The sequence below is a fragment of the Acipenser ruthenus genome, chromosome 21 (assembly GCF_902713425.1).
Source record: "Acipenser ruthenus chromosome 21, fAciRut3.2 maternal haplotype, whole genome shotgun sequence".
In the NCBI taxonomy this organism is placed as follows: Eukaryota; Metazoa; Chordata; class Actinopteri; order Acipenseriformes; family Acipenseridae; genus Acipenser; species Acipenser ruthenus.
In genome coordinates, this window is record NC_081209.1 from 20,028,672 (window position 1) to 20,561,957 (window position 533,286).

Here is a 533,286-nt window from a genome sequence, read left to right on the forward strand (position 1 = left end):
TAGCTCAAAGAGCCAGCTGCCCAACGTTTCGATATGTTGTACATATCTTTCTCAAGGGAGCCTGTGTTTGAATCCAAACATTGGAGGTATTTATAGGTTTTTGACGGCATGACAACTACTTGTTATTGTTTACATTCAAATTCATGATTTATTCTTACATGATGTAATGGTGTTCTATATATTGTATGTATATATATATATATATATATATATATATGAGCTGCATTTTTAACAGGACTCTTTACATTGTATTGTTATCCATTACTACAAAACCTTCAATCATAATTCTAAGGTAGAACTTAGTAACTAAGTCAATTGACAAGTGATTAAAGGGTACATAAGTACCACATGGACCTCTCAGAACTACATTTCCCATCATCCTCCTGCTCACTGCTAAATCCATCTCAGTTATGTGAGCTGGAGGATGATGGGAAATATAGTTCTGAGAGGTCCATGCGGGTACATGGGAAGCCATCTTGAGGCAGGCAATTTAAAAGTTTAAAAAAGTGGTCAAAATGTAAAAAAAAAAAAAAAAAATTAACAATACACACACCTTACTTAAACTGTTGTAGCAACACATGGGAACATGTAACACAATAAAATAAAAAGGTCCTTATGTACCCTTTAAGCTAATGCCTCCTTCAACACTGATGAAGGCACTACCCAAACATTTTGTCAGCTTTGCTTGGTTTCTTATAGGTTTTACCAAACAAAATGTGATGCTCTTGCATGTGTTGCTGATTGATCTAACATGGAATGACAGATTTATTGGTTTATCTCAATGGTTTAAGGGCGAATTCTGCATCGAATGTACAGATTTCAAATGCTATGGCTAAGTTGTTGAGAAAATAAAAAAATATATATAATTAATGAGGTTCAATAGACATTTGATATCAGACCCAGAGTGATCAAACAACCAGACACCTGTGATAGAATGCATGGACTGTAAGCTGTAACCAGCTTGTGCCTGGGAGCATCTCTGACCACTGCTGTGACTTCTAACAGGGGATTACATGTCTACTGCACAGGTACATTTTATCCATTGAAAGTGCAGAGGAGATTGAGGAGTATGTAGGAGACTTGATCCAGGGGACAGATGGAAAGAAGCGGCAGTTTATTGATGAGCTTCTGGAGAAATGGCAAAGGTCCCGCCAACGAGCTCCGGAAAACGTACAGCTGTACCGCAGAAACGAGGAGATGGACACAGGTTAGACTGTCTAAGATATCTGCTGAGAGAAAGAGGAATTGAGCCAGTATCTGATAGCAGGTAGTGAAATAGTAAGGGAGAATGGAATAGTTTTTATCAGTGAATGCAGAGCCATCAGAATTCTGCAAAAGGAACATTCTTTTTGTGCCTAGATTATTATTTTTTTTTGGTAGTTTTACAACATCTATGTTTCATGTGATATCTTGTTACTTTGTTAGCGGGCACTTTAATTCAATCCCTCCAATATTTGCATTACTTTAAAGGGAACTGCATCCAACAGGATAATGCCAGTGCTTTAAAGATAATAAAATATATATGACCTGTTCTGAGAAATTCAGACAATTGAGCGAATGGCTCTTTGATTTCTTATATAATTCTTAAGTAGAAGGAGCACAAACTATTTACCAAGATCAATTCTAGCATCTGGGCAGTATTCTATAAGAATAGCATTAACAAATCAGTAAATATATATTTTTTTTTACCCAGTAATATTTCTGCTTGGTTTGATCTGGGGAAAAATTATGTTACCTTATCTAAAGCAAGCTGTTTCTTTTAAGCAGAGGTTTCAGAGACGATGAGGGGCTGCGATGCACTGAAGAAATCCAAGCGGAAAGGGAGGAACAAACAGGAGACCATGATCTACACAGAACAAGCGCCTGGACCAGATGAGGTGAAGACACCCATAGATCTGGCCAAGGTACACATTAATAAACATTCAGTGTCTCAGTCTCAGACCAGTAGAAAAGCAGAACGTTTCAATCCACTTCAATGTAACAACACATTGTAATCCTACAAGTGCAAATCCTGGAATGATTTGATTTCAGGCACAGGAAAGCAGCCCCTCCTCCTCCTCCTCCTTTAAGAAGAAGAAGTTTGTGAGTCTGTATGCGAAGGAAGGCCAGGACAAGCTGGCGATTCTTCTTCCAGGGCGCCACCCCTGCGAGTGCCTGGCACAGAAACACAAGCTCATCAACAACTGCCTGACATGCGGCCGCATCGTCTGTGAGCAGGAGGGCTCGGGACCCTGCCTTTTCTGTGGCAGCCTGGTGAGTCTAGTGGCTCTAGGCAGGAGGTGTTCAATGAATTGTCATGCTTCCTAGCATGCTAGATAGCGTTATACAAAAAAGTCATTCCCTTGCTGGAATGTGGTGCTGTGGGGTTGGAACATTTATTGCCCATTTTACATAGGGGATTCACATGTTTAATCTGTACCTCAATGGGGAAAAGACATCCCAGGATTACCACAGATAGGTGTCCAAGGTGATTTCCCGGTGCTGTAAAATGATCCAGTAAAATCTGGCTGTGGCTTATCCTGCTCACTTACACATACTTCCTTCCTAAAGGCTGTATTTAGAAAACATACAAAATGATGTTACACATTTTCGAATAATTACCTTGTGCGGTTATTTTAAGAGCTCCTATGTGTACATTAGTTGTTTGTTTTTTTTCTGTTACATTATCAGTTTGATTTTTCTTTTAGAAATCCATCTGTTCAAATACATGAAAATGATTTTAATGAGAAGCCGTCTCTTGAGAGCAGTGCTTCCCCAATATGTTATCCCTGCAAAGAACACATTAAAAAAAATAAAAAGCTTCATTTTAATTGAAAACTTTCTCATGTTTGAACTGTAAGGTTTGCACTAAAGAAGAACAGGAGATTCTGCAGCGGGACTCCAACAAAAGCCAGAAGCTTCGGAAGAAACTCATGGCAGGTAGGTCAATCGTGAGCCCTGTAGCTTTAAAAAACAGTATTTGCAATATTATATGTTGTAATTAAGATCAAAATGAATTGGCTGACCCCTTGTTGGCACAACACTATATTCACCAGACTCTTCTAGTTATTAAAACTGTATAGCATCCTTTAGAATTGTAGTTTTCCTTACATGTGTGGCCCTTGTTGTGTGTCAGGAGTGGAGCGGGGCTGTGAGGGTTCTGAGAAGGATGTCCTGCCCCACGAGGAGGCTCGCATGCAGGCAGGACTGGAGAAGGCCCTCCAGCACAAGGACAAGCTTCTAGAGTTTGACAAGAACAGGTTGGTAGCAGAGGGAAAAATCCTAATAATGTATGCTAATATTCACAGTTGTTTCTACCTCTATAGTCATTATAGGAAGATTTTCCTGTTCATTATTATTATTATTATTATTATTATTATTATTATTATTATTATTATTATTATTATTATTTGTTTATTTAGCAGGCGCCTTTATCCAAGGCGACTTACAGAGACTAGGGTGTGTGAACTATGCATCAGCTGCAGAGTCACTTACAACTACGTCTCACCCGAAAGACGGAGCACAAGGAGGTTAAGTGACTTGCTCAGGGTCACACAATGAGTCAGTGGCATTATACATCGACTGGCCACAGAAAGGGAATGGAAGTACCGGATTCCTTCGAATTTAAGACGCAGCCCAAATTTCCCACCCTCAATTTGAGGAAAAAATAAAACCTTGAATAAAGATGCATTTACAAAGATACAACCTCAGTTACGCATATGAGACATTTATACAAAGGAATACTCAATTTTTTGCAATGCAATGCTACAAACTTGTCTATTAGGCATATTGTTAAAGCATATTGTATATTGGTAAATTAGCATGCCTGTAACAACAACAAATCTCTCCTAGTCATCATCCTCTGAGTTGGAGGAGTCTTCTGTATTACTTGACATATTTCCCAGACTTCAGCTTCTTTGAAAATTGTTGCCTGTATGTTTATGAGAAGAAAAAGTTGGTTTAAAAAGTGCGTCTTAAATTTGAAGGAATACAGTATAGTCACCGTGTCTGCAGAAGTTTTTTATTTTATTTTAAGTGTGATTGCATCCTGTACATTCAGTGTAAAGATTAGTCACTTAGTGGTGCTGAGAAGAGAGCTAAAAAGCTTCAACAAAAACGTAAACTGACTTCACCATCACTACTGTATTCCATTACTCATGTTATTAATAAGGCCATTTTTATATTGTTATCTAGAAGGGACTTGTAATCACAGTGAAAAGGGGTACCAATTATAAGGTTACTAATGCTAATAAGCAGTAAGATTTTTTTTTTGTATGCAACACTAGTAGTGCTGTTTGGTTTCAGGACATTTCAGTTCTTATTTATATCAATAGTGATCAAAACCTTTGCCCAAGCCCGTACCAAAACTTCCTAGGAAGTGTGTAGTAATCCCTCCTCCTCCCTCAGCGTGCGTCGCACCAAGGTGATCGATGACGAATCGGATTACTTCTCCACGGACTCCAATCAGTGGCTGTCGCAGGCGGAGCGCGAGGCTCTGAGGAAGCGAGGGGAGGAGCTCCGGGAGCTGCGCCATGCCTCCCGCCAGGGCAGGAAGATCACTTTCGACTTCGCTGGGCAGCAGATCCTAGAGGAGGGGGAGAAGATGACCGAGTACTACAGCAAGTGAGCAGCGCCACCTAGAGGGATGGAGGTGCAGGCAGCACATACTGTACCTGCAAAACATTAATATTTTGAGCACAATTGAGATGGTTTGTATTAAACCCGTTTTGATAAATGAAATCCAGTTGGATACAGTTTTCATGGAACTTTGTGAAACGGTTAACTGTAGTGCATTTTTTATGAATCGCCCTGTATATCTGTAATGTATTTTCTGTATAGGTGTGAATCAGAGCTGCTCGGTCATGCATGGTGGAATGCATCACAATGTTTGAAACCTCTTTCTAGGTTTGATGACACGGTCCATGCTCTGAACACTGGGTCCCTGGGACAGAGCTCCAAGCCAGCTGACCGCGGCCCTCGACAGCACCTGCGAGAGCTGGTTAACCCCAATATTATTCAGGCTGCACCAGTGGTAGGTATCTGCAGTGCACAGTATAAAGGCAGATGCTTAACAGATGAACAGAAACCTGTGTTCATGGAAAAATTATAACCTCACTATACGTTTTTACATCATGTATGTCTGTCCCATAGCATTGCACATAACATCTGACTATTTATATGTATTTCATTAGTTATTCTAAGGTCCTCTTTCTGAACTTAACACTCTGATTGTGTGTTCAGTGACCCGTGCTTTGCTTTGTTCTGCAGTGGGTGGACCTGAACAACCCCACGCCCCTCAGGAAGCCACAGAGCTCTCAGATGAAGGGCTCTCAGAGTGACCCCAGCGCTGAGCGCACCCGGCTGAGGATCCAGGACAAGGAGCTGCAGGAGATCGCTGACGACGGCTGGTGTCTCAGCATGCACCAGCCCTGGGCTTCCCTGCTTATCAAGGGAATCAAGAGGTAGAGTCCCGTCCTCTTCACTGCTCCTGCCCTCTCTGACAGCACGCACCGCTGCTGTTACTCTGTTTCAGCGCACACAACTTTGGCAGATCTATCAAGGTCTTCGCAACATTTTTAGAAGTGAATTTGAAATACAGATGTATTACGCACATTTAGGTGTACGCTATTCCTCATGTAAGAGTGCAATTTCTTTTCCTTTCACATTGAATACAGTCTAGTTTTCATTGAACTCGGATAACTCAAATTCCCTCAATACAAGTTTTTAACAAGGTCCATGTCTTAACATAATAGAAACTTAAAGTAAAACACGCTTGAAGATTCACTTTCCTTTTACTTTTACCAATTAGATGGAATTATATTTGGAGCCTCAGCAGGAACAAATCAATACTAATGCACTTGGATAAGAGGAAGGACTGTTTTCAGCTGTTGTACTTAGAGACAGACATCATTTTCTTCTTTTATTTCTACTGCTGTTTTTTTCTGGTCTCTTGAAATTCGTCTTTAATGGGAATTGATTGTAAAACCATTGCATACTAGTATTAAGAACCTCTGGAGATGTGGTAGATAGAGGTGCCTTTATATCACTATTACTATTGTGATGTCACTGCTACTGGCTGTTGAAATGTGGAACACCCACACAATTAGTGTAAAGAGAGGACACACAGTGGTTCTAAATGGGTAGCATTCGTTTTGTTCCTCAGTGTTTATCTCCTCACTCACTGATTATTTCTATGTGACCCTCTTTGTGTGTCACACTGTATGTCTATCTAGCGCTTCTAGCTGTGATGGAACATTCTTCATTTAAGGTATTGATCAGAATCTGGGGATATATGGAAGAACCTCTCCTAACATGTTTTCATGCAAATAAAAAGCAAGCCTGCAGGTTTGTGGAAGTGATAAGCCTGTATGTTTTGTGTGATTCGTGGCAGGGTGGAAGGCAGGACCTGGTACTCGTCACACAGGGGTCGTCTGTGGATCGCAGCCGCAGGGAAGAGGCCCACTCCACAGGAGATCTCCCAGGTTGAAGCCTCTTACAGGACAATGTACAAAAGAGGTAAACCAGAACAGGATCTGATGCAGTATAGTGTAACAGCACAGTGATCGATTATCATCCCAACCCCCTAGTTTACAAATTGAGCAGATTTGTATTTTTTAAAAGGTTTGTGTGTATGATTGTGGGACTGTTTTGTACTGGCCCACCATTTCAACCCCTTTAAAAAACATACTTAATCCGTTTAAAGTGTTGCTGTTCAAGATGTGCTTGCTTAACGTTGGATCTTTGTCAGAGAAGAGCGAATTGCCTTGCTTTTATAACGGGTCTACTGTGCGTATGTGACCGTATTTGTTCTTTTTTCCAGTCCCTGAATTTCCCAAAGATTACCCTACAGGATGCCTTCTCGGGTGTGTGAATATGGCAGACTGTCTGTCACAGGAGCAGTTCAGAGAACAGGTCAGTGCAAGCTGTTTTACAAAGCCTTAAACACAGCCCTTAAACAAAGAGGCTGCAGCTCTATACAGAGTACATGGGTCATGAGGCTGCAGCCAAATACAGGGTACATGGATCATGAGGCTCAAGCATACCAAGTGGGGTTGCACAACCCTTTAAGTGAATGACCAACGTTAATTATTTTTTGTTATAAAGCCCTTGAAATAAGCTTTCCCATGATACTACTAACCTTATTTATGTAGGAGAATAAAGAGATCGGATGCAATTGTACCACCTGCAGCCCCACAGTTCTCACCAGGTGGGTCGTTAGTAACACAGCTCTTCTGTGACGTGCACATGACGCCCACCGTGGAACCCTTTTCTCAATCGCATGAGATTTCTGTATCCTCACCCACAAATGGAGGAAGCCCCTCCTCAGAGTTCGGTCCTCTCGGACTGAAAAGACCCTTTCCAACAAAAACCAAGCCAAGGGGACAATTGTGGGCCATCTTTTCTAACACAAGTTTCTCTTTGTTTAGTCCCAGCGCCGTCCCTTTGTATGTTTGAAGCCCCTTTTCTGGGCTCCCCTGCTTTTAATTTAGCATTCCACTATTCCCGTTCAGTTCGATTGCATTGTTGAATAATATAACTCCATGTTGTTTATTTTCCCACCACTAGAGGTGCAGTATTCCATAAATAAACAATTGGAATGTTTTTAAATGCTTTCATAATCCTCTCATGTGATTCACCTGTGGAGTTCAGGTCAGGTGAGTTTGGTGAATTAATCTTTATTGCATTGCTGTGAGCACTAAAAAAATAAATAAAAAAAAACTATGGAGTATTTAAACAGTGCTGTTGATGCATTTAAAACTAAGGGTGTTAACAGTTTAGAATTTACATTTTTAAATGTCAGGCAAGTGTCAATGAATTTAGCCCAGGTTGTCAGAAATAAGCAGGGCAAATATAGCTTTAGTGTTATTCATTGTAGTAAGTGTACAGTGTTTCATATTCAAGATTTCCTCACTGCCTTATCCGTGTACAATTAAATGCTGTACACATACAGTACAGTCTTATACACAAATACAAGTTGCAGTTATTTATAAAAAGTAATGCAATACTATTTAAGATGGATTTTCTGATTCCCAGTACGTTTAAGTTTAAAATTAAAGCGTTTAGGAAATTAAACAGAAACAAACAATCCTATTTAACACAGCAGCTAAAGTCCGCTGAGGAGATGTGTAGTAATGGTGCTGAACTGTTCTGTCACTCCTCTGAGTGAAGCTTAGAAGAGAGAGTGATTCTTCCTCCTCGAACTAATTCATAATAAATCAATTATCTTCAGTGCCGGGCTGAGTCTTCGCTAATCTTCCTCTTACATCCTGTTAAACTGCTTTCATGTCTTTGGTGTCACAAGAGTGGTCTGTTAGACACCGTCCTCCTATCCTGATTTCTTTTTCAGATCTGGCTTTGGGAGTTTTGATTTGTGTCTGCAGCGTGATTGATGCTTTTAACAGAGGTAGAATGCATGTAATGATAGGCTTGTGTTTCCCATTTGTTCAGAGAGCTTTCCAGTGGAAATCCGATGGTATCTGTGCTGTGATTAAACCTGCGGCGTGGGTTTCTAATAATGTAAAAAAGGGCAGTGAGTGTTAGCTTTGTGCTCTTCTGTGTAAGAGCCGTAGGGGGGTGCATATACCTGATGACAGGGTATATGTGACCGAATGATTTTTACAATTCTCTCGCTCATGGAATAGTGATCATACTTGGTTACACATCCTTACCACTTATGCTTGGTTCAGTTTTGAGCTTGCTGTAACCTACTTTGCATGATCTTTTCATCGGTTGTAATAATAAAGAGAACCATTTGCCTGAATTTGACTGGACATTTGCTTTGATATTTTCTTTTACAATAAGCTACTGTATATGCTGTCCATGTAAATTACATCAGAGGAGAATTCTTATTTGTACTCTGGAGATGGGTATCTTTTATTCAGTCTGAATTATGAGCGCTAGGAATGCATTGAAAACAACGAGGAAACGAGAGAAAGCTGCTGGTGTTTTAGTAAGACGTTCCTTTTGTTTTTCCTACATGGTGGTATGCAGTTTGTATTTGTGACTCATCCCGGTAATGACATACAGATCCTGTATGTCAACCTGTTTTTGTTCCATATAAGAGCCGTGCTTTCAGTTCTGCTGGAGGCTTGATTCTCTGCAGCGCTGCTCCTGTGTTTGTTTGTACAGCACCGTGGGGAATCTGCTTTGTACTCCTGCAAACCACACTGTTCCCCGTGGCCCACAAATTGATTCATTTAGTGCTTCTAATAGGGTGGGTTTTCATAAATGCATCCTAGAAGTGAGTTAGAGCAATGGCTACCAAACTTGGGCCAAGTACCATGATACGACAAAAGGGGGTGAACAAAAATTCTGGTTGGGGATGTTCGTCTGTATAGCAAATGTCATGGGGGCCATGAGCACTCGAAATAGTTACACGAAAAAAAAAAAACCTCTTTAATACATTACTTCACAGCACTTGATTCAAAACATAAAGCAATTGCAGACCCTCCTGGCTACATCCAGGAAACACTTAAGTGAGTGGAGAGAACATCAATCACGCCCCCTCACTACACCCCTTGCTTTAGCTTATTGTTTATTGCGAGCCCTTCGAACGTATTTTAAGTAGTTTTATAAATCACAGCCTGTTGGTCCTGCCAGCATAATTACGAAAGGGAAATCAATAACCTCAGGTTTTACTGTCATTGGACTAGCATAAGAAATCTACATGTGTTGTGCTTGTGATCTTGAATATGTTTTACTTCCAATCCCTGCCCCGCATGTACAACGCAGGAATTCCAGGTGCTATCCAGCTTGATTTCTTCAGTGATGTGAAGTGTATGTGGTGTTTTCTGTTTCCTCTTTTTTGTGGGCTCCTTTTCCATAGCAGCTCCAGCTTTTAGTGCGTAAACACACATTTATGTTGTGCAGGTAACTCGCAATTGAGGCTCACAGGAAAGCCTGCCAATACAAGGCTTAAAGTATTCGCTGGTTTGTGCTTATTTTACAAGAAGGAGGGGTCATTAAACGTGATTCCGGGGTAATGTGGACAGCACAACTGAATAAAACTTAATGAGAGAGAATGTGTGTGAAAATGGTGCTCTTTGTGTGTCTTTATACTGTCCATCAGATTTGAGTAAAATAGTTAAATAGTAAAATAGTTCCAGCAGGGGTTTCCAAACTGTGGGCCATGGCAGTAACAGCATTCTGTGTATACTGATGCACCAAAGAAATGCAACACTCGGGTCTAATGGATTTAATCAAATATTTTAAACATAGATAACAAACAAAATCACAGAAAATGTGAACAAAAATACAGATCAAAGAATCATGATTAGTTTTTAGTATGAAACGTGACACACTGTCAAAATGAAAACATTACAAAGTTAGTGTCGGGTATGACCTCCCTGAGCATTAACACAATCCTGGCAGCGTTGACGCATAGACCTGATCAGTCTATGGATGCTGTGGGATGTTCCGCCACTCTTCCTGTGCAGCTGCAGCCAGCTGGTGAAGGTTGCACAGGAAGCGGTTGTCTCCTGTGGATGGCACTGGCGATTCGGTCCCACAGATGTTCTGTTGGACTCCGGTCAGGAGAAAAAGCTGGCAACGGCAAGACCTCGACATATGATCGACTGGGTATTGATCATCCATACGGCTCTGGTGTTTGCAGTTTTAGCTGGCCTATTATATATTATTAACTAACAGTTAACAGAAAATAATGTACATTAACATGTTTATTAGCTGTTTGTTAACAGTTAATAAACCAAAAAAATGGCCCTTAATATAAAGCGTGACCTGTAGGTGGCGCATGTAAGATGCTTGGGGAGGCTAAGCCTCCCCAAAATAAATTTCTTTCTGTGGTTGTCTTATTGAATAAGAATGAGTGTTGCTTTATAAAGAGGTGGCAGCAGCAGCAGCAGCAGCAGCAGCCACCGCCATGCTGTTAAACAGTAAAGGTCTTCATGTCATCTGCTCTGACGCAGTCTCATCCATCACGCCCGCCCGCCCGCTCACAGTGTACAGGCTGCCTGTGGTGGAGATTTACAGGCATGACAGGACTGGAGCTCTGTCAATTGCACCGGTCAGGAGTTCAAATCCTGCTCAAGGATAACCTGAGCTGGAACTGCCAGCAGCCCAGAAACGACAGCAGTGCAGCTTCTCCTTTAGTTGTAGACGAGCATCAAAATGTTATTGACGATAAAACATTTTTCTGTGCAATTAATAATCAAGACTAAGCAAATGATCAATAACATGACGATAATCGATTGTTTTTCCAACCCTACCAGAAAGAAGTGTAAAGCAGGGTGGGGGGCTCCTCTGCATTGCCAGGGGTTCAGTATTTCAGTTTTAAAACGGATTTAAAGATCACACAGTTTACTTAGGAAACACCACAGAGTTATTGGCCCCAATATCCTGCTCAGATAAACACTTTTTTTTTTCCATCGCAAAATGCCAGGAAATGATCTTGCCTGCCTACTCGCAGTCTTCAAGTAGAGAAAATAGAGAGAAATGTGCAAGAGCTGTTTTAGGGAAACCACACACTACACAAATGAAAACTCAAACAAGCAGATAAGAACATGTGGCTCTGGTTTTTGTGTTCCGGCTTGTATTTAATTGTAATCTGCTCAAAACAGACGGCTCTTTCTGAGCGGGAAAAACGGGATCTTCTTTTTAGTCGGGTGTAATTTAGCCGTTAATTTGAATCGATTCTATTAATCCCCCTTTTGTTGCATTCTGCCCAATTCCCTTTGAAATAGGACTCATTTAACCATTGCAAACCTGCGCTAGTCTTGGAGGCTAGATTTGTAATAGCTAGCAGTCTCTTTAGCAAGCCTGCTGAAGGGGCCAGCTGATATGTTTGTGTTTTGTTCTGTGGGTAATGCGATATATTTTCCAAGCACTGAAGCTTTGGATTACAGCCAGACCCGAAAGTGCTGCTGCATTTTTTTGTGATGTTTTCCCAATGAATCTCGGCCATGCATGCTCAGACTTCTTGCCTTTTTCATTATTTCATCCCCAGCTCCAGAGACTCGGTGTGCCTTTCACTGTAAATAATTTATTTTTCAGAGAGACCTCGTTATGTATTTGCTGGCCATGAGGTAAAGGAATGTGTAATGTTTTTATGCCCCAGGGCCGCATAGCTTGCAGTAGTTGTTACAGTGGTAGACTAGGTTACTGCAGATAGATTTAAAGGCATTGCAGAGATCAGCAAAGAAATAAAGCAGGATCAAGGTACATTTACACCTCGCTCTCTCTCGCTCTCTCTCGCTCTCTCTCGCTCTCTCTCGCTCTCTCTCTCTCTCTCTCTCTCTCTCTCTCTCGCTCTCTCTCTCTCTCTCTCTCTCTCTCTCATATCCGGCCCTATTGCCAAAAAAACAATTTAAACATGATGGAATGAAGTCTGTCAATTCCAACCAGTAAATGGATTGATATGGTCTTAATAAAACGTTGGTTAGACTGTTTCCAAGTTGAGCAAGACTGTGGTAGGCAACACTATATTTTAATTTTAGTTTACTGTATCATAACTTGGTTTCTGTCTCCTCTGATAGTGAAGCGTTTGTCACATAATATTGTAAAATATGTTTTAAAAAATAGTGGGTTGCCTGAAAAGCCGAATATTAGGTTAATAGTAAGCTGGACTTGTTATATGGAGCTGATCATAGGGAAACAGTTTACTGTAAAACCTTTTCATTACTTAAATGAATGTTTCTCCTATTGCACAATGCAGTGCTGAATTGTTTCCCCACCACACTACCATGCGATACGCATTGAGGAGTCTTTTCAGGAGCAGACTTGTGTTAGTAATAGCATGGCAAATAATGACCAGAAATCCACACAGAACACCCGCAACAGGTAAGAAATTCATTATTCGGAACTGTGTTATGGCTGTGTTTATCAAGATGATAACGATAATAGATTTCAATATTTGATAAGATGAACTACATCTAAATTCAGGTATTGATAGCTTTTGATTTTTGTTACATTTCACCTAATAAACAGTATAAAATCTTCAGATCTATTAGGAAAATGTCGTAACTTTTTGTTTTCATTTCAAATTTTGTAATGTTGTGTGTTTATTTTATTGTGGTGTTTTTTTTTTTTTTGTATATGCTTGTAACCTAGAACCATACCCGGTATGTATTTCCATAAAGTGAGGCTGTGTGGTCCAGTGGTTAAAGAAAAGGCCTTGTAACCAGGAGGTCCCTGGTTCAAATCCCACCTCAGCCACTGACTCATTGTGTGACCCTGAGCAAGTCACTTAACCTCCTTGTGCTCCGTCTTTTGGGTGAGACGTAATTGTAAGTGACTCTGCAGCTGATGCATAGTTCACACACCCTAGTCTCTGTAAGTCGCCTTGGATAAAGGCGTCTGCTAAATAAACAAATAATAATAATAAAGTGGGACGGCAACTGTACAACAGCAAGAGTGAATTGAAATGAACAGTGGGCACAAAAAAAGACGGTTTGAAACCATTGTCGAATGATTTACAGTACATTTATTTAACGCCTACCCTACTGTGCTACAGCATGTTGTTATTAGGGAGAGAGGCGTCGGGTGAGCTGGCATAACATTCGCAATAAAGGCACAGATGTGCAAATGAAAGTGAGGAGTTGACAACTTTCTATTAGTTTTCAAAAATATAAATGAATTCTGTACTTCAAAACAAGAAAATTAAATTTTCAAAAGACATATTAAACTCAAATCAAGAACTAGAGCAATTACTCTGTGTGTGTGTGTGTATATATATATATATATATATATATATATATATATATATATATATATATATATATAATCTCTTTTCATTGAAGAGCCTGAAGCAGTTTCTAGTGCAGTACAAAGCGTTCTCCTGTATCAGTCCCATGGTACAGCAATCTGTTCCACACAGCTCTTAGTGAGAACAAAATTGGCATTCAGATTGCAGTGTCGATGTTTCCTACAAAAGAGTAGACCTTGAATAAGCTGTGTGTTCTGAAGTGCGGCTGTTTCTGCAGAGGGAACACATTATTAATGGGTTAGCTGGTGGTGCAGTGGATTAATGCGCTGTCTTAATCCGAATGACATTTATGTATTTTATTTGCATCACAATCCAGCATTAACTGAAGGGATGAGATCACAGAGAAACCATCTTGCCAGGCAGGTTCCAGTTGTCATATAGATGAGTGGTATCATCTGTGCCTGAAAAAGACAGTATTTCCAGAACAATACCAAATGAGAAATGAAAAGTAGAACCGCAGTCCTACAGAGCACTTCAACATTATCAGTGTATAAACTGTACTGTACAGACTCTGTGGATTTCATATATGCACTCCGTGAGATTATTATTACGAAAATAACGCTCATTTTTTGTGTGCAGTTGATTTTTTTATTGCACTAAAATATGATCTATAATTGTGTTGTTGCAGAACGTGTTTCTGACAGTCATCTAAAAATGATGAGCACAACAGCTACCAAAAAGTCCATCTCTCCAACCTATGCCCTGGATATGTCCAAAAAGATGTTCTGGGAGATAAGTTCAGTCTCCCCTATTACGGGGGGAAAGCAGTGAACATCATTATTTTAAAAAGGCCACAAAAAGAGAGCTAATCTTTTTAATTTCTAGCTGATTGTCAACTAAAACAGTAATGATTATCCAACACCTAAATGATCTATAGTTATCAATACTGAATAACTAAACACACAAAGCATATACTCATACCACTAATAGGTCCTAATACAGCTGTGTCTTAAGGAAACACCTATTTAAATGTTCTAGTACTAAGCCTTGTGCCCCACCAAATTGCCTTACAAACCAGAATTTAATGTAGTTCAGCAGTTTTTATAAATCTTTTTAGTCCAGAATCAAACTAAGTTTAGGTAAAAGGAGTAATAAATTGCACTGGAAAAATATTCATGCTACTCATCCATTTACATGAATCAAACTCCCCACAGTAAAATGTGCCTCATCCTGCATCCCACATTCTGTATAATTCGGCATAATCCCTATTGAAATTAATGGTGTGATACCCTCTCCAATCTGGAACCTATCTATTCTAGAATCCTGCATGATTTGTGAGTCTTGTCATCCTAAAATGAATGGAAAACTAACTGTGCAGTCTGGCACAAAGTCATGTGATTTTTATTTTCTAAGTTTATGATCAAGCATGTAAATATGCAAATGTCCCACGGATATGGTACAGTAAAATATTAATGGAGAAAGTAAAATGAATACCACTTTTTGAAAGTGTTCAGTTAATTTTGTCATTCATACTTTTATTTCTTTTAGGTATTCCAGTACCTCTGTAAAGCAGCACACTATATATTCCAGCACAATTTTCCGTTCCCAAGCGATGCCGGATTAGGGTTACTGTATTTATTCCTTGCTAAAATATTTCATAATCTCCTCTCAGTTTTACATTTTCTACAATTAATAAACGTATTAGTGTTACCCAAGGATCCATTCCGTGAATGAAACTCCTCCATTTCATTATTTATTCCCTGCTAAAATAATCGTCTTAGATTTTCCAGAATGAATAAAGGAAACATGGATTTTGATTGTAAAATAATGTTTTTACCGAGTTGGTGTGTGCTGGGGGCTAGGTTAATCTCTAACCCAGGTAGTAGTCTTTCCTCTATTAAGCAGGTCAGGCTGGGGTGAGGGGGATTATGTGTTGCAGCAGGCACAAACAGAAGCTTTGCTAAAGCTGCAGTTTCACTTGTTTGTGAGGCATAAAAGTACAGGGCTCTCTCATCCTATCACAGTTCCATAATTCACAAAGTTGTCTTCTCACGGTTACACCATGTTGATGGTAAATTGAATATGTACCGTGAAAACCCTCTGTATGTCATCATATTTGTATAGCCGCATTGATCAAATAATTCAATTAAATAAATCTAGATTTTGAACTGATTGCACAGCAAAGGAGATTCCATTTATAAGTATACTATGTTCTTGATTCTATTACGAGTAATTCTATTAAGTGGTTTTCACAAATCTGTACTTTTACTGTTAGGTCCCTAATTCCCTCAGGTAGAGAAATCACTTCTATCATTTTCAGGAAGCTGTTCAAACAGGTCCTTATGAAACCCTGCCCTGTCTCTTGTAACTCTAGGCTGAGAAAAGGCTACATAGAAGCACAGCATGATGGGTGGAAATAATGTGAGAGCCGTTTTGATTGTGGTGTAGGCTTCTCTGAATGGTCACCCGTAGGAACCTTTCTCTGACTGAAGACTAGGAAACCAGTGAAGGATTACCAGTATGATGTACACTGAAGCGTATGCATGGGACTGATTTCCCTCTTCCATTTGCCTCAGTACACAGCTGAAATTCCCATAACATATATTACACAGGCCCTGGGACGAGTCCTTTTCAGACAGACGACTTTTAACCAGGTTATTCAGCATACGGGGACAAAGAGAAATCTTTCAACATGAAATCCACAGAGCAGGTACACAAGATGAAAGCTAGGATAAGAAAACAGTGCAAATCTATGCTTTTTAAAATGTTTGAATATTGCCAAATGTATTTTTTTTTTTCAAAGCAATGGAAATATCTAAAACTTTTTTTAATGCTGTTCAATATGCACACTTAATGCAATATTTCATTAGTAACCCCTGCATGTATTTAAGAGTGATAAGCAAGGCATTAAATCCTTTGTTACCATATATGAATAATTCAGACTCCTTAATGTTGTGATGAAAATTAAGCAGGGACAACAGTTTGTGAAGGTGTTGAGCTGCTAGACCATGGAAGCAAATTGACCTTGCAGCCTTAAAATTGATCTAGATTAATCTCTCACCTAAAACGCAGAGATTATTTTAATATATAAAGACAACTTTTCATGGTGAACAAAGAAAAAGAAAGAAAGAAAGAAAGAAAGAAAGAAAGCTCACCATTGCTTAGGACTTCGGAGCCACATTAGAGTACTATTACTGAGACAAAGACAAGTGCGGTTTCTAGTTGAGTAAGGGGACAATCCAACACATTCCACATAGAACACAGTGTGCACTCGTAAGTGAATATGCTTATAAAATCTGACCGCAATTAAACAGGGCATGCCCCAGTTAATGCAGTAGCACTGCCTGCTAGTGGGTTGTTTTGCTGGAATGGTAATTAAATATGGCATTATCATGTTGCAATGCCTGGTTACCCAGGTGAAATTGACAGGCAGGCAGCATTAGTAAACACAAGCCGAAGGCAAATGTAATCATTCCAGAGGTTACCAGTGGATGCTGCTCCATTACTTATCTATGCAACGCCTTAGTATTAAAGTATACAGTTCTTTATGCAACTTTAGTAACAAAACAGAGGTGTGCTGTGTTTGAGTTGAATCAAGGGCACATACATTGCATCTAATTGAACTGTGATGCAGGTTTCATCCGGGGCTGCAGTATAACTGCATGGCTAGAATTACAGTTGCATGGTTAAAGGTACTATTTAAACGGCTTGGGGTGGATTCGTGCTTGAGCATTGTATAATTATCCTTAACTTCAAACTTTTAAACAAGTATAACTATAAGAAACTCAAGTCAAGTACACACACGTTTCAGTTTGTGCCTCATTGATATGGTCAGTGGAAGCTAAGGCCTGCCGATGCCTGCATGGATTATTTCAGGGGCCCATTTACACTTGGGATGTTTATTTCAAACTGAGTATGGTTTGGTTAGTTTAAAAGCATATATGAATGCTTCAAACAAACTCAGTCCCTTCAGGATGTTGTCCTGGGTTTAAGAATATGAATTTGAATATAAAAAATCAGTTCCCAAAAATACAGAAGCGAACCAGAGAAAATGTCTAACCGAGTTATTTTGCATTGAAGTGTGATGTGAATTCAAAAGGAATTATATATATATATATATATATATATATATATATATATATATATATATATATATATATATATATATACAGTACTGTGCAAAAGTTTTAGGCAGGTGTGAAAAAATGCTGCAAAGTAAGAATGCTTTCAAAAATAGACATGTTAATAGATTATATTTATCAGTTAACTAAATGCAAAGTGAGTGAACAGAAGAAAAATCTAAATCAAATCCATATTTGGTGTGACCACCCTTTGCCTTCAAAACAGCATCAATTCTTCTAGGTACACTTGCACAAAGTCAGGGATTTCGTAGGCATATAGTCAGGTGTATGATTAAACAATTATACCAAACAGGTGCTAATGATCATCAATTCAATATGTAGGTTGAAACACAATCATTAACTGAAACAGAAACAGCTGTGTAGGAGGAATAAAACTGGGTGAGGAACAGCCAAACTCAGCTAACAAGGTGAGGTTGCTGAAGACAGTTTACACCATGGCAAGACTGAGCACAATAACAAGACACAAGGTAGTTATACTGTATCAGCAAGGTCTCTCCCAGGCAGAAATTTCAAGGCAGACAGGGGTTTCCAGATGTGCTGTCCAAGCTCTTTTGAAGAAGCACAAAGAAACGGGCAACGTTGAGGACCGTAGACGCAGTGGTCGGCCAAGGAAACTTACTGCAGCAGATGAAAGACACATCATGCTTAGTTCCCTTCGCAATCGGAAGATGTCCAGCAGTGCCATCAGCTCAGAATTGGCAGAAAACAGTGGGACCCTGGTACACCCATCTACTGTCTGGAGAAGTCTGGTCAGAAGTGGCCTTCATGGAAGACTTGCGGCCAAAAAGCCATACCTCCGACATGGAAACAAGGCCAAGCGACTCAACTATGCACGAAAACACAGGAACTGGGGTGCAGAAAAATGGCAGCAGGTGCTCTGGACTGATGAGTCAAAATTTGAAATATTTGGCTGTAGCAGAAGGCAGTTTGTTCGCCGAAGGGCTGGAGAGCAGTACACGAATGAGTTGCAGACAACAGTGAAGCATGGTGGAGGTTCCTTGCAAGTTTGGGGCTGCATTTCTGCAAATGGAGTTGGGGATTTGGTCAGAATTAATGGTCTCCGCAATACTTCTCCATCATGCAATACCATCAGGGAGGCATCTGATTGGCCCCAAATTTATTCTGCAGCATGACAACAACCCTAAACATACAGCGAAAGTCATTAAGAACTATCTTCAGCGTAAAGAAGAACAAGTCGTCCTGGAAGTGATGGTATGGCCCCCACAGAGCCCTGATCTCAACATCATCGAGTCTGTCTGGGATTACATGAAGAGAGAGAAGCAACTGAGGCTGCCTAAATCCACAGAAGAACTGTGGTTCGTTCTCCAAGATGTTTGGGCCAACCTACCTGCTGAGTTCCTTCAAAAACTGTGTGCAAGTGTACCTAGAAGAATTGATGCTGTTTTGAAGGCAAAGGGTGGTCACACCAAATATTGATTTGATGTAGATTTTTCTTCTGTTCACTCACTTTGCATTTTGTTAATTGATAAATATAAACTATTAACATGTCTATTTTTGAAAGCATTCTTACTTTACAGCATTTTTTCACACCTGCCTAAAACTTTTGAACAGTACTGTGTGTGTATATATATATATATATATATATATATATATATATATATATATATATATATATATTTTATTCAGCTTATTGTCAAACAAACTTTACTGGGTTAATTTGCAAATGAACCGTATGAGGCTAGCTTGGCAACATTCACAGTTTGATTTCAGTTTTAGAAAACCTTGATTAATCCTTCTCCAGTGCTGTTCCGCATGAATTGCAATATAAAGCACCCTTGGCATTGTCAGTTACCTCGCACACCTGCCACTGAAATTCTGTATCGAAGTTGAGAGCTGTGGATCGCACCCCCAGTCAGTCTGAGCTTGGTTGACAAATGAGGCAGGAAGAGTTCTCATCTTAAAAACGTCATCAGGTGAGATGGCTGCCCTATGCTGTGGAAGGGGAAGAAAGGGGTTCTCCAACATTCCGTCACGTACAGTATGTGCTGGAAGGCCTTCAGGTGCTAGATTGACAGTAATTGAGGTTGAGGCTGTCTGTTCAACCACAAGGTGCAGCAGCTGCTGTACAAGGCTGCTTGTCTTTTGGGGAGGAGAGGATTTCAATAAGTGGGACCATCCTCTCCAGAGTTTCCCTGTGAGATTGCTGGCAGACAGTTCCAATTAGTACCAGTGGAGAGGGCTCAGCTGAGTACCGTGAGAGCTGTCACAGTGATACTGGGATAGATCCTTGAGAGTTCAGCATTTGCAGACAAGTCGCAGCTCTCTTTCTTAATGGATAAATGTGCCTGTCAGCCACATTTGCAACTGGCTGAAACAGTATGATTAGGCTGTGAATAGGGGTGAAATGTTTCATTGTGTATCAATGAATTGTGATACCTGATCAAAAAGACTAACGTAACCTAAGGTTATAAATCAACGTTAATGGATTAAACCCTTTTGCAGAAACAGTTGTAACTATCAACCTTGATATTTAAAATGACGATCTTTATATTGTCCTTTGTATTTATTTGAAATTTGACATTCATTTAACATCCCGTATTCAATTACAAGTGATTTGCAGTGCATCAAGATACTAGAATGTAAAAGTGAATGCAAGATCCTCACAAAACGGATGTTTTCTGTTAAATGTTTAATAAAACAGTATGCTGATTAAGACATTTAAACCTTTACAACCTTAACATGGCTACACGGTGATAGGTAATTGGGTCAATCTTGAATATGATTTGTAGCTGCTATTCATTCTCCCTCATTTAAGTTGTGTTTTTACAGTGTCTTCCACTGTACCATAAAGGATCATTTTACACATCATACAAAGCAGCCATCAGCACCATCCCATGTATAATGTTTTACAAATGTGTGGCCCTGCATGTCCGGACATGTTTTGTGATCTCTAGCTGTGGAGAGCAGAACAGATGCTGGAATGACTTTTTAATTGGAGCTTAGCGCTGATACCCAAATAACAAAAACTAAAAATGTGTGTTTGGCAATTTTAACAGTTCAAGTAGAATAGAACTGCAGATACTGTACCTTCATCACAGTTTGGTATTTCTCACTTCTGTAAACTGCTCTAAAGATAGTGGAAAAGTGCAAAACTCAGGGAACTTGGGTTAAGAGTTGGGTTGTGTGCAGTCACCCAGGAACACTACAGATGTTTTAAATTGATTTTTTAAAAATAAAAAAGTATTCGATTTTGGAAAATAATTCTACAAATGGCAACAACTTTTTAGACATGCTGTAAATTGCAAGATCATACGGTTCCCAGCAAAAGCTAAGTAACTAATGAATTGCTTAAAAAAAAAAAAAAACACCCAGCATATAATACAAATAAACCCCTTGAACTAAAATGATTTTGTCAGTTTTAGATTGCATAGCTATACCGTTCTTAAAGAACACAATGAGCTACTTAAACTAATTCAATTTAAAAAAATCTGCCAAAGTATTTAGTTTCAGGGGTGTACAAACCCAATAAAAAACTGAAGAAGGTAGCTAAACAATTAATGAGGGAGGAAACTTCTCAAGATATTGAGCCAACACTGTAGTATTCTCCATAAAACTTTGGATATTGTCTGCAATTTTAGTGGTGCCTTGGTATCTTGGAAACAAGGAGGAGAGTGTAGGTTTACCCAACAGTACACAATCAGAACAGTCCCCATGCTTTGTAAACGGCTGCTGATCTTCAAAGACAGTACTTTCATTGTCCAGCACCCAGTGGCATTATGTGGTGTGTGTGTGTTTGATCGTCCTTGCCTGCAGTGTGCTGTGTGCAGGGAGCAAGGATGTTTACTCAACCCCTGGTAGGCAGACTTTACAGGCATTGCCCTGATCGCTCCCCGGGAATGCCCTGAGGAAGTTTCAAAGACACTTTCTCTGTACATGCCTAATCTCTCTCTCTCTCTCTCTCTCGCTCTCTCTCTCTCTCGCTCTCTCTGTCTCTCTCTCTCTCTCTCTCTCTCTCTCTCTCTGAATCTTTCAGAAGGAACTGCAGAGTGGAAGGAATATAGCAATACTCTGTTCAATCTAATTTGCACACACAAACAGGGAGGGTGCGACATCAACGATGCCCAATAGACTTTTGCATGGTTTTCAACTTCATTTAAATGAGATTTGGAAAGCGGGTCAGCTAGTTTAACAGGGAGGCATTTGTTTCCATTAAAAAAAACAGAATGAACTTTGCATAACCCTGTTCTGAAATCCATAGCCAACTATGCACATTTGTGTTTGAAAGATCAGACTGTGATACTTTGGGTTTTTGCATTTTGACACGTGTTGCTGCATTGTATGTGGCGCAGGGTGTTAAGCTGTCTGTGTTTCACAGAATTAATATGATGCATATTTGGAAATTCAAGTGGTGGTGTAAAAACCGACTAAAATTGACAAATGAACTTGCACCCGTATTGGTTTTTAGAAGTACCTTAAAAATGATGAAGAGGCATCAATCTGAGCAATCTGTAAATCTGCTGTGAACTGCACAGACTCTGACTTGTTTCACTTTATAACATTTACCTCCTGGAAGAGATCCAAAAAACTGTTTACCTCAACCAGTTCAGAGCAGATTGGCCTCGCTGCTCACATTTCTTCTGCTCTGTTTAGCACAGGGTTTCCTTTCATGTATTTCAACCTTCTCAATTGGTTGCTTTGCTTTGTAAAGAGTAGCATGTGTTCATTTCTGGTTTGTGTATACAGTAAATTAAGTGAAAGTTGAATACCACTAGAATATAACGTGATATGCTTTAGACTTGAGGCCAGTATTATTATTAATCAAGTGGTTTTGTTTAAAATTTATAATGGCCAAATTTATTTATTTATTATTATTATTATTATTATTATTATTATTATTATTATTATTATTATTATTATTATTATTATTATTATTATTATTATGTGTTTTATTTAGCAGATGCCTGGAAATGCCTGGAAAGAAATCCTGGTCAAAGCATCTGCTTTACAAAAATGATAACCTGTTCAAGGAATAAAATCATGTTAGCGGTATAAAATGATCAAGTGACTAATTTAATTCCTGCAACTGAGTTTACTAGTTTTACACAGTTACATTTGTTTTATTCCTCTTGGACAATTTCCATTTGAACTTGCTTTAAAACAGGACCTGTAGTGTTTTTAATGAACTATTTTTACTATTTCACAACGTGGTAGATCCCTGGAAGAACCGTTTGAGAAGACGAAGCCTGACTCTTTCATCTCGCTTTCTTATACCCCAGGTTATCCGGACAAGGACAATGAGCACCCCTCTAGCTATCTCTCCAAATTCAGAGACAGGCCAGTGAATCCCTTTTTTAAACAGAGATTGAGTGCAGCCAAGCAGGCCAGCCGACATGCAGTCCTGGTACCGCTCCAGCTACAGAGCTAGAGATTGCTGTCTCTGCTTTTAATTGAGGAAACACAAGTGCACTCAGGAATAAAGGACAGGGTGAGCAAGGCTTTTCCACCCCAGCCTATTTAACGCTAATGCAAATTGAGCTGTGCGGTAATGTGCTGTTCTGTCCAGCTGTCCAGATCTACGTAATCTGGACGTTGTAGATTTTATATTACAGGAGTGATTGCCTTGTCATTCCTAGTAAATTTAAAAGAATGATCCCATTATATTCCTGCCAGCGTTTTGGACTGAAGAGCCTTTTTTCATCAGAGCTTAATTGCGTGTATGTGTGTGCATGTTCGTTTGTGTTAGTAGTGATGTTTCTTTTTTCCAACTAATTGTAACACACATTGGCCTGTGTACACTTGGCTGTAGCACGATGATGACGTGCAAAAACAACAGATTGTGTGTATCTTATACATGTGAAAAAGAGCACTTATCAACTTTTGGTGTGTAGTTGGGGCTACATATCTAGGGAATCAATGTGATCTTCAGAGACTCTTTAACAAGTGGTGCTGTAATTGGGTCAGTCCAGCTCAAGTGGACCTTGCTTCCCCAAAGGGATTCGGAAGCAGTCGTTGCACAGCCCTCCGGAACCATTTAAACTCCTTACAGGCTTGTCACATCAAGTCAGTGCTGTGAACTACCTAGGGGATCTTCAGGACCGAACCCTTTTTTCTCTTGTGGTTGTCGTGCAACTCCACATTTGTGCATTACGAAAAATATTAAGATATACGATTCTCCGCTCCATTAATGAACACTCTCAAAATGAAAATTACATTTGATCAAAAATAAATAAAAATGTAGAAATATGTATTTTTTTTTTAAATAACATTTTTTAAAAAAATCTGGATGCAAACTAACAACATTTGGGACCAGATTTCCGTTCACCAAACTCAAATCTACTAGGTCTAGCTTGTCCGTGGCTGAGGATTTTGGAGATAGTTGGGGTGTGAAATATGGGAGGTTGGGTTACGAGGCAGTCAGCATCTAGGAACATACTCAACAGTTCTTAGGGATGGAGTAAAGATCATTCAGTCTGAAAAGTTCATCTACTAATAGATGATCAAAGGAGGAGTTTTATAAGATCTCAATGGATTGTTTCTTGGAACAATACGAAAGGCTCAAAGTGCTTAATAATTGCAATGCATTTGTTTTTCAGTACACTGTGATCAAGGGAGACACCTCCAGTCTTTTTGTTGGGTGTACTGTGTGTGCGGCTATTGAAATGTCTAGCCACTAGCTTTCCTAATGGTCATAACAGGGGTTGCCTTAAAGAAGTGCTAACCAAGATTTTAAAATCCATTTACTTCTTATTAACTCCAGCTACATTATCACCTGTTCCCTATTTCAATTACTTTCATTGCTTGTTTTTAAGACTATATTTGAGGTTACACAGATGTTTCAAATACAAATATACAGATTGTAGAGTTGCTACTGCTTCCTGGTGCCTGATCACTTCCTGTGTCAATGTGATAATGTAACCTACTGCACAGAAAATGACATGATACCACAAACACCAGTGTAGTTGTTGTATTTGTAGTATTGTACTTGCATTGTAAAATATGTCTTTTTTGAAATAGATTTTCCTGTAGCATTTACATTCCTAGCTGCATATAAGAACATAAGAAAGTTTACAAACGAGAGGAGGCCATTCAGCCCATCTTGCTCGTTTGGTTGTTAGTAGCTTATTGATCCCAGAATCTCATCAAGCAGCTTCTTGAAGGATCCCAGGGTGTCAGCTTCAACAACATTACTGGGGAGTTGGTTCCAGACCCTCACAATTCTCTGTGTAAAAAAGTGCCTCCTATTTTCTGTTCTGAATGCCCCTTTATCTAATCTCCATTTATGACCCCTGGTCCTTTTTTCTTTTTTCAAGTCAAAGAAGTCCCCCGGGTTGACATTGTCTATACCTTTTTAGGATTTTGAATGTTTGAATCAGATCACCGTAGTCTTCTTTGTTCAAGACTGAATAGATTCAATTCTTTTAGCCTGTCTGCATACGACATGCCTTTTAAACCCGGGATAATTCTGGTCGCTCTTCTTTGCACTCTTTCTAGAGCAGCAATATCCTTTTTGTAACGAGGTGACCAGAACTGAACACAATATTCTAGGTGAGGTCTTACTAATGCATTGTAGAGTTTTAACATTACTTCCCTTGATTTAAATTCAACACTTCTCACAATATATCCAAGCATCTTGTTAGCCTTTTTTATAGCTTCCCCACATTGTCTAGATGAAGACATTTCTGAGTCAACATAAACTCCTAGGTCTTTTTCATAGTTCCCTTCTTCAATTTCACTATCTCCCATATGATATTTATAATGCACATTTTTATTGCCCGCATGCAATACTTTACACTTTTCTCTATTAAATTTCATTTGCCATGTGTCTGCCCAATTCTGAATGCTGTCTAGATCATTTTGAATGACCTTTGCTGCTGCAACAGTGTTTGCCACTCCTCCTATTTTTTGTGTCGTCTGCAAATTTAACGAGTTTGCTTACTATACCAGAATCTAAATCATTAATGTAGATTAGGAATAGCAGAGGACCTAATACTGATCCCTGTGGTACACCACTGGTTACCTTGCTCCATTTTGAGGTTTCTCCTCTAATCAGTACTTTCTGTTTTCTACCTGTTAACCACTCCCTAATCCATGTGCATGCATTTCCTTGAATCCCTACTGTGTTCAATTTGAGAATTAATCTTTTATGCAGAACTTTGTCAAAAGCTTTCTGGAAATCTAAATAAACCATGTTGTATGCTTTGCAATTATCTATTTTCAATGTTGCATCCTCAAAAAAGTCAAGTAGGTTAGTTAGACACGATCTCCCTTTCCTAAAACCATGCTGACTGTCTCCCAGGATATTGTTACCATATAGGTAATTTTCCATTTTGGATCTTATTATAGTTTCCATAAGTTTACATATAATAGAAGTCAGGCTTCTTGGTCTGTAGTTTCCTGGTTCGGTTTTGTCTCCTTTTTGTGGATCGGTATTACGTTTGCTATTTTCCAGTCTGTCGGTACAACCCCTGTGTCAAGAGACTGTTGCATGATCTTGGTTAGCGGTTTGTAAATAACTTCTTTCATTTCTTTGAGTACTATTGGGAGGATCTCATCTGGCCCAGGGGATTTGTTTATTTTAAAAGCTCCTAGTCCCTTTAACACTTCTGCCTCTGTTATGCTAAAGTTATTTAAAATTGGATAGGAACAGGTCGACATGTGGGGCATGTTGTCCATGTCCTCCTTTGTAAAAACCTGTGAAAAGTAATCATTTAATATATTTGCTATTTTTTTTTCTTCATCTATGATTTTGCCATTTGTGTCTCTTAGACATTTAACCTCCTCTTTGAATGTTCTTTTGCTGTTATAATATTGGAAAAACATTTTGGAATTGGTTTTAGCCCCCTTAGCAATATTGATTTCTATCTCTCTCTTGGCCTTTCTAACTTCCTTTTTGACTTGTGTTTGCAGTTCCAAGTACTCTTTCTGTGTGCTTTGTTTTTGGTCCCTTTTAAACGCTCTATAAAGTGCCTTTTTTCGTGGAATATTTTTTTTAATTGATCTATTAAACCATTTTGGCCATTTTGTTTTAGATTTAGATTTGTCTACTTGTTGTAATTGTTTTGCGCCTCTAGTACTACATTTTTAAAAAACAGCCATCCTTTTTCTGTGGATGTTTTCTCTATTTTACTCCAATCTACTTCTGTTAGTCTCTGTTTCATACCTTTGTAGTTTGCTTTTTTAAAATTGTAAACCTTAGCTTTAGTCATTACTTTTGGGGTTTTAAAAAATATTTCAAATGAGACCATGTTGTGGTCTGAGTTTGCCAATGGCTCTCTGACCTCTGTTTTAGTTATTCTGTCTTCATTATTTGAAAAGACTAAATCAAGGCATGCCTCCCCTCTAGTCGGTGCCTTGACAAATTGCGTTAGGAAGCAGTCATTTGTCATTTCCACCATTTCAATTTCGTCTGTCGTGCCCCCTATTGGGTTTTCCCATTTTATACAGGGGAAGTTGAAATCCCCCATTAGTATGGCTTCTCCTTTTCTACACGCATTTCGAATGTCATTGTACAACAGATTATTTTGCTCAGCGTCTGAATTTGGCGGTCTATAGCATGCTCCTAATATTATGCCCTTTGAATTTGTGTCCATTATTCTGACCCATATTGATTCTGCATTGTTTTCTTTGTCCTGATTTAACACCTGGGCTTCAAGGCTATTTCTTATGTATAGTGCTACCCCTCCGCCTCTTCTGTCCTGCCTGTCTTAACTATACAGTGTGTACCCACTAATATTATATTCGTCTCCATCACTCTCAGACAACCAAGTTTCTGTAACACCTATCACATCGTAGTTACTTGTTAGTGCAGTAGCTTCAAGTTCTAACATTTTGTTTCTGAGACTTCTAGCATTAAGATAAATACATTTAATAGTGGTCTTACCTGAGTTGTTGCCCTTGTTTTGATGTAGTCTCCCTTCTGTTTTTTTGTTTTCTCCCCCCTTCCTTTCTAGTTTAAATGCTTCTGTACCGCCTGAAGGATCCTTTCTCCGAGTAGATTGGTTCCCTTTCTGTTTAAGTGCAGTCCGTCCCACCTGTATAGATAGTCCTTGTTGTAGAAAGTGCTCCAATGTTCAAGAAAGGTGAAGCCTTCCTGTGTGCACCACGATTTCAGCCATGCATTTTGATTTTGTATTTCCAGCTGTCCATATGGTCCTTTGCAAGGCGCCGGCAGTATCCCAGAAAATACCACAGTTTTGGTCTTGTCTTTTAATTTCCTTCCTAGCTCTCTGAATTTGTTTTGCAGGGGTCTCTTCCAATGTTGTTTGTACCAATGTGGACGACTACTACCGGGTCATCTCCTGTTCGTTCTAGGAGCCTGTCCACATTCTCAGTGATGTGCTTGACTGAGGCTCCTGGAAGGCAGCACACTGTTGTAGTAAGGGGGTCCAAACTGCGAACTGTTTCTCAGTATGGAGTCCCCAACAGTCATGACCTCCCTTCTTTTTGCTGCCTGGTCAGCACTGTTTATAGGGTCCTGGGTGTTGTTTCTTTCATTCTCTTGATGTTGGTTTTGGTCATCTAAATGTTGAAGTGGCTCAAATGTGTTGGCTGTCTGGATTTCTGGTGGTTGTGTTTGACGAAGTTTCTTTTTTTTTTTTTTTTTTTTAGTTTAGTGTAGCTTCTGCAGCTGTCAACCTGCTTTCAAACTGCTTCTAACTGCGTTGTACTTGTCCACGACTGTACTTCTCCCACAATGTCGCTTCCACACGCTGTCGCTGGGAAGTCTGCCTGCCTTTTGTTTGTTTGTGTTTGTGCTGCGTGCTCCGCTTCTCCCCCGTGTCCCAGAACGCCGCGGGATTTGAATCAGCTGCTCCGAGTTTCAGCTTATCAGAAAAATACACGCAGCTGCAAGGCTTTAAGCTGCAATGTTTTCTGATTTAAAGCAACTCCAGATTTAAATATCTAGAGATGCACTTCTCCAATTGGGATTAAACTTGATTAGTCCATTATTTAGCAGTTCATGGGGAATATCACAATCGAGGGTATATAGATAGGAGCCTGCAACACGGTCTCTATCTACTCTGTCTAACAATGTCAGCAATACTTCATCAGCAGGAACACATGTTCTGTTTTATTGTTGCAAGTGGTTTGAGCAAGAAAATGCACGGAGTGTTTGTTAATCAGCCTTTCATTTCTCTGCAGTTCCCAGAAACCTGTGAGGAGTCCGCTTCCCCATTTGTCTTCATGTGTTCAAATCCTCAGGAGCTGGTGGTTAAATTCCCCATGAAAGGAAAACACAAAATCTGTAAGTCTAGTTTTCCTTTTATTGTATTGAGATGCATTCTTGCTGGTGTGGCCTTATTGGTTTTATGCAAGAAAGCAAACTACCTTGATCTTTTTGTTATTCCCTGTGGGGATAAATAGTATTAAAGCTTAACTTTTTCAATTGAGATTTTGTATTAATGAAATTTATTCCATATACTGGTATCTGATTTGTGTAAGCAATAACCCACTGCAGTCATTACCATTCTCCTCCAGGGTATATTCTGAGTCAATAGGCGAAAGCCATGCATAGTCCTTCTGAGTATTTAAAGAGTAAGTAGCTCCAAAAATTCTTTTAATTACCTTTTTACATTTCTCTTACTATTTCATGGTGTTTTCAATAATTCGGAGTGGCCCTTGCTCCAATATTGAGTTCTTATCATGTTTCTGTAAATCTACCTTTACCTGGCTTTGATCAGCCTTCCTCATTCCATTTATATCATGTGATAGTGTGACGTTTCAACTCTGCCAGCCCCACCTACTCTACGCTTGTATAGACGAGAATAGGTGTGGCTAGCAGAGTGGATTCCAAAAGGAATGAAGAAGGAGCACAGTCCCTAGAAAGCTAAGCCAGGAAAAGGCAGATTTATAGAAACCTGATGCTCACTCAACGTTGGTGCCAGGAGCACTCTGAGTGATTGAAATACCCATGAAATAGTCAGATAAATGTAAAGCAGAGGAAGAACACTACCCAGAATGACTCTGATGATTGCACCCACCGTAAGGGAGATGCCATTTCAATTAAAAAGACTATTAAAATAACATTTGAAGACACTTTATCCTTTTCCCACTTTGTCTCCTTGAGGCACACAGTGTAATAGCATTACGATTCAAAGCAGGTCCCTGTGTCCTGTACAAGGACATTTCCAACAACTACCTAAAAATATCCCCAATTTTATCAGGGAAATTAGAAGCTCAGCGAAAGTCTCTGAAATCCGTGACAGTGTGAATTGCATTGGGCCCTGACTATAAAATTCCAATTAAATTCACTCCCAGCAGCTAATGAAAGACCGTGGAGCTGCTGGTGCACTGTGTTCTGCCCAGCTGATTTATAAGTCTAATTCCACACATTTTTACTGTCTCCCTTCCCTGATGAAAAACAGGTGCCTGTCAGAATTGAGATGATTGCTTTCTGTGCACAAGAGGCAAATCAATATTTGTGATGCAGCTTATGTTTGTTGCACTTCATATCCTTTTTTATTGTCCTTGTTATCAGGAACCATATTTTAAAGTTTGTTTATTTCCATGCACAAGAGGCAAAGGGCTCTGTTCATAAACATGATCTTAAGTTAAATATTATTATTATTATTATTATTTATTTCTTGGCCGACGCCCTTATCCAGGGTGACTTACAATTGTTACAAGATATCACATTATTTTTTACATACAGTTACCCATTTATACAGTTGGGTTTTTTCTTGAGCAATCTAGGTAAAGTACCTTGCTCAAGGGTACAGAAGCAGTGTCCCCCACCTGGGATTGAAGCCACGACCCTCCGGTCAAGAGTCCAGAGCCCTAACCACTACTCCACTCTGCTGCCCAGTAAATACTACTTTAAAAAAACTAAAAAATGACAAATTTGATTTTATCTATGCAGAACATTTATTAAAACAGTTTTTAAAGTTAGAATAGAGCCCAATAAGATCATATAGGAATGTTATGTTAATGCGTCCATTGTGGGCAAAGTTGGAGGTGAAAATTCAAGGTTTTTGACACATTGGCTTAATGCTGGGACTGAGGCTTTGTAAGAGGTGCTAAGTGAACACAAAACAGTTATTCACAGCAGTAAGCAGGTGAGAAATACCACGTCGGGGGAAAAAAGCATTAGTTGACGCAATTGAAAGAAGGGCTGTCCTCAGGAGCTTGTGTTAAACCAAAGATGCTACATCAGTGTCATTTTACCTGTGATTTTCAAAATGCTTTTTTTCATATTTAGATGGTTGATACATTATACTTAATTCCCTTAACAAAAACACCACTTGTAAAAATGTAATAAAAAAAAAATATTTCTACTGCAACTGAGCTTGAAGTTCTCATTTGAGGTATAACCTCTAGCTGCTGGAAGTAGAAGCAGGAGCTTGCCTATATTAGGCTAACAGCATCACATCGCTGCAGGCAGATTGCAAGGGCGAGGATGCTTTTGCCCCAATAGCTAAAGCTTCATTTTGGGGTTGCAAATGAACTGGACTGTCCATAAGATAAGTAGAATGCCCAGATTGTGAAAGTGTGGCACACCACCTGCAGGGAATTCTATTCTATTAGTGTAAAATGATTGTGAGGGGCTGTAGCTGCAATGAGATTGTGTCATCCACGCTGGAAACTCATTGACTGCTGACCTAATTGTTAAAATGGTTATTTACATACTTAGAGCTGACAAACTAATTCCAATAATCTGCCCTGATATGTATTGCCATCACTTCATAGGTGATCAGCTTTTTTTAATCATACCATTTTTTCTAATTTCGTTTTTACATTTGGTCGGGGATTCGTGTTTTTTTTCCCACTCTCTGAGAGCCGCAGCTCTAGCCAGCACAACCATGAAAGTGCTATTAGCTGCAGTAGCACACTGTTATTGAGTATCAGCATGCATCGTTTAATATGCATGCCTTTCCAGGACTGTTTGCAAACTCAAACAACGTGTACAGGGAAATGTCACGCCTGAGAGGCTGCTCAGCAGAAATAGCCTTTCAGATCCATGGAGCCCATCTGTGAGGAGATGACTTTACTGAATAAAGACAAGAAACAGGGGAGACTGTTACCATACTGTTTACAGATTGCCAACTAAGCGCATGGGGATTGTGTAGAACGGGTCGTATTTGAAGCCTACCCTTATTGCAAAACATGTTACCTCTACATATAGCGGCTTGACAGAAATGCACATTGTTTTATGTAAATAGAACTTCATTTGAATGACTGATGCGTTTGTTATTCAAATGATATTCATGACCCGAATCCTGTGAAATGTGAAATGTAAAATATCCAGCTCCCAGGGGCTTCTGTATCCAAAACTGCACAGATGACAGTATAAAGGAGATATTTTGAAGAAGTCTATTTAATTTTGTAAACAGCTTCATTGTTTTTAAGGTTTTAGTTTGATATTTACAGATGTTAAACCGCGAAAGCCAGAATAGGAGCATTTTTACCTGCAAATGTTTTCAATTACTGTGCAGCAGATAAGACAACTAAATATTACACATTATATCAATATGAGTAAAATGAGATACTGAACATGTTACCAGCAGATGGTTTACATTTCAACAGATACCATACACGTCTTTAATGTAAACAGGATTCACGAGGAGGCTGCAAGGGGCAATTTTACCAGCAGATGTTTTCAGTACTGTGTAGAAGATAAGACAACTTCAGACTGGTGTGTTGTAAGTACCTTGCCTCAGGCTGTCAGTATTGGGTTGTCCCCAGTTGATCTCCGGTGATAAAAATACCTGGTGATAACTCAGGGAGGTGTCTGGGGGTGGACTGTGACACCAACACTGTTGCTGGTGTACAGAGGTCATGAAACAGCCTCCCTCACAGCTTCTTGAAACCTGAAGTCTGTTCAGAATTCCTCCGAAAATCTCAAACATCTGAGGAACAAAGAAAACGCAATTCCCTGCAGCCATGCTTTTAAATTTGACACTAATTTCCAGAGACAGAGTCTTAACAGAGAATCCAAGCTAAAAATGGTTTGAATTGAATTGAAATGAAGTTGTACTGTAGTTGTAAGTTTTTTTTTTTTTTTTTTGCACAGCTCACTGCTGTTTATTATAAAACCATGTTTGAAGGGTATTGTTAAGTCAAGCTCAAACAAATTCATGACTCAGTCTCGCTTGGAAGCAGTTCTGCATGCAGGCACACATACAGGGGAACCATAAATTATCCCAGACAATCTCCCTAGGTTTTAAGTGTCTCTTGTTTTATACAGCAGGCTCACGCTAATGGGAACCGGTTGTGACTGGACCCTGGTAACCAGTACCATACTAAAAGTCTTTGTTTTAGGTTTCTCATACATTTCAGTAATAACCCTTTGAATACACAAGATAGCTGTACATGTACATCTGCACTCATTACAGCATTCTGAGAATGAAGTTTAGTTTCTACAGCCTCCATCAGCGTATATACACAGGAGTTTATTTCCACTGTACATTATACATTTATTAACTGCAGCCTGCAGTTGCTTTTAATTTCCAGCAGCTTTCGAAATGAATCAGTCTGGTTAAATCTAATGAGAAATAGCAGCTTGCAGGCTTGGTCCCAAGAAAGGTGTGTCTTTTCACACATCTGATGCATCTAGAACCAGATTATGACAGGATCAGGACCTGACAGTTTTCATGATAATCCCCCAGATGAACCCATCGTTACAGGTAGCTGGAGTGACGCAGGAGGTGGTAGTTAGTCAGAACCGGATTTCAGTATGGGAATGATTCCTGCCTGTTTCTGTGCCTGGGGCTGTTTGACTTCATCCGTTGACACGTATAACAAATCTGTAGGAGAGATGACAGCTGCAGCCAGCTTCAGCACAATCACATTTAGGCCATCCTCAGCAGATGCTCTCTCTGAGTAGCAATAACTGTTCCTCTGCCTCCTCCAGCAATAGATTACACATGGTGAATGACAACAGGGAACCCATTTGTGGGTCACACAGCCCTTCAGATGGTGATGCAGATGTCGGTACAGGTGGCGGCATAGGTGATAAATCTGAGGGTAATTTAGTCTGGTTTAACGATGAACTCGCTGCTGTGTTCAGTGAGAGGGAACTGAGTAAGGAAAGAGACTGCATTGAGGGAATTTTAAAATCCATCGTGTGCATCACGTCCTGCAGTAAAACTTTATTATTTATTTTGATCTTGTTATGTATTTCTATTAGTTTTTACATTGTCTTGCACTCTCATTGCTTGCTGGAAAAAAAAGTCTGTAGACGGGACAGTACTTGCAAGACAACGCTATATCAGCCTATAGAACTACAGCAACCCAACATATGCTGCCTGGCCAATTATTAGGACCTGCCTACCGGATTGGATTCTGTTATGAATTAGAGATGCAAATTAGGTTTAGCATGTGATGTGATGATCCCTGTGGTATTATAAAGCTCTGGGAGCAGCACAATTGCAAACAGGCTACCATGAATGGGGAAAGGTAGCAATGTAACAGCATTCGAAAGGCATGAGGCAGGGCCAGGGACAGCCATGTTGCTAGGTTGGTTATCAGAGTGTATCTGCAATGTCAAAACAAAGAGAAGGTGGTCGCCAAGAGAGACAGCTGTGGCCGCAGACAGAGGGAAAAGACTGTATTAGAGGCTAGTCAAGTCTGAAATAATAATGACTGAATGGATTAACATCCCTCACCACTCCTTCTAGCACATTGTGAAGCCCATGCCATGTTGTGTCAAGGCTGTATCAAGTGGCCCAACCTGATATTAGGTACAGGGCCTAATAAAGTGGCTAGGCAGTGTATATAACTAGTATAAATATATGGATATTAAAACTTGAGAATAATCTTTGGTGCCACTATATTTTTCCAAAATGGCACCCCCTTCACACTAAAGTTTTTGTATTTTGTAGAAATGACACATGTTAAAAAGCTAACAGGTGATTTTCTGTTAAATGTTTCGCAAGCCCACATTTTATATACACAATGGCACTTTAAATTCCCCTGCTCTCTGAGTTTTAAAGAGCCATGCCGGGCTACTTAATATTTAATGTTTGCTTCTAACCCCACACTTCCCAGTAGGAGGATTAAGATATCCAAAAGGTCTTCAGCAGCAGCAGCTGCAGGCTTTGGCACAAGCATTTTAAAATGTTTTACAGCTTTCTATACATGTGGGGAAAATATGTAGTTGTCCAAAAAAACGATCATTAAAAATCAATTTGTTGCGTTGGCCATCTGTGTCATACAGTAAGCAAGGATCATCTAAGCATTAGTCCTACTTATTTATTAAATATGCATGACTATTTTTATATGTGTTTATGCTGTACGTTGTGGGCAATTGCGATTTAATAGTAATATTTCAAAGCATTCCTTATAACTCATAAACTGTTTCAGATCATTAGTTTTTTATGGAAACTTGGCAAAAACATACAGTTCACTTTTGACATCTGACCTAATGCGGCTGCCATTTTGTTTGTGTCCACATTTGGTACTCCGTTGTATTCTATGATTTTATTGATCTAGTTTCCAAATAAAATATAGCCATTTGCTGACGCATTTGTTGTAACCTCCAACCATAAGATATATTTGAGACATTAATTACAGAAAATACAGTTGGAAAAGGGTCTCAGTAACTATACGGCTGCCATGTTTGCTGTGACTTCAGTGTCCAAATGGAAACCCGTTGAAATATTGCTTTAAGCTGTATTCTGTGACTCTCTCAGTCAAGTTTGGTTATGAAAATCATCCAGTCAGTTAACCATATCATTGCTAGAGACAATTGACTCCAACTTTGATACACAGCCGTCTTCTATGATTCTCTGTCAATTTAGATGTAATTTGTCTCATCCAATTACAAAGTGAATGGGACCACATGTAAATCTATATGGCACAGGTCGAGTGAGGATTGTGATTATTCCGATAGTTTCAGCTCATTCAAACACTATAACAGGTTTTCATTATTTAGGATGGTAGGGTTTTATTGATGGGAGAGGAAAAAAAAAAACATAAAAATGAACACAGTCAAGCTTGACATTTTTCCTTTTGTACACAAAAAACAGTTTCTGCTGACCCTAGGAACTCTTCCACTGGATAATCCTTGAAATCCTGAAATGATTCCACACATTCTTTTCTGGAAATGCCAGACATTCTTCGCTGCTAAATGCCACATCCTGCCTCGTATCCTGGGTATTTCAAAAGCAACATCTGACTGAAGTCACACTGCAAGAACAACAGCCAAAGAAATGAAGGCCATCTTTGTCAGACATACGTACTGCATGGCCTGCAACATTGGGAAATCAGAATCTGATCTCCGCCAGGTTCCACCATATATCCCTCTGTTCTTGTAGAAAGGAAAGTTTGACACATGTATGTACAAGTCAGCCCCCTCTCAATAGTTTATGCTAAAGTATGTCCCTTTCAAGTTTCATCGTAATTTGATTAGCAGGCAGACATACAGTCGACATACATACATACATACAGTACATACAGATGTGCTCAAATTTGTTGGTACCCTTACAGCTCATTGAAATAATGCTTCATTCCTCCTGAAAAGTGATGAAATTAAAAGCTATTTTATCATGTATACTTGCATGCCTTTGGTATGTCATAGAATAAAGCAAAGAAGCTGTGAAAAGAGATGAATTATTGTTTATTCTACAAACATATTCTAAAATGGCCTGGACACATGTGTTGGTACCCCTTAGAAAAGATAATAAATAATTGGATTATAGTGATATTTCAAACTAATTAGTTTCTTTAATTAGTATCACACATGTCTCCAATCTTGTAATCAGTTATTCAGCCTATTTAAATGGAGAAAAGTAGTCACTGTGCTGTTTGGTATCATTGTGTGCACCACACTGAACATGGACCAGAGAAAGCAAAGGAGAGAGTTGTCTGAGGAGATCAGAAAGAAAATAATAGACAAGCATGGTAAAGGTAAAGGCTACAAGACCATCTCCAAGCAGCTTGATGTTCCTGTGACAACAGTTGCAAATATTATTAAGAAGTTTAAGGTCCATGGAACTGTAGCCAACCTTCCTGGGCGCGGCCGCAAGAGGAAAATCGATCCCAGATTGAACAGAAGGATAGTGCGAATGGTAGAAAAAGAACCAAGGATAACTGCCAAAGAGATACAAGCTGAACTCCAAGGTGAAGGTACGTCAGTTTCTGATCGCACCATCCGTCGCTTTTTGAGCGAAAGTGGGCTCCATGGAAGAAGACCCAGGAGGACTCCACTTTTGAAAGAAAAACATAAAAAAGCCAGACTGGAATTTGCTAAAATGCATATTGACAAGCCACAATCCTTCTGGGAGAATGTCCTTTGGACAGATGAGTCAAAACTGGAGCTTTTTGGCAAGTCACATCAGCTCTATGTTCACAGATGAAAAAATGAAGCTTTCAAAGAAAAGAACACCATACCTACAGTGAAACATGGAGGAGGCTCGGTTATGTTTTGGGGCTGCTTTGCTGCGCCTGGCACAGGGTGCCTTGAATCTGTGCAGGGCACAATGAAATCTCAAGACTATCAAGGCATTCTGGAGCGAAACGTACTGCACAGTGTCAGAAAGTTCTGTCTCAGTCGCAGGTCATGGGTCCTCCAACAGGATAATGACCCAAAACACACAGCTAAAAGCACCCAAGAATGGATAAGAACAAAACATTGGACTATTCTGAAGTGGCCTTCTATGAGTCCTGATCTGAATCCTATCGAACATCTATGGAAAGAGCTGAAACTTGCAGTCTGGAGAAGGCACTCATCAAACCTGAGACACCTGGAGCAGTTTGCTCAGGAAGAGTGGGCCAAACTACCTGTTAACAGGTGCAGAAGTCTCATTGAGGGCTACAGAAAACGTTTGATTGCAGTGATTGCCTCTAAAGGTTGTGCAACAAAATATTAGGTTAGCAGTCCCATCATTTTTGTCCATGCCATTTTCATTTGTTTTCTTATTTACAATATTATGTTGAATAAAAAATCAAAAGCAAAGTCTGATTTCTATTAAATATGGAATAAACAATGGTGGATGCCAATTAATTTTGTCAGTTTCAAGTTATTTCAGAGAAAATTGTGCATTCTTCGTTTTTTGTGGAGGGGTACCAACAAATTTGAGCATGTCTGTACATACATGTGCTATATATAAAATGTGTTATAAACAGACATGCTGACGGATGGACACTACCGTTCTATCTTTGTCAGTGTTAAAGGTCACAGTATTGTGTGATTTCAGATAAGCCGGTTACTAGGATTCTACAGGCACAGATAATGGCAGGTGGATTTGTATACAAAGAAACATGATTGAAAATCTGTATTGGAGCAACACTCAGAACTGCCTAACCCACTCGACCATGCCTTTACATTTTAAATATAACATGTAGTTTCAGTTCCAAAGCAAATAGTCACCAATATCATTTAAAAACAGATAGCTGCTATGTGTGGAATTGTATGTAGCATTACATTTTAAAGTGGATTGGATTGTGTAATTCTGCATGAAAAATTAATTGTGTTAACCTGTTTTGCGTTACTGAGTGTATTTAAGAGGACTAAAACATTTTGTTTTGGTGTGGATACTATATATATATATATATATATATATAGTACTGTGCAAAAGTTTTAGGCAGGTGTGAAAAAATGCTGTAAAGTAAGAATGCTTTCAATAATAGACATGTTAATAGTTTATATTTATCAATTAACAAAATGCAAAGTGAGTGAACAGAAGAAAAATCTACATCAAATCAATATTTGGTGTGACCACCCTTTGCCTTCAAAACAGCTTCAATTCTTCTAGGTACACTTGCACACAGTTTTTGAAGGAACTCGGCAGGTAGGTTGTCCCAAACATCTTGGAGAACTAACCACAGTTCTTCTGTGGATTTAGGCAGCCTCAGTTGCTTCTCTCTCTTCATGTAATCCCAGACAGACTCGATGATGTTGAGATCAGGGCTCTGTGGGGGCCATACCATCACTTCCAGGACTCCTTATTATTATTATTATTTATTTATTATCTTCTTTATGCTGAAGATAGTTCTTAATGACTTTTGCTGTATGTTTGGGGTTGTTGTCATGCTGCAGAATAAATTTGGGGCCAATCAGATGCCTCCCTGATGGTATTGCATGATGGATAAGTATCTGCCTGTACTTCTCAGCATTGAGGAGACCATTAATTCTGACCAAATCCCCAACTCCATTTGCAGAAATGCAGCCCCAAACTTGCAAGGAACCTCCACCATGCTTCACTGTTGCCTTCAGACACTCATTCGTGTACCGCTCTCCAACCTTCGGCGAACAAACTGCCTTCTGCTACAGCCAAATATTTCAAATTTTGACTCGTCAGTCCAGAGCACCTGCTGCCATTTTTCTGCACCCCAGTTCCTGTGTTTTCGTGCATAGTTGAGTCGCTTGGCCTTGTTTCCACGTCGGAGGTATGGCTTTTTGGCCGCAAGTCTTCCATGAAGGCCACTTCTGACCAGACTTCTCCGGACAGTAGATGGGTGTACCAGGGTCCCACTGTTTTCTGCCAATTCTGAGCTGATGGCATTGCTGGACATCTTCCGATTGCGAAGGGAACTAAGCATGATGTGTCTTTCATCTGCTGCAGGAAGTTTCCTTGGCCGACCACTGCGTCTACGGTCCTCAACGTTGCCCGTTTCTTTGTGCTTCTTCAAAAGAGCTTGGACAGCACATCTGGAAACCCCTGTCTGCCTTGAAATTTCTGCCTGGGAGAGACCTTGCTGATGCAGTATAACTACCTTGTGTCTTGTTGCTGTGCTCAGTCTTGCCATGGTGTATGACTTTTGACAGTAAACTGTCTTCAGCAACCTCACCTTGTTAGCTGAGTTTGGCTGTTTCTCACCCAGTTTTATTCCTCCTACACAGCTGTTTCTGTTTCAGTTAATGATTGTGTTTCAACCTACATATTGAATTGGTGATCATTAGCACCTGTTTGGTATAATTGTTTAATCATACACCTGACTATATGCCTACAAAATCCCTGACTTTGTGCAAGTGTACCTAGAAGAATTGATGCTGTTTTGAAGGCAAAGGGTGGTCACACCAAATATGGATTTGATTTAGATTTTTCTTCTGTTCACTCACTTTGCATTTAGTTAATTGATAAATATAATCTATTAACATGTCTATTTTTGAAAGCATTCTTACTTTACAGCATTTTTTCACACCTGCCTAAAACTTTTGCACAGTACTGTATATATAGGATATCAGAGGTTTTTTTTTTAAATGTCAAATGCGCCATAATTCATTCTTCCTGAGAGTGGCTGTCACTTCTTAATTGCCTCAAAGTGACAGGGCTACACCTCACACTGTGTGAAGACATTCCTCATACAAGTACTTGGTGACAACAGACAGTTCAACAGTAAAAAGCCTTAAGCGTTTGAAACCACAATGTGACAGTCATGCCTTTATCAGAAAAATTGTTAGTGCTTGCATGTATCCTGACCTAAGGAAATTGGATGTGGAATATGGAGCTTGCTTTGGGTCCCTTGTCTGGAGCTCTGCCATCAGTAAGTGTCTGTCTGTGTGGCTGATTGTGTGCTTGTCTGATTGCAGCCTGAGGCAGGCTTGGATAATGTGTTCTAATTTCCATTTTTATTAACGATCCTGTTACTTCTGTCTGTCTGGGAGACGAATGGATCTGAACTGCCTGATCAGTGCCATCCTGAATCTGACTTGTGGAGTGGAATCTGAACTGCAAGGTTAACCACTACCTCCCTAAGAGATTAGCACTGGTACTTCATTGAGTGCTAGCCAGTGCTTTTCATTTTCACTGTTTCCTTGTTTCCTTTTTTCCTTTTGTTTCTAATTTAATTAGGGATATGTACTTTTTCAAGTATGCAGATTGAAAAAAATCCAACGCTTCCTTCCTAGTATCTAATTGCTTCCTTTGCTGTAGGTCACATTTCCATATTTGTATGGGAATGGCCATTCTTCAGCACACAGTATTGAGAGTATCCCAATTTGGGCACCTGTCTGTACATGCCTGTTTACATTGCAGTTACATTTTAACATGTGCATACTGTAGGTGTAGGCCATTTTTTTCATGATATTGATGGTTCTGGTTTTGTATCTACAGCTGTGGCTATGTAGCCTACTAACTGACATTTTATACTTGTTTGTATTACCTATTAGTGAATTACTGTGTTTACGTTGTTTGAAATCTGAAAACAAACATGGAGAGTTTACATGCAAAACTCAATGGGGTTCGAAGGAATCGGTGCTTTTGAAATTGTGTTCACTTGAATCCAATAAAACCCCCCCTCTTGATTCCAGCTCAGACATGGTGAACAGGCATAATATATAGAGGATCTGGGAATTGAGTCCTCAAATAGGTAGCTTGAAAAGAGATAACTGTCTACCGTTAACGTAATATTCCATGTTGACAAGCGCCAACAAAATGTGTTTTATTTTTTTATAATGGCTTTTGCTTTAAGATGTGCACAAACATTGCAATGCTTGCTTCTTGAGTATAGCTCAGTGGATCAATACCAAATTACTCCACGCGCTTCTTATTCTTTCTTTCTGATAATGATTTCATTACAGGCTTTGGTTGCAGTAAAAAATAAAAATAATTAAAAGAACTTCTACTCCCGGATCACACAGTGTGTTTGTGCACCCCGGTCTGACTACATTACATCATGCTGGGCATGTTAAATTAAAAGCCTGAATGACAGGCTGCTATTGTACCACTGAGAGTTTAGCATGCTGGCAGTATTTGGATCTGCAAAAATTTGGATTAATAATCTGAAAGACCTCCGGCCATATTGACACAACTTTATCTAAACTAATTTATGCTTTATGTATGAGACGGATAAATATAATCTGTTTCCATTTTATGTTCGCTAATAACACAGATTTAATTGTTTTATAATACAGTGTATTAAAGATTATGAGACATCAGATTTCAAACACTCTTGTACAAGTAGGTTGTAATCCTAGCTATAGGACAGTTTACAAATTAGGCTGCTTAAAGTTATATTATACATTATTCACACATTTTGTGTTAAAACCAGCATCTCTTGAAATAAATGTTTTGGGTTTTCAGCAAAATATATTTTCCCTATTAAGGATTGTTCTGTGTGTAGTAAAATAAAAGGACTGCATTTAAACAAAATACTGTAGTTCTGTCCAAAAACGCTATAGTTTCATATAATATACTATAGTATGTACTGAAGTGTAATGTAGTAAACACTAGTATAGTTATTTAATACAGCCTCGTATTTCATTTCAGACTCTGTGGGATGCTGCACTGCTGTATACAGTAGTTCAGATTTTACAGCAGTTCAGCCTGCAGGTTTAAGTTAAAAGCCTGTGCTGTGCAACATTGATCAAACAGAGCTACATTAAAGAGTCTAGCGCATACAGACAGTTAATCAACATAAGGTCAGGGATGTGGCTGAAGGGGGAAGGGGGTGGGTCTTCAACTGGAGTAGAAGTACTGGGTGGTGATTAAAATCACCAGCAAGCTTCAGGGCTGCTGTTCTTTATAAAGCTTTGAAGGACACATTACTGCCACGAGGTGACTCCCAGTAGAATTACTGCGTTCAGATTCTTTCATAAAAGGGATAGACGAGAAACACAACTTGGTACAAGCATGAATGATCACAGTTATCCCAACCCATTTAACTCATCGATTCACTTTGCATGTCATTTTCCATTTCAGTCCATACATCCTGGTGATTTCTAAAACACCCCTGTGGCCTCAATGGGTCTCTCTAAACATCTAATCTAAGTACAACTGGTAGACCATAGTGTGCTCATGAACCTGCCCCCCTGCAACAAAATGCAAGAGGTGCTGGTTCCATGTGGTGTTTCTGACTGATGTGTTTCTTGCATCAGATTAACTGTGGTGGTAATCTTGTTGGACATTATGTCTGCTGAGTGTGGCAGGTTTCTACTCAAGTAGTGAAATTCAGTGTCATCAGTTCTTGCCAACCAGCCCCTTAAATTCTGTGGATTCATTCTGCGTTCCTGTTCTTGATGGGTATAATAAAGTGCTCTCAGCTGCAGCCCCAGACAAACTGGAATGGAAAAGGATCCTCTGTGATCAATGAATGTGGACTAAAAAGCTGCAACTCTGGCCAGCAGAATTCCCCAGGCTTTGCAGGGCTGCTACAAAGGAGCTCAGTTTCCAGCGAGATTGGAGCAGTTTATCCAATGATCTAGCTTTGTCAATAAAAAAAACAATCCCGGAAGGAACAATGACAGTTTGTGTGCACTTGTGGTTACTGTTGTTAGAGCTAGATTCATGAAACAATAGTGTGAAGTAGTAAGCTTATAAAAAAAAGGTCCTACATCTCATTTTACTGTAGGGTTACAGTAGAGATACTGTACTAGCTAGATGAACACGTTATGATGATATCCAAATATTACATGTCCCTCCCCTTTTTGTAATATGAATGCGTTAATACTTATTTTTGTTCTTGGTTGGTAAGTTTTCATCAAAATAGGTGAGAGGTTCCCCTAATGGAGATGCAATTTAGCATTTCTGATTTAAACTTCCATTAAATGATTCCCTAGTTCCATATTGGACAAAACTTAGTAATTCTACAAGGAAATAATAATAATAATAATAATAATAATAATAATAATAATAATAATAATAATAAATAGCTGTAAGATAAGAGCCTTGTTTCAACCTAGTGATTGAAATAGTTCAAGAAGTAGATCTGACACCAAATAAACATATAAAGCCGTTTCAGACTGGATGGCTTCTAATCAGTGCCATCACAACCTGATCCTTTGAAACACACGAGAAAGGCACAGAAGAAAGCAAATGCGTCTCGTTGAATTGTTAATGCTGTGGATGCTGGGCAGCCAGTTTGTACAACAGTCTCCAGAGAGGAAAGCCGCGTCCCTGCTACTCTCCAACACTGTGATAAATACATACAAAGAAGCTGTGAGGTTTGATCACAGGCAGCACCAGCTCACACACTCCAGACATCTGACCAGGAATAACTAAGGTTTGTTTGCTTTGTGGGTTTTTTTTCTGTGCCTGACACCACCAGACCTTTTATTACCAATAGCTAATTAACTAGTCAGCACCCTTCATAGTTGATTACCGGTAGTCTGTTTAGTCAGGAAGGTTAGACTGGAGAGGAGCCCAGACAAGGGCAGTGTGCACTCTGAGATGAGAGGGGTGTATTGTAGCAGACCGCCCCAGGGCTTCCCCAGGCCTCTCCACACACGTTATCTAGCAGATCCCCTAGAGAATATCTCATTGAGAAAGAACAGGGGTGTGTTTAAATGTACAGAGACTGAGGGGACTTAACAGAGATCATCGGAATATGAAATTATTGATCTAAACAGTCTTATTGGTTTTGCAACATTAAATGGTGCAACAACAACAACTTTGGTCCAGTACTAAAAAGGTGGAATCATATGAGGAACAGTTCAGCTGGATAAAATAGTATTTGTTGCAGTGCCAGGCATTAACAGGCAATGTTGTGTGATGCCCTGCTGTTTTGGTTTCTGATCCCTGATGTGGTGACATTACAAAGCTCTATAACTACTCTAGACTAGGTACAAGCCTGTTCAAAACAGTGCCCAAGCATGCCCTTAACATATCAAATGATGATCTTTGCAATTGCTCTAAACATTTTGCACATCTAAATACTATAAATACTAAAAGAATATTTGTCCCAAAGTGGGTCCTCTTGTATCTTAATGATCTGTGCAGGGTGGCCAGGCTGCCTCCTGCCGCTCGTCTCCTCGGGTTTATGGCTGAGTAAGCTGGTAAGCAGGAGGAGCCCTGAAGCTGTCTGGTGTTCCCGCTGTGCAGATAAATGGAGTGGGCTCCAGTCCCCAGCAGCTACGAGATCTTTTGCAAAGTGCACAGCTTTGCATGGCTTTTTGGTTGATCAACATTTTTTCTTTGCCAACACCTGTCAGTATGTCAGCCTCAGCTGTACTAAGTCAATGCTGCCTTTGTAATCCGGGAACGCTGAGTCCAGGAAAGGTCAGAAGCGCTATCTCAAAGATGTAGTGTACCAAAGGCTTTTAAAAGATTGGTTATTGTATTTAGAAAAGAGCAGCTCAGCCAGTACTGTCAAATAAAAAAAGTTGAGGAGAGGAGATCCCCATTTTTAAATGTTTGTTTCCCGAGCTACGTGTATAACACAGCTGGAAGATTTCAGATATATCCTCCTCAGGGTGCGGCTTGTCAAATTTCCAGTGGGGGGGGATACAATACACAAACTACAAAATAGTCGGGAAGCCTATGTAAAGAGGCGCTGAGAACCAGCTAGGCAGTGCGCTGCACGAGATTAAGCATACTGTAAATGTATTTGGGTATCAATATGTGTATAAATGACATTTTCCAGCAGAATTTCTTCCTGCCGGGTATGAAAATTAAAAGTGCAGAGCCTGGGAAATCCCCCCATCTCCTGCTGCTTCTGCCAGTAATAACAGACCTGTGTCTGTTGGGTAACAGTGACGTAGGGGATAGCAGTAGCAGTCTCCCTATATCTGGAATGTATAGACACTGGGTTGTGCATTTCTTTCAGATGATATAAAGATTGGACTCTACAGCTTTAAATGTGTTTCTTTTCACAGGGAAGCTGGAGCACCATTACCATCAAGGAGCCAGGAAGGGACTAATGCGACAGACACAAGCTGTGTGAAAGAAAGAAAACCAGGCCCGTCATTGCCTCTTTCTTTCCCCCTTATACTTTTTGCAGTCCGAAGGAGACAAAATGAATACAAATTATTGGATAATTGGGCATCCAATAGATAATTCTTCTTTTCACGGATACAAAGTTTCCCTCTGTTGTTTATGTAAGGAGAAACATCATCTATACTAAGTCTGATTGCTGTGTTTGTTCTGTAAGTGAAGGCAGTAATAAGATACAAAAAAACTGCTTTGACCTTTGTGTAATATCCTGTTGGACATTCTAAAATCGGGGAAAAAATAACTGGGCGCACTAAATTAAAAAAAAAAACTTATTTTTGAAGCAACTCTTTATGAAGCTGTTGGCAGTGTATATTTCTAATCTCTTGTTGTAGATTGAGTTTTAAGGGAGGAACCATTAAGAATATTCTGCTAATCATTTGAATAGTCAAATTGTCCAGCTTGCAGAATAGCAAACCACAGCAGGATTTCAATGGGAAAAGACTGGTATGGCAACAAAAACACACAATAAAACAAGCAGTTTATTCAACTACAGGTCTTGTGCTTTCTGTTGATTTTTCTGATGTCTGCTCAGTTGGAACATTCCTTATTCACGGGTACTGACCCCACCTCACATAGACTGCATCAGGCATGCATAATACGTGTCAGACGGGGGGGGGTAAACAATGACATTGAAATATCAGCCATTGCTTTTCTACATTTGCCCTATTATTTGAAGATGTTCTGCATTCCGAGTGCTTCTGAATTCTGTTGCTCCAATATTAAGGTATTCGAATTCTTCCTTTAAACCTGCCATTACCTGGGTTAGAGCTTTCTGGAGTCCTCTGTGCCTTCTTTGTGCCATTCTAATCATGTGAATTCTCAACTCTGCTAACCCCTCCTACTCTCTCTGTCTGTATATGTAGAGTAGGTGGGGCTAGCAGAGTTCAAAGGTTACATTTGAAAAGAGTTAGGAAAGCTGCTAATCCCAACGGGTAGGATTCTTCAGACAAGCTCAAAGCCAGGTAAAGGCAGCTTTAAAGAAATACTGACAATAGCTCAATACTGGAGCAACAGAATTGGAATGAGTGCAAACACCCTGGAAAGGCTACTTACTCTTCAAACTGTTATCTCTGCAATGCATAGAACACTGATGTACATTACTGTGAGTAGCTTGAACTGAAACATAACGCTATCAAATGACTGGGCACTTTGAGAAAATTGTATTAATAAAAATTAAAGCTTAGGTAGAACACCATGAAAACAAAAGGTGTAATAATCGCATAGCAATACAGAGTCACAGACAAACAAATACAGTTGAGGACTCTGCTGTTGATCCATCCATCTACACTGCATGTGTACACGATGACTGTAGTAAGCAGATCAGCTTTGACCACAGTGTTAAATAAAGACGGTGTTACTGCTCTGAACAATGAAAACGCTGTGGCAGTTACAGCTGATTCTTCCACAGTGGTTAAAAGAGACAGCTGTGGTCAGACTTCTGCAGAGGAGTTGTGTGATAAGCCAGATAGCTTTGTAAGAAATTTCTACTTGGGTCTGAAGCCTGCACAACATTTACACAGCCCCTAATACACATTTCATTTAAGCACAATGCAGATGTGTTTTGTTTGCTATAAGGTGTACTGTGACAGAAAACACTGTTACATACAGTAGTATATTGCATAGAACTGGTACAATTCATCTACACTTTTATACAAAAAGCTTAATGTATCTTTCTTAATTATAAAAGTTACAAAATGTTAATAAACGATTAGTGCTAACCTGGATCTGTGAAACCAGTTGTATATTTTATAGTGAATTACTTTGATACTGCAGTATGAATAGATGAAACATGAAAAAAATTGCAATCTAAGTGATAATTTGAAGACTTATACCGTTGACAAAAGTTTTAAAATAAAAATAATATGGGAACAACCTTTTCTTTTTTAAAAACAAATTAAAAATGAACACAAAAAAAACATTTGAAGCTATTTCCTCTTTCAAGAAATGAATGTTGTTTGTCATTGCACTAGGTATAGGCTCTTAAAAACTTGAACCTTTTGAATCATACATTAAAGCACAGTGACTGTGGTATTAAAATGTGCCAACTTTTTGACTTTGGTCCATCTGCCTCAAAGTTTATTGAATATGCTTAAGAAACATCACTACCTTAGAAATGGAGACAGGGAATTTTATAATCAGGTACTAATGCTGACTTTGTATGAATGCATTCATCAGATTGTATAAAGACAAGCTGTTGCTTAGCTAACTCTTGCTGTGTTTGAAAATGATCTCATTAATATTGCTTTCCCAGGCAGTGCTGTACTGTTGTCAATCTATGTTAGGAAGATGCTTCCTTCTGCCATGTGAACTCAAGCATGATCATTTTTCTGTTGCCAGGCAACAGACAGAAAATCCCTGGAGCCCACATTCAATAAAAGTAGTCGACTGGGGTTGCCTCTGTTGTGACACAAACAACAAACAAAATGCCTCAATTTGTGTAATAATGTCAGGAGATCTCTTCCTGTTAATTAATTAATTAATTGCCAGTTTGAGTGTTTATTTTCCAAAGCGATCAGGATATCCCTTTCAGTGAGGCCACAAGATTCATGTTATTAAAAAACAACAAAGTACAAAGAAAACCTTCATAAAATGATACGGTAAGGGGTGGTGGTTATTATTACTAAGAATAGTTTAGTTTGAATTTAAGGACATGTTTATGCATAAATCACAAGAACGGATCTTGTACTCAGGAACTACTGTTAAAAATAACTTGTTTAAATACTGTCTCAATAACTACTAGAAACATTGATGTTTGTGCATGAGCAGTGAAGGAAAGCTTGAACAGAACACCACAAACAGAACAAAGGAACTTCAAGCTACTCTTCTGAAGCCTTTGAAACTCACTACCCTGATGCAGTTACAGCATTTCTTCACCGGTGGCACTGTGTGATGTGCACAAAAAATGATTTTGTTGTGGAGATCCTTAATAAGCACACATTATTAAGATTATACTTTTTTCTTTTTTTTCACATGGGAAATTTGCAAAAACCCTGGGATCAATATCCATTTTTTGACCCATTAAACCTGAGGGTTAGCCACTCGTAACACAGGAGTCAATGTGCTAATGCTAGGGCATCTTTTGTCCCTTCTATTTATGTGGTGCTTGTTATTTTCACTAGTGATGGCCTTGAGAAAATCAGGCCTCAGTGAAATTAGTTTTAAAAATAGCTGGGGGAAAAAACACAAATCTAGAGGTCAGTTGACTGGAGCAGCTGAGGTTAAAGGAATCCCAGAAGTACGCTCTGTTCAAATTGCAAAAAAACCAGACTGAAAATAATATAGATTCATGCTTTAGAGATTGCACTCCACTATAAACCTTATAGTATTTCCAATATGAAGTTGCAGTATATTTCTCTGCTTGTAACGTCTTTCAACAGCATAATACAGAAGGCTTACATAGTCCACAGTTATTTGAGAGGCCTGTTTCCATTAGATATTCTTAAAGAGATTCCAATTACATTTTCAGATTACTGTCCCAATAGGCCAGATCAGCCACAGTGTCTTTATATTAGGAAGATGCAACATAATCTGATGCACAGTGGTGTATTGACAGCAAAACAAAAGGAGACTTGATCCATGGTAGCTGATCAATACATGGCACTTGCTCTTTCTTCTAATCACAAGATCTTAGCTTTCTTACATATGTCTAGGGCAGCTACTAGAACTGAAGAGCAGCTTCTGGACTCAGGTAAAAGCATCTTAACACAGACGTATCACAATAAAAACCAGACCATATTTGTGTAATTGCAATAGGAGCCACACAGAATGACAGTAAACACCATCAGAGAATGTGTTTTGAAATGGTGCTTTAATGTTGGTCTGCAAGTGGGCATGATGTAGGGAGTGGCTCTAAACCAAGTTCTATCAGGCAGATGGATTTTCTGTGATGCTACCACTGAGCGCTCTCTGTATCAGACAGACAACGTCCATGCTGACCGTCCTCAGGGTCTTGCCAATATCCAGGAGGGATACTCATGTAAGACTGTGTAGCTTTGGTTCCACAGTTGGAGGGGTCAGCCATTTGATCATGTTAGTCTTGCCCGCATGGATCTCTCAGAACTACATTTCCCATCACTCTCCCGCTAACTGGTAAATCCATCTCAGTTACATATGTGAGCAGGAGGATGATGGGAAATGTAGTTCTGAGAAGTCCATGCAGGTATATGGGAAGCCATCCTGAGGCAGGGAATCCAATTTAAGTTTAAAAAAGTGGTCAAAATGTAAAAAAAATAAATAAAACAGTACACACACCTTACGTAAGCAGTTGTAGCAACACAACATGTAACACAATAAAATAAAAAGGTCCTTATGTACTCTTTAAATCAAAATGGGTTAGGAGGCATGAGTCTGATGCAAAGGCAGTCACTAAATAGCGTTTTTAACAGGATCCGGGCCTGGCTGCTAATGAGACTGTTAGCTTGGAAACTCCTAAAGGAATGTAGACATCAGATGCCTAGATCCCAAAGGCAACGTTATAATAAGGGTGGTGTGTACCATCAACGTGCTCTCCCTAGCTTCCCGACGCCTTTTAACTAAATAAAACTGGAAGACACTGACACTAATAGCTTAAAAAAAATAATAAAATCTGCCGCCAAGTTCTTTTTAAGCGTTCTTTTTTTTAAAGTTTGTTTTATAGGAAATCAGGGTTTTGTGAATGTAAAATGTAAAACTGTTTGCACTTTTGTATTTTTTACACTAACACTCAAATGTGCAAATTAAATTTGGAGCACAGGTACATGTCCATTGTGGTCCGTTGCTGAGCAATCACAAAATAGGTTTTTGCTAGCGACAAAATAAATAAATAAACAAATAAATAAAAACCTTTACATTTAGTGTATTGTTTTAAAATATTGTATAAACATAATATTGTTTTTTGCTTGTATAAAATATGAAAATAAATTTAAAAAATTGCAATAACGTTATTTTTTGCTATTTATATTATCTTTTTATTTACGTCATCTATTTTTATTTTAAGACGCACAGTCTACTGTCGTTGAAACTTCAACTGTATCAGTAGGCCTATGTACTGGTAACTTTGAATAGACAGAAGCATTAATGGGGATTATACAATATAGAATCTGGAATACAACCGTTTGAACCGATCACTGTTCGATTCTGGAACCCAAGCGACCCCGCAAAGCGTTTTAAATAAATTATGAATAATATACTTATTATTATTACTTGAATGTTTAACTTCATCACAGTACAACATACATATATAGGTAAGTCCCCTTTCGTCCTTCATTTTCGTAAAAACGCATTATAATTTGGACTAACTATGCTACCAAAAAGTTGACTCACACTAAAGTCAAATAACTTTTTTAATCTATCATTTAGATGTTATAGTAAACTTATAATTATATACTGTATATAAATTATGAAGATTGAGAAACGCCAGGGTAGTCTAATAGTATAGCAGATCATGATAACTTGTTTGAAATATACTGACATGCTTTATCTTGATGAGTAGAAGCCTAGTATTAAGTTATTAGTTTACTGTGAGATGTTTGCTTAACAGGATGTCCAGAAATATCAAACATACTGTCGGATTACGTCGCCTACTGTCACCATTATTGAAGTACAATTCACATTAAAATTAAAACGAAGTACTGCAAACACCACGTTTATGTACACCCTTGTTGTAATCCTGCCATTGTATAAGTGTTATTATCTTCCACCTCCTGTAAGGTTCCCATTGTTTCACATACATACATACACACATATTAGTGCAAAAAAAAACAAAAAAAACACAACAATGTCTGTGATACAGCAAATATGACTTCATATATGAAGCTGTTTGGTAAGTATTGGTGTTCAATTAAATATTATAAACTCTAAATTGTGTGCCAATGTAGTAAATGTAATTTGTTCCGTTTCCTCACGGTAGAATCCGGCTCCGGTTGTTTCTTCATACTCTCTCTCTCTCTCTGTTGACGGTTCAATCCGAGAGAATCCAGGCCGGGTTTTCCGCCCGTTCGTCCTCCGTGTTGCTTACATTGTATCAATCTCCCAGCATTGAAATATACAAACAGCCATCAAGATATAGTATAGATTCAACAAAACCAAATCAGGGATTAAAACTGGAGTCGAAACCGGTTGGAAATTGGATTGTATACCGGGGAGACGGAGCAGATGTTGATCTCAAACCGGGGCCGAAATTCAACCTAAAATACTAATTTTAGCCGGTATTTTTCAATTTTGAACAGGATCTCAACGTGTGATGGCTGCAGTCCAGTAAGCTGGCCTTTCCTTCTTGCCCTGCTGTTGGATTTCTTTGGGGTTTCATTTCAAGTATTTTCGGCTCGTTTTAGCCCGTTTTTAAAAACTTCCCGGATCTATGGAGTGTACTTAAATATTATTTGGTGGATCGGGGTCGGATGTGGGGTAAGTGTTGGAATTTCAGACGTTTTTTCTGCCTGTGAATATTTACAACTGCATGCTTTGCTAAAAGCTCTTTGTCTGAGAGACTGTGTTGTACATTTGAACCCTAACCCAGAACACCAGATTCAGTTCAATCCTTATCCCGATTGTGTTTCTCGGTTTAATAAAAAACACATTTACGTTTGAGCCACCGCTGTATTTTATTATTATTTTTTAGCTGAAATGTGGAATAATGTGTAATAGTTGCACGTTCGGCTTGGACACAGTGATTTAAAAATGGCAATGCAGTTTCCAGATATATGTAATGCACATATCTATAAAAACAAGCAGAGGAAATGGTATAGGTTGATGTTACTGTTAGTCAAGGTTTAATTATTTACACGTGTGTAAAACCTCCAGCGTTGCATGTTATTGATACTTTGCATGGGCTTTTCGTTTTTTGTCCTGAATCACATCAGCTCAGTTGCTGCTTGTTCTATGAAGGTCCTAATGCGAGATAATCCTTTTTTATTTTACAGTAGGATATTCCGCGGTGGAATAGTTGTATCTAACACCATGTGACAACGTTGGTCGTTTTTAATTTGTCTGAGATATATATTTTTATTTTACAAACTTAGTAACTCTTCCACATGCTCTGTCAGGGAAAAAAAACAAAAAACCGCGGTCTTTTTTTTTTTTGTTTTTATTAACGATTCGTTGGTTTTGGCCGTTTTTTAATTTTGGCAGAGGCAGATGAAATCACACTAAACGCGTTATATGCATGCCCTCGAAACGTGCAAATTACATTTGTTTTGGGCCTGCGCGTAATGGTCATCTGTCGATTGCTGTTTTCAAATGCTGCTGTGCACACTGAGTTTAGGTCCCAATTTTAGAGATCGTTTCCAAGACTTACCATGTGTGGAAATAATATCGAGTTGGGATTGGAGACTCGTGCATCTTGACGCAATATTCAAATCTCATTGGCCAACTATTTATGAAATGATTTCAAAATCAGATTTTACTTTTTTGTTGTTGTCTCGAAATAGAAACCCCTTAGTCTTAAAAAACAGAACAATAACCAGATGGTGTGATTTGATAACATACCGTGATTTTTACACATATTTTTGTTGGTTCGGAGCTGATTTCACCCCAAAACGCTTCTAGTTTTAAATTGGCCTACATGGAGGACTTTCCCGGAAACCTCAGTAATTAACACAAAGACTAGACTGGTTTCCATCGCTCCGATAGCGGTGATTAACTGCCATTTTAGGAAACGACTTCCAAGTTGGTCGCTTAAAAAAAGGAAAAAAACATCCTGTATGCTGCTTTTTTTTATATACACGTTAAATTGAAACGACGAGGTAGTCTGTGGCGTTTCTGGTTCATTGATCACCAAGAAACTGAATTCAAGTGCAGCTGTACATTTTATTTTGGCTGTTCTCAACCCGGTGTAAACGACAACACATTTCCACCATAGTGTAGTTTTATCACAAGATTAAAAAAAAAAAAAAAACTTTTTCCCTAAACTCATGGACTTTCAGTTTTGTTATTCCTAATTACAGATGACTGCAGTTAGACTCGGTGCTTGTATATCTGGTCTGGCAATGCAATTTAGCAGATTGAGGAACTTTAGGATTATTGGCACCGCCATCATTATTAATGGGCCCTGTAGCTGTATTAACGGGCACTGTCTGTGTTAAGGAAGCGTCCCATTGTCAAGATAGTTTGCAATTAGAGTCGTATTTGTTGTCTTGAGTTCTTTTGGGGTAGGATGTTGCCCCATACTGTAGCTGGAATTTTGTAAAAATTCCTTTGCTGATTGGTTGTTAATATGCTTACAGTCTGTACTCCCAGCGGTGGAAGAACATTCACTTTTAACATTGGTTTAGAGTTAAGAGGGTAACCCACCACCCAGCAAGGTCATTTACTCTTAATGTAGCCAGGAAATACATCTTTCAATGAGTCAGCATGCAGGCTGTAGCCTGGGTTTTGTGTGGGTTCATGTGTAATTTGCAGGGTCAAGTGAACCAAGAGTGGTGGCTCAACCCTCTAGATAGATACAAATCTTAATGTCAATGAATGACCCCCATACAGAAACAAAGACTTCTTTTACTAAATCTATGTTAAGTCTTATTAATTCAGTATTTTTTCAAAGAGCTGATTTAAAAAAAACAAACAAACAAAAAAAAAAAAAGTACCAATCATTATTATTTATTTCTTAGCAGACGCCATTATCCAGAGCGACTTACAATTGTTACAAGATATCACATTATTTTTACATACAATTACCCATTTATACAGTTGGGTTTTTACTGGAGCAATCTAGTTAAAGTACCTTGCTCAAGGGTACAGCAGCAGTGTCCCCCACCACGGATTGAACACACAACCCTCCGGTCCAGAGTCCAGAGCCCTAACCACTACTCCACACTGCTGCCCAAATCATGACCATAGGAGATTAAGAATTGGAAAGACATAAAGGAGAAAAAATGGAAAAAACAAGACCACGATTCAAGTTCAATTTGAAGTTAATAAAATAGCACTATACTTGTCCTTTAGAAGTAACAAACTACTTCTCAGAGGTAAGATTAGTTAGTTCTAGTGAATTGAAACAGCAGCAAAAATTCAGACTCGGCTACGCATACAGTATTAAAGCCCAGTGTGAAAATGTGGGTTTGAGAATTGACACGTTTCAGATGCAATACAAGCTTATTTCACACTGTTTAATGTGATCACTGCGGGCCTGATAGAAACGTGATGTAGGAAAGGTCAGTTGGAAGCAGACACTGTTGTAATTGTGTGAGGCTCGTATGATTGAATTGCAATGCAGAGTGCAGCTCCACCCAGCTGTTTACAGTTGTTTTGTAGCCAGGCCCTGTCAAACACACTCCCTGAGATGGAGGGGAGCAGTAACAGGAGAAGTTACAGTATTCCTTAGAAAAAGATTGACCAAGACTTCAGAAATGTTCTGGCATCTTATTATTGGCAACATTTTATAACGCCACTTTCTGCGCTGAAAATTCATGTCAGTCTTGTTTTTTTTTAACCATTCAAAGCAGCTCTACAGATTTAGAATGTTTAAACCACAGCTACCTTATCACATCCTGTAGTTTAGGGTAGCCTCCCTCCCACAGTGCACCAGTCAGGGTGGCACAGAAGTGATAACTAAGCAGTGTGGCACTGCAGGGTGTGTGTTGTGGGATGTCGCAGTGCCTTGGTTGTGTGATATAGGACAATATTCACTGTCAGATGTTGAAGTAGCAAGGGAGCACAGTACACACTTATTTTAAAATATAAGGCCCATCATAATGTTACTGATTTGCTGGCATTTAGCGAGCAAAGGTGTTTTTAAAATGAGTCCGCAAAGTGTGATTGCTACCTTTCCTACCATGTAAATGTGCGGCCTGTTATTTTGTTGTCATTCTGCCCTCTTGACCTCTCCCTGAACTCTCAGGTAGTGCCTGGGGAATGTCATGTGACTCCTTGCTGTCTGCACAACATGAGCCCTATTTTTTCTTGGGCTCAAGCAGGGTTAGTTAGAACCAGAAGGGTACATGCTACACGTTGCATACCACAGGGATAGAGAGGATACACAAACGTTCGAAGTGGATGACACAAAAAATCAGCGAGTGAGTGAAAACACAAACACAGAGGTCCCGAGTTGTTTTTTTTTTATGTGTTTTATTAACAAATTGATTGTTTGAGTTCCACACAAAGAACCATCTGTATGTTATCTGTTTAAACCACACAATTAAGATAGATTTAGTTAAATCATTTGTTTTTGTTTGACGGAGCTCTGAATTCGAAGCTTGGCAAAACCACTATTGTGATGTAATTGCTACAAGCTAGTCGTTGAAATAAATTAAAAAAAATGCTTTGGAAGTTGGAACACTTGAAGTATAAAGCATAGTCTCCTTGTTAGTGGATGAGCTTTTGCCTCTGTGCCGCTTCTCTCTCTACCCCTCTCCTGTCAGCTACTGTAAAAACCACGGCAGGTGAATTATCAAGGGCTATGTAGAGACCTCAGAGGTGTTATATTACCTGCCGAAGCTGCTGCAGAGATAATCAGCCGTAGAAAAGCACAATAGGGATTTGCTGTTATGTTAAAGCATGTCAAATGCTTGTAGAAATTGATTTGTTTCAGTGAGTTGCTGAGCTGAATGGATATTATTTGTGGTGTTCTTAATTTGCTTATAGATCTAAACGACCTGAAATGCTGAACTACAGTAAAGGCAAATTGTATTGTACAATATAAACCTTGCGATAGTCTAGGCCTGTGGGGTTCCATGTAGTAGGGCCCATATCTACGATAGATGCCCACAGTCCAAAATAGAACCTAAAAATACAAAGCTATTTTACACAATGCACTCTAGTAAGCAGCATTTACATTGCAGATAATTGACCTTCTCTTCGCTAAGTGTCACTGTCCATTACTTAGACTGTGGTTGGGGATTGCCAATCTCAATTACTGGGAAGGTAATGACTGCTGCATTTTCCAGTAGTGCTGAAATGTCCCAGATGACAGGAATATAGTGCAGCCAAAAGGATATGAAACTAGTCACAGAGAGAGCTACTTCTTCCTTCCTTCTTGTCTGGAAAGAGGGCAGGGATTGGGGGGTGGCAACAGGAGTGCTGCCACAGTAACAAGCTGTAGCTTGTTTTGCATTTAAATGGTTTCGTAATGTTTTAATGAAGAACCCAGGTTGGATAAAGAAAATGAGTGACATATTCCAGTATACATGGGATTACTGGTAAGAATGGAAAGATTGCTTGGTTAATTCCGTGTAAGTGCTGGAACAAACGCAAGCTAAATCTTTATCTCCTAGCAGTGATTTAGAGGGAAAAACAGATTTCTAAAAATAAAATCGATGATGTAAAGAGCTTAACGTTTTTTGAAGTGGGTTTGTTTACATTTGAATGTGTTTGTCTGCCACAGACACCAGAAACAAAAATAGTGTGCAGTGTGCCTTGAAATATCAAACCAGCATTGGGAAATGTAATCACACAATGAGACCCAGAAATATTGTGGTTTTCATACTGAAGCTGGAAGACATCTTGTCCATGGTGGCAGGCTACACAGTAACTGTAATTCAGCTTTTGGGTGGCAGCCATCTTGAGTGGCAGTCGAAACATGACTTGATATGGAACCTTTCCTATGGGTTTTTTTTTCTTAAAGAAATCCTTTGGGACAAAGAAAACATAGACTCCTTATATAATCCTATGGGGCAAAATAAAAATCCGATGGATTCTTTTGACTTGCACTTTTAATTGAATAGTGGCCTTTTAAAAGAGACTTCTGCCTGTGATGGAAGACCTAGCACAGTACTGGATTCAACAGGGATATAAGTTATTTATGAAGGTAGAGTAGATTGATTTGGAGACTGCTTTTAGAGGAGTCATTCAGTTAATGAGGACACCATTGTATTTAATTCAGAGGCTTTTTATAGCCTGCATATTTTGACCCACCCCACCCCCATAATAGTTTGAAGTATTGTATACTAATGATGGATGTGTGCTAATTGGATGATTCATTTGAAATATTTCCTCAGTAAATTCCCTCTGGTGAAGCGTGAGGGGAGAAGTGTTTCTATTGAGCTGGTTTGGGTAGTTATTATGAGTGAATGTTGTGGTGGAGTGACTCAAGCAATACCCAGCTTTCTTTCATCTCGGTTCTACGATTAATTTTCCATAGCACAAACTGTGTAGTGTATTTCATTTTACATCTGAATGTGTTTGATTCTTAATGGTTTTGCATTGTGAGAATTGGCTAGCAACTTGGAAGTGAATGTATTGTTTATCCTCCTCGCTCCTATTAGTTAAACTAAATTTGGCTGTGAAACGCGTTATTTGCGTTACGTGAGACCACAAAAGCATACAAAATATAGACTGATCTTTGGGACCCTGAAATATTGAATGTTCAAATAAAATGTTTGACATACTGAAAAAAAAAAGGACAGAGGAGGAGAAGTTTTAATTTGCTCGATTTCAGAAATGTTCTTTTAGTCTTGCCCTGAGTTTTTCAATAACTGAAAGTCGATTTCTCTCTTGTGCATGTCGTGTATGAATATAAGCGTGAGTAAGGTTGTCTGAAAAGCTTCTCGTTTAATTGGGACAGCTGCATAAGGCTGCTACGCACCAGACGCGCTGCGACAAATTAATTACAACCTATACTTTTGATAAGTATCTTTCACAACACAGGCGACGCAAAATAAATAGGATTGAATCCTCTTTATAGTGATTTTCCTCACACGACAACTATGTAATTGAGCAATTACAGAACAGCTTCAATGCACAGTGTCCACCAGGGTGAAACAGTATCCATATTGACAAAGGAAAAAATAATACTTGCCGTTGAAAAATACCCATCGTGTCTGTGCGGGTGTATACGGTCATGTCGCTGCGAAAGTATCTTGTCGCCCGATGAAAAATTGCATCGCTTCTGGTGTGTAGCGGCCTTTATTCAAGGTATTTGTACATTTCCCGATAAAGCAGCACTGACTGGATCAAACGGATCACTCTTTAACAAGTTAAAACCTTGCATAAACACCTACCAAGCTGGAAACTGGTGCAGAGCATTCGCTGAGACATGAGCATGTGATGTTATATCCATGCATTTTTCACTTCAGTTCTCTTTGGAGGTCGTTTGCGTAAAGGATCTAAATCAATGTTTAATGTTCCATGAAGATACAGCAGAGGTGCTTGCAGTCAGGAGGCATGTCACCTGTTGTAACCACAAAGGCTTTCTCTTCTTTCTCACACTCTGTTTAGCAAGAAAGCAGCATATCATTCTCATCTCTGTTTAAGGTATTGATGTATTGTTCACACAAAGAAAACAAGCGTCAGGACATAACGGGAATTTTCAAATAACTATGTAACTTGGACTGATAAAAAGTTGATATAAAATCATTGCTGTTATGTGTTTTTTTAAACATATACTCAATCAGCAATCTTCGAAGTTTTGTTTCCTACTATTGGCACAGTTAATATTTTTCATTGTTTTGTATTTTTTTCTTAATTTTCTGTCATGAACCCCTCAAAATCTCATAACCGACACCCAATAGAAAACTTGTTAAAACTGAACACTGTTGTTAGATAGATTTATAAAAGTGGTATTTCTAGTATTGTAATTTTTTTGTTATGTATATTTCACCCAATAATTACAAACTTATTGTTTTTAATTTAAATTATTTAAATTTCTACCTCATAACCGACACTCTATTAAATAACATTTTCATAAGTTTTTTTCCTGAGGAAAAAATAAATCCTAAGCAAACAGTACTTAGACAGATGTGGAGTGTTTTGCAAATAGAAAACAAGTATAGCATTTGTTTTTTAAACTTATTTCATATTTCTTTAAATTCTAATTTTAATTACAATGTTGGTTATGAGTGTGGGGTGTCGGTTATGAAAGCTCTGTGTTGGTTATGAGTTTCTTTCTCAGCACTTCATCTTATAGCTAAATCCTTGGGTGCAATTCATTAAATCATCAGAAGAAATGGTTACAGACTGCAGGCCGTCCTTCTATATCATATTCAAGTTGACATGTTACCCTTTGAGCCCTTCATTTAAATACATTTAAAAACTATATACAGTGCCGTGAAAAAGTATTTGCCCCCTGTCTGATTTTCTACATTTTTGCACATTTTTCACATTGTATTTGGTCAGAATTTTTTGTGGGTTGTAGTAGTATATAGAGGGAGTCTGAGAGAAAAAATGACCCCAAAGTTTGGTGCTTCTTTCATTTGTTTGGTGTTCAAGGTAATCAAACATGCAATCTTCAGGTGTGAAAAAGTTATTGCCCACCCTAGTTAACTAAATTAAAGGGATTATTAGGGTCAGCTTTTTGAGTACTTTGGTTAACAACCAGGCCTGATTTGGGATAGTCCTGCCCAATATAAATCTGACTAACTTTGGCCCTTACCATCAGTGAAGTTGTCAGCACACAGGTTCTAGAGGCACATCATGCCACGAACAAAAGAAATTCCTGAAGACCTCCGGAAAAAAGTTGTTGATGCCTATCAGTCTGGAAAGGGTTACAAAGCCATTGCTAAGGCTCTGGGGCTCCACCAAACCACAGTCAGAGCCATATTGTCCAAATGGAGAAAGTTTGGGACAGTAGTGAATCTTCTCAGGAGTGGCCGTCCTGCCAAAATCTCTCCAAGAGCAAGGCGTAAAATCGTCCAGGAAGTCACAAAGAACCCTAGATCAACATCCAGGGATCTGCAGGCCTCTCTCGCCTTGGCTAAGATCAGTGTTCATGACTCCACCATCAGAAAGACACTGGGCAAAAATGGGATTCATGGCAGAGTAGCGCGGTGGAAACCATTGCTCACTAAGAAGAACATGAATGCGCGTCTCAAGTTTGCAAAAAAGCACCTGGATGATCCTCAAGAGTTCTGGAACAATGTTCTATGGACAGATGAGTCAAAAGTGGAACTTTTTGGCCGACATGGGCCCCGTTATGTCTGGTGAAAACCAAACCCTGCATTCCACAGTAAGAACCTCATACCAACGGTCAAGCATGGTGGTGGTAGTGTCATGGTTTGGGGATGCTTTGCTGCATCAGGACCTGGATCCCTTGCCATTATTGCAGGAACCATGAATTCTGCTCTGTATCAGAGAATTCTACAGGAGAATGTCAGGCCATCCGTCTGTGAGCTGAAGCTGAAGCGCAGCTGGGTCATGCAGCAAAACAATGATCCGAAACACACAAGCAAGTCTACATCAGAATTTGTATTTTTCAGTTTGTATTTCCAGGTTTCTTATCTTTTGCTCAAGGAACTTTGCTTTTTCTGTGGCCTTTATGATCTTTCTTCTTTGGAAGTATTCTCTTTTATCTGTCTTCCCCTTCCCAAGACTTTTTCTAGAGGTGCACGGTGATTCATGCGTTTGGACCTGTCCTGCTCCAGATACAGAAGGCCTTTCTGCACTCTTATTACCCTTATTTACAGGATGATGTGGTGTTGATTGTGGAGTGACAGCAGTCAATTCTTTTAGTTGTCGGTCTGTCTTCTGTTTCTTATGAAAAGCCTTTGTCCAATTCTTTCTTCTACCTCTCTGTACCATATCTGACACTTCACTTATTGGCATGTATTTCTTTTTACTTCTTTCCCTTTCCTTTGCTAGGTACTTATTTTGTCTCTCAATATAATTTTTTCTTCTTTCCCTGTATCTTCTAAACTTCTCACAAATACACAGCTCAGCCTTGCTATATGCAAAGACATCTTATTAATATCTTAACTATCGGCTCAGAGAAAATCTGTATCCGGAAGAGAATACAAAACTGATTGTAACCCTAACTATTTCTATATAATGGGATTTTAGTGTTATTAATGTTTGACACCCCAAAAAATGATTTGAAGTATACAAGTAAATAATATAAAAACCATAACCATTTTTCTTGTTTTTGAAGTGTCGGTTATGAGAAAAATTGTAAGGTGTCGGTTGTGAGAAATTTCACTTCTTTGTCCATTTACAACAAACAGGGCAGCCATTGTTTTCCATTTTCAATGTAATAACAATGAGGATGAAGTAAATTTATATTAAATACATGTACATTTCATAAATATTTTTATTTCCATGTTTTGCTAGCGGTGTTGGTTATGAGCTACACAAGTGTGCCAGGCGGCACTAGTGAGTTAAACGGTAATATTTTAAAAATAATGAAGAGCATATTTACCTCTGTCTCCAGTCCTTCCCTACAGAATCCCTTGACCTTTCACCTTGTTTGAAAGACTTTATTGATATGTTGTCATTTCTACACAGAAAGTCAGTGTGTGTCGGTTATGAGATTTTGTGTGCAAAACTCTGGGACATGCATAGAATGGTGTATAAATAGAAAATGACATAGCTTTTCTCATATTTAACATATGTTTTTGAAACAACTTAAATACTTATTTCAGATTTTTGTATAAAAACATAACACTATAATAATTAAATGTATAACATTTCACTCTGAAACTTAAAAATCAAACTCTGGGACAGGGGTCGGTTATGAGATTCAAAATATGAAAGTACAAAAAAAGGCAAAAACATTTTTAAAATGTATTAATAAGTTATTGTGCAGCGTAGATTAAAATGTTACCTTTCTAAAAATATATAATTTTCAATAGGAAATTAATTTGTTTTGAGAAATATGTCAGCCGGACACCAAGTTACATAGTTATTTGAAAATTCCCCAACAGGGTTTCATGAATGCATTTCTGCTTCCTGCTGACACTGAAGTGTTAACTTACTCTGCTGCAGTTACACTTTTTAAAGTGAGACCCTGTGCTTTAGGCTGGCTTCTGGTTTCAAATCTGTGCTAAATCTTTAAAGCGTGATTTTCCCAAACCGAACCGAAACTGAATTCTTTGCTGCATGTAGACAGTTCATTTTAACATCCCTTAATCATTTTAGTATGGTGTGACAGGAATGGCTGAGGGTCTGACGTCACGGCAGAAGAAGGGACCACAACAACAAAAAGGTATTGTGCAGTGGCGCGGGCGCCGTTTTATTTAATGAATCCAAAAATAAAATAAATATTTAAACAAAAGAACACTTGCTCACAGAGCAAAATAAAAGTGTAAACAAAAACAAATCTCGAACACAAAATCCAAAATAAATAAACCATACAGGTCAGGCTGGGCAGTCGCTGTCACTGTTCCTGTAGGCTATGCTTTAGTTTCGTTTTTAAATAAACCTTCTCTCGCTCTCCGTCTCTATCACCCACACAAAACACCCACCCCGAGCTGGAGAGCTGCAGGCTTTTTATATTCAGGTGACCATCTCCCGATTAGCAACAAAATTAATCACTTAATTAATTCGGGAGATGGCCACCTTCTGCACGAGTTTTTTCATTACACCTGGCAGAGGACGAGCACCGATCTCGCCTCTGCCAGGACATGTTTTAAAACTAAACAAAACAATAACAAACATACAGCGCTCGCCGTCATGCATACAACAATCAAAATAAACAAACACAAAATAACACAGGAGCGGAGGGGGAACCCTCGTTCTAAAAATAAACAAATCAATGTACAGGGCTGCTCGCCCTGTTACATATCCCCCCCCTTGTGCAAAGCACACATGGCCCAACGGCCACCTTCCCCCTCAGTCTCATAGTCCCGGAAGAGGGGAAAGCCCAGTGTCCATGGGGGTGGCCATGGTGGGATGTCCTCCACCCCCCAATTCTTCATGGCCGGCAGCTCCCTCTTCCGGGGCTCCCGCCACACTCTCTCCTGCCGCGAAATTGCGGCTGGGGGAGCTGGTCTCCTGACCTTCCCCCTCCTCTTCATGGCCAGCAGTTCCCCTCCGTGGGGCTCTGACCACACAGACTCCGGACGCGAAAGTGCGGCTGGGGGAGCTGGTCTCCTGACCTCCCCCCCCTTCTTCATGGCCGGCAGTTCCCCTCCGTGGGGCTCCGACCACACAAACTCCTGCCGCGAAAGTGCGGCTGGGGGAGCTGGTCTCCGGACCTCTCCCCCTTTCTTCATGGCCGTCCGTTCCCCTTCGTGGGGCGCCGGCCATAGCGTAGTGATCCCAGGCGAAACCGGATCCCTGGCGACCCCAGGCGAAGCCGGATCCCTGGCGACCCCAGGCGACGGCAGCGGACCCTCGGGAGGCGACGGCAGCGGACCCTCGGGAGGCGACGGCAGCGGACCCTCGGGAGGCGACGCAGGACCGGCAGCAACCCTAGGAGACGCAAGGGAAACACAGGCGACCCCAGGCGATGCCGACGGCGGGAGGGGAGCCCCTGGCCATGAAGGCGGCAGCAGGAGCTCCACTTCTCCCAATGGTGGTGGTGGTGGAGGTAGAGGTAGCTCCTGCTCCTCTCCTCTAGACGGTAAAGGCGGCAGGGGCTCCTCCTCTTCTGGCGGCCAAGGCGGCATGGGCTCCTCCCCTTCAGGCGGCCAAGGCGGCAGGGCTTCCTCCCCTTCAGGCTGCGAAGGCGGCAGGGGCTCCTCCCCTTCAGGCTGCGAAGGCAGCAGGGCTTCCTCCCCTTCAGGCTGCGAAGGCGGCAGGGCTTCCTCCCCTTCAGGCTGCGAAGGCGGCAGGGCTTCTTCCCCTTCAGGCTGCGAAGGCGGCAGGGCTTCCTCCCCTTCAGGCTGCGAAGGCGGCAGGGCTTCCTCCCCTTCAGGCTGCGAAGGCGGCAGGGCTTCCTCCCCTTCAGGCTGCGAAGGCGGCAGGGCTTCCTCCCCTTCAGGCGGCCCAGGCGGCAGGGCTTCCTCGCCTTCTGGCCGAGGTGGTAGGGGCTCCTCCCCTTCAGGCGGCCAAGGCGGCAGGGCTTCCTCCCCTTCAGGCGGCCAAGGCGGCAGGGCTTCCTCCCCTTCAGGCGGCAGGGCTTCCTCCCCTTCAGGCGGCCAAGGCGGCAGGGCTTCCTCCCCCTCAAGCGGCCAAGGCGGCAGGGCTTCCTCCCCTTCAGGCGGCCAAGGCGGCAGGGCTTCCTCCCCCTCAAGCGGCCAAGGCGGCAGGGCTTCCTCCCCTTCAGGCGGCCAAGGCGGCAGGGGCTCCTCCCCTTCAGGCGGCCAAGGCGGCAGGGCTTCCTCTCCTTCAGGCTGCGAAGGCGGCAGGGCTTCCTCCCCTTCAGGCTGCGAAGGCGGCAGGGCTTCCTCCCCTTCAGGCTGCGAAGGCGGCAGGGCTTCCTCCCCTTCAGGCTGCGAAGGCGGCAGGGCTTCCTCCCCTTCTGGCTGCGAAGGCGGCAGGGGCTCCTCCCCTTCTGGCAGCGAAGGCGGCTCCTCCCCTTCTGGCAGCGAAGGCGGCTCCTCCCCTTCTGGCAGCGAAGGCGGCTCCTCCCCTTCTGGCAGCGAAGGCGGCTCCTCCCCTTCTGGCAGCGAAGGCGGCTCCTCCCCTTCTGGCAGCGAAGGCGGCTCCTCCCCTTCTGGCAGCGAAGGCGGCTCCTCCCCTTCTGGCAGCGACAGGGAAACCAGCAGACATGTTCCCTCTGCTGGTTGTGGTGGAAGCGGAACCAGCAGGCATGCTCCCTCTGCTGGTGGTGGTGGTGGGAGCAACATGTCGTCCTCCCACGGAGACGGAGGTGGCACCAGCAGGTATTCTCCCTCTGCTGGCGGAGGTGGGAGCGACTCACAGTCCTCCCAGGGCGGTGGAGGTGGAACCAGCAGGAATGCTCCCTCTGCTGGCGGTGGGAGCGACACGTCGTCCTCCCACGACGGTGGAGGTGGAACCAGCAGGAATGCTCCCTCTGCTGGCGGAGGTGGGAGCGACACACAGTCCTCCCATGGAGACGGAGGTGGAACCAGCAGGCATGCTCCCTCTGCTGGCGGAGGTGGGAGCGACTCACATTCCTCCCAGGGCGGTGGAGATGGCACCAGCAGGTATGCTCCCTCTGCTGGCGGAGGTGGGAGCGACTCACAGTCCTCCCACGGCGGTGGAGGTGGAACCAGCAGGTATGCTCCCTCTGCTGGCGGAGGTGGGAGCGACTCACAGTCCTCCCACGGCGGTGGAGGCGGCACCAGCAGGTATTCCCCCTCTGCTGGCAGGTACCTGGGCTGTGGACCTTCGACCTTCCCCTTCTTGGGCCGTGGACGCACCGACTCCCCCCTCTCGGGCCGTGGACGCACCGACTCCCCCCTCTCGGGACGTGGACGCACCGACTCCCCCCTCTCGGGACGTGGACGCACCGACTCCCCCCTCTTGGGCTGTGGACGTTCGGGCTCCTCCCACTCAGGCGCAGGACGTTCGGGCTCCTCCCTTTTAGGCGCAGGACGTTCGGGCTCCTCCCTTTTAGGCGCAGGACGTTCGGGCTCCTCCCTTTTAGGCGCAGGACGTTCGGGCTCCTCCCTTTCAGGCGCAGGACGTTCGGGCTCCTCCCTTTTAGGCGCAGGACGTTCGGGCTCCTCCCTTTTAAGCGCAGGACGTTTGGGCTCCTCCCTTTCCAGGTCCGTGTTCCCTCTCTGCCTCCTTCTCCTCACCTTCCGCTCTCTCCCCTCTCGCTCCTGGTAGACCCAGTCGATCTGGGTCATCCACTCCTCTCCCTGGTATTGGGTGGGGCAGATGGCCACGGTGTGCCTAAACTCCCCACAACCAGGGCACCACTCATTCACCACAACAACCCCTGGTGGCCGCTGTTGCAGCTGCTGCTGTCTCCTCATCCTCCTTCCTCCCATCTTCCTTCCTCCCATCCTCCTCTTCACTCTCCACACAATCAAAAACCGAGAAAAAAAAAATGAAAAAAAATGCAGTACCCTCTTCTGCCTGCGTCCTGGAGGCGCTGCGACCCCACGCAGGACACCACGTGTGACAGGAACGGCTGAGTGGTCTGACGTCACGGCAGAAGAAGGGACAACAAAAACAAAAAGGTATTGTGCAGTGGCGCGGGCGCCGTTTTATTTAATGAATCCAAAAATAAAATAAATATTTAAACAAAAGAACACTTGCTCACAGAGCAAAATAAAAGTGTAAACAAAAACAAATCTCGAACACAAAATCCAAAATAAATAAACCATACAGGTCAGGCTGGGCAGTCGCTGTCACTGTTCCTGTAGGCTATGCTTTAGTTTCGTTTTTAAATAAACCTTCTCTCGCTCTCCGTCTCTATCACCCACACAAAACACCCACCCCGAGCTGGAGAGCTGCAGGCTTTTTATATTCAGGTGACCATCTCCCGATTAGCAACAAAATTAATCACTTAATTAATTCGGGAGATGGCCACCTTCTGCACGAGTTTTTTCATTACACCTGGCAGAGGACGAGCACCGATCTCGCCTCTGCCAGGACATGTTTTAAAACTAAACAAAACAATAACAAACATACGGCGCTCGCCGTCATGCATACAACAATCAAAATAAACAAACACAAAATAACACAGGAGCGGAGGGGGAACCCTCGTTCTAAAAATAAACAAATCAATGTACAGGGCTGCTCGCCCTGTTACATATGGTAACATAAATCAAAAGTTATGACTTACCTGATTTAATTATGACAGCCCTCAGTGGGGATAACCGCGGCTTAGTCTGGGTGTTGAGATGTCTAGGGTTCTCTTTTTAGGTTTGCTGATGAACAGTGCTGTGCTAGTACTTGCAGGCATATGGAAACACTCAGCCTGCACATCTTAATTTAAAGCTTGGTTAAACAATTAATCCGAAGAAGTGAAAAGCTGAAGATGGAAGTTTTTGAGCTTCAAAAAAAAAAAATTAATTGAGTCTGGTGTGTGTGTGTGTGTGTGTGTGTGTGTGTGTGTGTGTGTGTGTGTGATAAACGACTCTGTGTTGACCTAATAAGAAAATTAATGATGCTAAACTCGCTAAAACCAGCCAAATGCAAAAGTGCTGAAAGAAAATAAAATGTTAATTGAGGTCTAGAACCACTGTGAAACTGGAGTAAGCAGTAAACTGGGCAATGCTACAAACATGGATGCTACTGACAAATGTGTGGAAGCTGCTAGCTTCACTTACTGTGACTGTATTGGAATTCGTTTTGTTTGTCTGATTTACTGTTGCACTGATTGCATACTTGTGATTTGTTTCCTGCTCAACTAAAAGGATGTAGTTGTGATGCAGTTGTTTCATGGTTATGGTTAGGGTTGGGGTTGTGGAGCTACGAAACACTATGTACCAATTCCTTTCTTTTTGTCTGCTTGTAAAATGTATTTTCAAAATGAGATCTGGTTTGAAAACGGAGTGCTAATAGTTTCATCCTTTTCTCTGGGGTGTCTGTCTCAAGTGACACAAGTCAATTAAATAGCTCTTAACCATAAAAGAAATGCTTCTCACTGATTGTAGCTAAAAATAGCAGAATATTGACCAGGTTAAACCAGGCCGTTCAGTGCTGTATTTACATGCACATTCTAATCTGGTTGTAACTTGAACTGTGGAGGCTTCAGTTCCAGCATGCTTTCAGTAGACCTGGCCTGTATCAAGCTTGAACTGAACTAAGTAATAATGTCTGTGTGCTCTGTTGGCAAGTTAGGGACATGCTGGTGGATTGAGGGACGGAAAAGATGTATGTTCAAGTATATTACAGTTTCATTTAGCTATAACAGTTTAGTGCTGGGGGGTTTCTCACATATTAATATATTCATCCAAAATTCAAACGTTCATTTTAATGTTGAATAAAAAATATGTACTGTAAGTGTTACTATTCTAGAAGAAATCTCTCTGGAATAAAAAAAAAGGGTAGGCCCATGACATTGGCTTCTAAACAGAGAAGATGAACACATCTCGACCATTTATTTACGCAGTTCTTTCCTGTGCTTGATGTCTTTCATATGTTCTGCTAATGGATTGAGTGGCATTGGTTTAATTCAGATATTCTGCCGTTTTGTCTATTGTATGTAATGAAGGTTTTTAAGTGACGGTATTGCTGTGGAATTGAAGTTGCCATAGACTGTGGTTGAGGTCTTCTGAAATATGGTAAAACAAACTTATTAAATAAATAACTAACTAAATTAATTTAGGGGGTGTTGTCTGATTTCATCTAGGCCAGGGGTCACCAACCTTTGACTCCTGAGCCATACCTGGCTCTTCCAATGACCAAATATGGCTCTCTTAGTCAAATTTATTTTACCGCTGCTCGACTCAGTCATCACATACTACCTCACTGTTGTTTTAGATCCACCATCTTGGTGTTTCTATTCATGGAGTCTGTTTTACTGTGTATAGTGTTTAATTTTCTGTAACAACCGGCTCTTTGCAAACCACTTGCTCTAGATTTCTGTTCACTTTGGCTCTCTTGCAAAAAACAGTTGGCGGCCCCTGATCTAGACTGTTACTGGCTTATTTAAAGGGGAAGTCTCATTCAGATTATGTTCGTCTTGCCTTTATTGTGTTCCCCTGGTTTGTACCACACTAACATCTCTCATGTGGTTCCTTCATAACAGAATTTGAGACAATCATAGCTTATTACAGCACCAAATTCAAGGGATTGGCAGTTATCTCAGTATTACAAATTAGTCTGTCAAAATAAGCACTGGCCCTTACTTTGGGCCTTGTGGCCAAACCAGATGTTCTGGCCTTGGTTCATATTTCTGTTGTGTTCATCAATTTTAAGTATATTTCTCCAAGATATGAATGAGCGCAGCTGTTCCTTAAACAAACCATTAGTTTTATGAAAGTCGTTTTGTTAATATCAGTTTCTCAAACACAGGAATATCACAAAACAGGGTTACACAAACAAGCGAAGATTTAACAAACAAGACTTGTATCAGAGACAAATATTGAATCGGTAAGTAAATGCTGGCTTCACTCAAAGTAGTTTGGCAAACACCTTCTCCTTGATTTTCTGAATGTAGGCGTTTAGAATGTTAATGTGTAACCGTGATTCAGGAAGGCGTAGAAGTTTGCTGTAAACCAACATGTAGGCCTATTTAAGTCTTGTTTTCAGCTGCCTGTTTTTGTTTGATTGTGTAAGTGGTTCTTAAGAGACCTCAGTTGGCAGAATGATATGACTTATATTTATAGATTACAGTAGCCTTTTGGTTATGTCACTGCTAACTGCAAGAGTTGGGATATTTATGTTCAAACATCCGTTGAAAATCCAAACAAATATGTAATTTTCAATCGACTGGAAAACCATTTGAACCGTATCACAAAAAAAATCTTTCAGGAGTAAAATATTATTATTATTATTATTATTATTATTATTTATTTCTTAGCAGACGCCCTTATCCAGGGCGACTTACAATTGTTACAAGATATCACATTATACATTATTTCACATTACATACAATTACCCATTTACACAGTTGGGTGTTTACTTGAGCAATCTAGGTAAAGTACCTTGCTCAAGGGTACAACAGCAGTGTCCCCCACTGGGGATTGAACCCACAACCCTCCGGTCCAGAGTCCAGAGCCCTAACCACTACTCCACACTGCTGCACTCTAACCCTAGTACCCCATCATAGTATCTATTAAAGAAAAGAGAGAACAGTAGAATGTGTGTGATTTATTTCATGCATTGGTTTCTTTTCCTTGATATTTAATAGTCACTTATAAATTCTGTTATATGAACAAATACGAACATGGCCTTTTTTGCTACCAAATACATAGCCTATGTTTTGAATATTCAAATTATCCCACCACTAATTTGTTTGTCTTTTTTTTTCTGAAGATAAAATACCTACAGAGGTTCAGAGCAAGTAGAATCCTGTAAGAGTGTATATATAACTATCACTTCACTTTAGTATGTTACAGTACAGGTTACATGAACCAACATAACCAGCTCTTCAAGCATTACAGTCTCTGGAGCCAGCATGGCCAGTTAAAATAACTAAACTCCCGGGCATGGCCAGGATAAACCAGCGCTAGTCATTGCTGGAATTGCCAGCCTGATTTCATAATCTCATCAATAATAATGAACACATTAGTCCGATATTTGCATTGCTCTTTAATTGATGGCTTGATTGGTTACTGAAGGAGCCCCCTGTATAATGAATTCTTGGCTTTACCACAGAAGTCAATAAGTCGCCCTCTGTCTACAGATTAATTCCACAGAGGCTGCACGCTTTGAAGGTAGTTAAGGACATGTCAAGTTCCTTTGACCTCGGAAAAGCATTATTCTGTCTCCGACACGCTGTACTCTAAACCACAGAGTCTCTGCATGCTTTTATGATTCTGTAATGGAGGGCTTGCAGATTGAGTGATTGATTAGATCTTGTTCTTGAGAAACGTCTCCTGTCAAATGATTAAACGCTACTCGGGTGCATTTGAATTCTTACGGCCTTCGGTTCTACACGAGTGTACAGAGTAAAAGACTGCAGGTAATTTAGAGTGTTGAATTCAGCAGAGGCAGACACAAGGGTCACAGTTCCGTCTGATCCTTGATCCTCTCAAACTTTCCATTGCATCACGACGACGGGATTTGAGTTTTTAGTTAACTCTGTTATTCTCTTAGCTATTCCTATTGCCAGGGCAACCATCTATGTGTTCTCTATGCTTGTTACATAAGCACTAAAATGATGCACATGAAGGATGCGGTCTATCGTATGCGTCTAAAATCTCATTGATCTTGATTGGGTATCATAAAGAAGCCAGAGTTTTAAGAGTGTCATCGTGTGTTCTGGGTAGTTCCAAATAAAGTTGGAATCTAAAGATGTGAAGGAAAACCCCATGTTTAAATATGATGGCTGATCTTGACTGAAGTTGAAGAATTCCTTTTTTCAAAAGAGGCCACTGTTCATTGATTTCCAGGTGCAATCTATACCCATACAAGACACAAGGCATGCCTTCTAGTGCAAAATACCTGTCTGTTATATATATATATATATATATATATATATATATATATATATATATATATATATATATATATATATATATATAATAAATATACTGTCTTTTGAATTCGTGATCAGATTATTCTGCCTTTTATTGCAACTCTGGTACCATTCAGTAGAGCGAAAATTGTAAAGAGACACTTGAGCTGAAACCTCCAGACAGGAGTACAGTTTAAGAAAACACTGCCCTAGAGGATTGAATACAAGGTCCAGATACTTGTCTCCTGCCAAGCATATTCCAGGCTGCTGGCCATGTGGTTCCAACTTTCTGGAATCCCCTTCCAAAGAATGGGATTGTATACTTTATCTGAATGGGTAATTCCAGATCAAGTGGAAAGCCCTTGAAACAATGGTGATGTTATGTTTTTTCTTGGCCATCCCATACATGGAGAAAACTATGGCTGTGGTCAATAAATTGGTCAGTTTTGAAAGCTGTAAATACATTTTCTCAATCTGGGTCACAAGCCCAGACTGCTTGTCTCACCCTGGAACCCTCATCTCCATTACATCAGAATTTGGCCCCTAGAGTAAGACTGAGCAATCATATGGAAATATATAGTAGTGGAATATTTATGTATTTATTTGTCAGACTCCTTTATCCAAGGTGACTTACAGGACAATACAGGGTTACAGTACAAAATCAATATTTAAATACAGTATAGTTCACAGTAAGTACAATTTATACTACTAAAATACAGTAAGAAATAAGATGCAGCAAGTTAGGATTACAACAATTTAATCTACAATGACATAATAGTATTCCAATAGTACAAGGATAGTGCATCAGCTGAGGATCCAGTAATATGGTGCTTCAGTCAGGCAAGTACAGTGCATAGTAGGAGGGGTAGATCTACAAGTGCAGTCTAAACAGGTGAGTCTTGAGGAGGCGGTGGAAGGTAATGAGAGACGGGGCGGTCCTGGAGTTTTCTGGTAGCTGGTTCCACCGCAGAGGAGCTGGGGAAGAGAAGGAGCGGGCACTGGAGGATGGAGAGTGGAGGGAAGGCATGACCAGTCAGCCTGTAGAGGAGGAGCAAAGAGAGCGAGAGGGGGTGTAGGGAGACACGAGGGACTGGAGGTAGGAGGGGGCAGAATGGTGAAGAGAGCAGTAGGCAAGAACAGAGAGAGGTATCTGGTGAAGCGTGCAAGGCAGAGGGGTAGCATGAGAATAGCGAAGTTGGGAGACTACAAGTAGAATTTTGAATTAGCTGAAGGGGACGGATAGCTGAAGCACAGAGAGTTACAGTAGTCCAATCTGAAGAGTACAAGAGCTTGGACCGGGAGTTAAGTGGAATAAGTAGTGAGAAAAGGACAGATTTGGTAGATGTTGCTAAGAAAGAAGTGTCAAGTGCATGTCAGGGAAGAAATGTTTTGAGAGAAGGTGAGGAAGGGGTCAAGAGTAACACCTAGGTTTTTACAAGAAGATGGAGAGAGAGAGAGAGAGTAGTAGAGTCAAGGGCGACTGAGTTGGAGAGGTCGTAGGAGAGAGAGGAAGCAGAAGGAAAGTAGAGGAGGTCAGATTTAGAGTGGTTGAGTTTGAGATGGTGTGAACACGTCCAAGCTGAGTGGCTCCTGAGATGCAGGAGGAGATGTGGGAATCGAAGGAGGGAAAGGAGAGGAAGATCTGGGCACCAGCGTAAGGTGGTAGGAGAAGCCAAGACAGATGAGTGTGCCTAGCAACTAGGTGTGGAGTGAGAACAGGAGGGATGATCCCAGGACAGATCCTTGAGGTACATCTGTAGAGAGGGACGAGGAGAAGAGAGAGAGCCCACCGCAGGAAATGTGGAAGGAACGGTCAGAGAGATTGGAGGAAAACCAGGCAAGAGCAGTGCCTGAGATCGCCAGGTCAGAAAGAGAGAAGAATAGTATGACCAATATTGTCAAAGAGCAGTGCCTGAGATCGCCAGGTCAGAAAGAGAGGAGAGGAGAATAGCATGATCATCAGTGCAGAGGAGAGGTCAAGGAGAATTAAAATGGAAAGAAAGTCAGCAGGGGTTGTTGGTGGAGGACAGGATGATAGATTGATAGTAGGAGCGTTTGGCAGAAGTGGGGGCTGTCGAGAAGGGGAGGAGGCAGTGGTAGTGGTGTAAATTAGAAGGTAGCTTGAAACTTCTATGTCTGTTCAGCGGTACGCAGCTCATTATAGGATGAGTGGAGTCAGTGCTCGAAGTAGCGACAATTTTAGTCGTGATGGCGACCATTTTTTCTTTTGGCGACTGCAAATATTATTTTAGGCGATCACTTTGCACTGTATTTTTTTAATAATAAAAAATATATTCTTTTTTTATTATTATTAAAATACCTTTGGACCCATGTTAAATAATATGGCTTTTTAGTGCCTATGTCACAGGTGCATCTGTCCATACAGATCGTTAAGTTATTGTATGCGGAATCTGTAGACACATAAAAAAAAAAAAAAAAAACAGGAAAATGCATCTTAAATATTTTTATTATGATTTTCACTACATCACTCTAAATGGAAGTGGCAAACTGATCACTTAATATGCACGTGTTTAATTATGTAAATAGGTAGCTTCACAGCCTACAACTACTGTACAATCAGAAGAGTTTGCTTTACTTTCAGCATATTTTCATCCCGGCATTACAGGACAGCACAAATAAAACTGAAGAGTAGAAAATAAAAATAAATTATAAAAAGCACTTTTTTCTTCTGTCCTCGTAAAAGTTCGCATTTTTATTTATTTTTTTGGTTTGTTTGTTTGTTATTTTTGATACAGCATGTTGTACATTGAGAGGTTTCGTGGCTTTATGGAGCTCCTGCTGTACCTTTAAAAACCTAGTCATGTTGGTAAAGTGCTTTCACTTGAATGAAAAATCAGACACATCATCAGAAATCACTTATATATTTCAAGTCACGGGCATTAAAAAAAAAAAAAAAACTGTATCCGTGACAGTAGCGGTGAGAGAAGAGAGTGTCACGGTGGCCCAGTCAGCTGGGAGAATGAGTCAATAGAGGGAAGAAGGGAGAGAGAAGAGGAAGTATAGATGGTTGGGGAAAGGGAGCGGAGAAGAGAGGGGGTAGACATGGATGGTAGAGGCTGGGAAGGAGAAAATCAGGTCCAGTTGGCAGGCAGCTTTGCGAGTTGGAGGCGAGGGGGAGAGAATCAAGAAGGAGGAGGAAGCAGCAAAATGAGTCGAGTTGGAGAGTTGTTAAAATCACCTTACAGAATGAAAGGAATAGACTTGGTGACCGAACAGAGGAAGAAGTCAGGCTCGTCGTAGAAGTGAGCAGGAGGACGGGGGGGGGGGGGGGGGAGAGCAGAGGGGATTGAAAAGTTCCAGGATGGAGAGAGTAGGAATCCAGTTCCCCGCCTTGTCTTGAGAGTGGATATTACACTTTCGGTTTTATCTAGACCAGGGATGGGCTGCAGGTCCTTGAGGTGCCAGCCTGCACCAGGTTTAACAACAATGAGCTACTTACCTGCTTTAGGAGCTGGATGGAGGTTCAAGTAAACAATTCAGAAAAGCACATGGGTGCAACAAAGACCTGATCTGGAAGTCTAGAGGAGCTTATTCGGTTGTGATGACATTTTGTTGGACGTTCGGTTGATTTATTCAGAGAATCAGAATCTGGGGATACAGTCTTTGCTGAACCTCGGTTTTTAAAGGTATTGCATATTTGAGCTGTAAAGGCAGACTAACCACATTCATATTTTGAATGAATAAAGAGCTCTAGATTGGTTCTATATTGGAGCTCTTGGTTCTCAGATCAATCATAATCCTTTTGAATCTTTATACGCAACACTATAGTTCTCTTGTATTTTATTGTACATTGTCTAATGAAAAAATCAACAAAATGCTTCACTGAATCCATTGCTTAGTTGTATTGTGCCTGTTTTTGTTGGACATATTTAAGAATTCACACTTGGAGCCACCCATGTAAACCTGTTAGCAAGTTGCCAGCATAGATTCCTATGAAATCTATGCTGAGAGAGAGCCAGGAACTAATGGGTGTATTGAGTCTCAGGAAAGTAGGGGGAGGGAGAGGCACCATGGATTAATGTGTCTTTTAAATTATTAAGAATATTTTTTTAGGGTAACTAAAAAAAATATATCTTGTGGAACTTAGAAATTGTATAAATTAAACACTTGACTTTGTTACTAAACAGTATTTGTGGTATTTCTCAAGTCATACGAAATAGACTTCATTCAGGTCTTTCAAAAGTACTTTTCTGTCTGCCATTTTAGCGAGGAACAGCATTTAGAGGGCAGAGGGCATCAAAATGCATTGCAGTTGGTCAGCCAGCAATACAGTTACGAACGTCAGTGGTAAGCATGAGACTGAACAGCTGCCATCCCAACTGAATGTGACAGCTGTGCCCCCCTTGACTGCACCATCTGGGGCCGGTGAAAAGGACGGGTGATTGAATCACTGCTCCAGGCTCACGCAGCAGGCAGTGGCCGTGTCTCAAACCTATGAAATATTGGTCCGGGTGAAAGAGGCATCGGCCATTTTCTAGCCCTTCCGTAACCCAACGGTAACTAAATAATGCAGGCCGCTCCCAGTTGAAAAGCCAATAACCACTGAACTTTGCTCACCAGACCTAATCTGTCATCATGATGAAAACAATTGATGGCGATACAGCACCAGGGGGAACAATAGGGTGAGACACAGCTCGTTCGATAAGGCCGTTCTGCCTCCAGGCGACCCTTGACTTGAAATCAGATAAAGCAGCCAAAGATCAGTTCTTTACATACAGAGAATACTTTGAAATGCTGTTGATTTGATTCTGGGATTGAAGTTGTCTAGTATTGGAGCACTCTGGAATAACAAAGATATGTTCACACTTCTAAATTTTGAACATGGTTAGAATCACTTGCCCTAACACTGTCAATAAGGCCACCATGGTAGAGATTGGATGGTATCAATGGTACCTCATCGAATGTCGTCAGTTGAGGGTCAATATCTAAGAGAATGCATTTGTTGTGTAGTCATTTTGTAAGAAGGTCATCTGCAACGTGTCTTTGAAATGGGGGTGATAATGTAGCTTATTTAGTTTAGTTAGTGTTTAAAAATTGTTTGAATTGTAGAAAACATTTAACCACTGTCATTAAAATGAGCATTTAAATATCCTGCAACACTCATTAAGAACCCCGATGTCCTTGCTAAACCTCAGGTCAGTAAAGCTGTGTCCTGGGTTAATGCACCCATACGCTGCCGAATTCAGACTGCGTTCCCTCCGTCATCACTGTAAACCAGTAACCGTGCTTAGTTAGCCCTGCCTGCTTAAAATAAATCAATGGAATAAGCTGATATTTGTTAACAAAGAGAGCTTAATGTCAAGTGCATACTGTATGTGTAATAGGAGTTGCTTGGCTTGGGGTGAAAGTCCATATTAAGTCCATATTCTGATCATGTGGTTAAAGTGCTGTATCTATAAAGCTGTGTGTTTCAGGCCTTGGCTCGCTCTTTCGGTATTGTATCATTAGGTGTTCAGACTCTTAGTTCATTAACCATGTCATATAGGTATTTCTTTTTATGGCATCCTTGTAGTCTCTGCCAGTACCGAAATGCAACAGCATACCCTAAGCACTTTGTGCCAGAAACAACACAAATGAGGTGACCAATGGTGATGGCTCTTGTTTTGTATTTATCGCCGTTGTATGAGATTTAAGTCAAAAATAAGCAAGTTCCTTTGAACATTGTAGTTTTGTGGATGCGTACAGCAATAGCTTCCATATAAGCAGTGGACAGCGCGTGTCCATTTTGATGTTACGATTCCAGTTGAAACAGCGGATGATTTGTCTTGATGTACAGCACAGAAGATGTGATGCTTGAGAGGTCGTGACAGTAATACAAGTGAACAGGTTCCTGCTCTGAAGAGGCACCAGTCATACTGCTCCGAGGGGTCTGATACCTCCATGGATTCAAGTCCAGCTTTGTGCCTCGTGTTTTGGTCACTTGCTGACAGGACTGTAACACTAGATGACATGTACAGACACTGATGGTTTCAATTCACATTGGCTTACGCTCTGGACAGTCGGCCATATCCTCACATTGGAAGTTTTATGAAGCGGCTAAACAGATGAAGCTTGTTTTTCTATAGTACCGTATACACATCTTCTGTACTGTACCATCTGTTGCTGCAGATGCAAAGGGGTGATTTGATAACAATGGTAATTGCACTGATAAGGCGTTTGCTACCTGACTAAAGGCATATTATCTTCAAAGAAAGAACACTCAAACATTTCAACTAGTGCTGGGTAAAACCTATAACAATATTATTTTAAAAGAGACTCAAAGAAAGGAGAGAAACTCTTCCATACTGTAGAATTTATTTCAGACATGATTTTATGCATAGGTTGCTTTTTGCTTTTGATAGTCATTTATAAATAGTTTTATGAACGAATACAAACATTTTGCCACTAAATACATTTCAAGCAGTGTCTGTTTGAATATGTTAATATGAATCCCAGCACTGCTTTTAAAACTAGCAAAAACTACAAGAAATGAACTGGACCGGTCTGTAAGTGAGTGGTTTAATGGTAGGTTTATGGTGTTGAAATTACAGTCAAAATAGTGTTTCTTTTTTCTACTTCATGTCTGCTGGTGGGTACAGCATCTATAGAGAAACACTTTTCCAAGATGTATTGGAATTGCATGAGTGTCTGGGCTGTACATCTAAGATGCATGATCCATGTGATTTGCCCTACTTTCCACATTAAGCATAACAAATGCTGCACCCCTCCCCACTGCAGTACTGACTTAATTAAATAAATGGATTTGCAATAATGGAAATACTGACTGCAGAACTTAAAAGCAGTTATTTGCTGGAAAGCCACAATAGCATACTTTTCTTTTTGTAAGGAGCCTTGTAATGGGGATCTGTGGCAGTGTACATGTCCCTTTAGAAAACTGGTTATGCTGAAAGAAAATGTATTTTTCCCCGAGTCAGTGTTATACCCAAATCATTTCCATGGTACAATTTTTGTATGTCCCTTGAATCCCCCCTTTTCTGTCTTTGTCGGTAAACAGGGGTGGAAATCATGCCTCTTTTCCACTGTACAACCGATCCGTGCAGGGGCCGTAGCGAGCCCTCACGGTGCGGTTAAGAGCCTGGGTTGTTTTTCCACTGCAGAGCCGAGCCGTGCTACTGACGCCAAACGCAGCGAAAGACAGTTGTTATTAATTATTGTTATTAATTAACTCAGTTTGCCAAAAGAGGCGCAACAAACAAATGGTGTTCAAAAATGAATAGACCAACGGTACAGCTGTGTCTTGTATCACTATATTTTAAGAATTTTCTTTTATAATCCACACATTTTACTGATTATATCGACTTAATAAAGTTCAAGTAGTTCTGTTGAAGGGGAAAAAAGAAGGTTTTAAAAATATGATTTGCCAAAGATATCCTGTTTTTAAGGATAGCTGTTTTCAGAGCCGTTTTTGTTTGGGTGCTTAAAAAAAATAAAAATAAACTGCGCGAGCGCAACGAGAGCCGTAGTTGTATGTCTGGTGCAGCTGTGTTTTGTTTTACTATATTTTTGTAAATAAGTTTAGAATTGTTTCATTTTCCGGATGAGGAATTTGCCGGATCTGAATCTCGCAGCCGGATTCAGATGTCTTGAGGCCGGAGTTTCACGGTTTGGTTCTTGCTCGGCTCAACAAATAGCAGTGGAGAACCACCCGTACCCGTACTGTACCAAGCCCTCACGGGTCGGATGTGCCAGTAGAGAAGGGGTATATGACTCCCATTGCATAGCAGTTTGATCCTGTCCTGGTTTTACTATTGAGTTTAATAAGACATACCTGAGCTTGTTACCTATAACCTATAACCTGTGGCTAATCAAGATTGTAATATATCCTGGAATGGGTGATACTGCTATGCAATAGGAGTCTTATTTCCATCCCTGGTAAAATATCCAAATAAAATGCTTGAGACAGGATGCACACATTTTACAAGTGATCCTGACTTCCCATTCCTGACTTACTGACCTCTGAAGAAGTGGCCAGGGACTGTACATTTCTGGGGTGTTTGCATTCCAGTGCGGAAGAAAAAACATCTAGTTATCAGAGGCAGAAATCTTGCATCAAACAATTTACCTTCTTTTAACTATGTGTCCATAAAATAAGTATTGCCTTAATAACGAAGACTATTGTACAGGCGTTTTCTGTTTCTAAGTTCTTTCAAACGTATTTTCAGTTTCAAGTCTCATGGGTGATTTAGCATTTTCCCTTTTAATAATGCCTTCAGCTGTTTTACTGAGTTTCACAGACTGTAGAATTAAGAGATGAACAACCCTAGAACAAATACAAATACTGTTCTACAATGCTGTAAGTTTATCAAGCACTCCTGTGCTCCTGTGATTCTCTGTTCTTCGGATGAACACAAAGAGATTACCTTTCAGATGTCTATATTAAAACAAAGACTAAAGCCAGCCTGCCTCAAGAAGTCCCTCGAGATTGCATCTTGGCTGAATCAGCCCAGTGTGTAGCAAAATCCCAACCTTCCATACTGCCGATGCCAAATGCAAAACCACAACACTGAAGGCTACCCGTGTGCAAACTATTCAAGCATTCAGGTGGGGGGTAATAACAACAGGATAGTTCCACTGTGGTGCAGCATCTTGTTTTCATGGATGTATTTACAGGGCATTTAGGCAAGACTTGGCTAAGGCTCTTGGATTCACCCTTTGAAATAGCGCCACACACTTTGACTCTCAACAGAGTGCTATTGCTTTTGCTAGTATTGTCACTGAAACTGTAATGTTAGACATGGGCATGTTTGAGACCAGTGTTAGTGGAGTTCCCCTAGCCCACTGATCTACAGTGCTGAGCATTCATGTCAACAGTGTTGTCAATGCCTAATGCTTCTCCTTTCTCTTCTTTTCAGGGGAAAAATGTGGGTAACTAGGGTGGGGATACCGAGACCCTAAGGCAGCTATACCCCCCCAGTTTTCTCAGAAGGCGTGGGACCTCACTGTGGCAAGCCTGGGCCGCTGGCACTAAGATGTCCCTAAGCAGTGGCACTGCAGGCGGGAAAGGTGTGGACTCGAATGCGGTGGACACTTACGATAGCGGCGATGAGTGGGACATCGGCGTCGGCAATTTGATCATCGACCTCGACGCCGATCTAGAGAAGGACCAGCAAAAACTGGAAATGTCCGGAGCCAAGGAAGGAGGAGGCATGGCAGCTCCAACCAGCGCTGTGGCAGCCCTGCCCGATAACATCAAGTTTGTTAGCCCTGTGCCCACCTCCCAGGGCAAGGAGAGCAAGTCTAAATCAAAGAGGAGTAAGAACTCCAAAGACAGTGGCAAGGCCTCTTCGGGCGAGGGGGGCAAGAGGGACTCCCAAGTGCGCCCCCTTGGGGATAGCACGACATCCACGGGCACGACAGGTTCCAACAACCCCCCGACCAGCAAAGGCACGGATAAAAGTGCCAAAGCCTCCCGCAGCGCCCCTAGTGGCAAGAAGGAGAGCAGTTCTGGGAAAAACAAGAAGGATAAAACTGAAGGAGCTGCAAGCTCCAGTGAAAAGGAGGCCAGCGTCCAAGGCCTGGCTTTAGCTGCCAGAGGTGGCCAGTTTGAGGCCCCTCCGAGCGCAGACTTGGCAGCAGTCGAACAGCTTGGGAATATGGCGGTTGAATCCAGTGGGATTGCAGCTCCATTGGGAATTAAAACTGAACCTGAGGAGCTGAACAGTGAATCCCGGACACTGAAGAAAGTTAAAACAGAAAAGGTAAGGTTGCGTTTCATATCTTACGGATGTAGGACAAATGCCAAATACAATGGATCAACAGGAAGTACAGGAGGTTTTAGCTTGTGTGTGTGCATTTACGGCCTTATTGGTTACTAAGATATTGTGTATTGAAGGAGAATCTGAACTGAAGAGAAATCTTCCAAGACCAGTCTAAACTACCTCTTTCTTTTAACTGGTAATTTCAGCTGGCCTCTCTATACATCCGACACACAGATTTATTTTTCAAGGTTCAGGTCAGACACATTGCAAGAATTTCCAAAGATGTAAAGTGACCGTTTCAATAGCTGTTGGTGACTGAGGCACATTCCAAGCAACGAGGAAACTGTGTTCATGGAAAGTTGGAAACAAAGATTTGCTCTGTCATTGTTAAAACAAGCTCATTGTTATTCAGAGTGATGCAGGTGAGTTCACAGCACAGACAGTCGGATGTATGGAATGTGTGGCTCTGTGTCCGTTTGCTCTTGTTTTTTGCATTTGCAATGTATAATTTATAATTGCCCTGTGGCATAAGGCTTTCACAGCTGCAGATCCACTTGTAATGTGTGCAGTAACACAGTGCGGTTCACAGTTCTTTAAACTCTGGTAACAGTGTTCACTTTTAAAGGAACACAAAGCAAGTCTGGGTTCAAGGTGTTTTGGGTGAGTTACTTCTTTTTGTATATACACGTACACTTTTTAAATGCAGCTGTTTCTAGTATAAAGAATTTGAGTATGCAGGCTAAGTCATTTCAAGCACACTAGAGCTTGCACTGAGAGATGGCTGTTGTGGTCACTTAGCACTGTTACCATTTTCAGACCATCTTTTTAGATGCAGGTTTTTGTTCCAACTATGTCCTAAAAGTCAATTGTCAAATAAATTATGTCTGTCCTGTATCCAAATGGTTCTCAAAGCAAGTGCAAAAAAATTGTGGTCATTTTTTTCTGTAGAAAAACTAGGTTAAGTAAATAGACAAATGTTTCGATGAACAGCTGGAAAACACATTTGTGTTAAAACATTAGTCTTATTAAACCAATTGATCTAAATACTGCTGGGTGTCACAATAATAAAATAAAGCCTTATTCATTTAATTATGATATCCTCATTAGTTACAATCGTATACCTATCTGAAGATTTGAAATAAACTCTTTATCTGGGATGTTTTTCATTGGGGAAAACTCTGAACTTCAAACAGCTTTGTAATAAAGTCTTATCTGCTTGTGACTCATGCTCTCTCTATATTGGCTTCTGTGGTTCAAAATGCAAATAGTCAGCTCTGAATAATTGTGGTCAGGTCAGCTCCCCCTCTCTGGCACAAAGTAGTCAGCTGAGTATAAGCCAGATTGAGTGACGTCCTTGGCACATTCATCCAGCTGACCTTTACATTACTGGCCCTGCACAAGCACCCCGGGCACTGATCTGTTTATACTTGTGGCATGCTGTGCATCAGTTTCTACAGCTCAGCCCCTGTCTATTGCAGAACACTGTTGGTGGATGTTTTAGACAAGTATCATGTCAAGCATGGAGAGATTTCATTGAAATATTACAGAACATGGGCTCCCGAGTGGCGCATCCAGTAAAAGCACTCGCTAGAGTGCAGGATGCGCTCTATAGCCTGAACGTCGGCGGTTCGAGTCCAGGCTATTCCACAGCCGACCGTGGACGGGAGCTCCCAGGGGGCGGCGCTCAATTGGCCAAGCGTCCTGGGGGAGGGAGGGTTAGGTCGACCAGGGTGTCCTCGGCTCACCACGCACCAGCGACCCCTGTAGTCTGGCCGGGCGCCTGCGGGCTTGCCTGTAAGCTGCCCAGAGCTGCGTTGTCCTCTGACTCTGTAGCTCTGAGGCGGCTGCACGGTGAGTCTGCAGAGTGTAAAGAAGCGGGCAGCTGACGGCACACGCTTCGGAGGACAGCGTGTGTTCATCTTCGCCCCTCCCGAGTCAGCGCAGGGGTGGTAGCGGTGAGCTGAGCCTAAAAATAATTGGGCATTTCAAATAGGGGAGAAAATAATAAAAACTAATTGGCAACGACTAAATTTATAAAAACAAAAAAAACAAGAAATATTACAGAACACTGCAGTATTATCAAGCAATGCATTACTTCACCTTGGCTGTTTCACAGCAGTATATTTTTAAACGCAATCCTAATTTTTGTAGTTTTTTTTTTGTAGTTTTTTGTAGTTTTATTCTCACGTCATGGGTTACGCTGGGAATAATTTCTCAACTTTTCCTTGTGAGAATTTCTCTCTAAGCATTGTAGTGTGTCCTCGTTGCAGGAGGGAGCATGAGGCTTTATTGCCTCATCTTGCAGATAGCACTTTGTATTTGCACTGGCCCCAGTCCCGTTTGGTAAACTGTGGATTCATGCGTGCAAGCAGTCTCTTTGCAGATCCGCTGTTTCTCCTTTCTGCTCTACTGCAGCAAGGTACACGTCACATCAGAGGCTGGAGCACGGGGTCGCAGCTCCCAGGAAAGGAGGGTGCTACACTCAAGGGTGAATTCCCTCATGGGCAGCTGTTTCTTGGGTGCTATTCAGTGGGGTAACGCAGTCCTACTTTTTTGTATCCAGGCTTGGTTAGTTCAGAGTCAGCACTGTGTTAGTAATACAGACAAGCCTGTCCATTCTTCTTAATTCATTGTTCTACTTCCCTGGTCTGTCGTAACGTCAGAGTTTCAGGAGTTCTATAAAAGGCTATAGAAATTAGAATGTGCCAACACGTAAACATTTTAAAGAAATGTATACAAAACCGTGGCACACAATTCCTGTTGTATAAATACAAATGCAAAGTGAAGAGGGCTTTGTTTTTAGGTTTAGCTGGTGTTCTTGTCAGCTGTTTCACCCCTGTGAATAACTGTACCTGCAGCTAATGCACATTCGTGACATTTCAGAGTCACCATGGAGACTTCACCCTCCAGAGTCCTTTTTTTTTTTTTTTAACCAAGAGTTTGAGTGCTCGGCTGCTGCATGAATAATTCAATTGAGGTACACTTACTCCCTCCACCTCCATTAAAAACCTTTATTACCCAGGCATTCGTCAGCCGCCAACAAGGTGCTTGTTCTAATGAGTGTTTATATCACAGGGGGTGCCCGAGATTGATCAAAGATCTTTTCAAGAGTGGAAGAAAGAATGTCCTTGACTAAACTGAATTGCTGTGGATTAAGGAATGTTAAGCCTGCCTTGACAACCAATAACTCCGACTGGTACTATTGTATTACTGTGCATTCCTTAAACAGGATGTAAGAAGTGATTTTTAGAACTTTTTCATAAGTGCATTGTTAGCGTGACACTGAAATACCAGCCTCACTAGGAAGGGCCTTCTCTACAAAGTTTTTTTTCTTTTCTTTTTTTTTTACCATTTAAGATGGCTGGGGAGCACCATGTTGTGAAGCTCCACTGTGTTCTCTACCCATTGAGCACCATTGGAATGATAACTCTACCAGGGGGGAATTGAAACCACCATTTAATGATCACCGTGGCACACTTAGAGCTGAACGACTGTTTCTGTAACAGAAAAACAGGTTCGCAGTACAGATTCTGCCTTGCCTCAGGAGGCTAGAACCAAAGCGGTCTAGTTTCATTGTTTTACTGTCCTGCTTGCTGTATTCCCTCGATTACGGAAGGCCTTTGTGGTAGTCCGTGGCAAAAGAAAATCTTACAATAAGACTTCAAGATGGAGAGCTTGTATTGAGCCAACACTGTTCATTCTATTTTTACCATAGCATCTATGCGTTATGAGAGGTACTGTTTCAGTTGTGAAGAGAATTTTGCAGAAAAAGCATATAGGTGGTGGTACTGTATATCACTAACATTGAAAGATGGTTTCTTTGCCGTTTAAATTACATTGTAGCTTGGAAAGGATCTGAAATGTTTTAATATGAGAGACGGGGATACTGGAAGGGTTACACCTCCTCACCAACTGCAGTAACCTGAACTCATTTTGTACTGAATTGTAAAGCTGATTTTGTTCTTTAGAAAATATTCATAAAAGGCTGCCAGCAGGGGTGTGAATTTCTCACTCCGTGACAAGACCGCAAGCAGGGTGTCACCTACAACATAAACAGGAATTGCAGTTAAAGGCCAGTGCTTGTTGTGTCGCACACGCCCACCTTGGTGTTGTGCTGATGTGTGAGACTGTGTCCGCTTGGAAACCATGCGAGATGCATGAAGGGTGGTCAGTTTGCTCATTTGTCAGTATTTTGACAAGCTAGTGCATTACTCTCGCACAATGTGAGGTAAAGCAGTGAAACACCTCAGGGGTTGATTATCCCAGGTGACCAGTAGCATACCCTTGCTCTTATTCAGCATCTGTCAAATTATTTTTAAAGATTACAGGGCAAGTTTGAGACCTTGTTTTAACAAGTTCAAATAAGGAAACGCACACCATATGGTTGGTAGATTGATTCTGTGCACGCTATTTGTACAATAGTCTGAATTCCTAACTGACTTTGAGTGCTGGGATATGGCTATTGGTCTGACCACTGAGCCCCAGGCACCTTGGCATGAGAGGAAGTAGATTCTTTGCAAAGACAGTATATAAAGGAGGAGAATATACAATGTGTTTCAGAAGTATGTAAACACAGATTAAGTGCAGGCAGATTTCAGGAGATAATCAACAACTTCACTCGGTCCCAGTAAGTGAGTTCCCCTTATCTGATGCAGTGGAAATGTTTTGCTGTATCGTGGTTTCATACTTCTGGAACATCGTGTACAATGGATAAGGCCTGTTTTTGTTCTGTGGATTTAAATAACAATTTACAGCTGAGAACCAAGATAATATTTTGTCTCTATTTTTTCAGTAGAAATAAGGTATCAGTATTAAGATCTGCCACGGTTTAAACCATTAAAGGGGTGTCTTGTTAAGATTATATGAGTACCTGAACCTTACACCCCTGGTTAACTATACCTCAATCTTGGTATAGTTCATTGACAAGTGTTACATCACAGCATAGTTGCAATGAAAACGTTTAATAAGTTCACTTGGAGCTTGACACTGAATTACTAAACGTGTTGGTTTGTTCACGGTTCAAAAATGCACAGAGGTTTAAGGGCAGAAAAAAATAATTTGCTTGACTATGCAGCCTTTTTGGTTTCTGCTGAACTGCAACATTATGTTGTGTGTATCATGAGAGCTCAAAGAGACAAGATGCTGGGTACCTGCAGCACAGCAGAACAAGAGGAAATCAAAACACAGCTTAAAAAGCCCCAGTCTGTGGGGAAAGCTTCAGATCAGTGGGCCAAAAAACTGTCATCCACTGCATAGCAATTTGAGCATTTCAACTTTGTATGAGCTTAATCTGAATTTAAATGACACTTGCACATCCACTTGCAATAAATTAAAGTGACTTAAACTGCTGTGTAATTGGAGACTTGTTGCTTTAATGATGATTAAATGTAATTTCTTGTTGATACAAAACATTTCAGTGCATGACGTAATGAAACACAAGACAATTAGGTAGTCAGTATTACTTTTAGGCCTTTCACAGTAACCTGTGGTTAACCAAACCTCTTCTTAACATTAATCCTATGATCTTTACAAGTGAAACAATGTCCAGGCACTGTATCCTCGCAACCTGGGTTCAGAGGTCAAGGAAATCTGGCTGCCTGCATTTCATCAATGCAGTAAAGACACATGTTCGTAGATTGAAGTTGGAAGGTTTATTATTCTTCTTCTAAACAAACTGAAACAATATTTTGAAATTCAGAAGAAAACCCCTTATTTGCCCACAGTAATTGCTAGAATGCTGTTCTTAAAGCCAGGGTAAGGCAGGTAACATCCCTTAAAACTGTCTGGAAAGAAACACTGACTGCGAGGCCTTCTCAGTGTGGGGAAGCATTTGCTGCCCACCCCACCCCCGCTGGGCTGCTACTGCGATTCCTGCTGAACTCCTTCTACTGCTGTTGCTTCAAGCATGCGCCGCCTGGGAGCTGTTTCTTCTCCACTAAAAACACTTGACACTAATTGTTTTCCACATGTCTGCCATTAGCCTCTGTCTCTGCAGTGCAGAAAATGCTTTGAGGTGACCAGATCTGCAGACGGTGCGTGTAAACCAGGGCGGGGGAGGGGAATCCTTCCCAAGGAAGACTTGAGGAACATTTCAGCAGTCTAGGCTGCCATGCTGGTCACATCCCTGTCCTGGAAAGCAAGCTGGAAAGACTGAAGTGCTGTAGGTAGAGTGTTTGTTGACAGACATCCAGTTGCTGCGGTCGCTGTTCTGCCCAGGGTGTCAGTGACGCAGTCTCCTGTTTTACAGAGCGGTTGTCCAGGAAATCCAAGTCTAGAGCTCTGGGAGTGCTTTGTATGGACATATTTTGATGTTGGAATCCTTTCCTTCCCAGTCATAAAGTGCTCTTGGAATTCTATGAGTGCAATGCTGTTCTGAGTCTGGCAGCAGCTTTGACCTTCTGTCAAAAGTTTTTGCGTGTGATGTAAGGCAGTAAATGATTACTAGACGCCACTTTTTTTTGTAAAAGAGAAAATTAAAAAATAACATGGGTTTTGCCAAACAGTATGATTTTAAAGAAAGATACTTTTGTAAAAATACTGGTATAAAAACAAATTTTAAAGACAGACCGGTATTGGTGTTAAAAATATGACTGAGTTTTATTCATATTGTGGTTTGTTTTCCCATTGCAAATGAGAAGTAGGCCTCCTATCGACCTAGGCCTGTAAAAGCCATTACAGCTCAGGGAACAAAGGCCTTTCATGCTTTCCTCCCTCCTTCTCTGTCTCTGAGTCTTGTGTGTGTGTGTGTGGATCAGTGTAGATCAGTGTGTAGTGGAGCATGGGGGGAGGGGAGGGGGAGTCTCGCTCGCACTGCTAATTCAGCTCATGAAAGGCTCGTGCAGGGAAAGCAGCTGTCTTCCATTGTCAGCGAGTGACTTCCAACGTGCCTCTTTCGCTTCCCAATGCGTGAGTAGCAGGAAAAAAAAAAAGAAAGGGGCTTGGGGGGGGGGGGGGAGAAAGTGAGGGAACACAAGGGATTGATAATGTGTTTTTAATTACTGCTGTGGCCCTCAAGTTGTGATGGAGGTGGGGGGGGGAAGGAGGTCAGATTGGGGATGCTAATAATATATCATTAAGCTGTTTATGTTTAGCATTCCAGGGAGACTGAGATATTGATGGAAAATGTACTGGGGGTGGGGAGCAGTCCGTGGGGTTTCTGTGTCTCACTGTTTAATCTGCCGCAGCACAAGCACAGAGCCCTCGCCGTTTATCCACGGCCTTATTAGAGCACTCTGTACCATTGGAACACAGCATAGTGGATTCAGCAGCAGAGAACCTTGATGCTAAAATGTCAAATGGGGGCAGGGCTAATCTGCTGGCAGCATTCCTGCATGGCAGGATGAGCAAGATCTCACAGGGTTATAACAGACTTGATTTGTTTTTTCTTTTTTGATTCTTTTATGTTTACTGTCTGCTGACTCTAGCATAACCCATTGCAGATTGCAATATCCTGACTCGACCTGATTTTTGGTGTCATATCTCTTCAAGTTGTTTTGTCAACAGCCCCAGCCATGTGGCGTGGAAAAGTTGGCCATGTCATGCAGAATGGACACCCTGCCGAATAATTCCTCTGCAGGTTTCCTGTGTGGTTTGTCCTGGAAGGAAGGCTATGTTCCACACGAAGATAAGCAAATGAAACAGCTCTTGTTGACAACTAAATGGTAGCATAATTGACATGGTTAGGTTTGTGGAAAGTCCCTTATCCCCTGCACCCATTAGTGTGGGGATTTAAAATTATTAATAACATAAAATCCATGTTGCACATTTCTTCATACATATTACCGGTACTTCTCCAATTGTGGTGAAATTGTATTTTGCTTTTTGAAGAATATATGTGTAGCCAATGCACTTTCATATAGTGGGGACAGGCATGTCTGTCCTTTAGGCTTCTGCAGTGATCCACTTGTCAAGCTGTGATGGAACATGTGAAGGACCTTGTTATTGAATGTATCCTCATTTGTCAGGGGGATGGAAGTTGTCTGTTCGACTGTATTTCTGTGTGAGTTTTGCATTTAAGAACCACTTTCCCAGCCCTGTTGAAACTTGCTATGGACCCTCTTGAATGTATATTAATATGGGGGTATGTGAAGGCTGGGTCTCCCCAATTTAGCATGCCCAATTATTACCTGTATCCTCGGCTCACCGTTCGCAACCCCCCCCGCCGACTCGGGAAACGGAGGCTGGAACACGCGTCATCCGAAACGTGCTCCTGCCAAGCCGTCATTTTTCGCTCTGCAGATCCACAGCAATGCAACCAGACCTATAGTGCCGGAGGACAAGACAGATCTGGCGGCTCCACTGCAGAACCACAGGTGCCCTATCGGCCACAGGGGTCACTGATGCGCAGTGAGCCGTGGATTCCCCTGCCGACCTAAGCCCTCCCTACCCGGGCAGCGCTCAGCCAATTGTGCGCCGCCCCCCAGGAACTCCCGGTCACGGTCGGCTGTGACATAGCCTGGATTCGAACCTGCGATCTCCAGGCTATAGGGCACATCCTGCACTCCGCGCGGAGCGCCTTCACTGGATCCGCCACTCGGGAGCCCTGATGACATTCTTGATTAGATGTGCTAGTGTGCTGTGAGATGTGCTGGTTAGTAAAATTTAGGTACCAGCAATCTAATTACAGTAGGGTCCTGATCAATCTGGTCTCCACTGAGTAGTGAATCTCGTTCTTTTAAGTAGTTCTACCAAGAATCATCTTAGTCTTTATTGATTGTACTGGGAGAGATTCAGGGAGCCTTCGAGGGGAAACGTAATTAGTGATGTGTTTTTTATACACATTTTGAAGCTCTATAGGTGGTTGCACAGGTTCCTGCTTTGCAGTTGTTTGGCGTCTGTGCATCCAGTGTTTTTGATGTGGTTTTTAGAAGCAGCTCTGACAGAGTGTATGTAAAGCATAAGGTGTGGGATTCCAGCAACAGCGGTGATTGTGTAAAAAGCTTCATCCGCTCCCTTCATCAGCTCCCAGAAGTTTGTTATAAATGCAGTGCTCCCTCCATGTTACCATTCGGTAATTCACTGTTAAGGCCATTGTTGACAGTAAACTTTGAAAGTCCTGTCTAAAAGCCTTTACTATTTCACTGATGCATCTTTTTAAATTATTTTTATTTTATGTGTCAATCGGATGGTGAAATAAAGAAATAACTGTAACAAGGAATTTAATAGTTCCTTATTTAAGGGTGTAACCTTTGACCAAAACAATGGTTTTGAGAAACGCACACAAATAAACTGATACACCACTGTTAGCCTGTTCTTTCAGACGTACATACACGTGTTGCATCTAGAGAACCGTTTATTAAATTATGATGAACGTTCTTGACAGATATATCTAGACCACTGCTTATCCAATTTTTTGAGAGAACCTGTCAGGAAGTGAAACTTAACATGTTGATACAATGAATAAATACTTTAAACTAAGCACAGGAACCATAACCAGAGGACATGGATGCAAATAAGGTGGGGAAAGGCTTAGGTCTGAGGGTAGGTGGCACCACAGTGCTGAGTGTATGGAATGGATTACCACGTTGTTGATTCTGAATCATTCGGGGTGGCGTGACATAGTTTCAGTATCAGCTACTAGATTGTAAAGTTACGCAATTCATTCTCAATTTTATAGCTTTTTCCAAATATAAACCGTCTCTTTTCCCACAGTAAGGTGTGGTGTGATGCTAGTGGGGGGAGTCAGGTAGCCAGCTGGGAAACTACCTAAACTCACTAGTGGGTTAGCCTCTGCATAGACAGCCACTCCAAAAAATATAATGAGGTTAGTGTTATGGGAATGGTTCGGTTTAATGGGGTTAGGTGTCGTGTAGAAACAGTGCTTGTCCAGAGTATTTGCTCAGGATTGTTATTCTTCTTTTTTAACTGTAAGTGTGATGCACCCGCTGATTGTTGTCCCAGTAGAGTTGAAAGCAGTGGCCTTGTGTGCTCGTATGGTCTTTCACAGCGAGTTCTTGTCGGCCTTGTTCTCAGTCCAGTCTTTTGTTTGTCGATGCAATGCTACGGGTTTTGTTTGCAAGTGGATTGAGGATGTGGTGCTCCAGACAGCAGTGCATTTCCAAGAGCAAAGGCTTTTGTAAACAATTCATTACCAATTAACGGAGGCCCAGTACATTTGTATTTATTTATTTTGGGGGAGGTTAGGCTGATGGAGGCCGCAGTGTTTAAATATATCAGTTTCACATTTGTTACAGCTGTGCTTTGATTCACCCAAGTTTACACAACAAAAATGTACCATTTTGATGGAAGTCTGGTCACTCGGTACCTTGTATATGAAAAATGTAACACACACAATAAATGGTAAAGGGTTACTGTACAAAACCTTGACTTCATTAAGCTCGCCACTTCCTTACTGTGTGTTTCATCTGGAGCACTTTGTGAGTTTGTCCCTCAGTGAACTTGTCATTTGTTTAAAGCATATTTTCCTATTTGATTTCTTTCTGTTGCCAGTGATTTAAGCCAGGCCTGGTATTTGTCTCACACTCTGCATTGCTCCAATAAGGAAAGTTGAGTCTTCTTTTAACTTTTCTGTTTCAATCTATTCACATGCGTTTCATTTTCAATTCCCATTTGATGGAAACTCCTCTGTAATGTCACTGGCAATGGCACTGGCAATCGAGAACATCAAGTGAATTAGGTTGAATTTTGGCATTTTGATTGATGGGATAAAGGTGAGGTTAGTTCAGCCGCTGCTTTTTTGCAAGAACAAGGTGATTAATAAATAGTCCACATTCGAACATTAAACAACATTGAATACCAAAGTTCATGCACCCTATCCTTTTGTAACTGTACACACATATTATTCAAAGATCTTTTTGGGTCCGGGGGGGCTTCCTTAACCTAAACGACATTATAAACTTTGAGGTAAAACTATAAAACCAATAGACCAGGTTTAGTCTCTTTTCTTTATCAAAACGCTGAAGTATCTTACTGTATCTTTGCTGCACACTGGCACCTGTGTCGCTAAAGAGAATACAAAGCGACACTTGACACTGAAGCAGATCAAACTTTGATTTCATATCTCAACCAAAATGGCATCCACACCAGAGCTGTATGATGGGTTGAACTTTCAGCAGCACCAAACAAACTTGCTTCTAGCTTCGGTTTCAGTCAAATGATTTGTCCTGTTTGGTGAGACCATTTGTACTGTACAGTAGGTTGTGGGGGCCTACGCTTCGTTGAGTGTACAATCTGTAATGTAGTATTTATCATTGCCGATGGACGTGTTCAGACACCTTGTTTTATATAGTAGTGCCCAATAAGGTGCTAAGAGGCCAAGGAGCGCCCCTTGGATGATTTGGTATTACATTGCTACTCGCATCTACCCAGTAAAAGACGGATGCTTTTTAATCTTAGCCTGCGTTACACTGCGATTTTACAAATCACTGCAATCTGTACTTTTTTTTCTTGGCTTCAGCTGACTAAGAAAAAGGGACCACTGTGTGGTTAAGAGTAAGGCATCTAGGACAAATTCTTGACATTTCACAACATGCATGTGACCTGCAAGAGATGAATCTTGCCAAATGTACCCCTGTATAACAAATATTTTTTTTTTTGTTAGTGCCATCCCAGTTTTTTTTTTTTTTAAACAATCTGAGATGCATGCTAATGTGAACATTATTATGGGTTAAAATATAACCACAGGTTTAAGCACAACTAAAAAATACCAAATGTCTAATAACATGTTCCCATCTTTACCATCAAATCAGTCTGTCAAACGTGTCTGGAGTTTGCAAAAATACAAATTTTCTCAGCTTTCAACCTCCTTCTCCGTCTGGTTGATGGCTTACCTAGAGAGATAACCCTGGCTTTATCCTGTTTCCAGGGCTTTGTAACAGAAATGAATTCATTATTGTTGGGCCCCTCCCCGGGGCCTCTAGAACAGGAATTGCCTTGCGTGGTACAGTCCCAAGTTGAGATGAAAGGATGTATATCCCCTTGTTAATCTCCAGCCAGTCAGACCCTTGTGATTTATTAGGAGTATTTTTCTCTCTTTGAATAGAAGGGCTTTTATAATTTATCCTTAAAAGGTGTTTCAAATGGGAATTATGATGCTCGAAATCCAAGAAGGAACATAGTTACCCTCGGGGGAGTGATGTCTAACATTCATAATTATCTGTGGAAGCAGTACTCTGCACAATGTGGGATTTTAGAAGAAGCATTAGAAGTACTGTAGTTATTAGCATAAGAAGCCCTAAGGCTGGAAGTGAATGGTATGAAATCCAATTTAGTAAAAGAAGCTGATTTTGGAAATGTCACAGGAGGCATTGGCTGTTCTAGCACACAACTCCGTCGAGGAAGTAAACTAAACCCTAAAAAAAAAAAAGAAACATCGTTCATGTACTTCAGTGTTACTTTTACACTAAATGTAAACCGGTCTTTAAATCGAGAGCTAGTATTTATAAATAGACAAACAGAGATGGTGATTTTTTGAATTACTTTATATTGGCTGGTCTTGATTTTAGAGACGCAGCAATGAATCTATTTGAATATTTTGAGCCATGTGTATTTGAGGGCTTTGGTTATGATTGAACTTTTACTTTTGTTGTTTTTTTTTATTGTGTTTTGGTGGCTTGTACTGTAGTTACAATCATGCAGCACAGTGCCGGTCATTAATTTTTTTTTAATTTTTTTTTTTACTTGGAAGACATCAGACAACCATGACTTGATTGCAAGGTAAACCGGCAACTGATACAACTCTCAGGCGAAAGTAGCTTGTCAAGTTAGACCTCACAATCCTCACTACAAAAGAGACACAGTTTGGTAAAAAAAATGATAGTTTTGCATGCAGCCTCCAGGAGTGAGGCCCATGTTTTCTGTAGGCATGGAAACTGAGTGACGGCTTGAGGCCTCATTTCTTGGCAGTGAGAGAAAGGTTGCATTGTCACTGCTTGGACTATCCCTGCTCTGTTAAAAAGGATATGTGTAGTATTGGGCTGTCTGCTACAGCACAAAACCCCCTGCAGTCATTTGGACTGTTCCTCTGCAGTTCTATTATGGCTATAGTAGATAAAGCCTTGCCAAAGTGCTTACAGCTGATGCTTCAGATGTTGTTTTTAAGTGAATGTTTTATTAGCTAAACTGCAGCCAACATATCGCGCTCTACAGCATTTTCACATTTTATTACTTTACAACTATTGGGCCTACATGTTTGCAGTGTGTGCTGTCAGCACCATCACCACAGTAAGTCTGATAGAAAATGAATAAACTGTTTGCTTAAAAACATAATGAGAGGGTAACAGGACCTGCAGCTGACGCCTTTTAATCGTTATTACTTAACATGGCCTGGATTTGTTGTGGAGAAGGCTTCTATTTTCAAGACCACAATAAAACAGCAACATGCTGCAAAATCTCCTTCCTGAGTGATGAATGGCACCTTTCCAATCCGTTTATCTCCCAAAAGCAGAATTGTAAAGTAGCCTATTGACTTTATACTGTAAATACTGTACTGAGTATATGATTACTGGAGGAACCTACAGGAAGTGTCTGAACTGCTGACCAGCTGTTACCGCCCCCCCCCCCCCCCCCCCTGGCAAAACCTGAGATCCATCCGAGTAGGAGACCTCTTTGTTGGCTGTAATGCGTCCATTTCTGCAGATTTTTTTTTTTTTTTGCCGTCAGTAGATATATTAAAGCTATGCATGTTCTTTGTCTTGTAATGCTCTCTGTAGAGGGAATAATTTAAAGATAACAGGTTGTTCTGCAGGTTGTCTGAAAGCGCCCTGTAACCGACCTGTAATCACTGTTTTTTTATGATGTAGGGGGGTCCAGGGTGTTCATAATTTAGAAAAACTCAAGGTAAGCACATTTGCTTTAAAAAAATAACAAATAAAAAAAAGAAATGTTATGCTCCTTCTCTTCTGTCCTTCTAACTTTTTCTAAAACAATTCCTTCACATTTGATGTTCTGAATATCTGTCTGTTGGTATTGGAAAATGCAAACATGATCCCCTGGAAAGAAAATAGTTTGTTATAAAATAATTGTAGGAAACTGCAGCTTTAATTCACTGCAGTCATACAGGCTATTACAGTATTCTCTGGTCATTGATATCAGTGATGTACAGTCTGCGCCGCCTAATTGGGACCCTGATAATCAGGATTGCTGCTTAAATGGGATACAACACTGGGGTTCTTCTCAATGCTATTGATGTTGTTTAATTGGGACGTCACTTTGTTTAATTGGGATGCAGCATTTTCAAATGATGAACGGAGATCGCTTTTGATTACGCTGTGACGTGTACATTGTGTAAACCACGCTGAACTCTTGAAGGAGGAGGAGTCTCCTGTGGTTTCTCAGGCTGCTGTTGCAAAGAAAGTTGGCGTGTCAACATTGCAGGTGCCTCGCTTTGTTATAAGATGTAATTTCATTCTTTTTTCTTTTCATTTAGAATCAAAAAAGCATGACTAAGGTCTCAAATGCCTCTCGTTTTAATTGGGATATTTTGACTTCTCCCGAGGCGTCCCAGTAAAGCGACACTGACTCTACTTGCTTTGCTCTTCCCCACTGTCCTAACTGTACTAATTTGCATAGCTGGGCCTTTCTGATTGATGGAACTAAAGGCAGCCTAGCCTCCCGGGGATGACTGTGGTGACAAGACCTCTGTCACTGTACGTTAATGCTGAGAAATTGTTTTTAATAATGAATTAAAAGGTATAATTGAGGTTTTCCAGACACACAGAAGTTAATTAGCAGAAAGGTCCGCCAGCAGCAGGAGGCTAATGTGCTTTTTCATCAGACTGGAGAACAAGCTTGCAGATTACAGCCAACAGCGAGCAAGAGAACAAGCCATGTTTACAAACCCGCATGTAATCCACTCCAGCTACTGTTGAGTTAGCCATGCGAGTCAGCACAGTACCAGACCCGTGGTTGTTTAGCAATTGCTCCCTGATGTGAATTGGGATGTACTGTGTGCGTCCTTCCTATGGGCATCTTGGACTTCTGTAGCTGCCAGTACTTGGCTCCCCGCTTGGTTGTGCTCAAACACAAAAGCTAAATAAGAAATGAAACACGCTGCTTGGATGTGTCTAGAGATTCTCTCTCCCACCCCAAAGGGAAAATAATTGTATTCTTAATCTGCACAAGAGCTCGATTTTCTAGGTGACGTGATGCTTGGTAGTTCAAATTTAATCCTCCACACTACCACATGAGATTTAAACAAGCAGGCACAAACCAGACCAGAAAAGATTTTAATAAAATAAACAGCCCAATTCCAGTCTTGCGCTGCTGCGTCCCCACTTGCTGGGACGTCCGAGAGGAACCCAAGAGTGCAATACTTTTGTTTGTGTCCAGCTGCCTGCCTGAGAGGACAGACTAGGGGAGCCCCCAGCAAGCTGATTGGCTGTGCCACCTCTCCCCAACCCGCTGCAAGGCCTCCCAAAGACAGGCCTGTCTGTCACAGACGCACTTTTTGAACAACCCAGTAGATGCAACTCAAACCAAATGCTGAGTGGAATGATTTGAAGGCATCTTTTGACCCATCCTAGACAGGAAAAAAAATCGTATTGGAGTCCAGAATAGACATGAGGTTTGTATCTGCTAAATGCTGAAGCAGTTTGAGAAGCGTTCCCCTGCTTTAACACCCTGGTGTGAATGGTAATGCGAGTCGTCTTTCTGAGCTCCACCTTGCTTCATGTCTGAGCAGCTGCGGTAAGGGCATGATGGCCTTCCTCTGGTATAGTGTATTTTTATCAGAACATTAGCAGGCTAAGAGCCTGAACTAACAAGGTCATTAAATGCTGAGGGTTATGTACGGAGAGGCTCAGGCTGACAAAGGAAATGGGTTCATGTTTAAAGCAATGCTGCTGTGTTTAGAGGCGCTCTGGTTGGGTGTAAGTGTCTGTAGGAAAGATTTACAATCATGGGATGAAGTTTATGGATCTGTTACACTTGTTCAGAAGGGTTCTCCGTCACCATCTGTAGTAACTTGAGTACATCTCACCAGTAATGTAAGAGTTATTAATGTGCTTATAAATACAATGTTAATGTAAATCCAGCCACACTGTTTGGGTTTGATATAGCAGGGGCCTACATCCAGTGTGATATTGTGTAAAATAATTGTAATGTGTTGTCTTGTGAAAGAATGCAGGGTGACCCATAAAACAAAGTTCTCTTCAGACCAGAATAAGAGGCTGGCCCCGATTTGAATTTAGAGAAAGAGAACGCCTACTAGAGAAGAACAATATAATGTAGGGTTAATGGACTATTTGTGTGTGTTCTACTGGTTGGTACCCTGTGAGGGCGTAGCGAAGCCTGAGGGAAGACTCGAGGTAGGAATTAAAAGCACTAAAAATAACCCATACACTACTCTATTACTCTGCCAGAGTAAACTGATAAGAATTGTATTTAAACATGTGTTTTTGGCCTGCTGTGTGACGTAGCAGCTCGTGCCATTTCAGGTAAATGTCAGTTTGTACGTTATTTGTGTGTATTTAGTTTTCACTTTGTGTGTGTTTTTTCACTGTCAGTTAGGATTGTAAAGTGCTACATTCCTTTGTTTAAGAATGGGATTGGGGCAGTCAGAATAAGGAAGGTGAAACTGGTGATTTGGTCTTTTTATATCTTGCTGGGAAACAGTTATGCAAACCTGAGTGTGTGGGCTGGGGTGCCAAGGTCACACATTTGCAAATTTATAAATTATATGGCCCTTGGAGACTATATATTGACAGCACCTGCTTATGAAAAAGGCAGTTGGGAGTTTTATAAGAATGTCTATGTTTTATTGTTGTTGTTAAATGTAATCTTAGAGTGTATCACAACTGTAATGTGAAGACATAAGGGAAAGATTGATTCACGTGATATTTATATAAAATTATTTAACCCTGTGTTGGATAACAGGCAGAGTGATTTTAATAATGTATGAAAGAGAAACCTATGATAATGTAATGTTTTCAAAAACTAAACTCATTAAAAGGGTGACCCAGATAGATAATAGTTTGCCTTATTCAGCTATATACTAAAGCTTTGAATGGGAATTGCTCTACAAGTACAGTGATACTTCATTGTAGGGATTGAGATGAACTAGAGCAGTGTACTCAACTCTGGCCCTCAAGATCTATTCCAGTCCTGGTCTTTATTCCAACCAGGACCTAAATTAGTTAATTGCCTCTTAGCAGCTTCCATTAACTACCTGCATGGAATAAAAACCTGGACTGGATTAGATCTCGAGGGCAGAGCTGAGTACCACTAAACTAGGTAATGTAAGTTTGTTTGAAACAACCCTGTAGCAACTGTATACATTATGGCCCATGTTTCAGATATAGCATTATATATGAATTATATATCATTTTTTTAATCCATTATTTAATTGTACACGTGAAAGCAGAAAGCATTGTTCAAGTAGCTTCAGAAATCCCTCTGATGCTTTTGAAACTCAGTAGTCTCAGTACTCATTCACAAACAATCTGATAACAATCTCTCCAGCAGTTAGTTAAAGATATCACACACCCCTGCTCTTCGGTTGAAATATGTGCTGTGGAAGATGGCTTATCTGTAACCCAAACTACAGAACCGATGTTGCCAAAACAGTGTTTGTTGTGCAGTCTCCAAATACAGGGCCGCTTTTTTGTTTTCTTTCGCTCTGGTAAGGGAAGTCTTCCACTAGAAGCTGGTGCTCGTAGTTTCTCTGAGAAAGTTGGTTTCTATTATCCTTTGCTGTCTGTTCCAACCGCAGACGAGAGGAAGTCCCACCCACAAGAGGGTTTGCTGTAACACAGGAAGCTTAACAGAAGACTGGGTATGAACCACAAACTGAAGAGAGTGGTGCCTGTTCCTCTATAAATAGCAGAGAAGAGGGGGTCCCCTGGGAAATAGCTCAGTAGAATAACAACTTGTTTTGCTGGTTTGTGTGTTGCCCTTACCGTATGATTGAGGGTGGGGGGAGGAGAGGGTTGGGGTTCCATTTGGGTGTAACCTTTCTACAGTACTTGTGTTACAGGTAACTTTCCAATTGATTACAAATCTGTTCTCGATGTCAACTGCGTTCTTTTACCTCCTTGAAGTAGAATGTGGGGAACCGGAAGGGTAGCATTGATATGTTGAAGGATACCTTTCCCAACATGTTATTTGAAAATAAATGTATATAGTTAACTATAGTGAAAGCTATAGTAAAATAGTTTTTTTTTTAAATTTGATTGTACCATATTTTGACTTGGGGATTAATCATTTTACTTCTGCAGATTTTTTGATGACGGTCCAAAAAAAAAGTCATGTTTTAAGGGTTTGTGAAGTTTACTGCTATAATCTGCTATTTGGCGAAGAGCACACCCTGACTGTGTCTTTGACAAGCAGGTCTGGTATTTGTGTAGCACCGATGGGGGGTTGGTTTTAATATGTCATTCTGAGACTCGTTTCACCGTGACAGCAGATTGTCTTGCTGAGATGCTGCTCTGTGAACAGTGTGTCCAGGTTGGGTTAAAATCTGTCACATTCTTTGCACGGTGAGAGTGAGAGCCGCTCCAATATGCTTTACTGTACAGTACAGACCATGGGATCTAAAAATACATTATTACAGTAAGTTCTATTGTATGCAATGTGCTCCTTATGGTTGAGAACCATACATTGCAAAGTTACTTTGTGTTTGGACGGGGTCGATTATACAATACAGCACTGAAACTGCTGTAGTTTTTTTTTTTTTGTTTGTTTTTCTCTGGAGAGGACAAATTAATTCGGACAAACCTGATAAGGCAGCAGCATTTTCCCTGCAGGGGGCGGCTGGGCGCCCAGCCCTTTCAATGAGGGTGTCTGTGTCTCTTGTGCTGGGAGGCAGCAGCTAGAGGGGGGGAGGCAGCCTCTTGCAGTTTGAAGATTGTGTTTTAAACACCTGCTGGGAGGGGCGGTGAAGCATCGTACAGCTGCGCATATTCTGAGTTTTCAGTACTGGAGCAGATTGAAGGGGACGCTATTGTAATCGGCAGCGTTATAAGAATTTTCCCTCGTTCATTTGGCTTCATTTTGAATGATTAACCATCATATTGCTGTTTTGTTTGGCTTATTTCAGTGGAGGTTAGTGTGAATGACTTTGTTTGTTTTGTACTCTATTTGTTTAAAAGGGAAGCAAACTAGAAGGATGTTGTCTTGCGTCGCAAATTAAGCCAATGCGCATAAATGCGTAGATCTGTTTTATAGCCTGTGGGGGGATATTTTAGGAAGCGCTTTGTTGGAGCAGTCTGCAGTTGGATGTGTTTTTCCCCCAGTATTGTAAAGGCGGATGCAAATTTTCAAATCAATCCAAGCCATTCATAAGTTATGAGTCACATTCAAGCATCGGTTTATCCATATAATAAAGCGTAGGCCTGTACATCATGCTCGCCATTAATCATTAAACAAGAGATAAAAATGGGGAACCAGAAGCAGCGTTGATTTGACTCCGCGGCCGGAGACGTGATCTCTTGAAGTCGAGACAGGGGTTTCAGGATGCAAGGCCAGACAATGAGATGACATCGATCTGGGTCGTACCCCAGGGACGTGCACAGACTGCACTACAACAGAGAGTGAATTGAAAGGAAATCATTTATTGAGGTTCAAAAGAGAACTCTGTATGTATTCCATGTTTATTTAAAATCTTTAACAGGAAATGAGACCGAAGTACTTGAAACAGCTGGAGGAAGGAAGTGAGTGGAAATGATTCTAGCCACACAGAGCTATTGTCCAGGTTATCAGTGAAATATTCCATCTCTTCAAGAAGAACTTGCTGCTGTTCTTTATTGGAAATAGGAGACATGTGTAATACAGCACATCACTCCTTTTCTGGGCTGCTTTGCAGCAGAGCCAACTAGAATTGGGTATTGCCCTTTTCCTGGTTACTCTAGTTACAGTTATGCATTTTGTGGTTTGACATTTTGTGTCTGTGTAGCTTTGGTTTTAATTTAAGTACTGCGATTTCCTTCTAGTACCTCATCGCCAAGTACTCCAAGTCTACAGTGTTCGTTTCACTGTTTTAATAGTTTGTCATCTTTTTCTATTTTAACAGACAGGGACAACACCTTTTTATTTATTATTAGCTTTTAACATTTAAACCAAATCTACAGGACAAGTAGATCACAGTAAGTCAAGCAGAGGAACATTTTGGCCTGTTCAGTGTAATTGTTTAGACCAGTGGAGCGCAAACTTTTTATATACCACCCCCCTTTTTTTTAGAATTGGTCTATTAGCATTTTATTTGAAGTACCTTATGTTGTAGCATAGGAGCTGTACTGTATAGGCTATACTTGAGCAACTATCCTGGGAGTGGTTATCCACAGCTATAATTCCACAATTTCAAACAGTTTGCATAAAAAAATAATATTTTTTTGAATGTTGAGTGCTATTTGTAGTTTTAAGAATTCTTGCCTTGTATTGTATGCTCCTTGTTAATGGCTTACTGCACCTTTAAGCTTTGTTATATTCCTACATGCTCAATTAGCACTGGGAGGTGTAGCACTTCCTAGATTTCCATTCAAAACCGCACAAATTTGTTGGTTGCTGACTTATTGCAGGTGTTGGAAAGGTGTGAATAGTCAGGGTTAACCTCCAGGGAGGCACAAACCTCTCCCTCTCCCTCTCATCCTTTCATTAACAATGGGATGCCAGTGGAACAAACAGCTTTGAAAGCAGGTAAACACAGACCGTGGAAGGAAAGGAGAAAGGGAGGACAGCTTCAGGTAAAACCAGATTAAATAAACATTAAAACGATTAAACAACAAACAAAGCTATATTTAGTATCTCATGTTACAAACTGAATCAGTCATATTAATTGTATTTGGCTAGTGTTGAATCAGTTTGTGCAGTGGGTAAATGTCTTTTTTTTTTTTTTTTTTAATGGGCTTCATTGTCTTTTTTTATTTGTATATTTAATTTTTTTTGTGCTGTCAGTACAAACTAACCTGTGTGTTTTTGTGTTTAAAATCATAAATTATTTTTGTTGATATGGAGGATGGGCAGTAAAGGGTTGCTCTCCTAGCAACAAGTAAAATAGGCATCTTAATTGGTTGCTAAGGGCCTCAAACCATGAAGCGGTTACATTTTATCCCTTAATTCTAGCTTCGTTTCAGCAGGATTTGGTGGTCTGCACTGGTTTGTTCTTGCTGGTTCTTGACCAACAATGAGTGCTCTGCAGTAACTTAAAAACAAACCCCCTAACTAAACTGTGTGAATCTCGAATTGAAATGTTTTCTGAAGCAGAAAAGATATCCTCCTATCTCCGTTGAAACCTCCTTCTTGCTAACAGAATTACTTCCAATACCTCACAATAGTTACATCTGTGCCTAATTAGGGGTTGTTTGATGTTTTAAATGCCTTTTGGCAGTGTACTGTAAGACTATAGGCCCTAATATTTTTCAGTCATGGGAACTGAAAAGGGTAAAAGGCTAGTGTTTGAATGTCATTACTAGAATGCGGGTTGAGTGATACAACTGCTGTTTTTTCCCTATGTTATGACAACAACTTTAAGTTAGGAATTTCAATAAGAGAGACAGGAATACCTGTATTTATAAAACAAAATGTACGGTATAGTATTAATCGAGAGGACAAAATTGGCCTTGAAATTCGTTTTTTGTTTAGAATTAAGTCTTGTGTTTCATTTTTTATGAGTTACTGCAGTTAGATTTACACAGCCCTACAAAGATAGATTTTTATTAATGCTGGTATGGGTGTACAGTGTGTATTTCCAGGACAGCTTACTGTAGGCACTGGATAACATTTGCCCAGGTACTTGGCATAAATAGATAGTACCTTGTCATGGTGACTTTGTGACTTTCTAATAGATATCAGTAATGTAGATCTACATACATATTCAAATTGAAATGAAAATTAAATATTTGGGGTGTAAAGAAGTTTGAGTTGCAAACAGTAGACTCACTGAAACCTGTAATCAATTATTAAATAAAATATGAGTATTGTGAACCCTTTATATATCAATTATACATGTATGAGATCTGAAGTAAAGTGGACAATTTAATAACGACTTTCTGTCTTTAGTGAAACTCATTTTGCTGTACCTTGCAAAGCTGGAAGTAATCCCGTGACACTCTGAACGTCATAATGCCTTAGAATGCAACACACTTTGGAGTGGTTACAAGAACAGAATTGAATCTCTGCAATACTGCACCCAATTCAACAGTCTGCTCTCTGCAAGGACGTACCTTCAGCAGTGCTCAAAACTGCTTTCCCAGACCACAATTCAGCACGAATCTTGAACTACCGGATGTAACCTTGGGTAAAATAGTCTAATATTCGTGCTAACTGCGGTCAGTGAAAGGCTCAGACCAGCCGAGTGCAATTTGGCAGCTGGTGAAATCTGGAATCGCACACACAAAACCGAGAGCCGAGTCTCCTCTCGCATCACTGCAGTGATATCCAAGGGGAATGAAAAGGCTAAACTTCTGTTCAGATCCAAGCGTGGGTTCTGATTGGTTATATCAGACTCCTGTCAGCCTCCCTGCAGTGTGTGGCTCCGGGGGACTCCTGCTGCTTGGATTGATAGGGTTTGAATTTCTGTCATACAGAGAGGTTGGTCCTGAGGGCCTTGATGATTGTACCCTTGAGCCTTGGGTTTGACACCTGCCTGTTCTTCATGATGAGCGTGGCTCTTGTTTCTGTTTACAAGCTCACTGAACCTTTTCAATCTTTTCTGCACGTTTACTTCAGTGCAAATCTCAGTCTAAACGTCTTGGGTGACGGCCATGTTTACTAATCCAACAAATGCTGTTCTAATCAAAGGGTATGCAGCTCTGAGATGTGCACGAAGACAAGCTGAAAGATCCAAATTCTCCTCACTTTTAGTAACAGTGGCTTCCATAAACTAGACCGACGCAGTTAAATGCATTGGCTTCCTGTCTTCAGAAGCATACTACAGGCCGAGTACTTCAGTTTGATTTGACATCTGTGTTGTATTCCTCCTGGTGTTGTATGGTTAAATATGCCTTGTAAACAAGATGCGACATTTCAGTGTGGCTGTCCCAATAGTACAAAGAAATACTCAAAGAAACAAAGTCAATGACAAATGTTTAGACGAGAAGTCCTTTTCAGTGTCTTTAACTGGAACTCATTCAACATTGGAGAAAAAAAAAAAACAACAGCAATTTAGCATCAGTGAGTGTCTTCAGAGTTATGGACTGTAATAACAAATACAGAATTGGAGGCCTACATTTTATTATACAAAAACATGGTGGTTTGGTAATTCAGTAATGTTGGTGCAATTAGTATTGGTTATTTTGGTTGGCTACTGTAAGTTTTGAGTTTTGCTCCCAGTTTTCTAACATTAGGCTTGTGTTGCTTCTTTCATAGGATTTGCTCTTTCAGTATGCATCTCTGTTCCTCGCTGACTTCATCACAGTCGTGACGAATTCCTTTTAACGACAAGCCAATATACAGGTGGCTTTTTTTCTGAATTCTGGCACCTTTTAGACCTTAGGCAATACTGTCACATGGATGTCAAAATACCCACACAGAATGAACATCTTGTTTGCTTAAACAGAATATAGAAATCACATCAGTTGAAACGCCTCTCATTGGCACAGTAGGCTGTGAGATTTAAATCTACCCTGAAATGAATGATTTAATTTCGTCAGCCGTCAGCAGAGCACCGCCGTTTTAAAAATAATAATCAAAAGAACCCTTAGTGTGCAAGTCATGCTCATTGAAAAGCTGTAGGCTATCCTACAATTTGAATTTTTTCTGTGGGCAGGGACAGGTTGTTCAGCATTGTGTCATCCTCCCATGTAATTTTACCTTGGGTGACAAGCAAATTGTTCGTGCTCTAATTAACCAGGCTTGTTTAGTTACTGGAAGAAGCTATACTTGGTCATTTAGATTTCATTGACAGCCTGCCAGCCCCCACAAGTTTAACAGCTGAGAATTAGGCTGTGCTAGAACTGATGAGTTGCATTCAGTTACACAAAAAAGCAGTTATTGGGTCAGCTCATTTTTATAGTGGAGAAAGCACTGTGATGGTGGCATAATTGAGTTTAGCAGAATCAAAAGATTCATGTGAAATACCTAAAGAATGAGCATGGATGTTTGTGTGGCAGCCATTTTCTGAAGTTGCTAGGATAGGATACGGGGGGGGGGGGGGGTATTGTCTACTGTTCAATTGAAGGGCAATTGCGTATTTTAAATGCAACCTTGGCAGGGTATCTGCGAACATGGTAAAGGATTGTGTGAGGCAGCTGGAAAGACTAACCAGCTGGTGACTGATTGTCGCACTGAAGCTCTGGCACAACAGTTTATTATTGCTGTCAGCAGTGACACAGCTTTTGATTAAAGTTAAATGTAAGATTCACGTCTGTCATGCTTTCCGTTCTCTTTTGTATTTAAAGTTGTGGGGTGTCATCTTTGCATTGCTCAGCAGCACCAGTTAGGCGAGGTAGGGTTGAAGCAGCTTTGACCATTCCCCAGTGTTAAAATGACTGCCTCTTAATTCTTTCTGGAAAGTTGGGAATCTGCAGTCCCGATTAGACCCCAGTCATCACTTTTAATTTGCGCAGTCTTGGTTATGAAAGCAGCTGCTGCTGTAAATGAGCCCCTTCTGTCAGTGTCACTATCAGAGTCATTCCTGCTGAACACAGGCTTGCAAAAGGGAGATGCAGCATTTATTTTTTATATATATTTTTGTTTTCCCTTGTTTACCATTTAAAATAGCGTTCTCAACGTAGCACTGTAATACAGATTACAGGGGTGGAAATACAACTCTGGTGTGTCTTATTAATAAAACCAGGAATGGATCAAAAAGCTATGGTAGAGTTAACAGTGCCATGGGAGGATGCTGTAGATGAGGCGTATGAGAGGAAGAAACTGCGGTATGCTCAACTAGCCACTGAAGCGGAACAGCGAGGATGGAGAGTTCGGGTTTACCCAGTGGAAGTGGGTTGTCAAGGATTTTTGGCACACTCTACAACCCGGTTTCTCAGAGACGTCGGATTCAGTGGCCAAGAGTTGCGTCGCACAGTGAAGAACTTATCTGAAGCAGCAGAGAGGAGCAGCAACTGGCTGTGGTTGAGACGGAAAGATTCTGGCTGGGGACAGGTAAGTAAGCTGGGCTGAGTTGAGTGGGGGACGGAGGGGGGTGATGCTGGGACGCCAGAATCACCGTCGAGCCCTCTTGAGGTGTCGTGGGCTAGTCGACGAAACACTGAGGATGGAAGGTGCCCACTTGAAAACCCCAGAGATGTACCCTACTTAGCTCAATCCAGACGGTTGTCATGCTGATGCGCTGGGGAGGCCGCACTGTGGTTGATCCCCGGAGCCAGCATCGCAGCCGTTGTGTGTGCTGATGCGCCAGGGAGGCAAAATAAGCTGATCCCTGGAGCCAGCATTACACTTCAGCCATTAACACCAGACAGAAGGATATCTACATCATCATATGGAAGGAAACGTAAATGGATGGAGACACATATGGATCACATTAGTTTACTGTAAAGCTACGTCTTAGTTGGTGCTTATCTTGGCGAGAGCCGAGTTCAAATCAGCATGAAGTTTTAACATCTACTCTTGTGTAATGGAAATCATAATTACCATCCCTGGATTTGTTTCTTTCTTATTTTTTGTCCACATATAATGCCGGAAAATGTCTAATCTTGATTTGATCCAGTTGATATTTAAATATACAACAAGGTGATGTGTAGTAAGCAGATGTGTTCAGTTCACTATATACAAACTTCAGATCTTGATAACAAACATGAGCTGTGCAGGGCAGGCTGCAGTGCTGTATTTGTATGAGCTGCTGGTTTGTTCAGTCACCTCCTGCAAAGTCATGTCTGGTGCTCCCTGTTTGGCAGGTCCTGATCTGTGGCCCTGCTAACCCCAGCAGACAGAGCGCTTTATAATCTGATAAACTGCTTAATATAACGGGACAGCGATTTCATCTTGGGGCCAATTTTGATGAAAGGTGTGTTTTTTTTATATAAGAATTGTAAGCCATTATCAAGAGGCAAGATACAGTAGATACGAAATATTGATATCGTCTTAAGAGAATGGTGTCATATTTATAATATGGATGGGCCTGGCATATCAAAATCGAATTTTCTGTTTCCTTGGTTAGGAATTCATTATTGGTACTGAAGTTTAATTTGAGGACTCAAAGGTGTGTCAAAGGTATTTTGTTTCTCATTATTTTAAACGTTTTGTTTATTTTTTTGTGATTTCAGTTGGTGTTAGATTGGGATACAGGTTGTACAGTATAGGTGAACTCTCTACTGTACTGTAATTTTCCAGTAGGATTCTGGGTAGGAGAAAGACTCATTAGGGGCTGAACTGTACATACATTTAATACAAACTGAAATGTGCGGGGTGTACCAAGAAAGAAAAAAGTACAGAGTTAACCAGGGGAGCAGAATTCAAGTAAGAAGATTGTTCCCTTTATCCTTTGAAGGGTGGCCATGGATGTGTATTTATTACAGGACACTGTGGTACAAGCCAGGGCTGTATGACAGAGCAGTAGACTGGGTTTCAACGCGGCTCTGCCTTCAAGCAGTGCTAATTCTTGTTGTTATCCTACAAGTACACACACAGGAGCACCGCACCAAAAAACAAGAACTTTTTTTTTTTAGGTTTCAATGACATCTTTTGTTCCCTGACACAGTTTCTTGTCCTGAAATACTGTTGCCTTCCGTCTTCATGTAATTGGATATTTAGCTTTCCTTTTTCAGTGGAGTGCTTAAATGTTAACATGACACAAAGGCAAAGATGGTAAGGAATTAATGTCATGGTACTCCGTTTGCTCCGGAGATCACACTGCAGTGTGATTAGGATGTCATGTTTCGCATTACACCGTGTGGGTAGTAGGCTGCTGTGCATCTGTGGTCCTAAAATGTCTGCAGCTGAGGTTTCTAAACCAATTTTCACAGAGCTTGTCTAGAAGGTGTCATGCGAGTGTTTTCAATACTCCAGTGCTTGCAGTAAGTGGTTGTCTATGCGATTTCGAATTGAACAGATGACTACAGTTCCTGCAGTATACTGTTTTGTAAACTCCATACAGAAATCACTTGTGGAAGCATCAGTGAGAGCGCTGAGAAGTGTAATATTATCGGAGATAACTTTGTGTTCATGAAATCAAGGATGTGCATCAGTTGTGTTGCCTGGATGCCAGTAAACCACATCGCCTCAGGCATCCGAATGACTTGCTATTAATATTGAGAAAAGAAAGTAATAATAGAAAGATTTGTATGTACACTATTTATTAATTTGGTGGAATGCGTGGTTAGAAAGTTAAAAACAAATCAACAGGGTTTGCATTTACACAGAATTCTGTGCAGGAAAATAAAACACAAAGAAAATAACCACCATGCATTTCTACAGCACATTTCTACAGATGAATCAAGACCTCAGACCAACAACTTTCATCTCCCGTCCTGTGCCTGTGTCTCCAATAGGAGCAGCGACCCTGCCATGGTCTAAGCACCCTGCAGTGGGTGTGGCGGCTCTTGAGAAAAAGTACAATACTGGAACAACCTGTTGTTCCTTCTGGAAGCGACACTGAGGCAGTCTAGGGGCTGTTCAGGTCAGGACAGGTGCACTTGCATCAATCTTGTGAGCAGAAGTTCTCATGAAAACTGGTAGAACCATTTACCCACAACGATTCCAAAAAGACCACAGAAGACAGGTGACACTAATTGCACACTTGGAGTCATAATAATAAGCTTTGTTGAGTATGAATTGTTGCAGGGTAGTTTTGTGTTTTTTGTTCGCGTTATTAAAATGAAGCTTGGTATGAGTCAACATTGCCTAGGGAGAACTTTCCAGATCAGTAGACTTTACCTGAAAAAACAAAGCTAAAAACAGCTCTACCCAAAGCAATCTGCGATGTTTCCAGCTGCCAGAGTAGAGAAAGCTATGGGCTGTGAATTGAGCCTGAGTAATTGAATGCATCTGTTTCCTTATTATTTTAGAAGGTTGTACTGACTGTACTACCCTTTTGGTAGTGTGAATATGGGTGTAGTTTTTGACTTCTGATTTTTGAGTGGTCTCCGATGGGATTTTGTTTTGTTTGCAACCTCCTGTTTTTAGTGTTATTTCATTCTTTACTACTGTATTAGTGTCCTCTATAGTTTCTCAAATAAGTGTGTCGACAAACAAAAAAAAGCTGCTGCATCATTTGTGGTGAACGGGTACAGAATGCTTCTCTGTTTTTGTATAGTACAACTGCTGTACCTGTTTATTTTCTAATAAATTGATGTGTTTACCCCTTTATGTATTTGACCGCCGAGAACTCTACGTAGATTAAGATTTAGGCCTAAATCTCATCAAAAGCTGTTAGTAGCGTATATCATTTTCTGTGTACTGGAAAGACTAGGCAATTAAAGTGTGATGTTCTGTAAATCAACCTCCTTTCATTTGAAATAAGCTGATGGCACCTGTAAAGGTGTTTCCTGTTGGCCTTTGTGTAACCTGATGATGTTTTCCTTGATAAAAGGGACTAGCGCCGCATCTTTGATGTCTCAATTGCAGAGAACTGAAGGAGAATAGTGTGTAGGCGAAGCCTGACCAATGAATGGGTGGATTCCTACTCCAGCACCCTGTGTTATCAAGCCCTGACAAAAGGGCCTCGGAGCTTTCGACAGCCTTTCCTTTGAAAATGAGCAGAAAAGCAGCAATGCAAATGAATTGTTCTTGCCTTGTGAGAAGAATGGGAGGACTCAAGCCTTTTTAGAGTGAACCAGTTTCCTAATGGATTTCATAATGAGGGATAGACTGTTTTTCTCTTTTAGGACTTGTTAAATGGTAAAGCTTTGTGTTGTGGGTCAAACCAAAACCTTCTGGTTTTCTTAGGCAAATGTTGTGCTTTTTGGGCCAGATGGTAAAATGTTTCTCCTCTTGGAATGCAGTATACTGTACTAATTCAACTAGTATTTTATAGAAGGACCTTTCCAAGACCGTGGTGTCTCTCTTATTCACAATTTATATGAGAAATGAATTAAAAACAACATTTATATGGGTCTGTCACAAAATGAATGGCTGGGATACAGTATTTGACCATCCATATAATGGGAGCCAGGGGGATGTAATGAATACTAAAGTAAACGACCAGATCCCTTTTTTTATTTAACATAACATAGACTAATAAAAGTACATTTAATGTTTGCAGCTTTGTCTTCTGTGAAATGGGCAAACCGTTGAGTCCTGTGGCTGCCCATCACACTGGCTCCCTACGTCTGTGACTGGAAGCTGCGTGGGAGCCTTCTTCATATCATCATTCCACTGGAGTGTTGTTTTGTCTTTCGCTGACCCAAGCTGAATGCCTGGGGTCGTTCTCACAGTCTCCTAATTGCAAGGGGCTGGCCCTGCTGCCATTACCTGTGCTCTGCCAGTTTGTATAGTGAGCTTGTACACAAGAATGTAGGCATTGTTAACCCTTTCATCTCTGGGGTTCCCATGCACAGAGCCGATCAGTATTGTGTACCTCGGAAGAGAGGAGTTAGACCAGCGTTCTCCTAAATGTGTAGCAGTGTCTCAAGGCTGGAAGGTTGTTATTGTGACTGGCCAAAGAAGCCTTTGAGCTCAGGCAGCTTTGACCTCGTTACCGGCTGAGCACTGGTTTTGCAATGCTCTGTTCTTTTTCATACAGTTTTGGAAATGATATAACGTTGCTCTGGGTGTGGACTGACAGTTGTACTGTTTTCAGATGAAAGCAACAAAGCTTCACTCAGACTGTGAGAGAGACTGAACCGAACTAGCCAGGGGCAAATGGGAACCTGTGCCTTACTTTTGTTTTGTTAACTTTGTTTTCGAAAAAACGAAAAAAAATGAGGGTAAAGATTAGCCCTAATATTGGGTATTTTGCCAATGAAAATGTTGTCATTATTATGCAAATTAAACAGGGGGGGGGATACCGAAAGGCTGCTTGTCGTGAAATTTGATCATAAATTTGGTGAAATTTGGTACTATTTACTGGTGACCTGGCCTAACTGTGAATTGGCCACATGAACTGAACTGTCAAATCATGAATAACAAGGGATCACTGTAATTAGAAAATGAGTAGTTTTAATATAGTTACTGTAGTGTTTCAGGTGGAGGAGGAGAGCTCTGCAATACATTCTGTAATAGTAAGAGTCTGAATTTGACATCGGCATGTAAGTGTATTAATCACACTGCTTTCCTCTGTTCCCTCTAGATGGAGTCTCCAGTCTCCACGCCTGCCCCTCCCCCACTGCACCTCCTGGCTCCTGTGGGAAACAATGACATCTCCTCCCCCTGCGAGCAGATCATGGTGCGCACGCGCTCTGTCGCCGTCAACACCTCCGATGTTGCCTTGGCAACAGAGCCAGAGTGTTTAGGACCCTGTGAACCCGGGACCAGTGTAAACCTGGAAGGGATCGTTTGGCAGGAGACGGAAGATGGTAAGGAGATTTATTTAGCAAAATACCACTGAGATGACCCGCTGTCTTTTTGTTGGTCCAGCATGATCCGTTTAACCCTCATTGTCAGTATTGGTAGTAGAAATGGGGTTGTCTTTCTCAGAAAATGTTTATTTAAAAGACACAAGTTTAAAAAAAAAAAAAAAAAAGTATATTTTTCAGATGATCGTGTTTGGGTTAAAAGTTTAGTTATTACTAAGGGCTATTTTATCATGTGAACCAGAATTAATATACCTTGCTCTGTATACGTTTTGGAACTAGACCTAGAATGCATTTAATACTGTTTGCATAGCTGAGCCATTCCAGCCTTTGATATGAACTTCTTGAGTAAAACCTGAGCTTAGACACACCATACTGTAGCATTAGCCACTGCTCTGTGTGTGTGTGTGTTTGTGTATGTGTTTATATAATAATACCAACAGCAATTTAAATGCTAGAACCATCATTTTAAAATACAGCATTTCCTGTTTGTCTCCTGCTCCCTGTGAACTACATACGTGATTGAGCAGCTTTGTAACACTCCTTGTATGAAAACACACACCTTCGCACACGTCTTGTACAACACCCTAATATACACCATACAGTGTGGCTTTTACCTGCAATAAACTGAATGTCAGTGTTTAAGAAATAGACTGCGTCATCGCCAAGCTAAAAAATCTATTCAACTAGAATTGGGTTTGTGAAGCATGGTAATCCAAAACAACGTGCACTCCCAAACGATCCAAGATTTATTAATAGCCAGTGGGTGTTTTTTGTTTGCTGTTAATAGTGAACAAATATGAGGGGGAAAAAAATGTCTGTTTGCAAATGTTTTGCCAGGTAGAGTACTTCTAAAGCATTCAGCTGAACACGGCGTACTGTAATGTTACGCAGAACTGCCGCAGTTTACTTTCATCAATACTCAAATGCACAGCAATGCAGACAGCCTGTTCTGGGAGTGCAGAGCTACATTTTTCAGACTTTGTTATTGGAGCCTAACTGGGATAATGGACAAACAATTAGTTCTCAAAGCAACTTTTGCATTATTTCAGGTCCTTTATTATCCCGTAAAGGACCTGGTGTCTGCTGTTTGGGTCAGTGTGGTCTGAAAGTGTACAATTACTAGTAATAAACTGAATGAAGACATTTACCCCATTTTAAAGGTGACAGCCTTTCTTGAATACATGCATGTCCTGCAATTTGTATAGGGTATGCTATATTCCACAGTTTCACAGAGTTTTTCACCTGTCCTCACACCAAAGCCTTCAATTTGTATCGAATCCAGTAGCTGTCTTCGAACGAGATCACCAGCGTCAGGGGTTGACTTGGGCTTTTTGTGCCTTACTGCAGCATTGCGAGCTACATGAGCAGGCTTTGAAGTCCTTTCAATGGGAACCATACAGTTTACATTACTAACATTCCAGGACACTTCTAGCGGCGTTCTTTGATGGAAACGCCTTGGTATTGGATAGAAATACCTTACATACTTTACTGTATTGACACTGTTCCTGTTGTGCTGCACTGCAAATGTCAGGATGACGGTATGCAGTGGATAATGCAATGTTCCTGTTCCTATGGTAACAGCCAACTCCTTTCAAGTACTAGTACACTGCAATAACAATTAATGTCTTAGCAAAGTGTCTGTGGAAGGTCTTTTCCCACCCGTAAAAAGGATCAAATTGACTGAATGGACACATAAAAAGAGGTTTGTATGCAGGTGGATTGTCACAGCTAAAACATGGCTTAAACATAATACAACTCGCCAATCACATCAAAATAAATGAATAGAAAAAGCACTGTAAAGAGAATAACAAAGGTAGATAAAAATACAAATGTTCAGCAGCATATCTTGTATTAAGGCGATCTTCATTCAGTGACACATCATTATGATTTATTATAGTGCTGCCTAATAAAAGCTGCAGTAACGCATTGTATCATCTTATTCCGGGAGTCAAAGTATTAGACTCACAGACACAAAAAGTTATATATATATATATATATATATATATATATATATATATATATATATATATATATATATATATATATAATATATATAGAAATGGCTCAGCTCACCGCTACTACCCCAATGCTGACTCGGGAGGGCGAAGACGACCACATGCTGTCCTCCGAAGCGTGTGCCGTCAGCCGACCGCTTTTTTTCACTCTGCAGACTCACCATGCAGCCACCTCAGAGCTACAGCGTCGGAGGACAACGCAGCTTACAGGCAAGCCCGCAGGCACCCGGCCAGACTACAGGGGTCGCTGGTGCGCGGTGAGCCGAGGACACCCTGGCTGACCTAAGCTCCCCCCCCCCCCCCAGCCCCCGCCCCTTTACCGGATGCTCCACTCGGGAGCCCTCGATTTACTGTATTTTGATCATGGTTTTGGAGAGAACTGTCAGCCACACTTCTCAGTTTATAACGGACAAGTGACTGCAGAGGGACAGCCTAGTTATTATCAAAGTAGTTTGGTTTCATTTTTTTATTTACAGTTTTCAAAACGTTTTAGCTAAACATTCATGCCAAACATGAATAATACAGGCTAATACAGGCTATTATTCAAAAGCAGAGAAGAGTTATTCAAACATGAATAACTCTTCTCTGCTTTTGAATAATAGCCTGTATTAGTATGCTTGTGTTTTAAGCAATCTGACCAATCAAATATAAAATAACCAAAGTTTAACGCATTCCATAAACGGTTTGTGCAATGCATGGGAATGACTACAGTAAGCCTTCATTTTATAGCTTGCATGATTTATACTGTGATATTAAGGTTACCATGGTATTATTTCTTATGTTTATACTGTGGAAATGTCATACAGGCCCAGCCCATCTATTGACCTCCATGTGTATGTAGCACTGATATTTTTACACATAAGCAAATATCATTCCAAGGAATTTTGTCGGCCTGTTAAGTGTATTGCTTCCCCATGTTTGTTTAACTGTTGTATCAGCGAAAACGCTTTACTTCTCTTTATGAGGTTACAAGGTGTTGGAGAGAGAAGATACTGTGCCAAGTGAAAGACAAGATTACTGTAGATGTCAATGAGGTCCGAGGAGCAATTTGTTTGAAACTGGAGGATTCAAAATGGGGAAGGCAAATTCCTAAGTGGTGCACTTGAGGCATGTTTGAGTTGCAGCCAGGCGCCTTTATTTACTCAAGCTTTCTCAAGTCAGTTTCCATGATGTCATTGACTGGCAGACGCCGGCACTGGGGGTTCTGTTGTTGTCACGGTCTGTGCTGTTTGTGGGAAGGAGTGCTTCGCCGCATGACGCTGAGGGGGAATTGCAATTGCGAAGCCGTTTTATCTCACAGGAGGCAGATTGGTATCTTGGTCCCTGTCAAGTGTGTGTGTGTGTGTGAATCTGTGACAGTGGTGGTGTTATGTACTGTGGTTAAACGAGATTGCTTTCTGACATTTCAACCGTTCTATCGCCGACGAAGGCATTTCCAAAATATTTGTCAGTTTGACTATGGAATGGTGGCTGCCAAGACTGCTCTTGGGAATGTGATTCCATCCTTGGCAGTCATCTTGACAAAAACCCATTTTTGGGGGTAAAATGAAAAACTGGTGCCCTATCCCAGCTCTGCATTGTCGTCTTTGTACTCCACTGTGGTTCTCTGCCAGTGGGCTTCCCACCAACAGCACAGTACAGTCCTGGACTGGAAATTGATTTCTGTCTTTTAGCAAGCAAGGCACTTCGCCCGAATGCAGACCAAGTTGCCAGCACTGACAACACTAAAAAAAGCCCAGTTGCCAGCACTAAAATATATATATATGTACCTGTTCAATAGTTACCAAAGGTCCTTGATAAAGTTGCTGTTTCCCACAGTTGGGTTCATGATTTCTCGGTGACTGTTTACTCCATGTTTTCGTAGTTTACTCTGCTCTGTCAGACACGAGACCAAGTATGGAAATAAGACTCACATTGCATAGCAGTTTGATCAATTTCTGATTTTAAAAAGTTTAAAAAGACACACCTGAGCAGGTTACACAGAGACTGTAGCTAATCAAGCTTGTAGTAAAACCTGGAATGGATGAAACTGCTATGCAATAGGAGTCTTATTTCTATCCCTGCTCAAGACCTTGTTGCTGTACAGTTTTCACAAGGTTCTGCTGCAGATACACGGCCTTCTTTCCTATTACACCACTCTGAAACATTGCTGTTTGTAATTTTGGAACGTTAGGATTTTGACCCCCCCTTTCTGTTTAGAATAGGAGACGCCATAGAAACACCTTTTGCTTTTTAAATGAAGGTGCATTTCAATGATGACACAGTCAGTTAGAAAGCAAAAAATAAATGAACTTCGTGATTAATGAGTTAAACCGCAGTCCAGCTGGCAAACCTTCTCATGATGGCTGCACACAAGGTGGTACAGTAGACTCGCTAATCTGAACCCTGACCTCTAATCCTGCTACCACTGTCGTTGCATCCTGGGTTGCATAAGGGTTACTGCTTTACTGATTTGCAAATAAATTGTGCGGCTGCTAGAGAACCTCAGCTAGATAATGACCAAGTGGAGTGGAAGGTAATCGCTCTGCATGTGTCAGCCACAAGAAAAGCTGATTCCTGAGAGCTGCTGGTCTGAAGCCTGCAGCCTGATAATTAGGACTGTCTGTGCTGATGAAACATTATGAGTCGATGAAGCTGCTGACCCTCGCCCTGCTCTGCTGTGATCACGTCAGTTCTTTTGCATGGCTTGCAGCTTTTGACTAAAGCGTAAAAGCGAGGCTCTGTCACAGACTGACACCAGGCAGAGCTGTGTGCTGGGAGGGGGTGGGGAGGATTGTAAAAGGCATTCTGAACAGCAGGGCAGCCAGAACCAAAGGCTTGCCAGGGCCCCAGCTGAACTAATGAGGCTCTGCTAGCTCTAATGAGTTTTACAGAATCAGGTTCAACTGCCTGGCTCTCGTAGGGGGGCAGTCTTCAAAATGAGAAACTTCAAGGATTGCTGGAGCTGTGCCCACTGCGACTGTTTTGTCTGTGTAGATATTGATCCTACAGCTTTTGAGTGTGTACTGTACAGTGTGCTGGCTCTGTGGTGCTAGTTAAAGGATGTAGGGCAAATTAGGGGTAGACTTTGTCTGTGTTTTCTCAGAATTTGAGTGTGTACAGTAGAAGTCTTTAAATTAGTAAGCTTCTTTACCAGACCCAAAGCTGTGTGCAGATTAACACAGCAGGCCTCAGACCAGCACTTTGCTCTCTTGGGAGAGCAGGAAATCCTTGTTTCTTGCTGGGCCCGGGAGGCTGAGGTGTCGAACACATGGTCTGGCATGTCTGTGTGTTTATCCAGGCCCTGATGACTTACTGACTGTGTGTAAATGTATACCTGTATTGCTGCCACTCCATTTCCAGAGCGCTCACTCCTAGGCAGGCAGAGGGCCAGTGCTGCCCACAGAAACCACGCAGTAAACTGAATAGCGAGCTGGGTTTGCGTTTCAGAAAGAAGAGGGGGGAGGAGAAAAAAAAGCCTCTTTAGTTTCCTGAGCTAATAAAAAGTGAAATAGTGCCTGTGCATTCTGCCAGAGAGCATTCCAGGGCAATTAGACACGCATTACCTCACTGCAGAGCCTAGATGCTCTGAGGGACAGCTAGGGGAAGAGTATTTAGGCTACAGGGAGGCTTTGAGGCCTGCAGGGGCATGGCATAGTTAAAAAATATAATACTGAAAAGAGAAAGTTTAAATAATTAAAATAAATACAAAATGTATAATATATCTCATTTTAATTGTGGCAGAACACTGAGGGGAAACATTATTATTTGGCATTGGCAAGGGTATTTTTTTGGAACAGAGTTGCTTGATATGAATTATTGTATCACTGGTTGTGTTCTAGAAGAATCATTTGTTTAGCAACTGTTACCCAGTATAACACGGTGCAATTGCAGGTTATTAAACAGAGGATAATAAAATACATTGACTTCCTTTTCCTATTCATAACCAAGATGTCAGTACTTCCAGCTGCTTATCCCAGGGTTACTGGAAAATTTGGCAACTGCTGCCATCTAGTGTTAAATAACTGCAACACGAAGTCTCAATCCGGGAGTCAAAGTATTAGACTCACAGATTTATAAAAGACATAACTGTCAAGACTGATGGCTAGGAACTATTGCAAGCACCAGTAGTTCTGAGCCTGACATAAATACAGTAACCTTCGCTGCGTGTCTTCAAACATCGCCAGCGCAGTAAAGTCACTTGGACACTCGCGGAATACAAATTCCCTTCCATACAGAGTGCTGTTGTTTTTGTCTATGGGTCAACACACAAACCCACGTGTAAAGGTTGATTTATTTAGTTCAAAATAGCTTGTGAATTTCGTCGAGGCAGCTCGGTTACAGTTAGAAAAAAAAAACGGAAACCCACAGGCAGGACCATTGACTATAAAAACCGTCGTTCTCTATTAACTGGGGGAGCTGTGTTTTTTTATTTTTATTTTGTGAGTGGTCAAAACAACATGTTTACCATTTTGAAGGCCTGTATTTGAAGTGCATGCCAGCTGCATGGAGCCTGTCTGTTTGAATAATGAACCATGTAGGGCCTGCCAGACTTCCTACACAAGTGTGCAGTTAGCGTGCAGGTGCAGCTTCACTTCATTGGGCTGGCGTTAAGGTTCAGAGTTTACAGTTTAATAATACAAGTCTCCCATTGCACAGCTATTGGAGTCATTCCACTACACTTTCGTAAACTAGAAAGAGTTTTCATGTACAAAATCCTCAGACTCTCACTCCGCTTCTCGTCTCCTTCCTCCCTCCAGGAATGCTTGTGGTCAACGTGACCTGGCGGAACAAGACCTACGTGGGGACGCTGCTGGACTGCACGAGGCACGACTGGGCCCCACCACGGTGAGCAGAGAGCACAGTCCGTGCAATAGAGGGATCATTTGGGGTGCAGCTTGCATCTGTTCCCTTGCAGTCAGTGACCATAGCTGAGAGTACAGCCATGCCAACTGCTGTTAAGTCAGCAGGGGGGCCTGTCTGCATTGTCTGGCGGAACCATGAACCATAATGTCCAGACGTTATTCAGTGACTAATGAGAGATTCTTGTATTGGAAAATAGCATCAAAGTAACTCAGTTTACCCCTATCATACCTTGCAAACAGTTATTTTCTTGTGTGGCAGAATATCATACCCAGTAGTCTGTAGTTTTAATGTAACACACTTATGCATGGAAAATGAAGCAACCACACTGTCCAAGTGGGATTTCTTGTGGTTGTCAAGTTAAAATAGTAAACCAAACAGGTACGGGATGCACTGAAGTTGCTTTAGCTGCTCAATCAAATATAGAACCCTGATCTACTTGCACCTCAAAATTGAGTGGAATTATAAAGAGAAGATCTCTGAGAAAGTGATCCCATAGCCAGTAGAAATGTCAAACATGGTCCCATAGCTATCCTGTTAATGACCAATTCCTGACCTTCAGCCCAGTTTACTTCTCTTCCAAATGCCAAGTTGTTGCATCACCAGTATATTATATAGACCCTTTCACATGAAGACTGCTGCTCCACCAGGCTCCACAGGAGGCAAAAACACACATTGACCTTTTGCTGCAGGCGGTCGTATATAACCGCTTTGAAGGGTTTTACATTCCTAGCCAGCCTGCTTAATTAGATGATTGCAGCGTCGTTCATCAAGTGTGCATTTATACGGTACACCAAGTACTGCCTATTTTTATGCTCAACCGTATTTTAAAATCGGCAGCATAAATCTCAGACTTGCTTAATAGTGGAGAGGCATTCGTCATGTCTTTAAAAGGTGTGCGATGCATGAAACTTTCTTGCCTATACAGCGATGGACAAGTCCAATAGCCCTGCACCCTGTTCTGTTTATTTATCTGCCTAGTATGAAAAACATTGAATTTGTTTTTATGCACGGATTGCTCAGGGTCATTTTAGTAACAAATATCGGCCCTGCCATAAACCTTTGCCAATATGTCATGGTTTCATTTATAAAACAGTCCAGTCCAGGACCTTATACCAGCTATTACTTTAATTGTTACATTTAATAGTCCAGATCCATGTTCTTGATTTGCGTAATTGAGCATAGCAGGTTAAAGAATTCTTGATCTGGATGGAACAAGGACCTGTATAGGAATGAACTGAGAGTGTCAGAAGAGAGTACCATATTGCTGTAAACTTCACATAGCCTCTACAGATGTTGAAACAAACAGGAAATATGAACTGTTCTTGTCTTCTGCACAGGTTCTGTGAGTCGCCCACCAGCGACCTGGAGATGAGGAATGGCCGGGGGAGGGGAAAGCGGATGCGGCCCAATAGCAACACTCCTGTGAACGAGAACAGCAACTCGTCCGACACCAAGGGCAGCAGCGGTGGCAGCAAGACACGGGCAGGCTCCAACAGCAAGGGCCGTCGCGGGAGCCAGACCTCGTCGGAGCACCGCACACCGCCCAACAGCAACACCGAGGACGTCAAGGCCAGCCCGTCCTCAGCCAACAAGCGGAAGAGCAAGCCGGCCTCGGACATGGAGCCCAACTCCAGCTCGGAGGACACCAAGGGGAGCAAGCGCATGCGCACCAACTCCAACAGCAGCGTGCCCCCTCCGGCCATGCCCGTGCCTGCTGTGAAATGTGAGCCCCTTCCACCAGCCGTCGACCGCAACTGCCCTTCGCCTGTCCTCATCGACTGCCCGCACCCCAACTGCAACAAGAAGTACAAGCACATGAATGGCTTGAAGTACCACCAGGCTCGCGCCCACAACGATGAGGGCATTAAGCAGGAGATGGATGGGGACAGCGAGTACGGGGAGGACTCTACGCTTCATCCTGAGCCTGGGAGTTGCAACGGAGCCTCTGTTTCACAAAAAGGATGTCTTTCGCCAGCACGGTCTCTTACGCCAAAAGGCAGAGGCTTTGAAGGCCATAGCCCGTCCCCTTCTCCTGGAAAGTTCAGCTCTAAGCAATCCAGCAAGAAAAAGTCCTGTGACGCAGACCAGGAATCTGTTGGGGTCCCCATAGATGGTTCTGAAGATGGGCCCTGCCTCACGGACGAGGCTAGCAACGACGGTATGGATGACAAGAAAGGGTCTGACAAGGACAAGTCAAAGAAGCCCAATAGTGGGAGTGCCAAGTCTGACAAGGTCCAGCAAAAGAGTTTGAAGTCAGCCAGACCCATAGCTCCAGCCATACCTCCCCAGCAGCTCTATACCTTTCAGACAGCTACCTTCACCACAGGCAGCCCGGGTTCCTCTCCAGGCTTGACCACCACCGTTGTCCAGGCCATGCCCAAGAGCCCTCAGCTGAAAGCCATCCAACCCAAGCCCACTGTGATGGGAGAGCCCTCCACTGTGAACCCATGTTTGAACAGCTCCAAGGACAAGAAGAAGAAGGACAAGAAGAAAAAAGAGAGTAAGGATGCGGACAGTCCCAATCCTTCTGGTAAAGGAGGAAAGCCAGAGGAAGGAAAGAGCCCTTACTCTGAGTCTTCTGATCCTGGGAGCAAGAGCGACGGGATGTTGAACGGTTCTTCAGATCCCCACCAAAGCCGCCTGGCCAGCATCAAGGCCGAGGCAGACAAGATCTACAGCTTCTCGGACAACGCTCCTAGTCCGTTGATAGGTGTGGCTAGCCGGCTTGACAGCACTGGCATGGTCCAGCCAGTGGCTCCTCTTCATGTGTTGACACAAAATGGTGCGGACAATTCTTCGGTCAAGACAAATAGCCCAGCTTACTCTGACATTTCCGACGCAGGGGAAGACGGGGAAGGCAAAGCAGACAGTGTAAAGGTCAAGGCAGATGACCAGGCCGTGAGGGAAGGGGCTAAGAAAGCCCTCTTCCCTTCCCAACCCCCTAGCAAGGAGTCTCCTTTCTATTCAGGCTACGAAGCTTACTATTCTCCTAACTACACCAACCCCAGCCCGGGGGCTTCCAATTCTAGCACTTCGCTGGCAGAAGGCCAGCCTGTAAAAGTAAAGAAAGAGGAGGAACCGGAACCCATCGACACAAAGGTGAAAGTGGAACCTCCTGAAGAGCGGAAGCCTGAAGTTAGCATGCCTTGCCAACAGCAGCAGCCCTCTGTCATACAACAACGCTCCAACATGTACATGCAACCCCTGTACTACAACCAGTATGCCTACGTCCCACCCTATGGATACAGCGACCAGGCATACCACGCCCATTTGATGGCTTCCAATCCAGCGTACAGGCAGCAGTACGAGGAGCATCAGAGGCAGAGACAAGCCACCGAGCAGCACCGCGCAGCCGAGAAGAAATCGGACATGGCCATGAGAGAGAGGGAGGCAGCCATGAAGGAGGAGTGGAAACAGAAGGCCTCCATCCCTCCCACTCTCTCGAAGGCCCCCAGCCTCACGGACCTCGGCAAGCCGGCGCCAACGAGCAAGCCTAAAGACTCTGATTCAGAGCCGGCAAAGTCAGTCATAATCCCCAAGGTGGAGGACTCCTCTTCCTCCTCCTCATCTTCCTCTTCCTCCAAGATCCAGTCCCAGCAGGCAGAGGGGCTGAAGATGAAGCTGAGTGAGGGCAGCCATCATAGCAAGGAGATGTCCGAGGCGAGGTCCAGCATGGAGTCTAGCAGGCAGCCTGCAGTGGACCAGGCCATGTGGTACAGACAGGTAATTCACAACTGTTTTACAGTAGAATTGGTTGGGAAAACATAAATGGGAATGTCAGTATTCTGATATCTTCAGCTCTGTTTTCCCCAAATGGGGTCATTTTGTTCTAACATGATACAGGGAACCCTCTGACACTTCCAACAAGGGCTTATAATGTTAAACTGTAAGGACACTAACAGTTATGTTTGCAAATGTTTAGAGCAAACAATAAAAACATGCCTGTTAGAAAGTTCTATAATGCAAAAGTTCAAATTCTTCAGATGAAAGTTCCAAGTTGCAATGTCCTTATTTTAGAGTTACAGGACACCAGTGCCTCTTGTACACTACATCAGGCAGAACTACTCAGATGGAACATTATTTGTATCCATGTGTTCTGAGTCATTATTCAGCTGCAGCTGCAAACCACTTGAAAGGTCTTTCACTTCCCACAAGCCATACTGCAGTGTGCAGTGTTGGGTGCTCCAGTTGCTTAATGACCCATGAGGATAAAGATAGCAAAGCAATTGCTAAAATGCATGATGCACAGGGGGTCTCAGCAATAAGTAGTGGCAGTGCTTTCCAATGCACAGCTGGTTCTGTAACCCACTATGCAATTACTGTTACAAAGTTGTCAGCCTGATCTGTTTAGCAGTGAATTAGCATATCCATTTCATCCTGAAATATTGAAATAACTGCCATTCTGACCTGTGAAAATAATTCAGGCAGAGGACCTGTGTCCAGCTGGATCTGAGAAGCATTCCCGCAGAGGGAAGTGTGTAAACTTGAGAGGGCTGGTTAGCATAGTGATTGGAGACAGTTTGAAAATCCGGCTTTTAGCTGCGCTGGTAGATACATTCCAATTCAAGAGCTGCATTTCTCTCTGTGTCTGTAGGAGCCCGACTCCAGAATGTGGCCCTACGTCTATCCTAACAAGTACCCCGATTCTCAGAAGCAGGAAGAGGAGCAGCGGTGGAAGGAGGAACGCGAGCGAGAGCGCAAGGGGAAGGAGGAGAGGCCCAGGCCCAAGGAGACTGCCCCCAAGGAGGAGAACAAAGAGAGCATGGACCCCCGACTAGCCATGCACCCGTCGGAGGACCATCGTAGCAAGGACCCCCGGTCCACCACCCACATGCAGTTCACCTCCCACCTGGCGCAGCACCAGTCCTACATGCCCTACATTCATGGGTACCCCTACGCACAGGGATACGACCCCAATCACCCAGGCTACAGGGGCATGCCCTCCGTCATGATGCAGAACTACCCAGGTGAGACCATGGGGCCATGCTATTAGTGTGTCTGTCAGGCTTAGGCTTGATGCTGAGGTTATTTTTTAGTTTGTTTGCTTTTCATGTTGCCTGTGTTTGCAAAATATCAGTGTGTTAATTACAGAATTTTGGCTCAGTATGAATGAAATAAACAGAAAGGCTTGTTGATTTAAGCTGGGGGGCCAGGTGCCTGGTGAGCTCAGGCAGACGCTGCAGGGCTGGCCTTTGTCCTCCAGAGACCGGTAGCTGCCTGACATCCCCTCTCGACTTTATGGGTGTAAAAGAGGAAATTGGCTTGGTCAAGGGATCAGTGAGGGAACATAATGACATTCTGAATTGGGGAGAAAATAATCGGGCACTCTAAATTAGAGAGAAAAAAAAGAAATCAATGTCATGTGTTGTTTTTTTGAGTTCAAAGTTTTCAGCTATTTCCTAAATCCATCCTGCCTTTTTTCTTTCAGGTTCCTACCTGTCCTCGGGCTACTCCTTCTCCCCCTATGGCAATAAGATGCCAGGCAGCGAGGAGGGAGAGAAGTCTCGATCCAGCCCCACGGTGAGCAGTAAATCCAGCTCCGAGTCCAAGGCCCTGGATATCCTGCAGCAGCACGCCAGCCATTACAAGAGCAAGTCTCCCACGGTGAGCGACAAGCAGGCCCACGAGCGGGAGCGAGCGGAGAGGGAGAGAGATGAGCGGCCACGCTCCTCCCCATCACAGCGCCTGATGACCTCACACCACCACCTGGGCTACCCGCTGCAGTACGATCTACCCTACGCAGCAGGTGAGGGGCGGCACTTACTGACGTTCCACAATGGAGCTGAGCATGCTACTCAAAAGAATACCTCTGGCTGGGGATAGTTATCCTACTTTAATTTTGCAAACATTACACTGATATTTCATTCTAAAGTGGAGTATAACCTTCTTACTGGAATGCTTTAGAAAGTAGCCAATTAATCTAGTCGCCAATCCCACTTAATTGACTGAAATCCACACTCTCGTCTTTTTTTCATTTAAAAACAACAGTTTCATCTAAGTTAGTCCTGTACAGCGAGGTTTTATAAGTAATACTGTAAAGGCTGCGCTACTATGAAAAAATGTAGCTTTATTTTGAAATATGAACTTTTATAGAATTTGGCAGACTCCATCTACATAAAATTCAAGTGAGTGAAGCAAGAACCAGTGATCTCCATCACACTGGCTATTACCACAGGCATTTGGCCCATACCTGAACTTATATGTTGTGAAAAGGCAGTGGCACACAGTATTCATCCAAGATGTAGCATATCTTTGAGTAGGATCCTCCATTCATTCTTTTTTAATGTATCTCTGGGGGCCTGGTTTGTGAGATACGTTAAGTGGTCCCATCTCAAAACCATCAAACTATAAGTGCATGTGTCAGTCTGCTTGGAAGACAGAATTGAACATCACTGTTTCTCATGTTAGCTGTTCTTATTTATTGCAGTTGAAGCCCATCAGTTACAAATCATGGGGACATGCCAATGTATCAGAGACACTAAGATAAACCTGATATGACTCTTCTGAGATCAGTTTAGCTTATAACTCATTTACAGCAAAGCAAAATGGAACATGCTGGCTTGACATGTTTAATTGGCATTGCTTGCAGTTTTACCAGCTGATAAGTAAGTCTTCTCTTTGTCTTGACACATTTGAAGGCAGTAGATCTGTGTTGTAATAGATTTCAGCTATAGATCATTTGGGCTAATTTGAAATCACAAGAAACTCTCTGGGCTGCCCAGTGTCCATTACAGTGAAAACTGAAGAATCAAAAAGGCCGAATCTGAATGCTTTGGGTGTGTTTAATAAAATGAATTGCTGGGATGTGAGACACAATTCCTGACTTTACAGATCAGACAGCAATGCTTCAACGTGCGCTCTTCATGCACAATGTCTTTTGAAACATGCTTGTATTTTGATGTTTGGTAATGAATGCTGCAATGTTGTATACAGTGCTCTGGGATGCTTCATAAGAACATTGGCACAGTAGGGCCTTTGCATGCTTTCACATTGATGGTGTGAAAGTAGTGGTGAAGTGAATTGCACAGAACAAGCTGTGCTTGGAATGACAATATAATATTATGTGAGATTGTGTTACAGTGGGCAACCGGCCTGTTGTGTTTTTAATGTCGGTCAGGGTGTGTTCCGTCAGCAAAAATTACAGTAAAAGCATGTAAATTTATATATAAAATGTGTTTTTTTTTTTTTAATATATTGTTATCTAATTATATTTTGCTTTGGCACCATATCATTTCTGTACATTAAAAAATACAAAGTTTTAGGATTCACTGCTCCTTTGTTGCCAGTTTCTGGTAACTGAGATCCTGTTTGCTTTCATTTCTCAGGCCTCTCATCTTCAGCCATCATTGCCAGTCAGCAGGCCTCAGCCCCTTCATTGTACCCACCGCCGAGGAGGTGAGACAGGTAAGGCGCTGCAGAACTCGGAACCGGATAGCCATCAGGGTGGCAAAAGACAAGCCTCTATTGTGCTGATTCCTGAATAGGTTAGACACGTAGGACGATACAGTTCCAGGTTACTTTGGGAAGGGCATTCAAAACTGAACTTGTTTAAATGCCAAGCATTGTAGAGAGAAGACATTGTGTTGAAAAAAAAATGGTTCCTTATTTTAATTCTTTAGATCTATTCACATGGTAAAACAGGAACATGGTGAGCAGAATCTATAGCTCTGAATTAACTCTGAGTTCCTGTGTGGTAAAGTGGTATTATGTTTGTTTAGGCTATACTGATGACACCTGGTAGGGTAAAATTGTAGAGGTAAGGCACCTTGTTACTCTGAGGCCAAATATCTAGGAGGATGATGTTCTGTTCCCCTCCTCTTCTTTCAGTGCTCACCAAGCCTGTTCATTTTACACAGCCATACTATTACTGGTTATACCCTGTGTGTCCTGACTTGAACCACATTGCTGTTGTAGTTTTACTATTTATCATGTGGGTCTCTAATCGGCAGTAGTCTGGTGCACATTCCGAGTTGGATAACTACTGTATAATCGCGTACATGTGTTAATAAATGTTTAAAGATCAAATTGTAACTCAATTATTTATTTATTTTCTTCATTTGCAGGGAGAGACCTGATTGGATCACCTCCATGTTGAAACGTGTCATGTGACTGGATCACATGCGGAAGCTTGTGGCGTTCATTTAGCATCAGTTAAATGGTGTTTCTGTTTTTTCGTTGCTGCCATAACGTCGGGCAGACTGTCGTCCTTCTAGCATCTACTTCTTAACTCTGGACTTTGAGAGCTGGTACAAACAATAAATCACAAAGCCATCTGCGTTGATTATTACACACAGAACTAGCCACTAAACCTGGTCTTTGCACTGTGGACACAATGAACACAGAAAAATAAAAACAAACCTGAAAAGACTATTCTTTTGATAGCATTGTTTTTACATCAACAGCAGCCGACAAGTCCCTACAGGAATTATTGGCTGAACCGGCCTTAGTTTCCCGCTTTCCACTGAACAGACGCTGCACCCCTTCTCCGAAGACTACAGAGCTTTTCTGCTGTCGATCCGATACAGACAACATGTTTGCTGGCCAAGGGTTGTGTCTTTGAAGCCCCTCACGCAGTGGTGTCTGTGCAAGCTGAAGCCATTTCTAGATCTTGCAAAATGCATTCCGAGATATCTGAAACATTTCAACTAATCAAAACCCCCTCTTTTTTTTAGATATTTTAAAAAACACTGCGTAGTTCAGGAGTTTAATCTTGAATTTGAAATATCTTTAAATGAGCTGCAGCAGGTATATTTTGTGTGTGTGAATAAGATGCCTGTGAATAGTTACCATATATAAATATATATATTCTCAAAGGAGAATGAGATATCTTTAGGTTTGTTTTATCTTAAATTAATGGTGATTTCTCTGTATGACTGTTTTTGCTTTTCATAGACATCCTGTTTTTATTTTTTTTATGAACTGTCTAGCCGAGGTGGCTTACAGACATGAACCCATCATGGTTTACAACAATGTCTGTTCGTCTGTCATCCACTGTGCTAGTGCTGGCTGTTTTAAAAGGAATAGTCTGTGCAACTATTACTTCTGCCTGTTTAAGTGCAATGATCCACTGGATTATGCTTGGGCTTGTCACCTTCTGAGCCACACACATCACAGAGAGTTTTAAGTCATGTGTTACAAAGGGAGTGCACAACAGAGGGGGCAGTTGAGTAAAAATAAACCTGGTCAAATGAGTATCACTAGTTGGGGACCACATAGTTACTCCAGTTGCCAGTACCATGCAATTGAAAGGAAACACCAGAGGAAAACCAGTGCAACATCCCAATGCCTCTGGAGTTGAAATCAATTACATTTCATTAACAGTTTGGGGATTATCACAGGGAAATAGTTCCATTTTTTCAGGTGTACAGATTCAAGAAATGGGTGTGGCTAAGAATTATGGGAGTTGTAGTTTTAAATTGGCGCTAAATAAAGATGGCAGAGCCTGTCGGCCCCCACTATCCACCGTTCGTTCTTCTGATTGTAAAACAGCATGTGTGTGTTTTTCTTTTCTTTTTTTTTTTTTTTTTTTTTTTTTTTACTGCAACATGGTGGCTGGTCGTCTTGTAAAATCACCTTCAATTTGAATAAAAAATCAGAAATCTGTTTTTTAAATAGCTGTTTATTTGTAACAATGTTTCTGTGCCAGGGAATATGTATTTTAGGAAGTGTATTACATTTGCAATCTGCCCATTCATTGTGGAAGGAGCAAATAAAGGTACCTTTCTCAGTTTCAGTAGTGGAGATTTTGCACTAGTCTTAAATGAAGTCTGAAATATTGAGGTTCATACCTGTTTTTAATTCAGTAGCAGTCACAGCCTTTTGTAACACGCAGTTTTGAATCCTCAGATAGTCTGTAATGATTATGTACACAATTGGAGGTAAGCTCCACCAGGAATCTGTATTCAATACACATGAGGCTAAATGACTAAATCCATTACACTGTGGTAGTATAACTGATATTACATTGCCTGCCTTGGAATAGTCTAGGAAACTCCTTTGTGTACACATGGAATTCATCACCTCTAAATAGCCTTTTCATCACTATTTCTCTTTGTGCGTATTGTAGCACTGAAAGCATTATCCAGCTGTGTGTGTGTTCTGCATACTAAGATGTTCCAGAGTTTGTCTCTCTCTCTCTCTCTCTCTCTCTCTCTCTCTCTCTCTCCCCCCCACACTCTTTCTTTTCCACACACGATGTGGTTTTTGTATATATTGTACAGAGGAATTATTTTAAAAAGCTGTCGGATGCTATTGAAAACCCCTTACCTTTTTTGTAAAAAGAACAGTAGCTGGTTAACAACTTTCTCTCTGCAGTGCTGTGATTTTAATTTTAATTTTTTTGTCCTTTTCTTTTTTAACCCTTATTTTTGTACACTTTTGTGCCCGTCTGAAAACCTCAAAATGAGAGCCACTGTTTTTACCCTACCTCCGTACAGGTGTCCCTTTTTAGGTAAGAATTTGGAAGGTGGGAACGAGTCATTCAAAAATGCTAGTGCTCCCCAAGTTCCTTGTTGCAGTAGCCATGGTCAGTGTCATTGTCACTATATGCTTTCCCTGGTTTTTATTTATGCTGCGAGATGATCATAGGGCCAGTCATAAATATCATTGATATGCAGGATGTTCAGAGAGTCAGAAAGGCACTTTGCATTCTGTTGAGAGAGGAAAAAAAACACATTTCCAAACTGATTTTGAAGTATCTGACAAGAGAAGTCTCAAACTTCTCCATTCTTCTGTTTTTAATATTATCTTTATGGTAAGCAGTTAATGCAGTGCCAGCTACAGCGCCCTCTATGTACTGTAGGTTGCTAGTGCTGGAATATTGTAGCATACTTTGCTGCCTTAACCTGCCACCTGTTTTTTTTTTTTTCTTCTCCACAACAGCAACACAGTGGATTTACAATCCAAACTATATGTTTAGAGGGTTTGTCACTGAATAGCCTGGTCTCGGTTTATATTTAGATATTTGGGCCTGTGGTAGGCAGTTGTATGAAATCTCCTCTTCCACTGCCTAAATGTTCCCCTAAAGAACTCATAAAGGCAGCCTGTTTTTAGGAGGTTTTAACTTTTAAAGTGGAGAAAAACGTAAGCATTGCATTGTGTGTGATATACTGTTGGGTTCATGTTTATTACATTCATATTTGAAAGTGAAACGTTTGAAGGGCTAAGTATCAAAGTGGCATATCTATCTTATTTTCTTTTTTTTGTTTTGTCTTCTGAACCAGAGCCTTTGTTTGCTGCTCTCTTCAGGATGTGATGTTTTTACACTGCTATGGGGTATACAGTACTGAGGTACATTTATACATAAAAGAAGTGGAATTACGGTGGTCTAAGAATGTCATAACAAAGTTTCCAAACTGAGGGATGCCACTTTTCTACTTATCCTTTGATTTGCTTGGATGTTGCCTAGCAACCCCAACTATTGACTGTACCAGGTTGTAACTCTGATGTGCCGCCCTCTTTAGATTTATGTTGGCTGAGCCCAGGTGAACTTGGTGCTTCTGTAGTGTCGGAGCATTTTCCTTTGTATGAAAGCGGCACCAGTGGGCCATGAGAGTGCAGTGGTAAATAAATTGACCACCGGTCCGAAGCATTGAAGGCTGTATTCCAAAACAAGGGACTCTCAACCTATCCTAACCCCTCAAAGTCTAAACCTCCCATGTCAACTATATCTGCAGATGCTACTGTGATTTCAAGTTTTGAAACTACAAAACAAGAAAACTGTCATATTAATGGTGAACTCTACAAAATCTTAGTTATTGAAACTGATCATTTTACCTCAGAGAGAATAGTGACCGTCAGGTGGACATTGAGGGTGGATAGGCGTATGCAGTAATACAGTGGAAAGAAGCCCTCTACAAAGCCTTGGATTTGGTATACAGTATATGGTATTCAGCCCTGTGTTATTTTGGATGTTAGCTGCTGAATTGGTATGCCCTTCAATGCTTGTGACATTCTGCTTTTGTGCAAGCTCTACTAAAATAGGTGTACAGATATACCGATTTCTGACAGTCAACAAAATCATGCAACCCCACCAGCTTGCACCTGCTCTGGTCAATTTTTCAGTTGTTTCTCTTACCTTACTTCAACAAAAATGTAATGAAATGTGCCACCAAATGGAATAGAATGGGTTTCGGAGCAGTATAAACAATAAAGGAAGTCTACAAGTTAATGTTTATGCTGACTAGAAATCTTTTTCAGTTTTTCATGGTTTTTTAAGATCCAAAATGTTGAGGTTCAACCCAGTTCTGTTGGTAGTAACTTAACAATGCGTTTACCTTTGCACCCAGAATCACAAAGCTGTTGTAAGGGTGCTACAGATAGGAAGAAAGCGCATGGTTTCAATGTGTGTGAATATATTTCCCTGATGGCAGAGCCATTGCTCAGCCCTGTCTGGAAATGGTGCTTTGACAGACGTCACTTACCAGCAAGGGAAGTGTTCTGTTACTGCGGATTTCGTTTTGCTTTCTAAAAATCTGTGCGGTTATGTTTGTTTGTTCGTTCCTTTTTCTCTCCTGACCGCCCTCCCAGTCAAACACAGGGGTGATGGAACTCATAACCATCATCGGTACTTGAAAGGTAGATGTTTACAGTGTGTTTCTTTCTTTTTGTTTTTTGATTGCTGCGTTTTGATTTTACCCTCTCTAAGTTTTCTCTATGTAAAGTGTACATTACCATGTTTCTTTTTTTTTTTTTATACAATACTGTAACTTGCCTTTGTACATTTAGGCAAACAAAAATAAATCTTTTTATGAGACAATCACATATGTCCTTTTGATGGCTCCCTTTCTTACACTGAATTGTATTATTTATAGTACTTTAATGTTTTGTGGTCCTTTAGAGTAATGTATTGTAAAAGATAAAGAATAATAGTGTATTAGAATGCAGAATATGTGGAATCCATGTAATGATCCCAGTTGTCCTCAAATGCCAAGTTTTATTTCCTGCAGGATACCTGCAGGTGATTTCCTTCCCTCTACCCAGTCCAAAGAACCTAGACATTTGATTGGTTCATCTGTCTGATTTCAGTAATCTGGAGTTGTAAAGGAATGGGAATTACAGAATTAAGCATGGTGCATGTAACCTATTCAGAGCCTGTGACAAAAAGTCTTTTCACTGTCTTGTGTCATAAATGTAATGTTAAATATAAAGGTTGCAACTTTCAAGAAAAAAATTATAAAAAGTACAAGTGACTTCCAGCTTTGATCTTGCTGTGAAATTGGAATCTTGTGAGACGTCCTAGCCATCCAGGTTTAATGAGATACGTTTGAAATCCCAATGAGCATAATGACAGCAATGGCTCATCGGAGAATTGTCATCCCATCTACGAAAGAAAAAACCTACAGCTGTAACCAGAACCCCTTTTAAATGTGTAAAACACTCTTTTCTAATGCTGTGGATTGTTTTACCTTGGATTATATTAACAGCTTGATTGTGTGTTTGTAGTACTTCATAGAACAATGTAAAAGTGCCATTGTTACCATGGCAGGGCAGGAACACAAGTTTGCTTGCTTGGCAGTCAGAAGATTGAGATATGAGACCCAGACTCGGAAACTGCATTTTAAAGCACTTTTAAGAATTCACAAATAAACTGGAACAAGATAAAGGTTTAAACAAAATATTACAAAACTCTTCAAAATAAACAAGCCCAAAAATACCCAAGCTACGGCTAACCTTGTGCTCCTTTCTCTCTTTCTCGTTCTCTTTCTCTTTCTCTTGTCCCCTCCCCTCAGGCACCTCAATGATGTCATGTATACCATATGAATTAAAGTTCTACATATTTATCATGAGGAAGAAAGCTAAAACAATAGCCAGGAGAGCTGTGTTTAATTCCCAGAATTCCCAGTGGCAGATCTAGATTTATTCTTTGTGGCTGAAGCACAATATAGTTAACAAAGGCAGGTGATTTTTATGTTTTATTTTATTTATTTATTTATTTATTTTTCATCTTTGTGTATTGAGATTGTAACAAATGTTGGATAATTGCCCTTTCTTGTAAATGTGTTTGTGGGTTAACTTCATGACATAACACACCTCCGTTCTGGCAAACAAGGTCTTCTGTTTCAGTTCTGGGCTGTCCAAGAGGCTGTGTTGTTTGCAGATGGATTAGGGTTATTGAACCCTATATTAATCCTGTATTTGACTCTCCTTATTAACATTAATACATGAAGTTGGTTTAGAGGAACATTGCTAAGATCAGCCTTTGTTTACACTAGATTCAATTTGACGACGAGGAGTTCAGGTCTATTCATGATCATGTTCTTGTAAGTTCTACTTAAATACATATATTTATCTTGACACGTTCTGAGAAATATGTTACGATTGCTTTATCAAGCAGGTAGCTTAATCTCATATTCATGCAGACAATGTGAAAACTTTTACCCCACAGGTAATAAATAACTTAATCCACATTCTCTCAAGGTTGGTCACAGTGACATGCTTTGTCCCAGCACTGATCCCCAGTTGGCTGAAGGCTATATCTTGGGAACCAGGTTATGGCTGAACAGTGGAAAGGCATTTGCTTTTAATCTATATAAGTCTGCATGCTGTGTGTTCATCATTGGCGGGGAATGTAAATTACTTGCAGTATCTTAAGATGGCATTGCTAGATCATGGTTACAGTTTCAGTATACTTCAGATGATTGAAATGTAAAGGCCTTGAAAGGCAGTATCCAGAAATATTATGAAATAATTAAAAAAGATCAGAATAATACCAAATACTGACTATTAATATCAACCTGGAAATGCCACCTTAAAACTATTGTGTCCTCAACATCGCGCTCAAATCTAAGACAAGTCTGCTCTAATCACTTCCTGGGGCTGGACTTGTAAAGGAAAAGTTAGTAGAGCACACTGCAGTTTCATTTTCACATATCGCTCTCCACGAGCACTGCAAGATACAGGTAAGAATTTCAACTGTACAGTACATTTTAATATCATTTTTACAAATAATAAATCTATATATATATATAGTAGTAATCCTTCTTTACATAATATCTTTGCAGTTCGGACACACTAACCTTGCATATGTATCATTTTTACATTGTCACGGTGGCCTTGCTATATTATAGCTGGCAGTTTGCATAACTAGTTGATGTTTGTACTGCTTCTTACAGTTTTGGGATACATCAGTTGAATACAAAATCTAAGAAATAACTTGGAACAAAGTAGCCAGAAATACTATTTACTAAAGTGCAGTGTAAGAACTAATATCGACTATCAAAACCAACAACCTTAAAAAATGCCGCCTTAAAACAATGTGAGTCTAGAACTTGGCGCGCAAATGGAGTGCAAGGCACACCTCCATATTCTACATGAAAAGTAAACTGCAGAATTAAATGCAGTCAAACTGTTATCTCAAACATCTAAAAATGACCTTTTTAATAACAAGAGCAAGAGAAGGATTTCCTGTTGATACTAGTCTGCTATAAATTGTGATCTTTAAACCTTTTTTGTTTGTTTGTTTCATTTCCTGTTATCTGTACAGTCTCCACGAGCACTCCACGATTCAGGTAAAAATTTCATACAGTACATACAGTACACTTCATTACCATGATATCCTAAAAATGTATACAGCATACCTGTGTTACTGTAACGCTAGTATTATGTGAACTTTATTACTTATTTGTTCTGCATTAAAGGTTCATTGTGTTCAAATTATTACATTCAATAAAAAAAAAAAATCATTTATTAAAGTAATGCTGAAGGCACACCTCCATAGTTGCATAATGACATGCCGGTTTCACTACCCTGGTGGTATTCCTTTGAATATGCTTGCCTGGATGTGAGAACACTTTGAATGCACATTTTGAAATAAATGATTCCACATTTTTGCACTTACATTTTTTTGCAGTACTGAGTAAATAATTGTCTATTGAAGGCTCTATCTTGGAACCACTAAGGGATTTGTCAGGTTTTGATAAGACTATGGGAGGGCATTAATCTTTGAAGTACGTTTCCCAAGAAATACTTATGAGAACTCAATTTATGAGATTCTCCAAACCTGCATGTCTGCTAGGAGTGCAGGTTCCCGCTGTGTGTAATCTTGCCCCGTTACACTGAACACTCTATATCCCACTGTGTGTAATCCTGCCCTGTTACACTGAACACTCTGTATCCCGCTGTGTGTAATCCTGCCCCGTTACACTGAACACTCTGTATCCCGCTGTGTGTAATCCTACCGTTACACTGAATACTCTGCATCCCGCTGTGTGTAATCCTGCCCCGTTACACTGAACACTCTGCATCCCGCTGTGTGTAATCCTGCCCCGTTACACAGAACACTCTGCATCCCGCTGTGTGTAATCCTGCCCCGTTACACAGAACACTCTGTATCCCGCTGTGTGTAATCCTGCCCCGATGCATGATGCATGAAACAACTACTTTGGCTTAATTTGTCTGTTCTCTTCACATATAAGGCAAAGTACTAATGCTCTTTCTTTTTCATGTAGATAATGACAATGACTGAAAACGGTGCTGAAGGTAGGTTGTAAAGATTATATACATTTTCCTCGAGTACATAGTCCCTTTAGATTCAGCCACCAAACTTAGCTCCCTTGTTTTTATTAAGAGGGTTTGTATGTTCTAGGAGTTACAAAATAGTTTTCAGCCACCTTACACATACCGCAGGATGAACTACCGGTAGTTGAGATTCCCTTCGAGGAACAGGCCCCTTTATAAAACAGATATGACTTCATAGCAAATAGTGTGTGTGTGTGTGTGTGTGCGTCACTGAAAGTAAATACATTTTCTCTGATTTTATTTCAGATCTGGATCGAATTTTCTTACAAAGTGCCAACAAAGTATTCATTGCTAATATCAATGAAGTTGCTCTTTCACAAATTTTGGATTCCCTTTATAGTGATGGAATGATAGTCCATGAGGAAATGAGTACTATTAACAGTGAGAAGGTTGTGCATAAAAACAACAGAAAATTACTTTCCATCATGACACACAAGACTCCAAAGCACCGCAGATCTCTCATAGATTTGCTGAAGAAGGAACACACTGATGTGTATGAAGAAATGCAGAAAGCAGGTATTTCAGTTTATTAGGGTTTGTAACTTCTGATATTTATGATCTACAGTAAGTACAGGCCAGAAACCAAACCAGACAAAAGTTTTGAGTCTCTCATTGACAAAGCACGCATTGTGTTCCTTGTCATTTCTCATAGAAAAAAGAGCTCTGATCGTTTCTTTTAGTTTTATTAATCATGCTACTATTGTGTGTTTACAGTTAAACAATTCCATCATATACCTTGAGAGAGATGATTTATTAGTTATTAACTAACACAGACATTTAATTATTTTCTGCTGTACATTTGTTATTTTGATAATAAACGTATTCAGGTTAAGGGAAGGGTTGGATTGGCTTAGTGAAAGGTACGTAAGGAAATTCAATTCGAAAAATGTAACGTGCTGTTAAGTTAATAATTAATTAGTTTTTACGTTATATTTAACGTAACATTTTTGCCAACATTTCAATTTTTTTTATTTTTCAGCAAACCTGAAGAAAAATGGACCACAGCAGTCTCGTCTGGGTAAACACATGGATTTTTGTGTGTGAAGCTTGTATACTGTATTATATTAGTGTTTATATTGAATGTATTTTATTAATATACAAGGCTGACAAAATTTATTGGGTTAAATCAACACATCCTTTGGCTTATCTAGCTGATGTTGATACTGACACAGAATAAGCCACGGGGATCACAATGACATCATCAAACCAATATTGCTCATAAGATTACAGAGCGAAACAATGCTTAAAGAAGAACACAGCAGTAAAGTTAGATAAAACCTAATCGGAGCAAGACCTCAATCACATTTAAGAAAAGATGCAAAAAACCTTGAAAAATATTTGTTTGTGAAATAGTGTTTTATTTGTCTTTTGTCAGGATCTCTCTCGGATTGGGAGGAATATGCTAGAGAACATCTAGAAGATATCATTCAACAACTTACCAATGAAATAGGAGACAAGAGGATAAAACAACTGGAAGATGAACTGAAAAACCGTCAGTTAAAAAAAGACTGGAACTGTAGTGACAGTATGGCGAATGAAATATTTAGCAATGAGGAGCTGGAGGCCTACCTATATAAAGAAGCCTCTGCACGTAGAAGTTGCACGTTTCCTACCAAAAAAGCTTTTGAGATATTATTTGTGAAAAAAGCGGTGTCAAACAAGGGTGGCACTTTAATGAGACAAAAAACATCAGACAATGGAATGGGTTCAAGTGAGGGTGGCAGACTAGATAGTGGTATTTCTGATGGTAGCGCAAGCCACAGTGATTTGCCAGACATGGCTGCAGGTGGAAATGAGGGAGGCACCAGTGTTCAAAATGAAAGTATATCTCAAGAGGAGGTGTTTGGGGAAAATAACCCTTCAGAGACAACAATTAATTATTGTTCAAGTATTCCTCAAAGGAGGAAATATTCAGGACCAAACAAAAAAAATATAAAAAAACAGAAACTGGAGGGAATGCAGCTTGTACAAACTTACATAGAAAAAAATAACATTACTTACACAAACTTACACATGATTAATAACAAACAGCACAACATTTACAGGTGCCTTACGGCTCATGAGTGCTATGTATTTTGTGATACGAACCGTGAGAAGAATGTCATTCTAACAACTGAGACGGCATCAGTGTTGAAAAAATCAGGGGGGTTCACAAAACCTTATGCCTTCAAACTGCAGTACAACATGGGAGTGCTCGGAAACATTGCTAGAACTGATGTGCTGCTTGATGAAAATAATGTGAATAAGTGCCAATATCGCAAGTCTTATTTCATGATGTTTATAGATTACTTTGAGGAGTTTGTTAAGGATGTACTCATCCCTGTTCTTGCAGTATTTTTAAAAGTTCAGAAGAAAAGTTTGTTGAAAATGGAAGCTGAGTAGGCTGTAGAAACAACAGGCCCACTGTCTCTACTGGTTACCATGGTTTTAAAGATAAAGTGCTGTTCAATTCAGGAAATGCGTTTACATGCTGTTAACATTGACACCTTGGAAACATGCAACCCAATCAATAACAACACAGTGACTTGAACTCATTGTAAATCACATGTAAGAAATGAACAAGTCACAGCAACTGATACAAATATGTTGATTTGATTTCGCGTAAAATATGTAGTATTGAATTAACGGTTCAAAACCAATTGATTTTGTGTTGTGTACTGTAGTTTTACAAAGTTAAGACACAGAAAACGCTTTCTGTGGCGAATGAAGGAATGTTTAATTGTCTCTCCATTTGCTTTGTGGTGTTTGGGGTGTAACTAGTGATTGTATAATTGCTTTTCTATTAAGCGTGAGCAACAATATTTACTTGAGTAAACTTGCAAATATAATCAATGAGACGGACTAATATACAGTTTGTCTGGCTATTATTAGAATTAATGCTGTGTGGTCACTGTATTTTTGTTTGCATTATAATTTTCTTTTGCTTTTTCAATTTTCCTAATAAAGCTTATCAATAATACCAAAGAATTAGAGTGCTTTTCTAAGCTTACATTTGCACCATGATAAGTCCTGAGTCACAGCAGGTTCTATCGTCTACAATTCACATTAAAGTGGACATTAAAATATCACCTGTAGGTAGGAATGCATCTCAGCCTTTTGAATGGAAAGGCAAGGGCTGAATGCAGAGAGGAACATCATGCCATTCAACTAGAGAGAGCTCTAGTCGAGAGGTAAGCACGCGTCTTACGCTGATGTCAAGAGGAGATCTATTGCATGTATCAAGTTTTTGTAGAATTGCATTTCTAAATTAATTCACCCATCTCCAATACTACCCTGACTGTATAATTCATTTACAGTCCCTGTTCTACCTGCATTTAAAAAAGAAACCTAACTTGTCAGGAAATGTTTTTGTTATTAATTTGTATGGTTTCTCAAGCAATGTTTAAATGTATTGTAATTGACTGTCAGCTGTGATTCCCTTCATGGACCTCACCCTATCCTGGCCTGTCACTGCAGCTCCCTATCCTGCCACTCCCTTCAGGAAAGTGGGAATCCATTCAAATTCTTATAATAGTTACACAGTTACACATCCAGCTATACTTGATGGCCATGTGTGCTTTACAAAAATCCTACTTTAAAACAACATGCACTTTCAGAATGTGGCCACAAGATGGAACTGTATGCTATTACATGTGTATCCAGAAACAACATGCAATATCAGAATGTGGCCACAGGGTGGAAGTGTGTGCTATTCCATGTGTATCCAGTTGCATGTGCTCCCCAAGGTAAACACAACTTATGCACTGTTTATAAGGAGGTATATCGTGGCTTCTTCCTTAATTGCATTACTGGTGCATTCGTTTGACTGCACTTGCATTGTCATTATAAAGCACAACCATATACCCCACTGTCTCATAACTCTCTTACTAAAGCATTACAATGAGGGAGCTGGTGTGTATTTTTCAAAACAAGGGGTTCACAACAAACTTTTACTGCAAACTTATAATATTTTCCCAAGCCAACCCAAAACCCCAATACTTTCACATTAGAAATATGTTTTCACTGCATGGCGGCAGGAGAGATTACCAGGGATGTATTTTAAAGCCTTGAAATCTGAAATCTGATCAGCATGCAGGGTGGGACAGACTGGCTGAGGTAATGCCTTCTGCTCCAAATCCACACACCTTGCTAACATGTAGCGACAGGCTCTTCATATCACGCTACACAGCGGAGAGGAAACTCCACTCTTCAGGTGCTGTGCAGTCACTGCCGGCGTGGAAGAACGTTGTTCGTTGTCCTGGGGTAAGCCTTTTGCTTTTTTTTTTTTACATGGTTCTGTTTTTCAGAATTTGTACCACTTTATAAATGTATATACTGTAGTGTAGTACTGATTACTTCTAACAATGAGGTAGACACTTGCAGTGAAAACGATTTAGTATGATTACTAAAGTGAGTACATTTCAAAATCTGTCGCAGCCTCCCTGACTTCCTGTGCATTTTCCATTGATGCTTTTGCTCTGAAGATGCAACGGTTGACTGATTGATTAATTGATTGACATTAATTGCCCTTGTGCCCTATTTGGAGCCTCAGGCTTACAGATGTAATCGATTACTAGCACACAGATGTTTGTCAATTCCTATATTATATTGCCATGTATAATATATGTTTGCAGTTGTATTTGAAGGCTTTTGTGAAGAGTCAACATCATTTTTTAGCTTTTGAATAATAACGTTTTAGCAATGTATCGATTTATTGTCTGATATTTGAAACTGCTTGCATGTATTATTCGTGTCCTTTTTGCCATCTTTACATGGAACCAACTTTCAGAAAATGTGAGTAAGATTTGATTCGGTAATGTGTGTATTTATCAGGCGGCTCTGGAATTGATTGATAGAGCTGATGGTTCACATGTTTTGGGATCCACAAGACATGTTGTGCTCTCAGGAAATCTGTTAACCTTGTCTTCTGGGTCTACGCATGGTTACTGCAGCACGTAAGATGTATGAAATTATCCTGTTAGCTACAACTACTTTAAGTTTGATCATGGCTTGACTATGGTTTACTACACTTCATTATGCTTTTACCATGGCTTTATAAGGGGATCATTCTTTGGGTAGAGCACTCACTTTCCATCCCTTGAACCCGGATTTAATTCTGAGTTGGAAAACCATATGCATCCCCTCATCTAAAATTCTTTAAAATGATCATTCAAATATCCAAACTATGCACATTTCATTCATACTAATTTATAATTATAAAATATAAGTAGTACCTGTAATACCAAGCTAAAAAGAAAAGGCTAGTCTTTGTCAATCTTTCATAATAACCATTACAAATGCAATCGCACTTTAAAAATAACATGTCAACATTTACATTGAAATATGATACATACATGTCTAAACACTGCCATTGTTAAAATGGTACCCTGGCCTTTTAACTTTAAATGATTGAATCAATGGCGTTTTTTAGTCCATAATTGTTTAGACCAGTTAATAGATCCCTTTTAATCTTAACAGATTGCACCGTAGCAAACAATTTTATAGACAAGCACTAAGCCGTACTGTGGTGTATATATGTCTCCTGGTTTCCAAGCAGGTCCACCCATCAAGTCTGTAAATACTAATTATGAACAAAGTGTTTAACATTCAAATTACACTACAAACCTGTATACTTTATATACTTTTGCCATGGCATGTTTGCACTGTAATTTTGCAGTGTTCCCATGGTTATACTATTACTTCACCACACTCTATCATGGTTTGCCATGTTTGAATATGCTTTACCATACACCTCTGGGCTTTACAGCGCTTACCTATGCTTAAGCATGCTTTCACTGTGCTTTATCCCACTCTGCTTGCTTTAACTATGGGGAACTTTTAAAGAGATAATAGGTATGCTTCCTGTAGTGGCTGAGCCAAAGTTCTTGTCTCCACCAAATAAAAATGAATTTAAACTGTATTCCTTGTGCAGAGTCTGTAAGTATACCTGTACAATTAAAAGGGTTTAGCTTCCAGAGCTTGTTAAACATTCTCCTTTTTATTTACACTGTTGTGTGAGGTTCTTTCTCCAATATTGGGATTTTGGTTCTTGTGAATGGTGTGGTCATGAAATGTTAGGGCATTGGGGAAAATCATTTTGAGTTTTCTGTAAAGTTTCCCCCTATTAAAAAAAAAAAAAGAAATCTGTATTAAACTAGCAAAAAACATTGCAGATGTAATTTTGGTTTGGGTTGTTTCGGACTAGTTTTATAACATTCAAATTTTGAATTCTTTTCAGAAAATGATATGGGGGGGACGAACTTTGCAATCGCTACAGTTACTGTGCCTGATATTTCATGTGGGCAAATTTTCCATGTAATACATTTACTATGAACAGGGCAATTATGTTTTACTGAATCGGTATAGTTATGAATTATGTGGATGGATTGTGATTGAAAGAACTCAAGACTGTAGCCTTCTGTCCTGAAAATACAAAACATACCAATCTGCCAACAGTTGTTGGAGTGAGTTGTTGGAGGGTGTTGCTGGACTGAAACCAGTGCAGACTGTGTGAGGACCTGTTGGCTGAGTGCAGACTCAGTGTGTCTGTCTCTTATCTGCAAGGCCAGCTCGTCTTCCATTTCAAAGTGGTGAAAGACGTCTGCTGATTTCTAGGTCCTATGGAATATTAAGAAAGCTGGCAGCAGGAATGTGAATCACTGAATTATTTGTAATACATTTGTGATGAGTGGTTCTAGAGTATTGCCATAGCTATCCCCGTTTCTTCAGCGCTGTTTCACATTTTCTGGACGGTTCCAAACAGTCTAACATCATAATCCAAACAACTGCTACTGTATTTCTGGTTCAGGCGTGTAACATTTCCTAGACACTATTACAAATAGTTTACTGGAAATGAGGCATATTCAGTAAAGTCACATGACTGCTTTGGAGGGAAAAGGATCTTGACTGTTTGTATTGTACTATACTGAGGTTGTCTTGGCAACACATCTGCTAAAGGTGTAGATCCAGGAGAAGGGGTGATGTGTTACCTGTTCGAATAATTCAAATTGCAGCACAGGGGAAGGGCTGCAGCAGTTAAAACATGTTTTCCCAAATAAGAGCCTTTTTAAACAAAACTAAAACCTAAAATAATTCCCTCTGGTACAGATCTCCCTGCAGTGTTTAGGAGAAACACATCACTGCCCTGCCATTGCTTTATCTCTTGTTGACTCCAGCATTGTATTTTTCAACTTAATCCTTTGATTGTTTTGATATTTGTATTCATCGCCCGGGAACATGTTTCTCAAGTTTTACTCAGGAGCGCACGCCAGGAGAAAGAGAATTACTCTTTGAAACACAATAGTGTACCCAGATCAAGCTCCCTCCTGCAACAACACTAATCTGTTCCCACAATATGCTATTTCAATTAGAGCATTGTTACAGGAGGCAGCATGATCTGGATACACCACAATGTTTATAAGAAAAAACCTCTTTCTTTCTGGCAAAGTACCAAGTAAAAGTTAATTAATATCAATGTGTGAATAAAAATATCACAATTTGGCTCTGTCATGTGTTGAACAACACTCCTAGATGTACAGATAATGGACCACATCCTGTTGTGTGTTCTTGGTTTCCTAGCTGGCCTGTAGTTAATAAACCACACGAGTGAAGCTCACAGTACCCACTCAGTTTATGGCATTGTTTTCTCTTAATTTCAGAGCCTGTTTGTTATTTTACACTATATAAAAAAACTAAAGTTATCAAAATAATTAGAATTAGCATTTAATTAAGTTAGTATTGTGATCATTTATGGAACTGTCATCAGAAGTTAAGTGATGTTTATGGAAGACTTGAGGACGTTGTCTATCAAATATTGAAATTATTTAAAAAAAAATAAAAAAAACCCATAAAATCCGAACCCCACTGCATTTTATTTCCAGCTCAGTCAGAGATTCTGCTCTTGACAGGCACTGACGCGACCACATCCTAGCTCAACAAAATTGACCTTTTAAAAGGTATGCTGAAAACACTTGTTGCATAATTTCTCTTACTGCTTTCTCTTATCTTTACCTACTTCAGAATCAGTTTATTTCCTTTTACACCTAACCAGCCCTAAAGTTAATGCTTAAATAACCCTGGCTTAAATAAAAACAGTACATTTATTTGATTGCATTTCTGTTTTATTTAAGTTTTGATAATCTCCACACTTGACTTAACTAATAGGATGAAATATTTAATGGTCTGCTCTATTGGTATTCACTTTAGCCAGGACTAGAAGCAGGTTGCATGCATGTTCGGAGACCCTGGCCTTACACCAGCGGTTTGCAGCCATGCCCTTCAGCTGCCGGTCTTGTACCGTACCTTGCAATGAACATGGTAATGTTCGGAAGGTGAGTTAAACACATTTGTAGCAGATACAGCATCTGCTTCTGCTACTGCCCGTAACATTTTAACATCTCTCACATATTGTTATTTTTGACAGGATGTCAGAAACTAAAACAAGCAGTGTAATTGGTTGCTGCACAAGATGTAAATTCTCTAGAAATGACCAACAAAATCATCACAACAATAGGCAAAATACAGTGTAACTTTGTTATCCGGGGAAGTACTGTATGATGCATTTGAATTTGAGTCCAGCTGACATCTTTACCCGTAGAAAGGAGCATTTCAGTGTTGCAAAATTCAAATGTTACACTGAATTCACCACTGATCACTGTCTGATTTCCTTTAAGCAGGGCTCTGCTTGAGTGCAGCACTGTCTGCATCCGGCCCGTCTTCTCCACTCCTTTAACCCCATCATGACTGGGAGCACATCCTGTAGATACAATGTCCTGTGTATTTGATCTGTTTTTTTAGTAATGTAATGATGGTTAAATTGAAGGTTACCTTGTGGCATGGCTTTGATTAGTAAATAAATTGCCGGTAGTTGAGTAGGGTTTGCAACCCAAATAATGTGGCAGTAGGCAAATTCATTTCCAAATATACCCATTTCAATCTAGATGTCTACACACCTTAACCATAATAACCAAACATTATCCTGCCTTTCAAAATGTTAGCTTCCTGTTCTGTGAGGGAAGTATTTCAGACTTTTCAACCACATTCCCGGATAAATCGAACAATGGTTTTGTAAAAGACCACAAAACAATCTATCAGTCTGTTTAGAGATTTGTGTGATAATGTGAGCTAAAGACTGATTACAATATGTGTGTGTGTGTGTTATATATATATACATCTGGGTGGCCAGCCAGTACGTTTGTGTTACATTGTCCATTGCTGGTCTCCAGCACAACCTTGTTTTATGACTGACGAACCTCAAGTTCACACGCCAGGCTGTCATTTCAATTGCTTTATTAACTGTGCAGTTGTATCATTTAAATATGAACTAATAAATAACAATTTATCCGACGACAATAAGATAATTGGTTATGGAAAATTGGGATAATTGTGGTTCCAAGTCAAAAGCCCTGCAGTATCTTACACTATGCCCTGCTGACAATCCCAGCTTCTTTTGGTTAATTTGAATATTTTTTGGCCTCTTACTGGGTATTCAGCCGGTATAGAAAATCCTAGATAGGCTTAAAGGGAATAGATATGGAGGAAAGACATAAAACAGCCAACCTTAGAAGTTAAAAGGGCCCGTTTAACCAGCTCCCCGACCAGCACCAACTCTGGTGAAGCCCCATGAACAGCTGAAACACCGTCTCTGAGCAGCATGCAGCATGCACCAGGACTGGTCATTGCTGGAGTTTTCCACAGGGATACTCTGCGCATAATATGGCAAATATTGTGTACATATGTTTACTGCGGTATATAATTTGCAGCATGTATTTAATTGTATTCATACGAGATATACAGTATATAAAGAAAAAACTATATTAAATGTACTTATTTATTTGATTATATTTTAGACATACTGTATAATGATTGACTCGGTGAAGAAAAAAAAGTATATATTCGGAAAAACACAGACATTCAAGAGTTTGTTTAGCATAAGGTCGGTATTGAGAAAAAATATCAGAGCAAAACAAATACATTGTTTTAATATATACCACAGTGTATGCCTATTTATATTTAGCATATTGTTCACATGTGCTTTGGGAAATGTGAACACACACTGTGCGTGCATTTCTAGCAGTCTGATACTAACATACCTTAAAAATGCCGCGTTTGTGACGCCACCTCCCGGTCAAATCCGTTTGCACGGTGACCCTGAAACTCCTCCTCGCAGTGTCTGCCTGGATGTGTTGACAGCTCTCGAATTTCAGATCCTTTCCAGCTCCAACTGGCTGGCTGTGACCGGCTGGTTGGCTGACTGACTGGCTGAATCTCCGCGAGAATGGTTCTGCACTCCTGCCGTCTCCCTCTGTGCAATCCCGGGAAGAAATGACAGCGCCGGGAAAAGGCGAAGACGCTCGTTCAGTGCATTGAAGGTACTGTATCAAAAGTATATAGCAGTCATTGAACTCGCTTCAGCTAAGAAGACTCCGTTCTGTTTTGTTCTGTCTCTCTCTGTTACAAATGGATGGATTCACGGCGTGTGCAGCTTTGCACAGTGTAGACATACTTATTTCATTTGCAACTTGACAGGCTGTTATAAAATATTTTAGCATTTTTATCCTGGCCTCTATAAACCAAAAATGAATACCGTAGAGAAGGGGGGCGCCCTGCATACGTGTCACGAGATTAATATTACATAATACAGACAATAAATAATACAAATAGTAGAAAACACCACTACAACGAGAAACTTCAGATTTATATCGCACATACAAGAAGTGCCATCGTTTAATACTGCTTCTTTTTGAGATTACGGAACCAGTCGCATATCTGCACTATCCTGTTACTTTTTTTTTAGATGGGTAGAGACGCGGTTTCACATATAAAGAGGTTTTGTTTACTGTGTTTTGCAAATGATTTTGTCGCAGCAGGAAGAGCTGTTGAATAGAGCCTTTGAATAGCGAGTAGTACATCGCCCTTCCAAAAACATAACGCACTATTTAGTATGTTGGGCATTACGGTTTAAATTTTTTTTTTTTTAATGCAAACATAGATACTTATTTCTAGTTGTCAGCACGCTATATTCATTACAAACATTATTATTATTATTATGTAATTGGTGTGTACTAAATAATTATCTAGAATTATTATTATTATTATTATTATTATTATTATTATTATTATTATTATTATTTTGTGTTTACTAAGTACACAGTTATTTATAAGGCTCTTCTTGGCAAAATCACAAACTACCTTAAATACATTTTCAATTACAGAATTTGGGGAAAAAAACGGCATTCAAGTTGTCTTGCTCCGTTGTCTTGCTCCGTTGTCTTGGAATAAACATAAAGATTATCTGAAACTCGGTGTTTTAATATCGCTTAAGGAGTTTAAACCAAAACAATGGTCATTATGTAGCTGAGACATGTGTTTATTTTGGCAGATGCTCCTACATTAGTCTTGTACTTTAATTAAACTTGTTTGTATTGGTTGTGTTTATATGAATTTCTGTGTTTTGTCTGATATTCCACCTCCTTGACCAGATCTCCCTTGAAAAAATAAATTTTAATCTCAATGGGACTTTGCTGGTTAAAAAAAAAAACAATAAATAAATAAACACCAATAAAGCACGATGGCAGTACCCAGTAATAAACTGTCCATATCATTTTACAGTAAAAACAGGCTTGACTTTCATTCTTTTCTTGTCAGCACAATGACGTTTGTCAAGCTTCAAGCCAGTGCTGGCCATTGCTGAAACTTTTATCTGGGGACTGTCTCTGGAAGGGCCAGCAATTTCCAACTGACCACTGTACTGTATCACTGCAACACATTCACAAGTCTCCAGTTTCTTGCCTATGGAATACTGCAGATACACAATCATGATGTTAAGATATACACTGCTCTGTGGAATATTTACACTGAGAACCAGCAGTTTGAAAACAACTATCACATGTTGAAAACCAGCAATCTACTTTAAGTAACCTGTTTTATTTCAGAGACACACAACTCACAGGCTCACAGTATGCTGCAAAGGATGTTTCATGTTAAATATTCCTTAAGGTTGTCTCTGGGATCAAACGCCTGCCTTCCAAGAACAAACAAACCTGAAGGGGACTTGCTAGACATTTCCTGGTAAATTGTGGTTTACATTTTCCATCAGTCCATTTCCTGACACTTTCTGTGTGTGTGGTTGTATGTATTTTATCTATTTATTTATAGACACCATGTCTCTTAAGGGAGTTGGTGCTTTGTAGCTATTTTTAAATTTCCCTTTAAATCCAATTCTGAATAAAACATTGTTTACAGTAGACATTTGTTAAGCTAATGCAAACTAATAAAACATTTGGAAGTTTACCTAAACTAATATTAGGTAGTCCAAGGTCAGTGCTAATCAGGGTCTGTGACACTACAGGTTTGTGTTTAAAGTCTTAGTTAAAGACTTTCACTAAGGCTTAAAACGTTTTTCTTTTCTTTCGTTCCAGTGATGTCTTATACTTTAACATACATATACATAAAACTTGTGTTTTATGTATGTGAATATTAAGTATAAGACATGACCAGTGAGAAAGTTTAAAAGATTCATTTGTTTTTGTACTTTTTTCAGTACAGTATTGTGTTTTGTTATGCCATTAGGATTCCAATAGACACATATTTATGATGTATTGTGCTTTTGTGAAACAGTATCTGTTACTTAAAAAATGTCTAGTTGTCATTTAATGGAAAAATACACTCCATAGTTTATCTTACACTAAGAGGAGAGATATGTAGTACAGATTACCTGTGTTACCTGTGAATTATATAACATTTTACCTCAGTTTCTTTATTTTTCTGTTTGTCTCCTATGTGTTAAAACCTTGAAGTAATATCTCAACATGAAATTAAATACCACAATACTTCCTTTCATTTGGTTAATGTATCTGAAACAAAACTATAAGGGGGAGTGAGAAAATATTAGATATGTTCTTTGTTTTGTGGTATCATTCATTGCTAAACACCCAACCCAATTGAGCACAGAGAAAGGGGTCTTTATACAGTGGCAAAATGTGCTTATAAATAGATCAAGGAATCAAATTCACTAAAATGGAAAGACAAAAACAAAGCAGAAACCGTGGGCTTTTAATGGTGAACATAAGTAGGGCAAGTATGACCACATTATTGTGCATCCTAATTTTGTATTTAACAGATTTTTTTATGTATAGATTGCTAATCTCCTGTAAAACTAATCTGATTAAATCAATATATCTTGAACTGTCAGAACCCGTGCTTAATTTGAGTCTAGTTAAAAATCTCGTAAAATGCTTTCTTTTTAAATTCTCAACACAGTTGTATCAAGTCTGCAAGTTCTTGCATGCATGCTAAAGACAGACAGTCTGCTGCCACGTTTCTAGCCTCCTTTAAATTACTTTATGATTTCAGCTTGAGTGCCTTTAAGTAAGATGACACTGCAGGCTTCAACTTTATTGTCGTTTTTTATACACAATTCACTGGGCGTGAGCTGGGGGGGAAGGATAAGGCAGAAGAAGTAGCAAGGAGCAGTTAGTAGGACAGAATGTGGTCACCGACTGGGGCCGACGCTGCCGACATCCCAGGGGCGGAGGACCCGGCAACCGGAAAGGATAGAAAAGAGGTCGTCGACTGGGGCCGACGCTGTCGACATCCCAGGGGCGGAGGACCCGGCAACCGGAAACAGGATAGAAAAGAGGTCACCGACTGGGGCCGACGCTGTCGACATCCCAGGGGCGGAGGACCCGGCAACCGGAAACGGGATAGAAAAGAGGTCACCGACTGGGGCCGACGCTGTCGACATCCCAGGGGCGGAGGACCCGGCAACCTGAAAACACATATGAGGGTTATGACTTGAAAAGCCGCCCCTCGGGAGGAGATGAGAGAGGTACCCAGCATCTGAGGCTTCTGTAAGGGGCGCTCGTAAAACCCCTGATTGGCCGAGACATCACGCTGCCTGGGACCTGAAGATAAGGACAAAGCATTGAGGTTAGTATAGGACTCGGCACGAGTGACCACGTCCTGAAGAGAGGCAGAATAGAAGAGAGCCTCGAGTGAGAGGCGCGCAGGAGCTGCGACAGGACAGAGTTTGGCCGGGGGTCCACTCTGACTCACGCGGTGAGAACCCCTGAAGGTAAGGGAGGCGGCTGCCTCGCCCTGAGCTCGGGGAAGTGAGCCTCACTTGCCCCCCAAAGGATGGACCCCCGGCACCTCACGAAAACTCCCACACCGTGAGACAAACAAGACAGCACATGCCAACGCATAACATACACAAAAGATCAGAATGACGAACAGGACTAACAGAGGGAGATTAGTAAATTTGTTAGAAGGATGCGAATATGTGTATACCTGCCGCTCAGTGGAGAGGAAAAAACCCCTTGAGGAAGATTAGGGGAAAACCTCTGGTGGCCCCGGCGAACAGGTAGCCCCCACTCCGGGCATGCTAGCGATTTTAAAATGGGCTGCAACTATATCGGAGGAGATGAATGAACGTAATAATCTACTGCGGAAGAGGACCAGTGGCCCATGGTCTTAAATCAGACTGTGGTTGATGCTGGCTCTTGCAGCGGAGGTCGCTGCACCTATACGAAATGAATGGGGAGAATACAGCTGAGGAGGGAGGCCTGCTCTAGAAAGGAGGGTGGAGTGGTTGGCTGATTAGGAGATCTTCGTCACTGCAGGGAAGCTTGAAGCTGAAGGAACTGTGAATTCTGAGCTTCTGAGGAAGCCGAAGAAGGCCGAGAAGCAGATGAGATACCTTGACTTTGAAAATAAGGGGCAGATAGGGGAATCTGCTTGACAGCTGAATTAACTGACCGCGCTGAAATGGATCCGTCTGGAGGTACACAACTGAATGATGGAGTAAATTAGAACTGTGAATTCTGAGCTCCTAAGGAGACCGAAGAGGGCTCAGATGCAGATGATCTCCATAGGCAGATCCTTGTATGGGGAAAAGTGGCGTTTCCGAAGAGTAGAATGAGCAAACTGAGAATGGTCATTGATGCGGACAGCGGGAAGGTGAGGCAGAAGGGAAGGCTCTTAAGAATCAGCTGTTAGACAGATGGTCTCCATGAGGAGATCTTCGTAAGGGGACAACCAAACTTTCCAAAGAGTAGAGATGAGTGAATGGAGAATGTCTGTTGATATGGGCAGGCTGGAAGGTGCAGCAGGGGGGGGGGACTTTGAAGATTCCGCAAAGAGTCAGACAAAATACCGGTATGGAAAGAATGGTGGGAAGAAAAAATCCCTAGCTGGACGATAAAAGCCATGATCTGGTTTGATTTGAAGGAATAGGGTGAATCCGATTCTGGCACAGAACGTTTAAAACACTGACCAAGCTGTACAATATGAAGCTTTCAAAGGAGGGAGAGAGTTGCAGATATGAAATGCTGAGGGCAGAGATGAGATGTTGACTATCCTATGTGTCAGTTAATACGGGATCAATCTGCGGTCTGCTACTATCATGTCTGCTTGAAATGGAAAAGGTGAACTCACATTGAGAGACTGGGTTTCACAACTCCAGTTATTCTCCTAGAGTGGAACTCCTTAACTCATAAACAAGACAGATTTCCAGTCTCACCGCGTCTCTCACCATGTATTAATGCTGTAATATTTGAGAGGATGTGTGGACATATGAATAGATTGCTGAGAAAGACAAGCACCTCGTATTTTTGATTAGATGGGGATTAGCATTAGCCTTGCCTGCAGAATGCTTCCACGATCTGAGTATTGGAAGAAAGCGGAAGCGTTGGAAGATTTGGAGTAGTGCAGGTACAGATTTAGACTGCGAACTAAAGCAACTTGCATGCTATAATAGTGAGTAGATCTGAAGAGGGAGCAGAGATCTGCTGCAGTGAGGAGCAATTAACAGTAGAGGACGGGATCAGCTGAACGGTGCAGAGATCTGAGGAAGTAAACAAAGAAGTGCTGTCAATAATGAGTGGTGGTCTGCTGTAGAGAGAGAGAGATCTGCTGAAGCAGGGATCTGTAATAGTGAATGGTGGATTGCCATCGGTAGTGTGATGATCTGCTGTAGAGCACAGAGATCTGCTGAATGCGGTGGATGTTGGACTGTGAGTTAGTGATTTAGATGAAGCCAGAGATGGAGAATACATAGAGCTGAGGCCGCTGTAGAACCTAAGAGGATGAAGAATCCGTTGCTCCGAGACTGCTGAAAAATCTAGTGATTTTGTCGGGAGTAGTCCGCCTCAAAGGGGGGGTGGGTGGGTGGGTAAGAGTTGAAATTGAAGAATGTCATTTGATATAGATACAGAGGATGAGGCAGGAGGGGAACTCCCGAGAATCCAGAGTGAGAACTGCGGGAATAGATAGAAAAGCTGTCCGAGCTTCGCAGTGAAACCAAACTGGTTTAATGTATAGAGAGAGAGCTTGTGGTATTATACTGCCATCCAGAGGTTATGATTGGAATTACATCATTGACTTGAGTGAATCAGGGTAGAATCTATGAAGTTATTACGATTAAAATCCTTGTCTATGTGAAACAACATTTGCTTATTCCTTTAGATTTGAATAAATATTCTAGACATGTTTAGGACAGATAGTCATGAATATAAATAAGTTAACGCAATATTTAGATGTCATGGTTCGGCGCATTGAATTCGTCTCCGCCAGTTGTGAAAGCGCAGCAACAGGAAGCCGGAAGATTGCAGTGCTGAGGCGCAGAGCACGCAGAGCCTGATGAAGCAGCCTGGTCACCATGACAACTTACCACTCCCCGCAGTCACTCAATAAGGGCGTTGCCGTGGTAACCGTAGTCTGTGAGGCGCCGGTGGAAAAGTTACAGTACAATAGTGTAGTTGGAGAATGTTGTGACCAGTTGAGTCACGAGCCGCCACTGGTTAAAAATTGAGTTTAGAATGGGCTGGATACGTCTTTAAAATGTTGAACGTAGCTGATGGAGGTCCAGGGCAGGATCTTCTGATGAAACGGTAATTGTGCCGGCTCAGTGGGAGCGGGGGGAGGGGCGTCTGATTGCCAGCGAGGAGTAAAGAAGGATTAAGCCGACAAAACTTCGTGGTAGAATTAAATAGAGCTAAGGTAAGGTGTCACAAAGACGGCCAGAGTGGGTGGTGTCAGACCAGAAGCAGGAAGTAAATAAACAGAGAGATGTGATTTGGTATAAGCTGGGCGCGTGATCGCGCTCAGCATTTAATAAACAGAAAATAAAAGGTTTGAAACACAAAAACACGGGACACGGCACTTGCGCCAAAATAAACAGACAAACAAAACGGACTAACACTAAACAAACGGTGCACGGACAGACAGACAGACACGGCGAGTACAAACAAACTTATCTTTATGATCTTCCACTATTTAGTTTCTCCTCTCTCTCTCACCCGTTCTCCTCTTCCGAACACCCAACCCTGAGTGCAAGAAACGTGCATCTATTTATACTGTTGTGCTGGGATTCAATTACTAATTAATTACTCACTTGAATCCCAGCACGTGAATTCATTACGTGAAACCCCGTGTTCACATATTATATTTTAAATGCACGTGCGTGATGTGCAATCCCGTGCCTAAATACAAACATACCTTTCTAAATACACGTGAAACACAGACCCGTTTATATCCCGTGTACCAATGACTATACACCAACATTAACATACGCACGCATACATACATACACATAACACAAATGCACACAGGGGCGGGGCGCTTTGCCACATATACCCCCCCTTGTGCGCAGCACACATGGCCTCAACGGCCACCTCCCCCCTTAAAAACCCAGCAGTCCAGGACAAAGTCTCGGGCTGGGAAGGGAGGCTTCAGTGGGCCCATGGCTGGCCATGCTGTCAGCACCCCTGCCGGTAGTGGCACGGCTGACAGCCTGTTGGTCCCTTCCAGCAGCGAAAAAGCTGCGGGGGCAGGTGGTCCCCCGACCTCCCCCTTCTTCGTAGCCGGCAGCTCCCTCCTGTGGGGCTCCGGCCACAAGAACTCCTGCAGCGAAACTGCTGCTGGGGAAAGTGGTCTCCAGACCTCCTCCCCCTTCTTCGTGGCCGGCAGCTCCCCTTTCTGGGGCTCCGGCCACCGTACTCCCTGCGGAGGTACGGGCAGCAGAGGCAGCTCCTGCTCCTCTGCTCCGGGCGGTGGTGGAGGCAGAGGCAGCTCCAGCTCCTCTGCTCCTGGCGGTGGTGGAGGCAGAGGCAGCTCCAGCTCCTCTGCTCCTTGCGGTGGTGGTGGCGGAGGCAGAGGCAGCTCCTGCTCCTCTGCTCCTGGAGGTGGTGGAGGCAGAGGCAGCTCCTGCTCCTCTGCTCCTTGCGGTGGTGGTGGCGGAGGCAGAGGCAGCTCCTGCTCCTGGAGGTGGTGGAGGCAGAGGCAGCTCCTGCTCCTCTGCTCTTGGAGGTGGTGGAGGTAGAGGCAGCTCCAGCTCCTCTGCTCCTGGCGGTGCTGGCTCCCTCTGCTGTGGCGGCTGGGCATGTGCACGCCGTGCTGCCTTCAGCAGCATAGCGAGAGGCTGCTGGGGGACACCAGCATCCTGCCCTTCTCCCCCCCAAAAATTTTCAGGGGGTCGAGCCTGTAACTCCTCCCCTTCTGGCTCTTGGGGCTGAACCAGCAGGCATTTTCCCTCTGCTGGTGGCTTGGGTCCCAGGGCTGTGGAAGCCCCGACTTGCCTCCCTTTGGGCTGTGGACGCACCGACTCCTCCCTTTTGGGCTGTGGACGCACCGACTCCTCCCTTTTGGGCTGTGGACGCACCGACTCCCCCCTCTTGGGCTGTGGACGTTCGGGCTCCCCCCACTCAGGCGTAGGACGTTCGGGCTCCTCCCACTCAGGCGTAGGACGTTCGGGCTCCTCCCACTCAGGCGTAGGACGTTCGGGCTCCTCCCACTCAGGCGTAGGACGTTCGGGCTCCTCCCACTCAGGCGTAGGATGTTCGGGCTCCTTCCACTCAGGCGTAGGACGTTCAGGCTCCTCCCATTTGGGCTGTGGACGCTCAGGCTCCTCCCGCTTGGGCTGTGGACGCTCAGGCTCCTCCCCATAGCTGCGTAAGGGACAGTGGGCGAACAGGTGATCCTGGTCGCAGAGGAGGCACCCCGGCGATGGCTTGTTACATCGCCGTGGATGCCTGGCCCTTAGGCGGCACTCCTCCTCACTGTCCTTCACCTCTTTATCCGTCTCTGCCTCCCGCTTGGGCTGTGAAGGCAAAACCAGCAGGCATTCACCCTCTGCTGGTGGAGATGGGGACAGCAGGTACTCACCCTCTGCTGGTGGAGATGGGGACAGCAGGTACTCCTCTGCTGGTGGTCCTGCTACCTGGGCTGCTGTTCCATTTATGGTTGCCTCCAGGTAGTTGAGGACAAACTCCACACCCTCCTCCAAGGTGTTTGGGGTGTGTTCCTCCTGATAGGCCTCCCATCTCTCACTGTCCATCATCCACAGGGCCCGGACGACTATGGGCAGAGACTGGGCCTCCAGCCCAGCATTCTCTAGGAACCAGCCCCGCAGTTTGATGGCGTCTTCTGCCATTGACTTTTTTTTTTTTGTTTTGTTTTTTTCCCCCAAAACAATATTTGTAATTTTTTTTTTTTTTTTTTTTTTTTTTTTTTTTAATCCAGACCCCTCCTGGTCTGACGCTTGGAGGCGCGGCTATCCCACGAAGACACCACGTGTCACAAAGACGGCCAGAGTGGGTGGTGTCAGACCAGAAGCAGGAAGTAAATAAACAGAGAGATGTGATTTGGTATAAGCTGGGCGCGTGATCGCGCTCAGCATTTAATAAACAGAAAATAAAAGGTTTGAAACACAAAAACACGGGACACGGCACTTGCGCCAAAATAAACAGACAAACAAAACGGACTAACACTAAACAAACGGTGCACGGACAGACAGACAGACACGGTGAGTACAAACAAACTTATCTTTATGATCTTCCACTATTTAGTTTCTCCTCTCTCTCTCACCCGTTCTCCTCTTCCGAACACCCAACCCTGAGTGCAAGAAACGTGCATCTATTTATACTGTTGTGCTGGGATTCAATTACTAATTAATTACTCACTTGAATCCCAGCACGTGAATTCATTACGTGAAACCCCGTGTTCACATATTATATTTTAAATGCACGTGCGTGATGTGCAATCCCGTGCCTAAATACAAACATACCTTTCTAAATACACGTGAAACACAGACCCGTTTATATCCCGTGTACCAATGACTATACACCAACATTAACATACGCACGCATACATACATACACATAACACAAATGCACACAGGGGCGGGGCGCTTTGCCACATAAGGCAATCGCAGACAACGGGAATGACGATGTCATGTCGAAGGAGCTTGGAAGTTTAACGGAGGACCAGACTTTCTGATAAAGTTGCAGACAAGTTGAGTAATGAAGCTGCGCTTTGGACGGCTGTGATGCCGAGGTGGAGAACGGATGGAACGGGAAAGAGTAACGTTGGAGTTCTTGGAGCCGAAAAGAGAAGCTAAATGAAAAGAAAGGTAAGAAAATGATTGATATATATCTTGGCAGCGATGTGCAGAGAAACGACCTGCGTGAGCGAGGCAACGAAGTTTAGATATTAGCGGTGAAGCACGAAACGACGGCGTCTGAGCGTTTGCTACAAAAATGAAACACTAGACAGAAAAGGTGCAGGTGATCAGGGCTTAAATAGTAAATAGAACCAATTAACGGGAGATTAGAAAATTGAAAGATTAGCGGCCCCCCCAGCTCCACGCCCCCCGAACCTCGCGAGCTAACATATAAGCTTATTTGATTAGAAAAACATCATGAACGATACAAGCAACTTCTTACACTACTTGGTTTGAGTAAATGAGTAGATGCAACAAAATATGAAAGCTGAACTTTAATTTCAACAAAGAACAATGGCAGATTTTTTATGAGAAATATATTGTAGCCTACTTCAATAGGGACATTAGCCTGATATATTATATTAAACCAAAACAATAAAAAATAACAACAATCTGGTTCTCGCTTGACTTTTTCAATTAATATAATTTAATTAATAGAGAATAAAAAGATACTAAAATAACAACTACCTAGCCTAAATTTAATTAATCGTTTTTGTAATCTATCAGCGGCTTCTGTTGCATCACTGATAATAGTGCAGACCGTGGGTCAAACCAATGTTCGTGTTGGGGTGCGTGTTTTTTTTTTTTTTTTTTAATCAAGGCCGTCCTCTGAATGCCTTTTTTTTTTTTTTTTTTTTAGTAATTTAGTAATCGCCAATTATTTTTTATTATTTTCTCACAATTTGGCATATCCGATTATTTTTTAGGCTCAGCTCACCGCTACCACATCCGCGCTGACTTGGGAGCGCCGAAGACGAGCACACGCTGTTCTCCGAAGCGTGTGCCGTCAGCTGACCGATTTTCTTCACACTGCAGAATCACCTCAGAGCTACAGCGCCAGAGGACAACGCAGCTCTGGGCAGCTTACAGACAAGCCCGCAGGCCCCCGGCAAGATTACAGGGGTCACTGGTGCGCGGTGAGCCGAGGACCCCCTGGCTGACCTAAGCACCCCCCCCCCCCCCCGCCGGGCGGCGCTCGGCCAATTGTGCGCCGTCCCCTGGTGCCTCCCGTCTAAGGTCGGCAATAGAACAGCCTGGTCTCGAACTGCTCGTACTGCTACTTTGTATATGATGTAGAATACGTTTTTGTAAACATCTAACACTAGTACGTACTCTTTCAAATAAACGTGTTATGATTTTGAATGTGCGGTTCTTAAGGACGGTATTATTGTCATTGCTTGTTTGGCACCTCTTTTTTACAAATTAAGCACTGATCAGAACTAATGACTCGAAGTGACTCCAGCAGTTTAGTGACTCGACAGAGTAGATCGGGTCATAACCGGGGAAGGTACAGAACCAACAGTGATTGTCCATGTAGGGACAAATAACATACGTGAGAGGAGGTCAGAGGTACTGAAAGAGAGGCTCACTGAACTCGCTGCCAGGCTTAAAGAGAAAAGAAGTCAAGTAATCTTCTCTGGGGTGCTTCCAGGTCAGAGAGCAAGGAAGGAGAGGCTTAGCAGAATGATTGGTTTAAATATATGGTTAGAGAATGAATGCAGAAGGGAGGGTTTGGGGTTCATAGATAACTAGAGCACCTTTTTGGGGGGAAAGCAAGCTTTACAATAAAGCTGGCTTACACCTCAATGATATTCTGGCATGGAGCACAGAAAGAACTCTTATAAAGAGCAGAAAGGATTTAAACTCATATTCTACTTGGGGCTAAAGGTCTAAATCACCTAGAAAGAACAATGAAATGCTTGTGTCTAAATGCCAGAGGCATTAGAAATACATGCACACATGTCAACGTAAAAGTATGACGTTGGAATCAAAACGTTTTTTTTCTACTGGGGTATGTTACAGACCCCCAGGTCGGAATAGAAACGATAGAACATTATTATATGAAGCAATAAGAAATGCAAGTAGGAGCAGGAATACTGTAATCAGGGATGATTTCAATGCTCCCAATATAAACTGGGAAAATCCGGTGGGGTGTGATACAGTACAACCTGAACTGATTGATGCAGTAAATGATTGCTTCCTGACCCAGTGTGTCAAAAACACAACCAGGGACAGAGCAATTCAATTTCTATTGAATCGGCTGAGGTTCCTGAGGACTGGAAGGTTGCAAACGTTGTGCCAATATTTTAAAAGGGTGTTTTGTGAAAAAATGAGTTTGCTGTGCATTGCCTCAATAATACATCCTGAAAGCACATGTGTTGAAAAAGTGGGGTGCCGATTCAGCTTTCAAACTGTAGAATTGACAAAGCTAGGTTTCTCTCTGGCTCTGAAAACCTGAGAAGGAAAATGCAATACATTTAGGCTTTGTAGACTGCTTCGAGAGCCAAGCAGAAAGAGTGACTGTGTTCCTCCCACTTGACCCAAGCTGGAACTAGGCCCCCAGAAGTGAAAGGCTGCTGTGTTCTAACCCATTGCTCATCTAACACAATTTCCTAGGAATTGAGGAAAGATGGTTTGATAAGTAAGTTGTAGCTTGTAACTGATGGTAAATTCTTTGGACATACTTAGCTATAAACATAGAGTGCTTCGTGTCAGCTGTGATGTGATGTTAGTTTATGTAACCATTTAAAGTGATCTTTTTCTGGAACCAGTAGTATTTTCCCCTGGTTTTATCAGCGTCAGTAAGGATGTGAAGTGAAAACGTCTGGCACAGTGAGCCAGTCTGTAATTGTATGCCTAATAAGTACCTTTTTGTATTCAGCAGAACTGATGCACTGTTACCTCACCCCTTTAAACCCATGTTTGTTCCACAGTTTGGTCAAGCTCAGTGAGTCAAAGGGCCATTCTGTGAGAATGTAACAACTGTTACATTGGATATGTTCTCAGTGTTTACTGACCACCGGCAAGCTCAGTGTTACTCGAATACAGTAGTAAGTGCTATGGTGAATGAATACATTATACTAAGGAACTGCATTATAATTAATTCAATAATTATGTGGACTGTTACAGCCTTAAAGTGGTTATAGCTAACTTAATTCCATCAGTCTTACCCGTTGTGCATTTTAAAAACGATATCCGACATTGTATTTTAAAGAAAGCTCAGGTTGCATCCCTTATTTTCAGGTTTTCCATCTTGAGTGTCCACACCCCTTTCCAGTAACCAAGCTGATATTTCCCTTAATGACTGAGATGCTTTGCAGCCTCTATAGTGACCGGTTTTGACCCCATGGACACTATCTCGGAAGTGAAAAAGCCAGTGAAAATAAGGCAAGCAAACTGTGAATTTTCTTTAACCACATATAATTAGGGCTTCTGATTTCAATTGTAGGATTGTAACACTCTCACAAGATTTAAAGCTATATTACAGTACTAGTAGTATTGACACGCTTGTGAAATGTCAAACAGAATTGCAAATTGTGGCGAAATGTTAAAAAAAATGCCTAAACACACAAAACTCTCAGAAGGTACATGAAGTGTGCAAGTACTGTCGAGTTACTGTACCTATTGTGACAGAAAAAAGCTAAAGTAACCGAAAACAATAATTTCATATAGCTAAAAATAAGCACAGAAAAATTAAATTGAAAATGAAAATACACGTTTCCTATAATATATTAGTATTGACACAGGGGTTCCATAGGGTCTTTAATGTCAGCATCTGTCTTCGCAAGGAGGTTCACAATTCAGGTACTCACCAGGCCACCAGGAGGAGGTCATGGTTGTGTTTTAGCTTGTCTACATTTTAAGGTACCCAATTGTTTTTACATTACATTTTGGCCAGTCTTGTATGGGCTACTGCAGCTGTGACTTTATCCCCCCCCCCCCAACACAACACTTCCAGTAGGATCCTCCTCAGCCAAGATCAGGAACTTGGCACAGCCAGGTCTGCGCTCTCCTGACAGTAACTCATGATGCTCAACACTGGGTTGTGTCTGTGCCCACTGTATTTCTAATAAGCTAAAGCTTCCTTATAATTCAAAGCACCAGAGCAAAGAGAGGGCTTTGGAAACTTTTCTCCACACTAAAAATATTCACGCGTCAAAGTCTGACGAATGCAGCGGACGTCTATTTCTAGATTTTTACTAGATAGATTACATCTCCAGCAAAAGCTCATGAATTTAAAACAGTTATTATTCATTAAGATAAAAGCTTTGTGATAAAGTTGTTTGCTTCCTTTTAAAGTTCATGGATATTGTACAATGACCTATCAGTCCTAATTTGGGAAATGCTGGTTTAAAGTAAATTGTGTGTCTTGGGCACCTCTTTCCGGTAGTAAATCTGCATAACTTCATACAGCAACCGACTCCATTTAACACCAAATACAAAACTACCAGCTAAAACTGTTTTGAATTGGGGCTGTCTCAGCCCCTGCTGGGATTGCAGGATGTCAGAAATCAAGGCGGACAGTCCGAAGAGAAGGACTCTGATGGTAAACCTGAACCTGCAGCCAAAAAACATGTCGGGTGAACATAAATTAATATAACTATTAGGGAAATATTGGAAGCTGGAGAAATGTTGTATAAATGGGGGAATGCAGCATTAGAACTTCAGTGTCCTTGAAAATAATTTGGTTTTAGCAGTACTGTATATTAATATAGTAGTACAGTTTGTTTCTTTTAAATCCCTGGCACAAAGGTCAAGTGTGTTGATAAGCCTCATTTTCTGAATCCGTCTGAAGCCAGTCATTGCAGTGACATTTATAACAAGTGCATTGGCATGTGAATCGGATCTCAAACTCTCCTTTTATTAATAATGATGAACTTTACCAGGAATGAGATGATAATCTTGTTTTTCTGGTTGCTGGTACCCTAAAAGATCACTGTGACAAGCTTTCAATGTTACTGTGCAGTTGTTCAATATGACCGTCTACTAACATCCAGTGCATTGGAATTTGAGAGTTCCGTTCAGCCCTCTGATTGGCTGAGACCCATGAGTTGCACGGTGCATCCAATCACAATACAAGGAGCTCTATAGCCGATCATATCAGTGCTTACATAACAGGCATGCAGGATACACATGGCGGTAGTCAGGGAAATCACTCTGAAATCAATTGTACCTGCTTTGAAAAACTACTCAATAGCAAGTTTATGAGAGGGTCAATACTTTATGGCATTGTTGGCTATGGTAAAATCACAATGTTTATGGGGATGTATATCAGGTTAAAAATGTCTTCTACACAACCATGTAGGATCCTGAATCTTACCTGCATTAATTAAAAATCAACTGAAGACCTGCAGCCTCAGGTGGGACCTGTTACAGGTTGGGTAACTCCTGTAATAACTTGTCAGTTCCGAGCAGGCTTAAGGACAAACTAATATTAAAAAGGTCAAAAGCTTCATCTTGAATTAAGATCATCAGGTAGAGCATTCCATAAGCTGGGTGCAAGACCAACATCTGATTTACCCTGAGGGACAGTGAAAGTAAAGCTGAAAATCAGGAAAGATTTTGTGGAATATGACCATTTCTGCATTTATATATCCGAACCAACCAGTGATACCTTGTTCTTACAGTCAAACAAATCCAAGATGAATAGATTGGCTCACTATGATTTAATTTGTGGTATTGGCTTTACAGCTGCTATTGTGGCTTCACACTGACAAAGGGCCCTGTATTGTATAATTGTTCCCTGTTCAGATATTCCAAACTGAGTGAATACACACGATCTCTTCCACCTTGTTTAACTACCCCACTTCTTTAGAAGTTATTTTGCTTGTATTTTATACTTCATTTTATATGCAGCTATTTCAAAGACAACGCTATTGATAAAAAGTTCCTGTTGCTTCCTTGTAACTAATCACTTCAAGTCTTCTTCCACACTCACAGTTGTCTAGCAGCAGTCACCCTATGTGACCTGAAGCAAAGGTATCTGGATGCTGCAGTTTATCTAGTGCTGTCGTTCAAATATTTGTATATGGTGATTTTATTGAAAACAGCAAAACAAGGAAAGAACCGAAAGATTGTAGGCACAATAAAAAAGGGGACCATTAAAAATGGCCATGAACCTAACAAGAGGTAAGAAAATGGATTTTAAAGCATTTGATTTATTTTTAAATGTGATTGACTGAAGTTGACTGCTTTAATGAACCACACAATGCCAGGGATTCCATATGTGTGTGTGCTGCGTCTGTCGCTGGTGCTTCCAGATTTATGTCTAAATCCTAAGGTGCTTTTCTGTGTAAAAGCAAAACACATGACATGTTTTGCATACCCAGTTAGATATTGTCACCTACAAACAATTAGACCCATGAAATGTGAAAACTGAGCTGCAGTAACTTTGGAAATATTGGAAGTTTGCAGTCTTTGGCTGTTGCAAGTCAGGGATGACTCCGTGTAAAGCAACATATGTTTCTGATTTTAAACCCAGGTTCCCTAGGTGTTGCTAGTGTATGTGTGACATGCTTGTCCCAATTTTAGAGACTTGACAACACGCCATGAAACTGCATTTCTATAACTGACATAACATTGCTACTGATTACAAATGCTGTACTTCCTTTCATTCAAATGGACACAAAGATTTGACGTGGCTCATTTCCATGTATGCTGATGAATTTTCCACCAGCAGTTACCAGTGGTGGCTCAGCAGAGGAGGCACTGCCTGCTTGAGAATTTAAAATTAAACACACTTATTTATTTATTTCTATGTAATATGCAGCAATAAATAAATAGCCATCCAATCCATATTTTCCACTCAGTCATCGCTGTACGTTCGGAGGAAGCAGAGGTGCTATTAGCCTTTCTTCAGATGGCCTGCATGGAACGCTGAGCAAAGCTGCCTGTTTTAGCCACGCACCGGTCGTAGGCCCTCCCACATTGATGACCTTGGATGCTAATACTGACGAGAGTGAAGGGAACGTTAATTTACATTTTAATACATTTAATACAGCTGCTGAGTAATGTACCTTGCTCCTGAACTAAAGTTTAGCTGAATTGTTTCCTTTTTTATAAAAGGTTTCATACAGTATGTACAGAGCGTTATATCATTATTTTGTTTGTCATTTATTTAAGTTTTGCAAATTAAGTCAATAGGATGTCCTTAATTTATGTCTGCCTTTATGCAAAGTATGTTAGCGATCTTGAAATCTAAACACTATATAAATGTTGTATACAGTGCATTTTTAAACAAACTTTGATGGGCTACTGTTTTCTTTTCTCTGCTGGTAAATGGAGGAAATGCATTTAACAGCCTTGAGTACATCCTTAAGAAGATATTAAAAGTTGTTGCCTGTCGGAATACAATAATAAGATCCCAAGCCCTCTGCTTTTTTTCTGCCTCCCCATTTTTTCTGGTCACTGTATAGAAGGGCTTCGCACATTCTTATATTTGCATTGAAACTCAGTAAACGTTGTTGTGTTCCCCTTTCACAGTAGTGTTAGATTTAGCAAGAGAGGAGCAATGGTTTACAACATGGCACACAGCTGACTTTGTTTTCCATTCGCTCAGTCCAGGGGAAGACTAGAATAACTAAAGGTCTATTAGATGCTGTCTGTGGGACCTCCTAAATGCCTTGTTTGAGATTTTGCAGAGACAGCGGAGGCACCCGTTGGTACGTCCATCGTATGTATACGAATCTCTAAACCAGACGGAAAACCTCCAAGGTCATTGTAATGGGTTTCCCATCACAACTGCTTTCCTGAATATGCTTGGGGGTTTGTATTCTGTGAACGTAGTTCATGGTGACGTTTCCCCCAACTCTGACACTTGATAAAGATTATATCAAGTTAGGATCTGCTTGTCTTGTTTTCATAAAACAGTGTTTGGGATTTACTGTTCTACATGCGGTGGATTAGGACTGTCACGATTTAACTGTGTATTACTTTCTTTACATGATGCATCACATGGCTTGGTTAATTGTAGTTCTCCAAGTGGTTCTTGAATGAAGAATACATGTGTTTTATAGTTTGTATAATGGCATACCTTCCCTATCTCATTTCAGTTTTATCTTTTGACAGTACAGTCCATCATTACATTATCACTGTCTCTTAATATGTAGCCTCTCAAGACCATCACATGCATTGTGTTACATATTGTATCGTCATACGTGTCGTATTGTTACATTAGTGCCTTGTTCTAGCCCTGCTGTGGATGTAGTGACCTACGTTTGTCTGATGCAGATACCGTCATGTTGGTTTCCATGATGGGAGATTACTGATCTGGTTAGGTAATGTCTGAATCACTGCTGTATTCTTTCTGATCCCATCAGTTGTCAGAAGCTCATTAAATCATGTTGGGTTTCCCATGAAATACAATTACTACATTCTTCTATAGCTCACTATTCTGTGCTCTCTGGCTTGGAACAAATAAGTTTTAAAGTGGTTCTAGCCAATGCAGTTATTCCTACCTGCCGTGCAGCTGTATTCGCTATGTAGGGCTCGACTGCAGTTTTCATAGAAGCACATGTTATAGCACACAAGTTTCTTGTATAGATTTTGCTCTTGCTAAAAAACAACCCATTGAACTGTATTTTTTGTATTATACAACACGGAACACGCATTGCTTAAAACATGTTTCTTTATTTCTGTTGTGGGTAATGCACATTTTTATTTTAAAAGCATTGCAAAAAAAAAAAAAAACTATACATGTATATGGATTTGATTAAGATGCCTTTACACATACAGCAGGATACACATTCTGTAGCTATGTTTTATGCAATGCATTATGGTTTCAGGCTATCATTGAAACCTTAATTAGGACTTCCATAGACTATGCAAAAGGTGTGCTGTTCAGAGCTGTTATGACATAGTCTGTATACATTTACATGTCTTATTTTCCCAATGTAAATCACTTGACGCAGATTTGACAGTCAGCCACTGTTTGCTCTGTAAACTGAAACATGCCATTAACAATGATGTGGGTTAATGGAAATTTCTATTGAACAACTTTTAGATCCAGCCTTAGATCTGTCCATTGTACTGTAAAAGAACATGCATTTTTATTAGAATAAGTAATGTCAATACATATCCTGATGAAGCAGCTCATAAAAATGGCCCTGCATACTTTAATCAAAATCAAACATAATATTCAGTAACTCAGGGAGTCAGTTTAATACATTTTAGACTAGTAGTTCTGAGGATCTGGCCTTTATTAGCCCAGAACATTGTGAAACCCCCATTAACTTGAGCTGAGGAATGCACTATTGAAGTTACATTGGCGTGGCTCTCAAATTATAGCTGAAATTGTAAGACAGTTCATACACTTCCATTGTGTCCTTGTTTCTAGAGATATTCTTCATAGTTGACTTTGAAAACAGTTTGAATTTTTGGTACTACAGTACAGATGAATATTATATCTAATGCTACAGATTGCATTAGTGAAGCTAAAGACAGTAATTCCTATTAAATACAATGTTTAATTAGCATTTGAAGTTCCACATTTGAGACGTTGATGATGGAAAAATGACACACAGCATTGTACAAAGCACAGCACAACATGGTCTGAAGCAATGAGTTACAGCTGACTTTCCAGTTTGTTTATAAGCTGTGTTGCTACTCAGGCAGCTAAGCCTGTTGCAGCGTAAGGTTAAGAGCATCCTCTGCGAGGGCTGTTGTAGCTGAAGGAAGCCAAACAAAAATGTGAGCAAATGAAAAAGGAGGCCTCCATCTTTCCATACTGTTTTCAGGAAATACCTACATGTTTGATGTTGTATCCACTGATTATAAGGTACGTCATTTTGAAAATACATAAACACTATTTTTAAACCGTGTGGTGTACTGCATCTTTAAGAACACTGTATATGCTTGTATGGCAGTTTGTATTGTGCCTCAGCTCTAAATCTGTTTTTGAATGCAGATACTGTGTGTAAATAAAATAACCAGCTGGAAAACCATCTCTTCTGATGGAGTAGTACTAATACAGTGAAAGAGAAATGGTGCATTGTGTCTTTAAAAGAGTCTTGGAACCAAGTAACTGGATTACGGTAATTGGATTTGTAGCTGTCTTGTGACTTGTGGATGTTGTCTAATAGTTGTGAGGATAAATCCCTGCACAGCTGAAGGTCTGAAGGATGTTTGTTAACCTTCAGAACAGAGACTGACAACCACAGAGCAGCGTGTGTGTGTGTGTGTGCGCATGCGTGCTTCTCTAGTATGTGCTCTACATGCCACTCATTGACACATTGAAGATTTTGCTTTGGGAGTGAGAGCCAGGAGTTGTCAATGCCAGTAGTAAGTCTTTTACTGTATGCTTGTTGCTTGGAGGGGTCAGGTGTCTACTTCTTATCTTTTGTTTCATCAGTTTCTTTGATTAATAATACGGATTCTGAGAGAACGCTAGTATAGTAGATCCTCAAGGGGCAAGCAGTGCTAGGAAGGGGCGAGCCTTGCTGGACCAACCAGCCTCTACTTGTTCCCAAACTTTCCGTCGTTATATACAGAATTTTGCTACTATGTCATACCAAGAGCTTGCAGTTCTCATGTGGATAGGAATACCTGTGTAATGTGTGTTTACTGGAGCTGTCACCTGTGTGTGTTTTGTGTTCATTTGCATGCCTATGTTATTTGTGTTTGTATCTGTGTGTGTGTGTTATTGCAGTTTAATAAACAGGGATCCGCCTTGGCTTTGGGGGTCAAATCATTTCAACTGAGGCGGATGTAAATAAGGCTGCTCTGAAACCTTGCAAGCAGCTTTAACACAGGCCTCTTTTCAGTGTTTTGATTGTATTTAATGAGGTCAATAAGGGGAGCAGATAAATATCCTGTAGAGGAAAACATCATCTGGATTTATCTAGAATTCATGGCTGTACATATGAACTGTATCTCACGCTTTACATTTCCATACATCAACAAAACCCTTTCAATTGTGATTGAAACTTCATTTCAAATAAGTTAGGGTGTTGCATGTCTGTCTGTCTGGGGATTTGTCCACATGTCTGCATACATCAGGAAAACGGCTTTTCGAATTGTGATGAAACTTGGTCTTGACATTCTTTAGCATATGCTATTGGAAGCAACAGATTGCAGGGATGTATAGATTTCATGTACTGCATCTTGAAAACACAAGCGGTTATTCCATATTCTTATTCTGTACTGTTCTGTACTGTTGGTGTGGTCATCAGCATTTTCATCATACCCTAATTTTGAATTTACAGTTGTGGTGGGGGATGTATGTTACTCTGGTTTCATTGGTGGAAGAAAATGTGCACAAACTATAAGATGTCAGTCAATCCTCATCTATGCTGGGTCCCTTTTGTGTTTAGCCTTGACTGTCTGAGAAACCTTAAAACTGACTGATCTGATCATCCTCTGCATTCAGCTATCTGGACATGGGATGGGAACAAGGATTGTAACCCACGTTGCTTAATTCTCAATGGATGTCTAAAGATGACTGAGATGCTCTCATCATTAGATCACTGTACCAACGTTTGAGACAAAACATATCTAAATACCAGAAGTAATTACTGCAGCTTATCAAGCCTCTACCCCTGTAAGGGTTTAGTTGATCCCCATATTTGTCAAATACTATAAAATACAGCATCTGAGCTGAAATAATTGTATGCTATTTTTTACAATTCGAAACAAAAACAGCTAACTAGAAAACTGGCTAACTTTTACAATGCTTAAACGCCAAGCAGTTAACACCAATCATTACAGAAAGTCACAGCTAGACCACGTATGCCAGTGTTTTTACATGCTGGACTGCAGGTAGTGTGCTTTTGAAAGCAGCGCTGTATCTTTTTCCATTGTACTTGATTTGTTCATGTCATTATTGTTACTACGATTATATTTTTGTCCCGCACTGTAAACAACATACTTCGTCCCAAAGGGGCTCCGCTTTTCTGCAGTTATTGAAGGTTTTTTTTTTTTTTAAGGTTGAAGATAATGGCTGACAGCCAAGATCCCGGTGAGGTCCTCAGCCTCCTGTCCACTGCAGGCCAGACAGAAAGCCCCAAGGAGGAAGAGAGCCAGAGCTCGCTGCACTGCAGGTAGTGTCTTGGTTTGTTACCCTGCGACAGGGATGTCATGGGGAATATGGAGGCTGTCTGACTGTATTTCATTTGAGTTTTGCATATATTAGTGAACCGCTTTATCCAATGTGTGACTAAACTTGTGAAGGACCTTGTTAAGCACATCCAGTGTATCATAATCTTGGGGTATATGGCCCCCTGTTTTTCTGTCTCTCTCTGTCTGTATGTCACACTAGGTTTTTACATACAGTAAATCAGTGCTTATTGAATTATGATCACAATTGATCTGATCATACCACAACCTGTTGCCAGTATCGGAATCTGGGTATATATGAAGTCTGTGACCTGCTTGTTTGCTATGTGAATTCCAGAATATTGCTTAGTGAGGCCTGTCATGGATGGTTTGAGTGGTGTGTGTGGGTGGGGACGTCAGACCAAGAAATGAAACAACAACAATGAATATACAGGGCTAAACTGAACGCAAGAGCGCTCAGCTTTTTATTAAACAAAAATAAACAAACCGTTTAAACAAAACAAGTAAAGGGCACACTGGCCAAACCAAAATGAACACTAACAATTATAATTCTTATAAACAACGAGTACCTTGTTCGCTGGTTGGTAGCATTCGCTCTTTCTCTCCTTAACTCTCTTACAACCTGGAGTGGGTCTTTTATATTGTGGCTGGAGCCTTAATTACCTATTTAAACAATTACCTTAATAAGGCTCCAGCCACATTCCCACAGGCTTTATTGGGATGGGGATTTAACCCCATCCCCGCCAGCTACCCTTTGAGACTGGCTTTTTCACCGGTCTCAAGGAAGAAACAACAACGTTGGACGGCTTTCGTCCGTCCGCACAAAAATACAATTATAATAATAATAATAACAGCCTAAAAATTAGTTTTTCAGATTTTGCCAGGGTGCCATTTTATTCATACAACAAGGGAAGTAGCTTTGATTTAGACAGGTACTTTATCTTCTGTTACAGTTTTTTTTTCCTGGAAACAGTACAGATTAGTGGCCTTGAGATTTTCTCAAATGATGCATTTGGAAGCAAGTACAATTTGAGCTGTATAAATACTGTGATTGCAGTTTTTAAATGCTGCACATGCCTTTCCCCACCAATTGGTTGCTATCTTGACCAAGCTGCACTGCCTGCATTGAGAATGTCATTGCATGCTGTAGCAGGAAGAATTGTCTGCTTTGCATGCCATGCTTTTGTGCATATGTAAATAATAGGGCTCAGACACAGTGTAGCGTGAGTTTATTACTAACCCTGATGCATCGCACATGCACATCAAAACAAAAACAAGCATGTGCTATCATTGCAGAGTTGTGGTTATCTGACACTTTATTCTGTCTCGTTTGGTGAAGATTATTATAGATCAGACGCTTACTTCTCTTTGCAAACTTTTTGTTACATTTAGAATGTTCAGGTGCCTGCCATTTTCCAGAGTCACATATCTAGCACACATCCCTGTGCAAGGAATACTGTATCTGAACATGTTGTCCACTACAACGATGAAACCGAACTGCATTTACTTTGAAGTAATGAGTTTGTTATAAGAAAAACAGTGGAGAATTCCAGGCATGCCCAATAAAGCTGCAGTGTTTCAGAGAATGAGACAGCCGTTTTTTAAAGGCTGCTCATTGTTACATGGGAGGTTGGAAGTAAAGAGATGTCATGAATAAACTCATTTGCTATTTACAACTTCTTTTGGTTCCTCTCGCCGTTTTTCTCCACTTTTATTTCATTCCAACTCAATATGCTTATATCTTATTTTTTTTTTTTTTTTTTTAACCTGCCACACAATTCACCACTGTTGTCAGTCTGTGCTGGAGAGACCCAGGCTCTGTGTTCTGGTCAGGATCGAGGTCCTGTCTCGCACTTGCAGAGCAGTCAGCATGTTGCCTGCTGTTTCTATTTTTCATCAGTTTGTCTGCTAGCAGTGCAATCAGGAATCTCCTCCACACAGTTGCATGCAATGATACACTATGTTTGAGTGTCTGTTACATATCTGGTATTCCATTAGATTCCATTGTGAGTTCTGTAGCAGTAGCCATAACAATACATCATTGTAGCTTTTTTTAAAAATTCTGCCCTTTATTGTAAAGCCAGCAACACTCCTTCCTTCCTCGGGACAAAGTTCCAAAGGGAAATCATTTTAAAAAGGGCATTGTGAATATCGGATGACGGATTTGTTTTTTTAGCCACTTGTTATGTTTGGAGTGAGAACAGTTTCCATGTCTCCAGCACGCCCTCTTAAGACCAGACTTCCTTCACAAAGGACTGAGAGCCAAATAAACAGACGTTTACGGAAGTGTGATCTTTCTGGGCAGTAGTGATTAAGTATTCCTGCTTTAAGGAAAGGGTATTAGAAACTTTTACAAGGGCATTGGTTACAAGAAGCTATTCTGCGTATTGTCATTGTAGTCCTGGCCGCTCTACTCCTAATCAGTGATCAGGCAAGTTTACAATTCCTAATTCAGCTTTGCAGTGTACATCACTGCCGCGAGTTGAGTTTAATACGACTTAACATTTATCCATTCCCTAAGTGTTTAAAGACAAACTCAGGCGCATCTACTCAAAATAATAAATAACATTATAAGTTCATATTTACAGCTTACACTGTCTCTTTGTGTTAAGTATCTGCTTGTGAGCAAGAGGGCTGCGAAGGGAGCTGATACAGAGAAGACATTTACAGCAAAGTAAGATGCAGGGGTGGAAATAGCAGTTTGACCCATTCCTGGTTTTACTATGAGCTTGATTAGCCCCAGTGTATAAGTAACAAACTCAGGTGTGTCGGATTAAACATAGCAAAAACAGGAATGGATCAAACTGCTATGCAGTGGGAGTCTTATTTCCATCCCTAAGATGCATTGAAATGTTCTGAAACCATACGAGTAGCTTTCTGATTTAATAATACTTATTACTGGCGTGAGCTGAAGTGAATGTACTGTTTTAAAACGTATGTGACTTCAAAATGGTGTTATAACAAAGGATTCTCCCAAAATCCTTCATATTCCTCTCCGGTTTTTATACTGGTAATAACAAGCTGGCTATTACTGTAATCCTTTGTGAACACATATTGGTGTGATTTGACATGCAAGGCTTTTGTTATGTCTGTGTTTCACAATATACAGCTAATTTAATCTTCATAACAATGGCTTGGAATGTACTGTTTGAACTGTACAACTGTAATAATGATTTTAAAAAAACTTGAATGACACCTTGTCATTTTCTTTGAAATTGAATGTGTTCCAGAGTTTCTGGAATTACATGAAATACCAGGAGTCTGTTACAGTAGATTACTTTCTATTGTATACAGTCAATGTAAATTCAATATTAGAGCTGTCGGCAACAGGAAAAATTAATCACCATGAAATATACCTTCATATTCCCCTCCGGTTTTATACTGGTAATAACTTGCATGTCCAGACTGAGTTTCATTACAGTGAATGTACCCTGAGATTCTAATATCCTTAACAATCACAACTGGACGTTCGGTCCTCTTAGTACATGCAAACTTTTAAATGACTGACTGACAGACAGACAGACATTTTATAAAGATCATCCTTTTTTCATATCATTTTAACCCTTAAAACCCTTAAAAATCATATTTGTATGCACATTTTTATTAAGCCCCACACCTCAGTTAAATTACATAACAGGACTGACTGCAGCTTATCAAAAGGTTGCGTAAAACAGGACATGTGCATAATGTGTGTGGAAATGAATTAGTGACTCTGAGATTAGGGGACAGCCTTCATAACCCTCAGAGGCTCAGACTGGATTTGGAATAAACATGCAAGACTGTATGTCACCCAGGAGGAAATTAAACTCACAAACACTGGGGAGTTACATGCTCCTTCCTGCTTGCACCGTCGTCATGGGAATTCAAACAGCACTCTAGGCACTGCATGTGGATACATTGGGCAATGGGATTACAACAGCAGCATGTGTGAGCATATGAGATTAATTAATTGACCACATTCTCTTATTTATCATACATAAAAACGCTACCTTCTATACAGCTCTTTAACGTTTAGACACTTCTCTGTACCCTGAAGGTAATGTTGGTTTTCATAATAATGAATTTCTTAGTTGTCTGATATCCTGTTTCATGCTTTCTTTAACATTCTCTCTTGATGTTTCTGCTCAGATTATTATTTACCAGGCTCACTAACTATTCTAGCAAAATAACCTTTTTCAGGTCTGTGCACAGCTGTAATTTACTTACTGACGCACAGTTTCCATGGTTACAGGAATAACAGTTGCAAACCTGTAGTGGTCAATTCTAGAAGCACTTCCCTTCAGAAATTCAGCTTTTCAGAAACAGGCCCAGTGTTTGAAAAACATTGGAAGCGTAGTAAACAACAACTAGAAGGGTGTTTGCCTAACACAGAAATTCACATCGCTGCGTGCTTCCAAAGAGCTATTTACTGTAGAGCTTTTTGGGTTGTTTGTGGAAACATCATGTATAGTATATAGCAGTAACTGCGCCTGTGTAGTTTTCCCTGCATTTATAAAGCTGCACAATTTCAGGTGCACCCAACAAGACATTCAGACGTTATAAGCCTTGCAAGCTTTCACAGAAACAAGCAACAAAATGTCCAACAATAAAATATATCATAAACAGTATGTGCGTTGCAGCTCACACACATACAGACCGAAGCATACCCATCAATAGAGAAATATTGAAAGCACACATAATTGGATATAATCAGGTAATCGCATATTCAAAAATCCTAGCTGATCAGTATCCCTGTAGGCTGCCCAGTTGTTGTTTCCTAGGGGGCAGAGCGAGCCCCAGGTACTGCTTGATGTTTTTTCTCATACAGCTGTTCAGAGCACACTGTAAATGAGAGGGGTATTGCTGCAGAACGAAAGCTCCCACAGGGTAGCTCACGCAGGGTAGCGCTGCGTACGTAACTTGTAATAGACCTCATCATTATATGGTACAGGCCGATCACATGATAAGGGTGATAAGTTTAGGTACTAAAACAAAGTTTACTTCATAACAATAACCTAACCCTAAACCTAAGGTTCGTGGGGTATTATGGTCACGTGGTAGGGGTTTTGAGGGTGAATGCAGCGCTATGTAAATTCCGAGTTGCCCACGCAGCGCTACCCTGTGTGAGCTGCGCTGTGGGAGCCTTCGTTCTGCAGCTGTATACTCTTGCAGTAAACACTACGTTATGAAATGAGCAGTGGCGCTGGGAACACTTCAGTACCGTGAACATGTTTCAACAATCCTCATTCTCCCATGAGAATCCAGCGGGTCGGAAAATATTGTATCATTAAACCCTAGGAGATTCGAGTGGGGAAAAAAAAAACACATTGGAAAACAAGCCACCATTAACTGAAACAGCTTTCTGATGTGTAACAAATACTAACTAAGTGACTTACACATTATGAAGAAACATTTATCTTGTCCAGCATTATTTAAAAATCTACAAATAGCATTCCCGTAAATGCACTGCTTTCTAATCTGTGCTCATTCTACTTCTTGTGTTCACTGAACTTCAGGAATAAAAAAAGGTCATTTGCCTGTCCCAGCCTTTTTGCTTGACATAAAAGCCGCACTGCTGAATATTCTAACTTGAACAACTATATTTAAAAAAAAAAGGCTGTTTCTAAACTGGAGGCATGGGTTAAAATCCGGCTCTGGTCACAACAAGTGGAAGAGTTTAATAGTTAGAAAACTACCACACAGTTGGGCACAATTTGCAGAGTCTGCTTGAGAGGAGTTAAGTGATGGGTAAATTAACTGCAGATAAAACAAAACATGTGCTGTAAGATGTAATAACAAATTACTGTGCATGTAAAGTTGTTAAGACATTATTAAAAGCCCTCATGAAACCAGTGTAACACTTTAGCAGTATTAATCAAACATGTTAAGCTGCAGATTCATCACAAACTGTCTCATGTATTAAATGTGCTCAATGTTTTCAGTTCGTTGTTTTCTATGCACAAAAACAGACTTATGACATGGTGTATGTATAGAGATATTGGTGAATCAGGCACAGTGATGGAATGATATCTAATGCATATTATTGCTTGTGTGTTTCAGGGTGTGTGTGGCTGGTCCTACTCCATGTGAAAATGGGAAGAAATGTTACAGAGGATCAGTGAGTCATATACCACCCTTCAAATATAGTACTGTTTACCATCGAATTAGATTTTTGAAGTTGCTTAACTACCCTGTGTATTTAACTTGATCATAGGTTAAATGTTGCAATCATTTTGTGTGATTATGAAAATGTATTCTGCATGACACATCCTTGTTGAAATGCTTGTTGTCTTGTCTGTGCTTGTATGGTTTTAAAGGAGAAAGGTTTCACATGGTGAAATGCAAAGAAAGTGGCAACACTGGATACCTGTATCTATTGAAAACTTGAAAAAAAGGCAACCCAGCAACTGTAACATTATTTAGTGATATTATCTCACAAAGGACAAGGATCTATAATATGTGAATGTTGCCTTCAAGCAGCAGCCAAAAAAAGATTTACTATCTAGTTTTACCTTTAACAGAACCACCAAGGGTATATTTATTCATTTTTGGCTGTCGCTTGTAGGCAGCATTCCCATTGTATATAGTCCTAGTCCTTTCAGGTAAAGAATGAAACAGAGCAACTGTTGTGACCCACACCTTCCTTTCTTGCTCTTTAGACACCTGATCTGTTGTCTTCTGTCCCCGTGCAGACCGTGAACAAGTACAACACTCAGTACCACAAGCTGTTCCAGTGTCTCCCCAAGGAGGAGGTGTTGATGAAAGGTAAGTGAAAAAATTGACTAAACAAACCTCTTCGGCCTTGTTTCGAGTATTTGTGCAACGTCATCAACAACAACCATGAGCAGCAGCAGAGCTTGGAGTTACATCTTGATGGGAGTTTGAAGACTGATCTGCACCAGGAGAAGCATTCCACCAACCAAAATCTATTTGAAATGGGAACATAAGAGGACCGTCGTCCGTTACATTTGAGTTTCTCAAACATGTATGCTCAGGGCATCCTCTTTTAATAGGGACCCCCAACAGAGATTTGAGCAAAAAGGAAATCCCAAACCAGGAGAGACACTGTATTGCAGTGAAAGCATGTACTGTATATGCAGCATTGTACTGTATCGTCTCTCACTGCAAAAGTAAATGAAAATAATTCAGTGCATTAAATAGCTATGTTGGTTTACAAGAGAAGTTTCTAGAATTTACTGGGGACCCCCTAGGCAACCTTTACGGACCCCCAGCAGTGCCCTTCCCCCAGTTTGACAACAACTACATTAAATATCTCAGTTGTCTGGTTTTTTTTTTTTTTTTTCCTGAGGTGTTTTTTCTCATTGCGAGTGTTTATTGTTGTGATTGAAATCCTGACCAGCCTTTTCGTCCTGCGTTGCTCATCTGATGTTAACTCTGCAAACTTGTATAAAAGGCTAGTAGGAAACTTTAACTCTTTGGAGTTCCGGGTGATCTGTGCATTCTAAACCTGTGCACATATGTTTTCTGTTTAGTGTATTCTTGTGCTCTGCTTCGAGATATACTTCTACAAGGTCGGCTCTACATCTCCAAGAACTGGCTCTGTTTCCACGCCAACCTCTTTGGGAAAGACATCAAGGTAACCTGCTGCCTGCTGGTCGGTCTGGCCTCGCTTGTGCATTCTATGCTTCTAAAGACCTGCGTCAGCATTGCTATTGAGACTGACATTGTCAACTGTGCTCTTTAATGGCACACCTCTTGCTTGCTGCTTCTTCTTAAGATTCACTTTGTCTCTCATCTTCTGCAACCCTGTGCTGTCTGTATAAAGCACTCAGGTATGTCTAATCTCCAAGTACAGCTGGCACAGCAGAGTGTAACCATTGGCATGTCCCCCCTGAAACACAGCAGCAATACAAACCACATAGATCAAGTGTGTTAGTACTTCCGTCAGCTGAGGGCAGAGTGTTGCAGGGGTGTAGGTTAAGGGTTGCACTCTGGTCTCAAACTTTATCTTTGAGAGCCACAGAGGTGCTTTTAAGTTTTAGGAGGTGATGACTGAAACAGACAATGATATGCAAAGTAATTTGAAATGACAGCAGCCATCAATGAGTAAGGGTAAGTGAGACCTGCACCACGGGCTGTTTCAACATGTGCTTTTGTGTTCTGTAAACAACCTGTGAACCTGGGGTGGAAAGGAATCCCAAACTGTTGTTACCAAAGCCCTGTTTTTCAACCGCTGTACTTTAGATATGAATACATCCCTTCATTATTGTTTACCCAAGTCAAGTGAGTGAATAGGTTTTATTCATTTATTTGTGAGACAGCACACACGTCCCATCGCAAACTTTAGAGTCTGACCAAAAGACTGCATGAGAATTTTTTTTTTTTGGGGGGGGGGGGGTTGTAATCTATCAAGACCTGTGACCCTGCAGCTGAAACTTCCTTTGGACAATGTTAATAATCCAGCCCAGTTAACAAAGTCAGTTTTCAGATGAAGGAGACTAGTACAGAAAAGCAAATCAACATACCTGTGAATAGTCTTTGCAGAACATTACCTTATTTGGGGTGTCAGATTCCAGCAGTCTGAGCTGCGAAGAGCAACGGCACTGATCTCTGGGTTTAAAGGAATGAGTTCTGAGTTACACTGTGGGAGACCTGATTGAACCCTAGCCAATACATTTAGCACGGCACAGAGACCAGGACCAGAGGACACAGCTGAAAATCAGGTGGAGACAGAACTAGCACAGAGGGTAGGAGGCACTTTATTACACAGAGTGGTTAGTGTTACCAAGCCACAGGCATTGATGGACTGAACGGCCTCTAAGTTTTCAATCAGGCCTATGCTAAATCTGCTGGTTTGGGTGTTTTCTGTGTTTTCTTGGATCTCTTCCAGCAGGTAATCACTGTATGACCCCCATGCTGTACTCCATTGTAGTACTCCTGTGTTTAATTCAGAGCACATTTATCAGTAGCCCGATTGCTGGCACGCGATCAGTACACTAAAAAGCTGACCACAGCAAATCTGCAGAGTAATATTGAACCTTTACTGGGTTTACTATTGACATCAGTCACCTGGCCCTCTATAACTATATTTTAACTGTGCTGTGCTTTTACCATTGTGTACTGAACACCCTACAGTGTTTACAAGAAATGCATTACTTTGCTGTGTCCTGTGCTTTAAGTATCGCAGCTCAATATTTTTCAATATAACCCCTATTTGTGTTAATATTAATGGGTCACTTGGGGAATTCATTTCTCATCTTTTTTTTCTTGGTACCATTTGGCAGCAGAAAGAGAATTTATATGATGAGATTTGAGCTGTATCCAGATCAGCCTGCAACAGAGCTTGTTTTCTGTACCCAGAATGCACCACTCATGTCATTCAGAGCTCCAGCATTGTTGTAGCGTGTGAGTAAAACATATTAAAACAAATGCAGATAATATTTAAAAATATGGTGCTGCGATACTTAAAACACATGATACAGCAAAGGTAAAGTGATGTGCTTCTTGTAAACACAGCAGCATGCTCTATAGCGCTGTAAGGGCTGCATTGCCAGGTGTTTATTCTTCGGACTCTTACAGCACACAGTGAGCTTGTCTTGGTAGCAGAGCTCTTGTTGTGCTGCTGTTTGAGTGGGAGGCTGAATCACACACCTGATGGCACTCTCTTCTCTTTTATCTTTCAGGTTGCCATCCCGGTGGTGTCGGTCCTGCTGGTAAAAAAGCACAAAACAGCAGGCCTGGTCCCCAACGGACTCGCTATAACCACTGAATCCAGTCAAAAGGTAAACGGCACTGTTTAAACACTGTGTAATGTAACTTGAAATTGGAGAGGGTTAACTACTGCCTTTAGATCATTGTGTACCACAGTCATTAAAACCAGCATTTCTAACAGTGCATGTGAGCCTCTTAATGTGCCTGTTGGCCTTTAAAAGCGTGTACAGTTCCAGAGGGAAGCCTATTAGTGTTTGCATAGGCCTCTGTCAACAGATTATGGGGATCTATACACACACGCAATACATATAATACAACAGAGATGAGTAAGAAAATGGGTTGATTGCACATACACCCACTGCTGTGATAAATGGTGTGCTGTTAATCCTACCTCTTCTATAATAAGATGAGTAAGTATTGTCTTTTGTGACCAGCAATGATTTAGATCTCATTCTGCACACCTGTGATCTGTGATCTCTATCTATTTGATGTGTCTGCTTTACTGTACTTTTACAAAGACTGTTTAGATCATTACATTGAGTCTTAATTGTAGGATGTTACACTCCAAAAAAGTATCATAAATGTAACGTGTGGATATGAGCTATACCTCACTGTACTGAGGTCACCAAGTCAAGGTAGTCAGGGTATTCAAGGCACTCTTTTACACTAAATACATGGCAGCACTAAATGCATGGAATAGTTTACCTGTAAACTCTAGAACCAAGACAATTAGAATGTGTCCTGGGATTCTGCCCGAAGGCAGAAGGTGCACCAGCAAAGGTCAAGCTTTGCTGATCCGGAAGCTTCGTTTCATTCTCCACATGCCTCACTCTTGTTCTTGTTGTGTCTTGCAGTACTTGTTTGTGTCTCTGCTGTCCAGGGATAGTGTTTACGATGTGTTGAGACGGGTGTGCACACATTTACAGGTAATGTACAACTGAGATGCACAATTTGATTTGATACAGTAACTCTAATGGGAACACCCCTCCAGATACAGAAAATTCACACTGGAAAAGAGCCCTGTATTCAAGAAATCCAAGACTTTTTTTAGTATCCAGGCAACTAAGCATACCTGTGATGTTCTTTCGAAACCACTGGAGGGCGCTGTTCTGTAATTTGCAGTACATTGTAAACCATCAACTATTTAAATGTCTTAGACAGGGGATTTAACATGGTTTCACACACTGAGATATGATATGACGGGATGTCTGTACAAGTCTGTGTCAATACAGGTGGGCTTTCATGCATCTTTGATTCCCACAGTCATGAATGCATATTGTAATGAACCCTGCCATTACTTTTCTGTCCTCTAGTTTTAAATTGGGGGTTTAAAAGGTACATTTGCATCTCTCAACACTGTTTTACAAAAATATAATTCTTTGGTAGCTTTTTAATTTATCTTTTTAATTTTGAAAAAATTCTAGACATAAGAAAAAGTGGAAAGCGCTTGCCAGTGCATTCGTGTTTTTGCTTTCTGTTTTCTGTCTGTAATTCATCAGCCCTTAACAGTATGTCGTTGTGCTTGTGCAGGTCAATGGGAAAAAGATTTTGAGCATTAAGCAGTACACAGAGGAGCCAAGCGCCTTATCCCTGGTAAGTGTTTCTGTAGACTCTCGCTAATCCAAACTAGTTGGGACCAGACCCTGTTTAGATCGTAATATGTACTGTACTAAAATGACTTGCCTAGTTTAAGTTTTTGAGGCTTACCTTTCATTAGAAATCTGTAATAACCCTTGGAATAACATACAGAGATTTTCAGTACACATTTATATTATATATCCTTGCGACCAAATGGTTATATTATTGGTTTAATATTGTATATTTATTATTGCTTTATTGCTTAATAACATGACATTTGTACCCACATATTGTTACATTATTATGTTTGAATTCATTCTTTGCATTGATGAGACTTATTCTGCCTAATAGTGTTGCAGTGCGCTCTCACAGTTAGTTTATGAGAATGTGATTTTCACTCTCCCAGCTCCTTCCGCACGATGAGTTCCCCACGCCAGACGAGTTCCCCCCTGTTCTGAAATGGAGGCGGAAACCCTCGACAGCCTCTATCGCCTCCTCCCTGCCCGACATCCTGGGCAACTCCACCAGCAGCCTCAGCGCTGTGGACGCCTCCTTCCAGAGCGACAGCACCACGCAAGGTCCTTTAGCTGCATCTTCTTGGGCTGCAGTCAAACTGCATTTAAACCATTGAACAACAAAGTCTGACTGTCATTTAACTGGTTGCCAGCTTTGTATATGAATTACACTGATCTAAATAATACTTGAATAGTTTCACTCAAGAAGCTTTAGACTGTTATAAGCCTGTGTCACGGATAGCTAGGTGTTGATGTCAGACCATGAAGAGACACTGATACTGCAGGTTAAAGCGCTGATGTGCTTATTTAATAAATTAAATAAAAGGTTTGAACAGAAAACACTTAACACAAAACAAAACGGCACGGTGGCCAAAACAGATACCCAACAAGTACCACGCTGGTTCAATTTCAACACGTGTAGCAATTGTTACTGTTTTCTCAGTTCTTACTTGTCTCTTTCCTCCTGTGAGCACCCCACCCCGGTCAGCAAAAGCTGCTGGTTTTTATAACGTTGGATTAACTGGCCATCAATTACCTAGTTTATCCCTCGACCACATTCTGCACGGGTTCTCATATGCGTGGCCAACAGCCAGTTTGTTAATAAATCATCAGCTGCCCATTGAGCATTCTCACGAGAGGTAGTCTGGCAGAGACGAGAAGCAAACATCATCTCTGCTAAACTACACAACAAAACACACCCAAAACAGTACATTTAAATAATAATACCACACAAATACTAAATAAATAAAGCACACACAGGGACCTTGCCACAGCTTGTTTTAAAAGTTTCATGTATTACTAAAAAAAACAGATTTTGAAAAATTGAACCTTTTTTTGCTACCGAGTCAAATAGAATGTTCTTTTAAGATCTACAGTAAACCCTGTCACATGGGACTGAAGTACTGCACTGGATTTGACAGAGATACCCTAAAATGTAATACTCAAATATTTGGATACTAAAAAGGTTAAGTCAGTGACTAATAAAAACATTCTAGCCAAATGACAGCACGGTTAATGGGACAGGAATCATTCTTTAATGTAACGAGCACTTTCACAAAAAACACCTGCTTAGACAGACAATTGAACATACTTCACTGATGCATTATTAATAACTACTAAGTCGTTGTCACTGAGTGTATTAATCATTTACTAACTTAGACTTGAGATAGTGGAAAGCCACGCGATGCTTTTAAATAGCTACATTAAATAGCTACTTTTAAATGCTTCAGGATGGTTATTTAAAATGGCTCATGATATTTTAACGAGTCACACAACGTATTATAAGTGCACATACCAAGATGATTGTGTAGATTAAAACCAAATATGGTGCCCCGTCACGTTTTCATTGCATGCTGGAACTTGAGAGTATGTAGCAACGATTCCTTGAAACATGCTGTTGAGTTCTGAATAGGGGAAAGGGTTTCAGGTGCAAGCTGGAGGTTCTGCGTCTGTGGCTCTGAGTTCTCAAAGCAGTTCCTGTCTGCCTGATTCCTTTAGAAAGAAGCCTGGAGACGGAGGAGGTTGTGATGGTGGAGCCCGTACCTGAACTGGGACAAATGGAGTATCAGCTACTCAAATTCTTCATTCTGCTGTAAGTGTCAGCGCTGGGGCCCTGGTTTTTAAAAGAGTGAAACACTCCTCTGCTTATTGAACTGGCAGCCACGGTTTTCAAAAGGCCCTTGAGTTCGTGGCAGTTGTTTGACAAGTCCTGGAACTAGCGTACACACTTCCCTTTGCAAAGATTCCACTTCAACTTACATATACAGCTTTTATTTACAGAAATGGTATGTCTTTTTATTCCTGTTGAATTTCTTAAAGTTTACAAAATGAAATGTACTGGTAAATGAAAGACTAATAAAGTACTGTTGTGTATTCCTATATACTGATCTTTAAAAACATGATCTGGAGCCACGGATTTTCAGATAAAAATGGGTTAATCGGCCTTTATTCTTGCACACAGAGCAGTGGAGAAATTGTAGCTCCAGTTTATCACTGTCAAATACAAGCTTCAGGAGCCGTACATTTGCATGTATCTCCTTCAATGTGTTAATGAAAAAAATTAAATCACTTTCACATTAACATGAATGAAGGGGACCCGTAAGGTTAACTATTTTGACTTCATTTTCAGGGATAAATCACCCTAATTTCATGAATTCCATTGTGGGTGTCAAACATCTGGCTTCATTGGTGTGTCCTAAAACCACTTTGTGATTATTTTTGATCATCAAACTTCTGTGTATTAGGATAGTCTCATTGTTGGGCCAAAGAGTGGCGAGGGTATGGAGTGAGTTACCTAGTCAGAGTGGTGAGGGTATGGAATGGGTTACCTAGTCAGAGTGGTGAGGGTATGGAATGGGTTACCTAGTCAGAGTGGTGAGGGTATGGAATGGGTTACCTAGTCGTGCTGTTGATGTGGAATCACTGGGATTCTTAGACACAGTTTTGAGATCAATCAGCTACTATGAATCGGACAAGCACAGATGGCTTGACTGGCCTAAATCTTCTTATGTTCTTAAAAATCTCAGGCTTGCTGATATTAGAGGAAATGCCTGTAGGCTTGCACAGCACCACTAAAGAGGAAACAGAGTAAGATCAGTTATATTATTGGGCATGAAAAATGAGTTCAGCAATACATTTACAGATTTGATTGGAGGCCTAAAGGGACTTTCACACAGTAAGTAAAATGGTTTTATGTACGTTTTCAAATTAACAATGTTTTGTGTGTGGGGCTGGATTGGAACATTTACGCCTTAATAATGAACAGAATGAGCTACCAATTAAGTCAATTTTGATGTCTGGTATGAAATTTAACACTAGTTTAAAAGCTGCATATGTTTATGTATGAAATCCCCAACTAAAATTACTTTCAAGGCCAAGAGCGCCATCTGGTGTCTAGACTTTGAATAGACTTGCAAGCTAACCATGTTGTATGCTGTCGTCACATTTCTCTGTTATTTTCCATGCATTTATTAAAAATAAAAAATACCTAGCTTTTTATTGTTGTAGGGATGTCTTATAGTTATCAAAGATTTTGTTTAAGGTGGTTCACTATAGTTGTTACCTTTTTCATTTAGCAGCCTGCATTCTCATGCAGTAGTGCTGTAACGCCTGGGACCCTGTGTCTTCCCACAGAATCGTTCTCCTGATCTGCTCTTCCTGTTACCTGGCGTTCAGAGTTTCCAGTCTGGAGCATCAGCTCTCCTTTTTAAATACAAATCCTCTCCTGCCAGCCAATGAAAGGTAGGCATTCTCCAGATCCCATCCCACCCAGTGTGCCAGGTATATACCGTCAGACGGGCAGGTGGGCTAGACCAGAGTAAACCATGTGATAATATGTGAGCAGGTGAGCTGACTTCTTTAAAGCTCTGTTAAAAAGTATTTGACCTCCTCGTATACACCACTGTGTCTGTATATGTGCTGTCACTGGGAATTAGCAGCAGTGTAAGGGTTTGAGTTTGTTACTATCGCACAACTCTGTGTCCGCCAACTCTGCAGGAAATCAGTGGTGGCCTCAAATGAAAATCTATTTCTAAACAGGTCCACCAAGACAAAGACCGTGGTGTATATAGCCAGAAGTGTAGAGGACAAATCAAAGGAGGTTATGATGAGGTTATATAATGCATTGGTGAGGCTGTACTTGGAGTACTGCGTTCAGTTCTGGACACCATAGAAACCAACAGGACATTGTGGCCCTGGAGAGAGTCCAAAGAACAGCAACCAGACTAATCCTAGGAGTTAAAGAGATGTAAAGCTATGAAGATAGGCTGAAAGAACTGAATCTCTTTAGCCTAGAACAAAGAAGGGGGGACTTCATCTTAAAAGGAGTTGACAAAGTTCACCCTAACCAATACTTTAAAGTGCAACACAGACGCCAAGGAGCTGAGGACATACAGCAGTTTGAAATTAAGTGGAGATAGACTTGGGACAGAAGCAGTTTACACAGAGAGAGGTGAGGCTATGGCATGGGTTATCATGGGTTATCTAGTCCTGGGTTATCTGGTCATGTTGTTGATGCTGAATCATTGGGATTCTTTAATACCCAACTTGACAAAGTTTTGAGATCAGTCAGCTACTGGGAACCGGACCAGCATAAATGGGGCTGTTTGTTCACAACTTTTCATATGAAGTGTTGTTCTTATCACCTGTAGCAATGACTCTGAGTTTCTCTCCTCACAGGTAACCGGTCCTGCACATCCACCTATCCAACTCCTGAAGATCAGACGGTACACACATTCCCAAGACATTCCTGTCTGTTACAGTCAGAACACCAGAAAAGGAAACGCTATAAGAAACACAGCTGTTAAAAGCCTCTGCTAGGTTGTAGTGGATCATGGTCAATAAAAAGAAATCTCATCAGGATGTGAAAATCTTATACCCGAATCTAACTGAAATCTGTTTTATTAGGCTGGAAAAGGGCCAGAGCTCATGAGGGCACAGGGCTTGAAATCCAGCTCACCTACTGAATACGCTGAAGTTTACGCTACAGGACAATCTACAGGAAAATGAATTGCTGGCCAGGATTTTAGACCCCTTGAAGCCGTTGCTGAATCCCCTGCTGTAGCAATCTAGCCAGGATGCAATCTAATATACTGCTATTCAGTCTAATTCATGCAACTGCAAAGGAGGTATTCCTCATTCGTTTTCCATGTAGTGTGTCCTCCTTGCTTCTCTGGACCCTCCTTCCTCTACACACAAGATTCAGCTTCCCTAGTCCAAGGCACACAGTCTGATGCAATTTGACAGTGGGTCCCATGAGTACCTCTGCCAGGTTGATTACATGATCCTCCATCACACACTTGAACACTCCACATTCTTCAGCCGTGGCTCGCCAATACTTGAAAATCAGAAGGCAAATTGAAATCCTGTCCATGGCAGAACGAGATGCGTGGAATGGGATTGTGGCTGACGCTATACTGTTGTAAACAGTACCTGACTGATAAAGCACATTTAAGAAGAAGGACTGAAGAGAGCAATTCTCAGACATTACCTGGGATGCTGACTGCAGTGGCACTGTATCTTTTTCTGAGATACATCCATTCCTATGCATGCATGTGTGCATAGATTGATTAACCTTACAGAATAATACCAGTGGGATAAAATTATAGCACCAGTGTATTACCCTGAAGAAACTAGCTGAACCATTTTAACCAACAACAGCATTACTAGCAATGGCAACACAATGGAACACACATTGCACAGTGTTTCTGCTGGGCGAGCGCACCATTGTGATACCACTGCTCTGTGAAAATATGAGAGTGTTCTCTCTGTGCTACCATTGAACCATGCCTCATACCACTGTAGCTTCCCACTGGCATTGCACTATTGTACCCTTAGGTCAGAACCATTGCATTCCATTGTGGTTCAACTGGAAAGATTTAATTTATAGAACTAATGTGGTAGACAGATTTGTAGTTCATCGTGAAAAAAATCCCATAGTGAAAATATACATATTTTTTGAGCACTTAAAAAAAAAAATACAGCAAATGTTTGTTTAGTGATGCACTAGCTGTCACATTTAGGAACCTGGCAGCCGGTTTAGTTTGCTTCCAGTAAGTGATTGAACACGTTGCATAGAGCCTGCACAATTTCTTTAAAATGTCTTCAATGAAAAAGTTACCGGCTGCATCAAAGAACGGAAATATTTCTGCTAAAGATTGCTATGTACACTACAAGAAAGGGACATTTTGGTGTTATTTTCAATATTGATTTATGGTTTATTATTATTATTTTATTTTGATAATTCACTGGTGGTGAAAATAGAATGCCTTTTAAAAGGTGGACATAAAAAAAAATCCCTAAAATATTCGTCAATTTAGCATTTACTGTTGTTCCGATAAGTATTATGTATTTAAGAACATTTATTTTGTATAATAACTGTAGAGAGAAATGATCAATTGTCAATGTGACAGCACCATCTTCTGTAATAAATATTATGTTTAATCATGTAATATCTATTTTTAAACTGCAATGTGCAGTGAAATAAGCCATTTTTTAAGGTTACAACAATACAGCCCAGTTTATAAGATTTAAATGCACCATTTCACTGTTGGCACCACTATTGTAAGAGTACACCTAACTGGGCATTTAACTGGGTACATTAATACTCTACACATTTAATAAACAAATTCATCAGTCATGGTCATCATTTCAATTATTCTAATCCATTTTCTTATGAGCTTGAGTAACTTTATCACTGGTCCACTTTTTTCATTGTGATTTAAATAAACTTTTAGAAATTATATATATATTTTTTCAATTCAGGATATTCGGATTTTTCTAGTACAAGCAACAAATCATCTTGTTTCTTTCCTGGTGCTGTAGGTCACAAGAATGTGTGCTACCAGAAAGCACCAGCAACGTTTTGTATTTGAAACATCTGCATATCCAAAAATTCATTCGAGCTTCTGCCGTACACAAAACCATGAATTATGGAGGAAGTATAAGACATGTATTGTGAGACTCCAGCCTGAACACTGTAGTTGTGCATAGGATGTATGACATTGAGAGAAACGAGATGTACAGTTTGCTTTATAACAATGTATCTATGTATAGCATTTTTTGTATTTAAACTGGGCGGTGTTTTGTGTCTGTCAAGGAACATTTAGTTATTGTTCTTCTAAACAGATTGCTTCTAGGTTTGTATTTGACTACAGTGTGTGACTTGCAGAATTGTCGAGTAATAAACAGCCCAGCCATCCTGTTCCGTTTCTGGATTTGTCTTTGGGACCTAGCAAATATACAAAGAAACACCCAGTCCACAGACCATACCCCACCACTGTTTAGATCATTAGATCACACTTTGCATACCGAGATTATGAACGTCAAACATCTAACAATGCATGTCTGTGTGTTCCTGTCTTTACAAATATGAAGGGTCCTATTATAGGGATTTCATCTATGATGGGATTTAGACCGCACTGTATCCAAAACCCCACTGGACAGACAGCATGTTCTGCACCAAAGACTTGTTTTGTAACTTACATATTTACTGTGAGCAATGTACCGTAATGTTGAAAATATAACATGCACATGAATACGACTCACCTCAGACAGAGAAGTTCTCTTCAAAGAAGTTATACTGTGCCAGTACACGTGGTCCTTTGACTGTTCGTTTCTGTAAGAATGTAGAATTCGGTCTTCTCCTGTGGTAAAATAATTATTTTGCCATGTTTCTCGGGGTCACACCCAGCTGCAGGTTGTGGGTGGTGCTGACGTGGCACTAGGGCTGATTTTTGCACAGCGAGCAGCCCACCGAAGGATCACAGCTACTGGATTCAAAGCTGGCGGATTCTCTACGCTTGGTAAGGGCACTGCATAGTATCTAACAAATTACACATTGAAGAGGTAAGTCACATTTTTTTAGTTCATTTAATACGTTTTTGATACACTAATGTCATGACATATATCACGATGTGCAGGTCACTTTACGATATGTATCACGATACTTGTGATGGTCCTGATGGGCTATTTGTGTGATGCATAATACGATTAAATGATCATTAAAAGATGGACTATTTTGTTAAAAGACAAAATTTAAGTGAGTTAGGGAGAGAATGTATTCATACCAACTATGAAACACACTTATTCTTCCTTCAAGAACCACTTGGTGACTACAATGAGCTCTGTTGTGCTTTTGGTCTTGTGTCATGATACAAAACCATGCATACCTTTATCATGATAGGATATATCGTAAAGAAGGTATCACGATTCATTGATGCACAATGAATTGATACACCCCAAGAAAACTTACATATTGTTAATTAAAAGGTATAGCCATTTTAATAGTGCAATCTAGAAAGCCATAGGTCATTGCTGTCCCACTGATCTTGATAAAAAACCCAGCCCCATGTGAAGAACAAAAAGCATGTGTGCAGCTGATTATGCGCCTTTAAGTGCATGGAGCATCTGGAAGCTTTTTGATCTTAATAGCAAGGTATGTTGCTTATGGGAATTCCCTGCAAACCGGCTGTTGACCGAATGAGACATTAAAGCGAGCCTGGCTGTCAGTTAATGAGTTGGTGTGTTGTAGTATTTATGAAAAAGGGGGACGTGAGCCCCTTGCAGCATGCTTGCTCCTTCTGTGGCAGATGTGCTTCCTTGTGAAGGTAGGCAGCTAAGTGATTTATATCGCAGCGCTCACAAAACATGCACCCTATTGCAGAACAGTCCCACTGGGATAGCATTACAATACCAAGGTATTATTCTGAAGAAGATGACAATGGAACAAGAACTGTCCTGATTCAGTCGTATACATGGCACTGCAATGGATTACCAGTGTGCATTGGCTCGTATGGTTGTATGTCATCGCTATGTAAAAAACATAATAGGAAAATCACTGTGATACAATTGTAGCTGCCCCTATAAAACTATTGCATGCTCATAAATAAATCTTCACTACATAATGTGATCCTTCAGTTCTATAGTTAAAGCCACTTGATATTGTTTCAGTTAATGTCACCCCTGCTCATTGTCACCATTGACACTATCCGTGTGAAAACGTGATTGTGAATGAAATGAAAAGCAATCGCATTCTTTTAATTCATGTTGCTTGTGCATTATTTCGGGAACTGTGGAGAGGGTATTAGTAACTAACCCACTTCTGCAGCTAGCAGGTTTCTTTATGTTTTAATTACAAATCCCACCCTGAAGGGAAGCCGAACAGCAGACCCTAGCCCTAATTCCCTTTGATCTGCATTGCTGTTCAGAATGTCTTTGTCAGGGCAATGTTGTACAAGCCTTGGCATTCCTTTTCTTTTCAGCCAATGTTAAGGGTGTTAATTCGTTTTAATTATTGCTGGCGGGGTGAGGCATGTTGAGGAAAGGTCTTGTTTCTTAAGGAATGTTCCTGGTTTTCATTGCCGATGAATGATGTCAGGGTGTGGTAATTAGATTCAGTGAAGTGCATGCTAATTCTGAGTTAGCAGGGATCGTTGCTAGTGTACAGAAGATGGCTGTTTCTGTGCTATTTGTAATAGATGGTCCCCCTTCTGTTGAAGATCTTGTATTGTATGCTTCCGTTTGAAATATGCAGACATGTCAAAGACATTGTTATAGAAGAATGTTTTTTCCTGGTGCTGTATCATTTCATGCATTGTAGTTCACTCCAATGGTCTAGCTTTAACCAGACCTACAGCAAACATATTCAGCAGTTCCTCAATAGTGTGTATCTGACATACTTGTGCGTCTACTAAAAACACAAGTGAAGGATTCTCAACACAATAAAAGCTGGATCAGCAAAAATGATAAGAAGCTAAGATGATTCTGGCTAGCTCTGCAAGGTATATACTGCTGTGCGAGTTTTTTCTCATGTTGTCTGTTCAGTGTCAGCGCTTAAGATTATCCAGAGATGCTCAAAGCCAAGTAAAGGCTGATTTAGAGAACATGATAGTGACTCAATATTGGGGCAACTTAACTCAGAAGCACTCACAATGATTGCAAACATATAACAGTAAGGAAAATGTATTAAAAAGCTAGTACAATTATTTGCATTGGTTAGCTCTTCAGGTTAAATACCTGATTTATTCATTTCTGTCTTTGTAACTTTAAAAAAATAGTCTTTCTCATTTTGATTAAATTAAAGCAGATGGTCCAATGTGCCTTAAAGGGATTTAAGTCCTGAAACACTTTAGTTAATATTCTACAGTAAATATGACAGGAAACTTGGGTGAACGATACCATAGTATTTTTTATCTATGGGTGGTAATAGAGTGAGCCTGTTTATTGTGGAGACCTCTGGTGCCTCATGCTTTTACGTTTAAGCTCACAAGATGCGATAAGACGAAACCCGAAGGGAATACCAGCACATTCCCAGTCCTGCAGGTCCTGAGAGGACAGACCTTTGAGAACACAATGGGGTCTTCTTCCTGAGGAAAAGCAGAGGAATATAAATAGAGCAGGGCCTCGCCGGGAAAAATCCAAACACAGCCCCCCGGCACATAAACAAGCTTTTGTAATGGAGCCTGGGCGGTGAACACCACAAGAGCAAACCTTTCACACCCACTCATTGTTGTGCTCGGACATGTCCTGTCATTTATCTTTAATGTAAACTCTCTTTTTCAGCAGACTTCTGGCAATAGACTGTGAAACTGAGGGCTGCAGTGTACTTTTCAGAAAATACCATTCGAATAACAGCGTATGAAACCCAAGATGAGCCACAGCATTTCTTGCAATGCAAACCCAATATATTTGCAGACTCCATTGGTCCTGTTACAGTGATACAGTAGAAATGATATGGTGTACCGCAACCGATTACCGTTATGGTGCCTTGGTCTGTATCATTGTAGCTGCCCAAGAACTACATTGCTGTTCGCAGGGACATTGTGGTGCCATTCCATTGTTGTTAAAGATCTTTCGGTAAGGGTCTCCATCTTGGAATTTTGGAAGACCCCTTACAAGACTTCCCATGTGCTGAGTTCACCTCCTGCAAATGTTGTTGTCTGCATGGGAAACAGTCCTCCGTGTTTTATAGGGCTCCCGACCGAGAGGACAGTCGTTATGTTTTCCAAAAGCACCCCGACATTCTATATGTAAGTTGATCTTACCTGCAGCCTAGAGTTTCTCATCCAACATGAGACTGGCCCTACATTGAACTGCAGTATTTAACTCATCTACTGTGGAATGTGCTGTTTGTGGATTCAGTTACTAATACCAACGTATACTCAAATGATCTCACTGTACACCAGATCACTGTTGTGATTGAAATCCCTATTGCTGTCGGTTGCTGTGCAGGGAATGCAATCACTCTGCATGGTCTGTCTTGGGCTGTGAGCTGCATTAATCCTCTCTTCCACCAGGATGAGACATTGCTTGCAATATAGCTGCCTTCATCCACTCAAAGCCTTAGGTTTTCTGATGCCAGGAAGAGTACTTGTTTGTATCTGTATTGTTGCAGTATAAACAGTAAGCACTGTAAGACTTTCTGTGTACTGTGAGTTTGAACTAATGCAGGTATTTCCCATAAATAATATGGGACATAAAAGACTTTTATCTAATACAAATGTTATGTATATGTGTTAAATAGCCATTTCAAATAATTTGATTTGCTTTTTTTAATACATTTCCCTTACTGTTTATATTATATTCACACATTCTGAGTGCTTCTGGGCCCTGTTGCTCCAATATTAAGTTCTTACCATGTTTTCTCTAAATCAGCCTGTACTTGCCGTTGATTATCTCTGGATAATCTGAAGTGTCGACACTGAACAGATTTCCACATTCCATTCATTCCAGTGAAAAATTACAATCATGTACTCTTGCAGCACCAGAACTGGAATGGTTATAACACCATACAATAGTAATGGAAATACAAAACCCGAAATAGATCTGCCCTTTAGATCAATGGAATAGACCCCATGATATACAATCGAATTCCATGCATACTGTAATACACTTTTTCAGTGGATCGAAATCCATCTGACCTTTAACTCTGTGTTAATACAGCGTGTGTTTCCCCCCCCAGGGGTGATCTGTATACTCCCTTGTTAACACAAAATACAGTGGAAAAGGGACTGTGGAAGAGAAGGAGTTTAGTATGTATCCCAATACTTGCACCATAGAAAAAACCTTAGGTTTACAAGTAGACAGTGATGGAACACATACAGTGTTGATGAGCAGGTGGACTTGGCCATGGGCAGAGCTATGTAGTACAGCAGCGGCCTGAAAAGAACCCACACTGGCCCAAGCCAGGTCACCTGACAGCAGTGTCTCGCATGGTTGAGAAGTTCTTTGCAAATTACTGTCAGGCTAGTGACGGAGCTCAATATTCTGTTATAATTTATGAATCATATGAATACATATAGTTAATATGCTGCTGGTGTCTACTATAGGGGTCCTCAATAAAATGCCAATGAACTATTTATCTTTCAAAACTTTCTAGCTTGTTTTTTTAGGAAAATAGCCTGTAAATATCTCCTATAGCTGTGTGAAATGCTTACCTAACCAGCTGACTTAAAACCGATGTATTTTGACATTTGGATATTGCTGTAGACTTAAGTTCACCATTTTGGCCAGATTTAACCTAGAAATTGGAGGATCTTGATTTGACTGTGTTTACACTTCACAATTGTTGCCAGGAATTATTGCTGGCAACTTTGTATTTTACACAAGGCAGTCTGATGACACTTCATTTGTGGCAATTATGTAAACTGACCTTAAATGTTCCAGTTCTGGTATTTCAATGTTATGACAAAACATGTACATCGCTTAGTGCTGTTTATCATTTTTTAAATGCTTTGTACAGAATTTGTATACAATGTTTTTGTACTGAAAGGCTATTACCACCAAAATGCTGAAGTAACTGACTAAATATTATTTTAGTGATGGAGAACAGTAGTTTATTTTTGGAACAGATGTTTTTCTCCTTTCTTTTTTTTCTATAAATTTAGTCGTTGCCAATTATTTTTATTATTTTCTCCCAATTTGGAATTGACAATTTTTTTTTTTAAGGTCAGCTCACTGCTACCACCCCTGCGCTGAGTCGGGAGGGCGTAAGACAAACACACGCTGTTCTCCGAAGCGTGTGCCATCAGCCGACCGCTTTTCTTCACACCATGCAGCCACCCAAGAGCTACAGCGTCGGAGGACAACGCAGCTCTCGGGCAGCTTACAGACTACAGGGGTCGCTGGTGCGCGGCGAGCCGAGGACACCCTGGCCGACCTAACCCTCCCTCCGGGCGACCCTCGGCCAATTGTGCGCCGCCCCCTGGGAGCTCCCAGCCACGGTCGGCTGTGGAATAGCCTGGACTCGAACCGGCGACTTCCAGGCTATAGAACGCATCCTGCACTACACGCAGAGCACCTTTACCGGATGCGCCACTCGGGAGCCCCTCCTTTCTAAAAGTGGAGTCAATTGTATAGACTATTTTGACTGAGCAACAATCTAGGGAGCCTGCAATTAAATACTGTAGTGTAGACTGCAATTATTTACCAAACTCTGGATCACTGAATGATGTGCAAAAATGAAACACAGACAACTATGAATGTGCAACCAACAGATCTTTAGGGTACTTCAGAAATGTAAACAATTGAAGGCACATCCAATAACTACCAAAAGCAAAGCTGACGATCCATAAGATGGAGATTGCCTACAAGCGATGGTCATAAATTAAATATTTACTATGGAAAAAATAAGAATGTGGCAATAGTCAAGTTCAGTTCTACAGATACCCTATGGTAGTTCCATTAAAGGTGAAATCACTTTTTGGCTGCCATTTTCCTATCATATAGAGCTTTAGCCTTTGCACTGTAATTTAGTTATTTGAGACCAGACCCTGTTAGAATAAGAGATTGTCTAGTCTGGTCTTTATTTCACGCTTTTTATACATCAGAAATAAGTAATAACCTTTGATTAAAAATACAGAGACCGCAGTAAATGTTTCTGCAGCAGCTTCAGTATACATTTCATTATGACAGCATCCGATTATAGGTCAGCTTGGACTAGTGGGGTCCTGCTTTAATCCTATGTGTATGACAATTCCTAGTTTTACCATACCCACTTCTCTGTGATTTGTATCTATAATTAACTCAATGGTGCTAATAATTCAACATAAACGCTTCGATAAGAAGTCTTTCTCGATGAGTTCAATGTAGAAATGAGTTTTGATTCACATATTTGTATCACTGGGTGATGTGGACTCCACCTCCAATTGATAAAGAGTGAATGATCTCTTAATGGTCCCATTAAGAGTAATGTGTGCAGGCTGATTATCCACAAATTAGACATGAAATCCTACAAGGGGTGAATGGAGCCATTTATAGAAAGTCACACAGGAAAAGAAAACAGCCAAAGAAAAGATGAGAGGATAGGGATGATGAGAGGATGTTGATTTGGTGAGATCTTAAGTGATTAAATATTTTCTGGTATAGTAGTATTATTTTAATTCCGAATAGACTCATCGTTAGTTATTACTCGCTTGTAGCGTTTTGGTAGCATATAGGACTGATATACATGCATGCTGTTGAAAATCATACCCATGGTGATTCAAAGTCTCTCTGATTTACTTTGCTAGCTTTCTCTAAACTTTATCACTCTTTATGTTTTTACCATCTTACCGCAGTATATCTTTCTAAGGAAAAGCCAGCCTTATTACATATATAGATTCAAAACTGAACTGTTTCTCCATCCCTGCTCAGCATGTTACAAGCAATTGAGCAGCAAGCTCCTTTGCAAATTAGTCATCTCTTTACAGAGTAGTTGTTAAAGTGCAAGTTAGCTCCTTCTTGGTCTGGCGCACCTTAAAAAATGCCTGTTTATTTTGTATTCTTTGTTTATTAAAAAGTTTTATTTTGAACATTAAACTGTCTCTGAGCCTCAACCTTGGTCATTTCCTGTCACAAGGTCCTATCAAAGTTTCGTCACTTCTAAAAACGTCTTAAAACTCCCAGGAATGTGTTAATCTGGAACAGTGATTCTGAATTACAAAATTGCAAGTGTGCTTTAGGGGAAAGGGATTCAGCTTGTCCTGCTATAACAGATGCTAACCTTTTTAAGTGGAAGGCTGTAAATATACAGGTTTGTTTGCAAAGTGCTTTAATGGACTGTGTGTTTCTGTGCTGTCAGGCTAAATGGCAAGTACTTGATGGGCTCCAGGGAAGGGTAAGACTGTATTTGCTGCTCGTTCGGGGGGCGGGGGGAGAGCTGAAAGAGTGGAGGGAGTCCAGCTGCAGACTGGGGTCAGGGAGTAGGCAGACCGCAGCCAAACGTCCTGTTTCAAATGGATCGGCTACCCAAGGGACCACATAAAGTTTAAGGAGGCTTTCCCTAAGGGGATCGTGAACACTGCAGGAAAGCAACGCTTTTTTATAAAAAGTCACAATAATTGTAACTGTGAGGATATAAAAACGTATTGTAGTAAAATAGGAGGTCCTTTGGGTCATGCATGATTTTAAAGTGTTTAAAAAAAAAAACACTCACTTAGCCCAGGTGTTTAGATTTAACAAAGGACTTCTGCCGCTGTGCAAACAGAATCGTCTCTCTACACTGTCTTTAACAGCAACTTGGTATGGCTGTGAAATATCAGAGTTGTCTTAACTAGATTCACATTGTATGATTTTCTTTTATAGTCATCACTGGTCTTTTTAAAGCACGTGTCTAAGCTCTGAGTTCATCAGGTACACCAGAGTGCACCCATTAACCTGTCCATAGAGTTTTTTGGTAGTGTATGAAACACTTATTGCAACTCGCAGTAGGTGGGCTTGTGTGACTGATGCTGCCTGATTCTATTTCGATTGGATGTGCCCTTATAAGTTTTCCACTGTATTTTTGCAGTTTTCCCATGATCATATTATGCATTTACCATAGTTCACCCTGGTTTGCCATGTTTTTAAATATGCTTTAGTATACCCCTCTGTGCTTTACAATGCTTACCTATCCTTTATCATGCTTTCACTGTGCTTTCACTGTGGGAAACCTTTCTTACGGGCATCTCTCCTGTGTTTGGCTGAACAGAATTTTGGATTTCAGTCGACAGTGTGTGACAGAGTAGCTGGAATCAAACCCAGACCTCCACAGGGGAAATAATGAAAGTTTTGTAGGCAATTATCCAGCTTGCTCCTAAAGAATATACGTTTGTTGCCTGTTTTCTCCTATGTGGTTTTGTTTACAAAAGCAAAAGAAGAGTTTATTTCTCAATGGTTTGTTGATTGGCAGATGCAGAGTTTTAGAAATTATTTTGCTACTAACCACTATAATGCATACAATATAATGGGAGACTGAATGTAACTAATTCTGTTAGAATAAGAGGCATACATGTTGATTACACCCTTATATAAGTTTATCATAATAAAAGCATAGCAAAGTGTAATTAAGCATTATAAAGCCCAGAGAGGTATGGTAAAGCATAATAAAATCAGGGCAAGCCACTATGGTAAATCCATAGTATAACCATAGGAAAAGCATTGGAAAAATACAAAAATTACTGTGCATATTTACTGTGGTAAACCTTTACAAGGCCAGTGAGAAGTTTACTAGACTGGAAGATCCTGTACCTTTTAGTCAGATCGTGTGATTGATTCTGTAATGCAATGAATAGAACACCACCATTAAACAGTTAAACATCAGCACAGTTTTTTTTTCTTTTTTTTTTTTTAAATATTTTATTCTGATGTCTTGAGTATTCACATAGCAGTATTGCAGACCAACATCAGAATAATCCAAGCATCAGGTCAAATGAGAGAGAGAATGTGCACATCAATCAGATGGAAACTAGGGCCAGACCTGGTCGGTTCCTCTGGGGAGTTCTGTTTGCTTTGGAATGCTCTTCATCAGACCTTTGCACCTCGTCAGTGCTGGCTCTGCTTCAGAGCTGCCAGTGAGACCAGTGCACACACAGACAGAGGTGCTCATAATCTCAGGTTACATTCATCTGTAGGTTGAATATTTCTAAAGAAGTGCACAGTTATTGTGTTAGAAAGCGGGAAACGGGTCATTTACTCAAAATCATGTGTGTTTAGTTTATTTGCTTGTTTGTTTTTTTCCAGACTCAGAAGTTTAAAGCACCACTGTGGCCTCAAAATATCTCTCTCAAAGTACAGCTGGTACACCAGAGTGTAACTGTTAACCCATCCCACTGCTGCCAAGTGGGTGTAAGAAGTACCCCAGTTCTTCTATATGGAATTTTCTGTTGATGTAATTCTTACATGCAGGAAGACAGGTTAAATGTTACAGACTGATATATTCAATTTCACCCTGAAACAATGTTTTCCTGCTCAATTCAGAAGCAGGGACGACAGATGTTCCAGATGAAAGTATATCCAGACTTTCTGCAGCCCTGGTATGTCATATGGGACTGTTCTCATTTTCCATGCTGTATGTCCTCACAGCCATGATTTGGAAAAGGTCCAAACGCTCCAGCTTGAACTGTAAAAGTCAACAGCAGAAGAGGCAAAAATTCACAACCCCCGGGTTGCCGCAGGAGCTACATACTAGAGAAAACATTTCTATTTATTTTCAAAAGACTTCAGTGCTTATCAAATGTGCCTTCTTTGGCAGAACCAGAGACTGGAGTCCTTAATTGATCAGATTGCTTTATAAAGGTCTTTTGCAGTAAACCCTCACATTCCCTATATATTAGTCACAACCCTTACAGAAGAGTTTCAAAAACACCATTAGGATACCATTATAATACCAGTGTTTTACCCTGAAGACTTATCAGAACCATTAGCAGAACACAAGATCTGGATGGCAACCAAGTTGATTTTGAACAAATATTCCTGACATGATCTGCCACAATACATTGATGAATCACTTCCAGGTCGCAGACTCATGAGCACAATCCTGTACAACCTTCCAAAAAGGTTGGCATTAAAAGTACTTCAATAAATATTACAGTGTTGTTGCTATAATGAAGTAGAAATACATTTCTAAGTCTCAAACCAGAATTTGACTCACTGAAAGAAGAAAAGTATTCAGTGGCGCAGTGGTTGAATGCAGGGGTTCCCAAGCTGGGGGTCATGAAGACCTGGGGGTCAGCAAGGGTTACAGGGGGTCCGCAGCACATATATAAATATTTTTTCCCAAATGGCCCGATACCTGATAGAGAAATGCTCACCAGACCGAGGGATCCGTTATGTTGCATGAATGAAGCATTTAGGTGGTTAGGGTTATTTTGAACACTTAATACCTTGACTTCAGCTCTGTTGTACATTAATAAAAATCTCCAGTATCCACGCTGATTGGATGTACCATTAAACAACACAGGGATGGGACTGTACTATGTTTTGTGTTTATTTTGCACTGAGCACTGATGCACTTTATCCTGTTCATCGTCTATATGTCAATACATGTAAGTTCTGGGGATCGAATAATGAGTAAGTCTTGGAAATCCCTAGTTTATTACACAAGCCTTTCACCTCTGGCGGTTTAAATCCAGCCTAAATAAAGAACATATATTGCTGGACGTTGTTGGGTGACGAAGTTCAGGAGTGATTCATTACAACGTTCACAATACATGATTTGCACCTCAGTCTCAATAGCCTTACAGTCTCTGAGCAGTCTAGCGAAAAATAATAAAACGGCAATGAAAGCCGTTTCTCATCAGCAGAATTGGGAGCACTGCTCCTCACTCGTGGTGCGTGTCACTGCAGCCACATGCAAGCTGTAACTCACACGCAGGAAACACCAGTTCAGAGCTTTAACAGGCTGTTTTATCACCAGAACACAGCAATGGCTTTAGTTACCCGCTAAACATTTTAATAAATTACATTTGGTGTGCCGTTGGTATTGCCGATGCAGTAAAAAGCCAATCTCTCCTTTTTGCTTGTCAACACTGCCTAACAGATACTTTGCATAATCCTGGTAATAATACTTGGTCAACTTTTCAAACAAAACGAAGGGAATGTTTTCCAGGATTTAGCTGGCAATTTAGTTTTACAATAAAATATAATCATGTCTAATGGTGTGCCGAGTAATTGCCTTTTTAAGATATTTAAAGTCGTTAGGTATTAATTAAATGGAATAAAAACATGTTAATTACTCATCACAAAACAATGCAGTTCCTGTTTTCCTTGTTTACACACTTGAGTATCAGTCAATAACAAACTGACTGATATATTATTTTATATAGACCCTGTCATGACTAAACTAACTATAACTAAAAAAAATATTATTTGTCTTAATTTTCTTTTATCCTTTTGTTATGAAATGTTAAAAAAAAATCCACTTTCCTAAATTTCCTTAGAAATGCTTCATCTCTGCAGAGAATTGTGGGATTGTAGTTCTAGGCAAAGTGTTCTCTAATGCCACAGCGGTAGCTCACGTTGGGTTTAAAGAAAGGTCACGTTTACGTGAAGAATCAGTTTCATTTGCTAATTTTGCAACACCTTTTCATTGGCAGTTTACAGCCTCAGTACAGCAGTAAACATGTTGGCTTCTAATCTGCTTTTAAAACACATGCAGAAGTTAATTGTCAGTGATTGGTGCTCCTTGTTTTGGCAATGCTTCAGCACACCCCTAATGGTGTCGTCAACTACCGTCCATTCTTTCTTAAGGTTTGCCTCCTGGTACCTTATCCCCATCCTGTGCTGTAGGTCAACTCCCCAAGTAGATAAAAAAAAAAAAAAACAACAATGTTTAACAGGATTCATAAACATGAGCCTTTGAGAATGCTGCTATTGCTACTAGAGGAACACGGCTGTGTGAAGGGCAGTTCCGATGTTTCCAGTGGAACAGGGCCGGGCTAGGAAGGACCTCTTTTAAAAGCACTTCTTGTTCACTGTTTGTGTGGGGGTGCGAGGGAATGGATTTGAGTCTTCAAACCAGGTGTGGAGCACGCTCGGTAAGGCACTGGGAAGGGACACTGAGTCTAAGCCTTGTTTTTTGTGCTTGTACGTTTTTGCATCCCAGAACCCCCTGTCGTACATCCAAAAGCCTAATGTCTGGAAGAAGAGGAATCTTGAAACTAGCAGACAGTAGGTTGCCCTGTCTTTCTAAAAAATAACTTTTTTTGTTTTTGTGGTAACATGGAAATGGAGAAAATCATGATGTTTCTGATAACGTTTTTAATTACTCTTGTAGTTTCAAAATACTTTAAAAGAGCTTGGGGCTCTGTTTCCCTTGGTTTTCTGCCATGTTATAAAAGTTTAATTCCTACCTCAGCAGTGGGATGAAAGAGCCTGGGGCGGGAAGAAATTCTCCTGCAGAGATTCCAGTACAGAATCGCAGCGCCTTCACATAAATCTCTGCTAACAGACTCTGCCTACTCTCGCCTGACAAGCCATTGTACTGTATCCTCATAGTGTTATACAGCACAGTGAAGCAGAAGCAAGTATGGTAAGTCATTGCAAATACAGAGGTATATTCTGTTATTACAGTACAACATATAAACACCTTTTAGATAATACAATTTATTTACTAAGATTATGAAAGTCAGTCATCCAACAGCATCATTTTATGTTATTTCTTTCTGCAAAGCTATATGAAATGCCAACGGTCCTAATCATGGAAACCAGAGCTGTTCAATGAGCCGTATGTATATCTATCTCATTGAGTCTGAAAGGGCTATCTGTAGATTTAGGTAGATGCAAGTACAGTTAACAAAACTGATGTTGTCATTAAATATGGAACAAGGTAAATGAGCAGAAAACTACTGAAGCTGTGTCTCAGTGATGCCTCTATGAGCTCAGATTTAAACAAGAGTGATATTAAGATGGGCCTCCTTTTAGATCTATTACAGAAACCCCCTAGGTATACTGTAGTAAAACATTGTAAATGCTTGGGACTGTGTGAGAATGAAACTAGAACGATGGGAAAATGGTTACACACGGGATCTACCAGGTTAAATACTGATGTTTGAAATGGACATTAAATGGGATTCTGTTTCAGGGCTAAACCTTCCTTCCTGTAGTATGTACTCCAGTTCTGGCAAGAGACTCATACCATGTAATGAGAGTGGTGATGTTTCCTCGTGAGGTCAGGGAGCTAAAGGGAAAGGCCTTTGGTTTCACATTCACTGATATTCTATTGATATTAGCAGTAATCCTTTACAGACCTGTATTAACTACAGGAGTTTGCAGCCTTATTATCTTACAGGTTCCACAAGCCTCTGGAGTTAATTGACACAACCGCCCTCCCTCACCACTGCAACAGACAGAACAGCTGTGCGATCCAACCAGCCAAAATCAGCCAATATAAGCGTTGCCCAGAAATGTTTTGACTGATGAATTTATTTTAAGAACAAAAAAATGCTGGAACAATAATAAAAAAAAAACTCTAGTACTCAAAAGTGGGTGTATTACAGTGAAACCTTGCAGGCCACTGAAGGGAATGCATCCTTAATAAGAGCCTTACTACTGAAGGGACATAGAATTCTTAACAAATAGATTCAAGACATTCTCCCTTACCACAGAAGTGATAGCCTGTGAAATACTGGTAGAGCAATGGCCCTGGGACTTCATTTCTGATTTTTTCACAAATGGTTTACACAGACACATTGCAGGCAGCTAACATACTGTTTGGTTCCAGAGGATCAATAGACAAGCGTGCCAGTGCTTCATGCCCCCCCACCTCCACGCGCCCCGCTCTCTGCTCTCCGCTCCAGTCTGGATTGTTGCCTAAGGCTTTGCTGTGACACACACACAGATGGTTAGTCTCTATCCACAATATTCCTGTTGGGACAATTGCTTTAAACAGTGGTTTGTGTTTCTCTCTAATAGACATGGCCAGCAGCACTTACTGTGCTGTCTGCGGGATTTAGTGCTGGAGGAGCAGATCAATGGCTGAGACGTTTTACAGCATATTTTCAGTAGCTTACCCTGGAGGGTTTCAGACCACGATTTAGGTTTATGTTGCCGAACATTTCACCTGATATAATAATAATAATAATGGACTACCCAGGGCCCCCACTGGAAATATAGGCTTTCTAAGTGAACAGTTTATAGTTGGGAAAGAGCGTATGAATACATACAGGGGCTTAAGGAAAAGGGTATAAATAGTCAATATGGGGTAGGGGTACCATGGGACAGCACTGATTTGAGGTATTGGCAAGGTGCTTACAGTGTTCTGGAGGGAAATGTAACGTTTTCCTGAAGAATGTTTGGGCCTTAATGTACATATCACCCCTTTATGTATCTGATTCTGCATTATCAGGTCCGTTCAAGAACGTCTTCCTCTATATAAAAAATGGTCTCAAGTTGTTCTTGTGTGCGTCACCAAAGCAGACAGGAAGGAAGCAGGGCTGGACAGAGCGCTCAGACTCTGATTTGGGCAGCCCGTTCCTGGGGTCAATGACTGGCAGGTACCATTTTCACGTGGCCATTCATAGAGCAACATTTCATTTTAAAAGAACTAGTGTTATAGTTTTGCAATGGTTCCCCCTGGCAATTTGGAAGTCATATATTCTTAAAATAACTTCAGCTGTCAAATGTTTAAGCCCCAGAATGTTTTATTAGGATAATAAACAATAATAGCAAGGTTGTTTAGTTTTACCAATGAATTATTTGTCTGTGGCAGGCAACAGAAAATTGTCTTTGAACCAAAATTGAAATGGCTTGGCTCCAAATGCGTAAATTTTAAAAGAACAAGAACCAAACGCCAAGCGAACAACTGCACAGTATTCCAATACGATATTCAGTGTATATCATTCAGCTAAATTATATAAACCCACAGTTGTGATTCCTGGCCGGTTTCCAGCATTTGTCTCTAGCAGTATATTCAAATGTTAAGTGTTTTGTAGTAAACTGCAATGGCAAGCGTTTTGGCATCACTATGGTATGAACCGGTACACACTGGTAATCCATTACATACCATGGTACCAAATCAGTACCAATGTGCAATATTGGTTCTAAATCCAGTGTTGCTTTTGCTGGTAATGGGGTGTTTCTGGGCGAAACAGGGTTTTTAATAGCATACCAAGTAGAAATATCTATTGCATTAACTAGTTATTTTTTCTGTTGACTGCGCTCATCATTTTACATTTTATTCCACTTAGAGGAGCTTCCCTTATCAAAATGTATTGCATTCATTTCACAATAGAATGCTAGTGCAGCAGCTATATTAGCATGCAGCAAACATGCATTTAACAAAAGTGTGTAAAAATGACCAATGACTGGAATGCTTGGAATACTGAGGTTAAATTTACAAAGTAAACTGTTAATACAAAAAAAACCTACAGTAAGAAACTAGGAGGCATATGGTGACCTAAAAATAAGCATTGTTAGTTGTGTTTATAGTTTTATATATCCATCTGTGTGTCAGATTTACATTGTTGCATGTATCTGGAGCCCCACTTGTCCATTTGCCATGAAAGTTGGTATTAACCTGTGATGGGGTACACCTCGTCCCTGTATTATTATTTGTACATTTTGTATTATTATTATTATTATTATATTTGTATTTGACGGTGGGAAAGCCGTGTTTTTATTGTTCGTTTTGTTTATTAATTTAAAAACCTGTGTGAATGTGGCTGGAGCCTCAATAAGGTAATTGTTTTATTGATAATTAATTAAGGCTCCAGCCACAGCTTAAAAGAACCAGCTCCAGGCTAATAGGGAGAGATATTTCCTTTGAGTTAGAGACGGGAGGACGGTTTGGAACGAGATCATACATCCGAAGCAACTGCTACCGCTGTACCACTCGGTATTTGTTTGTTTATGGATTTTTGGCCATCGAGCCCTTTTGTTTGGTATAAAGTGTTTTGTTTATTGTTTGATTTATTATTAAAACCCGAGCGCAAACGCGTCTCGTTTCCCCTACCTACCTTTGCCTTTGTTTTGCTTCTTCCTGGTCCGTGACGTCAGTACTGCAACCACTCTGCCACATAACATTATTAAGCATAAGTTATAGAGAGTATCAGATTCTGCGGATATATGGAGGTGTCTACCTCTCCATCCATCCATCCATCCATCCATCTGTATGTATGTCACACTTCAATTTTTGCATATATAGGAAGAACCACTTTTCAAATTGTGATTAAACATGTCTTATTTTGTACTACCCTGTACATACTTTTGATATATTTCATCAGCTTTTTCATCATACTGATTGCTCTAATTTTGAATTTACAACATTGGCGGGGGTGTCTTGTGTTCTCGAAGATCTAACACAATTACTGAATGCATTTCTGTGCTGGTTATTCGACAGAATACAGCAGACACTGCTCATAATGACCATCCAACTGGGAATCATTATATTCTGTACAGGCAGTTACTTCTCACGCTGTAGTTGGCTGCTGTACTGTATTGAGGTAGAGATAAATACAGGCCCGAGAGTGTTTGGGTTTACGCGGTGACACCTGCAGAATTGTAAAGCAACATTCTTCTGACAGCTCCATCTTTCTATTTTAACACCGCTGACAGCATAATCTGTTCAGAACAGAAGATTAGATTCTAGAATACAGGAATCAGACCGTGTAAAAAAAAAAAAAAAAAAGGCCAGAGCACAGGTTCAAGATTTCAGCACTGCTACCTGCATTTACTAAATAAAAAAATAAATAAAACAAATTTGTATTCACTATTAGTCAAAAGCTTAGGAGCAAAAGTGAATGTCTAATACCAAATATCATTAACGTTAACATGATTTTGTTTCTGTTCTGAGCAAAATTGGCCATTTAATTTTAGAAAAACATTGAGCAGGTTTACATACATTTTCTTCCTAAATAATTCCTAGACAGTAAACATATTACAAACCCCTGCAGTTCCAAAATCATAACTGATAAGGGTGACAATCCCTCAACAAGCTTTCCCTGGAGAGCTGCGTTTCACTGTTTGCCAACTGAGTAAATCTCCAATTGGATAAACCGCAGAAATGATAATGTAGAAGGTACTTGTGCGGCCCATGGGTACTGCAGGGTTGACTGGACTAATCTCCAGTGTCTGTGAGCCTATAGCACTGTACTGGTGAGACTGGTCCTTGCAGATGTTTCGCAGGGACTCGCTACACCTCCTGATGGCTTCCGATCAGTTAGGATGAGTTTTTGCCTAACTTTGCAAAGACTTTCCACTCACTCTGTACATACAGGGTATGAACACATGTTGGAAATCAGAGGATCTACTCAAATTACCTAGATCTGCTGAGCTGACTCCAGAAAAGTATAACAGATCATGTGCCACAGGCATAGCTCTGTCAATTATTTATACAAAAAGTGATACTAATTTTTTTCACCTTCTGTTTAATACGCATAGAGAGCCTTCCTTGAAGTGAACAGAGCACTGTATATCTGGCACCTGGTTGTGATTAGGACCCCATGTGTTTTCATTAGGCTGGCACTGTTAATAATGCATGCATTGGTACCAAAATACAGCCCAATCACTGGCTGTGTAACCAGCCACAGACAGATAGTGTCTAAATGCAGAACAGTGGCAGGCAGCACTTTGTAGCTAATTGATGTTCTGTTAATCACCACAGCAGTGCTGCTAATCCATAATGGTAACAGTCCCAACACCTGCTCAGAATAGGTACATATCTACACGTAGCCAGCTGTAGATAACAAAAAAAAAAGAAGTATGCCAATATTTGTTTTTATTATAGAAAGCAGTTCTAAAGCTACTGTTGATTAGTCTTAACAGACATCTAGTAAACAAGCTTTTGTAGCACAGGAAAGATAACTACGACTTCAGTTTTTTTTACTGTTATTATTTCTAGTTTACAACATGGAATCAACTTAATAAGCTGTTTTTAGGTTATCTTTTTGTAAACGAGGCAACCAAGGCTTTGAAATCCATTGCCTCCAGTGTCCAGTACTTGGCTGGTTGAGTTTTGCATATATTGAAACTTGCTAAAGAACGTCTTAGCACAAGTTACTGAGTGTATCATAATCTGGGAGTGTATGGTGTCTGTATGTCACACTTCCATTCTTAAAGGTATCTGAATCTGGGGTATATGGCATAATTTATAAAGCTGATTTTTTGCAGACCTTATTTCTCTGCATTTTTATAGTATGTAGTAATGTTCATAAGAGTCAGTAAAGCAACCTTGGGGGGAACACCTAATACAGAGTGAAAAGGTGCTGATGTTTCGATCCGCTGCTGGTTCTATTGTTAAAACAGACCCTATAGTCTTTTAAACCATTGTAGTGCTGGGTCGCTATGCTTATTTGGCATCATTATATGGAGCATTCCAGTTTATGTGAATGCAAGATTTTGTGACATTCTCTAAAGGGGCCTTTCTATATCCTTTAATTCCCCAGGACAGGACATTGTTTTAATAGTGCATGGTTAAGGAGTTGTCCAAGTACATTCAAATAATTGGAGATTACTGTAGCTAGTAAGAGGGGTACTTCACCTCCCTCCCAAACAGGCTTTACTCAAAACCCAAACCAGACATGCATTAAATACATTTTTCATTTGACGCAACAAAATAAGAATCGAACCCTCCTGTAATGAAATGAGAAGGCGAGCCGGGGACTGCGTAGGCAGAAGTATAATTACAGTCATGTAAAGGCAGGCTAAATCAAATCAAAAGAGCGCCTTAGGGTAACATTATACTTCCAGACAGAGATCGAGGAGGCTAGCCTGCAATCCACAGCGGCACAGTCTGTCTTCTCTATGTGACGTTTGGACAGCAAATATGCTTTTCTTAACCCATTCCATCTCATTAACGTTGCTGGACATCAGAAAGTTCTGTAACTTGCAAAATGACAGTCTAAAGTAATTTTTTAAATAATTTAAACTAGGAAAATGCATTGCTGTGTCTGGCACTTAGCAAACAAAAAGTTGTTTTATTAACCTTTTCTGTGCCTTTGCGGAGTAGTCATTTCATTACCAATCTCTCCTACCAATGATTTGACATTAAAACATAAAACTATTGCTAAATAGGAAGTAGCTTCAAATGACATCAACCTAGTCTCCTTACATGATGTTTGAGAATATTCACATACTGTTTTTAAAAAATATATTTTGTTCTTTGATAATGTGCTTTCACTATTTCACTAGCTGCTCTTCAGTTCCAGTTGCCTTTCACAGAGATATTTAAAGTGTCTTATATTAGAAAGTACCAGCACCAACTAGCGCTTTGCTGTGTATTTCCAGAAAAACAAAGGACAAGTTAAACAAAAGTGACAGCTCACTAGGCCCGGGTTCTTACTTTTATAAAGAGTCTTTGTCAGATACAGTCTATACAGGCATCTCTGGCAGACAACGAGAACTGAAGAGCAGCTCCTGAACTCACCTTGAACACAGCCTTAACACAAGATGTGAGTCATAGTTAAAATAACCAGACAGAATGATTGCATCATCACCGTGGGCATGTTGGATCCTGTTTTTGTTAGGAAGTTGTGATGCCATGAGCTGTTGCAGCAGACCTAGTTATTCAGAGCAGGTTTAAAATACAAATGCAGTACGGCATGTTTTTTCAGTGTTCTGCTCCAAAAAAAAACATAAAAGTATACAACACATTTTAGAAACTTTCTTTCAATATCATTATTATCAGCTTTTTTTGTAAGTGATTGGGATTTGATGGTGCTATTTCTGAATTCAAAGAGACAAAACACTAAAAATCTCCAGCAACTATTGCTTCTGATATTCCAATCTAAAATCTGCATTTTATTACAGCTCTGAAGGGTTTACTCATAATAATTATGTTTTATGGCGTTGTAAGATGCAAAGATTTTAATAGAACAATATTTAATGTTGCCCTTTTTCAATGTGGTACACTAAGAGAAGACGTGTTATATTTAGCTTAGCAGCCAAGAGGTTAAATATTCACAAGCATTTTCTTCCCTCAGGTTGCCTGCTGGGATAACAAGCACAATACCAGCTGCTTGAACAATCTACAATACAGACCTGGAGGGGAGGGGGGGTCATTCATACTGCAGCACCCTGTGCCAATTGAGCGATCCTGCTTCAGACCTGTGCTGTAACTAATTGTTTTGTTTTAACCGACTTAAAGTGGGCATCAGGGAAAGCAATAGTTAATAAGTTTCTATGACACCTTCCTTTGATCTTCCAGTTGATTAGTTCTTCAATAGTGTATACATTCATTAAAAAGAAAAATACAACTCCACCCAATAGCTATTTTCTAACTGAAAGTCAATGGCGACACATGTTTAATTTCAGTAAAGGGAGAGACAATGCCTTGAATGAGTCTCAGTTATATTAATACGGGAGACAAACTCAAAGGGAAAGATTTCAACAAGGTCTTCACTTTTAATATTACAAAACTAGTGAACAATTGTGGCACACTTGTTAACCCTTATATTACTGTTTAGAGATGCGCGCTATTAACTGCTTGTTTCACAGACCCTTGGACTATGCTAACATTAGATAGTCCAAGATTAGCACTAATCAGTCTGCGATACAATCACTTTGTTTTATTTGTACGTTCTACTATATATCTAACCCTTTGGTATAAGAGTGTTTGATTAACTTATTGTCAACTGTAGATAAAAGAAACCAGGAAATATATCAGTCTCCCCAGTAGTAGAATTTGTCAGTTGATTTTTGTGCACAATTGCAGCTGCATTTTAGTCAGGGATTTTTTGTGAATTCAACAATGAGGGGGACCTACCAATTTAATCATTCCTTTTTTATGTGGAAAGACCTTAATAAAACGGTTCTGAAGGGTTGAATCAGTGCTGAAAGAATCCTTCTCACTCGTGACAGTTCAAGACTTCGCTTCTCTCAAGTTCTGTAACGTGCTACATAGGCCATAAGAAAAGTTCAAAAGCAGTGCTTTGAGGGTGCGCCTGTCATGCAGCAGGAGTTAAAAACTGGTTTCTCAGAAGTCAGTGAAGCTGCTGCTGAACTTGAAAGTTTAGAAGCAATTAGTAGCGTTTGTTTTGATACTCATTAGGCTGTGTGGTCCAGTGGTTAAAGAAAAGGACTTGTCACCAGGAGGTCCCCGGTTCAAATCCCATCTCAGCCACTGACTCATTGTGTGACCCTGAGCAAGTCACTTAACCTCCTTGTGTTCCGTCTTTCGGGTAATTGTAAGTGACTCTGCAGCTGATGCATAGTTCACACACCCTAGTCTCTGTAAGTCGCCTTGGATAAAGGCGTCTGCTAAATAAACAAATAATAATTAGGGTTCATTTGTTTCTGGCAGAGGCATTTTACAAGGCTTTTAGTGTGGGGGTGTGCTTGGTTGTAATGTGTATTCACTGAGACTCCTGTGTGTCTCTCCCCCTCCCTGACTTCCTAAGATGCAATTAACATCTTTTTATGTCCAATGTAGTTTAAGCTTGTGGAAATACTTCCTCCTGTGCGGCTCTGTGGACAAACCTGCCTGGATTTCACAATAAGGTCTGGACTTGAACTTGGGGGAAGGGGGGGGGGGGGCATTTACCCTTAGAGGCTAATATAAAGGAGATGGGTCATTTTTTGTAATTTGGAAAGGATTTGACAATATAATTGAGCATGAAAATATAAATCACTAAAATAATATGTACATAAATCAACATTGTTTGATTTTGAGTTTTCAAATTCAATAAGAAACATTCCCCCTGCGTCAGTTTAATACTTGGACATGACCCTGAGCTATGAACCTTGTAAATGTAGAACACATGTTCGCTCAAAAGCCTCATGGGAAAATCTTAAAAAACAGAGTCTGCAGATAGACTGGACTTGCTGTTAAATCTGTTTTGTTCTTTTAAAAGGGCACAAAATGAATAATTAAATGTAGTAATTTGTACTTTGAAATTACAGCAGTGTCATTTCAGGTTTATTTGGAGGTTTTTATACATAGTTGTACTGTATATGCACAAGGCTTGAAGTTTTCCAAGTTTTATATATATAGTAAGCGTTTTACCTTGCACAAGCATCACATTTGAATTTTGCCCTCCACTGCATTCTATGCTTTCAATAGAATTAAAGCCAATTAGGGCCACAATTGTTTTGGGCAAAACAGAATAGTCACACACACAACTTTTTTTTTTTTTTTTTTTTTTTTTTTTTTTTAATTGCATATACAGGAAATAAAGAGACATAATTAAAACATTCACAGAATCATGTGTCTCATTGCAGAACTCTGTTTAAATCTCCTGTTCCTACTAAATATTATCATAACCATTTGAGACAAGCATAATCAATAATGAAGCATTTAAAAACGGTTTCATTAGTTTGGCAGAATTTAAGGACTTAAGTGCTTTAGACTGCTGAGCAACTGTGTCGGTTTGCTGATTTAGGTAGGGAATACCCTATCGGTACATTTCTCCACCACCCTTCAAGAAGGCTTAAAGAGCTACCCTGTATAAATAATGGATCTGCAGAGCCCGACAAAAAAGACGTCAAACATTCAACAAGGTTTTTAAGGCTAAAACATTTGGTAAACCTCTAGGCCGCCTTAGTGCCCTATAAATACATATGCTAGTGCGAGTGTCTCCTTAACCAGCCCATCATTTCTTGGCCAGCTGTTCGATCAGTCTTCTCCACTCTGTCCTCTTTTGGGTGATGTATGCTGGGGTGATGAGCTGGGTAAGCAAGCAAGGGCTGTCCTCGGTGCCCGCAGTCTCGCACAGAGCTTCTGCGTTGCAGATCACGTACATGCCACAGTCGTAGCTGTTCTGCTGGGCCGGGGCTGCCTCCTCCACAAAGGGAACCTTCCCCCCGGTGCCCAGGAAAGTTTCCAACTTGGCTGCAATGCGCCTCGCATGCAGGGAGTTGCTCCCACTGTGGGAGTCATAGTGGCCGAAACAGCTCCCTGTCTGGCGGTAGAGTAGCAGGCTCCAGTGGCTGCCCCCAGCTGTCTGGTTGGAGTTGTCATTGACCGCCAGGAAGATCCACTTGCGTTCTGGCAGGCCCAGGGGCTCCAGGAAAATGGCCAGCTCATCCTGGCTAGATGCGCACTTGATGAACTGAGTAACCTCCGGGCTGATGAAGCAGATGGACTCAGAGAGACCCTTGAAGCGTTCAGTGGCAAAGTACTCAAAGGCAAACCCAATCACCTGGTCATTCAGCCAGTGGGGGCCCTCCAGAAGGGCCACGTCAGAGCGCCGCAGCAAGCTGTCCTGGTAGCTCAAGACCACAGGGTCCATCCTTGAAGAAGGGCAAGCAGTGTCCACCTGAAAAGCAGCACAAGTTCTTTAAAGTTAAGCATTTCAGACATCCATTCATCTGAAGCATAGCCCACCTGTGCTGCAAAATCTGATTTCCAGTGGGGGTCCAGTACCTGCAACTGCTGTGTTTTACAGCTGAAGCACAAGAAACTCACATGGTCAGCCCATGGTCACAACAGATGTCCCAGAAGGATATAGCTTATGCAGCTTGCACCTGAAGGAGGGGAGGTATTTTAGTACCTCAAGACCAGGGTTTGCCTCTTCCAGGCTGTTCCACTGCAGGACTCCAACCAGATCCTTTTATTATTGAATTGACCCCGGTGAAGAATAGGGGGGTATTCGTGACACTTTATTTACATGATATATCGTATCGTAATAGAGGTATGTATCGTGATGCAAGACCAAAAGCACAACATTTTGGACATTATACCATGGGAATTGTAAGGCTGATGTAAGAGCAAACAAAATGGCTATTCTTTTAAGGAAAGCCATGCTACAGATATCATAAGTCCAGAGCAAAGGGGGTTATTAAAACAGCACCATTGATCTCTATTGGAGTCAACAGAGAAAGTAAAAGGATGGATTTTGTAACAATTATTTGTAGAATTATTAGTAGGATTTTCATCTGCAGTCTGAATGACTCCATGCTACAAAACAACTGAACAACATTAAAGTAAAATGTTATCAAGAGTCTGTGAATTGTTATGTTTCAGCTGGACCCTGGCCTACAGCTATTTGTTACCTTGCCATTGGCATTTTACTTGCATGTGTGTTAATGGGTAGTCAGAAGTAAAACGGATCCTACAGGTATTTTAGCACATTCTGAACCAAGAGTTGGCACAGCAGCTGTGGGCAAAGATTAAAGGTGCTTTATTCCACTAGGTGTTGACAGTATTATGTAGAAAACCTATCCTGCCAATATATATTTCTGGGAAAGTCATTCTATTTGTATGCCTGATTCAGTAGTGTTAGGCATTTTTATTAGTTAATCCTAATGTGTTTCATGTATTATATGACACTAGCAAGAAACCAGTAGCAAGAAAGAACAGACAGACACAAGCCTGGGCTTCTCTCAAGCAGACAGTGTATCACTGGGGAACTGAACACTTTTTTCTCATGGGTACTAGGTATTACCTACTCGCCAGCCCACACAAGTAGGGCAGCAGTGTGGAGTAGTGGTTAGGGCTCTGGACTCTTGACCGGAGGGTCACGGGTTCAATCGCCGGTCGGGAACACTGTTGTTGTACCCTTGAGCAAGGTACTTTACCTAGATGGCTCCAGTAAAAAACCCAACTATACAAATGGGTAATTGTATGTAAAAATGATGTGATATCTTGTAACAATTGTAAGTCGCTCTGGATAAGGGCGTCTGCTAAGAAATAAATAATAATCGTGATAACTATAATCCTGTAGCTGAAAGCCCCGAATACAGCTGAAGGAGACAGAATGTGACTTTTAAATCCCTCTTAGTTTTAACAGCTCATTACTCTCTGCTTCCTAGTCAATAGCTGCAGTGTCGGGCGGTCTAGTCTCACCTGGACAGACATGGTAAATATCCCCTTGCTTAAATAGTTCAAATGTGTCAATCCTATGGGTTTTGCTTATGTATAAACCAAAGAGATTGCTATATTTTAAAGACCGACAGTGGCATTGTCTGAATGCTGCTAGTCGTATATACAGGGTGTTATTTGAGAACATACGCACCACAGCCCACACATTGCAATGCGTACACCAGTGCCGTACAGTGCAGATTTTAGAAGCCTCGTCTATATTTCTTTTTAACCAAGGTATTCTTTTTTTTCTCCTCCTTCAATACTTACCAATCCCAAAGTTTTCGTTTTTCTTACCTGTCACAATATACACTCATCAATCTTATACTCGCGTTTATTCATTGCTGCTGTTTCTGTGCGGATCTCGTCCGACAGCTATTTTGAACGTAAAAAACAAAGTTGTTTTTCGACAAGCCGTATTCTACTTTACGACAAGGCTGCGGGGCAACCGCTTTGACAAGCACTGGCACGGTGCTACCGCTAGGGGCACACCAGTCTCTCTTGGATTCGTCCAGTTTGCGCCTGTGTTATGTCAGAGCCGCACAGAAGGCACTCCCCTCTTCCTTGCTTGCCAGGCACAGCCTCCCGCCGCCGCCCCCCTCTCTCGTTTGACTTGTAAGCACCGGGAACGTGCGCTGTGCACGAGTATGAGAGGCTGCACTGATTAGCTAACGCGTACAAGCAGTTGTAAAGCGAGCGAGATACGGTAGAGAAGAGAAGGATTTTATTAGGATTTTTTTTAAGGAAAGAGGACAGGACTGCCCAGCGTTGCTTTGCTCAGAAGCATGGGATTTAAGTGAAAATGCCAAACAGCTGAAAAGGATTTTTAACCGTTTTAATTCGAAATCTGTTGGGATTTTACATAGGACTTGTCCTGTCTGTATTTGTAAGAAGGCAAGCGCGCCCCCGACACCCGAAAAGAGCTGCTCGCGGGAGCGCGCATGAGTGGATATACGCAGCTGAGGGGAGGTAAGATAATTAGGTCTTTTGTACATTTTTTTTAGCTATATTCACAAGCTGTCTGGATGCAGCTGGTTTTTAACAGTACGTTCTCTGTTTACAAAAAATCTGGTTCTGTTCTGAATTGTCCTGGCGAGGAGTTCCATTCATTTGTTGTCCCTGTGGTTCACGGAGTAATTTTATTTATTTATTTATTTATTTGCTCAGGAAAGCAGCATTCATTTAGTTGAGTATACATATTATTAAGTGGTGTTGTTTGTTTTTAGACCAGAGTGTTTATTTTCTTGTTTTTTAATAGTGCCTGGATATTACTAAGTCATCTGTTTTAAAGCAACATCGTCTACACTGTGGTATACCCATCAGGCAGTGGAAAGGGAAGCCGTATGCTGCTGCTGTACGTGTTAAGAAAATGCAGTGTTGAAAGTTACAGTAACACCGGTGGTGTCCTAAAAACGGAGCTCAATATGAATGAACAATTGTATTTTTAAACAAACTAACAAAAAAGACAAGGTAGTTGTTGGCCATTAAAAATTAATGAATAAACTCAAGAAATTAAGTTTTTTTTCATTTTGTTAAGGTTAATTTGGAAAACGGGAGAACTACACATACTGACCCACCCAATTGAGCTGCTTTCAGTTTCAGATAATGTATATTGAATGGAATTATTCACATATGGATGTTGTTGACGTGTAGTGGGATGTCATGTTTGGTCAACAATAATAACTAGAGCATTGCTTACATAAGTGCAGAATTATTAAACATGTTTAAAGTGACTGCAGTTTACATGTGGTCGTGGAAAATCTAACTGTTGCCAGTGACCTCGTTATCCTATGTACAGAAGCGCATCATGATAAGCAAAACTGTTGACTCCTTAGCGCATTTTTATTGCGACAGTATATCGGTTTACTTAAAATTAATGTATTTTTTTACTTAAAGCAGAATCGAGTTTGGGTAAACAAAGACCAATACGGTAGCGTTGCCTTTTGTTCTGGGGGTTAGGTACACAAACATCGTTTATTCTGCATGTTATGCCTTGAAATTCTAACTGGGTCATTGCATGTTGGTGGTCAGTAGTTAATGGGAGCGGGGGAGCAGGACCTGTGCTACTGCCGGCCTTCTGGATACGTCTTCTGTGCTGCTGTTGTAACAAGACCAGGCGTTGGTCAAAGGCATTAAAGAAGAGAATCTGTGTAGCCTGTGCCTCCCAAAGAGACTAGCATACAAATGGTCACCTAAGCTCCTTTCTGGTCTGGAAGACATGGCATAGAAGTGTAGATGGAAGAAGCTTGTATTTTTGGTAATGCATGTTTCAAATTACGTTCGATTCTTCTGACTAACACAGATTCCTCTTTGGCCTTGGGAGACATTTCAAGGGAGGGGGGGGGGGGGATCAGACAAGCACCAGCATGCTGTCCTTCATGTTGATGCTGTATCTTGCAATTGCAGCTGAGATCAACACTTTATTTCATTACAATAGATACTCTGTTGCAATTGTCATAATAAAGGTGTAATTATCTGAAGATATTTAAGCAGGATTAGACACACTAAGATCCAGAATCTTATTGTCAAGGATGTCCTACTTTGTGGAAATCACTGTAGTTCTGAGCTTGGTACATGATAGCATGATAGAGGTTGACATGTATTGGAAAAGATGGGTGTCAATTTTAAATCTACTTGAAACTTGGCAAGGCAACCTGGTTTTGGACATTTGGTTCTAGTAGAAAAAATGCATCACTTTGAGCTGAGATTGAAAGATGTCCTCTATGGATAATGAAAATTATTATTTTTTGAATGGAGGACGTTTGCAAGAACATTTTTCTGTGTAGATTTAACGCTAAAGCCAGGCATGTGTATCCAAGTCTGATGTCCAGCAGAAACTTGTTGGAGACGCGCATCAAATGATTTTGCAAGCTATCGACTGGCCTATAATTGAATTTTACAAGCCAGTTGAGGGGCAAAAAAATGGTCTGTTGACATTCATCCTTTGCCAGGATACCTACCTTGCTTTAACATCTCATTCAAAACACAGCACTGGAACCGCAGTGCTTTTCCTTGTAGGTCCAGACCTAACCTTACTAAGGGTCGGAGATCTGATGGGATGTGGTGACATGGAGGCGTGTTCTTTAGAAGCACACAGCAACGGAAGAAGCATGTTTACAACATTTAAAACAAATAAACTCATTCATTAAATAAATAAACTTAAACAGCTATTGCAAGCAGTTGTGTTGCCCTTGGGCGGTTTAGTCAAAATTCATAAAGAGAAGATGCTTTTCAGAGAACCCGGCAGCTCAATTAAATTTCAACACATGCAGTAAATTCTCATGGTTATTGACTCCAGAGTGCTTAACCTATGCAGAAAGTGTTGGGTGTCATCTAAACAAAATGTGACAAGTGGAGCTGACTAATCCGCATTAAGACAGTTGTATCATCTCAAACTCCGAGCTAGCTACGCTTTCACAGCTGATTAGGTTCCACACAGAGACCGTGAAAGGTGCCTTAGAGACAGCTGTTGGGCCAGAAACTTAACACTTTGACAGCCTGACAGCAACCCAGCTATGCAACATTTGACAACCTACAAAATCGTCAGTCAGTTTTGACTTGGTTGGTTATAAGAGGTAATCTCTAACATAAGCAGGCTTTGGCTGTTTTTTGTTTTTTTTTAAACTATTTTTTTGGACAGTCTTATGTTGCTTCTAAGGGTGACCTGTGAGTCTTGCATGAATATTTCATTAATTCATCCAGTCATATTTTAAGAGTTAATATGATAAGAAACTCATGCAATTGGTAAACCGCCTTTGGGGTTATGATCAACTTCTGCATAGGCTGTACAGTACTGTGGGTATACTTTTTATACATGAAAGATTAGGTGCGTCTTGGTCTTCCACTAGGTGATTTATAATAAATCAAAGGCTAAAATTGTGAAATCCATTTTACCAAACAAAGTTATTTTGAACATTATCTATAGGAATTTCATAAATAAGTCAAACAGTTTAGGTTAATTCATTTCTAAACCGAAGGTAGATTTTGTTCTACAGTATTAGGCAGCACCAATGTCTTTCAGCTTAGAAGAAAGCTTTGAGTATGTGTATGGACAGCATGAGGCAGTGTGTGTTTACGTGTGAGTGTGAAGGAGTAAACTTGCACTGTGGTTACTGTGGTTAACTGTGCTAGTCTCACTATAAACACATGTAGCTCCGCTGGTCTGCTGTCCTGTTTTGGAAGCATGAGCACAATGTAGATTACTGTATTATTTTAATCATTGAGCCAGAGTGGTTGAACATTATGTAAACGCACTCAAACTGTTTGCTAATAACACTCTTTTTTTTTTTCTTCCCCTCAAGCGGTTGCAGGGATCTGTTGATGATTTACATGTCCCTGTGTTTGCTGAGGTTATTCTGACTCTCATCTGACAAATAATGACAATTTAACAAGCTGGTGTTTATTTTTTGCTGTATCTCTCTATAGATAGCTAATCTTGTGTTGCAGTAACCTACTGGCATACTGTACAAGTTTAGCTGTTTTTATCGATGACTAGTGTTTCTCAAATTGGGTATTGTTGGAAATTCTTTAGGTGTTTGTTACGTAATCGGGTTAACAAACCCATCCACGTGTTACTTTCTGCATAAAAGTGCTTCCTACCATCTGTTTTGAACTTCCTTTGACTCATTTTGGGCCATTAGTGCTACCCTCTGTGCTCGTTTGAAAATTAATTTGACCTTCCCCTGGTTCTCAAAATGTGGGTGGGGACCCCCTGGTGGACAGACTTGCTTTTGATTTATTTCTACCTGCAGTCCTTTGCAGGGAATGTGATATCAGAGTTCTGGGCTCAGTTTTAATTTTAATAACAAGCCTTTGCTGTCGCTGCCCATGATGAACGTTATTTACCTGCTTTTGCTGTTTTAATGAAGCCTTTAAAACAGAACCTGTTTTAAAGGCATGCCTGCCTTTCTGTTTAGCTTTCCAGTAAAGCTCTAACCTTGAGATCTGGAAGGGACGAGACAACTGTAGTAAGCCAACCGTGTACCTGCTTTCAGAGTTGTGACTGCAACAACACATTATTAAAAGCCTTGTCCTCTTGTATGCTGCAGTATTACCAATGTTAAGGTATTGCTGTAGGCTCTACAGACCAGGGATTTTAATAGGTCGTAGTTGCATGTGCAATATAGAGGTCAGCTGTAGTGTTTACAGTAGGATGTGTGCTGTGTGAGATTTGTTTTTCATACACATGGATTGTACACATGTAGTCTTGCACACATTAATGTTGCTGTGTGTCATAAAGTAACATCACTCTCAGTAGTTTAAGCATTACAGTGTTTAAACGTGTTTAATCCTAAAGTTTAGATGTTTAGGGAATTAAATGGCAATCTAACATACCTAGTACAGGCAGTGAGGTGTTTGGAAGACTGCAAGTACCTGATATGTCCCGTTTCTGAGAAGTGCTGGCTGGTATTAACAGGATGTTGCTCCTACTACTGTACAGTAGGTATAAAAGTACTGCTTGGAAGGGTATGGCACAGTAACTTGACACAAGAAACTTTATAGTGTTGTTTATCTCCATCTAACAAAGGTATTCAAGCCTTAGTTTCACTATGAGGATTCGGTGCTGGCAAAAAATCCTGCTCTTTTCACACACAGAGGGAATAAGACCATTCAGTCTCACTCCCCACCTGTTACAGATTTCTCTCCTTTGGCAACCAGAGTGGCATTTCAGACAACGTGAGTTCCAACACAATGACTCAAGGAGAGGAGACTAAATATATTCTCAATAGAGTTTCAACTGAAATCATTAAAAGATAAAGGTAGGGCAGCTTATATTTTCTGAACTAATTGCTTTTACTTTTAGGTTGTATACTATTTTTCTTGTATGGATAGATGTATTGCTTTTTTTTTTTTAACTCAATTGCTTTTTGGATTTGTTTGAAAATCTGTTCAGATAATGGTGAGGAATCAAAACTCATACAAATTCAGATTGTTGTAACAAAGCGATCCCCCAAAACACAGAAAAATACCTTTTTAATAGATCTCTGAGCATAATCATTTGCGAGCAGACATTATCATGATTTGCCATGTTAACCACAACACCCTACCAGTAATATTATTTCAATATTAAAACCTGCTGATTTTAACTGACTGAAAGCACTCCACACTCCACACTGATCTGACATAATGATTTAATGTGAGTAGGCTACTGGCCTGCCTGCCTGATAGTTTGTTAATCAGAATGAAGGGAAAAGCTGATACTGTGTACATTGACTGGGCAAGTGTAATGGGACATAACATTGAAACCTGACGTCAAGATGTGATTAACCTTTTTTTTTGCATGCAGTTAGGCATTAATGGTTTTAATGCTAAATATTCTTAGGATACAATGTATTGGGGAATATCTTTGTTAAAGAAAAAAAACCCCACTGCTTCTGCTTTCATCAGTGGCATGAAGGTTATCATAACGCTGTTTGTGAATAACTCTGTAAAAACATATCTTTGGGTTGTTATTAAAGTGCATCTGCACATTACGTAGTCTGACAAACGTGCTAGAACTGTGCCCAGGTACATGCCTGCCAGTGTGTCTGTGTCTGTGGAGGGCAAGGTAGTCGGCACTTTGTACCACCCATGCATTGACCATTTGTTGCTTCACAGGAGTCTTTCTGTAGCCATATGATCTGTCTTGGAGACAAGTCACGACTACACTTGTAGAATGAGAGGAACAGAATGGATTTTGTAGTACATTCAAGGATGGAAATGAAAAAGCATCTGGGGCGGGTTTTAGACGCTGATTACAGGCACTTAAGGACAGTGACGGGCGAGCAAACCTGACGTACATGTGAACTGTGGTATCAAGCAGTCCAAAGAGAGATCAATAACTGCAGTGTGCATCATCAATGTCTGTGCTGCTCACAGCCCCTCACCGAGATGCAGGTTAACATTCTTAAAAACGATTGGAGAATTTTAACTGCTGTGCTCCATATTCGTTGTCTTTTTTTGTAAACCAGCATGGCAAAGCTATTGTCAACTTGCATGATGTTCAAAGCTTAACCCCAGAGAGAACAAAGGCATAGCCTATAGGGGCGGCTGTAGTGTGGTGAGGTGGAACAGTAGCTGACAATTTTTTATCAGAGCCAGAGCAATGCTCCCCATGAGATCCCCAGCCAAGATTGACAACTTGGCACAGCCAGGACTCAAACCTATGCTCCCCTGATTGCATAAGTCACCATGTTCACCACACAGTCTTTCTTCACCAGAGGCAAACTAGCTTTGTATCTGTCACCTCGAGTCAGGGATCACAACTTGTTTTAGTGATGGAGGGAGAGTTGGATGTGGGCATCATGTGGACCGATTCCTGATATTGGAGAAGAGTGTTGGTTAATGCTGGAGTACAGTATTTGATGATGTGGTTGAACAATGCAGGCCAGTCGCTGTGGTTAGCAGGGTGTGGTGCTGCTGAGACGAGACCTAGTCCTGGTGCTGGACTGTCTCACAGGCTGGAGAGAGAGTGGATAATTATAGGGACGGTTAGGAATTGCAAGGAAAGGATGGGTACAGTGTTGCCTTTGAACTTGTAAAGTTTCAGACATATGTGCTAAACTCTTTTATATTTAGAAATAAATGATATTCCAAGCTTTGCTTATGTGAAAGGAAATGAACCTTGAATTAAATGCTCTCGAAACATTTAATATGTATTACAAAAGCATAAATAAGTGATACACATTTATTTAAAATATATGTGTATCACTGGTATGTAATGTTGTAAACTATTTATGTATCTGCTTTTCTTGTTTTTTTTTTTACAGTACTAGAAGTGCTGTTTTTTCAATCTGATGAGATCAAATGCGGGAGGGGTCCAGGGAAATAAAGATATTCAGAATATAGTGTAAAATTACATTGTCCAGAACTGTAGGCAGGTAGTCTTTAAAAATAAATGTAAAAACAATTAAATTTGCACTGATACAGTTCTAAAATTGGTGACGAATAAAAAATAACTGAGCATTTGTGTAACTCTTATTGGATGCAGAGCTCCAGAAAAAAGACGAGGGGAAGGGGGGATGGGACATGATACTATACAGGACATCGTGTTGATGAAGTTCTGCACTGGAGAACAAAAGGAATAGAAAAAAACACGCATGATAATAACCAAACCACCAAAGACAACATTTACCCGCTAGACGCTTTCAAAACGAGCCAAATTTGGTTGGAAAACCGCCAGTCTGGCAGCGCTGATCGAGGGGGAGTAGTCTAAAAGTTGCATGCATTACCTATTAAATGTTACCTCAAGTTCAATGTACAAATAAAAGATGAATTTGTATAATTTGTTTTAGAAAAATCAATATTGTAAATGGTGTGCTGGTACTTTAAGATGTAGCACTACACCGTCAGGTTGGTGGTGCCGGCAGCATATTTTACTTCAGCCTTGCATTAACAACATACCGCAATGTTTGATGCTATACAGCCATCCTTTTTAGATTTTTGTTTTATTAGGAAATTATTTCACAAATGTGACTTTGCTTTGCAGAATTTAAGCAGCTCAAAATCTCTGTGTGCCTCTGTCATATTTTCTTCTGTGTTAGCACAGCTCGCATTCCGAGTTCTCGCGGGAAGTGATTATCTCGGGAGGTAATCAGCGACATTTTCCAGTAGACGTTTCCCTGAATCAGTTTAACCAAAAATACCGGTATTGTTGTTCAAATACCGGTTATTGTATTTCCTGATGAATATCGCAATATACCGGTATATTGGTATTATCGCACACCCCTAGTTAATACCACATTTCATGATAAAAAAAATGTAAAAATAATTAAATTGGGCATCAGAAAATGATGTGGCCTTTAACACCCCTAGCATCTTTGTAGGGATAAATCCGTCGTCTCCAGCAAGAGAGAGGGCCAATACATCATGGCAGCAGTGGCACAGATCATTTTAGCTTTAGATGACTGTCAGAAACTTGGGATTATTGGTAATAATTTTTCAGTATGGTAAATCAAGCCTATTGATATTATTACAATAATAGGCAACAGCAATACCATAAGGGACTTAATTCTAGTATGGTAAATGCTTTTCGAAAATGCCTAGGGAGTAGCAAGAGGCAACCCCACTGACTATACAATGAAGGTCACACTGTAAGCATGATTCTTCTGAAAAACACATGGAGAACATGGAAACTTGCCCATAGCACTGCTTCTTTAATGCAGTCACTCTTTAACTGGGCTACAGGGCTGTGTTTCTGCAGTGAAGCATCGCTGTGTGAGAGATAATGTCTCTGCTCCCTCTGCAAGGGAGGCTTTTTTTTGATACCAGTACAATGCTGCATTGCTTTGTTTTCTGTGTCCAAAAACAATCCCAAATAATTCCATTACTTTTTGCTGGTCAAGGTTTAAGGCACCAGGGATTTCTTTCGTTTGCTGTTTCAGATGAGATTGAGTTCCATTGATTACAATCTGAGGGGGGGTGATGCTGGGATGCCAGAATCACCGTCGAGCCCTCTTGAGGTGTCGTGGGCTAGTCGACGAAACACTGAGGATGGAAGGTGCCCACTTGAAGACCCCAGAGATGTACCCTACTTAGCTCAATCCAGACGGTTGTCATGCTGATGCGCTGGGGAGGCCGCACTGTGGTTGATCCCCGGAGCCAGCATCGCAGCCGTTGTGTGTGCTGATGCGCCAGGGAGGCAAAATAAGCTGATCCCTGGAGCCAGCATTACACTTCAGCCATTAACACCAGACAGAAGGATATCTACATCATCATATGGAAGGAAACGTAAATGGAGGGAGACACATATGGATCACATTAGTTTACTGTAAAGCTACGTCTTAGTTGGTGCTTATCTTGGCGAGAGCCGAGTTCAAATCAGCATGAAGTTTTAACATCTACTCTCGTGTAATGGAAATCATGAGGAAAGGCTGCGGCTGTCTGCTTCTCCAGTATGAAAGAATCACAATGGAGCGAATGCCTGTCTCCCCTTGTAGTGTATGGCGTATCTGCTTTGCATGGAGAGACAAACCCTGAAATCAAAAACAGTTGAATAAGAGAAGAAATCAGAGTGGCAATGGAGATCAAGAGCAGTGTGTGTAGCGGTAATTTTCTATAACAGTAATGGTATTCTTTTGCCTCCCAATGTTCTGGTTAAGGTCCCTCTTTCTTAAGGCAGCATGTTTCTGATGGCATAGTGTTATCTAATTTAATTTTTACTCATACAGTATTTGAATGATCTAATTTACTTTTCTTTCTGTTGAATCATTCTGAGTAAATTAGATTGTAGATAACAGGCTGTGGTTTTTATCTTAGAGTAGGAACTTATGACATGCTATCCTTTTTTTTTTTTTTTTTTTTAAATACTTCTTATCTACTACTTGCTTTGTTCTGTACATCAAAGAGGCCGATAATGTTGTGATGTGTCTTCTCAACCAAACAGATCTCTTACGCTTTGCACATCAATCTAACCGGCCAATAAAAGACTTGTTTTGGTAGCTGTGAGTCAGAAGAAGTAGTTTTGATTGCTGATTTACTCCATACAGTAGTATCAATGCAGTGTGCGTCAAACTCTTATGATGTCACACCTGCCCATCTCACACAGTTGTTTAGAATTTATAAACAGACTTGCACTGTTCAATTGAAAAACTTTTTTTCTGTTTAGCATATGAATTATGTTAAAGTTGTATTACTGTATTGTGTCTTTTTATATGTTGCGAGTTGCTCAATTCTAGTTGAGACCCAATGTGTACAGTATAGAACCAGCATTATAGGGCAGCAGTGTGAAGTAGTGGTTAGGGCTCTGGACTCTTGACCGGAAGGTCGTGGGTTCAATCCCAGGTGGGGGACACTGCTGCTGTACCCTTGAGCAAGGTACTTTACCTAGATTGCGCCAGTGAAAACCCAACTGTATAAATGGGTAATTGTATCTAAAAATAATGTGATATCTTGTAATGATTGTAAGTCACCCTGGATAAGGGTGTCGGCTAAGAAATAAATAATAATAATAATAATAATAATTATACAGTGAAAGTAAATGCAGGTCCAGGTCACCACATTTAAAAGACCTTTTATACTATACTGTAACAACAGCAGATGTTCTGGCTTTAAATTATGCAACCTATTGCTTTGCTATGCTACTGACAAACATTAAAGAGTATATTTTTAAATATAATTAATAGATTTTTTACATTCCTTACTATTTAACGGTGGTTGCAGTCATTCTGAGTGGCTCTGGGTTCTGGTCCTCCAATATTGAGTCATCATTTTTCTCTAAATCTGCTTTTATTCTCACATGATTGGAATGGAGTGATGAAGTCTGCTCAGTCCTTGGGATTCTCCATACAAACTCCAGGTACAGTAAAGGCAGCTCACCATTGGAGCAGCAGAGCTCAAAATCACTCTTGCGAACACCATCAAATAGTAAAGTGACACTGAGAATGCTATCTGAAGCTAGTTACACTTTTAATATTAGAAACTACGGAACAGCTATCGATTTTTTAACAATAGCAGTTTGTTTTTCTTTTATAAAAAAAAGTGCAAGTTTAATAGCGGGTGCATGTTTTGTCAATATGGCCCTATAAGCCAAACTGACTTCCATCCATTTTTAAAAAAATAAATGCAACTAAAAAAAAGAATAAAAGCACAGTAAGACTGCACTGAGACTGCAAGCTGTCTTCCTGATTGATAGGAGCAGTCCTCAGGTCAGTGTTCACTCAGCCTGTCTCCTCCTGTCCTGGGTTGTGAATGTGTAAGTGACGGTAAGCGTTTCCCATCAGCCTCTCTGTGTGCTGTGCCTGAGGTTCCTCTTCAGCTCTGATGTATTTAAGTGGAGCTGAGAGCTGGCATCTGCTCCGTGGTTGCCCCGTCATTGTCTCTGCGGCTCTGCAGTGCTGGGCGGGGTGCGCTCTTGCTGTCTAGCTCTGAGTGCTGTGCCCCGAGGCCCCTGCCTGCTGAGTGAAGCAGTTTGCCCTAATGTTTCTGATTCTGTTGGTGAAATGGAGTGTGAGTAATCCGGGTCAGTGATAGCTTAAACCTCCCTCCTTGATCTCTCTTTCTGATTTCTTTGGACTACTTTTCATAAACTAGCTCCACCAGCCGCGAGGGAATTAACATTTAATTGAAGGCGGTCATGAATTTCATTGGCCTTTTTATTTTAAATGTTTATGCTTGACTTGCTTTTTTCTTTTTATTTATTTATTTATTCATTTTTTTCTTGCGGTCTTAACGCATCCAGTTTACACTGCATTGGGTGCTGTTTTCAGATTTGAACTGCAGTTCATATTAAGCATTTGGAAATGGAGAGACAAGCTTGTTTTTTGTCTTTTTAATTTAAAAAAAAGTGTTTAGTAGTAAACAGTACTATTTTTTTTTTTTTTTAAGCGGTTATGCATTTAATACCATTATTGTACATTTTACCATTATAATAAGCCGATTGATTAAGACTAGTGAGCTTGTAACGATCCTGTGGACAGGACGCTGTCACTTTAAGAGTGTATTAATAAGAATGGGTGCCACGCACCTCTGTTTCTGATGGTTGGTCTCTTACCCAGAGTGCCCGATGACATGGATGCTAGGTGTGAGAAGTGGGAGCTCACCTGGACCTGAGCTGGATACAGGATCAAACAGAAACACTCTACACTATATTTACAGAAATATTACAAAGTGTGTTTAGTGAATTGTGCGCAAGTCTGCTTTACTGTGTTTGTCTAAATAGACGGAGCGCTGCTTGTTGTAGTGAGGTCCTCTGTGGGTAGCCGGGGACATTCGGGGAAATTATCACAGGCTGTTACTATGGTCACCAAAATAACTTTTTTGTTTTTTGTTTTTTTATAAAGTTCTCCCCATGATCTAGCATCTGCAAAAACAGCAGCATTTTATTCGGTACAGCTGGAGCATAACAGATTTAAAACCCATAAATCAAACGGCTAATTTCAAATTGCTTCCATTCTGATTTGTATTCAGACATTAAAGAGTGCTAACCAAGACTTTGACATAAGTGTTCTTGCCTCTTATTAGCCAGCAACTTTACAGTGTCACTATTCCCACTTTATATATAAATATAATGACATGAATGTTGCTGCTGCTTCCTGGTACCTTGTCATGTGTTTGCAGTTCAGTTTCACTCCAGTGGTCTACAGTAGCTGCAACTGGACCCATTGTGATGGGACTTGCTAAGAACCTTCGAACATGTTATTGAGTGTACAGTAACATTAATCCAAGGGTATATGGAGGATGTCTGTATGCCACTTTTACATTTTTTTTTTAATATACAGTATCTCGAGAAATGATTATCCAGTTATGTAATAGAGTCTGTGGCTATTTTCACATATGCACACAATGGATATATACCATGGCTGCCTATAGTACTTTTCCATGTTGCTGATTGATCTACTTTTGAATCCTCAGCCACGGTGGGGGATGAATGAAACTAACATGATTGTGCTTTAACACGCACAGTGTTTTTCACACCAGTCTGGCAGTGCTGTCGGTGGAATGTGTCCAGGTTATCACTGCTGTGCACAGGCAGTGACCTCTTCACCTGGAGGTCAGAGTGCGACCAAGGGGTCCTCCAGCCACACCCGTCCTTCACTCTCGGGAGCAGCTGTCCAAGGGTTTGTTGTTCCTTCTTGAATGGTCACCATTAAGCGCTTTGTAGCAATGCTCTCTCTCGCTCTCTCTCTCTCGCTCTCTCTCTCTCTCTCTCCAACCATTCTTTAATGGGATCAATTATTCAATATGTTAAGTGCTGGTAAATCTGTTTTCATTTAAAGTACGTCTGAATAATTATCATTAGTGGATAGAAGAGGCTTTCGGATTGAGAGGGTTTTGACTGTCAGTGCGTTTTCTAGGGTGGTTTGAAAAGCCTGTCGGTGAGGTAAGCTCTAATAAGCTGTTCACATTATTTTGTAGATTTGTAAACTATCTTTTCCCTATATCCTGATTTTTATCAGCTAAAATTGATTTTGAATTTCTTTTTTGGTGCTGTCCTTTTAAATCCGTTCACCTTCCGTGTATGATTTATTAATGAATGTTAACTTCTTATCAGGGACATTAATCAAGGGCTCAGTCTGTTTTTAAAACAAATAACCAGGTCTTTGCATTATCATTTTGACATGGATGCTTGTGAGAAAGACATTAGAATTTATGTGACTGGTTCAGAGTGGGTTCAGCATAGTATAATACACGGCCTGTTTTAATATTCTCTTTTACTGTGTGTTTTGTTTATTTAAAAAAAAATGGTATACCTGTCAACACTGTCTGCTTCAATATGCAGCATGCATTAGGCTATTCAAGAATGTTGGTAAACAAGGAATCCTGATTTTTTCCAGCAGTACAGTACTGCATCCATACATTTTGTGTCTTTCGTTTAAGCTGTGTTGCCTGTTATTTAAGCATCGCTAAGCAAAGCCCGTCATTAATCTTGTAATTATGTAAACAGCTGTTTTTATCAGCACAGTTGGAAGGTCTTGCTGTAAATGATGTTCACTGTGGACCTTCCCATTTAAAACTGAACTCTCTTACTGTGGCACAATCAGTGGTCCAATCTTTAATCAGGCAGAAGTTGGTGCCTGAGGCTGGACTGTTGCGTCATGTTCTGCATTGAAACCTCAGAGTTGTAAAGCCACTCAAAGCATTTACTGAGTGCAAATGGAAAAAGCAACAGTGGAAATTTCTTGGAAACGCATTGAACCTGTATTCTGCTCAATTATTTGCATGCAATACAATGGATAACGGAAGCAGGAGGTTGTGTTGGAAAGATTTCAGTTTAACCACTGCAGTTGAATCATTAGAGTAGCAAGTAATGCCCTTTTGAGACAGGAGACCAAAGCATGTTCTAAAGCCATCAAGGTCACTAAACTACCACATTGAATATGTATGCACCAGAATGTTGGTTCGGTGGCACTGCATTCGCCATACAGTAAATAATAAAGGATAACTTTCTGCTTGAGGAGACTGGTTAATAGCTGTTGGATTTGGCAGGCAGCAGCAGCACAGAAATCTTTCTGGGGTCATTTATTTGTCGCTGTAGCTTTAGCCAGACGTTTGTATTAAGACAAGCGATCCGGAATCCCCAGTTCAAACCGTGTGTAGAGTTTTCTATGTACAGAACATTTCCATTCCACTAACAGTGTGGGGTTCTGTAACAGGTAATAGGCTACTTTATGTGCAGGAGATGACAAGGTCTGTCAGTCTGTACTGTTATTGACAAGTTCATATAACAGTCATGTATGTTCAGTGTAAGCTACCGTACTCAAATCTTGAAGTGTTAATTGGCAGAAATCATTAACAGAACAGGGCTGTCAACACTACTGCTTAATGAAGTGAGTGTTCGGTATTAAAGTTCAATGTGACTTGTTTGCAATGTACAGTGGTGTGGCATAGACCTGTCTTTCTCAGTAGTAGCACTAGCAGTTCTGTTGCTATCAGAATGATAAGAAGTGAGAGCAAAAGCCCTAGCTGAGTAAATATTTGATTATGATGCGGACCAATACACTAGAACAATGAAGTGTCAGTTATCAGATAAGTTCTTGTTGCTGTCACTGTTACTCCTAGCAACATTTTATATCTTTTTTTTTTTTTTTTTAAACAGATATAACAAAGTGCACTGAAATTGGTGTCTTAACAGGTAAAATAAAATCAGACAATAAATCACAATTATTGTTCCCATCTGTATTTTTACAACCAGAGTTCAGTGAATTCATTATATAAGAAATGATGCTGCTGGAAGTCAAGTATACACATATTTGAATATTCAGAAGCAAAAGTGATCGTGTTGGTGTTCAAGTGGGTGACTTTCTAAATAACAAAGTTATAGTTCACTGTTAGAAAAACAAAAACAAAAAAAAAACACCACCACAGATTCTACTGCACAGTAAAGTGCTACTTTCCTTTGTTTATCATGTGATTTGATGGGGTACCATTTTCTTTACTGTAATATGAGCTTATTCAAAAAGAATACTCAAACATGTACAAGTCATCCCAGAAAAGCTCTGCTATTCATTTCTGACTTCCACTTTCTATGGATTAGCAGCAATCCAGGATGTAACTGTAGTGCGTCGTGTTCAGAATCTGAAAAATCTACAGTTCTGGCTCAAATTGCGTGGTCTAAGGTTAACCTTTTAAATTAGACCCTGCACTTGTGAAAAACGAAATGTAATACAAGGTCTGTTGCTGATTTGCAGGTTGATCGTCGCAGACACACACAGTAGGCTCTTTGATCTGTGTGACACAGCTCCAGTGTTCGGTGAACAATGATCCTAATGATTATATCTGCGGCTTACAGTAATTGATCAGTCAATGATTATTTCGAAGTAAGGACAAATGCAGTGTTTTCCCATTGTTACCCCTCACGTAATCTGATTTTAAGCATTTCCTGTGATCTGTTAAGCCCGCGGTCTGTTAAATTTCCATCTGGCACTGGGATTGCGTTGAAAATGATTTGGAAATTGATCATGTGTGTTTCTGCTGGCAGAAGAGTGATATCCATGAGGTAATGTGTGAATTTGCTCCGGCCCTGATTGACGAATTTACCTACAGTATGAGGATCCTTGCTTTGTCTTACCACTGATTCATATATATATATATATATATATAATATATATATATATATATACATATATATATATATTATACACCCACAAGATATATACTGTAATAGAATACATATATACTATAATAGAATACATTTATACAATTATATGACATTGGTTAAAGAAACTGGTCTTATTGCTAAGTTTTTTTTTTACTGGTACTTGTTTGGATCAACAAGACCAGCAATAGGCATGAGAGAATGCAAGATGGTACACGGGTAAGAAAGGATTTCATGCGTGACTTGCATTATCCTTGTATTCTTGTTTTTTCCCGTAGGTTCAGAGTCTTCCTAATTCCTTGTGTGGTCTTTGCATCACCCAAGCATATCCCTTGTATTTTAATAGGCATGGAATTCCTAAAAATTCAGATTGGGAATAAAAGCAACTAATAAACATATTCCCACAAGGGACGCCACAAATTAAATTTCATCCATTGTGAAAACGACTTCCACAAACATCTTTCTTTTTTTCTACCTGAGATCACTTGGAATTCAGTGGATTTTTATAGATCTCATTTTTACAGGACTCGAATACCGCTCCAGCTCTGCTTGGGCGCTGGAAAGTGTCGCTGGAATCCAAGCGGTTTCCTTTGATCAGCTGCGATCAACCACCCTCTCAAATGAGTGAATTCCTACCTCACCTGCTTTAGAGTGAGGCTGTAAAGCTACACTTCATAAATTAACAGCTATCTTCACAGACCCTGATTAGCACTCATCTTGGACTACTTTACCTGTGATAACATTGTGAAGTCCAACATTGTTTCTAATCTGGGTTTGTGAAACCAGCCATAAATGTTTAAACCTTTTGTGTAAAACGCTTGTTTACCATTTATCCTACACATTTTCACTGAAAAAGTTGACTTACAATAGTATTTATAGTCATCTTTTAATATTTTACTTTTGTGTTCATTTCACTTTTTCACATACAGTATTGAATTTGTGTATTTATAGTGCAGCAGGATACTATAAAAGCAAGACCCTCATACAAACAGTACATTTCTGATTAAACATTTGGTAAAATACTTTGTTGTTTAGCATTTACCGTTTCTTAAAACTTTATTGCACTGTACAAAAGAGAGAAATACATTAAACTGATCAAAAACAAATCCCCTGACCTTTTAAAAGAAACACTCAGTTAGAAGATATATAAATCCTGGTGGTGGAAATCGAACAATGTTTTTTCACGCTACGCCATCTACCTGTTAGCACCAAAAATAAGTACATTTTTTGCAGTATAACAAATGCTGCAGGGTGAACCTAGCAATTACAAATTTGATCACACTTAAACATGCTATCGAAGATGCAGCTAAATGACTTTAATGTGGGTATTTCTGCCTGCTCCTCTGCAGAGCCGTGTCTGTGTCTGTGTGCTCCTCTGCAGAGACGGGACCGTGTCTGTGTCTATGTGCTCCTCTGCAGAGCCGTGTCTGTGTCTGTGTGCTCCTCTGCAGAGCCATGTCTGTGTCTGTGTCTGTGTGCTCCTCTGTAGAGCCGTGTCTGTGTGCTCCTCTGCAGAGCCGTGTCTGTGTCTGTGATCTCTGCAGAGCCGAGGGCGTGTCTGTGTCTGTGTGCTCCTCTGCAGAGCCGTGTCTGTGTCTGTGTGCTCCTCTGCAGAGCTGAGGGCGTGTCTGTGTCTGTGTGCTCCTCTGCAGAGCCGTGTCTGTGTGCTCCTCTGCAGAGCTGTGTCTGTGTCCGTGTCTGTGTCAGTGTGCTCCTCTGCAGAGCCGTGTCTGTGTGCTCCTCTGCAGAGCTGAGGGCGTGTCTATGTCTGTGTGCTCCTCTGCAGAGCTGTGTCTGTGTCTGTGTGCTCCTCTGCAGAGCCGTGTCTGTGTCTGTGTGCTCCTCTGCAGAGACGGGACCGTGTCTGTGTCTGTGTGCTCCTCTGCAGAGCCGTGTCTGTGTCTGTGTGCTCCTCTGCAGAGCCATGTCTGTGTCTGTGTCTGTGTGCTCCTCTGTAGAGCCGTGTCTGTGTGCTCCTCTGCAGAGCCGTGTCTGTGTCTGTGATCTCTGCAGAGCCGAGGGCGTGTCTGTGTCTGTGTGCTCCTCTGCAGAGCCGTGTCTGTGTCTGTGTGCTCCTCTGCAGAGCTGAGGGCGTGTCTGTGTCTGTGTGCTCCTCTGCAGAGCCGTGTCTGTGTGCTCCTCTGCAGAGCTGTGTCTGTGTCCGTGTCTGTGTCAGTGTGCTCCTCTGCAGAGCCGTGTCTGTGTGCTCCTCTGCAGAGCTGAGGGCGTGTCTATGTCTGTGTGCTCCTCTGCAGAGCTGTGTCTGTGTCTGTGTGCTCCTCTGCAGAGCTGTGTCTGTGTCTGTGTGCTCCTCTGCAGAGCTGTGTCTGTGTCTGTGTGCTCCTCTGCAGAGCCGGGACCGTGTCTCGGTGCTCCTCTGACTGTAATGGATTGAGGCTGATCCAAGAAGAGTAGGAACTTCAGTTGGCAGGCGAGTGCTGTTGGGAGAGCCCCCGGTGTTACATGCAGCAGGGTTACCGTCATCTGGGCTCAATTCACCTTTGAATCGGATTTATATTCATTGGAACGAATGTGGAACAGCAAACTTTTTTTATTGTATCAAAATTGATTTTTTCATGAACGATACAGTTCTCAGTTTATTTTCGGACTTCATTCTCCAAAACATTTGTTCCAAGCTAAAGAGATGAACCTTGTTCCTTTGGTCATCTCAATTCAGACCCTTTGTAGTCCACAGTACAAAACCACCACAGACGTTGGCACAATTGACAGTCTCTGTTTGAGAGAGCCCCAGGGATAAATGGTAGTAGACGATTTATTGCCTATGCAGCAACAAGTTGACCCCCATTTCTCCAAAACAACACCAGAGAGACCTGTAAGTTTTATACCTCCTCCTTTTAAATTATAAAGATTATTTTAAAAGACTAGCCTTGTTTTAAAACTTTATCAACCTGAGATTAAATTTCACTTAATCTCCTTCTCTAATAAGATTCTATGTCAATACTGATTTCAACAGGGCACTGAATTGTACTTAGGTTTATACTGAAGTAAGGTGGGTTGAAAGCTGTTAAAGTCTGAGTAGCATGCCTTTGGGACACTGGATATCAGCATATAGATTTAGCAATAAACCGAGATACAAATATTTTGGAAGATGCCCAAATGTCTCGCTATGTAATTGCAATTGGCACCTGGTTGAGTGGTAATCATCCTGATTTGTTGTTCGTTGCGCAGTAATGTGACGGTTTGAGAAACTACTGTAGCTTGTATTTATTTGTATTTCTTAATTGCAAACACTTAAAATTCTAACCATGACCATTTGTTAGTGTGATACTATATGTTTGCTATCAGTTTGCTAATCTGGGCAGCTCATGTTTAATCAGAGATTTAATGAAGACATTCTGCATGACCGGTACAGCATCAGTGGTTCATCTGGTTTGCTTTATCTCCTGCTGAAAATTCATATAACTGGTGGCAGGTATCCTGCTCTGGGGGTGTACTGTATGGAGGCTGGCTGTTTGTCAGTCTTACAGTCTGTCTGTATGTCACAGTTATATGTTGACATGTCTAGAGAACTGCTTATCTGGTTATGATCAACTTTTAAAGGACATTCCTTAGGGAATCTTGGAGGCATGTATGTCAAGTTACATTTTTATGTGTGTGTGTGTGTGAGAGAGAGAGAGACAGCTGAACCTAGTGAACCTAGTGTCATGTTGTTTTTTCCCCTAGTGGGGGAAAAAACAACATGACACCGCCACTAATTTAAAAACTCTAATTACAAATATTTTATTTAGAGAAAGGCTTTGAGATCATTTGTTGTAGTAGCTGTAATGTTTAGAAGTGCATCCATTACATGAATAAAAGGCCTCCTCCACCTCTTGGCATCTTCACTATTGCTCAGGGTGGGTTGGCCTTGCTTGATATAAGAGCATATGATAATTGTATTTATTTATTTATTTATTTATTTATTTGATTGGTGAATACTTGTTAGGGCTTCCACGTTTAAATGAAAGTCGCACTGCTCAGTTTGGTCATTTCGTGAATGGCTAACCGTTTAGTTGTCTAAACTGAAGCATGTACACTAAACTTGTCACCCCTGGAATGTATCAAGGGTCTTTACATGTGTATTCCTCTTCCCTGGTGTAAGGCTTGCTGTCCATTAAGTAGGGCAGCCATGTGGGAGGGGCCTGATAAAACCCAGGCAGCTGAGTGCATGTGATTCATGCTATACTTAGAATCCCATATATCCTTGATATGCTGTCCTTCCTGGCTGTGATTGATCTTTTACTGTCTGATAGAAGATGTGTCCGCAAACGAAAGAGGAGGCAGAGAAGTACATTATTATTTCAACAGAGCAGTAAGAAATATAGTTGAGTTCACCAGTAATGTGTAGCTCTTGCATTTTGATTTTAAAATGTATTTATTTATTTTTTACCTTCATACATTAAAATGCATGGTAATGTGTTTGGCTAGTGGAGGATTGAAATGGGTTCTCTGGCCAGCAGGGATTTCAGAGCATACTGTAGGAATTCCTATGTGTTTGCATGTACAGTATAGAAAACTACTGTAGCAGACCAGACTAATTGAAGACATGAAATTACTTACAGCGCCATTACTTTTCTGGGTCATTCCAAATATTACGTTTTGCAATAAAAATATTTGATTGTTTTAGTATTTCTACTAATAAGATAACTTTTTTATTTTTATTTTGTAAGGGTGTCTCTTGTATAAGATGTCATCTCATGCAGTTAGGATTCTGTCTGCTCAAACTGTGCTGAACGATGTCTCCTGATAAGAGACACCCCACACGTGACATAACATATATATGTAGAACGCATTTACCCAGGAAATACTCCAAAGTTTTTTTTTCTTAGAATTGTGTTATATGTTCTATGACATCTGTACCCAAGATAAGATGTACTGGAATCTTGACCAATTTAATCTTGTACATAATTTTGCAATTACTTAGACATGTTGCATTTTTCTACTCTGATGCATTATGAGAATCAACAATTTACTCAAAGCCTCCACTAGTGTTTTCTACTATTATAACAACCTTGACTTGCATAAAGAAGGAAAAACATTGAGTGAAATAGCTCGCATCACTTGATTTTCAAGGTGTGATGGCAGAAGGCACAGGTGTCGTTGTCCATCAAATCAATAGTATGAAGGTCACTCTTGAAATCAGGACTTAAAGGATGTGTTGCAGTAAGAATACCTCTGTTACGAAAGAGGAACAAGACTAAAAGGCTACAATATGCACAAGAACACAGAAATTGGACTATGGAACAAAGGTCAAAGGTGCTTTGGACTGTTGATGGATGGACTATGACACTTGTGCCTTCTACCAGTTCTGTTGTGAATTCAATGCTTGTCTTCTTTCTATTCCTTAAGGATATTATCTTCAAATATTGCTCATCCTTGTTAGACAGCCTTTTGGGTCTTCCAGTCCTGGGATTGTCAATTACAGATAATGTTTCTCTGTACTTGTTGATTACACCGTGTAACAATTTTTTATTTTTTTTTGGTTCCTGGGTAGTAAGTGTTATTTCCTAATTGCTTATGCCTCAAAAGTATAGAAAATGGCTATTATTCCCCACAAACTTTGCTTTTGTGACCAGGACAGTGATATTTTGAAATTTACCTATTATCCAGAACATTCCAGATAGATTCAGTGCTGAGTAAACTTGGAGTAACTTCTAGAACTTTCCAGTAATATAAATAGTAGTATAAATACAGGGGCCTTAAGCCCACCAGTTCAGTTTAGTTCCAGCTGCCTAAGTGGATACATATCTGCATTTTTCTGAGATGGCATCAAGGTCATCGGAGACTTCAAAATGGTGGCATTCCTGATGGGTCTCCAAGGCGGTTTTACCAAGTTTCCCTGCTATCTTTGCCTTTGGGACAGCAGGGACACCAAGGCGCACTACCACAGGCGGGACTGGCCACAGCGGACCGAGTTCTCTGTGGGGAGGAACAACGTCAAGTGGGAGCCGCTGGTGGACCCCCGGAAGGTGCTGATGCCACCACTGCACATTAAATTGGGCCTTATGAAACAATTTGTCAGAGCTCTAGATAAGGAGTCGGCAGCCTTCAAGTACCTTCAAGACGTCTTCCCTAAGCTGTCTGAGGCAAAGGTCAAAGCCGGTGTCTTCGTCGGACCACAGATAAAGAAGATCCTGGAGTGCAATGAATTCCCCAAGAAGCTCACTAGTAAGGAGAAAGCGGCTTGGAACAGCTTTGTCACAGTGGTTCAGGGCTTCCTGGGCAATCACAAGGCCGAAAACTATGTGGAGCTGGTTGAGACTCTGGTGAAGAACTACGGCACAATGGGCTGTAGGATGTCCCTCAAAGTCCATATCCTTGATGCTCATCTTGATAAATTCAAGGAGAACATGGGAGCGTACTCGGAGGAGCATGGCGAGCGCTTCCACCAGGATATACTGGACTTTGAACGCCGCTACCAAGGACAGTATAACGAGAACATGATGGGAGACTACATTTGGGGGCTGATTTGTGAAAGTGATTTACAGTATAATCGTAAATCTCGAAAAACTACTCACTTCTAAATCTTTTGTAGTCATTTTGGTATTACTTTAGTATAAATACATGCTAATTTGGATTCATATGTTGTTTTTTTCTGACTTTATGTGAACGAAAAGACACAAATTCGCCCGTTTTCTCATTGGAAATAGGTAAATTTTAAAATATCACTGTCCTGGTCACAGAAGCAAAGGTTGTGGGGAATAATAGCCATTTTCTATACTTTTGAGGCATAAGCAATTAGGAAATAACACTTACTACCCAGGAACAAAAATTGTGTTACATAGTGTTATGCTTCAGATTATGCTTCGGATACGGATAAGTAGCAGATCTTGAACTTGAACCCAAAACATTTAATCCTGCTCACAGACCTCTATTTGTATTAAAATCCACCACTGTGAAGATCAATGAAATAGACCCCACTATCTTCTTTTGTGGTCATGTGTCTGTACAGACCAAGGCGGAACAGCATGATTTATAGCCAACATTTCACTCCAGAAGCAAAAAAACAGGGTTCTTGTCAGAAAACAGAAATAAACCCAGCATGTGTTCATTTCAAGTAGATATATACAATGTTGATGATGGATAACCTATTTAACAGGAGGATATGAGACAGCAGGCTTTTCTTGAAAACTGCTAAACATCACAGTTTAAAAAAGAAAAAAAAAAGCTATTTTACCCACGCTTGGTCTTCGAGAGAGCAGCCTAAAACAGTTTTCCTGTTAGTTTGGGCTCCTGGTCATTGTTCTCTGACAGGAAGTGTGTGTGTGAGTAGCAGGAAGAGGGGGCTTGCTATGGCGACCGGGGGGTGGGAGAGGTGGCCCTGCTCTGCCCGTCGCCGAGGCGGTTTCTGGATAACTCACTGTGTTATTAATAGCAGAGAGTTCCTTACAGGAACCTGCTTTTGTTATCAGTTCAGTTGCCAGCTTGAGTCTGTTGCAGACCATCATGTGCTTAGTCCGAGGTTAGGAGATGCCGACAGTGATTAACATGCATCCTGTATTCTGTTAAAGAATGCTTTCTATTAAAGAATGCTATGCATTTTCTTTTTCAAGATTAACAGGAAAGCGCCAGAGCCACTGAGCTTCACTGTGTGGTTGTATTTTTTTTCTTTTTTTGTGTGTTTTTTTTATTTATCAAGAAAAGAAAAAGCAAATTACATTGGTTGAAAGTTTTTGCTTCTGTAGTTTCCTGTAAAATTATTTGTTTTGGTGGACTACAGAACTTAATGTAACATATAACCTCCCTTGCTGCAAGTAGTAGCAGAAGCGTACTAGTTTGGTTTACAGAGTGACCTAGTGACATGTAAATCTATTTCAGCAGAGGAGGGCACTTGTGTTGTTTAAACCTAAACTATGTCAGGGGTAAACTAGACAATCAACGTTAGTATCATTTTAAAGCTTGTTTGTAAGAGCTTCCAACAAACAATAATGAATTGACGCAAGTTCTCGACCCAAGGGGTCAAGCACCCCCCTCTTTGATCCGCTTCTACTGGAATGATCCAAAAGAAAAACACATTTGTGATTTGCAATGCATGAAAGATTGTGTTTTGGCAGCACTGGAGACTTTATTTATCTATCGAGTGGGGATTACACTGGAAGTAGACCCTATGAGTACAGTACAGTGTGTCTCAATCCTGCCCTGGAGGGACCCCCCCAAACAGTTCAATCTTCTTGCTTATCCAATATTTGACTTCTATTTTTACGACTGTCCAGTGCAAACTGTCCCAGACTGTGTGTTTGGTTATATCTTGTGGACCACTGTCTTTAGAGAACTTAGTTGGGATAACCACACTCCTTTAACTTTGAGGCCTTCATTACTACATTCTTGGGGGTAATATATTTTTATGTTTTTATAATAATAAATTTATTATATTTATATAAGAAATCATTTTGCACAGTTTGAGCAGCCAGAACCAACTGCGCGAGATGACTTGTCTTAGAACGAGAGACACACAACACACAACACACAGATTGGTATAGTGGCTTATACAACATACAGTACAGCTCCAAGTTTGTTCTGAACTGTCTTATTTTACCAAATCGTGTTCCTGTTCAGAGCATTGGTTCTACAAAGGATTTCATGGCGAAATGAAATCATTAAGTTAAGATAATGATTGTTGTTGGTCTGGTCATGGGTTAAATAAACTCTATCTAAATGAAATATCTGAATTAGAAATACCACAAATGTGATTATTCTATTTTTTTTTTAAACCCCACAGCACTGTTAATAGTATTTTTACCAATGGATTTGGCAAATGCATTTGAAGATAAAGACATCTAGTCAAAATGTTTGTAGTTAGTTCATTTTTTTGTATTGTATAATGGTGCAGCACTGCATTCAGTATCTGCATCAGTCTGGGTCAGGGCTGGTGTTGATCTCTTACTGTAATGTAGTTGCCAAAATACTGAACTTGGCTGACCAAAATGGTATAAATCGCCTGCCTTTCTGTCTATTACAAAGTAATGATATGAAAACAAATACTCACTGACCCCACACAAGGGTGCAATCCTCACCCTTGATCTGAGCAGCCCAAGGCACAGCTGAGCTAATCGGCTCTTTTCAAGGGATATTCTGCCATTTACGTTTTCATAATATTTCTTACCTGTATAATGTTCTGTGTGTTCTCTGTTTCTGCTTGGATCATTTCGCTACAAGGCGTACTAGTGCTTCCCGCAAAATGTCGCTTATCAGTCCTGAAAGCTGAATTTTTGTAGGGAGGTGGTTTGGAAGAATTACTGCTAGGTGTGGGGCTGTAATTTTATCTCCCTATCCCTTTTAACTTATAAATGAATTGTTCTGCAAGGCGCTTCCTGCACGCAGTAGTTATGACTGGTTGGTAGGGAGGACTGAAATAGCTGGTGGCCACCCAGGTTACACATGGCACGAATTGTAACTAAATTTAAACAAGTTAGAAGAAAACGCATCCCTTCGCCTAGCCTTGTTCGCAGAGTTACAGTTGGTATTATCCATAATATCAGTTTGTCACACAACACTGATTCACCAATTGTATAGCACTGTCATGCAATGGGTGAATTAGTGTTAAAGTCTGCTTGCCAAATCTCACCCATGGCTCAACATTGTGAGTATCAGGAAGATTACAATTGAAGACACAATACTGGTTAGTCTCTTTTGACTGCAGCAGTGCCAGCAACTGACCAAGCCACTACCATGCTCGCACTGGCATTGCACGACCTGGCTGTCATTCGCTCCAGAGGGTGAATGTTACTGGGTAACTGTGGATTACCTCAACCCTGTGGAATAGCCCTGTGTGTGTGTGCGTGTGTGTGTGTAGGCTTTGGCTGGTGGGTTTGTCTGCAGCTAAGGGTTACATGGAGCTGGGAATAAGCATTTAAGCAGAATCAACCAGGGACTCTGAAGGCACCTCCAGGGAAATCTAATCTCACAACAGAGACTACATTAAAGGTTTTTATTCCCATGTGAGTCAGCTCTGTGTTCATTCATCTTCACTGCATTTAATTTCCTTGGCTCACTTACCAAGTTAATTGTAGGAAAAGCATAATACTCTTTCAGCTAAAGTTTACTTAACACCAATTCCCTTTTTTCTTGCCTCGACATTTTTGTATTACAAGTCTGATATTTTAACCTTGCTAACTTTTGGTGCCGTCATGTTTCAGAATGAAAACGGCCAAAAAGCACATTTTGTGGTGTTCCCTTTCCTTTCCTTTTCTGGCCTGCTGAATTAATCCTATAATTCTCTAAATGCTTTCGAGACGATGGCGTATCGCCAGCCCGCTAGCATGATATTTCTCGGCTGTGCTGGTGCTGTGAGCTGCTGAACCTATGATAATCGTCCTTGCTACATGACTAAGGAAGGTGATTAATGGTCAGTATCAGCCGAGTCTTCAGGAGTGAAGTGCACACCAGATGGGGCTGCTGGAGGTGGCCTAGAGGCAAGCAAGATTGGAGGGGGAGGCATGTCTGTCTGCAACTACAGTAAAACTACCTTTTGGGGAATACAAGCAAACATACAGCGTGAATATATGATGAAGTCCACTGGTTTTTCGTAAGGCTTAAATTATTATATGTAAATTTATTTCTGTGTGTGAAATTCCCCAGAAACATGGGTTTGTGTATGCCAATGCTGTCTGACTCACATGGCAGTGATTGTGGAACACTGTGCACCCTGGGAGAGCTGTGTGCTCCAATGAGACTCTCAAGTCACACAGCTGGGGGGGCGAAGGCGTGGCGTTGGCCTTGAAGCATAATGAGGGGAAGTGCAATAGAGCTGGAGAAAGGGACCTGGTTAAATGTGAGTGATCAATTCTGTAGAATAAAGATGAGTGCATGTACTGGAACACAGTGTTGTGCACAAAGTGCAGAGAGGGTTGTGTCAGGCCTCGATACCAAGCACTGTGTCTTTACCAGGGACATCCCTTCAGTGAATCTGGCACTGAACTTGATTAGGCAACACTTAGTGGTGCTTTCACTATCCTGTGGTGCCATACTGAAACCATTGTGAAAGGTTTCAAGAACAGGATTTTACTGCAAATGTACTGTTCAATTTCTATGTTGAATGATGTCAATGTAGCAGCTTTATCAAGATTTACATCGTGTTGGGGTGGGGGTTGGGGGGGATACCCTGCATATTTTTATTGTGGTATCTGTAATATTGATTTCAAAAATCTTGATTGCTGCATTTTTAAGAAATCAGTGATTTGAATGTAATAATATTTAAGGTTCTGTGCCTTTTTATTTAGTGTTACAACTCTAACTAAACTATATATAAAAAAAAAGTTAATACAATTCAAAGCAGACTTTTCATGATGCAAACTTGTATCCTGTTTTCACTTACTTTCTGCTCTGCTGGTAGTGTTGAGGTAATTTGGTCTTGATTTAAAATTCAACCACATGATTTATTTTCTGACAGTGAAAGCTGCAAGATGTAATTGCTTTTATGACTGCTGTAGTTTTAGTTTTTTTTTCTATATTGCTGAACCCTGCTCCCCTTAAGGCAGACATGTTTGTTAAAGACTAGATCAAACGGCACCCGTTGACATGTGATAAAGATCGATCTGTGATTACGACATCATCACCTCTTTAAAGCAGCCGATAGAGACCACATCCGACTGCCCTTAGCTGTTGCTGTAGTATATGTATTTGTGTTTTTATTCAGGGTAATGCAGATATTATTGTATGTCCCATAAGAGAAACTAACCTTATTCAATGCTGGAGATGCTTGAATGGTTGTTTAGGGTTATAAACTTATATTAGTCATGAACCCAGTCCTGGGTTTTGGAGCTACCCCTAAAATGTAGCTGCGTGAATAACTCCTAACTGTGAACTTACAGGCTCAGGTGAGACATATTCACGTTCTCATCAGTGTGATCAGTTCAGAGTAGATTTAGCATGTGCCTGATTGCTCACATCCCTGGTCATTTCAGTATTATATTGAAACTAAATGAGGTGAGTTTTGAAACCCAGGACTTCTGCGGGTTTCTAACCCTGTTGGTTGATTTACACCCAGGGAGGGGACCGCTTCAAAGTATTTTAAAGGTAGTAAAGTATTTTAAAAGATGTAAGATACAGTGGACTTGTTTATTATTATTATTATTTCCAGAGATACAAATATGGCATATTAATATAATTTCAAGATGATGGCATAAAGGTCAGTTCAACAGTGCCTGTGAAAGCAGAGACACAGATCACTGCTGTCTGCCATTTTAATGTCTTATATGTATACTGTTGAGCCGTGCCTCACAATTTAGCAATATCCCCCCCTCAAAAAAGGAGAAAATGGAAGTGAAACTAAAATGAATTGAAGAGTCATAGTGCAGCACTTAGCATTTTCAGTCCATTTTTTTTTTGTAATGAATTTATTGCTCATAAAAGATACGTGGCAATGGCAGGCAGCACAAGAAGGCTCCTCATTCCTGACCCAAACACCAGCTGCCATCCAGTCCTGGGCCTGTCGATTTGACAGAATTTGTTGTGGTTGTTTGATGTGGGCTACATCGAGACCAGCAAGCTCATCGAACCTGCATCAACTGGTCCCTCTAATAAGCAAGAAATGTCTGCAGATTGCGGCGATGTCATAGCTGCAGGCTAGGTCATGGTGTGCATTGGGTTAAAGTACGCGGCTCTGAAAGGGAACAGAAAGATCAACGTTTCAGCCTGGCCATTCAGGCTGAAGGCTTCACACTGGGCTCTGTTGTGAGCACAGCCGCTTTACAGCGTGGGGCTTCCAAGGCCTATTAACTCCTGACATGCACACATAGGCACAGGCAGCCTGTTCAGCTGTGAATGCTCAGTTCAGGGTACAGCTCAATAGAAGCATGTTAACCCCTGTGTGAGGTTCAGGTGCTCAAAAGCACACTACAAAAAAAGATTTTTTTAAAAATGTATTGCCCTGGTAAAACTGTACTGCACATAACCTGAAGTTGCCTCCTGTGTCCTTTACCATAGGCTAATAAACAGTTTACATTTAAAGGTGTAAATCAGTGTTTTAATGTGCTGAAATGTTAAACCTTTTGTATAAACGGTTGTTACTACACACTTACGCCTGGTTTCACAGACCGTGATTAGCATTAATCTTACACTACCCCACCTTGGGTAACATTAGTTACAGTATATTAGTGATATTTGGGGTCTGTGAAATAATCAGTAAAGCCCCTTTCACACTGGCATGCTCTACCTGGGTCAGGACACGGTGTCACACTGTGTTTGATAAAGCAGGGTTGACCTGGGTGACAGACGCAAGTAAACAGTATGTGTATCAATGCCCCGGAAGCAGCTTGTTACAGACGCTTCCGTCCAAGCTTCTCTGGATCAAACCGTCGCCCCAAATGTTGTTTGGAGCAAATGTTTCTACATCCCTGCTGCAGTCTGGCTCATGCTGTGTCCCAATCAACAAAAACATGGCTAAACAGAATAAACAGAAATGTTCCTTGCGAACGTGAAACCTTCACGCAGGCGTGGCTGTTTGTTATTGTGTCGGCTCACAAACGTCCGTCAAGCATTTTGTCTCGCTCAACCCGGGTCAAAGCGTGTCGACCCACATCCTGAGGTGGGTCGCTGGGACGCGGGTCAACCGTGCTGTCATACTACACGGGATTGTGACCTGGGTAGCCAGGACCCAGGTCCGGACCGGGGTAGGAGTGCCAGGTGAAAGGGGCTTTAGACAAACCTTCAGGCAAAGTGTGCCTTCATCTTCATTATTCATTTACCATAAACATACTGTAATGTTGAACAGTGAATGTATTTCTCATGTCTGTCTGGTTAGCAGTCAGTAGGGACTGGCTCTTGATTGGTCAGTTCAGATCAGAAAGCTAAAAGCAGGGGAGGTCTATGTTTCCTAAGTGCAGTGCTCACCTGTGTATAAATAAGCAGTGAAATGTCCATCTAAGGTGATGATTGAGTCACTTCAGTGCTTTGCATTAGGCTGTTCACGTTGAGGTTTATTTTGAACTGTAAACCTGTGAGACGCACACCATGTGAGTCTATACCTCTCTACAGGGATTTGGCTATGAACGTTCTCTGTTTTGCATGATAGTTAACAGAGTACTGCAAGTGTCCTTCTCCAAACACACTGTATTTTTTGCCCAATTTTAGTAGGAAACACCATACTGTGGATGCACTTCTCTACTAGTCACCTATTATGGTTAGAAACTTGCTAAAAAAAACCCACCTTTTTGCTCAAGTTACTGGGTTCATTATAATCTGAGGTTAGATGGAGACCTTCCAACTAACTGTTTGTATGACAATTACAATTTTACATAGGGTCTGATTGTCAATACTTTTTTTTTTAAAAACTCTATCAGCTATTAATTCCTTTTTTAATTGGCTCTTAGAAGAACAGTACACATTTAACTCCAGAAATCAGTTTGGAAAAGGAGGACAATATGAGTTTCCCCCAGTCTCTCTCTTGCCATTGCCATCAAATGAATGCAGTACATTTCTGATACCTAGTGCCTTTTCCATTTGTCCATGTGCTGACTCTCACTAGACTAAAGCTGTCTGTTCAGATTTAGTTTTGTTGGCAAGCAACAGGCGAAGCACTAAATGCTCGCAGAAGGTTTTTTCAGCAACTATAATGGGATGTCTTTTTTTTTTTTTTGGTGCACAAACTGCACTGTTGTGAGTTTTACAAGCTCGCAGCCATTAATATATATATATATATATATATATATATATATTATATAAACTCAATAGGGTACTTTATATAATTATTATATATATTTTTTAACTGTAAATGGGGGGGGGGGGGTTAGTTGGAGGCTAAATGGGTTTGAGATGTGACTAAGTCATCAATATCAAACTACTGACTGCCTTATCATTCTGATATCAATGATTTATCAATGTATTATTTAGAATTTCCGCTCAGTGAATGATTTTCCAATCTCCGTGGCAATTTATTGTGTGGGAAATAAAACTGAGACTGTAGTGTTCCTATTGAACGGATTCTTTGGAAACAAATACATCAACATGGGAATCTTGTTGGAATTCGCTGTGAGGTTTATCAGATGGAAACAAGGTATTGGATTCCAGATCTCTGCACAGGAAGAGGACTCATAAACCAGTGTCATGGAGACTTGGAGACTGAAACGTGTGCTTAGCAATTTGTGATATACAGGTAATGGTTAGGTAGTTATACAGATAATGGTTAGAGACTGACAGGCGTGTCAAGATCAACCACTCCGGTATTACAACCCCACCCCCACAGCCATTTCCTATAAAGCATTTTATTTCCAGCTGAATCATTTGGTTACAATGTTGCACTGTTTATTTTGCTATCCAGCAGCTTCCGTAACATAGCATTTAACTGTACCGCATTTTAATTGCCAGACACCCATATTTGACTTGCTAAAGCTGCCTGCTCAGTTGACAGCTGAGGGAGGGAGTGGGAGCCCAAGCTGCTCAGGGAGTTGGTGTAGTGGTGAGTGATGTCATCCGCCTCTTGCTTTGTTGGAGCTGGCCGGAGGAGGCTGCAGTGCAGCATGCGTAACTCTGACAGGCTGCTGTGCACACAATGGGCTTGGTCTGGGAGGATTGGTCATGGAATTCTCTCTCTCTCTCTCTCTCGCTCTCTCTCTCTTTCTTTCTCTTTCTCTCACTAACTCACTTTCTGTGATCAGGTTTCAGGAAACAATCGATTCTCCTCCCCCCCTTTCTTTCAAACCGCACACCACTCCACAACTACCGACTTGTGTTGAAGTCTCTGAAAGCTGAAAGGATTGTGGAGTGATTGCAAGAGAGGGTGAGAGGGAAAGGAGTGTGTGTGTGTGTGTGTGTGCATTTCACGCCTAAACAAGAGGGAGCAGTCCGCAGCTGAACATGCAGATGTTGGGATACGATTTGCCAGCGGCTTTCTCAATTGAAGGGGTGGGGGGGTGCATTTTAAACAAGCTGTCGTTTGTTTGTTTGAGCCTGGGCTGAATCTGCCCATTCTTTTGGCTGTTTAGTATATGAGATAGCCGGGGAGAAGTGAAATGTTACAGTACAAGAAAGTGTTGGGAACAAGGGGGTTGACTACAAACTGTTTTTTTCAAGCCTAGTTTGGAGCCAATAGGACCTGCGGCGGCTTTTTAAGGGTGTACACAGTGTGTAGAGATACTGGTGGCTCACCACTCACCACCCAGCTGGGTAATGGCATGGAATTCACCTCACAATGGATTTTGCAGTGATATTGAATACTGGTAGCCAGCAAGCCTTGAAGCACGAACGTGTTCTGGAAAACAATCTTCTCAGCAGTGGAAGGACTGTATTTTAGGACATGAAGTTGCCCTTCTCAAGGACTAAATGTGATGTTACAGTGAATTTTTAAACCCATAGTTAATAAGTGAAAGGAACCAGGATCATTCGTATTTGTTATATTCCAAAAGGATTTGCTTTCAGTTTTTCATTACTTCTCAAGTGAAAAGGTAAGCAAACATGCAGTTGTTTTTTGGGCGTATTATTACGTCTGAAGTTATGACAACGAGGAAAAGCATGTAGTTCTCTCCATCCGTATTACATTATATAGTAATTGATGTGTGTCGATACAACAATTCAGGTGAGGTTGTGTGGTTTGACCATTATCAGCATTGCAAGCCTTGCAATCTTTTTTTAAACTTGGCTTTGTTATACACCTTTGGGTATGGTGTGTTATCCACTACCAGATTGAAAGTGTGCTGCGTACATTGGGTTAGAATTGAGGACTGCACCTAATTCAGGGGTTGCAGAATTCCCACTGTATTTAAATGATCATGATTCTCTCACTGCTCTGTCTGGGTAAGCAAAGTGCTTCACAAGCTGAAGCTGATGTATTCCTTAGTGAGTCTGATCTGTTATTATTCTTAGGAGATGCATATCCCTGTATAGTCAAGGCAGACACAGTATGTCACACTTTAAAGTTTTTCATAGAACTGCTTCTCCGATGTGAGAGGGCCAGTATATCATGATCTGCGGTATACAGTATGAAGGCTGTCTTTCTGTGTGTCCACAAGTTTACATTTTACATGCTGTATGTCTGATGAAGCATCTTGTTCAAATGTGATAGTGGTACAGTGTGCTGTATACAGAGGCCTCTGTCTGTATGTCACACTGGAATTGTAGGTGCATACGTTTTCATTTTATCGTTATATATGTTAACGTAACATTGTTCAGCAGGTTTAATTCTAAAAAAACGTTTGGCCATAGCTATAGCAACACTGTGAAATTGGCTCATTTCAGTTTATAGTATACAAATGCATAGTTAACATTGAGATTGTAAATCAATATTTAACATGTTTAATCATTTTGTTTACACTGGCACTGATCTGGAACTACCTAATGCCAGGTAAGATAGACAAACGAGTGCCACTGTAGTATTGTAAAATTGTTTTTTGAGATTGTAAAATACTGTAGTATTTGTAGTCCTACTTTTTTATTTCGATTTTTCACATTCATAAGGGTTTACAATGTATCGCCATACCAGAAATTCTTAACCTTTTTGCAATAATGTGTAGCTATAGATCTATAGATCCTCTTTATATATAGCTATATATATATATATTTTTTTTTCATTTGTTTTTACTTTAGTTTATGGTTTAAAACTTGTACAGCCTTAGTTTACTTTGCGTTTGACGGAGACGTTTCATTGGAACAATAAAAGATCCACAGTACGCAGTATGCCTTCAGCTCTGCTGTATTTCCAGTTTATTCTGTGAATTTTAAAATTAAAACGGTGATTTCCAAAAGAGGTCTGAAAGGTGGTGGGGGAACTTCCATTGATGTTCAATTTAGTGTGTTTTTGATATTCCTGTTAGTCACCATACAAACAATGAATCATTCCTCTTTCCTTCAACAAAGTCATACTGCTTCAAAACAAAATTCATAAGATTACTGAATAAATTGGATCATTCGATAACCAGAGTGTATTACTGTGTCAATACAGCGTTCATTTCAATAGCTTTACTATTCCACTGTGTGGGCTGATATACTGATCCTTGAGACCTGTATCGTTCCTGTTTACATTGAATAGGCTATAAGCTTGTGTGGCTATAGTACAATGGTAGTTATAAACACAAGGTAAAGTTGCTATCTATTTATAGTACAGCTATCAGCTTTGGACTAAGGTGCTGTGTGGTGGGTAATCCCATGGTTCACAATTCAGTTACCTTCCAGGAGCAGGTAAAGGGTATGGGGCAGACATTCCACCTTTTTAGACAAGTTTATGCTTCTGGGGGTTTTATGTTAATTCAGTTTGACTCGTACACAAAATAAATGGGTGATGCAGTCCAGTGGATTCCCTGGTGCTGTAAACTGCTCTTAAAACATCCAGCTGTGGCTTATCTCAGTGGGGTAAATGTTCATCAAATCAACCCCTTATTAATGTTACAGAAAGGCTGTGATAAATAACTAATTGAATAGTTTATTTGTTATTCTTTATAAACAAATACAAATCCATGCAAGAGATCAGATTAGTTACTGATTTGCTATTTTTGAGTGGTGTTATCAGTCCTATACTACTAAAGCAGTCTGCATTGTCGAGTGGAGTTCTCTTTCCTATACAGTACTACTAAAGCAGTCTGCAGTGTCGAGTGGAGTTCTCTTTCCTATACAGTACTACTAAAGCAGTCTGCAGTATTGATTAACTATCTTTCCTATACTACGAGAGCAGTCTGTAGTTTTGGGTAGAGTTATCTTGATAGCTGTCTGCAGTGTTGAAGAGTTAAATTAGGTAAAACTATAAGAATGATGAGTCAAGTGTTACACTGTACAGTATGTCGGCTCTACAGTTTTTCTAGTTTGATCTTGAGAGCTTTTTTACAGAAGAGTTTTTAGTGCGTTGATGTAAAGCAGTGACCTCTCTTGTTTTAAACAGTGTTTCTTTTAGCAAGCAGTGATTTTCCTGGTGCATGTTGGTGCCTGAGAGGTATTTTAATACCTGTGCTCCAAGGGGAGGAGGTACAATACTGCAACAGGATCAATCGGAGCCCAGCTGGCCAGGGGTCATTATCTGGTCATTAATCTCATCCTGCAGGACGCTGCTGGGTTATCTCCTGTGGAGATGCCTGGTTCCATTTAAAGAGAGGTTGGGGATCTTGCAGGCAGACTTGTGCTGCTGAGAAAGTATTCTTTTTAGAACCCACTTCAGAGTATTGTTTCCTAGGATTATGTCTACAGTACTGCAATAATACAATTTCCTTTTGCTATGCATATCCATCCTTGGCTGTGATGTATCTTCTATGGTTTCAGACACAAGGACGGGGTGGAAAACACATTTGTGCTAGTAATTCAAAATGTAATTAAGTTGCTAGAATTGCATTTCTGTGAAAGTTCTGCACAGTAAACATCTGTTTGTGATGTAGTGTATTGCATAATTCGTCATCCTGAAATGCATTTACTTAGTGTCTGTATATGAAGAGCTCTCTGTAATGAGTTTGATCCTCCCTTTTCTTCATTCCTTCAAATTCACAGTCTGTCAATAAAGCTTAGAAAGCAGTGGTTCCTAAACCTGTACTACTGTAGGTAGGTAGGTAGCACCTTCACCTCAAAGCATTATATTGAGAGGAATTTCAAAACCAACTTCTCTTTTGTACAAAGTGTCCTTGTAAATGCAAACGGCGGAATGTACATGTATTCATTTTTAATTCTTCAGAATGTATAGTTAACAGTATGCTACAGATTGTGTTTGTGTGGAGTAGCAGAGTAGTGGTCCTATGCAGATGCGTTATTTGGGAATATGTACAGTATTGGGGACCATCTATGACTGAACTCCACTTGTTGTTTTTTTTTTATTATTATTCTTTGCAATGAATCAGTGTTTACCTTGAAAATGTGTTCCCTAATTCAGGCTTTTGGAAACTCTATTTTGAATTTCTGAAATGTGTTAATGTTTTATATATTGACAATATATTTCCCTTCTGATAATTCATCACAGCAACATTTCAATCGCACCCATGAGCTGTGCCACCTTCCAATTATCTAATAAGAAGTGCGTTGTCAGTGTAGTCTGTGCAGAGACTTTAGCTGGCACATTATAGGCAAATATTGCTCTTTTAGGGAGGGGGGGTGGCAAACTTACGTTCAAAAGAAAAAGGGGGGCTGCTTCCCTAAAACAATGTCTGATTACCCCTCATTCAGGTTTTTTTTTTTTTTGTAAATAATAAATGCATTTTTTTCACATTGCTCCCATGCGATCATTACTTTTTTATATATATATATTTTTGGATACAAACAAACAGTTTGTAGTCAACCCCCTTGTTGGATTCTCCATTTAAAAAAAGTTTGTTAGGGTAAAAACCTCTGCAAGCAACAAACTGTGCATTAAACAAGCCCTGCCTCCCCACAATAACCTGTACACATCTGCACTGTACACATCTGCACTGTACACATCTGCACTGTACACATCTGCACTGTACACATCTGCACTGCAGGAAAAGCTTTCAGTCTGGCTCTTTATCCTCTCCAGAAAGTCTCTTCTCCCCCGGAATGAAGGAAATCAGATCTGAGTTTCCTTAAAAACAATGACATCATGTTTCAAATGTGCATCTCTTCAAGGATAGACAGCAAAAAGACTGATGGGGCTAAAGCTGGATGCTGTCTGTTTTCAGAGCTGCAGTGAACACATAGAATCCTAAGCTCTTTCTCTGCTTGTAGAGAATGAACTAACTGGCTGAAAGAGACATGCTTTGCATGTTTGGAAGGTGTTTCAATAGACTTTTGCTTGATAGAATACATGGTTGGTGTATGTCCCTTCCTCATAAACACGGACGGGTACAAACTGACAGCTTGCCGAGCCCGAGGGAATAGAGGGAGCTCAAATGGGAACGTTTTACACAACGTTGTGCGTCAAGTCAAGCTGGATCATCCAACGTATAGCCCTTCTGATGGTTTTTTATTGTACAATACTGAGGAGATGCATTTAAAACCTGCTCGAGGGAACATTTTAAAAGTGGTCGTTCTAGACAGGCTTGACTGAATTGTATGTACAGGTGGTTTAAGGTGTAACGTTACACTTACATAACAAGATTTCATGGTGTTAAGCAAACACCAGCAAAACTTTGTTTTAAAGCACATTTTGCTACTTGTATAAAAACAATAAACATGAGTCATCAATTTCCAGCAGTGTGGTGAGAGGATGCTTTAGTGTAAAAAAGGTATTTTTATTTTAACATGGGGGATTCACAGGAGTGGTCACTTAGACCTTTATATGAGGTCTCATACTGGTGTGCCTGTGAGATCCTAGAGGTCTTTCATTAATGTATATAAAGCAGCTTGTTATTGACTTTGTGATTCAGTAATTATTTTAATGATTTAAATTAAACTCAAAGCGGAGACTACACTACCTACTTAATACACTATGTGTTCCCCTTAGTCATGTGCTTATTATATTATGTGTGCCCCTTAGTCGTGTGGTTATTACACTATGTGTTCCCCTTAGTCGTGCTTATTACACTGTGTTCCCCTTAGTCATGTCCTTAATACACTATGTGTTCCCCTTAGTCATGTGCTTATTACACTATGTGTTCCCCTTAGTCATGTGCTTATTACACTATGTGTTCCCCTTAGTCATGTGCTTATTACACTATGTGTTCCCCTTAGTCGTGGTGAAGTTTACTGTATTTTGTTGCACTAGAGGTACGGTGTGCCCTGTGATTCACATCTGTGATGTTCTTTGATTTGAGCAGTTTTCAGGATGCCTCAATGCATCAAGACTTGAACATGTCAATATGATGATAAATGGTGTATTTTTAGGAGGGTTGTTCTCAAACCCGTGTTAATGAAACAGTGCTATTGTATTTACCCCCAATTAAAATGTCTTGTTTACTGGAAATGTAGTGGTTTACAGTGGCAGAAGCTCCACTGTTAAACAGCTTTGTTACGGTACATGTACACCCACCCAGGGGCATCAGTAGCTTTGCCAAACCTTGTCTTATGGTGTGCCTACTTCAGTAATGTTCATAAAGAGACCACACCCCATGTTGCCAAAGTCTTATGTCTGTTATTTGTTTATTCAGCAGACGCCTTATCCAAGGCGACTTACAGAAATCAGGGTGTGTGAACTGCTTACAACACCCGGAAGACTGAACACAAGGAAGTTAAGTGACTTGCTCAGGGTCACACAATGAGTCGGTGGCTGAGCCGGGATTTGAACTGGGGACTTCCTGATTACAAGCCCTTTTATTTAACCACTGGACCACACAGCCAACCTGTTATAAGTCTTGTACTGTATGCCTATACAGTGCACAACAAAGGTTTCTTAAATACACTGATGCCATATTGAGGGAGAGGGACAGGTGTTTTGTTTCTAGTTTGTTTGTTTTTTTGCCTCGTTTTCAAATTATTTAAACTTAAGTTTACTGCAGTGTTGCAATGCTACCAAGGGCTCCTAGCAATTTCAGTTTCTCACCAATTAAAACCTTCCTAAGGTTCACATGAGCACGGTTCTTTGTTTAAATTCTCCAATGATAAGTTAAGCTGTCAGGCAAACGCATGCTGTGAATGTAGTACTCCTTACAACACTAGTTCTTACTACAGAAATAAAAGGGATAGTGTTCACATCTGTATACTGAAGATTGGCTTATAACTCAAAATAGCAGACCTAGTAAACTAATCAAATATACCAATATGTATCTATCAATGTTCATTTAATTATTTTTCAGTAGAAGGCACTGAAACTATTTATTTAGTTAGGGTAGTCTTTCTGTAAAATTACTTGATGTTGAAAATATTCCAAAATATTGAGTCCCCATTTACAATTTTATTTCAACGCATTATTATACATCTTTCACTGTACTAGATAATTGTTGTCGTCTTTCTTTAACAGTCTGGTACAGTTTCTTGAATTCAACTTTTTTTGTATTCCTTAAAACAAAGATATATATATTAAATAACACATACAGCTGTTTGTGTGTGTGTGTGTGTGTGTGTGTGTGTGTGTGTGTGTGTGAACTCATTTTGAAACCATATGGGAACACTACACTTTAAGATTTTGAAACCTGGCCCTGCCAACAGCAGCCTTGGTATCTGCTGGCAGGTTCCTGGCTAGAGCAGCTGCACTGTCCTCACCCCACAGCCGCTGCCTGTCTGAACCTGCTGCTGGTTTAACGGCTTCAGCAGTGCTGGATTAGCCAGGGGGAGGGACTGTCTCGCAGTCCAGCTGTCCTTCATGCCAAGTGGGCAGTTGTCTCTCAACTGTCTTCTGCTATAGCCGATGGTACTGTGTGTGCATTCAACTTAGAGAGTGTTTTAGTACTTTGCTAAACATGTACAGTATATAACTTGTGTTGCTTGATATTAATTAGCATTTTGCTTACTTGAATAACAAGTTAAACATTTTTATACCCCACCATTACTAAATAATTTGAAGATGCTACAAAGTAGTGGGGTGTTGTATTCTGTTTCATTTCCTAAATGTTTAAACTCTTAAGAAGCAGCACCAGAAAAATCAATCCAATAGAGGTTGGGAAATGCACACTTCTATACAGCCTTGTGCAAATGCTGCATCTTCTAATTGTAAATTGATTTTTTTTGCTGTTCTTCCTTTGCAGTTGTAATGTCTTGAAGCAGTTTCCTGGTGCCCTTTCGAAGGATGTGCTGCGATTGCTGATGGGAACTGCTGCTCCAATATGAATGTGCATGATGTTGGGGGGAGACGACGCTTTGAGGACTCAGAGTTCACCCTGCGGATCTACCCCGGGACCATAGCTGAGGGCACCATCTACTGCCCCGTGTCGGCCCGCAAGAGCACTACGGCCGCAGAGGTCATAGACCACCTCATAAATAAGCTCCAACTGGACAAGACAAAATGCTATGTGCTGGCGGAGGTCAAGGAGTTTGGAGGGGAGGAATGGATCCTCAACCCCACGGACTGCCCGGTCCAGCGTATGATGCTGTGGCCCCGGATGGCGCTGGAGAACCGCTTCAGCGGGGAGGACTACCGGTTCCTTCTGCGCGAGAAGAACCTGGACGGTTCCATCCATTACGGCAACCTGCAGATGTGGCTGCGAGTCACTGAGGAACGGCGGAGGATGGTGGAGAGGGGCTTCCTCCCTCAACCCCAACAGAAGGACTACGACGATCTCTGCAACCTTCCCGACCTCAACGAGAAGACCCTCCTGGACAACCTGCGCAGCCGCTTCAAGCAGGAGAAGATCTATACCTACGTGGGCAGCATCCTCATCGTCATCAACCCCTTCAAGTTCCTGCCCATCTACAACCCCAAGTATGTCAAGATGTACGACAACCACCAGCTGGGTAAGCTGGAGCCTCACATCTACGCCGTGGCTGATGTGGCCTACCACGCCATGCTGCAGCAGAGGAATAACCAGTGCATTGTCATCTCTGGGGAGAGTGGCTCCGGCAAGACGCAGAGCACCAACTTCCTCATCCACCACCTCACTGCCTTAAGCCAGAAGGGATTCGCCAGTGGGGTGGAGCAGATCATTCTGGGGGCCGGGCCTGTCCTGGAGGTAAGAATTGTATTGTTTTACTCTGTTTTGCATAGCTTGGTAATCTTCATTGTGTACCTGTGTGACACAGGTTTAAGGAAATGGAGCATTAGTGAGTGAGTTAGTTGTCATCCGTAACTTTAAAACGCTCAGTCAGAATCCGAAGGTAAGACTATACGAAAGTCAAGTTGACATTAGAGTGAAGAAGGCACTAGCCAAAACGATTGTCCACTTGACTCTCTCTTTTGAGTTGCAGTTATTTCCATGATTGCAAATAATGGTAAACAAACTGGTCTTGGCTTTCTTGGAGGCCTAAAAAAATATAGCTTTTGTTTTTTTGTTGTGTATTTTATTGCACGTTTTTAGTCCATTATCTTTTTGTTTTTGCTTCAAGATGTGTCTTAGTTTGGTGTCTCTGGGAGTAAAATATTATCTCAACTACTGCATTTTGAGTCAAAATAGGTCCGGGTATTGCCCATCTAACTTCAATAGAAACTGTTCTAAATTAAAAGGTAATAGATTTAATAACACAGAAGGGTTTTATAGGGGTAGTGCCAAGCACTTTTGTTTACAGCTAAACAACCTGCACAGCGAGTAAAAGGCTGGCTCACATCTTTTTTTTTTTTTTTTGTTGAATACTTTGCTGAAATCTGGTAGAAACCCACAACAGGTAGCCTCCTGATTTCTAATTTGTGTTTTCAGTTACTCTTTTTGACTAAGCTCTTTCAGGAATGCCACTCTGGGCGCTTTGAACTGTTTATACTTAAGTGCTTGGGTTAAACTTCAACCAATTTGCACAATAGAGTGGTATTATAACTCTATACCAGCCATGCTTGTTTGTACAGCGAGATTGGATATCTCTCCATTACTGATTAATCGCCACGTTCAAGTAGACTAGCGGCAAGTGGGAATGTTAGTTTTTGAGTGGGTAAGGGCAGAGTGGGTCTCTGTTTCACTGAGCACTCTGTGTTTGTTAAGTAGGAGGATTCTGGTGTTTTTCTAAGCGGGTGTAGATTTTCTCTTGCCTTTTATTTTAACTGGAACAGAATTAGATTTCCAATCGTAGTTCAGATTCATCCATGTAGAAACTTGTTTGTTGTTACAAATGCTATTGGAATTTACATGCTCAGATTCTATGGGAAAGACGTGTTGCATTAACCTAACCCTAACCCATGTCTGTTGCTTTAAGGAGTAATGTTAACATAGAGTAACACAATGGAGCTCTGGCCATACCGAGTGTACAGAGAGATAGTGTATTGTAATATATCGTAATGCAGATTTTTTGTAAATGTTTCTTCAGGTTTTTAAGTCATTTAAAATAATGAAGGGGTTGAGCATCCCACCTCTCTCCTCTCCTCTCCTCTCCTCTCTCTCTCTAACTCTCTCTCTCTCTCTGTGTGCAAGGTGGATGTCTGTACTTATGCGTGTATTTGCACAGTGGGTTTTATGAGTGAGTGAGGGTTTTGTGATGGAAATATCGTCTCTAATAAAGCCAGCGCTCTAACCATGGTTTAAACAACATTGACCAGGTTGCAGCTGAAGTCAGCGCATCATGGTGCCATTTAAACTGTACTTCCAGTTACAGTATTGCTGTACTCTCACAGTGCAGAGTAGATTGTGTTTAACAATTGAACCAAAATCAGACCTAATGTTCATTGCATGTCTGCACACAAATGTACATTTCCATGTACAGAGCAGTTTGAGCCATTCCAGGTACTATTTGTTTTCCCTAAATAAATCGCATTGTATCTTTTTTAATTCATGAAAATCATATATTTTCGATGACAAACCTAATTAAGCCCCCAGTAAAATATGGAATGGGTTTTGTTTTTTTTCATTCCTGCACAGGGCACTGATGTGCAGTTACAGTCAGTATTCTAGCTTTTGTCTGTAGGCTACAATTAAAGTTAAACCAGGAATTCTTTTTGGAACAGGAAATTGCAGATATCCTTTCTCAGACGGCTATAATACTTGCCAGCTCCAAAACAGCTCCGCTTTCTTCATGTTTTATTTTTAGAAGAATCTTTCAAAACAAGATTCAGTAAAAAAATAAAATAAAATAATAATAATAATAATAATAATAATAATAATAATAATAATAATAATAATAATAATAATAATAATTATCTTTTTAAATGAAACCGCACTTTTGGTTATGTTAGGCCTATTGGAAAGATATACTTCGGAAACCTGAGGCCTAGCCTCCTTACAGTTAGTGTAATGGCAGCACCTGAGCGTTGCATTCTGCGTCTGGGTGCACATGTTCAATTCCAAACCACCCGTGCAATGTCTTTCCAATCCCTTTTCCGTAGACAAAGCAGCAGAGCAAGGGCACTTTGATTGTATTTCCTGTGAAACCAGCCTGTTGTCTTTTGTGAGAAGTAAGAGACTCTTGTCAAAGCAATTTACTGTTCAAGTGTTCTGCTGTTCTGAGATTCTGTGTGGTCTTGGCACTGCAGGCACTTAATCAAAAGCCCACACCCCAGTACGTCTGGGTTAATTCCCTTTTGCATCACGGTAAGGACTCCCTTGTGTATTGCATGCTGCTTTTTCAATATAATACACTGCTTGTAGAGACAACATTTCCTCAGAACAGATACAGCATTGTATAGGGGCTGGATTGGGGTTGGTGGGGAGGCACTGTTTTTTAGGTTATTTTAAAAATATAAACTATTTCCTGTTACAGATTTAGAATGATGCTCAAGTACTGTTTTCTTTTAAGCCAGCAGTCATAAAGGAGAGGAAACAGGGAACAGCATGATGTAATACTGTATGTTTATTAGCAAACTCCCTTTAGTATGACAAGGTGTTTGATCCTGAAATGGGTAAGTTCTACAGGCTCGAAAAACATCTCCTATGACAGGAGTTTCCCAGCTTTTCTTGCAGTCCTCCTCGCCCCATGACATTAGACCTCTGACATCATATCTGAGGACCCTTTCCCAATTAATCAATATTTAATGTCCCATGAGTGGAGCATCTTCGGCATACTTATTAACTTTGATTGTCTCTCCATTTCTTTCATTTGTGAAATGTGTAATAGCAAAGAGTTACAAATTCAGATCATTTTGACGTTTGCTTTGTCAGGTTTCAGGGTTGCTTGGTGGAGAATGTTGTGTGGTCCCCTGAAACCATCATATGGCCCCCTGGGGGCTCCCAGCCCCTAGCTTGGGGAGCACTGTCCTATGAGACATGCATGGCCTACTGAGGCGGTTAGATGACACAGCCTTTCAGCTCGGAGCCCTGAGTCTCAATTTTGGCTTGGTAAAAAAAATATATCTATATTTGATCTCTGCTTTTTCACTTGTAGGTAAAGAAAAAAAAACATTTAAAAGGTACAATAGTTGTTTTCTATAGGTGTAGTCTGAAGCATTTGTCCAATCGATCAGGAAATGTAAAATGTTAAATCAGTTCTGTGCAATCAATTAGTTCAGAGACACTGTTGGATCCACATTCTTACCTTTTGGTTGAGAAGTCAGTTATGGAAAATTCAGTAGTCAAAATGCAGTGAATTTAACCTGTTTGATATAATAAACAGGTAATTATATTATGGGATAAATGAATTACAGTTTAGTTTTTCACATTCATTGTTTCCATTTCCCTGTACCATGTGGAATTCTAGCGCAAAACACATTACCAGCAGAGATGGCTCGCCATCGACGCCAACGCACGAAGGGAAGTCAAAAACTATGTGCTGCAAACCTTGGGCACAGAAACGTACAGGCCCAGTTCAGCCTCCTAGTGCGTGGCTGCATCGCCTGTGCAGAGATCTCAGTAAACCAGTGGCCTGAACTCATTCCCCAACTTGTAGCCAATGTCACAGACCCCAACAGCACTGAACTCTGACTAATTCTGACTAAAAACATTTTACCACTGTTTTGGCCTCTTTACACTGGCTCCCTGTGCAGTATAGAATTGATTTTAAGATTTTGCTGTTAACTTACAAGGCCCTGAATGGATTAGCACCTAGATATTTGCAGGCGTTACTGACCCCGTATCTTTCAAACCGCACTCTGAGATCACAGGATGCTGGGCTGCTGGTTATTCCTAGGGTCAACAAAAGCAACATGGGAGGTAGGGCTTTTTCTTGTAGAGCTCCTAAATTATGGAATGCTCTGCCTTCGTTTGTCAGGGAAGCTGTTACAGTTCTCAAGACAAGACTAAAAACTCACTTTTATAAAATGGCTTTCTTATCTTAGTGGGTTTTAATGTAACTTTAAAATTGCTGCTTTTTGTATTATTATGTATACTGTTATTTAAATGGTCTGACTGTGGCAGTTGCATGTGTGACATGCTATACAAATGTATTGTGGTTTGTTCTTTTTTTCTGCTATGTACTGTATAGTGCTTTGTGATACTTTTGTATAAAAAGCACTATATAAATGCAATAAATAAATAAATAAACATGAAGTTATGTTAGCATAGCATCTTGGTTTAAGTTGCTTATTTTGGCCTGCATGTAGCTGGGGAGATCTACACCTGTAATGGCTGAAATAGGAAACGCACTGTTTTTGGAGAATGCTAATTGCATTGTAGCATGATTCTGATTTGTTCAGACACACATGGCTGTGTTCAGTGTTTTGTCACATTCTACATGTAGTCATGTGTGAGAATTTGGAACTTGAGTGAGTTGGCTGTGTCTATTCAATTCATGCATTCTTGTTGTTTAGATTCACTTTGTATATCATTTTCTGGTTCAGTCATCACATCCTGGTCACTTTTTTAAAACCTTAAAGTTTTAAAGCAATCCTGTGGGCTCAATACAGAACAGCTGGTACACCACAGTGTAACCAGTAGCCTGTCCCCCTGCAACACTCCCCCAGTGGATGTAAGGAATATCAATAGTTGTTGTAGGTGGTATTTCTCACTAATGTATCTCCACTAGAATGCTTTGAGATTATGTCTAAGAGCTGTACTAAGGCCACAGGGATGCTTTACACCTGTGAGTGTTAAAGTCACTAGGATTTGTTGACTGAAACAGAATATGATGTATGTAGTGAATATAAAAAACAAGGTAGTATACAGGTACTGTCCAGGTGGCTCTTTAAGGTAGGGATTTAAAACACCCGCCTGCATTTAGTACATACACCCAGACCAAAATCTGGTAGGGTATTTTATTAACTGATAATCATTGGATTTGGTTTCTTGATACCTGGCTGAGCACTTGCACAAACTACTGTATTGTTTCTCCAGTCTGGACCCAATACTGCTTTTAAACGAAGGTGCTTCAATGCAAAAAGTACTGTACTAGGTTTAGAGACAGTGGGGTTAAATACCGGTAAAAATAGTGCTTCTTTGAAAAGGGCAGCACCACAATATACTTCTGCTGTATTTTGAAATAGGAAAGATAAAAATAGACCACATGACACAGCAGCAGTTGTCACCAAACAGTCGAAATCAGCAAATATTGACATCTTCCTCCTGATGGCAGTATGCAAGTCTCTCTCTCTCTCTCTCTCTCTCTCTCTCTCTCTCTCTCTCTCTCTCTCTCTCTCTCTCTGCAGTACCAGCTGGCCTTCAGCCCAGCCTCCTCTGGAACAGATGGTCGGCTGTATTTGAAAGGGAGTTCCCCAGAGAGAGGTCATACCAACTGGACACATTGTTCAGGGCAATCTGGGAAAAGTGCCAAATTAGTAGCTTCCAAATGTCCCAAATGCAACTGTGCTCCACTCCTTGACTTGGGTTCTTTTAGTTTTACCTCAATAAGAAGTCGTACTGTATGCCAGTAAAAAGACATTCATGGTGTGCTCCAGTTGACAGCAATTGAAGTCATCTTCAATATCAGGACAATTCCTCATTAACATCTCCTTAAATAATCTCTCGAATACAAACAACATGCAGTAAACTAGCAACTGTCTCTTCTTAAAACTCCCTGAAAACTTGTATCATCATGTTCCTCCTCTGCACATTTGATTGAGAAAACTAAATCTAGCAGAAACAAAATTAAACACTACAGCAACTAACTTTTAGTAAACTGTTCATGCCTTCCCTTGAGTGTCTCTCTTGACCGCAGTCCTTCCCATTTCTCTGATTCAAATGCAGTTGGAAAGAGACAGGAATCCTCTTCAAATCTGCTGAGTACGCTGCGATCTGGCTCTCAGAGTGAGGAGATGAGCACTGCAGTTGGCACGAGTCTCTGTGGCTGGCTTTGAATCTCACTTGGAAAGCAACTGTATACTCTGCAGCTGTTCGTTTGTTCGTTCTTTCTTTCTTTCTTTCTTTCTTTCTTTCTTTCTTTCTTTCTTTCTTTCTTTTTCTTTCAAAATCTTCAGTGAGACCTCCAGTAGGGGAAGTCGTTGTCTTGATATCGGGGGCGCCCCCCTTCCCTTTCATACACAGTCTCTGCTGACCCTGGCCTCTTTCTCTGGGGTCGGTGAAGAAACACAACTGTAACACTGCAGCATTAAATCAACTTGACTTCCGGCGCTTCAAGTGCAGGATATGAGTTCCCTGTGTGACTTGAAGAATGGATATCAAACCACAAAACTTTTAGAAAATAAATAGTCATATTTTAGAATCCAGCTGTTGGAAACCTTACCCGAATAACTTAATCTCAGACTGCAGAAAAAAAAAACCCAAAAAACCATGTAGGCAGAGCGAGGGATGTGAAATAAAATATACTTTTAATATTTGTATTGATATTGGAGGTTGGTGATTTCATTTATAAAGCAGAAGTTATACACACATTTGAAGCGTACAGGTGATCTTTGACTCTTCTGTAATGTCTGGCTGCAGACTGGATTGTAGACTGCAGATGAAACCGGCAGCAGCCCCAGTTTGATATTGGCACGAGGTGAGATTGAGTTTTACAAACGGGTTTCATAACGCAGGTGGAAATGTAATTCAGTGTCTATAATGCTGTCATTGGTACATTTAAATTCCGAGTCTTTGAGTACTAATAAAAAACTATTTATTTACTGCATAGGTCTGTGATCACATTCACACCATCGGCACACCATCACTGAACATTAGAGAGACACGATCACGTCAAGCAAAGACATTTACAATGCAATTTTCAGCTTGTGTTTAAAATACTCTCCGCAAGAGTCTGGCAAGCACTACTCCAAGTCTGTATTGCAAACTCCTCATTATGTGCTTCCGGATGAGGATTTGAATGGGATTCTAGCCTGAAAACTGAGACAGTGTTGTAGTTCCTAGTTTCATCTATTTAGCTACAGTAGCCCAGGTGTGTCTAAGCTTGGAAAGTTGATTTTCATTCAGTAAAGTAATTCTACCAGTTAAGCAAACACTAAAAATACTGAAAGCACTAGTTGTTGAAACTGTGTTTTAGTGTGTCGTTTTGGTTTGTTCAAAAATGCTATTTCCAGTAGTTTTGTAATGATCTTTCCATGCTCCTCAAACATGTACAGTAGTCATATTTAAAGTAAAATGAACTAATATTCTTTGACAAACATTTCAGCTACATTTCTAGTCAAGACTTTTTGCAAACCCATTTTATTTATTTATTTATTTATTTATTTATTGCTAATGTGTGCTTTATGTTCTAGACAAATAACTGTATCACAAATAAAACATTGCAGTAAAATCTGGCATCAATGTCCCCACTAGGAATTTAGATTCTCTGTATTGTTTTATTTCAAATAACCGTCAGATACATTTCAAAGTGGTGTTCCCTTTTAGTCGACTGTGTTTCAGTTAATTGTAAGACATGCAGTGGGTTGGCTAGGAATGAACTCCACAAGCCAGCTGGGTCATTTGGATCCTAAACAGAAAAATTGTAATGAATTCTGTTTGCTAAGCTTGCAAACTTTTTTTACTTTTTTTTTTTTTGTGTAATCTGTCTAGATTTTATACAGTAATTCTAATAAAAAAAATTTATAGTACCATTTTTATTTGATGCATTACATGATCAAATGATCATTTTAATGATGGACTAATGATGAAGACAAAAATTTACTAAAACACGCTTAATTCAGAATCATTTGGTGAACTACAATGAGCTTGTGGTCTTGTATCCTCACAATACAAACGATATACTCTATTGTGATACAATACATCCTGTAAAGAAACGCATGTAAATCGATACACAGTGAATCGTTACACCTCCAGTGTCCTGGAAGAAACAACGCACACAAATGTAAATGCAAACCTGAATCCATGTCGTTCCTCCAAATTGGAGCTGTCATTTCTGTCAAAGTGTGATTTCTATTTGAAAAACATGCAGTATTTAAAGCCGTCAGTTTATATACTATGCAACAAGTGTCTTTTTCCTTCTGTATTGTCTGTGTATTCCAGGGCTTGTGTTTACCTGTTCCCTTTTTATCAGTGCTGCAAGTGTAGTGCAATTCAGTCATGAGGTCAGTACAGACACACTCATCAAACACTTCACTGAACAAAGTTAACTTGCTTCTATATTTTTGTCAAGCTAATAACATGCAAATATTACTACAGCAAATGTACTTAGTCATAGTAGGTTGACAAACAAGAGCGTTAGTACGATTCCAATAGATATGAGTAAATGCGTTGTCCTCCTAAACTCTGGACCTGTAACAGTAAACTAAAATAAACTTTGTTTAACCTAAGAGAAGTTAGATTCCTTGATCTTGCGATTCTACCTTGCCTGCCCCAATGAAGGTATTAATTTTCTTTTTTTTAAATTTAGTCATTGCCAATGGTTTTTACCCCAGTTTTCTCCCCAATTTGGAATGCCCAATTATTTTTATCCCGGTTCACTGCTGCAACCCCCCAGCGACTCGGGAAACGGAGGCTGAAACACACGTCCTCCGAAACGTGTTCCTGCCAATCCGTCATTTTTCGCACTGCAGATCCACAGCGCAGCCACCAGACCCATAATGCCGGATGACACCACAGATCTAAATGGCACCACTGCAGACCCGCAGGCACCCTATCAGCCACAGGGGTCGCTGGTGCACGGTGAACTATGAATTGTCCTCCGACCTAATTCCTCCCGACCCGGGTGGCGCTTGGCCAATAGTGCGCCGCCCACTAGGAACGGTCGGCAATGACATAGCCTGGATTCGAAACTGCCATCCCAAGGCTGTAGGGCGCATCCTGCACTCCACGCAAAGTGCCTTTACTGGATGCGCCACTTGGGAGCCCCCAGGCATTTCTAAATGCATGTGTGTGTGTGTGTGTGTGTGTTGCGGGCTGAATGTTTGAGCCCTCTAGTCTCCCTCCCATCTGTGCTGAGACCTTCCATATGGAGGATATAATAGGGTTGGAAGTATTTGTTTCCACTCTTCTTTGTTAATCTGTACGCTCCCTTTCATTTCCTTCCCATTTATTTCCAGTTTGCTACAGCAGATTTTGTCCCCTACTGTACCTGCTTTCACTCTTGCCTTTATCAAAGTTCACCCTTGAAATCGTTTAATCTTAATAAACACTGTCAATTCAAGGATTCCGCCCTCCCCCTTTCTTTCCTGTAACCCTGACCCTCTTATGAGCTGCGCAGGAAGAGGATAACTGTCACCACAACGCTAATAAATAACCTGTTATTGGAAAGCTTTAATCTATCAAATGTAGATTTACACCTTTACTGCCCATGTTAGGCAATTATAAGGTGTTGGCGAAGTGTCTCGGACAGCTTGAAAAGTCACAAGGGACTGGGTGCGCTTCAAATGCAAATAGAAAATTACAATTTTTGATCAATTTCTTGTTGATTCCCCCCCCCTCACTTTTGGCAGGAGCCAAATGTAAACCTGGATTTCACAGAGAAATGAATTGTAAAGCAGGTTCCAGTCCAGGCACTCCGATTTGTAAATAATTGAGGAATTAAACGTGGGCAGCGCTCCAAGGTAAACTTTGCAGATCTGTGAAGAAAAACAAAAAACAGCCAGAGATAGTGTAGTGATAACCAGCTGTCCAGAGGCACTGCTTAAAATCTGTAACAGGCACAGCACTGAAGCAGATCTGCAGAAAAGAGACAAGGCTCAAACTTTACGGCATGTATTAGAAAACTAAACCCAGTATATTTATTGGACATGAACTATGGGACTGATTTTCATAAAAGTTTGAATTTCTCAGTGAAGAAAAAACAAAACAAAAAGGGTCTGTTTAACCGGATTAAACACCTTTTTAATATTTAGAAGCTTCATGTTCACATCATTTGTCTTTTTTTGCTTTTGCTTTTACTATAGAAACCTCGAAATCAAAAGACACAGACTGTGACGATCAATGGGCCATCCATTTATACTGTTTCTCACAGCTCACTGTTTCATGTGTCCAAATGGATGCAGTGCAGTTGTACTACAGTATTCTGTATTTGGTTTTTCTCTGTAGTGTCAACAACACTTCTCAGTTATCAGGTGTTGGTTTGGTTCAGAGGTGTATCTTTACAAGTGCTTTGTAAATGCAGACAATTACCAGTAGTGAACTGTTTAAAAAACAAGGTCATCTTGAACAGTTGAACTCGATTCTACAAGAAACAAGAAAAGAAAATGCTCATGTTGTTTTTTAGCTGGAATAGTGGTTGCGTTAACCCTAGCACTTCCTGTATCTAGCACACATCTGTATCCTATCATCCCCAGGTTTCCAGTGTAGATATTAAAGCAAGTGTGTTCCAGAACACGGAGTTACAACTTTGTCACGCCACCCTTTTAAGGTGCATTTTGAGGGGTCAAATATAATCTTGTCAGCTCGCACTATTTAAAAATCTACATTTTGGTATTGATGTGATGCAACTATCTGTAATTTCTTTGTAGCAGATAGCTTGTGTTATATGGAAAATATGTCAGATGTATAGTGTGTATTTATTCTTGCTGAACTAAAAAATATAGTATTGAGTGCTGTAAGATAACAAGCTGATTTTCACCCTACTCAAGATGACATCTTAAAAAATATAATATTGTAAAAGCTCTATGATTCCATAAATTCTAGATAAAATAAGGAAAAAAGAAATCTGAAGTATCACCTTCCAGTTTGCAAAGCTCCTTCACATCGCCCGAGTCTCCTCCATGTCCTTGTGCCCCTCTGGAGTTTTCCTCTTCCTCTTCAGATGGGCTGTAACCCCGGGCGGCTGCACTCGTAGCCAGGGAAGTGGCAGCTGCAGTGCTCCTGGTATTTACACCCCCACTCCCCTCCTTCCTTCCCAAGACCTGTCAGCAATTCATAAATTCTCCACAGCCTTCCATCTGACACAGGAGCTCTGTGTCTGCTGTAAATATCTTAAACCAGCACCACGTGTCCATTGCAGTGTAGCAGTCTCTTTTTCAGAAATGCTGCACTGAGGAGCTCTATGTATGCATAACCTGAGCTGGCACCAATAAACAGGGCATCACAAACTACTGTAACAGACAAATTGGTTTGTGTGCAAGGATAAGCATTTATTTATTGGGAGGTATTTAGCAATTTGGTCATGCCTGCTATGTTGTATCCAAGAAGATGACCTCTGTTCTTTTACAGTTATTGTTGTACGGAAGTGAAGCTTCCTTTTAAATTAAGAGGATTTGGCAATTAAAAAAAAAAAAAAAAAGACCAATGATGCTGGACTGGTGGTGTGTTTCAGTGGAATTAAATCTTTCTTAGGATTATTCATGGTTCTTTACAAGCTCATGTCAAAATCTGGGGCATCCTAAGTGAATATAAACATTTTTTTTGAAAGCATGTGAGATAAACAGCTGCTTTTCATTTTGATGTTCTCTTTTGTTTGCTGGATAAGGGGGCTGGGGGTTCTGGGAAGGTGGAATGTGCATGAGAGTTGTACGTGCATCGACAGTGCTGACATTTATAGGAGACAGTGTGGTCCAGTGGTTAAAGTCCAGGGCTTGTAACCAGAAGGTCACCGGTTAAAATCCCACCCTGAGCAAGTCACTTAACCTCCTTGTGCTCCATCCTGCGAATAATATGTTAAATCAATGTCCTATTGTAAGTGACTCTGCATATATTGCACAGTTCACAGCCTACCTATGTAAAGCGCTTTGTGAAAATAAAAATAAAATTATTATTATTATTATAATAATACCTGGACAAGAGCGATTGTGCCTTAGACTGGGGATGTTAGTTGTGTTGTGTGTGTGTGTGTGTGTGTGTGTGTCCCGTGGCGGAGCAGCGAGAACAGGGGAGAGTTCTCTGGAAACAAGGCTCCTCTTGTGTCCGAGTGCAGTAGAACTCCCACGTCCAGCAGTCTTTGTGTCGATACAAGGACAGCCTCGGTGCAGATTCCTTACAGAGCCTCTGAGCAAGCTTGGGACAAAATAACACAAATCAAAATGTTTCTGCAACTGAAGGAATATATTATTACTATTGCAAGAATGTGTTGACTGATTTTTGGAAAGCAGAAAAAAATGGTTTCTATTGGGGATTGTGCAGACTTGTAATGTAAGCATATATTTTTGGGAAGATATTTGTTTTATAACTACTTTTCATTGAAATTCACACGTACCAGCAAGTCTCATCTACTAGTTAAGAGAAACTGTTTCGCTATGGTTTCCTGTATCTAATTCAGCAGGTAATCAATTAAAGACCTCTAAAAGGTCTGATTTAGACCAGCTTATTTCAGTCTGCACCATGAAACTAGCCTGTAAAACTCTCTGGCCCTTCTAATATCAAACTGGGGATACTGCAGGTTCTATCTGCAATTTACAGTCCAATTGGCAACCGGCTATCAAGCAAAGATTGTCTGTACTTTATAACTGCTATTTCAAAATTTATGGTAATTCAGCTACAGTAACTCCGATATTTCTCTAGAACAATTAATTCACAGCCCTGTGTTCTGCCTACATTTTCTTTCTTCCGTTTTGTCTGCAGTACGACTCGTATCCAGCCTCCAGTGCCCTTCGATCATTCTGTGAATTCCTTTATCGGGGCGTCTGGAAGTGTCAGTCTGTAATCCAAACCTGTACTGTCAGAGATTTCAAATCCCTTTTAGCTTGATCCCGGTGGCAGATGGAAACAAGGCTTTGGTATCGCATCTCAAAGTGTTTTTAAAAAAAAAACGGTGCAAAACATGTGGATTTATCCAATGGGCTAATAAAAAAAGTCTTGCTGTATGTTCATCCCTGTTGTCTTTGTGAATGATTTGCAGTAGCTGAGATGATACTGCCAATTGTCAAAACGTTCTGATAACATGATACAGCAACTGCAAATATCAATCCCGCTATAGTAAATGCAGGTTGTACTGTAAGGTTTATCAATTTGTGTGACGTGCTGTAGACCATGTTACCGCTGGGATTGAGTGTTTCCAACATCTCTAGTGCCCCACTTGCAAATTAAAATGGCTCGTAACCAGCATAACTAAAACCTTTGCTGGTTTTAAAAAGGTGGCACATCTCTTTTAACGGAGTGCTGTTCATAGACCTTCTGACCTCTACGTTCAGGTGTCTTCTCATACTACCTTACAGAGCCATGTACTGTACTGTCTGGCCCTCCGGTATCGCATATTCTCTCCCTGGGGTTCAATCACAGTACAGTGGTCTGCCCGTGGCATCGTGTTTGGAATTGCAGCTTCACTCCAATCCATTTGTTGGCCCAGCAGCACAAAGAGCTTAGCACTGAACCTTTATGAGACCTGCAATTTGCCAATCAGGCACCACTATGAACGCTGTTCAGTTCAATGCAAGGACCATGTGGGTTTAAATAAGTATTCAAATGTCTTTATTACGTTAAATTTCCAGCTTTTTGAGTACCTACACAGACTGTTCTGCAGTATTGTAAGCCTTCGCAAAGGGCCCTTTTTAAAGCCAGGTGTCTGTTAACATTAACAGCATCAAGGGGCTTGTTAAATTGCGCACAAACAGATGTAACATATAAATAAATATGATGAATGCATTATTGGTTATTTAAAACGGCATTTACATTCTCCAGACCTGTTGTACTGTATTCTTTGGCTTGCATCTACCCATTCCTTTGCTTTATGGCACAGTGTATTCACATGTTTCAGTTTTGATACAACACCTGAATACTTCTCTAGTCGAATTCAATTAAAGAACAGCTTGCCTGCTTATTATTTATTGCCCCTCAGGGTATATAGGGGAGGTGCTCATACGTATGGACTGAATGCCACATTTACATTTGCAGAGGGATCAAGAGAACTGGCACTGCAATTGTGATTAAACTTTCTATAGACATTCACTCACTTTGGTTGTGTGTCAACAATGGATGAACTGCTATTTTTACTTAACATACTATTTAACAAAAAAAAACACATGGGTTTGTGATTACTTTGCTTTGTAAGTATTGTGCATTGAGATACCACTGTGTGCTGTAAACAGTGTTGTATCTATTGTGAATGTAAAACGATATGCTGGTATGATTCAGTAGAGTGCAACACAAGACTACTGACATGCCAGCATACAGACAGCAGAGTGATTTATAAACCGGGGTTTTAGGGTTTTAACCAAAACAGCCCGGTTTTCGAGTTATTGTATGTATTTTTTGTTGCAACTTTCTGTTATGTGGAATGTAATAAACAAGATCCAAAACTGATTTTTTCCCCCCCTTCATTTTACAACGCCATTTCCATGTTTGTTTTATTTGAAGTGTTTAAACTTAAATTTCAGTTTTCGTTTGCTTGTTCAGCTACAAAAAGGCACAAGTAAACCTCATGTTATTACTTTATGAAAACGTGTCTATGGCCACTGTTTACTGTGAAGAAACGGCAATGGCAAGGAATGAAAAAATAAATAAAATATGGTTTCAACTTTATGTACTATTTATTTTGGGAATAAACAAAACAATGTTTAACTTGTACTGCTGTTTGGCATCCTTTGTTTTGTGGTTAATTCACTGTGTATGTAAGGCCTACACAATGTATTCTTTACTCCTGGGATATTAATTTACTTTAATGTGTTGCATATTGTAACGTCTTGCTGTAAATAAAGGCACACACACAGGGGCCACGCCCCCCTGCCCCTGCTGCTATGCTGTCTCTGCCTGCGTTCTGAGCAATATAATGGCTTTTATAACTTTTTGAAAACGAATGAATTTGCCTTAGAAAACGCAGTGGGAGACCTACATCTAAAACTGTTGTGAGCTTACTGTACAATAATATATAACAATGAATTATCCTACGCTCTACTCAACTAAGCAGGTTTCTACACTTGAAACAAGCTATATAAGTTATAACTTCCATATGTGCATTCAATATGCACAAGCATAAGGGGTTGTTGTTTTTTTTTTTGGTCCATGTGTATGTATATATATTTGCAGGGTTTTATTTTAACTCCCGAAATACTACTGGGATTGGAATCAAGTGATGAATATCCAATTTGGGTAGAGTTACAGGCTGCACAGAATTATCATAAAGGCAATAGCAAAAAAATACATTATGGCCAGAGAATAATTTCTATAGCGACTGCTGTCTGTGCTGCCTTGCTGGCACAGCATTATGAACTCTCATTACAGTACTTAACAAATAATCATGGGTGCTGGCAAAGGCTTTCATTTCTCATCTACAGATGTGGGCTGCATTGTTTCTGGTTTTGCATATATTCTCCCATGCCACATTTATATAAACTGTTTTGAACAGTGAAAATGGAAGGAATAGCTCTCTGATGATATAAATCCACTGCACTTCACTGACTTGCAGTTAAAGAGAAAGCCTACTGTTTACAGTGCAGCATGACGTCACAGTTGCAGTGTGCGTGTGTGTGTGCGCGCGCTTACTGTATACAGGACATAATGATACAGGGAGAGGCCAGTTGTATAAATAGCGCTTGCAGTGTAACTGTAATGCATGTGTAATGAATGGGTGTTGCCCTGGCAGCCTTTATCTCAATTTTTTTTAAATTCCAGCTCTTCAGTATCACCAGAGCTGAATCGCATCTGGTTTCAATTCCCCACAGGAAGACAGTGCAACTTCAATAAAATGGACTGTGCTGTGTTTAAGTTTTTTAAAACTAATACAAATTGATTGTCAGCAGCTGATGGAGCTGATATAGACGGCTGTGTTTCTGCACCCCCAGACCTTGCTTTTGGTTAATTTTCCTTCATTGGTTTTCATATGATATTTGACATTTGCTCATAGTACAAATCAAAATGCGTCCCCTAAAATGTCCTTTGTATTCAAGAAAGGATTCTTTTACATTCCCTGTTGCACTTAAAAATGTGTAGAATTGTTGAACCAATCTGACATCAATTTAACAGATGTGCATTTAATTCCAGATTTGTACAGCTACACTACATTAACCCAGTTGAAGTACTATACAGGGAAGCAAAATCATGTATATCTTGTAACCCCAGTTTTGGCTTGTATACATAATAAAAAATAAAGTTGGATTTGATTGTGATCAGTAATATCTAAATAGAAACCAGGTTCAACAATGACTTGGTTAATTGAATCACTGTTAGCCATGTTATGTACTGTAATGCCTTACACTATATGACAGTTGGAATCTCTCTGTCATTCACTTTTTCAGTGGGATTCCAAATCCTGTTGTCCTGTGATAACGGGACACACTCAATTCACAAACAAAAGACTAAATCAGAAGCAGTATTCACTGATGCTGCTGTAAAGGAAAGTCCAAAGCACTTCAGGTCACATGGAGTACACTTTATATAAAAATGTCTTAATTTTTAAACCTATGTTTGCTTTCTTCTTCCATTTATTGTGTGCTTAGGGTTCATATATGGTCAATGTGCTGTTGATGATCCCTTAATATATTGAACTCTTAATACTAATTGGATTTTTAAAATAGTCAGTTGCAAAAATAGGGTTGTAACACACAGTAAATAAGCTTGTAGACTATTGAAACTGAAGGTTAGTGCAATCACCCAATCAACCATTTTTTTGTGCAAACCTACATGATGCAGTGGCACAAAGCTTTCATCATCTCCATAGATGTTGGCAGACACCACTAACAAGAAGCTAAATGTGTCATTCTTGTCTAAGATATAAAGTGTCACTTCAGCTTTATTCTGTACAAACATGGCTTGTGCTGACAGCGAGATCGATTTAAAAAGAAAAGAAACAAAACAGAACTTAGAAATGTGCTTTCTCCTTGCGCATGTTGAGTTGAGAAATGTAATCCCCAGGTGACCTATGATGTGTGAATTAAAAAATACACAAAAGTTCAGGAAATGTTTATAAATCTATCGCTGCGATAGGGACAGCACTGGATACAGGTAAACGAATGTGTTTTGTGTAAACACTGCAGCGTGTTGTGTGCCTCTTTCAGCGCACCCTGACATTCAAGCGCTGGTTCTCAATATGACAGTATGACATAATTTTGTGAAGAGAACACCCTATGACCATTAACCTAGTGGAAGTGTGCATACTGTACTTTGAAACAGGCCCTCTAGGAATGTGTTTGAAAGCCCTTCTCTTCTCAACTCCACCTCTTTTGAAGCCCTGGCTGGACTGACTCAGTTTATTAAAAGACAGACGAGTTCACAGTGCTGTATCAAGTTCAGTTCCCTCGCCTTCTTCCTGAAGCAGTCTGCCTGCAGCAGTGTTGTCCTTTTTTACCTTTTCTATTTCTAGAGAACTGGTCATAACATTGATAAACTTGGTTTGGTTGCTAATTAACTGAAGTCCTTGAGTGAATACTGGTTGGACTAGTAGTGACTTGTAACTGGTTGGGCTAGTGAAGGCTACCATTGAGTTAAGTAAGTTTAATGAACACCTTTTGTGATAAGTTAACACACTGTATTATTAAAGGGTACATAAGGACCTTTTTATTTTATTGTGTTACATGTTCCCATGTGTTGCTACAACTGTTATTTATTTTTTACATTTTTACCACTTTTTTAAACTTTTACTTTGCCTCAAGATGGCATCCCATGTACCTGCATGGACCTATCAGAACTACATTTCCCATCATCCTCCTGCTCACTGGTAAATCCATTTCAGATAAATATGTGAACAGGAGGATAAAGGGGAAATGTAGTTCTGAGAGGTCCATGCGGGTACATGGGAAGCCATCTTGAGGCAGGGAATGCAATTTAAAAGTTTAAAAAAGTGATCAAAATATACAAAAAAAAAAATATTAAAACAATACACACACCTTACATAAACAGTTGTAGCAACACATGGGAACATGTAACACAGTAAAATAAAAAGGTCCTTATGTACCCTTTAAACCCTTAGATAGCTATTGGACAATGCAGCGTCACTTGAACAAAAATAGTTGCTGTTGCCTCTGATATCTTATCGTTAGAAGGGATATTTGTTACATACTGTACAGAACAGTAATATGTTTGTTTACTTTTATCCTGTATGCTTGATTGGACCCAGCAACTGACAGGAGACACAGGAACTGGAGTAACTGGAGAACAGCTTGATCTTCTAAAAACAAAGCACAGCAGGGGGATAGGGTGAAAGCAGAATCCTCAAATTACTTTTATACTGTAACACTTAACCAATAATGTAGGTTGTCCTGAATCTTAAGTCATGTTCTCCAAAGGAGTATCACCAGGCGTGTGTTTTTAGTTTTAGGAGTAGCCTTTCTTTGTTATAGAGTGACTTATTCAGACATCTGTATTCATAAACCATAATGACAGCAGATAGACTGCGACGCTGTACACTTTCCATGTCATGGGGAGCAGCTTTATGACTTCTGAAATTGGCACCTCCATAGCAAGTTCTGCAAGTGAGATTACTGTACTCCTCCTTTTCGACTTTATCCTCCTGTCTGCAGGTACTACATCGTGCCGTACATGTTCATTGTCTGCTCGCTGTGGGACGCTTTACTTTTTTTTGTGCACACCACAGGTAAATTGTAACATAATGTATGTGTACACTGTATGTGTGAATCATTACACTAAGTGGCCGCTCCCAATAAAAATTAGGTAGAAGACCCAGAGGCTGTGTGGTCCAGTGATTTAAGAAAAGGGCTTGTAACCAGTAGATCCCCGGTTCAAATCCCACCTGAGCCACTGACTCATTGTGTGACCCTGAGCAAGTCACTTAACCTCCTTGTGCTCCGTCTTTCGGGTGAGACGTAGTTGTAAGTGACTCTGCAGCTGATGCATAGTTCACACACCCTAGTCTCTGTAAGTCGCCTTGGATAAAGGCGTCTGATAAATAACCAAATAATAATAATAATTAAGAGTGGTAAGCTGAATGATGTTGTTTTTTTTTGTTTTTTTTTTGCATACTGCAAACTGGTAGCTGAGGTTATTTGTTTCTAGTGTTTGTATTCATTCAGCATATACTTTAGTTGTACTGAGTCAATGCCCTAGCTCTAAATCAGGGCATGCACAATGTTGTACAGGTATACAGTACTGTATTCAGAGTGGAAAGACGCCCATCTATATTATCTGTGTCTATGCTGAAGATATATTTATGTTTCCAATCTGGTTCCTCGGTACTGTCGTTTTAGAATGGTTAATATGTGTAGAAGATGGGTCCAGTAAACTTCAGTTTTATACCTGCTTCCCCTTGCGTTTACAACTGGAAAGCTGCGTCTCCTTACAGTACTACAAACTTTGTCCATTAATCTGAGAGAGATAAAGATAGACTGCTCCCTTAATTCAACTCTATTCTTAGCACGATGCAATGAGGTGCCCCGAGCTTCTATTGCAGCTTTAGAAATTGAGCATCTGGTTTCTCTCTTTCCTCAGAATCTAAACTAGGCGTACCAGTCAAAGAAAATCATTTTTTTTACTTTGAATGATGTTCTGGGAGCTGTCTGTCCTTCAGGAACTTACAGCAAGGTCGATCCCAACCCCCCCCCCCCCCCACCCTACCAACACCCCCCCCCCCCCCCCCCCCTTGTGAGTTTTGTGAGATCTCCAGAGGACATTGGGAGATGTTTCAAGTTGTTATTTGATAGAATGATTTTTTTTTTTTTTCCCCCAGACACATCATATTGACATTAAGTAGTTTCCAGTACATAGTAAAGAGATTCACACGTTAAATAAATAGATAACCACTTTCTACAGACAAGGACATGGAACATATCTTTTCTGTAAAGTATCCCAAAGGTCTTTAGGAGCATTTTCTGGCCCAAATCACTTTACATTAAATAAACCTGTCAATCTGCAGGAAAGGTTGTTTTTCTTTCTGTTCTAGTAATACATGTTGCCTAGGAAATACTTAAATTCTGATTTTATTCCCAACAGGAACACTTTGTGACGGTATGTCTTGGCTGGAATAATAATTTTGCTGTCATAATGCTGTGTGAATATAATATAGTAATGGGACACCATAGTGTAATGTCTCCACTCATAACTGTGTTGTGATACTGTAGTTGCTTTGAGTGGTTCTGTAATGTGTCAGTGGTTTAGGAATTGACAGTGTTGTATACAGTATTATTAAGTGCATAGAAGATTAGCTCATGAGTCTTACTCAATCCACATGAATATGTTGGACCCACCTACAGCCAGTCATATTACAATGCAAGCACAAGCTTGATAGACATTTTGTGACCTAGTATTCCTGATGACGCAGACTGTACTGTGACAGAGTGGTCTGCTGGATTCAATAACCTAAATAAATTGTCAGTAGATTCTTCGCTCTTGGGGTATAAAAACTAAAATGTCAAACAATGTAAGAGGTCAATAATAAAAGCCATCGGTGCAACGCTGTCTGCAGTTATCAGAGCATCGCAAACAGGTCGCTTAAACGTATCACATGCTTGGCACGGTAATTGAGTCAGGAAATCCAAGGGTGGTGAAGACAGAAGATCTCAAACTCAAAGAAAACAACACACTGTAGTCAATAATACTGTCACAAAAATACCTTGGGTATATAGCTTAGTAGCTTCTACTTTTATACCAAGTCATTCAATCAAAAGTCCACTCAGAAGATTAGCCCAGTAAATTTGATAAGAAACTTAGAACTTGTTATCCTTGGGTTACTTTTCAATAACGTACTGGAATACCAGCCATGGAGTCACTCCTTCATAGCTGCCACAGTGGCTTTTGGGGCTGGGGCTGGTGTTGGTTAGTGGAGATCTTCAGATTGTCTCTAGCTCACTGTCAGTGATCCTAATGTTGAGCAGGTCAGAAGCAGTCTAATGTACTTGCAGAAATACAATAGAGTGAATCAAGTTGCACTTTTAAACATAATTTTGAAGCACTTTTTGATAGAACTTTCTAGGTAATAGGAATAGAATTTAATAGTAAATTGCTTTCCAGGAATGGTATTAAAATGAGTCCTTCAATCACAATCTGAGAACAGGCTTCTTATTTTAATCAGCTTTTCAAAACCACCGATTTATGGTAATTGATTATCCTGAATACCGTAAACTCTCTGTATAAATAGCCTATTATTGCACTAAATGTTTGTTTTATTATGAATAGCTTTGTAATTGCACTGTTGCCAGATTTTGGCCAGATAAAGGGGGCATTTTGTGTTGGCATGCCACGATGCCAGAGCTCTCTCTACATTTAAGCTGCCACTCTTTACTTCTTTCTTTCGATTTCTTTTTTTTTTTTCAGTGCCAGAGCTGTTAAAGAGGTGTATGGTTTCCAGCAAAAGCAGGCTACCAGGAAATCATTTTACAGTTAATAACGTTAAGTGTGATTGTCTGCAGCTCTTATAAAATTACAGCTTTCATTGGAGTGCAATGTAGGCATGTCTACCAGAGCTGTATGAAGCGATTATTCTCAGTGCAGCAGGCCGGTGATTGCACCCAAGTGACGGTCAATAGTACTGATTGTGCTAAACTGCAATTCCAGTTGAGACCATTGCTGCTCTCCAAAGAGGCTGGTTCAAATGTAATGGTGAATTATCCCAATAAACACCACTGGCTGAAGACACTGAAAACGTTGGTCAGTGACTTTTTGTTATGTTTCTGTTAGTATTTCTAAACACCACTGACCCTTCCCTGGGTGTCCTCAGCCTTGCTTGCAGTGGAGAGATCAATACAAAATAATGAAATTAGTTTGTGCAGCTCTCCTTTTGAACATGCTTTTAAACATACACAAATTGGCACTTATGCTTAATATTTATGAATACGCGTGCACAACAAACTTTATCTTTTACATGTTTATTTAACTGTTTTTGCCTTGGATTCAACAGTTATATTGTTATGCTGACGGCATTCTTTGTAAAAGTGGAACTACCCAAGGGCATTCAATCACACAAAGGAAGGTTAGAACTATGAAACTGGATCATCTTTGCTAAGTGAAGGGTGGTAATATACAGAGGAGTATCCAGTATTAAAGGTACAGTACATAAATATAGACCTTTAGCAAAATGTGCGCTGTGTGCGATTTGTATTTGTGTCAATGCACAACATTTCAAAAGGGAGATCTGAAACCCCTGCTCCCGAGGTGCGCGGATAGTTTCATATTGAAGCGACGTGTTGCAGGATCTTGTTGAGTCATGAAAGCCACACCGCCTTCATCTCCTCATGCAAGCCTTGGATCCACAGGTATTGGAAGCATGCGCATCCACTTTTTGCACAGAAGGGGGTCGATTTTTATTTTTTTTTAATGATCCAAACAATGCATTATTTGTTTTCTAATGCAGAACTTGGCATTTTCCCTAACAAGACATTTACAGTACAGTGTTGAATAGTCTTTAGTCTTTAATCTGTAGTCTTGCAAGTGCTCACAGATTTCAGACCACAAGCGATTTTGACACATTTCAGTGGGCAGTTTGTTTTACAGAAATGACTCATTAGGGGGCTCCCGAGTGGCGCATCCAGTAAAGGCGCTCCGCATGGAGTGCAAGATGCGCCGCCCGGGTAGGGAGGGCTTAGGACGGCAGGGCAATCCATGGTTCACTGCACATCAATGACCCCTGTGGCTGATAGGGGTCTGCAGTGGAGCCATTCAGATCTGTGTTGTCCTACGGCACTATGTGCCTCATGGCTTCGCTGTGGATCCGCAGTACGAATGAAAAAGACGGCTTGGCAGGAACACTTTTCGGAGGACGCGTGTGTCAGCTGCCATTTCCAGAGTCACCGGGGAGTTGCAGTGGTGAACCGGGATTAATAATAATAACACAACTGGCAATTCTAAATTGGGGAGAAAAATCATTGGCAACAACAGAAAAAAAAGACTCTATGTAATAAACTGAAATAATTGGAGAAGAATTGGGTTGAAAACAGTGATTTCTCAGTTTCAGTCAGGTCTGGGTGAAACAGGAATTGTTAAGTTGTTAATCAATACCTTTTGTGTAATGGGAAGGGAACATGAGAACACCACAGATAACTTGTTAGCTACTGTACAGCAGGATATTCAGTCGCTACCAAGTTATATTTCGGGGTTGCAACAAATAGAAAGAGGGTACCTGTAAGGTTCATATTCACTCCAGTTTATGGCAGCAGTTCATTATCTGTATAGTCCAGTCATACAGTAGATGCTGCTCATTTAATTCAAATTGAATGCTGATGCTATCAAAGGACTAACAGCTAATACAGTATTCTGGTACATTTTACCTTGACTGCAGCCGTTCGTTGTGCTTCATTGAATTAGTAAGAAGCTTCAAATTGAATTATCTTATTTTTTTACTATACCCTTTTTTATGATGATTGCAATTATTCTGAGTGACTGTCATTGCAATTACGGTACACATACTGTGATTTATTAATATTTTTGATTTCGCCTGAGTTCAGAAGGAGCCTGCCGTAGATATAACACTGGCTAGACCATCCAAAGTGTGTGTGTGTGTGTGTGTGTGTGTGTGTGTGTGTGTGTGTATAATACAGTGAGTAAGAGCTGTCAGTAGCAGGCATTTTCAACTGAAAAGATATCAAATAATTCCGTTTGTCGTCATAAGCTGTAGTAGTTACAAGAAACATGTTTTTCTTGGAAAATGAGCTCAAAATCCATGAACATCTGTGTCCAGCTCCCTAATCTCCTCTGGAGTCAGATTGGAAAATGAGCCCTTGTGGGGGCTATTAAAGTTCTTCAAGATGGAATATTATAATCCTCTCTCTTGAAACTAACAAGTGCATTAAACCTTCTTTATTTTATAATCGTTTCATGATTTCTGTTATATTTTATAGAAGTTGTCACAATCGTGTTTAGCTTTATACTAAATTCCTGGGTGAGTTTTTCCTTGCTAAACTTCATCAGCATGTCTTGTTGGCTGTCTAGTTTGTGTACATTCCCTAAAAGTAGTTTTCAGCTTCACGACCACACGCTGCTACTCCCTCCCTCCCTCTATGCCTTCTCCATGCGACTCCTGTGAAATGTTTTTCTTTAAGATAAGAACAATTTCTGAATACATTTCTCAAATAATATTAAAATGTGAACTCATTTATTTCCTGGCTTTATATAAATAATTGTCTTGGCTTTGGAGCCAGGTTAGAAATCAGTTCTCATTTTATTAATATTTGAGAAAATGAAGAATACTTTTTTCTTATTGTTGAAAAGCATTCAAATAACAAATCTCATTCAAATGTCATCTTGTGAAAGTTCATCACATATGATCAATTGATATTATTACATGTCATACAGAGTAGCCAATACTTTCATTTCCTCATTTCCAGAGTGGTGGTGTACATGTGTTTTCAATTAAGAATGCCTTGTATGTTTCACATATATGCTAAGGTAGGCATGTGTCTAGTAAGAATGAAATAGAACATGTTATTAACAAGTCCTTACAGTAAGTGGCACTCTACAGTAGTTTTGTTTGAATTTGCCCATAAAAATAGTTTCTAGTCGGATCTTCACCCAGATAAGGAAATCACAATCCTGATCACGTATACCAATAGTCTTATCAATCAGTGTTGTCAGTGCTGTATTTGGATGTGTTGGACTGTTTGTCATAACTAGTGCCTGTCCCTGCGCTCAGGGTTCGGCTCCAGGTTTTCTCATTTTCTCTCGGTCCAATCAAAGAGGGCTTATTAACCTCTTTGAAGTTCCTGCTAGAGAAAACGATGGGTTTCAAGTACACTCCAGTTTCACCAGGAAACACTACCCTATTGTTCGATGCAGTATGTAATAAGTTCTTCTGTAACAAGGCTGTTTTAACCCTAAAAGTTTGCCTGGTTAACACATTTTTTCCCCCTGTCTCGTCCCCACCGCTTAAAATACTTCCAGGGAATGTAAACAAACTGATGAAGTTTAAAACCAACACACATACAGAGGGTCCTCATAATCCTGTAATAATCTAAAAATGTTAAAGAAGTTGTATGAAAATGAGTTTATATAGCCAAATACAGTCTGAACCATCTATAGGAGGGTAGCAGTGTATGATATAAGTTTGATGATCAGAATCAAGGCAGTTATTGTGCTCACCATGTAGAGTGTGACACAGGGACAGAGTGATGGACACGATCAGCCCATAAGGGCCCACAGTTTTTAAATGAGGACCATGAGTGTGTTGCACAGCAGGCTACAGCAGTGCTCCAGATAAGGTTTTGGGTCTGGGAGTAACTTTTACCCTCTAATTTTAACACTGAGAGAGTAAAATGTATTTTCAGGGGGTAAAATGCAACATTACCTTTAAGTCGTGAGTAATCTCGATAAGCACTGTACAATCTTTAATGGTAAAGGGGTAGGCATTAAAAAAGAGCCTACCATTTTAACTGCAATGTTTCTTTGAACTACTGTACACGCTTGTATTTACGCTTCAGCCTGTGTAGCTTTGAATTTGTCTTAGTCTTCCTGTGATTGGCTGCAAAAACAACAGGGCTAGCCAGAGATTGGATAATGTTTGTTGGGTTGATTTTTCTTGTTTCAGTTTCCTAGTAACTGAAGACATTGTATTCTCTGGGGGATGTAGTTGTTAGTGGAAATTTTGTGGGAGGCAGACAAACTGTGCAGCAAAATTGCTGTGCATATTTTTATGCATTAAATTTAAGTTTAGTGCGTATTTCTGATTTTTTAATGCGTAAAAACAGTAAATGCGTAAATTGTAAAAACAGCAGGTACGCAGCTTATCTGGACCGCTGGGCTACGGTATTTGTTTTAAATTAAATTCTCTGTTGTTGCCCAATTGAACAAACCTTCAATCTTTCGGCCAATCAAAGGCAATTCATTCCCCTGTATTGGAACATCAAATTTGATTATGTGCATTTCCTGCTTGGTCGATTTTGAATTACTATATTTTTGTGTGGCTAATTGGATATTTCCAGATGTTTTAACAGTGTCTGATGGGGTGGAGTGATCTTTGGAATCATTACAAGTGAACCTTGACGTATCCCAGAGTGAAGAAACCGAATCTCTCTGTTATGTAATGAGGTTAAAAGTTGAACTCCGAAAGCCGCAGTAGATCAGGATTGTACTGATCTATTGAGTAACTGGCTTTATACTTGGCAAAAAACTAAAATCACCACAAACTAGAACGTTGGCATTGTCTTGGGGGGGGGGGGGGGGAATAGCGGAGGGGGGGGGGGGAATAGCGGCAGCCCACAGGAAGACACAGCAACTCTAAAACAAAATAGCTAGGCAGCCGTGACCTTTGATCCAATCAGCCTTTACAGAATTGGCAGCGGAGGTAGTGGGATTTACAGGAAAGATAGCTCAGTGATTCTGGAACAAAGAATGCACATACCCACCGCCTGGGCGATGAGCAATGACCCGATCAACAGTCCTGGCCTTGGCTAACTGTCTCAAGTATGCAACAATACAATAAATGTTGTTCTTTTTAGAGCATTTGGAATTCTTTCTTTTTCAGCTTTGTTTTAATCTGTTAACACTTTTTTGTATCTTTTTTTTGTTTGTTTGTTTAATAGTTACAGGTATTCCTTTTAATACAGAACTCGACTTGCCAAAACCATTTTAAAAATAGTAAAAGAAACTCACATCAAAGACAAAGAGAGACTTTTGGTTGAAGCATGGGTCATTGAAGTTTATATTAGTATTTCTAAATGTAGCACTATTGAATGTTTTTGTAGTTGTAGGCAACACATTTTTTATTCCCAGGTGCGTACTTGAGTTTACACTATATAAAAGTTGGAGAAAGTTTCTTGGAAATGTTAGTTGAACAATTTATGTGGTGTTTTTGTGATGTGGAATACATTGTCCACCGGAGTCTAAACTGAGACCACCAAACCATTTCACCAACAGGTGAATAACTTCACTATTAGTTTTTTAACCAAAACATTGAGCCAAGCGACATCAAGCCTGTTCACCCGCTTATACGTTTTTATTTTATTTTTTATTTTTATGGGTAATTTGCAAATGATTGATAAGCTGATTAGTAATGTGGCCTTCTTCTGTGGGAGGTGGTGTGTGAAATTAAACACTGCGCTGTCTCTTACTAGCTCTTGAGTTATCTGATGAATTGATAAGGCTTTCCCGCACATGTAGCAGCCATTGAGATGCTGTGATAATGCCGTGGGGCTGCGGTTTTGGAGAGAAAGATCAAAGCAGTTCCTGGTATTTCTTGAACAATTACAAAACTACTGTAATATTTTGTTTCTTTTTTTGTGTGGTTATTTATTCAGGGATACCAAGGTAGTTAATTGGCAAGGGGTCTGAGTGAAAAATATGGGCGATTTAATCTAAAGCTATGTAAAGTTTCATGCAGAAAACTCTGAATACAACTTTGCAAACTTCAAACCAGTGTTGGCTACTATTTTACAGTCAGTACCCTGCTTTAAGCTTACCTCTTCCTCCACCTCAGTTTTGTTTAATGTTTTCCTAACTCAGATACTCAATCTCAAGTTCTTCTCTATTCCAAGAACATAGGTACCGTTTTGGGGAACCACTATCCTTGTGAAACACCTTGTTCATTTAAAATATTTAGCATATTTGAAGGGGAGATGATTTAATAGTTAAAAGTTTAAACGTTTAGGAAATTAAACAGAACCCCCCTAGACTGGAGGCACAAGTGAGCAGCCCAGCCTCCTCCTAGCCCTGTGCATGGTGAGTGGGGAGTGCTCCCAGGGCTGTGCTGCTGGCTGTCTGGCGGTGAAGCCCACCTCTCTGCATTCCCCAGGAGAAGGCTTTTGTGGCTGCTGTGGATCAGGCCTATGGGATAATTGTTGTTATTTTACACTAAGTGCTTGTGGTTTTGTGACTCATTTCCACCGGCTCGGGACAGGTGTTTGTGCAAATTAGAAACATCTGCAGCTCCTTCCAAGAGAGCAGAGTGGCTCTGGGATGAGTTAAAACCTTGGCAAGTCTCCTCTGCACCTTTTTTGTTGAGGAATCACATTTTGCCCGTAGTTTGTGCTGTACTGTTGGCACTGGTTTAGGGGTTTAGCTGAGCTACTGTAAGTTTGCTCTGTGGTGGAGTGCAGTGATGTGGCAGGGGGTTTTCTGATTTGTCTGTATGTCAAACTACAATGGATGTAGATCATGGTGATCTACTTCTTCATGTTACTGATAGCTCTAATTGTGTATTTATAGCCATGGCATGACAGTGGAGGAATACCACTGAGATATGTTAGTTTTCATATCAAATTTCAGAAGTACTTTAAACTTTAAATTCAATGACAAATGTTTCAACTAGAAGTCTTTTTCATTTTCTCCAACACAGTGTTTTAAATGGACTGAACCACTGCTGATGTGAAACACCTTGTCCTGCCTTCTACTCAGTGCTGCATTATAAAGAACTGGGGGAAAAGAAAAAACTAAAATAAAAAAACATGGAGGCATCTCTGGAACCACATGAAAAGGAACCAATGAAAGCCAAACAGCACAGGTGTATCAGTAACGTGACGTAGTAGATCTCGTTTTTTAAATGCCAGCCCACTACAATTTGCGTTCATAAGGATAACCCAAATACTGAAGCACAGAGTCTTCACTATGGCTCCTGACTATAGCATTGTAAAGGGAGGGGGGGGGGGGGGGGGGGGTTGTTCAGGTCAGGATTGACACACATTAGTCCATGACCACTGTGTCTATCTAGATGGTCTTTTTAACATTAGTATGTCTAGAGCAGAGTAAATGAAATACAGCTGTACTGTACAGTACTGTACATGTCCTCATGGAGTCTGAATGCACTGTTCTACACAGATTCCCTTGGCACTCACGCTATGATAAGTCACTTCCCAGTTTGAGGTTTTGGCCACTCTCATAAACAGGATACCCAGTATACAGAAACTGTGTGCGCCTCATTAAGTGTAAATGGAGACTGATGATGAAAGGAAGTGTGGAGCCGTGTCCAGTAGCTGACGCACGAGTCACTGAAGGAGCTGAGACATACCTTCGCTGTGTGTCATGAAAGGAGACGAGCCTATCCTCTTACAGTCGGCATTCCTCACTGACTCAAAGTGAATGTCCCGTGCGATTGGCAGTAATCGGATGCACTGTAAAGTTCTAGTTGTACTTGCGAATCACTAACATGATCATTCGTGTTCTGTTGACAGTAGTGCACAGTTATAAATTGTTATACTGTATCTTCTGTATTTAATAACTAGAATTTCTAGTTGCGATTGGTTTTATATCCAAAGGTCTGAACAAACGGTGTGGTGTGCTGTAGTGATGAAGTCTAAATGCAATCCATTGCTCATCCCTTAAGCTGTTGAATGACGACCAAGTATAAAAATAAAGGTACTGTAAAGACCCATCAAGATATTAATTTATTCAGAAGAATAGAATTGATCTAATTTAGGCTGCTGTCAATTTATTTGGTAAATCTCCCATATGTGCTCGGCTTTATTCATGCATTACTCCGTTTGCCGTGATAAATGGTTGGGGTGCTGTTTACACTGGTCCACAAGAACAAAGTAGACTACTGTAAATAGCAACCTGTGGTACTGCTTCATTATTTTTGTTGTTCCCATCCGTTCCAACAACAGAATTTCTAACCAACTGTAACAGAAAGATATCATGAAATTAGTAACACGCATTCTACAGTTCAAAAGAGTGTTTCTCTCCTTATTTTTTATTGTTATTATTATTATTTATTTCTTAGCAGACACCCTTATCCAGGGCGACTTAGTCGTAAACAAATACTGTCTTTAAGAGGCAATTTGATGAGGTACTGTGTTTATTTTACTGTAATATGGTACAAATTCTACTTTAGTTCAATATATTCAAACCTGAAAAACCCTTGTATGTCACAGCAGTGGAACAAACCATTGCTGAGATGATTTGAATCTTATTAAGTATTGCTCCAGGAAGTTCACCCTTAAGGTCAATGATTTTCTCCAGATTTAAAGTTTATTGACCTTGGTGAGCCCCCCCCCCCCCCCCCCCCCCCCTCACCGGTTTTGGAAACTGGATGTTCCAATTCCTATTGGGAAGCAGAGGGCTGCGTTTCTTTGTTCCAGAGATTCCAGAACAATTGCACCTATTGTGGAAGAATGCTGCAGAAGCAGATCAGGTTCCTGTGGGATGACTGGGTTTTAATTGTCTGTTGTGCAACAGAAACTGGCATCAGGATCATACTGTGTGCCAAGTGCACGCTTTGTGAGTGAAAGATAAATACTGTAGGCTGAGATTGCATATGACTTTCTGTTGCACTATAAATATGAAACACTTTATTTGTCCTGGTGTGTTGTTTTTCAGTTTCTGTTTTGGTAAACATGAGGCTCGAATCCAAGGCTTTCTTTTGTAGCTAGTTTTTGTTTTACATTTTAAAATGAACTGTGGTTGTACATGTGGGAACAGTTTTATTGTTGTTGTTTTAATAAGCTATTGTGTATGGTTAACCACAGGTAGAACATCATTACTGTGAGAATAGAGTATCATCAAGTGAACATAGTGCTCACTTGATGAATTCCAAGCCACTATTTAGGGTCTGTCCCAGCTGACCCTAATTTGTGGCTGCCAGACATTCTGGAATGTATTATTCCTACTGGGTATTGGACTTCATGCTTGTGTACCAACAGCTGTTGTAAACCGTTGGGTAATACAGGCAAACTGAACTCACAGTACCAGAGGTGGGCAACCTTACAGTACATAACCTCCTGCAGTCCATTCCATTGTAAAACCCTGCTGAAGATTCCTAGGTTGGAACAAAGTCATTGAATGGAAGCGTCAAGCCTGCCTCCCCCTGGACTAAACATGGGAAGAATGTGGTTTGTTCTTCCAGAAGAAAGCATAGCAAGATGTCATACCTTAATTAATCTCAATTAGAACATTAATGACGGCCTGCTTTTAATAATATTTGTATAACCTCTCCCTTAGCTTGGCACAGCTCCAGGTTAAATGCTAAGTTCTCCAATAAGGCTTTTCCTGAGGTTACTCTATAGTTGGCGTTTTAGCAGCTGAGGTTAAGAAAATACATTTAAATGGATGAGTAGCCTGGTTTTGACAGGCTAAATATTGCACAAGAGCCTGACGATTTTGCACAATTTTCATTCATTCAGAAAAAGTTCAATAAACTTGCTCTAGTTGGAACGTCCCATATGCATGTGAATGTGGCTTGCCAACTCCAGTCGTGGGCTAACAGGCAAATATGCTTTCCTGTGTAGACTGTTCTGTGGGTAGCAAACACAACAGGAAATTACTTTTGGGAAGCTGTTCATAATATTAGAATAGCAGTCTTATAGCATCTGTATGTAGGTACAGTTCTTGGGGGGACTAGTATTTAAGTAACATGTGTCACCCGTGTTCATAACACAGTCTGGGCAAGGAAGTGCCTTAAAATTATACTGTGTGATTTTATAGTATTCACACATAGATTTCTGTTAACAGAAAAAAAACACACACACACACACACACGTGCGTGAATGGCATCTGACGAACCTTCGAAGGTTTAAAACATTCTTCAAATTCCTGGCTAGCGAACGAACCTTCGAACCTTCTAGTACAGCCCTACCTCTAAGCCAGTGTGATACAGCAAACCTGGGCTCCCCTGTTGGAATCTGTGACTGCAGCAATGCAAGTGTGCAGAAGCTTATTTGCTGAAATTCGGCCATGGAATTGTTCAAAGCTTGGCATCCTCTGTTCTAACCTGTTTTCCTGAATGTGTGTTTTAACAATATTGATCTTGAATGTGATTCACCTCTTAAAGAATCCAGAAGATCAACCCAACTGTACAGCAACCTGCCATCTGTAACTTTAACCGTCTGAAAGCGTTTGCTGAGAAAATGCGTTGAAAGCATGCAGCTACAGAAAATATAATCCCTTGTGGTTTTTAATTAGTCTAAATTTAAAGTTGGTGACGTGTGGGTTTACAGACCGCTCAACCTGTCTCTCCTCGCAAATGTTTTTTTGTTTTTTTTAAGCTGAGTAGGCTTTTGTTGTAAGAAATTGAAAAAGGACAGATAGACAGTGATGGCAAGAAATCTATCCAGCAACTCTCTGTCGTATTGAGCTGCACTTTGGTAGAAATCCAAAGATCGATCAATTGAAAACTGGATGTGCCTAAGAAATAATTTCAGGATTTAAATACAGTAACCTGTACCAGGTAAACCTTTGCTTTAAATGTGGAGGAGGTCATTAGACAGCTCCTAAAGAAAATAGTTTCTCCACTAGATTCCTGGTATAGCACTTTGACTTTAGCCCCTGTTAAGTATGCATATAATCTGAAGCATTTTATAACCATTTCCAAAGTATTAATGAAGGATTACAGTAGGTATCCGGTTAAGGATCGTTTTAATAAAGCCTTTACTTCTCAAATGTTTTGTTGCTGTTTATAAGTTGTAATATTGACGACTCGACAAACATTAAGTTGTCCTCTTGTCCTGAGTCCATTTGTTCTCTGGTATTGTGCCTAATCCTAGCTCTTTATAAACCATGCTAAATGTGCACTGCTGGTTCAGAGTGTATTGTACTCATTGGGCTCTGTCTTGCTGCTTCTGCTTGCACTGTAACACAGCCTTGCTCTTTTAGGTTGTTCAAGCTAATGTGATAAATGCACATTGATGGGTCTGGATGAGTATGAAGAGCTTGGTAAGAAAAAGCTGTTAAAGAACGCTTTTGTTTTATCAACAGCAAGGTTGCACTTAAATTGTTTGCTGATACCCAGCTGTGGTTTCTAAGGTTGGGGTAAGTAGGAGAGTTTTATTAAGTAAGTTAGTTGTCTGGCATTAAGATAATGTTTTCTATTTTGGGTTTATGTATTGAAAATTGTACTTGGAGAAACTGTACAGTAATTTCTTAGAAGGCAATATATATACTGGGTGACTATATACAGTACTCTAGTCTAGCGTGTAGCAATAAATATTTGGATAGAGGTGAAAATGATGGGTTATGGCAAACCAATGTGTTTTTATTATGACCTACATTTATAAAGTGGTGAATAGCTCACTGAGAGACGCTGTATTACTTCTCATTGAACATCCAAGGAAAGCAGGTTAAGGCTGTAGTAAATCAACAGGTTGCAAAGCTTGAGTAATTTCCAACACTAGTACCAAAAAAAAAATCAAGAAAGATGTGCCACTATAGAGTAATAATTTGCTAGCTATAGGAATGGTCCTAATTGCCACACACAGTAGCTCTTGTCATTATTGTCGTGCCAGCTTACTGAAAAATAAATACATTGTTGTGAATGAAAGAAATTGGATGGGTAGAGGGATTTAAATGGACTGCTCAATGTCACCGAAGGAGAGAAACCACATTAATCAGTTTAGGATTGCCTGTGGGGTTTGAGCCATCGAAATGAGCTGCTTATATCTAAATGGAGTATGTGCTGGAGGGTGAATCTTTATAAAAAGTTGATTAGAATAATTTGACCTTTTTACTTTGGTGTTTTGAGAGAGAGAGCACTATTGTCAGATAGTGCCATGTGACTAGCCACTATCTTAAATTAGTTTGTGGAATTTTCTTTAGATGTATTATTTGCTTTAATACAGTTAGTGTTTTACTGTAAATAGACTACAGTCCTTGCATCAGTTCACTGACTTTCACTGGCCTTGTTGTTACAGACTATTTCTACCCCACAGTGGCCTTCCCTTTTTATGATTTACTTTAAGTAAATCAGTCTAGTGGCAGAAACTGGCTCAATCCTAACTTTTGTTTGTTTTAATTGAAAACATCTGATAACATATGTTGAAATAAAGAGCATACATGTGAATGAGATGATCCAATTGTAATATCTTACTCCCAGCCATATAGATAAAACTACACCCACCCCTCTTTATCGGCCCTCGCTATACTGCGGATTCGGATCACGGTCCTGGAGTTGGCTCCCCATTTTTACAGTCTAACTACGCATGCCTTAGCTGCACTATACATAGACAATTTCACTTAGAATTACTGTTCGTTTTATTTTGTACTGCACATCACAAACTAAAATATACAGAACAATTAAAAACAAAGCATTAATATCGTACTGTTATCATATACACACGCATTGCACAATAACACAAAGCAAATTAAATATCTACTTGCTGAAGCGTTTTTTTAGTAAAAGTCACAGGGCAGTGACGTCAGCTCCCTAGCAACAAGCCACCTGTGTTGTGAATGGATGCAGCGGTTGGGCATTTGAGAAAGGAGAGGAAGATCCATGAAATGAATAGGAGACTTAAGTTGATGAGAAGCAATTACCCTCCGCAGTATGAATTAAAACGATGCGCTGCTTTGTATACGAAAAATGAGAAAGTGTGTTGCGTAGAGGATTTATATTGGACTCTGACGCACCTGATAAAACGATGGAGTGGTTGTACAGTATTTATTTGTTAGCCTATTTGTTTTTCTATGGGTCTCTTGCTATATCATGGCCTTCGATATATAGCGGATTTGTATTGGACCCCGACACCCACGATATATCGAGTTGGTGCTGTATAATAAGTGAAGTGTTATAGACAAACCCCACAAATCCTGCCCTGCCTGCTCCAGGGTCAGCAGTGTGAACCCCACAACTCCTGCCCCGCCTGCTCCAGGGTCAGCAGTGTGAACCCCACAACTCCTGCCCCGCCTGCTCCAGGGTCAGCAGTGTGAACCCCACAACTCCTGCCCCGCCTGCTCCAGGGTCAGCAGTGTGAACCCCACAACTCCTGCCCCGCCTGCTCCAGGGTCAGCAGTGTGAACCCCACAACTCCTGCCCTGCCTGCTCCAGGGTCAGCAGTGTGAACCCCACAAATCCTGCCCTGCCTGCTCCAGGGTCAGCAGTGTGAACCCCACAACTCCTGCCCTGCCTGCTCCAGGGTCAGCAGTGTGAACCCCACAACTCCTGCCCCGCCTGCTCCAGGGTCAGCAGTGTGAACCCCACAACTCCTGCCCTGCCTGCTCCAGGGTCAGCAGTGTGAACCCCACAAATCCTGCCCTGCCTGCTCCAGGGTCAGCAGTGTGAACCCCACAACTCCTGCTCCAGGGTCAGCAGTGTGAACCCCACAACTCCTGCCCTGCCTGCTCCAGGGTCAGCAGTGTGAACCACACTGGCTGCTCCAGGTAATCTCATGGTCCATTTCATTCTGCTCCTCTCAGCCTTTGCATTGAAATGACAAACAGCAAGCAGGACGATGACAGTAGCTGCTCCTTTGTGTGTGTTTTTTTTCTGTTGCTGACCTGAACTCCCTAGATCCTTCCTAGCATACTATTGAAACCTTGTGCTGAATGTCATTAACATTTGTTCCATTGCTTCAGGTACGTGTCTGTTTTTTTTTTTTTTTTTACCCTTGACAACAATTTCAATCTCCCCAACCCCCACTTCTCTTTGAACCTCGAGTCCACATTGCAGGCAGCTTTCCGTAGTCCAGTACGCTCTTGCCTGACAGGGCTTTACTTTCTAAAAGGGAAGTATTTGGTTACTGTACTTACAGTTCTGTGTTCCTGAAAATTAAGATAAATGGGTTCCCATGTTTACCAAACAGCAAAATTTAGATTAATTTTGTAATGCATAAAATGATTGCTCCCCATTTAGAGCATCTGCAGATTGCATTACAGCACCAGTGGACTACAGTTTGTAGGAAACAGTCCCTTTATCCTTGCCATACCTATTTGCCCTATAGTGTACAGCACAGCTTTTGTACTGCTGTGGGATGACTCAAAGAATCCCGGGTCCATGCATACAGAGAATTCATTGCTCCATTCTGTGCGGCTAGCCTCTGGGTGAGGGTCGCATGCTTTAACAGAATGATCCTTCTGTTAAGGGACGCCCACAGAAAGTACATCATGTGCCCTCCTCTGCCCTGGGTGGTTGCAGATACAAAAGGCAGTGACTGTATCGGCCTCTGCCCTGGACATGCATCACTCTGATATGCACAGACGAATGAATGTACATCACACTGAAAGCCTTTTACCGTGACCAGCGATGCGTCATGTTCTGAGAGCCAGAGAAGGTCCTCTGCGTATAAATGGCCTCAGTTAGTATGAGCGCATAATGGAAATTGGTTATTTAAGGTTAGAGTAGTATTTATGAACCCGGGAAGCAATTTTGAAGGAATTTCATTAATTTCACAGACTGGGATGGGCACCATTGCTGAAATATATTCCTTCACATACGCAGTAGATGCAGATAAAGTTCGACTTGTTGCGTTTGGTTGGATTTTTATAGTGTAATAAATAATGTGGTACAGGAGGTTTCTTTTTTAATCCGTTCCAGCAGTTAATTTAACATTTTCTGAAGGTGTAAAGGCATGAGCATTACCAAGCACTGTGCCAACACGTGACAGGATGGTGAACTGTGATCCCAGTCAGTGTTGTGTGTATGTGTGTATCCAACCCTGACTTCAAATGATTTTGTTAATTGGCTGCAGAGCTGCTGTCACTGTGCCTGATATTTAATTAATGAGCTATTACGTGCAGGGGTGTGAACAGCAAGAGGGGGAGAGCATGAGACTTCTCACTTGGGTGGTCGAGAGGTACATTGCTGTAGAATAGATGGTACCTGCGTATGTACTCAACGGCTGTCTGAAAATAACCTAGGGATGGATGCAAAGGCTGAAACAGTGTTAAACTGTTAATGTGTTTCTTAAGAGAATCAGTTCAGAACACCAGTGTTACAAGTCTGTGCATTTAGCCAACACTATATCTTTGTGTGTGTGTTTTTAAGCATGTTTCATAACTATTGTATTACTTGTATTGTAACACTTGAAATGTATTTGCTTACGATTGTAAGTCGCCCTGGATAAGGGCGTCTGCTAAGAAATAAATAATAATAATAATAATAACTAAAGTGTAATACAAATGATCAAATATTTGGAAGGACGTGCCACACTACTTCAGTTTTGTTGTGTCGAGGTATCATGCCCATCCAAGCAGTACTAATACAGACCTAGTCAGAACAAATCCTGTTTATTCTTACTAGTGGGATTTGCACAGTAGTTATTGCGCTGATGATTGTACAGTATAACTCAATCAAAAAACATTTTTAAAAGCAAAGTTTAAAGAGTAAGTAGCGGGGTTCTGAAAAATATAGCGTTATACTTCCCCACGTGTTGCTACAACTGTTTAAATAACGTACCTGTCATATTTTATTTTCATTGTTAATATATTGACACATTTTTACACTTCTAACTTGAGACTCCGTTTCCAAGCTTTAGTGCACTGATAGTGTAAGGATTATTGCTTACACTGTCAAACAGGTAACACAGCAATAACAATCCATGATGTGGTACAGAACAGAAAAGCCAGAACCCTTGTTATGCTACTTACTTTTTAAGCTTCTGACCAAGAAGTCTTTGAATCACCCAGAATGGCATGGTGACGTGCTGATACAGTACTAATATAAACTTTTTAAATGTTCGTCTCTAAACTTGCGACAGTCACTTGCCTGCGCTGTTGCAGTTCCTACTCATGCAATAAAATGGTTCGTTAAGCATGGTTTCAGCAGCCAGGGTGATTCAGTTCATAAACTTCCTTTTTAAAGAAAAACAATGCACACAAGGAATTTCTTTAATTACTGTTTGTTTAATGAGCCCAGAAAAATAAGGAGTGGTATTGTTTTAAAATGTACTCAAACACATTATCTAATACCGTACCAACTAAAAGTTGAATTATATTACCGTAGTTGATTGCAATAATCTGATAACTAGATTGAAATTATCACTCATTGCCAGCATTTGATTGAAAGGCATATTTGTTTTAGAAAATCAAAGAAACTTGGTAATACTTAAAACAGGCTACTTGCAGAGATAAAAAAAAAAAATGAAAATGTACATGTGTGGAGTTATAAAAGTAGGGTGATCGGGTTCAAAGCCAAATTATGCAGCAGAACTTGGCTCATTACTATAGGGCTGACGCAATGAAGAAGTAAAAACTGGGAACATAACATTTTGAAGGTGCTATTGTTGACCTTGCCTAACATGACAAGCACTGAAGGAGAACGTTTAATCCATTTTATAAGTTTATAAACTCTTGTAGGCTCTGTGCTGTACTGTGAGGCTGATTTTCATAAAATGATAGCACAAGCAGTACACTGCATGTTGAATATGTGGACTTCGTATTTACATGTATAATCCCATGGCTGTAAATCTACATTTTAATAGATTTAAATGGTTTCTGTGAAGCAGTCATTTACCATTATTAACCGTCATACACATTTTCAATAATGTGTATTTATAGTCATCTTTAAATACTTTAATTTAATTGATCGAATACAGTATTCAAATACAATAGTTTACAATGTATTAAGATCCTCATTGCACTGTGCAGTTATATATATACAGGGGATCCCAACATAGTACAGTGCTCTGCCATATTAACATGAGCACCCCCAAAAATAGTGTTATCTGAAATACAGCACGCCCTCGCTCTAATGAACCTGTTGGGGTCCAAGCCTTTTGTTTCTTATATTAAGGGGTTTGTTATAACGAAAGGACAATCCAAAAAGAACGATAAACTGTTGGAGTAAATTAATGAGATTGTGAATAAAAAGTAGAATTTATACCTGTTCATCTCATGCATGCAGTATTCTGCCTTTGCTTTATCCTATTTGTTAAAGAATTAAAACGCAGTGGAAAAAAAGCAAAAATCCTGATTTTGAAGCTGAACTTTTATTCAAAACCAATCTAGGAATCGTTTCAAAGTGCACCTAATCTTCATCCAACATGCAAGAATCCCAAACTGATCTTTTATTCCAAATCAACCCAACATGAAAAGTCAATGTGAATGAACTGCAGTCAAAACTCATGGAAAAATCTGGGCCAGAGTTTAATACAGAATCTCATTGATTCCATGACCTGCACGGGTTCAGGCCCTGCATGATGTAAAAGGCCAAGCTACCAGATGCTGATGTGTTTGTTTCTGCTCAGTTTTGTACTTTGTTGTGTCACAGTTTGGTATAATAAATGACCCCTCTGTTTCAAGACTGCTCATTTTAATATGGCATGGTAATGATTTGCTTCCTAGAATGACAATCCCCATTTGAAATGGGTTCTCTGTAATTGCATACTTTCCCAGCACATGTTTAAAATGACCTGATGCTGTTACTGTAACTCATCTGGAGTCGCATGAGTATGAAAAAGAGAATGTCGACAATGTGGCAGTTAACCAATGACTGATAACAATCTGCGGAGGAGCTTTGAGCCTTTATATTGTATATTAAAGGTCTTTTTTGTCCCAGCAGTAATTGCACAATGTTGTTCCAGGTTTTCTTCTGATTCATAAGCAGCCCTACAGTTTTATTGAAAGATTTGGGATTAAAGAGGATTCAAGGTTTTCCCACAATACTTCACATCGCCCAAGGACTGAATTGCATCAGAAATCTTTTGCGTGACTGTGTGTTCTTGTTTGTCATTTAATCGTAATTGTATGAACCAATATCAGAGAGTTTCAGTAAAACATCCCACTGGTGTTCTTGATGGGAAATGATGATCGTGCCTGGGTGCTGATGCATTCTGTTTGGTTAGGAAGGCTGTAACCAAACTGAGGAGAGATCTTCAGAAAAGGCTTTCTTTTCATGGTGGTTGAATGCATTTACATGAGAGCGATGTGAACTTCCCTCGAATATCTATATTATATGTTGGGTTGTGTTTTTTATGAATAGACTGTTTGTTTGTTTTAGTGAACAACTTCAGCTATTTTTTTTTTACAAACTATGAGAATGTGAATTACAGCAGTTATGGGAATATAAAGATTAGCTACTGTAATACTTTGCATAAAAACATATTGCAGCCCCGTTCTTAGAGTTTTGTGAATAGGAATTGCCGATGTGTCTGCTACGGATTACTAGCAGTGTTCGGTTTTACAAACAGACTGTTGTACTCCCAGGGAAGCTCTTTTAGCTCTTCCGGGCTTTGCAAAACCATTCAAATATTAGGCTAGAGAAGTTTTTTCATAAAAATGTTTCTTCACAGTGTATGATGAACTACATAACTGAACATGTTCCGTATTCCTCTTTACAGGGACTCTACAGATTGCATTGCAGAGAAGCAGATTAGGGTACGGGGTGAGCGCAAGGTTTTTAGCCCTGCTCAATATTTATTGAACCATTGATCTCAAACAGCGAGTGCCTGAGGCTTTCTCTGCGTGACCCTGAATATCAACACACATGGGGGGAATTAGGGCTGCAGCACGCTGGCACTGTTTAGAGTGCGTCTGCCTGCCTTTCATCTCTTGCCAATGGCAATATTGACCTATTCCAGTTCATTTAGATATACGGCCTGTGTCCTAACCAGCGGGCTGTATGTTGCTGTGAGTGGCAGAGAGTGGTAATTGTTAAAACACAGCCTTCGTCTCTCCTGTGGGCAATCGGTATTAGCACACACAGAGCTCCTCTTCCACCACTGACTGGGATGCTTTGGGTATTTCCAAAAATGCTATTCCGTGATGTTTTGCTGCAGAATCATAAAAATAAGTTTAATGAAAAATGTTCTTGTCACTTCATATTTCTTTTAATGTCATGTAGTTCATGTTTTCTCTAGTCGCGCAGAATACTTTTTTTTTTTTTTTTTGCTCTTGCGTCGTGCAAGTCTACTTTGCTAGGTAAGAAGAAAGGTAAAGTGCCTTTTTTAAGTGGATTTGCCAAAAGTTACAGTGCCTGGGTATAACCCATTTTGAATCCATTGTTTTAAAGTTCAGGACTGAAGCATTGAGTTTTAATGCAAGTTCCATTTGTTTGTATACAAAAAGCAAATGGATTATGTTCACCACACTTAAAGTATAATTCAAGCTTTTAACAAAATATTATCATACCTCAGAATGTTTTTTTTTTTTTTTCTTGGTGTATCTAAATCCAATCCATCTGCTTCTCATCATTTTAGATTACACAGTCATATCAGTCTGGGGCTGTATACACCTTGCATTCTGCCTTAGTCTTGTGTGATTTTGAAGTGAAGAAGTTATTTGTGTATTCTGTACTTTACTGTAAACTGTATTGCCTTGAACAAGGGCAGGGAGGAAGGTCATTGGAACAGCCTGTTCTCAGACAGTGATTTCTAGACGTGGTGTTGTGGAAACATACATGAAATGAAGTTCTCCTGGTCTCAGCCTGGTTCTCATCAACTAGAACTAAAATAAAACTGACATGAAAACTGTACAGTAGTGTTTGGAGTGCATCACGACTTTGTGATTTTGCTGCTGCAGTCACAATTCAGTGTAAAACTGTACAAGATTATGGTACATTTTTTGTAAAAATGATAAAGTAACATGTTTAAAAATACAAACGGGAACAAGCAGTCGTGTTGCAAGCAGTTTGTTTTTGGATTTTTGTGGCCCTGTGAATAACTCTTAAAACTGGGAGTTTATTTCCTCTGAATCATAACTTCCTTTACATTGAAACTGAGTGTTTCTCAGCTCAGACAGACGGTTTAGCTTTGCCCACTGAAATTAAACTTAATGGGTTATGCAAAGCTTGTGGTGCTGTTTTTTATTTTTCATTTATTTCTCACAGCTGTGACGACCATCTGAGGTATCGAATACTATAACGTGCCTAATGCCAGTGTAAAAGGGCGAGCAGCCCTGTACATTGATTTGTTTATTTTAGTTTAGAACGGAGTCCCCTCCGTCCCTGTGCAGTGTATTTTGTATTTGTTTTGTATTTTGATTTTATTATTGTATGCATGACGGCGAGCGCCGTATGTTTTGTTATTGTTTTGTTTAGTGACGACGTAGCCGTTTGTTTATTTTATACTGTTTGGTAGCGTGGATGGGAAGCCCCATCCACATGGTATTTAAAAAAACTCGTGCAGAAGGTGGCCATCTCCCGAATTAATTAGGTGATTTAATTTGTTGCTAATCGGGAGATGGTCACCTGTTATAAAAGCCTGCAGCTGTCGGCACTCGGGGTGGGGTGTTGGAAGGAGAGAGCGAGAGAGAGGATTAAAACGAAACAAAAATTAAACTCCAGGAACAGTGAAGGCAATTGCTCAGCCTGACCTGGGTTTTGTTTATTACTTTTGTGTTCGAGGTTTGTTTATGTTTAAACCTTTTATTTTTGCTCCGGGAGCAAGTGTTTTTTGTTTAAATATGTATTTTATTTTTGTTAGTTGCTAAGTAAAAACGGCACAGCCTTTACCTGCAGTACTTTCCTGGTGTCAGTATTTTTCCTTCCTGCTTCTGCCTGACGTCACCGCCCAGTCAACCTGTCACAGCCAGCAAACCACCCTTCTGTAAATTGCATTGAATTGCATACACAGTATCATTTTATTTCTTTACACTTTAAGAGCAATAATATGTGTCTGGATTTGGAGAAAGTCAATTACTACTACTACTACTAATGATAATAAAATTATATATATAATTATATGGTAGTGGACAAAAAAATTGAAACACCAGGGTAAATGAGGGACACCAAGTATATTGAAAGCAAGGGCTTCCACACAGGTGTGGCTCATGTGTTAATTAAGCAAATATCATCCCAGCATGCTTAGGGTCATGTATAAAAATGCTGGACAGGCCTGGTTGCCTATAATTATGTGTCTAAGATGATGTCAGCATGAAACTCCGAGGCAAAGACATCATCAGCAAAGGGCAACAGTGGGCGGAAGCGCATACTCCAGGATCGTGATATCTGTGCATTAATTCGAATTGCAAGGCAAAACAGGCGAGCAACTGCAGATCAATTGACTGCAAATTTCAACCTGGGGCGCGAGCATTAAGCTTGCTCCTACCTATGGTGTTCTCTATGTCACCTGTAAAAGTGGCATGCACTACTTAAATGTATGTATATTAATTATTGAACTGATAATGCATTCTCAGAACTGGAACTTGTACTACATAGAGATTATATAGTTAAGGTTCATCTTACTTAAGTTTTGTGACATTTATTGTAAAGCTCTTGAATGTACGTAGCCTAAGTCTGGTATGCACTGTACATTACCAGACGTACTGTATCTTTTAATTGTTGACTTTGTGTCGTTAAAATAAACCAGTGCAATACAAACATATTCCGATATCTATCAGCATGTTCCGATATCTATCAGCATGTTCCGATATGTATCAGCATGTTCCGATATCTATCAGCATGTTCCGATATGTATCTTTTGCCACCTGACCTGCGTACGTACAATATATTGCACACATACCGACGCCATTACGTGGAGGGCTCTGCAAAGCATCTGAATGTATGCTGATGAAAGCGGAGAAAAGAAAATGTTAATACCTGAAGTATATTTAACCCCTATTTAATCTGATTGAATCTTTTCTGACCCACACTTTTTTTTGTTTCTTAACAGGCATTTGGAAACGCAAAGACGGCTCACAATAACAACTCCAGCAGGTTTGGCAAGTTCATTCAAGTGAATTACCATGAGACCGGCACAGTCAGGGGGTAAGTGGAGGGAGCTTTCTCATCTAGGACTGTGTGTGTGTTATAGTGGAGGAGCTTTCTCATCTAGGACTGTGTGTGTTATAGTGGAGGAGCTTTCTCATCTAGGACTGTGTGTGTGTTATAGTGGAGGAGCTTTCTCATCTAGGACTGTGTGTGTTATAGTGGAGGGAGCTTTCTCATCTAGGACTGTGTGTGTTTTAGTGGAGGAAGCTTTCTCATGTAGGACTGTGTGTGTGTTATAGTGGAGGAGCTTTCTCATCTAGGACTGTGTGTGTTATAGTGGAGGGAGCTTTCTCATCTAGGACTGTGTGTGTTATAGTGGAGGAGCTTTCTCATGTAGGACTGTGTGTGTTATAGTGGAGGAGCTTTCTCATCTAGGACTGTGTGTGTGTTATAGTGGAGGAGCTTTCTCATCTAGGACTGTGTGTGTGTTATAGTGGAGGAGCTTTCTCATCTAGGACTGTGTGTTATGTATAAATTGTTGTAGTAGTAGCTACATACCTAGCAGTGCAGTGTGGTATATTCTGATAAACACACAGATACATAGTGGTACATAGATGGTAACAAACTGGTTCATAGGATGCATTCAGACTTGTGGGTTGATGTTTTTCAAACTGAGTGTGGTTTGGTTTATTTTGGAAGCATATGTGAATGCTACAAAATAACTTGGACCCTTTCAGAGTTTGTTTTTATCCTTCTTAGAGTTAGTTTCCAAGTAACTTCAGTTCTGTTTGTTTAGAAATTAACCATATGTGAAAAGGCCCATACATACATACACACATACATAAACACATAGCTACACAGAGGTATTGATAACTGTTAGTAGCAGAACAAATGACCTTTCATTAAAGGTGTCTAAGAAGTTGTTTCAGTTGAGAGCTTACAGTATAGGAGTGTATTCTTGTGTTCATAACAAAAGCTCCCCAAAGGATGATCAATGTGTCTTATATTTTCTAGAGCTTACGTAGAGAAATATTTGCTGGAAAAATCAAGACTGGTCTATCAGGAGCACAATGAAAGGTAAGATACAAATGTATTGGTTTGTATTGGCTTTCTGTCAGTTTTATACTGGGCAAAGCTCAAACCAGTACTCTGAAGCAAAAAAAAAAAAAAACAGAACCTTTTTACCAAAGGTTTGGGTTGTTGCTTGTTATGAGATGATTATGGTAGAGATATTCTACCATATCGACCTGTCCTGGCAAATTAGGGCGTTAACTGAAGGCCTAGAAAAAAATGACACCTCTCTGCGTGTCAAGAGATGTTGGAGTGATTTGGCAAATAACATTAGATTTAGTTGGTATTAACGTCTACCTTGTGGAGAAAAAAAATATAAAGCTTTGGTGGGATTCTTGGTAAATTTGTTTTGCTCAAATCAATTGACAACCTGCCTGTATAACTTTGGTTATTTGCCTTTTGTTCTGAGCTTTAACACGAAGTAGTTGCTAATGCCACCTTATTTATTTTTATATAAGGAGCGGTTGTCAGTTCTGTTGATGCAATATGCAGTTATAATCCATTTATCATTTTCCTCTACATTTGTTTACCTGTCTGTGCACTTGTCAGGACAATACTGACTAGGACTGAACATGCTTCCTCATTGTATTCAATCATGTGACAATGTAGCTTCTCAGCTTGGCTGGTCCCACCTACTCAGTGCGGGCGAGCAGAGTTAAAACGTCACATGGTTTAAATGCAGTGAGGAAGCTGGTTAAATGCTAGGCAGTTACAATTTTCCAGATGAGCTCAAAGCAAGTTCAAAGCCAGGTAAATCAAGATTATTATAAATGTTTAGGCAACAGGACCCAGAACCAATGATAACAAAGGTCATAAAAACACAAGGGAAATGTGGAAGTACAATGACATTTGAAGCTCTTTAACATTTACCATTTGGAGGAATTTTTGAAAAGCCTTTTTTTAATTTAGCTTATCTTTGTCAAATTGCTCCACAGGTGATGGTACCTTTTTGTTCCTTCAGTGTACAGTGCTCTGTGATGCCTTGCAATCCGTGCCAGTCTGTAAATCTTGTTTAAAGTGCTAAACCTGTGCTACTGACTTTCTCTTCCAACGTCAAACAGTTTAGCGTCAGCGTTTAAAAAACATGATTTTAAAGCGACTAATTGAACAGGATCTGTTAAGAATGTTTAAATAGCCCGATACCTTGGAATTTGTAGTTCCCTTTTCAGGTGCAAAAGGTTATTCCATTACTGATGTGGGATACAGGCTACAGAGAGGTATATCCCAATCGGTAACGGATAGCATTTCTGTTTCAGGGAACCAGGGTTATGATATATAACCCAATGATGTATGTGTCGGTGCATATATTAAAAGTACAATGTTTGTATTTTGGTAAATCCAGGTTGCATGTAATCCCAATATTAATAAAGGTGGTCTTTCTGGAATATTGTATTCTATAGTATTATGATTTAGCCGTACAAAAATATATGTGCCTTAGGAAATCAGTCCTAATGCATGTACTGGTGCTGGACAAAAAGCTAAATGCTCCTGCCATTGCACAGTGAATAGGCTGTGTTCCCATCACAGGGCAGACAGGATGGCACTGATTTGACAAGGAGTTTATACTGTTCTGCAGGGATACGTGATCTGCAGTCTGTAATTCCTGCAGGGATTAGGGAAGCTGACGATGAAAATCGGTAACAATCTGGTCTCCAGAATAGCTATCTTATAGTTACCACTTTCGGCACTTTTTAAATACAGTATGTGTCTGTACTTGAGGGATATGACTGCTTTGTTTTAACTGGCAATACATTTTGTGTTTTATTTGCTGAAAAGTAGACATAGGGAAGGTTTTTCTTATTTTAGATTTGTATATAGATACTGTCATTTTTAATACAGCTAAGAAACAACCGGTAGAAGTTCGGGGAAGTAGATCACCTGTAACTGTTTTGAATGTGTGCATCAAGTACTGAATCAATATATTGTTGTATTGCAGGTTTTATTGATTTTAAAGGGAATACTTACAGTACATTAGCCCAAATTAACGAAATGTTAAATACGGCATCAGATTATGAACATCACCTGAAAGTACTGGCTAAACTGGTTTATACACATTCAATTTCAGAAATAGGTATTGTAATATGTTCCTGACATTTTAATTATTCTTTCAATAGCATTGGTGCAGATAAAAAAAAAAAAAAAAAAAACTCCTGAAGCAATTAGGTGACTGAATCCCTGAAGCTTTCCTACTCTCGTTAAGATTTTTAATAGACTTCTCTCAAGGTCACAAAACCAGTTCAAAGTTTTTATCTACTCAAACTTTTAGTGCTTAGAAAGGAATTTACCTAACCCTTTAAGAAATTGAGGTCATCAAGGTTTCATTTTCTATATTGGTTTCCCTGTTTGCATTAGCAACTTAACAACATTGGACACTACCTCTTCCTGCTAGCATTGCACATTTAAGGTATAGCCTCACTCACTCCGACAGACCATCAGGCTGTCACTACCAATACTGCCTTGCTCAGGCGCATGCTCAGATGGGTATCTTGACCACTGTGTGCTGGAGCCTAGTATTCGTTTCCACCAGCCACTGTGGGGATTATTATCATTAAGTTTGCTTAAACCTACATTTATTAAGCTTTTTCTAGACGATAAAATGACTTTTGTTTTTTCTCCATTTACCCCACGAGGTTACATTTTTATGACTTTGACCCTTGACATATTTTCCTGTTTTGTGCCGTGCTGTGTGCTCAGTCAACCTGAGAATGCATTATTAACCATTGACCGGAGACCTGAATGACTGTTTGCAGAAGGAGGGCAATCCTTGGAACAGCGTGATGATTGAGAATGGTGTTCAGAACGGGTGAAGCTGACACACAGCACAGGATGTAATAAATATGTAATGCCTACTGCAGTATTTAAAAACTATCTCTGTAATAAGGTGATCAATGTCAATGTTGTTAAGGCTTTTTTAAAGACTGCAATTGCACCTTGGTACACAGTGGGTTGTTTCAATGGAATCTCGGTGTAGTAGAAAGAGGTTCAATCTTAATAAATAAATAAATAAATAAATAAATAAACACCCCAAACCACAAAGGGTTAAACCCCAAACCAGATGGGACCAATAATCTCGGGGAATAGAAGGGTATTCATACAGGGTCTTGTTATTAAGACTTATAGCTATCCGCAGTGTTTCTATCTTCACTCGCATGGTGGAACTCCCTTGGGGAGAGGCAGCCCGACTGCAGCTGCAGGCTCCCCTGCAGGCTCCCCTGCAGCTGCTGGCTGACCTTTCCTCTGCATTACAGCACGACAACTCAATACAATTAGACTCCACTTTTTAAATATAAATCTCGCTGCACTGCTCTGAATTGGGTTAAAGATATTCATAGTACAGGAACACTTTTTAGTCCAATCAGTGTCTACAAACCTAGTTTAACTCGATACTCTATTGATTTTCTAGAACAATAGCACTGGCTATTGTCAGATACAGAGCCAACGGGCACCATGTGTTCTTCCCCTCCCAACTTGGCGAGCACAGCTCAATCCTTACCTGAACACTATTTAGCCGTGGGCCTATCTCAAACATAGACTGCTAATTGTGCTGTGGTCTGTGTTGTGATGTGGACTAATAATATCATTCACAGAAAACGGCAAACTGCCTTGTCAAAACACATCCTGTTTGAATTGAAAGCTATTGTTTCAGGATATGTATTGTATTTCAGTACCTTCTGATGAATGTCCCATTATAGTAGCCCAGGTAGGTTATTTGGTAGCTACTGTGTAAGGAAGTGAATCTGTAATCTCTCCACAGTAATAACTGAAGGAGAAGTGATCCTGTATTAAAACAAGAAGCAACAGCAATAAATACGTGCAGTTAAACACAACCCAGTATTTAAGCACAACAGAGTATTTTTAAGTCTCTGTATTCTCCAAGTGTCTCTCAGTGACTCATGTTTGTTTATTTTGTATTTTAAGGAACTACCATGTTTTTTACTACCTGCTGGCAGGAGCGAGTGAAGAGGAGAGGACGGCGTTCCACCTTAAACAGCCTGAGGAGTACCATTATCTCAATCAGGTGCGGGCTTGTGAGAAGAGGAGTTCCCTAATCTAGCACTAACATCTTATTACTTATATGCAGCATTAGACGTGTGCTGCTGAGCCATCAACTAATGATAGTTGAACACTGTCAATAGGTTTTTGTAATCACCACAGTCCTTGATTATGCACACTGGAAGTATGTCAATGAGTGCCTGTATACACATGCTTGACATACATATATCTGAATGTCCCCCACTTGTTTAGAGCATTTTATATACTTTCAGAGATCGCTTAAATGTAGATAGGTTGTTATTCAGGTAGGCATCCTTCATCAATGAAAAAATGAGAAAATAGCATTACATGCACTTTAAAGCTTACCCATCTGCCAGCAGAGGCTATGGTATTAAAAGGCAATACTATTAAATTGAATTGACAACAGAACTGGCAGAAGACACAGGTGTTGTTGTCCATCAGCCAGTTCTGTTGTCAGTTCAACGCTTGTCTTCTTTCTATTCCTTAAGGATATTATCTTCAAGTATTGCTCATCCTTGTTAGACAGCTTTTTGGGTCTTCCAGTCCTGGGTTTGTCAATTACAGATGATGTTTCTCTGTACTTGTAGATTATGCTTCGGATACCACACCTTGAAAATCAAGTGATGCAAGCTATTTCACTCAATGTTTTTCCTTCTTTATGCAAGTCAAGGTTGTTATAATAGTAGAAAACACTAGTGGAGACTTTGAGTAAATTGCTGATTCTCATAATACATTAGAGTAGAAAAATGCAACATGTCTATATATATAGCTGATTTCAGCCAGTTGCTGTGAATTACCATGAATATAGATCACAGTCGTACTCTTCCAGGGTGGATCTGCAGATACTTATTCAACACATGATCTCATTTCATACAGAATACTGGTGTTTGCTGGGAGATGCAGCTACAGTACTTAATCTTTAGTGTTGGCCAAGGTTACAGTTACAACACTTGACCACAAGTGGCGCTGTCTGCTAAGCATGTAACCCATATGATTGTAATATGAAAACAACAGGTTAGGGTCATCAGGGAATCATCCTGCTGCTTAGTTTAAACCTAGACCACCTGGAAACAATTGCTGCAGTGCAGTGAAGCATTTCCTGGTTGTGCTCTAAAATTACCAAGATGAACGTGTGTTTTACTACTTTTATGTTCACTTTTTTTGTATTTTTATTAAAGTGGGCGACCTAAATGCTTTGTTAGTAAAATGTATTTTCTGAGAGGAATGAAATGATGGTATAAAACTAGCAAAAAAGTAACTTGGTTATAGGAAATAGCAGTAACATTTTTATTCTAAGTAGTTTCTGGCTATAACATGACCTGTGTTCATCTCTGAAAATGTACTTTTGCATAGAACCAATTTACTTTGATGTAGCTGATATAGCAGTCAAGGATGCTGCTTACAATAGACACATGTTGAGAGTCAAATTGACCTGCTGCAGACCAGTCGTTTTGAGCAGGATAACAGGAAGCATGCAAAGGAAACACATTCCATTCTTCATTACTCCCATTCCTTTCACAAGCATTGTATATTCCACATGCCATAACCTAGATCCACTCAGCATAATCTCAACCACTGGAGAATTTAAGAAGCTGATTACAATAACATTAGTGTGCTGTACAATCGGCCTACTTTTTCAAGCTTTCTTTCTGTAATACTGGTATATAGTTAGAATGTATGGTTGGTGTATAAAGCTGTTGCTTGCTGCCTGTCCTTTTAATTCAGGAAGACATCTGGCAAGCCTGCAAACCAGGGTCTCTGGCGTATAACTTCATGCATGCTGTACAGCGGCATTGCTGCATGACTGACTCCATGCATGTCCCTCAGAGTGTTTAACAGAGTAGCAAAGAAACTGACTGCAATCCATTAAAACAGACAACACAAGGGCAAGGGACAGGAAATGACCAAACACAGTGAAACCTCAATTAACCGGTCACTGCGTATTCAAGGGTCCTCTCTCATTCACTTGCATTTCAAAATAATCATCTGTTCTGGGTAGCAAGTGCAGCTGGCTGCTTAGTGCAGGATTTATTTATTTATTTTGCTTACAGTGCTTATCACCACTTAGGCTGTACAACACAGCATATTTACAATACATTATAACCAGAATAAGGTGTAACTATTATAGATTGGTGTTATACACTACACATTTTAATTCTAATGGGTTTACTTTTTATAAATGATATATACATTAAATAGACCCCCATATTTTAAATATTTCACCGTCTCAAGATTCATGTTTTTAGTGTTTCTAATGAGCAGGTTATTTCCCATAGTAAATTAAACTGCATATCTAATTGTCTTATTAGCTAATTGGCTTTTGATTTGTATGTGCTCTCAGGCGACTCGAATGCAGGCTGGCCATGTGCTTGCTGCTGTAGCTGCTAGTTTATTAATTGCATGCTCCATCCTTTCATTTGAGTGAGAGTCTTGTGTTGGTGAATGCTGCCTAACCCCATTTGCCTTACTTACAGATGACAAAGAAACCCCTTCGACTGCACTGGGAAAATTACTATGAATCCGAGCTGGTTAGTATTCATATCAGCGTGTGCTACTCAGAGCACACGAGCACCAAAAAGTCCAGATCATTATTATTTTTTTAATATTTAATGTCAAACTCAAATCCCAGGTCCTGCAACTTTTTGGTCATTTTGTTTTGTCGTACGGTATGCATACAGTACTAGTCCTGCATGTTTAGTAGAAATAGCATGTGTCCTGTGAAAGGTCTCCAACACTCTCCTCGAATAGAAAAGTGACAGTGATCTCAGGAACAAAATTACAAACTTGTGCCGACTAGTGGACTTATTCGATTATTTTAACTTTGATTATTTGACTCAACCATACTGTACTGTTGCTAGCTAACCAGCACATGAAATACCACATGAAATTGTACAGTATCAGTCAACCGTTATGTTACACTCATTAAGACCCACAGTTATGCAGCCTCCTAATGTGTTTGTTCTATAAATACAACACAGGTTACCAGTGGATAAATGTATGAAATAGTCCAATGCATTAGGAAGCGAACAAAAACTAGCCTAATGAGTTCAATAAACCAGTTCTATAAAACATATCCTTAATATAGCAGATTCAGCTCATACAGCAGTGACTTTCTAATAAAAATTATAAATAGTTGCACTTCATTATGCAGTAATTAAACATCATAATAAAGCCTACACTTAATACTGTGTGGTGTGCAGGCGGAGTCAGACAGTCACTGGGTAATCCACAGGGAACATTGCATTGGCTCTGGCGCTCCTATCGGGATGGGAAGAAAAATCGACCGGCTCTGTCCTCACTGAGCTACAGCAGCCCCTACTGGCCAGGCAAATTGGTCCTCCAGGGGCCGGTAGCTTGCCATGTCTTGGGTGGAGACATTTGGCTTGGTTGTGAGATTGGAGGACATTCACTGACCTTACAGTTCTTCTGAGCTGTGATTGGACAATTTAAATTGAGGAGAAAAAAGTTAGTCTGAAAGTACTGCAATATATTGGAAGAAAATGACCAAAAAGGACACCCCTCCCCTCCTTTATTTATTTATTTATTTATTTATTTATTTATTTTTATGATTTGTTTTTTTTCCTCTATATTTGTTGATATTGAGGTTTAGTAGGGGTGGCTTGCCTGTCTGTTTCTGTTTACTGTAGCATGCAGATTTATAACTCCAGATTTCAATCTGTACATGCCTGGTCATCTAGCTGTTCTGACTTAAACACTAACCTTGACAAATCATACAGACTCATTCACTAAAAAAGAACACAAGGTAAGAGTTATTGCTGAATCTTTATCTGACAATAGACTCGCATGTCGGCGCAATGGGTTTCAGTAATATAAATTCAGCGGCACAGTGTGTTAACGGTCCTTTCTTTAATAACTTGATGGTCTATGCTCTTATGGTTGTCTGATGTAAATCCTCATGGTTTTGCTGCTTCTTACTATTTGTTTTACTTACCTGTCATAGTGTTTAAGAATATAAACACAATGCAGTGACATTCCTGGTTATTAATGCTCAAATTTCACTTGCTGTCTGTATCAGTATTGGTGCGGATTTCCTCTGTTTGTTCAGAATCATTATTGCTGTCAACTTCTTCTTTTCTCTCAGTACTTTAAGGTCCATTTATAAGTCACATCCTCATTGAAACCTATTAGCAGCAACTACACTTATAATTTCACTGTGATCTCGCACTCAGAATGTTAATGACAAAGCATTATACTTGTTTAAACCACAAAAGGTTCTATAGAAACAGATCAAATACGTTAATATCAGGGTGTCGTCTGTTTTTTATTTGGGTGAAATAACTTTAATAATATGTTTAAGTGTTTGCTGGCTCGCTTCCATCACAGGCCTGACACAGCCAAGAGTGCAAGAGAAATACAGAGGTAGTCACTGAACATTTATAAACATACATAGCAATCATCACTTGACCTGCACCAGGCTCGTGATCACATGACCAGACTGTGTATTCTCTCGCACAAAGCTATTAAAGATGCCCCTTGTCAAACCCTATCTAAAACCTCTTATTAGTATGAATTACTAATCCCATACTACAATCGAAATGTCATTCATATGCAGATGCTAGTCATATTTCTGAATAATTACAGTGCCCTCTCAATGTAAAACTCTTTGATTTGATTTCAAATGTAATTTTATCATGCTGCAATATAACCTTCATCCTACACGTATTTAGAAGGAAGGTTAATAGACATTCTCATAAGAAGTATTAGAATGCTAGGTGCTGTTTGATAAGCTGGTTATATGCATATGAGCAGCTGCACTCTGAACATAGAGCAGAAGCATGGAAATGGCAAAGAAATCCCACTATCCACTCCACAATGCTGGCTGTGTCTATATTGCATCATCCTACATTTGTTAGTCATGCTTAATTGGGTTTACCACTACAGTATGTTGGTGTTGCTCTTACATTTTTATTAGATCATTTCATGACACAAGTTGCTATTTTTAATGTTGGATTGCATCCACTGTTTTCGGTTTTGAATCGGCTCCACTACAGTAAACAAACGGCTTCTCTTGTTTTGTTTTTTTTTATCTCACTTTTTATTGCATATCCCAGACACTCTTCCTTGCACTTGATTTAGAACATATTGACATCTTTATTTTATAAACGGCTCTGCCATATTAAGGCGATTTAGATAATAAAGGATCGCTGATTCCAGACTGTTAGGTACGATATTTATTTTTATAAGTGACTTCAGTGCAAATACTTTGACATGCAAAGCAATGCTGTACCCTGTTCATTTTATATGTGCAAATTAATTTCATTTGGTTTATTCTGCAGCATTCAGTTCATTTTTTTTTAGTGTAAATGTAACAAATGCCGTGAGTCAGTGTTTGACGTGGTTCTCTTAATTAGGTTCAATTTTTAGCTAATGAGTTCTCAAAAAACACGAGTGGTTGAATTTGTTGATACAAGAATATGCTTTTAATTGCTGTTGCAATAATCACGTCAACCACTTTTTAATGGCTTTCAAATGATCTTGTGTGTAGCATCCCATATTACTGTAATAATCTTGGATTCGTCCGTTGATGACCTGAATTGGTGACCTACTGAAATTGATGCTGGTCTGGAAATGGTGTAAACCATAGAGGAGCGGCAAAACCTAATGCTGTCCATGAAATTGGTGGAATTGGAAAATACATTAAAATGAAGGGGAGCAGTGCCCCCTTACATACAGTACTGTCTTGCAAGCATTCTTCAGTTCAGTAACAGTATGTGAAACACATTTCGAAGGAAATCTCATTTGAATAGATTTTGATCCAGTTAAGACGTCACTCTTTGTTTTTTGCTGTTGCTGATTAATCCCTGTTGTTGAAACTAGCAGGACTGTTTCACGGTGGAGGGGGAGGATCTGAAGCACGACTTTGAGCGATTGCAGCTGGCCATGGAGATGGTGGGGTTCCTGCCTGCAACTCGTAAACAGTGAGTCCCAACGAGAATGTGCAGCTCAGCTAGCAGGCTCTAATAGAAGCAAATGAAAGCTCTCTGAGAGTTGAGTTAACTAGGCTGTGTTGTAGGGCTGCTTAAGACAAACACATCAGCCATTTAATAAACCATTACATTAGCCATTACTTGCATTACATAACATTCAGTGAATTTAGTGACAGATATTTTATAAGGCAACACAGGAAATGGTGTATTAAAGACCGTAATCACAACGCACCCACACAGCCAGCCTGTATCTCTATTCATGGTGCTACAGTCTGGTACTCCTGCACTGGAAGTGTGATATTAACTGGAATTCTGCTTCTGTTTCACAGGATCTTCTCCTTGTTGTCTGCAATCCTGCACTTAGGGAATATCCGTTACAAGAAGAAAACCTATCGGGATGACTCCATTGATATCTGTAACCCTGAGGCACTGCCAGTCGTGTCGAAGTTGCTAGAGGTATGAGCTTCATGCTGTTAAGATTGTTGTAATTGTTGCAACATGTCCTTGCTGGGTACAGTACAAAGAATCTTATGGCTGGCCTAAAAAAAAAAAAAAAAAAAATTCTGAAGTGTAATCCTTAAAAAATAGCATGCAGCCTTCACCAACTGCAAAACGTATCCTCGGGAACTTACAGATAGTTACAGTCTGCCCATTCCTCCCTGCCACAAAAAACAAACTGCAAATAAGATAGATTAAACAACATCATACAAAACAACTTTATCATAGATGTATGGTAAAGTTTAAGATACAGCCTCTCGAACACATTTCAGCATATTAGTACATGCTAACTTCTTCTTTTTACAACGGCTGGGAAAATAGCAGTTATGTTTTTAGCAGGCGGTGCCAGGCACCAGACTACCTAGAATTTAGGCTACCCCCTGAGTTGACTTTTTTAGCACGGGTGAGACATATACTGTAACCAAACTTACATCACTGTAAAACAAAAAAACATCAGCAGACAAGATATGGCCGTGGAGGTTTTAAAAATAAAATATATAATAAAAGACAAACGTTAATTGCCGGAAAGTTTTCCTTATTTGGTTCCTTATTTGAATTTCCAGTGGTACTTGTTTTTCATGCCTGGCAGAGCATTGATAGGCATTGTATTGATTTGGCAATGTTACAGTACCTCACATTGCTGGTCTTGCACATATTCTTTCAACCACACAATGTCCAGTATGTGCTGTGCTGTGCTGTGCTGTGCTGTGCTGTGCTGTGAAGCAGCACTCAGACCCTGCAGTCTGGCTGTTGGATCTCACTAAGCAGCGTTGCTGGGAGGCTGGGTGACCAACAATGAGTGGAGGCAGCGATCCCAAGTTAACTGTTGACAAGGTAACTGTTAACATGGAGGAGTAGAGTTTCCACTAGAATGGTTATTATGCAGAGTGACAAGCAGTACAGAGGCACTGTACTCTGTGGTACTCTCTCGTTTTATTTGGCATTGGTACCAGGCAGTAAATCCATTATCACATGCACTTCAAAGTTAACTTACTATCTGGTATTGAATCCACAGATTATGTTGATAATTAAAACACGTGTCTGTTGTTTTGTAGCCCAGTACTGCAGAGGGTGATCTAGGTTTTACCCTGAAATGAAACCAGGAAAGACTTAAGCGACTTCCATGAAAACATGTTGGCACATGGATGTGACATTGAGGTCAACACAAGTCTGGTGCACATGATCAGAATGAACGTCTGCCTGTTCAGATGTCCCACAGATTGCATCCATCTTGTACATACAGGGCGAGTCATCATTCGTGCAACATTGTCATTTTGCATGGCTTTGCAGTGTCGACATTCTCGAACAGCCTTCTCGTGGGCAAATGGTGCTTCTCAGAGTGTCTCTGTCAGACATGTTTCCTTTCCTACACGTACCCTCCAGTTTTCCCCCGACAACAAAGTTGTATGAATTCTGAATCGCTCTGTATAACAGCCACAATAGTTTCCTCTGCTGTTTGATAAGGTATGAATTGTATTTCTACATCACCTTTAAAGGTTTGGTAATGAGTTATTAGAATAGTTCCTGAGTACAGGATACATTTTTATGATTTATCATATCAATACACATTGTGCAGGTTGTCTCTTATTATAAGAAACATCATTTCGCACAGTTTGAGCAGCAAGAACCTCACCACTACACAAAGTATTAATGTACACTTGTAATGTATATTTGTCTTCAAAGCCTAATTGTCGTTTTGACTCGGTTAAGTATAGTCCTGTGCATCAGGTATTCGGACCCCATCCTTATGTGAAGCACAGGTGTGGTCCTTATTATCTGCTGCACAGGAAGTGAATCTACTGTATAGTGTGGTGAATAACTACAGTAAACAACAACAAAAGAATCCTGAAACCTGATCACAAAATTGACTTCTGTAGTTTTTAAATCCAGTCTTTAAAAAAAGTTCCAATGGTTCCTGACCAATAGTTTAAAAAAATAATAGTAATCCCTGCAAATCCCTCAGATCAGCTAGAATACTTAAGATATGACAAGTTGTATGCCTATAGATGGAGAATATTTTCCAAAGTTTCTATAACACAAGTATTCATTTTGCATGCAACATATAATTTAATGATTATAATTATGTGATGCATTTGCCGCAATTACTAAGTCATAGGCTGTTTTTTTTTTTTTTTGGTTTGGTCTTTTAACCGTGGAAAGATTTTCGCTATCTGCTCATGGGGTAGCTGTATGCATTGGTTTAAAGATTTGCATGAACACTGGGACAGATTTATAAAGGATTTTCCAAATATGTCCTTTGCTCTAGTATTAGTAAAAAATAATTTTAAAAAGTCCATTGGCATGGAGATTTAAGGGGACTGCATAACCAACCAACTAGATTTTTTTAAATTCCAAATAAATAACTAAACTTAGACCAAAATATTGTAATGCAGTAGTGCTCCCCCTTTTATAACACTATAGTGGGGAGCCATAGCTACAAGACCATGCTGTTTGTGTTCCACCTTATAACAAGTATGAAGGTGCTAGTGGACTGGCATTATGAGGCATGTGGGAGCTACCACCATGCCGCTACAGTATATAACTGGTTCTGCAGTATAAAGGGCCGGCTTATATAGGGGGAGCATTGTAAACCACTCACCTTTTACAGGAACGTAGTGTATTTTGAGTCACTGGTGTTCTTCATTTAATCCTCATGAAATGTGTTAATTGTGCAACAAGTTTCAAAGGCTTTGCCACTTAATGTGACACTTGTATATACTATTCCTATTTCTATCTGTTCAGCTGTATGAAACTGTGTCTGAATGTGTGGGCAGCTACTGAGAGCATGCAAGTTGGACCATTAATAAGTTTCATGAAGTTTCAATGAAATAGTCAACCCAATACAAGTTCCTCTAAAACTTTGAATAGTTCACTGAACCCTATCTATACACCAGCTCTTGAATATGCCCCTACTTCATTTTGACTTGATGAATAGACTTGCAGTATGTGAACATTTTGTCACACTTCAGATGGTTCACTAAAAAGGTATGAAAACAGTATTCTGTCGCTTTTCAACCTGTGCATTATACTGTACGTCCTGTCTGTTCATTTACCTTTTGATCCACATTCAGATGACTTCTAGTTCCCCTTTCACTCCTCCAGCTCTGGTCATCCAGCTCTCTGATCAAGAAGAATCAAGGGCTGTCTGGCTTCAGGTTCCCAGAGCAGTCATTGGCTTCACTCTCTGCTGGAGCACAGATGAACAAAGTGACATTCCATTTGCTGCAAATATGCTTTAGGATAGGGTTATTGGCACGCCAGTAAAAGGCAGCCTGGATTTTAATGAATACGACTCAACAATTATTTTAACTAAGAAAACGTATTTTATAGAGCACAATAGTACTGTATTAGCTGGATTAAGCAAGTAATAGGTGAGATACTGGAATAAAATGCAGTACTTTATAGTTTTGAGGATCTTCTGTCTGTAGGAACATGTTTTTATAACATGCTAGACTTTTTCTGAAAAATATTCTTAGATGGCAGATTACACTGCATTATCGTGATTGGTTTCAAAGTCCAGGTGGACAACTCGTGTGAGATTTAAAATCCAAAAAACGGATTAGTGATTGAATCTGCGTCATTCAGTTTTTATAATTCTATGGAACAGAATAAGGTTTTAGCAAAAGAGCATATTGGTTTTGCTTGTATCTTTTTAAAGCAAAAGTGTGAATCTGCCATGAACATACCCCCCATTTACAAGGAGTCAACCATACATTCCTCTTTCCCATGAGCTACTGTTGCTATCTGCCACCATTCGATGCTCTACTTGCATGCTTTGTCCATGTGAACCATAAAAAGGTATATTAAAATAAACTACTATGCCAAAAATGAACTAAAATACAGTTGAAGCCTGAGGTATATTCACCTTAAAACACTTGTACAGATTTAAAACATTTAAGTAAAAATGTGAGTGGGGCTGGTCATAATTTGACACCATACAAAATGGCAAGCAGTCATACTGTGGTTTCCAAAGTGGTACAACTGCACAGGTTACAATGACTCAGTAGACCCTGTCCTGATTTTAATCTTCTAATGGAGGAAATGGGCTGATATAGATCTGAGTTTAGGTTCTTATCTGCAAGGCAGTGACAGAGCGGTGTTCATGTCAAACAGCAGTGCGAGTGCGGAACAGAATGTGTGGGGCTGCATCGCCATTTCTGACAAAGGCGGACAGCACAAGTTTGACTTCTTTGGTCAATCATTAAAACCTGTTTCTGTTGCCTTTTATGGGTATTGACTCTGGCGTCCCATTTCAAGCTGAATCAGGAACTGCAGTTAAATTGGACAATATGAAATAAAAAAATAAAAACATTTTTATCATCAGTAAAACTAAATTCCAAAGACCTGACTTGTAATAAAAAGCAGCTCGAGGGTACAAACAGATTTCTGCACCGAGTACACATGTTTAAATCTCTTTCAGCTTGGGTTATTAGCCAAATCTGAAAATAATCTGCGTCCAAAATCTGCTCTGATTACTGTAAGTATGATTCAATCTAAGGGCAGAAGTGCAAGTAATAGGATAATGTTACCACACAGTTTTGCTTTGATGCTGGACCAGCCGTGTGAGTTAAACTAGTTAAACTGCAGTCAGATTCCCAGAACTATGCGAGTGCCACGTACGTTTTTAAAATTCAATTTTTTTTTTTTTCTGGTGTTTGTGATCTGTATTCCAGACCTCAGTATGAAATTATGGTACCAAAACCGGTGCATGGATACCATTCTGTGATTTCAGAAATGTCAATAACAGGGATGATATTTGAAGTTATTTGACATCAAGTCTTTTTATGCCTCATACTTGTTTTCTGTCCACCTTACATCAAAGCCAAATGCTGTGTAATGCAGGTTTACTTATCCCAAACTGGAGATGAAATCCCCTGCAACTGGGGTATTATTATTATTATTATTATTATTATTTATTTCTTAGCAGACGCCCTTATCCAGGGCGACTTACAATCGTAAGCAAATACATTTCAAGTCTTACAATACAAGTAATACAATAAGAGCAAGAAATACAATAACTTTTGTTCAAGCAAAGTACAAGTGTGACAAACCACAATTCAATAATACAGCACATAATAGTGATAGTTACATCAGGATATGATTAAATAGTGATAGTTACATCAGGATATGATTAAATACAAAGTACTACAGATTACAGTATTCTGAAGTACAGGATTAAATGCAGTAAAATAGGGGGCAGATAAGAGCAAAATAAAGCACATTTACATGAAGGGTGATAGTGTCCCAGGATACAAACAGAGGAGTTCTACAGGTGCTGTTTGAAGAGGTGAGTCTTAAGGAGGCGCCAGAATGTGGTCAGGGACTGGGCAGTCCTGACATCTGTAGGAAGGTCATTCCACCACTGCGGAGCAAGGGTGGAGAAGGAGCGGGCTCTGGAGGCAGGGGAGCGTAGCGGAGGTAGAGCTAGTCTTCTAGTGCAGGCGGAGAGGTCGAGTGGGGGTGTAGGGAGAGATGAGGGTCTAGAGGTAGCTGGGTGCAGTCTGGTCAAGGCATCTGTAGGCTAGTACAAGAGTCTTGAACTGGATGCGAGCGGTGATCGGGAGCCAGTGGAGCGAGCGGAGTAGTGGAGTAGCGTGGGCGAAGCGAGGCAGAGAGAACACCAGGCGGGCAGCAGAGTTCTGGATGAGCTGGAGCCGGACCGGTGGCGGACGCAGGGAGGCCAGCCAGGAGGGAGTTGCAGTAGTCTAGGTAGTGGAGGGGGTCATACTTGTATGCATGTCACACTTCACGTGTTTCCATATATCCTGAAGAACCGTGTATCCTAGTTATCATGAAACTTGGTATTAATAGTATTTAGCATAAATTATTGAGTGTCTATCTGTTTCTGAGCATCTGTCCATATGTTTGTCACATGAGCAGTCTCAATTGTAAACAGTAATCAGAGCATTGGGTGTTGACACTCCGCACAGGCACGCTCATTTAATGCACACAAGCGCTGATACTAGGGTATCAGCAATGGTAGCCCTAGTGTCACATTTAATAAAGAAAACAAAACAAAGCTAAAAAGATACTTCCCGCTCCAGGAACCTACTACTCTACGCAAAACATCTCTACCCTCTCAACATCCCCTAAACTGACCTACATCTGGGCTCCCAGAGTCACGGCCTTCTCACGGCGACTCCTGCCTCTTCAAACAGCTTTTTTCAAACGACCTCAGCTGGGCAATGCCTTCACGAGCACCGTCTTGGAGTGGAAGGGTTTCGTGTAGCAGTTCTTTGGAACAGACGCTCTCCTCCTTGATGTAAACACAGTGCCAGATTTCTCTCTGTGTAGTAATGGCGGTGCAGTAGCTGTAGCGCAGACGCTTTTTGAGCTCTGAGCAGCATCCCTGGGCACACCCCCAGCCAATCCAGACCTCCCGATCAGCTCAGTGCCAGACGAGCCAAACTGCTCAATTAGTTCCTTAGCAACGCGTCTCCTGTTGCGTCCCAACTGCTTCCATAAAAGCACACATGCGCTCAAGAACCAGCGACGGGGTCTCCCTGTCACAAACACATAAGGAAAATGTTGAAACTTAAATTGAAAAACCTTATGTGAAGATTAGCATCCGCATAGCAACACAGAGTCATTCTGCCACTGGATTTGAAATGCGGTAACATTGAATAAGAAAATGTTTCCATGCTTTGTTGTGTAAATATACATGATGTATATTTTTATTTTTATTTTTTTTATTATTATTTTTTTTTCTTTTTAAATATGTCATTGATAAATTCTAAAGTATGTGAGCTCGTTTTGAAACTGGGCTTACTGGTATACTGTAAGAGGACACCCTTATTGAATTAATGTACTGTACATTTAAAAAGCCCTTTAAACTAGCATGGTTTTGTTTTTCACAGGTGAAGGAAGAGATGCTGTTTGACGCTCTCACTACCAGGAAGACGGTGACAGTGGGGGAGAGGCTCATCGTGCCCTATAGGCTTTCTGAGGTAAGAGATGTTCAAAGACTTTACGTTTGAACTTGTTGCAGTACTGTATTGTTTACTGTCTATGACCCCCAAGCCACATATGGAAGTAACTTTATTGTGAAAGGCACACTGTCCGAATGATAATGAAGGAGCATGAATGCTAGAATTGGCAGACCTTGAAAGTCTGTTACTGTGATTCAATCCTTTGCACAACAGAATGGGATACTATACTTCAATACATTCTGTTAATCAACATTCATAGAAGTACTACTGTAAAAAAAGAGATATTTGACAAACGTTTTCAACAGAAGTCTTTATCAATGTGATGAGATATATTCATCTGTACTGCATAGATCTTGTGATGCCTTAGTTTTAAGTATGCACTGCAGCTGATCCACAACTTTTAAGCACTAATTGAAGACATTGATAAACTAAACGTAAACGTTTTTTAGCTTTTACCTGTTTTCTGAAGATTGTTGTAATTCTTGCTGAAGGTTATATTTAAAAAAATGTCATAACTGTCATTTCATAATTGATAGATTGCATTTTCAGGTTGTAGGAGCTTCAGGATTTCCGCATCGGTGCCTTTTTAAATGTGGTACAGATGTAATAAATATATGTATTGCAACTGCAATATAATCTATGAGGTTTTGCAAGAGCAACGGTGATATGTAATGCCCTGTGATTTACTGATTAACACAGTGCCAAAGATAAGCAAACTGAAAAATAAAATAGATTGATGGGGCTCTGGCTGACGCGGTGGTTATTTTGAACTTGTAGGTTTATTTTGAACTTGTAGGTGGCTGTCTTTTGTATTCAAACCTTGGGCATTAGTTCAGAACTGAGATGTGGAATTAACAGTGTGTCTGCAGGGAAGACATAACGCAGACCTGGCTCAGGCCCTTTCTCTATACAACAGCTGGAATGAGGGGAAACTATTTGTGGCAGGCTGGTTTAGTGCTCAGATAGATTGCAAATTTGTAGCAACAGATGTTTTAAGTATCTTCTGCATTGCGCATTGGGATTTCGAGGGAACACTGTCACCCTCCAGATCTGTAATCTTATGTTATAAAGTTAACGAGTTACATAAAGGAGTTCTGCCAAACTCTAGCATGGAGCATAGTTTGGAAAAGAAAAGTGGATTGTACCACAGATAAATATCTTGTCAAGTTATTTTATGTCCCTAACTAATGGGGTAACATTAATGCATACATTATGTCTATAACAGATCATTGTGAAACATTTTGGACATTTTGTTGGACAGATTTTTGAGGGTTTCAGAATATAGGTCAAGGAGGCTGGTTATTGGCAACAGCTTGTTTGATTTTGATGAAACTATGCATGGATATTTTATTATGTTATGATATTCTACAAGCTGTAATGTAGGTCATGATATCATGGTGACCTACTATTTCATGGCTAATGTGGTGTTTCTGTACCCGAATATTAGGTAGACTTTCTGGATTAGAGTAATTTTCAAAGCTCCTTACATTGAAAAACCACAGCTATTTCACCTTCAGATGCTGATTCATAATTTCAGTGCTGTGGAAGCTAGTTGTTCATGGAAAACTAACCTGTTTGTGTGAGGTAATTATACAAAGCTTCAACCAGTACAGTGTCATATCTCAGACACCATTAGAGACTTTTCCATGGTTTTATTAGCCAGACAAGCCAAATGTGCTGGTGCCCTCTTGAATGTGTTCCTCTGTGCTTAAAGACATTTCACACCTGAAAGAAATACAAATAACTGATATTAGTAATTATACCCTGTAGTTTAGAGCAGTGTGCAATATTTTATGTCAGATTGCTGGTACCTGATGACTTCAGTAACTTGTGCAAACGGTATTATCTTTTCAAAGGAATTAGAAACTTTTGTCCCACCCCTATCGACTTGTTAATGTCAACAGCCTCCTGATCTCTGAGGAAGTATTTCTAGAATGTGATGCCGATTTTGCAGTTCCTATGGGTCTTTTCTTCAGCGACGTCACACCCAAGAAAGTGCAGAAATCCTGGTTTTACCACCTTTCACTTCCCTACTCGTCAACGTCTTCATCACTCAGCAGAACACTTTCACGAATAAGCAAATTTCATTTCCCTGCTGCCAGTTCAGCAGTACGAGATGATCGGTAATCTTTGCATGAAGGTTTGTGACTGGAGCAACCCCCAGCCTCTATACTTTACAAACAGCAGAGTTGCCTTTCCAGTGGCCTCTCCGTTTCTCAGAATTCCTTTGGCTCTTTGAGATTTGGCTCGTGACCCAGAAGCCTAAGCGTGTTTATAGAAGATCTAAGGCCAGCACGTATTGCTGTACTCCAGCCCAGCCCTTGTCGGTGTGTTCCAAAGAGCGCCATTTAGAAACTTCTCTGCTTCATCTGTTTATAAGAAAGCGTTGCGCTAGGAGGATTTAGTTTGGATCAGTCTTCATGAAAACAAACAGAAAAAACAGTTTGTGAAAATTCATAACCCAGGGAAAGCTTACTCTGCTGCTTTTACAGCACATGTTTCAACTACAGCTGAGCTGTTGACCATTCTTTAGGAATCGCCTGGATGGATTATGCAATTTTTGTAATAATAGATTTGAGGAGTTGATGCTGTTTATTAGATTAGTTGTGATATATGTATAGTAGATAACCGTGATTAAATAAATGTATAAAAGTTATCAATTCTTCAATTCCATTATCACAATGACTTTGATGTAACAAGGCATCTTTTATTGGCTACCATTCTTTATGCTGTTGATTTATAGTTCATAGTGACCTACTGCAAAAAGTGAAACTCAGATATTGCAAGCAAAAATAATCTGACTTAAAACACTCAGCATGTTTTAAAGTATAGGTTATAAAATGTTAGATAAAAGGGGTGTGGTTTGCTGTTGGAATACGCCTCACTTGTTTTGAGAAGAATGGCTTGCCCTTTTGCTCATTGTAACGCCCTGTAAAACTGAACTGCTTTGATGAAAGCATCTTTATTTTACCACATTTGTGCAAGCAGTGCTTTTGTTGGTATTAGAGTGCTAATACTGTATGCATATTGGGAAACCTCCTTAAAACAAATAAAACACACAAATGTAAGTGATCCATTTAGTGCTGGGGAATGCAAGGAATTTATATGAAGAGACAAAACAAGTGATTTGTTTTGATTTTCCATTCCGGGAAGAGCTTTGTTTGAGTTTGGGTCCACAGTTGCAGAATTTTTAGCCTTCTTAAAGAAGTAGTTCTTAACAGAAGTTCCTAATGCTCTTTTCATTGCATCTAGAGGACTACAGTACTGACTGAATCAGTGCAGGAGATGTGAGTCGTGTAACTGGGCTTGCCTGTTATGCCAGTTCTGTCTCGACTGCACCACTGCTGCCTGTAGAATGTAGTCCCAGGCCGGTGTTCTGGCTCCACTACACCCCTGGTTTAGATCCACCATTGTGTAGAGGATTAAAATAGACCACGCTGTGGCTGTAGATCACGGTGATACTGATAGCACTTGATCTGTATTTACAGTCATGGTGGGAGATGTTCTGCACAAAGCTTCATGATTCAAAAATGCCTTGACTCTTTCTGTTTTTGCTATGCTTATTCTATACATGCAGCACACAGACGAATCCCACACTTTTGTTTTGGAAATGTAACTGACGTTATCTCCTGTACAGTTCATTCACAGTTTTAAGTAAACAGGATTTACACAAATTTCCCAAACTGAATCATACACAGATGCAACTGACAAGCTGTATTAATCACTTCTTGGTGGTGGTTTTGTTTTGACGTGTGTTTTCTTTTTCTTTCTCCTGCGCTATTGTGGGGCTTGCTGCAGTAAAAAAAAAAAAAAAAAAAAAAAAAAAACACACACACATTTGAACAAAAAAGGTGCATTTGAATGGGATGAACGAAAAACACCTAGAGGAATTGTAATGGAGGTATTTAGGAATTTGAACGGTGGGAGGAATTAATGCTAATAATAATAATAATAATAATAATAATAATATTAATAAATTGGTACAAAATGTTCTCTTTAACTTTACATGTTATCTGTGCTTGAGTATGATGGGGGCTTGTTTTGGAGTATTTTCCAGACTACAGCACATTGCAGGGGTGTTCTTGTTTATACAGAGCTTTAAGACTTGATGTACTGCAGGCTCTGGAATTCTCCTAAAAGATAAACTGACTCTTCCCGGACTCGGCAGTCCTATTAAAAACCTATTAAAAATCAATAAAACATTTAGCCCTCTGGTTTATTATTTGTGTTCTAGGATTAGCATTCTTTACACCTACATTCCAAGCAATCGGTCTAGAAAAGAGAGTGCTTGCCAGCACATTAAGACAAGCTGTAATGTATGTATTCATAATGGGATCCTGGTCACTGCAAAGCAGAGCAGCCATTCCTAACTGTGAAAATAATACCAGGCATGGGGTAACTCTAAATGCTAAATATATTCAGGTTTTAAAGGCTGACATAATGCCCTAATATTTCAAGTTTATTTAATGACGACAAGCAAAACCCAGAGAGTAATTAATCACTGAGCAAGAATGTTGTCCTTGGATGGGGTGCGTCCTTTTTAACATCTCTGAGTCTCAGCATTAGGCATAGGTACACAATTACAGATATTGTAGCAGACAAGAAATATGCGTTCAACTCCATTTTTGTCATTCCTTGATATGACAATAGCCATTTTAAGGGTCTATAAGGTGACAGTTTTTTACTAGAGCTCTTACTTTTATAAAAGGTATCAAAAGGACAATTCCCATGAACAAACTGTTTATGTACATGTGTTTAAAATAATGTATGGTATGTTGAAATACTAAAGTATGATTCTCTAGGTCAAGTTCAGTTGTGGATATTATCTAAGAAAGATAAACCCTTTTGAAGCAGTAATTTTACCACTCAGACACAACCTTATAGAGTACATCTACCTTGGAGACCATTTGAAGTTGTGACATCATATATGCAGGTTGTTTGGACATTGCCTGCTTAATGTGTTAGTGACCTTTACATTGACCATGTATGGGTTCTATTGAGGGCAAGTGACATTTTAAGTTTCTGGGGGTATATACTGTAAACGTAATATTTGGTACACAGCTGCATGCTGTGATTTTATCAGTTCCATTACTGTTTCAGTGCTACATTGTTTTAACAACTGGCCATATCGATGATGCAGACCACATGCTTTGAGATCTGAGTGTCTTTACAGTTACAGCCTGTGCTGTCCAGTAAATAAGAAGCATTTCACTGCCACATTGTGTTAACCTCTGGCCATATCAATGATACTGACCTTTTCCTGTGTCTGTCTGTTTTACTTCATGATCACATTCCCCTTACATTCTGCTCCCAGGGATACTTTGATTTTGTTCACAAAGAAATGTACCTCAAATGTTTTGAAGCTATATTCTTGTTTTGTCATTTGCCATCCATCCTTAGAAAAATGTTAGACGCGCAATAAAAACATTAAATATAGCCAACATGACCAAACAGCAGAGTAATTTGGCATGACCATTTAAAAAAATATTAGAAAGTTACTCAGATTTTCCTGTATGCAGCATCCTCTTTTTATTAAAACTGTGCATAGCAGGCCTCTGATTGTTCTTTTTAAGTGAAGTGCACCTGCAGCCGTCTACCTTGACCTGTGTGTCCTTGTATTTAAAGGACAAGGGTCTATAAGGTGACAGTTTTGACTACAAGTGACGGCTGAAACAGAGATATTTACTATGGAGGTTGTTTTACCACCGTAGGATATATTTGAAGAAGTTAACTCGTCTGTTGACAGATTCTTTTATTTCTTTTTTCTCATGTGGATCGAATCCTGTGTTTGCCCACTTTTAGATCATTTTTCCCACTTTGCATTTTGTAATGATTGCCATTACATCAGACCTAAAAATGAACAAAACTGTGTTTCTACATAGGATTCAAGACAGTTCATTTCTACAGATATACTGTATGTACCATATACTAGTACTATTAAAGGGGAAACAACTTCCATAGTAAACACAGAGTTTCATTTTTGGCTGTTATTTGTAGGCATCTTATAAACCTTTATCCTTTATTAAGACCAAGAGCCATTGCACACATGCACACAATGTACTTTTATTTGGGTGCAATTCACTTCAGTAGGTCAGTGTGTGTTTTTAAATGAGCAAGGCAGTTCAATAATTTACTGTGCACCTATCAATGGCATGTAATGCTAACTAGAGTTTCGTGGCTGTTGACTTTCATTCAGTCTGTTTATCGTACTGTATAAAATGTAATGGACTGTTTGTTGAGCAAGGTGCATCTTGGGCTTGTTTCTCTGGGACTCTGTTACACAGACTTCGTTAAAAGGTCGTAATGAAGCTCACCCTTCAGATTTTGGGAGGTTTTGTTTTGCCACAGAAGGCTTCATCCAGCATTCTTTTTTTTAATGTGTCTTGTGTTAAGCTGTGCTGAGAGGAAAAGTGCGCTGGGCTTTGAGTTACAGTGCTGTTAAGATCCGTGTCTCTGCAAATCTGAATCCTGGAGTGGAATCAGGACAGGGTGAAACCAATAGCTTTCTCTGTCATAATCATTTGAATATGAAATGGGCTCAGGCTCTCACCCCTTGTTCTGCAATGTGTTTCCGTTTACAGTAAAACTTTGCTTTAAGGCCACCGCATAAAGTCATCTTCAGTATTCAGAAAAGATTGACTCTTTATTTTGGATATCCTGTTCAGTTGATTTGATTGTTCAATACCTTCAGAAACTTCAGTGGTCTAAAATGAAAAGTGATAACAACTGGAAAATTTATACTAAATCCCAGCTTAAAAAATATTAATCCTTTTTTTTTTCATGCTGTGGCTTTAAATCTGTTGATTTGTTTAGCAGGAGAAGAGTGGATGCAGGCTAGGAAATGTCTGTTTTTAGACTTTTATCCGCTTTATATAACTTGTTACAGTGTTCTACACTGTCTTATGACTGATCCCTTTGAATTATAAGTGACCGTTGCTGTTAAAGGTGGGAGACCTATTAAAAAATGTATTCAATCATGGAAGGGTGATTTGGTTTGGACTAACTGTCTGTGTGCATCTCTCCTTATAGGCTGTGACAGTACGGGACTCCATGGCAAAGTCCCTGTACAGTGCGCTGTTTGACTGGATTGTGTTCAGAATCAACCATGCGCTTCTCAATACCCGGGACCTGGAGGAGAACACAAAGGTAAGAGGGGAGCTGAACAAAGCCTAACACGGACATTGAGTTTCAATGTGAAGTATTGGATATACTGTTTGTTTGTTTCTTTGTTCTTTTTACTGCATTATAAATAGGGGCTTGAGGTTTTCGGGTTTTTATTTTTTGTCACTTGACGTCCCTTTTTAAACTTATTTTCAGCTGATTCTGTTTCCTAATTTAACTCAGAAAAAGCTGTTAATTGCAAAACAATATCACTTGTTTTTACCTTCATATCTTGGCAGAGCCTGATTTCTGTTTCGCTTAATTTTTATTTCAGACTGACAAATTACGTTAATTGCTCATCGCTGATCCTAATTGCATTTCATTCTTGCAGTCGCCAAGTTTATAGTTGTGCTTTTGTTATTTTCACTCGTTTAACAGAGTTATCCTGACAGATTTTCTTTTCAGCATAATATACCCCTGATACCAAGTCCATTTAAAATATCCTTGATTTTTGTTGCAAATAAAACATTATCTTAAACACTGTTTGTAATTAATTGTTTTCTCTTTATTGGGATGCAGAGACAGGTAAACAGCGACTAATTAACATATAAAGGAAGGTATAGATTTGGAAAATAAAAACTGAAAAGCCCTAATTATAATAAGTCAACCCGTTGCTGTTAAGGATTTGTCAAAACTCAGGTATGTCTTATCTTGTGTGAAGATGTCATCCCATGCTAGAAAGAATGCTCGGTCAGTCTCGGCTTACTGGAAGCAATGTGTGACAAAGAAGTGTCCGTCTTGCATACAAAATGCCATTTGCTCTTATAGGATTTTGGACATGGATACCCGATCTTTCACAAATTGCACTAAATGGGACCTTTTGTGACCGAAAGGGTATTTGGGATGTAAAATGTACGCTTTGTCACAAATCGACCCACTCCTCAGAGAGTACCTGTGCTGGCAGTCACCAGATAAACATTTAACTGGGTTTGCAAATGTTTTACATTTCCACCAGGACTATATCGTCTTTTGGGTGAAATGAAGAACACCCATTTAATCTGCATTGGTTGTCAATCAAGAGTGAAGAAGTGGCGATTTGGAGGCGGGGTGGAGGTTTGCCTTTTTGAAAAGAGCTGAGGGAGTGGGGTGATATACAGTACCAGCCGATTTGTGCATTTGAATGTGGCTTTCGTCCAAAAGAATGTGTGTCCAATAACAGTTCCTGTGTGTGTATAGTTGGGTCAAAAAATAGGTATTGTATAGTCATCTCATTTTGTTTTCACATACGTTTTTAACTGCATAGCCAGGTAATTCCTTTAACAAAAACATTCTGGTACCCTGAGGAGAGTGTTCCAACAGCTTTATATTAGTCTGTCACAGAAACTGACAGGCTATTACAGCCCAGGTGTACCAAACAGCTGATGCACTATGTCATTTATTTCTTCTTCTATTGGTCTATTTATCAATTCTAAACATGACGTCCATAACAGATGACTTCATTTTATCTGCTGCTGTTCTTTTATAGAAAATTAAGATAGAAGGGGACTGGTACAGACCAGCCAGATTTTAACAGCAGGCTGCTGGGCTTCTAATCCTTAGATCGGTTGTATATAATTTCTGCAGTTTAATTTGCAGAGTTTCTGGTCGACAGCTGGTGTGTATCTTTCTCTAGTTTTGCTTTATTAATTCTCGCTGCCAAATGTTAACATCCATAATGAAATAATTAAAAGCCTGGAAAGACCACAACTGTCAAAGATGTGACTGACTTTTCTTTTCTGTTACGAAAAGAAAGTTTGTGTCCCCAACAGAGGGGGAAAAAGTCAGCTACGTCCGTAGTTCTCCTTTCAACCTCCTCTTTGGTCTTTTTAGCTCCAGATGCAGACATTTGATGCCGTCATTGCATATTTGTACACTGGGATGAATTAGTCCATATCTAGCAAGGGAAACACCTACAAATGGGAGAGAATATTTTTGTAATGTTTTATTCCTGTTGTGGTGGTCGCTTTATGCCACTCTTGTTTCTTGTTAATGTTTGAGCTACAAATCATATCTAATAAAAGAGAACGAGAACCACATCATTAAAACCCTGACCAACTTGCCATAAGAATTGTTGTATTTTCTGTTGGATATAACCTTTGATTTGTATGACAGGGTAACTTGCCACTTCTTCCTTCTCCTTTTGAGGGGCCTTCTGTGAAACTTTCTACTCCCAACTACCGTCTAGCTAGAAGAACCCTAGGGAGTTGCTAGGTTAAAGATAATTAAAATGGTTTTCTACAAAATAAACCAAATTTAAGTAATTGTAGCTAACAAATTAATTGTATAAATCTTATGTGTTTTGTACTTCTATTAGCTAAATAGGTGTCAAATGTACAGTTTTGAAAGAGACGCATGTTATAGCACACATGTATATTTTAATATTATAATTATAAAAACAGGACATCTGGTTTGCATACAGATATGAAGGTACAGTATCTAGGAATATAAGGAGGTATAAAGTGCCCACAATCATACTGTATAGTAAATATAATGTTGGAACCTGGTAGAAATTGAAAATCAGTTGCTCTTAATTTTTTAATAATTTTTTTTACAGTCAAGACTATTGTTTTTCTGCTTACCCCGGTGATGTGGTGCAGTGGGCTTTACTCCTATAGCCCTGGCTACAATACAAGATATTGCAAGTGGCTGACAGTGTGTTAAATCTAGCCAGCAACGGGCAATACGTGGTGATTTTATAGATACTAAACTTTTTAAAACAATCAATCTCTCCCAATCTCTTTCCCAGATCCTGTCGATCGGAGTTCTTGACATCTTTGGATTTGAAGACTACGAGAACAACAGCTTTGAACAGTTTTGCATTAACTTTGCCAACGAGCGCCTACAGCACTACTTTAACCAGCACATCTTCAATCTAGAGCAGGTAGGGGCCTCTTTGTGCTTTGTAGAGATGTCAGAAGTTGCATTTGGGGGCTGATTCCTTGTGGTGGTCCTGCTACCTGTCTACCGGGGGGGGGGGGACGGGACGACGACGACATTGTAGTATGTTTATTTACAGCCTCAAATAAACATACTACAACCAATGAGCGACAGAACTGTTCTCAATGCAACATAAGAGAGACGCCATTCGTAAATGCCTGTCACCCTAATCTACCTGACTAGAAGGGGTCTCGGCGTGCCATCTCCCTGAATTTCTCTTGTGCACCAGTTCTCCAAGCCGCTGTGACAGCCTAGCTCTGGCTGCTTTTCACTGTGGCCGACCCCTCTCGCCTTGGGCATCAGAGTTGTCAAAGAGAGGAATGCTGTTCAGGGCTGTGTTTATGTGAGATGACATTCACAGTGATACTGTAATTGGTATATGCCAGAAGAATTACCTCTAATTGGATGATACTGAGCATCCACGAGTGGCTCTTTACTGGAGAAGCTGACTGAAGGAGTCAGTACGAGCCGTGACTTTTGATTCAGCAGGAGTGCTACTCATAATAATAGGAGGCAGAGAGAGCTAGAAAGGGATTTGTCATACAAAGAAAAACTAGCCGAGATTCTGCTCTTTGCTTTTTTTCATATTAAAATTGAACTAATTATTTTACCACCAAAACAAGATGTCTAGTTCCACTCGCCTATCGGACCTGCATATTCACTAGCTTGTTGAATTCAGAGACCGGTGTGCAAGGTTATTGAATAACAGAGTGCTGTTAATAGCTTTATACCGTATCTTCAGCTTCAGAAGCCTCTCAAATCACAATTGCTTACATATGTAACATTATGTAGACGATTTGAAAAATGCGTCAGATACATACATTTATGAGGTTCAACTTTTCTGAAGCAAGCCACTGATCAAAATAGCCTCTGATTAGATATTGCAGTTAATGTTCTCCATCTGTATAGGAGGCTGTGTGGTCCAGTGGTTAAAGAAAAGGGCTTGTAACCAGGCGGTCCCTGGTTCAAATCCCACCTCAGCCACTGACTCATTGTGTGACCCCGAGCAAGTCACTTAACCTCCTTGTGCTCTGTCTTTCGGGTGAGACGTAATTGTAAGTGACTCTGCAGCTGATGCATAGCTCACACACCCTAGTCTCTGTGTAAGTCGCCTTGGATAAAGGCGTCTGCTAAATAAACAAATAATAATAAACCATCCTCTCCTATATTTGTCATCTCACATAATTACAACTTTCTAACTAGAACAAAATTAGACCCTTTTATATAGTTATTCTTTCTGAACTACTATACAGTAAAGTTATTTTATGTAAACCAACTGTACAGCCAACTCTGCAGCTTTTTAATATTGAATGTGCACAGGTACAGTAGATGGTGCCATTCAGTGAAAAGGTTTCCCTAGAGCAGGTTCACCACTGCTCTGTTTCCACAAGGTCGACTATGACACACAGTGCAAATTAGGTCTCTAACGCCTGGCTTCACTAGTGTGTGTTGAGGCTGCTCTTTCCAGAGTGTTTGTGTGTCAGTGTCTGTGCGGAATGGCACTGTATTGATTTTAGTCTGAAACTCTGTGTGACAATCCTATTTGAGCCCGGAGGTGCGAGTGTAGAAAGGCTGGGCGTCAATGTGTTTACATGATCGCCAGAGAATTTTCCCCCATTTAATGGAAGAAGGACTTATTTTATTGTAAGATTTAAATTGAACGTTTCTAGTAGGAGGAGCCAACGGTTGAGTTGAAAGTTCACGGCAATACATGACTCCAAACAAAACCATAATGAAGCCATGGAAGGATCTGGGAGGAGATTGGGATCTGTAGTGCAGGTAGAACTAATAGCTGAAAGGTTAAAACCTCGCATGACTTTCTGGAATGAGAAAATCAAAGAAATGGATATTCCTTAATTTATTTAATTTCTCTATTTCAATGCCCAGCACCTGTTTCACCTTTTTGTATTGGCCAATTTGAATCAAGACTTTACAGCACATCAACTAGTATGTTTTGGTTTTATCGCTGAAGTTTAATCATAAAACGACATTTTAAAAATCTGTATTAAACAGAAAACATGATAGTTCTGTCATTGATGTTTTTTTTTGTTACTTAGAAGCACCATTATCTTCTAGTTAGTTAGCTAGTTTTACAGCTCTAAAAAGAATAAATGGTGCGATTGCAAACATCATCAGCTGTAACTGTTTAGTGTCAGTTAGTTGTCTCTCCGGTATTTCCAGCATGTCTCCTGCATCAAGTCTTTGATTTCCAATAATGCAGACCAACATTAATCTGCACCAAACTGTGAAGCTTTACAGATCAGTAATATGTTGCTGCTCCTGCGTGTGGGACTAAGTGCCGGTTTACACAACTATATCAACAAGTGTAGGGTGTTTTAATTCTGTAGTACATCGGATTGTGAGGGTTATCCTGTCTCTTGGAGAAGATTAGTTAAGACACGGGGTGTTGCTTTGGTTCAAGTGAAGGGTGAATAGAGAAGAGTGATAGTGGTATTAAAAGTTATGACATCGAAAAGGATCCTGTGTTGCTGGCAAGCCGATCACACATCAGCATTCTGAGCTGGACCGGGTTCAGCTACGTTCGGCATGTGTGGCATATGCAGCTCATAAATTAACAGGGCTAAACTAGTTTTTGGAAAATCCTCACACTTCACACGCTTATTAGACTATAATGGTATTATCATTCACCATTTATGGAGATCTTGTAAATGTGTATGTGGTATCAGGAGGTTACTGAGATTTGTTCACTTTGCTGGCCAGTTTCTGACAGATTTAAAGAGACTAGAATAGAACTGAATGTCGTCATTATAGGAAAGACTGGTAGCCTGTTGATGTTGGTCCAGTTTTGTGAAGTCTGGCCTGAGGTCAGCAGTATTAATGTGGTGCAACACTTGCTTATGGGAGTAACGATAAACACAAACAAACATTCACTCCCTGTCCTTGGAGGTATTTCTTTGTCCTTGGACATAATTATTTTATTTAGTAAAATAATCAGGTGTTTTAAGTTGCAGATATTTTTAAAAGGTTGTAAAATATATCAACAGTTATTTATTGGGCAGCAGTGTGAAGTAGTGGTTAGGGCTTTGGACTCTTGACCGGAGGGTTGTGGGTTCAATCCCAGGTGGAGGACACTGCTGCTGTACCCTTGAGCAAGGTACTTTACCTAGATTGCATCAGTAAAAACCCAACTGTATAAATGGGTAATTGTATGTAAAAATAATGTGATATCTTGTAACAATTGCAAGTCGCCCTGGATAAGGGCGTCTGCTAAGAAAGAAAAAAAATAAATAAATAATTAAACCATGTTAGGTTAATGATGTCCCTTTACCTTTCTATGAGGTTTGGAAACCTTCTGAGTGGCTCTGACTGCAATTTCCCAAATACACAAGTCATGTTGTGTCTTGTAAGATGCCTTCACCTCAGGAGCTGCTGTGCAATCCTAGTTGTCTTCCATAGATAGGCAGGCAACTAGAACAGAAAAAGCAGTTCATTAACTCCTTGTCAAAGCAACGTAATACACTTAAATAGTAAGAATGGTTGCAAACATCATGCAAAGGGAACAGTGAAGTTCGATATTAGAAGGAGGTGGTTACCTGGGGTTCTCGTTGTTTTTGTTGTTTATTATGGGGTAGTTTTGGTGGGTGACCCATGTGCACATTTGTTTAATTCCAAAGACAGCCTCATCCCCATTCTGAAGCAATGTTTCACAGGATAACATCCAAACAGGCCAAAACCACAGACTCACACAAACCAACCATGTTTGGTTTTGTTTTATTATTTTTCTGTGTGTTGGCATTCGCATTGCAGGAAATATTAAACCACGCTATGAATGAGATGTCAAAAATGTCTTATCAAGGCTATACTTAGCAGAAAAAAACCCGAAAGAAAACAAACACAACACAATTTGGGTATTGTTTCTTCATTGCTTTAAATTCAATAGTGGTAAAAAAATGGTAAATTTTAGAAATTAAAAAACAAAATCTTTCAGACATTGAGAGACTTTTGGTCAAAACTTTTCGTACAGAATTTACTTCTGGTATTTCAAAATTAAAATGTACCAAAACCCCCAAAAAACCATACTGAAGCTATGAAGACACTAGCTCGGGGAACCTCAATTCTGTTTCTTGATAAGGTTAGCTTTGCATAACTTGAGATGCCGCGGAGATTTATTTCCTATAAAGTACCAGTAAGCTAACACTTTGAATTAAAGGTTCAATGAATTTCTTTATTTATTCCTAATTCTGTTTAATATTGGATAGTAAAAAATGCATTACAAATAGCAGACAGTGGGGTGAATTACGATGATTTAAACTGTGTCAAGTGTACACTTAAAATCATTTCAAATATGATATTTAGTGTGTTCCTTCCAAAATTTCAGGGAGTACTTTTTGTTTGTATGTTGATTGAAATGCTGGTGAAAGAATGAATCAGGAATTCAAGTCTACACTTTCTCTACACTGCAGTAGGCGTTTACATTAGCAGTTCCTCTTTGTTGGCTGTGGTATTAAGATCAGTTGAACCAACCCCATTGGTTTACTTTCCGAGTTAAAGCTTGAAGAAAGTCGGTGAAGTTTATTCATGTCGATTCCCAGTGAGACTGGGGAGTGAAGTGGCACCCAATGGTAAAATACCAATTTAAACATTTTAGCTTACATTACTTCAAAGGAAACCTTACAACCCAAACATTAACATCACCCAGTTGACTTATTTCTGTGTTAATTTAGCAATCACATGCCCTATTAGGTGAAGCGCTCTCATTTTTTATTAAACATCTGCATCCTTTTATATTTGGGATTGGAAATAAAAAGACGAACATATTTGTCCAGCTGAGTTTTCTTTTTTTTTTTTTTTTTAAATGCTATTGATTTTATTAAATTCTGGCGGGATTATTTATCCTGCTTTGTTCCATTTCTTTTTTTCCCAGCAATTCCAGGAAATACACAAAAAAAAAAGCCATGGAAATGTTAAGAATGCCTTTCATAATATTACACCTCCGAGGATACGCACGGCTAGAAGAAAGGTTGCTTCAGCTGAATATGAAAAACACATTACTAGGCTGTTGTCATGGACAGCTTCCAAAGACACTGGTCCTGATTTAGAAAACCCTTCAGGAACAGGGCTGGGTTTTTGAAGTGAAGTTATACTTCACAGTTATTGTTTTTCCCCCAATTAGGTTTGCATGGCATGTGCAGCAAGCAAGCTTCCAGAGGCTTCGTTTTGACAAAGGAACCAATTACTTACAGAGCTCACTGACCTATGCAGTCTATAATATCCAACTCTTCTGTAATGCGCCCTCCAAACAGAGGCTTACATTTAAAGAAGCTCGGAATCGCGGTTTCAATTGTATGAATAAAGCGCTTTTTTCCTGAAAATGAGTTTCGGCTCAGGGAGTCTTATCCTATATATTTAATAATGTTTTGGTTTACTAACTATGTATGTATACAAAACCTGTAAATACCTGAATATGAAGTCAAGAAGACAAATGTTTTTGCCTCTTTCAGTCTTCTAATTGTATCTCCTATTGTATGAATGGGTGTTTATGGATATGGATGAATTAAGAATTACAGTGATTTCCAAACTGCCTGTACACCACGGCAGGTGTTTACATTAGCAATTTGTCCAAATGTTATTAACGAGGGAAGTAATTCAATGTTTCTGAATAAAAAAATAAAACAAAAGATTAGTTCCAAGGCTACAGTTTGCTGTCCTGCAAAAATTATTTGACTTATGTATTCAGTCTAGCTGCAAAATCCTGAAAGCTGCCTAATGCGCTCTGCTGGAAAAGAACGCTTTTATATATACAGCATGTACAGTGTATACAGTGCTTTCACAACAGGTTTGATTTGGATATAACTGAGCTAGCAGGTGGCATTCTTAACCTCCCTCTGCTGCAGGTAGAAGTGGCAGAAACCTGCCTGCTTAATTCAGAGTGACTGATTGACAAGAAGGACGTCTGTGTGCTTGAAGATGAAACTGCCATTTCAAACCACTCCGAGCAGCATGATGCCTAGACAGAGAAATAACCAACAATTAACCCCTATTGCAATCACAGACCATGATCAACTTCAAATGCTTTTTACTCGGTTTCAAAATAATGAGGGATTATCAAGAACTTACGTTGGCTTTAATTAAAACTTTGTCCCTCTCTCCCATGCAATGGAGTGATATTAAACATGAACGCGCAAGTGCTTATCGCTACATCTGAGAATAAGGGATAAGCATTTTGTTATTAAAGGATTAATTAAAGTTCATATTTGCTGTGTTTTTTTTTTCCCTCTCCCATTCCCTTATTGAAATAGACACTTTGTGGTTAGTCTGTGTCTTGGAGACAAGTCTCATACAGCAAGTCCTCCATGTTAATGTGGAAATGGAAAGTAACTCCTGTCTGGTATGTTGTCCCCTACAGGAAGAGTATCGCTGTGAAGGTATCAGCTGGCGCAATATTGACTACATTGACAACACTGGCTGCATCAACCTCATCAGTAAGAAGCCAACTGCATTGTTCCACTTACTGGACGAAGAGTGCAAGTGAGTATGAATGAAGGACTGGAGACCATTAAACATGCAGAGTGTAAATGTTTCAAACGAACCGTTTTATATTAACCATGCTGAAATCTGAACTTGAGTGGGGAGAGATGTTTTACAGTGCTTTGTATTTAATAATGGTAGTCCACTAATTTTGGTCAATAGCTGAGCAACCAAGCCCCTAAATTGAGTATTACCATATGCAGTATATCAAAATGTGCTATATGGGGGAAGAAGAAGAAAAAACAATATATAGTGGAAAGGAAATCTCTATTTTTTCCACCTGCAGGTTTTGCCATATCCAGAATTGAGTGAGCTTTTTAATGAAGCGCTCAGAGTTTACAATGTTATTGATAGGCGGTAGCTAGTGCAGAACTGTTCTGTTGTGGTTTTTTAAAAGCTGCCACAACAAAGAGAGCTTCAGGGTTGAAAGAATATCTGTACGAAAGCGAAGTGCCATCAGCAGAGTTGATTTTTCAGAGCAGTCGGGGAATTGTGCTTGGAATTGTAGTTTGTTATGGATTCAATCAGAAAATACAGTTTTCAAATCCTTCTTTCCCTGTTCTGTGGTGACTTGTTATTTCCAGAGGGGCAGTATTTATGTGTTTTCAATTGAGGGCCTGAGTAGTTTTCGTTTTTAACCTTTTGAATCCACGTACACTGGCTGGTCTGAAATGTACAATAAAGAGGAAATGTGAATCAGTTTGTTCTGTTTAAGGAACACTTAAAACTAGTTTGCTTATATAATCAATAACGTACTGTTCAGAGTAAGTCATTACCTTGGTCAATTGATCCCATTTCCTTTTGTGCTCAGAATTTAGATTTTAGAATGGCAGGCTTTATGAAAGATTTAGTGCTCTTTTTTTTTTTTTTTTTTAATTAATTTTAATTAATAGTGAAACAGTGCATGCACACACTGGGTGTTTCACTAAAAAGGCATATTTATTTGGATGATTACTAGAAGTATGAGCAATCACATTGATGTCATCTTTAGTCTTGCACACCAGTGTGTATCATGCAAGAAATAATAAAAAAAGTTCAATAACTGACCTTATGTTGACACTGTTCTTAGCCTTCCTGTACTTTTTAAAATGAATTAAGTTTATTGTTAACAGTTTTAATTAATCTATAACTGTAAACACGCAATCATATGACTCTCAGTAGCACTGGAAGAAAATTGCAAGTGCTTGTATAGTACGCTTGGAAGAAGGCATATATGTAAAAATACCATTTTCATGATGTCAAAATAAACTTGGCTACGGATATTTCTCTGATACACACTAGAGGTACCAAAAAAGTCCAATGTAAATATAGTCTAGGTTTTTTGCTCTGAATTTTTTTTTTTTTAATCTTTAGAGCAACTTGGTACTGGTAAGAATTCTCACCAGAATTTTTATGACAAACTAAGATACAAAGTGATTCAAACAAGAAGAATACATTAGTTAAAATAACTGTGATTAAGATGAAGATAAATGACATGCAACTTTTAAATTGAGAAAGAGGCTGTTTATCTTTTGTCAAATCTCGTTGTTTTGGTGTAACACATCCATAATAAGTTTTATTTTCTTTGCGTGTTCACTCGCTTGGTACCTGTGTAGCAGACAAAGACCCAGAGCTACTGTATGTTTCTGTTTAGTACTACACAATTATTTCAGTCATGTTGTGGGATCGATCACCTTTATGTCTGTGTGCTACCTGCCAAGTTCACTTGTGTTTTGTTAATGTGTTTTCCTCAGTCGTTTTCTATTATTGTAGAGTTAACAGAACAGTAAACTATAGAAGCACCTTGTAAAAATTACACCAAAGAATTTCACTTTGCTGTCAAATTGGACATGATTGTGGGGCACTGCAAAAATAAGAGAGAGCAAAGGATGTTGCTGTATACTGTAACTCATGAAAGCTGGGGAATGTGATTTTTCAAGTACACCTTTAAGATATTATCACTGACGTATGCTGGAGCAGATTCAATCAGAAACACGTGCTCCCTCTACAAACGTTACTTTTTATGTCGACGTAGTTCAGCAGAAAGACCCACTACGATGCAGAAGGCCTTTACAAATAGATCCTATGAAATCACAGCTAGTGCAGAAGAACTTATTTTTTGTAACTGGAGAGCAGCTCCTGGCTATGAACTCATGAGCTGATTTTCAGTTCTAGTTGCCATCCATAGACATATCTAAGGTAGGCTAGGTAAGCCACAGTGTCTTTGTATTAGTAAGCGCCAGCATCATTAACTGTGCAAAACAGCATCATTAACTGTGCAAAAAATAACATTTGTTTAAGTTGAAATACATTTGAGTAAATGTACTTTAAATTCACGCTTGAAACAACCCCCAATGTATTCATATTAAACTGTGATACTCTGTGTAGGAATTGCACGGGCTTTCAGCCAAACAGTTCCAGAATCTTATACCAAGAGACGATACATATTAACTTGTATTAAAAAGCCATTGATTTATTTTATTCGCAGTTGCCGAAAAGAAATAGAAGCTAGTGTGAAAGAAACATATTGCCGGCCTCAGGCCACCTAAAGCTAATAATGTCTCTTATTTTATTTATTTGTCCCCCCCCCCCCTCCCCCCCCCCCTTAGTTTCCCACAAGCTTCGAACCAGACCCTCTTGGACAAGTTCAAGCGGCAGCATGAGGGAAACAGTTACATCGAGTTCCCTGCTGTTATGGAGCCAGCGTTTATCATCAGGCACTACGCCGGCAAGGTCAAATACGGAGTGAAGGTCAGTAGCTGCACCTTGATCTGTTCCAAGAAAGGCTTGATTAATAGGGGTGGATGTGGCGCAGCGAGCTTTGCCATGGTGTTTACCACTGAAGGCCTCGTTGAGAACTAGTGGTGGTCTCATCCAAAATCATAGTGAGCATTAGTCCATATAATGTAACAACCACTGCACAATCTTGGTACAACGTGTCAGTCTGTGCTTGAAAGAGGCCCAGGACTGAATGTCAAGGGGTGTTCCGGTCTTTTAGATGCACAATGTAGAAGACTAAATTAAACAGTACAGTGTTACACCTCTTTTATATTTACCTTTTATTATTAAAGTACATTTGTACATTTTAGGCCAGGCCTATGTCATGATCATTACTTTCGTAAACACCACGATGTTAGTGAATCACATGTGAAACCTGCTCCTATATATGTCTGAAAGTTACAGGTTGCTTGTCAAAGATACAAGGATCTGTCACTATAAGGAAAGGGCTTGTCTTCTTTTTCCTCCATTCCTAACCCGGTTCGCGCGTGCCGTCTGTGCAGGATTTCAGGGAGAAGAACACAGATCACATGAGGCCTGACATCATTGCCCTTCTGAAAAGCAGCAAGAACTCCTTCATCTGTGGCCTGATCGGGATTGATCCTGTGGCTACCTTCCGCTGGGCTGTGCTGCGCTCCTATTTCAGAGCAGTGGTGGGCTTCAGGGAGGCGGGCAAGCGATACGCTGAGAAGAAAACGGGTGAGTGAGGCCATAGCCTTCGCCCAGCACCCCGCTCACACACACACACGCACACACACACACACGTGTGCAGGTGGACACGCAAACATGCACGCAGCCACACGCAAATATACAGTGGAAGTCCACTCATTTCTGTGGGACGTACTCCAGACCTGCAGGCTCGTTCATTTTGTATCGTATTGTAACATATCATATATAGTAAGCTTTTTAATCCCCCTCAGAAGTGCCTTTTATTTCTTCACAGGGCAGAATACTATACACACCATAAAATAATACAAAGATGTTGCTGGTTCAGATAACATTGAGGTTCTTTCCTATTATATTCATTTCTGTGAGACAACTTGCAACCACTGGAAAAGATTTTGCATCACGTTCTTACCTTCATCTGTTTGGAGGGGGGCGGCTGCCTGAAGGAAATGAGATAAAATGTTCTGGAAGAAAATAATGAACACAAGAACGTTATGTAAAATCTTACAATTAAATTAGATACCGTAATAAGATACATGCGTACATACATCATTTCATCTACATTTGGGACAGTTGCTTTTAGACTACCAGCAAAACGCCAGTCTCCCAGGAGAGATTTCATTTCAGCAGCACGGTTATCTCCTGTAAGCAGCAGAAACGCTGCTGTACTCTTTAACCCCTCCCAGGGCAGTGTGTCTAAAGGAAGCAGTTGTAACCGGGCATCATCATGCTGTGGCGGCTGGCATTCTGTCTGTTGTGCTTCGTAGAGCCTCCCTGTGCATAGTGAGTGAGTGAGTGAGGCACTGAACAAACCCGGTCACTGGTCACTGCACACCCATGGAACAGCCACCTCAAATTCACAAGGCATCATTGTAATGCTACTTTATTTATTTAAAATCAATAGGAAATATACAGTACTCTGGCCCTAGTAGTTGTATGAAATACCACCTAGCACAAATGTGAATTTCTTCCACCCAATGGGGGGGAATATTAATGGTTACACTCTGGTGTGCCAGCTGTACTTGGAGATTAGATACGTCTGAGAATTTAGGCTGCATGCTGTACATCTGAGTTTAAGGTCACCAGGATAGGGTGACTGAAACAGAAAATGATACACAAAGTGATTCTAAACCACATCAGTTAAGATAACACTGATATTTCAGATCTGTACCTAGCTGCTCCTTTAACCAAGAGTAGACCAACACCCTTGTACCTAATCTCCAGACACCAATCAGAAGTTAACCTTCAACTCTAAATAAGCAATACGTGGCCTCTGTTGTTGGCAGGCCTTAAATGGAGAAATGATCTGCATGGACATAAAAAAGGTCCACGTTGTCTGTCGATTTTGTGTAAGAGTAGCGCTCCATTCCCTGGGTACCTGGCGCAGTGAATCAGTAACCAGCTGGTGTCTTGGACATGCTTATTGCCTGCAGTAATTGTAGTTTGTAGCTCCTGCGGCTTTGGCTCTGAGTAGATATCAATCTGTTCTCAACTCTTCTAACTCCTCAGTAGCGATCAGCAATATCTTCAACAAGTTTAGTCGTCAGTTACTCTGGAGAAAAAAGAACAAAAATGCATTTAGCTGAATTGGTTTTATAAGGGTCTGTCTTTATTTTTAAATACAGCTGGCCTATCAAAGGAACTTGATTTTTAGCATACATGCAACTCTTTATAGCATACAAGTGCTTTGACCTTGCATACTGGAATTAGTGAAGATCTTGGTTTAAGTGCTCCGAGTGTGTTTCTTTGTGCAGTAAAGGCGGTAGTGGAGGTCCCATTGCTCTGCCATTCCAGAGCAATTGGGGAAGAGTCGGGGACAATGCTGTGCTGTCACCAGCCCATGTTCCCAAGCTGATGTACATTCTGATATAATTGTGAGTAAGGGCGTAGCAGTCGTCCGCTCAATCATGCACCTCAAGCAATAGGGGTAGCAGTTTACCTCCAATGTGAAAGAAAGCTAACCTGAGAACCCTTTGTCTGATTAAACCAAAAACTTTTTTGTTTTTAAATGGTAACATGGAGTGAGCTATTCAAAGAAGAAATGTTAATTACAAGTATTGCTTCCACTTTAAAGTTGTATTGTTTGTACAGTGGTACATGTGATCTAAATCGCAGCGGATCTAAATACTGCCACTGTTTTAAATTATTAATGACATGCACTGTTGGACGTTTGATTTTCAATCCTTGGTTCTTTAATAAATATCTTCAATAATTATTTAAACTATGGCGGTATTTAGGTGATTGAGTGTTTTAAGTTATGGATGCAATTCTGTAAGTGTGATCATACGTTCCTTGCGCTATATCAGTTTTATTATGGATGGAGTAGATTTATTTAATGTTTCTGTGGATTTAGTTTCCTGCTTTTAGCTCAGCTGCTGCCAAGGGGAAAGAAAACATATTGGGAGAGGGGCTTCCTTTGCCCTGCCCTTTTGTCTATTTTTCAGTTTTATTATAAAGGATCAAGGAGACTATTTCATAGCCTGCTTACTCACTTACTTGCTATGTTTCCTGTTGGAGCACAGTCCTGCTTCCTAGGACTCCATAGAACAAAGCACAACTAGAATAGGAGGCCAGTGACACTGCGCCTACACACACGTATCATAAACATGTGCTGCTGGTTTCACAGACCCTGATTAGCACTAACTGTGGATAACCTAATGTTACTTTAGATAAGGTAGTGCAAGATTTGTGCCAAGTCTGTGAAACCAGCTGTTTTTTTTTTTTTTTTTTTTAATATGTAAAACATGATAATTTGAAGCTCATTATAAAATGAGGGTACTGGATACAATCGGCACACTCCTATCCTGACCTGAACACCCCTTTCCATTCAGTCCTGGGCCTCTGTCAAGCAGAGACTGCAAGTTCTTCTGAATTGTGCCTGTTGTACTTTTGCAAATTACACTAATGTCCATTGGGGTGTTAGGTTGAGACTACCAAATTCATTTCACATGCGCTGGACTCAAACCCGGGCCTCCAAAGGCTAGTGGATTGGTCTGCAGTGCCCCTAGACCCCAATATAGTAACTGTAAATGATAAAAGCACATGCGTAACAAACAATAGTATTTACAGGGCAGGTTTGATTTTAGTAACAAGTTTAGAATACAGTTATTGTACTTGGTGTTTTTATTGTAGAAACCACTGAAAACTATGTTTTGTAGATTATTTCCCCGGTTGCCAAATTTAAATAAAAGCAAAACAAAAATGTGATTCTTGACTCCAGAGACTTGAGGACCTTGCTTTACAGTAGCTGGCCAAACAGCTGTCAAGCAAAAATAGCTTTTGGTCAATAACATTGAAAATGAATCTGCCTTCTGTATATTCAATTACCAGTGCACTGAAATACAAAGCCTGCCCTCACAACTAGAAATGGGACACTCTTCTTAGCTGACATTGTTCTTCAGTCTGTTTGTTTTTTTGTTTTTGTATTAAGACTCCGTTTAGTTGATGTAACAGATTTTAACCATTTTGAAAGACATTGTGGTTTGGCTAATTTTAAAAAACGGAATGAAGGCAGAATTCTATTTTGAATGGTTTAACTATTTGCCGTAAGATATATTATAATTTCTTGGTCAAGAATTTGAATTACTTATCAAATAGTAAGGTTATAAATGTAAAAATGTGCATGGCATATGAAATACACTTTAAGGCCATATTATGGGTACTGTTGCTCTATACATTATAGATTCATATTAAAACCGAATCAGCTTAGTATGACAAAGCGTCATATATTTGCTGCAAATGTGACACTTTTTACATTTTCTAGACACCTGGCAGATAGTTCTCTAGTAGAGCTCTCTCCTATCCCTCTCCTATATAATCTTTCTCTTGTCTTCTCTCTCTTTTTTTTCTTATTTTATTTTTTTATTTTGCTTCCCAAGGGCATGATGATGCAGTACCGTGTGCGGTTTTGAAAAGTGTGGATAGTTTTAGCTTTCTGCATCACCCAGTCCATCAGAGAAGCTTAGAGATTCTGCAGAGATGCAAGGAGGAGAAGTACAGTAAGGCTGCAATCCTGCAATCCTCTCTCCTCACTACACTTACCCAGCCGGACATGGGAACCAACACCATTCGCACTGCCTGTCCTTTCAAATTCCCAGCTGAAGAAACTCAAATTAAAAGCAGTCTGCAAGGTTGATTTTAATTTGGATTACAATTTAAAAAGATAAATACAAATTGAAATACATAACAAAGTACTATGGACCACATAGTATAGTTGAATTAAATTGTATTATTTTAGCTCATCTAAAACATTTCCAAAGTGCTGTACCTACACGTATGAACCATTGCAGTTCGAATGCGCTTGTGTTTCTGATGTAGGAAGATGCTGCATATGTTTTTCCTTGGTTAAAATGCTGTTCTTATATTTGATTATATTTATGGCCATGCCTGAAGGATTAGCATTAATCTACCACAATTACTATGTAGGTTATAAATTCATCTGCCAGTATCCAGGTTCACTGTAGCCAGTGGCATGAATGCATAAAAGTATATTGATTTTAAATTTACATAGTACCACTGTGACGTAATAGAAAAGATTTTCTGCTTCATCCAATTGCTGTGGAATGGTCGATGTCTGCAAGTTGCCCATAATGGAAAATACTGGCCAAAAAAAAGAATACAATATATATATTTTTAAATACAAAAAGTCTTGGGAAAAAAAAAAAAAAAAAACACGAACGCAAGCCTGGGCACAGGAAATCCATTCAGCATCTTTTGACAAGCCAGGTGAATTGAAACTCTGCTGGTAAAGTGAATCCGAATGCAGTTGGTCTCCACTTCCATTCATGCGCTCCTATGTTTGTTACTCAATAACCCGTTCTGCATGAGAAGCGGGCTCCTCTGTCCGTTTTTTTTTTTTTTAATATATATATATATATGTATATATATAACTAATACTGGCCATTGATGCCAGCCTCTGCACAGTGTGTCTGGAAGCATGGACAGTAACACCACTCGGGCTGTGTCATGGAATGTACCACCACTGGATTAATTACTGAACCCAACGTCTAAACCCATCCTAGTACCCTTCTTCCATTGTGAGTGTGGAGGAGGTCTCCCTTGGCACAGGCTGGTATGCCCATTCCGATGGGTTTTACTCTGATCTGAGGTTACAGGTGAGGGGTTCACAGGACAGAGCACCTAATGGTAATGTATGGAGAGCTCAGTAGAGCCACCGGTGGTGTACACAGCCACCCCACCACTACCTCCACGTATCATTTTTGAATGTTCACAAACCCAAGTCAGCACTAATCTTGGACTACTCAATTATAACTTAGGTGGGGTAGTTCAAGAATAGAGCAAACCGGGGTCTATGAAACTCACTGTATTTTTTTTATGATTAACATACTGTAATGCACGGGTTCCCAAACTGGGGCCCGGGGGACCCCTGGGGAGCCACAGGATGGTTTCAGAGGGGCCATAACACATACACATTTATTTTTCTCCCAAATTACCCTGACAAAGCAGTGTTCCCCAGAAATGTATCATTTTGTTGTATAAATCATTTTTTTCCTCCAGGTTAAACATCTGCTATTGTTTCAATGTGTAAAAAACAAACTAAACAGTGTATTTTTATTTTATTTTAAGTGACACCACTAGCACAACAAGGTACAACCAATGCACTTGCATCAACATTTTATGTCCCTGCATTGTACTTTTCAGTGTATGACTATTTATAATAAATATTGCGCTAGTTGGTAAGGAATGAAGAGAACTTCCAGAAAATAGATTGTACTATTGAGAGAGTCCAGGATCATTTAGAATCAGCATACAGACATAACATATTATATAGTGACTATAAAGCAATACAGTCTAAACAAAAAACAGATCAAAATTCACTACAATAAAGTAGCTGTAACTAACACATTAATTCCAAAGATCTCTCCTGTCGTGCACCTCTCAAATGTGCATTTTAATAGAAACCTGTGTTTGTGTTGTATTTTCATTTTAAAACATGATGATCTGGTACTACACTTGGTTAAAGAAACTGTCTGGAAGTCTGTGACTGTTTCACTTCCTAGGCCATTTCACCTCCTTGTCAAAGCATGTCAGTCAATAGAGGAAGCAGCTGGTTGGTTAATGCCTGTAAAGAAGGCGTTGAAAGGGTGGACCAACTTCCAGGTGAAATAATCAAGGAAGTGCAATGCAATCTAAAAGCATGGCTTGCAAACAGAAGTATTTAACCAAGTGTAAATTAATACCAGATATCATGTTTTAAAATGAAGAAAAGCATTGCTATGTAACTGCACATTGGAGACTCAAAAGTATATTCTGTAAGTGCAATAGATTTGTGGGATTCTTGGTTATAGCCGCTTGAATTGGATTGTAATGTGCAAATAATAGTGAGTACAGAATGATGTGCACTGATAAAAGGTTGATTATGTACTCTTTTGTCATGACTAAAAAAGAAGCGCTAAATTCAATCTGGATTACTGAAGTCGGTGTATGAGGGATGTAAGTAAATGAGCAGGGATAATTGCACATGAAATGCTCCCTTTCTATTCCTTCAATAATTTCTAATATTGCGAGAGCTTTTACAGATTTTGGTTGTATATATGTAAAGTGGCTTGCACATGATGTCCTTTGTTTGCCTTTGAGTTGCAAACTGCTTTGCTTTGATTTGGAAATTTGATCACAATAATAAATCACTTTGCTGAAGGAATAGCTGTTTGGCTTACATCTCGTCACTTTTAAAACTCCAGACTTGGCAAATCAAATTTTGAGTGTGTTCCAATAATTCAAAACAGTGCTGCAGTGCTGTAATTACAGTGATTTATAAAATATTTCCGCAATTAAGAAAGCTAAATTGTCTTGATGCCGTTCTCATGAAATCACACCCAAATGATCAGTCAAGCAGTGTGGCACTTGTTAACTAATTCTGATACAGGCCACATTGCTGGGAAATTGGTGCAGTACATTCATTCGTGATTTAAAATGATTAAAAAAGCGAATTTCTGGCCTGGAATTGGGATCCCTCCATACTAACCGAAGTCTGTGATATTCTAAAGAGAGAGAGAGAGAGGGGAGGGGAGAGGAATATATCTTTAAACCTCCTGTCTATTGATTTAAATTCACCCCTTAGACTTGAATCAGGATTTTGGGGAAAAACAAAAAAAAGTATTTGATTTGTCCTGTACCCCACCTAAGAAGGTAGATTTAATGAGATCATTTTTTAGAATTGGGGAAACGCCCTGGATTTCATCAACCATCTATTTGTAGTGGCAACCATGGAAAGGTGGTTCATGCAATCACGAACAATTCCCCAGTGCAGAAAAATAATATTATATAAGCCAGCTGTGGATGGTCAAATCGACCCCTAAGCCTGGAAAGTACCAAAGAGAAACTTGGTATGGGCCTGACATTCCATGAATAATATATTCCTTTTATTGTTTAGATTGACTTTTCATTACTTTGAAAGTACATCTAGTAAACTAGATTATAACTATTAATTACCCCCTGGATGTAAGAAATACCACATCGAATTGTGTGTCATTTCTTAGTGTCACTGGGTTAGGTCACACTCCAGTGTACCAGGTGCATTTCAGGTTAGTCACCAGGTAGTGATGGCTGCAATAGAAAATAATACAAAGTCAATCTACACAATAAGAAGAATACTGTACGTATGCAGTATTTCACACCCATGGCAACTTGCTGAAGTGAATCTCTGGTTTGATGAAGATGGGTCTTGATTTCGTCTTGGTGTCTGCTCCTGTGGTATTTACAAATGTTTTCATTAATGATTGAGCGTAATGTCTTTTAAAACATGAAATCATCAGGAAAGGAGATGGGGTTCGTAAAACAACTTCAGAATAGCCCTATAAGCTGCCATGCTGGTCATTGCTTGGATATTTAGCAGTAAGAACTAAACATGTTATTGGAATTTGTAGAGAGTATGGAGGAATCCTCTCCGGGACGAGACTGGATTACATTAACACAACTATTTGCCTTTTTGTTTTGCCTGCTCAGTTGGTGTTTATTTGTGTGTGTGTGTTTTTTGTCTTTCTTTCTCACAGTCTCATCAATAAAATCTGAGATATTAGCGAATGCCAGTTGTTGTTGCTGTTTCCCCAAAATTGGATAATAATGCGTTTTACTCATTTGAAAGTCTCAAGGCAAAATCTGGCCACCAGTTGAGTAACCAAAATGAACCATGTGTAAAATTTAAACCAAATAAAAATGTTTTGGTATACAGATTACATGACTGGCATTCCTGCTTACGAAGGGATGGCGTATTGCATTCCCGTGTTCCATGCTCTAACCACTTTGCTTTCTCATTAGGTATAACACGGAAAAGTCCCAGAACACCTCTGTCAGACTTGCAGGGTGCTAATACCATCAATGAGAAGACACAGCGGTAAGCTAACTCTACTGTGATAACATTGATTTCCACGGCTTCACTTTACATGTTATGGTTGTGTTGACCAACTACTGTTTAAAATTGTAAATGGACAATTAATCGGTATCAATGCGAATACCTCACGAGTATAGTGATGTACAATATGGGTGGGTGTGATGTGTTGTGACATAGTTGGGGTTTCTGCTGCGATGGCATCAACTCGCCACTCTTACAAGACTGCTTTTGTTTGGTAAAGCCATTGTGTTAAAAAGCTGGTTAATGTGATTTTGTTAGCACGTTTTTTCTTGGCTACGAAGTGACCACTAAGCCCTTGGCAGCTGCTTCCTGTATGATGTCAGACATCAGAGATGCATTCATAAGGAACCCAGGGGCAAATAAATATTCAAGCACTACAGTCACTTAAACCTACTATAAATGTGTCCCTTGCAGCGCTGCAGTGTCAGTTAGAGGCAGGCTTAGCTGGGTTTAAATGGCTTGTCATAAAAAAGGATTACATGCTGTATAATAAAAAATAAAAAAAATGCATCATTAAAAAATATGTTGCTTAAGAGCAGATAAAGTTGCTTATTTTTTGGCACACAATTCGTTCAGTGCAGGTGTCTCAAACGGCCACTCGCAAACCCACAGGGCACTTAATACAGGATTAATTTGTACATATCGGGACAGTATCAATCCGAGATATATTCACTTCCAATGGGCTTTTGTTTAATAGCACACAGTGCGATCAGAGGCTAAAGTATTGCATCTGCACTGTAGTTGTAACCAAGAAGGGCCACACTGGTCAAATGTTCATAAACTTTAAACACCCAACCTTAAATTGTTATGCCTTCTTCAGTGTGAGTAAATTGCACAAATAAACAGGAACGTCGCTTTTAATGCACACCCATGTGAAAAACACTTTCTTTCATACAAGCAACAGTTTTAAACATGCCATTACTCCAATTCTATCACGGTAAATATGTTTTTCATTGTTAAGAAGGCCTGGCGTCCGGTTAAGAAAAACACACTGGACTCTGCAGGAATTCAGTTCTGTCTCCACCTTTTTTGTAGACTGTAAAGACTGACATCAGTTTTTGTTGGTTATGGTCTTTTCTGGCAGTTAGCGCAAAGTGTGTGTGACGTTATATTTATAGGTATTGATATAGGGAGGCCCTAGGAACAGGCCTGCTAGTTTCCAGGAAGGGCCTTCTGCCCATGCTGTGCTGGGGGAGTGATGACATTTACATCTGCTCTCATATGCTGTGTTAGAATGTGTCAGGACTTTGACTCATTTATTGTAATAGCATTCATAGCATTTTTGAACGGTAAAGTATGCCATTATGGGCACCCAAATATAGTTATTATTTTGTCTTAAATCAATGTAGAATTGTGAAATTTAGGACCTACCGTACTTGTGGAACTGTGTTCAGGGTATCAGAGTAGCTCGTTGGGACCTACTTTTGCACAAGTCCAGGTCTCTGCTTGCTAAAGGGTATAGTTTTATATAAACCCTTTGAAAGGTATCAAGTTAGAACTTTCATGCAATACAACATACAAAAATACAAAAGGAAAACATGAGTGTATGCACTTCAGACAACATGTGTCCGTATTTATTTTAGGGCTGGAACATCTTGTTCAGCACACAGAGCAGTGACCCCGAATCTTGCGTTTCCCTTTCAGGGACTCCTTGAGCCTGGGCTGGAACGGGCGCAGCGTTAGGCAGGGCAGGCTGTCCTCCTCCGGGTCCTTGCTGGAAGAGGACGGCATCTTCATGAACTCCACCAGCAGCAAGCTGCTGGAACGGGCGCATGGTATCCTCATGTAGGTATTGAACATCTGGACCCGGGCGAGGGGGGCTTCACTCCATGGTGGTAGCTCTTATTTCCTGATATTTCAGTCGTGATACCAGATAAAATAAACACTCATGTTACACGTGTAGGGTCCTCATAATGTGTACTACGTAATGCTAGGGGTGACTGAAGGACATGTTCAGTACATAACATTTTGAACCCTAGTGCCTATATACTTTTGAAAGTGTTGCAGTGCAAAAATCATACCATTTAAAATCTAAAAGAAAAATGACTTAATGTTAGTTAGTTACTACTCTGGTAAATGCATGTAGAGGTGTTTAAATATTATTCTGTGTTATTTTTAGTTTTACAAAACAGAGGTGTAGTCTTGGCACTAGAGCTGGTACATCCACATTTTATGTTCAGTCGAGTCATTAAATAACTGGAATGATGTGTACTCCCTGCCAGATCCCATTCAACTTTGGCTGGTTGCAGTCTAGGTGGTTTTGTTAATGAAAGACATGCTTTAACCGCTAATAAAGTGCATTACAAAACAGACATTTGATCTGTTACGGTTTGCAGTTTAGAGACATAGATATTTTGTATAGATAACTATGGGAGATACTTTATTATATAACAACACATGTTGAGAGATCAAACATCTTATAACCACTGTTGAATGATTATTTTTATTTTTTTGTTATCAGATTTCATTTTATTGTCTATTGTGTATTTGTTCAAAACCAATGACAGAATAACCAGGCCAATTTCACTGTTCCAAATTACACCACTTGGCTAAACGGCTGCGATGCCTGGTTTAGGTTAACCTCTTATTTTCTGTACATTGTACTCCTCATTCGTGGAATAACTACAGTAATTCAAAGTGTGTTTTCTGTACCCTTTAATGATTTTTTTTTTTTTTTTTACTTTTCCACAGGCGGAACAAACACTTCAAGTTAAAGCCAAGCCTTCCAAAGGTAAGACAAACTAAAAAGAGGGAGTGTTTTTAACTAGTGGAGGGGAGTGGGGAGGCAAGTCTCCAGCATTTTTATTATTCGTATTAATGCAATAAAACTGTTCTCTTTCAGCACTTGCTGGATGTGAAATCCCTGAAGTATCTCACAAGCCTGACACTCCAAGACCGCATCACTAAATCTCTGCTCCACTTGCACAAGAAGAAGAAAACGCCCAGTATAAGCGCTCAGTTTCAGGTGAGAAGTATTCTTTAAGCACAGGGTTTCAATTGCTTTTTTTTCCTGTTACATTGCTACTGATGAGAAATGAAGCTGCTGCATTGACAGCACAGAACACCCAAAGCTGTCTGTTTAGTTGCTGCAGCACTGCCAGTCACATTGCAGCAGACGATGCTTGAAAAAAGGGTTCCAGGGTAGGCGCTGTGTGCAAGCAAAAAGAAAAGATGCATAACTCCTGATGAGAATGTGTCTGAAGCTGGTAAAAATGCCCATTCTGATGACCTATTTTTTTCTCTCCATGCGGTGAGCGACCTAAACAAATAACATGAGTATCATTATACAGCAACGAATCACTGGAAGGATTCCTGGAAAGATAGAGGCCAGATCAACCAATTAAAGCCTTGAACATTAGCTGCAGATGTGCGCGGATAGTGGGGATAGTTTTGTAAGGTTGACAAGTTAGAGGAGGTCACACATTTGATTCCAGCTAGGAGGTTTATCTTTAGGTTTCCCACACATCTTTTCTACTCTCTGGTCAGTGTTTTAAATATATATATATATTATTCCCTCTGTTGGGCAGTAAAAATAGTTTTGCAAGGTTTTACAGGAGGCAGTTTTATTTACCCTGCTACCATTCTTCTACTGTCCACAGTCCCAGGACACTTTATACAAATGCCCTTCAATGCCAGTGCTGAACGTGATCTTAAACCCAGCTGTCTTGTTGGTTATTAAGAAGAGTGTGTGCCGATTTTTATGCTGCCATCTTTATATCAGAATGACCAAAATGTACCTCCTTGTTTTTCTTGGAGAGATTTTAATTTGAAAGCCCTCCAAAGACATAAAAGTATGATGTCATGTCTGTACTCCTTAATTAAAATGGATATAGCCCTCCCTAAAAAAAATGTACATGTTGAAATAATTTGTGAACAAATTTTATTGCAATAACATCAAGAATAACACCTTAGTCAAATTATTATTGTTATTATTATAATTATTATTATTATTATTATTATTATTATTATTATTATTATTATTATGATAGGTGTTTTCTGTGTGAAAGATTGTTCATGTCATTCATCAGAAGTAATTTTGCCTTTGTCACGTATCTTCTCCAAACCTTCTTACATAGACCTTTAAGTTTGCATTTGTGTATAATGTGATTAATTGTTCATTTTATAAGGTCATCTGTATGCGTGTGCACTGGTTGTCAATCAGTGTCTTATAGAAATTTTAAGGAAGTCTGTTATTTTTTTGCCCCGTACATACTGTACATACATACATACATACATACAGTACATACATACATGGCCAGTGAGTTCTAATTTCCACCAAGTCTTAATATATAATAAACAGATTTATAGTCTGTGAAATGAATACATAACTGTGATGACTTCATTCTATTGAGTAAACCGCACATCCTGTGTGTGTTTGTTTTCATCTTCTGAGTGCGAAAGTGAATTTTTAGCAACCACAATAGCTATACGCCCTCCTGGAATCCATTGTTCTCATAACGGGAGAAATGAAGTTCAGGTTGTGTTTTATGAAGTTGAGTTAGTGAATTATTCCCTGTGGAGATACTGGAGACGTGATGCAATTATTCATCATTATGAATCTATTCTCTCCCTATTGGAATTAAACGCTTTCCAGCTAATGCAGCCCAGGGCTGTAGAAATTAGGGTTGCTAATAGTTGAGCTATTAAATGTCTGAACATTTAGAATATTTTCCTAAATGTGTAACCATTCTCCATGTCTGGTAAAGATGTCAGTTGTCATTTTCATTAAATAATATGTGTATAGTGTAATGTCATTTATTTTTTCTAATAAATATTTTGTCTTTTGCACATACACAGAAAGGCTAATTGTACTTGGGATTTCTTTAAGTTTAATGGACAACGGAAACTAATTTAACAAACCTTTGTTATTGTACCAAATCAATGTTTTGATGTTACATGTTTAAAAATGACTGCAGTAAAACAGGTGGCCTTAAATGTAGTACAAATGCAGTCTCATACACAATAATGTTTGAGGGGGAAACAAACGTGGGACTTCACCTGATGGTATTCTGATACAGATATTCTCAATATGTCGATGTTTAAACATTTAGGAATTTTAACATCCCTAGTATGAATCAGTTTGGTCTGCAACCCAGGCCTGTGCTGAACTGGTTATAGTAACCCTTTTTTTGATCCCTTCGTGGTTGCATGGATCTCTCCAGCAACCCTGCACACTTGGGTTATACTGCAAATTCAACAAGGTAGTTCTAAAAAAAAGAATACTGGGTACAGGTAGACCTCTTCATGCCTGCTGTATTTCATAAGCAATAAAAATATGTATACCTTATTAGCTGTTGAGTGATTTAAAGACATTACAAATAAAGGAACTGTTCCAAAATAACATTTGGAAACACAGATCAACAAAAAACAGACTGGGTTTAATACCTATGCATACAGTATTTTTAGATGTTATTCCCCCCCCCCCAGAAAAAGTGGAACTAAAAAGTATAAATCTGAATTGAATCAAAAATCCCATCAATAGAATGCATTATCTAATATAATGTTGCGTTTTTTTTTTTTTTTAAGGCTTCCCTCAACAAGTTGATGGAAACACTGGGACAGGCGGAGCCCTACTTTGTCAAGTGCATCCGCTCGAACGCAGAAAAGGTAAGGGAGTCCTTGCTGAGTTATTGTTAATACTGCACAGACAGTTTCAGTGTGCATTTCTGAAAGCCCTGGTCTTGCCTTTGCAGCTCCCCCTGCGTTTCAGCGACACCTTGGTGCTGAGACAGCTGCGTTACACAGGTATGCTGGAGACTGTCAGGATACGACAGTCAGGATACAGCATCAAGTACACCTTCCAGGTTAGAGACACAGTTTCTGCACAATCACTTAAATTTTTTGATTTGGTCTTCAGGGGTATCAGAATTGACAGTAGATCACAGTGATCTATACGCATGAGGCTTTGGCAAGTGATGCTAAGATCTTGGGAACTATTTTAAGGTTATGAAGAAATGGGCATTAATTCTAAAAGATCTACCGTAATGTATTTGGCAGACAATATGTATTGTCATTGTTTGCATGTACATGTAAAAGGAAAGAAGGCATTAAATTGTGTATTTTAAAAAATACACTTGGACGTACACTAAACATAATAGGAGAGTCATTTCACCTGCCCACTGCATTGTATTAAGGCAGCGTTGTATTAAGTTTAGTAGACCCATTTTTGTGATGTGTGCAAGAAATACATTACATTACAACTGTGACATATATAGCACCTTTCACATAATGAAAGATCTCAAGATGCTTTACAAAGGCAAAACATCTGCAATAAGAAACAATGAGACTTAAGGGTGATCTTGTGAACATCATCCCTAGAATAGAGGCACCTTATTGCTGTCAGTGAACCCCAGATAACTCGGAAAGCACAGCATCTCTTTTTCCACACTACTCATGCAGCAGTTGAGAGTATCTGGATGCAGGGTAGAAGGCCTGGCCTTTCTGGTGAGCTCATTGTCTAAGCTTGGCCTTCTGTTAGTAGAAACAACAGCATGTGTTGCTGTTTGTTTCGTGTTTGTGCGGTGATGTCAGGGTGCTGTAATTGTCAGAGATATCAACAACTCAACACAGATATAAATAAAGGTATTTAGAAAGAGCATGTTTTGTTTTTGTTAGGTTCTTTCAACAGGGATATTCTGGGCTTGTTGGCCTCTTTACACTGATGGGGAAAAAGTACCATAAAGGCCCCCGAGTGGTAGGAAACGGTATTCAAAGACTTCCACCAAATCTTTGTGTTCTTTTGTTCTTGTTTTTTTTTTTTGGGAATATATTAATTCCACTAGGGGCAGTGTGTTTCAGGAGTACAGGTTACAGGCTGGACAACAGTGTACCTGATACACAAAGAATATTACAGTGCATTAGTTAAGATAATTCTGATAATTCACACCCATGTCAAGTTTTAATATGGAAACAGTACAGGGGCATGTCGCACTCGGCACTTCAAATGCGAATTGGTTTTTCTACAGCAATCCTTCAAGTTCACAATTATACAGCATCATTTTTTTTTGCAGTTGTCTGTTGCATGGAAAGGAATGGCTGCCTCAGTATCATTATTTTTTTGTCTTTCGTTGGCAGGATTTTGTTGACCATTTCCATGTCCTGTTACCTGATGGCACTGGCGCTTCTCAACACAGCATTCGAGAATACCTGAGCCAGGTGGACCTCAACCCAGACAGCTTCCAAGTGGGGAACACCATGGTATGCACATTGCAGCACTGCCTTTCTTAACTTACTGTTACATCGAGTAATAACAGATTTGATTTCTTACAATATGTGGGTTATTCTACCAATAGCAATATACAGTTGGTCCAAGTTAGTACCGCAGCAACATATGTTGAGATGTTGGTGGATGGAGTAGGTCCAGATTAGTTTAACACAAATACTGAGTCATTCCCACAGCATGACACTACAGGGATGGAAGTAAGACTTTGTATAGCATACAAGACTTTGTATTTTAAGTTCTGGTTGATGGAGCGTATCCATTAAATAAAAAAAAAAAAAAAAAAAAAAAAAAAAAAAACAGTACAACATCATAATAGACAACGCTGAGATATGGTATATGGAATAGGTTAGAATTATAGCACAGGTGGTCTCAAATTGACCGCCCAGCGGAATCTCCGCACAATGCCTACAGAAGTGTACTTGGATTGAATTCTAAGCTGGAAGCCGTTATCTTTGACATCTGGTGTGATCTGCTGTGATGCAATGTGTGTGTGTGTCCCAGGTGTTCATGAGGGAGGTGGAGAGGCAGAGACTGCAGGACCTGCTGCACCAGGAGGTGCTGAGACGCATCATCGTCCTGCAGCGCTGGTTCAGAACCCTGCTGGAGAGGAAGCACTTTCTCAGCATGAAGCAGGCTGCTACTGCTATACAGGTGTGTGTGTATGCGCGCCCTGCCCTGCTTGAACAACTACAATCTGGTAACAATCCTCTGCTCTCACCCAGCGCAACATTTGTGTGTGAAGCTTGGTCTAGACCACAAAAAGATCTCTCGTCAAGTATAGATGTCCGTTTTCTAGGGTCAAAATGAACTTGAATTGTCCGTCCTGAATGTCACACTGTATAGTGAACACCTTTTAATTTTCCCCGAATCTTCCTATTAGATTGCATTTGGGTATAATCCGAAACACTGTTGATTTTATAGATTCATGTAGTCCCAAGATTATAAGTACCCTCCATGTATGTGTGTGTGTGTGTGTGTGTGTGTGCACTATCTGGTATTATAATGATGCCTATCGCCCACTGTCTCTAGTGTGGGGAGAAGAACCTACTTGCTTCTTATTTACAGCACTTTTGTGTTTTGTGAAGAAAAAATTAAATAATAATGTTTCTGTCAAAATACTCGATTGTAAAGAATCAGTGCACTTTAAGGACATTGAATAATAAAAAAAGTATTTTACCTAATGACGACTACAAGCTCTTACGAAAAAGTGTATTCAAGTTTTGTATTTAAGTGTCACCCAGGTGGACATACAGGACTTTTGACCCTTCCATATACCCACAAGACCGAACCCACCCCCACCCCCCCCCATGCTGTGGATTTTCTGTATGAATCCTAACTTTTCCTTTTTGATTCGTAGCGATGGTGGCGGAGCTACCGAATGAAGCAGGCAAGAGCAGAAGCTGAAGCTGACCCCGTCCTCCTCCACGGAGCTGCCACCAGTATCCAGTCCTCGTGGCGAGGATACAGGGAGCGGAGGAGGGTCCTGCAGATGCAGAAAGCTGCCTTCATCATACAGAGGAGCTGGAGGGAGCACTGCTACCAGAGAGAGGAGGCTGCAGTCTGCATTCAGGCAGCGTGGCGCGGGTGCAGAGAGAGGAGAGTTTACAGAACACAGAGGCGCAGGATTATACTGCTACAGGCAGCTTGCAGGGGATACCTGGCACGGCAGAGGTATTAAATTAGCTTGGATTTGCAAAGTGAATGGCAACATATCCATGAACTGGCAAGTGACAACAAATACTGATATATACCACAAACTTGATTGGATCAAGACATTGTTATCCTTATCCTAGAGAGATTTTTTTAAAAAAAACGTATAGACAGGCACAGTGGTGTATACTTAATTGGATGCTGTTTGTCAGAAATGTGCCAATTCCTAAATTGCTTAAAGAGCAAAAATGTTGAAATGTTATGTTAATTTTTCCTAACTGTGTTATGATGTTTGTACTCATTCTCAGTGGTTAAGGGTTATGCTGCTCCAGTATTGAACTACTCTGTCAGGTAGGGCTGGCAGAGCTGAAAGATCATATTGTCATATAACTTGAATAGAATGATGAAGCGTGTTCAGTGGAGGTACTTACTGTACCAGCAAACCAACTGGATCATCTAGATTTTAACCAAAAATTGCTGTATAGATGCTCTTTAATTCAGGAAGCCAAAGTAATAAATTAATTGGGTTCAATGAGTTTTGCTGTCCACCCCACTGCATTCCTCTTGCGGTGCCACTAACTGTTATGGCTGGCAGCTGGGGAGAGGTTGGGTTGGAACAGCTGGTAGATTCTCCACAGCTGCCCCCAGTCTGTGTCTGGTCCAGACTCAGCAGTGTGGGCTGGCTTAGCAAGTGTGGCATACTTTGAGTTCTTTGTTGCTTTCACCCTTCCCACCACTGTGACTGTTAATGCCTAATCCAAGAAAATGTGAAGTCCCGCTGCCAGTACAGAAACTGGGTGATTAGGAATTCAATTTGGTAAGGTTTATCAACTGTCCACTTTAAACCACAACGACAATGATTTATTTAATTGTATAAAGGAGTGGGGTTGAGGTATTTTAAGCCTCCAGCATAAAAAACAGTTTGGCAATAGTTATGTATCAAAGCTGCTGTCACTGAACCTTTATTTTTGCTGATCTGCATAAACGCCATAGGGAAAAAAAGGAAAATAAGCTAGTATGGCTTCCATTTTGCAGTCATGTGACTTCTTGGAATACATGTATCTCTTGCATGTAAATTCAAGTGTAGTTGAAGTTAAATTGGTTTCTCTTTATTTTTTCAGGTTTAGAGACCTGAAAGAGCAGAAGGTGACAGAAAGGCAGCTGGAAAATGGACAGACGAGTCCAACTGAGGAAGACAAAGAGACATTTGGGAACAAGGACATCCCAGAGATTATGGGAGTGGATCCCACCAAGTGGGAAAACTGCTCCTATAAAGATCGAGAAACCTTTCTGAGCAGACTGAGCTCAACGCGGGAATGTAACCAAGAAGAAATGTCAAGAGACTCTCGCTCAGACTCTCTGGACAGGACAGTAGATGATGATAAAGGTGGTGAGGGTTACACAGGGGTTGTGCAGGAAGTGGTGGTTAGAGAGAGGCCAAAATCTCTGGATGACCCCAAGCAGAAGAAAGTGGTCCGGGCGAAAAGAGAGAGTCGTAGAATGAGGGAGCTGGAGCAGGCCAAGTTCAGCCTGGAGTTGCTGAAGGTCAGGTCTACCGGTGGGGTGTCTCCATCTGAGGAGAGAAGGTGGTCCACCGAACTAATCTCCCCACAAGGCACTCCAGACAGCGAGAGCTCACGGGGCAGCTTTGAGCTTTTAAGCATTGATGACTATCCAAAAGTCAAGCCTGCTTCTGCAGAATCGGAAGAGTCTGACTCTCCGTCCGTCTTGCTGGAACATCAGGATATTTTATCCAGCAGCCCTGCATTGCCTGATAGTCTTCAGAAAGAGTCTGAGATACTGGATTCTGAGCCTCTGTCCACCAGACCCTCCGGTTTGACCCCAATCCCTAAGATCGAGAACAGCCTGCCCATTTTCTACGTCCCGCATTCCAAGAGCTCCACTGTTGCCTGCAGGACCAGTGAGGATTCTACTGCAGCTAGCAAACCAGCTAAAGAACGGAGAGAGTCAGTCCGGAAGCCAGTGGTGGTTGTGATCAGTATGCAGAAAGACACAGTGCTGGATGACATAGGTCTAGTACAACAACCTCCCCAGATGCGGGACAGCGAGTCTCAAACGATAGAACTCCCTGCAATGCCCAGGGAAGTAGGTAGCAGCAGCAGCGTCCCAGGAGGGATTAACTCAGCGGTCCTTGAGAAACTGGAGAAGCTGAACGTGGAGAAGGCTGAACGACAGAAGCAGCAGCAGCAGCAGAACGAGAAGGACATGATGGACCAGATCCGGCAGCAGAAAGAGATCCTGGGGAATCAGCGCAAGGTCTTCGAGCAGAACGAGAGGGACATGTTCGAGAAGCAGCGCGGGGAAGCCCTGCAGAAGATCGAGCAAAGCCGGCGGAGTGGGCCGACGCAGCCCATAGCCACAAGCTCCAAGTCTGTGGAAAGACCGCAGTCCCTCCTGATCACTCAGGGGCCGTGGGAGCCCGGCACACCCCGGGGTGTGTCCCCGTCCGCAGTGGACATCCAGATCATCCCAACAACAGACACTGGAGATAAAGAGTCCCTCTGCCCCCTGGCTAAAGAGCGTCCGATCAGCATGTTTCTGGAGCGTAGGGATGGGCTGAGGAGAGCTCCACAGGACCTTGACAAGATGGACGGATGGACCCCCAAACTAAATTTGGAGACGCGGGATGGTGCTGCCAGGAACGAGCGTATTAGGCAACCCAAAGTTCCAAGTCCGAGCAGAGACAGCACAGCAACTGACAGGCCCACACCGATATTCTTCTTGCCAAAGGACAATAGGGTTGCTTTCACCAAGTAAGGAGTTGGGTTTTTAAGACTAGATCTTCCTAATGTCAACCGAGTTTGTTTCTAAGCAGAAGTTCTTTACTAGGTCTCTTAAACTGAAGGTACAAATTTAAATAAACTAATTAGACATACGTTTCTGATAATGCCTTCATCAGTGTCATTTTACTTTTGTAATCTATTATGGAGCATGTGTGAATATATGGATGAATTTCCTACTCCTTCATAAGATCTGGTCATCAGGAGAAGAAACAGATATTCTGTCATTCTTATACATTTGCTGAGAACATTATTTGAAACGTTTGTCTACGAGACTTATTTTCTTCACCTTTTACCTATTTTAACTATTCCATTTACCTAGTTTTGTGACACATTATATAAAGCATTGTTCTTTATACAAATATGTTCAGCTTTAAGTTACCAGGCATTAGCTTGTCTACATATTACGACTTCAGATTATTCAACAACTTCTGATTATTGTACATGGCCAGATGTTATCCATGGTACACCCATCTGTCACATTAACTAAATATGGTGAATGCTAAAAGGCTTGTGTGTAAATCCCCATACTAGGGATTAGCAGGAAATAGAGAGGGTGGTCTTTGACTGAAATTACTAAACTTTTGCAGGTTTGAAAAGGAGTCTGCCAATCAGGAGAAGGATTCTGTCCGTCAGAAAGAGGGGCCTGCGAATACGAAGCTTGTAAAAGTCACTGGACACAAGGGGCGCGAGGTAAGGGGAGGCTAGGGAGGGGAGGGGTGAAGCAGTGGTTTTAACTGAATATGTGATCAAATGATAGGAAGTTCAAATATCTCTGACATAATATGTAAGCAAGCAAGAGGAAACATCTGACCGCTGTATAGAATGTGCTGTGCAGATTATTTAAGACTATTTTAAGATTATTTAAGATTATTTAAACTTCAGACAAGGTGGGTTGGGGTTAGTGTGAAATATACAATCTCCTAAAACCCATAAAACAAATTCAGTGGAAAAGTACCTTGAACAGTGCTTGAAATAGTGCGGTCAGACAGTCTGCCCAGTCACTGTAGACTGCTACGCTACACCCCCTTTCACATCATAGCAGACTTACTGCATTGCAAGAAAGCAGTGTCTGTTCACTATCAGGAATGTGTGTAGAGCCCAAAGAGCATTGTGCAAAGACGGCTCTCATTGATGCAGGGATACACAACTCCAGCCCCCAGAGCTCTGACAGGTGCAGATATTGGAAAGCAAAGCAGATTAACCAGCATACAGTCCTGGGATAACACAACCTGCTATTACACTTGAGGACTGGAGTCGTCCACCCCGGCATGTTATTAAACTACTGCAGTTTGTAAGGGGCCCTCTCTTTTACAATGTATCAGCTTCTAAAAGGTGGGAAAGATCACGTTTTAAGAGTTTGAGTCAAAGAAGTTTTTACACTTGTTGTGTTATTTGGTCAATTAGGTTGCGAGACCAGCCCATAAAAAGAAAGCCCGCATGGCGCGGACTCGCTCTGATTTCCTGACCCGAGGTACAAACCCAGAGGGGGAGGGGGAATCGGAGGAGGATGAGTACGATGACACCCCCATCTCGCCCCCTCTCTCCCCCAGCCTGCCCCGCCCCCAGCCGGAGCCTCTGGTTCGCAGCGGGCAGGCTTGTCACAGTGACTCAGAAATGGTAATTCAACGAACCAAACCCACCCAGACCTTCTCTGGGGGCGAGCCTCACAAGTGGGAGCATCTCTTTTTGCTAACCCCTTCAGCGCCGCCTGGGTAGAAACGCAATACTGACACCTAAAACCGCTTTGGTACTGCAGTTTTTATTGTCTTTATTTTTTCACTGTACTTTCGATGGGGAAACATTTATTTTGGAACACAGCTTGAACTTTCTGTCCCATTTAAGGCATCAACGTGGCTCTACAAATCCACTTGCCCTTCTATTTTATAGAACAACCTTCATTTGTGTTTCTAAAATGATCAGGGCACAACAAACTGAATACACTTCTTACAGAAGGTATCCAGCCAGTAACTCTTGAGTCTGCAGGTCGGCTGGATGAGATCTAGGCAACCATGTAGGGGTTTACCTTAACCAGTTCATGTTTACCGTGGGCCTAATTGCTGGAACGGGATCATTTTATATATATATATGTGAGTGGTTTTAGCCCGACTGAACACTTCAAAGCTTTAAGTACTCTATTGTACTTGTGGGTTGGATACACCTTCTATCCAGCAAGACAGCTTATCAGTTTTTACAATTAGTAACCAAAGATGTTTAGGTTCTGTTAGCTGTGAAGCAGGTTGACGATCTGCGTGATTTCTACTAGCGGTAGTCGGTCTTGCCAAGTGGACCAATTTTCAGGGGAATAAACTACATAGTCTGGACTTGAGATTTGGCACACATTGCTTTGTATGTATAGCCTATCAAATCTTATCTTCATCCTTATAAAAATATATATATATACAGTGCCTTGCAAAAGTATTCAGACCCCTGACCAATTCTCTCATATTACTGAATTACAAATGGTACATTGAAATTTCGTTCTGTTTGATATTTTATTTTAAATCACTGAAACTCAAAATCAATTATTGTAAGGTGACATTGGTTTTATGTTGGGAAATATTTTTAAGAAAAATAAAAAACTGAAATATCTTGCTTGCATAAGTATTCAACCCCTGTGCTGTGGAAGCTCCCAGTTTACACCGATGAAAGAAATTGCCGTAACGAGGACACAATTACCTTACCATTGGCCTCCACCTGTGAACCATTAAAGTTGCTGTCACATTTTCTGGATAAAAACCCCACTGTTGAAGGATCATTGGTCAGGCTGTGAATCTGAAGGAAAATGAAGACCAAAGAGCATGCTACAGAAGTTAGAGATAAAGTAATACAAATTCATAGATTAGGGAAAGGGTACAAAATAATATCCAAGTGTTTGGATATCCCAGTGAGCACAGTTGGATCAATAATCAGGAAGTGGAAACTGCATCACACCACCCAGGCACTGCCAAGAAAAGGCTGTCCCTCAAAACTCAGCGCTCAAACAAGAAAGAGACTTGTGAGAGAAGCCACAGAGAGGCCAACAATCACTTTGAAGGAGCTACAGAGTTCAGTGGTTGGGAGTGGAGTAATAGTGCACCAGTCAACCATATCAAGAGCTCTGCATAACACTGGCCTGTATGGGATGGTGACAAGAAAGAAGCCGTTACTCAAAAAGTACCATCTGAAAGCACGTCTGGAGTTTGCCAGAAAGCATGAGAGTGACTGTGGCAATGCGCCCCGTCCCTGTGTGCATTTGTGTGTTGCGTGCGTGTGTAAATGTTGGTGTATAGTCATTGGTACACGGGATATAAACGGGTCTGTGTTTCACGTGTATTTAAAAAGTGTATATTTGTATTTAGGCACGGGATTTCACGGGGTTTCACGTAATGAATTCACGTGCTGGGATTCAAGTGAGTAATTAATTAGTAATTGAATCCCAGCACAACAGTATAAATAGATGCACGTTTAGTCACTCGTTGTTAGGTGTTCGGTGAGTGGAGAACGGGATTGGAGACGGAGGTAATAATAATAAGAAGAATAATAATAGTTAAAGTGTTTTCACTCACCGTGTTTGTTCGTCTGTGTGTTGTGCACTGTCTAGTCTGTTTTGTTTGTCTATTTATTTTGGCGCAAGTGCCGTGTCCCGTGTTTTTGTGTTTAAAACCTTTTATTTTCTGTTTATTCATTAAATGCTGAGTGAAAACATTCGCTCAGCTCCACCAAACTCCACATCTCTCTGTCGTTTGTGTTCCTGTTTCTGGTCTGACGCCACCCACTCCGGCCGTCTTTGTGACACGTGGTGTCCTGCGTGGGATCGACAGCGCCTCCAGGACTCAGGCCAGAGCAGGAACCGCAGTTTGGATTTAAAAAAGGAAAAAAAAAAAAAAATGGCAGAAGACGCCATCAAAGTGCGGGACTGGATGCTGGAAAATGCTGGGCTGGAGGCCCAGTCTATCCCAGTAGTCGTCCAGTTCCTGGAGTTTATGGATAGGGAGCGATGGGAGGCATATGCGAGGGAACAGACCGTAAGCACCTGGGAGGAAGGTGTGGGGTTGGTCCTCAGCTACCTGGAGGCAGTTATAAGTGGAACAGCAGCCCAGGTAGCAGGTCCACCAGCAGAGGAAGAATGCCTGCTGTCCCCGTCTCCACCAGCAGAGGAAGAATGCCTGCTGGTTTTGCCTCCACAGCCCAAGCGGGAGGAGCCTGAGCGTCCACAGCCCAAGCGGGAGGAGCCCGAACGTCCTACGCCTGAGTGGGAGGAGCCCGAACGTCCTACGCCTGAGTGGGAGGAGCCCGAACGTCCTACGCCTGAGTGGGAGGAGCCCGAACGTCCTACGCCTGAGTGGGAGGAGCCCGAACGTCCTACGCCTGAGTGGGGGGAGCCCGAACGTCCTACGCCTGAGTGGGGGGAGCCCGAACGTCCACAGCCCAAAAGGGAGGAGTCGGTGCGTCCACAGCCCAAAAGGGAGGAGTCGGTGCGTCCACAGCCCAACAGGGAGGAGTCGGTGCGTCCACAGCCCAACAGGGAGGAGTCGGTGCGTCCACAGCCCAACAGGGAGGAGTCGGGGCGTCCACAGCCCAAAAGGGAGGAGTCGGTGCGTCCACAGCCCGAAGAGAGGGAAGTCGGGGCTTCCACAGCCCTAGGACCCAAGCTGCCAGCAGAGGGTGAATACCTGCTGGTCCCACCTCCACCAGCAGAGGGTGAATGCCTGCTGGTTCCACCTCCACCGCAGTGGGAGGACTGCTTGCCCCTCCCACCTCCACCAGCGGAGGGTGAATACCTGCTGGTTCCACCTTCACCGCAGTGGGAGGACTGCTTGCCCCTCCCACCTCCACCAGCAGAGGGTGAATACCTGCTGGTTCCACCTCCACCAGGAGCAGAGGAGCTGGAGCTGCCTCTGCCTCCACCACCTCCAGGAGCAGAGGAGCAGGAGCTGCCTCTGCCTCCGCCACCACCACCGCAAGGAGCAGAGGAGCAGGAGCTGCCTTTGCCTCCGCCACCACCACCGGAAGGAGCAGGAGCTGCCTCTGCCACTTCCAGGAGCAGAGGAGCAGGAGCTGCCTCTGCCTCCACCACCGCCAGAAGCAGAACAGCAGGAGCTGTCTCTGCTTCCCGTACTTCCACCACGGGGAGTACGGTGGCCGGAGCCCCAGAAAGGGGAGCTGTCGGCCACAAAGAAGGGGGAGGAGGTCTGGAGACCACCAACCCCAGCAGCAGTTTCGCTGCCAGAGATCGTGGGGGAGGTCCGGAGACCTGCTCCCACTGCAGCTTCTTCGCTGCCGGCAGTACTGTGGTCGGAGCCCCACCAAAGGGAGCTACCGGCTACAAAGACAGGGGGAGAGGTCAGGAGACCACTTTCCCCAGCAGCAGTTTCGCTGCAGGAGCAAACCAACAGGCTGTCAGCCGTGCCACTACCGGCAGGGGTGCTGACAGCATGGCCAGCCATGGGCCCACTGAAGCCTCCCTTCCCAGCCCGAGACTTTGTCCTTGACTGCTGGATTTTTAAGGGGGGAGGTGGCCGTTGAGGCCATGTGTGCTGCGCACAAGGGGGGGTATATGTGGCAATGCGCCCCGTCCCTGTGTGCATTTGTGTGTTGCGTGCGTGTGTAAATGTTGGTGTATAGTCATTGGTACACGGGATATAAACGGGTCTGTGTTTCACGTGTATTTAAAAAGTGTATATTTGTATTTAGGCACGGGATTGCACATCACGCACGTGCATTTAAAATATAATATGTGAACACGGGGTTTCACGTAATGAATTCACGTGCTGGGATTCAAGTGAGTAATTAATTAGTAATTGAATCCCAGCACAACAGTATAAATAGATGCACGTTTAGTCACTCGTTGTTAGGTGTTCGGTGAGTGGAGAACGGGATTGGAGACGGAGGTAATAATAAGAAGAAGAATAATAATAGTTAAAGTGTTTTCACTCACCGTGTTTGTTCGTCTGTGTGTTGTGTACTGTCTAGTCCGTTTTGTTTGTCTATTTATTTTGGCGCAAGTGCCGTGTCCCGTGTTTTTGTGTTTAAAACCTTTTATTTTCTGTTTATTCATTAAATGCTGAGCGAAAACATTCGCTCAGCTCCACCAAACTCCACATCTCTCTGTCGTTTGTGTTCCTGTTTCTGGTCTGACGCCACCCACTCCGGCCGTCTTTGTGACAGTGACCCAGCTGCGATGTGGGAAAAGGTTTTGTGGTCAGATGAGACCAAGACAGAGCTTTTTGGCCAAAACTCTAAGCGCTATGTGTGGCGCAAACCTAATACTGCCCATGCCTCAAGACACACCATCCCTACAGTGAAGTATGGTGGTGGCAGCATCATGCTGTGGGGATGCTTCTCATCAGCAGGGACTGGGCATCTTGTTAAAATTGAAGGAAGCATGGATGGAGCAAAATACAGGGAAATACTGCAAGAGAAACTGCTTCAGTCCGCTAAAAAACTGAAGCTTGGGAGGAAATTCACCTTTCAGCAGGACAATGATCCCAAGCACAAGGCCAAAGCAACATTGGAGTGGCTTAAGAAGAAAATGGTGAATGTCCTACAGTGGCCCAGTCAAAGCCCTGATCTCAATCCCATTGAGAATCTGTGGCACTATTTGAAAATTGCTGTACACAAGCGTCGTCCAACCAACCTGAACAACCTGGAGTAATATGAGAGAATTGGTCAGGGGTCTGAATACTTTTGCAAGGCACTGTGTGTGTGTGTATATATATATATATATATATATATATATATATATATATATATATATATATATATATATATATATATATATATATATAAACGATATGTATTATAAGTTAGCTTATCTAAGTCTCCGCAACCACTGGACATGGTTACAATTGAAAGAAGCATGTGTGCCAAATCTCAACATAGGAGAAATACCGATCTACCCTCCTTTGAACCTGCATCAAATTAGTATTAACGGGTAATTAATAGTATATATTTTATTTAACCTTCTCTTTTTCTGATGTTTACAATCATTCTTAGTGGTCCTGAGAATCTCAGTTTCGATTCTTCCTTATTTCAAAGAAATCACAAAATGGGGCCGGCAGTGTTAAAGGGCACCGTGTCGTGATTTCTTTGGGATCAGGAAGTACACAGAAGGGGAGACGATGCTGTAGACACAGAGTGCCAGGTGGAGTCTGGAAAAGAGAAACATGATTCAGATTTAAAAACTACTCAAATTAAAACATATATTTTGGAAGTATAGTTTTAATAATTACTAGCTACCAAGTTTTATATTTTGTTATGCATACTTTGAGAACATTAGAATATCAAAAGGGTATTTGCTCAAATATAATCTGAAGTTTTTAAGAAATCTAATTGGGATGGTTAAATCTGCTTCACCTTCATGTTATCGCAGATGATCTTGCTTGATAATAAGTGACTTAACTATGCATATAGGTCTCATGAGTATCAAACCACTCTGAGCAGAATGTATGGTGAGATAGAACCTCTTCCAATCACAGTTAGACAGTTAGCAAACTCGAGTCTATTTAAAATCCGGACTTATCAAGTGACAGCTTTTAAATATCTGATGCAATTTTGGATTATCATAAATCTTTATTTATTTGAAGCCTTTCCTAGCACTTAGCACAGATGTCCAAAGCTGTGTTCTAAACTGTTTCCCCAATCAGTCAATCAGTAGTCCATGATGCTTGCTCTGGATAAAACACATTGCTGACACATTGCAAGTCTGGGCTCACAATCAACTAGGTACGAAAGGGGGGGTCACCTGAATGAAGGGAAACCTCAAGTCATCCATCACAGAAGCAAATAGTGCGGCGTGCATTAAAAAAAAAATTAAAAATCACCTCCTGTCATCTAGCTGGAATAGCCAGGTTAACACCCAATCATTGCATGCAATAGCTAATAACTGCCTTTTGGGGGCGCACTTTATTCCCTGTCTGTGTCACGGTTTTATTGCTCTGCACATGCATCACTCCCTCACTCTGCGGGTTGGGTTTCCTGTGACTTCAGTATAACCTGGCACATTCACTTCAGTTTCACCTCTGCCTTCCTATTGTTTATTTAACATGTTCACTAGTGTGTGTGTGTTTGTGCGTGTGTGTGTGTGTCTATATATATATATATATATATATATAATCACATGTTCTATGCAGGTATGGTAAAACCTTTATTATCAGAATTTTTATTTTTTATTTTTTAAGAATTATTGTAAAATTCTTTGACATTCTCAATTGAGAAACCTCCAGAAATGACATGAAAATACAGCCCCTGTACATTTCAATAAACAGAGCTCCCTCTTTATATAAAATAAAAATACTAAAAACAGTGAATTAGTGTAGGCTGAATTAATGAAGTATTGAGGGACTGAAATGTACAGAACCCGACTGTATTGTAAATTCCTAAAATAGAAGGTATTGTCTGTGGGGCAGGAGGTGGGCTGTTCGGATAACAACAGTGTCTGTAATATCGAAGTTCGGATTTTACTGTATAACCTAAATAATGAATTTGTTTACACAGGTGTAAGTGCACTGGAGCTGTTCTTGCATAAAACCTCATGAAGATGAATATGTTTCCTACAATTCTAGTGTCTCCTGCAGCTACAACTTTGTACTTATTTACTATAACAGTCTGTACAATCCTTACAATGTTTGGATACGCGTGGAGCGTTATTTAGGAAAAAATTCAATGAACAAAATTGAATGATGAATAATGATAAAATACTTTCTAATGATAATATCAGCTAACTGTTTTAGAGTTTTACATAACAACCCAATCTGAAAGTACAGCTTACGCAATAGTCAGTTGAGCCCCACAGATTCTATGTGCACATTGCTCTCAGAGCATCTGTGCAGTGCTGGTCAGTCTTTTGCTGCCACCTGCTGGGTTTGGACAGTAAGTGCACCGAAGATTGTATCACCCTGATTTGAAATACACCGTGAACAGGTTTTAGTTGTTTATCCTGAGAAATAAACTGTACGAAACAGAACTGGATAACCATATCTAACACTTGCTGTCATTTTAAGATGTTATCTTTATTTTATATTGTTAAAGTGGTGTCCTAGCAAATAAAATAAAACCAGGTAGTCTTTTCCAAGTGTGTGTCTTTGTGCAGCACGTTATGAGGTGGTACGTTTTGCAGCCTCTGTACTCAAAGGGTGAAGTGGTCACTTACCCCTTTCCAAGCCAATAGCCTGAACCCACTACTCTGTGCACTTTATATACTCAGCTCTTTAAGAGCCTGCTATATATTATCTTTCCAAGTGCATCTTTTAAAATGTAGTAGTTAAGAATCTGTGAAATGTTGTGATCCCCATGGCTTTACTGGGATCATTTCCACAAACCAGAAACCAGGGTCAAGAGCAGTAAAATTCAAAACTGGAAAAGATTCATTGTGATAATGCTTTACAAGTGCAGGTATTTTTGTCACCTTTAGTTTTACTGTATTAAAGTTTTAAACTTGCTAAGAAATATGAATTCTGTATAATCAGTCAGTCTTACTATATTTAAGAATTGAGCATCCTAAGCTTGGTATTTTTCAATGTCTACAGGTATAGCTGTGTACTATAGTTGTATTACTCTAGTGCTAGCGTGTCAACTTCTGGACCCTCTTCAAAGGAATGTTTATTAGTAAACTCTTTAATAAACGGTTAAAGAAAATATCCACAGAATTCCCCACAGAACAACAGTGTTGCGCAGGAAAAGGCGGGTGTCTTTGCTAAAGTTCTGTATTCAGAAATGTTTAACTGGAATTTCACAATGAAAGGTACACTTTAAGCAAATACGTTATCCTCTCGTATCCTCTGTTCCTTCTAGCATGTTGCTGAACGGCAGTTTGAGTATTTATAATGTTTTTTGTGCCAATCCATTTGAAATTGCAGCCAGCCTCACAGACCGAAGACCAGAATATGATGCATAAAACTATGTCCTCCGGGGATCTTGGCAAGATGGACAGCATGAGGAAGAACGCCCATACCGATGGAAGGTAGGGAGGAGTCGAGTACAGTTGTCTTTTTTTTTTTTTTTTTTTAATTTAGTCGTTGCCAATTAGTTTTTTTTTATTATTTTCTCCCCAATTTTTGAAATGCCTAATTATTTTATTATGCTCAGCTCACCGCTACCACCCCTGCGCTGACTCGGGAGGGGCGAAGATGAACACACGCTGTCCTCCGAAGCGTGTGCCGTCAACCGCCCGCTTCTTTACACACTGTGAACTCACCGTGCAGCCGCCTCAGAGCTACAGCGTCGGAGGACAACGCAGCTCTGGGCAGCTTACAGGCAAACCCGCAGGCGCCCGGCCAGACTACAGGGGTCGCTGGTGCGCGGTGAGCCGAGGACACCCTGGCCGACCTAACCCTCCCTCCCCCGGGCGACGCTCGGCCAATTGAGCGCCGCCCCCTGGAAGCTACCGTCCACGGTCGGCTGTGGAATAGCCTGGACTCGAACTTGCGACATCCAGGCTATAGAGCGCATCCTGCACTCTAGCGAGTGCTTTTTATTGGATGCGCCACTCGGGAGCCCCCTAGTTGTCTTGTAATTGAATGAATCTGCTAGTTGTGTTTTCGTATTTAAAGCCTGATTTTACACTCAAATAGCATTGGATTGAACCATCTGAATGATGAAAAACATCCACAGTGTGGATTGTAACAAGGAGGAGTATATCATGTGGAAACTCTTATCTGCCACACTCCTCTAGTGCTCTGTGAAGCTAAAATAGAAGTGCTGTGAGTTTTCTGTAGGTATTATCACTGCAATGTGACTGTGCCCATAATGCTGCGGTGTATGTTTGTAAGCATGCTTCTTGCTTGCCTGCAGAGTGAGAGGGAAGATGCGGTTCTGGGGCAAGACGAAGCAGGGTGATAAGAAGCTGTCGAGAGAGAAGCTGGCCTCCCAGGCAGAGCAGCAGGAGCTGCAGAGGGAGCAGGAGGGCCTGGACACGGGGCTGCACATGGGTGACGGTAACTCTCCTCCATAACACTTCCACAGCAAACTCAAAAGACTCATGTATGGTATTCAGACAGCATGAGGTCCAACCCTGTATAAATACATCTGCAGGAAAACAAAGACAGTTTATTTAAAAGTACAGAATTTAAACAGTTTGGAAATTAATCCTTGTGACTTTTAGAAATATGAAATGTCACCACCCTTAAGATTTATTGTAATTAAAATATTTTGCAATAAATGTCGGCAGTTGCATTTTTGTTTCTTTTGGAATTGAAATAAGGCACAAATGAATGGTAACCCATTGTTACTGGGCTGTGTCTGTGGGTGTGACTGTGAGCCGCGTCTCCCTGCAGGTCCGGAGCGGCAAATGACGCCCCCGCGCAGCCCAGACTTGGCCGCGGAGCGAGGGAAGGAGTTCAAGGAGAACAAGGAGCCCTCGCCCAAGGTGAGGCGGCGGAAGAGCATCAAGATCAGCAGCGTGGCTCTGGAGCAGGCCCAGTGGCAGAATGACTCCTTACAGATCCTCACCAGCGCCGGCGACTACAAGTGTATGAACGAGTTCCTGCAGAAGAAGGTGAGCCACTGGGCATTGCAGACGCCCACAAACAAAACCCTGAATTAGTTTCTTCATGTGAGCGCCATCTTTAAACTGTATTACACTGTAACATTGATCCCATCTCGTAATGCTAAACAGCACAGAAGTTGTTTTAAAGACGGTGCTCGCATTGAAAGAAAATCCTGCTTTGAATACAAAGTAGGAAAAATGACCTTCAAAATGAGCGCAGTTGTGCAAGTGAGCCTGCATAGGATTCTATACACATGGAAAACAGATAACATGGCAATAGACAAGTTCATCTCTACAAATATACTGTATGGATTACCATACCAGTACCATTAAAGGTGAAACAACTTCCTAGGATATATTTCATTTCTGTACTCCCATTCTATAAACCCTTCTCCTTTAAAAAGTGATGTGTGTTCAGTTTCATTCCACAGCTAATTAATGACCCAGGGTATGTGAATAATAAATATCAAATTAGAAGCGTAGAGAATTTGAAATCATTTGTGTAATGAAGGGCACCATTTTATGCACCGCCATTGTGAAATAACTAACATTTGTTTTTAACTGAATGTTTTTGAGTTTATTTTATGTGGAACAGAAAGCAGTGTTCAGTAATGAAAGACGCTTGTCCCTTTCCTTGCAGATCACTGACCTTGACACAGAAGACAGTAAGAAGGACACCCTGGTGGATGTTGTCTTTAAAAAGGCTCTCAAAGAGTTCCGCCTCAATATCTTCAACTCCTATTCCACAGCTCTTGCGGTAAGTAGCCAAGCATCACATTTAATAACCTTGTTTTCTACTTCAAAAGGCTCAATCGGAATTCTAAAGTAAAACTTTCACGATAAGAAGACACTAGACACAATGTTGACTTCATTCACCCTTTGAAACATTTAAAATGGATAATATTTTAAAGAAGTGTCTGACTTTATTGTCAACCTATTTGTGTGCATGAAGTACCTTCCAGGTGGAATTCTGTACTTGGTGACGTCTCATTTTTTGCAACTGAGGTGACGCTGTCTCTTGCCCTACGTGTCATTTCTGAGATGGCTGTGTTTAGTGTTTTTGTATTGACATGAGCCCTGCTCTTGCTGTTTCCTCCCTGCAGATGGATGATGGGAAGAGTATCAGGTACAAAGACCTGTACGCCCTGTTTGAGCAGATCCTGGAGAAGACGATGAGGCAGGAGCAGAGGGACTGGAGCGAGTCGCCCGTCAAGGTCTGGGTGAACACCTTCAAGGTGTTTCTGGACGAGTTTATGACCGAATACAAAACCCTGGACAGCACACTAGGAAAGGTAGAGTGGATAGCATGTGATTTACTACATTATATTAAGACAATGATAAAGACTTTCTATCAAAATGATTAATTTTTAGTACTGCTGGATTTCCTCAGATAACAACAATAATATCAAACTATGGCAAGAAAGGTGCATTTTACAGTATCTCAGGGAGATTAAATATCATAATTGGTTCATGCAACATGCTGCACCATGTACTGCACTTTTGTACCAGATAATGACGCCCCTGCAGGTGAGAAGAGTCAATGGCTCTAAAAGCAACTTCTTCAAATAGATCGGATGCTTTTGTGAAGTGATCGTTTCCTTGATGTCGCCGGTTCACAACCCCGTTCTGTCAGTTACACCAGCTCTATTGAATGTCTTGGACTGTTCCTATGCAGATGTTCCTTTTACTCTGTAGTAGAGTGTATTCATATAGCAAGCACTAATAGCAGAAACTAGGGAGTGGCATTGTAATTTTAATTGAGCTTTTTTTAATCCCCCTAGGCACCAAAACCAGAACGCAAGAAGAGAAGGAAAAAAGACTCGGACATTGTAAGTCTTCAGTTCTGCTCTGTAGAAACTAAATCCAGCTCATGGGTATCTAGTGAAGTGCCTTTTCCTTTGTTTCCACAGACCAAACTGCTTTCAAAATGTTCTGTTTCCTAATGTCCCAGCTGAACCTGTTATAGCTTGGATCTGGGTTGTGTGAAACTGGAATGCTGTTCGACAGGTACCAGACACTTGGCAGCCCTGCACTGTCCTCACTGTGAGTCTTCTGTTTCAATGCAGGTGGAGGAGCACAATGGTCACATCTTCAAGTCCACCCAGTATAGCATCCCCACCTACTGCGAGTACTGCTCGTCCCTCATATGGATGATGGACAAAGCTTGCGTCTGCAAGTGTAAGTTAATATTACATGAATCACACTTTAGAGTTTTGCAGATATCAAGACAAGCTCTTTCCCTAGGGTGATGAAACTTACCGAGGACCTGCTTTAGCACAAGTTACTAAGTGTGTCATAATCCCCTGTGTTAAATGGAAGCTGTCTGTCTGTCACACTTCTATTTGTTACACAGATCTAGAGGACCACTTCTCTGAATGGGATGAGACTTGCTAAGGACATTCTTTAGGGTCATTGACATTCTCAGAATATCGAAATAGATAAATGACTGTACAGTATGTCACACTTATATTTGAACATATATCTATAGAACCATTAAAGGGCAAAAGACCTTCAGAAGCCTTCATTTGTGTCTGTCAATTTCATACTGAAATGTGGTTTGCTGTCAACTAGCCAACAAAGCACAAAAAAAAATCACATGTACCTTCTCTTGTGCTCAGTGTGCAGGTTTGCCTGTCATAGAAAGTGCTGTTTGAAAACAACAACGAGGTGCAGTAAAAAGGTATGAAGCCATTCTCCTATTTATCTGTGTAGATGATTCAGTGAAATATGATGTGTTGGTAATCTGTGTTTTATATACGGACGTGCTCAAATTTGTTGGTACCCCTCCACAAAAAACGAAGAATGCACAATTTTCTCTGAAATAACTTGAAACTGACAAAAGTAATTGGCATCCACCATTGTTTATTCCATATTTAATAGAAATCAGACTTTGCTTTTGATTTTTTATTCAACATAATATTGTAAATAATAAAACAAATGAAAATGGCATGGACAAAAATGATGGGACCGCTAACCTAGTATTTTGTTGCACAACCTTTAGAGGCAATCACTGCAATCAAACGTTTTCTGTAGCTCTCAATGAGACTTCTGCACCTGTTAACAGGTAGTTTGGCCCACTCTTCCTGAGCAAACTGCTCCAGCTGTCTCAGGTTTGATGGGTGCCTTCTTCAGACTGCAAGTTTCAGCTCTTTCCATAGATGTTTGATAGGATTCAGATCAGGACTCATAGAAGGCCACTTCAGAATAGTCCAATGTTGTGCTCTTATCCATTCTTGGGTGCTTTTAGCTGTGTGTTTTGGGTCATTATCCTGTTGGAGGACCCATGACCTGCGACCTGAGACAGAGCTTTCTGACACTGGGCAGTACGTTTCGCTCCAGAATGCCTTGATAGTCTTGAGATTTCATTGTGCCCTGCACAGATTCAAGGCACCCTGTGCCAGGCGCAGCAAAGCAGCCCCAAAACATAACCGAGCCTCCTCCATGTTTCACTGTAGGTATGGTGTTCTTTTCTTTGAAAGCTTAATTTTTTCGTCTGTGAACATAGAGCTGATGTGACTTGCCAAAAAGCTCCAGTTTTGACTCATCTGTCCAAAGGACATTCTCCCAGAAGGATTGTGGCTTGTCAATATGCATTTTAGCAAATTCCAGTCTGGCTTTTTTATGTTTTTCTTTCAAAAGTGGAGTCCTCCTGGGTCTTCTTCCATGGAGCCCACTTTCGCTCAAAAAGCGACGGATGGTGCGATCAGAAACTGACGTACCTTCACCTTGGAGTTCAGCTTGTATCTCTTTGGCAGTTATCCTTGGTTCTTTTTCTACCATTCGCACTATCCTTCTGTTCAATCTGGGATCGATTTTCCTCTTGAAGCCGCGCCCAGGGAAGTTGGCTACAGTTCCATGGACCTTAAACTTCTTAATAATATTTGCAACTGTTGTCACAGGAATATCAAGCTGCTTGGAGATGGTCTTGTAGCCTTTACCTTTACCATGCTTGTCTATTATTTTCTTTCTGATCTCCTCAGACAACTCTCTCCTTTGCTTTCTCTGGTCCATGTTCAGTGTGGTGCACACAATGATACCAAACAGCACAGTGACTACTTTTCTCCATTTAAATAGGCTGAATGACTGATTACAAGATTGGAGACATGTGTGATACTAATTAAAGAAACTAATTAGTTTGAAATATCACTATAATCCAATTATTTATTATCTTTTCTAAGGGGTACCAACAAATGTGTCCAGGCCATTTTAGAATATCTTTGTAGAATCAGCAATAATTAATCTCTTTTCACAGCTTCTTTGCTTTATTCTATGACATACCAAAGGCATGCAAGTATACATGATAAAATAGCTTTTAATTTCATCACTTTTCAGGAGGAATGAAGCATTATTTCAATGAGCTGTAAGGGTACCAACAAATTTGAGCACGTCTGTATATATATATATATATATATATATATATGACCATAGCAAAGTATCCCTCTAACTGTGCTGTACTTTTAATAAAGTCTGTACAGTCATATGTAAACTATGAATAAACAGATTTTTACATCCAGCATATAAGCCATAATATATACATTTTATTTTACAGCACTGTGGAATCCTCTTTGATTCTATCAACCACCTATTAGGGGTAATCCCGGGGTAAAATGTTGTAATAAAACCTTGTTGTGGCTTATCCCAGTTGGTTGAATAGGTTGATCTAATTGACCATTTAGCATTGGTTTAGTGATTTTACTTTTTGCAAACAATTGATTCTGAATCCGGCCTCTAATTCCCCCTGGTTCATCTCCAACAGTACGACCCCGAGCTCTCCTCCAGGCAGTTTGGGGTGGAGGTCTCCCGCTTGACCAATGACGAGCGGACGGTTCCCTTGGTGGTGGAGAAACTCATCAACTACATTGAGATGCATGGGCTGTACACAGAGGGCATCTACAGGAAGTCAGGGTCCACCAATAAGATCAAGGAACTCAAGCTGGGACTGGACACGGGTAAGGAGTAAAAGAGAGGCGATCAGAGGTGTCATATACACAGGGAGTGTGACAGGGGTGTGTAGCTTAACCACTGCTGAGCCAGGAATTACAGTAGAACCGCAGAGTTACGAGCACCAAACTCAACTGAACACCCAACTTTCAGCCGGAAGTATGCAAACACTCAACCATGTGTACAGCCTAACCAGAAAGGCGGTCCTCAAGTGCCGTGCTGGTCATGAAGAAGCCAAAACTACTGTACCAGCAAAGGGGTGGCAGATTTTAAAGCAAGTACAGGCAATTTTACTAGGAACATTTTAGTTTTAAACAGCACAGGTTGTTTTTGTTTTTTTTGTTCTTTTTATATAAAGCCAAAGGAGGCTAAATGACTGTATTTGTCAGATTAAGGGTGTACATAGCAGGTGTGCACATTTATTAAAACCATTGAAAACTTTTTTCAGAGTTACAAACAGCCTCCGTTCCCAAGGTGTTATAACTCTGAGGTTCTGCTGTGTTAGTATATTGCTATACAAAGTGCATCGTAAAAGCAGACGCTGTATATTTGAGCAATTGGTGTTTCTTGGGGCTTTTGTTTTTTCATAACATTGAAAAGTTCATTGACTGGTTAATTCTGCTGTTGCCCAAAAGTAAAGTGTGCCCTGTACCTCTGTTGCACAGACAATAGGATTCTGCATTGTTCTTTATGTTGTTTTGTTTTCTGGTTAAAATTGTAAAATTGTTACAATGTTTGTTTTTCTCTCCTCAGATGTCAACAGCATGAATCTGGACGACTACAATATCCACGTCATCGCCAGTGTGTTCAAACAGTGGCTGAGGGACTTGCCAAATCCGGTCATGACCTTTGAGCTTTATGAAGAGTTCCTTCGAGCAATGGGTAAGGATGCATTGCCCAAAAGGAGCCATTGAGGCTTCAGTAAATCGAGCAGTCAGTGTCCTTGTGCTTGTTTGCTTGATCTCAATTGCCAACCTTCCTTCCAAACCTCAGGTCTGCAAGAAAAGAAAGAGATTATTCGAGGGGTGTACTCTGTGATCGATCAGCTCCCCCGAACTCATCTCAACACACTGGAGCGCCTCATCTTCCATCTTGTGAGGTGCGTGAGACCATTCCAAAACTAGCCACAAAAAAACCCACTATATATACATATATATATATATATATATATATATATATATATATATATATATATATTAATATATATATATATATTAATATATATATAATATATGTGTGTGTGTGTGTATGTATGTATGTGTGTGTGTGTGTGTGTGTATGTGTGTGTGTGTATATATATATATATATATCTGTCTATCTAACTGTAACCATGCTTCTAGTAGATGTTGGGCAGCTGCAGTTTTAACAGAAGTGTTTGGCTTCTATAATAACAAAGTGTCAAGCAAGTTAAAAACCAAGTTACCCTTTAGCTAGTAATACCACCTTTGGATTGAACTGGATGGTAAACCAAGCCTGCCACAGCTTTGGTGTACTAGTCTAAGAACAGTATGAAACTGTTAGAAAGACGTTGTATTGTCTTGTGTTTCAGAATCGCGTTGCAGGAGGACACCAATCGGATGTCTTCCAACGCGCTCGCCATCGTGTTTGCTCCTTGCATCCTTCGCTGTCCCGACACCATTGATCCTCTGCAGAGCGTTCAGGACATTGGAAAGACAACTGCGTAAGCAACTCCCTGTCATTGCAGTGAATAGAAGTGGAGCTATCCCCCAACTCGCCCTTTAGTGCCATATTGGGGTTCTACAGCACAATGCCTATGAGTTCATTTGAAATTAAAAACAACTAACAGAAATAGGTTTAAAGAGAACCGTGGCTTTGTCTTGATATCACCAGGGCTATGACATCACATAGCCCTTTGAAATGAATAGGAGGACAATACTTGCCATAGTATAATAGGCAGTATTTTATTTCCTTATTTTGTTTTGGTTTTGTGGTCTATTTTAATATTCCCCAAATTACTGAAACTTCTGTGATTTATGAATCTCAACATAACTAGTTATGTGGTACTGAGGCATAAGCAAGTACTGAATTTCATATCTGCAGGCTGTTGGGTGTTATCCATTAGCTGGTGTGTCCATAACCTCTGTGTGTTTTCAATCTCCAGCTGTGTGGAGCTGATATGTGTTGAACAGATGAACAAGTACATAGCCAGACTAAAGGACATCAACAGCTTGGAATTTGCAGAGAACAAGGCCAAGAGCAGGCTGACTCTTGTACGGCGATCAATGGTAAGATATTTGAGATCAGAAGACAATTCTTAAGATTTGTTTTTTTGAAGAAATGGAAACATGCTTTACTAGAGATCACCGTTTTATAAATCCACTATCGTAATCCTAATTCTGCTCAAGAACTCCCAAAGGTCTGTGGAATTTACACATTCAAAATATATCACAAGCAGATACAACTGCTGTTGTAGCAGATGAAAGCAGCTTGCAAATGTAAACTCTCCAGCAGGTATCTGTAGCACTTTGTAATCCACTTCCCCATTCCGGCAGGCTGCGCTGACTTGTATGTTAAGAGTGTATGAAGTTCAGTGCATTTCTCAACCCCTTACCAATACTATGGAAAACAGCTCCCTATACAGTACAGTGCTCCCTCCTTATTTCATAATTCGATTATTCACAAGTCCAGTAATTAGGCCATGTTGACAATAAACCTCACATCTACAATACAGATCCAAGAAACTAACTCAAAAACGATTTTTTTTTTTTGTGCAAATCAAAAAAATGAAGGTCTTAAGAGCCACCTTCTCATCCCACCTGTGTCCAAACACAACCTGGCAGTACTAATTTGTGAAGCGAAGCCACGCAGAACCTGCTTTTCAAAGCTTGGTAACTTCTCTAAAACTCGCCAAGCCCATTGGTGCCTCATACACGGCCACCAATTTACAGCTTTTCAACTTGGTTAAAATGTGTCTGTAATATTTACTCAATATGCAAAGTTCCAGAAGTTACTTTAAATTGTTTTCAGTGGATTGTTGTGAGGGCCACTGGCTGAAGACCACAGCAATCCCTATTTAGATTTTTCGATTTCTATTACCAAATGTATTTTATTTTAGTCCCTACTTTTAGAACTATTATAAAAGTTGTGGATATTTTATACAGACTCAGGTACTGAAAAAAAGTATGACTATACGGAAAATACATTTTACAACAAGCAAAGTTTTCCTTGCACCCTTTTTATATCGATCCTGCTCCGTTCCCAGGGTGATATATTGACTTCATAAAATACAACTACTGTGCAGGTTTAGGAAAGTGATTAGGAACAGTCCTGATAAAGACTGCTCAACATTGAAATACAGTATTGTGGGTCCTTCTATATTTCATTATTTTTTTTTCCAGCAGTTCCTAATTCCCTTTGAATGAATATTAGCACTAACCCCTTTCTTTCCTCTTCCTCTTCCCCATCCTTCTTTAATCCAGAAACCCGTACTAATTGCTGTTAGATTTATGAGCATAACCCGCAGTGCGATCCCGGTATGTATACTCCATGTAACCCTGTCCCAGCCATCTTAACGTCTCCACCACCTCATTTCCTTGTCGCGCTCCTCTCCGCCATTCTCCGACCATGGGCTGTCGCTCACCGCCTCTGGCACTGCCCATGCACACATTCTGCAGCTATCTGCCCTCGTTTGCTGCTGGCAAAAGTGACATTTCTCACTGGCGGATTGAACGAAAACAGTTTCCATCTAGGTGTTTTACTTCTTAGATGTGGAATGCTCCATTGTGGGTGTCTGTTTTCGTAGTGTTGACCACATCATATCGGTGAATGTGAGACCACACTCATTGACTGCTGCTGTTGAGATGTTTGTAAGTGATTATAGCAAACAGAATTATTCCCCAATGCTTACCTGTCTTGCACTTCCATTAGCTACATGGGTCTCAAGTGTACAGTTCTGAATGAAACGCATGCAAACGTCTATTTTAAAACATGCTATCTGGTACTACACTGTTAAAGTGAATAATCATGAAATGAAACTAAAATATAATGACAAACATTAAGTTTTAAAAGTCTCTTTCAACACGTTCAACTTAAACACTGAAAAAGACTGAAACATTTTATAGTTCTCAGTGATAAAATGACAAGAAAGAAAGCTGTGAAGGGATGGAGACAAATTCTCCAAGTGCAAAGGCTTGCAACAGAGATTTCTTTAACACACTGCAGTCCCTGTTGATGGAAAATTAAAGTACACATTTCAACCCATAAAGTTATTGGAAATACACAACAGGTAAGAATTCAAAAAATGTTTATTGTTGTTGTTTTTTTTATTTACCTAAATTATCTTTATTATGCAGTTTTTCAAAGGTCTCAGTTTTTAAACTACCAGATATGTCCAAATTTCTGCAACCATGGGAGACAATGCTCCCCTTTCTGGGTTTAGTGGGGGATGAATACCCTTTACGACACTTCAATCAACACCACCACAAACCTGCGACTCTCATTATACTAAAGAAGGCACCAGTTCGACACTTTTGTCCGCTTCCTTGTCTTTTTCTGGCTCCAGTGAACATGGCGCATGCTGTGCTGTGTGTAGCATGTGTTGGATGTTACCGTTGTGCTTCATTAGGGAAATCTCCTGTGAGTTTTAAGTCATTGCTTCATGTCATGCTAACCCTATTAACCGATATTATTTTGATTTGGATTTTGTTTTTAACATGCAGCCAAACAACACTAGAAAGGTAACATATCTAGCTCTGCTTGTGTCTATTATTAGCTGGTATGCAGTTTGTAGAGAAGAGTATAAATGAGTAACCCTGCTAGAACTGTGGCGATGGTATGTGGAGCCGCCATGGGCACTCAGGGTGGCAGTGTTTTGACAAGCCTGTATTGGGTCTTCATTGTTTTGGAGGGATATGTGACAATTCCTCAGTGATTACCGCCTGTAACCCACCAAGGACGTGGAAATCTGTAGTGAAAACTGCTCTCCAGAATGGCACAATTGCAGGTGCTGCTATTCTTTCTCCTGTAGGTACTGTGTGTAAAACGAGCATTCAACAGTGTATGGCAGTTAAAACGAGCATTCAACAGTGTATGGCAGTTAAACAGTGTGATGTGTACTCATGTTTTAAAAAAAAAAAAAAAAAAAAAAAAAAAAAAAAAAAAACATATCACAAAACCATTCCCTTTTTTGTTTGTTTCTTTTTTAAGGTCGGTTCGGTACCATCTGAGAGAAAAAAAATGATCTCCTTTTTAAAGTAGAGCCTCCTGCTAATCTGAACCTAGTGGTGCGAACAGATCTATAATCAACCATGCAGTCAGAATGAAATGCTTGCTAACATTTACAGCTTTTATTCACATGGCTACTACTGTTCTGTTGATGGAAATGCACGTATGAAAAACTTTAAAACAAAGACTAGAGCAGAATTTTTTGTATGGTGCATATTAACATCAGAACTCTAAACTGGTTCAGACCTGTATTTTGGTTTAGCATCATGAGTTTTCAGAGAGAGTGAATATGTCAGTGTGCCTATTCTGATTCACACAAATGTGTGGCACGCAGGCCCTATGGCTAACACTACGATTGGGGTCTGCTTTGTAGTTGCTTGCACAGAGAAGGTATACTCTGGGGGCTATGATGTAAAAGGACATTATAGTTTAATGTATACTGAATATCAGTTCTAGAATTGCCTTATAGAATTACATTTAAAGTTTGTATAGTTATAGACATCTCGCTGTGTTGTAATAACCAGTACAATGTTGTGTTACCAGTCTTGGCCATTGCAGAAACCCTATTTTGGATCAGATGTCATTCTGCATTGTTCATAAATCATATTTGTGATACCACCACTGAATTTACAGATTACTCATGAAAATGTATTGGAAAAATTATATATTCAGGAATACCAAGATATTTAGTGAGCTAGAGACATGGCCACCATGTTCAGTTTATTCTACAGGTTTGACTGGATCAGGGATGTGTGTTCGGAATTTGGTTTTCGTTATTTGTTCGTTTCCCTCGTCTGTGTTTTACTCTAAAGTGTCCTTTTCTTCGTCCTCTCCTATCATACCCCAGCTGCACACTATTCCGATCTATCCTTAGAGATCAGTGTGGCCCAAACTTCCCTGACCTTTCACGCTTGTAATTCCTTCTTTTATCTCAATGTCTGTTATGGTCTTGATCAGTCTAATGGGGACAGTTAGGGGTCTTTGTTTATTTTAACTGTTTAACATCTTATATTGCTAATAGATAAACTGTTAATACAAGCAAAACAATATTACAAACTTTTTTTTTAAATTGAAGTACTTAATGCACTCGTAAATTTCAGGAAGTAAATTCACATTTCATTTCTTCAACCAATTTTAAAATAAAAATAAAATTAATAAAAACCTGCTTATAACAGCAAGTAAACCTCAGAACACATTTTCTTTTTTTTAGCACAAGCGAATGACACTGGCACTTTGACCCAGCCGTCACTGTGTTGACCAGTTACTTCAGGTGTCACTGTGCTGTCTCAATGTGGCCCTGTGTCTGTTTCCTCGCAGGGCAAGGGCCGGCTGCGCAGGTCCAGTTATCACACCCCCTCGTCCCCGGTGGGGACCCGACTGTCCTCGGTGTCGGACGTGCCGGAGGAGAGCGCTGGCGAGGAGGCTGGTGTGGAGGTGGAGCTCTCGGAGCAGCAGCAGGTGGCCATGCAGCAGGAAGAGCGCGTCCTGACCGAGCAGATTGAGAGCCTGCAGAAAGAGAAGTGAGGGACTGGAAACTGGGGCTTGCTGTCGGGAACACAGTGGAGACTTGAACAGTCTCATTCACACACACACACTACAAATACAACTGAAACAGTTATGGATACCAAGTACATATTTAAGCAATAACAAGTGGATAATATCTGAGACAACGTCAAGGATGTTTTAATAGTGAGGGAGACTGTTGTCTCAAAGTACGCTGTATGCGCCCAGTAGTTGTAGCATTGCTCTGGCATTTCAAAATCAGGTTTTGACTATTATTTGAAGATATTTAGATCCACTGAGATCTCAGTTCCAGAGATAACCTACCTCTGTTTCCAGGGGAACCTGAAGCATTGCACTTGCATTGGTACTTTGCCAGGACCCTTCTCTTTAGAAGATTTCTCTGGGGTGTTTGTTAGGCTTTGCTCTCGGGTCTCATCCGAGCACATTGTGTGTTTGCAGGGAGGAGCTGACGTTTGAGATGCTGGCTCTGGAGCCCCGTGCCTCTGATGACGAGACGCTGGAGTCAGAGGCCTCAATCGGGACGGCAGACAGCTCGGAGAACCTCAACGTGGATTCAGAGGGAGCCGCGTCGGACATGTCAGGTGAGACAGCGTGGCGGAGCAGGTTCGCTGGAAGAGAGATGGGTTGTTAGGAATATATTAGGAATTATATCCAGAGACTTGCAAAACATCGCTTCCTATGGCTGGAAGAATGCAGAACTAAAAATGCATTCCATATACAGTACTCAGTCACAGCATTGTAATGGCTGGCTGTGTGGGCCAGTGGTTAAAGAAAAGGGCTTGTAACCAGGGGGTCCCCGGTTCAAATCCCCCCTCAGCCACTGACTCATTGTGTGACCCTGAGCAAGTCATTTAACCTCCTTGTGCTCCGTCTTTCGGGTGAGATGTAGTTGTAAGTGACTCTGCAGCTGATGCATAGTTCACACACCCTAGTCTCTGTAAGTCGCCTTGGATAAAGACGTCTGCTAAATAAACAAATAATAATAATAATAACAATGAACCTTGGTTTCTTAAGCCACTACCAAATTAACTTATTCAGTTTTTATATGGTATAAGGTTTTTTATTTAATATTCAGTTCTTTATAATATGTTCCATGTACACATTAGTGTAGTCTTACACACCAGAATGTGGAAGTAATTTATGTGACATGCTATTGGGGTGCTTCTTGTTATGGGTTACCTGAGTGGTTACCAATGTTCCACATTTACAAAAAACACAATCTAACACCCCTATCCATTAAACTGTATTTTGCTCCATTTCTAACTACTTTTATTTCACAATGTCATTGCCTCCTCTCAGAGAGAAGCTCAGTGTGGGCCGCTGCCCGGCACAAGCAGCCTGAATCCTCTCGGAAGACGCGCAGGCAGTTGCGGAAGCAGACCGACTCGATGGACTCCGTGGACTCAACCTCCACAGTCTCCTCCGTCTCCTCCACCTCCCACATGCACCAGGGAATGGGCCAGCGCTTCCGCTTCCGATCCAAATCCCCGTCAACTGCCTTCTACCGGGCCAGCCCTCCCAGAGACACGACAGAGCCACGCCCAGAACAGGGTGCGGATGAGCGGCCGCAGTTCACCAGCCGGGGGACCTTCAGCCCCGAGAAGGGAAAGCAGAAGCTGAAGACCATTAAGAACTCCCCGCAGAAGCCCCGGGAGCCCCCCGATTCAGCAGGAGGGAGGAAGAGGAACCCCGAACCAGACTTCGGCTCCCCGCAGCAGCTGGTGGTGTACGGGAGCAACGAGTTCATGGTGTGAGGCCACAGGACAGTGGAGGGAGCTGATATTCGGAACTTCAGCGGGGATTCACGTCTTATCCTTTCACACGCTGCTTACTCGTCCAAATCAGCAACGTGCAAAATCATCCATCTTACCTGCAGCCCAAGAGTGCTATTCACTGTCAAGTAGGATGCCGAAGGGGAGAGAATGGGGTGGACGTGTTCACAGAACTCAATGGAGAAAGGCTTATGTTGCTGTGACCTTAACAGCGATTTTCTTATTTTTTTTTTTTTTTTTTAACTTCAAAGCCTATGAGGTGCTTTATGAAATGAAATGTCAAGCGAGTGGGAAGGGGGTGGCGGGGGGGGTGGGCAACGTGTTTACTGGGCGACCCTGCTCCACGCAGCGGGGGAGAAGGAGGAAGCAGGTTTTGGCCGGGGAAAGGGGACACTCTTACGCTCTCAAGCACTCCATTAACTTAATATATAAATTATTGGCTGCTTTGTGGTTTTACATTCAGAACAATCACGCAGCATGTTTCATAATTGTTTTTTTTTTTGTTTGCCATTTAAAAGATTTTAATTGATATATATGTATAATTATAAAAAAAATGTATAAAACCGGAACACCAGTGGCTGCTGGGTAGTTAAAGCCAAATATTTATATGTGTTAGCCATGAGGAATGGGGAGTATGGAGCTAGGGGTTATTTGTGTGTTTGTATGATTTGTTGTTGTTTTTTTAAAACCACTTTGTGTTCATAGGTTGTGCTGCTCTTCACTTTTCACATGGGAAGATATCGCCATCAAAGGGACCAACTTAGCTGGCCATCGTACTTTTTTTTTTTTTTTTTTGTGGTGGGGGGATTCCCAGCTAAGTGGCAAACGTTGTGTTAAACGACAGCACCATTTAATCACTGTACAACAATAATGTAATGCATGTACAAAAAATATCTGCCAAAATATTATTTTCTTGTCAAAAATGTGACCCAACAGTTTTCCTCCTAGACGTCAGTGTTAAACAAAAAGTAACAAAACAAGGACTTGAATTTTTTAGTCTATTATTATTATTATTATTATTATTTTTATTATTATTATTATTATTATGTTGTAGCGTTGTAGTTTTTTGATGAAAGCCCTTTTCAAAGGGGTGAAGTTATTCTAGAGTTCACAGGGCAGCGTGCCAGTAAGTGTCAGCATTCTTCCTATTTTTTTTGTTTTTGCAAAACCAGATTTTCCGAATAGGTCAATTATGTAGACAGTTGTCTGTAATTCCTGGAATCAGAGCGTAAACAGTGTCATTTAAACAAATAGTGGATATATAAATGTGAAGGGCTGTGTCTGTGAAGGCGTTCCTTGGAAGTGGAGTCGCCCTGTGAACTCGTTTTCAGGTGCCGCCTGCCTGTTCACTGTTAAATAAGGCTGTGCAAAGTAAAGGGACCGTAGCCTGACACGTGGAGATGTTCCAACCATGTTCTTAATTACATTAGAATTGTAAAATATATATTTTAGCGTGATCACTTGTCCGTCAGCCGTTTAAAAAGGAGGTAGTCACCACACACCCAAGTTAGGCGGAATGTCCTCGATCAGCTATATATACGTTAAAAATTTCAACCACATCCGTGAGTGTGTTCTTGGTGTGACACAACATGCCATGAAATGATTTAAACTCTGCAGAGCTGATGATAAAAATTCCTATTAAACGCATCACCCTCAAAGGCCAGTGTCTCATAAGGATGACAGGGATGCCATTAAAGCAAAAAGCTGGCTGAGCTCCTTGTCTCATTCACAATAGAGCACTGAGCCTCTGTGATGCAAACGCAGGTACCATTTCTTAGAAAGTGGCAGGAAGTTGTTTAAGGATGCAAGATTATTATGGCTAATGTCCTGTATTTGTATTGCAAATCTAGATTCAGTTTATTGAAATGCAGTCGCCTAATGATTAAGTTTGTTTTAGGTTGGAGAGATCTCAAATTCTGTTGTTCTGCAAGCACCACTCCAGTTGCTTCATTTTTACAGGTTCGCTACTTTATCTGTGTCTAACAGCGATACGTAGACAGTATTACATAACTGAATGTGGAGTCTTTGCCATTTAAAAAGAACCCTTTCCCAAATTCATTGCCCCTAGATGGCCACTGTCTGTTCCCCGTCCGGGTTACGCATGCAGATCTATCTTTTTCTGGCAGTGTGTTGATGACGAGACACCCACAGAACCCTTTGGGACCTCCGGAATGTGATTCCCTGGCTGTGCTCCTACAGCATTCTCTGTCTGAGCAAAGCTTACCTTAAATGAGAATTAGTGAATAAAGCAGGTTTCAGTCAAGGCTGTAACAGGTAATTATTTTAGCTTGCACTTGAAAGAAATCATCTTTAAGTCCAGGAATCAGGTGTGTTAGGTAGTAATATACCAACAGGCATACAATGTGGGAGCCATGTACATGTTTACAGCTTATACCTAGTATGGCATTTAAAGGAATTTGAGGGTTTGTGAGGAGGGACAGCCCCATCAGCACAATATAACTCTCAATTAACCAATCCTATCAAAATAACCCAAATTATGGGTGTCCTGCACTTTTGAACAACTGAATGCTGGTTTCACAGACCCAGATTGGACTGCCCAGTGATACCTCAGAGTGCAAGAGTAGTGCTAATCAAATTACAAATTTGAAACCAGCAAATTACATAAGGGAATCTTTGCCATAACTCACCTTTTTTGTCGTAAATATATTAAATGGACAATTGATCCACAGCGGAAAACTGGGCCCATAGTGTGCAGGAGTGTAACCTCCTTGCGTTACATTTTGCCAGTATCATTGTAGAAACCCAATTTTACAGTGCAGAAAAAACCTTAAGCCCCTTTCCTCCTTCCCTCCATTCTTACACTGGTATTTAAAAAAAATCATCAACCCCATGAGTTTTATTGAATTTGTTCCTGAGAGTAGCAGGTTTATTATCACTTTCCCTTGCCTCGAGAGCATATATTTCTCTCCTCCATAAGGCATATGCTGAGGACCTTTCTCAATACAAGGAAAAGAGTGTGTTTTCAAGTCAAGCATAAACTATTACTTGCCATTGCCTTCTACTACAGGGTTCATCATTTGTATGTGCGTGCTTTGTAAAGGCCACGGCATAGTTTTTAGCGGCTTTCATTGCTAATTCAAATTCAAGCACAGCTGGGTTCTAAATTGTGGTACCCACAGGGCCCTCTGCTGGTGTGAGGGTCCCTGGAATGCCTATTGGATTTAGAGCCCCCTGGAGGTTATTGTGTTACAGCACACCCTTCATTCTAGCCTGCTGAATGCCAGCGTTGGTCCCAAAGGGTTGTCATTATTCTTGGCACCCTGCAAAAAGTGAATGTACTAGTCACTGGAAAAGGCATGCTCTGCTTTTTTTTTTATAATAGTAATTTATGATCATGCTTAGGGGTGTACATTTGAATAATTACCTGTTGTAAAGGATATATTATCCTGTGTAATACACAATATATATATAGTAATCATGTTTAATGTTTTAACTGGCCACACCGCCTGTAGGAATTGTGTAAATGACGCAATCCAACTCAAGCTTTGTATTTCAATGTGAGCTGTTCTGGAGATACAGTCATATGTATAAAGTGCAATTTGTGTAATATTTCTTAAAAAAAAAATATATCTGTCTATGGCTGTACAAACAAATGAACAAATAATCATTGGCTTATTAAAGAAAAAAGCTGGAACAAAAACAAGTGTGTCGAGGATTTCTCCATGAGAGAGGCGTCTAGTCTGCTGAAACCGGGAACAGACCTCAGCAACTTTCTAGCTCACTGTGACATTCTGTACAGACAGGAAGTTTAGGGGCGAAACTGATCTTTAAAGAGCATGATTGTGGACACAGTTTATTCCATAAATCTTCATTGTGATTTAGCAATTTTAACCCTCATTAGGTGATATGGCAGAAATGACATTGTCGGTCCTTTTCGGGTGCAAGATCAACCCAAAAATAACTTCCATCAGGAACATTGTCTAGCTGTGTCCATGTGTCACACAGCGCTTTTACTAGAGGGGCATTTATTTGTGAACTGATCTGAATATAAATTTAGCACAAGCTATTGAGAGCATCCAAACCATTTGTTTCACATGTGCATGTCGTGGATACAGGCCACGGCCACCCACTTTTTCATGTTGCTGATAGATCTCACAGCCTTGGCTGGAATGAATGTCACTAACATGCTTGTGTTAAAATCTTCACTTCTGTACATGTAATTACAGGCACCGAATTCCCTGCAGGTTGCATTCATTTGGTAAATGGTTTCATGGTCTTGCATGCGAGTTACCACGCTGTGCCACGCACTGTCGAGGCTACATTGTAACAGGGACCCCTCAAATACCTTATTTGGAAACATATTTTGTAGCCTAGTGCTGCAACAAAGTTTAGACCACTATGTCAAATTGAATTTGTAAATGAGGGAAAAGCTAAGCTGATGATAAAATCCATACTGCTATACATGAGTATCCAAAAGCTTTCTCAGTCGCTTCATTGTTTTCATTCAAACCATTTTATAATAATAATAATGTAATGACATTTTAGGGAGAAACACTATTTATTATATTTACACAGATATAATCGATATAATAATTTAACATTTATTAGAAAGTGGATGAACATCTTTGTAGTAGCCAAATTGGTATATTATCCTTTTTTTTGCATTGTTAAAAAATGATTTTTCTACATAACATTTTCTCTGAAATACAGAAGATATGTATATTAAAATGTCTTAAAGACTAAAGCTATTGGCTGCACTTCTAAATGCTTAGTATATGTATAGAATTTCCTGCCTATTAGCTCCCCCTGCTGTCTGAATAGGGATTAGCCACTGCATTTAAAAACAGAATGCTCTCTGCTCCTTGGTGAGAGTTCTGGTTTACCAAACAACCTGGTGTTTTGTTGTATAATGCTGATAGAAAATATTCAGTTTCATTTTCAGTGTATTTACTTAACCACAGGTGTAAACTCTAGAAACAACCATCTCATATTTAATACTTTAAAAAAAAAAACAGTTTTGGTCCTAAATAGTAATTGCATAAAGACGAAAAATGACAGTCATCACACAGCAGTGGTTTATCTAAAACATTACCAATACATGACACTGCTTGAGTTCAGTCTGTTTCTCTACTACAATGCCTGCAGTAGCATAGCTTCTACACAGCCTGCAGCAGATTACTGAGTGGTGCAGGTAATATCTTCCCTTGGTTGGGTACGTGGGAGACAGCACAGGTTGCCGTCTTCTGAATATCAAACCAGCACACTCAATCCAGAAATGCCAGTCCTATCTGCTTTGCTGTTTATTCTGCTGTGACAGTATGTGTTTGAGCTGCCATTCATTCTTCGTCTCACTGTATCGTGTTGATTGGCTGTTTCCCCAAAGCAGCCACAGTACCGGCTAGCCCAGGATTGGATCTGTTGGAATTTATCGAGAAAGCGCACCTAACTCCTGATGCAAACACTAAGAGAAATACTGTTTTTAATCAGGTCTTTTAGGCAGATTGCAGGTCTCGTATCCAGTGACCCCAGTTGTTTTGGTCAGGGAGGCGGTCTTGTCGGCCTCTCTAGTTCTTGAACATGTCGCAGAGCAGCAGGTCTCGTATCCAGTGACCCCCAGTTGTTTTGGTCAGGGAGGCGGTCTTGTCGGCCTCTCTAGTTTTTGAACATGTCGCAGAGCAGCTTCTCCATGGGGGTGTTACCAATGGTCCGGTGGAAGAACAGCAGCTCTATCCTTTCAGAGGCTACAAACCGCAAAGAGGGGAGCAACAGCAGGAGCTTCCCAAACCTGGACAGCAAAGACAAAAGATGTACAGTCCCCTGTTTATTATCAGCAACTGAACTGAGTCAGTGTGTGTTGTTGAACTGTGATGCTTCATTCCGCAAAGTGTGTAATGATGGGAGTTCTACACACCCACCTTTTCTCGCAGGATATAATAAGGGAAACATGGGAAGTTCAAAACCACAGGTTGAAGTAACATGTGGCCGCTGTTGCTTAGTCATTCAAGGGACATTAAAGTATTGTTTTTTATAAATATTCTCTTGGGTTCAACAGTGCTTAAAAAAATGAAATACACATCTAATCATCTCTTAAACAGTTAAAGTGCTTGAACTAGAGGCTTGATTTAATCAAACCAGGGCTTTTATAGAAAACATTCCTTAAAACATGTTTTGTGAATAGGGCTAGATTATGTGCCACGGGGGCACCACGAGCAAATCACATGGTCAAGATAGCACCATCATCTGCTGACAGTGTGTCTTCCAAGTGCCTGTACCCTACTGCTTCGACACACTTAAGATATGACCTACCTGACAGGCTGACTGGGGTAGTGAGTGCGGCTGTGCTGGCCCAACATCACCTGCGACTGATCCTGCAGGTTTTCCACCTGCTCGGGGTCTTTCAAACCACGTGTCTCTGAAAAAAAAGAGGACGCTACGATAAAACGCAGTGAAAGAGCAACCCAAGAATGTAAAACCATAGACAACCTTCAACAAACAAGGTTATATTTCTTCTTCGTACTTCTGTTTATATTTGGGCTGGCTGTGGGGGAGGCGACATACCAGGTTTGAAGAGGACGATGGCCTTCAAGCAAGCAAACTCGGTGGGGTCGACATTCAGGGCCCTGAAGCGAGTGAAGATCTCCTGCAGGATACGCAGGTCCGGGCCGGAGAAGCTGGTCTTACCCTGCAGGGTGGGGGAGAGCTCGGGCACAGAGAGCAGCGGGCAGCTGTCCAGGGGCAAGGACCACTGGATAGCACACAGGAGGAACAGCTCACTCCATGCCTCCTCCAGCAGAATCACCTGGAAGCAGGGAAGAGAGAACCAGGGCATTAACACCAGCTAGCTCCACAAGCTCTGTCTAAAACTCTTACTTGAGATAACTAATAATCAACCAGATCCCCACTCTTGATGTCAAAGAAACCAATCCTCTGACTGCACAGATGCTAAGGGAAGGTACCATTACTGCTGTGAGACCAGCCATATATGTTTTAGGGGTGTAAAAAATAAACACAGGTGGTATTACTGTCCTTTGTTTATTGTTTGGCTGGTCGGTCTTTAAGAAATACCGAAGATATTAAAAGAGTACTTGTGTACTGTCTTGTATGGTTTCTAAGGTGTTTTCAGACAACCCTGTGTGTATTCGCTCTAATTGTTTATTATTTTTGCATTGGTCTACATAACCACTTAAAATAGACACTCTAGGTAGGTAGGTAAGTGTGATTTTTTTTTTTTTTTTTCTGCAACAAATTTAAAGTTTGCTAGTATAAAACTTATGTTTCCTGTTTAAAAGCTGAACTGTGAGAAATTGTTTGAACAGTTTTTTTTTTATTATTATTTTTATTAAAAGAAAAATAATAGAAAGAAATAACCTATGTTGGAAAACATGGATCGAGAATTGATTAGCAGTTTGCTGCGCATGTGGACTGGCAGAGCTATACTGGTGTTCTTTTCTGAAAAGAGACTAATATTGCAGATAGCAGACTGTTTGGTTCAAATTGCATGTACTGCTAACAATTGATAAGAGACCTTGCGTCTACAAGCTTCTTGTCCAACATTGACTGCAAGCTAACAAGATAACAATGCTGTGGACCAGAAGGGGCCAGGCTCTAAGACTTTTGGGAATACAAAGCATAAAGGAGCTAAAAGGCTCCCAGGGACTGCCGTTGGACCCAAAGGTTCACAGGGAGAATAAGAGATAATGCCACTGGACTCAAAGGGTCTCAGGCAAAACGGAGAGATAGGAACAAGGAAGATGACAAAAACCAGATGTATGGACCTTTTTGGCACCAGGGGTCTGAAGAATGCACTGAGTGCAGAGGTCGTCACACTGGACTACACACACAGACTAAATGAAATATATGGTAACAGGATAATGTGTTGTACCTTTTCTATTGGTTAAGTGTCAGAGAAAGAGGAGGTGGACCATCTATACAGAGGGGTATTTAATGTCATGCAAAAGATTGTAAGAACGAGTATTCTGTTTGTCCTGTACCTGGGACCAGACTCCCTGCATATTTCAATAAACCTAACAACTGATTGAAGAAAAGGACTCTCTGCATTTTCTTGAATCTACTTACTCACCATCCTTTTTTTTAAGTTACATCACCCTAGATTGCATAGTGCAAAGATTTAGGTAGGGATGAAAATGATGGGTTTAGCCTTAAAGATGTACACTTGCTAACAACACAATTCTAAACCTCTGATACTACACTTGGTTAAAGAAATCTATAAGCTGTATATGCCATGCTTTCAGACAGTGTTCCCACTCGCTCAGCAACTTCTTTCCTGTCAACCAACTGCATCCCCAAATGACTGGCATGCTTTCAAGAGAAGACACTGCTGAGGGGAAGTAAGTGTAACATATTTCCTGATAATAAGACATGGAGACAGAGAACTTTCTCATCAGAATGTAGTACCGGCCGTCATGTTTAAAAATGAAAATCCATATTTGCTAGAACATGTGTTTCTTTCAAAACAGCGCATCCAAGACCTATGCAACGACTAAAAAGGGAGCGCCAAGATTTCTGGCTGTGTCTCACCTGGTCTCTGAAGGGGAGGTTAGAGAAGACGGGCAGGTTTTTCGCCCACTTGACTGCCATGAAGAGCAGCCTGGCGGATGTCTCGTACACGTTCTCAAGGCTGCTGGAGGGATACAGGGACATCTGGTACTCTGAGGAGGTCCTCTCTGGCTCATTGCTCGTCACATCAATGTTCTCATCCACTAGAGGAGAAGCCACAGCATAGAGAGAAAATCCCTCTAGAACTGCAAGCACTCAATCATGCACTCTTCAGCTAATACCTCGGTTTAGATGCATCTTTACTAAATAATAAAGTCAACATTCTCCATTCCCCTCCATAAACCTGATTTGGGTAAAATAATCCATATTTAATTGTTGGTTAGCTGGAACACAATTCAGGATTCGGATGTCGAGAGGAGACAGAAATATTGTAAGATATTTGTTTTATTCCAATATTAAATTTGGTTGACCAAGTAAAAAAGGAAACTCTGAAAATGTCTAAATAAGAGTTATATTTGCAGTTTAGTCTACAAGCCACGGCACACTTACTGTAGTAACGAATACCTGACAGAGAACAATAAAACATGCCATTCTGTTTTTAAAGGGATGGGTGACAGAACAAATACGAGGTATAATAGCTTCTAGAAAACAAACGTGCTTTATCACAGGCACTCCTCCCAATTCTTTAGAGTTTGCCTCAGTTCTAACTTACAGGCAACAGCAACACACAGCCTCCCTGCCACTGGGCTCAAACCATAAAACAGTTTCCTCTCTGTCGGTCATCTCTAACCAATGCTGGGTCCCATAGCCTTCCAGTCCCCGAATCCCAGTCTCAGTCCAAATCATTAAGATTCAGAAAGCATTTATATTTCAACTGGATTTGAAATTGATAGTTTTGACAATCACAATTCAAAATATATTTATTTAAATGCATTTCATCAGTACATGAAAGTTGCTTACTAAACCCCAAAACAAATCCAATGTGAATCTAAACTTAGTTTGCATAATAACTGCTTTTGACAAAAATACAATAATCACTTCTTAAAATCATCAACTACATCACAAAAACTGGAAAATAAAAAAAACTTTTCAATTTGGTGTCTGGTTTCAGTGGGGACTAAGAAATAACTAATATATGGGTACAGTTAAGAAACTGCAGCATTAAACAAATTAATTAATAAAATCAATATAAAAGATAACAGCTGTTACTGAGAAAGTCGGAGCTCACCATCTTCGGGCTCCAGCTTGGCACAGGTCTCGGCAGTCATGAGGCTGACCATGAAACGGTGGTTGTTCTGCGGGCTCAGAGCGCGCTGCGAGGGGGTCGACATGGAAGACGTGATGACTGGACAGAACGAGGAGGTGGGCTCCCGCGTGGTGGCCAGGTGGTCCTTCTCCGTGTCCACTTCGATCGTGTCCAGACGCACCTGAGCCGTGCTGCGCGGCTGCCTCTCGTTCTGAACGGCTAAAGGGTGGGGAGGACAGCGTCAGGTAAGTTTTATACAACAAGGATTATGCAGAAGGGGTGGAGGTCTGAAACAACACTTAAGTGTGTCTCCTTAACATTGAGAAAGCACGTGTAAAAGATAACACAGGTTACAGAAAAGGTGCAGATTTTAAATAGAAGCAAATAGCTGGGGAAAAGGCCATTTTTTCTTGGTTGAAACTAGGATAGAAAAAGCTCCCTGGTTTTATAAAACACCCACCCCCCCGAAAAAAAATTGTTAAAAATTAAAATAAATAAATAAATATTATATATAGATGACAATGACACTTGAAATAGAGAATTTTAAACGATGCTGTTTACAGAATCTGTTTTGCAGTGACTGCGTATATAATAAGGTCCTATACACGCTTCTTACTTAGTTGCACGTTCTTCTATGTGCCTAGTCTCACTCACCGTCTTTGTTCATACCGGCTTGCAGGCACTTTTTCAGGCGGCACGCTTGGCACTGGTTGCGGTGTGCTTTGTCCACTGGGCACATCCCCGTCCCTGCCTGGCACCTTAAGCAAGAAAACAGAAGAGCCAATAACATAAGCATGACGTATGCTGTAGGGATTCATGGTATGAGTAGAGGATAACATATGGGCTACTGCAAACATTACTGTGCATGCTGGGAGGGCAGGATATTCGTTTCAAGCTAGATTGTCTGCACAGAAGACTGTGTATTGAACTGGCACACTGTTTCTCCTGCTCACCTGTAAATCAGTTTCCTCCTAACGCTGCGCTTGAAAAATCCACTGCAGCCGTTGCAAGCGTAGATCCCGTAGTGCTTGCCACTGCTCGTGTCTCCGCACACTTTACACAACAGGGCGGGGCTAAGGGATTTACCGGGGGCGGGGCTTTTATCTGGGAGAGAAAAAGGAACATGCATTTCCTTGAAAAAACAGGTGAGGTCTTACCTTTGTATTCATATGTATAGAAGAATAGAATGACAGAAATAGATCTTGCACATGGCTGATGATTATCTTTCATACTGCAACTGAGTTTACACCTTTGCTTAGCTTTGTGGGATAATTGCAAATCGTTGGTAAATGTGGTTTGCATGCACTGTAAGATTAAGAATAGAAAATGTAGTTTAGCATGAACATGTTACTTATTTTATACAGAAAAGTAAATAGTTTAAAACAAGTAATGCTTATCATTGCTTCTATATGCTACATACAATTTACAAACAGAAAACAATTAATGTTGTATTAAAAATTATACTGCTGTACTGCCTCAATGTTATGGGATTTTAAACAGCATGTAAATGTAGAACCTTCTAGTTCCTTGCTGCATGTAATTGCAGACAATTATTGAACGTTTGCCATGGCATTTCAATTCTTGCATTAAACTATACTGTATGGTATTCTCTCCAACATCAGCACTCGCGTGACTGAGTTTTATTCTTATTATTAACCAACATTGGTCTTTCCAATATACAATACAGTAATGATTAAATAAGCTTAAAACTATTTCTCAATGTCCTACATTAAACCGAAACCTAAAACAGAATCTTCCAAACCAAAAGCATGCCAACCCTAAAATACATTTCAATGTTCCTACAGTATTCTTCTACATGTAGTATTTTACTGCACACCTACAGTAGAGTACTACACAACCCTAAGAGAAGCTCAAGAAGCATGCCAGGTGTGTTTAATAAACTAACAAGACTCACTATAGTGGCTGAGGACACCTTCAATTACTTCCATCAGTTCTGACTAGTATGTAGCTGTCTCTGGTCTAGGAGTATCCCTGACTCCTTAATGTTTACCTGCGCGGCTGTCATCCATCCCAGCGGAGACTGCAGATTCGGTTGGTGAGGCCGGCAGCGTTGAGATCTTTGAAAGGTGCGCTTCCATTATTTAATCAATAAAGAAATCCCTGTATTGAACACAAGTAAGAGCTTCGGATACTCAGCTAAGGGTTTGAGAACCCCCTTGAAAGTACAATTTAGTTTTGAATTATTAAAAAAATTCAGAATCGGTTCCCCCCGAGAAAAAATACAACTTAAGGGAGGGATAACTTTTGATGTCTTTGTTTCCTCCCAGCAGGCAACTTTGTCTTCTGAATTTTGTTTCCAACTCCTTAAAATTGTTCCTTTTCCCCTTTCATTCAAGTAAGAGAACCAGAGTCCTTCTTTGTGAAGTGTGCTGCCTCCTCTTGTCCTTGGTTTCGTGAAGCTGGTCCACTTTGCTCCTACTTGGCTGGGCTTGCGTGTGTCTCTGTGTGTGTCTCTCAGCCCAGAGCTCCTAAAGGCAGGCAGGATTAGTTTCTAGCGCTGTGTAAGCACATGCTTATTTGTCATCCTTTAATCTTTACTGTCTATCTGAAGGTGGATCAATCAGTCACACTATGAAGAATTAAAAAGGTGATCAATCCCCCACTGAGGGGAGGAGGGGGCAGCATCCACAAAACAAAATCTTGGGGACATTGTAACTTTAAACCTGTAGCTCTGAGCAGGTCCCTCCCTCCCCTGTCTGTTCTCTCTGTGTCTCTGAGTACAGCATTTCAGTCAGCGGTCCCTCTCTGAATGTCTGCATTTTATAGGATGATTATACCGTACACAGATTATTGTGTTTGCCAGCCTTTCATTTGTATTGCCCCCTTTCTCTGTCATCTTTCTGGATTCCAGCTCAATTTCCTCTTGTAAATTTGATCTCCTTTGATTGCTCCCAGGTAATAAAGGCTTTCCCTGTTTACCAGGGTGCCCAGCTGCCTATTAACTTCAATTGACTTTCTTTTTTTTTTAAGGCAGATTTCAATGAGGGTTGAGGAGGGGGTGGGCAGCAGTATAATATAATTTTAAATGGCAGTGTTTTTTATGTTTGGCTGGGATTAATGAGACATGTGGTTCACTTTTCTGTACTGTACTTGGGAGAGTAGATCTATGCATTATTAAGCAGCCAAGGAGTGAATAGAGGCTCTTGTGAGATAATTACAGGTCTTCATGAATAAAGGGCTCCATTTCGATAGCAGCCTATACAAATCCCAATCTAAACTCAAGGAGTCCAGAGCAGTTTTATTTACATCGGGAGAGGGAGGGAGAAACATCCCATTAGGCTTGCTGTGCTGTTTCTCCATGAAGACTTGTACTGTGTACTGGGGTTGACATTACTCTCTGTAGTGTGCAAGGTCACCCAAGCCTGATGAGCCTACAGTTAATGAATTGTTCTCGAGGTACACATGACCATTCCTCTGTGATTGCAGCCTATAATTCCTTCTAGGAAGATGGGGGTAGAATTGTGAAGTGAAGTCTGATCTCCATCACTTTTGAGTTGTTTTGTGAAACTTGTAAACCTGTAAGCTTGTAAAGATTCTCCTGTGCTTCAAGGTAATTTTGGCCAAGGCAGTACTCTTGTGGGTCTCCGTTCAAGATCGACAACCTGGTGAGAACGGAATGACAGACCCTTCACTCCTGTCTGTGCGAAGCTGTCGATCTTTGTTGGGGAAGTCACAGACAGCTTCATAGTGGCAGCCACTCATGCAGGCTAGAGAGGCAAAATCAGCACTGTTACCTCCCTGCACTACAGCAGCACCTATTGGCCAGGCACCCAGTGAGCTCAAGTGAACACCTGCAGGACTGGCCCTTCCAGGGGCCAGTAGCTTGACAACATCCGCTGTAGAACGATTTGGTGTATGGCAATCGGAGGACGCACGCTGACCTTCATTTCTCCAGAGCTGTTGTGGGGAGTTGCTACGGTAAATGAACAACATTTTAATTAGGGAGAAAAATGGGGGTGAAATAGTTGAGCACTTCAAATTATTACATGTAATAATATATTTTATTCTTAATTATATTTTGTTGTACCATCAACTATTGAAAGCATTATTCATTTTAATTGTAATTGGTCCAAATATAGCATGGGAGAATTTACACTTTCATGAATGTTGTGCTTTTCTAATCAAAGAATAAACACAATATTGCATGAAAAGTTCATGCAATTAAAATATCTTTTAATTTAAAATTGTAACATTTGGGTGCTCAAACCACAGCGCTTTTAAATTTGAAATACTAATCAAGTAAATCAGTGCACATGCTGTAATCCACTTAAACCTGTTTTTAAAATGATATATTCCACCTTGTTAAGAAAGCCCTGGGGGAGTTAGGAAAAACAATTAGCTGAAAGATTGAAAGAGCAGTCCATACCCAAGCTCTGTGCCTCTTTTCTGCCATATGGTGGCTGCTCTCCCCTTCTCTGTCTCCCTAATTAGTGACCTTGCTGTGATTTATAAGTAATTAGTATACTGAAGTCAGTGATTTTTTTTTCCTCTGATTGTGGATTTAGCTTTACGGACTTACACTGGCTCAGGGTCACAGACAAACCAGGCAGCAACGCATGCCTTGCTTAGCCAGAACCTCGCCACAATGGGATGTCTCACTTTATGGGTGATATCACGTGTTAAGGTTTATCACTGGCTGTTGCTAGGGCAGTTATTTTCAAACTGGAAGAGATATTAGCTGTGTGTACTATACTTGCATGATCTAATTCAGTTATAATAAAGGGGCATTTCACCTCTGGAGGCCTGGGTCACAGATTAAATCAGTTTAAGTGGTCTCAGTTTGGCCTGACACAAAACCTGTTGCATTGCTCATTTATAAGAAAGAACAAGCCAATCCAATTGTTTAACTCTTACAGTACTACAGTTTACACCCTAGAAAATATAATATATACTGAAGAATAATTCATATAAATGGGCACACTGTAAGTAATGTCAATGCCGGAGACATTGTGACATTTCATTGCTGTTGCTTTGTTCTGGACAGATAGCAACATTAAAAATGGATGGGGGTTAGGGGAGTTAAAACACAATGAAGCAGCGCTGTAGTTTAAGCAAGGGCTGAAACAGTCCCCTCACTGTTCTCATTAAAACTGCTGTAAAAAATAAGCAAATTATCTTGGTGGAAGATTAGTAAGGATGCGAGAATTTAGCCCAGGGTTAGCAGATTGCTCTTTATATGGGATATGCTGTATTAGCCCAGCAACCAAGACATGTTGGCAGTCCGTGTACATTTCTATGAAGCAGCAGTCAGGGCCTGTGAAGCATGAATCTCAATGGCTTGATTTCACATAGTGATCTTGCAATACAGGAATCCCAATTAAAAAACAAGGATGGCTGCTTGACTTTGGCAGTGGAAACAATGGGGCGGTTGATGGAGACAGCCTGGGTGCTGTTGTCATGGAGAGTGGAGACACAGCTGAACTCAGAGGTTGTGATGGATCCATTTCCAGCCTGGTTTTCTTTATTTATTTTAGTTACAGCATTTAAACTTTAAAGTGCTCATTGTGCCTTTTTAAAATAAAAAATAAAAACAATGATCTAGTTTGGTTCATTATTTTAGTTTAATTAAAAAAGCACACGTATAATAATCTAAACAGGATCTTAATACCGCTGCTCAGGGGAACATTAGTGAGTATCCTCTGATCCCACTGACAAGCCAATTGTCCTTTTACACCCAGCGTTACAGAGGATGTTGTGTATTCTATAATGTGAATGATGTCATAAATCAACAAGGGATTTATTCCAATTATCTATGGATGTGGATTAGGACAGACTGAGGAGTATCTGCAAACATTTACAGGTGACTTTTCTGATTTCACTTTTTTGAAGTGGCAATAGTGATAATCTGATGTAATGTAATGTAATGATCTCTTGGCAACTGCACTGTACTGTGTAATTCCAAGTCCGTTATGTCCCAGTAATGGACCTGAAGTTTACTATTTGATCAGTGGAGTACTGCAGTTCTGAGGTAGATAAGATTTAAAGGCAGCAGTATTTAGATCCATCACTGTTTAAATAACATCAGTTTCCAGCCTTAAAGAGTAAATGACAGGTATGTTATTTAAACAGTTGTAGCAACACATGGGCACGTATAACGCTATATTTTTGGGAACCCCGCTACTTACTCTTTAAGTTGGGGTACACTATGACCTCCTTCCTGAAAAATTCTCTTGTGTATCAGATTAATGTGACTGGCAATGAGTTGGTTCCCTGCTGGACATTATGTATTGCCCACTACATAAAGCCCATGAAATGGTCTGACCCTTGGCGCACTTGCCCAGCCCCAAAGACCTCCCTGCACTTGGGAAAAACAAATATTACTAGATTATTATTGGTGGCACTGTACACACAGATTGAATCCTGTTTTCCTTTTTAAAAAGTTACTATTTAAGAAACAGTTATAAACTGTTAAAGAAGCCAACAACAGTATAGAACAGTTTAATAAATGGCAGACTTTATTGAAACAGTCTTTTAAAGCTTTGTGAACAGGGACCACAGCGTGGTTTAGAAGTTTACATATAAACTGAAATGTTCTTACAGAACTTATGACCATGACAGTGTTGTATGATACAGCCTGCATCTCCTTTGTGACATTATAAAACTCATTATTTAACCTGCAATATGCAAGAAGAGTGCATCTGTTACTTATTCACATTATTGATTTACTTTGCAAAAAGGTTTTATTCTATTTTTAAACAGAGCTAAAATACCACTGGCTTTCTAAAGACTTGCAACTTTTTTTTTGCAATAGGTGGTCTAGATTTCCATGTTTCCAACATTTTGAGAATATCCAAAAACACTTAAAAGCTGGAATACCCACATTCAATTCTACACAAAAATATGACCCCTGAATGACTGTTTACTTGTTATCCTGCTGTGGTGTACGTTCTCAGGAGGTCAGGGTGAGAGGAGCTAGCAGAGCTGTGAGGGGACGCTCTCCTGACACCTGCTGGAGAAGGTCTCCAGCCAGAGACATTTCCACTGTGTTGTAATGATAAGGCATGGCTTCTTTATTGTTTTGAGTTCAGTATGTACCATTATATAACAGGGGTTGATTTGTAAGAACAAAGACTATAAAAACAAAGACACGGCTCATTCTGTTTCTGCAGTAAATCAGAAAGCTGTGCACTAAGCATGTTTTTTATATATGTTTCCTTAAAGGCGCTTTACTTGCTCTTATCTGCCCCCTATTTTACTGCATTTAATCCTGTACTTTGGAGTACTGTAATCTGTCAAGTGTTATTTAATCTGTAGTATTTTGTATTTAATTATATCCTGATGTAACTATCACTGACACTGTTATCTGCTCCGTTACTGAATCGTATTTTGTCATACTTGTACTTGCTAGAACCAAAGTCATTGTATTTATCTTGCTCTTAATTGTATTATTACTGTGATTCGTGAAATGTATTTTTGTTTACGACTGTAAGTCGCCCTGGGCAAGGGCATCTGCTAAGAAATAAATAATAATAATAATAATAATAATAATAATAATAATAATAATAATATGTAGTTTTGTGGAGAATTAAACAGCTGATGATAAGAAGATGTAAAGTAAAAGCCACTTTGTCCAGTAATTAGTTGATGCAATGTTCCAAGCTGCTTTTGATGGGCAAGAAAAAACAAAAACATTTCATTAGTGCAGATGACACGCAGCTAATGATCTTCTCCCAAAAGGATTTAAACCTTGATATTCAAGCCTGGAGGCATCTTACGGAATAGCTTCTTACAGCAGCCCACTCAAATCTCTGTAACACAAAGCATCTGCTGTACATATGCTACCCCTCAAATACTCTGTTTGTGATTTCATGCACTTTTTAAAAAAAAAAAAAGACTTTAGAAAGAAAAGAACTGTGATGTAAGAGGATAAGCAGGATCACAATGCAGTCACCCACTGAAAACAGAACTTGTGTGTGTATATATGTATATATACAAAAAATAAACATAACATGGATGACCTAAAATGTGTAGTTTTAGAAGAAACAAAATTACCTTGAAGCACAGGAGAATCTAAACTTGGCTAAACTTAAAATAAGTTGATTACAGTTATGTTACAATAATGACAAAAGGTTCCTGTAACCTTCCCCGACTGAGTTCAGCTGTTAACTGAAGGGGTTTAAATATAGCACATCTCAGAAATTAGAAGCTCAGAGATTTAAAAAATAAATACAACTGAAGCTATTTTTAAATAAAATGTGCCTTGCTTATTGTCCTCAACATGTATTTACAGGTGCATTGGCAGGTCACAGGCATGACTGATTTCAAATTGTCGTTCGTCAAACATGAAAAACCTGCATGTAGCCAAATAGTTACAATTATCTGCTTTTAAATATTTTAATTTGGCTTCCCATACCTCCAAGTGTAGAGTACAGTATATATATTTCAATAAAAACCTATAATAATGGCTAGTTTTTATACTATCTAAACTGTCTTTTGGTTTTCATTTTGTAGTGCATGTCCTGGAAACCTTTTGCAAACATCGACTTGTCCTGGGACCTGGGAAATGGTCACCATACACTGGTCAAAGGTGTCACCAGGGGACCTCCCAAGAACAACTGAAGGAGGATCAGAAAGCTGTCTTGGTAAGTGCCTAAAAGACTTTCCTCGAATGGAAAAGACTGGGGGGAAAAACCCAATAATGGTGTCAAACTCATTTCACCTAAAATCATCAGTATATATTTTGAAAGCTGTTGCATGGACAAAGAACACATTACACCATAATTTACACCACAATAATTACAAACTCCTGTCTTTCTTCAGTAGGTCTGTTTTCCTTTGAGAGAGCCGTTACTTCACCTTGTTGGTTTTAGTCAAGCAGGGGGGAGTCAGCTTTCGGGTCTGGGTGACAGTTAGACTGAAAAGCCGGCTCTGCCATGCATGAGCCACACGTTCTGACGTGTTTAAATGATAATCCCAATGATACTAGTATTGGGTCTGAGCGATAGTATTATCACTTTACGTTCAGAGGTATTACAATACTTTTTTGTATGACGCACTGTAGGTCTATCCATATATTACTTGTGATTACATGAACAGGATGTTGTTTTATAATACATGACAGGGATCTGGAGAGGTGAGTTAATCTTCAATGAGCTGCTGATTTGTGGAGTGCTGACAGTGTAACTCATGCATCTGCCGCGTTCCCTACCTTGCCCGTTATATAATACAGCTACTGTATAAACCCATTCCTCGGAAAAAGACTGTCGTGTTTGGGATTTGAAGTGTGAGAATAGCTTTCTATTTGTACAACACGGGAAGGCTATGGGTCCTGGGGCTACTCCTTTGAGGACACAAACCAGTGATGCTCAACCTGTTTCACCTTACATACCGATTGACCTTCAATGGCAATCCTATGGTTCAGTACTCACTTACCCCCAGGAATAATGAAAGGATAATGTCATTGCTGTGTCGTGTTACAAGGTAATAGTGGACCTCACGAGTCAATAAGGCAATATCTGAACGTGGGTTTTGTTACAGGAACACGCCACAGCAATGTCATTATCACTATTAAAGTTATTTATTTATTCACCACTGTGTGAAATGATAATTGTAGTCCACCGAAACTTAGTGAGAGATTCCCTGTGAAGCGTTTCATCAGTAAGCAGTGGTTTCAGAACAGGTGTTGTTAATTAGTGTAATCTTTTCCGTTATTAAGTAATAACAGATTACTACACCCATTTGGTATTATCACATTGGTTTGCAATGTTTGTGTAGTGTTGCCATTGCTAGGGTTGCTGCAGTCTGTTCATTTTCAAGGGTTTGTTTGTCATGAATTTTTGTCAGACAGTTTACCACATATGACACTGTCAGTCTTAGCACAGGGACACTATGGTTTGAGATAGTCTCTATTCCCAGTTTGAGATACTCAGATCCAAACCTCCCAAAGCAATCTTTTTAACAGTTTAATCATATTTCGATGAATATTTTGTTGGAACACTAATATGTTCAGAATAATCTGTGTAATGTCAAACAGTGTGTGCATGAGCATCTGTCTTACAATATCTGTGTTAAATATGTACTAGCCAAAGGTTACAAATGTTCAACAGTGCACCATATGAAAAAAACAAAATGATACAAAATGGAACATGTTCGAATTCCGATCTTCTGTTGACCTCGCACATGCTAATTCGCACACAGCTTCTGAACTCCACAGATTATTTTTCATAGTAGGCTGCACTATGAACACTTTGCCCAGGACCTGGATACATGAGCATTACACTCTACGCGCTCATCAACACGAATGGTGTTCCAGGATGCCATGAATGACCTTTATTCTCATTAATGAGAGATGTTCTATACATGTATAAGAGAGATGTTCTATACATGTATAAGAGAGGTGTTCTATACATGTATAAGAGAGATGTTCTATACATGTATAAGAGAGATGTTCTATACATGTGTATTCCTTATTATTAGTCGCCCAGAAACTAGTAAGAATACGGCATTTCTCTGAGCTCTGTAATATCCACACACTATTAGGGCTTTGGATCAAAGGCAGGTTAAGCCACTTAAGCAGGTTACTGCCATGGTGTGGTTAATACAGGCAGCAATGAATCTGCCGACAGAAGCGTGGTTTCTGTCCCATTGAGGAGAACGCCCACTGTCTTATTGGAGCAAGGCCAGATTCTGTACCTAAGCAGGGTTCAGAACAGCCATCTGCTGCCCTGATCAATCCCAAAAATCACCAGACTACAGCAGAGCATTGTCTACCTGCACCAAACTGATCTGAGATCATCACAGAAAACATAGGTAAATTAAGTACCATGACGTTATTTTTTTTTCGAATAATAGTAATAATATTTTCTAATAGCTATTATTATTATTATTATTATTATTATTATTATTATTATTATTATTAGCTTTCTTTCTGTGTAGTTCATGTTTTTTTTTTTGTTTTTTTAAAACATTTTTGATAAAACCTGAGCAATTTCCTTTTCTCAAAAAAAAAAAAAAATCAATTCATTTTAAGAAATTTAAAGTAGCACTTTTCTTTGATGTCAAACTGTAACTTTACTAGGTGCTGCAGTACATGTGTTACCATTGAAGTCTATCAGCGTTGAGTAGGGGGCGCTGCATTACCTTAGTGGCTGCACTTGCTTTACTGGTTCTCCTGACCCCTGCACTGCCCACAGGTCCTGCCCTAGACCTCTGACAGTCAGCAGCTGCTGCTCAAAGCGACCTCATGCTACCATCAGCAGAATTATGACGTGAGGTTATGGCTGAGAGGAGATAAGTGTCAGATTGCTCTTCTCCTGAGCCCTTTGATGGCACTCAGCCTCCCTGAGGTTGTTTAGAAGATCCACAGCCGCTTAAACAGCCAACTGCTTGCTTGTGGTCATGTGTCACACACACAGTGCTTACTGTACACAGTGATGCTTTCACATTTAGTGTGTTTTCTTTTTTACATTTTTGTACTAAGATAGTTAAGAGGTGATATTTCTTCAACATACAGTATATAAATGAACAATGAACCCTTTTCATAAAGATTTTAAAATCCAGAGACATACACACAGCAGACACTAAACTCTGGCAATGCAGTATGGGGTAGGAACTTGAAAGCAGGTTCATTAACCCTGATAGGAAGTTGGACTCAAGGTGTATACAAACTGCAGTGCGTCTTGTCAGTGAGCTGTGTGTCTCTAAAAGGCAGGTTTAATCAGCTCGGTGGTCTACAGTCACACAAGAGAGATCAGGTACTGTTCTTGGAAGACTTTGTATCTCATTTGCATTACCGGTGTATGTATACTCTACTTTGAAAAAAATGATTCTTTTTAAATCTGTAGTCCTTTAGTAATAATAATAATAATAATAATAATAATAATCATCTTTTTTTGTACACAATTTGAAAACCCCTCATGTGGCTGATCTTTGGGTTTTGAATACATTTTCCTGATGAAACTTCACTCATCTTGATTCCACATGAAACACCAGCCAATTCTGTGTAGCGACTGTTGGAGCCACTATATGAGTGTCAAATCCAAATGTATGTGATTTGTTCTTACTCTTCTCATGGGGGATTTTGTATTTTTTGTATCCCCTATAACTACATTTTTCAAGAAAAGCTTAACTAACCAATTTTAAGGGTGGCAGTGAAAAGAGTTTTGAAGCTACCTAACTGGACACAGTATTCTAAGAGGGGCAGCTAAAGCTTTATATACTGTAATCTTAGCATAACTTCCCTAGACTTCAATTTATAACAGTTGTATGCATGTGCTGTTAATAATGGTCTCATTAACATCAAGCTTTACCTTGATTGCCAACAACATGCTTTAAGGAGAAGATCCACAATGGTTCACGTGCGTGAACATGCTCCCTGCTGGCAGATCTACTCTTCAGAGAACATCCAGAGGACATCGTCACAAGTTCAGGACATAGTTCCTCCATATATCAACCTAATCAGCTTTACATATAAGCTCTTTGAATGTGAACAGTTGACTAAATGGGACGGCTTAACTTTTTAAGAATTACACAATTCTGGTGACGCTTGACTGACCGCCATATTGGATTTCTTAGATGACTTTGAAAACTACATTTAATTTCCCAAACAGAAGAAAGGGTATATAACAATTCAGCCAGCTAGGTAACAAATCACCACAGTGATCTATGTTGCTGCTTGCTTTCATAAACCCTACTGGAGATGAGATGGGCAGCACCAATAGAGAGAACCAATAGGAAGTCTGAACGCAAAGACGGCGATGAGCTCCTAAGCTGTCTAGCTGCACACTCAGACAGCGAGGCAAGCTTCAGAACTGCTCCGGGCCTTTCTGAAACATATTGTCTGTTGCATAAACAAAAGTCAGTTTGTGGGATTTTAAATTGATAGTGGGGTAAGCCTAAATAAGATGAAAACGGATTAGACATGTTGCTGTTGAAACAGCATTAGATCAGTTTGGGCAATTTAGTTATTGTGCAGTCTGGGCAAGTACTTTATCAGATTAAATAAATGAAATAAACATATTTTCGGTGCAAACATTTTGGTCGATGTTCATTTTGCAGAGACTTTTCTTTTTTCACAGAATATCGATGGATTTTGCTAGTTTAATTTGATTGTCTTGTTTTTGAGTTTTTACACTGTTGAGCACTGAATTGAGCTTGATTCCTTCATATGATGAGAAAGCCCATTTTAGAAATATGTTCTATTGTTCTTCAAAAAAACTTAGTCAAATACAATAGCATTCAAGATTTGGTCAGAGGCAAGTCGAAAGTCTGAAGTGCTGTTCAATAATAAATAACTTCTTATAAGACAGACGGAAATTCCCTGCCATTCACTTTCATTGGGATTTCAAATCCTGCTGTTCTGTGATAAAAGAACTCAGTGCAGTTTAGAGATTGGGGTCCAGAACGTCAGCAGCCTATCGACGGGACAAAAGACTGATTTTGGTTGAAGTGAGCGGAAGAAAAACATAGCTTACCTTTTTTTATTAATATTAAAACCAGGAATAGCAGCTCTTACCTGGTACAGTAATGGCTCTAGCTACAGGGTGCATACAGTGTACTTGGAGACATCAGTCTACCTCGCCTCAGATTTTATCTCCTCCTACACTCTGTAGTTTTTGCTTAACTTATTGCCTAACTATAAATAAAGTTGATGCACTTCATGTAGTAATTAAACATATGTGTTGTACATTATTGGAACAGTTTTGACATCTTAATGAGGATAACTTTCATTGAAATAACCTGAGTTCGAGCCGGTACCCTGAACTGGTCTATAATGCTATTTTACAAGACTGGTTCCCACTAGCTTACAGTACTTGACTGTCAGGGCTGTCTCAGATAACATGCAGGCAACATGAATGCCTGCACCATCATGTGCCAAAGGGCTGTTAACCCAGCACAATTTAATTCTGATCCAGCCGTTCATACAAAACTGCTCCTATTTTAAGCAGTGACTGCCTTGGAATCCAATTATGCCGTATAAGTAAGGTGGGTGATTCAAACTAACTAATTACATACCCTCCCCCCTCCACATATGTAGTTTGTGTGGTTATTACGGATTTAAAATGACGAGATATAATCTAGCTTCACCACTGTTGCTGGGAATTAGAAAGATTAGCAAAGAAAATGTAGAGTCAACGATCTGACTTCCTGTGCCACCCGACCTTTAACTAATCCAACTGTGCCACTGAGATCTCTTAGAAGAGCAGTGTATGTACAGTACATGTATGTTGCAGTATGTATGTATGTTTCAATTAGGCAAGCCATCATGTGTTAGAGTTTGACGACACAAATGTTTAACCTCTTGAGACTTTTACAATGGATTCATGCAGTGATCAAGTAATCAATTTGTGAGTAAAGGCATAAACAACCCGTGACTTTGTCCATTAGTGTTCCTCTTCCCCCACAGATTATTTTTGCAATACCTACCTACTTAGAGCCATTGTGTATCCTCTGTTTTTAAAGCATGTTCCAAGGGCTTTCCAACAAAAATATCATTGTTTGATGAAATATGTCGCGTAAACCCACACTGGTCCACTTGAGCAGGAATGACCCAGAAACCATAACAAACAAGTGGATTATGTTGTGCCACCCCATCTTGCATATTGTATCTTGTAAACAGGTCTAGGCTAGTTGTGTAATCTAGCCCCCCCCCCCGGCAACAGAGACCACGGTCCCAGTGCTGCTGCCATTCGCTGACTGCTGACTTGGCAGATTTTCAGGGCTGGAAGGTTTAATGTTGATCTAACATACGGCTCTCCAGTCAGTTCAGAGACAGACGAGAGGTGGATTAGCAAATCAATGCCATCTGGCGCCAAGAGCCATAATTATCGAAATGAGAAAATCAATTCTCTAAGTATATATCACAGGCTTCTAAGCTCATTTAATGAAGTGAATTAAAAAGGAGAGAGAATGAACTTACAGGTGATCTCACCCCAAGAGAGAGCAGCAGGGGGTGGTAGGGCATCATAAATGGGGTAATTAACAACCGTGGTGATCTGTCTGGTCTCTTAACAGCGAGGGGAACCTAAATTGTTTAATTTACGCTATTAGATCTTGAGGTGTGCAGATTGCAGAATAGTAGCCTCTGCATGGTACCTGCAGACAGTAACGGTTTTACAAAGTTAAAGAATGCAGTTCATTCATTGATGAGTCGGTTCTTGACTGCAACAACCAGGATGTTTACGTGGTTGTTCCTTAAGAAAATGCTGTGTGTTTTCAGTTTGTTTTCATTCTTTAGCACAAACTATTGAGTGTAACATAACCCGCCGGTGTATGGAAAGGTGTCTGTCTGTCTGTCTATGGAGGCACTCTGTCCGTACGTCACACTGGCACGTATGTCTCACTGATTGCAGCTAAGTCATTGGAGAAGAGCTTATTCAGTTACTAGGAAATGTGGTTGGAAATGCTTTGAAATCTGGGAATATATGAAGGCAGCTGTCCATCTGTCTGTATGTCATAATGACACATTTACATTAGATGTAAGTTGTGGTGATCCACTTTAACATGTCACTGATTGTTCTCATTTTTAATTTACAGCCATGAATGTCACTAACATGCTTGTTTGTATAATGTCGGGGGGGGGGGGGTCATCTTCATTTTCCCGTAGATCGCAGGAAGCAGGTAAACTTTCTTAAGAACCACAGAGCAGTTAGGCAATTCAATTTTTTTTTTCCAGCTTAACTCTGAAAAGTTTGCAGGAGAAGAGAGCCGTCAGATACAGATTGCTGTGCCATCACCTAATTCCTAGTCTGACTGGATTTCAGCCAGTGGCCAACAGCAAATAGGGTCATCAACTACAGCAGGACCAGCCACATGGCACTCATCGCGGGTTACTAGGAGAATGTTGCTAATTCCTTAAAGTCACAGAAGCTGTTTACAGAATAGCAACGAAAACAAACCTACTTTTACAGACGTTAAAACCAGAGGTGCAGCATTCCTTAACTGTGTGATAACCAAAGCTATCAAATTAATCTAACCTCTCATAAGAGAACAACAGCATTCTCCCATGTCCTTTCTTGTTTTGTACTTATTATTTTCACTGTTCACTACCAGTATTTCCTACCACAACAGAATGGGTGCTAAAACCTGTCTAATCCAGCTTCACTTTGTCAATAATGTGCTGTATTACTGAGATACAGTAAAATGTAATAAGACAAATAAAAATAAATAAAAAACGTGTTATCCTGTGTTTCATGGTGTGCAGAGTTCAGTCTTGTTCGGTATCTGCACCTTGTTTCCTAGGCTTTCTTTTGGCATTAAGATTAGGCGTCCTACATTAGGAGTGCATCTTTTCTGAAGGTTTGATTCCCAATTGAAGGACCTCATCTGGAGGTCAAATCTTTATTGAGCATGTACAGCATGTACAGTCAAAAAAGCATCAGGTAAATTGGCTGTGGTGTAGCTTTCTTTTTATATGAGCAGTTAATTAGTTCACTGTAAAACAGCTTGGGATGCTTCACAGATCAGTTTGAAATGGGCATGATTGGGGTTACCTGACTAGTCAGTGTCCCAGACTGCAGTTATAACCGGGGAAAACAGGGACCACTGTGCAATGGCCAATGTTGTGTAAATACAAAGCTGTGGAGTGTGGCTTAAAATGAATGGTTTACTATTTATTAACATGAGCAATGTTATCAGCACCCTTCCCTTTCATAGTGATAACAGTACTGCGGTGCTGTTTTTTTGGCATGCCCTTCCTGTGCTGTAGGTCACAATATCAGATTGCAGCGAAGTCATTGGAGGAACCATTAGTGCCTATCCCACTGAACACGACCAGCGCGGGACAGTTAGCTCAGGTGTTTCTGCAAGAGTGCTTATCAGCTGAGGGCAGAGCGCAGCTCATCTCGTCACAATCCCTGCGGCACATCGCCGTGGCTGAGAAAGCACTGCTAAGGAGTGCAGGCTCACGCCCCAGTCACACTCTCACCCATATGCTTAGACTTGAAAGACTTTTTTGGCTAACCATCACATTACAATAAATGGCAAAGAGTTTAGAGTTTTCAACCATCAGGGGGGATGACAAAAACACGTCCTACTGTAATTTGGCAAAGGCCACCTTTACAGACAGACTCCAAGCTATTTTTCAAAGCTGTTAATGAAAAAAATGTATTGTTCGCTCCTTGAATATATTTCATTGCTACACTTCCAGAGTGTCCCAGTATTCCACTCCAAAATGTCACATAAAGGAATGCAGAAATGTTGGAAACACAGTACTTAGCAGAAGAGCCAAAGCATGAGTCTAGGGGTTTCAAAACTTGCAGAAGTAAGTCCTGTAACCACGTTGCATTTCCAATGAGTTGCATGTCGATATCTATGCTAGCTTCATGTCACCTGTTGAAGTGGAATGTGGGGATACATCGGAAGTTTAGTAATTAGTAAAATTCCTGGATTTTTTTTATTAGCTCTATTTACATTAAGGCCAATGATACAGTACGGCTTTGGTTCTTAGAACACCTTTTGTAGTGGGTATAGTATTCTACAGTCCAAAATATTAGGATCACCGCAGCATGTAGCCACACTATGATGTTCCGGTATTTTTTCATATTCCGTTTTTCTTAAATAGTGCTATGTGCAGCGCTTTGGAATTAGACTCTGTGTGGCTTGTTTGTGACGCTGCTACCTGAGTCCAGACCTCAGGGTTTGATTCCCATTTCCTCGAAACGTGGGGAGCTAAAGAAGCTCAGGTGTTCTATGATTACAGGAGCTTATTGCAGCTTGAGAGAGGAAAGTCACACAGCTCGGCATCTACATCACAGTGAAAGGACAAAGCACACCACTGTCGTCATCACAACCTCATGATACAACCATTTTATTTAAGTGCCTTATATTTTAAAGCACATCAGGATGGATTTACTGTTCACTAAGCTTTTGCTTATATGTGAACTTTTCACCTCTTTTTTTCTAAAAGTACTTTTTCTTTTAGCTAATTTTATAAGTATTTGTAATTTAGCTGACAACATTAATTAAATTGTATTGATATAGTGTCCCACATATGGAAAGCTACAAAGCTGTATACAATCCCTATATATGTGACAATACTGTACTATTAAAACTATATATGAAAAGAAACTTGGATCAAAATGTTATGTATCTGCATGAAAACAGAAACCTTTCAGAATCTTAAAATATGAAGGCACTGATTTAAAACAGTAATACATGGGGGTTTTCTGATGGTGATTTTTCGGTATTTTTTTTTTTTTTTCATTTGTTGCTGTTCAGGAACAATGCCTTCAGTTTTTACACATTGCAATGTATGTTTTAACACTTTTCCCCCCTAGCCATACTTTTGATAATATACTATTAGAAAATACCTAATTTTAACAATAAAATCCATGCGTTTAGGTTGGCATAAGTTTAGATGTAGGCCTAAATAACACATGTGTTTTGATGCTACACCATCACACGACGAACACCTGAACTTTCTGGTACCTTCTGGTTCTGTAATTATACAATTCATAAAAATAAATTACATTTACAACAGCTTATACAACTTTATGAATATACTTGCCCCTGCCTGTCCAAAATATTACCCCAAATATTTACATACAAAACAAAAAAAACAAAATAAAGCTGTACTTCCTCAATGTCAAATATTGCTGGAGTGTATAGACATACAAAAGGTCAATATAAATTAACAAGCATACCGCCCTTAAAATATATTGAAATAATTGATTATTATATGTTTTCATAATGGCGTTTCCAGTTTAAAAGGATTAACTTTTCCTTTTTTAGTATATTGACCAGTCTGTACGGACAGCGTGTCAGTGCTTTGGACTTGCAGGCAACGTGCCTCCTGCAAACTCAAGGCTACTCTTGCTTGCAGCTCCAACTCATGGAAACAGTCTGAGTCACAGCAGCGTGCTGTAATCTGTACTGCTGCAACCTGATCCGGGTTAAATAGGGCTCTGTCAACCCAGCAATTATCTTATCTCCTATTGTACCTTTCTGTAATTCTCCCCCCATGATTGATGATGTCTCTGCTTGATTAGCATTATACAAAAACCTGGAGGGATCGACTTTCTGTCTACAGCCAGACCGGGCTCACAGAAACACAGGGAGCTTACCCCAGCACACAGGGGCGATTGAGGGGTCACCTTCTTAAGAGGCATTAGATCAACCGTTAATAAAAACAGTGCCTGTCCTGGGACTTGCATGAGCTGTTGTATACAGTATATTGCTCACAACTTCCCTAACTTCAAACACATAAACTCCAAGGCTGTTTGCATAACACTATTTTAGTGATTTAGATCAATTGAATAGATCCACTGTGTACAACGAAAAGTTGTGTATTGGTGGAGAAAGGTGGTGTATTATATAAACCCATATTTTATAAATAGTCATTTTAAATAGCATGTATGTGAGGATTTGTGGCACAGTGAGTTAATGCTTTAGCAGCATAGACGCATGCTCTTTACCTGATACAGAAAGACGAAGCAATGAATAACTGAACTACATTATTCCAATTAAGGTTAGAGGTTAGGCTGATTTAAATCTGAAGCTCAGTATTCAAATTCTTTCAGCCTGGTCCGTCTTTCTGCTCCTATGTCGCTTTAGCCATGACAAGTGAAAGAAGATTTCAGCTCCCATACAATTAAGCGCATATGGCACTTTCAAAAAGAGAGGGCAAGTATGGGTTGGTTTGCAGGGTGAACTGCTCCTTCCCACTAAAACCCAGGGCAGTGCACAATGTGCAATTGGTTACTTTGTAAAACAGTGTGGTATGTATCAATGTATTAGTTAATAATAATTACAACAATAAATGAGTTTGATTGTAGTGTTTGAGGTCAGAGCACTGCCCCTTGTTGTATGTACAGTATCAGTAATATATACATAGATAGTTAATGAGCTCCCTCCTGTCTGGGCATAGCCCCCCCATCAAGACAGATGACTAATTATTGATGGCCCTGTAACAAAGCGGCAGGGAGTTCAATGGCACTGCACTGGCTTCTGGTTACAGCTGTGAAGACACAGAGCACACCGCTTTGACTGTCGACTCTCTTCATTTCTGACCTCATATGCGGGTCGCTCTCAGAATCACATTAAACTTTCAGAGGGTCCAAAGGTCTTAGTCATGTGTGTTAACAAGTGCCATTGTCTCCAGCAGGCGCTCTTCAAAGGGTGCTGTAACTCAGCTCGATAACTGATCCACTGCATTTCCCTGATACAGTAAACATGTCTACCAGCCACTGCTCTTAATCATGTATGGGAGACGAGCGTGCGGTTTCACTCAGGGCTCAAAAACAAACAGGAGGAGGCCGTCTTACACAGTAATCAGAGGTGATCAAGACTAAGGCCCTGTCCACACTACATAACCGATGTCGAGAACCGTACTCAGAAACGTTTAATTAATCCAGCTCAGAGTGTCCACACTGAAGTACTGTTTCATGTTTAGTCTGGCTTAATCCGTACACACATTATTAAAATAGTTACAGTTCCTAGCAGCGCAATGGACTGTGTTTTGTTTACAACCCATCAAATATGGAACCCGTGCCCACGGAAGACATAGCGCTTCTTAGAATGAAAAATTGTATACGGTACAGCAGTATTGATAATCATTCTCAACTCCTCAGAAGTTGTATACGGTACAGCAGTATTGATAGTCATTTTCAGCTCCTTCAGGCACCTGTTCTGAGCACTGTATTTGTAATGGCTACGTGCCAAAACATTTTGAAAGCATTTTGGGATAGTGGAGGATGCACAGTAAATGTATTTTGGTATTACAGCGTCCACACTTCTGACAAACCGCACTACCTGATGCAATTTAATTTAGAACCACACTCGACTTTTAAAATTCATTTTCTTACTCTTAATTAGCTATCCTAGTCACTGCCTGCTTACTGTTGCACAGGTCTTCGTGTCTAGTTGTAAAACTCTGAAGGATGTTTGCTGTTAGCCTGGTTATGCATAAGGGTATGCTTATGTGTGGAAAGTTGAAGGACATCAAACCAAAAACTTTACTGTAGGAATAAAAATCTGCCAATAACATCACTTACTTACTCTTACTTATCATGGGATCAGTCGGACATAAATATATATAATACATAGCGATTTAGAAAATGAAAATCCTTTGTCTTTATACTATAATCGTAATAATAAATAATACCGTATTATTATGAATATAGGCGTATGTGCATGTGAAATAAATCAGACAAAAGAAATGCAACTGCACTTCTGTTTGCAATAATACGGTACTGTATAGTACTAGTCTCCTGAAGAAACATCTCACATTTTGCGCTAATAGAAGGTTGTCCAAGACTAGTGCTGTTCAGAGTCTCTGAAAACTGTCATTAGTGTTACTTTTTACATGTTGTGTTATATTGTTGCTAATTTACTCAATAAAATAGTGTTACTGTTTATTCTTTATTGATAAAATATATGGTGTTTAATACAATTTATTGTCGATATAATGGGGATCAGAACTACCACACGCGTACTGATGCCCTGATATAACTAACTAGTAGATTTACTGCTTGTATTTCATTAGGGCACCTTCTCTTGTATGATAAGAGTTGTTATCTCTTAACCATGCAGTATCTGACTTGCATTGGGAGGATTGAAAATATGAAGTAGATCTCCAGACGTGGCTGTATTAACCAGACAGTACCATTGCAGTTTCTTCTTTCAGCCTTGCCTACCTTCCCAAATGAGCCCAGGTAAAAACCCAAGCAGGTTTAATTGGATATGGAGGTGTCTGTCACCTCACTGATGGGATTGTGCATGAAGCAACTGATTGCATTAAAGGAGCTCTGGACTTCTGCTGCAGTGTACCTTATTCTGCAGTGTGTTTCTCTGTCAAGGCTGGCTGGGGAAATGGAAAGCCACGCTGTCAGTCAGAATGAGGGTTAGTCACCTAAATGCAATGCTGTATGTCTGCACAAATAGGCACATGCGCTTCTGTGGGGTGGGGGGTCTATATGTGATAAAAGCACATGTGTAATAGCTGAAAGCAAAGAAAACAATGCACTTCTATTAGAAATCTGGGACCAGCCAATCAGTACAGTGGTATTATTCCACGGCACATGCACTTTAACAGCTAACTTTAGGACTTTTCGAATTATTTTAGAAACTCAGCGACAAAATGTTTGCAAACAACATAAAATTTCAAATGACATTTGAAGCTACTTACTCTTGACAAATCTGATTTACGATTGTAAGTCGCCCTGGATAAGGGCGTCTGCTAAGAAATAAATAATAATAATAATAATAATAAAGTGAAAATTATTATTATTATTATTAGTTTATTTAGCAGACGCCTTTATCCAAGGCGACTTACAGAGACTAGGGTGTGTGAACTATGCATCAGCTGCAGAGTCACTTACAATTACATCTCACCTGAAAGATGGAGTACAAGGAGGTTAAGTGACTTGCTCAGGGTCACACAATGAGTCAGTGGCAGAGGTGGGATTTGAACCGGGGACTTCCTGGTTACAAGCCCTTTTCTTTAACCACTGGACCACACAGCCTCATGTCCAGGATGCCATGAGCATGCAATCGTAATTCATGTGAATCAGTCATATGAGAGACAGCCCATTTACACAAAGAAGTATGTGTTACATATTGCAGGTGTTTTCAAGCCCTGTACCTTTTTATATTAAACTGTCGAGATTAGATTGCTTGCTGCAATTATACAGATTGGGAAAAGCCATTGTGGTTAAAATAGACACGACCATCTGGTCACCCGAGAGGAGCAAAACTGCAGCATTCACCAGCAATAGATGTGGTAAAGTCACTACAGAGATTAGGCAACCTTGTGTATAGTTTATTAATATTACGTGTATGATATTAAATCTGCATGAGGACATTAATTGAGAAATTCATGTCAAAAAATGTTCCTGTTGAAGAACACATTTTTCTGCACAAATCTCATCTGTGGGTCCGTTGTAGCTTCAAGATCAGTTCATCATTAGAAGTTTTACAGCAGGATGGAACTCTATTGCTAATATACCATTGTTATTTGAAGTAATTCAAGTTCAGATCTGATTTATTCATTTTTTGTTTTTAATACTTGAATAATTGCAATATGAACCACTCTGAACGATTTGCAAAAAGCATTTAAAATAAATAAATAAATAAAAACTTTGAAAAAGCAGCTTACTATTTAATTGTTTTCATTTGGGATTGAATAATGTCCTCCTTTATACAGCACTTCAAATAGTTCAAATCATAAATGTCAAGCACAGCTTGTTCTTTTACATTCTGCTGAAACTCTATTTTTAGGGCTTATCAAAAACAATAAAGACTTTGGGTAATACCAAGTGAAAAACAAAACCGTCTGCGAGACAAACGCAATGAAAACAAGGTCAATCAATATCAGCCTAACGAGTCGCGGGTTTCTGGACTTCTTAATAAGCTTTACAGAATGTGTGTGTAATTGAAGGGTAATCCTTTGGAAGCTGCAGTTCAGTTGCTTGCTTAGCAACAGCCAGGGTTCCCAAAACGCAAACTTCAGTATTTAGCTCTGAGAATTAAGTCAATGCAGATCACGTCCCAGCCATCTGTCTATAAGGTATTGTCAAAATGTAGCTTAGCATCGCGCGTTAGCCTGGCTGGTGGTGTTAGAATTGTTTTTCACAACAACAAAAAATGTAAAAAAGCATCAACCTGACAGATATGAAGGTAGGGAGAATAGCAGTTCACTACAGGAAAAAAATATTAGTTTCAGAATAAAATTCAGTGATGAAGTGCGTAGATGTGTTCTTCATGTTTTGCTAGGCAGGAGGATACATGGGTGTTGTGTTTAACCACTGACATCTGCAAACAGAATGATGCGCAGTTAGAATGTACTGGTAGCAATCTGTAGTCTTAGGTAGAATCAACTACAATTTTTGCATACTGATGTTGTGATTTAAATATGCATGTTTAATAAGTAGATGACTACTGAAGCTGTCCTATGGTCATTTCTAGAAGAACTCTGATTAATCAGGATGACTCTTTTACTCAAAAAGGTTGGACAGTTCTGATCTAAATAGCAGATAGAAATACCTACATTGTGTGTTATTTGTATTTTTGTCTTTAAAAGGTTTGTTACATGAAAGGTTTGCTTCTAATTTGATATTTAAGCCATGGCGGTATTTAGATCTGCAGCTGGTTAGATAAACTGCAGACTCTATTATCTGCTATGCTATATGAGCTTGGGTCAATTTGCAGAGCTGACAAACTTTTCTAAACATTACCCAACGCAATTAAGTACCAGAAAGATTTTTACATTATATTTGACCCACAGATTTGGCTATAACTATAGGCATTACTTTTTCATTTGCCCCACTGTTCTGTACTGTTCTGTACTGTACTGAGTGGGGTCAGTGCAGTCGATTGGCTGATTAGTGGCCTCCTTCAGATCCTCTCATACTCGTGATCACAGTAACCCACAAACAGGGGTTGAGCACGGATTCCACGCCTGCCAGAGACAGACAAGAGAAAGTACAGTGTGAATACAGCGTTATAACCAACACTCTCTGCAAGGACACAATCCAGTGTGAATACAGCGTTATAACCAACACTCTTCAAGGACACAATCCAGTGTGAATACAGCGTTATAACCAACACTCTCTGCAAGGACACAATCATATTTTGTGTACTATCTGGTATAGACTATTTGTAGTTATTAATCACTCAAACAAAGCTCTAAGCTTACAAACCATAAATGTCTGATTATTTCAAACTATGTTCACTGCAGCATCTCCCGACAATAGGAGAATTGAAGGTCAGTGGATGTCCCATGAAATGGTGATTTTAAAAAGGCAGAGAAAGTGGCTTGATTTTTTAAATTATTATTTAAAATCGCATACTAACACTAGGATAGAATTAATAATAACTGAAGGTTTTATTGTGTTATTTCTTTTTAAATGCTCGGGTTCTAAGTGATACATAATGCTGGATTTGTCTTGGCTTTAATAAGACCCACAGTATAAGCATCAACTACATTACCTGAGCAGTCTGCAGCGAAACTCTGCCAGCCTGTAGTACGCCGTGTCCAAGTTAGAGGTCTGGGCTTCATCGCTCCACAGTCTCTCTCCAACAGCACCGGCTCTCGGCCTTGAAATTTAAAAAGGAAATACTGAATACACTTCATAGTGTTTAAGGTCCATGTGAGTTGAATGCATTTGTCTCACCACAGCCTGGCGTCAGGTTCGTGGCATCAACGTATTCTCCCCACATGCAGGCCTCTCCACCCATCACCAGCTGCTTCTGCTCAGCCGTACCTGTGGAGAAGGAAAGAAAACAGGCAAGATAGTCTTTAACGCAATGAAAAATCAAGCAACAGTATTTTTAAAGTAAAATACACATTGTATACTGTGGACAAAGGTTCTGCAAGATGGGATTTTTAGACGTCGCGACCATGAAATATTTACTGTGATAGTTGTTTCACGTATAACGGAACACCCATAGGGTGCATCTGCAGAAATGAACTCTGTTGCCACAGGTTTGTTTCTTCCTATCTGCTAAGAACCACTTTTGCAATTTTGTTTATTTTTCCTAATTTGCAACGATTTTATTAATGTGAGCGTCGTCATTAAACAATATAATCTTTTAACGTTGATCACATCTCATAAAGCGTCAGGCAATATTCCTATCATGTAAATCCTTGTCCTTTAGTTTTAAGTGCAAAGGCAAAAATGGTATTGGAACAGTTTGGCTTTTGTTGTCTGATTTACCCAACTCTTGATATACCTGAATAGATAATCGGGTTTTTGTTCATATAGAAACATTTTGTAATAGAGAATAGTTTATAGCAATGTATTATTTATTGATAAGGGTTGTGATTGTTTTGGATTTAGATGTGAAAAAGAAAAAAAAAGAAATTAAAACTGTAACAGCAGTCAAGGACTGACATTTTAAAACATATCAAATATGTTTTTGACCACCACTTTTATAAAAAGAAAAAAAATTGGTTTAATTCCACTAGAGGGCAACAGTACCAAAGGACTACAATGAGCTCAATCAAGTAAACGCCAGCTGCTGTACAGTGGGAGTCGGATGTCTACAAAGGTGTACTGAAACAGCCAGCATCAACACACAGCATGTTTTACCAGGAGGGTGGGGGTAACAGAAAGAACAGTATTGAATGATATCATTTCAACCTTTACAATTGCTGGAGTATGAGTGACACTCATACTCCAGCAATTGTGTGGACACTAGATGACACTGTTTCTCCATCTCATTAAAGATATTGCATAATATTCTGTAATTCTATCCCGGTTTAGATACAGACACTGTCTGGGTCCTAATTCTACCCTGCACTGAGAATCCATTCTTGCTGAGACCTGAATGAGTCAAATCAAATAATCAAAGCACACATTTGTCCTAATGTGTTCCTCATTTTTTAGATATTCCAGAAAGAAGTGCGATGGACTAGGTGTTCGAGATGGGGTTGTTTTAATTTATTATTAAACAACAGAAGAAGGAAACCAGGCGATTGTATTTCAAGAACGAGATTCTGTACAGTATGTCCTGTATTATCTCATCGCAGAGTGACAGGTGTTGGAATTCCAATGAAAGTGACTGGCAGATTCCCCTGGTGGTGTAATTATGGATGAACTCTGTAATGCCCCAGGTGGCCCATGCACAGAGGAATCTAGAGCAGCACAAACCATTGAAGCTGAGCGGCTCTACTATATAGGCCTTCATCCAATCCTGCCCGTAATTAATGACGTTTAGGTACCAGGGAGCCAACAGCAGGACCCTGAAGCCCCCTGCTGTGACGCTGCTCATCTCCTGGCTGTACTGTTCTTTAGTCCCATTCCACACATGGACCACCGTGTCTGCGGGGACCTGGGGGGAGAAAACACACAGCTATTGCCCCTGAAACAATACCTTCTGCAGGCAAATGATTTCAAGACTAGCTTAAGAGCCTCAAGAACCTGAAGTTTTAGCACCCCAAGTTTCTTCAACATTTTAATCAGCCGTTCTAAAGATATAGTTTAAAAACTATGTTAAAGTACGACACACAGTACACACAGATAGACAGACGCGCCTACGCTGCCAGTTACGCGGAATACCTTCAATTAACAAACGCACATCAGGTAAATCTACAAAAGACTCAGGTCAAGCAGACAAACCAGTTAGCCCTCGTTTACATCTGCACCAGGGAACTTCCACCAGCAGTGTGAGTTAGAGGGGTTGAGTTCTGCCAGCCTGCAATCTTGCCTGGGGCTGACCGAGTCCCAACTGAAATGTATTGGATCCTGATCTGCTGCTGATGGAAAAGAAGGATTACAAATTGCTTTCAAGGGAGTCCCAGTGGCTTATGGAAATGAAAGGGGTGTACTGATGTACACAGATGAAGGAGGAGGTATAGCTCTGCATGCAAAGTTTTTAAAAATGCAAACTTTTATTCCTTTTAGAAAAAAATAAGCCACTCTTCTGCTTTATGAAAAAAATATGTTTATATATTGTATTATCTGTTGCTTGGAGAATAAGTATGTGTGTCGTGGTGAAGAGTTGGAAACCACTGTGCTAATGTATTGCAAAATTACTATGTGTAACACAGCAGGACAACACAAAACAGTGCTCCACCGCAATATCACAGGGTATCAAAATCACTGCACACAGAGACTAACCCTTAAATCCCAGGGGATCTACAGTGTAATAGTGAGTCCAGTCTTGTCCATAGCCAATGAGATTGAGATACCAGGGAGAAGCTAGGATGGCGTCACCCTGTGCAGCTCACAGTGGTAGCAGCTGCCCTTCCACACCTCCACCACTGTGGAAGCACTGATCTGAAACAGAACAGCAGCGGTCAGCTGGATCAGGAAGGCACTTCGCACATTGCAAACCATTTTGGGGGGGGGGGGGGGGGTTGTATTGATAATCCTATGATCGCTGCTCATCGTGTTTTTAACAGCCATCCAAAATGAAGAGGATCAGCGTCCAAAATGTTTTGTTCCTCTCTCTTCCAGTAGACTGATTGGTCTATAATATAGAGGTCTAGAATCATAGTTTTAAGCCTGTCAATGGTTGTAATGCACGGTGGCAGCCTTCTGAGTTGTTCTTCATTCAAATGGATCTAAATGGTTGTTCACTGGAAGCCTTTCAGTGTAAAGGCTATTGTGCCATACTGACCTTCACTGCGTTGTCAAACACCTCCTGCCACACAAGTGAGTTCTTGTTTAACGCCGTTACGATCTTCACCAGGCTGAAACACAAACAGCAACAGTCACATTCATCTTCAGGGGACACCATACAGGTATATTTAAGACCACACAGGTGTACACACTAGCTGAAACGACTGTCTACCCAACTTACAGCAATGCTATTACTAGCTGAAGGTTAAGATTCAAATTGTGTGTATGTTTCTGAAATTAAATTCCCTATTGCAGATTTCTGGTTTTTGTTGTCTTCTTCACAGGTGATGAGCGAAGCCCTTCTGCCATGGTCCGGCTCTTGGCTTGCATTCAAGACCTCGAGACCTGGATGCCTGCTAGTTTTCTTCAGCTGAACACTGGCAAATCTGAACTCCTTCGAGTAGGATCTAAAACTCAACTTAAGAATCTCAATATAGCTGCCCTGAACCTCGGAAACTGTCTGCTGCTGCCTTCCCCCACAGTACGAAGCCTTGGTGTACTCCTTGACAGCAACCTCTCCTTTGATGCCCACATCTCCTCCGTGTCAAATCTTCCCTCTACCATCTTCGAAACATCTCCAAAGTCCATCCCTACCTATCCCTCCCAGATGCGGAGATACTTTGTCATGCATTTCTCCTCTCTACACTACTGCAACTGTAAGTCGCCCTGGATTAGGGTGTCTGCTAAGAAATAAATAATAATAATAATAATAATAATAATAATAATAATAATAATAAAATAAAGATTGATTGATTGATTGATTGATTGAGTGATTGATTGATTGATTTGTGTCTACCTCCATATAGGAAGGTGAAAACAATGATACACATGTTCCTTAAACCTACTTCTCAATGTAAAAGGATTCTAGTTTTCTGTAGTCAGTCCCAAATCCCATTTTCTTCATAAATTGCTGGATATCTGGGTTGGATTTCCTGGAGAACAAAAAAATAGAAAAGCATATTTTAAAAGGAACTCTTATTTAAATGTTTTACTTTCTTTGTAAATTGTTATATTATATGTAGCACTTGGGAATACCTGTGCTAGAGATATCATGATCTCCAGCAAATGCTGGCTGCCTGTTGTTCTGTTTCTATACCTTTTCCCTTGGCTCAGGTTAAGCCATCTTGGCACCTCTACTCTCTTACTGTACTCAATTGTTCTGGATGGATATGAGACCATTTGTTGAAATCTGAATTAACGTCTGCTCTCCAGTATGGCTCATAGAATCGTGCCATTGTGCTTCGATCACAGCCTTGTCTTTTCCATCATGATTAAAACTGAGTGGCAACCGAGTAGTGCATCTTTTTATATCACACAGGCGTTTCTAATTCCGTCCAGACACTAGACATTCAGTACAATATACAAAAGATTTAAAATAAAATGTATATTTTACAACCAATACGTATTTTTTTAAAAGAGATCACCATTGTATAACATTCTACAGTAGTTGATGTAAACAGAACAACATTAGAGCTGCACTAGGGCATAAGCCAAACACAACTGTTGCTTAATGAGGACACACCGCTTGTAAACTGGAATGTGCAGAGCGTGCTTCTACAAAAATAGCCTTACAGCTGGAAAGAGAAGCATTGCTGCAAGACTCAACAGGTCAATGAAACAGTGAGTAAACAGGTCCTTTTACAGACAGTGAGACGTCATCAAAACATTGACATAGCATGTGGAAGTCCTGTGGTTGCGTCACTGCTTGGAATACTTTGCGACTAAAGCGGAGCGTACTGTACCAGCAGGCGAAGTTGACTTCATCCCCTCCCAGGTGCAGGTAGGAGTCTGGAAACACAGAGCTTATTTCATTGAACAGCATGCTCATGAACTGGTAGCTGGTGTTCAGCATTGGGTTGACAGGCCCGAACGTCCCTGAGGGAACCGACCCTTTGTAGCATGCGGTCAGCAAACCTGGCTGTCCTGGGAACACAGAAGCACAACGAGACGTGGGTACTCAGAGAAAGAAGGCGACGCGTTTCTGTCAATCCAAAGTTAGAAAGGACCTGCACCACTACTACCAAAATGTTTTGTTTGTCTCGCATCCTTTAGACAACTGGGGTGGGGGTGCGGTGTAATTAAACTGGGCAAATGACTTTCATTCAAACCCTACTGTAGGAGAGAACAGCGGTATGGCTTTATTTAAAAAAGCCAACACGCGTAAAGCAGGCTGAGCCAAAAAGAAAAGTGTGTGAGAGAGAAAACGAACTACTTAACTCAAGAGAAAATCAAATGGGAATTAAAATATGATTTAACATACAGTGAACTCCTGGAATGAACAACATGTAAAAAATGCAAATACTTAATGCAACGAATATACATTGTTACCAATCCCTCATAAAACGTCTGTGTCATATGCGTCGGGTACACCTTGCAGTTATGCAAGCTTGTTGCCTTTCCTGTTGCGTGGTCGGCCTAGACTATGACATGGAGGCCTGGATTAAGTATAATGAGTTTGGGGTTCCAACGTCATTCAAGTTCAAGTGAACCAAATTCCTCCATTTGTGGTTGAACAACATGATGGAGAAAAGGGTTCCAGGGCAGGTGTCATGCGCATATCAAACGAAGAGCTGTGTAACTTACGTCCCACATGGTGAGAATGGGGCCTCATTCCCCACCCCCATGTGGGGGATGGCCAAGGTAAATAACGCTGGTCTCATTTTAAAATGTATGTCAAGGTATTTTCACAGTAAACTATTAACTGACATAAGCCATTGACACAACAAACCTATTTCACTTTTAAGGTATCCTCAACAAAATAATGGAGAAGCATGGAGTGGGAATTCCTCTTTCAACAGCACCCCCTGTGAAGGGTCCCTGTAGGGCATGCTCCTGGCATGTCTGTGGAAGTGTGGGTGAAACTTATCACGTGCTAAACCTGCTCTAGGGATAAACTGAGAAGATTATTTTCCCCCTTAGTGCTTTGAGCACATTTCAAACACAAATAAAAAAAAAAAAAAACATTAATAGGTATAAAATCAGCCCACGTACCTTTTCCCCAGGACTGTGTGTGCCCCGGGGTATCAAATTCGGGAATAACTCTGATTCCCCACAGCCGGGCATGTTCTATCACCTGCTTGACGTCGCTCATGGTGTAGATGTGGGTCTGGGGGTGGAAGGCACCCTGAAAACAAGACAGCAGGTCAACATTCATGCCAAAGTGCTCCAGACTCACGATAGAGAATGAGCACACCTTAAATTACTTCCATCTGCCACGCCTGGTGTGGGTCAGTAAGAAAACCTCAGGGAGAATTCTGAAGCTTGAACACCACAACATACCTTACTGCTGAGGTTGGGGAAGGTGGGGCTCTGGTAGGGAAAGGAGGGGTCATCCACGATGTGCCAGTGAAACACATTGAACTTATTGTAGGCCATAGCATCCTGAGAAAGGAGGAAAGGGAATGGTTCAAAATTCAAACACACACACAAAAATACTTTTTTGAATTTCTGACATTTAACTTATTGGGGTGTATTTAAGCCATCACCACCATCTTATACGGTGCAGTATGTATCTAACTTTAATAAATAAATACACATGGTGGTGGTGTATCCATAAAGATAAGGCAAGTCATTTGCCATAAAAGTATGACAAACTCAGCTATACCTTTTGTTAAACTTTAGTTAATCCCAGGTCTCCAATTCCGTAAATCACTTTTTGTCACAGAAAAAGATCTCTGACAAGTTGCACAAAATTAACAGTTTTTTTGCGTCCTGAGCTTATGTACATTACCGGAGTCTCCAGGATGGAGCGCACAGGTAGGTAGTGTCTGGAGGTGTCCAGTAGGAGTCCTCGGTGTGGAAACCTGGGGAAATCTACCACGTCTGTCTTGTTAATGTAATACTGGGGAGACAATAACACAGAGAAGATTCATTCCCTATTACTGTTAGTGCTCAATGAGAACATGCTACACAGTGCAAGCACACATCAATACAGTACTGCTACTGCACTCCAGGATTCTAACAAGCACATGAGTTTAAAGGCTACTATGTAGTGTGCTTTGCTGAGTTTTTTTTAAAGAACCAATCCTAAGAGAGATCTACTTAGTCCATACTCAAAGTACAACAACAATAAAATAATACCAAACAGTTAAATATATTCAAATAAAAATACATAATTACACATTTTCATGATGCTAACAGCACATTTAAACCCAGAGAGGCTTAAAAACATGTTGACCATGTTTAGGGCCACAGTATTTAGGAAAAAACGTTTATCTGAAAAACAGTACTTTACATGTTGTAAATTGCAGACAGTCCTTTACATGTTGTAAATTGCAGACAGTACTTACAGTGCCTTCTTGGTCCTGGTAAACAAGCTGGCTGAATGTCTCCAGGCCTTAAATAAAAAGTATGAAAGTTCACAAGGTGTCATTATATTTATTTACATGCCATGTACTGCACTGTGCAATACAGAAGATACCGCTGATGTACATGCCATGTACTGCACTGTGCAATACAGAAGATACTGCTGATGTACATGCCATGTACTGCACTGTGCAATACAGAAGATACCGCTGATGTACATGCCATGTACTGCACTGTGCAATACAGAAGATACCGCTGATGTACATGCCATGTACTGCACTGTGCAATACAGAAGATACCGCTGATGTACATGCCATGTACTGCACTGTGCAATACAGAAGATACCGCTGATGTACATGCCATGTACTGCACTGTGCAATACAGAAGATACCGCTGATGTACATGCCATGTACTGCACTGTGCAATACAGAAGATACCGCTGATGTACATGCCATGTACTGCACTGTGCAATACAGAAGATACCGCTGATGTACATGCCATGTACTGCACTGTGCAATACAGAAGATACCGCTGATGTACATGCCATGTACTGCACTGTGCAATACAGAAGATACCGCTGATGTACATGCCATGTACTGCACTGTGCAATACAGAAGATACCGCTGATGTACATGCCATGTACTGTACTGTGCAATACAGAAGATACCGCTGATGTACATGCCATGTACTGCACTGTGCAATACAGAAGATACCGCTGATGTACATGCCATGTACTGCACTGTGCAATACAGAAGATACTGCTGATGTACATGCCATGTACTGCACTGTGCAATACAGAAGATACCGCTGATGTACATGCCATGTACTGCACTGTGCAATACAGAAGATACCGCTGATGTACATGCCATGTACTGCACTGTGCAATACAGAAGATACTGCTGATGTACATGCCATGTACTGCACTGTGCAATACAGCAGATACTGCTGATGTACATGACATGTACTGCACTGTGCAATACAGAAGATACTGCTGATGTACATGCCATGTACTGCACTGTGCAATACAGAAGATACTGCTGATGTACATGACATGTACTGCACTGTGCAATACAGAAGATACTGCTGATTTATTGTAAAGAGTTCCCCCTTTATTAAAGGGGAAGCAGAGCGGCTGATTAGGTTTCACCTTCAGATCATGCGCTTCAGGGGAAAGGTTGAAGTGTACCCTGACAGACTGGTTTAGAAACGGACTAAAGGCCTTTACCTCTGAGCGCTCCCCATACTGACACTGCAGATAGGCTTCCCAATCCATCAGCAATACTGAGCTTATCTGAAACACAGAAAACAACGGGTCAGTGCAAACTATAGGCTACACTCAAACATGCAGGCACACTGCTACAGCAGCACAATACTTTTATGGAGGAGATATTACTGTCAGCTTAGGTACGAGTGTAGATTCCAAGACCTGGCTATTGGGTTGGTTTATTACAGGCTTGATCAATGAATAAGAAATTGCCATTGCTCAGAGAAACAATGGGGTCTATCAATTGATCTAAGTGGGGGCTGATCTAAACTATCCTTTTGGTGTTGCAGGTCAGACAGTTGCTGGGTAGTCAGAGACTGCTGGGGTAGTCCTGCAGTAGGAGTGAGTACACGCTTTATTCCTTAAATGATGAACAGTGTCCCGTTTTGGGTGGGTAAATACTTACAGTCCTCTCTAGAATTGAGGTCTGGAAATCCATCACATCCACCTTTCTGCACATTCACCACCAGAGCTGCGAGGGGCGCACTACCACACAACGACCCATCTGGAGACACGCAACCGGGCTTCTTAATCACTGCAACAGAACATTGAAACAGGTTAGTCACGTGGAACTATAAAACTAGGTGCAGGGCAATGCAAGCAAACAAAGGTCTGCTTTCTGAAAAGGAACAATGCACTCCTGACATTTTTGTTAAAAACTATTGGAACACGATTGTGCGACACCAAAGCTTTAACATTTGAAAAAGGATACTAGTATTTAGAGAAACGACCTTGACAATAGTTTTTACATCATCATCATCTTATTGTTGTTACAGTTAGATATATTTCTATAGCAAGCCAGGTTAGTTTCTGTGAGCACTGTGACAAAGGCCTTTACAATGCAGCCTACAGCAATGTAATATAACGGGGGAAGATGACGCAGCGATATGTTTACAAACACGTGATGAAAAGGATTCCAGAATAGTTTCGACACCAACGTTAAGACCAGAGGGACGGGTTACAATTAAAATCGTCCTTCGTGTCAAATACAAACATACAAACGCAAAGAACAAATTCGGATTAAAAAATAAGTATTCTGTATAACAGAAGACAAAATGGAAACACACACACATATATATATAGGATACCAGTAGCACTAACATTTCACATCTATTATATAACCCTTGAATACTGCGTTGATTAAGCCGGTGCATGTACTGTATCTGTAGCCCACAAATACTGTCTAATAGATTTTTAATAAACCTAAACGTATTGGTAAGTCTGACACAGAATGCAATTAATTTACTTTCATAAATTGTTTTTAACTCGCGGTACCTGTTAGGGGTTTTCTCCGCTGTATCCGGAAAAAGTGATCCTGAAGTAGCGTTTGAAAGCCGTATCGAGGATCGTGCATCCCGGTTGAACTGCAGACCCCTTCCCATACAGAAAGTTGAATTCTCCGGGACTCAGCGGGTATCTCTCTGCAGAAGAGGAGAGATTCTGCGGCAGTGGCCATACTCCCTGAGCCGAGGGAACGATCGCCAGCAACAACAAAGCGGCACAGGACAGCTGAAGAACGTCGCCGAGGAAAGACCCGCTTACTACGGGGGCATTGCAAGAAGATGCCCTGTTTTTGAGCATCGCTATACAGCAGGACGGGGATTCTGCAGCTGGGATGATTTGTGCTGGAAGTGGGTCTTGTTAGACTGAATGCACACCGTTTGGTTTGCAGGGAAAAACTAACCAATTGCAGCTTCCTGGTCATATGACCCTAAACACACAAGTTAAATGTTCAACCCCCACATTAAAATATGGATCATGTGACTGCACATATTGAGCGTGCTGAATACATTGCAAGAGACTGCAATCTAGTTCCCATACTGTGAACTAACTTTTTCAATTAATTTAATGAGAAAATGCATCTTCATGCGAGTGGCTACTTTCTGTGTGCTCTATGACGAACGCAGACTGCTCGGCAAAGGGAGTACTGTATATCGCTGACCTGTAACAACTTTGCCTTGCTGTAGTCAGGGAAGTTTTAAAAAAAAAATCCAGAACAAAATAAGCAATAGCAATAAAGGAATAAAAGAAAACAGGTTGCACCTCTTGGTATGCATTTTTGATATCAAAAATACAATTGCTGATATCACAATCCTACGTTTGATATCAACAATTTTTTGAAAGCAACAATTCTATTTTTGATATAAAAATAACATTGAGAATTGTTGATATCAACAATTCTATTTTTGATATCAGTAATAGAATTGCTGATACCAGAAACTGAGGATGCAGACATTTCTAGTAACGTGAACAGATCCCCTTTTTGCCACACTCAATATGGCTACTCCTATTTTTTATTTTTTATTTTTTGCTGGCAGCCACATTCAACATGGCGCAATTGCTCAACCACTTTCTTCCTTTCAACCGACTTTATTTACACTGAACGCCTCGGCAATAGTAGCTAATTTGTGTGACGTTTAGGGTGCGTAAGCGTGTGACGCGGCGTCCCTTTGTTGGTTCAGCAGCGGTGGCGCTTGTGTTGTTATTTTTTCTGCGGCTGAAAATTTTCAAGTCTGTGTGGAAATCTTTATTTTTTTTTGTAAATATATTTTTTTCATTTGGATATTTTACCTGAATCCGACTAATATAGTAATGGACTCGGACGAAGGATACAATTATGAATTCGACGACGAAGAGGAGTGCAGCGAAGACAGCGCTGAAGAGGAGCTCGAAGACGACACCCTGGAGCTCGGAGAGGTGGAGTTGGTCGATCCTGCCGAGGCCGGCGGCGAGCGGGATGTATGCGGGGAGACCGGGAGCAGCGGCCTGGGGCCCGGCCAAGACGAGGAGGATTACCGCTTTGAGGTGCTCACCGCGGATCAGATCCTCCAACACATGGTGGAGTGTATCAGGGAGGTCAACGAGGTCATCCAGGTGAGATGTCTGAAGATAAGTGGTATGCAGGAAAGCCCGGGGATGTACAGGGGGAGGTAGGCCAGAGACTATTGTGGCAATTAGCGCGTTTGGGCTTTGGTTAAGGAAGACAGTGAAAATAAGCGAATTTGAGACAAGTGGATGGAATAAGTAACTATCAATATTGCACGTTCATTTGAAAAGAATATTATAGGAATATTTCACTGTCTGTCTGTTGAATGACAGTCGGAGGGCGGTGTTAGGTTCGTGTTTGTGCTGGGATGTCACTGGGGATCGGGTAGTTTTTCGGGAGCAAGGACCATGTTTACCCTCCGGATATCAAGTGAAGGAAAGCCTGTTTGTACAAATGAAGAAAATGTTGACACCTACGGTATCTTAGACCTGTTAGTGATTTTTTTAGGCCCAACAACATGGCGGAACTGGTGTCTCAGTGACTAACACATTGAACAATAGAAATAGTTTATTTTTAACTGTTACCCTTTGTGTCAGTTTACTCGTCGGGAAATAGTGAAACCGATTGGTGGCTATCTGACGTGTCAGTATTGCTATCACTAAGGCCCAAACTCTGTCCACACATGTAATATACATTACAATTTGACACTTATTTATTTTTTCTCGAAAAAACAAATAAACTGACAGACTATTTATTGAATACGGACAGTTGTACACTTTTAGGATTAAGAACATTTCTTGATTATATTTAGTATCGGATTTATATAACCTTTTTATTCTTTAGCTGGGTAGACAGGTATTTGAAATACACATTTGGGACAACTTTTACCGGTTCGCTTCCGGAATTTTCACCATTTTGTGTTGAAGATTTTGATTTGTTCGTTGTAGCCTTACATTCTAAACATGAATGTAGAGTCGTGATGTTGTCTTGAAATTACAGTAGATAAGTAATCAAAACATGTGGGCGTTTTTAAACGATTGACAAGTATAATTGACAAGTTTTAGTTGTTAATGATATGTGGGTGTTGTACAGTGGCCGAATTGAACGAAAAAGCCCACACAATACGCCTTTATTAATGAATGTCACCACAGTAGTGTAATAGTTGAAAAAACAGCGCAGTCATGAATATATCATGAATATAGAAAGCGCTCAAAAGCAGTGGGAGATGGGCCTTGCTGACAACATTGTTATTTATTCATATAAATATATACTTGCCAATGTGAGAATAGTAACGAGATGGAAAGCTGATGGTTGATGTGTAGACAGGCAAGTGGAACACAGTCAGGTATGCTGATTACATTTTCAGTGTCTTAGGGGTTTGCAGAAGGGTTATTCTCAGACTTATGCATCATTTATGGCAGTAATATAAGCAGGGCTCCGGAACAGGGCATTTTATTACTTCCTGAGACATTTTCCTTTCCATCCTTGCAAAACTTGAATCAAATTTGCCTTTGAAAATAAACACATGTGTTATACTGGACGAGTGACAATATTGCTAAGTCATTTTGCTCAGAATGCACTCTTAGATAAAAAATAATTAGGAAAGATAGGCCTAATCTACTTCCACACTGTACCAACATATACACACACTGCATAGGTTAAACAGAACAGAACATTGTAGGAAGCATACTGTATTCAAAACAAATGTTAAATTCAAAAGGCTTGAGGCAAGAAATAAGGAGAAGGTGAACTATATGATTTACCGTCTGTTTCAGCATACTCAGCGTTTTCTGTTCATATACACAAAACAGAGTATCACAAAGGAGTGGGACATGGAAAGGATCCCCCTGGGGATGCATATCCCCAGAGGCAGAAATCCAGTGAAGATGTGCTATGCATGTCACACTAGAGTTTACATAGATCTAGAGAACTGCTTATCCAGTTGTGATGAAACTAGGTAAGGACATTCTTTGGAATTTATTATTGAGTATCAGAATATGGGGATATATGGAGAAATAATTTTGTATATATCACATTATATTATTATTAATTTATTTAAGACACCTTTCTCCAAGGCGACTTACAGGTGTTACAGGCAATACAAGGTTTAAATTCAGTATAGTTTACAATAAGTGCACCTACTACTAGAATACAATACGAGATAAGAAGTAACACAATGTGTATATACAATGACTTCATAGTAGTGTATCAGCTGAGCATCCAGTAACATGGTGCTTCGGTCAGGCAAGTCCAGTGCATAGTAGGAGGAGTAGATCAAGAGAACTACAAGTGCAGTCTTAACAGGTGGGTCTTGAGGATGGCAGTGAGAGATGGTACTGTCATGAAATTCCACCGCAGGGGCTAGGGAAGAGAAGGAGCGGGCACGAGAGGATGGGGAGTGGAGGGAAGGCAGGAGAGGGGGTGTAGGGAGATACGAGGGATTGGAGGTAGGAGGGGGCAGGCCGGTGGATGTAGTAGTCATGGTGATATACTTTTTCATGATAAGATAGCTTTAATTTCTTACATGGCCATGGCAGGAGTATGCATGTGCCTATCAAAAGCATTTTGAGAGTACATCAGAGACCTCTTTTTACTCCTGATTGAAATTTTAGAGCTAAAAAAAGGAAGTGCAAAAAGCGTAAGCGATATAACTGTGTTATTAGAGAAACGACTACCCAGCGAATCCTAAAATACCATCACAGACATTTGGAATCACTCAGTGATGGCTTCCCCTGTATAAATAACTAAACACTCCACCCCTGGCACAAGAACAGTGATTCCACAATGGGAAGGATTGTGCATTTTAAAGTGGTTACCACATACACATGTCTGTGCCCTCCATCCCTTTCTTGGCATGCCGGGAGACTGCTGCTCAGTAAGCACTCCTTGTGCCTGGTGGGGAATGTAAAAGGAACAGCCTTCACAGTAATTGGATAAAGCTTAGGGATGGATTTACATTACTGTGCTGGTGAAGCTCTCCCAAGCATTAAGTTTGTTTCACCGGAAGTTTAATTTATTTTATCCTTTTTTTTTTTTTTTTAGACTGTCTATTGAGTGAGTAGGCTAGTAAGAGAGCCAAATTTTCACCTAGAATTTGGAATTCAGGTGTTGGTAAGAAAATGAGACCACAGTCCTGCGCCCCAGTAAAATAAATGTAATTTTGAATACAGCTCTATTTGCTTTGTTTTTTTCAATAACTCCCCCCCCCCCCCCCCCCCGACCCTGGTTTTTGTGTGTCTGCAATGAAATCTGGATAAACTGTTCAGCAAATGGACTGGACATGTGTGCCTGCTTGTTAAAGGCACCAATGACATTCACTTGAATTTGGGTAACAAAAATAAAATCTTTTCTCGCTGGCCTGGTAGGAGCAATTGATCACTTGCAGTGGACTTGCTACAACTTCACGCGAGAGGCAAATTGGCAATCGGGTTCACCTAACTCCCAAATATACGAGTTCTGCTGCCAGAGGTAGTTTTGATAGAAAAACATTCACAATTGTACGTGCTACGTTACTTTATTCTTGTTTAAACATCCAGGTCAGTCCTGTTTTGATTTCTGGTGTTTATACTGTAAGTCAACAAGTGAATGACATAATTCTGATGGCTGTTAACACATGTCTCGCTGTACTTCAAGAGAAAAGCATGACTAGCTTGCCAGTGTGACAACTATTTTTAGGGGGTTCTGATTTCATCAATTTCTGCTTCGAGGGAGGTGGCGCAAGTTCCTTGTGATCAGACAGGTTGTGGCTTAGCTTAGAAGGATTTCTTTAAAATCAGTGCAAAGCTTGTACCTGTTTTGAATATGCAACATAAATGTAGATTATGCAGGTTTAATTTAACTGTGTGCACAACAGTACATATTAGCCTACTTTCAGTGGAATCCCCCCCTCTCAGCTGCAGGCTGATCCTGCATTGGGCTCTGTGCCCGCTGGAGTTCCAACACCCTACATCTTCAATTCCTGATAGCTTCTACCACTCAAATGTCAAATGCAATACAGGGTCGACACAGTGCAACACATTGTGCCATTCTGTCAAAACCTTGTACTGTAGCTGCACCTTTTCAGTTACACTCAGATTTCCCCTAAATTCTAGCTTAGTGAGAGAAAACCCATTTTAAGATTATTTTTACTTCTCATAAACATAATGTCCTATATTGTTTCATGTTGTTTCTGTTTTCACTTTGACTCACGTGAAGCCAGTTTCTCTCATTGTACTAGAAGTTCAACTCCTGTGTGAAAGTAATTGGACCCCATCTAAGCAATACAAGTATATGCCGTATGTAGGAAATGTGGGGTCTTATTTCAACAAAATTAGATGCATATTTACAATATAAGTAGAGCTGAAAGATTTTCACTTTAAATTTGTAGAAAACAAAACACACTTGCATTTAAACTAATAGCCTGTAATTTTCCTTTTTTTGAACAATATACAAAAACGTTCCTTTTATTGCCTTGTCTAGGTATACTGTCTTGTAAGATGCAAGATATATTTTCATAATACACTCCTATCAGTCACATTGAAACTGCAATGCTGGGCAGGTCCTATTTTGAAGAAGCACATTTTCTGAAAGGAGTAAAACCGTGATATACAATTAGAGTAGTTTCTGGAGAGTTTTACACAGTTCAGATAGTTGTAATCCTTTCTGAATCTTGCTTGCTTCAACGTGGGCCCTAAATGCACTGTTTAAAAGTAGCTTACAGTCCCATAGGTGAATCAGTCAAAAAGTAAACGCTTGTAAATGGTAGATGATACACTATTCAAAGCTGAATTTTCTTGTCCTGACAATACCTGTAAAATTACAACAAATAACTTTTTTGTTTCGGAGCATGAAGTAGTATTGTACTGGACTTGACTCCTCAGCTGGAGCTTCTAGGCTATATCATTTTATGGGGTGAAGCAGGGTAGTAAAGTATTTATATTCCTTATAGTAGGTTGGATAAAGTAGGGTTATTCTATTAGAATTAGTTCCTTTTGCAGTTTTTGTGTCACATAAATTAACCATCATTTCTTAGATGTACAAAACATTTCAAAGCTTTTTACTGCAGTCTGTAATCTTAATCTAATTCTGAAGAAAACAATCTATCTGCATCTGTGCTCATGCAGTATTTTTGGGTTCCTGGGTACCACAGACACGCTGTTGAAAAGGCACAAAGGGCATCTTTGTTAGGGTTTCATCAAAGGATTGAATAGACATGGTTGTTGTCTCTATTTAACAGCACAAAACTCCTCACAGATGTGTTATCCCCTGCAGGGATGCATATCCCCATCATGACGGAACTTAGTACTGCTTGTCTTTAGCACAAGTTACCCATACAGTTGTATGTCGCACAACGTTTCTACATCCTGTGGATATAGATCACAGTGTGGGCTACACGATGCTGATACCTATAATTCTATATTTAGAACTGTGGCGGCATGATTGTTACATTTGTAGGGCTCCAGATTTTCCATTCTTGTAATTTTCAGGAAATATCTTTGTTAAAGCAGTCCACTAATAACAGTGTACTGTAGGTCAGTCAACAAATAATTGTCAGTCATGGATGGAATCGTCAACCCCACGATTTATAAACAAAAATAATTGAATTTATGTATTCATTTAGTTGTCGCAAATCCGTTGCTCCGTCACCCGTTCAACACAAGGAAACGACACGTTGGTGGAGGTGAAACCTTTAGTTTTATAACTTATTATTTCCAATTTATCATTAACTCCTTAATAATACTACATACAGTACTGTGCAAAAGTTTTAGGCAGGTGTGAAAAAATGCTGTAAAGTAAGAATGCTTTCAAAAATAGACATATTAATAGATTATATTTATCAATTAACTAAATGCAAAGTGAGTGAACAGAAGAAAAATCTAAATCAAATCCATATTTGGTGTGACCACCCTTTGCCTTCAAAACAGCATCAATTCTTCTAGGTACACTTGCACAAAGTCAGGGATTTTGTAGGCATATAGTCAGGTGTATGATTAAACAATTATACCAAACAGGTGCTAATGATCATCAATTCAATATGTAGGTTGAAACACAATCATTAACTGAAACAGAAACAGCTGTGTAGGAGGAATAAAACTGGGTGAGGAACAGCCAAACTCAGCTAACAAGGTGGGGTTGCTGAAGACAGTTTACTGTCAAAAGTCATACACCATGGCAAGACTGAGCACAGCAACAAGACACAAGGTAGTTATACTGCATCAGCAAGGTCTCTCCCAGGCAGAAATTTCAAGGCAGACAGGGGTTTCCAGATGTGCTGTCCAAGCTCTTTTGAAGAAGCACAAAGAAACGGGCAACGTTGAGGACCGTAGACGCAGTGGTCGGCCACGGAAACTTACTGCAGCAGATGAGACACATCATGCTTACTTCCCTTCACAATCGGAAGATGTCCAGCAGTGCCATCAGCTCAGAATTGGCAGAAAACAGTGGGACCCTGGTACACCAATCTACTGTCCGGAGAAGTCTGGTCAGAAGTGGCCTTCATGGAAGACTTGCGGCCAAAAAGCCATACCTCCAACGTGGAAACAAGGCCAAGCGACTCAACTATGCACGAAAACACAGGAACTGGGGTGCAGAAAAATGGCAGCAGGTGCTCTGGACTGATGAGTCAAAATTTGAAATATTTGGCTGTAGCAGAAGGCAGTTTGTTCGCCGAAGGGCTGGAGAGCAGTACACGAATGAGTGTCTGCAGGCAACAGTGAAGCATGGTGGAGGTTCCTTGCAAGTTTGGTGCTGCATTTCTGCAAATGGAGTTGGGGATTTGGTCAGAATTAATGGTCTCCTCAATGCTGAGAAGTACAAGCAGATACTTATCCATCATGCAATACCATCAGGGAGGCATCTGATTGGCCCCAAATTTATTCTGCAGCATTAAGAACTATCTTCAGCGTAAAGAAGAACAAGGAGTCCTGGAAGTGATGGTATGGCCCCCACAGAGCCCTGATCTCAACATCATCGAGTCTGTCTGGGTACATGAAGAGAGAGAAGCAACTGAGGCAGCCTAAATCCACAGAAGAACTGTGGTTAGTTCTCCAAGATGTTTGGGCCAACCTACCTGCCGAGTTCCTTCAAAAACTGTGTGCAAGTGTACCTAGAAGAATTGATGCTGTTTTGAAGGCAAAGGGTGGTCACACCAAATATTGATTTGATGTAGATTTTTCTTCTGTTCACTCACTTTGCATTTAATTGATAAATATAAACTACTAACATGTCTATTTTTGAAAGCATTCTTACTTTACAGCATTTTTTCACACCTGCCTAAAACTTTTGCACAGTACTGTACTCAGATTGATTTTTAGGTTTTTCTTTTTTTACTTGTGTTGCTATAACATGGCTCTCTCTACTCTAGCTACTGTAAGAACAGAAAATGGTGAAAATTGTAGATTCAACAATGAGTGGACCGATAAATACTTTATCGGTCCACTCATACTTTATTCTACAATAATTTATTTTACCAACTCTACCGAACGCAAAGCCAATGTGTTTATTTCTATCTGTCCAAATAAAAACTGTATTAAACAAACGGCCATTCGGTCCAAAAGGTTACAGAACAATTTCAAGTGAAAAAAGCCTTCCACCTATGGGAAAATTGGGGAATGGTGTCCTTGAGTCTGTGGTAATTGCAACTTTTTCTCCCTTTTGAAAGTTTTGTATGAACAGCTGCAGCACGATTTTCTTTAAGTTACTGTTTTAGGGTCGGCACAGTATTGGGATAACCTTACATCGATTTAAAAACTGCTGCATTCACGATGCACACACACTGGCCTCATAGGGGATAACGTGATGACGCCCTGTTCAGTCAAATCTATAGTAAATGTTATGGATGTTTGCTTTTTATTGCCATCAGTAGTTCCATCCACAATAATTCTGAATGTTTTCATTTAAAACTGTGAAGCATTTAACTTGTGTTCTTGGTACAGCAGTGTTTGGCATAATTATTTACATACCACGGTTTTCTCGTCCGGTTCCTCAAAATACTTGCAAACATGGCTTCTTTTGTTTAGAGATGCCATTTTAAATATTGAACAAACTCGGAAAAAACGTTATTACCTCGCCGTGGTATTGGTACCATACTAGGGATGTGCACGACAAATATTTTGACTATCGATAATTCCACAGCTGTTGAGGTCGACTAATCGAATAGTCGCCCCCCCCCCCCCCCCCCCCCGCACAACTTTGTTAAATAAACATTAGGCTATGTAAAAAATCACCTTCCTATTAGGAAACATACAGAAATGCCATAACAGCAGCAATAACATAAGCATACCTGTCAACTCTCGTGTGAGACTCTCGTATTTTGCAAGCAAGTGTTATTTTTTTTACCGATATTGTCACAAGCTAATTAATTACAATTTCAAATGAACTATAAAGGTTGTGACAATTAAAAAAAAATAAATAAATAACGCTTGCTTATAAAATATTGGCGTCTCCTGTATAATTTTTATTCAATTATTAATTTAATTTTCATTCAATAATAGTTTAGCAATGTGAGCTGCGAGGCAAATGCCTTAACATTAGCATCCTTGTGGCAATAATGTTTTCCGGTCATAACAGCGAAATACAAAATGCATTAGTCTATCTAGCTAGCTAATTTATACAATCCACTTAACTAAACGATTTACTTTTCCCACGTTTTCAAACCACACACAACATGCAGACTACCGGTCTACGTTAAATCAAATCGGCAACATACCTGTGCGTTCGAGTTCCAGTGAATAAAAAATAAATAGCCTGTATAGGCAATAGCTTGCTATGTATGTATGTAGCTGGCTTAATAATATTAATAAATGAATGAATGAATGAATGAATGAACAAAAAGGCCTGAGTGGCATTAACGCACTAGCCTTCCATGGAAGCAAAAAAAAAATCCTAACAAAAACTTTAGGAATAGTTAGGCTAGCAATGTCCATTATTATTATCATGTTCATTTATTCTTGTTTAAAAAAATCAGCATATCCATCAGGTCCGGCAATACTGCAGCAGACGGTGCTCAGGCAGAGTTTGTTGTTTTTGTTTCAACTTTAGAGCCTGAGTAGCTATTGCACTGTGATAAAAATGTGACACAAAACGGCTGGCCGCACCAACTACATTATGTATGGCACCAAGTTTAAAGCCATCGTTGAAGGCGAGCTGCAGAGTGTGTGCAAAGCACAAATTCGAATCCCATTCAACAAACTCCGAAGGTGATGTTGCTGGCATTGTCGTGAACACAGGCAGTGATTTCCCCCCTTAAACCCGAATGGTCTACAGCGGTGTTTAACACATTTGCGAGATTCTCTGCTGTATGCCTCTCTGGCGTGGCGCGAGTCTGTAGAACTACGTTTTTCATTTCCCAATCCTCAATGAAATGACAGGTTATTATGGCGTACGACTCGGTATTCAGTGCAGTCCACGCATCTGTAGTAATCACCACCTTCTCAGCCTTTGACAAGTTTCTGCGGACAGACGCTGCTGAATCGGCATGCATTTTTTTCGAGTCGAGTGGTAATTGTTTTAGTGCAGGGTTTTTCGTGCATGGACTGTGTATTCAGGTTCCACAAATTTCATCAACTCCCAAAATCACTCACCTTCAACAAAACTTATGGGAAGCATGTCCTTTGCCACCATATTAGCAATAAGGGCTGATGTTTTTTCAGCACGTACGTTGTCACACTGACGAGGCCTCACCGCAAAGGATGCAATGGCGGTTTGTTGCAGTCCTCTTTCCTTTTCTGTCGTTGCTAGCGTCGCAGAAGGGTGTTTGGCTTTTAGGTGGGTTAACATACCAGTTGTAGATTTGTGGTAGTTTAATTGCACTGCACATATTTTACACTTAACAGTGTTTTCATTCACTTTGTCAAAGTATTTCCATGCAGAACTTTTCTGTGAGGAAGCCATCGTTAGCCGAGGTACGTTCTAGTTTAGCCAATCACAGACAAGAAATAACAAATCCCACCCTCCAGTCAATCTTCATTACCGCTACATAGAGAGCCAATCAGCAGTACAGGCTTTAAAATAAAATCAATATATACATTTTTTTTTTTTTAACTTTCGAATGTTGGATTCACTTGTCGATAGGTGCCATCGTTATCGAATAGTCGAATGTTCGACTATTCGGTCTCACCCCTATACCATACCACGCCTACTACAGGCATACACACACACAGTGCACCAATGAAGCGCTAGATCGACGAGAATAAAACCCGCCCCAGTGTCAGTCTTACTGTTGCACCAATTAGAAAAGCTACTTGGAGGCAATTGGCAAAACCCTTCCCTTTTATAATATCTGCCCTTACTGTGGCAATAGAGCAGTCTCATACGTGATGGACTACTGATGATAAATTACTAAAATTAATGCATAAAAAAATATGCGTTTGGTGACATTTGTCACATGACCGGTTATACGTCTAGCATATTATTAACCCTTAGCGGTCCATTTATTCAGCACATCTCAGGCGCGTCAGGTCCAATTTATTTTCACACTCGCAGTTTATTTTAGACGCACTGTTTTAAAAGTATTTTTTTTCACAGTAAAACAGGTTTAAAAGGCACTGCATATCAACAGGACACTTGGTACTGCATCTCCAGCCCAGCCCCCCACCTTGTTCGCTGTATTTTTCGCATACCTCTTCATAGTAGTGCATACCGATAAATCATCTCACTCGTTTTATCACCAAACTCCTCAATAATGCGATCCAAGTCATTATTTTATTACTATAACATCTTAAAAAAGCTCTGTAATTGACTGATATTCTTTGAGCGCTGGATGCAGAAGCAGCTATCTTGTTTGTTTTATGTCCATGTTATCTATGTGGTGCCGGGGCTATCTGTATTCATGAGATACGCCCCCTTTTATTTTTATTTTTTTTCTCTTCTCGGCTTCTCTCGGCTCCTATCGGTCTCACGCGACCATTGAATGGTTTTCTCGGCTTTTTCCGGAGAAAAAACGACTAGAGACCTTTTTTTTTGATGATGTCGCACCAGGTCCAACATAGGACTGCAAAGGGTTAAACGTTTTACCACTTCTTTAGAGTTTATACGTTTAAACGTTTTAATCTTTCCGTCTCTAGTATTCAAACATTTTTTTTTATCTTGGTTCTCTGCATATTCATGGTATTTAAATAAAATTATTTTCTAGTTTCCTGTTCCTAGATTTAAAGTAAATGACGTTCAGCATCACCACTTCAATTTGATTGTCATTATTGATCAGCATGGTTCGTAATGTTTATACTGTATAATTGACTGCATTGTATTCTCAATAAAAAGCCTCTGTTTTACCTCTGACTTTTCAGTTATGGAACACCAGCACAAACACTGCGTCTTTGTAAGTAACTGCACATTAGACCAGCTTATTATCTCTAACTGCTGTTTTTTATTTTTGTATTCTCAGAACCCAGCAACAATTACAAGAATACTACTTAGCCACTTCAACTGGGACAAGGAGAAGCTGATGGAGAGGCAAGTACTGTACCCACTGTACTGTATTGAAGGAAGTGCACTTTTAGGTCATGAAAGCCCAGAGATTGTTAGCCTGTAGGGTGCTTGACTGTATTAGCGTCTCGGAACCTGAAATTGGTTATCCAGCTACCAAGTCAGTGGGGTTGGGTAGGAGAAATTGCATTTTAATATATTAACTGACATCTGAATTAAATATAAATAATATCCTTGTTTTGATTTGGTACAAGGTTTCATTGAATTAACTATTAAGTCAGTGCTATATTACTGGCTGTGTTCAGGGTCGTTCAAGGGAGGTGTGTAATGATACATGAACTACATGTGATCTAGAGAGAGTTCAAGTGTAGGTGTTGGAGCTGTGTAACTCGTGTGTGAGGAGTTTCAAAAATTGCCATTGTATGACACCTCCATGTGGTGTATGACCTAGACAAAGAAAATGTTAAATCTTGTTTTAAGGGTTTTACGCAAAATAAAAACAATTAGTTTATGAAATGACCCCAAAATGAATCTCCCAGTTTTAAGATAATATTTAAACCTAACAAATCCATGTTCCTACCAAAATTTAAATAAAATAGCACTCAAAAGTTAACCGCTCCTGATTTCTCATAATTGCACACAAAACAGAATGCCGGTTTCAGCCTCATGTTTTAGATGTCTTCTGTCCATTTCTACCACAGGTACTTTGATGGGAACTTGGAGAAGCTGTTTTCAGAATGTCATGTTGTAAACCCTAGTAAGAAATCCCGGACACGCCAGATGAACACAAGGTCCTCTGCACAGGACCTGCCGTGCCAAATCTGCTACCTGAACTACCCCAATGCGGTCAGTACCTGCAACCAGAACTTGGATTAACACGTCTTTAACCTCTTAATCTCAGCGGTGATGTGCACCATGTTGAGATGACAAGCAAAATAAACATTGATGTATTCATTTTCAAAGTGAACTGGGATATAACTCCCTGAGACTAGGTGTTTTAACAGTGAGGTCCACTGTAGAAAGGTAAACTGTCTTTTCTATGTAATGATATTCTTCTTCCTTCCCTGCTGTTTTATTTTTGTAATGTGATCCTAAGACGTTAAGCAGAAAAATATAACTGCCAGCATGGTTAATTCTGATTTATTTTAGTTTTTCAAAAAAGGCAAATAGTTTTCTGTTGCAAAATAGTAAATACGGTTTTCGAAACAAATTACAGTTTTTTTTTTTCTTATTCATTTTACACATTGCCAAATCTAGTAAAAAAAAAAAAAAAAAGTCTATCTATCCTTAAGCTGCTTTCTAGCAACTTCTACACTGCACTGGGGATTATGAAATAACAAGCAAGTGAACAGGTTCAATGTGTTCATCCCACATTTTTGCAGCCACGTTATCGTCTGAGGCTATAACACAGCCATTAACATTAATGACCAAATCCAAATTTAAATCTAGAACAAGGCAAGCAATTAAAACTTCATAGCACAGTAATAATTGCTATGTTGTGTGACAGACCAGGGACTGAAAAGAAATGAGAAGATATCTAATGGCTGTCTGGGGGACCTGTAGACTTATTGAAGCATCAAAAACAGAGCAGCCAGTGGGTACTTTCAGATTTGTCGCTGAATTGCCACTGTGATGCAGAATGAATATTTAAAATATCCCTTATTTTTTCATGTGCAAAAATAAAGAATAACTTAACATTGTTAATTCTAGTCAGCATTGTTCACTGGTGATATAGAATGAAGATGAGGGTCGTTGATTAGATGCACATCAATTATGAAGCAGAACGTTATGACATTACCACCCAGGTAGCAAGACTGCGAAGGGACACAGGCAAGAAGCCCTCAACGTAAACCTGTGAAAACAAAATAAATGGAACTCAAGAGCCCACCTGCACTATATACATTTTGAATGTGGAAATTCTGGGAACAGTGTAGTGTGTAAGCCATGCAAAACAGATGTAAGGTCCTTAGTGCTGAGTTCAGAGAACAAATACTTTTTTTAGAGCCCAGATATAAAATGCCTTCATGGCATATTTCAGTAAAACGGTAATGAAATATTGTATTGGTGGCCAAACACTACAGAGCAGTATTTTCTCTCTAAAATTCAGTAATTACGCAGTATGAATCAAATCATGTAAATATACCGTGCCATGATTCAGTTCAAACAAATTGCATCTCTGTTTCGTTACTAAAGTTGCATGCATAGCTACCATGGAGCTGCCTCCCTCGACCTGAGTGGGTGACTGTACCTGTCGCCACTGAGCTCTTATCTGTCCTTTTTTCAAACCGCACAGATAAAAGGAACTGTAAACTTTAACCCTTTGCGGTCCTCCTGGTCCAACACTGCAGTTTTCCCTTTCCGGTCCAATGTCAGACCCTATCCGACATCATCAAAAAGAGGTAAAAAACAGGTCTCTAGTCGTTTTTTCTCCGGAAAAAAACGAGAAAACCATTCAATGGCTGAGTGAGACCGATAGGAGCCGAGAGAAGCCGAAAAAAAAGGGGGAGTATCTCATGAATACAGATAGCCCCGGCATCACATAGATAACACGGACATAAACAAGATAGCTGCTTCTGCATCCAGCGCTTAAAGAATGCCACAGACATTTGCAGAGCTCTTTTTTAGATGTTATAGTAATAAAATAATGACTTGGATCGCATTATTGAGGAGTGATAAAACGAGTGAGATGATTTATCGGTATGCACTACTATCAAGAGGTATGTAAATACAGCGAACGAGGGGCGGGGCTGGAGATGCAGTACTGAGTGTCCTGTTGATATGCAGTGCCTTTTAAACCTACTTTTAAACAGCGTGTCTAAAATAAACTGCGCGTGTAAAAATAAATTGGACCTGACGCGCCTGAGACACGCTAAATAAATGGGCCGCTAAGGGTTAATACTAAAATATGTTGCATCAATCAGATAATCAAGCAGCATTACCTGGTAACTTTGGGAATGACTACCCTTGGCCAGTGCCAACACAAAACAAACTAAAATCCCCCCCCCCCCCCCAGCATTACAAAATATCTCCGTCCTACCCATCAGTTCAGTTATCCCCAACAGAAAATAACACTGGATCTTGTATCAGCCAGCTTGGTTAAGGCTGTCCAGGTTTTTGAATTATACATGAGGTGTTTGTGGCTTATACTGAGATAATGTAATGTAAACAGAGCTGGTGTTAGATGAAACAATAGGTGTCTGGATTAAAAGAGCAATGTGCTTCAGCAAACAAATTCAATCTGAAACTGTGGTTTAGAGACACTTCAATGCCAGCAGTATTCCAGTTTCTTCCACCTGAGGGACAGTTTGCCAAGTCTTAAAAGCTCCACTGCTGTCTGCAGTTGTTAGCTGTCACTTTCTATATCACAAATCAGGAAATGAGAGATTCATCAGTGTAAAACTAACTGATCCCTATTACCTTAAATGGTTAATCATGTAATCTGAATAATACTTGAACCTGACAAGCATGGTAAAATAACAAGTTAGGAAAGTGACACATAATCTGATGGTTCTTCTGACATTTTTGTAAAAATACTGATTGTATGGCATAGCATGTCTGTTCTTTACCATTATGATGTACTTTATATGTGTGTGTGATGAATTTCATAAATCTTACCTGTCTTGCACATTTATTTGCAATATAGGTCTCAGATTTAGAGTTTTGAAACGCATGTTACTACAAACATCTGTTTTCATTTAAACACATGACATGACAGTGGTACCACACTAGGTTAAATACAGTTCCAGTCTGCATGCCTTGCATTCTAGGAAGTCATTTCCTAGATCATTTCACCCAAGCAGTGTTCAGGGACAAAGCATATAACTGGATGTGCAGCATGTCAGTCATTGGGGAAAGCAGCTGGTTGAATACTGACAGGAAAGAAGACTGAAGGTGTGAACTGGCTCAGGAAGTGCAAGATAGTCTGAAAGCGTTTCTTGCAAATAGAGGTCTTGAACCTAGTGTAGTACCATTTATCATGCTTTAAAATGAAAATAGGTGTTTCCTAATGCATGCACTTCTTTTAAAACTGCACATTGAGACCTACAGTCTTTAGTTAAGGGATGTGAATTGTGGGGAGAAAATGGTATGGAACTATTTGGATCTTTGGCTGAATGACTGAGTATATCCACAGTCTTAATGAAGACTCATGTATTGGTCATTATACTTGTCATTGTGTGTGTTCTATTTGTGGTGCACTCATTTAGTAACAATTTTCCTCTTATTTTTCTCTTGTAGTATTTCACTGGCCTGGAGTGTGGACACAAATTCTGCATGCAGTGTTGGGGTGAATACCTAACTACCAAAATCATTGAGGAGGGAATGGGACAGGTACTGGTCTAGTTACAGTCTTAAACTCTGATTGTACCAATTGAATCTTTGCAGATACTAATTTCATGATATCTTTCTTTTCTCTTTTAAAAGACTATTTCCTGCCCAGCTCACAGCTGTGATATCCTAGTAGATGACAATACAGTTATGTAAGTACCCAACGAAGCTGTAGAGCTTAAAAAAATAGTAGCCATGAGTGAGGCTGTATCCTTTTCATGGCAAGTGTGGTTTTCTGTAGAGAAAAATGATACAATTTGAATGTGGCAACGCTATTTTCTTCTGCTTTTAATACATATTACGTTTAATCGTGAAGTATCTATTTTTAGACCATGATGTGCCGTGAAAGAAAATACAGCCCTAGCCATGAGCCACCAACCTCTAATTATTCTGTGATCTATGTGAGCAGCCACTCTGAAAAAATACAAATGTAATAAAGGGAAAATAAAATGAAAAATCTTCATGTCATTTGAAGCTGAAGTAGGTTTAACTTGTCAGGTTTTTACTTGGCAGAAACACATTTGTTCGTGTGTAAATTTGGTCTTGATGAAGTATTCACATTAGCTATCTCCTGTACTTCCCTGAGATACTGCAGGTAGGTTTCTGCCTCGCTGTTCCATGCCACTTTAAAGCAAACCTCTTTCAAAGCCCTTGTTTGAGGCCACTAACATTTAATCTGTGTCCGTTCTGCACTTGACACTGATTACCGTCAGTAATTGTCTTAACCTACATCCTGGTTATTTTCTCTACGTGTGTTTTGGTGCATTGCACACACTTGTCGTTAATGACGGTGTTTGCATGGGAGAGAACTCCCAATCTCAGTCACAGTCTAAAGAAATAACAGGGTTTTTCGCTCTGAATTTGAAGTCACAGACTCTCTCAGTATTTAGTCTCTCATACATAATACTTGCAAAAAGCAGACTCTTACAACTCTTGATAATGATCCACTATAACCCTTCATTTGTGTAAGTTAATATGCAAAGCTCATGTTGCCCTTTCCATTAGGTCCTGACAATACAAGTCCCTTTCTTTCCTATATATGACATTATACAGTATATGTGCACAATGTGGTTGGCAGAACCTCTACTCTCAATGCTCTCACAAGAAGAGACACTTTGAACTGTGCTATTAAGTAATGCAAATGATTTGATTGGTAAAAATAAAGAATTATTGCCAAGAGCTTTATGTACAAAAATAAGACTAGAAATCGATTTTGCAATCGAGCGACTGGGCACTTTATTGTTTCTGTTAAATAAAAAAATAAAATAAAATAAAAAATAAAAAAATAAAAACTTCATGTTTTCACTTATTTTCTTTTCTCCCTCATTTTCCTCATAGGAGACTCATAACAGATTCAAAAGTGAAGTTGAAGTACCAGCATTTAATTACTAATAGTTTTGTAGAGGTAAGATCCCCCCTATCATTCTGTTAAGACGTTTAATGGCAGTATTTTAGGAAACAAATGCAAAAGGCCAACTTTTCAGTTTAAAATGTGTTTTACATTACATATTGAATTATAACCATGTGTTTTCCCTGAACACTAGATATTGCACATATGTAACAGAAGAAATAATCTATGTCTATGTGAAGGTTGTTTAGTGCAAGAGACTGTTGACAATAAGAACTTGTACTGAAGCTTGGTGTTGGAATCCTCCTGGTACAACATTACCTCACTGTAATCCATCACTTTCAGTCTAATAGGCTTCCTCTCCTACTCTTTCTTCCAGTGCAATAGACTGTTAAAATGGTGCCCTGCGCCTGATTGCCATCATGTTGTTAAAGTCCAGTACCCTGACGCTAAGCCGGTCCGCTGTAAATGTGGCCGCCAGTTCTGGTAAGTGATCAGTGTTCAGGGTAGAGTAACACAATGTTACTCGCACTGGCAGTATATATTCCTTGCTCACAGTATTAAAAAAATGTGTAACATTTGTTGGACAGTTTATCAGAATACTCAATTGCAATCCAAAAGATCTGTAGGAGTCTGATAGTCTTTTTTAGTTCGGTCACAATTCACAAAGCAACATTATCGTGTTCTGCATGTAGTACAGGCAGACTGACGTAATCCGTGCATAAGGGTCGACATTGTCTAATTTAACATTTTGTTTTGTTTTGCAGTTTCAACTGTGGTGAAAATTGGCATGACCCTGTCAAATGCAAGGTATGAACAACTGTGTTAATTAAGTCATAGTTACACAAAATTATATTAATAGGTAAAAGTCTTAATGTTTTTTTCAGAATGGATTCTACTAAAAGCAATACATTTACAATTATTTTATTAATCTTGAGTATCTATTTGCCTGTTAAACAAAGCATTTGAAGGAGCCGCTTATGGCAATGTGGTGAAACTGAATAACCAAAGCCTGCTGCCAAGCAGCAGAGTGAATTCCAATGTGTGTCTGCAGCATAGTTAAACCTGTCGCTACCTCTATTGTGATATTCCTTAGTCCTTGCTGTGAATCTAGGTCATGATGACTTGCGTAATACACAACTTACTCACCATTTGTTTTTTAGGACAGTGTCTCTTTAGAAACTGGCATGCGTACTCCAAAGGGGCTTCCCTTTTATTAATATCACAATATTCCAGGACAAATCCAATGCCTGCCCTCTTTTAGAAAGATCCCACTAGTCTGACACAGCCGAGTGAACTGTAATAATGTTACTCGTGGTTTTTAAGAACAACATAATATTTTTTATGTGTTTTACCTGGGGATAAAAACACCATCCTTGCATCAACTGGATATTAAATTTTAAGGCACTTATTCTGCCCAAATAGACCTAAATAGGCTGCTGTGCCCAACTAAGTGTAAATTCCAATGTAGATTAAAAATAATTGAATTTCGACTTGACAGTAGATCTGTGGGACAGGCTGGAAATCTCCACCATATACCTAGGGTAACTACACGCCAGCCTGCCTCTTCAATTTATATATAATATTAATCTTGCTCCACAATCTTGCTAACCTAGTATGCAGCCTTTCCAGTTTTGATTAAAGATATTAGCTGCATTTCTTTATAATCAAGCGGCCATTGTCACAGTCTGAATATTTTCAGTACTAACATAGGAATAGACTTTTATTGTTTGGAGGCTTTGACAGTGTTTCAGTATGTGCTATTTATTTGTTAAATTGTTCCTAAATGGTTCTATTTAGGTTCCTTCAGCTTAATCCACTTTAGTTTTAAATTCTTTCCTTTTTTCTCAGTGGTTAAGGAAGTGGATAAAAAAGTGTGATGATGACAGTGAAACTTCAAACTGGATCGCAGCTAACACCAAGGTATTGTAAACTCTTTGTAGAGTCGGTGTGCTGTTCTGTGGCCTGGCTTTTGCATTGCAGTTTCTTAAGTAGAGGGGATGTGAGCTAGCTGGCTACATATATTTAAAAGTCAATAGTATGTTCTGTGCAAAACTAATGCCAATGAAAATCTGTATTGTTTGTTTCCATTGGCACCAGACAGATATTGAACTGGGTTGAATTAACAAACCAACCCCCTATCTAGCAGCTGGCTCTTGTTTCTTTCAAGGTTGATATATGAAAGGCTAGTATTGATGCTGAGTGGTAACATACGGTTTAATGCGGTTAAACCAGAAAAGAAATGCATGCGTTTTGCTAAAAACATAAATATTTGCCTTTCCTCAGTAAAACAACACCAGTGCAATTTCTATCTAAGTAACATCATTCAGTAAAGGGCAATACAGGGAATGGCATTCAGTATCAACATTTTCTATTTGATATATGTCAAGACAACAGAATACTTTCTTTACTTAAGTCTTGCTATATACAGCCTTTTAGAAATGGAAGGTGGAAACATTTTGGAATGCCTTGTGTGAAGTTGCTACAGTGGCTCTTGTGGTGTAACACTGTATTGATCCACAGGAGTGTCCCAAATGCCATGTTACCATTGAGAAAGATGGCGGCTGTAATCACATGGTCTGTCGTAACCAGAATTGTAAAGCTGAATTCTGTTGGGTCTGTCTTGGACCCTGGGAACCACATGGATCTGCTTGGTAAGTCTAGTCTTGTGGGAACAGCAGGAACAAAGCTGCAAAAAACGTCTTTCCTTGCAGAATCGGGTATGTTGAACAATGTATTGTTTTTGTATGAGAAAACAGCACAATTTCAAACTAATAATTCGAAAACCACATATCCCTAATGCACTCTCTATCCTGGTCCCAAATAAGTCGGTATCTTCCTCAGTTACTATCCATTTAAATGGGTTTTAGGTTTTCAAATATCATACACAGCATTGTGCTGCCCTACTGAAATCCCTTTCAAACGGTTTTGGCAGTTTCCTGCAGGAGTTTTATACAAGATGAAAAACTGGGTACCCCGAGTGTGGGAAACTTGTACAGTAAGTAATGCACTTCAGTGTATATTTTATGTTATTTGTACAACACACAATACAGTTTAGCTTTCTTCATAAATAGTTAAGTTTTTGTAGCATGTATAGCTTAAGCTATTCCCAAACACGTCTTCAGTGACCAAAAGTGACAGTACTTGCTTGCCTACTTATCGTAGTGTTTACTGGGGTTTTCTGAAATTAATACCAAGTGTAATGTTAATAAACAAATGGAAGCAATGCATCAGCCATTGTTACCAAGCTCCCAGTACAATATGAAAAAACATAAACTACAAGTCTTACTACCCACTCCAGGAATGCATATTCTGTGGGGGGGGTGTAATAATAATTTCACACTTATTTTAATCTAGAAGGCCTAATTGTGATGGATCATTTTGTAGTTCATTACTACAGCCCAGATCTGAAACGAATTAACCCCCATTGTGGATAAACTGGTTGTGCCTCTAAGGCACATTTAATGAGAGTTTTACATATACAGAGATGAATGTTCATCCAATTGTGATTAAACTTGGTTTGGACTGTAACTTTGTTAATTGTATAATGTGTGGAGTTTGGGCAAGAGAACTGTGATGTAAAGCTGAGCTGCCCAGACTACAAATTTATGTCTGTAAATTAAGACGGTCTGCAAACAACATAACCTATAATAAATCACAAAAATGAAGACAATATTCTGTAAATCTTATAACTTTAGAACTGTGCCTTTCTGTGCATAGGAGGATCACTGTACACAGGACTGGATTCACTGAAATTCTGACATGCCTAACCATGATTTCTACATAGATCTAGAGCATCAGCATATGATTGGACCTCTTCATTCGTCTGTCTGTATTGGGTTTGCTACTCATAGTGCACAATACTGATGGCTCTAGTTTTGTATTTGCAGCAGTGAGTCGGTTGTATACACTGACGTACTTGTTTGTTTTTTGGTTTTGTTTGTAGGTACAACTGCAACCGCTACAATGAAGATGATGCTAAAGCAGCGAGAGATGCCCAGGAGGTAAAGTCCGGAACCGGGGATGGAGGGCTAGCTAAGGCAGGGAATTTAGCTGTTCATTCCTATAATCTGTCTTCTCCATAGCTATTTCCATGACAAATTCTGCTAATATTTAAAAGTTACAAAATGCAGCAGACAAACTATTTGACCTAGCTTGCATAATGTATCATTGGCAGTTATTTAACCTAGTGTTCTATTTATTTAAGGTTATTAAATTGTGGGTCATTGTGGTCCTGTTACATTAGTGATAGGTAGGTTGGATGGAAAAAGTCCAACAGTAAAGAAATATTGATATTGTGGAGGTGCTTGTGTGTACGTAGATCACACATTTTCTACACAGTGTCTAGACAATAGGCATTCCACTTGTGATCAAACTTCAGCAGCACAAGTTTTGTCTTGTGATATGGCTAATTATCCTCTTCAGACCTCCATACAGAATACTATATAATGCAACTCTGATTACAGTCCTTACATTTGTAAGTGTATACAAGTGTATGTTAATTTATTGAGAATAATCTGTCTGGCACAGCAAATACCCATTTATTGTTGCTCTAGAGCTTTTGAATATATTTAATTGAGAAGTTTGTGTTTCACCAAGCTACTTTGATTAAAAAAAATATTTCATTTCTGTAGATGCTTATTGCTAGACTCTTTGCAGCAGTAGGAATGTTTTAAGAGATTGCGGCACTGTTTAATTGAACAGTAAATCTTTCAATATTCCAGCGCTCCCGGGCAGCTCTGCAGAGGTACCTGTTCTACTGCAATCGCTACATGAACCACATGCAGAGTCTGCGCTTTGAGCACAAGCTGTACGCTCAGGTCAAGCAGAAGATGGAGGAGATGCAGCAGCACAACATGTCCTGGATCGAGGTGCAGTTTTTGAAGAAGGCTGTGGACGTGCTCTGCCAGTGCCGTGCCACACTCATGTTCACTTACGTTTTTGCATTCTACCTCAAGAAGAATAATCAGTCCATTATCTTTGAGGTGAGAGCCTACTGTAGTAGCATTTCATTTTCTGTGATGTACTAATATCTATATCTATACCCATTTTTATTATTCAGTTACTTATCCCCGGGGTAGTCATTCTGTAATGTTACTTTGTGCTGAACAACAAATGTAAAACAGCCTTTTGGTTGTTTTAATCTATTAAATGTAGATTTAGAAACATGAATTTGCCCTCAAGCACAGCTTTGAGCACCACTGATCTAGGTAAGCACGGTGACTGAACTCTCTCTTTCATATTGTTTTTTCCTCTTTAGAACAATCAGGCAGACTTGGAGAATGCCACCGAGGTGCTGTCTGGGTATCTGGAGCGTGATATTTCGCAGGATTCACTGCAAGACATCAAGCAGAAAGTGCAAGATAAGTACAGGTCTGTATGCTCCTTCCAGGACTTGTGCATCACCGGTTTATAAAGCTTAAGTTTAAAAGTTGCTTTCAGAAACTAATACTGTAGAAAAGCAAAAATGTGACTTTAATGTAGATGATTTTCTTTGGTTTCACATCCCAAAAAGCATTTACTGCAGTATCACAAGCGTCGCCACTCTGAAACAAGTATCATTTTGGGAGGCAAAATTAAATTCATGATCAGCCCATTTATTTTTATTAAATAAGTGTTCTATAGATTATGTAGAACTTTTTTTTTTTTTTAGGAAACACCTGTTTTTCAGAATCAATTTATAGCAGTCACCTGAAAATAAAATGTTTAGTTAAACAATGAAAGGATATTCCTGGAATGGTATCTTTGAATTAGCTGAATGGGACACTATTCAGCTATGGCCAAAAGTTTTGCATCACCTAGAATTAAGATTGAGACATCATTTAAAAAATAAAATTAAAAAATAGATGAACATAATTTGGATCTTTTATTTAAAATCATGCAGTCAAAGAAACTACAAAATGATATCGCAAAAGTCTACCGGAAGCCATAATAGTAGTACAGTAGTTAATGTTTTATTTTGAAATGTCATGTTTTTCATTAAGTATATAGAAAACTACAAAGCAGTATAGTTAAATATGTTAACGTAACATTATTCAGCAGGTTTCATTCGACTTTACGAAGCAAAATTAGTTAATTCTGTAGGATGATACAAAACTTTTGGCCATAGCTTTACCTTTTAAAACTAGTTTATTGGAACTAAATGATATATTCTATTCTTCTCCCTCTAGATATTGTGAGAGTCGGCGAAGAGTGTTGCTACAACATGTGCATGAAGGTTACGAGAAAGACCTCTGGGAGTATATTGAGGATTGAGGATAACCCCGCTTACAATGAACTTGGAAAATAACTTTACCAACTAGAGTGCTGATGCAATTAAACTGGGTGGCACTGGCCTCTGCTGACACCGCTGGTCTACTCCGGAATGTCATCCTTTTTTTTTTTTTTTTTTTTTTTCTGTTTTTGCTTAATGGAAAGATAAAATAAATTATATTGTAATAAAAAGGTAGATACAACACCGACGAAATACAATGTGTACAACAGTATTGTAAGCAGCACAGTGAAGTTTGACAAGACACTGAAAAAAGAAACCCTGCCCTCCGAGCTTGTGACGTAGATTCCTTCTTGAAAGCGGATGCTTTTTTTTTTGTTTGTTTCCTTTTTTATTTTTTTCCTTGTGTGTAGGAAATTGATTTACATTTTGTTTTCAACACAGCTTTAAATGTACAACTAGCCATGTATATTGTTGTGGCAGATTGGCTAAAGACAATTACAGGAGCAAAAACTGTGTTAAAACGGTGTACATTGATATGAAAGTTGTAAATAACGCATATGCATGGAAGAGTTTAAAACAGCAAGCGTAGCACGTGTTTGCATAATTTTTAAATTACAAAAAAAAAATCAAGATGGTGTATATTTGCTGTGTAGTTTCTTAAGTTCTTTATTATTATTATTATTATTATTATTATTATTATTATTATTATTATTATTATTTCTTCTCTTTCCCCAGCTTTTTAAAATTTGATTTTCCTTTTATGTGGAGGGTTGAAGGAAGGGGGCGACTGGATGCTAACCAGAGAATTCTAGCTGTATCTGCCGCTTTTATCACTCCATTGTTCACACTGCACCTCCGTTCAACAGCAGCAGTAAAATCCAAAGCCTGTAAATGGCAGAATGTCTAAATCATGATAGGGTCAGAATCCTTGGCACTACAGATTTAGAAGTGAAGACCTAACATATTGACCCTGCTCTTGATTGAAACATAGAAGGAGTTTTTAAGAAGAAGAAGAAGAAAAAAATACATTTTGTAAGCTGCATTTTATTTGAAGTCTGCCTGGACTGGATTACTCATTTCTTTTTCTTAGTTTTAATATTTACAGGGAAAAAAAAACAATCCAAAAAAGAATTCCTGATTTCTCAGGATAAAAAGGGAGTTTTGTTTGACCAACTTTTTATCTGCAATGAAAGCACTTGTGGGGTGGGGTGGGGGAGGTGGGGTATTAAGGTGTAAAAAGAGGTTTAACTCAACAGTTTATAAAATTCCTAGGGTTGAGAAGATTTGAACAGTGAAAGATCATACAGAGCTTTAACAGAAACGTTATTTAGAGCTAACAGTAGTAGGTATTTTGCCATTTTCCTTTCTTTTGTTGGCTATATTTTGCTTTGCGCAAGGCTCTAGCTATCTTCTGGCTCAGGAGCTAATTAAGCTAATTTACAGTTACTCGGTAGCTTTGGCAAGTCACTAAGCATAATGTGAGCTTTGAATGTTAACATGCCATTTAAACGTAGATATGCTCCCCACCAAAAGCTTTTTTTTTTTTTTTATAAATATAAAGCAAGTTACAAGGTAGAATTTCTTACTCTGGTTTGCTTTAACGCACTGTAGATGATAAATCTCTTTTTTTTTTTTTTTTTCTCTCCTAGTTGTAAGATTGAAGTCCTTTTTTCTGCAGTGCAGAATATTTTACATGTATGAAATGCAGGAAATGTTGCCCATGAAGTGAAAAAAGAAAAAAGAGTCTGCTTTCACAGAAGTGTGAACTACTATTATATAAAAAAATATATATTTTCGTCTCAGTTTGTGAAGTAAAACATTCTGGGAAATCGGAGTTGCAGACCTAATTGGTTTTACCTGTCCTAATAATTCTTTAATAAAAAAAACAAAAAAATCTGACTGTACTATACAAAATAAATGTCATAAAAAAAAACTAAAAAAAAAATAGAATTCAGTATTGTGTGAATCATTAGAATAGCCTAGCTTTAAACTTAATGCATTGTACATTCAAGTTTTGAACTGTATGAAGATGGCGCTCGCCCGAAAAACAAAGCTAAACATATTCATGTTTATGATGCATCGTGTGACGAGTCACCTTTTGATGCCTGAATTTCATCTGAAGGCATTGAGTTTCATAAATTGACCCAATACCAATGTTATAATAGAGGACTGTTTTGCAATTTTTATAAGGATTCTATACAAATCAAGGTTTGTGAAGTACTTGATCGAAATGGGGACAACAGATGTGGTATTTTTAAATAATATAACTGAACTCCCTTGCCTATGGGCCAAAAAACATAGACATCGACAGACTTGTGAATGGCCGCACAGCTGACCCCACAATTCCAGAATGACTTTCATTCATACCCTACCTAAACTAATAACACTGGACTGTTGCATTTCCAAGTCCTTATTGGACAATATGCTCTTTCAACAGCCATGTGAGCAGTTTAAATGTAAGGAGTTGGAATGACAAAAACTCAATGGGAAACCATTGGCTTCTTGATTGACATGACAATGGCAACGTGCAGCTGCTATGGCATCAAAAGGATTTTCTTAGCAAACCGAAGCTGCTGTTCAATATTCATTCCTAGTTCTGGGGAGTGGGGAATTTTTGGTCTGCTTGTATTTATTTGTGCTGGTTTAAAACAGATGAAAACTCTTATTGGGTTTTTACTGGGGATGCACAGCTAAAGGTCAGTTGACAATCCCTGCTTGCTGTCTGCAGTAACTTTTTCTAGTCCTGTTTCTAACTGCGCTACATGCCTTGTGTCTGTCATCAAGTGTATGGGGTTGTAAACCGTGGCTAAAACGAATCTGGTGCCAGAAGTAATCTGATACTTAGCAATTCCGTGTCCTCATTATTGTAAATTGCTTACCTGAATGTACATCAGGAGTGCGACTTGGATTAACTAACATGTCAAAAACACAGAAACAAATGTGGGTTCAGTGGTGTATGCTGTAGCAGATGCTTTGAGCAACTGCATGCAAAGCCTCTTCACCTGCCCATCTACTTTCTGACAACCTGGTTTTAGCCTCCAAGAGCACTCTGCTGCACAGATCTGCCCTGCAAGAATGGTTCCAATACATACTCCTTGACAGAACTTCAGTCAGTGATCCAGCATGTCAAACCAGGTTGCTCTTACTACATGTATTGGTGTGCCCCTTAAGAATTGCTAGATATCAATGCCTTTAGATCTCACTCAGCTAATGAAGCACTGCTAGTCTGTTTAATGCTCCAAACATTTCTTTAACATTGGAAAAGATACAGTGATTATATGGTGTTCAGGCATGGCTGGTTACACAGACCATGATTAGCTCTGATCTTGGACTCTCTCCTAAGGTTGCTTATGGTAAGGTTGTCCAGGATTAGTGCTAATAGAGTCTGCAAAATCAGCCGCTGCTTAGATTATTAATATAGAGCCTTTTGTGTCCAAATGATTGGAGCAGTGGAGAGCCCTGAAACTCAACTGCACTTCAGACAGTTCCAGCTGTTTACTTAGTATATGAACCCTGATGGGAGTAAAGAGTGCTTCCTGCTTCCCACTCCAGTTGATAAAGAAACACCATTGCCTTGTGTTTAGTTTGAGGTATCTTTTTCTTTTGCCATGTAGGATGGCCATTGACAGTGGGGACCTCACCAGCCCATTGTTGGTTTCATGAGCATACAAATATTAATGTACATTTAAAAAGAGAGAATATCCTGGGTTGTTTTATGTATATATATATTTTTTTCTGAAATAATATTTAAACAGCATTTTGTGACCAGACAAAACCGGCATTGCATTTGTTTTAAGCATCGAATCAATCGACCACTTTTCTATATAAAAAAAATAATAAAAATAATAGTTTAATTTTGCGGATTTGTTTTTCTGCCCTTTGAAAACTGAATGTTGTTTTTAATGCCTTATTTACATACAGTGTAAAAAAAATATCTGGAGAAAATTAGTTATTTGTCTGTTTTAAATACATTAAAGTGAAAAATGTCATAAATGGTCCCTTTGCTTTCTGTACCACACACTTACCTCCTAGCCTCCTCAAATCACTTGGATAAACCTTGCCATAATGTTTGCATCACAGAATCAGAACAGATGTTCCCCCAAATGAACTCTTACATTCAAAATGGCTTTAGAAAGGAAACCTCTACAAAAGATCTAATGCTGACACTGAGTCATTGAGTTCATAAATAAAGTGTGATTAATGTGTTTGTGAATGGCAGTCATGTGGTTTCAATCAGGATTACTTGTGCATTATTTATATGTAGTGTGGATAGGGTATTGGATGCAGTGGTCAGAATTAGTGTTCTAAATACACACCCATCTAAAGTGGTCACTTCCATCCTACTAGACAGTAAAGCAGTACAGATTACAATGTTTCAATACATGTGATTCAGGGAGGTCCCTTGAATCCGCAGCCACCTTTCCTAACCACAAACAAATGTCCAGTTCCTTTGGTGACTGGCTAATTCAGGTTACTTTATATCTTGAGTGTCAATAATATTGGATGTTGAAAGCTTGTCATATATCTAGTCACAGCATTGAAACGCAGCACATATAAACAGTGCACTAATAAACCCATAACTCCAACATTTATAATACAACTTAATATCAGTGTAAAATTAATGAAAAACCACATAGGAATGCTTGCGGCAGTAGGAAGTTATGGGTTCTGAAATGTCATGACCTCCTACTGCTGAACGTATGTTCATGACTCGGAAAGAGATAATACATGCAATGGGTAATATACAAGGTCGATAGCAGATGTTTTCTGTTGTTGTCCAGTGTTTTCCTGGAATGCAATACCTCATTATTCCACTGGAGGGCGTGGTTTTCCCTTTTTTTATTTCAAATGTTTTTTGTGAAAATACAACATTGCATACACAGTGCCAATCAAAAAACTTGTGGAGAAAAGTTAGGGTTAGGCCCTTTCCTCAGGCAGCAACACCACCACCTTCCACTCTTATCCCTTACTCCTTGCCGTCCTGTACTACCTCCACCACCCTCTGGAGGGCAGATCTTCTCCTCCTCCCTCCCTTTTCAATACAGGTGAAATATCCAGAGTTCTTCGAACCAAACACCAGTTATCAGCTGCCTTAAAAAATGTAACCAGAAGAGTAGGGTTGTACTGTGTCTGTAACCTTGGTAACGGACAACTTCCTGTGGTCGGGTTCAGGCTGAAGATGGCGGAGGAGAATTCCCAAACGGTAAGGAAAAAATAAAAACACAGCTTTAAAAATAGTTTTTAGTGATAGGTAACGTAAATGTGTGCGGGGATACGTGTTTCTGTATAAAGTAGAAAGGTAAGGGAGATATTTGGTGGGAGACAAACCCCAGCTTCCCTTCCCCTTTTTAGACAAATTACTAGTCATAAGTACAGTGTATGTGTGATGAAGCAGGTGACATGTCAAAAAAAAACAAAAAAAAAAAAAACAGTTTCTATACACAGTCGGTTATTCATTTGCCACCCAGAGAATGTACATTGGTATTCCACTCTGTGTACCGTGATTTGTACCGAACTGCAGTCTCGCGATCCAGTCTTACATTTATTTATACATATTGCGGTTTCTATCGGCGTACAGTAACATTTACAGTAATATGAGGGTTGTGAAGTCAGCTGCGTATTGTACTTTTTATGTACAGTTGTTGTCATTGTTAATATTTTGTGCATTAAGACCGAAACGGTCTTTTGCAACTAGTGTGACGTTAAAATATGGTATACTATCTGAATGTAGTACTAGTATAAAAGGCTTAACAGTGTATGAACATCAAAAACTCAATTTTTCCCCAAACAACATTTAACATAAAGCTGATGTATAATTTATGACACAAAAGGTATTACAAAAAAATACCGGGAATAGCTTGACTGTGCAGGCAGCACCTAAGATGAACCATGCCTAATCATAGTCAATGTTCAATGAAACGATCTATCAATTGTATCATGTGCCAGATAACACTCACTTCCCCTTATAAGATTGTTTATTTCAGTCTGGTTAAGAGTGACAGGCTCCGACTGCATTTTAGTAGCTGGGTCTTTGAAAATATATTTGTTTTTATTAGCATGCTTAATGTTGAATAGAAACACGCACTAATCGCCTCACAATCTGTTCCATAATCTGATTGTAAAGCTTAATAGAATCCTGCTGTGCAAACAGTAGCAGAGCAAGACTGAAGCAGAGTTGCTGTGCTGACAAGACTATTCTGATCAACCAGTACTGAGAATATAGCAGATCTACTGTGACGCGTAGAAGACACGTTTTCTAGCAATAAAATACAGACCTGTAATTATGACCTTTAGCACTGATGAACGCATTAGCAGAAATGTCTTCTTCACTTTGTTTTTAGTGTCCTCATTCAATAAAATGGGAAAACCCTTCTGTGTTGATCCTGTCAGTCTATGGTTATATTTTGCTTTTAACACTTGTTAGTAACTCACACTAGTCCTGCACCCAGTCCTGGGTTTCATGCCACATGTTTAGGTACATTATTGAAATGATCAGCTGCCATCAATTTAAGCAATCAGGCCCCTGCCAAATGTGCACTAAACAGATCACAGGACTTTTCTACTTTAATTAGTAACTGGGGTGTTAAAAGTTTAAAGTAATCTACATACAGACATGCTCAAATTTGTTGGTACCCCTCCACAAAAAACGAAGAATGCACAATTTTCTCTGAAATAACTTGAAACTGACAAAAGTAATTGGCATCCACCATTGTTTATTCCATATTTAATAGAAATCAGACTTTGCTTTTGATTTTTTATTCAACATAATATTGTAAATAATAAAACAAATGAAAATGGCATGGACAAAAATGATGGGACCGCTAACCTAGTATTTTGTTGCACAACCTTTAGAGGCAATCACTGCAATCAAACGTTTTCTGTAGCTCTCAATGAGACTTCTGCACCTGTTAACAGGTAGTTTGGCCCACTCTTCCTGAGCAAACTGCTCCAGCTGTCTCAGGTTTGATGGGTGCCTTCTTCAGACTGCAAGTTTCAGCTCTTTCCATAGATGTTTGATAGGATTCAGATCAGGACTCATAGAAGGTCACTTCAGAATAGTCCAATGTTTTGTTCTTATCCATTCTTGGGTGCTTTTAGCTGTGTGTTTTGGGTCATTATCCTGTTGGAGGACCCATGACCTGCGACTGAGACAGAGCTTTCTGACACTGGGCAGTACGTTTCGCTCCAGAATGCCTTGATAGTCTTGAGATTTCATTGTGCCCTGCACAGATTCAAGGCACCCTGTGCCAGGCGCAGCAAAGCAGCCCCAAAACATAACCGAGCCTCCTCCATGTTTCACTGTAGGTATGGTGTTCTTTTCTTTGAAAGCTTCATTTTTTCGTCTGTGAACATAGAGCTGATGTGACTTGCCAAAAAGCTCCAGTTTTGACTCATCTGTCCAAAGGACATTCTCCCAGAAGGATTGTGGCTTGTCAATATGCATTTTAGCAAATTCCAGTCTGGCTTTTTTATGTTTTTCTTTGAAAAGTGGAGTCCTCCTGGGTCTTCTTCCATGGAGCCCACTTTCGCTCAAAAAGCGACGGATGGTGCGATCAGAAACTGATGTACCTTCACCTTGGAGTTCAGCTTGTATCTCTTTGGCAGTTATCCTTGGTTCTTTTTCTACCATTTGCACTATCCTTCTGTTCAATCTGGGGTCAATTTTCCTCTTGCGGCCGCGCTCAGGGAAATTGGCTACAGTTCCACGATCTTAAACTTCTTAATAATATTTGCAACTGTTGTCACAGGAACATCAAGCTGCTTGGAGATGGTCTTGTAGCCTTTACCTTTACCATGCTTGTCTATTATTTTCTTTCTGATCTCCTCAGACAACTCTCTCCTTTGCTTTCTCTGGTCCATGTTCAGTGTGGTGCACACAATGATACCAAACAGCAAAGAAGAGTTCAGCCTTTTAACCTACTGTTGAAAGTCTGGCAATTTTTATTTTATTTTTTATTTTTTATTTTTTTAAGATGGAAATGGCTGCTCAAGGCTTGTTGTTCCCAGTAGGTGTCACCGCTTGTACTAAGGAGTGAAAAATATGTCATATCAGCCAGGAAATACAGCTCTAAAAGGTTTGATGATTTTGTTTTTCAGGATCTTCAGCTTCCTGTGGCCACTGAAGTTAAGAAGCCTAGCTCCAAAAAAGGTATGTTTTTATGTTTGCAATTATCAGCTGTTTATATTCCCAAAATGGCTGCATATCAATTTTTCCATTTCAATTAATTTAATATAGCACCTTTCATACCACAGTATCTCAAAGTGCTTTTACATGCCAGTTCAAACAGAAAAAAGAATGCAGTATCAAAAAAAAATACTAAATAACAATAAATAATAATAATATCAATAATAAAAAAAAAATCAAGATATGTGTAGAAAACAGGACATTAATAAGAAGTCAAGTTAAAAAGGCTAAACTGTAAAAGTCTTTAATCCTGATTTAAAAATATGAACTCCACTGGCTATGGGAATTGTAACAGGATAACGTCACAGCCCCCAAACAGCACCCAAGCACAGCTATCCTGGCGTTTTAGCTGAGAGCACGCCCTGCTACTCACAGCCTTTACCTCTCTGCTACCTCCTCCAAACAAAGGATTCTTCTTTCATACTCGCCTACAAAGGGGATATGACGGAGGAGATTGTGTCTGGAGAACTGTTTATCTGTTTAACTGTTTATCTGTTTAACTGTTTAACTGTTTAACTGACATGCTTGTATAATTAGTTTATTTTGTAGAAGTGACCTGGTAACTCTGACCTTGTGTTTGGCATGTTTAGGTGTTTCATCATGGACTATAAAAATAGCCAATAGTCGTACATTTTGAAATACTAACAAAAACTTTGCAACAGTCAAATCCGGGAGACAGTAAAGACAGTGTTTAACAAAGACAGAAGAGTCTGGGGGTTTGGCTTACAGTAACTTACACAGGATGCCAAACAGTGACGTCATCAAAAACACACACAAAGTATATATACTGTATTTTGGTATTAGATTGAACAAGATTGTGGGACACGTCCAGTATTCAAAAACCTCTGAATCTTTAGCAGACACTTCTAAAGTAATACCATGTATTCATTTCTCATTTCAAAAACTTAAAAGCATTGTGTTGAAACAAAGTAAATAAATAAATAAAACACGCACTGATGGCTAGATGCCTCGAAAATGTCATTTGTCATTGAAATTGTCATTAGAATAAATTGGCTTAGTTTCCCAATAGCTACAATAGTTCCCAGAGGAACTGATGAAGGAGACCATGTACACTGGTGAAAGAAACAGGATTGTGTTATCACAGCCAACTATAAAGGGCCATATTTGCATTTCGTGTTCTGGAATGGTGTTATAATTGGTTTTAGCTGTGCAAGGTTAAAGGGAATACAGCATGTTAAACAATTACCAAAAAGAATGAAAAAAAATGAATTTGAAACTAAGACATGATGGATTGACACAGTTACAAAACTATAGATCCCAAAGCGCTTTCATATCATATATCACATGTTCATATCTACCTTCAGTATTAGCACTCGGCATTCCTTCTTCCTTGCCTCTTGAGTTAAATGTGTATTTCACTAAGCCTCATTGCAGTGTGTTGTGTTTAGACTCATTTTAAACTGTTTTGATTTGATTAAATATGTTTTCTCCTGCCTTCATAAGCTTGTGTTCAAAAAGCCTACTGAAAGTAGCCACTAACTAGGGAGAAAGTTACATGTAATGGGAGTTCAAACATTCAGCATTTATAGCCAATTACAAAATAATTGAAAATGTTGTTATTGTCCATCTTGGTTTGTACTAAGAAAGGGGGTTGAGGGGTAACATTAATAAATCTTTACTAAAACATACACCTACAGTCTGACTGTTAAGCTGCAATCCCAACCCTTTCCAGCAGGTGTCCCCACTAGACAGTGGAATTCGAGGAGTCCCAGGAGGGAAGCTGGCTTCAGTTATAGACTATCCAAAAGCAGTAAATCCTTAGTCTAGTTCACACTTCATAATTAGTGTGATTTCTTTATTCGGAAGCACGTTGGGAAAGGGACAAAGAAGCTGTGCCTTCCCTCCCTGCTGTTATCAATCTTTGCAGACTCTGCAGGAGCTGCAGCAGTAAGACTCAGTTATTATTCCGGCAAGAAAAATATATTGGTAGGGATGCATCTTGCCATCCTGATAATCCCTGAGCATGCTGCAAAAATCCCAAATACAAATCTAGACAGAACACAATTAATACAAATCTAGACAGCACACAATTGAAGGTGGTTGTGGCATTGCTGTTATGAGCTTGTTCATCTGTTTGATCTTGTAGAATTCACAGATACACCACATTGAATTGCCTGTGTTTGAAGCATGTTTATGTTAAACCTGCATTTTGGGCATGATCGTTTGTCTCTCATGACATTGATTAAATAACTACTTATTCAAAAATGTTAAATAAATTGAGAGATTTGACAATTAACATGACAACAGTGTGGAGTAGTGGTTTGGGCTCTGGACTCTTGACCGGAGGGTCGTGGGTTCAATCCCCGGTCAGGGACACTGCTGCTGTACCCTTGAGCAAGGTACTTTACCTAGATTGCTCCAGTAAAAACCCAACTGTATAAATGGGTAATTGTATGTAAAAATAATGTGATATCATGTAACAATTGTAAGTTGCCCTGGATAAGGGTGTCTGCTAAGAAATAAATAATAATAATAGTTTGAGAGCACACATAAGTCTAGGAAAGATCACTCAAAACACCTGACGTAAAGTAAATTAAACTTGAGTATGCTCATACTGCATATCTAAGATACTGAAGCTAATTAGTCATCCAACTAGTTATCTTTCAGAACAGTTACTTACTGCTGAACAAGGTAAAGCATTACAGGTTTTTTTTATATACATTGGCATCATATATATCAAAGTGATCTTAACTTCCAGTATGCATTCATGTTGTTGTTTAGATTTACTTTGTATCCTTTCTATTCCAGGCATCACATTCTGCTTATTTTTAATACTCACCCCTCTCATAACCATGTCTAACATCCAAGTAAAAATAACCGGAATGATTAATCCCTGTCTGTTATACATGCCGTTATTAAACATTGCTAAATATTCACATTAAATAGAAGCAGTGAGGGGAAGTGGGGCAAAGCTACAGAAGAAATTATTCCTGCCTGCTACACAGATGTGAACTTGGACTAGATTTTGAATGGCACGCTTTGTCAGTTCAAAACAGTCAAGCATATGTGGAAAAAAACACAATGCAAGAGAAGTACCATAACCCTATACGTGGTTTCAGCTATGATGTCACCATTTAGGCACTACATCGTTTACAGATCTGACACAGACTTGGCAAAGTGCACTTAGGGAAAACAGATTTCAATATGGTGACAATTTAGTCTTAATTGAAGTCAGCTTGGGAAATCAGCATAGACAATCACAGTAGTTATGTGATGCAGAAATATTCTTTGTGTTGTTCGTAAAACAGTTTCAAGCTTTGTCTTTGTTTCATCGTCTGGCCCATCCTGTCTACCTGTGTTAGTTTCTTTAACCCCCCCCCTCTCCTCTCTCCTCTCCACTGCCTGTGCCTCCACTTCCTCCACTCAGAGCTTCTTCTCTCTTACACTCCAGCAGCTTGTAGGACTCCAGGGGCAGCCAGTTGCCTGGTAACCAGACGGCTGTCTCTTTCACAACAATAACAATGGCATTATACTGCCAGCAGAGTAAATAATTTTAAAACCAGTCACATTCAGATGTGTGATCCATATTTCCGTAGGTGAAAATTATTATTATTATTATTATTATTATTATTATTATTATTATTATTATTATATTAATCTGCACAAATACATTTGTATATATACTACATGTCCCTTAGAATGAGGTATTTTAAAGGAAAGTGGAAAATCCAGGCCATTGCCATTGTATCTGAGAGCATTTTCAGATTTACATTTTTAGTAGAATCTTAATTGGTACTGGCTGACCATGACTAATATATACTGCAATTCAGTTGTAGGTACCAATTTTCTTTGCTAATATGTGTTCTTTGCGCTTACCCAATTAGACAGCATTTGTGTTGTTGGAGTTGCAGCAAGAAACCACTGAAGCTACAGACTATTAAAAGTCTCTGTCTTTGAGGACTGTGTTGTGTCCTCTGGAAAACAATTCAGATTTAAAACCACTGTTTAATTCCTGGTTGAAACAAAGACTTGGTACTGCAGTGTTAAGAACAGCTGCCATAAGGGTTCAATTGTGTTTTTGGGAAGGCATTTATTCAGATGGGGCAGGAACCTCCAGTCGAGTACATATGGAGTGAACTTGAACTTGTAAAACAACATTATGTTTCAGTACTTTATTGAATTCAAACAACAAAGACTAATAACACAACTTATAAGAAGAATTACAAAATACAGCTGCTTTTCTTATCCTTTCCTCTCCCTTACTCTCCCTTTCCTTAACAACGGCTGCGGGCAGAGGAATAATAAATGTACCATTTTCTATAAGTTTAGAGCAGCTTTTGGAAATGCCATCTGTTACTGCAAATCACAAGCCTGACTGTAGAAGGTAAACACAGCAGAGTTTTTCAGCAACCTCCAGCAGACTTCAAAGGTGTCTTTGAAGCCTGCCAATGTAATTGGACTGGATCAGCTTCACCGCATTTAAAAGAAAATGATAAAGTACACAATGTGTTCTTCTCTATGACATTGCTGTGAGGGTTCTGAGCCATCTCCATATAAAGAGGTAGTGGCATATTTATACAGCTGCCTTAATGACACATGGATCAAGGTCAAGTTCTGGACACCTTTGTGACTTTTATGCACCGTCCCAATACTTGTTGATTCCATTGATTTTCTCCATTTATGGCAGTAATTAATCAAAGTGCCAGATATAGGAGGATTCCTGGAATATACGACTGCATTAGCAAAACGACACACTGCAGCTGTGCACAAAGGGTTATTGAATTCTGCAATAGAACAGGGAAACAACTAGGGTGCTGCATTATTTGAATCTTCCCCTCTGTCTGCAAATCTGAATGTTCAACACCTTTACACTGTGAAATAATGCATGGCATAAAACACCTTACACATTCTGCTAGTGCTTATAGGTGTAGTGTTTACAGGTTACCTTGCAATAAGACGTCCTTCTGTTTGTGCTCGGGGTATAGATTCAGTGTTTAGCAGTCTTTAACCAAAAGAACACAGCAATCACATATTCCATGCTAGATTGTGTCACATGGAGAATATACTGGTGTTAAAAAAGGGAAAATGGTCAGGCAGTACACTGTGTATTTTTAACTGAATTATGTCTGCTGCTCTTTCATAAGTTTGCTCCACAGATGTTTTCAGCACTGTTCAAATATTTAACTGAAAATATTATTTTTCTGGAAATGTTCCCTGTTGCTATGCTTATGTTTATGCTCAATGCTAATGTCTGTATCAAGTAAATCATGCATGAACCTTTATTATTATCATAACTGCTCATTAAAGCTTTTGATAGTTTTGCTTACCAGCCACCCTCCTGGATTATGTTGAGACCAGAAATAAAAAGAAAGAATTTTGTATTCAACTCCAGCTTTCTGAACTTAATCTTTAATCTGTCCCACGTGAGCCTTGTGTAGGTGGGTGGGAGCGAGTACTAGATGAAACAGCTTCTAATGTTTAACTGGTAAAAACAAAATGACTTGCAGCAAAGAATTTTGACAGCAGATGAAATAACAGGTGCCCTTTCTGCAAAGCTGCACCGTACTGATATCAGCTGTGCAGCTTTTCTTCTTCACTTCACAGGCGTTTGCTGGGATAGAAGTGCTAGCCAGGTGGAGAGAGTGGAATTACCCAAGAGTAGTGTGGCATGGCACGACGAGAAAAGGTGCTCTGTCGAATCATTTCTGAATGCCGTGTCTGCTCTTCTAATATCTTCCACTCAGCACCGGTGCTGCCCATTTTTGAAAGAAGGAACTGGCTGATCCATCTCCACTACATCCGAAAAGACTATGAAACCTGCAAGGTAAGAGACTGCTTTACTGGTGTGTGCTTGTGTTAGTGCTGTATCGTTAAGACATGAAGCAGCCAGATGCTGAGTATATTTATCTGCCTCTGCGTTTGGGTTGGGATTTACAGTTTGTGTGTATACGGTATGTATGTACACACATTGATTATACATGTGATCGAGGGATGTGCAGTATATCTTTAATAATAGATGGGCTGTAGTGTATCTAAAGAACTGCTTGTCCAATAGTGGTTAAATGTGCTTCTTAGAACAAGTTATTGATAATCAGAGTCAGTCTGTATGTCAATCTTACATTTTCCATGTGAATACAGTGGAAATAGGATCATGTTGATGATTTTTTCCATGTTACTGATGGCTCTGATTTATTAATTTTCAGACGTTGCAAGGGATAATGTTGTGAAGAACTGGAAAGTTACAGATAGCACAAGACAAATTTGCTCCACGTACCAAACATGCCTACATTTCCCTTAATAATATCAATTTAGCAGATGTAATTAAATTCAAATCAAATATTAAAACAACAGTAAAAAAAAAAAAACAGGGTTATATTGACCTACATTAAAATTCATAATGTATTTCATGTCTACAGTGTTTAACTGGGAGTTCTTTTCCCCAGGGAGGATTCTGATTATCATTTCAACAGAATTATTTTTTTAAGAAGTACAACTCCTCTGATCTGAATTTATCTTTAGGATTCTCAATCAAAATGTGAATTTTGTACATTATAGTTTTTATAATATAGATTAATATAGTGTGAAACTATAGGGACCCTCTGTGTGTTCACTAGTTTTATTTTAATTGTTACTATGCTTTTTGCGTTTTTGGCCATGTTCTCTGCTAAATTTTGAGCCATATCAATAACAGATTACTGCAGATTACACTGACTGAAAATCATTTTCAGAAATCCATTTACTATGCCTCATTCTGCTTCTATTTATTCACAGCCAATATGTTTCCACAGCCCATAATGTAGTATACCCTTTACAGACATAGCCGTATGACCTGCATATTGCACAGCACACTATATAGGTGGTCTGAAGGGGATATACAGTTATATTGCTGAATGTCATTGCTAACAGCGTAGGATTTGGGTCGGAGGGTTCTATTGTGTGCCGGGGTGAGCATTTATTCTTTCAAAACAACTTCACTTTCGTATGGACATGGGCTTTTATTATTCACATACATTATGTTTTGCTACAAATATAGCAGCTTCAAAATGTAATTCTTTTATGATGAATGAAATTCCTGTTTTGATTATTGTATAGCTATTCCTTAACATTTTCTTTAACCAATGCTTTAGTTTGCATGACTAAATGACATACAGTATAAACCACCATCAGAATTATTTTATCCTAATTTAAAAAATAAATAAATAAATAAAACATGGTGGCCTGTATTATGGTGATTACTTTCCCAGTTTATCCCTGCCACTGTTGAAATGCCTCAGATGCCACCTACAGGAAATCACACCTGCTGGGTGGCCTGCCCCTTGCTCAGCTTAAAAAGAGCCGGAGATCTATTCCAGGAGGCAGGCAGGTAGGCAGCTCCCCTTCATCTGGACACCCCCTGGGAATGTTTGATCACAATCTGAAAGCTTCCCCCATGAGACTTGGAAGTCCTGTTGTACAACATCAATTGATACGTCACACAATCTCATTTCTGACATTTTCCTACTGAGATGTATTTTTTATGAATTCAGACATGCCAAGTGTCTGCAAAGAATATAGATTTGACTGTAGTTTTCATTGGTTAAGTTTTTAATATTTTTATTTTGTTTCTTGATTTTAGGCGATTATCAAAGAACAGCTACAGGAGTCCCAGGGAATGTGTGAATATGCTGTTTATGTCCAAGGTGAGCCTAATATTACAGTTTGTGCCATTTTCATTTACAATTGAAAATTACCCAACCTTATGGCAAGAACCTTCACAAGGGCTTGTTCCATGGAGTTTGGGTCAACTAAAGCTGGGGCTAGAACCCAAATCCCACCACACCTGTGCATATCAGTCACGTGCTTTAAGGACTACTACAAGCATCCAACATATTATATTAAATATTATAAAATAAAGTACTGCCGTTACTCCAGGAATTCATGTTCATGGCTGTCCTCATGAGTGAAATAAACACAGCAATACCATTTTTTTTCAATGCTTGATATCTCAAACAAGTATCTTTTCTGATGAGTTAATGTACTTACATGTATGGAAAAAAGCAGTACCATATTAAAATTATTTTATTTTTTTCCTGAATAGCAGAATGTTCTAAACCAGTACAAGTTTGCATAAGAAATAGTGAACAATACGCCTTGATGCTGGGCATAATGTTGCAAGCTTATTGTATGTTGTCTTGTAGCTTTAATATTCCGTCTTGAAGGGAAGATTCAGGAATCCCTGGAGCTTTTTCAGACTTGTGCGATTCTCAATCCCCACAGTCCAGACAATCTAAAACAAGTGGCCAGATCACTGTAAGTATAAATGTAAACTGATGAGCCATACTGTGTCAAAAGAGTTTGTTCTTTTCATTTCTCTTGTATAACTTGTTGTATAACATGTTGTGCCTGTCTCCAAGGTTTCTGCTTGGTAAACACAAAGCTGCCATTGAAGTTTACAATGAGGCCATTAAACTCAATCAGAATGACTGGGTAAGATGCTTATGTTCTTCTATTACTGGGTAAACCAGCATTTATTGTTAAATACCAGACTCTTTTTTTCTTTTAAGCACCAATAAATATAATGTTCACATTTTTCGTTTCTAGCAATTCAGGCATGCAGTTCATTAAAAACTTGCCATGAGGTTTGAGCCATAAGTATATAAGTGCATGATTTTAGGTCAGACCCGGGGTTAGATTCGAATCTGTGCTTCGGTCCAGCCTAACTGTGCAACTGGGTTCAAGCAAAGATTCCATATAAAGTCAAGTGGCTTATATATGTCCCTCTGAAACCAGTTGTTATGCAATAATTCCCTTTCATCTCCAGATGAAGTCAAAGGGCTGGATTCAGAATACTGGAGGATCACATCTACTTCCCAGACCTGGGTTTATTCACCCTTGATATAATGGAACTGATCACTGTGAAACCTAATGGCATAATGACACTTGCTGCTATCAGTGTCTGCACTATCGTGCAGAGATGTCTTACCAGTTTATAATATTTTATTTTGTTTCAATGCAGGAGGTTTTCTATAATCTTGGTGTGTGCTATATGTACCTGAAGGATTTTAAACATGTAAGTACTATAATGAAGTTGAATGTCCTACTGTTTTTTTAAATATTTTTTATTGCATGGGTATATATACTGTGTACTTTTTCTAAAAGGGTAATCTGGAAGTTAAAGCACTAGCAATACACTGTCAATATTGGTTCTAAAAAAATACCATATAAAAAGAAGCCATATAAAAAATGAAAAAAAAAAAGAATAAATACAACATTTTGACAAACTCTTGCTAGGGTTTATGGACCAGACTCCTAGCATATTTAAATTATTATAACAAACACATTTAGTTTAATTCAGTAGCTTTTCATCCTTTAAGTAAAGTGACCTATTTATTTTTATTTTTTTTCAAAAGGCAAAAGAGATGATGAATTGTTCTCTGCAGCTGAATAAACATGACATAACGTTCATGATGCTTGGGAAGATCTATCTACTGGAAGGAGACACAGACAGTGCAATTGAAGTGTACAAAAAGGCTGTGGAGTAAGTGTGCTTCTACCAGAATTCAGGAAACATGAGAAAAAATAAGAAGATCTACTGGTAGTGTTCAGTGTATGGAATTAACAAAAACATAGTAAAAACGGGATATTTTATAATGCAATACTTTGTACTGCGATAACAATTGTAAATCGCCCTGGATAAGGCCATCTGCTAAGTAATACATAATGATAATAATAGTAATTATTATTATTATTATTGGGCAGATGGGATTGAAAGGTCGTAAAGTCGGAGGAAAACAAAACAGACGTGTTTCAAGAGATATGGAGAAACAAGAGAATATACATTTAACAGAACATAATAGTCAGGACAGAGAGGAAAAACAGCTCATGTTAATATAGCTACATTATCCCTTTCATCCTCTAGTCGCAGCAATCCCTAGCAGCACATCGGGCACCATCGCCATTAGTATAATCCAGCAATCCCTAGCAGCACATCGTGCACCATCGCCATTAGTATAATCCAGCAATCCCTAGCAGCACATCATTAGTATAATCAAGCAATCCCAAGCAGCACATCATTAGTATAATCAAGCAATCCCTAGCAGCACATCGTGCACCATCGCCATTAGTATAATCAAGCAATCCCTAGCAGCACATCGTGCACCATCGCCATTAGTATAATCCAGCAATCCCTAGCAGCACATCATTAGTATAATCAAGCAATCCCTAGCAGCACATCGTGCACCATCGCCATTAGTATAATCCAGCAATCCCTAGCAGCACATCATTAGTATAATCAAGCAATCCCTAGCAGCACATCGGGCACCATCACCATTAGTATAGTCAAGCAATCCCAAGCAGCACATCGGGCACCATCACCATTAGTATAATCTAGCAATCCCTACCAGCACATTGGGCACCATCACCATTAGTATAGTATGGGGGTATGTTAATTAGGTATCCAATTCATTTGCATAACATTCTTCATAGTGTCGGAATTGGGTTTTTTGCAACTGTTCTCATCCTTCCTGGACATTTTTTTGATTTTTGCTCAGAACATGAAAAACAGTTGGAAAGTTCAAACCCCGCCACGAAAGCCCTCCCCGACGGTCGGAAAAGCTTTGATATTTGGGGCCAATATGGCAACTTAAACTAACTAGCCACAAATTATACACCCAGAAGTGTACTGAAATTAGCTAGCCACTTAAAAAAAACAAAACAAAAAAAAAAACTAAGAGTGAGAGGATGGATATTTAAATAACCATTAAAATAGGCTCTATATTTAAATGGTTTAATTAGTCTTATCAAATGTGTCCCGGTTTTGAGCTATGAAAATCTGGTCACTCTAGTGATAATGCATGTTGGTTCTGTCCTTTCTAATGATAACAGTCTACTAAAAAACAAAAGATACAGGTTTTTATTTTATGATTGTCAGTAGTAGGCCAAAATGACTGATTCATAACAATTTAAAGGAGCCCAAAGGGAACAACTGCACCTCGATTCTATTAACAATAATGAATGTTTAATTGTTTCAGTCTTTCAATTATCTATGTACTGCTGTACCATTTCAAATAAAAAGTGTTCTAAAAATTTTGAAGATGACTGCAAAACTTTGAATGAACAGACAGTTAGTTATAACTTCAGTACATTTTATTTGAAACATTTAGGTTTTCTCCTGAGAACACTGACCTTCTGACGACCCTTGGGTTACTCTACCTGCAGGTAAGAGGAGCGAAAGTGTTTCATGTCTTCATTAGGTGTATCACCTCCTGTAATTTAATGGTTCACTATAAATATCTACATTTCCTGTCACTGGAATTCTTCATTAAGCATCCCCGTAAGTTTTAAGTGTGTCAACCTGCCACAACACCTGCCACTGCTAATATCTCATACACCATTTCAGCTGTGGAAGCTCTGCGGACAAATTCGAACAACGTCCTTTCACTTTGACCTGTGTTAAAACAGTCGTCATTTGTGTTTTTATTGGTTTCCGGGTGATAAAGACCCAGTGTTTCGAGAAGTTGGCATCATACTCGGTACATATATGTATTCTCTGATTCCTAACTTCAATCGTGGGTGTCATGCAAGAAAATGTTACACTCTTAATGACAGTTTTTGTATTTATAGTCGTTTTATGATTTAAGTAGATGTGCATAAAGAAATCAATGCATTCCTGATATTTATTTTTTAAAGAATTACAATGGTAATCTAATGCTTGAATTATCACACCTTCCTTCTAAATAATTGCTAGGTTAAAAATGTAGACATTTGAGAGTTTACGGACCATGTTTTGCATACTGCAGTATGTGCATTGCTACGCCAGGTCAAAGATCTGTTTCAATTATGCATGTGAAGCTGTGTCTGCATTTGATATAACTAAACACATCACAGCCGAGTCACATTTGTTGTCTGATATTGGCCCACCTCCCTAACGCTGTACTTGTTTCAAGGACAGACCGCAGCTTGGTTTTAATATCTTGGACTCCTTGGATCGGATAACATTAGGAACTGTACTGTATTATACCTGCATAAAAAGGGTAGACCTACAAATATGTATGTATTTGTATAATTTTTCTTCCAGCTTGGAGTTTATCAGAAGGCATTTGAACACCTTGGGAATGCTCTCACCTATGATCCCAACAACTATAAGGTGAGAATTTGCTCAGTAGATTTCTCAGTGTCTTGGAACACAATCTGTAACCTCCAGTTCATTTGCTTCAACACAACAGGAGCCAACATTGATGTATCTGGAACACAGTTGTAGCTGTATTATTATCCAGTATTTTTTAGAACAGTTGGAAAATGGGTTGGTTCGCTTTCATGAAGCAATTTGTAACAATGGGCCATGTTGAGATCCAGGGATTGTGGTGGCCACGGAAGATGTCTGAAGTCTCTGTCGTGCTTCTTATATTGTCTGTGAAAAATTCTGTCACGGTGGATGTGTGCATTGTTGTCTTGAAAGTAACCATAGCCATCGCCATCAGGTTACAATTGCATAAAAGCGTGGACTTGATCCGTTACGATGCTGAAGTAAACTATGGCATTCGTTTAGCCTTCCTGAGTAATCAAGGGACCCAGGGTATACCAGGAGAACACGCCCCACACCAGGGTATACCTGGAGAACACGCCCCACACCAGGGTATACCTGGAGAACACGCCCCACACCAGGGTATACCTGGAGAACACGCCCCACACCAGGGTATACCTGGAGAACACGCCCCACACCAGGATATACCTGGAGAACACGCCCCACACCAGGGTATACCTGGAGAACACGCCCCACACCAGGGTATACCTGGAGAACACGCCCCACACCAGGGTATACCAGGAGAACACGCCCCACACCAGGGTATACCAGGAGAACACGCCCCACACCAGGCCGATGCTGATCCATTCAGGAAGACAGGTCTTTATAATGTGGCGAGGCAGTGTATGTTTCCAGGACTAACTGGTGAAATGTTTGTAATTAACATAGCCATTCTTCCTCCCTGTCCAGGCTATATTGGCTGCAGGCAGCATGATGCAGACCCATGGAGATTTCGATGTGGCCATGAACAAGTACCGTGTTGCTGCCTGTGCCATCCCGGAGAGCCCCCCACTATGGAACAACATAGGAATGTGTTTCTTTGGGAAGAAGAAATATGTAGCAGTAAGTGCCACTAAAGGGATCACGTATCACTCATTCAGCACTAAGTAGCTATACAGAAATCTAACCCTCAGTAGATCCTGATATTGATGTAATACAGCCATCTGAAACATCTATGTTTAGTTAGTTAGAATATGATTGATTTTATCAAATGCAAATGACGTCTCATTAAGATTAGCTATAGTATGTATTAAAAAAATATCATAAAAGGTGCTGTAAGCCAGCATGCATATGAAACAAAACAGGGGCATTCATTGTCTCTTGTTCCATCCATCAATTTAGTTGTGTATTACTCATAAATTCGAGGGCATGATCATTTGTCATTCTTGACATTTGAATACAATAATTATTCCAGAATGTTCCATAAAATGATACATATTTATCAAATGGTACAAACATTGAGATCACATGAGAGCACAGAGTAGTGGATTGTGACTTTAGTTCCTCTACTACTAACATCAGTAATTCAGTATTCCAGAGCACTGTATGTCAGATGCCTTTGCACACACAACAATCTAGCCTCGTGGTTGCAAATGTGTCCACAGGCATAGCTTTGAGGACCTATACTTCAGATCAAGATCTGCATCTGCTTTGCAATTTGAACAGTGCGATTCCTCCAGTTATTCTGTCACTGGATATCAATGAATGATAAATTCCATACATGCACTTGTACTGTACATACCGTCTGACTTTAAATGCTACATTACAGTTACCAACAAGATAAAAAGGGGATCATAAAAATTGTAATTTTCTTTTACTATGCCTCCAGGTTTTATTTTCTGATGCTCTGAAGGGTTATTAATCTAATTATCTTTTTTTTTTTTTTTTTTTTTTTTTTTTTTAACTGTCAGCAACGATTACATTTGGAGCTGAATTATCATGTAATTAGGCTGTCTAATTAGCACATTTGTCATGTTGACATAATCATCTTTTGAAGAGATGAATAAATATATTAAGGCGTTCAGTGTTCAGAGTGGTGGCCTGCACTGTGGAAGGTATGGGTTTGAGCCCAGGCTTGAAAAAAGATGATCAAGCATGTGTGTCCAAAATGTGAACTCCTTGGAATAGCTAGTCAGGAACATTACAAATCTCAGTACAGTGTATTGGTAACTTGAAACTTTCCTGAATTCCAAACAATTCTGTGCATCTTCTAGGCAATCAGCTGTTTGAAGCGAGCGAATTACCTGTCTCCTTTCGACTGGAAGGTCTTGTATAACCTGGGGTTGGTCCATCTCACCATGCAGCAGTATGCTTCCTCCTTTCATTTCCTGAGCGCAGCCATCAACCTCAATCCCAAGATGGGCGAGCTCTTCATGCTGCTGGCTGGTACTTTTATTAACATCATCTTTTTTTTTTCCTCTTTATTTGTATGATCCTGTAAGGAAGGCCGTCCTGTTGGTAGTTTAGGGCAAAGTGTTAAAACAGCATTTGGCCACTCTAGAACCACCGTGATCCCTGCTGCAAAATGCTGAAAATGTGTTCCATCACATTTATATTTCTTCATTTTGGAATTCAACAATATAGACTGTTGTCACATATCCTTTTGAAACACACTTGTACAGTGACTTTTAGTTCATAGGAAAGTACATTTCAGATTCTTTCACCTCTTTCATTGTTTTCAGTTTGCATTTGGCTTAACTGGCTTACACAAATAATAGTCAAAGTCATCATAAAATATTACCAATTGGACCTTAAAGGAGAAAATAAAATAAAATATAGCAATAAAGGGGTACACATTTATTTAAAAAAACCCAAAACAACTTGTCATTAATGTATTTGGATCACACTGGTTCTAGTGTATCAGACAGTAAGCTATAAACTGCTTTTTTACGTGTTTCCCAGCTTATAAAATGGCAAGTAACCATGGCATATTCAATCCAGGATTTGGTGAGATAGAATTATTATAATAAAAAGAGACCATCGTAATCGTATTTAAGATATGATATATTTAAAATGGTCACACTTATATGTATTCTTAGTTCATTTGCACACAAATCAACAAAGCAGAATGATGATAAATAAATATTTTGATTTTGATTTTTATAGTGGCCCTGACTAACCTGGAGGATCTTGAAAATGCCAAAAGATCATACAAGCAAGCAGCTGCTTTGGACCAGTAAGTTTGCATTGTTTTATTAAAACCAAATGCTGAAGCTAATGCAAGCTGTTTATCATGTGCTTTTCAGCAGTAAAAGGATAAGATATTTTTTAGAAAGGGTTTCATTGTATTTTCATTTTGTTTGCTTTCAAAATCCCTGTACATTTCCCTGGCCCTAATCCTGCAGTATGTAGTTATTCTAGCTTGTTCAATATGTGTTAGCCAGGATCTTCATGTTTTGGAATGAGATCTAGCAGGGCTTTGTGGCTTATTGTGTAGTTCATTTTTAAATATGTGCTTCTGATGTCCATGATATCTTTTAATTCAATGCTGAACTGTGCAATGCCACTGTAATCTTGTAGAAGTTCTAGAGCGTACACTGCTTAATACAATATGTCCAAAGAAACCCCGTTCTGCCAGCCATGGAAAGTCAGAAATGATTTAACCGAGTGTTAAACAATGACCTTGTTTTAAATTCCTAACCAGATGACCACGTTCATAAACAAATTTGTGTTTCACACACGTTTTCAAGTCTCTGTTTAACATGACTTCTCCTTAACTTAAGAGCATTGTGATGACTGGTCCCCGGTAAATGTATTTACATTTAAATACACTAAATAATATTTTCTCTCTTTCTGAATGTTGTTTAAATTCTCCCCTAGGGAAAGCTCTCTCCTTAAATGTTACATTATTGAAACATTAATTTACATCACAGCACATCCATCCATTTGCAGTAAAAAAAATAGTTGCACATTAATTAGTACACCAAACAAGAATTCTGTATCCATCCAAAGCACTTCCAAAACTGTTTGCTCTCGAAGGATGTGGAACTACAACCAACCCACCAGACGTGTTTATGAACTTCACATTAGACTTGGTAATTAGAATTGTATGAATGCATGTACGTACTGTAAATCACGTTTTGTACTTTTTCCTTCAAGGACCAACCCGCTGATCAGTATGAACTATGCCATCTTCCAGTATAACCAGGGCTTAAAGAAGGAAGCTTTGCAGCAATTTCAGGATATGGAGAAGAGGGTGAACAAACTCAAGGAGAGCAACAGCAATACTGAGTTTGATCCTGAGGTTAGTCCCTGCACAATGACCCTCATGACCACAGAGCAACCATGTTTAACGTTCCAGTGATTGTGTTTCTTTTCAGGTTTACAAGTAGACAGTCATGGCGGAAAGGAACACATACACTGTTAATCAATGTGTGGACTTTCTTTTATGTGTTTAATAAGTGCTTGTAATGCAGCAGGGGCCTACTATGAACAGTATAAAAAGACCGGCCAAGAAGACCAAGACTTTAATCAACACTGCATGTGTTCTTGTCCGCAATGACAACCGGAAATGAAATGAAAATAACATGTTCTGTAATAATGTTATTTTCATACGATGCTTGTTTTAGCAGTGATTGTGAAAAGCATTAAAAGCAGATGAAAGGTGCTGTATCAATGCATGTCCAGTTCTTTAGAAAGTTTCCTCTTTCTTCTCAGTTGGTTGATATGGCTCTGAAGATGGGAGCAGCCCTCCAGGTCGGGGAGAATCTCGTTTGGACCAAGCCAACCAAGGACTCCAAATCTAAGCAGCGATCTGCCACCTCCATCAAATCCACCAGCTCTCAGCAGCCTTTGGGCACTAACCAGGCTTTGGGGCAGGCCATGTCATCCGCTGTTGGTTACAGCAAAAACATGCAGCTGCCTGGAGGTAAAGCAACACTCGCCAGACAGTAGCTGAATGATATTTATATGACCAACATCTTTACCCACGTCACTGTTGACAGATGCTGCCCATCATTAAGAACTGCTAAATAAATTCTGTAAATATAATTAAAAAAATGTCCAATGTTTACGTCAATGGACTCCTATCTTATAAACTTTGTCTCTCCCTCATAGTGATGCAGGATCATGTAAATATATAATCTAATCTGAGCTGTGTTTTTTGATCATGATACCAAAGGGGTCAGTCTTGATGTGTTCATTTTATACCTCCAATAATGGGAAACGATATGTAATATTCATATTGTGAGTTGAAACCACCTACAACAAAACTGCTTTTTCTGTAACACTGGGTGTGCAAGGAGGCTCAGCAATGTAGTGGTTAATATGAAAAGATTCAGTAAAATGCAGGTCACCTTGTCTGTAAAATTATATATATATATATATATATATATACACATATATAAATATAAATTTTAGTTCTCAAACGTATAGAAACAACACACCCACCCCATTTGCACAGCTGTCAGTCAGACATGCACTGCCCCCAAGACATACGATTCAAAGCAAGCTGTGTCTCAAGTGTTTGGTTTGTTCTGTTCATCAGGTGGTGGAGCTCCGAGCCAGCAGAAGCCCCCCTCTCTGCCCCTGGAGCCAGAGCCCAGTGCCGAGGCTGCCCCGGAGGAACCCACCTCCCCCACTGAAACCAAGGACAAGAAGAAAGAGAAGAGGAAATCCAAGCCGCTGGCTGAGTAGAAATCCACATCAAGGAAAGTCATATTCTGCTGCACAGGAGTGGCTAGCAACAAGCCTGTCTGACTTATTTTTCCTTGGTGTGATTGGTTTTGCACGGATGCAGTTAATTATTTAATTTGCACAATTCCAATACTCCACTGCAGATGTGCAAAGCACGGCAGCCATGTCAAAGTTATTAAAAAAAAAAAAAAAAAATGGAAAGGTAAAAACATCAGACCCTTTTGTGCAGCCAAATGGAGGAATAAACCTGTACATTAATGTTGGCTGCCAGAGTGGATCTGTCTGGCAGAAATGGTGGCATTTTCACAAGAGGGTTACACAACCATTTCTGCTAGTATTGTACAATATTTTATCAATGGTTGTTTACAGGGAATGGGTTTTTACTAGTCAGCTTTCTTCTTATTTATCTTCACTTGCTGGTAAAAAAAAATGCTCATAACCATTCTATTTTGTTTAACTCACATTAGTTGTTACTCTGCAAGCGTAGTGATTTTAAATCTGTTTCTTTCATGGGACCTTTTTTTTTTATGCAAAAAAAAAAAAAAAAAAAAGCTAGTTTTGTTTTATATAAAGTGTTCAGTTGTATACAAGTGCAAATGCCTGCCTTTAATGTTTTAAAGTTTTTACCTATTTCATTGTTTATCTGAGGAACATTAAATGCTTCAGGCTGCTAAACTGCATATTTATTTCAAGAGCCTACTTGCATCTACATGCACCCTATTCACGGCGTTCTGTTGCAGTAAAAAAAAGTATTGAAGTTATTTTCTGGCGATAACTTTGTCTATTATTTTGTCATGGCAGTGAAGCATTAGGAAGTGGGAGGATTCCTGGCAGATGCATCATCTTTTTGGATCTTGAGACTTAGAAAAGCATGCATGGGTAACAAAAGCTTTAAGTTTAAAGAAAAACTTTATTGGACTCAGATGTTAAAACAAACAAACAAAAAACCCCCAGCAAACTTAAATACTCCCAATATGCAAGTAGAGGTTTAAGATATTCAACCAGTATTAACACCCTGAGACAGGACCAGCTTCTCTTAACAGAATGTCCTCCAGTTGTTTCAGGATTATAAACCAAGGATTATGTATTCATACTTTAGGAGACAAGCTTTAAGACATTTTTATAACACCCCTTAAAGAATTTAAAATGGTATTGTAGGATTTTTAGAAAAAAAAGAGTTCTACTTTATAACATTTTTCTTGCTGTTGTGCAACACCAAATTGCATTTTAAATTGATTATGTATATACTTTAATACAATCAGTCCGTCACAAACTGGAGTCTGTTGAAAAGACACTGAATTTACCTAAAAACAGTAGATTGGCAAGTCAGGTAATTAAACCTGTAACTGAATGTAGAAGCATTATAGTTTAAAAAGCAAAAGGCTGGGACCCAGTCCCATACTGAGATTGTAAGTTAACTCAAATAAACTAGTTCCCAAGTTTTCCCTGTACCTCATCCAGTATATTTGCAAAGCCTGCATTGATCACATCTAAGAATCCATTGTGCATTTTATTATTTATTTAAAACTGCTGTCACCAAAACAATTATAACAAATTCAGAGATGGTAGGGAAATCATTGTAACATATCTGAAGTTATTTGATATGTCTGGTTAATTCCTACATGGGCAAGTTTCAACAAATAACTCAGATATTTAATACTGTACACATCAATGCCAGAGGAAGAGAATTCAATACTTGCCAATATTCAGTCACAAAGAGGCATATTCTACATGGCATAGACATCCTTTTAAGGCCCTGTCCACGCTACATGACATTTTGGTTTTTTTTTTTTTTAAAGTATAAAAAATGAATACCCATTGCGGAGTGTACACTGATAGCAAGTCCTTCATGCGTCTGTTCTGAGTATTTCGTGAAGCATATCACAGAGAATTATGGGATATTGGAGGATACAGCGTCCACACTTATGATAAACCGTACTACCTGATGGGATCTAATTAGAACCGGACTCGAGACTGGTGGTCTCGAGTACGGTATTAAACACTGCATATTGTAGACAATAACCGTATTTAGCACTTTTAAGCTGGTTTAAAGTAATATAGTGTGGACAGGGCCTTAAACTCACCCTCCCAAATAATGAGCTCTCTGGCACTGCTAAGTAAGTGCCAATCACAACTTTTGGTAGCCTTTCTACATGCATATGCATAGTCTACAAAACAAATGGCTCCACAAAATGTTTGGTAATTTATTATGACTTATTTCCATAGGAGTGATGCTACTTCTGTGTTAGAACACTTTCTTAAAGACATACAGACAGTAAAGTGAGAATAAGTGAAAACAAAATGACATTTTTTTATGGTCTGATTGCACATTAAATTTTCCACTTACTTTTTAGCCTCCACCACATAACATGCTTTTTATACATATATACAAAAAACATGTTTTAGTGATAGAACGTTGACTGCAGTTCCCACATGTCTTCAGTGCAGGTAAGGCACAGGCAGTGCTGGCTTATCCACATAGTGCTTCACCAAAGTTCCTTAACTTTGACCTTGCGGGACTGCTCTCTGCTGGTGAATGAGGGTAGTACAGTCTCCAGGCGCACAAATGATAAAATCTAGGTTCACCAAATAGTCACTATTGTGGCGAATCTTGGAGTTGAGCTTAAAGCACTTACATTTATTTCACACACTGTTGTTCTGTTGGACTTAAAAGTGACTAAATCTATTAGGATGTTACACAACTCAAATTGTGGGCTTTTAAAAGTATTATTGTGCCTCATATACAATATCTTACTAACCAGTACAAGCTGCAGCAGTTGCATAATTTGGAAGAAACTGATCACAGGTTTTGCATGTTAAATCTGGGTCAGGTGAAAATGATGGTTTTCTGTAGCCATATCCTCCCCTGATACAATGACATTATTTGTCTTTTTTTGACATTATCTTTTTTCAGATTCATATTTTCTTTGATAAAAGTTATAGTCACTCTAATGCAGGGGTGTCAAACTCAATTTTGACAAAGGGCCGTTACCTAATTTGATATTTGGTGTGCGCATCACTTACTTTTGTTAAGTTTTTTTTTTTTTGATTGTATATTAGAAGAACGTGATTTGCCTCAGGCCAGTAAACTGCATAGCAAGATAAAATTACAATTTGACTTTTGAAATAAATTAAAAACGAGCAGGACATTTATTTCTTAAGCCCCTTTTGCACTGATCCCAGATGCACTCTATTCTTCCAGTTGTTTGTTGGAATACATACCCAAGACCCAAACTCTCTTATTCAGCACCATCTGTGCCTGGAAGGTTCTGCAATGTCTTCTAACAAAATGCTACATTCTGTGTACACTAAACACTCCTCATCCTTTTCCATTAAACACACAGCCATTTGTTTTCATAACAGCAAATCAGCGTAAGCAAAATATCACTTATTTTCAGTTGGTTAACATTAAGGCAATGCATGTGTCTCTATTGAAGCCAAATTAGAAATACATTTTTCGGGTGTACCCGAGTAGACTGCTCAACCCTGAATATCTGGAGCATGCCATATTCAGAAACAAGTGCTATTGCTCATTAAAGTGCGATTTCCCATTGTGAAAAAACCATAAGCACATAAGTGTTGCTTCTGAATACAGGTACTGTACACATTTGACACAAAAAAAGACAAAACCCCTCAAGATTATTTCAATTAAGTAGGGAAACCTTACGCTATCCAATTGTCGGAGACCCTTTGTTGTAGCATGGCCCAAATGGTACTGAATAAGACAGTCTGCACTTAGTATTTCCATTCCAACAGTCGCTTACTGCTCAGCCATTTCGGAGTACAACAGTCCCTCTGCTGAAATGGCATCCCCCAGCCCAACTGTCCGAAGTGGGTTTTTACAAACTAAAACAGGCGTGAGGTAAAAAGAGACATTTTCTCTGTGCCAGACTACCACAGGCTCGGACGGATTTAAAGTCATCGTCTGTCCTGGCTCGTCCCGGGAGGTGTGGAACTCCAGGGGGGCTTTGAGGACCACTCTGTTCACGTCGATCTCCTGTGTGCCGCAGGCCTGGCTCCCGGCCACCCTGGCGCCAGCAGACACGGCAGACACCTGGTTGGCCCAGAAGCCATCGACTGTGGCCAGGATATGGTAGGCAAGGGTGTGGAAGTGGATGCGGGTGAGATCAGCCTCAGACTCCAGGTCAGTGCGACCGTGCTGCTTGAGGATCCATAAGAGTATGTCACTGACCTGACCAACATCAGGGACGCCGCTCCAGGAGGGCAGCTGGGAGTGGGGGCCCAAGCCCGCCTGCGAGATGAATAGCAACTCCTGCTCGTTCAGGCCGATGGAATTCACTATGGGCAGAACCTGCTAACAGCACATAAAAGGGAATGTCTGTAAGACTGAAATCAGAAACATCTTCCTTGTCTTTTAAAAAAGCAGGTGTTTCACCAAGGCAATCTGGCCATGCTGTACAGAGTTTTCACAAACCATTGCCCCAGAACCAGGCCCTGTTTATTTAGCATCTGACATGATATTTAAATGGATGGTTTCCTCTGCTTTTACGACTCAAATAATCTGAAACAGAAATGGTCTTTTGAAAATCTTTTTAAAAAAGTCATTAAGTGACTACTTCCATGAGCAATCAGGCTCAAAAGCATAGCTGTATTTTATTATGTGCCAGAAAAATATAGTAATAGGTAAAAGACCACAATACCTTCTCTTCAAAACACTCTCTACTGAGATCCTGTATCTGTTGTTCTGTGGAGTTACTACTCGTCACCTATCTAAAAATAGCCAACAAACTGAAGAGCTCCTCCTCTAGTCAGATTCCTCAGTTAAACCTACACATTTACCTCTTGCATGATGCTGTTCATGTAGTCTGTGTCTGTCATGCTGGCCAGCTCCAGGTGGATAGGGACCTCATTGGGGATGTCCGAGATGGTTACCACAGCCTAGAAAACAACAGCTGACATCAGAATGCAATGACCAGCCACCACTTGGATCGGCTCCTTGGAATGTTTTTTTTGTTTGTGTTTGCCTTACTGAATCATGTAACAAAAAGCAGGTGGCACATTTGCACCATCGTAATAGGATCACTTGTTTTGAATCTCAGTATTACTTGAGCCACTTTGTTAATATAACACCAACTGTATTTGTTATGTGCTTGCAGTCCGATCATTATTGCTAGGACCCCTTGGTAATGTACAGCATCCTAAAAAAAAAAAAGTGTTGCAGCATCACTGCTGGTAAATACTGCTTGGAGGGGAGACATTTTTTTTGTCCATTTTATACAACTCGGATCACTTTCTTACTAAATATAGTATTCCCAAATAGATAATTGTCCCCTCAAAAAAAAAAAGAAAAAAGAATAAGCAAGATGTCCAACAAATGCGACTCAAACACACTGTGCTGGTGTGTTTTTTGATTGAACAGGTTATCAGTACAGATAAATAGTGCTTAATTGAGGATATCTTTTTTCACATCCTTGTGCTCTGCTGCAATGTTATAACTAGCCCTGTGCATGGGTGGAATGTACATTTACTATACAGGGCGGAACTATATGAACATAATTTTGACATTTTATTTAACATCATGTAATCAAAGAAACTACCAAATGATATTGCAAAAGTCTACTGGAAGCCATAATAGTAGTATAGTATTTCATGTTACATTTTAAAATGTCAAATTTTTTCCAGTTCTTCATTAAGTATATGGAAAACTACAAAGCTGTATGCAATTCAATAACGTAACATTATTCAGCAGGTTTCATTCGACTTTATGAAGCAAAATTAGTTAATTCTATAGGGCGATGCACAACTTTTGGCCATAGCTGTAGTATCAATGCCATTTAAGAGAGTAAAATCTTTAAAATAATGTAAAATAATGCTTGCACAGGGAAATTGGCCCTTTATGTTTTGAAGCATCTCAATGTTTCTGACATAATTGTACTGATTTAAACAAGGGTGGTCCTTAGAAATAACAAGTGCTGTAGTGCGTTTTCCAGTATAATTTGAACAGAACGTGCTGTGGATGTAAAACAGTAGTCCATGCTAGTAAGTTCTGGCATAGGAGTTTTCTTTATTACCAGTAATTCTGTGCCTGTTTTTTTGCATCACGTATATGTGGTTTTGATAGATGCAATTAGGAACCTCCACCGACCAAAACGATACTATGTTTGATTACACCGCTGGGGTTAAGTGGGTCTGGTGGGTCCTCCCTTACCCTTGATCACAGTCCCCTGCTGTTTTGGCATGGATGAAATATGGGCTGGGATATTTCCAGTTCATGATTCCACACCCAAACAACATTTGTTTTAAGCATTTGTTTTCCTACTCAAATACTTTTTGAAGACAACACATTGTCACACGTGACAGAGAGAAGGGTACCAATGTAGATATCGTGTGACCTCGATGTGGGGATTGACTAAGAGCAGCGTTCTCAAACTTTAGAAGTCCAGGACCCCCTTTCATGGAGGGGACTACTAATTGTCAGGTAGCCGTACATCAACAGAAATGGAATACATTTCTAGAATACTTGCCAGGCCTGGGTGTTCTTGGCACACAAACAATAAAAAAGCAATTGTATTTTTTAGTAACCTGTACTTTAAAATAGCTGTACATTTTATATTTCTGATTTTTTTGTTTTATTTTAAAAGATTGCTGCTTGCCAATTCCTTCATGACCTGATCTAGACAAATACTAATTTTAACCCTTTGCGGTCCATTGTCGGACTGGGTCCGACATTGCAATTATTCCTCACAGGTCCTTTGTCGGACTGGGTCCGACATCATTATAGCAACGCAATAAACGGGTGTTTAGTCGTTTTTTCTCCGGAAAAAGCCGAGAAAACCATTCAATTGCCGAGTGGGAGCGACAGGAGCCGAGACAAGTCGAAAAAAAAAAAAAAGGCGTATCTCATGAATAGTCATACATGGTATCAGGTATCAGATAACGGGGCGTTCATAGTAAACAAGCTGGCTGAGTGCGTCAGCGCACAGAGACTATCATGGACATTTGCAGAGCTTTTTTCAGATGTTATAGTAATAAAATAATGACTTGGATCGCATTATTGAGGAGTTTGGTGATAAAACGAGTGATCCGGAGATGATCGATCGGTATGTACGACTATTATTATTATTATTATTTATTTCTTACATAGGTGAACGCTATAGCAAACAAAAGGGTGGGGCGGGGCTGGAGATGCCTAGTGAGTGCTTTGTTGATATGCAGGGCCATTTAAACCCGTTTGACTGTGAAAAAAAATACTTTTAAACAGCGCGTATAAAATTAACTGCGCGTGTGAAAATTAATTAGACCTGGTGTGCCTGACGCGCAGTTAATAAATGGAATGCAAAGGGTTAAAGTTTGTTTCAAGGGCCTTCCTTAAAGAAAGAAATATGTGAAGCAAGTCACTGATGTAAGCAACCCCCCACGATCCTTTTAAACTGGAGTGACCCAATATCAATGTCATCCCTAAACAGCACTGCTCCTACTAGCACGCAGGTGCTGCTGGAAGGGGGTGTGTATAGGAGCCCTTCCCACCTCTTTGAGACGCTCCTCCCAGAGCTCCCTGCCCTGGCCCTCCATCATGTGCAGCCCGGACAGCACCACCAGCTGGGGCTGGAACTCCTCCATGCTCCCCACGAAGGTCTCCAGTGCACTCATCTCCCCGTTGGACGTGTCGTGCGAAAAGATGAAGCGGTTTGCACTAGGAGCCTGCGACGAGCCCCACTTATCTCCTGGAACAAGGGGGAAGGAAAGAGAGTCAAGTCCTGCACTTTTTCATTAAATGGGAGTATTTTGTATTCAGGACAGGAAATGTATATTAATTGAATAAAACACAGCCCCAAAACATGCAAGAAAGATGAGATAAGGCATATAAAAAAAAGACACACACTACAAAAGGGACCAAGTTACAGAAATGTTTTAAAAAGGCTAAAAAAAATCAGGGCTGACTTGTTATCACTTTGACATAGCGACCATATAATTATCGTATTGCCTGCAACAGTCTTACTAAACAATGGGTGTGTGACAATGTTCCTGCACAAGTTGTTACATGTATTAAATCAGCCAGTACTCAATCACCCAGATTTTGGCTACTGACCAAGTAGCTCCCTATTCCACCAATAATCACACACAAACTGCAGATAAAACTATTTACAAAGGGAGACATTCTGAAAGCTAGCAAGCTACTTGACACACACGGCACAAGATTAAGAAACGGTAACAAAAAAACAAGCAGTTCTACTGAATAATTTCCTTATAGGAAGCGACAAGCTGTGTTTCAAATTCCAGTCAACATCATGTGCCCTCTTTTTTCTTTTGGTAAAGATACTCTTACCTTTTGTATATTCAAGGTCTAGGCTATAACTTTCATATACTATCAAAGAAGGAGAATGAAATGACAGTGAAACTTAATTTTTTCGATTTCACTGAATACATCCTGTACACACCTAAAGGTTTATTTTATCTCAGCAATCTCCAGAAGCTGCAGTTTATGAAGGAGTCACACCCACCATCATAGGAAACTGTCATTATGTCTGAAAGAACCCTATTGATTGCCATATTGACATGATGCCAAGCTATACATCATCTTAGCACACAATGGCTGATCAGCGTACTCACAGAAATTCTACAATCACATTTCAGAATGACGTGGAGGGCTTTAAGGTCATCAGTTAGAATCCCAAACAGTTTATGCAGAAAGATCAACAAAGACTATCCCCCAAAGCGCTGTGTCTGGGTTACATTACCTGCCTTGTACTCCAGGATGAGATGATACTCATCAGTCACCTGCAGAGACTCAGCCGGGACAATGATCTGATCAGCCAGCAGCTCGTGGAGTTTGGGTCCGACTGGCCCGCACAGCAGCACCTGGAGAACAGACAGAGGCAGAGAGGTCGGAACACAGCTCGTCACAAACCTGGGGGTGGCATCTCTACACAGGCATAACAATCTGCGACAGTTTGATCAAAACATTGGATCTAAATACTGCCGTCATTTGAATAAAAAACACTACCAACTGCACCTTTGCACCTCTTGAGTGCTGAAGTCATTTTTTTCATTAAAAGTAGTTAAAATGTCAGAGCTGATTTGTCATGTTTAAATGGTGTAAGTATTCAGATCTACTACCATTGAGATCAAGTGAATTTACCCCACTGTTTAAGAATATATGTTTCTCCCTAGTAAGGGAAGGCAGAGGGCAAGCTTACCGTCACGTGGGGATTGGTTGCCAGCTTCTGACCAATCAGAGCTGCGTTTCCACCCACAAAGTGCTGAAAGAGAGGGTGGAAAGTTACTACAGAATGCTGACTGCAAATGAGCTCTCCCCAGGTGGGAGATTTGCACGTAAAAACATGTAAGGCTTAGTCAAATGTTAACCTCACGCAAGACTTTTTGTAATCAATGTCTGAAGAGATCTTACGGAAAATTTCAAAGCTGGAGATTTAAACATACCATTTCCTCAGACTCAGTTTAATTGAATTCACTGTCAGACTCGCATTTGGGATCTTTTTTCCTTGTTCTGCGGTTAGCTGTTTACTATACCAGTTAGGAGCTGCCACTTTCAAACCCCAGCAAAGCTACTGGCTTATTGTTAGGGGTGAAAAGATGAATTCTGTATTGATGAATCATGATACTTCCTTGCATGATGCATAAAGTGATAGTGATACATGAGCAATATTGTACTACTTGAGGTCCACCAAATTGCAATGAATGAATTTATTTGATTTATATATGGATTTTATATAAATCAAATAAATATGAAATCAAGTCTTTATTGAAAGTGTACGATAATGTAAGCGTTAAACTGCATCATTCACACAAAAAGTTTACGACTGCTTTCACAGATCCTGACCAAGGCTAAGGTACTCCAAAATGAGTGGGAATCAGTATACAGGAAATCAGCTCAGAGTCTATTAACTTACAACCTTTTTATTACAAATCACATGTCCTGCGATTGGAACCTGATACAAATCTACTGGAATAAATCTTTCACATTTCAGTCTGCAAAACTGTGTACAAGCAGCATTAGCAGCAAGGAGGGGCTAACTTTCTTCAGGCAATAATGAACAGGATTAGGAGCAATTCACAAATTATGTAATTGCTGACAAGCATGCACAATCACCTTTTACCATCAATCAAAACCTCGCTTAATGCAATATTCATTCAAATTAATCAATTAGTTTTGTCCCAATGTATGCAATTAAAACAGAAGGAGAAACAAGGCTATTATAATGGCATTACCAACTTGGGAGTTACTCCTCCTGTAAAACAAATAAAACCATTCTGTTTGTTTAAACTGCATTTGACTTTAAAGCATTTCAGAATACTTCTTTAGTTAACAAAAGGAAAAATAGCGAGCACTTATCCAGTAACACAATACAACTTCTAAATACCTTGTTTAATGTGCTACTAGCTGGCCCATTCTAAATCTGCTCTGAACTTGTTAATAGTTTTTTTTTTCTATTGCAGGACTGGGATTACTTTACCCTTGCAAACAGTTAAGACACCATTCCGGCTAAGCATGCTGACAAATGAAAACAGGGATGGACATAAGACTCGCATTGCATAGCAGTTTGATCCATTCCTGATTTTACTAGGAACTTAATAAGACACACCTGGGCTTGTTAGCTACACACTGGGGGCTAATCAAGCTTGTATTAAAACCTGGAATGGGTGAAACTGCTACATAGCAGGAGTCTTATTTCCAAACCCTGGAATGCAAGTTTTTTTCCTGCCCAGATCACTATTTGGACCATAATCAATCTGCACAATTTTTTAGATCAATTGAACAGACCCTGCAGTGTAAGTAAGTCCCACGTTACCTGAGCCCCGGGATACTCGGATGCCGCCCTGGCTATCCGCTGAAACGACTCCTTGTCACTGTAGAATCGCTCGGCGGCCGCCCCCTTCTCCATGTAGTAGATGAAGGTTTCTTTGAGGTCCTCTTTGGAGTGCAGGACCTCGTGATCCACCCCCGTGCCGGGATCAACAGCGAGCGCCTGGAGCAGCCCCACCCCGGTTACCACCACGTCCACGCAGGTGTTCACTCTGAAGGAGACACACAGGGAAATGGGTTAAAGTGGCTGTAGATCTTACCCGCCGTGCACTTCAGGGATGGAAATAAGACTCTCACTGCCATCCAGAAAGGGGGCGGTGCTACAGTACACCAAGTCATCGCTCCAGAGGGAAAGCGATGTGGCAACCGCGGATTGGAGGAGAAACGGTTGCACTCGCTAACCAAGGGGGCGTGGCTAGGTGATCTGTTCCTTTGTTTATGGTTAAGAGAAACGCTAAAGGACAGCTAACATGATCCGGCGCTGTCGCTTAAGGCCAGCACAAACCCAATTAACACTTCACCACTGTTCATGGATAAATTGTATTTTCACCACTGTGGACTTGTGATCGTGTGTGTGTGTGTGTTTAATTATTTAATTATTTAATTATGTACATTATTTCGGGACTGTAACCCGTAGTTTAAACAGATTGTTTATGGTCATTGCAGTCACTTGTTTGTCATTACTTGTGCACCGCATCATGTCTACACCTGCACACTGCAGCCACTTTGCCACTTTGCCACAACAGGTCAGTGTAGTTTCTCCATCAAACAGGATCTCTGGTGCTACACAAGGTTAAAGAAAGCTCTCAGTTTGCTGGCCTTGAAGAAGTTGTGTTACATTTCACCCAAGCAGTGTCTTTGAGGTCAAAGGATGTTCCTTGCAGCTGGTTGGTTAGTGACAAGGAAGACTGATAGGGACAATTGCATTCTTCAAGTGAAATGACCAAGGAAGTGCTACCTGAAAGCATGGCTTGGCAATTTTAACTTAATGTAGCACCAGATATGTTTTAAAATGAAAATACATGCTTGCTATAATATGTGTTTTTCAAAACTGCATGCAAGACCTATGTAGCGAATGAAAGTGCACAATAGAAAAGATTTATGGATTTTTTTTGTTTGCTACAACTAAGATGGAACTATAATTCTGTACAAGGCACACAATCACACGCAGCACTACTAGGATGAACCTAGGAAGGCTGTGGCGGGGGCTACTAGACTGGAGTACTCTAAGTGTTTTTCAAAGATTATGGATCGCCATTCTAGGGGGAATCTAAATTTGTAAAAAATGGTTCTGTGGGCTGCTCAGTTTTAACACAGAGCTCCTCAAACTTAAGTTAATTCTGTTATCATCCATGCATTATAATTAGGGCTTCTGTTTTTCAGTTTTTATTAATTGTATTATTCAGTGCTAATTTTTTAGCTATTTTCGAGTTTTATGTAAATCGTTTTTTTCGGGGCTTTCGATTACTGTATGAAATTATTGTTTTCGGTTACTTTCCAAAATGCTTGAGCGTTTTTTTCTGTCAAAATATATAACAGTAGTAACTCGACAGTACTTGCACACTTAAGTTGTACTTTTTTCCATTGCTGTCTTCCACAACGAAATCCCTATGATCACAGGCACATTCTTCTGAGGTTTTTGTGTGTAGGCATTTTTGTACATTTCGCCACAATTCTGTTTTAAATCCTCTGTATCTTAATTGTAACACAGCTTTAAATCCCACTAATAAGCCTCCATTCCTGATTGTAATCTCCTTTTAAATCTCGCAAGCGGAGTCTCCAATAGAAATGTAGGAATGTGCTGTGCTGAAATGTATTTATTATTATTTTTGTAGGTTTTATTATTATGTAGGTTATTATTTTTAATGGGAAAAGGGTAAAGTCAACGTTCCACAGTTTTTACAGTGTTTACTGGCTATGCACCGATTTCATTTTTTTGTATCGGGGGTGTATATAAATAAAGCTACATTTAACTTATAATGGTGTAACTCCATCTGTGGATCTGGTCCATACAAGCTCTTGTGGTTTATTATGCCACCAGAACCCCTTGATGGAACTGCAGCTTTTTTATGTACAGTACAGGGGCATTAAATACTCTTCCTTATATAATACTAATACTTACCCCACAGCCACCCTGGTCCACTGCGTGGCTGGGGCAGTGATGAGTGTGTCCCAGGCTGAGGAGATGGTCTGCTCAATGGTAGCAGTGCTGGAGCTTCTCTGAAGGCAGCTGGACAGGGACTGCAGGGATGTGGTGAGGTAGCGCACAGCCAGCTCTGGAAATGCAGGGTTGGACTGGTAGAAGTAGCCAATGCTTACTGCCAGCAGCACAGCTGCAAACGCTTGTCGCCACATCCTCCGATCAGACCTGGTCCTTCTGCAGCTGGGCTTTTTACCTGAAAGGGCATCACAAGAAAACGGGGATTAAACTGCAGCAGTAAGACGCAATAATTCAACACAAGCAAAATAAAATTAATTAAAATGAATTGGCAGTTTCTAGCTTTCAAAATAAAATAATGAAATGCGCACGGAAGCCCAACGACTTTCGAAAATGGAATTAACCGAGTTGGGGAGAAAGAAAAAAAGTGGTTATAACGGCCTACGCAAAACACAAAACCATTAACCCCCATGGGTTCTCTTAAATTATACACTTGCGTGAAGCACAGAATATACATAAACACAAAACGACGAACCCCCATGGGTTTTATTAAATTATACACTTGCGTGAAGCACAGAATATACATAAACACAAAATGACGAACCCCCATGGGTTTTATTAAATTATACACTTGTGTGAAGCACAGAATATACATAAACACAAAATGACGAACCCCCAAGGGTTTTATTAAATTATACACTTGTGTGAAGCAATGATAACTACAGTAACCGACACCACCACTTCGTTAAATTCAGTTGTTGTACAAGTTAGTTATACTGGTATAGCTAGCTATTGTTATGCCATTGTAACTGTTTAGTGAACAATGTAAAAAACACACACAAGGTGCATTACCGTATAAAAAACACAGAGACTAAAAATATTACTAAATGCATGTATTTATTCACAAGTGTTTGGGCTTTACCTGGAGTCGAGACTGGTCTGTCCGATCCTGAACGCGGGATGCAGTGCCGTGAATTTACGTTTTCAGACCGGCCGCCACGTCTGAATCTTAGGCGGTCGGGTTTCTCGTACACGGAGCCCTCTTCACAGAATTTACTAATATCCGGCGCACCCAGTATTACAGAGTCCGCGCTGCCAACCCTAAATGGCTTGCTCAGATTTTGCGTAAATCTGTGCGTGTTAACCGCCCGGCCGCAGAGGAATAAGGCGTGATTATGTTTTGAGAATAGGAATAATACCCGGAAGATGCACAGGACGAAGCAGAGAACTACAGGTTAGTAGCTGAGAGGTGTGTAAGGACTACGGTATTAAAATGTGAGCACAGTATTTCATTTTAACAAATACAAATGTATTCTAAAACTATAGTGTACGTCTGTTTCCAATCGTATACTTTGTGTTATGCAACACATTTGACTTATATTTGGTTGTTCATTTGCGTTTGTGTTTACCATACACCCCTTCATGTGGTGTAGCCCGAAAGGGGTAAAAAAAAAAAAAACAAACAAACAAAAAAAAAAGAACCAATCAGATTTGTTAGACTTTTCGATTTACATTAGCAACTATGCGTGGGTTTAATTGTATCAAGTAAATGTGGTTGGGAATTTCAAGTTTGGGGTGCGCATAGTTTTTATGGGTAGTTGTTGGGGTTCAAATGCTTGATAAGGGGTTCAAATGCTTGGCTCCAGTGGGCGTGGTCTCTCTTAGTACAGCCAGGGATGTCATTCAAGTAAGTCAGACTTTGCAGCAAAGGGCAGCTTTTCTATTGTGTTGCCCAACCACTGTATATAAAACTGTTGCTGCCTAGCGTGTCCTTTTAAAATGGCTGTACTCCGAGCATGTTGGAGCTGTTAACGTAAGCTTACAATATGACACACAATGCACCTTTTGTCCAGGTAACTTGGATGAATTGCTGAAACTGCAACCTAAATTATACCTCTCAATTATACCCTCGCACACACAGACACAGCACTGCTCGACACACGGTAGAAAATGATGGTACATGAGAAAAATATGCAGGGTTCAGGGGCAACCCTACGTTTAACCTTCCACTGTCTTTGAAAAAGACACATTTAACTACAATTTCATAGTACACATTGAAGCTTTACAGAATCTGCCGTTTGAGAAATAATCAACTGTAATAATTTAATTCTGACACCAGAGGGTACTGTTTCCTATTTTCAAAATCAACATCTGTCCAAAAATGTGATTTCTTGGTAGTATGGTATGAACTTCAAAAAAATATTCAGTTATTTATTTATGTTATTTATTTATTTACTTATACTGTATCATATATACATATATATAAAACACAATATAAGTCTATATATATATATATATATATATATATATATATATATATATATATATATAAAAAAATAAATGAATAAGGACGTGTGTAGTGACCACTCTGAGAATGACACTCCCTGTCTATACAGAGAGTGTAGTCACAGAGCCCATAGGGCTGCTTTTTCCTTGTCATTCGGAGGTTTCAATCAGTATGCTATTCTGTGCCATGTGCGTCAGTTGCTGCCTCCATTCCTGGCAGCACTGTGCTAACAGCTGGTGGGAGCTGCTTCCTTGCAAGGGCGTCTCCTGGTGATAAGCTCTTAAAGCTGCACTGACGTTGCTCTTGTTGGCATTTTAAGGCATACAAGGTTTATTCAGCAGGCTGTCTGTGCCGGACAAGACTGACCTGCTAAAGAGCTGGCTTTTCTACAACACACATGCTAGTTAAAGCTAGGATATGTTACTTAGGGGCAGACCGTGCCCCTTGTGGTCCTCGGGTGAAAGTTGTGACAATGTGGAGAACATTATGTTTATTCCCTCATTTACTACGTTAACACTGTGTAAAGCTCAAATTGTGCGGTGGGTTAAGAAAGCTAAGCTGTAAACAGAGGAAATATGATCAAATAACCATTAGAGAAAAGACATCTCTGAAGTTTTACACACACACACACACACACATATTGATGTAAATATATATACTCATGAAATGTTTATTGTTTAAATATATATAATGTATTTATTTATTTCTTAGAGTTTTCAGCTTTTTTATTTTTATGTTTTATTTTTTATTTTATAGCCCTAATAAGATTACAGCAAAAGCAGCCTCATCTTACCAAAAACACAATTATATCCAAAACAAACCCACAAACTAGCAGGCCCCAAACAGCACTGGTGTCAAACTTGAACAAGCCTCAAGCTGCCCCCAGTCTATCCACCAGCATTCCTTTTACAAAATGCAGAGATTGTAATCCCTGCATTTCACCTGCTCTGCCCATCATTGACAAGCACAGGCTGCTACCTCTTGCTCCACAGAGAAAAGGCTTAAGAGGTTACTTAGATACTGAAAGCAGAAGTATAAAGATCCACCCATGCAGCTATCATGTCCTGTCATTGTAGCCCCTGCTGGGGTGCGTCTGTATGTCACACTTACATCTTTACATAAATCTGGAGAACCGCTAATCCACTTCTCATGAAACTTGGTATTTAAACAATTTAGCATACCTTAATGAGAATATCTGATTCTGGAGTTTATATTAACATTATTTTGCAGACCTTATTGAGAATATCTGATTTTTCGGATATAATGTGGCGTCTGTTTGTACATTTACTGGATAATATATCATTCTGAATTGAGCCATGCCGACGGCTGTATGTTACTGACAGGCATGTTATTATCATTATGCTAGCATATTATTTGTCATTAAATTCATCTCAGAAGAGAGACACTTCTTTGACAGCCATCACTTCTTAATACACCGTTTCTTCACCAAGAGCCCAGGTTAGCACCTTCGAACGTGTTTCATTAGGATAAGTACAGCATGGCATCCCAGAGTTTTTAATTGAAATCTTTTACTGCAGCACATGGAGGTGTGACTGTCAGTGTGAGTGGAAGGGAGATACACAAATATGCTCAGGGGATTAGGAGCAGTAGAATAAACAGTAATCGTGCTCACTTTATTGCTAAGTTAAGACAGTCAACAGGGTATCCTTATTCCCAAACCTAATGTTGATGACTGTTTCAGAAAGCTAAATGATATCTCTGTCCTTCACTTTAATTGGGCTTCCAAATCTAAAAACAGGACACCTCATCCAGTTTGCATAAACAAACGTCACAAAGGCTCCCATTCACAACACAGAGCAACCTGCCACTGAATGACTAGGCCTACTGAGGTCAGACTCTACAGGAGCAGCACGTAACTGACTATTTCATTAATATCCAGAACCTTTTAAAAGAAAAATCACTTATCACACATAGGCTACTGTATAATGGTGGTAAAAAATGTCAGCCTCTGAAGACTGTTATCTCCTAATTAAATCATGAAAGGTGTAATGAATTGTTGTACCTTGTTGCTGTATCAGAGCTGTGTAATATTGTGACAGGGTGACTGAGTGGTCTGACGTCAGGCAGAAGCAGGTAAAGGCTGTGCCGCCGTTTTTATTAACCAACAAAAATAAATAAAATATTTAAACAAAAAAACACTTTGCTCACAGAGCGAAAATAAAAGGTTTAAACATAAACAAATCACGGACACAAAATAAATAAAATAGGTCAGGTGACCATCTCCCGATTAGCAACAAAATTAATCACTTCATTAATTCGGGAGATGGACACCTTCTGCACGGGTTTATTAATTATTCCTGGCAGAGGACGAGCACTAATCTCGCCTCTGCCAGAACACGTCTTTTTAACAAATAAACCAAACAATAACACGGCGGTACGCCGTCACAAATTACAATAAATAAATCAAAATACAAAACAATACTCTGCACAGGGGCGGAGGGGAACTCCGTTCTAAAATAAAATAAACAAATCAATGTACAGGCACCTTGCTCTGTTACACATCCCCCCCCCCCCCTTGTGCAACGCACACATGGCCCCAACGGCCACCTCCCCCCTCAGTCTCAGAGTCCCAGAAGAGGGGGAAGCACAGTGTCCATGGTGGGAGGTCCGGCACCCCCCAATTCTTCGTGGCCGGCAGCTCCCTCTTCCGGGGCTCCCGCCACTCACTATCCTGCCGCGAAAGTGCGGCTGGGGAAGCTGGTCTCCTGACCCCCTCCCCCTTCTTCATGGCCGGCAGTTCCCCTCCGTGGGGCTCCGGCCACCCAATTTCCAGCAGCGAAAGTGCGGCTGGGGAAGCTGGTCTCCTGACCCCCCCCCCCCCCCCCCCCTTCTTCGTGGCCGGCAGCTCCCCTCCATGGGGCTCTGGCCACAGTGTTTCCTGCCGCGAAAATGCGGCTGGGGGAGCTGGTCTCCTGACCTCCCCCCCTTTCTTCATGTCTGGTAGCTCCCCTTCATGGAGCTCCGGCCACAGTGTAGCGACCCCAGGCGAAGCAGGATCCCTGGCGACCCCAGGTGAAGCAGAGCGCCCGGCGACCCCAGGCAAAGCAGAGGCGACGGCAGCAGCAGCGGACCCTCGGGAGGCGACGGCAGCAGCAGCGGACCCTCGGGAGGCGACGGCAGCAGCAGCGGACCCTCGGGAGGCGACGGCAGCAGCAGCGGACCCTCGGGAGGCGAACTCGAGAGGGGAGCCCCTGGCCATAGAGGCGGCAGCAGGAGCTCCACTTCTCCCTCGTACCCTGTACTCTGTGCGGAGCAAAAGGCAGCCCCAGGTGATGCGGAGCCACAGGCATGGCATCCCTGAGTGGAGCAGGCGTGGCATCCCTGGGCGGTGCGAGGCTGGCATCCTTGGGCGGTGCGAGGCTGGCATCCCCGGGTGATGCACGACAGGGCGGCAGCGGACCCTCGGGAGGCGATTGCAGGAGGGGAGCTAGGACCAGCGGTGGTGCTAGGTTTGGCCCTCTTCTCAGCCGCGGTGACCCGGCCGTTTTCCCCCTTGCCTTTTTTAGCAGCCTGTGCAAGGGCAGCTGCGGACCGCTGGCCTTCTGTTCCGGTCCGTCCTGTCGTGAAGGGAGAGGCAGCTCCTGCTCCTCTCCCTCGGGTGGTGGAGGAAGAGGCAGCTCCTGCTCCTCTTCCTCGGGTGGTGGAGGAAGAGGCAGCTCCTGCTGCTCTCCCTCGGGTGGTGGAGGAAGAGGCAGCTCCTGCTGCTCTCCCTCGGGTGGTGGAGGAAGAGGCAGCTCCTGCTCCTCTTCCTCGGGTGGTGGAGGAAGAGGCAGCTCCTGCTGCTCTTCCTCGGGTGGTGGAGGAAGAGGCAGCTCCTGCTGCTCTCCCTCGGGTGGTGGAGGAAGAGGCAGCTCCTGCTGCTCTCCCTCGGGTGGTGGAGGAAGAGGCAGCTCCTGCTGCTCTGCTCCTGGCGAAGGCGGCAGCTCCTGCTCCTCCCCTTCTGGCTGCGAAGGCGGCAGCTCCTGCTCCTCCCCTTCTGGCTGCAAAGGCGGCAGGGGCTCCTCCCCTTCTGGCTGCAAAGGCGGCAGGGGCTCCTCCCCTTCTGGCTGCAAAGGCGGCAGGGGCTCCTCCCCTTCTGGCTGCAAAGGCGGCAGGGGCTCCTCCCCTTCTGGCTGCAGCGGTGAAACCAGCAGGCATGCTCCCTCTGCTGGTGGCGGCGACGGAGGCGGAACCAGCAGGCATGCTCCCTCTGCTGGTGGCGGCGACGGAGGCGGAACCAGCAGGCATGCTCCCTCTGCTGGTGGCGGCGACGGAGGCGGAACCAGCAGGCATGCTCCCTCTGCTGGTGGCGGCGACGGAGGCGGAACCAGCAGGCATGCTCCCTCTGCTGGTGGCGGTGACGGAGGCGGAACCAGCAGGCATGCTCCCTCTGCTGGTGGCGGTGGGAGCAACACACAGTCCTCCCAGGGTGGTGGAGGTGGAACCAGCAGAAACTCTCCCTCTGCTGGCAGGTACCTGGGCTGTGGATGTTCGGCCTTCCCCCTCTTGGGTTGTGGACGCACCGACTCCCCCCTCTTGGGCTGTGGACGCACCGACTCCCCCCTCTTGGGCTGTGGACGTTCGGGCTCCTCCCTTTCAGGCGCAGGATGTTCGGGCTCCTCCTTCTTGGGTGCTGGAGATGGCCGGATCTGGTCCACTGCCCAGAACCACTCTGCAGCGTCCCCCACCAGACCCCAGTTCCACGCCTCTTCAAACTGGGGGTCCCCGTAAGGGCAGTCCTCCCCAACGTGCCCAAACTCGCCACAGGCGCCGCACATGGGAGCCCCCTCCTTCCTCCACTGCTCCTGTTCAGCTGCCCAGTCCTAGGGTCCAAACTTAGTTGGCACCCGGGACCACCACCTCTTGTTCAGCTGCTGTGGTTGCAGCTCTCTGCAGCTCTTTCTCCTTCTCATCCTCTTTCCTCCCATTCTTCTGCCTCCTCACTTCTTTCTCCACACACAATAAAAAAAAAAAAAAAAAACGAAAAAACTGCAGTACCCCACTAATGCCTGAGTCCAGGAGGCGCTGGTGATCCCACGCTGGACACCACGTGTGACAGGGTGACTGAGTGGTCTTACGTCAGGCAGAAGCAGGAAGGAAAACTGACACCAGGGAAGTACTGCAAGTAAAGACTGTGCCGCCGTTTTTAACCAACAAAAATAAATAAAATATTTAAACAAAAAAACACTTTGCTCACAGAGTGAAAATAAAAGGTTTAAACATAAACAAATCACGGACACAAAATAAATCAAACACAGGTCAGGCTGGGCAGATTGCCTTCACTGTTCCTATGTTATTTTCTTTTAGTTTTGTTTTTCGTTTTCAATCTCCGTCTCGCTCTCGCTCTCTCCGCTCCTAAAACACCCACCAACAGTGCCGAGAGCTGCAGGCTTTTATAACAGGTGACCATCAAAATTAATCACTTCATTAATTCGGGAGATGGCCACCTTCTGCACGGGTTTATTAATTATTCCTGGCAGAGGACGAGCACCAATCTCGCCTCTGCCAGAACACGTCTTTTTAACAAATAAACCAAACAATAACACGGCGGTACGCCGTCACAAATTACAATAAATAAATCAAAATACAAAACAATACTCTGCACAGGGGCCGAGGGGAACTCCGTTCTAAAATAAAATAAACAAATCAATTTACAGGCACCTCGCTCTGTTACAAATATATATTCGAGATTCATTGAGTTGCCATTGCTGGTTATCTTGTGATCTGCAAATGGCTCTGCTGGGGTTGATTGAGGGTAAAACAATGAGGTTATGAAGGTACACTAATAGTATTTGTATTTTTTGTAAGGGCATTTGTGTTAGTAGATCAGTTCACCATTAGATAAGATGCAGTCAATGCTGTGGTGTCTCAAGCATGTTAACAGTAAAATGGAGTTCTACAGTGACTGACAGATTTCTTTTGTAACAAAGTCTTTGTGTATGCTGATTGCTGCAATTGATTTTAGCAGGACATGGATTATTTCTACAAAATACTCAAGACACATCCAGATCTATTGAAAAACAAGCAAAAATATTGGATTTTTACATGGTGTAATAAAGCATAGTGAAAGCATGGTCGATTATAGGTAAGCATTGTAAAGCACAGGTATGGTATGAAAGTATATTAAAATAACATGGCAAACCATGGTCAATTTTATAACTGCAAACTATAACCATGGGAAAATGGTAAAAGTGCGGTGCAAAATTACTGTGGTAAACTTTTATAAGGGCTCCTTGCATTAAAACATGGTATAAGGTTTACAAATAAAAAATGTATGACTTTTGTAGTATTTTAAAATAAAACTTTTTTTTTATTGATTGATGCTATTATTTCCTACTAGAACAAGAAAGCAATCTAGTACAGGAGCCAGATCCCAATATGTGATTATATATTTATATCTATCAAAAGAAAGCTTAACAGGAACAATACGTGCTCACATGTAGTCTTGACAAATGTAGCATCCACCTTCAAATGGGGCTTCTAAGAGAACTACCACTGCTGAAACAGAACATTCCACATTGTTCTAATGTTCTACCAGGAGATAATACATGGTAATACATTCACAACACAACTCCACCAATCATGAAAAAGTTGTCATCATTCTCTCTGTTGGTGTTGTCAGTAGTGTGCCTTCAGGGATTCAGTTGAACTGGTTTGATGTGCAGCCAGAGCTCTGATTGCTCAGCTCCCTTGCTTCTGTTGAGTGACATCATAATCACAAACATGGACTTCAATGCTATTTTTTCATTGCTATGTTGTAGATTGCCTGGTCGGCTGCCTGCAGTCTGAAAAGTTCTTGTCAGAACTGTTCCAAGTTCTATCATTCTCCTGCCAGGGATATTGTGGAGGTGGATGATACGCACATACAAACATACCTACTGATGTCACACTTTAGAGCTGAGAACATGAGAAGCACTTGTTCAATTGCAATAAAACCTGCTAAGAACCTTATAAAATACATGGAGACTGTCTGTCCGTCTCAACTGTAATAAAAATCAGTGAATTACATTTCAATTTTACTGAAAAGTGCTGTTTTTACATGACGTAGAACCAATAACAATGTTCTGACATGTTTTCTAGCATAATTGATCATTTTTAGGCTTCAGTTTCTTATTTTATATTGTGTCATAAAAAGCATCTAAAGGACTGTATAGAATTAAGTTACATTTAGATGTATCTTTTGCAGTTAACAAAATTTAAGTAAGTTATCATACCAATATAGTTAAAGATAACATTTGAAAATGCCAGTTGAAAATGCTCCAAAAAATTACAAAGTAGCCAGTCTTCAAATGAGGACAATGGCACTTAATGGGTTAATTGTGTTTTATCTTGAAATGTACATGTTTAGCAAATTAAACAAAGTCTATCACCCTGGCAGAATACTAACTAGCTGAAGTTGAGGCTCAGCATGGTTGCCTTGGTAACAGAACTGCAACATCTAATTACTGTCTGACAGGTGTTCTTACTGAGCTTCACCTGTGAAGAGGGGTGTTCTGGGATAGAATACCAATGGAGGCAGAAACTGGTATTCTAGAGAAAAGACAGAATGGAGCCAACACATCTACAGGTTTTTTAATGGTAGGATTGACTTATGTAGTTTGTTTTGCTTGCAAATTCTCCACTGGTTCTTTTGTCATGGACTTTGCCTTTGCAGCAACATAAAGCTGAGCTCCTGCTGTGTTAGAACCCAGAGGTGGTTAAAGTGAGTGAGATGCTGTGCCACCCTCGTTTAATGAGATTGAGCACTGTTTGTGCACGTATAAACACTAGCATTCATGTGCTTTAATAAGTCAGCCATCATTTTGACAAACATATTTTTTCTATTGTTTGGTCCCCATTTAAGACAGTCTGGAAATTTGTAAACGATTACTACCTTTTGAAATAAACTGTTAAAAAAGCCTGAAAATATGTTTTTTAAAAAATGTGCTTGTTATTTTTCACACAGATAAGATGAAATCAGGTGGAATTAGGTTCACACGCTTCTCAGATCAAATGTCACAAGGCTTACATATTTAATATGCAGTAGACTTTCACTAATCTGAACGACTTTGGCCCCTGTTCAGATCAGTGATCATTTGTCATTTTTCTCTAAATCTGCCTTGAGTTTGTCTGGAGAACCCTAAGTGAGGACTGAGCGGCACTGAGCAGCTTTCCTCCTTCCATTCAAGTCATGTGACAATCTGACCTGGCAACTCTGCCAGCTCTGTCTACTCAGTACAGACGGAGAGAATAGATAGGAGCTGAAATCAAACTACAGGTAGATCTGGTAAAACCGCTATTCATAAACATGATCTCCTTCATTGTCTTATACTGAAACATACATTTAAAAAAACATGTAGATATGCATATTTCCTTAGTGTACTTGTCTGCTATTTTGAGTGGAGTTCTGCAGGTCTGCAGTGCTGAAAGAGTTGTGCAGTGCTGAAAATATTTTTTGTGACGTTTTTACTGCAAGTCTTTTGAGCCCACAACTGAAATGTTTTCCATTCTCTGCACAAGTTTTGTTAGTCCCTTGCCGGGATTCAAAGTCACAGTGATGCGTTGAGGCAGAGCTAAGCCACTGAGCCTATGGAGAAAAAGATTTTAATAATGCCCTTTGATCCACACATCTAGCTCTAGGCACTAACAGAGTTTGAGCTTTGTGGAACAAAATGTGTTTTGAATGAAAAAAAGCTTTACATTTTGTACAAACGCAAGATGACACATTGTTGAGGCATGTTTTGATCAGCTTTTCCTTTATGCGTAAGCTTCTGAGTCCTGTTTGGAGACTAAAGGAAAAATAACCCTCTGATCTCAGGAGGTTAATGAAGGTGCTAAACAAGCCCGGCTGGTTACTGGAGATGATCTGAAAGGTGGAGGAAAATAAATTTCAAAAAACCTCCAGGAGGTATTGCAGACTAGTTCACCTGGTAAAGGCATGGCCTCCTGGTGTGAAGGATGAGAATACAGTCAGGGGAGCACAGGTTTGCATCCTGGCTAAGCTCCCATCTTCACAGGGGAGCATTGCATTGGCTCAGGCACTCCTGCGGGTTAGGAATGCAAAATCGTCAGGAACTCTTTCTCCTCACCTCACTACAGTGGCCCCTACTGGTCAAAGTGCCTGGGGAACTGTAGACTGGCCTTTGTCCCCCAGGGGCTGGTAGCTTGCTGACAACCCCTATCAAGCTCCTACGTGTAAAAAGGTAATTGGCTTGGCAGTGGGACTGGAGGACGCCCACTGACCTTATCCTGGGCCGTTGTGAGTTGCTGCAGCAAGGGACCATAATTACATAATAAGATAAGTAGACAACAGCATCATTGTGAGAACATGGCCCATTCAATAACAGGATTGTTGATATTTACATAGACATCCACTGTCTTGCAGAAGCAGCTTTGATTCAGGCATAAACTGTGGCTGCTTTTTAACCCTGGGTTATAGCTGAGGCACCTGTACGTCTGTCAATCGCAATGTCACACTTACTTTTACATGTATAGAGAGGACCGATTATCCAGTTGCAATTGAACCTGGTATTGACAGTCTTTCGCACAGTATCACAGTGTAGGGGTATGTGAAGGTGCCGGTCCTGCTGTCCATACTTATGTTACAATTTAACACATAGACACAACTGAAATTGTTCCCCTGTGATCAAAGACATTTCACACAGAAATGGAGTGCCAGTAAAGCTAACCTTGAAGATTCATGAATATTAAAAATATGTAACACAAAAAAGTGGCATACTTGTTAAAATCAGGCATGCAGACAATACCATCACATACAGTACAGAATTCCACATACAAGTGGTACTGGTTTATGCAATGTCAGTTTAGCTCTTATGAGCTCTGTGCTACTTGTGTTAGTGAAGATAATGAATTGATTTAGCTTCACTGCTTTTATGAAATCCTTCCTGTCCCTAATAATGGCTAATTGTATCCTGTTGTGTGCTGTACGTTCTGGCTTGCATCTAATTTGTAATTTAAGTTGTGAAATGATGCACATAATACATTTTGCCTAAGCCTTTGGCCTAGAAGGAAATGGGAATTAAATGTTTTGCATATCTCAATTAAGTATCCTGCTAAAATATTATAATAAAAAACACACACGGCTATTCCCCGGGCTTAACAGAGGAACTTGAGACCTGACACATCTTAGCATTGCCCTGAAGACTAAAAAAAAAACGGTCTGATCTTGTAAGAAAATCAGAGGCCCCCCACTGACTTAAATGGGCTTATTTCATGCCTATAATCTTTAAAACGCAAAGTACATCATTTTAAAGTTTTTATGAAGTGACATGAATACATTTACGACAAAACCTTTGTATAATCAGATACAAATGTGCCAGCAACAGTAACTTTTTTAAACCTAACAGTAACTTTGCAGGTCTGCAGTCTTTCTAAGTGGCTGTTTTTGCAATGACTCAAATACTGATTCTAGTTGCCTGCCATGGACACATGCAACTTAGTCTTGATCAGCCAGAGTGTCTTTATACAGGTAAGAGCCAGCGCCATCTAGGGATCTGTCACTTTGGGTCAAGTTTCCTTTTGTTTCTCTGGCAATGCAGTGCAGTGCTCTAGATGGCGCTTTTGCTTACTAATATAAAGACACATGTCCCATCCCTGCTTATATGCCAGAACAGTCCTTTAACTTAAGCATGCAAGTGCAATGCAGTTAATAATACAAAACAATGCAGTCAGATATACTACTGTCATACTGGAAATCTTAATTTGGGATCAGTTGGGACACTTTGGCTAATCTCGACATTGCGTATGGCAGGCAACTGAATAGCACCTTCAGAACTCCTAATCAAAGCACCTTAATACAGACTTATAAAAAAACAAACACAATATGAGAATGATTGCAAAAATAATACAAGTAAATTAACTGTAAAAAAATCTTATATAAAGAAGAAAGTTTGTGTGTCTGTCTGTTCCTTTATGCATTCGGACCCCGCAGGAGCCAGTGCAACCACACTTTGCACGGCCTCCTCTTTCATCCAGGGGAAGGTCGAGGGCTATGTTTGGATTCAAAATTTTGACCCCCAGGGTACTTTATCTAGTAACCCCTTTGCTGGATCGCTGCAATAGCCATGTATCTCAAATTAAAGAAACCCACAAAACCAAAAAAATAAATAAAAAAAACAAAAATTTTAAAGAATTAAAAAATGGCAAAAAAAAGGGAAATGGGTCAGAGCACATTGTGCAACATCCAAGATCGGTAACTTATAGGAAACCATAAGGCTACCGTTCCCCAATTTGTCATGCATGAAATATTGAAATATTAAATCTCCCCGGGCAACGGCGGGTACTTCAGCTAGTCTGTAATAATGTAGTTTGAAGCTATTTTCTCTTTAAAAGTAAAACAAAAATCTATATCTCAAGTATGGGGGGGGGGAGCTTTAGGTGAACTTTGACCCCCATGCTAATGATGTGAAATAGAAGGGTTTTTTTGTAAGGTGGTTATTGATTCAACAGGCTCTGTTTAATTAGGGTCTAAAGGCCTACAACTGGGGTGTCCAATTACCAGACGGCCATCCATATGAAACCCACAAGGCATTTGGGAAATAAATGAATATACAGTATGCACAAACGGCATAGGAACCTGGGAGGTGAGGCTCTCAACGATGACAAAGAACCATTTTATCATCCATCATTATATCACTGTTGCTCAAGTAGTAGGTGCAGATTCATTTTCAATTTTTTTAAGGTGGCCTAAAAAGAATTCTATTACATCCGGGTTATTGGATTTTCAGCCTTGTCATGAGAACATGTATTGGGGGGGATGAGCTTGACAGTGATCTATATAATCTGTTGTAAAGCAGTCCTGATGCCCTGGACCTACGACTCCACCACCACCATGTTGAAAAGGTCCCTCCATGTACAGGAAGTTAGATGTCATGTCTTATCATTACAGCACAGCGGACAGTAGAGCCAGATATTAGTATTAATCAGGAATAAAAATAAACGTTTGTAACTTCCAATTCTCTGCACAGGTTTCTACTTCAGCAATAGTGCCCGTTGATGAAGGCTCTACTGCGTGGTAGTTGAGCCGAAGGCGAGGGTCCTAACTAAAGTCAAGGTCAGCTACCACATGGTCTTCATCGAGAGGGCACTATCGCTATTAGAACATTATTTTCTTTCAAATAACACTTTATCTTGTAATAACTCTTTAGGTACCCTTCTGCTGAGAAATGTTTTAAGAAAATAGTCCCGAAAATGTTAATAAAGGATCCCATACCTAAGAGAGAAAAAAAAAACTTTATTAAACAAATAACTTTTTACTTGTAAGAGTAGCTTATAGTCTATCTGGACAGTGTAAGATATCTGAATGGAGCAGTATTACTGAATTGTCCATGTCTGTTGTTGCTGAATATGCTGAGCTGCAGTCTGTGGATTGACTGATGCAGCAGTGGCAGGTACAGGACTGGTTGCTTTTGTAGTTGCAAAATACCGATTGGCTGGTTTTGGTGGATAATAAAATTATTATTATTAAATCATTAATTTGGACCAACTATGTCTTTGTTTAGTATTTGCTGTCCAATAGATGTGAACTTTCATTACGGCAAGTCAAAATGAAAAAGCTGGTGCTTGCTTGGATATATTTTAAATTTGATTCACAGTTGACGCTGTGAGGTTGCAGTGGGCATCTACAGTCTGATAGAAGCCTGCTAGAGCTGGAAGCTGATTGGCTGATGGTACTGAATCTTTTTCTAATAAATTAACAAATTTGTGGAAACTATGACTAGACTCAAGAGTAGGATGCTCATTAAGAAGCCATGTGGGCAGTGGAAATATAGCTGCAGAGACTGGTCCGACCAGCTGGTAACAAACTCGGAACTGGTGAAAGATTGTAAGATTCACAACGGCAGCAGCCCCATCTCTCCAACAAACAGAAATAGATAAAATACTGCAGGCATTCAATCTACAACAGTTGGGTCAATCAGAAAATGTGGGATCCTTGGGGGTTATCTTTAGAATCGCCTGAAAACAGAAAAAAGCATGTGCATTCGCCTCATACAGCGATGTAATTCTACCCCTTAAAGCATGTGCTTAGTACTTGTGTTTTCTGCTTCTTCTTATCCCTCTTGTCAGAGATTTACAATGCAATTATGCCATTCAGAGCAATTACACTGCTGAATGTGATGATTTATGAGTTATAGCTGTGCATTGCTGATCGCTGTAAAGTCTCTAACATTCAGGCCACATAGTCTTTGATATTTATTATAAGATACGCATTGTCTATACAGTTAAAGGTCCAGTGCAAGGTCATTGGTTTTATTTTTAACCTACTGTGTGATTCCAACAGGGACACCTGTAAAGTGTTAAGGCGGTGCTACCCAATGTTTTCAAATCAATTCCTTACCTAATGTGTTTAGCACTTGCAACATTATCACTTTCCTCCTTTCCTTAATTGTTATAAAAATCCTTTGGTTCTTTTGCTTGCTTTTTATACTTGAATTCTGGGATATGCAGATATTTCAGACACAGCGCAGACTTTCATCACAATAAGAGAGGAACCAGTGATAATATTAATACAGTTAATACTGGTAAAGATAGATTTTAAGCATAGGTTATCACTCCTTTTAATGGGTGCATGTGAAGTGACTCTATAACTCTGTCCTTAGTTTATAGGGCACACATGGGCAGCCAGGATGGCATTGCATTGACATGGCGAGTCTGCAAGTTGTTTTAATCGTTCTGGAGGAAAACATTATCATTCTTCAACGATTACAGTTTCTCCCCTTTTAAAAGTTTACCACAGTATTTTTGCATGCTTTCCCCATGGTTATGCTTTTACAATAGTTTACCCAGGTTTGCCATGTTTATTAATAATATGCTTTAGCATACCTCTCTGTGCTTCACAATGCTTACCTATGCTAAGCATTGCTAAACCTTCCTAAGGATCATCCCTTCAGGGAAGTTAGAGAATAGGAAGCCTGTTTTCCAGAATAGCCCAGAGTCATCACTTTTGAAGCATCAGTTATTTCTGCAGACAGTCACATAGAAGTACTACTATCAGCTCTCTCTACAGTATATCAAAGACTGTTGGTTTTGCTATCTTGCTATCTATATATATATATTGTTTTATGTTTTTACGATGTAAGCGTTCTTGGTGTCATCAATCAATAAAAACAGTTGTTGGCTTGTCTCTGATGGCTCATATCTCAGAGTGTGCATCGCTGTATTGATTCAGGTGATAGCTGACCCTGCAACCTAAATTAATGACCCCACAGGCACACTAACCATGCTAATCGATATGAAGACAATACTCTCTCAATATCAACTTTCCACATTCAAAAGACGCTCAAACACAGGGTGACTGGAACCAAATCACACATAGAAATGCATTGCCCAGGATTTCGGTGTTCAACCTGAAAAGAGCCCTCCATTCCCTGTATTCTTTTCACAAAAAGTAGTGTCATTTATGGGTCTATAAATGACCAAACTGTACTGTATATGTGAAACAATATTTTAATTTTCATTTCAAATATATTTTCACTTTACAAAATCTATTAGATTGTATATAAAAAGTGACAATTATATATATATATAGTCCCAATAGTTCATGATAATGTGCAATAAAAATCAATATACATCCAAGAAGATTTATTATCCCATGCTGAGGATGCTCGTTATTTAGTCTGGATACCGTATAAAAGGCTGTAACACCCAGTATGTTGGCAAGGTAATTCTTTTCTTTCCTAAATGAAGGGCTGAGATCATCCATTGTCCCCCGATAGGATGAAAAGCAGAAGCTTGGGAGATGTAGCTGCAGAAGAGGTTGAATGAAAGACACTTCATGACAGTCTGATAGAGGTTGGTCTCACTAGTTAATATATTGCAGCGCGTTAATGAGAAGGAAGCAAGAGCTAACAGTGCCCAGTCACCTGTCAACTTCACTGCAATCAGATCGCTGAAACAGACAATGCCTGCAACACTAGTAGATGTGATGAATAAATCAGTAAGAATTATCACATTGAACAAATGTGGTATTTCTTTACCTCCCACACAAGAAGGAGAGTGTTGATGGGGGAGATGTTAATGGACCTGGAGTGTAGACAGGATTCTGAAAGCTATATTGAGGTCACAGGGAGGCTTTAAACTTGTGAGTTTTAAAAGAAAGTCACCAGGATGTGATGACTGAAACAGAAAATGATACAAAGTGAACCCCAAGAAGAATGCATGAAGTAGGATAACCGTTATATTTCAAATGCATACCCATTTCCTCTTTCACATCAAATGATCTTCAATGGAAGCAATCATAGAAACATAGTGTACAGATCTATTGTGTTGCCATTGCTGGTAATGCTCGTCTAACAGCCTTGTCTTCATTAACATAAACTGGCATTAACCGACAAGAAGCAGTTATATTGTAGTGTGAAATTGAACTTGATTGTGAGGCACAGCAGCTTTGAAAGAAATCAATTGAATTGATTGATCTTTTCAGACTATAGGCTCCCCGCTGACATTGCTGAACACCTGTGGAATGCAATGATTTAAAAAAGAAACGATAAAGATGCAGCCACATTGACATCTCCCCTGCCCGTAAAACTGCCCATCCATACCTGTTCTCAGGAAATCAATGTGGAGCGCAGTACCCTGGGGCAATGGAGTAATGTACGCTGAACACCTCCCTGACACCGGCGACTGAAAGAGCTTGGAAAGCTGCATTGTGATATTCTTCATGCAGATGCACAGTCTCCCTCAGAGAGCTGCCAGTCCATAGCCTTATATTTGAACTAGGCTGGAGAAACCTGGCTTTGTAAGTTTCTACAGTACTCAGCGCACCTGTTAAACATTACAAATGCATTTGGCATCCCTGATTATTATTTTTTTTTCATAAGCTGGGCACAGTGATGTGCAGCAGATCGTTTTGTGTAAATGAGCCATCCCTCGCGTGACTGATTGTCTTTCTGTTTTATTATATGCTGGACTATTGAAGTTTGTTTAAAATAGAACACGTGAACTGAAGCTGCAGCAACTTGTCATTTAGGGCGTAGTCTTTGAAATATCTGCATGATCCAAACTGAAGTATAAAATAGAAGGAAGGTGCACTCTGTGTTTACCAGTAAGGAAGGGCACTGCAGTAGCCAAGGTTTTAAAATCCATTTTCTTACCTCTTAAGAGTACTTGCAATATTATAATTTGCCCTTCTGTTAAAAATCATTTTCCTTCTATTTTATACTTCAGTTTGGATCATGCAGATATTTCATGACAAGTTGCTGCTGCTTCAATTCGCGTGTTATATTTTTTCAACAAAATTTAATAGTCCAGCTGCAATCCGACCATGTGACCTACAGCAAAGGTACCAGGATAGAGCAGTGTATTTGTAGCGTTGTATTTGAAATATTTACATACAAAACACCAAGTGAAGAACCAAAACATTCTCAGCACAATCAAAGGGTGGGTGGGGGGGGGGGGGGGGCAGAAACAATGTTAATAAAGCTAACAAGAGGCAAGCAATAGATTTCAAAGCATTAGGTAACATTTCATTAAGCCACTTATGTGCAAGAATGGAATTTTGAGCTGTTCTAGCACTGATGTCTTTATGACATAATAGAGTAATTAGAATAAATTATTTCCACCAAGGGGTTCTGTAACATCATAAAACCACAAGAGTGCAATTTGAGTATGGTAGCTTATTAATGTAACACCCTACAATAGTCGGCAGCCTTATATTTTATTGTAGTGTAATACAGGAATTTTGTACTGAAAATATTTTTAATTTAGACAGTACTGTGGTGGGGGAGAGCAGCAGCATTTTGATAAAAAAATGAATAAGGTTGAACATTAAATCAGAGGTGAGTACGAGTTATTGATTATTCCAACATCAGTAAATATTGTCTTTGATGTCATAATAGAAAATGATGACTCTGTTTTAACATGGGCCAGGCTGCAATAATATGTGCTATGCATGTAATACACTGTAACTATGATTGAATGTGCATGTGTGAGAATACTATATTGTTTGAGAGTGTGTGTAATGTCTGGCCTGGAAGAATGCAGAGTTTTATTGTAAAATCAATACAAATTTAGCAGAACAATTGAACCTTGCAAAGAGGATGCCAAACAGGGGAATTACAAGCAGTGCAAGATCACATGCAATATAAAGCAAGTAATAGGTGCAGAATCATGAAAAAATACACCAATGTATTATATGCCTGGAACTTGATTAAAACCAAACACATTATACAAGCATTTCTATAGTAATGTCAGTATTTTCTACACCAGAACCAAATGAGAATTCAAATGAGATTCAGAGCACAGAGCAAGGTAAAAGGCTTCCTCTCCTCGCTACCCCACAATCAGCCGGGAGGATCCTTTTCAGTAGCATTTTTGCTGGAATAGTCAGCAAGTGTGACGAACATTGATCTGATCAAAAAGAATAATACTGGATCATACAGAACACTGATAACGGGATATTGAACAGAGACAAATTAAATACTTGGAAAATGTAATTGATATCAAATATCCCTTACATACTGAAAAATATGCATGTCCCAAACCTACTGGTTTAAATTCTATATAGTTTGATGCACCATGACTGTAGACATGCTCATGTGTAACCAAAGCGCTTATCTCTCTGTAGCGTTGTTGTCATGCTGTCCAGACCAGCAGTATAGGACACCCCTGTCTCAGTAAGACAAATGGACTAACGCTTACAATGCCCTCTTCAGCCAATGAGCTTTTGCCTCACAGGCGCCAATACCATTGATTTATTTTGAACTGAATAAATGATGGGGACCTCTTCCCATTTCCCTCGCTCATTATGGTGATGGATGTAACTTCTACCACACGACGCAAACCAGAAAACATGGACTGCTTTCAAGAATCATTTTCCCTCCATGAATCGCAAATCAGACGTTAATCAAATAGATTGTAAAGCCAAAAAAACACTGTTACAGTCAGTGAAATGCAGGTTTTGAACAGGAAACAAAACTAAACAACCGCCATAACACTGTCAATAGGGTCTAAGCAATGGACAGCCTGGACTGTTTCAATGTGACAGATCTGCAAAGAGATTGAGTTATTCCTGAGGGATGAGTAACCTTTCTAAAAAAGGTAATATTCCATAAACAGTACATAGACGACATAGAATCTCTTATAGTCTGGTATGTTTGTTTCTCATTAACAGGACACAATGTACGATTTGAGTAAATAAACGTCACAAAGGCCCTAATTCACAGCACAGCCTGGCACTGAATGACTGATGTCACTGAGGTCTGCACATAACTGACTTTTTAATTAAAATCCAAGGCTTTAAAAAAGGAAGGTCAAAAAGTACTTGACCTATAATATCTACAACTAGAAGACATGCAGAGTGTACATTCGTCTCCCTTGCTAGACTCCACCTCTGATTTTATCCTAGAAGACTACTATCTCCTCGTACACTATGTGCTTTGGAGTTGTCTCCTAAATATCCAATGTTTGTCAGTGTTCCAAAGCTAAAACATTTTACCCCAAAGCGCCAGGACTTGCCACTGGTTTTGAACCAGAGCTGCCTATTTTGAACAAGCATTCAAGATCCTTGTGGTAGCTGCAGCATTTGTCCAGCTGGTGGCGCTGCTCTTCTAAATTAAAATCCCAATTAAGGAAGCTGCAGTAACTGTGCATTGTGTGCCCATTGGTGGTAAAATCATGTAATGAATGTAAATGAATGTTAAACAGCAGTACACAGCAATCAGAGTGACGTCTCCATAACTTAAACACTCAGTCATAAAATCGGACAATCCAGGGGTGCAAGTTTGACGCTATGACGCTAGATTACCCCGTAAAAAAATGTTATTCCTTAGCAACTATAGATGATGATCGTTTCTCATTGGGTCTAGACTACTCACATGACCCACCCACACTCATCCACATACACAGGAGAGAAGGCTTGTGTCGTCAGGGGGGCTTTATTAGGGTGGGGTTTGAGAATTTAGCACCAAACAGTTTAGCACCGATTTTCAAAAAGATTTGCACCCCTGCAACCAATTCAACAAGTGAAGTCTCAGTGACAGAGTAGAAAGCGTGGGAGGGTCTGTGCAGTGTTTTTGAAAGGGATTTGACCGTTTCTCAAGTGAAGGACATTGCTAATTAGTTTGATGTAACTGACCAGTTCATTTGAACTGTATTGAGACTACTGTATAATTGCATTTCTGTTAATCTGTCTCAAACACCTGATGATTTGCTCTCTTTGACCTCCCAGCTGTAATAAATGAACCACATGGGCACCCTCAGGAGTTCTTATGTCCTTGAAGCCACGGTTAAAAGTCATTTTATATTCTGTGACATATGTCAGAATAATTATCCAGAACTAGGATGCAAGCTTCCCATATAAAACAAGCTGTGTCAGTGACACGCGTATACTTGACAAGGATATGAATAACACATTGCAGGTGTCTGTATCATAAATATTTGGTCACCCTGACCTACACGCACAGCACCATGTACAGGGTGGCTGTTGATCAACTGGAGACCTCAAACTGACCTTGCGGAAAAACTTTTCACCACAAATCAATTAAATATGAGCACTGGAGGGACCCCTTAGAAACGTTTCCCACAGTAAAAGCACTGCAGTGTAAGAAAGCACAGTGCAAGCATGGTAAAGCATGGGTAAGCATTGTAAAGCACAGAGGGTTCTGGTAAAGCATATTTAAAAAATCTGTCAACCCCATGCATAGTATAACCATGTAAAAGCATGGTCAAAGAGGAGAAATACAGTGCAAAAAGACTGTGGTAAACATTTACAAGGGACCCTGTATCTGAAGCTTATTAGCTGCTTAAAATGGCTGTCATGCATTTTTACTGTATATTTTATTAGTTTATTGAATAAACCAACCACAGTGGGTTTCCATCTTTTATTAATTTTTTTTTAATGACCTCTTAACTTCCTGTTCAGTTCAGGAGCTGCTCATCAGGTGCAATTGCCTGCCTTGGATACACAGAACCGGATTTATAGACGAAAGAAATCCAGTTATCTGGTTCAAGTTTCCATTTTGTTTTTCTGGCAGTACACAGTAGTGCTCTAGATGGCGCTGGCTCTTACTAATACAAATACACTTTGGCTGATCTAGTCTACATTACAGGTGTCTACAGCAGGCAGCTAGGAATGATAAGCAACTCCTGAACTCATAGTCAAAGCACAGTAAAACACTAAATAAAAAAAAAAATAGGCATTTGACTCATAAGACCCACTCAAGCAGCATTGCGATTTGAAGCTGCATCATCTTTAAAGATGGATGTACAAAATGAAATGTTGTTCTTACTCAGGTTATCTGGTTTCCATTTTCTATTGCTTCCATTTCATTACATCTCAGCTCAGCATTGTGTCCTCAAGTACAAACCATTAAAACATGCGGCTAGTCTAGGTAGATCCTCACAAACGCTTTTTGCACCACCAGTGTGAAGAAACTAAAGGTAATTTGATTGTTAGTCTCATCTTCTACCTGTGCCACCCTGCTGATAATTACATTGTCATGGGCTAGTTTTAGCTTTGGGGCGATCACGTAAAAGGACCAGTATAATTTCAATTTGAGTAGAAATCTGTTTTTAATTGCACAAGCACGATGTTTCTTGCCAGTCGTAAACAGTAAACAAATAATCCTCTCAGAAAATGTTCTTGCTTTGAAATGGGGCCCTGTTTGTTCTGCAGTGGTTTAAAGATTCTTCCTGGAAATTGAACAATGCACTGTAGGTAATAAATAACCCTGGCTCGGCATCTCTGAGGCACTCTGGACATACCAGTGGTTGCAGCATGCTTTTAGTGCTCTTCCTTTCTCATGAAGTAAACGCTGCTGTTTAATGCCACAGCTCCAGAGAGAGATTAGTCAGTGTGTAAAAGGATATTAGAGGGCTTACCAGGCTTCATTTTCTTTCTGGTCCAGCTTGTCAGTGTAAACTATCCTTGCAGTTCATTATAGGCGGCACAGTGACTCAATAGAACTCTTTTCCAGTATGTTCTCTGTAAAAATGATGGCCATTGTGCGTTCTGATCATGGGTGATTAGAAATGCAAACTAACAGCATGAGATTCTGACCATGGCAAGATCGCAATACTTCTCTGTTCATGATTGTATTTATAACAAGACTATACAAGCAAACGGTGTGTGCAGAATTGTTCCAAACTATGTTGAGATTTTGTGATGTGGGCTAATGTCTGATGTTGAGCCCACCAAATTATTGACTCATTCTCTTTTTTTCCATGCGTTTCAAATCCTATGTTGTCCATTTTTCTTCATTAGGGGTGCACTGATGCTCGTATTTCCCAATGAATTGCCTTTAAGACATTAGATGTTGGTATTAATTAAATGGAATAAACCATATTAATTACTCAGCACAAAACAAGATAGTCCCGTGGTTTCCCTTGTTTACACAGTTGTTGAGTATCAATCGATAACAATTTGACAATGTTATTTAATGCAGAATCTGTTGTGATCAGACTAAAACTAGATTATTTGTCTTACCTTTCTTTTATTATTATATTTTTTAAATTTTCCTTAGTTTCCTTAGAAATGCATCACCTACTAATGTATACAAGTGTAGAGCTGTGTGTATGGCAAACTTTTGTTTTGTCAAGATTTTTTAAAGTGTTTTTGCTTTGACTGTTTTTTGTGAAAGTCTGACTTGCGTGAAAATATACAGTGCAAGGGATATTAGTCATAATTGTGCAAGTACATCTCCACCATTTTGACTGCAACACTCTCTGTGTTCTGTTAGCAGAACCTGAAAAACTTTCACACCTAAAATCACAGTTTCCTAGCTGCATTATTTTCAGGAATATGGGATTTTTCACTGATGGAAATGCATACATTATATGCTGAAAAATAAGTGACTTGTGAATGATCTTGTGAATCACTGGTGGCACATATTTACCAGTAATAGGGGGTAGGATGGTTCTTCTTGAAAAAGAACTGTCTAAGGCATCTCCTGCAGTACAATGGACCCACGTACACTGACGTATCATTTCACAGAACCAGCAAAAATACATTGACTAATACTGCTTGTTAGATTGTCATCAAATCTAAATTATATATATAACATGGTGGTGGCTGAGCGTGAACCAGAGACCCCAGCCTGCATCTTAACCGCTGTGCCGTACTGTACATAAGAGACCATATACACCTTTTGGCCTTGTTGCAAGCAATTGAAGAGAAAGCTATTGAGTAGACAGATGGAGTGATCTTCTAGTCCATAGAAATATAAGGCACAGGTTGAAAGCAAGAAGTTGGAGATCGGATTAGCCAAAAGGAAACAGCAGGCTCATTGGGAAATGGGCAAAATGGCTTTTTCCTGTTCCAAATGATTATCAAGTTTAAAATCTAATAGCACAGCAACCTGGACTAGAGTTGCTGAGAAATTATTGCTACTGTAACTCCGTATTGCCGAAATCTTAATCTTTAAAGGAGCAATAGCTTGGCCTTTGAACTCATTTTCTCAACTTTCGTTAGCACAGCAACTTTCTCACAAGTTCCTTGTCATGTTGCCGTAGTTTCGTTTATCGGACTTTGTTTTCACCAGTTTATCCTGTGACCACAGTTTACCACATTCACTTTCCCTGCAACAGGTAGTGTACCTCACAGTGTCACCCCACTAGATTGTAAGGCTGCACATAGATTAGGTACGGTTGGCCCATTTCCTTTTAATTTTTTTAGTTTAAAGTTGTTCTGGTTTTCTGTTGTCTCGCATGTACTGCATATTACATTTTAGAGACTTTTTAGAGTCAAAGAGAAGAGAAAAAAAGGTATCAGATATATTATTTAACTCAATAACAATTTTAAACACCAATTGGAAGAGCATTATCCTCTCATCTGGGGCACTGACATTTTTACAGTACTTCTTATTTTTTTTTATGAAGTTAATAAACGGATTGTGTTCTTTCACTTTTCTTGCCTCTGCTCTTTATGCCAAATCTGAAAGCAGAAAGAGGTCACCTAAATGCTTGCTGAAGCTATGCGTGGCGTGTTCGTTGCCACAGCGAGAGTCACTTTTCCTCGGGCGTCTGACCTCCTCTGCCGGTGTCCTGTAGATAAGCGCACAGTTGCAGCACCTCAGGTGTTTCTCCGCGAGCAAGCTACGAAAATGAGTCCAGGGAGCCAGATGGGAGGACGCCCCCCTTGTCTGCGGGGACAGCTGTATACCTCACTACCCCTCTCAGCTGTGCACCTGTTACACATCACATCCAATACATTAAGACCCTCTCAGCGCTGACCAGATGACAGGCTGGCAAGAGCCACGCACTTCTTTCCCATGCTTAGAGCTGGAGGCTGCTTCAAACACAGATATCTACTGTACCTCTAAACGTGGCAGGCAAGTCTTCTCAACCCAGATCACCATTATCAACAACAGAGGTGGTAAGAAGAAAATTCATTGTGATAATGCCAGGGGATGCTCGTTTCTGTTTTATTACCCAGCTCAACCTGCTTCTGAGAAGACTGCGAAACCTTGTGCCAGATCACACAAATGCCCTGAAGGTCAACTCTTCATAGAAGCTGGTTTGACATTAAGCTGAAGTAGCGGCGTCTCTGTTTTGGAAATCTCAGCACACTTAACAGGTATTAAAGCCCTGCTCAAGGACTGTACATCAGTGGGCTTTATGATATCTTTATCATATCTTAACAGAGGGCCAAGGGGATCATTCTCAAGGCCATTGGAAAAGAATAAGAATTCTAAGAAAAGCAACTTCTTTATCAAACAATAATATATACAATATATAATATATACGATAATATATACAGTACTAGCCTGCATGGCATTATACTGAAATCAAGAATTATATATAGAATAGTGGATGGGCTTCATTGAATTACAAGGAAGAAAATTCCAGCAAGTGGTACTGCAATGACATAAACCACCCAGTTCAGGTGGTTTATAATTTGTTAAGAAACTCTGAGATGGAGTTATTTTCTTGTACCTCAGAATTTTTGACTAGCTATTTGAAGTTATGCATGACATTTTGCAATAAGAATAGTATTCTGAAATTCCAGTAAATCTTATCTAATGTGTATTATTGTATTATCATCGCTTCATACATGTTCCTATATGAAAGAGGCACACCTTAGTGAACAAACAAGTGGAGAACAGCTTTTTGTACCCTTTTCAATGTTGCACTTCTGGTCAGAAAGGAAATACAGCTGACAATAAAAATACACAAGTTGCTTCTGGGAGTTTGTTTTCTACTCTATATTTCCTTTACAATAACAGAAGCTTCACACTTTGGCCTTCCTCCCATGTATCCAATCGCTGCTTTTCCTGTGGCTGACGTGCTTTCAGTGTAGATCACATTCCCTCCTGCGTCCTCTGGATGAGAAAGCGGTGATACACGGGTAGCATTGAAACATCTGCAAGTAACAACTGATAAATCCTCTTCACTAACAGCTTTGAAAAAAGCACCATTACAAAAAAAAAAAGAAATGGCATTGCATATTCGGAAAGATTTTACTGGAATTATTTAGTTAGCTCTATGTACTTTACTACAGTAGATTGAACTGTCATTCTGAATGGACAGTAGGCAGAACATTGAGTCTGTGATAATGAATCTCAAATTAGGTTGAAAAGGCCTCCGAACACAAGGCAACTGCACTATACCATCATTATCACCCAGCGATGGACCTGGAGCTGGCTCTTCAATCAAAGCAGTACAAAAGTTTATAATAAAATGCATAGGCTGCATGAAGAAAGTGAAGTACAGCCAGCATTCGGTAATACTATAGGACTATGATCAGCAAGCAGGGAGAACATGGGCTCATTAGCCAGGCATACTGTAATGACTGTGATTTCAGTAGGATGGAGTGTAGAATGGTAAGCTAGCCTGCTATCACAGACAGTTTTGCACTTTGAAAGACACTTCTTTATTATTAGTGGAGTGTTAAATTGCCTCAAAAGGGAACAGACAATCCCTTGGAATTAAACAGACATTTGAAGGCAGAGCACTTGGACACCTGGAAATTAATAGCAAGCAGTCATGCTCGTGTAATATAAGGAGTGGTAAATATATATATATATATATATGCACTCACTCACTGCAGCAACTCCCCACAGTATCACAGGAGAAATGAGGGTCAGTGGGTGTCCTCTCATCCCACCGCCTTAGACTTTTACAAAATGTAATTTTTAAATATAAAACAATAGAAGAATATTTTCCATTTAAACCCAGTGGTATCAAAATTCTGCAGCTATGGGACCACAAAGTGCACAACATTGAGCAAATAATGCAGCTAGATGCAACTGAATTCCCAGATACCGTCTTATATGACTTATGTATTTTGTTTTATAGCTTGTTTAGATCAGGTATAAGTATTACTTTATTTTAAGAATAATTATGAAAATATTGTTGAAACATAATAAAGTTTTGTGTGGTAATATACCAGTAACAATGAATTTTCTGCCCTATCCCTTCCAAAAATGTACCATAGTGGATTTTCACAGTGTTTTATTTCATCCCAGGCATTTTTCTGGCTTTTATTTTACAATACTAAGACTTGGCGTTGATTTACCATGCTTGCCCAGGCTTTACGACTCTCGCTTTTACCATGGTGTACCACTGAAAAATATTAGAACGGGTATCCTTTAAATTTCCCTACAACATAGAAATAAAAACAGAAGAAATCTCAATCGGCACGAATAAGGAGAAACGCATGTCCAGCTATTGATCCTCAGTAATCCCCTGGTACAGTATAACATGCTTTAAACAGCTACCACATGGCGCAGGGGGGTCATTTCTTTATTCGTCCTGCTCACTGGCAGGTATCATTCTTTCAGCCCTCTGTCCTGCTCCCCTGTAGCTTCCCACAGAGAGCGCAAGAGAGCAGGTGTGCCATTCGGGAGGGCAGATTAAGCTGCAGTGCTCAGAACCGTGATTGAATTACAAGGGAAGGGAGAGAAGGGCTTGTCCCCTCAGGCCAAACATTCGGGAAAACGTCACAGCCCCTAATATTGTTTTTAAATGGGGGTAGGTGTATAGGGGGTCATCTGTGGCTCAGTGACTGGACTCACTGAGCCACAGATGTGCGAGTTTTTTAATAAAGGCCGCACAGACACACGCCTCTGGGCGTGTAGAGTTTATTAAACAAAAACCCTTAATATATTTAAATAGGCTGCAGCCTGAGGAGCAGGATGACATTATAATCTGCCTCCCACTCCAGGCCATTGCCTTATTCCCTAAAGAGTATTTCAATTCAGCCAATCCACAAAATGGATTTTATTATTACCATAATTGAATAAAAAGAATACAATAAATCTCATTAATATGTTGGTGGTAGAAGTGCTGTATTTAAAAGTTATGAGTTTCTTACTTACAAGTTTGTGTTATAGAGCTTGCTATTTCTGTTATTTTCATAATATGGGGCACTAATGAAAACAATCACTGAAACGTGCTTGACTATACGCACTTCACACGTTTAACATAATGTGTCCCTCTTTCGTATAGAAAAATGTTAGATTAACAAAGTGATGTCGATAAATAAGATTTACTGAACTATTGTGTATGTCTGTGTGCTTTAAAGATGCTATGTTACAGCTTTCCTTCCCCTTCCTTGTCCATAATTTTAAATAGTTAGCCATGAATTCTAAGGTAGTCTGATGAAGGCACTAGACGAAACGTTTGCCCACTCAGTTTTTATATGTTTTACCTTATATTTTAGGCGGATGGTTTTGAAGTAATGGATAAATTGTATCAATTTGGAACAACCACAATCCAAGTTGAAATACATGTTACTGTTTATCACTGGATTACCTAACCCACAGCATACCAAGCTGTAGTCCAGTGCAGGGTTCTTGAATGATAAGTAAATGTGTTTTATAATTTGCATGCTCCCCTTATCACATTGAAAGCAATGGCCATAATAATATCTGAGTTAATGTTGCAATTTCCTAGTGGCAAGGTTTTGGACCAAACCAGCTTCATTCTTCTAGTCTAGACCCTGTACTGTTTGCAGACTAGTCTCAGGAAATCAGGAGTTACGTTTTCATGACTCGGGAAATATCGACCTGCAATATAATAAGAGCCTTTGTGTCAATACAGTATTGATGACACAAACAGGCTCGGCAGCCTTTGTATTGATGATGTTCTATGAACCTGCCACCTGTTCCCAGGTATGCAGACGGAGACCTGTTTAAGTGAACATTGTGGAATAATGAAGTGTCAACATTTTTTGGAGGGTGTATATTTACGCCATGCAGCCCTACTACCTGGGAGCACATTTCAGGCACTCATTTCTTATTGTCAGTGCAGTATTTATAACGTGTTAATGTCTACAGTACCTAAAAGCAATAACACAGGCATGTTTCAACATGACAGAATGATGCCTGTCAGCTTACCGCAGAGCCCTGCAATAATAAATAGAGTGGAAACCAAAAAAAAAAACTGTGGGAGTTAAGCTGCACATATGGAGGCTGCCATTAGTGACCATTAAGATCTGACCTTAACTTCCCCATGCCGTCCTGTGCATTACCAGAGGCACGGCACATTCCCAGAAGAGGCAACAAAGGAGACCTTAATAAATGTAGCTGCTGAAACTGACAAGCAATCTTTTGAAATGGGATACTGCTGCTTTGAGAGTGGGTCATGCAATGGGATACCTCTCCCTGTCGCGTCTTGATTTCAGGAAGTTAATCACGACTATTGTAAGCCTGAGCAGGACCGACATGGAGAGAGAGAGAGGGGCGGTAATTGTCCCGGCAATGGCTGGTAATTCAATCTGGCTGCAGCTCCCGCTCATTAGGGTCTGTGTTAACGGATCGCAGAAAGGGAGAAGAGTGCCTTGGGGTGCTGGACGCTGGGTGGATGATGATGACTCCCGAGATAGCGAGGGTCGCTGCGCACACAATGGTCAATCAGGGAACTCGTATCTGACGCTTTCTCCAGCTCCGACAATAAGAGGCACGATTACCTAATTACATTGCTTTCTTTATCACTGCCTTTCAAAAGCTCACTTATCGAGATATAAAGTTACACGTATATAACAGACTTGGGCATGGCTAATCATAAACGTTAGTGTGAGTGTTTCATGTAACATGCTGAGTTAATAGCAATTTTATAATTGTCTTTAGAAAAGTCGACGAAAGCTTTGTTAAATCATGGTAAAGCATGGAAGAGCCTAGGGGGAAATGTTAGTATAAGTATGGTAAACTTTTATATAGCAACAAGCTGTATTCTCTCCTTGCTGGGAATGCATATCCCTTTGTGACGAGGTTATACATTAGCACAGGTGCAAACACTCAGTGTTAGAATATTTAGTACCACTTTCTGAATTTTATAAATACTCTTAACTTATGATCTTCAATGGCAGTGCAATGCTTCTGAAGTAAGGGGCAATGATATCACAAGCTTCAATACACTGGCCATAAAGACACTGCACTGGGCATTAATCTTGGATAGCAGCAGGAGAGAGCTGCAAGTCCAAGCCTATCACAGAGGTTTATCCCCAGCTTGATGTCTGTTTGGGGAGAGTAGGGGATCCAGAGCAGGTTTCAAATGCTCTCCCACTGCAGGCCTACGGCTGCCCCTGCTGGTGTAAATGAACAGCAACCGTTTAAGTAATAATGAGTTTCTTTAGACGTGTTGCAGGATTGGCTGCAGAGTCTAACAGATCTGACAAACAATTTGGAATTGTAATATCAACTCCAGGTAAATGTTTAGAGACAGTTTTGTTTTCTTATTTTTACAAATTAACCATACTTTAAAACTGAACAGGAGATTAAGTAAAGGTTCTTGATTTGGAGTAGACTTTCTGACTGGCCAAAAATTATAACATCCCTTAGTCTACAATGCATGTCATGTGGTTCACTAGTTCTATATAGCTGTGTGAGAATTACAGCTACAATCATGTGAAAGCAGAAAGATCTCAACGACTTCACAAGGGACATGATAGTAGGTGTCCTAGAAAACTGCTAATCAATCAAGACATGTACCTGGGTTTTCAGTTGCAAAAAGAAAGCACAAGTCTGATTGCAAGCGTGTCACAAGGGATCAAGGCTGCAGACATGTGCAGCATGTTGTGACAAGCAACAGACGTGCTCCCGTGGCTCAAATCATAGAAGCCTTCAACACTGGACAAGACGCGCTTGTTTCCACTCGACCAATGTGCCGGGAGCTACGAATTGTGGGCTATGAAGGTCATCACAATCAATTAATGCTAGAAGAACATGGGTTAAGACAGTGAATGGTTAGATGGAGGATGGATCACAGAAAAAAACGCCTCACAATTGGGTACTATTGACTCTGCTCGAGATAGACGTTAGATGCCCAGGATTGAAATGCAGTGGGTCTTTAGGTCAGCATTGAGGTGCACTTACAGAGCTGTGAAAGGAAGTTGTCTCTCACATTCAGCACTAAAAATCGAATTTTAAAGAAAAAAAAGGGAGAAAGAAATTGGCCTGGCAACAGGCATTGAAATAAGTAGGCCGAGCGCCAGCTAGAGGCTCTTGAAAGAAGGCTTGTGTTTTGGCTGCAGGGCCTGGCGATGACTTCCCTGACTCCCTGGCACATTGCGAACGGGACCCGGTGAGCAGATTTCAATTGAAGCCAGTTGGTGCTCGACAGATTACTGGAGTTCTTCCCTTCCAGCAACTCGTTTGTCCTCCTCGTGTTCAGTGAGATGGAATATGCTCTACCGGAGCAGCCCATATGCTGCCCAGATTCTGTTAATTAGAACAAGTCCACTGGCATATCATTTTACATTTACATTAGGCACCACTAATAATGGGATTTGTGTTTCTTTTTAATTAGTAATCAATACTGTACCGGTAGATGGATAAGTATTGACTCGTGTTATTTGGGTTTTCCCTTAGATCCCCTTTGAAGGAATTGCATCATCAATTTACAAATTGCTATGATACAGAGATGTAGTGGGTACTTTATAAGGAACTTTTGGAAAATGAAATGTATGTGCTTCATATGGTTTTAAACATGTATAGCATGACATGATATTTCATATTTAAGAATGTTTGTACCGTATAAACTCGCAGTGTGATTTTCTTTTTGTTTGTAAGTTATACGGGATGATGGCCCTGGATACAGTCAGGCTTGGCACCTGAACATGGAGATAAACTGAGACCTCCCAAACCAAACTTATTTCACTTGTGACATGAGCCGTATTCGAACCCGGTCTGTTTTGATTTGCGTTCCTTTTTATTCCCAATACTCGCAGTACTGCGTTTAAGTAATATGGAAATTCCCTAGGTGTGTGCAACGGTAATTTCTTCCCCCTGAAACAATCAGTTTGTTAAAATTTTGCAATAGAAAATCACCTCTGACAGTTATTTATATACTAGAAATGTCACAGACTGTCCCAAAGATATGCTGGGGATTTTATTAAACTTATTACATTTAGCGGGCATTCCTTTAAGAATGTAGCTACTTGCTGCAAACATATATTGTAGCTTTTGGCAAGCTGCAATCTACTGCTAACTTAAATTTTAACCTTTAAGGTTGCAGCAGTGTAGTGCAGATATATTGCTGCAACTAGTTCTACTTTGTAGGAATCTTTGGTGTGCTGTTGTTATAGCAACAATGTTCTGCCACCAGTGTGTAAAGCCTATGCCTGAAAGCAGGATGGAACATTCTCACTGTTTATATGTAAGCCAAGCTGGATGCACTTCAGAATTGAGGGGTGTTAACTGTTTGTGACATTATTTATGATGTAAATCACAGTCAATTACAGCGCTCATATCTAACTCTATTCTGAAGCAGTGCAACATGTTTGTCCTCCCCTGCCTTGTGCTCTTTGTTTTATTGTAAAATGAGCTCTCTTATTGAAGTATAATCAATGGTTCATGTAAAATGAAAATGCATTTCGTTTCACAGCAAAAGAGATTAAACTGGTGCAATTTCAGAAAGAGTCGTGAAATTGAAATTGATTGCAGACAGGATACACTTCCCTTTTTGTTTTTGAAATGTTAAACCCTGTGCTAAGTAGGGGTTGACACCAGAATTTTAGATGTAAATTGCTTTTGTCACAGTTCAAGTATCCAAACAGTGTTTTAAGAACACACAAACAAAAAAAAATCTTGTCACTGACTCTCTAGGAGCCTCGCGGGTTCTAACCACACTGTAACATCATTGTGTGTACAACGTGACAGGTACCTGCAGCACAGCAGTCAGACTATGTGGATATACAGTGTGTACATATACACAAGTAAAGGCAAGCTCACAGTTCAGATATTTCTTTAGCGACTGCAAACAGATATGTTATACATTTATAAATAATCATAGAAATCCTCAATGAGACTTTCCTTTAAATTCATTTCTAAAACAGTAGAGTTTGCTGTAGTTTACAGCAATAAAACAGATTGCACAAGGATTTAGTCCTGTAATATATACGGTCCTTAAACCAGTGAAATACATGCCTTTGTACTTTACAAAGAGACCGGACATGATTGTTTTGTCTGATAGTCACATTTATTTCACTTTAAAAACGAATTACATATCTGGCTACACTGAAAAGGTCGAGATTGATGTTTTGTCATGGAATTAAATTAACAAAACTAAAATATATGAAAGAAAAATATAAATAATATATAATTGGAATTCATGTTTAAAATAATACCATTACATATGAATAAAGAATTAGTGCACAAGTTTAATCCAATGATAAAAGGTTCTGCACATATTTTATCGTATAAATCCGATTATAAACCTGACTGTATTATTGTATGTAAGTTTAATAGATGAATTTCTACGTAATGCTTTTTTAAAAGGCACTTATTTTTTTCACTTATGTTAACGTTGAGGTAAACAGTATTAGTAACCTATTTATAAAGTAATTAAAAAAGCTATATAATAGACAACCTGATCTCACAGTCAGATATTACTGTACCGGTAATATTGTCTTTGAAATGTGCCTTTAAATAAATGTAATCCTGTTTCAATAATATGATGGACTAGGGGGAACATTTTTTATATTAGTTTATAAATATTACTATACTGCCCTCCAGCAAGTGAGTGGGCGGGTGAATTCGGTATATCTTCTGTTTTTCAGTGTATATTTTTAGAAATTTGTCAAAAAATTAGTGTTTTATCAAGCCTTTCATTAAAATAATAAAATAATAATAATTTTGACCATCTCTTTCTGGTATTGTTAAAAAAGTACTCTTCTGAAGCTCATGTGCTGATGAAGCATCCTGGAAACTGCTGAGACCAAAGCAGATGGGGATCATAGTGAGTCAAATATTATTATTATTATTATTATTATTATTTATTTCTTAGCAGACACCCTTATCCAGGGCGACTTACAATCGCAAGCAAATACAAATACATTCAAGTGTTACAATACAAGTAATACAATAAGAGCAAGAAATACAATAATTTTTGTTCAAGTGTGACAAACCACAATTCAATAATACAGCGGATAATAGTGATAGTTTCATCAGGATATGATTAAATAGTGATAGTTACATCAGGATATGATTAAGTACAAATACCTCTATAGCAACCAAATACAGTAAAAGTTCCCGCTGTTACAGTGAACTAGTGTTACGTGAACACAAAAGAAGTAACGACAACATCATTACATGCAGTGCTACGAGTCGACGAGGATGGTTTTGCCCAAGATGGATCACAGACTCACAGATGGGGGAGGTCTCACTAGAGCTATATTACTAATGAGCTGCCTGAATACTGTGAAGGTGTTGCCGTATCAAATTAACAAACATGCACGGGTGTTAACTGGAAATTGCAGGAGTGAAGTGATATGAGGGGCCAACCAGTTTGTATTTTTTCACACATGCACTTTGGCAGCCAGGGGAACTTCAAAACTGTCAAAACGGTTACCGTATTAAACCATACCAAAGGGCCCTGTGAAAATAAAGCAGAGGGGATTGAGGAACCAAATATATTTATATTGCATATTGGCGTCATCGGTGCTGTGGCGTTGGTGGCTTGCCACAGCCAATCCAATACCCTGCAGGTATTAGGACCTCACCTCACCCTACACAGAAGAGCGTGGTTCGCAGCCCATTTGCGCAGAGTGGGGGGGGGGGGGGGGGGGGGCGGACTGGGGTAACACAGGTGCGCCAGCTGAAAAGAAGCTGTTGCTGGACAAGGCAACTTTCGGATTTCAAATCTGGTACACAAACAAAGAGGTCAAATTGATTTCAAAACTCTTAAGAATAAATCATTTCTAGACAAGCTGAACAATGACACTTCAGTGTTCGCTGTCACATTGATTTTTCTCCACTCCGAACAACATAAGGGCAAGTCTGCCATTGAACAACGTGAATGTGTTGTTATTCTCCTCTTCACTGTGATCATTTACCTGCTCAGCTCTGATTGTATCTCTTTGGTGCAGCCCTCAACCATGCATTTTAAAGCATAAAAATGTCAATCGTTACACCAGCTTCACAGAATTTCTTCAGGATTAACATTCAAAAACAATATAATCCTGGGGTCGTTGTTGTGAGTGTAAAAACCATGTACTGCTTTAAGTATGTACAGAAAATATTGAAATTCTATCCTATGTTGAGTTAGACTTGCTTCTAGACTGATCAAGTGTATCTATCTCATCTATCTTATGATAATTATATCATAAAAGATATAATTTGTTATTATATCTTTCATGTAAAAAACAGCAATTTAACAGGAATTTATTTCAGTGTTTTACATAAAAATAATAATTCAGATATGGATGCTACAGTAAGCACAATTATATTTCAGCGCAAAAAAACCCCAAAAACATTGAAACAATTCTTGAAATGTATCTTTTGTTTACGACTGCAAGTTGCCCTGGACAAGGGCGTCTGCTAAGATAATAATAATAATAATAATAATAATAATAATAATAATAATAATAATAATAATAATAATAAAAAAGAGTGTATCCTTCTCGTATTTAATACCCAATTTGTGAGTTTAAACCAGCATAAGAAACACATTTTTTTACTTTTATGATTTCATCCTGCTGTAACATGTGAACAGATGTTAGGGTGTCATCGCCTAGTTCCATTTGTAACAGAGAATTGTAACACAATGTATGTGTGTGTCTCTGCTGTATACGTGACAGTGATTTAATTAAACTAGTGACAACCAAGGCTTCAGATTCATTCTCTTACATCTTCTAAACATTAGCAGCAGTTCCCTTTATTATTGAAGTGCAATGTTCTTATTTTAAGAAGCATGCAGCATTTGTTTGTTAAATGGAAACTGCAAAATGTCACAGATTTAAATAAATGTGTTGTGTTGTATTTGGAAAAAAAATAAAAAAACAATGTACAGAGGCATGTCAAAATTGACAGCAGCCCTGGCATCCAGATACTGACTGTGGAACTCCTTCCTGTGTTTCAATCCCAACTCCTGTCCCTGGAGAACACTGGGTTTATGGATGATGCTGCAGCAGCACACAGAGCACCATCAGTCATACAGCGGAAAGAGAGTCGAGGAATCTCAGTGGCCAAGAGCCTGATCTGAATCCAATTGAACATGTTTGCTGCTTAATGGATGTCAGCCTTCAGAAACGTTCCCGTGACCCAGCAGTGTCCCAGCTCTGAAAGAGGCCTAGCTTGAATTATGGAACAACGCTGCCACTCTCATTCAGGGGATGCCCAATCAGGTCCATGTTTTAAGGATAAAGAACTGATACCAGTGATGTTTCCTTTATTAGTCTATTTCAGGCAGAATACATATGTAGATATCATACCTTCTGCTATTTAATTGTGTCTCTATACCCTGCATCTTCTAATGAATTTTGGATACCTCTGATTCTCAATTTGTCTCACTCTAGCCTGATGAAGACGTTGAATGCAAATTAAAAAAAAACTGAAGTAAAGCGTAGGGCCGTGATTGATGTCGAGAGCTTAATGGTGCATCATCACCATGTGGGGAGAGAGAAATTCATTCATCACCCAAGCAAATGACCTTTCAGTCTCCCAGTCTGTAAGCAAAAAGATTTCTTTATGAAATAATGAGATATAATGGTCCAGCCAACAAATTGCCAATTTGAAGTCCTCATTGCAAGCTGATAACAAATAACTTGTTTTGGCAGTCTGTCACTCTGTAATAGATTTCAATGGAAGTGCAATTAATACATCATTTCTCTCACTGACACTTAACATATTGATAGTTACTGGAAGCTTTTTGCCTGTTTAAATGTTACTGTGTTTAATTTCAAGAGCCTCTGGAGGTTTTTTGACAAACACATCTTAATCCAGGCGGTTTGGAGTCTTCAAACTGTTCTACTTTAAAACATGTTTTTTGCAAACGTGTTGCTCATACAATATGAGAGAAAATGGCACTTGCTGCATTCCTGCACGATGCTAAATTATTTACTAAATTATTCCATATCATTCTCTGTACTCCCTGCTAGTAATCCATTTGCAGCTATCAAATCTGTACCAGTGTGCCAGTCTCTAATATTTGTCCAAATCCAGTGTGTTGCCATTGCTGGTAATACTGTAGACTGCTAATGGTTCTCATAGGGTTTTGTATTATAATGACATGCCAGTGGGATTTTTCTAATTGTTGTATAGGTTTTGATAAATAGCTGGAAAGAAACCAGTAAAGAAGTCTTCCATTTTTTTTTTATTGTGTACTTGTAATATGATAGATACACTAATGCGCTCACTGCATGTTTATCATTCGGGATGACCCCTATAGATTTAAGTTGCCTAATTCAGAGGCATCTGTCATCTTAAAATGTAAAGAGCATTGCATATTTATTTTGTGCTTGTACCAGGCTGTCCGTCGGAGCTGTTTTGAAGAGCTTTCCCTGCTGTGATATTAGAAACAGGCTCTGAATATTGCCGGCCTCCATGGGGGTTTGGGGGTTTGGGGGTTTGGGGGGGGGGGGGGGCTCCAGACACTTACAATGTCATTATATTCTTTCCAGAATTGCTTCAAGATAGCCCTGACGTAAATTACGAGCAGATTTTTCATCTTCTTTTTCTGAAAAGCTGTCGAACGTTTGGCAAAATAAAAAAGTCTTTCATCTGAGGAGGAGCTCTCTAAAGCAGAAAACTGAAATGTTCTGGGTTGATTAAAAACAAAGTTTTGTGCTGGTGAAATAAATGTTTCACTTGGTTTGAGTGCCTGCGTACAGGTCATTATGAAGTCAGTTGGTCACAGGACTTAATGTTATTTAAACCAACTGCTAAATATGGACAATATTTAAGGTCAGTGATTTCAAGTGTGTTTGAGTTTAAGTTTGTGTGATCTGTCAGATCCAAAATAATAATTTTAACATTGTTTAACATTTGTATAATCATTTTGAAAATGCCCTATTCAATAGGATACCTGCCTTATAACACATTCAGCAAGAAGGATCATTGCGCAACTACTGTTTATCTGCAAAATGAAAATGACAGATAGGGTTTATATGCAATATGTTTCCATTGCTTTTGATACACTGTGCTTGCATGAAAAGATAGCTTTGATGTTCATTTTTAAGATATACAAAAAAAGAATGGCTGCAAATAGATCGCAATGAGATAAGATTGTCCCTAATATTACATTACATTTAACAGATGAACAATTATTCCCAAACCTATAATGTTGTCCTGAATCCATAAATGAAAGTGGAATGACTGTGAGGTAGTATTAATGAATAGGGAATTCAGATTTATATGTATGTACAGTGCCTTGCGAAAGTATTCGGCCCCCTTGAACTTTGCGACCTTTTGCCACATTTCAGGCTTCAAACATAAAGATATGAAACTGTAATTTTTTGTGAAGAATCAACAACAAGTGGGACACAATCATGAAGTGGAACGAAATTTATTGGATATTTCAAACTTTTTTAACAAATAAAAAACTGAAAAATTGGGCGTGCAAAATTATTAAGCCCCTTTACTTTCAGTGCAGCAAACTCTCTCCAGAAGTTCAGTGAGGATCTCTGAATGATCCAATGTTGACCTAAATGACTAATGATGATAAATAGAATCCACCTGTGTGTAATCAAGTCTCCGTATAAATGCACCTGCACTGTGATAGTCTCAGAGGTCAGTTTAAAGCGCAGAGAGCATCATGAAGAACAAGGAACACACCAGGCAGGTCCGAGATACTGTTGTGGAGAAGTTTAAAGCCGGATTTGGATACAAAAAGATTTCCCAAGCTTTAAACATCCCAAGGAGCACTGTGCAAGCGATAATATTGAAATGGAAGGAGTATAAGACCACTGCAAATCTACCAAGACCTGGCCGTCCCTCTAAACTTTCAGCTCATACAAGGAGAAGACTGATCAGAGATGCAGCCAAGAGGCCCATGATCACTCTGGATGAACTGCAGAGATCTACAGCTGAGGTGGGAGACTCTGTCCATAGGACAACAATCAGTCGTATACTGCACAAATCTGGCCTTTATGGAAGAGTGGCAAGAAGAAAGCCATTTCTTAAAGATATCCATAAAAAGTGTCGTTTACAGTTTGCCACAAGCCACCTGGGAGACACACCAAACATGTGGAAGAAGGTGCTCTGGTCAGATGAAACCAAAATCGAACTTTTTGGCAACAATGCAAAACGTTATGTTTGGCGTAAAAGCAACACAGCTCATCACCCTGAACACACCATCCCCACTGTCAAACATGGTGGTGGCAGCATCATGGTTTGGGCCTGCTTTTCTTCAGCAGGGACAGGGAAGATGGTTAAAATTGATGGGAAGATGGATGGAGCCAAATACAGGACCATTCTGGAAGAAAACCTGATGGAGTCTGCAAAAGACCTGAGACTGGGACGGAGATTTGTCTTCCAACAAGACAATGATCCAAAACATAAAGCAAAATCTACAATGGAATGGTTCACAAATAAACATATCCAGGTGTTGGAATGGCCAAGTCAAAGTCCAGACCTGAATCCAATCGAGAATCTGTGGAAAGAACTGAAAACTGCTGTTCACAAATGCTCTCCATCCAACCTCACTGAGCTCGAGCTGTTTTGCAAGGAGGAATGGGCAAAAATGTCAGTCTCTCGATGTGCAAAACTGATAGAGACATACCCCAAGCGACTTACAGCTGTAATCGCAGCAAAAGGTGGCGCTACAAAGTATTAACTTAAGGGGGCTGAATAATTTTGCACGCCCAATTTTTCAGTTTTTTATTTGTTAAAAAAGTTTGAAATATCCAATAAATTTCGTTCCACTTCATGATTGTGTCCCACTTGTTGTTGATTCTTCACAAAAAATTACAGTTTCATATCTTTATGTTTGAAGCCTGAAATGTGGCAAAAGGTCGCAAAGTTCAAGGGGGCCGAATACTTTCGCAAGGCACTGTATGGCGTTCTATTTGGATTTAAAACAATAGTTTAAACCCTGTGAATTTTCATTTTGTTTCTACACTCATAGATATTTGGCATGTTTAACAAAATCACCAGGAAGGAGAAATTTCTGTACTGGGACCAGTATAACTCTCTCTCTCTCTCTCTCTCTCTCTCTCTCTCTCTCTCTCTCTCTCTCTCTCTCTCTCTCTCTCTCTCTCTCTCTCTCTCTCTCTCTCTCTCTCTCTCTCTCTCTCTCTCTCTCTCTCTCTCTCTTGACAGGTGCATACAAGACTGCACAAATAAGCGATGTTTCTCTAAGAACAGTCTCAATGGTCGCTTAATGAGCTGTTCTGAAGATTCGGACAAACCTCCCTAAAAGAATTAGAGGCTGGATGCTGGGGAGCAGGAGGTAAAGCCATTAGCACAACAGAGGTAATGGGTTTTGATACTTAGTGATCAGTTTAATTCTGGCAATGTTTTCTTATGCAGCTGTTGACCCCTACAATTACTGACAAGAGGTTTAATCCTTTAGTCACCAGTGCAACAAGAGTGTGCAAGATGCCAGCTATATACTGCAGGCCCTTAAACGCTACACTGGGCCTGAAAAAATCTAATCTTCTCAAACCCCTTATGTGTGCTAACCAGGACTTTGCATGATACTGTATCCCTCCTCACTTGAGGGCTTTTGAATGCAGTTGGGTTATTCAAGTCAATAACTAACACCAAGCAATAACAGAGGCATTCATTAAATAAACCCAGTTAGTCAGTCTATGCCGATCCTCAATGGAAAACCACAGGCGGTCCATCTGAAGTGATTGATAGCTGAGCTCCAGCTCCACTTTAAGTGGTCCTCCTCATAGAAAGAGAGGCCCTTGTCTGAGCCCCAGCCAGCCCGGAGGCTAAACACCCCAAATCCCTCGCTGTGCTCTGAGTGTGTCTGCCAGATCCGTATTGGAACTTACAACTGATTTACTGCTTACTTATGAGCACATTCAAGCACAATGGACATTCAGCCAGCATGTTCATTTGCTTAGTGAATAAAACAGATGCTAACCAAGGTTTTTGGTTCTGTGCCTAAATTGTATATCTCAGTTTTGAACATGCAGATATTGAAAACACAATGTTATAGTAACAAAAGATTCTGCTGCTTCCTGGTATGAAATGACTTCCTGTGCAGTAGCTCAGTTTCAATCCAATAGTGTAGCAGCTATCGGGACATGCTGTAGATACCAGGAACAACAAAACAAGCAAAGAGCCTAAATATCTTCAGTGCAAGAAAAGGGGAACCAGTGATTCTGTTACTGGGAAAAATATGGCTAGCGCACCTTTAAACAATGGAACCCTTCCTGAGTGCCCATATTTGTTAAACAGTTGATGCATTAACATTTAAGTGACATATGCATTGCAGGGCTCTTTATCACCCGTGGAGGCACTCCGAGAATCTTATTGGCCACCATTTGTATCTGCCATGTTCTGGGGTGAATGCTTTTTCCACCAGAAGCTCAAAGTGGTCTGCTGACTACAGTATATCATCTCCTACACCAGGGAAGTCTGGGATTCTGTGAATGCAGAATTAGTTGTGTTGCACTGACTATATTAGGACATTCTTTTATATACACACCACAGAATCGCTGCAGAAAATGTATGATTTTCTATTCACTTTTAGATATTTTTCTATAAAGTTTCTATAATTCATTTTTACATGGGCGTAGCCACGGGGTCAAAAGACCACTCCAATATTAATATTTAAAGTAATTTCTTCTTCCCTCTTCCAATTGTGAATGTAACAGTTGTTTCCTGAAACCCCAGTATAGGTGCTATTTATCTGACACAGAACCCAAGAATATTATCAGTGAAGTTTAAAATAAATTCTGTTTTGCCGTGCCTCTCAATCTACACAAGTTTATTCTTTTACTCTGAGGCCAAGCAGGCTCTTCCAGCAGATGAACAGTGTATTACATTAATAGCTCATAAATAATAATTCAAAAAACATTTTGCATGGTGGGATTTATTCAAAATACTTCGCTTCTAGCAGACACTGTCCAAAAAAAAAAACAACAACATTTTGCTCGTCAATTTGTTTTTTAGAGCACGGAATGCCAGTGGGTGTTATCACCCTGAATATTCAACTGTCTGCATATTAAAAATCATAACATCTTACATATGAATCCAACACAGCATGGCTTTACCATATGGGCTTCCACACAGAAATGTGCTGTGTCTGTGTTTTCAGCTGTCAGCTATCTATACTTTTTTTATTTTTTTATGAAGCTGTAGGGCTCTTTGGCAGCTCATGTGAAATCGCAATCGCCTCCACTTGCTAGAGTAAAATAATGCAACACCTTCGGCTCTCTGATTAATTGCAGTTCATTTGACAGAGAGTGACTTGCTGAGAACAAAGAAGTCCCATCTGATTTTGCTCTAAACTGAAAGGAGATGAATTATTTGTTTCCTGAGCTGTTAGCTGTAAAAAGAAAACCAAGAGACAGCTGATGAAGAGATGCTTAACCTTTTTATCGAGAGGGTTGATTGATACAGGTACACAGACATACTTCACCATAAGCAGTTTAGCCGATGGCTGGGCTGGTTTGATGTAAAACCACTCCAGTAGGCAGTATCGAGAGTTCAGACTGACTGCAGGTATAAGCACAGAGCACATTTATCTTAGCAGTCAAATGATTCTGATCATGCACAATCTAGTTCCATCATTCCATTCTAAAACACACGTCACAGAGTCAGGTAGTTCTATTATTTAACCTGTTAATTAACCCACTTTACTCCGGATACATCTGAGTCACGTCTACCCAGCGCTCTGCCCTGCTCGCAACTACGAGATATTCCACAGACTACAACCAAGTGGTGCAAATTAACTATATGCATTCCTTAAAGGTACAGTCGTACTAGTAAAGGAGTAACAGTTAGAGATTTAAGTGTCCAATTGGATTGCTGATGCCACATTCGTGCCATGGTAAAAAAACATTTTTTGTTTTTATTTCTGCTATATCACCAGGCTTTGCAATCTTACCTTTCCTAATCTGATGTTAAAATCCTGGTCTGTGATTTTGTTTAGTCTGGACTTGATACTTCTACGCTGGACTCCACTTGGTCCAAAACACAACATTTCCATCTGCCACTGGGACTGACTTCAAAGTAAAATAAACCCAACAGCAGCAGCAGATCCAGATGAAATCCATTTCAAAGAGCTCCAGTTGGAATTGACAGCTGGTAGAATCCTCCAACTCACACTGAGGGTGGAAGTTACCTAATATAACTGTCCAGTGTTAAGAATGTGAGAGACGGGTTTTAAATCCCAGACTACAGAAAAAAGCTATATTGGCACAACATGAAGTAAATATGTTATACTGAGATATATTTGTTATACGGACATATTTATGATTGGTGACTTAAGAACAAGATACAAAAAAGAAGATACAGGGGGATCTTTGATATTTTTATAATCATGTCGTTGTAGACTGCAGTTGGAACCAGTGGCAGCCCCAGCTTCACATTGCAATGAGATTGAGTTTAACACTGTTCTCATAGTGTAGATTGAAACGTGGCACATATTGTTTTGCCCAAGTGAAGTCATTATACTCACTTCTGTTACGCTCTTGTATAGATTACAAGGTCCTCCAGATAACAACAAAAGCCTATTTGATTTCTTTAGCTCATGATGTAGAGTGCTTTGTGATGCCTTCGCATAAAAGGCGCTCATTTAAATTCAATTTGTATTGCATTGATTGTACACAACACATGTGGCTAGGAAACTGTACCTACAAATTAAATACCCTAATAACCTAGACAGCTACAGACTCTACAGAGTGAAGGCCATGCTAGTTCAGGTGTTTGTTTCAACTCAATTACTTGGACCAATGGAATTTATTCAACCTCTAGATCTCCAGTGGTTTGTAAAGCTATGTAAAGCTTCAGGCAGGAAGCTATATAAATACACCTGCAAATATGACCATTTGATTGTCAGGTAAATCTTTGCAACCATCTCCAAAAGTAAAGCAGCTCAAAAGCGGCGATGAATGCTGTTTTTTTATTTTTCTAATAAAAATTATTTTCGTTTTTGAATCGCAAGAGTTGCCCTGAATGAAAAAGCCATTCCTTAGCCTATTGCTGTAGGCTCCTTTCCACATTTATATAGAAACTGAAAAAAAACTGCATGAATTTCTCACAGCCTCCATGCTGTTCCATTCTAGACTTCCCAGAAAAGAGAAAGCTTCCCTGCAGGGATATTTCTGAAGCAGAAGCATATCTGAGCTTGACAGAGCTGCTAGGGACCGGGCCTCTGTGATAGATACCAGCTTGAAAATAACCCCTAGTACATGCAGATCCCATGCAAAAATGAGCTTTTAGCTTGAATGAAATGTTTATGTGCTGTTTTTATGATGGTTGATAGGTTCCACTAGCACCCAAAACACAGTTTTATATCTCACCAGAGGCCAGTAATATACCCCTAGGGCTGGCCAAATGCACGGCCCCTAAGCCTCGCATGAGTCATTGAGCTCCTCAATATTGCTGTTTTTATTTAGAGGAGACGTGTCCCATTAAACATGGTTGTAGCTAACAAAATAATTCCATGTATCTACCTTTTTGCTGCACAGGTGTCAAATATAAATAGAATAAATAGTCTAAAACATGATGCTGCTTGGACTCGTTTATCAGAAATATCTTATTTTACATTTTGCTTCCTTCACGCCATTTAAACCGGGGCTTTATCGTTATTCAAGGTATCATTTCGACGCTGTAATACCAAATCTATAAGGATTAAACATAAATCCCACTGAACAGATCATAAACACATTTCTGTGCATTTATTCTGATTGTTTTAGACACTCAAAAAAATACAGAAGTAAACTTTACCAAAATAAAGATTACAGGGAAAGTATATACACATTAAAATGTGTTTATATTCTGTTCAATAAGAGTAGTGTGTAATTGTTATGCACTTGAATTACAGTGAAGATATCATTAACGCATGTGAGCTTTATCAAAATGTGATGGAATACAGATCACTGCCATACACATGCTAGTACTGGCACTGGTGGGTTTAATTGTATTGTTATATCTGCCCTGTGGTTTGGTTTTTGGAAGCCATCTTCTCTACTTTTTAGCTAGTATGTAGAGGGTAATCATATTTTCTGGGGGAGGTGATATCTTCAGGGTGCAGAACTAGGCAGGCTTTTACCCTGAATGTGTTATCAATATAGAACAGCACAGTACATTTCAGTCAGTAGGTGGCACTGTGTTACTGTATAGATTAATGGAGTGTTTGACTACAGTGTTTCACAGGAGACAGAAAGCCCATTAGGAGTAGTTGTTGTTCCCATTTCTAGTTTAGCAACATAAACATGGTTTCCCCGTTGTTGCTGTGAAGAAATGGCTCACAATAACACGCCCTGCTGTATATTGCATTTCTATTTGAAAATTGACACGTGTTTGAAATCTGGCTGTATATTTTTTGTTTGTTTTCTTTTGTTTTTGTTTTTGTTTTGTTTTTTTGTGTCAAATAACATTGTAAAATGAATGAGTTAAAATAGGTTTAACAAATGTTTCTCACAACACTGGATAAGACATAATCTGCAATGTTTGCAGACAAAGCCGAAAAGTTTGTCTCTTTGACTTGAGATTCTATAGTTTTACCTAACAATTTTTGACAGTTATTTTATGGCAAAGGCATGTTTGTACTAGTATTATACCATAATTGTTTTATTTCTTGTTACCTTGGCCTTTTGCACTTGCTTCAAAATAGCGTTTGAAATAAATAGGTAAACTTTTGTCAAAAACAATAAGACTAATTGTTTAGGCTTTTCAGTTAGACTGTCTGTGACCTGGCGTGCAAGTAAAAGAAAATATGTTGATTGTTTAAATTGGCGACAGGTTAATTAAATATCTGTTAAAACTGAGTGTGGCAATTACGCATTCCTTTATTTTTGGAAAAATACATATGAAAAGGAGGTCTGTGTTCATTTAAGCCCTGGCTGGCTTAAGAAATGTAAACCATTAGAAACAATGGTAGCCAGTGAAGTCCTGCTCTCAAATACAGGTATTTTGATTCTGTGAACTAGTCCAGAGAAAATAAATGTTAATAAAATGCATTACTGCACTATGATACATTTGGGTGATTCCAATGTACACGTGAAATGACTTGATCGTGAAAATCCTATTTTTGAAAAGCAGATGATTATCTATTCAGGGATATCAAAATATGTAGTCTGAGTGGGATAAAACAGGAAAAAAAGGCAACAGCACTACAAACTAGCACAGGTTTTTAATTGTTTTGCTGTAAAGCCGGATACAATGGAACCATTACTGTCAATAGAAACTGAATGATTTGCTCAAGCTAATAAACGTTTGATATTGTTCAGGCAGACCACATGCATTCTTAATCAGACTCAGCCAGCAATGGTAGAGGCGTGGATTCTGGTCTCTGCTGCTCTGGCTGCCTTTCCAATGACATGTTTATACACAGTACACTCCCTCCTAGTGGCAGCTCCAGAGAAAGACCAGCTCAAAATATTAATAACCAGTGCTTTAAAATCCATTCTGCAACCTCTTGCTAGCTTCATTAACATTATTACAGACCCCCCTTTTATTGTGGCGAAAATGTTCTGAGCCTTTTTACATTAAGGATGAGCAAATATGTATTGGTTATTGTTTATCATTTTATTTTCATGTCAATATTTTTGGATCCTTGGCTCCTTTGTGTTTTAGTTTTGTTTTTAATGTATTTATATGAATCAGACAATGCTGTGTTCAAAACTAAATGTATGTCTTTTAATGTTTAAACACGTTTCTAAATGTAAATAAAATGTAAATAAACGATACGCCCATATACATATTGTCTAATGTTTACCTACAACTTGAAAACGTTCAGCAGGAGAGAAGTTCAACTATGGTTCTACTCAACATGATTTTTTACAATGGCAATTTCTGTGGAGG

At 40.2% G+C, this 533,286-nt stretch overlaps 10 protein-coding genes, 1 long non-coding RNA gene and 1 pseudogene across 28 annotated transcripts in view; 8 read left to right on the forward strand and 4 right to left on the reverse strand.

Annotated features, from left to right (window-relative positions):
- Nucleotides 1-45,822, forward strand: part of LOC117963055 (activating signal cointegrator 1-like) — a 46,541-nt gene extending 719 nt beyond the window's left edge. The window contains exons 2-13 of the mRNA XM_034901509.2: nt 1,029-1,207; nt 1,768-1,904; nt 2,032-2,253; nt 2,841-2,919; nt 3,116-3,239; nt 4,387-4,602; nt 4,885-5,011; nt 5,248-5,441; nt 6,371-6,495; nt 6,800-6,891; nt 28,885-28,987; nt 45,215-45,822. Coding sequence (XP_034757400.2) covers nt 1,029-1,207; nt 1,768-1,904; nt 2,032-2,253; nt 2,841-2,919; nt 3,116-3,239; nt 4,387-4,602; nt 4,885-5,011; nt 5,248-5,441; nt 6,371-6,495; nt 6,800-6,891; nt 28,885-28,987; nt 45,215-45,282 — 1,666 coding nt within the window. The 3' untranslated portion in view covers nt 45,283-45,822. The remainder of the gene's footprint in view (nt 1-1,028; nt 1,208-1,767; nt 1,905-2,031; nt 2,254-2,840; nt 2,920-3,115; nt 3,240-4,386; nt 4,603-4,884; nt 5,012-5,247; nt 5,442-6,370; nt 6,496-6,799; nt 6,892-28,884; nt 28,988-45,214) is intronic.
- A 5,408-nt stretch (nt 45,823-51,230) lies between these two features.
- Nucleotides 51,231-130,522, forward strand: LOC117429817 (zinc finger protein 609-like). Of its 2 annotated transcripts, none has more exons than XM_058994961.1 (9): nt 51,231-51,716; nt 79,752-80,597; nt 110,677-110,902; nt 117,657-117,744; nt 119,100-121,485; nt 122,414-122,729; nt 123,191-123,508; nt 125,088-125,166; nt 125,826-130,522. In XM_058994961.1, exons 2-8 carry the CDS (start codon nt 79,869-79,871, stop codon nt 125,159-125,161), a joined length of 4,137 nt encoding a protein of 1,378 aa, XP_058850944.1. In that variant the 5' UTR covers nt 51,231-51,716; nt 79,752-79,868; the 3' UTR covers nt 125,162-125,166; nt 125,826-130,522. The 2 variants fall into 2 exon arrangements, with proteins under 2 accessions (XP_058850944.1, XP_058850943.1); XM_058994960.1 differs by having other exon boundaries at nt 51,232-51,716; nt 122,357-122,729.
- A 2,091-nt stretch (nt 130,523-132,613) lies between these two features.
- Nucleotides 132,614-137,233, forward strand: LOC117963043 (uncharacterized). Its single transcript, XM_058994962.1, has 6 exons — nt 132,614-132,662; nt 133,247-133,271; nt 134,211-134,241; nt 134,527-134,796; nt 135,260-135,298; nt 135,656-137,233. The coding sequence occupies exons 3-6, from the start codon at nt 134,214-134,216 to the stop codon at nt 136,660-136,662; spliced, it is 1,344 nt and encodes a 447-aa protein (XP_058850945.1). The 5' UTR covers nt 132,614-132,662; nt 133,247-133,271; nt 134,211-134,213; the 3' UTR covers nt 136,663-137,233.
- Nucleotides 137,234-138,412: 1,179 nt separating this feature from the next.
- LOC117427685 (GRAM domain-containing protein 2A-like) lies at nt 138,413-185,032 on the forward strand. Its single transcript, XM_058994963.1, has 12 exons — nt 138,413-138,522; nt 166,459-166,572; nt 172,628-172,685; nt 173,227-173,332; nt 174,061-174,164; nt 176,212-176,310; nt 177,094-177,165; nt 177,770-177,832; nt 178,224-178,395; nt 179,830-179,923; nt 181,465-181,572; nt 182,509-185,032. Exons 2-12 carry the CDS (start codon nt 166,469-166,471, stop codon nt 182,510-182,512), a joined length of 984 nt encoding a protein of 327 aa, XP_058850946.1. The 5' UTR covers nt 138,413-138,522; nt 166,459-166,468; the 3' UTR covers nt 182,513-185,032.
- Nucleotides 185,033-207,622: 22,590 nt separating this feature from the next.
- On the reverse strand, nt 207,623-210,766 carry LOC117964248 (sentrin-specific protease 8-like). Of its 2 annotated transcripts, none has more exons than XM_034907149.2 (2): nt 210,599-210,766; nt 207,623-208,757 (listed from the first exon to the last, which is right to left on the reverse strand). In XM_034907149.2, exon 2 carries the CDS (start codon nt 208,728-208,730, stop codon nt 208,092-208,094), a length of 639 nt encoding a protein of 212 aa, XP_034763040.2. In that variant the 5' UTR covers nt 208,731-208,757; nt 210,599-210,766; the 3' UTR covers nt 207,623-208,091. The 2 variants fall into 2 exon arrangements, with proteins under 2 accessions (XP_034763040.2, XP_034763041.2); XM_034907150.2 differs by having other exon boundaries at nt 210,572-210,766.
- Nucleotides 210,767-210,883: 117 nt separating this feature from the next.
- Nucleotides 210,884-378,000, forward strand: LOC117428103 (unconventional myosin-IXAa-like). Of its 10 annotated transcripts, none has more exons than XM_058994964.1 (45): nt 210,884-211,270; nt 250,289-251,209; nt 294,343-294,437; nt 295,395-295,457; nt 299,370-299,469; nt 301,940-301,993; nt 305,304-305,404; nt 305,743-305,869; nt 312,769-312,858; nt 319,870-319,986; nt 322,727-322,861; nt 329,285-329,406; nt 331,995-332,136; nt 332,667-332,862; nt 336,708-336,827; nt 341,107-341,182; nt 342,845-342,985; nt 343,892-343,931; nt 344,043-344,165; nt 346,727-346,807; nt 346,894-347,004; nt 348,275-348,397; nt 348,924-349,073; nt 349,780-350,093; nt 351,194-352,846; nt 353,464-353,566; nt 354,281-354,493; nt 362,713-362,816; nt 363,647-363,789; nt 364,129-364,349; nt 364,981-365,097; nt 365,444-365,632; nt 366,122-366,169; nt 366,407-366,518; nt 366,959-367,020; nt 369,097-369,289; nt 370,035-370,163; nt 370,275-370,380; nt 370,831-370,962; nt 371,404-371,527; nt 372,722-372,775; nt 373,961-373,978; nt 375,783-375,985; nt 376,428-376,570; nt 377,289-378,000. In XM_058994964.1, exons 2-45 carry the CDS (start codon nt 250,367-250,369, stop codon nt 377,741-377,743), a joined length of 7,986 nt encoding a protein of 2,661 aa, XP_058850947.1. In that variant the 5' UTR covers nt 210,884-211,270; nt 250,289-250,366; the 3' UTR covers nt 377,744-378,000. The 10 variants fall into 10 exon arrangements, with proteins under 10 accessions (XP_058850947.1, XP_058850950.1, XP_058850955.1 ...); XM_058994967.1 differs by having other exon boundaries at nt 305,307-305,404; XM_058994966.1 differs by lacking the exon at nt 210,884-211,270 and adding an exon at nt 242,511-242,529.
- A 5,352-nt stretch (nt 378,001-383,352) lies between these two features.
- Nucleotides 383,353-389,951, reverse strand: LOC131699108 (photoreceptor-specific nuclear receptor-like). 2 transcript variants are annotated; one of them, XM_058994976.1, is made up of 8 exons: nt 389,497-389,951; nt 388,439-388,589; nt 388,140-388,243; nt 387,468-387,704; nt 386,261-386,442; nt 384,281-384,521; nt 384,029-384,134; nt 383,353-383,507 (listed from the first exon to the last, which is right to left on the reverse strand). In XM_058994976.1, the coding sequence occupies exons 1-8, from the start codon at nt 389,582-389,584 to the stop codon at nt 383,375-383,377; spliced, it is 1,242 nt and encodes a 413-aa protein (XP_058850959.1). In that variant the 5' UTR covers nt 389,585-389,951; the 3' UTR covers nt 383,353-383,374. The 2 variants fall into 2 exon arrangements, with proteins under 2 accessions (XP_058850959.1, XP_058850960.1); XM_058994977.1 differs by having other exon boundaries at nt 388,439-388,790; nt 389,497-389,950.
- On the forward strand, nt 387,614-416,268 carry LOC131699110 (uncharacterized). Of its 4 annotated transcripts, none has more exons than XR_009308033.1 (3): nt 387,614-387,730; nt 395,958-396,088; nt 415,792-416,268. It is a non-coding gene; the product is annotated as an uncharacterized LOC131699110 (long non-coding RNA). The 4 variants fall into 4 exon arrangements; XR_009308034.1 differs by lacking the exon at nt 387,614-387,730 and adding an exon at nt 388,531-388,630; XR_009308032.1 differs by lacking the exon at nt 387,614-387,730 and adding an exon at nt 391,133-391,424.
- LOC117428298 (beta-hexosaminidase subunit alpha-like) lies at nt 410,187-422,906 on the reverse strand (annotated as a pseudogene).
- Nucleotides 422,907-423,366: 460 nt separating this feature from the next.
- On the forward strand, nt 423,367-451,127 carry LOC117429618 (E3 ubiquitin-protein ligase arih1). Of its 2 annotated transcripts, none has more exons than XM_058994974.1 (14): nt 423,367-423,950; nt 435,206-435,273; nt 435,948-436,092; nt 439,483-439,575; nt 439,669-439,724; nt 440,911-440,977; nt 441,300-441,406; nt 441,688-441,730; nt 442,772-442,843; nt 443,444-443,574; nt 444,867-444,960; nt 445,645-445,905; nt 446,181-446,293; nt 447,091-451,127. In XM_058994974.1, the coding sequence occupies exons 1-14, from the start codon at nt 423,669-423,671 to the stop codon at nt 447,173-447,175; spliced, it is 1,617 nt and encodes a 538-aa protein (XP_058850957.1). In that variant the 5' UTR covers nt 423,367-423,668; the 3' UTR covers nt 447,176-451,127. The 2 variants fall into 2 exon arrangements, with proteins under 2 accessions (XP_058850957.1, XP_058850958.1); XM_058994975.1 differs by having other exon boundaries at nt 423,375-423,950; nt 444,867-444,924.
- Nucleotides 451,128-452,185: 1,058 nt separating this feature from the next.
- LOC117428185 (Bardet-Biedl syndrome 4 protein-like) lies at nt 452,186-474,035 on the forward strand. Its single transcript, XM_058994989.1, has 16 exons — nt 452,186-452,337; nt 455,232-455,283; nt 461,025-461,104; nt 462,896-462,959; nt 463,458-463,569; nt 463,674-463,746; nt 464,276-464,329; nt 464,670-464,797; nt 466,422-466,476; nt 467,336-467,404; nt 468,251-468,403; nt 469,555-469,726; nt 470,447-470,516; nt 471,440-471,584; nt 471,998-472,208; nt 472,827-474,035. Exons 1-16 carry the CDS (start codon nt 452,314-452,316, stop codon nt 472,973-472,975), a joined length of 1,611 nt encoding a protein of 536 aa, XP_058850972.1. The 5' UTR covers nt 452,186-452,313; the 3' UTR covers nt 472,976-474,035.
- LOC117963209 (ADP-dependent glucokinase-like) lies at nt 473,866-487,180 on the reverse strand. 2 transcript variants are annotated; one of them, XM_058994990.1, is made up of 8 exons: nt 486,842-487,180; nt 485,884-486,157; nt 483,748-483,973; nt 482,134-482,196; nt 481,675-481,795; nt 480,464-480,660; nt 477,776-477,874; nt 473,866-477,290 (listed from the first exon to the last, which is right to left on the reverse strand). In XM_058994990.1, the coding sequence occupies exons 2-8, from the start codon at nt 486,114-486,116 to the stop codon at nt 476,736-476,738; spliced, it is 1,494 nt and encodes a 497-aa protein (XP_058850973.1). In that variant the 5' UTR covers nt 486,117-486,157; nt 486,842-487,180; the 3' UTR covers nt 473,866-476,735. The 2 variants fall into 2 exon arrangements, with proteins under 2 accessions (XP_058850973.1, XP_058850974.1); XM_058994991.1 differs by having other exon boundaries at nt 473,866-477,287; nt 486,842-487,177.
- Between the last annotated feature and the right edge of the window lie 46,106 nt (nt 487,181-533,286).

Excerpts from the sequence above, each read along its gene's own strand:
- LOC117429817 (XM_058994960.1), top strand. The coding sequence starts at position 79,869 with ATGTCCCTAAGCAGTGGCACTGCAGGCGGGAAAGGTGTGGACTCGAAT. Across the intron at positions 121,486-122,356 it reads AGGCCATGTGGTACAGACAG|GAGCCCGACTCCAGAATGTG; the intron begins GTAATTCACAAC and ends CTGTGTCTGTAG. Across the intron at positions 122,730-123,190 it reads CATGATGCAGAACTACCCAG|GTTCCTACCTGTCCTCGGGC; the intron begins GTGAGACCATGG and ends TTTTTCTTTCAG.
- LOC117963043 (XM_058994962.1), top strand. The coding sequence starts at position 134,214 with ATGACAATGACTGAAAACGGTGCTGAAG. Across the intron at positions 134,242-134,526 it reads GACTGAAAACGGTGCTGAAG|ATCTGGATCGAATTTTCTTA; the intron begins GTAGGTTGTAAA and ends ATTTTATTTCAG. Across the intron at positions 134,797-135,259 it reads TGAAGAAATGCAGAAAGCAG|CAAACCTGAAGAAAAATGGA; the intron begins GTATTTCAGTTT and ends TTTATTTTTCAG.
- LOC117427685 (XM_058994963.1), top strand. The coding sequence starts at position 166,469 with ATGGCTGACAGCCAAGATCCCGGTGAGGTCCTCAGCCTCCTGTCCACT. Across the intron at positions 173,333-174,060 it reads GGAGGAGGTGTTGATGAAAG|TGTATTCTTGTGCTCTGCTT; the intron begins GTAAGTGAAAAA and ends TTTTCTGTTTAG. Across the intron at positions 174,165-176,211 it reads TCTTTGGGAAAGACATCAAG|GTTGCCATCCCGGTGGTGTC; the intron begins GTAACCTGCTGC and ends TTTATCTTTCAG.
- LOC117964248 (XM_034907149.2), bottom strand. The coding sequence starts at position 208,730 with ATGGACCCTGTGGTCTTGAGCTACCAGGACAGCTTGCTGCGGCGCTCT.
- LOC117428103 (XM_058994964.1), top strand. The coding sequence starts at position 250,367 with ATGAATGTGCATGATGTTGGGGGGAGACGACGCTTTGAGGACTCAGAG. Across the intron at positions 295,458-299,369 it reads TATCAGGAGCACAATGAAAG|GAACTACCATGTTTTTTACT; the intron begins GTAAGATACAAA and ends TTGTATTTTAAG. Across the intron at positions 332,137-332,666 it reads AGGTCAAATACGGAGTGAAG|GATTTCAGGGAGAAGAACAC; the intron begins GTCAGTAGCTGC and ends CCGTCTGTGCAG.
- LOC131699108 (XM_058994976.1), bottom strand. The coding sequence starts at position 389,584 with ATGGAAGCGCACCTTTCAAAGATCTCAACGCTGCCGGCCTCACCAACC. Across the intron at positions 387,705-388,139 it reads AGCCGGTATGAACAAAGACG|CCGTTCAGAACGAGAGGCAG; the intron begins GTGAGTGAGACT and ends CCCACCCTTTAG. Across the intron at positions 383,508-384,028 it reads TACCCCAGTCAGCCTGTCAG|GTTTGGGAAGCTCCTGCTGT; the intron begins GTAGGTCATATC and ends TTTGCTGTCCAG.
- LOC117429618 (XM_058994974.1), top strand. The coding sequence starts at position 423,669 with ATGGACTCGGACGAAGGATACAATTATGAATTCGACGACGAAGAGGAG. Across the intron at positions 441,731-442,771 it reads ATGACCCTGTCAAATGCAAG|TGGTTAAGGAAGTGGATAAA; the intron begins GTATGAACAACT and ends CTTTTTTCTCAG. Across the intron at positions 444,961-445,644 it reads GGGATGGAGGGCTAGCTAAG|CGCTCCCGGGCAGCTCTGCA; the intron begins GCAGGGAATTTA and ends TCAATATTCCAG.
- LOC117428185 (XM_058994989.1), top strand. The coding sequence starts at position 452,314 with ATGGCGGAGGAGAATTCCCAAACG. Across the intron at positions 467,405-468,250 it reads ATGATCCCAACAACTATAAG|GCTATATTGGCTGCAGGCAG; the intron begins GTGAGAATTTGC and ends CTCCCTGTCCAG. Across the intron at positions 472,209-472,826 it reads AAACATGCAGCTGCCTGGAG|GTGGTGGAGCTCCGAGCCAG; the intron begins GTAAAGCAACAC and ends TCTGTTCATCAG.
- LOC117963209 (XM_058994990.1), bottom strand. The coding sequence starts at position 486,116 with ATGTGGCGACAAGCGTTTGCAGCTGTGCTGCTGGCAGTAAGCATTGGC. Across the intron at positions 482,197-483,747 it reads CCGAGTATCCCGGGGCTCAG|CACTTTGTGGGTGGAAACGC; the intron begins GTAACGTGGGAC and ends CCTCTCTTTCAG. Across the intron at positions 477,291-477,775 it reads TGAACAGCATCATGCAAGAG|CAGGTTCTGCCCATAGTGAA; the intron begins GTAAATGTGTAG and ends ATGTGCTGTTAG.